The sequence below is a fragment of the Trachypithecus francoisi genome, unplaced genomic scaffold, assembly GCF_009764315.1.
Source record: "Trachypithecus francoisi isolate TF-2019V2 unplaced genomic scaffold, Tfra_2.0 Lachesis_group21, whole genome shotgun sequence".
In the NCBI taxonomy this organism is placed as follows: domain Eukaryota; kingdom Metazoa; phylum Chordata; class Mammalia; order Primates; family Cercopithecidae; genus Trachypithecus; species Trachypithecus francoisi.
The window spans coordinates 17,100,487-17,617,689 of record NW_022681467.1 but is presented as its reverse complement, the minus strand read 5'-3'; the positions used below and the strand labels follow the sequence as shown (position 1 = coordinate 17,617,689).

Genomic DNA, 517,203 nt, shown 5'->3' with positions numbered 1-517,203 from the left:
CTCAGGTGACTGCAACTGCATACGGCGAACAGGCCACAGGCTCAGATTCACCTTGTTTCCTATCCATTTTCAAATCTCAGCTATCTATCCTGCCTACCATTTGTGTGAGCTATCTGGTGTTCCTAAATGTTTTTTTCAGCTCAAATCAGCCAGTGTTCAATTCGGTTGCCTGCAGCTCAAGTCCCTGACTGATACAGTGTACCAATCAAATTAAAATGCATTTGATTTTTATTTAATTTATATAAAAAAAGGTTTATTTGGTTCGTGATTCTGATACTTGGAATGTTCAAGATCGGTCATTTGCATCTGGTGAGGGCCTCAGGCTGTTTCTACTCTTCATGGAAGGTGAAGGGAAGATGGCGGGTACAGAGAGAATGGAAGCAAGGGCTAACACGCATTTGATTTTGGAGGGAAGAAAACTCATCTTTTTCCTTCGCCCCTCCTAGGTTTTCTGGCTGGGGCTCTATTAATTAGACTGACGAAAGTCAGATTAACAGAAGAAAAACAAACAGAAGGTTGTTAACATGGGCATCACACATACACATGGGAGCACTCAGCAACTCGAGGTGATTAGAACAATACATTTATAGAGAAGTGATAAGACAAAGGAGTTTTTAGGGGTGGTAAATCATAGAAGGGCAAATTTATGGGGAAACTAATGGTAGATAAGAGTTAGTTTTAGCAACGTTCATTACCTGTATTTCTCTGGCACCATCTAAGGTGTCAGAAGAACTTCAGCTCTTCCTGGTAGAGATGGGAGGAGATAATGCCTTTAAAAATTAGTGTCCTGCAAATAGGGGAAGGGCAGATAATTTCTTCTATCTGCTCTTTCTCAATTGCCTTTGGTTCAAAATAATCCTTATGCCAAAGTGGCATATTTTGGGGTGGCATATTCTGATACCTTTCAATTTTAAATGAATGTTTCCTGGTGTTTGTGTTTATATCGAACCTTGAACATCAGGCCATCATTCTGGCTTACATGGAAAATATAATTCACAACTGAACACCACCAGTGGAAGATAGATTGCTTGAAGTCTTGAGCTTCTCAGTTATTTAGCAGAATTAGCTGATTCGATTGATTGTGCATTCAGTGATTAAGAAGAGCAAAACGTAAACATTTTCAGATTTGTGGTCACTCTAGCTTTGTAAAACCCTTGAAAAAAAAATGCTTGGAAAACTGAGGCTTAAAGTGCTGTGATACTTCTGAAGTGCCAATGATAAATATTTTTTTGTGATCTGTATAAAGTTAGACATCAGTAACTGTGTTTAGTCATTCTCATCCACTCAGGAAATTTGTCTGAAAGGAAAAAGCAGTGAACCATGTTGAGCTAGTGAGAGAATTTTCCAAGTTTTGAGAATGTCAACAAAGTAAAATTAGTCATGAGTGCTTAACAATAAAATAGTGTAGTACATGAGTTTACCAAATTTAATTTCTATTCCCAAAATGATTAGGTATTTAATTTTTTTCTAAAACTAAAGAGACATTTTTAAAGTTTTTTCTAAAACTATATTAACCACCTTGACCCAATTGATATTTATAGACCGTCTTACCCAATAACTGCAAAACACACATTCTTTTCAAGTGCAAGCAGTGGGAGCAGCAGGTTCCCGGGTATAGACCAAGTGCTGGGGCATAGAAAACCTCTCATTTCAACTGGCTGAAATCCTACCGGGTATGTTCCCTGCCCATGATGGAGTTAGATTAATAACATATGGTGGAAAACTTCAAATCTTTGGAAATTAACACACTTATAAATAACCCATGGCTCATGGGTTTTAATATCGCAGAGGGCATTTAAAAATATTTCTAACAGAATGATAAAAATAAACGAAAGGAATTCAAGTGGAAGAATTTTCTAACATCATATCTCAAGATAATAACAATGATTAAAATATACCAAAGATTATCAGAGCACTTTACAGTTTACATATATTCTGACATTTTATCTTAACACCACTGTAGAGATGATAATATACATGGATGTCACTCCAGTCCAGAGCAGTACATTAAACATCTCTACACTTTTAAGGAATGACTAAGAGGCCTGTCAGGCTGCTGGTCAATCCCCTGGGAGCATGATCTTGCCCTTCTACACTGGCTTCCAGCCTTGCCCCATGCTCTCCCCCTATTGGTCCTCCCCTTTTCTGTGCCTGAGCCTATTCTGTTACTTTTCTTGCAATGCATAATAATATTCAAGAACATTCGTGCATGAACTTGTATGTCTACCTAGGTGTTGGATAGTTTAAACCAAGGTTAGCTATCCCTACCCTCTCCTCCTCAGTAAATAGGCTAGCACACATCCAGGCCTTCTCAGTGCAAGTCCAGTGCTTCTTCATGACAGGAAAACCTTGCTATTTGAACACATTTTGTACTGTGAAATTTAATTCCACTTAAAGTAGTGACCAAAATTTCATAGGAAGTAGTGAAAAAATGATTTAATGTTGAAATAAACCTGATATATGAAACAGAAAGAAATTATGAATTTAAGTTTATTTTATTTTATATACATTTTTAAAAATTGGGTTAAAATAATAGTTTTACACTAGTTGCTAGACCAAACAGCGAGTAAATCAAATGCTGGCTTTTGTGTATAAGTAGTATATGTGGAATTATTAACATATACAGGTGATATAATGTTTTTCAAGTCACAAATGATTTCTGTAGCATGATCATAAAAAGGGCAAATTTTTAAAAATAAATTTGAAGGCTTTGCTAGCTTTCCCAATGGCTCCTCTTAACTTTTGATATTTATTTAACTCTAAAGTACATATTTGATCAAAATTCTGGTCTCACTTTTCTTCTTCACTTGCTAATCCTTTCAACTTTGTTTTTATCAGATTTTGGGGGAGCGTTGGGAAGTACAGTTCAAAAATTCACCAATTTCATGTTTATTAACAGCATAAAATCTAGTATCTTTTACAATATGTATAATTTTCTGGCCAGGCATGGTAGCTCACGCCTGTAACCCCAGCACTTTGGGAGGCTGAGGCGGGTGGATCACCTGAGGTCAGGAATTCGACACCAGCCTGGCCAACATGGAGAAACCCCATCTCTACTAAAAATACAAAAATTAGCCAGGTCTGGTGGTGCGTGCCTGTAATCCCAGCTACTTGGGAGGCTGAAACAGGAGAATTGCTTGAACCTAGGAGGCAGAAGTTGCAGCGAGAGGAGATCACACCATTGCGCTCCAGCCTGGGCAACAGAGCAAGACTCCATCTCAAAAAAAAAAAAAATGTATAATCTTCTTTGGCAATTGTTTGTAATATATTTACATTATACTATTAAATGTCATCCATCAGATGATTTCAAATTGATTTTATATATGCTCATAGTGACCTCTGTAACAGTAGGCAAATGAATCATTAATACTTAGAAAACAAAGATCTCTTCCTCCTTTCCTGCAACTGCCTCAACAAGAAACATTCAATATAGAAGAAAAGTGTGTTTTAATTAAATTTTATATTATTGAACAAGTGTCATTTTAGGAGCTATGGAAGGAAACATGTTACAGCTAAAACTGCTTGTTCTCCTCTTTTTCTTGGGCACACACCTTAACTACCCTTCCCAGCCCTCTTGCAATTTGGTGGAGCCATGTGAAAAGTTCTCCCAATGGGATGTGAGCAGTGATGTAGGTCATTTCCAGGCTAACGTAGAGAAGAACTGTGAATATCATCCATATTGTCTTGCTTCCCTATCTGCCAACCAAATGCAAAGGATCTAGTAGAGGACTGCAAGACCCTAGGGAATGGTGGTTCTCTCTCTTAAGAAATAAATCTCTATTAGGTTAAGATACTGAGATGTTAGAGTTTTTTGTTATAGCTTGGTATAACAAGGTACTTCTGCAAATCCATCTTGAATAGCATCTTGAGTGAGTTCATACACGAAATTATTGTGTCTATGTAGGATTACTGCTGAATGGGCTAAATTTGTCCTAGAATTTGAAAGATTTTGAGCGGTTACAATAATTCCATTGAACAAAATTGTATTGAGTACTTATTCTATGTTTATCAGTACATTGAACATTGCAGAGGGTGTCTGGAGAGAAGATGCTGGAAGGGAAGGATAAATTGTTACTGAATCCCACTTCTCACCACCTCACCACCAACATGTCTTTCCTGGACCATTGCTGGTACCTACTTACTGCCCTTCCCGAAACCATGCCAGCCTAAATGCAATCCATCTTCTAAATCACACCACAGTGATTTTTCCAAAGCTCCAATCTGATAGCGTAATACTCAGTTTAAAATCCTTAAGAGCTCAACCACCCCCAACTCCACCTTGGCTTTTGAGATAAAGTTTAATATAAGTCAGGAACCCTGAGCAAAAACCTACAGATAGATGGATTTTATATATATATATATACACACACACACACATAAAATATACACACATGTATTATATGTAATACGTGTGTATATTATATAGAAACACTACATATATAAATTATAGTAATGCCAGCTGCTATAACAAGTAAATCCAACATTTCAGTAACTTAACACTGTAAAAGTTTATTAGCTCTCGTGCAAAGTCCAGTGTAAGTGTCTATGACTATGGGAGCTCCACACAGTCATTCAGGGGCTCATGCTGATGGAGGCTCTGCCATTTCCGATAGGTGGCTTTGGAGGTTGCCCAGGATGTTGACATATAGATGGTGCAGAAAGAAAGAGTGTGGAGAATCACACATGGGAAATCAGTATGGACAAGGTCTGAAAATGGGCCACATGACTTTTGTGAACATTCCATTGGCTACATTTCACTCAGGTGACTGCACATAACTTTAAAGGAGCCTGGGAAAACATAGGCCATCTGTAGCCCACAAGAAAGAGGAAATGGATTGCTGAATATTTAGCCGTCTCCTTTGGTTTTTAAACATTTGTTCTTTTTCTCATGCTCCCTCCCCAAGGGAGACAACTCAAAGCTTTACCTAGTCACTATGCTCAGCTCAATTACAAGATCATAGGTGATGGGAGAGACCACTCCATCCCCATGTGGCTCTAAAGACCTATAATTTAAAAAGATAAATTATCTGAAAACCCTCACAAGACACAATACACTGCGATCCAGCAGAGACCAAAGAAACCTCCCATTCATAAAGGGGAATACTGCAAGATGCACAACTAGCAAATTTGAAATCCTGCTACACACACATTGTGAACAACTTCCCCCATGAGTACCCTTGGGGTTGTGGGGACTTCCTTGCTAGACCCTGATTTTAGCAAGAAGCAACTTCCTTCTTCATTTTCCTCATGCTCCAGATCTGCACTCAAGGAGTCTCCTTCTTGTCCATAAACCACTAAGACCATATCTGGGGAGACTATACCTTCCTTGGACGATACAGTTTTCACAGCCAGATTCTAGCTGCAAATTTCAGATCTCTGATGGTTGTATTGTGGTGTTTTGGTTTCATTCATTCTTAACACATTTATCAGGCATATATTTTGTGTGAGGCTCTATCTAGGTACTGGGTACAGTGGTTTAAGAAGACAAATAAAGTCCCTTTTTTCATGTATCTTACATTCTAGGTAGGGAAACAGACTGGAAGTTGTTTTAAGGTTCGAACGATCCAAATGTTTTCAGTCCTGGCTTACAGTTTCTTTGGCAATGCAAGGGCTTCAAAAATGTAGTACACTCACGTCATTACATAGTTTTGATCCTAAACATAGTTCTCAAATCTGTTTTTTGTTAGTTTGTGTTCTAGGCCCAACATCTTTCTTTTCAGCTAAGAGCAACTGCTTTGAGGACTTATGGAACAGACTCAGGTAGTAAGAAGGTCAAGGCGGTTTATCTGATCTTTGTATCTGGCTGAATAACTTTGTTCAATTATGGAAATGTCCTGGAACATTGTCAGTCAAAGTTCTTTTAGTTTCGTCTACCACTATGTGAGAGTCCAACCCCATAATAGGGATACTTTTGATTTCTTTTCATATTGACTTAAAAACCAGCCATTTCTTGTCTAAGCCTATTGTGATCTTCTAGTATCTTGCTAAACGCCATCTGTAGAGGCCAAAATGCTCTTTTCCATCCACTTTTCCCTGAGCAGTGGTTCTCAGAATTAGGTCCCCAGACCAACAGTGTCTGTCTGTATAACCTGGAAAGCTGTTAGAAATGAAAATCCAGCTGGGTGTGGTGGCCTCCCAGCACTTTGGGAGGCCAAGGTGGGTGGATCACTTGAGCTCAAGAGTTTGAGACCAGCGTGGACAACATAGTGAGATCCCCCATCTCTACAAAACAAATACAAAAACTAGCCAGGTACAGTGGCATACGCCTGAAGTCTCAGGTACCTGGGAGGCTGAGGCAGGAGAATCGCTGGAACCACAGAGGTGGAGGTTGCAGTGAGCCGAGATCACACCATTGCATTCCAGCCTGGGTGATGGGAGTGAAAAGGAAAACAAAAAAAGAGAGAAATGTAAATCCACAGTCCAGACCTACTGAGTCAGACACTCAGGGTGTGGTGCCCAGGAATTTGTGTATTTATAAGCCTTCCAGATGAGTCTCATGCATACTAGTGCTAAGAACCATTGCTCCAGAGCAGGGAGTAGATGTTTGCGGGTAGAATAACACAAAAACATACAGAGAAAGTGGGGCAACCAACCATTAGGTTAAAGTGATTAAATATCAGGATATTTTCAGACATTGAGAAAGTCAATATGGTTTTTCCCCTGAACAAATTTTTAGGTAACGATTATAGGCCCTTTAAGGATAACCCTATTTTTCTTTCTTTTTAACTTTTATTTAAGTTCAGGGGTACATGTGCAGGTTTGTTACGTAGGTAAACTTGTGTCATGGGGATTTGTGGTGCAGATTATTTCATCACCCAGGTATTAAGCCTAATACCAATTGGTTATTTTTCCTGATCCTCTCCCTCTTCCTTCCTTGCACTCTCTGATAGGCCCCAGGGTGTGTTGTTTCTTTCTACGTGTTTGCGTGTTCTCATCATTTACCTCCCACTTGTAAGTGGCAGTATTTGGTTTTCTGCTCCTGTGTTAGTTGGCTAAGGATAATGGCCTCTAGCTGCATCCACATCCCTGCAAAGGACATGACCTCATTCTTTTTCATGGCTGCATAATGTTCTATGGTTTATATGTACTACATTTTCTTTATCCAGTCTATCATTGATGGGCATTTAGGTTGATTCCACAATAGCAAATGTCTTTGCTATTGTGAAGAGTGCTGCAATGAATATATGCATGCATGTGTCTTTATAACAGAACAATTTATATTCCTTTGGATATATACACAGTAATGGGATTGCTGTGTAGAAAGATAGCTCTGTCTTTAGAATTTTGAGGAATCACCACCCTGTCTTCCACAATGATTGAACTAATTTACACTCTCATTGATAATGTATAAGCTTTCCTTTCTCTCCACAACCTCACCAGCATCTGTTATTTTTTGTCTTTGTATTAGTAGCCATTCTGACTGGTGTGAGATGGTATCTCATTGTGATTTTGATTTGCATCTCTCTCTCTCTCTTTTGAGATAGAATCTTGCTCTGTCACCCAGCCTGGGTGCAGTGGTGTGATGATCTTGGCTCAATGCAACCCTTGCCTCTTGAGTTCAAGCAATTTTCTTGCCTCAGCCTCCCGAGTAGCTGGATTATAGGCATGCTCCACCATGCCTGGCTAATTTTTGTATTTTTAGTAGAGGTGAGGCTTCACCATGTTGGCCAGGCTGGTCTCAAACTCCTGACCTCAAGGTGATCCCCCTGCTTCGGCCTCCGAAAGTACAGGGATTACAGGCATGAGCCACTGTGCCCGGACTGCATTTCTCTAATGATCAATGATGTTGAGCCTTTTCTACTATGATTTTTTGGCCACATGTATGTCTTCTTTTGAAAAGTGTCTGTTTATGTCCATTGCCCACTTTTCAATGTTTTTTTTTCTTGTAAATTTTTTTAAGTTCCTTATAGATGCTGGATATTAGACCTTTATTAGATGAATAGTTTGCAAAAATTTTCTCTCATTCTGTAGGCTGAATGTTTACTCTGTTGATAGTTTCTTTTGTTGTGCAGAAAGTCTTAAGTTTAATTAGATCCCATTTGTCAATTTTTGCTTTCATTGAAATTGCTTCTGGCATCCTTATCATGAAATCTTTGACCATGCCTATGCCCTGAATGGTATTGCCTGATAACCTTATTTTTCTATGGTCGTTGTGCATACAGTTGTCATCAATGTTGTCACCTTAGATGATGTTGTTCCATTGTTGTCCTTATCTACAGAGGACTCCGATTGCCTTTGGAGATCAGTTCCTTCTTAATTCTATGAGGTCCCAGGTGTACTGTCAATCATAGAGTTCCAGGTCTTTGTTTCAAGAGAAGGAGCATGACTCAGACCCAGTTAAATCTGGCAATCTGTCTGAGACATTAGCAATTATGATGGTCAAGGACATGTGACTCAAATACAGTCAATTAGAATCCAATTGGGACAATGAATATGAATGACCTTGGCACCAAAGGCCACAGTTGTCCACTCACCTGTCCACAGGCTGAGCACAAGGCCAGCCTGGCTCTTCATAGTACCCTGCATTATCCAGGGAAAGAAAAAGTGACTGTTATTGGCTGGACGCGGTGGCTCACGCCAAGGTGGGTGGATCACCTGAGGTCGGGAGTTCAAGACCAGCCTGACCAACATGGAGAAACCCTGTCTCTACTAAAAATACAAAATTAGCCATGCATAGTGGCTTATGCCTGTAATCCCAGCTACTCGGGAGACTGAGGCAGGAGAATCACTTGAACCCAGGAGGTAGAGGTTGTGGTGAGCCAAGATGGTGTCACTGCACTCCAGCCTGGGCAACAAGAGTGAAACTCTGTCTCAAAAAAAAAAAAGTTATAACATACAAAGCCCCATGTAAGAGCCCAGGTGGATGTTTCTGGAAAGCAGTCAGTCTTCCACACAGTCATTCAGGGACCTAGGCTCCTTCCGTCTTATGCCTTCAACATCTCCTCAGCCTCAGTTTTCAGCTTAATCCCCTACATTTGTCAGCACCCAGGGAAAGAGAGAGGGAGGGAGCATGTGAATGGGAAGTGTTTGTGGGCAAGACCTTGAAGTGACACACATCACTTCTATCCACGTTCCATTGTCCAGAACACAGTCACATGGTTACATCAGACTTCAAGAGAGGCTGGGAAAGAGGTCTGGATATGTGCCAGGAGGCAAAAGAAAAAGGTATTTATTAACCCATAGCAGTCTGTGAAATGTATGCCACTATACGCCACTCATAGTGATTGGTCCCAGTAGTGGACGTGTGATCTAAGGCAGACAATCAGAGTTCTTCCTTTGCTAAAATGAAGAACTCCTGTCATTGTTTTTTGTTGTTGTTGTTGTTTTGTTTGTTTGTTTTGAGAGGGAGTCTCACTCTGTCGCCCAGGCTGGTGTGCAGTGGTGCGATCTTGGCTCACTGCAAGCTCCGCCTCCCAGGTTCACGCCATTCTCTTGCCTCAGTCTCCAGAGTAGCTGGGACTACAGGCGCCCACCACCATGCCCGGCTTAATTTTTGGTATTTTTAGTAAAGACGGGGTTTCACTGTGTTAGCCGGGATGGTCTTGATCTCCTGACTTGGTGCTAAGCTAGCATTAGCCTGAAGTTGCTGTCCAACACTATTCCCTTCCACTCCATCCACAGATTAGGAGAAGGAGCCCAAGACAGGGAGAACCAGTGCCTAAGTACTGAGTGAGTCAGATTCACCTCATTTTGAGTCCTGCATCAACCATCTCACAGATTAGGTCCAAACTCACCCTTTGTAGTGAACCAAGCCAACAAGGTCCCTCTTTGCTCAAACAAGTTTGAGTCAAGAACAAGTTTGAGTCGAGTCCTGACACAGATTTTTGTCAACAATCTTTGTCAACTGCTTGACTTATTTACTGATGCAGCTTAGCATTAATTCCTAGACATTCTTCTATATCTCTGCTAGAGTGGAAAGAGAGAGGGAAGACAGATTGCTTTCAGTATGAAGCAAGTAAATCTTTCTCACTGTCTCTTTTTTGTACATTGCTTTATGTTTAAAAACACATGCATTTGAAGTACAGATAAATCAAAATAGAAAATGGAAACATAAGAAACTCGGTTTTAAGAAATCACCATCTACTGTGTCATTACGTTTTATAAAAATTTTTCTGCCATTGATAATTTTGGTGTCTCACCCAGACACCCAATTGATGTAAATGTTGGCGGCTCACAGTTCATAGATGTACCCTTCTCTGGAGAGCTGTCCTTGGCTGTGGGAGCTGCCTCACCTGGAATGCCCCAGGAAATGATGGCTTCTCCTAGAAAGAGCCCCCAGTTAGTGGCCAATATGGTGATTTTTTTTAAAGCCCAGCCCCCTTGCTTTGAGGGAAGACAGCTCTGTGGTGCTTGCTGCTCTTGCTCCAGATCTCCTTGCAGGAACAGGCTGAGGTTACCCTTTAGCTGAAAGTGATCTTATCTAGTTTCTTTCTGGTGCTATCTGAGTTGTTCCTGAGAACATTTCAGATTTTGCCTCTGCAGAATCCTAGCTAAGGCATCATCATTAGCGCCTTCATACTCCATATTCATCTTTTCATTTTTATTCCTACTGAAACTACTCTCAGCATTCTATCTCTCACGGTGAGAGTTAGAGTTAGCGCTAGCCTTTCCTGTATAGAATAGTCAGTTTTAGCATTTACATCCCTACTAAAAATGCTTTTGACGAACTTGGCGGCTGGGCATGGTGGCTCATGGCTGTAATCCCAACACTTTGGGAGGCTGAGGTGGGTGGATCACTTTGACCCCAGGAGTTTGAGACCAGCCTGGGCAACATGGCAAAACCCCATCTCTACAAAAAATGCAAAAATTAGCCAGGCATGGTGGTGTGCTCCTGTAGTCCCAGTTAGTCAGGACGCTAAGGTGGGAGGATCAGTTGAGCTCTGGAGGTCAAGGTTACAGTTAGCCATGATTATGTCAGCCTGTGCCACATAGGCTGTCTCAAAAAAAAAAAAAAAAAACAAACCAAACTTGGCTCTGCTTAAAGGTTTCTGTAAAACCCTCCTGAATACTCACTTCTATCTCCCACACACCCCCAGTTTTTTAAGCATTCTGCTTTGACCCTCACAACGTTCTGCTTTATAGTAGTTAGCCTTTTGCAAGCCTGTATTATTTGAGAAGAGTCTGTGTATCTTTCATCCATGTGTCCCTAAAGCATTTTACAAAATTTTCCCTTCAGGATGCACACCAATAAATGCACTGGTGAGAATACCTTAGCTACAGCCTTAGAGCCCGTTAAATGCCCCCTGCTTGACTGGGCTTGGTGACTCATGCCTATAATCCTAGCCCTCTGGGGAGAATTACTTCAGGCCAGGAGTTGGAGACGAGCCTGGGAAACATAGCGAGATGCTGTCTCTACAAAAAATTTCAAAATCAGTCAGGCATGGTGACACATACCTATAGTCCCAGCTAGCTACTTGGGAGGCTGAAGCAGGAGGACCACTTGAGCCCAGGAGTTTGAGGCTGCAGATCGCACCACTGCACTCCAGCCTGGACATCAGAGTGAGACACTGTCTCTAAAAATAAAAATAAAAATAAATAAATAAATAAATAAGCAAATCCCTCTGGTGCATAGCAGGGCTGGCACAAAAGCCCAGAGCAGAACAGAAGGATGAGGAGAGATTAATTCATCCCAATTGACTATGGAGATCGTGGAAGCAAAGGAGACAAAGGAAAGGGGTAAATTAGAGGGAAGCCCAGATTTGCATGAGTGTAACAATATGTTCATGAACAGAGAAGGCTTTGGTTGTTTAGGAAGAGGGGAGGCAGGTCTTTTCCTGGGCCAATCAGATAGTGGGAATGTGGTGGTGGTAGGTATAGCTACTGGTGTACTCATTATATAGTCAGAATGCACTAAGGTCCCAGTCAGGGTAAGTTTCTAGATAAAAGGCACTATGATCTCAAGACAGGTGGGGCCAGCTGGAGACAAGAGGCACTGGCATGGCTCCCTATCTTATTTCTCCATGAGTTTTCAAGTTCAATACAAGGTGGGAGACAACTGTCCATTAGAGGATGTCATTCTGGGTTGTAACTCGTAAAAAGAAGAATGTGCCATCAGTGTGTCGTGTAAAACTTTTACTTATGTCTGAACTTCCCCTTTTCCCAACTTCCAGGGGCAAGAGGTCCCTCCCGCATATTTTGAGTAGTGATTAATCAGAGCACTGGCATTTTGGACGCATGGACTGGGCAATTTGGCACCACTTTTTTGAGACGGTGTTTCACTCTTGTTACCCAGGCTGGAGTGTAATGGCGCAATCTCAGCTCACTGCAACCTCTACCTCCTGGGTTCAAGCGATTCTTCTGCCACAGCCTCCCATGTAGTTGAGATTACAGGCATGTACCACCACACTTGGCTAGTTTCGTATTTTTAGTAGAGATGGGGTTTCACCCTGTTGGTCTGGCTGGTCTTGAACTCCCAACTTCAGGTGATCTGCCTGCCTTGGCCTCCCACAGTGCTGGGATTACAGGTATGAGTCACCAGGCCCAGCCCACTTTTTAAAATCCTTTCTTGACTTCGAAGTATATTTCTTCACAGCTATGCCTTTGATTGTAAGTTACATCATTACATTATTTTAGGTACAGTAGCTCCCTTATTCATGGTTTCAGTTTCAGTTACCTATGTTAAACCATGGTCCAAAAATATTAAAGGAAAAGTTCCAGAAATAAAAATGTATAAGTTTTAAATTTCACACCATTTTGAGTAGTATGATGACATTTCTGCCTATCCCACTCCGTCATGCCCAAGACATGAATCATTCCTTTGTCCAGTGTATCCACACTGTACATGCTACCTGCCCATTGGTCACTTAGAAGTCCTCTCAATTATCACATCAACTGTGGAGGTATCACAGTGCTTTTGTTCAAGTCACCCTTATTTTACTTAATAACGACCTGAAAGCACAAGAGTAGTAACACTGACATATTATTATAATTGTTATATTTTATTACTCTTGTTTTTCATCTCTTACTGTGCCTGATTTATAAATTAAACTTTATCATAGGTATGTATGTTTAGAAAACAACATACTATATACAGAATTCAGTATTATCCATGACTTCAGGGGTCCTGGAACATATCCCCTGTGGATAAGCCGTAACTACTATATCCTTAAGGGAAAGGAAATGTGGGCGGTGAGATTTTAAGATGTCATTGGTTGTTAGCACATTCTAATTTCATAGTTATTAAAATGTGACTATATATCTTGCAACCAATATAATGCAGAAATATCTAGACTTTGGTTAAGAACTATGGCTTTGGAAACTAATTGTGATTCAAGGTTCAGATTTTGGCTCTGCCATTTTTAGTTGAGTGATCTTGCAAAATTTACCTCATTTTTCAGAATGAAATAGAAAATTGTGAGCCTTTAAAATCACAGGGCCATTGAGAGTATTGGATGAGTCGATACAGACAAGACACTCATCATAGTGGATGACGGCACATAGTAAGAGAGGGTGAAGACATTTTGGTTGCCAATCCAACAACCTTTCATTTCTCTCTTGCTCATTAACAGAATGCCAATGTTATTTACCTGCCTCAGAGGAAGAGCCTGTTAAAAAGTCCGGGATTCTCCTAAACACAGAGGGAGAAATCATAATTTGTCTAAGCCAATCAGAGTTGTTTATCTCTTGTCAAGTAATTGGTTTAGACATTAGTGTGTGATGTAATTCTGACCAATGGGATATGCTGGGAAGTTGTCCTGTGAGGACTTTAACAGAGGGATGCATCATGGGAATATTTTGGAAGCTGTGATCTGCATAGGATTGCCATCTTGGTTTTATGAAGGTGCAGCACCACCATTATGACAGAACAGAAACAAGGACACCCTTAGATTCTTGGGAGATACTAATGAACCACTGAGAACCGCACCTGTAATCCCCTTCCTCTAGACTTCTTGCACAATAAGTAATTAAAGACATCATTAAAACAACTTCGATTGAATTTTCTATTATTTGTAGCAAAAAAGACTTGAAATTGATGCATTGTTAAGTGGCTATGAGGTCATAACTATTTCTGCTACTGTTGTTAGTGCTTACTTTACCATCTGTTCCTAAGTTTCCTCATCTAACACATGAAGAATAAAAAGATATTTGCTTTTGAAAATTGTCAGTGGGATGGATGAGATAGTGCATATAGAGAGCTTAGTCCATTGACTAGCCCAAAGAAAGCATTTAATGAAGTGTAGCTTTTCCTCCTATTATTATTTTGTTGTTATAGTGCCACTATTTAGGACAATGTTGTGGATTGTATTATTTTTTCACAACCCTATCTTTGCTCTGAGGTCATGCCATGGTTCACTTTTAACGGAATATACTATTCTACAACCTACTGACTTTGGGCTTGGCCATGGGTCTTGCTTTGGTCAATGGAATGTGAGAAGATATAATCTATACCATATCTGTACAAAGTTTTTGAATGTGCTCATATAGTTCTACTTGCTCTCTTGTATTTCTGCCATTTTCCTTGAGGAGAACATGTCCCAAGTAGTCTCTATTTCTTTATCCTGGGTCCTTGAATGAGAGGCATATGGAGAAGATCTAAACCCAATCTGTAGCCTGAAGAAGAGCTGGCTCAGCCAACGTACAGTTGATGGTCCAGGAAGCTGCTGTGGGAAAGGAATCTCGATAGAAACAAATACTCCTTTGAGTGACTGAGATTTGGGAACTGTTTGTTGTACAGCTATTATTGCCATGAAAAAAAACAAAACAAAACTTGACTAATACAGCCAAAAAAAGAGAAAATACAAATAGAGCTTCAGAGTCTTCCCCAAATTTATTGCTTGGTCCAGGGAGACTTGTGACATCTGGGATAGTCCCTAAAACAGTAGAAGAGCTGATCGGACCAGTGGATTTTGGGCCCTGCTGATGATCTTCTAAGAGGTGAAAGGCTCAGGCTACTAAAGAGAGCTCCTCTTTGCATCGTTTAACTGACATGTATGGGCCAGATTCTTCCTACTTCTCATTTCTTCAGGGCTCCCACTAATGGTAATTGAGACACAGTTGGCTAAGATTGGCTTGGGAGGAGGGGAATAGTTTGGACACCGTCAGAGGCATCTTTTGATTAAGCAGTGTGTAATATAAATTACTCGAAGGGAAGTGAGTTTAAGAAACTGGAACTAGAGCCAGTGCAGAGGATAGAAGGAAGTCAACTGGTGAGAAACAGGAATGGGAGACTAGGACAACAAGAACCAAATCTACAAATCATGAGAAAGTCAGAAGAGCAAGCAGCCAGATGTTCCATAATTGCACATTGGAAAAAATCCAGAGCTGAGTACTGAGTGGAGGTAATGGAAAATAGGTAAGGCAGGGAGTACGGCAGAAACAAAACAAATAAAACCAAACAACAACAACAACGACAATAAAAACAAGCATTTGTCAGAGTCAAAGCCATGGCCCATTTGTTCTAAGGCACTGGGGCTGGATAAAACCCACTTTTGAGTAAGCGCTGGAGTCAAGAAATTGGGTGGATGGATTGTTAGTGTCCCAGGTGTCACAGGACAATGAGACTCTTCACTCTGGTTTTCTGGCTGCTACCCCCATGCCTCTGGGACTCAGTTTCGGAATTTCTCATCCTGGTTCTCTGAAGAACTAAGCCTGCCTTAAGCCTCAAAGTCACAGTGGAGTCCATGGTTCCTGGTACTGCTGTCTGCTTGTCTAGATGTCTGCATGTTGCCTGTTACCAGATTTCTCTCCTGTTTCCCAGGACTCCCAGTGACTTCCTCTTGCTGGGCCTCCCCTACACTCACCTTTGGAGGAGCTAGGCCCCTGACTTCTACCCACCAGCAAGCCTTCCCGTCCCACGTTCCACCTCCCACTTTGCTGTGGTTCACCCAAGAGCATCCACAATGGTCAGCCTGTTCCTTGGTTTCTGACTGTTCCTCCCAGGTCTTGCTGTGCTCCACTGCCCAGGGTCTGGCACACATGTAGGCTTAAGAAATGCTTATAGCCTCCTTGAGTGACCTTCTTTACTTAACTTTTTGATCCCTGAAATTATGCCTTTATAGATATGGTCCTTTGGTTCACATTAAAATGTAAATTCCCTGTGGGAGAGACCCTATTAAGCCTTGCAGGGAATTGCTAATTTACATCTTAATGTGAATGAGGTTACTGGATTTTTTCCCCTCTTAAAGCAATCCTTGATGGAGGTAGGGGAAAAATAGAGAAGCCATGATCATCAGATAATGATTTAAAAATGGCTACAGAGACAGGGAAAGGAAACAAAAGAGGAAATTTGGGTTCATGGCTTTTTGCAAGGCATTCAGTGTGGATAATTGTTCCAGATGCTTCTTTTGATCTTGATGGGTAAGGGTTTTGTTTTGTTTTGCTTTGTCTTGTTTGAAATTTAATTCTTTTTGCATTATTTCTATATGGAGTGATGCAAAGCAAAAGGATTAATGGTAAATATAAATGTGCCCTTAAAATGAAAATCAGTCCGCATAGGGAAGAATAACAGGATGATGGATATAAATGAATCACAAAACTGTCTGACTATTGTGTAGGCTGTAGCTAAAGCAACCCAAGAAAGTAGATTTCTCTAAGGAGACTGATCTCTCTGCTGTGATATGACAGTGGGTATGGTCCTAAGTGTGCATTTTCAGAAACTCAGTTTTGCTGGCACATGCAAATAGATCAGCCTCAAAGGATTGACTCGTAGCTCTCAAGCTCACAAGAGTATGAGAGACTTTTCTAGCTTGCATAATATTATTTTATACATTGTCAGTGCACCTTCTCCTTGTATCAGGATCATTGAGAAGCCAACTCAGTAGCAAGATGGCAGCCTGTTGGAAATGAGTGTACAGAAAGGCTTATCCTTAGCTACAACTGAGTTATTAGGTGCCAGGAACCACTTTATTTCTCATTCTCAAAACAATTCACAAACTAGGTATTTTCGTTATCTCCCTGTTACAGATGGGTAAATGAGGCTCCAAGAATTTATGTGTTTACCCCAAGTCATCAGGTTAGAAAGAACCTGAGCTGGATTCAGACCCAGATAAGTGAGTCAGTAAAACAAAACTATGAGGTCTTTGGCTACATGGAAGAACTGAAGGAGATAGCCATTATCACCATGTGGCTCCTGAGCACTTGAAGCATGGCTAGTATGACTAAAGAACTAAAGCTCAAGTTGTATTTATTTCTAATACATTTAATTTAAATAGTTATCTATAGCTAGTGACTTCTGCATTGGACAGGATACCTCTAGATGCCTGCTTAGAGAAATCTAAAAGTGGAGAGAGATTTTTTTTTTATTAAGAAGTCTTTTTCATACAACATCCATGAATCTTAAGTATTATCGTCCCCACTTTTCAGATGAGAGCGCTGATATTCAGAGAGAATAATTGATTTGCCCAAGGTTTTACAGCTGGGAGAAGAATCTAGGTCAGAGACACCGAAATCTCAACTTTTTCAAAGAATCTGGGCTGCTCCGTAATGTGTGTAACCATGTGTCTACAGCTGGACATTTAGGTTCATTTCAGTTTATTTTTCAGAACTCATCTTTCACTGAAATGAATATTTTAGTATATGTCATTGTCTCTGCAACAAATTATATGTTTTGAAGAGACTAAGTGAATTTACAATGACAGAGTATATAAGTATTACAGATTATTTCCAGGAATATTTACACTTTCCTTAGCCAGGCTAGAGCATTTGTTTCATTTGCTGTAAGTGTGGTCATTTAAGGAGGCCTTTGCTAATTCAGTCAGTGAAAGATATCTTGTTTTACATTTTTATATTTATTCATTACCATAAGTGAGGTTGGACATTTTTCTCTTATTTCTTCTGTAAATTAGCTGTTCCTGACCTTTATTGAGACCATAACATTTTTTCCCACTGAGGCTTCCTAGACGGATTATAGACCTTCAAAAGCTACAAACTGTCAGAAAAGTGTATTTGGGATAAATCAGACCTCTCCTTAGGCTGTTTTCTTCTTGAATTCAGAGGAATAACCTTTAAAAGGAGTCACTTTGGAAAGTTGCATGGCCAGCTGCCCAAATGTGTAGGAACCGTCAACAATTTTACTATTCCTAAGCTTCTAAGAACAAGGAAGTTCTTAAGAAACTTGTGGGTATACAAAATGAAAACCAAATAATAATCATAAATTAATGATCAGTGATTCTATGACATTATGATTAAAAATGAGCCACCCTACACTTTTACACTGCTGGTGGGAAAGCAAATTAGGGTTTCCATAGCGGTACAACCACTATGGAAAACAGTATGGAGATTCCTTAAAGATCTAAAAACTGAACTACCATTCTATCCAGTATTTCCACTACTGGGTATCTACCCAAAGGAAAAGAAGTCATTATATGGAAAAAACACGTACATGCATGTTTATAGCAGCACGATTTGCAATTGCAAAGATATGGAACCAACCTAAGTGCCCATCAACCAATGAGTGGGTAAAGAAAATGTGGTACATATACACCATGGAATAGTACTCAATACTACTCATAAAAAGGAACAAAATAATGTCTTTTGCAGCAACTTAGATGGATCTGGAGGCCATTGTACTAAGTAAAGTAACTCAGGAATGGAAAACCATATGGTATGTTCTCACTTGTAAGTGAGAGCTAAGCTAGGAGAATACAAAGGCATAAGATGATTTAATGGACTTTGGAGACTCAGGGTGGGGGAAAGGCTGGGAGTCAGGGGACTGATAAAAGACTACATATTGGGTACAGTGTACACTGCTTGGGTAACAGGTGCACTAAAAGCTCAGAAATTACCACTAAAGAACTTATCCACATAATCAAAAACCACCTTTACCCCCCAAAACTATTGAAATAAAAAATTTTTTAAAAATTAAATAAACTATCTTAGTCTATTTTGTAACCCAAGAAGTATCTCAGATAGGTCTCAATCAGTTTAGAAGTTTATTTTGCCAAGGTTAAGGACAATGCCTGAGAGAAAAACAAACAACAACAACAACAACAAAACAGGGAGACCCAGAAACTGTCTATGGTCCGTGCATTTCTCCAAAGATGACTTTGAGGGCTTCAATATATAAAGGGGAAAAGTGGGCTGGAAGGGAAGGAGGAAAGGTATCAAATCATCCACATACTTCAAGAGAAAAGGAGCAGGTAGGGGTATCGTCAATTATGCATTTGTCTTGTGCTCAGTGAATGGGCACTTTACGTAAGATAAGGTGAACAGAGCAGCTACCTGTGGAGATATTTTACCTGTAGCTAACTGCTTAAGAACAAAAGGAAAGGCAGGTTCTTGCATGACTCACCTTTCAGTTTAATTTTTTCCTTTTGGCATAGTGAATTGAGGTCCCGAGTTTTTATTTTCCTCTCACAATTAAATGTGTATTTAGATCCTTAACTCCTTAGCGGATTAACCTGGGGACAGAGAAATTTGTAGCTTAAAAGATGTTGCCACTTGAAGATGAATAAGGCAAAAGATAAAACAGCTCTAAAGCATAAATATGATTTGACAGTAAAAAGAAATTCAAATTTTATAAAATGTCAGAAATATATCACTGAGTTAGACCTATGAAATGAAATTTGATGATGATGATAGGTGTGGGGTTATGAGCTAACTAGTGAATGCTAAGTAATCATTATCTGTAAAATGAAAAGCAATGAGAAACTGGAAAAGTTCTTCTTTTTCCGTTTGCTTCTCAATCATAATCAACATGAAGTATTAGGCGGGCACCACTGGTCATCACCTTGCTCAAACTTTTTTTTTAAGGAATAAATGCTGTCTGGCTGGGAGCAGTGGCTCACACCTGTAATTCCAGCACTTTTGGAGACCAAGGTGGGCAGATTACCTGGAGTCAGGATTTTGAGACCAGCCTGGCCAACATGGAGAAACCCTGCTTCTACTAATAATACAAAATTAGCCAGGCATGGTGGTGCACACCTGTAATTCCAGCTACTCAAGCTACTCAGGAGGCTGAGGTAGGAGAATCACTTGAACCTGGGGGGCAGAGGTTGCAGTGAGCTGAGATCTCACCACTGCACTCCAGCCTAGGTAACAGAGTGAGACTCGTATCAAAAAAAAAAAAAAAAGAATAAATTCTGTCTTTATTTAAATTTTATTTCATTTATCATGAGTTTCTCTGCACTAATTTTTATTTTTTAATTACACAGTCCCCTTTTATCAGCAATTTTACTTTCCTTGGTTTCAGTTACCCTTGGTCAACCACAATTTGAAAATATTACATTATTTTGGAGAGAGAAAGAGACAGAGGGACAGAATAAGAGCACATTCATATAACTTCTATTGCAGTATATTTTTACAATTGTTCTATTTTATTATTGTTGGTGTTAATCTCAACAACAATCTGTGCCTAATTTATAAAGTAAACTCTTTCATATGTATGTCTAGAATAAAACTATAGCATATATAAGGTTCAGTACTATCTGCGGTTTCAGGTATTCATTGGGAGTCTTACAGCGGGGACTACTATATTGCATTAAAGCAGTCATTTTGATTACTGAGTGTTTTGGCAGCTTCATAAATTTTGTGTCTCAGGCAAATGCCTCACTTGCCCTACTCCTGGCCATTGCCTGGTTGGGAAACATTCCTTGATCAGAAACCCGTCCATGGGATCTGTGAACCCTGACCTCTGAAGCTTCTTCCTATTCCACCAACCATTTCAGCCACATGAAACTGACATTTGGGAAAAGACTCTCCTCAGGTTGCCTTATACATGAAATAGTCACAGGTTTATCTTTTCTTAGCAATTCTTCCCCCAAACCTAGCAGGCTTATGACCTAATTGCCTGCAATCCATTTCATGCAACCAATGACCAAAATCAAAGTCTTGGTTATGATTCTGAAGCCCTATTTTCTTCACTGACTCAGATACCATGTCTCATTTTCAACTTAATGGGGCTGACTTTACGGGTATAGGGGTTCAGTAAAAAGGCTACCCACTTACTCTCATCTTTGCCTTGAATCATTTTATCCAACTGAAAAGTTTTACTCAAAACCATACCCCTAGGCCAGGCGCAGTGGCTTGTCCCTGTAATCCCAGCACTTTGGGAGGCCGAGGTGGGTGGATCACCTGAGGTCAGGAATTCAAGACCAGCCTGTGCAACATGGTAAAACACCGTCTCTACTAAAAATACAAAAATTAGCTGGGCGAGGTAGCACGCATCTGTAATCTTACCTACTCAGAAGGCTGAGACATGAGAGTTGCTTGAACCCTGGAGGCGGAAGTTGCAGTGAGCTGAGATCATCGCACTACTGCACTCCAGTCTGGGTGACAGAGTGAAACTTCATTTGAAAAAACAAACAAGAAACAAAACAAACAAACAAAAAAACATGACCTTAGTCTTTTCTTTGCCTTGAGGTTTTTCAATCAACTGAAAGTTTATCCTGCTATTTTGTTACATCAAACTTTTTTTTAAATTCCATCTCTTCCTTTAGGAACTGGAAGCAGAGGGCTTTACCAAAATTACGAGGTCCTGAATTTCTAGAATCTCTGTTTCCTCTCATTTTTACTTGCAAGTTGGCAATTGTTTTCTGAGCTCATTGCTTTCTTGTAGCACCTGTGCCAAATGTAGCCAATTGCAATCAACTCCTGAAGTTTTCATCCTCTTCCCCCAGAGCTACCAGTTTATTAGGCTCATATGACTCCTGTGTTACACAGACAATGAATGTGAAAGATATTCCCATCCTAATCCCTGAAACCTGTGAATATGTTATTTTACATGGCAAAAGGGAATTAAGACTGGGTGCGGTGGTTCACGCCTGTAATCCCAGCACTTTTGGAGGAAGAGGCAGGCGGATCATCTGAGGTCAGGAGTTTGACATCATCCTGGCCAATGTGGCAAGACCCCCGTCTCTACTAAAAATACAAAAGAAAATTAGCTGGACATGGTGGTGCACACCTGTAGTTTCAGCTACTCAGGAGGCTGAGGCGGGAGAATCACTTGAATCTGCGAGGTGGACATTGCAGTGAGCCAAGATTGTGCTACTGTACTCCAACTTGGGCAACAGAGCAAGACTCCGTCTCAAAAAAAAAAAAAAAAAAAAAAAAGGATGGTGGGGGGAATTAAGGCTGTGGACAGATTAAGGTGGCTAATCAGCTAACCTTAAAATAGGGAAATTATCTAGGTGGTCCCAATCTAATGATATGAGTTATTTAAGAGCAGAGGCATAGAAGTCAGAGGAATTCCACACAGAAAGGGTAAGTCAGAGAAAACAACATAAAAGGAATACACAGGTACACCTCAAAGATATTGCAGGTTTGACTCTAGACCAGCAGTCCCCAATCTTATTGGCACCAGGGACTGGTTTTGTGGAAGACAGTTTTTCCTCAGATCCCGGCAGTGGAAGAGCTGGGATGGTTTTGGGATGATTCAAGCACATAACATTTATTGTGTACTTTATTTCTGTTATTATTACATTGTAACATATAATGAAATAATTATGCAACTCACCATAATGTAGAATAAGTGAGAGCCCTGAACTTGTTTTCCTGCAACTAGACAGTCCTGTCTGGGGGCAATGGGAGACAGTGACAGATCATCAGGCATTAGATTCTCATAAGGATCACACAACCTAGATTCCTCCCAGGAGCAGTTCACAACAGGATTCGCACTCCTATGAGAATCTAATGCTGTGGCTGATCTGAAGAGGTGGAGCTCAGACAGTGATGCTCCTTTGCCTGCAGCTCACCTCCTGCTGTGCAGCCTGGTTCCTAACAGTTCTTAAGGTACCAGTTGGTGGCTCCTGGGGTTGGGGACCCCTGCTCTAGATCACCACAGTAAAAAAAAAATCACAATAAAGTGAGTCACGCACATTTTAAAATTTCCCAGTGCATATAAAAGTTTGTACACAACACTGTAGTCTATTAAGTTCACAAAATATTTATGTCCAAAAAATATACATACATTAATTAAAAATACTTTATTGGTAAAAATGCTAATGATTATCGGAATCTTCAGAGACCCATAATCTTTTTGCTGGTGGAGAGTCTTGCCTCAATGTTCATGGCTGCTGATTGATCAGGTTGGTAGTTGCTGAAGGAAGGTTGGGGTGACTGTGGCAATTTTAAAACATAAGACAACAATGAATTTTGCCTCATTGATTGATTCTTCCTCTCACAAATGTTTTCTCTGAGGATGCAATGCTATTTGTCAGCATTTTACCCACAGTAGAACTTTCTTTAAAAATTGGAGTCAGTCCAGCCGGGTGCAGTGGCTCACGCCTGTAATCCCAGAACTTTGGGAGGCCGAGGCAGGCGGATTACGAGGTCAGGAGATTGAGACCATCCTAGCTAACACAGTGAAACCCCATCTCTACTAAAAATACAAAACACAATTAGCCGGGCATGGTGGTGGGTGCTGTAGTCCCAGCTACTCGGGAGGCTGAGACAGGAGAATGGCGTGAACCTGGGAGGTGGAGCTTGCAGTGAGCCAAGATCATGCCACTGCACTCCAGCCTAGGCAACAGAGCGAGACTCTATCTCAAAAACAAAAACAAAAACAAAAACGGAGTCAATCCAAAGGTCTAATATGCAGAATCTATAAGGAACTTAAATTTACAAGAAAAAAACAACCCCATTAAAAAGTGGGCAAAGGACAAGAACAGACACTTCTCAAAATAAGATATTTATGTGGCCAACAAACGTATGAAAAAAAGCTTAATATCACTGATCACTAGAGAAATGCAAATCAAAGCCACAATGAGATTTTCATAATCGTCAGTCAGAATGGCAATTATTAAAAAGTCAAGGAACAACAGAGGCTGGTGAGGCTGTGGAGAAATAGAAAGGCTTTTACAACTGTTGGTGGGAATGTAAATTAGTTCAACCATTGTGGAAGACAGTGTGGCAATTCCGCAAATATTTAGAACCAGAAATACCATTTGACCCAGAAATCCCATTACTGAGTATATACCCAAAGGAACATAAATCATTCTATTGTAAAGACACACACACACATATGTTCACTGCAGCACCATTCCACAATAGCAAAGACATGGAATCAACCCAAACGCTCATCAATGATAGACTGGATAAAGAAAATGTGGTACATACACACCATGGAATACTATGCAGCCATAAAAAGGAACAAGGTCATGTCCTTTGCAAGGGCATGGATGAAGCTAGAAGAAATAATCCTCAGCAAACTAACACAGAAGCAGAAAACCAAACACCACATGTTTCCACTTATAAGTAGGAGCTGAACAGTGAAAACACATGGACACAGGGAGAGAAACAACACACACTGGCGACTGTCAAGGGGCCAGTGGGAGGGAGAGTATCAGGATAAATAGTTAATGCATGTGGGGCTTGATATCCAGGTGATGGGTTGATAGGTGCGGCAAACTATTATGGCACACATTTATGTATGTGGCAAACCTGCATATTCTGCACATGTATCCCGGAACTTAAAATTAAATTAAAAAAAAAGAAAACTGCAGTCAATCCTCTCAACCCTGCCACTGCTTTATCAACTAACTTTATGGAATATTCTAAATCCTTTGTTATCATTCCAACAATGTTCACAGCATCTTCATCTGCAGTAGATTTCATCTCAAGAAAATACTTTCTGTGCTCATTCGTAAGAAGCAACTGCTTATCTGTTCAAGTTTCATCATGAGATTGCAGCAATTCAGTCACATCTTTGGCCACCACTTCTAATTCCAGCTTTCTTGCTGTTTCCATCTGCAGGGACTTCTTGGCACTGAAGTCTTAAACCCCTCAAAGTCATTTGTAAAGGTTGGAATGAACTTCTTCCAAACTCCTGTGAATGTTGATATTTTTACCTCTTCCCATGAATCACAGATGTTCTTAATGGCATCTAGAATGGAAAATCCTTTCCAAAAGGTTTTCAATTTACTTTACCCACATTCATCAGAGGAATCACTAATTACGGCAGCTGTAGCCTTACAAAATGTATTTCTTAAATAATAAGACATGAAAGTTGAAATGACCCCTTGATCCCTGGGCTGCAGATTAGATGTTGTATTCGCAGGCATGAAAATGACATTAATCTCTTTGCACATCCCCATCAGAGCTCTTGGGTGACCAGGTGCATTGTCAATGAGTAGTAATATTTTGAGAGGAATCTTATTTTCTAAACAGTAGGTCTCAACAGTGGGCTTAAAATATTCAGTACACCATGCTGCGAACAGATGTGCTGTCTAGGCTTTGTTATTTCATTTACAGAGCACAGGGAGAGATTTAACATAATCTTTTTTTTTTTTTTTTTTTGAGACAAAGTCTCGCTCTGTCACCCAGGCTGGAGTATAGTGGTGTGATTTCGGCTAACTGCAACCTCCGCCTTCCAGGTTCAAGCAATTCTCCTGCCTCAGCCTCCTGAGTAGCTGAGACTACAGGCACACCCAGCTAATTTTTGTATTTTTAGTAGAGATGGGGTTTTGCCATGTTGGCAGGCAGATGATCCACCCACTTTAGCTTCCCCAAGTGCTGGGATTACAGTGCTGAGCCACCATGCCTGGCCTAGCCCTAGGATTTTTGAAATGGTAAATGAACATGGGCTTCAACTTAATGTCACCTGCAGCCTTAACTTCCAACTTCTGCAGCTTCTTCACCTCTCTGTCATACAATGAAGAGAATTAGGGCCTTGCTCTGGGTTAGGTTTTGGCTTAAGGGGAATATTTGGGCTGGTTTGATCTTCTGTCTAAACCACACAAACTTTCTCCCTATCAGCAATAAGGCTGTTTCGGTTTCTTAACATTTGTGTGTTCACTGGAATACCATTTTAGATTTCAAGAACTTTTCCTTTTCCTTTCCTTTCCTTTGTTTACCAAACAACTTAGCTAACTGTTTGGTGTAAAAGGCCTCGCTTTCCGCCTGTCTCTGCTTTTGACATGCGTTCCTCACTCAGCTTAATCATTTTTAGTTTTTTATTAAATGTGACAGACACGTGATCCTTCCTTTCACTTTGAACACTTAGAGGCCATTGTTAGATTAGTAATTGGCCCAATCTCAATATTGTTGTCTCAGGGAATAGGGAGGCCAGAGGGAAGGAAGAGAGATGGGGAATGGGTAGTTGATAAAGCAGTCAGAATACACACAACATTCATTAATTACATTCATCACTTTATATGGGCTCAGTTTGTGGCACCTCAAAACAATTAGAATAGTAACATCTCAGATCACTGATCACAGATCATCCTAATAATAATGAAAGAGTTTGCAATATTGTGAGAATTGCTAAAATGTGACACAGAGACACACAGTGAGAACACAGTATTGGAAAAATGGAGCCAACAGATGTGCTTGATGCAGGGTTGTCACAAATTTTCAATTTATTAAAAAAAAAAAATCTGCAAAGCACAACAAAGTGAAATAAAACAAGGTATGCCTGTATCTGCCCTTGCTGGCTTTGGTGGAGGAGGAAGGGGATAACAAGTCAAGGAATGTGATGGCCTCTAGAAGTTGGAACAGCCCTCAGTTTACAGTCAGCAAGGAAATGTAAATCTGAATGCTACAACCACAAGGAACTGATTTTGCCAACAACCCAACTGTGCAAAAAACCAGATTCTCCCTTGGAGCCTGAAGAAAGAAATGCAGCCTGCCGACACCTTGATTTCAGCCTGGTGAGACTCACATAGGACTCCTGCACTACAGATCTTTAAGATAATAAGTTTGTGTTGCTTTCAGCCTAAATTTGTAGTAATTCATTACAACAATAATCAAAATCTAATACATGTCCCAAGGTATCATTGACAACCATTTCAAGAAATATTTTGCTCCTGTAATACATGCATCACTGTCTTTCCAGACTCGGATACACATTACCCAGTTGTTCACCACCGAACTGACAAGTCTCTACCAAACATTTTAGGTTTGTGTTATGACAGCCCCCTACTTCCAGTTTCAATTCCTATATGAGTCAGAATAGCTTAAACTATCCTGTCATTACAAATTAACTAGGAATCCCAGTGATTTCACAAAGGTTTATTACTCATAGAAAATCTGCTATGGGCCCAGCAGAACTCCAGGACACCTCCCTTCCAAGAGGTGACTCAGAGATCCAGCCTGCTTATATCTCATGACTCAGTTTAATCTAATATGTATATTTTCAGGGGCACAGCAGGAAAAGAAAACCCTGGAGGATTTGTACTTTCTCAGATGAAAAAAGTCACTTCTCACTTTTGCTCACAGTCCATTGGCCACAAATAAAACACAGCTCTGCCTAACTCCAAGAAGGACGAGAAATGTAAGGGTTTTTTTTTTTTTTTTTTTTTGTATGTGCTCAGAAAGAAAGAACACAATATTGGTGGTAACTAGTGATACCTTTCTATACTTTGTTATTTAAAAAAAAAAAAAAAGACTGGGTGTTTTGATGCATGACTGTAATCCCAGTGCTTTGGGAGGCTGATACAGGAGGATCCCTTGAGCCCAGGAGTTTAAGACCAGTCTGGATGATATAATAAGACCCCATCTCTACTAACCAAAAAAAAAAAATAGCCAGGTGTAGTAGCACATATCTGTAGTCCCCATTACTCCAGAGGCTGAGGCAGGAGGAATGCCTAAGCACGGCAGGTCGAGGAGGCAGTAAGCCTTGATCACATGCACCAGTGCACTCAGATTGGCCCAATTTAAATATCCAGTTTAAATTAGTTTTAATTTAGACCTTTTAGAGATCTTCTTACCTCCTGACTTGGAAACTTCGAAATTTCAGGGAGAGAAACAGTGTGGGCAACATTATCAATTCTTCTCCCATGCAAGAAAGGAAATTCGTTGTCTTTTTTTTTTTTTTGAGACGGAGTCTAGCTCTGTTGCCCAGGCTGGAGTGCAGTGGCACGATCTCTGCTCACTGCAAGCTCCGCCTCCCGGGTTGATGCCATTCTCCTGCCTCAGCCTCCCAAGTAGCTGGGACCACAGGTGCCCGCCACCTCGCCCGGCTAATTTTTTGTATTTTTAGTAGAGATGGGGTTTCACCGTGTTAGCCAGGATGGTCGCCATCTCCTGACCTTGTGATCTGCCCACCTCGGCCTCCCAAAGTGCTGGGATTACAGGCATGAGCCACCGCGCCCGGCCCGGAAGTTTGTTGTCTTTTATGGGAACATTTCTTTCCTCTCCTTCCAGGTTGTAATCCTTTGTTTTATAGAGATGGTGAGGAAATAGGAAAAATGGAAATAGAAATGACTGTTGGTGGAGTAACATGCCTCAGTCTTCCTCTGGCTGGGCATGCGGCCGATGGCCTATTTCAAGGTGATTTCCCTTAGGATGGTGATGCATTGTTTATTGGGGTGATGTCCAGCATAGTTTTGCCTCTGCCCCACCGAGGACCTTGTAAAGAGCAGCAACCAAGTCTCCCTTTGTCCTCAGTCCCATCTCTGAGTTGGGCATCATATAGCCGGAAGCAGTTACTGGGTTTTCTTCCTTCTCTATCCTTTGCGTTTCTTCATGCATGGAAATTGCTGAAGCCCTTTTGTGTTCCCTCTAAGGGTCTCAGAGCACTGAGATAGGGTGAAGATTGCCCACATCTTCTTACCAGCATTGCCACACCACAGTCCCTTCCTGCCTGGCTCCTCTCCCCAACCCACCTCAAGTTCCTGTCATTGATAATGATCTCCACGTGAGAAGCAAGCATTACAGTTCATGTCCAGTCAGTAACTCTGCAGCTACATCTCAAGCTTTCCCAAGAACTTCCTTTCCCTGCTCCCTCATTCAAGCTCCAGTTAGCTGTAATAGCACAAAGTGGGCTAATAGGTTTTGTAGACCAGATGTTGCCCAACTACATGCCCCATGAGATGCCCATCTTCCTTTCTAAGGGGCAAAACAAAAATCTTTAGAAATGGTTTATCCAGGGCATCTCTCTCTCTTTGGTGTAGTGTGGGAGAAGAACCCCTCTCCTTTCTCTCATGAAGAGGAAGGGAAAAGCCATGGTTCTCCTTACTATTCAGCAGTTGAAGATGCCAGTGATTTTCTCTTTTTATCTCCTTGATCTCTTTGGGAAAACATAATGTACATAAACAATCAATAAAATGCATTACAATAATACATAGTGCTATCTAAAGTCATTCCTTTATAGTACTACCACTAAACCATTATAGAAGTTCGGAGAAAGAGATTAACGAGTTCTAAAAGTAGTCTGAAAGATTCCTGAGCTAGCATTCATTGAATTTTTGTAGGTGCCAGATACCGTACTAAGGACTTGTGATTGTAAGTTTTATGTGGCTATTTGACTGGGCCATGGGGTGTCTAGACATTTGGCCAAACATTATTCTGGGTATGTCTGTGAGGGTATTTCTGGATGAGATTAACATTGGAATCAATAGTAGACTGACAATATTTTTCCTGATATTGACACAATTATGGAGAGACTGGAGTGAGAGAAGCCACCTCGACGATCCTTATCTAGATTCACCAAAACTGCACCTGGAAAACTCCATTGCACTAGTCAGTTCCTCATCTGGATCTACATTTAATTCCACTTAACTCATTTCTGCTTCTATTTATTTTTATTTTTCTAAATTTAGCCCAAAGGCTGAGTCAGCCCAGCCTTAATGCCCATAATCAGTTGGGCCTGGCTCACTGAAAAAGTACTGTGGTGCCTTCATGGAGATGACATTGAAATAGGCAAAAGAAAAATGCACGCAAAGCCATCAACCAGATGAAACTAGAGTCATATTTCCTTGGCAAAACATCAGTGCAGTACTAAAAAATAGTGAGGAATAGTGGGCAATAGATGCTGTCTGTGCAGATGCCATTTCCAGGGTTCTAGATCTGCATTTTGGGGCTGGGAGCAACAGGGCCACTTAAAAGAGGCATCACAGAAGCTATTGATGTTTCAAATAGGATTAAAACAAAACCAAATCGAACATTCCCCACATGCTATAGGCAGTTTCAAAGAAATGATTTGCCTTGAGATTTTCAGTAGTCTACATGGAAATTCTCAGAACTATTCTTCATTCTCTTTTTAAAAAAATAATGAATTTATTTATTTCTTCAAGGTGTCAGAGATTTAATCCAAGCTGCAATTAGTAGTTCACCTCTCTAAGTACATTTTATAACTAGAACCTAGATGTTTTCTTTCGCATAATTCTTGAATGTCATTTGTGTTAACTTAATATTTTTTGTACAGTCTTTCTGTTATCAAAAGTTTTTCCTATATTTAATCTCATTTGAAAGAATAAATTCAGATTCAAAAGGTAATTTTAGAAGTGTCTTTTTTAATCATAATAAATTTGAAACATTTCTTCATTTATTCTCTAGGTTTAGTATTTATCATTTTTATATCTGTGTGTCTATGCGTCAATTATATATTTTATTTATATTCTATACCTATATTTAAACTGTATATACTGTTTTATATTTACACTTAATTTTATATTTATATTTGATCTCCTATACCAGCCGTCCCCAACCTTTTTAGCACCAGGGACCAGTTTCGTGGAAGACATTTTTCATGGAAGGTGGTGGGGGGGATGGTTTTGGGATGAAACTGTTCATCTCAGTTCATCAGGCATTAGTTAGATTCTCATAAGGAGCATGCAACCTAAATCCGTTGCACGCACCGTTCACAACAGGGTTTGCACTCCTGTGAGAATCTAATGCCACGGCTGATCTGACAGGAGGTGGAGCTCAGGAGGTTAATGATCACTGACTGTACTGCCTTAAACTCCTCCTAGGCGGCCCACTTCCTAACAGGCCACAGACCAGAGGGTCTGCAGGCCTGTCTTATACTGTTTACTATATTGGTAACCAGTACATCTAGGAAATACGTTAACAGAGTTTTCAAATAATATATATTAAATGATATAGTTTCTGCCTGAAAACAGGATTAATTGAGGTATATTTATATGAGACATAATATGATTTTCAACCTCACTCTGTAAAATTTTTACTTATCTCAGTATAGGGCAAGTATTTGAGTACTGTGAAACTTTACAGCCTCTATCAATGCCAAATAGAGCCCTGCTATTGCAGTGTAGAATTAAATTTGCATAAGAATGACTAACTTACTTTTTCCTTCAATTCTTTCCTTCCTCTGTTATAGAACAATGATCTCTTCCGCCAAGATGTCCGTGTCCTAATCCTCAGAACCTATAAATAGGTTTCCTTGCATGGCAACATAGACTTTGCAGACATGATTAAATTAAGGATTTTGAGATATTGCAGATTATCCTGGATTATGTAGGTGGATTGGATATATTTTTACTTAAAAGTAGAAAGGGAAGAAGAAAAGAAAGTCAGAGTGACGGCATGTGGAAAGTGTTTGACCTGCCACCAGCATTGCTGCATTGAAGACGGAGGAAGGGAGCCATGAGCTAAGGAGTATAGGTGGTTCTAGAAGTTGGAAAATGCAAGGGAGCAGATTCTCCTCTAGAGAGTCTGGAAGGAAACACAGCTGTGCTGGTACCTTTATTTTACCCAGTGAGACTCATTTTGGTCTTCTAACCTACAGAACGGAGACAATGAATTTGTGTTGCTTTGAGCCACTAAGTTTATAAGTAATTTGTTAGAGCAACAATAGAAAAATAACACACTTTCCTTCTTTGTTTCCTTTTAGCAATTTAATTAAGTACCTATCATACTAGACCTTAGAAATTATAAGAAGACAAATGAGCTGGAAGATGGAAATTATTGCTATGCTTTTCTGATTTTAAAATTTCCTAGTAAAGAAATATTTCCTTTCCCTCTTGCAAAGCACACTAAAACAAAAGAAAATGAGAAAAAAAGGCAGCTACCTGACCTTTAACAAATATGTAAGTAAGGGGAGAAACATTTAATGATGATCAACTAGGAATACAGGAAGATGCTGAAACAAGACACCCCACTGAAGTAGATCTAAGACTGAGACAGTAGGGTACAATTCTCCAAAGCACACAGCCTACTTTTGGGGATATTTTTAAAATGTTGAAATGTAATTTACACATGATTGTTTTAAACAACAGAAAGGAAGACTGTCAGCTGGTAGTGAGAGCTTCCCTAGACCAGATTTTCTACCAAAGAGTCAGGGCTGATGAAGATTTACACAGACATCATTATTTGTAGGAAGTTGTCTCTCAGTGCAGAAGAGTGGAGGAAAAAGACCTTGGTTTGGGAATAGTCCTGAGGCTGCCTTTTTGTGGGCTGGAAAGAGAAATGCAAATCTGTTTCACCAGGAAACTTCAGAGAAGATGAAGTGAGATATAACCAGGAGACTAGTTAGAATAGGTAAGGGAAAAATGGGAGAGAAAAATAAAATCACAAAAATAAAGACTCCAATGAGAAGTACAAAGAAAAAAAAGATCTGTGCTGAAAAACACAGTAGCAGACATGGAAGATAGGAATAAGAAAAGTGAGCAAAATATAATGTAAAAGAAGGAAGAGTTAAGAAAGATTAGAGAGAAATGATATATGGAAGAAGAGCAAAGACAATCTAAGGCACATATAGTTCATCTCAAAATATGAGAAAATATAATATGAGAAAATGTTAGTCATAACAACTTTGAATCTAAAACTTGAGGAAGCATTTTTTCACTGTTAAATATTACCATTGATGTACAAATATTATAGTAAAATTATCTTACTTTTAAGATAAAGAATCCTTGGCAATCTTGGTTTAAAAAATTAATCTTTAAGGGAAAAGCCATCAGACCAGCCTCAGACACCCTCACAGCAACATTATATGCTAGAAGCAATGCCTACAAAGTCCTCAGGGAAAGAAAAGGTAAAACAAAGATTTTACACAAAGTCAAGCAATCATTGAAGTATGCAGTGAACAGATAGACGTCTTGGCATGCAGTCATTAAGGATTATGAATTCCATAATCCTTTAAAAAATTATTAAAGGCCAAATGTCAGCAAACCAAGAGATGACTGGAGAAAATACAGCACATTCACTGTCAATGAAATGATTTAATTTTAAGACTAAGACTAAATCAAATGTCAATCAAACCCAGAAAACATAGGAGTAGCATAGTAACATTTAGAAAAGGAAGGAGGAAAAAGATGGAAAGCAATGTAAATATACTGTTAACCTTCAGAACCAGATGTCAAAGATATTATAAATCAAATAAAGCAGGTAATAGAAGTAAAGATATATTTAAAGCTTCAAAGATAAACACTGAGACAAGTTATGTGGTAAGCAACTACAGTTTTGGATGATGAAGAGAAAAAGGAGTGAGAAGGGAGTGGGAATATATTACTTTTATAGTTTCTTATAGTAAGGAATAGTCATGAATTGTACAGATGTAATAAATCATGGCACATCCCTACAATGGAATGATATGAAGCTATTACAAAGATAGAGACTGCTCTACATGCATATATATACTTTACAAAAATTTAAAAAGGAGAATAGTGAATAAAAAGAACAAAGAATGTATGTATATAAGTTTGTATACATATATAAGTTTGTATACATACACTGGTATAGACTCACAGGCAGGCTAAATAAGGCACAGGAATATAATGCTTTCCTCTTAGGACCTGAACTCTTGGGGAAAGGCAGTCTTTTTCTCTGTATTTCCCCCTACTCCACCACCCCCCTGTTTTTTTGAGATGGAGCCCAGGCTGAAGTGCAGTGGCACAATCTTGGTTTACTGCAAACTCTGCCTCCCAGTTCAAGCAATTCTCCTGCCTCAGCCTCCTGAGTATCTGGAATTACAGATGCTCACCATCACACCTCGGTACTTTTTGTATTTTTAGTAGAGACAGGGTTTCGCCAAGTTGGCCAGGCTGGTCTTGAACTCCTGACCTCAAGTCATCCACCCGCCTCGGCCTCCCAAAGTGCTGAGATTACAGGTATGAGCCACAGTGCCAGACCGCACCCCCTCTTTATTGATATGTAATAGTTGTACATATTTATGGGATACATATGATACTTTGATACATGGATACAATGTGTAATGATTAAAGCAGAGGAATTGGGCTATCCATCACCTTAAACATGTATCATTTATTTGTACTGAGAACATTCCAAATCTTCTAGCCATTCCTAAACATACACTTTTTTATGCCTTTTGAATTTTGTATTTTGTACATGTACTACCTATTGTGAAATATGTACTGCGGTTGTTTCGGCAAGGAAAAAATGAGTTAGAATCCTGATTTTACTCTCCAGAGTTTCACACTCCTTTGAGGTGAGACAGATAAACAGATAACTCTTAAATAATGAGGCAAGTGCTATGAAATAGGACTATACCAGGTTCTTTGGGGAAGCCTAACAGGCTTAATTCCTACTGGAGGGGTTAGAGAAGCTGTATTTTGAATGGAAAGAATAATTTAAGAGATATTTATAAAATGGTGTAGATGAATCTACTTAATAACAGACTCAAAATAAAATGTGAGGCTGCTGAAGAAGCCAAATATGGAAACATCATCTTGTACCCCATAAATATATACAACTATTATTTGTCAATGAAAAATAAAACCAAAAATAAAAAATAAAAAGATTCACTGGTTCTGGTTCCAGCCACCTGGCAGATTGCAGGGCTACTTATTTTTAGTTCAGCAAATATTTTTTACCACCTCACTATATTCCAAGCACCATGTTGAACCCTGGAGATTATAATTTAAATAAGAAGCAGTCCTTCTCTTTAAGGAAGGTGAAATCTAATAATGTCGTGTGGTAGATGGCAGTCGTAACCTCAGGTATTCTGTACTCTCTCGATCTGTATCATTCGCAGCACCCTCCCACTATGGACAGGTCACTTTGTCCTATACCTAAACACCGGGCCCAACCCAGTGACTTGCTTTGGGCAACCAGATGTTAGCAGACATGATGCAAACGGAGGTGTAAAATGGATTTGGCATTGACACTTCCTCTCTCTGGTACTTCTACCATTACCATGAAGTTGAGATGGGATAAAGCCCTTTATGAACCAGCCAAAATGGACACATTCATTTCTGGTTGCATTAATATTATTTTGAAAGGGGAGGAAAAAGCATAAACATCACACAAATCCTTTGCTGTTAGTTATTTGTCTGCAAATCTGCTGCATTTAATAGAATACTATATATATAAGGTAAACCTGGTGGGTACATCCACACCATAGAGTGAGACCCTATACCACAATTATGTGCAAAATAAAAAAGTGTACTACGTCTTTGGGGCTGATTCAGCCCAGTGCCAAGCAAAAGGCTTTGCAAGAGGAGCATCTCAGCCAACACTTGCCCCATTGGTTGAGTATCCTTATGCAGTGTACAACCTGACCTACTGTATGCGGTAGTCCTGCCTAAATTTTAGATGGGACTTTCTGGCAAACTCCGCCTCCCTGGTTCAAGTCATTCTCCTGTGTCAGCCTCTTCAGTACTTGGGATTACAGGCATGCACCACCATGCTTTGTTAATTTTGTATTTTTAGCACAGACGAGGTTTCACCATGTTGGCCTGGCTGGTCTTGAACTCCTGACCTCACGTGATCCACTGGCCTCAGTCTTCCAAAGTGCTGGAATTACAGGCATGAGTCATGGCACCCTGCCAGCTCAGTTTAATAGTCTTAATAGTCTAGAAAAGGAACTTCTTTGAGGAAACACCTATGGAATACAAGGAAAAAATTTCCTTTGATCATGAGCTAAAATATAAGCTTCATAAAATTCTGTAAAAATTCAATTAATCTTGTCTTCCTTCTTGTGGATTTTGTTGAACTGATGTGAGTCCAATTTCTGAAAAGGAAGCTGGAATTCCATCAGCTAGGCATGCAAACTGACCAAGTCACACAGCCTCTCAGACTTAAAATGCTCATCAACCAGCACTTTGGGAGGCCGAGGTGGGCGGATCATGAGGTCAGGAGATCGAGACAATCCTGGCTAACAAGGTGAAACCCCGAATCTACTAAAAAATACAAAAATACAGGCGGTTGCCTGTAGTCCCAGCACTGGGCGGGGCGGGGGGGGGGGGGGGGGGGGGGGGGGCGGGGGGGCGGGGAGTCGGTGGGTGGAGGAGGGGATGGGGCGGGCTGAGGCAGAAGAATGGCGTGAACCCGGGAGGTGGAGATTGCAGTGAGCGGAGATCGCATCACTGCACTCCAGTCTGGGCGACAGAGTGAGACTGTCTCAAAAAAAAAAAAAACAAAAACAAAAACCGTTCATCAATTAGTTGAAATGACTGGATCACTCGATCCTCTAAGTCACTTCTAGGCGGAAAACTGCAAAAAAATTATTAGTATTATTTTGGTCAGTATTAATCACAATGGAAAAATTGACTAAAAAATAATGTCAAAAATTTATTTTTGCATGTGGGTGAAAATTTTGGGCTTCCTGAGGCATAGAGGAATAATCATTTTGACTGAATTGTACTTTTGTTGTGATTCCAACTACACGGAGTCAGTGAAGGAAAGAAAAGAACATTGAGTCTTGTTGAGTGTGCAATTGATATTTATATTGTAAGTTAATGTATTTTTCTAATCTTGTTGCAGCACAACAGAAATGGTAGGAACGAATCACTGTATTTACAAAACTGATTTGTTCACATTTAAAGAATGGAGAGAAACATAAAACCATGCAATTAGGCCAGCAGTTGAGCAGCCTCATTAAGTACCGGGTATATTTTCCATATGCTCTAGTTTCATTTTATGTAACCCTGTCATAAACAACAGGTAAGTGGGAACAGTGCACTCATTTGTAAATCATATTCTGTAGGTTAAATGCTGATATCAGTTTTGAGGCTTTCTGATTTAAATTTAACAGCACATATTTCTCAGATTTCAAAGGAATGATTACTAATGTTTCGGCATCAGAAAAATAATTTGTCAGTTGAATTATTTGGAGTAAACCCTTTTTTATCCAGAAATATGTCATAATTTTATTTGTGTTCTTTGGAATAAAATATTTGGGAATTCACTTTACATGACACAGAATATTCTTTATTCTCACAGAACAACCCAGTATTGAACACTTAGTATATCACATTGTGCTAGGAATAGAGAATATGGAAAGAAGTAGGGTAGTAGTACCAGGATCAGCTTTCTTTTTTTTTTCTTTTCTTTTCTTCTTTCTTTCTTTTCTTCTTTCTTTTCTTTCTTTCTTTTCTTTCTTTCTTTCTTTCTTTTCTTTCTTTCTTTTCTTTCTTTCTTCTCTCTTTCTTTTTTTTTTAATAGAGTCTTGTTCTGTTGCCAAAGCTGGAGTGCAGTGGCCACTGCAACCTCTGCCTCCCTGGTTCAAGTGATTCTCCTTCCTCAGTTTCCCGAATAACAGGGATTACAGGTGCGTGCCACCATGCCCAGCAAATTTTGGTATTTTTAGTAGAGATGAGGTTTCACTATGTTGGTCAGGCTGATCTTGAACTCCTGACCTCAAGTAATTCGCCTGCCTCGGCCTCCCAAAGTGCTGGGATTATAGGCATGAGCCACCATGCCTGGCCACGACCAGCTTTCGAGAACCTTCCATGTGTACTTTAAAAAAATCCCACAATTTTTTTTACCATCAAACTAGATTGTATAAATACCTTCTCTTTTATTATACAATGATATACTGCACAACAGTACAAAGGAAGAAACTACAGATACAAGCTACAACATGAATGAATCTCACAGATGTAATGATCAGCAAAAGAAACCAGACACAAAAGAGTACCTTTTGCATGATTTCATTTATACTAAGTTCACAAATAAGAGAAAGCAAATCTGTGGTGTTCAAACAGTGGTTACCTGTGGTGTGGTGGTGGTGGTGGTGGTGTGTATGTGTGTGTGCGTGAAGGATATTGACTGAGGAAGTACATGAAGAAATTTCTGGAGTGCTGTAAAGGATTTATATATTGATCCAAGTGTGGTCACATATATGTTTATATAAGTAAAACTCCTCAAGCCCCCACTTAAGATTTGTGTACTTTATTGTGCGTGTGTGTGTATATATATAATACCTCCATCACCTTCTTTTTCATCGTCATCCAGTCTATTTGAACACCTACAGTCTAATCATATCCCAAGCCTAGCTGATATATACAAAATTCTATTCTTAAGCAAGTAGTTTGGAATGGAATTAATCTTTATTGTACTTTTCTATTTTCCCTTTACACTCCAATCAACAATTAATTTAATTGAAAGTTCAGTGTTGTTGTTGTTTTTTCACCAAACATTAAACACTGTACATAAACTCAATACTTAGGCAATTTTCTTCAATATCATTTTCTTTGGTATTCAAAGAAAACCAAAATTATTTTAGTTGTTTAGCACACAGGGGAACAAGACACAAAGTTAGGGAAAGGATACCCTGAGGTCCAGACAGCTCATGTCAGTCCTGTCTGTGTGCTGCCCACTTTCCAAAGATATATGTCTCTAATTAAGGTAAACTGGACAAATGGACCAGTGGTGATCTCTGTCTTCCAAAGGACAGCATGCAAAAAGCTAGGTGAAAACTGTAATTAATGTGCCACTTTAATTGGGAACAAGAGATGTACTGCCCTTCCTCTAAAAGAGAAACAACATGGTCTTTTGCTAATACAGTTGAAACTATTCACCTAAAGGTCCTTACTGTCGCTATTATCCTTTCATATTAAGTAACAATGACAATAAGCAAGACTTTATAAAAATCAAAGTAAAGAACTGGTGGTGTTTGTAGTTTGCTTTGACTTTTCGTGTGGTGAATTAATTTGCATAATACAATGTTGCCAGGTAACTGATAACTAGAGTCTGCAGCTGACCACGAGGAGGTGTTCAGAGATCCACATTCTAGAGAAAGTCTTCATAATTGGTCTAGGCATCCTCCTTGCTGCAGAAATAGCTCCATCTTACCTGCCTTTCTGCTGGCCAACCCTTTAGTCTGGCTGAGATGGGCAATTTTCTCTATTTTCTCTGGGCTTCCAATGGATACTCTAGAAGGCTCTTCAGTTTAACTTTCTTACAGATGCCTCACCCAATAAGGTGGCCTACCTGGTATGTGAGACCCAGCACTGAGATGCTCTGGGCTGGACCACCATGAAGAGAACTGTGGAGCTTGGGAAAAAAGGAGAACCTGGGGTGGGAGTTCCAGAAGGACACTCCAAGGGCCTCCCTTATTATCTCCATGGCTTTGCATTGCACACCTGACACAGAGTGTGGCCCTGATTTCCTAGGCAGAGAAGCAGCCACAGTGAACCAAGAGAGGGCCATAATGGCTATAGGTCAAAGGTAGAGACACTGGTCCTTTTCTTCTTCCTTCTTGTTGCCCAACATGCTGGAGGAACTAGGCCTTGAAGGGCAAATGACAGGGTTGGGGAAGGTGGCTGGGGAAGGGCAGTGGGTAGGAAAATGTTTAAAGGCCAGATCCCTTGCTGCTAACCTTCCACTTCAAGAATTAAGGCACCTAGTAGGGCCTGTAATGGAACAGGGAGAAGACAGAAGACTGAATTTAAGTTGAGTTTGAAGGTGAAGGTTTAACCTGGTGATATGGCTGGCTATGTCCCCACCCAAATCTCATCTTGAATTGTAGTTCCCATAATTCCCACATGTTGTGGTAGGGACCCGGTGGGAGGTAACTAATCATGGGTATGGATCTTTGCCATATTGTTCTTGTGATAGTGAATAAGTCTCACGAAATCTGATGGTTTTATAAGGGGGAGTTCCCCTACACAAGCTCTTGACTGCCACCATCCATGCAAAATGTGACTTTGCTCTTCCTTGCCTTCCACCATGATGGTGAGGCCTCTGCAGCTATGTGGAACGTGATTCAATTAAACCTCTTTCCTTTATAAATTACCCAGTCTTGAGTATGTCTTTATCAGCAGCATGAAGCAGACTAATACACTTGGTCTGAGTTTTAATACTGAAAAATGATAAACTCTGCCCTAGTGGACCCACTACTATATCCTTAGAATAGGCTCATTTTTCTACTCACCCTCCTATAGGCATTCTTAATGCACATCTTCCTAAACCATCAATCAAGTCATGTCACGACCCTGTATAACATCTTTCAATGGGTTCATGACACACCTAGACTGAAGTCCAAAGTCGTTTCTATAACCTTACATAGTCTACCCCCTGCTGCCTCTGTGACCCCACTTCTGCTCACTCCATGTCTTGCTCTGCCACTTTGGCCTCCTTTTGTCCCTTGGACATGCCAAGCACATTCTCACCTGAGAGTTTTGCTGGTCTTGCTGCTGGAAACACTATTCTCCAGATATTAACATCTCTTATTCAGCTTCCACTTAAATGGCCTTAGAGTGGCCATCTCTGACCCCTATCTAAAATAGCTGCCCCTCTACATCATCTCAGGAAGCCTTTATTTCACCATGGTTCTTAGCACTACTCAATGTTTTACATATTTATATATATATGGGGGATATTATATATATATTTACGTATATGTTATAAAACACTAATTAGCACTACTCAATGTTAAATATATATATATATTATATATATATATATATATATATATTTTTTTTTTTTTTTTTTGAGACAGGGTCTTACTCTATTGCCCAGGCTAGAGTGGCCACGATCTTGGCTCACTGCAGCCTCCACTTCCCAGATTCAAGCGGTTCTCCCACCTCAGCCTCCTGAGTAGCTAGACTACAGGCTCACGCCACTATGCCCAGTTAATTTTTGTACTTTTTGGTAGAGTTGGGGTTGTGCCACGTTGGCCAGGCTGGTTTCAAACTCCTGACCTCAAGTGATTTGCCCACCTTGACCTCTCACAGTGCTAGGATTACAGGCGCGAACCACCACACCAGGCCCAATGTTATATTTTTTAATATGCTATTGTCTATCTCCTGTGGTAGTACCTAAGTTTCTTAGGGCCAATGATTTTGTCTCTTGCTTACTTTAGTATCCTGGGCAAAGAATAGTGCCTGGCACATAAAAGGTTTCAAAAAATTTGTTCAATGGGCCAGGCACAAACATGTAATCCAAGCTCAATCTATTGGCTCTAACCTGTAATCCAAGCACTTTGGGAGGCTGAGGCAAGAGAATCATGTGAACTGAGGAGTTCACAACCAGCCTGGGCAACATAGTGAGACTCTGTCTTTATAAAAAAATAACATAACAAAATTAGCGAAGTGTGGTGGTGCACACTTGTAGTCCAAGCTACTGGGAGTGCTGAGGTGGGAGGATCACTTGAGCCCCTGGGTTTGAGGTTGCAGTGAGCCATGATGATGCCACTGCACTCCATCCTGGCAACACAGCGAGACCCTGTCTCAAAAAAAAAAGTTGAATGAATGACTGTCTAATATGTCATTATAGGCAGGGTAAGGGAATTTAGAATTTGGATTGAATTTAGGATTAGAGAAAAAAAAATTTAATGTTTATACCTAACTGAGTTGAGATTCCTTAATAAACACATTATTAGATTGGAGACTTAACGGTAACAACAAAGATTACTATGACTTAGTTTACCAATATATAAAATGAAAGATAGGCTTAATCTATACAACTTTGAACTCTAAGGCAAGAGGGCTAGTTTTATGGAATCGATGTGTGTGGTAGATTTTAAAAACAAAATACTCCTCTATTTTGCGTCTCCTTTTATCAGAATTGAAATAGATTTCTCCATATTTTGAATCTGGGCATGGCCATGTGGCTTGCTTTGGTCAGTAGCACATTAGCAAGCAGAGGTATAAAATGCTATTTTGAATTGGGGCTTTCCCTTCTTTTGCTGCTGGGAACTAGGAATTCACCATACGAAGAAGCCATATGGGAATACCCTGTTATCCTTGCCATCCGGATGAGGCTCCAAGCTCCGCATGTCTGCAGCTGCATGAGTAGGCCCAGGAGAACAACACTGCTCAGCTGATTTTAGCTCCAGTTACTGATTCACAGAATTGTGAGCTAATGAATAATTGTTGCTTTAGGCTACTATGTGTTAGTGTGGTTTGTTACACACCAAAGGCTAACTGATATAATATATTTGGGTGCATTATCTACTAATATTATGTTCTATTGTTAAAAACTGTCAAGACACACAGATGACAGCTTCAGCTCATCTGTCTCTGAGTGATACCTAGGGAATATAAGATCATACACAAGAAGCCCTGGAGAACTGGGTTTGAGCCTAGTGATACTACTTCTTGACCATGTGATCTGGGGGCAAATTGCTTAACTTTTTTGAACCTTGGTTTTCTTATACATATAAAATAAAGAACAGACCTAAAATACTGCCCTAACCTCTTGCAACTAAAAATCTGATCTAAAGACAGCAACATCAGCATGGTGTGGGAATTTGTTAGAAATGCAAAATATCTGATCCCACCCCAGATCTGCTGAATCAAAATGTGGAGTTTAACAAGATCCCCAGGCAACTTGTATGCCCATTACACACTGCCTTATCATGCTGGAATCACTCAAAATCACCACATCCTTCTTTTTTTTTTTTTTGAGACGGAGTTTTGCTCTTGTTGCCCAGGTTGGAATGCAATGGGGCTATCTCAGCTCACTGCAACCTCCACCTCCCGTGTTCAAGCGATTCTCCTGCCTCAGCCTCCTGAGTAGCCGGGATTACAAGCGCCCACCCCGACGACCGCCTAATTTTTTTTTTTTGTATTTTTAGTAGAGACGGGATTTCACCATGTTGGCCAAGCTGGTCTCGAACTCCTGACCTCAGATGATCCACCCGCCTTGATCTCCCAAAGTGCTGGGATTACAGACGTGAGCCACTGTGCCCAGCCAAAATCACCACATCTTTAATATCCCTAACAGTGAAGAGCCACCAGCCTTTCACTGGGATCTGTCTTTCCTTTCCAATCTTACAGGGAAACTTGGTCTGGGATATTTTTCTTGGCTTCTTCACAGGCAGACAGCTTCAGCTGCTGAGGAGCTTTTTTTCCAGGCTCAGCTAAAATTACAGTTTAGTAGTTGAGCTGGGAAGTGGTCAGTGGGGCCTCAGCACCCCCCCCTTGCTTAAGGATGCCCAGTTGGTTAAACTTTTGATGATTATTCCCCCATCTCTTAACCCTGCCGGGAAATGGCTAGGATGTGCCAGGGGAATGAGCCTTTTGCATCTACAACTGCCCCTGCCCATCACAGCCTGGACGATTGTTTGCACACACATTCCCCCTCCATTTCTTACACTTCTCGCCCTGTCTGGCCCTTTCTTTCTTCCTGGCCAGCCGGACCGGCACAGGCGGCTGAGCATGCCTAGTGCAGCTGCGAGCATGGCCCCAGTTCCCAATGCGCAGGTGCCACGTCTCCGGGTTTTGGTGGCCGCCGGCCGGGCGGAGGAGGAGGCGGAGTGGCCTGGGAGGAGAGAGTCCTCCGGCCAGGAGCAGCACGTTGTGAGGGTCCACACAAGGGTGATGCCAGACTGAACACCATTAGGGTCTGGGTGTGAGTGTGACTCGGAGGCACCTGGGGGCCGTTGTAGGGCCGGGGAAAGCCAGGAACTGGCTGGAGCAGCGCGCCAGCATCCCGGGGACCAAAGTCTGAGGGGTTTGCATGTCTGAGGTTGCACTTGTGGGAAGACTTTTTGGAACCACTTAATGTCTGTGGCTCTGTGTAAGACCCGCGAAATAAAAAGAGGTAGTAGTACTTGCTTTGGAAGATTGTTTTAGGGATTAAATGAATAAAAAGCGTTTAGAACACCGCAGGACGCATTGTAAGCTATGTATGTGTTTATTAAACCGAATATAAACAAGCACGTCCCCCACCCAGCCAACGGCTTTGGGGGCCCCGTTCTGGCCAGTCCTGAGCCCTTCCACACGGCCCACGGCGGGCTACGGGTCCCCAATCCGAGGAGGGTGCCGCTCTCCTGCCCCTCGCTCCCCGGGTTCTGCGCCCAGAACCATTCCGTGCGCCCCCGACCCCTGGGCATGGGGCACATGCAACGGGGAGCCGCCAGGGAGACCCCAGAGCAGCGCGCAGCGGGCCGGCTTCCCCGGACGCCCCACCCACCTCCTCTTGGCGCTACCCACCACCCGCCTCGGCTGCTCGGCCCCCGGCCCGCGAGGCTGCGTCCCCGACCCAGTCGGCGCCCCCTCCTCGCCCCGCGGGCTCGCGGCAACTGGGCGGCGGGCCCGGCCCCTGCCCACCCCCAGCCCAGCCCGGGCGCGCCGCACTGGGCATGCTCCGTAGCCTGGGCAGGTTGGGGCTGCGAGGAGACAGCTCGGGCTCTGGAGCCGGGAGGCGAGAAAGAGGAGGGAGGCTCGGGGGCAGGGGAGGAGGGAGCGGCGGGCGGCGGAGGGGCGGTGGGGCCCGGAGCCGGGGACGCGCAGGGCCCGGCGGTGGGCGGGCGGGTCGGCGCTGTCCCGTGGGCTCTCCGAGGAGCCACAGCGGAGACCCCAGCCCTCAGCTGAGGTAAGGACCGCGCGGTGGGGAGGCGGGGAGGCGGGAAGGCTGGGAGGCCCAGGAGGGGGGGCGGAGGCAGGAGGGAGGGCGGGACTGGGGTGCGCCGGGAGGGGGCTTGGCGGCGGCTCTTTATGGCGGGGAGGGGGTGGTGGCGCCGGGAGCAGTAAGTGAGCTGCACCGCTAACAAGATCTCACACACTCAGACACACGCACCCGCACACACGCGCGCGCACACACACTCGCGTACACACTGGGTCTCCAGGCAGCGGCCGTCGCCGCATCCCCGGCAGCAGCTCCAGGCAAAGTGACAGGTAGGAAAAGGCATTTCGGTTCCCGCCCGAGGATGCTCCCGCCCGCCCTGGCCTGCAGGGCTTGTTTGCTTTCCGCGGGTGCGTCCCGGACGCGCGCGCGCGCACCCGGATGCCCAGCGGGGACCCCGTGCAGGTGCCGGTTGCGAGGCGCCCTGTGCGCGCGGGAGGCAGGGGACCCAGACGCCATCCCCCTTCCCCTGTAGTCATCGCCTGCTGGGTTTCCTCAGACTCTCTCCAGACCTTCACCCTCTTCTGGGCTAGAAATAGCTCGGCTCGACGTGTGTATGATTATTTTGGTTGGAAATAGTTGGCACCGTGCAACGCATGTAAATGTGTATGCATGTGGATCTTCTCGCCTCTTCTGGGGAAATCATAGAAATGATTGACCGTTTCCACTTAAAACAACACTGACAGGCTTAGCACTCATTGGGGGCAGGGTTCGGGCCTCCTAAAAGCCTATTAGTGAAGGAAATCCTTATTTTCAGAATTTTAAAGTTGCTTTTGCTTTAACCAGTTAGACTCTGTATAGTACAATACTTCTGAGTGTAGACTTCGTATTCATGGTACTGAATCGAAGTATGGAAATATGGAATTCTCTAATTTCCAAGTGTGTTTAAGTGCAACTTTATCTAGAATCATAAAACTAGCATTTTCCTAGAGAGAAACACAACTACCCCACTATAGTTTCCATAAATATGGATATGTCTGAAAGATGACCCAACTCTTCTTTTTTTCCTCCTAACTTCTGTAGTGATTCTAGCTGTTGTTCTAAAACATGTATTTGAAATTTAATTTTGGCTAGAATATTCAGGAAAGGTCTTTTTTTTTTTTCTTTTTACCATATATGTGATATGTAGTGGTCTATAATATTTAAGTTATATATATGTGGAGATAGCTGCTTAATAATTCTTTTTGTCTGACAATAGTGACATTCAAACATAGGCAGCTATATATCATTTAAAAATGATATTGAATTTCCCCTTTAAAGAGAAATCAGATTTATAATGTAAACATGACCAGGAAAAGCAACTGGTGACTTTACCTGGGGAGGCTCCAAGGAGGTTAAGAAAGTATCTGAACAATTGTGCTCTTCAGAATAGAAACTGTGTGTGTGTAGGTGTGTGTGTGGAGGGGTAAAATTTTAACTTTATTCTTTTATTGTTTTCAAGACTGCCATTTTCAGAAATGTGTGGTTGAACGGAGACACTCATATTTTATACTCTTCAAATTTGGGTGGCCTCAGTTATAGAATCATACAGAAGATCAAAAGTCTAGCTCAGCAGGGGCACGAGGTGTAATCCCTCACTATCTGTGTTATGTAATCCAGAATGCTGTTTTTCGTAGGACAGTCTTACATGATTCTCAGCTGGTGTATTGATCTATTATATCATCTTCCTTTTGAACTGTAGTAGTTTAATAAATGATTGCCATCTTTGGAGATCACCTGTTTTCATAAAAAATCACTTTTTGAAATGGCAAAACATTTTTACTGGCACTTTTATGAACATAAGATTTGCTGCCAGACGAGTAACCTTTTGAATGTGACATATTGTAACATAGCTAAAGGTACCACGTATTAGCTTATATACTACACTTCCTTCCAACTATATTATTACTCAACAATCAGAACTTAGTTTTGATGATATTACTACCCAGCTCTGAATTAATCGCTGTTGAAAATGCTGTTCTACAAGTAACTGTCAAAACAGAATTTCTGACTCCATTTGATCACTGGGTGCACATTTAAATGTGTCGAAATAATTCTACCTTTATTTTGCAAATGCATACCCACGCAGAAAGCTTTGTTCTAAAATACTCTATTGGAAGTTTTATATTTGTATGCCTGAAAACGTGAGTGATGTTAAACTGCTTACATGTCCTGGAATCGTGAGGCGGTGTGTTTTTGCCTTATAAGATAAAGAAATACGGTAGTTGAAAAAGTGTTACAGGTTATCAAAAACCTTTTGCAGAAAGAGATTTTAAAAATCTGTATCACCTCTGAAATATTTCAACCACAGCAAAGTCCATGCAGTGCCCGTAGCACAGCTAATTTGCCTTTCCCAATATTATACACAACTGACTTTAGATTAATGTATACTGCTGACTTTGGCAACATGGGACGGTTACATTTGGCAATTTCAATGAACATGGTATTTTCCTAAGATATCACTAACTTGATTTTGGGGTTTGATTTATTAAGAATTGAAATGCTTGCCTGATATTCATCTTTACCCCACCCTCTAAGTAAAATTGAGGTGAAAATGAGCTTCAGGGCTGCTGTGCTGTTTTCCTTGCGATCACATTAGCATGCTAATTTGTGAAAGGATATAACAATATAAATGAAATTAGCTTCTGAGTTTAGTGTCTGAATTTTCATCCCCAGTGTTTTAGATGCAGCTGGCAAACTCAAATAACAGAATTAATGAAAACATTTTGCAGATTATTAAAAAAATTTAGTAATTAGCTGAGTTTGATTTTTTATTTTGAAATCTTGAGAGTAAATTTTATGTTTTCGGATTAGAGCACTTAGGTAATGTAAGAAAGATTTTGGATTTCTCATGTTCTGCACACTTAATAGTGAACTCAACGATTCTTGGGGAAGTATAAATTTTCTTTGAAATTTAAAATTATTTAGCAGACTGTGACTAAATTATTGTTTGTGATCTCTTATGAAGTAAGGGTGAAACAGCATGTTGATTAGCACCAATGGCCCAGGTCTTTTAATAAACTGTCTTCCACAGTGAGTCCCTGTAAAATCAAGAACTTCTGTATTTGATGTGCAAAATTAGGTCAAGGACTAATGGGGACGTTTTAATGATCACAGTTGGTATTTTATGTCCAGATTGAAGTTTTTAAAATAGTTGTTTTTCGGCCAGGCGCGGTGGCTCAAGCCTGTAATCCCAGCACTTTGGGAGGCCGAGACGGGCGGATCACGAGGTCAGGAGATTGAGACCACCCTGGCTAACACGGTGAAACCCCGTCTCTACTAAAAATACAAAAAACTAGCTGGGCGAGGTGGCGGCGCCTGTAGTCCCAGCTACTCGGGAGGCTGAGGCAGGAGAATGGCGTGAACCCGGGAGGCGGAGCTTGCAGTGAGCTGAGATCTGGCCACTGCCCTCCAGCCTGGGTGACAGAGCGAGACTCCGTCTCAAAAAAAAAAAAAAAAAAAAAAAAGTTGCTTTTCACCTCATAACATATGAATGTGTAGGCCATATTAGTGCCTGTCAAGGAGACTTATCTGCCTGTTGGGAAATAAATACAGCTTTTCATCGCTGGTGGGTGGCAGCAGTGACTTTCTGTGGTTTTGCTATTGGTTTTCAGATGTTAACTGTGTTTGCAAGGACATTGCTTAATTCTCAGTGCTGTCCATTCCACATTTTCCTATTTCCCTCTTATATAGGGGAAATGAATAACCTTGTGTAGCTCTTTCTTCTGTTCCTTAGTATCTGTTTGTTTAATAGTTTTGCTTTTGATAAAGCCTCACCCTTTAAAGTAGAAATACTTTCTTAAATTGTAATATTGTTATATTATATCATAATATCATTATGCCTTAGAATGATATAAAGGTTTTACATGTTCCTAGGCTGTGATTCTTTAGCTAACCAAATATAAAAATGAGTTTACTTCCTTGCCAGTGGAGGCAGACCTGGGTGATTATGCATTACCGAGTGGATGAGTGCGACGTTTGCATTGTCTTGGTTGGAATTAAGCTTGCTTTGAAAATATCACCCTGGAATAACTTTTATTTGTAAGGCCCACTTCACTTCATTGCAACAACCACTCCCAAACCCCTTTTTCTGGGTGGAAGGGTGGAAAGAATCTGGGTGGAAGCTCACGCCTTTGGATGCTTTTCTATGCTGAAGGCGTTAACCCAAGTTTCTCTAGGAGATGAAAGTAATAATGCTGTACCTTTCAAATCTCAGCTAGGAGATCCTTATGTTTCAGGGAATGAATGACCAGCAGAGTCTTTATTTTCCCTGCATGAACTTTGTCTACTTTTCCTTTCCTTTATTAAATCAAAATAGTTGAAATGGACATAAACCAGAAGGTTTTTCTCTGAACACCTCTCTTACTCACTACTTACGAAACCTTCAATAAGAATGTCACACACCATGTGACCATAAGATAGTGTTATCTTCTCCCCTTTCCTGGGAGTCTCCTTCAAAGTTCAAAGGATCTGTTGGTGTGCCTAGGGCTGGGAAATTCCACCTCTAGCTATGGAAATACCCTTGGGCCAGGCAAATCATTGCTTTAAGAAACATTGCCCTTCTTGTCCTCCTGAACAATTAAAGCATGTCTTTGGCTTCCAGACATGAGTGAAGTAGCCATTTCCTTAGAAACAGGAAGAAAAAAGCGACTTGAAGTAATTAATTGTGAGCCGCTCATCCAGGGAGAAGAGACCACAGACCCCTGATTTTACATTTGACATCTCCCTTTCTTCTCCAGAAAAGGAGTTCTTCATTTTAGGGCTAAGGATGCCGTTTGGTGGGTCCACGAATGTAGGTGGCAAATGAATTACATCTTTATATTCACTGACTTCCAAGTGACAATTGGGGCAGGTGTTAGAGTTACTACTAGATCTTGGCATTTAGTGGGTTGAAGAGAAACATATGTATTACTTCACATATCCCTTTAAAAAGTTATTTTGATAGTTATATTTCAATGAGATTGATTTCCATTGTACTTTTAAGTATTCAATTGTATATATTTAAACATATTATGCTGGGCCAGGCATGCTGGCTCACATCTCTAATCCTAGCACTTTGGAAGGCTGAGGTAGGTGGATTACTTGAGGCCAGGAGTTTGAGACCAGCCTGGGTAACACAGTAAGATCAATTTATATAAAAAATACCGATAAAAAATTAGCTGACTGTGGTGCACATGTCTGTAAATCCTAACTACTTGGAAGGCTGAGGCAGGAGGATCGCTTGAGCCCAAGAGTTCAAGGTTATAGTAAGCTGTGATCGCATCTCACTCTGGGTGACAGAGTGAGACTCTATTAAAAAAAAATAATAAAATGAAAATATCATGTTGAGAAAGGTCTTTAAGATTTACCATATTGCAAAGGGCATTCATGACCCACACAAGGTGAAGATGATGTTTCCTCAAGAAATGCTTCCTCCCAGAGGCCCCTGGCTGGGTGGGTGTTTTCACTGTGGGTTTGCATTGAGCAGTGGTTGCTGAGACCTTCAGACATTGGAATCAGGCACTGATTTCCTGACAAATACCCTGTTTTAGCTTGAATGCTGACAGATGCCCTCTTTTAGCTGTGTGACCCTGGGCATCCACTCTGAACCTCAGTTGCCCTATCTGTAACATGAGGAGAATAACCCTATTGGGCAAAAGTGCTTGGTGCTGCACTGTGAATGATGCAGCATACTGTTACTGCTGCTACTACAGCTGCAAAGGATCCCAGGATCTTTGGGTATGCCCAGGTTTGGGAAATTCCACCTGTAGCTGTGGAAACACCCTTGGGCCAGGAAAATCATTCCTTTAAGATACATTGCCTTTCTTACGCTCCTGAACAATTCAAGCATATTTAACAAGTGCTAGTGCCCCTTCTCCTAATGGTACTACTAGTATTATGGCTCTCCTCTTGTTCTCCTTCATGAGGGTAGATGGCATTGACCTTATCCATACAAACAGCCTGAGAAAATTCCTGTAAAACTTAAAAGGGACACTTCCTCTGCCACTCTGCAAGTACAGAAAGTTTCAGTCAGCCCACAGGACCACCATGAAGTACCAGATCTTCCTTTGGACTTGCCAAGCCCAGTGACTGCATTTGGACAGAGGGACCTAATACTAACTCAGTCCTAATAGCTTCAAAATTCTGTGACTTTGGTGTTTTGGAATATAATTCAGTGAGCCAGATGCTGTCCCCAGGGTATCTGTCTCCCAGCTAGGCTTTTTTTTTTTTCTTAAACAAAACAAAACAAAACATATAAGCCAATTAGGCCTGGAGGGAGAAAGACCTCCACTAGAAGAATTAGGGGTCTCTGGTGTTCAGGGGCAGTCATCATAGCTCTTGTTTTTCCATGGAGTTTCTCTGAGAGTACTCAACTTCTCTGCTTTACATAGTATTATAATAACAACAACAAAGTAAAACAACAGACATTTGTTGAGCACTTGAAATGTGCCACTTTATTTAATCCTTCTGACAGCCTTTTTGGGTGTGTCCTAGTAGCATCTCCAGTTTATATTTGGGGAAACTGAGGTTAGGAGACGTTAAGTTAATCATCCCAGGATGTTAAAGTTAGAATTGAGACTGAAACTCAGGTAGGCTGACATCAGAACTCCAGCTTCTAACCACCATACTGTGTATTACTTGTCATTAAGCTGGTGCATGCTGCAGAAAGACTTGTTACCATAACAAGTTTTGTGATAATTATTTTAAGTGACTAGGCTGAGATATGACAAAAGCTTCTGGCAATCCTGCTGTGAATATGGAATTGGAATAAGAAGTTGAGGATAAAGCTGTGCGTTCTTATCTAATTCTAGGTACTTCTGTTTGTGTAGTTGCATGCCAGAAATCTGAGATAGGGAGAGTACTAAATGCTACTTTGTGGTAGCCTAAACGGCCTTTAGTTTTCTGGAAGGCCGGTTTTTACCTGGTGAAGTTCCTCATGGTTTTAGTGAGGGTGTTGTATACTCTGATTCCTCCAAGGGCCAGGTAAGTGAAAGGCCCAAGTGTGGCTGACCAGGTGTCAGAGACCTTAGGGAGTGGTGAGGCTTGTGCCCATCCAGGGGCCCAATTGTGCCCCTTCCCATGGGGCAGCTACCACTCAGTTCTGACAAGTTTCTGCCAGGTGGGCCTAGGGCTCAGGATTACCAGTGCCTCTACATTTTCAAGAGAAGCATGAAATCCAGATTTATTTGGAGTCTTCTCATTTTAAAATATTTGGAAATAATTAACATGAAAAACAAACCTGTCAGCCCATGGTGTGGCCGAACAAAGCACATTTGTGGTTGGACCCAGGAGCTCCCATGTTGAGCCTTTTGTTAACTGTAAGTGCTTGGAAACACCGTGTACTAGAAAATGTCAGTAGTTTTTGTTTTGCCCTTTAATTTTTTTGGCTGTAAAATTTCTTATAAAGGTTGTTATGGTCATTTATTTCCAGTGTACATAGATTTCAGATTCTGAATTTCTGCTTGTTTGTTCTTTCCCTATACCCCACTTTTCCAAGCTGTTGGCAAATTGCAAAGTTGGGGGGGGGAAGGACATGGTTTTTTATCCTGTTTCATGATGCTCCTTTAAAATAAGAACACCTGGCTAGGTGCAATGGCTCACGCCTGTAATCCCATCACTTTGGGAGGCCGAGGAGGGTGGATCACTTGAAGTCAGGAGTTTGAGACTAGCCTGGCCAACATGGCAAAACCCCGTCTCTACTAAAAATACAAAAATTAGGCGGATGTGGTGGCAGGTGCCTGTAATCCTGCCTACACGGGAGGCTGAGGCAGGAGAATTGCTCAAACCTCGGAGGCAGAGGCTGCAGTGAGCCGAGATCACACAATTGCACTTCAGCCTGGGTGACAGAGTGAGACTCTGTCTCAATAAATAAATAAATAAATAAATAAATAAGAACACCCAAGTGTAGAGAAATAGGATGACTTCATTTATGGAGACACAGAGGTTCTTTTGCCTGCCTCACTGATGTGAGCTCTAACCAGTCACAAGATGTCCCCCCTGCTATTTGGTAGTAGCTATATTTGTCCTGGAATATGGAATACAGATCTGTTTCTGCAGGCTAGTGTTTCAAGGTGCAGTCCACTTAACAGCCCTCATTTTCCTTGGTGCTTTTAAATGAGAGACCACACTGGATCAAATGAAAATGCAGTTCCTTCGGGATGTGTTTCTCTCATATCTGCCAAGACGCTATTATTGGACAAATCATCAAAGCCCTCTCTGGGATTTCTTATAATTATTTTGTTTTCATTGGTTCTTTAAAATGATGTAAGTAATACATTAGTATGTTCCAATTGAAGTGATGATGCAGAAATATGAAAGCAAAATGCAAAGTACCCTTTTCCACGTACACCCATTCCCTGATATAGTCATTGGCAATAGTTTAGATAGCCTCTTTCCCTCCTTTTTTCTGTACCTTTACATATATAAGTATATATACATGTCATTTTCTTATTACATAAACTGGATCATATTGTATACTTTTTTTCTGTGACTGACTTGCTTTTGTCCACTTAACTGTATATCATGGAGAGCTTTCCATGTCAATATGTTAGTTATCTTGTTCTTTCTAACACTGCATAAAATTTGGTAGTATGGATGTACTGTACTTTATTTAATCATTCTTCTGTTGACACTATTGCACACTGAAAGATTCAAGATCTTTGTTCATAGGTCTTTGTGCACATGTGTGAGAAAATTTTTTTGTAGCTAAATTTCTAGAAATGGAACTATTTGGTCAAAAGCCTATGCACACTTCAAATTTTGACAGAGCACTGATGAATTGCCTTTAAAAAAGGTCTCCATGAAATTTGTGGAACCTCTGATGATGCAGCTGAACATAGCCTCTAATTGCATCATGTCCCATATTGTTACCTTGCTTTACTAATTCAGTTAGATTTCACTTGTATATGGCATAACAGGAAGTGATTTTAGAAATAGACTATGTCCTTAAAATCCCTTGAAAATGCAATTCTTAATCAAAACGAATTGATCAGTTAAGGGGCTAATGTAAAAACTCTTTAAGAAAGACGTATCTTGTAAATCAGAGTTGAAAATCTGTTTTCTGATCAAACTGGTGAGCTGTGAAACTCTAGACCCTTCCCAGCAGGAAAATGTCCATAAGCACCCTTTAATCTGTGGTTAGCGAAGTGAGGTGGTCCACAGCCAACACAGATAGATCAGATGTTAATACTGGCCTGGGAAAATTAATTTCATTGCTAAAAAATCCTATCCAGGTGTGTTTGTAGCTTTAGATTTTCAAATACTCATTATTTAAGAATCTCTTTTACTTTTTACTTAAAAAAGAATGAGAAGATTAGGAGATAATGCTATTTAATAGTTTTATTTAATGGATACCTGAATTTAATGTCCATGACTCTTATTTTTTTATGTTTTATTTTATTTTATTTTCTCATACATGTGCACAAAGGGTCTTGCTCCATCGCTCAGGCTAGAGTGTAGCGGTGCCATCATGGCTCACTGCAGCCTCAACTTCCTGGGCTCAAGTGATTTTCCTGCCTCAGCCTCTCAAGTAGCTGGGACCACAGGCGCACACTACCACACCTGGCTATTTTTTTCTGTTTTTGTAGAGACAGGGTCTCGCTATGTTGTCCAGGCTGGTGTTGAACTCCTAGGCTCAAGCAGTCCTCCCACCTCAGCCTTCCAAAGTGTTGGGATTACAGGTGTGAGCCACTGTGCCTGGCCTGGCCATGTTTTTTAGAAATGATATGTAGATAATGGACTATATAAATTAGAAACTACACCTTTTCTTTTCTTTTCCTTTCCCTTTCCCTTCCCTTTCTTTTTTTTTTTTTTTTTTGAGATGGAGTCTCACTCTGTTGCCCAAGCTGGAGTGCTGTGGTGCGATCTCAGCTCACTGCAACGTCTGCTTCCCTGGTTCAAGTGATTCTTCTGCCTCAGCCTCCCGAGTAGCTGGGATTACAGATGTGCACCACCAAGCCCAGCTAACTTTTGTATTTTTAGTAGAGATGGGGTTTCACCATGTTGGTTGGCCATGCTGGTCTCGAACTCCTGAGCTTAACTGATCCGCCCACCTCAGCCTCCTGAAGTGCTGGGATTATAGGTGTGAGCCACCATGCCTGGCCGCTACATCATGTTCTCTTTTAAAGAGATATTGGGAGAAATATTACAGGAAATCTAGGTCACTGATTGATTCCTGTTTTCAGAAGGGACTACTTTGATAACTGTAATTGTTATCAATAATATGAAGTGAATTATTTGTGAATTTTACAACATTCTTTGAAAGACTGAGACTCAGTCGGGGTTAGTGAGTCTTGATTAGATAAATGACAGGAAAGTTAAATACTGTTTCTGTTTCCCAAAGATGGATTTCGTCCTTTCATCTGTTTCTCCAGATATTCATTTTTTAAGAAAAATTCTGGTTCGGTTGGCAGTGACATTCAGATTCTGATTGTATGCCTTCTGCATGTTTATTTTTACAACACACTGTGAATTGTAGAAATATGGTGGGACAGTCATATTTCCTTGGCATTGAAACCTTGCATATTCAAGAGAGTCTGTGCTAGGTTTTGCTCATGGAAATGTTATCGTGTTTCACAGTTTACAGACAATTTCCTTTGATAATGTCTGTGAAAGCACAGTGGAGGGCACCACCTGGTCACTCTTTCAACCTGTATCATTCAGGGCCCTGCTGGGGAGCAGATGGCATGTGTATGCCCAATCCTTTGAGGAGGGCTTGTTAAAGGGACCCTTTGGAAGATGTGGGCAGGTGTAGGGAACACAATCAGGGTGAGTGCTAAAGAGAGACCCAGCAGTGACGGGGAGTTAGTCCTACTCTAAGGAAGGGGCAAGAAAGGCTGACAAGAGCTGTATCCCTTTCTAGAGGGACCCTGTCAGCCTGTAATATCCCTCCAGGGAGACAGAGGGGAATATATATACCTTCCTCATTCTCTGCCTGTCTCCTAAATGTTGGCTGGTGCCTTCCATTAGCCGAACTCAGACAGAAACCAGAGGGCAGGAGAGAGGAGGATGAGGGTGGAAAAAGTAGGTGAATGGTCTGAGAAGGCCAGTTTCAGACCCCCACCCACTTGCCCTCTAGAACAGAGGTTTGCATGGTTGAGCAGTCAGTCCAGGGTAGAAAGCTTATGGTCTGGTTTTGTGGACAAAGAAAATAAAACTGCATCTACATTGATTAAATTGAAATTGAAATTGGGAATCTTCTACAATACCACATGGCTGGTATCAGTAAAATTTGTGGTGGGCCTTAGAGTAACATTAAATAAGTTTTTTTTAGTTCCCTTTGGAATGGATTTTGCTTTATGCTTCTCGGGAAATGCGTAGAATGGGAAATGTTGTGTGTTTATCTGATTAACCAAAAATGTGGGCTTATAGATAGGACAGACAGAAGGATTCAAAGTCTCTTGACATGGAGTTGGATTCCTAAGATAGATATAATTCCTTTGCTTTTAATATTTTATAAAAAATATTTTATTTAAAATGTCAGTACCTGGGAGAAGAGACTAGGAGGAAATTAAGGTTATTAACAGTAATTTTCCTTCAAAGAAGTCAATTTAATGGAATCATTAGCATCACTGAGTAGAAATGAACAAGCTGTATTTCCCCATTTGTTCAGCATGGCAGTAAGATTCTGAAATTTCAGGCTCATTTATTCTCTCGTTTTCTTGGCCCTGTTGTTTGAAAAGGTGAAGTCTGCTCTTTGGTTTGTGTACTTGTCCTGAATGAACAAGCAACGGAACTTAATTAGAACCATAAAATAATACTGCTATAAGGAATATCAGAGTTCATTTCTTCTTACCTCCAAATTGCATGGAGTAAGAAACTGAGATACTGGTTATTAGGTTATTAGCAACTACTGCTTTGCAAGTTCTCAGAGTTGGTTACTCTGGAAAAGTCGTATCACCTCTCCATCCTTAAGGAATTGCACTAGATTAATTCATTTTTGCTTTTACCCTTATATATTCCTGAAGTCCTTGATTTCAAGGGTTTGGTTGTCCATTATACATTATTTTCATAGATTAGAGGCAGAGCTTCGTGAGTACCTCTTTCATTACCTAGCCCTTAAAATGGTATTCTCTGGAGGTCTCTACATTGCTTTTGACTGTGTTCACTCTGTAAACTCTTTCTATATAAGATAACTCATTCACTTCTACCGTTTTTATAACCCTCAATTTACTGAAGACTCCTCTATCACTGACCTCTTGTTGGAGCTCCAGATATATCCTGTTGTCTGCTGGAGATCTTGACATTGAAGTCTATGGGGACTTTCAAATCAAAGTGTACAAAACAGGAGTCCTCAACTTCACTCCAAAATTGTGTCTCCTTCCGGTTTCTAAATCTTCATGAAACAAGCTGTCCGTCTGTTGAGTCTACGCCATCGATATCCTTCATTTTTGTTCACTTTTCTCCATTCCTATTGCCGCTAGCCTGAATTTATGTCCGCGTGATTTCGTGTCTTGATTGTTCCAAGAATTTTTTCATTCAGTCTCTCTATACTGTCTCTTTCTCATCTGTGCCTTCATTCGTGTCTTCTGTTGGCTATTCAGTGAACATCAGGTACTTTAACAGTGAGATCTTGCTCTCAGAAGTTTACAGTTTACTGGAGGAGACAAATAGACACCACTTTATAAGTTTACATCTTTGCCCATTGACTCCATTCTCCACACCAGCAAAAGTAATTTGCACAAAACAAATCTTATTATAGCATTACCTATAAGATACTTCAACAGCTCCCTGTTGCTACCAGGATTAATTTGTCTTCCTAATTTGCCAAATGTAAGCCATCCACAGCCTGACCTCTGTGATGAAATTTTAACTCCTTTATATGCATCACTTATACTAGGCTGTGTTGAAATCCAAGAACATAAAGCTTGCTGCACTGTGGACACTGTGGCTTTGCACTATGACTTTGCACTCAATCCCCTTCTTCAACTGACTCCTACAGGCCTTTAGAGACTCCGTGCAGTTGCCATCTTCCTATAAAGCCTGCCTTGATTTCCACTCCAGTCCAGGTTGGGTGCCCTACTTTAGTCCTCCTGTTGAATAGTTTGCAAATTTTAGCCACAGCATGACTCTTAGGAAATGGAACAATCTGGTGCATATTAGTGACTAAGTTGATGTCTCTTAAATGAATAAATAACTAAATGCCATTACTGCAAAGTCTGCAGATTGGGTAAATTAGGAAAACAATCTGATGATTAAGCAAAAAAAAAAAAAAAAAAAAGTCAAAGTTTAGTAAACTGAAGACACCTGCTGACCTATTAAAGAAAAAAGTATTTCATGATTATTTACACTGGTCATTGAAAACTAGCAGAATAATCAATTTGGAAATATGATAAATAATTTGAAAATTCTATATCCATTATTTCTGGTAACAGAAATCCTGATATTGTAATTAGTATACTAGATCCAGAGGAGATATTTCCCTGAAGATAGGTTATCATTTTTTTCCTGATAGGCACATACTCATATTGTTTTTCCTATTTTATGAGTTTGATTTTAATCATGTTATTCTCATTTTTCCTACAGTGTGTAGGAATTAGAAAATAAATTTCTTATTTCAAACATGGTTGGAAATTTAGGAAGACAATAATTTATTTAATCAGATTATTTTATTAAGTGGGACTCTTAGTAATTTAAAATGCTTTGTATTTATTTTCTTGTAGCATTTTATTTTCAAAATGACCTGCAAATACATCAATGCCAAACAGAGAAAGCAAGAAAGTCATTAATTAATTGAAGGGAAATATTCTGCTGAATATTGGTTTTGAAAGAACATCTTTTATAGTTCCAAAACCAGAAGGGAGCATTTTATTCATAGTGGTTTGAATCTTGTGAAAAGAGTGTCTTTGACAGTCTTCACCAGTCCCCCTTTGCCAAGTGTTAATAGGACTTAAGAAATGTCTTCTTCACAATTGGCTTCTTTTTGTTTTCACAGATTTCTTTTAGCTTTGTGTTGAAAAGTGCTGTCTAAGTATGTTAATTATTAGATATATCATTATTCAGATTTCAATGCAGACAACATTTAGGAGGATTATAGTTTAGTTATTGCAGCTGTTCAGAAAACACTTCATGATAGCACTTGGAAATACAGATAGAGAATAAATATTTCCTTTTATTTAGAGACTTTTTGGACCTGTGAGGCCCTCTGAGAATCTTAAGCTTGGCCCCATTCTGTCCATTTTTCATTCTCTTTGAAAGAGTTTCAAAGTAACTGGTTAAAGTTTCTCCCCATCTGTCATAAGTAGCATAGAGGGATTTCTTGTGCAGCTACCAAAGGGAAATGAGGAAATTGAAAAGTGCAGATGATTTGGGTATTAATACATATCCTGGCAGTGACTCTGCTAGAATCAGGCTCTCCCAAACCATTTTGTTGTGTGCTAATTTTTATTTTCTCAGCTACAGTATTATAAATATGGCAGACCCACAGATTTTCCATAAAGATTGATGATCAGGAGGAATCCACTCGTTAATTAAGAGCAGCAGATGCCTTCTGAAAACATTCTGGAAATGTTCTACATTATATTGAACCAAAGTGCTTCCAGCTTTGTTGGAAAGATTAAGGCAATAATTACGTGGAAGGTATGCCTCATTTGTCAACAGGTTTTTGGTCTAGAATATCGCAAGAGCAATTCCTATCCATTTCCTTCTAGAGGTGACAGCAGCCTTCTTATCGCAGAAGGGTTATGGTGTAGGGAACATAAGTGCTTACCAATAACTGCTTCTTTTCCTCACACAGGATATGAGACACAGGGTATGAGACCCTCAGAGAGGAAGTCTCTTTCTCTACAGACACACACACACACACACACACACACACTCATACACACACACACCCGCACTGCAGGTGTTTGAGCCACACTGTGGAATGGGATACATAAGAAATGGAGCCAGTTCTTTGACATTTTTGAGTCTTTACTGGATGGCTTTGCATATTTTAAAATGTTGAAACTTACCAGGATTCTTTAAGACCGGGCCCCTAACCCAGCATTTATTAGGCTTAAACAGTGTGCCCTGGGCCTTCAGAATACAATCCCATTTCATTGTCTCAGCAATTCTGCAGATTAGGTATAATTACCACCATTTGATACTAAGAAAACTGAGTGAGGACAGCACTTACTCAGGGTCACATGGTTGATCCGATGTATAGACAAGTTTCAAAATAAGGTTGACCTGACCTGAATCTGTGACCGTACAGGCACAGAGGAAAGGCCATATGAGGACACGGGACACGGGAGAAGGTAGCAGTCGTCAAGCCAAAGAGAGAGGTCTCAGGAGAAACCATGCTTGCTGGCACTGGCACCTTGATCTTGAACTTCTAGAACTGTGACAAAATAAATTTCTGTTGTTTAAGCTAGCCAGTCTATGGTATTTTGTTATGGCAGTCCTAGAAACCTAATACAGCGGAGGGTTTCTTTTACAGGCAGATGAAAGCAGACCTTGGGATATAAAAACAAAGTATTATGGACCAATATATCAGAATAATAATTTTGGCATTTGAACGCATGTTCCTAATTTCAAAAGGTGATTTTTGTCTTGAGTTGGTTTAGTTTATAGGATATTTGCTTTCACTGAGCTTTCATAAGAGTTAATTTGTTTACAGGCAGAGATGAGATAAATCATGTCTTTCTTTAGCCTGTTTCTTTATCTATTTCATTTTTCTATGTGAATTTCACATACTTCTGTAAGGAGTCTTATAATTAAAACATGTCATGTTAAATGAGCTCAAATCTTTTTCCATAATTAGGAACTTGAATCATTGCCTAATTTATAATTTGATAAGTAATGTGTATTTGTTGAATTTTTCTGCTATCAATGTAAGTCCTGGGGTAATTTTCTAAAACAAAATAAAAATGGTTTTGGCTTTGTTTTCCTAACATATTAACAGTAGTCTAGGAAATATTTTAATTTCTCTTTAGTTAGTTGGTGCTTTCTCTTTGTAATTTTTTTTGTGTGGAGGATAAATCATCATAAGACTTTCACTAAGTACATTGTAGTGTTTTGCTTAATTTGGTGCCTGTCAGGAAAACACCCGACAGCACAATGGAGGTGTTATGAATGAGTTAATTTATTTATTAATTTCCATCTAAATTTTTCACTAATGGAGAAATACAATATTTGTAGAATTGAGGTTATAAAACAGCGAACATAACTGCTGAATGATTTATATTCGGGACATTCTTTAATATAAAGATTGGCTATAAAGACATCTTGACTATAAAGCATGACATTGATTTGCTTTACATAAAAAAGAATATATTAAATTTTCTTCTTCACAATAGTATTACTTGAGTGAACTTTTTAAACAGTATAGTGCTATTTTATTAGTTAAGTAATGCATACATCTGATTAAGTGTGATATATTGTGTTTAAAATATTATTCAGAACCTAGCCTAGCTACAGCATAGAATGAGGTCACAGAATAAAAGTTCTTCTCCTTTCTGTATGTGCGTGAACTTTCAGTGAGTCACATGAGCTGGTTTGGTCATTTGAGTTTATTTGAATACATTAGTTATGAGCTATTTAGCTCTTTCAAGCAGCATTATTCATTCTCAAATTTTAAATCAGATTTGTACAGTAGCTAGCACATAGTAGGCTTTTAAATGTGTCCTAAAACTAATATGTAAGACGAGGACATGGGCCACAAACTGTTATTTTACTTTCCTTCCTTATTTCATGGTTTTGTATATCTTATTTTGAATTTGTATGCATTCTGTTGTTTCTAAAATTAGTATCTAAGCAATGCATTTTTTAACATTAATTATCAAGTTTTGTCTTACTCTTAAATTTTGCCTTATATAAGGCAGCATTAGTGGGCATTATCTGCCTTGCTGACACCTACTTTCCTGGGGTGAAATATATTGACCTTGACTGTAACCTTGACATTTAAGATAGTTGACTAGACTCTGAAAAGAGAAAGACCAGCGTGATTGTAAATCACGCCTATTTGTATAACATCCTCAATTACATAATAAAAATAATCCACAAAATTGCCAAGATACTTGAACATATTATACGGGGATTGGTCTTAGCAGCACAGACTTACCCCTGGGTATTAGTTCATTTTCTGAAGAATCCTTCACCAAACTGAAAGTTGAGTTTACAGTCCTGAGAATGTGACGCCTCTTTAGTTATTATAACCACAAAACAGTGGAATGGCTGTTTCTTCCTTTGAGCAGAATGATATGTTAAAGTTCTTTTTTTGAGGGATGATTTCAAATGTGTTAATTATGTGGCTCAATTTGGATTGTAAGAGATGATATAAATTAAATTATCACTGAATTTTTACCCTGCCTACCTCACTCACTTTGACCTTAAGATCTTACAAAGAGTGAGACAAAGCCATCATGATGAGAAAAAGTGATCATCTCAAACTTGTGTATGTAGATGAAAAAGGATATATGTTTCTGTGTGAGGATCCCATGTGGAAATACCTTTATAAAGTTACTCGCAAGTACATCATCAGTTTATTGGGAAGGAAATGAACATTTTTTGAAGTGTCTTATGAAGGTCAGGAACTCCACTAGGGACTCTCCTTTGGGAGGAAGTTTAGCAAAATGGTTGTGAACGTGTATGATGTGCATTGTGGGGTCCTGGCTTTGCTACTGAGAAGCCGAGTGACCTTGGTCAAGTCATTGACCTCCTCCTCCTCCTCATCGTTTTTTATATCTATCCTGTGAGATAGGTGGCAATATCCTCATTCTACAGATAAAGAGACTGAGGCCCATTTAAATAATTTGTTCAGGGCCATGTAACTAGCAAGTTGCAGCACCTCAGTCTGGAGTCAGACCCTGCTCAGGATTCTACCCTCTTCTACCCCTTCCATGTGGTCTTCCCCTCCTTGCAAGGCTGTCTTTGCCTAGTTACTAAGTTGATAGTTTTGATCAAATAGGTTGGTTGCTGTTATGTTGAATGAACTCAGATTAGGAGCACCGATCATAGGAAAAAGGTTCTGAAAAGGGAATTGGGAGCAGTGACTTATAGCTGGCCATTGCCCTAGCTGATTATGTGTTCATCAGCAAGTCATTTCACATCACCGGTTTCAGTGTACCGGTACCAAAGATTCATTCTCTCTTGAATGAAGGGCTTAGGCTTGTAGAACTCTTTCTTTTATATTTACCCTTTTATCATCATGAAGTGTTTCTCTTTGTCTCTGGTAATCCTCTGTGTTGAAGTCTATTTTGTCTTATTAATATAGCCAGTTCAATTTTATTTCGCTTACATAATATTTTTCATCCTTCCAATCTATTTGTGTGTTTCCATTTAAAATGTGTCTCTTTGTAGAGAGCATATAGTTGATTCTTGCTTTTAAAAAAATCCATTCTGATAATCGTTGCCATATAGATGGAATGTTTAGTCCATTTACATTTAAAGTTGTTGATATAATTATATTCTGTGGTTAACATTTTATGAAACATATTACATTTGCACTTCGATTTTTCTATATCTTCTCAGTTTTCTTTTTTTTTTTTTTTTTTATAAACTGCGGGTTGCTATTTAACACTCTCTTTTTTTAATGGGAAAATCAAAGAGATAGATTAAGATGGTTTATTAAGGTCTTTATTACTTGGTTGCTATATTTTATTTTAGGAATTGGCTTTTATTTTATTTTATTTTATTTTTTTACTTTTTATTTTTTTATTATACTTTAAGTTCTAGGGTACATGTGCATAACGTTTATATCATGTATAACTCCCCAATGCAATCCCTCCCTCCTCCCCCCTCCCCCTGATAGGCCCCAGTGTGTGATGTTCCCCTTCCCGAGTCCAAGTGATCTCATTGTTCAGTTCCCACCTATGAGTGAGAACATGCGGTGTTTGGTTTTCTGTTCTTGTGATAGTTTGCTAAGAATGATGGTTTCCAGCTGCATCCATGTCCCTACAAAGGACGCAAACTCATCCTTTTTGATGGCTGCATAGTATTCCATGGTGTATATGTGCCACATTTTCTTAATCCAGTCTGTCACAGATGGACATTTGGGTTGATTCCAAGTCTTTGCTATTGTGAATAGTGCCGCAATAAACATACGTGTGCATGTGTCTTTGTAGTAGAGTAATTTATAATCCTTTGGGTATATACCCAGTAGTGGGATGGCTGGGTCATATGGTACATCTAGTTCTAGATCCTTGAGGAATCGCCATACTGTTTTCCATAATGGTTGAACTAGTTTACAATCCCACCAACAGTGTAAAAGTGTTCCTATTTCTCCACATCCTCTCCAACATCTATTGTTTCCTGACTTCTTAATGATTGCCATTCTAACTGGTGTGAGATGGTATCTCATTGTGGTTTTGATTTGCATTTCTCTGATGGCGAGTGATGACGAGCATTTTTTCATGTGTCTGTTGGCTGTATGATGTCTTCTTTTGAGAAATGTCTGTTCATATCCTTTGCCCACTTTTTGATGGGGTTGTTTGTTTTTTTCTTGTATATTTGTTTGAGTTCTTTGTAGATTCTGGATATTAGCCCTTTGTCAGATGAGTAGGTTGCAAAAATTTTCTCCCATTCTGTAGGTTGCCTGTTCACTCTGATGGTAGTTTCTTTTGCTGTGCAAAAGCTCTTTAGTTTAATTAGATCCCATTTGTCAATTTTGGCTTTTGCTGCCATTGCTTTTGGTGTTTTAGACATGAAGTCCTTGCCCATGCCTATGTCCTGAATGGTACTACCTAGATTTTCTTCTAGGGTTTTTATGGTATTAGGTCTAACATTTAAGTCTCTAATCCATCTTGAATTAATTTTCGTATAAGGGGTAAGGAAAGGATCCAGTTTCAGCTTTCTACTTATGGCTAGCCAATTTTCCCAGCACCATTTATTAAATAGGGAATCCTTTCCCCATTTCTTGTTTTTGTCAGGTTTGTCAAAGATCAGATGGCTGTAGATGTGTGGTATTATTTCTGAGGACTCTGTTCTGTTCCATTGGTCTATTTCTCTGTTGTGGTACCAGTACCATGCTGTTTTGGTTACTGTAGCCTTGTAGTATAGTTTGAAGTCAGGTAGCGTGATGCCTCCAGCTTTGTCCTTTTGACCTAGGATTGTCTTGGCAATGCGGGCTCTTTTTTGGTTCCATATGAACTTTAAAGCAGTTTTTTCCAATTCTGTGAAGAAAGTCATTGGTAGCTTGATGGGGATGGCATTGAATCTATAAATAACCTTGGGCAGTATGGCCATTTTCACGATATTGATTCTTCCTATCCATGAGCATGGTATGTTCTTCCATTTGTTTGTGTCCTCTTTTATTTCACTGAGCAGTGGTTTGTAGTTCTCCTTGAAGAGGTCCTTTACATCCCTTGTAAGCTGGATTCCTAGGTATTTTATTCTCTTTGAAGCAATTGTGAATGGAAGTTCATTCCTGATTTGGCTCTCTGCTTGTCTGTTACTGGTGTATAAGAATGCTTGTGATTTTTGCACATTAATTTTGTATCCTGAGACTTTGCTGAAGTTGCTTATCAGCTTAAGGAGATTTTGGGCTGAGACGATGGGGTTTTCTAAATATACAATCATGTCATCTGCAAACAGGGACAATTTGACTTCTTCTTTTCCTAACTGGATACCCTTGATTTCTTTCTCTTGCCTGATTGCCCTAGCCAGAACTTCCAACACTATGTTGAATAGGAGTGGTGAGAGAGGGCATCCCTGTCTTGTGCCAGTTTTCAAAGGGAATTTTTCCAGTTTTTGCCCATTCAGTATGATATTAGCTGTGGGTTTGTCGTAAATAGCTCTTATTATTTTGAGGTACGTTCCATCAATACCGAATTTATTGAGCGTTTTTAGCATGAAGGGCTGTTGAATTTTGTCAAAAGCCTTTTCTGCATCTATTGAGATAATCATGTGGTTCTTGTCTTTGGTTCTGTTTATATGCTGGATTACGTTTATTGATTTGCGAATGTTGAACCAGCCTTGCATCCCAGGGATGAAGCCCACTTGATCATGGTGGATAAGCTTTTTGATGTGCTGCTGAATCCGGTTTGCCAGTATTTTATTGAGATTTTTGCATCGATGTTCATCAGGGATATTGGTCTAAAATTCTCTTTTTTTGTTGTGTCTCTGCCAGGCTTTGGTATCAGGATGATGTTGGCCTCATAAAATGAGTTAGGGAGGATTCCCTCTTTTTCTATTGATTGGAATAGTTTCAGAAGGAATGGTACCAGCTCCTCCTTGTACCTCTGGTAGAATTCAGCTGTGAATCCATCTGGTCCTGGACTTTTTTTCGTGGGTAGGCTATTAATTGTTGCCTCAATTTCAGAGCCTGCTATTGGTCTATTCAGGGATTCAACTTCTTCCTGGTTCAGTCTTGGGAGAGTGTAAGTGTCCAGGAAATTATCCATTTCTTCTAGATTTTCTAGTTGATTTGCGTAGAGGCATTATAGTATTCTCTGATGGTTGTTTGTATTTCTGTGGGGTCGGTGGTGATATCCCCTTTATCATTTTTTATTGCGTCTATTTGATTCCTCTCTCTTTTCTTCTTTATTAGTCTTGCTAGCGGTCTGTCAATTTTGTTGATCTTTTCAAAAAACCAACTCCTGGATTCATTGATTTTTTGGAGGGTTTTTTGTGACTCTATCTCCTTCAGTTCTGCTCTGATCTTAGTTATTTCTTGCCTTCTGCTAGCTTTTGAATGTGTTTGCTCTTGCCTCTCTAGTTCTTTTAATTGTGATGTTAAGTGTCAATTTTAGATCTTTCCTGCTTTCTCTTGTGGGCATTTAGTGCTATAAATTTCCCTCTACACACTGCTTTAAATGTGTCCCAGAGATTCTGGTATGTTGTATCTTTGTTCTCATTGGTTTCAAAGAACATCTTTATTTCTGCTTTCATTTTGTTATGTACCCAGTAGTCATTCAGGAGCAGGTTGTTCAGTTTCCATGTAGTTGAGTGGTTTTGATTGAGTTTCTTAGTCCTGAGTTCTAGTTTGATTGCACTGTGGTCTGAGAGACAGTTTGTTATAATTTCTGTTCTTGTACATTTGCTGAGGAGTGCTTTACTTCCATTATGTGGTCAATTTTGGAATAAGTGCGATGTGGTGCTGAGAAGAATGTATATTCTGTTGATTTGGGGTGGAGAGTTCTATAGATGTCTATTAGGTCCACTTGGTGCAGAGATGAGTTCAATTCCTGGATATCCTTGTTAACTTTCTGTCTCGTTGATCTGTCTAATGTTGACAGTGGAGTGTTGAAATCTCCCATTATTATTGTATGGGAGTCTAAGTCTCTTTGTAGGTCTCTAAGGACTTGCTTTATGAATCTGGGTGCTCCTGTATTGGGTGCATATATATTTAGGAGAGTTAGCTCTTCCTGTTGAATTGATCCCTTTAGCATTATGTAATGGCCTTCTTTGTCTCTTTTGATCTTTGATGGTTTAAAGTCTGTTTTATCAGAGACTAGGATTGCAACCCCTGCTTTTTTTGTTCTCCATTTGCTTGGTAGATCTTCCTCCATCCCTTTATTTTGAGCCTATGTATGTCTCTGCATGTGAGATGGGTCTCCTGAATACAGCAGACTGATGGGTCTTGACTCTTTATCCAGTTTGCCAGTCTGTGTCTTTTATTGGAGCATTTAGTCCATTTACATTTAAGGTTAATATTGTTATGTGTGAACTTGATCCTGTCATTATGATATTAACTGGTTATTTTGCTCATTAGTTGATGCAGTTTCTTCCTAGCCTCGATGGTCTTTACATTTTGGCATGTTTTTGCAATGGCTGGTACCGGTGTTCCTTTCCATGTTTAGGGCTTCCTTCAGGGTCTCTTGTAAGGCAGGCCTGGTGGTGACAAAATCTCTAAGCATTTGCTTATCTGTAAAGGATTTTATTTCTCCTTCACTGATGAAACTTAGTTTGGCTGGATATGAAATTCTGGGTTGAAAATTCTTTTCTTTAAGAACGTTGAATATTGGCCCCCACTCTCTTCTGGCTTGTAGAGTTTCTGCCGAGAGATCTGCTGTTAGTCTGATGGGCTTCCCTTTGTGGGTAACCCGACCTTTCTCTCTGGCTGCCCTTAAGATTTTTTCCTTCATTTCAACTTTGGTGAATCTGGCAATTATGTGTCTTGGAGTTGCTCTTCTGGAGGAGTATCTTTGTGGCGTTCTCTGTATTTCCTGAATTTGAATGTTGGCCTGCCCTACTAGGTTGGGGAAGTTCTCCTGGATGATATCCTGAAGAGTGTTTTCCAACTTGGTTCCATTTTCCCCCTCACTTTCAGGCACCCCAATCAGACGTAGATTTGGTCTTTTTACATAATCCCATACTTCTTGCAGGCTTTGTTCATTTCTTTTTCTTCTTTTTTCTTTTGGTTTCTCTTCTCGCTTCATTTCATTCATTTGATCCTCAATCGCTGATACTCTTTCTTCCAGTTGATCGAGTCGGTTACTGAAGCTTGTGCATTTGTCACGTATTTCTCGTGTCATGGTTTTCATCTCTGTCATTTCGTTTATGATCTTCTCTGCATCAATTAGTCTAGCTGTCAATTCTTCCACTCTTTTTTCAAGATTTTTAGTTTCTTTGCGCTAGGTACGTAATTCCTCCTTTAGCTCTGAGAAGTTTGATGGGCTGAAGCCTTCTTCTCTCATCTCGTCAAAGTCATTCTCTGACCAGCTTTGATCCGTTGCTGGCGATGGGCTGCGCTCCTTTGCAGGGGGAGATGCGCTCTTATTTTTTGAATTTCCAGCTTTTCTGCCCTGCTTCTTCCCCATCTTTGTGGTTTTATCTGTCTCTGGTCTTTGATGACGGTGACGTACTGATGGGGTTTTGGTATAGGTGTCCTTCCTGTTTGATAGTTTTCCGTCTGACAGTCAGAAGGACTGTCTGTTGGTCTATTGGAGATTGCTTGAGGTCCACTCCAGACCCTGTTTGCCTGGGTATCAGCAGCAGAGGTTGCTGAAGATAGAATATTGCTGAACAGCGAGTGTACCTGTCTGATTCTTCCTTTGGAAGTTTCCTCTCAGGGATGACTCCACCCTGTGAGGTGTGGGGTGTCAGACTGCCCCTAGTGGGGGATGTCTCCCAGCTAGGCTACTTAGGGGTCAGGGACCCACCTGAGCAGGCAGTCTGTCCGTTCTCGGATCTCAACCTCTGCGTTGGGAGATCCACGGCTCTCCCCAAAGCTGTCAGAGTCGTTCGCCTCTGCACCAGCCCCCGCTGCTTCCCGTATTGGACCTCAGCTGTGGGCTGTCCCCAGAGGTGGAGTCTACAGAGACAGGCAGGTTTCCTTGAGCTGCTGTGAGCTCCACCCAGTTCGAGCTTCCCAGCGGCTTTGTTTACCTACTTAAGCCTCAGCAATGGCGGGCGCCCCTCCCCCAGCCTCGCTGCTGCCTTGTGGATAGATTGCCGCAGACTGCTGTGTTAGCAGTGAGGGAGGCTCCGTGGGCGTGGGACCCTCCCGGCCAGGTGTGGGATATATTCTCCTGGTGTGCCTGTTTCCTTAAAGCGCAGTATTGGGGTGGGAGTTACCCGATTTTCCAGGTGTCGTGTGTCTCAGTTCCCCTGGCTAGGAAAAGGGATTTCCTTCCCCCTTGCGCTTCCAGGTGAGGCGATGCCTCGCCCTGCTTCAGCTCTCGCTGGTCAGGCTGCAGCAGCTGACCGGCACCGATTGTCCGGCACTCCCTAGAGAGATGACCCCAGTACCTCAGTTGAAAATGCAGAAATCACCGGTCTTCTGTGTCACTCGCGCTGGGAGTTGGAGACTGGAGCTGTTCCTATTCGGCCATCTTGCTCCGCCCCTCGGAATTCATCTTCTCAGTTTTCTTTCAGACTTAACTTTATGGAAAAAAAGTCACAAGACTTATTTTATACTATACATAGGCTATATACTTAGTATAATTGGTTTGTTGAATGGGCCACACTTAGTAAGACATAAACAGAAAATAGCTTTATTCTCTCCTCTCCTGTACTTTGGATGATATTTTTTGGCACATCCTATAGCTTTTCAGTCATTTTACTGTATTGGAACAACCTAATTTTCAAATATTAGAAAAATGTAGTATAAAAAAAAACTTCCATTTTCCCATCCAATTTATAGCTTCTCCCCTTTTTCCATTCTTAGGCTTGAGCCCAGGCTTAGTGATTAGCAGTATGGAAGAAAAGGAATTCCTAGTTTAACTCTCCTCTCTTCATCTCCTACCAATGTCTGGCTCCTCCAGAGTTAGCACGGGGGACATAAAAGGGGCCAAGGCTATTGCACTTAGCAGGTGCTATTTGTTTTCACGGACAGTTCTTTCTCATACACACCCTGGTGGATTTTTTTGGAGGGCCCTTGCAGGTCCATTGGCATCATGCCATTAATTTACTTTGAGCACTGCAATATCAGCTCATATTCCAGTGGAAGATCACTGGAGTGTCTCTGTGTCCTTATCCAGACAACCCACTCAGATGGAGGCTTTTCAGGATCATTCAAACTTGACAACCTTCCATAGTATTCACATGGTCCACAGAAAAACTCTCATCTTAACACCATCAGACCCTGAGGGCACAGCCTGCTTCTACTTCTACTGGGACTCTGTTGCCTTGCAGGTGGCATCAGCCAGCCAACCTGATACATATGCTATGGTTTCTTCACTGAAGCAGGCATCCAGACAGGGAATAGTATATCAGCCTCTGTCATTGCAGATAGACTCAATTTATTATGGCTTTTTTTTTTTTTTTGCGTTTCTTATGAGGTGTTAGAGAGAGAAGGAAAGGGAACTGTTGAATTTTCTTTGAAGAGATTGCTGCAGTGCAGTTCTTCTCATACATAGACTCTGGAGGTGACCTTTGGACTGGCTTGGCCATGTGTAGCAAGTCCTATGGACATATACAAGGACCTCATCACATCACCTTTGGCATTGAAACGTTAGCAGAAAATTGAAACATTAATTCCCATTCTCATCATTAGAAGAATTTAGAGATTACTGGCTTAATAGCAAGATGCACAGATAAGTGTTAAACCTTCAGCTACATTTATAATTCATGAACTGCCACACTCTGTAAGCTTCTCCCTTCACAGTAATGAGAAATACTAAGTACCAAATAAATGCTTAATGAATCAAGTCATGGTGATTGCAGGATATTGGTCTCTGGGGAAGGTAAGGGTGACCAGTGTAATAAGAGGAATGAGGTTACTAATCTGCAAAATTCTTTACTGATTTGGTTAAACAATGGATCACTTAAGTGGAAAAAAATATAATTCAGAACTACTGTTAGCTTTGTCAAACTAGTTGGTCAGGTTGGCCTAGGTATATAAAACCTGAAACTGGATTGACAGGCACTTCTGCTGGAAATCTCTAAACAGTACAGATCATATAGGTATATTCATAAATGTGTATATATATGTAAATATATGTGTACTTTTATTGAGGAATGTATATATACTTCTGCATATATACACAGAATATAAATATGTATTTTATAGTACTAATATAACTGTCAGAGAAAGAAATGACATGATGTCATATAACATAAAATATAAAAATATACTTGAAGAGTTGGCAAATAATAAATAGCACAGAGAAAGGAGAATGGTTTGAAACAAAAAACAGGTAATTTTTCCTAATATTTGGAGCAGAAATAGATGAATATGAAATGTATGTATCAGTTCATTAGTTAGCTTATTTCAAAGTACAAAATAACCTTAAAAGATTTAATGTGATTTTGTACCAGAATTTATAGGTGACAATATGATAAGAAGTTATTTTAAAGTTATAAATTTAATTTTGACTAATTATCAATATATTTAAAAACATATTAACACGTGCTTTATCCTAATTAAAAGGAGAGTATATCTCAGTAGTGTCTAAGATTTTTAAAAATAACTTTGTTACTTATAAAAGTAATATGTGATTATTTAAAAAATATCGGAAAATAACTTAAAAGCACAAAGAAGAAGGGAAGAAGGCAAAACTACCTTTAATCTAATTATAATAGGTGGTAACCAAGACAGGCCAGAACAAGAAACACCAGACTGCTTTTTGTTTATTGATACATTTTTTTCCATGAGTGACAAAAATTGGTCTTTTCATGGTAGAACTTCCTTTGATCTATATTTAATTAGCTCATTTAATTTTCTGTTTAAAACCAATAACTCCTTTCATGGCTAGACTTTGTATGTAGGAAGTGGTTCTCAGATTGTGTCCAATATCATCAGACATCTGCTTAATATAACTCCTAAAACTTTATTTGTAGACTAGATATTTGTATAATATTTGGAGCCTTTGTCAGTTGTTAGGAATTACTTTAAGATGTGGAGAAAGAAATTAAATTAACTGGTGAATAAGGAAGTATTTTCACACTTAATCCTGTTTTTAGTTCTAACCCTGGAATTGCTTATAGCAGTTAATGTGGACCTCAATATTTCATTTTCTAAATGGGCAGTGTCAGTATGATGGTGGGGTTAAATGCAAGGGAGATGCTTTTTTCCTCCTTTTCAAGGTATACTTTAAGCAAGGTAAGCATTCATAAACGAGTCCTAATTTACTAGAAAGCTTGAAGTTTTGGAGCAGAGATTTTCAAAGAAGTTGTATGCAGAGTTCTTTTTGGACTATGGTCTGATAGTGTCTTTGTGAAAGTATCTTCTTCCCATTTCTTTTGTTATGAAACCTGTTTTTTGAAATCATTGGCCTTTGGTGAACATTGAACACATTGAAAAACAGCTGTATAGGAGAAAAACTGTGTGTTATAGTGTTATTTAATTGAGAATATTATTTGTGTGTGTGTGTGTGTGCCTGTGTCTGTGTCATGGGAAAGTATTGAAATGATAGATTACTGAAACAAAAAGAAGGATTTGTTTATCTTTCCAAAGAGAATCGGGCCATTATTTGGGAAAAGACTCAACATCCTTTTACTAAATCATATTTTTTTCAAATAAATGTGTGTGGCAAATCTTAAAATAATAGATAACTAACTAATAGAAAGGGGGAGGAAAAAAATGGCAGCATGCTTTGTCACCCGATAACTATCCCAAAATAAGTTTGGCTTCTAACACATTTTTAGTGTTTTTTTTTTTTCTTCAAATGGGTATTATATCGCTTCCGTGGTAGAAGTGAGGAGTTGCAGAATACTCCGTGTTACTAAAAAATCGCTGGAAAAGTTAACCTGAAATGGCAGAGTAAAGAAGCTCATGTTTCAGCTAATATACTGCAGTAACTTTTGCATCTCTGCACGTTCATCACAGACTGTGCGCATATTGTGTATAAATAATTACCAAATGTTTCGGGGGTGGTGATTCTGTTTCTTCTCCATGAGAATTTATAAAGTTGTTAAATTCGGCTTCTTTGGAGTCATCACAGTTTATTTCACTGAGATGTTTACTGGATAAATATTTTCACAGAGGTTTTCATCAGCTTCAAAGAGGTAGTATTTATTCAATGCAAAGTGTTAGGAGTTGCAATATGCATTGCAATATACATTCGATTTTTTTTTCTTTCAACGGTAGAGTTGTTTCTCTTTTTGGTTCAAATGAATTCATTATTTTAAACTGCTTCAATCAATTCGATATGTTGTATTCATAGACACAGTGGGTTTTATTTGTAAGCCTCCCCAGAGACCAGGGTCCTCAGGGTCTTAGTGCCGCATGGTCTGTAAATGTGACAGGAGAGCTGGAATGTTTGTGCCATACATGGGAGAGGGCTGATTTCTGAGAGAAACTAATGCTGTTGACTCATAGGTTTCCTTTCATCATTTCTAGGTCATGCAAGTACACGGTAACTTTTAAAATAAAACATGCCATAGGTATGTAGAGCCTTTATAAGTCTTTACAGCTGTAAAATGAACTAGAGAAAGTCACTATCTGGGTCATGCGGAACCACATCTGGTTTATGATATGGGCACATAGTAATTGTGCTTGAGGTTATGATGGAGCCTCACCTTGCTTAGTTTTTGGCCACAGACTGAAGGTCCCTTTGAATGTTTCCTCAGCTAATGTAGGTATGCAGTTTATAAATAATATTTTCATAAGGACAAAAGTGAGAAGCAGAATTGTACAGCAGAAACGTGAGCGCTGACCTTCCTAGGTTCTGACCTTCCTAGGTTTGAATATCCAGTCTGTTGCTAGAAATGTGACCTCAGGTGAGCTCCAAAGCTCCCTCTGAACTTGTCCTCATGTGAAAGAGGAGAGACTCGTGCCTAACTGGGGAGCGGTGAAGACTGCATGAAATACCAGATGCAAAGTGCCTAACACCTCACCTGGTTTATACAGTAATAGCTACCTCTTAGTTGTAGTTCTGTGCTTTTCTTTCTACAGACATTTGACCATTAAATACACAATTAATTCGACTCATTATTATATTTCTAGAAGTGATGCTTACAGATTTTTTTTTTTCTTTTTGAGGACTGCATGATTTTCATAAAGTCCCTCGGAGAAGTAATCTCTGTATAGTTTTGCTTCTTCATTCATTCAGCATTTGTCAATACTTGTTACAGGCTTGCTTCCTGAGGTCTAGGAGTTTATGTTTATCAAGAGAGATCCACAGATAACAGAAGGTACTGTAGAATTTTAAGTTCCACAGAAGGTGCATTTCTGAGGCCCTATAAAGCAGAGTAGCAGCATTTGAATCAGGTCAGCTCTTCAGCCCTCAAGAGGTATGTTCATGTTCTTGTTTTCTGTTTTTTAGTGATGTTCCATTTCTGATGTTTAATCTAGCCATGCCCCTAAATATTTACTTTTCTTTGTGACACAGGTTAAGACTGTCTTAACTTAGAAGAATCTTCATTTCTTTGGTCGTTGGAATAGCATTGCTGTCTTTTGTGTCATCATTCTCTTTTGCATTGTTAATATCAGAATGTAATGGTCCTTAGAAAAGCACAGTGTGGCTTGGGAGAGTGATGTGCCTTGTTGTTTCTGATGTTTTTTTGATTCTCCCTGAAGCCTGCTGGTGAGCCTGTTGGGTGAGACATCCTCAATGTTGACAAGTGGAAACTGTTGATGAGGTTTTCACTGCAGTGGTGATGTAACTGTTACTGAATAGTTATAGAGTGCATCGCAGTTAGTTAAAATAGGAGCAGCTTCTGAGGATACAGAAGGGGGAAAATAAGTTATTGCTGGTGTATATTAGAATATTTTTGGCTGTGAGTGATAGAAAACAGCAGCCTAAACTCACAGAAGTTTAAGAGAAATGCAGGCTTAGGAATCTAAGCATTTGGGGTAGATGTGGCATCTCAGCAGTGCCATCAGGAAACGAGGTTCCTTCTTTCTCTCCACTCCTTATCATTTAGCATTTGTCTTCATAGGTATGAGATGGCTTTGCACCACCCAGGAGCTATTTTCAGGAATGAGGGATTGGGACTTGTTTACATCATGAGAATGAACTTTCTCAGAGCTCTCTCTCCTGTATCTCATTGGTCAAAACTGTGTCATGTGGCTATCCCTAGCTGCCTTAGTATCTGGGAAAGCAAATCATTTTAGTGTAGTATATTGGCTCCTAACACTATAAATGTTGGCTAAACAAATAGCTAGAGCCACCGTACCTGGGAATTTTGTTTTTGTCATATCTACTAGCTTAGTTTTAGATTTCATGATTTGGTAAGTATTAGATGCTACTTCATTCATTCACTTATTTGACACATATTTATTAAATACATAAGGCCTTAGGATATACCATTGCAAATTTAATAAAACTAGTCCTCATATTGTGGCTGCATGAATGTAAAATATCTGAGTATGGATGTGAGCTAATGGATGTTTCTCTTAGCTCATGTAGTAAATGGCTAAAACTGTGATTTTCAAATTGAAAACAACTGAATTTGTTTAGCTGACCTCCATCATGTAACTCGTTCATAATTATTACCCCTACCCTCCCTCCTCTGACCCTCAATCCTTTTACCGATAAATTTGGAAACCTGCCTCCTGAGGCTGAGTTGTTCTGGTTTTCCCATAATACTCCCCTTTCCAGCTTTTATATGCTTACCCATTAAGTCAGACAAATTTCCTTTTCAGAGTTTGGCATTGTTTCTTTATTGGAAAGGAAACAGATTGTTTTAGGCCAGGAAAACTTGCAAAAGAAAATAGAAGACCATGAACTATGTTTTTTATTTTCTTGTTTTTAATCATCACATCTCATGTTAGGATTCAGTGTTGGGTCTCGGTGTGTTTTCTGTTCAGAGGGAATGTGAGGTTCTTCTTGCACCTGGTTTATCTTTGATGTGGGCTTGGTACAGCTTTACACATGGTCTTCCCCCAAACCATGACATAAATCCTGCTTTTTATTTTATGTCTAGGGTCAGGTTTCCAGTAGTGGTGTCTAGCGGGGTCAGGAAGTCAAATTCCTAGGCTGTGAGGATGGTTTTACTTGTGTGTGACTTTCCCTGCTTGTTGTGAAAGCTCAGCTTTAGCGTCATATGGCCCCTTTTTGCTCTTTCAAATTTTAGTCAAATTGAGTGGTATAATCCATAAAGTGCCCATCTTTTGGCTGTTTCGCAGTGACAGATCACTCAGCTAGGATAAGCAGGTAGCAAATCTGATAATTTATATGTGTGGCCCCAAATCTTTGCCACAAATAAAGGATTTAAAAAAAAATTGTTCCCTCTTGGATCTTGGAATTAGAAAGACTTTTGTTGATGAAACATCACATTGATACTAATGATATGTTATTCATTTCCCCAATTACATTAATCAAAGGTGTATTTAACTACCTACAATTTCTGACAAGCGTGAGATAACCAGTGTTCCTATGTTGATGTTACTTAATTCAAAGCAGGATACCTAAAATAAAAAAAGAAACAGAAGATTTATTGCAGCTAAATATATATGTGTTATTTGGCTTTGGAATATTGAAATAAATATTCAAAGCCATTTTTATGATTTTTTTAAACCATACCCATAAGCTTTTCATTTTTCCTAGTGTGATATTTGATTTTTAAAATTTTTGCCTAAAGTATTTCTTTTTGTTTTTTGTAAGAGAGTATTTGAAAAACAGAAAGGTTGTGATATTTATGATCTGTGCATTTCTCTGTGTATTTTCACAAATAATTTCCATCGAATGAACATTTTAAAAACTTTTTATTATGGAACACTTTGAATATACATAAAAGTACAGTGAATATCAAAGTGAACCTTCATATATCCATCATTACACTATAACAAACTCATGGCCAGTTTTATTTCATCCATTACTCCTCCCCCTCAGTGACCCCAACTGGATTGTTTTGAAACAAATCCATATTTGAAGCAAAAATAGATATATTATTTCTGGTTGGTCAGCTATGAACTGAAGATCTGTAAATGGTCCCACCCCAGTTGTTACTAGGTCATAGATTATGATTTGGCTTAGCGTACGTGCAGTGACCCGTGTGTCCATATTGGTCATTGATCCATCGTGGCTTTCTTAGCTATCTTGGCTTTCTTTTGTTAGCAGAGCTTACCTGCAACTGTAGTTTCAGAAAATAGAAAAGGCAGCTGTTACCATCACTATACTGTATTGGCAGTGAAGGGGACCAAAGTAATGCTGGCTGACATATGAAGTGGTGAAGAGCAAGAGAGGAAAGGCCCCAGATGCTGGCTTACACTGGGGAGTCCACCTGGGGCATTGGCGTTGCTTTGAAGGAAAGAGGTTCTGCAGCTAGCTAAGCTTGGCCAAGAAGAGTGGGACTCACCTTGGCTCTTTGCAGACATGGAGGTGGTTGCACGGTTCACGATCCTTTCCGTAGGATGTTGTGAAAATTTCTTATTTAAAGTTTAAAAGGGACTTTTATTCTGAAGTGAAGCAAACACAAGCTAATGGAGGAGTTCTCATTTGGGGAGAGGGACTCCTCTGGACTGTGGTCTCCTTGAATTTATGCATTGGCAGTCATTTCAAATCTTTGGAGCTCTTTTGGGTCAGAATCCTGGTCATTGTTTCTGAATCTATATATCATTATCCCCTTTGGAAGTTAAATTACAGATGGAACCAAACGTACATCATGGTCAGAGTCAGAATTACATTCTTGTGAACTTTATCCTATTGGTCATTTTAATTAGATTTGACTGAAAACAGTTTATAGCAGTGGATGATTGACATATTAAACTAAACCATTTACTTTCTTATTTTGGCTTGAATGTGTAAAGCGAAAATAATTTATATTAACAAGTGATTTTGAAAAGTCATATTTAGTATTTATTAGTGACTAGTAGGTTTCTGTGTCAATTGTTTATTGAAAGTAATACATGTAAAATAAAATCAGAGGTATCCTGTTTTTATTTGCATTTTTATGTAGTTTTTTTGTAATCTAAAAGTCTTAGCTAAGGAAAATCGAGCTCATAAATATAGTTTATTGGCTTGGACAATAAAAAATCAATAGAAAGAGGTAGCAGCTTATAGTTCTGTTACTCTGTTACCTGCACAGGCCACCACAACCTTTTGACCTAATTTTGCCACTGGAAAAGCAGAAATAAGAGTGCAGTTTTATGTATTTCCTTCTTTGTTTATACACTTACTTTATGGAATTAAACAAAATGTTTGAAAATATGTCATTGGGATAGATGTGAAGTAAATACTTTAATTCTAGTTTTGAGCAGTTTTCATTTATTTTTATCCATTTTCCATTTTATTTTATCCATTTTGTTCTTTAAAAAGCAAATCATTGGAATTAAAATCTGTAAAATGTTTTATGTAGATAGAAATGAAGAAATATTTCAAGTCTAATTTAAATATTTCCATTTGTTTAATATTACAAATGAAATACAACATGATAAGATTATAGGCTGGTCTTAAAAATTCACATTTGCTATTTGTTGTTACTAGTAGATAGTTTTTCTTCTATTTTTTCTTCACAGGAAAAGACGGTTTCTCTCTGATACAGAATCCTGAAATGTGATCTCCCTTAAAAAGGTAGGTGTATGTGCTTTTTAATTTGTGACTTAAAAAAATTTTTATCTTGAATAAATTACAACCCAGATGATTTAATTGAGAAGCAATTTTTTTATGCCACTAACACGTGCCATTGCGAATTGAATTAAAACCTCAGATTCGTCTTTCTAAATTCAATATTTACGTTTGCCAGTCTTTTAAAAGAATGACTATTTTGAGATGATAGTTGATGTCTACAGCAGTCAATGTATGTGATGTATAATAAGTGAATGCTTCTCAGCAGATCCATTTTTTATTGCAATAAATTTATTTCAGCTCATCTTGATGAAATGTGTTCCTGTCTTTTTCAGTGGGTGACATCTTTCTAGGAAACCCAGAGAGTTTGGAAGTGTAAAATGGTCTGTGGCCAGTAAAAAATGTGATATCTTTCATTTTGTAGTGTGAGATTTCTTTTTCAGAGTGTGGATTGTGATTTGCTTGATACTTTGTCAGCTGTAATAAGGTTGGGGGCATTCTTGGGTGTATGGTATCTTTTTGTAATCCATACAGAGCCTGGAAGAGGTTTCCACATTTTATGGAGTGAATTCATACTAGCCTAGGAGCCACTTTGGCTTTCTTTTTTTTCTTTTCTGAGGCAGAGTCTCGCTCTGTCACCCAGTCTGGAATGCAGTGGTGTGATCTCGGCCCACTGCAACCTCTGCCTCTTGGGTTCAAGGGATTCTCCTGCCTTAGCCTCCCGAGTAGGTGAGACTATAGGTGCCTGCCACCATGCCCAGCTAATTTTTGTATTTCTAGTAGAGATGGGATTTCACCATGTTGGCCAGGCTGATCTCGAACTCCTGATCTCAAGTGATTTGCCTACCCTGGCCTCCCAAAGTGCTGGGATTACAGGCGTGAGCCACAGTACCTGGCCTTTTTTTTTTTTTTGGTTTTTGTCTCATACTCTTTATTCTGAAATATAGACTGGCTCTTCTGTTCTGAAAGGTGTAGTTGGGGACTTGGTTCTGATGAGAGCCATGCATTCAGGGGAGTGCCTGTGGAGACTGGGAAACCGCTAAGCATGAGTGGTGGGTCCCATGGGGCTGTCACCCCAAACCACAGGACTGCCTCAGAGATTTAGGGGGTGTTTTAAGGTCACAGGGGTCAAATCTGACCTCATGCCATTATCCTTTCATGTTATCCTCCAGTTTGCTCTCAGACTGTAAGATTTCAGCTCTTAGATCATTTCTGGGCGGAGAAGTTAGTCTGTAGAAACAGTTCGTCCTGATTTAATTATAATAACAAATTTGTGATGCTGATGGTGTCTTTCCTCATTCTTCTGCAACCTCACAAGAGTGGCCATTCACCTCCAGCTTTTAATTACCTATCCAGCTAGCTCCTGGCCATCTCTGCCCTGGGAATGGCTTGGTTCTCCTCTGACCGAGCTCACCGAGCAGTTGCTCACATGTTACTTATAAAACACCCACCTCTAGATAGCAAAAAGCAAAGATTATGGTCCATATTAGATCACTGGAAATCTAGTGTGGAGAACAAACATACATTAATTTCCAAATTGAAAATAGAGGAGTTGAAGCGGAGTTGTAATGTTTGGCCCATTTAAGATAAACTGAACGACTCGTATACATTCAGCATTTGGACATAAACCCTATACGAGTGTGCTACCAGAGTGAACTTATAGAGACCAGAGAGATTGCTGAGAATTTGCTTCAAAATTAGAGTTCAAAAACCTGCTGTATGTGATTAATTGCAGTGAATTGACTGTATAATAGTTAAATAAGTGTTTGCTTTTTTTTTCTCAGATTATTTCTTCAGATTTTGGCTTCAAAGATGACACAGAAACATGAGTTAATCAAAGACAGAGAGCGAGGATAATTTTTGATAAAATGATGACTGCAAAAGAGCTGATAAGTGTGATATAAATGTTGAGTTGTGAAAATACACTTTTAGGAAATCCAAATTATTAAACCTTGATCATCTTTGAATGATAATTGGACTAAACTGCAGCATAAATCATCTGTATCATGTATCTGCACTAGCAGATATATATAGAAAAAATCTGACTTTCAACTACTAGGAAAGTTGCTTTTTCACATTTATCCAACATTAATCCAAAATCCCTCTTGGGAATAAAAACTCACATATCTGCAAGGTAGCCAGACAGTTAGGAGCCAGTCTTGAAAAGGCTTCTCAACTGTGTGGGTGACAGAGTGCAGGAGGCTGTTGAGTATTGTAGGAGTCCTGGAGTATGTGGTAATTAATTCCAAGGATGTCTCATGTATTAAATAAATAGCCTCATATATATGTATGTATGTGTGTGTGTGTGTATATATATATATGATTATTTTAAAACTCTATTGCTCCTACTATAAGGAAATGTATATGAATATGAAATTTTACTGAATTAAGGGGAGCCTTTTTATTATAATGTATTTTCTTAATCAACATAAATTAAAGCTACTTTGTACTACTACCATTTATACTACTATTATAAATGGCTAACAATTCATTTTGACACTAAACATGGGTTCTCATAATCAAAGAAATTGAAAATTGTTGCTCTAGAACATGGGGAAGGTATCTGAATCATGTTAAGATTGGATCCATGATTCGAGCAAGACAGGGCCAGAAGGTTTTTAAACAATCAGAAGAAAGAAATACTCAGATGTTTATTTTATTAGATATTAGATTAGGTTACTAGGGGCAATGGAGGAACTTTCTTCTAAAAACGTTTAAACAGTCCATTTTTCTTGTATGCTAGATTGGTTAGATGTATTCTTCAGTATGAAAGCTAGTAGCCACATGTGGTCATTTAAATTTAACCACATTTAGTTATTAATTAAGAAAATTAAAAATTGAGTTCATGATTTACACCAGTCACAATTCACATGCTCATTAGCTACATGTGGCTAGAGGGCAGCACATAGAACATTCTCATCATCACAGATAGTTTTTTTTTTTTTTTTTTTTGACAGTGCTGGGGACAATTGTCATCACTAGGACTGCTCTATGCCACTGGTAGTACCACCACCACAAAGCTATTCCTAGGGGCTTTGCCCTGGGGTCCTGGCATTGAATGGAGACGACAAAGCCTGGTTTGCCCTGTAAATTCTGGGAGATTTTTATGGACAGTAGTCCTTAGTGAATGCGTGGAAAAGAAGATTGTTTCCCCATAATCTTCCAACTCCCCTCCCTTTCGTTATGGCCTATATCCCCTGACAAGCAGCAGGGGTCCATGTGCCAGTTTGAGTTAACATTTTATTGTGTGTACAGTAGACATTTATCCCCATTTGGGCTACCTGGCATCGGAATCCTTTTCCTGAATTTGGGGGCATTCATCATTGTGTGAAGCTGAGTGGATAAAAGTGCTGTTTCTCTTAACTTCCCAAGCAGAAATGCCCACTTTTGTGTTTTTCTTGATGTCTGCCAGCAAGTAGGCACACTCATGGGACTTCAGGTTTGTCACATCTGGGACTGGGGCTCTGGAGAGGTGGCTTAGAGAGGCAGTGGTTTGGAATTCTGCCCATCGCTGGTGCACACAGCACCATGGTGGCAGGTCCAGAGCCACCTGTGGTGACCAGCACCAACAGTGCAGTAGGTGAAACAGAGTCATTTACTGGGAACAAAAGCAATACTAATGGAAACAGCCTTCCCATGAGTGTAGGGAGCCAGACTAGTCTCCTCTGTTCTAATGGACATCCTCCTTACGTGGAATAATAACAGAACAATTTAATTTTACTTGTTATTATTAGTTCTTTTTTAGAGACAGGGTCTTGCTCTGTTGCCCAGGCTGAAGTGCAGTGGCATGACTGTAGCTCACTGTAACCTCGAACCTCATAACAGGAAAATTAAAAAAAAAAAATCAAAAGAAACCACTTAGGTGTAACACAAGGAAGATATGCTGACTTGTTTAATGGAAAGGAATATAGTTTAATGGAAGAATACATATATCAGAATATCAAACATCCCATATGGGTTTAGTAATGGAGCAACTCCATTTTTTGTTTTTGATAGAGAATTGTGTTTATAATTCTGTTTCTTATATGCATAATGTAATCAAAACTGTTGCCTGTGAATAATCACTCTTTTTCTGATTCCTACTGGCTAGGCTGATATGCCTGTTTTATTGCTTTTCCAGAACAGATAGACTCACATATTGTTGCACGTTATGTTTTGAGTTCTTAAGCATATTGTCTCTTCCTCCTGTGCACTGATTCCCACTTCTGTGCACACAGCAGCTGTGTGACCATCTGCATCATCTCAGCAGTGCCACAGCTTCCTCCGTAGAATGCTACGGTGTGTTGCCCATTGAGGGATTCCTCATCCCAAGCATGATTTTTACGTGGGTAGGCTGCCCACCTGTGAGGTGAAGTTTCTGGTGGCTCATTTCCTCATATTTCATGATAATTGGTCAGAGGCTTGCCTGGCAGTGGAACCATCACCCCAGGGACAGAGGTTGCCTGCTGGCCATCATAACTTATGCTCAGCCCTCAATAGAAAAGAAGTATTGTGTGAAGCAGCTGCCTAACCAGAGAGACTGGTGAAGCAGCCTCCAGTTGTATGTAGGTGAGCTACATGACTTGTTCTTACCAACACAATGTGAACAGTCAGTAGGGCAAATCTGGGACAAGGCTTTGAACTCCAGGCTCTATCGTCCTCTTTCCTGTGATTGGATGCAGATGACTAGGAGGCCTGAGGGGATGGTGAGAGACGGGATTAAGTGAACCTGAGTCTAAATCATTGCATTATGGATGGCTCCTCACTATTCCTGTTCAGGAATCCATATGTTCCTGAACAGAAAATCTTTAATAGTCATATTTGCAGTCTTTCCCAGTAACAAACTCTATACAATGAAAGATAGAGCATAAATTATGTGAGCAAGAGAGAGAAATAAACTTCTATTATGTTAACTCTTTATATATTATCAGATTTGTTCATTGCAGAAGCTGACATTACTGTTGTATACCCTCATTCAGCCACATAAATCTCATCATTTCTTTTTATCAGGTATTAGCTGACATTTTTTCATTTTTCAGTTGCCCATTATGTGGAATCATCTTCTTGCATTGAGTAGTAGCATGGCTTATACATGAGTATGATTATGGCCTATATACATTTCCTACATATTGCCTAGTGTTGCTTACAGATTGGTCTAAGAGTTAGAGGAGAGCTTTGTGCCTCATTGTAAAAACAATTTGCCAGTTTTGTAAATCAGCATTTTTTTTTTTTTTGAGATGGAGTTTTGCTCTGTCACCCAGGTTGGAGTGAAGTGGCACGATCTTGGCTCACTGCAACCTCTGCTCCATAGGTTCGAGTGATTCTCCTGCCTCAGCCTCCCATGTAGCTGGGATTATAGGTGCCTGCCACTATGCCCAGCTAATTTTTGTATTTTTAGTCGAGACAGGGTTTCACCATGTTTGCCAGGCTGGTCTCGAACTCCTGACCTCAGGTGATCTGCCTGCCTCAGCCTCCCCAATGGCTAGGATTACAGGCATGAGCCACTGCACCTGGCTGTAAATCAGCATTTTGATTGAGTTTTTAATCCTTTTGGATCACTGCAAAGATTGTGGTAACTGAGAATTGAAGTTCAGTGACTAATTTTGCTTCATAAATGTATAGTAAATCATTGATGGTCTTATTAGAAAACATTTCCCAGGCTTAATAGTTCTATATAGGTGACAGAGGCATCCAGTGAAGATGGAAAGAGGGAAACAATTATACAAAATCATCTTAGATTATGACAGAAGGAGAAAGCATTTGATACTCATTTAAAAGCAGCAAATACGGTGATTCGAGATATACATTTTGCTTTTGGCATGACATGTAAATTATTGCTTGGCAGAGATGAAGAATTAGGGATTTAATGTTTTTGCTTTTTAGTTTACTGTGTGTTGACTAATAACATTTTCTTCTTCTACAATATGGAAATAGCAACTGTATACCTGTAAGGTTATTAATGGAGGTTTTATGCATACTGATATATCTGAAATGTTTTTAGTCCTTTAGGGGAAAAGTGCTTAATAAAGGTAAATAACTACTTATGTTAACAGTTTATTTCCGTTGACTTAATATACCTTCTTTTTCCTCTTAATAATGCCAGAGCGTATTTGGGGGGCTATAGCTTGAGCAAAAATAAGATATTATTAATATCAGCACTTTGTAACCTGAGACAGATGATATAATCTCTCCTGCCATATTCTCTGGGGTTTAAAGGTGCTATTCAGCAAGATTATTATGAACACCAAAAAAATTTGCGTAAAATAGCTGCATGGCTGTCACTTCCACATAGGCTATGAAGGCGATGATGATAATTAAGTCTAGGACTTGTAGGAACCACATATACTCACTCCTACTACCTTTGTTCTTCTTCATGTCTACTCTGCCATTGTACATATTAACACATTGGCATATACTCTGTGCTTAGTATGCAGTGTTTCTCAAACCTTTCGGTCTAAGACCCTTCTATACTCTTAAGAATTGTTCAGAGTTCTAAACAGCTTTTTAACATGCAGCTTATATTGTAACTATTTGCTATATTAAAACGTAAAATGGGGACATTTAGAAATACTTATTTGAGATAAAAATAATAAACCCATTACATGTTAATGTAAGTAAGAATTTTTTAAATGAAGAAATACTGTATTTTTCCAAACAATATATGTTTGGTAAGAAGAGTGGCACCGTTTAATATTTTTGCAAATCTCTTAAAGTCTTGCTTAATAAAAGATATGCGAATTCCCTTATTTGCTTCTGTAGTTTATTGAGATATTGAACATGATGAAGGCTCTGGAAAACTCAGAGAGTGAGAGTAATAAAAGGAAAATAATTTATTAGTATCATAATGGAAATAATTTTGATCTTTTGGAACCCCGAACTTGTCTTGAGCACACAGTTTGAGAGTGATTGGTCTACGTTAAATCCCCAAAGCTTATCTTTAGAGTATTTCCAGTTTTGTCACATTTACTACTTTGTACCAGAAAATCCCTTTCCTATCCAAAATATTAGTAAATAACTATTTCTATCTAGTTAATTCTTATTCAGAGAAATAACTAAGAGGCTAAATTATAATTTTAATTTTAGGCTGCAATTTTCCCATTTATTAATTGCACCTTCAGAATATTCTGGCATCTTAACCCATTTCCCCCATTCTCACAGCTGCTTTTAAGTCATTTTTCTCATTGATATGCACTATTATGAGAGCCTCTAAATTGGTCTCTGTCCCAGTTGCTATTGCTGTGCAACAAACCACCCCAGAACTAAGTGCTTAAAACAGTAACAATCACAAATCTGCAGTTAGGGCAGGGTTTAGCGGAGAAAGCTCATCTCTGCCCCTTATGACATCAGCTGGGGATATTTTGACTACATGCCAGAGGATCCACTTGTGAAGTGATTCACCTACATGCCTGGCAAGTTGATGCCAGCAGTTGGCTGGGAGCTAAAAACTAGGGGCTTCCGTCATCACCATGTGGCCTCTCAATGGACTGCTTGGTCTTCCTCATAGCTTGGTGGCTGAGTTGCAAGAGTCGATGTTCCAAGAGATACGAGCAAAAGTTGTCATTTTCTTAAGGTCTGGACATGGGAACTGGTCTAGTGTCACTTCTGCTGGATTATTAGTCAAGCAGCCACAAAGCCTAACTTCAAGGAGTGGGAATACAGACTCCTACCTCTCGATTGGAGAAGTGTCAAAGAATTTGGGGGCCATGTTTTAAAATTACCATATTCCTTCTGCCTCAGTCCTTTTCACCCACAAATTGCCCAGTATTTGCATCTTGTCCTCAGATTCAGTTTCCCAGAACATAGCTGTTTGTCCCGTAGCTCCCCATTTTCTACCTAAGAACAAAATTAATCTTGCATTCAGAGCAATCCATGTATTTGTTTACCCTATTCCTTCTTTAGTATACCCTGTGCTTTAGCCCAAATTTATCTGGGGTTTTCTTCTTTTGCCTTTGATTGTACTTTTTTTCTGTCTTCCTAGAATATTATCCGTTTAATCTCTTCACATCATAACATTCTGTCCTTAGAATAAATGCCACCACTCACGTGAAGACTTCCTTAAGCTCTCCATCCTTCTGTATTACGTCCTTCTATTATCTCTCATCATATTAACTGTACCATTTTAAAGACCTCCCAATTTCTGTCTTGTACAATAATATATGTATATTTTATATACTCGACTGGATTTTATGTTCCTTGGAGGGGATCCATATTTTTAAGTATAATATTAATCTTGCTCTGATATCTTGAGATATATGTAACAAGTGCTTGATTTTTAAAAAAATGAATGAATGAAGATATGAATGAAATTAACAGAGTATGTTTAGACTCACCTAAAAAGCTATTAGAAGTACTATGATTGTTGATTAAAATTGCTGTTAGCCACAAACTAAATAAAGAAAAATTGATGATTTAATTATCAAGCATAAATATTAGACAATATTATTAAAAAGAGATCACACCTAAAATAACAGTACAACCATACAAATGTTAGGAATGACTTTCCTAGAAATGTATAGTAGGAACTAAGTAAGGAAAGCTACAAAACTGAATTGTAGGAGTTTTGTACAATTCAGTTTCATAATTGTACAAATTCATAAATGAGTTTCATATTAGTAGAGAGAGATTCTTTGTTCTTGGAAAGCCAGATTCAGTATGGTAATACAAAATATAAGATTTGTTCAATTGAAGTGTACATTCAGTACAATTTCTGTAAAAATAGGGAACTTGACAAAATAATTCCAAACTGCATCTGGAAGAATGAACCTATTAATACTCTCAGAATTACAGGAAATATTTATGAGGGGCACTTGCCATCTTAGATATTAAAGAATATTTTAAGTCAATGATGATTGAGCAATGGTATTGATACAGGGATACATCAATGAGTAAAATATTAAAGAACCTTGTTTTACATACACGTGTATGGTAATTTAGTATATGATAAAGTTGGTGTTTCACATTGGTAGGAAAAAGATTAATTACTCAATAAAAAGTGTTGGGACACCTGCAAAATCTTCTGGAAAAATAAAGCAGGCTCTGTACCACACTGCTAATGTAGAAATAATTCTAGGGATCAAATTATATGTATAACAAGATAAGCTATAAATGTATGATAAAAATCTATGGATAAATATTTTTACAATTTATGTGTATGTGGGGAAGGCATCTCTAAGTAGAAACCATGAAGGAAAGGATTTAAAAATGTGACTACATATACATATGTTTTACATCTTTATTTTTCAACATGTTGGCAACCATCTCAACTTGTTTGAAGGACAGACCATATACTGGGAAAATATTTACAAACAATATGATCAACAAAAGCTGATATTCCTAAAGTACAAAGAGCTTTTAAAATAAACTCTTATAATCTTATCAGCAAGGTGAACATTTAATAAAGTCATGAAGTAAATAGGCAATTCATAAAATAATGAATATGGGGCCATGAAACATGTAAAAAGGTGGTCAAATCTGTCAGCAATCAAAAGTGCAAATTAAACCAACAGTGGTATATTATTAGGTTGGTACAAAAGTATCGAAAGTTATGGCAAAAACCGCAATTACGTTTGCACCAACCTATATTTCTCAGTAACTAAAATGACAAATAAAAATAAGCAAAAAGTTCATAATTGATGATGCTGTGGGCAAACAGTGTAGTGTTTTTTCAAACTGCACTGAAGGGCCATATTTTCCCAGTCTGTTTTTGACAGATATGCTTGTAACATACAGTAAAAACAAGTAGCCAGAAAACAAAAATCACGGATATTCAGATTAAAACATCAAATATGACACACACACCACACACACACACAATATTAATCAGACATAAAATTAACTCTCTCAAGTTGCGTTATATGTTTCTAAATGTTTACTCTCAATTTCTGGACCTATTTCAGTGGACCAGTCAGGAACATTTTGCATTCTAACACCATTCTATGGACCACTCTTAGAATAACATTCCTTTAATGTGCCAATGGGAACATAAACTGGGTCAGACTTTGTGAAGGGAAGATTGGTAGTATGTATAAGATTTTAAATGTGCAAACCCTTCTATTTCTAGGAATTTGTTGTAAGGCAAATTGGATAGTTGTGTAAGATTATTTATCCTAGCGTCTTTGGTGATAGAGAAAAAGATGAAATCTAAATATCCTCCAGTAGGGTAAATGGTTAAATAGTTATGGTAGAGTCAGACTATGGAATACTATGTGGTCATTAAATAATTAAGCAAATGTATATTTTTTATTATAGAAAATTTCAAATGTACACAGAAGTAGGATGAATGCCTAAACCATCTCCGTATGACCATCACCCAGCTTCAACTGTTACCCAGTTATGGCCGATCTTGTCCCTGCCCCTTCGAGTAGTTGTGCGTTTATGTGGGAAGATTACCATGACCTTTTGTAAAGAAAAACCAGGTTATAGTGGAGCATTTATTTACTTGTTCAACAATTATGGATTATACTCTCACCTCCGAAGTGGTACTGTTCTAGGTGCTGGGGCTTCAGAAGTGCATTAAAAACGTAAAAAACTCAGCTTGCAGCTTAGATTCTAGTGGGGAAGAAGTAACAACCAACAGTCAAAATTTTAGCATATAGTTACTGATAATCATTACAGAGAAAAGGGAGAATAGGGAGCATAGGGATGTGTTGTCATTTTAGAAAAGATGAATAGGGAAGCCCCCCTCCCCCCATCCCCACCTGAGATGGTGGTATTTGAGTCAAGGCCCTAAGTTGCTAAGGAAGGACTACATGTCATCTGCAGGGGCGACCTCCTCAGGCTGTTGGGGGTGGGAGTTAGCAAATGCAAATGCCATAAGGCAGAGGTGAGCCTGCTGTTTCTGAAGAAGAGCAAGGAAGCCCCAGGTTGAACATGGGGAGAGTGCTGGGAGGTTGAGCAGGGGGGTGGTGTAGGGAGGAGGGTCTTATAGGCCTCTGTGCAGACTTTGACTCCTGCTCTAAATGGAATAGGGAGCCTTTGGAGAATTGGGAAATGGAATAGGGAGCCTTTGGAGAACTGGGAAATGGAATAGGGAGCCTTTGGAGAACTGGGAAATGGAATAGGGAGCTTTTTGAGAATTGGGAAATGGAATAGGGAGCCTTTGGAGAACTGGGAAATGGAATAGGGAGCCTTTGGAGAACTGGGAAATGGAATAGGGAGCCTTTGGAGAATTGGGACCCGAGAGCGATGGGATGTTACTTTTGAGAAGACTCATGTTGGCTGCTGAGTTCAGAATACACTGTGAGGAAGCACATCCAGAAGAAGGAGAATCAGGAGGTTATGTTCCTGTGTAATCACGGGAGATTGGGGGATATTGATTTGAACAAGGTTTGGAGGGATGGAGGTGATTTGAAGAGGCCAGGCTCTCAATCTCTTTTGAAGATGGAATCGGTAGGATTTGATCATGGATTCCATGTAAGGTATGAGGAAGGAAGAGGTGGTAAAGGGGATTCCAGGGTTTTGTGCCTGGGCAATTGAAAAGATGGAAGTGCTATTTACTAGAATGAGGAAGACTGCATTATGAGAGGTTTGAATGGAGAAGATCAGGAGTTGGTTTTGGATATGCAAAATTGTGATTCCCATTAGGTGTCCAAAATGAAGATAGAACCAGGAGTTAGTTGGATATTAAGAGTCTGGAATTCAGATGGGACTAGGCTGAAGATGTGTAAATGTGGGAGTTGTGAGTCTGGATGAAGTCACTAAAAAAGTGAATGTGGACAAGAAGCAAAGACAAGACTCAGAGGACTGAGTCTAAGGGCATTTAGAGGGTGGGAGATAGGGAAGAATCAGTGTTAGAGATCAGGGATAAGAGTGGGCTAATGAAGTAGGAGGAAAACCAAGGGCATATGGTGTCTTAGAAGCCACCTGCTGAGTGTTTCAAGGAGGGAGGATTAATCAGAGGGGCTGTCAAAGAAAATGAGGACTGAGATTTGACTGAACAGGAGGCTGGTGCAAAAGTTGGATCAACATAACATGTCAGCTTGAATTCCTTGCTGAGGTATGAATTATGAAGCAAGGAAATGATGATGATAATACTATTATTAAGAATTCAAAAGGAACAAGTTCTTCTTTTTTTTTTTTAAGAATGCCAGATATATTCCCTACCATTAAAATTGGATATAGCAGCCAAAAAAGAAAGAAAAATGAATTAAAATTACTGAAAGACAATTTTACATGTTGTGTCAGATAGTTTAATTTAAATATAAGCTGGTTAATCCAGATGCCGCTGCCCAAACTTGGAATAACATGGGGGAAAAGCCTAGTGAGAAAGCAAAGTTGCAGGAGAGAGATATAGAGAGATGAGAGAGAGAGGGAGAGAGAAAACAGAGAGAGAGAGAGAGAGAGAGAAAGAGAAGAAAGGGGTGGTTGAAGTAGTTGCGTAGGAAAAACCAAGTGCCTGGTAAACTTTATTGAGTCCCAGAAATGTAAGGTGCTCCCCACCAAAAAAAAAAAAAAAAAAAGTGTTAGCCACTCTTATCACTAACTTTAGCCTGAATAGACTTGAAAATGTATACATTTTTCATAGATGGTTTCCCTGATACTTAAACAATATACCATGATCTTCAGAGCAGAGATGTGAATTTGTGTCCCTGGTTCTAAAGTATTGAACGTTTATAGAATGGTGTGGCTATAAGAATACCAGATTTGTGCTGGAGTTTCAGTTTCTTTAGGTAGTTGATTTGATTAAAACAAAACAAAACAAAAACAAACAACCAACTCACACTTCTGGTCCTTTCTCTGGAAATTATGAATAAAAATATCAGTAAAATGTTAAAGTAGAATTTTAGCAGTCTCCCTATTTGGGAAGGAGAATCTCACAATTTTCACTGGTAGGCAATTCATGTGGGGTTGTAATGCACAAGTGTGGGAAATAAATAAAATGATTGCTTTTTTTTTTTAATGGTCTAAAATGATACCTTCTTGATTTAATGAACCTTTCCCCTACTCCCTGCCACCACCCCTCTGCAACTTACATACAGTACACATATTCTGGTGCTTATCAAATTATAAAAGCTGGGCTCATGAAATAACAGGAGGATTTTTGTTTTCTGGTATCAGTCAAAAATTGTTTGGAAAACAGGCAGAACAAGTTAAAGTGCAAGCCTAATACAGTGAAGGGAAAGATTTGTGTGCCAGCCACAGATGGACTAAGTTCGTTCTCACATAAATATTATCCCTTTGTTCTTGCCAGGGCTGAACTGCAGTCATCGTCTTAATTAACTCAGGGAGTTTTCAGTTATAGCTTCAAAATCTCAGTCTTCTGGAAATTGTCATCTGGCTTTATGTTGTCCCTAAGTAGCTGTGTGACCTTGACGGGGGTACTTAACCATTTCAGGCCTCAGTATTGGGAGTGAAGGGTGTGGAGGGCCAGCTTAGCTTTCTTCTAGCCCGGATGTTCTGCGAATCTGTTATTCAAGTTTATGGACAAGTTTCCACAGAGAAGGTTAGCAGGGTTTTTAAAAATTATTATTATTAAGCCATGGGTATTTTACTAAACAGCACTCAACTATTTTTTGCAATGTGTTAATTTGTAGAACATTTTGAAACTCAGCATAGAAAATGAATGCACAGGTCAAGGCTAACATAGCCTTTCAACCATATTGTCTGGAATTTTTTTTTAACATATAATAAAAGTTACAGTTGAAGAAGAAATGCCAAAATATATTTTTGATGGGAAAGAACAACTTACACTGATTAGCATTTATTTCAATGAAATTTGAATCTTTAAAACGTAGGATTTAAACACCTTTCAATGGACATATCCATTATTGTCTCAGATTCATAGGAATAAGCTATGATTTCTCCTCTATTTACGCTGTCTTTTGTGGGGGAAATAAAGAGACTAAACAGTGTTTAGATTATCTCTACACATTTTACATTTCTCCCAAAGGCTGCAGTGTAATGGTTGGCATCTGAGAGAATAGACAGGAAATTAGTGAGGCTGAGGTTCTCCTTCATCTTTTGCCAGTGCTGGACTCCTTGCTTCATTTATTTTCGTAGGACACCAGAAATCTGAGAACAATATTTAAGCTGACTACGTTTCTTTTATAGCTGGCCTTTTATAGATGGTCTACATGTGGCAATGTATAGATTGCCAGATCTTTCTGCTTTTCTCCAACTTAGTTTGTTGGCATTTGAAGTACTGAATGTCCTGTTCACCAACGAATAGTCTGGACAAAGTTGAACAGTGTAGCCCTTTTGGCATTGTAAAATACTGTATTTTTTTTTCACAATCATGAAGGTAATATGCTTGTTATAGAAAATTTGGAAAATTAATATAATCCAAAATACTACAACCCACAGATCACCACTTTTGATATTGTACTGTTGTTCTCTTTGGTCTTTCATCAGTTTCTTTGACTACTTGTATTAATTATGCAGGTATTCAATTTATTATTCAAACTGTTTCCAGGGTGAGCTGCTAAGAACGTTAATAGGTGTTCTGGGTCACTAGGGGCATTGGGAAGCTGTCCATGTCATATACGTTAGGGAAAATGCCAGACTGAATGATGTTAGACTTCGCTTTGTCACAGACACCCTCCTCAGGGATGAACTTCCTCAAAGGGCTCTATGACTCTCCTCTACTTGGGAAGGTACAATGGGCAAAGCCTGGAAGTTACTGGACACAGAACTGGCTTTGGCTCTGTACCCACTAATGTTGTAATGCGGTGTTCTTCAGACGGCAGTGTGGATCTCATTTGGTTTTTGTTTTACGAAATTGAGATCTCATGCTTTTGTAACCTCCTTTTCCTGCTTAATGTATTATGAACATTTTCTACTTTAAATCTGTTTTTCAAATAGTTGCTTTCTCTCATTGTTATTTGTGAAAATATTCCATTTATAAAAGTCCCATTTACGAAGCTGGGGCCTAGCCCAGGTGACAGATCGTTTCAGCCTGTGGGGATACTCTTGAAAGGTTCTGTCTGGGTTATGAAATGTTTATACTCATTTGAAATGTTTCCGTCTTCCACCCACCCATTCTGACAAACCTTTAATTTTGGACAACTGCTGTTGAAGCTGTGGATTCACAGTTCCCAAAGCCACTGCTAATTTGTTTGCTTTGGAAAGACCTGACAAAAATGGACTTCTTTTAATGCAAATGGATAATTTTCTCCCATTGATGGGCAGTTCATTTAAGAATATTGTATTTATTGTATTATAAAAATAACCTCTTTGAGAAGAATGGCCTGCTCCAAGTAACTCTCATAAAACATAGGGATTTTCTTCCATACAGAAGAAATTACTTTGATTTAAAATGGGATATTGCCTTCTCAAAGTATTTTTTCCACTATGAAGTAGATAGAAATATTATTCAATGTGTCTTAAAGTCCACTAGTGGGAAGTATTACTATCACCTTTCTTCAAGGCTCATTACCTAAAATATTTTTCAAAACTTAAAGGCAAAGACAAATATGCCTTACATTTAGACCAAATTAAAAAATGGATCTTTATTTTGGAAGTCCCTTTACCTATGCTTTACTTTCATTATCACAAAAATATCTGTAACTCTTAGCATTTCACAACAGCTGTGACCAATTTTTATTATGTAGTTGGAAGTGTTAAGAATCTGAAGAGAAGGCCTTTTACAGTGATTATCTTTGTCAACAGTGTTTAGATAAGTTTTGGAGACCTGTTGAAACAAATACCCTACTCTTTTTTTGTTTTTGTTTTTTTGAGATGGAGTCTTGCTCTGTTGCGCAGGCTGGAGTACAGTTGGGTGATCTCAGCTCACTGCAAACTCTGCCTCCTGGGTTCAAGTGGTTCTCCTGCCTCAACCTCCCAAGTAGCTGGGATTACAGGCGTGTGCCACCATGCCTGACTACTTTTTGTATTTTTGTAGAGATGGGGTTTCACCATGTTGGCCAGGCAGGTCTCAAACTCCTGACCTCAAGTGATCTGCCTGCCTCGACCTCCCAAAGTGCTGGGATTACGGGTATGAGCCACTGTGCCTGGCCCAAATACCCTACTCTTTATTGGTTGTCTCACACTGATTGATAATGGTCAGTTCCTTGGGCATACCATATGTCTTTAAAATATTATAAAACACTTTGTAAAGTATTTTGTTTTATAAACAACTTATCTGGGCTAGGCCTGGAGCCTATTCATAGACTGTCCCTTTATGCAATTCCTGGGCAAGTGCATGGCTTTGAAAGACTGGAGCTGAAAAGCATAATGTGTACTTTTGACCTGGGGATTCCTTATAGAGGGTATGTAGTTTTCCCCAAGGAAAACTGATTTTGCATGCAAAAGCTCCTTCTATAATTATAACAATTTCCTCTTGCCCTTTTTTTTTTAAATTCAGCTTCTCAAATTGCTAAGTATAAAATTTTACCCTTTGCACAAAGGCAGGCCTTACTGAAGGAACTGACTGCTGAAAAATCTCATGCCTAGTCCCTAAAGCAGCTAAAGGGAGACATTATAAGCTTTGAAATGCAGCAGGCTAGGAGGTGGAGGAATGGCGGTCCTGTGAGCCTTGACATCAATTTATGTGAGTGTGTGTGCAGGATGCCATCCCACAGCTTATACTTAGAAGAAAAACGGACTCTTTAAAGGAAAAGTAAAGTTTGTTAATTGAGTTTTTCTTTTACTGAGGGTTGTGCTTACATGGTTTAAATTGTAATAAAAATTAAAATGCTTGAAATGTTTTAGAGTTAGAGCCCTTTGCTGCTTTAGCTCATGGGCACCTCCCAGAATGCTTCCTCAGATAGCAGCACAAAACACTGGCAGTTCTCCAAGAGAACATTATTTGAGAACCTCACTGCGATTGGGAAAGGGAACTTCACATTCTGATTGTGCAAAAGTGCAGGCAGGATGTGTAGTCTACATTCTAAGGTTGCTTGTTGTCTTCCATGGAAAGTGTTATTTTATTGTATCTTTCAGATATGTTACAGGTGGGAACATCCAAATAACTACTTTTATCTTGGTCAGGAAATACAGGGAATTGGTGTACTGGGGAAGATCACATATTATGAGAGACACTTTAATTGCCTTTGTGGAGTATTACTTTTCTAATAACCAAACTTGTTAAAATGCTAAATTTTATTTGTGTTTTAATAACCCAAATTGCTAAATTGCTTAATAATCTAATATACTAAATTGCTAAAATAATGCCAAACATAATTAAACTTTCATTTGGTTCTGAACAATTTTCAGTGTCCCCAAGTCATTATCAATATTGCGTTAATGTAGAAATCTAGTCATTTGGTGTCCCTCTTAATGGAATGCCAGACAAATTGAGTCAGACATATATACCTAGTGTTGTGTTGCATGCAGCAGGGTAGCAAGGGAGCACCTAATCAAACTCACAGTGTGATTTTTGCTCAAGTTGTGATGTCTGACTGGATGCAGTGGCTCATGCCTGTAATCCCAGCACTTTGGGAGGCCAAGGTGGGCGAATCACTTGAGGTCAGAAGTTTGAGACCAGCCTGACCAACATGGTGAAACCCTGTCTCTACTAAAAATACAAACATTAGCTGGGTGTGGTGGCACACTCCTGTAATGCCAGCTACTGGGGAGGCTGATGCAGGAGAATTGCTTGAACCCGGAAGGCGGAGGTTGCAGTTAGCCGAGATCATGCCATTGCACTCCAGCCTGGGAAACAGAGAGAGACTTTGTCTCAAAAACCTAGAAGGACTTACTCCTGTTGGAGGCACACATTTCTAACAAGATAATTTGGGATTGACATAGGACTGTGCTTAATAAGGTGTTCAGAGGGGTGGTGCTGATGCTAGGAACAGAGAAGACAAAATGAGATGATGGCAATGTTGAGTTTTAAGCTGGGCAGTGACCTGATTTGTTTATCATTGGGAGGAGAAGTCAGAAAAAAAAAAAAAAAGAAACAGCCTAGGTAGAGGATTAGAGATGAGTGTGAATATTGAGTGTGTCAGGGAGGGTAATGATAGTCTGAGCTCACTGCATTAAGAGGAAGTGTTAAACACTAATGTTGCAGCTTATTCCAAACACCTAGCTTTTCCCCTTTTTCCTTCTACTTACTACTCAGCAAGGTGATGAGTGATGGCTCAAATGTGGGATTTATCAGGGGAGGAAGATTATCAAGTTTTGTTCTGTTTGTGCATCCAGGGGAGAAGCTGCTTAGAGCAGTGGCCAATTGTTGTCAACACTCTTCCCCTAACCCCAAATTAAAGGCAGCTTTCTGGAACCATATTATGGCACCTGGGGTGAATTAACATGGCTTCCTAAGATGTCAGAGTAATGACATTTCTTCCTGTCAAAGCACGCTGCTATAAAAGAACACGCTTCCTGATGGTGGCTTTGACCAACCTCACATTTAAGGGCCTGTGCACAGTTCTGTTGCCTGAAGGAGGTGATCTGTGACACCAGTCTTTGGTTGCTGTGTTTGGCCATGAATCCAACCTGATGATTATGAACTTCACAGGGTAATTGGCCAGGATATCCCTTCCCTTACTGGCATACTTGCTGAGGTATTAGTTCTGCAAGTAGTATCCTTCGTGAATCTTTGTGTTTGTTTGAGTAGGTGAAGGACTTTATTTTATATTCTTTTTCTCTAGTTACTTCCTTATTTTAATAAGTAAACCTTATTCTAATGGTTAGTTTCTATGCTGAGAACAGTGGGTCTCTAGACTATTTAAAAGTTTCCATAAATCTTTATTCATTATATAAATCCTGAATAAATTGAAATGAGAACAGTGCTGATGGTCCTCATAGAAACTGAAGTGAAATGTGTATACATTTTTAAATTTATGTAAATGAGGTGCTTCTAGGTATAATACATATATAACTCTCCCTATATATTATTTAATAATAAAAATGCCTCCACACTATAGTGCTTTGTGAATAGATTTTTAAAACTTCTTACAGTATAATTGAAATGTAAATTTAGTGTAATTAATGTGAATTTATTCAGTTAATTTCGATTATTGATGGGCTTGATTCTTCTTAATCCTAATGAATACTTGTAGGCCACAGGTAGTTATTTAGCATTAGCAAAGTTTATCTTAAATTATTTCATATATATTTTAAGTATGATTTTAGACTCTAAATTTGACCTTTTTCACATTTGTAATATGCTTTTTCAAACATTAAATACCATTTTAAAGTAATGTAACAGGAATTTGGGAAACAGAAAAATATAAATCTTTTATAATCTTGGTACTTTACCATAAGAGCCAGTATCATTTGGATTTTTGTACATTTTGAATCCTCTATATGGACCACACATATTTATAGCTAGAAATGTGAATATATATTGTGAATGTAAATATATATATGTGAATGTGAATAATGTGAATATATATAATGTGAATATATATACAATTTTATATTATTATTCACTTATAAAATTAGCATTTCTGATATTGTATGCGTGTGTGTGTGTGTGTGTGTGTGTATGGCTTCAAATCTTTCATGAAAGAAAATTTAAAGTTATCAAAATATCAGTGCCCAGTTCAAATTCCCCTCACTCCACTCCATTTCACATTCCCCAGAAGTAACTTCTCAGAATTCTATTTTTCTTTTCTGTTTATATTTTTATATGCTTGCCCCATATATGTGTCCCTTATATGCATGTATAAGATATATTTGTGTGCACATATATATACATTGTGCATGTACATAGATACACACATGCAGGATATTGTGCATTCTAAAAATGTACATATCTGCAACCATTTTGTCTGCCTAGTTCAATCCCATTAGTTTTTCCTCACATATCCTTATGTCAGTATCACAGAGCTAAGACTAGGATGAGGCAAGCAAGGTGCGCTGGGTATAGAATTGGTGCAGGCATCTGCCCTTAGGCTGCAGGAGCCTCAGTTGCCTTCCCTAATCTCAGCCCTGACAATAACTTTATAGAAACTTTTGGTATTTGGTAGGTTGAAGTCTTGGCTATTCTTGGCCCCTTTACCCTTCAAATAAATTTTAAAAAACAGCTTGTCAAGTTCCATGAACAAAAGTCCCATTGGAAATTTAACTTGAATTATATGAAATTTATAGATTAAATGAGGGTGGGGGATGGATATCTTTAACATATCAAGTCTACCCATCTATGGATATGCTGGTTCTAACTATTGATTTAGGTCATTTGTAATGTATCTCAAAAATCACTTTTTCTATAGCATCTTGCATGTTTTTTATTCAACTTATTTCTGCATGCTTTAGAGTTTTGTTGTTGTGAATGTGAATTTTTAAAACTGAATTTTCTAACTCATTGTGGTTGGTGTATACGAAAGCATTGGTTTTTGAATGTCCCTCTTTTTCTGCAGCCTTGCTCAACACTCCAGTTAGTCCCAATAGTTCGTCTACAAATTCATTTGGATTTCTTCTGCAGAGAATTCTATTGTCTGTAGTTACTTGGTTTTCATACTTGTAACTTAATGACCATATAGTACTTCATTCATCATTTAATTTGCTGTTGAACACATAGGAACTTCCTGATAGCTTCTATTTTAAACATAATTATAGTGTACACCTTCATACATTTTTTTCACCTTTCCAGTTATTTTATTGGGATTCAATATTGTAATTTCTGTCAAAGGGTGTGAACATATTTTTACAGCTCAGGATATGTGTGGCCAAATTGCTTTGTAGAAAGCTTTGAATCCTTTCACACTGCCACCAGTAGCATGTGAGAGCATCAGTTCAACCACGTTGATTTGAATGATGGAAATCGTACCTGGAATGCTATGAGTCTTCTGACTGATTTCCTGTGTCCATTCTTATCCCTCTTTAATCAGTTCTCCACACAGTAGCCAGAATTATCTTCAAACATTTAAATCAGATTGTGTGATTCCCCTGCTGAAAAATCTTTTAATAGCTTTCCTTTAGATGTAGAATTTAGCCTAAAATTCCAACCAAGATTCCTGTATTCTGGTCCTTTTCTTTCTTCTAACCTGCTCTGCTTTTGTTCTACTGTGCCTCAGCTACACTGGCCTTCTTGCTGTTGCTCAAACTTGCTTACCTCATTCCTACCCCAGGGCCTTTGCATTGGCAGTTCCCCCTGCCTAGAACATTCTCCAGATCATTATATGACTCCCTCTTCCTATCGTGCGTGTTTCTTGCTCAAATGTTGCCTTCCTAGAATAGACTTCTATGGCTTCCATTTCTAAAATAACCCTTTTTGGTCACATTCTTTTCTCTTACTTTATTTTCCTTACGTATTTTTCAATATCTGAAATTATATAATCTTGCTGATTATTTATTTATTTGTTTATCATTGACTTCTTCAAGTAGAATATAAGGTCCTCAAAAAAAAAAAAACTTCGTCTAAAGTGTTGACTATCATTACATATCAAATTTTCTAGTAGCGCATATTACAAACGTTAAAAGAAAAAGGACAAATTAATATTAACTTTTAAAGCATGACATATCTAAAATATTATTTTCATGCATAATCAATATAAAAATTACGAGACATTTTACATTTTTTAAAATTAAGTCTTCAAGATCTGGTGTGTAATTTACACATAACACATCTCAGTTTGAATGAGCCACATTTCAAGTGCTCAGTAGCCACATGTGATTGGCTCCTTCCATGCGTGACAGTGGAGGGCTAGAACAATGCCTGAGACATAGGGAGAAATCATTAGAGACTTGCTGAATGGGTGAACAAGTGAATGAATGAATGAATTTTATTTAGCATGTGTAAGTAATGAAAATCCAAGTCAAATTAAGAGTAAAATCAAGATCCCATAAAAAGTGATTTATTGTTGAGGCATTAGCACATGTCCTTTACTGGAACACTATTGTGCTATCTGGGCTCAGTTAACTGTCACCTTCATTAAGGCTCTCCTGTGCGCTGAGCATCTTACTAGGATGAGAAAATAAGATGAACTCCTCAAGATGTCTGAAGTCTGGTGAGTTGATAAGAACTTGATGCCTAACTGTATTGTACATTGTACATGTTACTGAAACAGCTATGGGCATCAGGAATTAATTTTTCCCATCCTTTTATTCATATTTAAAAGCTTAGACTAATAGTCACATTTTATAAGTACATTTTATGGGCCCTTAGCATTTAACAAAATACACATTAAGTATTTGCCCTTGCACTATTTTAATGTGTATTTCTCTAGGTTACATTCTTAACTTACCTGCAGTATCCTCCAAGCATAATACTTGAAATTTTCGGCTGTATTGAGATTCTAAATGGACTTCCAATGTGGACTTTTCTTCGTTTTCAACTTATAATTGGCAAGTTCCCATAGGAAAAAATCATTATTGGTGCTATAAAAGCACTTCTTATCTGTCACATTTGGGAAATGAAAGTTTTGTAAAGGTCAAAAGAAAGTGTGCCCCCAATTATGATGAAGACTTGTACATCATCACAAATAGTTTAATAGCCTGGAACTTATCTTAGTGTCTCTTACAGTGTAAAAAGGGAAAGGAGAAAAAAAAAAAAAAAAACAGTGTAGTCACTCCATAGCAATTTTACTATACAGTTTTAAGGTAGATGAAAAGGATCCTATTGAAATCATTTGATCAACATCTATATGTTCTTTGTGGTTTGGAACCATTTAAGTTATATAAGCCTACAAGTTTATTAGTTCACCTTTATTAATTTGTCAAGGTTAATGACTGCATAATGAGTTGAAGATAATTAAAGATTTGTTGGCAACCATCTGCTAGTGTTTACGCAGTACAGTAAGTTTTATAACTCATCTTGTAATGTTTCCTAAGGAGATTTCTTTGCCACCAAACTAATTTTAAAAACACAAACCATGCTGTTGCCTTAGGCAGTGTAAGAATTCTTTTCCTTAATCTTTTAGCATATGACAGCCTATTAGGAAGATCAGATGATGCACCTCTAAAAAGCCGGGAGTGTGTTTGCAGACACTGTTGAGAGTGGAGTGATACCAGCCGGTTGGACACATGACCTGGCAGTTCCCCTTTCTTTCAGCAATCTGCTTTGGCAGGCAATCTGCCTCGGGCATCTGTGCTAATTATTCTGCCCCAGCAGCAGAGCTGTGGGCACTGCTCTAAGAAGGATCCTTCCTTGCTCTCCTTATGTGAAGGCCCATCTGTGTTACGGAAGTGAACAAACTGGACTGAGCGCAGTGCTCTCCTGAGTGCCTACTGTGTGCAGCCTCATTATTAATAGATAATGAAGATAACCATGTCAGATTAAAAGGAGGGGTTAGGAGGAGTTCAAGGCCCTCTCTGAATGTCTTATTCAACTTCCCGTTTTATCTGATCTCCCTTGACACGCTCCTTTTCTCAAACTCCTGAACTCAAGTGATCCACCCACCTTGGCCTCCCAAAGTGCTGGGATTCCAGGAGTCAGCCACCGCACCCAGCTGACCTACTCCTTTTCTAAACCTCTCTCTTAGCAACATCTTGCCATCTCCCCTTCTCTCTCTTTATAGTAAGTAATTACTAGTTGCTCTGTATTCTAGTTCCAAAATCTCTCCCACGTTCATCCCCTTGGATGCATTGTCTGGGTCAATACTCCTTCTCATCTGCAGTGTCCTTTGCTTCCTAATGGGTTTCCCCATATGTTCCTGCACTCCCTTGACCCAAGCTCACCTCCACTCACCTTCTGGAAGCACTGTTCTCATCCCAAGGTGCCCTGCTGCAGTCTTCCATGGGTTTCCACTGCCAGGTGAATAATGTCAAAATTCCTTAACTAGACCATCAGGAGCCTCCTCTTCCATGCTGTGAGGTCTCCACCTCACTCCCAGCCTTATCTGCCTTCCCTAAACTGGATGGTCCCTAAACAAAATGAGCTGCTCTCTTATGGTGTTTCCACCTGCTCTTGAGCTCCCCACCTGAGCTGCCCTTTGCCCCACATGGGTTGTTGTGCCATCATAGCTCTCAGCCCCGGTGCTGTCTCCCTGAAGCCCTCCTCATACTGGATCCTCACCACACCCCTCACAGGAATGATCTACCCATCTTCATCATCTCCTGGCTCTTTAGATCTCTCTGGAAGGTCTCAAAGCTTTTTCCTTTGTTGGATTTTATCCACACACCATCGGAGGCCCTACCTGTCAATTTCCAGAAGGCAGTGCACCATTGGCCCACTTTTGTGGCCACTACAGTGTCCAGAGAGCACTTGGAATTCACCTAACACCTGGACGAATGCTTCTTGAATTTCTTAGTCCCTGATATGGAATATTCCTAGCTCTCTATTTTTTTAACTAATTTTTTTGTTTAGTAACCATCACCCACAATGACCAGAATTTTCTCTCCTCGCTTCTGGCTTCTCCACAGGGCTCTGAACGCTGCTTACGTGTCGTCCCACCTGTTCTCTATTTTTGCCCTAATTTCTTACCATTTTCTGTTTCTTCTGAGCTGTCCATTCTCTACCCTTTAACTTCAATAATCAGTCGTAAATACTTGTCCCCGTGCCGGGACCAGCTTATGTCTGGTCTAAATGTAGAAAGTGGCTTGTTTATAATTTCCTAGCACAGGTAGGCCAGTTACTGAATACACCGATATAAAATGTGCTACAGAATATTCAGAAATCCTTTAGGGAGAATTGCTGGTTTTCCTGTGAAAGGGTAAGACAAGTCTTCAGTGGAAACAGTACTTTAATGTCAAGTTTTGAATGAACTGTATTCATTTCATTCAAAACTCAGCTCTGACAAACGTGGGTAAAGGACATCAGTTTCAGAAATGCACCACGATGCTTGCAATTATGGAAATTATTTCATGTTTTCCAGTTGTTTATATTAGGTTGATTATATTTAATATTTATTCCTGACACCAAATTTATGTATTTTAGTTCTAAAATTTGAGAATTATAGCTGCAAAATACTATAGTTTTCAAGTTGAATTATTACCAGCAGCGTTCCTGTCAACTTTGCTTTCCTCAGGACTTTCAAATAGAAATGTTATTAAATATTTCCTTGTTGTCAGTGTTTGCACTGGAAGGTAAATTGAAATTTGAGTATGTTCTTTGGTTTCTCTGATTGTGGATGGACTAGCTAGTTTAATATTTAGTGGCAAGTTTTGACATACACTAACAAGAAGAGAGACAAAGAAACATTACTGTATTTAAATGCTTTTTTTTCTGATTGTAAAAGTGGTGCTTGTTGTAGATAACTCTGTAAATTCAGGAAAACATAAAAATAAAGATCACTGTTGTTTTACCACACACAAAAATTACTAACTATAACTCAATGTTATATACATTACCTATACTATATATTGTATTTTAAAATAAAATTGGGATTATACTGGACATACAATTTTTATCCTTTTTTTTTTCTGTTAACATTATATTGTGATTACGTCCTACATAATTTCATTTTAAACATGGCTTTTAATGGTTGCATACCTTTAAAACATGAAGAATTATAAGTTATCCCAGGAATCTTGTGTTACTGGATACTTAGGTGTTTTGTTCCATTGCTTTAAAATCATTTCTACTTCTCTTCACAATGTGGATACTTAGAAATTGTCACATCATAGTCAATTTCAGAAGAAAATATAGATTAACTAGCCATGCACTCTTGCAATATTTCGGACATTAGAAATAGGGAGATCAGTTTTGTTTGATGCAGGCAGTTAAAAATCACGCACATGTAAAGAAAGGACCAATTTTACTTGCTTCAGTGTTGACCCAAGTTTGGAGACTAAAGCATTTACAGACCGTTAGCTCTGTACTTCACTCTTGAGACCACTTGTTGTAATGAGCTGTCAATTATTGTGCATCTAAGTGTAGTTAAAGGGACCATTGGGCTTGCAGTTTAAAAGCCAACATTTATAAATGTGCAGGAATTGAATTATAAATGCAGTTGTTCAGTAAAGATCTACTGCATCATGCACCTGTCTGGATACAGTGTCTGGTCTCTGAAAGATTTTAGTGTCCATTAAAAACATAAGAAACAGCAAAAATGTACACTTGAGCATATGGCTATACAATTTTTATGTTCTTACAACATAGCTTGGGAAAAATCTTTTTTTTTTTAAATTAAGAGATTTTAAAAAGTAAAAAAAAAGCATTTCTTTACTAAGGTGTTTATTAAATATGCAATGAATTAATTTCAGCTGACATGTTGGAGTGAGGAGAAGGATGGAAATTGGAGATTTCCATTTGGTTCAATGAAGCTACAATCTATTAAAAAAAGTATATTCTTCGTTACCTGTTTATTGAACAGTATTTGCCTTTGAAAATCTGTGTACTTTGAAAATATTTTATTGCAGCTTGTAAATATGGCCTGAGTAACGTTTCACATTTTTTCATGGTTAAAGATGCCTTTTGCTTTGAATGTGCCAATACTGAATGATCACTCTTTTAAGAAACTCCTGGAAATCTCCTTTTTTTTTTTTTTTTTTGACATTTCAGCTGTTTAATTTTATCATGTTCTTAAAGTCAATATTTTGTATGTGAAGAGTTCCCCTTAAATGTTATTTCTTCTTTTTATTTTTTAACAAGAGGTAATACCTGCTTGCTGGGATAAACAATATAGATGAGTAAAAAATATTTTGTTCAATTTCACCTTCTCTCTTCAGTTCTCATCTTCCCTAGAGGCAATTACTGTGAACGGTGTGGTGATTATTTCTTCAGATCTTTCACCCAAGCTTTTACAAAGATATGTAGGTAGATAAGTAGGTAGATAGGTAGTTGTTGATCACAGATGTGTAATAGGTTTTCTTATATAAATGACCTCATTTCTTTCAGATAGTTAAAACAGTATAACACAGTTATTTACAGATTTATGTGGTATGTAGCTGTCACAAGCAGGAGTTGGCAAACTTTTTCTGTAAAAGACCAGAAAGTATATTGGGCTTTGTAGAGTATACTATTTGTTGTGATTATTCAATGTTGTAGCACAAAGGCTGCCATAGGCAATACCTAAGTGAATGGGTGTGAATGGATTCTAACACATCTGTATTTATATATACTGAATTTTGAATTTCATGTAATTATGATGGGAGTTGAAATAGTATTCTTCTTTTAATTTTTTTCAGCTATTTAAATATGTAAAAACTAATCTTAGCTCTTGGGCTTTTGCAAAAGCAGGTGACTGGCCTGATGTGGCCCATATACTATAGTTTGCCAACCTCTGGTCTAGAATGTTAAAATAAAAATCATTTACAAAATTAAATCTCAACCGGGTGAGGCAGCTCACACCTGAAATCCCAGCAGTTTGGGAGACTGAGGTGGGGGGATTGCTTGAGCTCGGGAGTTCAAGACCAGCCTGGGCAAAAATAAAATAAAAAAATAAAAATGACCCAGGTATGGTAGCACGTGCCTGTAGTCCTAGCTAATTGGGAGGCTGAGATGGGATGGGAGGATCCCTTGAGGCTGGGAGTTCAAAGCTGCAGTGAGCTATGATGGTGCCAGTACACTCCAGCCTGCGTGACGGAGCAAGACCTGTCTCTAAAAACATAAAATCTTACATCTTTTAAGAGGTAAATATCACAGTGAGATTGGTGAATAAAGGCAAATAAAGAAAATACCTCTTTTGTAGAACAGTGATTTAACACTTTACAGACAGTGAATGAGAGACAGTATTTAAGAAGCAAGCACAAGCAATGATAAGAGAAAAAAGGCAGAGAGTGAGTTGATGTGAGGTTTCAAGTACTGGAGAGTCCAAGGGGGTCTTAGTATTGTGACCAATTCACAAACCCCCTTGGCCATTCCCCAGGGAGAACTATTCCTGATCCCTTTTAACATTCTGCTTTTATTTGCATGTATCATCTTTTTATATGAACTTTGTTTTGCAGTGTTAGTTAATAAGTATCATCTTTGTAATTGACAGTTGTTTTTATCTCCTGTATTATATTTTTAAAAGTTTATTATGAAGTGTTTATATTACTTGTAAGGACATAAAATAGTTCCATTGAAGATTGCCCAGTAAATACATTTCATTTTAAACCTTTTCAAATAGATGCACTATAATGTTAAGCCTGGCCCCATTAATTTATTTCAAGGGATGCTCTCTGAATGCCTGAAATACGCTTGACTCCATCAATTCACCAGGCGTGTCTCTCAATGGCAATTCTGCTTTCAGACCAATGAGAACATGGTGATCCAGTTTTGCTGCCTTCTGGAGCAATTACTAGTTTTAATATAATGAAAATAAAACAATAGGATGTCTATTGTGATACCTGTGAAACTGTCATTTTTCCACTAAAATTACAAAATGCTACATACAATTCATAAAACTAAAAACTTATTTTTAACAAAATAAGAAGCAGTTTATTAAGGTATATTATACTATCTGATTTTATGCTTGGTATGGAACTTAATGAATGTGTGTGGTAAGAAGCAAAAATGGATTACCTGTGTTTATTTTTCAAACCACTTATTCCATATTTTATTATTTCATTTTGTTCACCTGAAGTAGAGAATAAAATAGTGTGTTATTTTTCCAATGTATAGCTTGGCAATTTAGATATAACTTGTAATGAGGGATATTCCTACTAGATCATCAAACATAAGAATCTCTTTATGTATATATGCATACATGTTTGGCCTCTGGGGCTTCTCATGGTTGTATCTAGTTTGTTGTTCTTGGCTCATTTTGACATTCTCTGTGTATTATATTTTTAATAGTAAATTATGTACTTAGCAACAAGCTTAGAAACAGATGAAGTTTCTTGTGCTGGAGCTGCTGCTCAAGATGAAAATGCAATGCAGTCAACAATGTGAGTCAGAACTGTGCTTCAGTGTCTTTGGGGGCGTCTGGCTTCTAGGGACGTGTGAAGTTCCATTGATCTTTGGGAGCTGTTAATGTAGGAGCTTAGTTTAAGCACACATGCATATATGAAAAGGGCTTACATCTTTTAGTCTTCTTAGAGGTTCATGGCATAAAATTTAGAAGGTAGAGACCAACATAAGGAGAAAATAAAAGGATGTGTATTTTTACCACTCAGCCATAGCACTACTGATACTTGTAGGCATACTTTCCAGTGTCTTGTGTCTGTCTCTATACACATATACACATATAATTATATATTCAATCCTTTACTTTTCAGTTCGTATTTGTTGCTTGTCTACTATGTGCCAGGCACAGTGTGAGACAATAGAGACATGACAGTGACCAGAACAATCCCCTCTTTCCCTGAAGTTTACTTTGTTGAGGGAGATAGGCATTAACCTAAGGTCACTACATGTCTAGTAGTAATGAGCACTGTGAGGAAGATTAAGACCAGAAAAGGGGACAGATTTGTGTGTGTGTGTGTATGTATGTGTGTGTGTGTAAAAGTAAAGATAGTAATAAGATTGTACTAACCATACTTTTTATAACTTGCATTTTTAAATAAAAAACACAATATTAATATTTTTGTGTCACTAAACATACTTCTAAGCAAGTGTTATTTTGAATGATAAACTCTACTTTTCTAGAAATGAATTAAGTTTATTTAACAGGTTGTCCAATATTGTAAACATTGTTTACTTTTAAAAATTGCTATTATAAGTATTGCTGTAAGGAAAGTCATTCACTGAAGACACGTGTTTTTACACATCCCTAGAATAAATTCCTAGTAGCAGAAGTACTGGGTCAAAGAATGATCATGTGAAGGCTCTTGATGTGTGTTTGATACGTTTTAAAATGTTATATGGCTGCTTCGTAACTCAATTTGTTTTCCTTCCCCTAGTCCCCTTTACTCTTCGTTCCATGTTTTAAGTTTTACATCTAAGCAAAAGTAGATAGTATACTTCATATTTTTTTTTTTTTTTTGAGACGGAGTCTCACTCTGTCGCCAGGGCTGGAGTGCAGTGGCCGGATCTCAGCTCACTGCAAGCTCTGCCTCCCGGGTTCATGCCATTCTCCTGCCTCAGCCTCCCGAGTAGCTGGGACTACAGGTGCCCGCCACCTCGCCCGGCTAGTTTTTTGTATTTTTTAGTAGAGACGGGGTTTCACAGTGTTAGCCAGGATGGTCTCGATCTCCTGACCTCGTGATCCGCCTGTCTCGGCCTCCCAAAGTTCTGGGATTACAGGCTTGAGCCACCGCGCTCGGCCTATACTTCATATTTAAAGAATTCTTTAATATGTTACTGTGATAACATATTACTTTGGTGGTGAATTTTGTGTTTTGTTTCTGAAGTCAGACTCTTATTGTGAGTGAGAGGGCTAATGCACTTATAATTGCATCATTGCACAAGCTAACAAAGTCCTATTGTTGCTTACAAAGTTGGTATGAAATGAAGGAAAAAATACGTTAAGCACAACAAACCAGCGGCAGCCTTGGAAAGGCAAGAGATTCAGAGCAAGTTTTAACATGTCATTTCATTTGCTTTTTTTTTTTCTTTTTTTGAGGTCTGAAAAAAGTCTAAGAATATTGAACTGCATTACAAAGGAAGCATTCAGTCTTGGGAGAAAACCATTTTAGCTTGCCTTATGATAGATTTTTCTATTCCAGCAAAATAAAATAAAATTTATTATTTTAGGTCAAAATGTCCTACTTTGCTGTCACCTTCCACTGGTTTTCTTTCAGTTGACATTACCTGTCATACTAACAGTCATGAGACACACACGTACATAGCATATCCTCTGTGCCAGATACTATATTTCCTCATATAATAATAAATAATTCCCTAGATGGGAATTATTTTCCACAAAAGAGAGCAGAAGTTTTACCACCAAGGCACTACAGGCTTAGTAGCTCTAACCCTTTTCAGAAATCATAGACAGAAGTGGAAGGGTGGTGTTAAAACGATGCTCATTGATTGCACTCAGAGGTGTGCACAAATCACCTGGGTATCTTGTTAAAATGCGGCTTCCCAGGCAGCAGGTCCGGGAGCCTGAGACTCTGAATTTCTAACAAACTCCTAGGGAAAGCCATTGCTCTTGGTTCAAGGAACACGCCTCACATAGCAGGTCTGAGGTACTTCATACTACTCATCCTGCAAGCCACCTCTGTTGATAAAATAATAGATGATTAAAACTTTCTTAGTTTTATTTTTATGTATCTTCTAAGTTTTCATCAGTGATCATATATTAGTCTTATAATGAGAAAAAAAGTGAATAAATTTATTTTTTAAGTAGTGTAGTCCGCTTCCCCAGATTTCTATGGATGGTTTTCCTTGGGCCTCTCTTTGAAGATCTTTGAGGTGGGTCTTTGAGTGGGTTGTTAGACACTTCAGGTGCCCTGCCCATACTACTTAACATTTAACTTTAAAAAAAAGCTGTGGTAAAATATGTATGTATGTATGTATGTATGTATGTATGTATCTATCTATCTATCTATCTATCTATCTATCTATCTATCTAAATGGAGTCTTGCTCTGTCGCCCAGGCTGTAGTGCAGTGTCACGGTCTTGTCTCCCTGCAACTGCCACTTCCCAGGTTCAAGCGATTCTCCTGCCTCAGCCTCCTGAGTAGTTGGGATTACAGGTGCCTGCCACCTTGCCCAGCTAATTTTTGTATTTTTTTAGTAGAGACGGGGTTTCATCATGTTGTCCAGACTGGTCTTGAACTCCTGACATCAAGTGATCTGCCTGCCTCGGCCTCCCAAAGTGCTGGGATTACAGACGTGAGCCACCACGCCCGGCCTATATTTTTGATATGATATGGTTTGGATGTTTGTCCCCTCCAAATGTCATGTTGAAATGTAATCCCCAGCGTTGGAGGTGAGGCCTGGTGGGAGGTGTTTGGATCATGGACACGGATCCCTCATGAATGGCTTAGCGCTGTCCTCTTGGATGGGAGGTTCTTTCTCTAGTAGTTTACATGAGATCTGGTTGCTTAAAAGAGTGTGGTATGTCCCCTCTTCTCTCTCTCTCACTCCCACTCTTGCCATGTGACACCACCTGCTCCCTCTTGCCTTTTACCATGATTGCAAACTTCCTGAGGCCCTTGCCAGAAGCTCATGCTGGAGCCATGCTTGTAGAACCTGCAGAACTGTGAGCCAATTAAACCTTTCTTGATAGATTACCCAACCTCAGGCATTTCTTTATAGTGATACCAAAATGGACTAACACACCATCTTAACCATTTTTTAAAATTAGTTTTTGAAATAGAATCTCACTCTGTCACCCAGGCTGGAGTGCAGTGGCGCAGTTCTTGGCTCACTGCAACTTCTGCCTCCCAAGTTGCTGGAATTACAGGAGTGCGCCTCCATGCCCAGCTAATTTTTGTGTTTTTAGTAGAGATAGGGTTTTGCCATGTTAACCAGGCTGGTCTCCAACTCTTGACCTCAAGTGATCCACCCACTGCCTTGGTCTCCCAAAGTGCTGGGATTACAGGCGTGAGCCACTGTGCCCAGCCAATCTTAACCATTTTTAAGTGAATGGTTAAGTGACATTAAGTACATTCACAGAATTGCACAACCATCATTACTATTGATCTCCAGAACTTTTTCATTTGCAAAACTGAAACTCTATATCCATTGAACAGAAACCCCCATTCCTCCGTCCCCCAGCTCCTGGCAACCACCATTCTATTTTTTTTCTCTGCAAAATGGACTACTCTAGGTTCCCCATGTAAGTGGAGTCGTATAGTATTTATCCTGTTGTGTCTGGCTTGTTTCATTTAGAATGATGTGCTCAAGGTTCATCCATATGGTAGTACGTGTCAGAATTTCCTTGTGTTTTAAGGCTGAATACTATTCCATTATATGTTCCATTATATGTGGTTTACTGTTCCAATAAACCACATTTTGTTTATCCCACATCGATCAATGGACACTTGGGTTGCTTCCACATTTTGGCTCTTGTGAATAATGCTGGTATAAACATGGATGTGCAAATCTCTCTTCACATCCCTGCTTTGGTACTTAGCATTTTTATGCCCAATTTCCAACTGCCTGCATCTGTGTCTTCTTACCTGAGGGTGTCCTCTGACCACCTGCTCTACTCACATATGGGCCGAAAAGTCAGTCCCCCTCCCACCAATTAGGATAGAAATTGGTGTATAACTACACCAGGTCCCTTGCCTCTGGGGATGGGATAACTGAAGAAATTTATTCTGCACATTTCCCTGAGTTCCCCAGTGGGATCAGACCCCACTTACCCTTGGTGGTAATCTGCTTGATAACACATTCTGTACTGGCTTCCTTCCCTGGTTCATTTTTCCTCAGTCACGTTGTGTTTCCTGGAATATTTCCTCCCAAATAAACTTCTTGTTCTCAAATACTGACTTAAGGTATGCCTAAAGGAGAACACATCTAAGAGAGTTAAAAAGGTGCACTGTGATGATCTGTTTACATGCAGGGATACTCTCTTTTTGGAGAGCAGCAGTGAGATTTCAGTATCTGTGGTGGATTCTTAGTCGGGGGTACATCTGTCTTTCCACCCCATTCAACTGATGTTCCGAATAATATTAAATCTGTTCATATGAGCATTTAAACCTTGTTGTAACATTTTATACATGTTTTCAAAACTCTCTTTTTGCTTCAGTTCTAACTGAACAACTTATTCTTCCAATTTAATTACCATACATGGAGCTAGATCTGAAGAAAGAATTAACAGCTCTACAAACAAATAGGTCTTTTGTTGGATAGGATAGTTGTTTTCTATATATAGATTCTTGTTTCTTCCTTTTGCTACCATGTTTAGCCTCTGGGGCTTCTCTTGGTTGTATCTAGTTTGTTGTTCTTGGCTCATTTTGACATTCTCTGTGTTTTGTATTTTTAATATTAAATTATGTATTTAGCAACAAGCTTAGAAACAGATGAAGTTTCTTGTACTAGAGCTGCTACTCAAGATGAAAATGCAGTGCAGCCAACAATGTAAGTCAGAGCTGTGCTTCAGTGTCTTTGGGGGCGTCTGGCTTCTAGGGACGTGTGAAGTTCCATTGATCTTTGGGAGCTGTTAATGTAGGAGCTTAGGTTAAGTATTTACACACCATCCTTATTTAAGGCAGCTACTGCAGAAACTTAGTAAGCCCTAGACTTGCCATTTCAAAGGGAAAATGTGTGCCTTTCTAAAAACTGCAGCCAGCTTCCACACTCCCCACACCAAAAATAAATTTTAATTGTGTATGATGCTGTAGATGCATGCATACTTCAAAAGTCTGCTTAGGTCTTCCTCTTCTGAATTTAAAAGATAAATTACTATAATTGCTGTGTCGTCTAGCTGGTTTATAGTAAATGAATAACTTTCAAAGTAGAAAGCAGTTTCAGTTACAGAAAATAGACAGTAATATCACTGCAAGTGTTTCCTCTTTAAAGTCATTGAAAGAGTATCACAGCAGATGTTTTCTGTGTTTGGACTGTTTTCCCATGAAACCCATGGATGACGTTTGCACATGATAATTTAGCTCCTTAAGTTAGGAACAAACTTATCTGATTTCATATACTGGAGTTTGGAAATCCTTTTTGTTAACTTAGCACAGTGGTAACTGGAAAAAATAAGCTTTTTAAAAAGTAGGATAAATTGAAGTTGTAATCAGATAAGCAAGAAGTAATATGAGCCCAAACAAAGCAAACTGAGTCATTGTTTCTCTGTGCCAACACAGACCATCATATTCATTATGTCCATCAAAATAGAGGAGGGCTAATTTAGACAGATAAAATGAAGTCCATTCTTCTTTGTGAAAGGAATCTGAGAGTTTCCTGGGAAAACAGCTCAGCCTCTCTAAGCCTCTTGCATTTCCATGGACCTCATGGCCAGCATGTAACAGCCTCATGTGAAGTTACATTGCATACTTAGGGGTGGTACTAATAGCATAACTTGACTGGTTTTTTTTTTTTTTTAATTCAAGGAGCAATAACTGACTTTCTACTCTGGGCCAGATCTGCTCTGCTCTGGAGATACCTGAGAATGATCAGTTCTTTCTGTTTAGCTAGTAATCTTTCTATATATCTATTGCCCCATCAATTGATTTATCAACCAATTGACTAACTGATCTATCAATCTGTCTTCCCGCTTTCTCCCCCTTTTTCCTTCTCACCCTCCTTCTTTCCTTCCTTTCTTGCTTCCTTCCTTCTTTTCCTCCCTCCTTCTGAAACAAAATATTAAGCTAAAGCTAGAGTCAGGCAGCTTCCTGAAAGTTGAGCTCTGAATCTTACCTTGGGTCCTCAGTAATAAGATATTATTGAATCTCTGTGACTGGTAATAACTTTACCTGTTGAAAGAATGAGATTGGCTCCTTTGAGTGCAATTGGCGGTTAAGGGCATAGCCTCTGGATCAGAGTGCCTCTGTTTGACCCAGGAAGGGACTAAGGTGTGTGGTGGCTGCAGTTTTAATTTGGTATAGATGGCTTCGTATATGTAGTCACTGATTTTTAATAAATCTATTGGTTCGTAGTTCAAAAGGTCTGGGAAAAAGACTCTGGTTTACAAGAGTCTAGCTGATGCTTGCCTTTCTAATTTCACACTTCTGACCTTTGACTCTTACCTGTCATGCATGCTCCTTATGCAATGGCAAATGACTTCCTGTTTTCATATCTTCTTACCTTTAGGTCTTTGCTTATGTTGTTCTCATAGTCTAGGGGTTTTATCATTGTGCTTTGTGCATACTTCTGTTTTTCTGATCACATTGAGTTGCAATTACTTTTTTTTTTTTTCTTTTGAGACATATTATCGCTCTGTCACTCAGACTGGAGTATAGTGGTATGATCTCAGCTCACTGCAGCCCCTGCCTCCTGGATTCAAGCAATTCTTCTGCCTCGGCCTCCCGAGTAGCTGGGACTATAGGTGCACACCACCACGCCCAACAACTGTTTGCATTTTTATTAGAGATGGGGTTTCACTGTGTTGTCCAGGTTGGTCTTGAACTGCTGACCTCTGGTGATCCACCCACCTTGGCCTCCCAAAGTGCTGGGATTACAGGTGTGAGCCACCACACCCAGTCTGCAATTACTTTTTAAAATCTGTTGTCCCCACAAGCTTGTGAGTTCGGGGTGAGCTAGCACCAGGCTACATGGCCAGGAAGTAGTTGATGCAAGGAATGAATGTTTGCGTGAGACTACTACTGGAAAAGGGGCTGAAGCTGCATGAGTTGATAGCTGGCCCACCCTTAGCGAGCTTTCCTCATGTTGGGTGACTCATTCCCATGAAGGCACTGTGGACAGCAGCTCTCCCTGGGCACGTGATTTTAATGCCACTTCACAGTGGTTCTTCCTCTGTCTTTTTGCGTTTTAAACTTTTAGGAGACATCAGTGTCAACTCCAGGTGGGCTTCACAATACTCCAGGTAGCTTTGAGAGACAACTTAAGACACGCAAAGAGTGTGAAGACAAGCTTTGTGCCTCAAATATCCCGCTGTAAAGACCAGGGAAGGGGAGAATTTTTGAGAAGTGAAGGACTGGTTCAAGGCACTGTCTTTTGCCCCAAAGCTGCACTAACATTAATTTAGCATAATATAGACCAGTTGTTCTCTATCTTGCCTGCACATCAGTATCATCTGGGTTCCTCAAAAAATATCACTGTTGGTGTCCAGCCCCAAGAGCTCTTGGTATAATTGGTCTTCCTGAGTTTCAGAATTTTTAAGTTTCCCACACATTTCTGTTATGCATTCAACTTTGAGGACCACTGATGTAGAAATTAGATTACAGATCTTCATGTTAACATTTCCACAGTAATTTACTATTTTCCTTCTTGGTAATTTACTGTTACTTAATAATTTTATAATTTTTGCATAAGTAATAAATTAGTACTTCTAACTTCATTCAAATTTATAATTGCATTAAGTTAATTTAATTAATATGTAACTTTTTGGTAAATGACATTGTATAACCCCATTTTTTTTCTATCCTTCTCCCTCTTGGCCCTGAAACTCAGATGAAATATCTTCGAGAAGCAGCTGACCAGTCTTCGTGTTGGTGGAAGTTGGAAGGAAGCCATTTTTTAGATAGTGTGCCCAGAAAGATACAAAATTAGAACTTTCCTTTTGGTTCCTGTTCTGCCTCCTGTTGCCAATACCCACAGTTCTGTTTGCCTAAAAGAAAAAGTAGGAACATTCCCCATAATCCCAGATAATCCTTCTCAGAGACTAATTGTTACTTTTATGTTTTTCATTTCATAACCAATAATATACTTGTTATGAATATGCTAGTTAGGAAGAAAAGTGAAAGAACTGTCTAATTTATTCTAATCATCTTCCCTGTTTGGTGGTTGGAATGAATTTTGGCATTATTTTAAATAGGAAAGCTAGAGATAGTAGTTTAATTCATTCCATGCCACTGTATGTCAAGCACCAATTTTTTTTTTAGGAATCAGTTTATACAAATTTGGGATTCAATGACTTTTGCCATTCAGTAGGTAAGCACTGCTGTAGAATGGCTTCTTTTGGCAGAAGATAATAGCTTTTAAGGCAAGAAATATAATCATGTAAGCTGTAGAATTTTAGAGTACTGTATTGTTTCATTTCAAGAGGGAATGTTAGGGTAGGAAGAAATGGTCAAAATGATATAGATAGTGCAACCCTCCCAACTTCTGTACAATGTATGTGTGCATATATATATATAAACACACAAGGTTTTTATTTATGAAGTATACCTCAATGGAGCCAAATACACAATTTAACTTTAATGATCATGTAATTTTTATTTGTCGAGTATACCTTATGAACACTGAAAAAACAAACTAACCCCCAAACAAAGGCAAACAAAACAAAACAATTTGTACACCAAAAACAACTAAGGCTCAGGGTAATTATTGAATTCATCGGTTGATCATTGTTTATGGAATATCCTAGGTCTGCCTCTCTTGGAAGTGCTGTGTTTGGTGTGGGGAATGAGGTAGTGAAATGATTTGCCCATGGAGACATATGAAGTTACAGCAGAACCAGAACTACAAAGCACGACTTTGTTTGTTTCTTGAGGGTATTAATTTATAAGAAATTTCCAGGCTTGATTTTTCTAATTTCCCTACCTTGATTTTTTTATAGGTATATCCTGTAATGGATTAAGAGGGTTTCCATTAGATGTTTATGCAAGGTTTATGAGTTTTAAAATGATTGAGTATATTTATGCTGTCAAACCTAGAAAATTTGATTAAAAATAATATCTAATAGCCATTTGGTTAATAGGTTAAATCTTTACTTTCTAAAAGTTATTTTTTTTTAATTGTATAGAAAAGCACATTTTGCTCTTCCTGAATTACGTATGTCTAAGAAAATCCTCTGAAGAATGGAGTTGTGTGTCAGTCCTAGTACTGGGACCCGTAATTCATGTCCCTTTTACTGTTGTAAATTTTTAGCAAGCTTTTAGGTTGGACAAGAAACTTAGAGCTCCCCTTATCTAAGCTCATTTGACAGATGAGAAAAGTGAGGCCTGGTGGGGAGGTTGAATTATTTGAAGAAGTTTATAGAGCTAGTCTGAAGCCAAGCTGGGGACTAAAAGTCAAAATTTTTTGACCCCAAGGTCAGTACATTTTTACTTTAGTGCAGAGTAAAAACTGTAGGCAGCATTTGTTATACACATAAATGCACACACACACACACACACACCCTCCCCCCCCCACACAATACCCTCACACTCTAAGATGTGTCTGTTTTCAGAAGTGTGGGTTGTTAGTTATGCATTGTCTTAGCTTGGCTTCTCCCAAAGCTGGTTTGAGTCAAGGATTGGAGTGCAAGTAGCTTACTTGGAAGGTGGTCCTGGGAAGCACTAGTAGGGGAGTGGAGGAAGTGAGATAAGGAAGGAAAGGCAGCCAGTACAGTGTGTGCTGATAAGCAGATTCCACTGTGGGCAACTGAGGCCTCTCTGTGCTGGGGCCCTTTTGGAGACTGGGTAGAATATGCTTCTGAGTTGTCCCACAGGAGAGGCAGGCAAGGAGCTGGGCTGTTTATTTACTAGTTTCTGGGTCACTGCTTGGGGGCTTTTCCTGGAAGTCTTACTCCTTGCACTTGTAGCTGAAAAGTCTACAAGTCAAGAGGGTTTCAGTTCCTAGAGGAAGGCTTCTTAAGTGTGTTTGGTAACTGAGTCAGTGGGAATGTGGAGGAATCAGCAGATCACTGGCAACTTCTGTGTGCACTCAGAAAGAATTGGAAGTGGATGTAAGCGCACATTCTACACACAGTCGATTCCAATATGACAAACACCTTGTCTTTGCTCTTTCCTCTTCTTTCCATCATATACTTACTGCTTTCATATGGGAAGGATAGAGCTGAGAAATAAATACTGAAACTGATACCATCAGGGTTGGATATTCTGTTTGCCCCTTAAGAGTCACTCTCCACTTTCTCCAACCTGCTCTCCTCCTGAGGCTGGGCATTAATTGCAACATTGGTGAGCTTCCTTGTCCTCTGGCGTTAGAATGAGTTCAGGCAGTGGGAGCTTCTAGAGGAGACTGGAGGGAGGAGAACTGTGAGGTCAGTTGCTAAGAGACTCGCGGGTCTCTTCTTGCCAACATGATGTTGGTTGACTCTGTCCCCCTCCTGGAAGCCAGAGTCGACCAGAAAGATCTCTCCTATCATTCTAATACTATTCTTGGTTTCTGTAGCTCTGTCCTCTTACTCCTTCAGACCTAGGACACATCACATTCCCTGCATGGTTTCCCTAATCCCTGCCTACACCTGGTAAATAACCTCTTCTTAAACTCCCTCGTTGCCCCGTTTGAGTGTTCCATCTGTTTCCTGCTGCGACCCTGACTGAGGCAACATCTTTAAGGCGTTTACTCTCTAGATAGGATCAGATGAAATGAAACAGCTAGAGACGTTATGAAGGTGTAAGATAATGAGGTATAAATTGTACTTAAGCCCTAAGGACACTCAGCATATAGGATCCATTAATAAAGAAGGGTTACTTACTAAAGAAGATGTTTTTTGGAGGCGTGCCTTAGGTTGCAATTGGTAATCTGCTTTTTTTCCTGCTCTGTGGGAAGCTCTGTTTAGGTAGTGAATTGAAATTTGGAAGTTCTGCCTTATTATAACCATGTATACAGTTAATTATAAGGTATTTAACTCTATAAAATGGAAAAATTGGCAATTCAGAGAAACAGAAGGGTGAAATGGATCTATCCATCTGGAAATTTCAGAGATTTCTCTCATGTGTGCTAATTTTAGATAAGTAAGTATTTTCCTCTTAATTCCTAATGTTTCTCATCCCTTTAATGGATTAGAATTGATTTTTCTCAAGTTTTTTTTTTTTTTTTTTTTTTTAAAGCTGTTGTGAAAGGCATTTCAGGCTGCTTCGAATAAGGCACTAGCAACAGAAAGCACCCATTCTGTATGTATTTGCAGAGGGCCTCTTATGATTCAGGCACTTTGCTTAAGTACCATTAACTCAAAATGAATGATATTTGATCACTGCTTTCAAGGAAATCACAATGTAGTTGGGAAAACAGAAGTCCAAACAAATACTTGTGACAATATTTTTCAGTATTATACGTATGTAGAGAATTTTATGTGCATATAAATGAGGATGTATGTAAGTAATTCTGTCAAGGAAAGCCAGAGAGGTTAGTGAATGACGGAAATGTTTCATAGAGCAAGTGACATTGACTTGGGTCTTGAAGGATGATAATGAATGTATCAGGAAGATAAGAGGAGGAATGGCATGAAGGAAGGTGTGCATTTCCTGGTGGCTTGAAGATTCAGTGAGATATATGATTTGAGAGAAATGTTGGTGGCCTTTGGAGAAAAGGCTGGACTTCAGGCCATAGGATAGAATGGTAATCTGATTCTTAATATGCATCATCACTTAAAATAATATAGACTAAAAATATTAGTAAAAATATACTCTAAAAATATTAGGGGAGTATAAACAAAACAAAAATAATATCTTTGGGAATCTTTAGACATTTAATGGGAAATATATTGCTAGATATCATATAGCACATGTTCTAAATACTGAGCAATGTATGATTTTAATTCAGGAGCATCTCAAAACAGGGAGAAGTCCCACTGGTATCTTCTGTCACTACACAGCTTTGCTCAGATTTGTGTGCACTTATACTAAATTTGCCATTACACAATTACCTTGTATCACCATAGAATTACCTAAAATATGGAAATATGATGGCTTGCTTGGAAATATGCTGGAATGCCTTTTCTATTACTAATGATGATATTAGCATCCATACTTCACAATCACCTGTTTAGCAGAACATATCTGGATATACCTACCGTAAGAGATATTTGTGCCTTATTCCGTCTAAATATTCTAGACCCTAAAGCTTAAGTGGTCAGCAATCTAGATATTATAAGGTGGGCTAATTGATGAAGACTGTCTTATCATTACAACAGTTATAGATGCAATGAATTTTTGAGTGCTACTTACTAAGTAGGAAACTGGTAAACAAGAATTCCACTCCAGAGGCATGGGCAAAATGGTAACTATAGTACATGGGTATTATAGTCAAAACCTTTGTAAACGGAAACCCCTTAAACTGGTCATGTTAAAGTTCATTATATTGTCTAGAGACTTGAGGTCTCATGAAGTACAGGGAGAGGAACAAAGTCCAGTCAGATATCATGGAACTGTTAATAGAATGCCAAAGTCCAGAATTAAGCTTATACTCCCCATCATGCAGACAGTGTCTTTTTGTCTATCTGTTTTATTCTTTCCTTATCTTGTTTGCTAACCATGTTCTATCTATGTTCTGTTTTAGTCATCTCTTGCTTTTTAACAAACCGCTCCAAAACTTACTGACTTAAAACAACCGCCACCATTTAGTGCCTTTCATGAGTCTGTGGGGTGACTGGGCTCAGCTGGGCAGTTCTTCTGTTTCACATGGTATTGGCTGGGGCTGAAATTCTGTGGGGGTTCATATGAGCTGGAATGCTCAAGAGGACTCACTCACATGGTTAGTAGTTGATGTGTTTATTGGATGGGGGTTCAGCTAGGATGCCAGCTGGAACATCTCAGTTCTCTTCCCTGTAGTTTCTTTCCATGTGACTTGGGCTTCTCACAGTGAGGGAGCTGGCTTCCAAGAGGGAGCTTATAGGTGTGCAAAAGTGGAAGTTGCCAGTTACCTTAAGTCAAGGGCTCAGAAGTCCTGGGTGACCACTCCCAGTGCGTTCTGTCAGAGCAGTCATAGGGCCAGCTTCCAGGAGAGGGGGAATAGACTTGACTTCCCAACAGGAAGAGGGACAAACCATTTAAAACCACATTTTTTGCAGAAGGTGCAACATGTTCCATGTGCCCCCAGCCACCAGTATTCATGGAAACTTTCATTAAGTGTTCATCACGAATTGCCTATAGCCTCTGTGTCTCTTAGTTCAAATGCTCCCAAGGGACATTCATATTGGTTGCTGACCATCCAGTCATCTGTAGTTGACAGGGCCAAGTCTTATGCTATTAAAGGTTTTCTTTGAAGGGGCTGAGGTGGGATTAGTGCTCTGAGGATTATTTGAGAGAACGCTCAGTGCCTGGCCGTTCCTCTGAGGCTTGAGATAACTTTTCTTTCCATGGTCCAGAGAGCTCTGCTTGACATCTGCCTTCTAGCTTTTTCTGGAGCCATTTTCTCCCTCATTTTTCACCTTTCCTTTTTTGTTTTAAGTTTGTCTAATGTGCCTCTTCCCTTTCTGCTGTGTGTACTGCATGTCCCTGAGACAAGAAGGCTGTCTTCTCTCTCCCAGCCCCTATCTGTTGGCTAACTTTTAACCTGCTCTTCAGATCTCAGCTCAAATATCACTTCCTGAGGGGAGCATGGAACACTCTGGATTAAGCCACATCCCCTGTCCATCTCCTTTTCCCTCATCTTGCTATCATACTTTGTGACCTTATACCAGTGTGGCTATTTGATTATGATCTGCCTCCCACTGAAGGCTCTAGAAGGCAGAGGAATGTGTCTGTCATCCTCAGGGCTGCAGTGGCCATGCATTGCTCATGTTAGGTACTGATAAGTGTTTGTTATTTGCATGAGTTAAAAATTAGAAGTTGAGATGGTTTGGTCATTTGTCCCCTCCAAATCTCAAGTTGAAATATGATCCCCATTCTTGGAGGTGGGGCCTGGTGGGAGGTATTTGGGTCATGGGAGCAGATTGCTCATGACTGTCTTGGTGCTGTCCCCACAGATTGCTCATGACTGTCTTGGTGCTGTCCCCATAGTAATGAGTGAGTTCTCGTTCTATTAATTCACGTGAGAGCTGGTGATTTAAAAGAGCCTGGCATCTCTCTTGCTCCCTCTCTTCCCGTGTGACATGCCTGCTCACCCATTGCCTTCCACCATGAGTAAAAGCTTCCTGAGACCTCACCAGAAGCTGGTGCCATGTTGTACAACCTGCAGAACCATGAACTAAATAAACCCTCTTTCTTTATAAATTACTCTGTCTCAGATTTTCCTTTATAGCAATGCAAAATGGACTAACACAGAGGTAGTTGCCCTGAAAAAGAAAGGACCAAGGGGAGAGAATATTTATCTTGATGAGAGAAGTTAAGACTAGCCTCGTTTCTGGAATTATAAGGACATAGTTTCTTGGGGACTTCCGCTCATCCCCATTGGTGATACCATGTGAATCAGTGAAGTCCTATCATTAGGGGTAGAGGCTGCACGTTAGTTTGAAATGTAGCATGAGTTCCTGCCCAGTGATGGTCCATAAGTGCCTGATTAAAAACCAACTTTTTCTTTTTTTATGCTTCTACCACCATGGGGCCCCCAATCTGTACCCAGAGATCTCAGTGATGGCTGAACTTTGTGACCACTGGGCCAGAACTGCTCATTCCATTCCTATTTGTTCTCCCATGAAGCCAGTATCTTGTTTGGCTGCAAGTCAAAAAGATTGGTTAGATTACATCTTGGGATATGATGGATGCGCCTGTGAGCATAATCTCCATGAGATAACCCTAATCAAAACTTTTTGTCCAATTCTTCTGTGGCATGCTATTTATCTAAAAAGAAAGTAAGTTAGGAAAAGAATCAAAATACCAGATGGGAAACATAAAGATGGAGAAGGAAATAACTGAGATTTTGTTTTATTTAAAGATTCTACACCCTTTGCATGTTAGGATTTTTCAATCGTCACTTTTAGATTGAGATAAAGATGGGGGCAATCTTGTTTAAGTTTACTTAATTTCCCTGAAATAATTTAATGCTGTAAATATGTATTGAACACTCCATATGTATCTCTGTGGAGGGTGTAAATACACATGCAAGTTGGTATATAATCTTGAAATTTTTACCTACCCAGGAAATATGGCATGCATATATGACATGAGGTCCAAGTGCAACAATCAGATAAAAAGGGCTAATAGGAATTAAATGGGGGATGGAGTAGTCAGGGGTGTTTTTATAGAGAGGTTAGACATTGAGCTGAATCTCCATGGATGAGTAGATTTAGGAAAAGTTGCCTAGAGAGTAAAGGGAGAGGACATTCTAGGCTGTGAAAGCCCCATGTCTGAAAGTTAAAGTGTGAGAAGGAGCAGGAATACCCTTTCATGCTCCAAAGGCAGTGAAGGTATACAGGGTAGGGGTGGGAGGTTAGAGAGTGGAGGGGTATGGCAAGCCACTGAGTGAGATCCTTGGAGGCCAGGTGCAGGGTTGGGATACTTGCAAGCAGAGGAAGTCACATCATGAAACCTGTGATTTGGAACATTATTTCCTTTGCAGTTGGTGAGGTAGTTTTGATGAGGAAGAGGCTGGTGCCAGAGACACCTCCCGGGAGATGTCGTGGTCAGCACCACAAGGATGGTGATAGAAACTAAGAGAGAGGGAAGTTCACAAAATGGATTCAGAGGAAGAACGGTGGATTTTCATGTCTGGATTCATAGTGAGGAATACAAAGAAGGAAGAAATAAAGGGATCTTGAATCTGGAAAAATTATTTCCACAACCACCAGTACAAAGATTGGAAATAGATGGTCATGCCAAGGTTGTATGGACCAGACGAATGGAATAGCTTATAAGCAATGCTAAATAACTGTAGGTTGGTTGAAAGATAAAGGCTGGAGGTGCAAATGAGTGTATCACCAGATGCTGTTGGACTAAATAAATCCAGTGAACACAAACTTGGGAGTTTTACTAGGCATTTTAAGCAGGGAAGTGAAAAAAGTATTTCCCATATCTTCAGATACTGACATCTGAGTCAACAGTAAATTCTGTTGTTCTACATTCAGGACGTATCCCAAATTTAAGCAGTTTCTGTTGCTGGTATCACTGCCTTCTGGTCCAGTCATCACCCTTCTTCACCTGGATTCTGCAGTAGCCTTGAGCCCTTGCCCATCTGCAGTTTGTTCTCAACACAGCAGCCCAAATTATGCCTCTGAAATAGATATCAGATCACGTTGCTCTGCTCTTAAAGTGGTTTCCCACCTCATTTAGAGAGTGAGCCAAAGCACTCACAAGGACCCCCAAGGCCTGGCACGATCCCTTTCTCTTAATCTCTGACTTCGTCTCTTACTACCTTCTCCTTTGTTCACTCCATGCTGGCTTACCTTGCCAACTGCTTTTCCTTACACACACTGGGCATGGCTGCCCCAGGGCCTTTGCACATTCTCCCTCTGCCTGGAAACTTCTTTACAATATCTACAGGACTTGTTCCTCCCCTCCTTCAAATCTTTGCCATCCCTGTGACTTGTACCCTGTCCCTTTCCTTACTTTAGTTTTTTTCCTCCATAACCTTTAGTGTCTTCCAATATCTAGACCATTGGCTGACTTGTTTGTTGTCAGTCTCCCTCTTTAAAATTCAAATTCAAATTTGAAAACTGAATTCAAATTCAGTTCCACGACAGCAGAGATTTCTGTCTGTATCGTGCATGGACATCTTAAATGCCTAGAACAGTGCAGGTACTTAGTAGTAAACATTTGTTGAGTAAATGGAAGAAATTATGTTAGAAACTTCTTTTTGAGTGAAACTTTGATTTCCCTGAGATCAGCTGTCAATAATTTCTATCTTTATATTCAGGCATAGTCAGTGCTCAGTAAATATTGAGTAAGCAAATAGAACCTGAAATATAAAATCCTAACATTTCACATTATCTAGTTCCAGAAAGTTTCAGTACTAAATGTAACATTTAAAAAACGATGGAGGGGAGGGATGGTGGAAGGATAGTTTCGGTTCATTTAGCTTAGCCTTGACTTTTGACTTCAGAATTCATATCATAGTTTGGCAATTCTTTCATTATTACTCTGATTATTAATTGGATGCTATTTAAAAATTTGGCTTTTAAACTCTCAGCTGATGTTTTAGGAGATTATACTATACAGGGTACAGAAATTGCTGGGGCTGACTGTAACTATTCATGGCCAATTAAGGAACAGCATTGGCAAGAAATATGGGGTGGATACCCTTGTGCTTTGTGGGAATCCTGGTGGCTATGGCTTCATAGTAGTATCAGGGGATTAGCTTGCTGGGCTTCCTTCTGCAAAAGGGATCTTAATTTGGTTACCTGGTGGGTGCTTTTATAAATGAGAATAAACAGTCTTGAGGGACTTACCTTTGTTGGAGAGTTAAAGATAGAAAGAAAAGAACAAAGTGAAGAAATTACTCTTTATTTGGGAGCATTTCCTTGAAAAGTCTTTCTGAAGTTTGCTTTTAGTTTTATTTGGTATCACTTTTATCTTTTCCCAGGGGATGCAGATGTCTTTTGAAAGAATGCATGCAGAAAAAACAAGCTGTAGGAGGCTGTAGGAGGCAGAAATAAGTTCTTGAAAGTTTAGTAAGTTTCTGAAGGACAGAAGTGCTTGGAGAAGCTGGGCTGTACCACATCTTTAAGGTTGATATCTGGGAGAATCAACTACTGTGTTTCCTGCTATGACCATTGATGTGTTTGTTGATAGATACAACTAATGACTAGGTTCTTACTTATACTTGTATATGGGACTTTTTAAAAGAGTTCAAATAATAGGGAAATATGACACAAAGGAACCTGAAAAACATAAGCAGCAGATTACACCTTTACTTAACTTTAAGGTTAAAATAATCCATAGAAAATTGTTTTGGATTTTTCTAGCTTGTGAAAATACTGTACAGCCCTTTGCAGATATAGTATCTAAGGAGTTTAAAGCTGGTATGGTGGCTCAGGAGGCCAAGGCTGGAGGATTGCTTAAGCCCAGGAGTTCAAGACCAGCTTGAGCAACAAAATGAGACCTAATCTCTACAAAAAAAAAAAAAAAAAAAAGAAGAAGAAGAAAAAAAAAAGAAGAAGGGGAGGAAGAAGAAGAAGAGGAGAAAGAAAAAGGGGAGGAGGAGAAACAGGAAGAAGATGAAGACAAAGACGAAGACAAAGAAGAAGAAGGTTCAGATAAAATTAAATCCCAGAGAACAAGGCCATACACATAGCCAGCCAAAAGATCATTCATGTGACATTTCCTAAGACTTCTTGATGGTGTCAGTTAGGAGGATGTCTAAAAATCAGTGGCAGAGCTATTTTCTTAGCTCTGCCTAAAAGTGCCAGAGGTATATTGTGTCTTCAGTCTGGGATCCAAAGCCATGTGAGAAGAAACATCAGAGATGAAGGCTTTTTTGGTTTTAAACCATCTTAGCTATGTTTGCACTCACTTCTGTCCTCATTAAAGAGGACAACTGGGGTAACTGAGATAGTGAAATTTGTATCCAAGGTGAAAGTGAGTGAAAACAAAAATATTTCTCCAGTGTGTTTTTGTGATGAGAAGCAGGAAATCTGAACCACTGAGCTCTTAAGAAAGTCCTTCACTGCACCTTTGTTTGCTGCGTCAAAGAGACCACATTCATTACACAGCACAATTCTTGGAGTGAATCCTTCACTCTCAACAAATGAGTTAAAATGCTTTTCTCTAAAAAATAAAAAATGTATCAATTTTATTTTTATTAGGAAAAGAAAGACACTACTGCGTCCTACTTTTATTCTGAGTGTGTTTTATATTTTTGACAAGTGCTCTCACTTCAAAAAAAGTGTCTACATTAATTCAAAATTCATAATGATCACTCTTATCCAGCTGATACAATTATTATCAAGGTTTTTTTTTTTGTCTTCTTTCCCCTGCTGTTGCCTAGTGTTTGCAATTATCTTTCCTTGAGGTTGGGCAGGGGAGAGGATAGGGAGAGATAGTTCAGCAAAAATCAGTCATGTATTTAATGTGCCTTCCCATTCATTCATTTCGACTTCCATTTTTCCATTTATCTTTCCATTCATCTGCCCACCCATGCAATATTCATTGATCATCTGTGAGCCGCCTAAATTGGAATAAGCAAGGATCTCTCCTATCAAGGAGTCTAGAATAAATGCTAGGCATTTACGGTGGGGAAATGTTAATATCAGGTAAATTCTATCTTTGGGAGGGGTCTTGTGACCTGTTTTGGGGGGTTTTAGGGAAAGCTTCCAGGAAGCAGTACTGTCTCAACTGACACATAAAGGGCAAATTGAAGTTAGCTGGAAGAACTGCATGTTTGGGGTAGAGTGTGGTTAAGGGATGAGGAAGAATTTCCAGCAGAAGAAACTCCATGTTCTAGAGGTCATATTTTATGTGAGGGTTGTATTTCTAAAGTCTTGCAAATTCGGAACTCCCATGATTCAAAATAATTCTGTCAAAAGATGGTGGGTATTTTCATTTACCAGCTAACATGGTGCTACCCTGTGGCCACTCCGGAAACAGAGTTTAGAGTTTCCTCTGCCCCAGCCAGCATCAAGACTACAATTCTTGAAGAATTTTTTTGCGGGGGCCTACATTGATCCAAATTAATTTGAGACCATATTAGCGCTTTTATATCATATTATTTCAAAGCTGCATGATTCAGGTTCACCTCAAATATGACCAAACTCTGGAGTTTCAGAGCAGTAGCTCACGGCCCATTTGATGGTATTAAAAGTAGTTCAGAACGGATAGCATGTACACACAGGACTAGGGATGAGGGAGAAAAGAGATAAAATGGATAAGGAATCAGGCACCAGGTCAGCGAAGGCTTGTAAACTGTGTTAAAAGGTAAAATAGACACATTAAAATTTTAAAGAATTTATTCGTGTACATAGCAATTCATGAATTGGGCAGCATCAGATAGTAAGTGGTTCAGGGCTCCATTGAAAGGGCACAAGGGGAACATTTTTATAAGGTGTTCTAGGAAGCAAGACAAAAATATTTGGTTAAAGTGGAAAGTCCCCAGTTAGAGGTTAATTGGTAGTTTCTGACTCTTCACATGGTATTTTGACTCTTTACATTGAATAGGTTTTGGTTTGTTTACCTAGGAACCCAAGGTGCTGGAGCCATCTCAGCCTGATGGCTTCTCAGTTAATTTTTAAAAGCAATTATAATAAGAGGATGGCAGTGGGGAGCCTCTGAAGAATGTTGAGGAAGGAATTGACAGGGTCAGCATTATGCTTTTGTTAAAGTATAAATAGAAGAGAGTTGAAATTAGACCATGTGTGGGTTTCAGATATTTTTGGAACATTTATATTTTATTTCTAATTAAACTTTGCTTATAAACAATATAAGCTTTTGTGATATCAAAGTGGTCTTAAGGTGTTTTGTTCATTTGCTTTTGAATGGTCCACTAATCATCTTGGAAGAGAAAATAAAAGACACGGCCTGACTAGCAAAAAGATTGGATAGAGGTTCAACCCAGAATTGGGGTCTAAGGCTAGGGGAGAATCTGATTAGGGAATCATACTTGGAGGTCTATGGTAAAATAGGTTGTGGGAAATATGGGTTAGACAAAGTTAAATAGAATTCTCTATTGTGGGGCTTCTAGATCCTTAACGGCATTAATGTATGTTAAGATGTGTAGGATGTCATCAACTTGTTTCACGACTAAGGAACCTTTGTTCTATACATAGTCATTACGGTCTGGCTAAGGACTAGTATTCCAAGGAACAGGTACCCATTTCCTTTTGCCACAATAGTGCTGCATAATAAGCAACCACAAAACCACAGTGGAATAGAATAATACATATATATTTAGCCTGTAAGTTTCGGGGAGTTTAGCTGCTCAATGCTTGACTGATTTCAGCTGATCTCATTCATGTCTCTGTGCTCAGCTGTGGGGTGGGCAGACAGCTCTGGGTTTGTTCATATGTCTAGGGGCTCAGCTAGCTGTTAGCTGATCTAGGATGGCATAGCTAACATTTATGCTAGATCAGGGTGACTCACCTCTGCTATATATGTGTCTCATCCTAAGATGCTAGACCTAGCATATACTCCTGGCTATAGCAGAGGAGAAAGAATGAGAGCAAACTCAGTTGTGCAAGCACTTTTCAAGCCTTTCTTTGTATCATGTGTGCTAATATTTCCATTGGCCAAAGGAAGTCACACAGCCAATTCTAGAGTGGGATGACACCACAAAGTTACATAGCAGAGGCTGTGGTTACAGGGAGGGAGCACCGTGCTCTTTTTGCAGTCAGACTATCCTAGATCCCAACTTAGAAATTGCTGGATGAGATCACAGTCAGTTGAGAAAGGAATGAGGTCAGACTTTTCGGCATGCCATCGCCACAGACTGTACTTTTGATTCTGATAAGCAGCCTCACAAGTAGATGTCTGTGCCATGTCAAGGAAGAGAGTTCATCTGGGTCTGCACAGGTCTTTTTTATCTTTCTATGGAATTATTTCATTGAGGACTGAAAGGATTGTGGACATCATCTAGTTGTAGTTGCATCGTGTTGGCAATCATGAAGGAAACAGTCCTAGAGAGGTTAATTGGGCTCCTTCAATCCAAACAGCTATCTGGAAGCAAATCTGAGCCTTGAACCCAGATCCTCAAGCCAATTGAGTTTTAATTACATCAAAGAAGCTTTGTTGTGGGGTGGAAGGGACTGAAATGTATCTGCAATCTTTATATAGGAGCAAATCACATTCCTCCTGGAGGGAATGAAATATAAATGATTTTTAAAATAGGAAGAATAGAGAGTAGTCATGCCTTGTTAGATGTCTCACAAAGGGCAAAGGGTGAGGATAGTTAAGCATTGAGTGATTGCTGAATACTGTGACTGGAGATCCCTGATAATAGAGTTTTGTTTTCATTTTTTTTTTTTCTCCTCTGTCTCTTCCCTCCCCCCAGGAATTTCTCCTGCATCAGGGAAGTCAACAGAGGACTTCTGAGCAGAGTAAGAATTTGTATTCCAGCTCCTTCTTTATCAAACAGAAGATACAATTGTGAAGGCAGACCCAGCCTTCTAGAATAGCTGACACATTAACCCCTAACTTTGCCGACAGTGATAGGGAACAATTTGTGCTACATAAGTAAAATTTTGATAATGAAATCCTAACCATTTAGCACTGTCAAATTAGCTGTTTTCATGATGGAAATATTTTCGGTCTATCAGATGTGTTTCCCTGATTTAATAAACAGAATAATTGAAACTTCCAGCCTCAACCTTTTAGACATCAGTTACTGAACTGTGCCTAATACAGGAACATGCCTTGTGAAGAGCCATGTAAGTGTAAGGTGTTGTTATTGTTATTGTTTGCTTGGGTTTCTGGAGTATGTGGGCCACTTGGCTCTAAACTATTGCTTTAGACAGATCTGCTTTTTAAATTCTTGTATTCCTTGTTTGTTTTCAGAGGGTTCCCTTGCCCTCTGGCCTCCAGGTAGGTGTAGCCAACAGGAAGCACTGGTGGAAAACTGGAGGGCCAGAAGAGAGAGAGGTCAGGATGTCTTTCTCTGCCTCTCTGCTTTCTTTGGTATCTCTAGGAACATGTGTGTCTCTTCCATGTGTCTCTTCCAGTCAGCTCTGACCAGACACCCCTTTTCTCCACAGCAGCCTGGTCTCCACAGCTGTTGCCCTGGTGTCTGTCAGGTGGCTCCAGGCTCTGGGCTCTGATAATGTCACATCCTTCCATTATCCCACCTGTTAGGGAAGATAGCAGCTGTCCTCAGTTGCTAGTCTCTGGGCTGCCTCACTGTCCCTCTGTGGCCTGTCAATCATTCTATCACATCTGTAACAAGTCACCTGATTTGAAAGACCTAGAGTGGTTTCTGTTTTCTGGTTGATTTTGACTAATAACAGTTTATTGAATTTGCCTTATCTTGCAACCCTTATTTCCCTCCTGATTTGCTTCTTGCAATGTACTATGCAGACGACATCCATGTTATGCAGTTTATTTCATTAGACATAACAATGGAAACTCTTTTAAGTAATAGAGCAGAGTGGTTTTCAGCCTGCGCTCTGGTGTTAGAATGTTTGCGTCCTAGTCCTGGCTATGCTACTCATTGGCTGTGTGACTCTGGGCAAGCTTCTTAACCTGAGACTGACTTTTTTCATCCAAAAAAATGAAAGTAATTTCAGTACCTAAGTTGTCTCAATTTGAGTTTCCTGGGAAGCAAACTCCCAACTGGAGATTAGTGTGCAGAGGTTTATTCTCAAATACTTTTGAGATTAACAACGGGGAAAGGACGAATTCAGGACTGGGCAGAGGGAGAAGTTGAACTGCGGTGCAATCTTAACAGGAGCCTTAGTCAACCTTCTGAAGCAGGTTGGACCCTTATTCACTGATGTTGATGACTGGGGGCAGTTGACCATGAATGGAACAGCTTCCTCCAGCTGAGGGAATTTTCCAGAGAGGACAGACAGTTGAGGGCATTCTGCCTGCATCACTCACAGTAGCAAGGAATCAATTCTTCAGCCCCGAAGCAGTGTCTGGGCATCACATCACAGTGTCCATTACCCATCTCCAGGTGTGTAATGTGAAAGATAAATACAGTAATTAAACCATAAGAAATGCCTTGCTAGGTGCATAGCACTTGGTGAATGCTCAACAGTATTAGTTAACATTATTGATGAATTAAATATAGAAGTTTTAGTTAGTGGACTTTATGATATCTGGTGCAGCTATTCTGAGAGTTTTGACTGATTTCTTCTCCATAACCCAGTCCTAAGAGTTGAGGAAAAGCAGACTAAGTGGTCTGGGATAAATAGGGTTCCATGATTTGTATACATATACTGTCATGCACATTTGTACTTTCATATTACTTTTAATATGGTGTCTTTAAATATGGCTTACCCATAGGTTCTTGTATCTTTATTCCTTAAGGTATTCAAGGTATTTAGCATCAAATTGGTACAAATCAATGCAGCTTCCATTTTTTGAATACTTACTATGTAGCTATGGTGCTAAACATGCATCATCTCATCTGTTCTCAGGATGATTCTAAGATGCTGAAATTCCTGTTTTAGGAGGAGGTCTGAGGTCAGTGAGGTTAGGTGACCTGCCCCAGGTCACCCAGCCAAGAAGTGGCAGAGAAATTCTCCTGCCAGGGCTGCCAGATTCACTGCGAGCCTATGCTTTTCACTACACATTTGGACGATTTAAGCAGCAGTAGGGGAAACCTTCTCCTCCGAAAATAACTCTAGCAAAGTGTAGGTGTTGTTTTGGTAGAAACATTTCAGCTGTTGCCATAAAAATCTTCCCCCAAATGGCTTTGTGAGAGCAAAGCTGTGCAGGCTCTGCTTGTGTTTATGATGGGAGCCTTATGGCTTAGCCACAACACAAATGATTTGTTTTCCTGGCCTTGTTGGCAAAGTGATTTCATTTCTGGGTTTCCCTGAGGAAAAAATCTAAACAAATACAGTGGGCCCTCCATATCTGCCAGTTCTGCATCCATGGATTCAACTAATCTCAGATAGATAATATTCAAAAAGTTTAACAATACAACAATAAAAATAGTATCAATAAAAATACAGTATAACAAATATTTATGTAGCATTTACATTGTCTTAGGTATTATAAGTACTCTAGTGATGATTTCAAGTATATGGGAGGATATGCATAGGTTATATACAAATATTATCCCATTTTATATAAGGGACTTGAGCATCTGTGCGTTTTGGTACCTGTAGGGGATCCTTGGACCAGTCCCTTACAGATACTGACTGATGGCTGATATGGTTTGGCTGTGTCCCCATCCAAAGCTCAACTGAATTGTGTCTCCCAGAATGCCCACATATTGTGGGAGGGACCCGGGGGAGGTAATTAAATCATGGGAGACGGTCTTTGCCTTGATATTCTCATGATAGTGAATAAGTCTCATGAAATCTCATGGGTTTATCAGGGGTTTCCACTTTTGCTTCTTCCTCATTTTCTCTTGCCACCACTATGTAAGAAGTGCCTTTCAACCTCCTGCCATGATTCTGAGGCCTTCCCAGCCATGTGGAACTGTACGTCCAATTAAACCTTTTTTTCTTCCCAGTCTCGGATATGTCTTTATCAGCAGTGTGAAAACAAACTAATACAGTAAATTGGTACCAGTAGAGTGGGGCGTTGCTGAAAAGATACCCGAAAATATGGAAGTGACTTTGGAACTGGGTAACAGGCAGAGATTGGAACAGTTTGAAGGGCTCAGAAGAAGACAGGAAAATGTGGGAAAGTTTGGAACTTCCTAGAGACTTGTTGAATGGCTTTGTCCAAAATGCTGATAGTGATAAGACAATAAAATCCAGGCTGAGATGATCTCAGTTGGAGATAAGGAACTTGTTGGGAACTGGAGCAAAGGTGACTCTTATTATGTTTTAGCAAAGAGACTGGCAGCATTTTGTCCCTGCCCTAGAGATTTGTGGAACTTTGAACTTGAGAGAGATGATTTAGGAGGGTATCTGTGGAAGAAATTTCCAAGCAGCTGAGCATTTAAGAGGTGACTTGGATGCTGTTAAAGGCATTCTGTTTTATAAGGGAAGTGGAGCATAAAAGTTTGGAAAATTTGCAGCCTGACTATGTGACAGAAAAGAAAAACCCGTTTTCTGGGAAGAAATTCAAGCTGGCTGCAGAAATTTGAATAAGTAGCAAGGAGCCTAATATTAATCCCCAAGACCATGGAGAAAATGTCTCCAAGCCATGTCAGAGACCTTCACGGCAGCCCTTCCCGTCACAGACCCAGAGGTCTAGGAGGAAAAAAATGATTTCATGGACCGGGCCCAGGGTTCCCATATGGTGTACAGCTTAGGGACATAGTGCCCTGTGTCCAAGCTGCTCCAGCCATGGCTGAAAGGGACTAACATAGAGCTTGGGCAGTGGCTTCAGAGGGTAGAAGCCCTAAGCCTTGGCAGCTTCCATGTTGTGTTGAGCCTGCAGGTGCACAGAAGTCAAGAATTGAGGTTTGGGAACCACCACCTAGATTTCAGATGTATGGAAACACCTGGATGCCCAGGCAAAAGTTTGCTGCAGGGGCAGGGCCCTCATGGAGAACTTCTGTTAGGGCAGTGTGGAAGGGAAATGTGGGGTCAGTGTCCTCACACAGAGACCCTACTGGAGCACTTCCTAGTGGAGTTCTGGGAAGAGGGTCACTATCCTCCAGACCCCAGAATGGTAGATCCACTGACAGCTTGCACCATGTGCCTGGAAAAATTGCAAACACTCAACACCAGCCCATGAAAGCATCCGGGAGGGAGGCTATACCCTGCAAAGCCATGGGGGTGGAGCTGCCCAAGACCATGGGAACATATCTCTTGCATCAATGTGACCTGGATGTGAGACCTGGAGTCAAAGGAGATCATTTTGGAGCTTTAACATTTCACAGGTCTGCTGGATTTCAGACTTGTAACCCCTTCATTTTGGCCAATGCCTCCCATTTGGAACAGCTGTATTTACCTAATACTCGTACCCTCATGGTATCTAGGAAGTTACTAGCTTGCTTTTGATTTTACAGGCTCATAAGCAGAAGGGACTTGCCTTGTTTCAGATGAGACTTTGAACTGTGGACTTTAGGTTAATGCTGAAATGAGTTAAGACTTTGGGGGACTGTTGGGAAGGCATGATTGGGTTTGAAATGTAAGGACATGTGATTTGGAGGGGCCAAGGGTGGAATGATATGGTTTGCCTATGTCCCCATCCAAAACTCAACTTGAATTTTATCTCCCAGAATTCCCATGTCTTGTGGGAGGGTCCCAGGGGGAGGTAATTAAATCATGGGGGTTGGTCTTTGCCATGTTATTCTTGTGATACTGAATACATCTTGAGATCTGATGGGTTTATCAGGGGTTTCCACTTTTGCTTCTTCCTCATTTTCTCTTGCTTCTGCCATGTAAGAAGTGCCTTTCAACCTCCCATCATGATTCTGAGGCCTCCCCAGCCATGTGGAACTGTAAGTCCAATTAAACCTTTTTTTCTTCCCAGTCTCAGATATGTCTTTATCATCAGCATGAAAACAAACTATTACAATGGCTGTAAATTTCTTTGTAATTGGATGTTTAAAGAGGAGCCACAAGGAAAAGTCAAAGTGGGAAACCCAGGTATGTTTTTATTCAGTGAGTGATACAGTAAGGGGAGGAATAAGAGGCATAGGTGAATTCACTCAGTGTTCTTTCTTCCTAGTATTTGGCTCTCCATTCTTCATCAGAAAATGATTGTTATAATCAACCAAAATTTTGCAAACAAGGTGGGCATTTAGGTATGTAGGTGTTCAGCATTATTTTTGGAGAACAGAGTAAATCCGGTCATTATTTCTTTTTATTGAAATAAAAGTAATGACGCCTTTTCTGTAGGAAAAAATAATTTTTCAAAATAGGGAACATGGTACTGATGCGAGGTTAGGGAGCTGCATGATATTCCAGTCAGATCAGGATCCCAGATTCCCATCTTTCTGGTCCACTATCCTGATCTTTCCATTTTCCATTGGTTACTTGGGCCAGTTTGGTTTAGATCATCATGTCCACAGTGCACATGTACAGCAGGGAGGGATTAGAGAGAAGAAAGGAATCCTTTTAGTTGAGACATCTCCTGCCATTTTTGTCATCTTACTCTTAAGTTCCATATAACACTTAAAAATTTTTTTTCTTGTCCAGTATTTGGTTTCACGGTCACACCTCAGTGCAGGAAAGCCTGGGAAATGTAGTCTTTCGCTGGGCAACTGACTGAATAAAATTGGGGCTCTCTTACTGATAATGGAGAGGAGAATGACTATTAAGTTATAACTGGCAGTTTCTGCTACATTTGGGATTGTAATACTAATGCTACAACCAAAAGTTTTGAAATGATGGAATTAACATTAAAAGGTGAATTTCGTTGGTGTGTGTTTCTCTAATGATGCTCAGTTGTCTTTGGCTGGTGTTCATAATGAACATGCACAACTCCTAAATCTGCTTCACTCTGGCCCCCTTTATTGGGGGAAACAATGTTTGGAGAAGCACACTTTATGTCATTCAACAGATATTGATCAGCTACCACGTATCATGCACTGTACCAGATCTTAGCAAAGTCTAGGAGCTACAACATTTTCCACACTTATTTGACCACCTCCCTCACAACTCCCTCCTCCCCTCCCCTCCCCTCCCCTTTCCTCCCCTCCCCTTCCCTCCCCTTCCCTCCCCTCCCCTCCCCTTCCTTTCCCTTCCCTTCCCTTTTCTTTCCGCTTTTGGGGTAGAAGTGGTTTTTGGTTACACGGATGAATCATGTAGTGGTGAATTCTGAGATTTTAGTGCACCTATCACACAAGCAGTGTACGTCGTACTTAATATGTAGTTTTTTGCCCCTCGCCCCCTTCCCACCCTTCCCCTTCTGAGTCTCTAAAGTCCATTATATCACTCTGTATGCCTTTGCTTACTTATAGCTTAGCTCCCTCTTATAAGTGGTAGCATACAGTTTTTGATTTTCGACTCCTGTGTTACTTGATTTAGAATAATGTCCTCCAGCTCCATCCAAGTTGCTGCAAAAGACATTATTTTGTTCCTTTTAATGGCTGAATGCTATTCCATGGTATATATGTACCACATTTTCTTTATCCATTCATTAGTTGATAGGCACTTAGGTTGGTTCCACATCTTTGCAATTGTGAATTGTGAAGACTCAATTCTACAGTGTCCCAGGGAGGAAAAGCTTAATTTGTATGGATGCTTGATTCTTTCTGAACCTTTTCTTTCTCTCTTTCCACAAACTCACGCCGTTAAAATTTCTCTTCATTGAACATGATGGCAGCTAGTTGATGGGATTAAATCAGTTGTCTTTACCTGCCTCAGTGTGTTGGGATCCTCAAAGCTCAGTGAAACCACCAGCTGGTGAATAAGACTTTTGAGTGGGTGGGTTTCCTGATCTCACTTGATGTTTTTTGGGACAACAGTGATGCCCCATTTCCTTTGTGCTCTGTAGCTAAACTGCCAGGGAGTAAGACACGTGGCATAAACATAACCTAATAGACTATTCCTACCTCGTGCCCACTTCAGCTCTGTCTCACTTTTGTCAGGTGCCCCCAGAACACACAAGACAAATAAATACAATATGGACAGTAAGTTATGAGTGAGGAGAGGGTGTTTTGAGACAGCCAATAGCAAACATCTTTTAAATGGAGACCCTCTCTTTATGGGTCAATATCCCTTGTCTTAGTCCATTAGATTCTTCCAGTCATACAGACTGTGCAATGTATGAATAAGCTATCAACACTTAAAAAATTATGATGGCCACTAAGAAGACCTTTTTCCTGTACACTTTCAGTGCTGCTTCAGTCATCCACCATGGGTACTTTTGTTCTTCATCTCCATATTGTTTCTGGAAGTCCTGTGGGCAGCTCTTTAACATTGGGCATGTTACAACCTTTGGAAACATGCGGTCTCCTCATCCATAAAATGGGCATATAACAATACCTATCTCAGTGTATTCGAGAAGTCACGTACAGGTCATATATGACCATTACTCATAATATATGACACTGACATGGCACTAACTATGTGCTGGGTACAATTCTCAACAGGCTTATGAGGTGGGTGCTATTACAGTCCCATTCTTAGATGATGGAATTGAGGCACAGAAAGATTAAGTAACATGCCAGTGTTGCACAGACCTGAGGTTTGCACCCAGGTAGCCTAGCACTGCGGACCTGTTTCATATTCATGCTGAAGGACTAACTGCCTCTGTAGGTGTGAGTACTATACATGGAAAAATTAGAGAAGTAAAGGTCTAATTTTGACAGAATTGCGAGGGGAGGGGGCAATGACTTAGATTTTAGATATTAACTTTAGACTCTTAGTACATAGCTTGCTGTGGCAATTTACATAGCTATTTCTTTCAGGTACATTTGACATTCAAAAGCAATCAAATCGTATTATCTGTTCTTTGAGGGATTACTGGGCTCTGTGAATCTTGAAGGTTACATTTGCAATCAGCATTAATTTTATTGTTAACCATTTTCCTTCATGTTGGTTACAGGGTTGTTTCCCTCCCTCCCTCCCTCCCTCACTCCGTCCCTCCCTCCCTCCCTGCCTGCCTTCCTTCCTTCCCCTCTTTGGGCTTTAGTGGAGCTGCTAACTAGTTGAACTAGATGGATCAACTCAAGTTGATTATTCAGGAGGCCTTATTATCCCACAGAGAGCAGACATGGAGCTTGGCTGGACCTCACGGATCACTAGTCCATGTCACTGCACAATGTTCTCTGTTCTTCCCTATTTTAGTCCAAAATGCCTGCTAAATGGAGTGGAGTGAAGAAGGCACACAATGTTAATATGAAGTGACTTCCCCAGTGCGTTTTCTGATTCATCAAGATGCTCACATTAAGCTACATGAACAAATGGATGAATTCCCCTGGAAGCCAAGGACAGAGAGAAATATGAAAAAAAAAAAAAAAGATAAATAAGAGATACCCACTTGCCTTTTGTATTCAAGCAGATTTTCAAAAAGTCATTGCATGGAAAGTGGCTATAATTTAAACAAAAGTCATTTGCTATGGTAACATTCCTGAAGACAGCAATTCTTGGGATGCTGCATGAATTGGGCAGAATGTTAAAATGTTGGAGGAACCTTGTGTCTGGTTTAAATACATTTTGGTTGGTGTCATATGGGTAAGGAATGGCAGCCTCATTTTTAACTCTTAGTAATTAAAAATTGAAACATTTAAATAGGGAGAGAAGGAAGTTATAGTATGGAATTCAAGATAGTGCACTTGATTTCCTCATACCTGGGGAGTCACATGGGTTTATGAGACTCCTCAATTGTTTGATGTTTTGTTTAAAAGATAAAACAACAAAATGAGCTTTCCCTTTCATCTATACAAGAGTCCATGAAGAAGCCTCCTTCTCTTATGTCATAATTCACAGGCCAAAGAGTTGAGTTTGAGTATATAATTACTCATCTAGATATATTTACAGAATGCTAGTAATTTTACTGGTAGTAGCTCATTTATTCTGGGTGTGATGGTGCGTGGTCCTAGCTATTTGGGAGGCTGTGGCTAACGAGCCTCCTGAGTCCAAGAGTTTGAGGCTGCAGTGAGCTACGATCATGCCACTTCACTCCAGCCTGGGCAATAGAGTGAGACCCTATCTCAAACAAACAAGCAAAACTAATTGATGTTGAATTCTTCCTATATGTCAGCTAGCATTTCAGCACTTTACCTGTTTCACCATTTATCTTCGCAATAACCTTTTGAAATAGGTACTATCCTTCTCTCCATTTCACAAATGAGGGAACCAAGGCGTAAGGATTCTAAGTAATTTGTCTAAAGTCACATGGCAAGGAAGTTTCCAAGCTAGGATTAAAACCCAGGCTATTATAATCATTATACTACAAGTATTTTCAAACAGTGTTTCCCAAGTATCACTCATACAGATACCATCTGCATGCTTTTTGCCATAGTTGTATTTTACTTCTATTATTATGTAATGTTTCTCACTTTTTTTTTTTTGAGACAGAGTCTTGCTCTGTTGCCCAAGCTGTAGTGTGGTGGCATGATCTCAGTTCACTGTAGCCTCCACCTCCTGGGTTCAAGTGATCCTCCTGCCTCAGCCTCCCAAGTAGCTGGGACTATGGGCAAGCGTCACCACACCTGGCTAATTTTTGTATTTTTTTAGTAGATTTGGGGTTTCACCATGCTGGCCAGGCTTGTCTCACACTCCTGACCTCATGTAATCCACTCTCCTTGGCCTCCGAAAGTGCTGCAATTGCAGGCGTGAGCCACTGCGCCTGGCCACTCTCACCTTTTTTTTTTTTTTTTTAACATACAAAACAGTATTTAAAAGAGAAACCTTACACCTCTGTCTTAAATGGAAAATTATTAGGTGCTGCAAATAGTACATACCCAATAAAAACTAAACAGTGAAAACCATTTAGTGGCCGGGCGCGGTGGCTCAAGCCTGTAATCCCAGCACTTTGGGAGGCCGAGACGGGTGGATCACGAGGTCAGGAGATCGAGACCATCCTGGCAAACATGGTGAAACCCCGTCTCTACTAAAAAAAATACAAAAAACTAGCCGGCGAGGTGGCGGGCGCCTGTAATCCCAGCTACTCGGGAGGCTGAGGCAGGAGAATGGCGTAAACCCGGGAGGCGGAGCTTGCAGTGAGCTGAGATCCGGCCACTGCACTCCAGCCTGGGTGACAGAGCGAGACTCCGTCTCAAAAAAAAAAAAAAAGAAAACCATTTAGTGTTATTCAATCCTAAGTAGATACCACTGGCTGTCAAAAACCCTGAGTCAGAGTACGTCCTTTCTTTATCGAGACAGAGAGATTTTAAAGACATGCTCTTACGGGATTGAGATTATTTGATGCAATCAGTTCAGAATCAGGGATTAAATTTTTCTACTAGGAGATTCTGTCTTATTCCATGCTGAATCTGTAAATCATCTAAAATCACCTTGTAGTTTATTAGTGTTAATGGCTCCTACACTCTGAGAATCACTTGTCTAAAATACAAAGATGTTGTACTGTTTTTAGAATTATCTTAGGGAAAGTGAAGCAGAAAGATGTTTAAATGAATTCAGGCCTGTATTATTAAGTCAATCCAAGTAAAGCTATTATCTGAATGATTAGCCCTAAAGTCCCTTACCACTTTATCTGGTCTCTAGAAGACCAGTTTAGATTGCTTTGTGGAAAGAACTATGGGTGATTTTTATCCAAGTTATTATCTAAGAAGGTGTGGTTACTCCTGAATTTTAAATCAGACTACTTAGAAAATGGCCTTAAATTGATCCTTGTTTTATCCTTGACAGATACTTATTGGTTGAAACATCAGAGAGCTTTAAGCTTTTTCAAGTACGTGTTGGAGACCATTGGGACTAGTGTCCCTTTGTTACCAAGAGGACAGTGTATGATATCCATGATTAACATAGGATTATTATATATTGATTAGAGTGCAAAAAGTAAAAGGTGTCTTTTCATCTCTGAGTTTAAAATAAATGAAGAGATTTAGCATGTTTTTGTGTGATAAGAGGGATCTTCTTAATTCCCAAGACCTCTTTAAAAGCAATTCATGGACATACTTAAGACTCATCAGTTGAACAATAAGTTAATCTGCATCTGAAGGTTTTGCTGATTATCTGATCATAAAATTTCCCTGTATTCTGATTATGTTTTTCTCATGCCTTTTACAGTATATGAATTCTTAATCAAGATGATTCTGTTAGCAGTAGCTCCTCTATACACAGTGAGCCCAGGAGGGGAGACAGCTTGGCTTGATGAAAGTTTTTACAGACATAAAGATGGTGAATGAAACTGGCTTCATCTTGCTTAGTATCTATTTTGAGATATTATATTTAAATACTAAACATTAATATTAAATATTATGGTTCCAAAGGAGGATAATATCTTGCCTGTTCCAAACAGGCAAGATATTAACTGTGGCTTGCATGGATGGTGAAATTATTACAATGGTCTATTACTGTTCAGTGTGCTCGTGAACTTCAGAAAGCTTCTGATAGATTTTAGGCCTGTTTAGTTACCCATAGTTAGGGAGAAGAGGTGGCCATACTACAGGAAGACAAGCTATACGTCCCTCCACACTAAAGCTGCTACAGGACTTGTGTTGCCAAGGGGCTGCTGCTCAGTTCTAGCCATGACAGCAGGGTGAGCTGGATCCACCACCGTTTGGTGGCATGATAGAGACCACCTTTATTTGCAGGTTTCATCTGATTAGTAGAGAATTGTGGCCACGGGGTGGAGGGGGGCAGTCTGTAACATTTGCTATGGCTTATTTAGATGCAGCCCTTAATTGTACTACCCTGCCCTGGGCTAGGTTTTGGAAACCAGAGTTGGTTAGAAGTGTGTCCTGGCTTGGTGAAAAAGATGAAAGAAGTTCAGGATAGTTAGGTCCTCAAGGAAGTGGACCATGTCTGTTCTCATCCATATATACCTGGCACCTGATGCATTGCTGGGAGCATAGTGGGCACTCAGTAGATACGTGTTGAGTAAATGAAGGCACAGAGTTAAATTGGGCAGCTGATGTTTTTGGTATTTTATAATTTTTGCTTGGTGACAGGAAACCACAACAAAATATGTGCCTGTGTGTGTGTATGCATGTTTTATAGCTTCTTCAAGAAATAGAATTAATTTCAGTTTTTGCAACTAAAAAAGAATGCAGAAAGTGAGCTTGGAGTGAGGAGCTGGTTTCTTATAATGACAGAGAATAGTTACAAGCTGTTTTCTAGACCGAGGCAAACAAAGGTGGAGGTAACTTCTGCCCCTTTGTTCTATGTATCTTTGTGAGAAGGGAGAGCCTGCAAGGGTTTAGAAAAGGGAGAAGCCTTGTGGAAAACAGAGAGGTTTCTTCTGGACTTCAGGTATGGAGGATTAGCAGAACATACTAGAAAATAAGGTTCTTTCTCTTGGGAAATTACTCATGCTGGCAGCCTGAAATAGCATGAAAAGGACTTTTAGTAGTGGCAGGCCTTCAGATAGTTTGCTAGAGAGGAGAAGTGCTTCCAAGTTGAGTGAAGGCAGAAAGCGAGCCAGAGTTGCATTAGCAAGTGATTCAAACAATGAAATCTCAAGCAGCAAGGCAGCTGACATCTCAACACTGACTCTGTCAGGCCATGGGTTAGACAGATAAAATATTAATTATTTTTGAGACAGCGATTATTTGAGATATGTAAAAGTTTTTAGATAGATATCATTATCCTGATTTTACAAATAAGGAAACAAGTTTATAAGGTTTGTAATTAGTCCAATACCCCATAAACAGCTGGTACATAATGGGGCTAGGGTTTGAACACAGCTTATTTGATTTGAAAACCTAGGTTCTTTCCACATGTTAAGTCATCCGTTGCCTTTTTTAGAATTGCATTTTACAGTTAGCATTTATCCTAAATGGTTCATAGTTTTTACCAATTTTAAAGGGAAAGTTCTAGTTTTATAGGGAAGATAACATTGGCTTGTGAACTCAGTAAGAAAATGGAGAGTAGAGAGGTTAACTTGTTCAAAATCAAATTGCTCTGATGCCACCCCAGGTTTGTTGGAGTGCAGTCCGCTGCTCCTACCTACCATGTTGTGCTGTCTGGTTGATTTTACCACCCAGGAGCTGTTGTTTACCAGTATTTGGTGCTCATAGGAAAGTTTAAATCGCAGCCATTGCCAGTGCACAAATCATATTCTGTGAAATAAATTTTATTTTATTGACTCGAGGAGACAAAGATGAAGCTATGTCTTCTGAATAATACCCAGCATTGCTTGTATTGGACTTTGTATATTTTTTTTCTTGGAGTAGAATAAAATATGCAGACAAAAGAACTTATGAAGCATTTTTATTGTTCTGTGAATTCTAACTTGAAAGATAACTGCTTTTTCAGTTTTTAGATTCTATGAAAAAGAGTGTTTGTTACCTGGTGAATCAAAACAGAGGTTCCATTCTGTGATATGAAAAGATAATTATTAATAAACTAAAATTAAATAACACTAATACTATTGGCAGAATGCATTAATGCCGATAGTCACTGATATTATAATAGATGTTCAATGCAACCAGCATGAAGAGCTGGAGGAACACTGATGAGAATATTAATTCGTATGATATTTAAGTTTATCTCCTTTATTTCTTTGGCATGTTCTTTTTTCTTTCTGTCAAATATTTTAGTTTCATGATTCATTAGGGTGGATGACCCAGGCAGACGGAATTGGCAGGGTTTATTAGAATGTCATACCGTGCTTTAAAATAATGTTCTGCGCTAATTCGTGCCTTGTTCCCTGGAACAATGAGTTGACTTTACCCTCAGCATCCTAGGTTGTCAGCTTTAAAGTCAATCTTTTGCAAGATTGAAAGGATCAGGGGCATTATTACATCATTGTTTTGTCTTTAATCCATAGACTTTTGGAGGAAAAGGAAGCAAAAGTGTGGTGATTTGCGTGTGTTTTGGGTATTGGGCAAGAGGAAGGAAGGAGGCAGAGGTATACCTGTACCTAAAAAGTTTTCTCAACTGTCACTTCATGGTGAATGAATATGTTGGTGCTTTCTTAAACTCCTCGGTAATGAGAGTCAACAAACAGATTCAATATGCTATTCAGAGCTACTAGGGGAAAAGATGCTGTTTATTTATATTGAAGGGAATTGGAAAGGATGGTATTTGCTCTGGAAACACAGCCTTCGTTCGTGTTTACTAGTCCTACAGTAGTTACATTCATCAATGATGTTTTGTTTTCTAGAATATACAACATCCTCCATGTTTTTTTCTTTCTATAATTTACATGTATGTTGTGTTTTTCCTTTTTTGTGGTAATACATTTTTGTAAATGTGAATAATAAATATATTATACCAGTGCATCTTGTGGAGGTGCAGTATCCAGCCATCTGTACCAGTTCATTTAAAAAAAAAAAGCTTAAAAGCCTTTTCTTATTCTCGGTAAAAATGTTTTTAGTCTTACTTTACATATTATTCTAAAAAGCTGTTTTTTTAAATTTACAGACCTTTCCAGGGGTATGCTGGTAAACATTTAACCACTGGTGGGGTGGAGCTGATTTGCATTTTTGTCAATTTCTTATATAAATATTCTTACCATGGCCAATTAAATATTCTTACCATGGCCAATTTTAAGCTAGCAATTTGACATCACTGAACCTGGGGATGGGAAGAGATACACACAGCTCTCTTTTGCAGGCCAAGGAAGCTGGCTCAGCCACTGATTTTAGTACCAAGATATTGGAAAGGGAGAAATGGCTAGAAGGGGTAGTGGAGAGGTAGAAAACTAAAGAATGTAGAAAATAATAAGAAACTAAATTGGGAGATGGGTTTCTGCTAAAGGAACTTGAGTAAACATGTCGACTCTGTTTTCTGAAACTGCCAGGATGAAAAAAATAACTAAAAGTGGAGGGAAATTTTTCACTAAAAGTAGAGAATGGCTAAAGCCCAAATATTAAGCCTCTGAAGAATATCTGCCAAATTTTGAGCAAATCTGAGCACAGTCAAAATATGTGTCTCCTAGCTCCCCAGCTGGTGGATTTTTTGCAAGGCTATGGCCAAAATCCCTAATTGGGAACAGAGAGGTTGAAGCCCCAGGTGGGTTCCTGGAGAAGCAGAGCTTGTTTCTCCTTTCATGTTTTTTTCATAGAGTATACAATATCCTCCATGTTTGTTTACCCTTTCTATAATTTATGGTTATATTCTGTTTCTTCTTTTTTGTGGTAATAAATTTTTGTAAATGGGAATAATATAATAAAATGTTGTGCTTGTAGATGTATTCACTTTAGACAGTATCTGTTGAGTTCTAAATATGAAAATTTTTAAAAGTGAACATTCATATTTTCTTCCATTTTTCCAATCTCTTTATCATGTTACTTATTATCTTTTACATGATCATGATTTATCACATTTTTATTACATTCTATATACTGTAACTGGCCTCCATTTCATATTTAAGTAAATTACGTTGCAAACATCAGAACAAAAGAAAATACCAAACCAGGAAGGATAATGAATTGAAATAATAGAATTAAGATGAATCACCTTCTTATTAGAAATCATAATGTAAACGAAATGAGTTCATTTATTGGAAGGAAACCGTATTTTGCATGAGTCATTTAAAAAAGTGATTAGAGGCAAACTTAAAACTAAGCAGTGGTTTTAATTAATACAAAAGATGAAAGGTATTTTTACTTTTAACTTCATTCCTTTTGTGATCTGAACTTTTTCAATAAACTTGTGTTACTTTACCAATTAATTTTTAAGACATCCCAGACTATAGCCATTGATTATAATGAGACACAGCTGCATCGTTTTCATATTAAACAGTGACTCTGTTTCGCTCCCTGTTTTTTGTCACATGGCAGGCCTTCGGTAAATGGTGGCTGAAAGAACATTTTCTCAAGATGTTATAGTGTTATTATGATGTGTATCTAATAGTTGCCCCAAGCTTTGGATTCTGTTTTTTTCTTTTTTGATTTGCATGCACCCTCATGAGGGGAGTGATTTTATTGCTATTTTACAGACGAAGAAACTGGGGCTCAGGGAAATTAAGCGACTTGCCCAACATCAAACCATCCCATGTCTTCTGAATCATTTTTTAAGTAAAATATTTTTCTCATCATATGACAATCTCTTAAATACAATATTTTAGTTATGATTCTGTTGACTGATTAGAATCTGTATAAACTAGACATTTTAAAATTATATTAAATATTTTCTCTCTAGGAGCATTAGAAGAGTATAACTCAATTTAGAAAGATTTCAATCTCTCAGGGGGCATGGTTGGGAAAAATAACTTGTGTGAAGTAGTTTGTTCTTTGGTAGTCAAGCGGATGAATATATGCAGTGCTGACTTAATTATCTTTGTGGAGTAGCTGTGAACCAGCTGTCTATTCTGGTGGTTCTATCCTGAAAACTCTCTCTTCAATATAAATAAGAACAATAGACTGTCAGGAGATTGCTTAGGGAGGTGGAGGGAACTGCGGGATGCTAGGACTGGAGACTGATGGAAACGTTCGAGGTGGAGTCAGGTTTTACACGTGGTTTTTTAGAGGTGCCTTGACTCAGTTTCTTCCTCTTGAGTCTGCCTGTGCGAAAGTGGTTGAAATGTGCACTTATACATGCAAACACGATTACATTTGGGTGGTGTTTTTTATGGTTACTTCTAGCCTGCATCAGTGTTTTGGCTTGGGTGCCCACTCTGTAGGATATATTGGCTGAATGCTCATCTCTGAGGTCTGACAGTCAGCTTTTGAGGGCAAATGGATGGCCACAGTACAGGCACATACCCGCTATAGCAACTGCCGAGTTTCAAAACAAAATGTCCAGCTTCTTGAGGGCACAAACCTTGCTGTTTCTTGTATTTTCTAGTGTAATGCAAAGAATCTACTAAATATCTACTAAATACCTGTAGGGTGTGCTTCCATTCCCCATACTTTAATTTGGGAAAGCTTTATAATAGTGTGAAATCTAGTACTGATCACACTGTAATTTTTAGAGATAGTAGTACAAGTTGGGACAGATGCGGAGCGTAATAATTTAATGATTTTACTAAATGCATTGGAAACTTGTCACAATGTCAGTTGCGTGGATTAAAAATTGGGAAATGAAATCTGGAGTTTTTAGCATTTCCCAAATCTTTCTCACAAAATACAGTTCTTTCTGGATGCCTCTCAAATAAAGGGTCCTACGATTAACTAAATGTGGGAGACACAGCATAAAATCTCTTCTAACAGATTTGTAATGAATATAAGCATAGTAAAAACTTTGAGAAATCCTACAGTATAGAATTCCATTTATATTAGTGTAGATTGGCCATCCTAAAACTTCATCCTGGAACCTTGTTTTGCAGAACATTTTCCATTCTGTGAGCATTTTGGGAAATGCCAAATTTTTTATTGTAATGCTGTCACAGATGGATGGGTAAACCTGGGGGGATATGTGTGTGTGTGTGTGTGTGTGTGTGTGTGTGTGTTAGTGTGTTACTTTGATGTAGAATTAAAATCCTCTTGAGCTACACCAACAGGACAAAAGTCTCATCATTTTACTGTCTGTGCAAGGGAGAGAATCTCTAGATCTCATTTTAGACATTAGTTCTTAATTTTTCTTTATATCAGTGTTACTTGTAACTTAAAAATTTTGAAGTTTTATTTCATTTCTTGAACTCTGCAGGTATTATAAAGGAGAAAAATATGGAAAAGGTGCCAGCCCGATTGGGGAGGTGGGAATAAAGATTATGAAAATATTATAACCAAGTTACTACATTTCCTGAATTGTGGGCAATCAGTTGTGCCTTTCTTTCAGTTTATATCTTGAATTTTTTGTGCCCTTCAGTATAGAAAAAAACAAAGTTTGTTTTAAGAAAGAGTTCAGGTGTGGGCTTCCAATTTTACTCTTCCTATTATAAACAAACACCCAACCTCTGATCAGATGGCTCTTCTTGTTATGTTTGGGGCCTCTTACTCATTCCCGGGCAGTGTTCCTCAGCAGTATGCCTGTGACAAGCGTTTGCTGTATTTGTTGTTCTGCTTAGGGTAGTTGAAAGAGTCTCTCTCAGCCATTCTGTCTGGATATTTTGTTGTGGCTGTGGGCACTGTTTGCCCAGCCTCTCACTTTGTAGCAGAGGGGTGGGAGTCTGCGTCAGAGGACCAGCGTTATAGTCCCTGGCTGCTCCGATTCATTCATCCCGAGGCTCCTACCCCTTCCTGTTCTGGAAGGAGCGAGCTTATCTAGACCTGTGATTGCCTCTGAAGTTCTCCACCTGCCTCAGGCGTGCTCTCCAGTGCCTGTTTCTGACTGAGTGAGGTTGAAATCCTACTGACTCTTTTTCAGGTAAGAAAGCATACTGAAAAATAGCTTTAGGCATAGCAGTTCAGATTTATATAGGGGGAACAGTTTTGATGAATTTATGGTTTCTATTGCTTGTAGAGGGTTATCACAGTTTTATTTTCATGGTCCCTGAAAGTAAGCAGATATAGTTGTATTTAGTTATAGAAAATACTGTATTGCTTAGAGCAGCCAAACTTTTCATGAAAATTGTTATATTTATTAATTATTACTTTTTTCTTTAGACTTTCTTACAAGAAAGAAATTGAAGACAAAATTTTGCCAACAAAGTATATTAGACACTATGATTTTGTGCTAATTTTGGCATCAATTAGATATTTATTTTAATGTCTCTTTTTATAAAATTTTCCTAAACCTAACTGTAACTCAAATAGAGTTTTCCATAAGACATGTAGAAGTATGATTTGCTTGGCTGGTAGGATTTCTTGGTGTGTTTTATTTATCACACTCCATATTTTAAAAATTAGTTGTGTATGGGGACAGGGGATATATGGGAAATCTCTGTACCTTCTGCTCAATTTAGCTATGAACATAAAACTGCTCTAGGAAATAAGGTCTATTAAAAAACGACCCAGTCTCTTGATAATACTTTCTGTGAATACTTAAATATAATGTGACGAAGCACAGATGATGTTAAACATTTTTTATAAGGCATACATTTTAAAAAGCTAATTCATTTTTATTTTTCATAATTAGTAATGAAAATATGGGACATATTTCAATATTTTGTTTTGATTGCCAGTTTTTTTGTTCAACCATATTCAGATAGGCAAAAATGATTATTTTCAAGTCTCTTTTCCTGAATAAGAAGTGAGAATAAAAATATACTTTGAACATGAACATGTACTTATTCATTGTCTTAGAAAGTTAATCAGCCATTATGTAAAATTCCTTTCTGAAATCAGAGTAAAAAATAAAAACAAAGAAAGTTGGTTTGTGTATTTGGTAATTATGTTTCTAAAACCCATTTTTTCATATAATATGCACATGTTCATGGACAGAGGAGTGATGCAGAAGTATGAAACTTGTAGTTAGTACAGAATAATTGGCTTCAAATGGCTTTAGAAAAATATTTCATAGTTGCATACTTTTTTTTTTAGTTAGGCATGCTTTAAACACACATGTAGTTATGAAATAAAAGGTGAAACCATGACTAGCCACAGATATTTGAGCATAAACAATCTTAATTGTAATGACTGAAGTAAACAAAGCATGACCATTAAAATAAACTTATTTTCGACAGATTTATACATGTATACGTATACATATGTATACATTTATACATATGCATATCATATGCAACATTCTGTGGCTATTTTTAAGGGTGCGTGAAGAACTTTCACAGCTGTCTTTTATAGCTTAAACAGAGACAGTGGCCTAAGAATTCCTTTGATAGTTATTACCTGTTGGAAAAAAAAAACACTTTATTGGCTTCTTACGTTAAAGAGCAATTACATGCAAAGTGACCACTCTCCAAAGATACGGAGAATATTTCCAGACACATTAAAGCATATGAAACTTTCCAAATTTTCAACACAAGTTCCACTGTGTTTTATTTTTATAGACTCTCCGGGGGCTTTGGGGTAAGTTCTCTTATACAAATGGAGGCTAGAACTGAAGCATTATAGAGCAGGAGAAGGTGCTTCCAGGAGACAACGTGTGCAAGGCTTAATATGGCTTACCTGTTTACCTGCACCTGTCTTCTCTGAAGATAATGCTGTTGATGAAGCTGCTGTTGAGAAGACCCAAGTAATTGAGACTCGGTCTATGGGCTTGTCGTCCGATCACTCCACTGCTTTCCACTCTTTAATGTGTGTGAGAATCATTTGTCAATTTGTTAACTGCATATTGTACCACAGCAGGTATGGGGTGAGGCCTGAGATTCGACATTGCTAACAGGCTCCCAGGTGCTGCTGATGCCACCGTTTCAGGGACCACACTTTGACTAGCGAGGAACTGCACCACCAGATATCAAATAACTGCTCAGGTCATTGTTTTTCACTTAATGGACATTGTCTATCCATAGCAGGCAGTCAGTTGGTGAAGCTCATGACTGAGATGTAATTGAGGGGAATCGACTAGCTGGAGACACTGGCCCCTTCACGGCTGATATAACTGATGATGTGTGGTCTGTTGTTTTCTCTGGAAGAAATGTGTGGGGTTGTCACCTCTGCTGAACTTCCACAGCAGTCTTTTCCAGGACTCGTTATCCTTGGTAGCCCCAGCTCCTGCCTGTCAGTTCATCTCCCTTTGCGGTTGCTGCAACCACCAAGGGCTCATCCTCTTCTCCTGTCTGCCCTCATGTCCTGCCAATCAGGAGCCTTTTAAATGCATTGAGTTTGATTTGCCTCTTGAACCTGAGTCTTCTGTGGCGTCCTCTGTCCAATCTGGCTTGCCGGTGCTCCACTTTAGTTCCCTGTGAATTTAGATATAGAAACTTTCTTTGTGAGGAACTGCTTCCTTCCTCTCAGTTACACACAATTTTCCAATTTAATAATACAGTTTTGGGCAGTTGATTTTTGTAAAAACCTTCCACGTCTCAGCTTGTGAGATATGTGCCTTGAGTTTTCAGTGTAAATACTTTCCAGCCTGTAATTCCAGCACTTTGGGAGGCCGGAGCAGGAGGATTACTTGAGGTCAGGAGTTTGAGACCAGCCTGGCTAACATGGTGAAACCCCATCTCTACAAAAGAAAAAAAAAATTTAGCCCAGTGTGGTGTGGTGCACACCTGTAATCCCATCTACTGTGGAGGCTGAGGCAGGAGAATCGCTTGAAACCGGGAGGCAGAGGTTGCAGTAAGCCAAGACCGTGCCACTATGCTCCAGCCTGGATGACGGAGCAAGACTCTGTCTCATAAATTAATAAATGAATAGATAGATACTTTGCTAGAGTTCTAGACTATGTGAATTGAACTCTTCAAGGGAAGGAAGTGGGCAGTGGGGTGCTGGTGTGATACTCCAAATTCTTCAGTGATTCCTTTCCCATTGTACTTTCCTCCACAACATTGTTTATAAAAATTTCAAACATATAGTAATTTGAAAGAATTTTACAACGAACAACTGTATATTCACCACCTAGATTCTACCATTAACACTTTATTGCCTTTATTAGCTGTCTGTCCATCCACTTATCTCTCTGTCTTTCGCTGTCTTATTTTTGATGCATTTAAAAATAAACTGCAGGCATAGTTTGTATATTCCAGCATGCTTATTATTAACTGGAGTTCAATATTTCTTATCAGTTTTTCATACGAAATTTCTATTCGATGAAATGCACACATCTTTACTTGTACATAGCTTGAACTTTCAACAAATGGATGCACCCAGATCAATCAGTCCTGGCAAGACATAGAACATTACCATCACCGGAGAAAGTTCCTGCATTCCTTCCCCAATCTTTGTTCTTTATTGAGTCTCCCCAAAGAAGGATTTACTGATTGCAAGTGATTTGTGGTTAGTTTATTTCTTCAACATTGTGCTTTGATCAGTTTTATTTCATGCAGGTTACTTTCATACTTAGAAATACATGTTGTACAACACTTTCTTACAAACTAATGTTTAGTTTGTTAGGACTAATATGTGGTATTCTTATTTCTGACAGAACTAAAGTTTTAACAGCAGCAGCTTAGATTATCAGTTTTTTACTTGGTACAGATGTTTTCCAATGACTTTATTGATTCTTAGCACGTTTTATGAGATGGCTGGTGAGATGACGTAAATAGAGACGCAAAGACATGGAGGTAAACCACGTTCTGAGAGGTTCTTTGGGCTGACACATCTGGTTTCTCTGGGTATAGAGAAAAGAATCCCTCTTTCAGGCAGCTGTCTCCTATGAAGATTGTGTTTGAGGATGCAGTCACTTCATCGTTTAGCCTGAAATGTAAGTTGGTTCACACTGCTTCTTCAGAAACAGAAAGCTCTGTCCTTGTAATAATCGTAACTCCATGTTTGTGGGCAGTAGTTTCAGTCAGCTTTACCTTTAGGTACCTAACAAGGACTGGAGTTGATTTGGATCTCCCCTGATGTGGGTTCACAGAACCGGTAAAACCTCAGCTATCCAGAAAGCTAATTGTCTGAATTGCTGGACTCTCAAAAGGGTCTGGGGGCAGAAAGTTAAAATGTACCACAATCTCTTTGGTCATGAAGAAGCAGTTTTTGAATATCTAACATAGCAGCAGGGATATGGTCAAAAGTGAGTGATACCAGCACCATGAAGTGAGTTATACCAGCACCATGAAGTTGTTTAGGGGCTGTAAAGCGCTCACATTGAGTTCTTTGAAGGTACCACGAAACTCCCAATATTGGTTTGCTCCTTTTCACAAGTCACTACTTCAGTGGAATATGAGACTCATCTCTGAAAACTCACACAGCTCCTTAAGCTCTTATTCACACCGTGACATATTTAGTTTTTGTTTTTTTTTTTCATGAATATGATTTATAAACAATGGGTTTATTCAGGTATTTTCTGCAAGAAATCCACATTATATAACTTGCAGTTACATATCATATGGTAGGTGCTCAGAAGCTTCTTTTACAGTCCCCCTTCTGAATGTTACAAAGAAATATACAGTGATTTTCAAAGGAACATCATTTAATAGACAGTTTATATTTTCTTGCTCACAAAAGAATGCAAGGAAATATTCCAGTAGTTTTAAAAAGTATAGTATGCGATCCTTAGAACCAAACTGCACAAATATTCAGCAGCTATCTATTCAAAAATTAAAACCAGAGACTGTATTTTGTTAGGGCTAATGTACAGTTGACAACCTGTAGGCCAGAACAACAAGAATCTGTATGTGCATATTTACTCTAATCTTGTTTTCCAAGCTACTTAATTGATAGTTGCTTTTCTCTGAGAGGAAAGGACAGAGCAAGTTTTGCAAACACTTGCTGAAGTCAGTTTTGGTAAAAAAATAACTCAGAGAACCATGTTTCAAGAAAAATAAATTCAGGTTATAAATTTAAACATCATTCTACTGGGTTACAACAGTATCTGAGACTTGTACTTTAAATATTTCATCTGATGATGTAATTGGAGGCAGCAGAAGCATATTATCTGCATTTGTTTATGCAGTTGTGTATTATGTAAGTGGAGAATTGTGGGAAATAGTGACTATTTCCCCCTTCTCATAGTTTTAAGCCTTAATGGAATAGAAAGAAATATCAATTGATCTTCCATATTTGGCAGAGTGCTTGCATTGGTTATAAATGCATCATATAACAAAGGACCACCATTTATGCCGGTTTTAGTATGTTTTCAGCTTCAACTAAAACTTAAGATTCCATAATAAGAGAGAAGTCACCAAGCCAATTCCCTGTTGAGTGGAATATCTTACTCATTCTCTACATACATCCTACCTATCCTTGAAGATTCAGCATAAAACCTAACCTTGCTGAAGCTTTCCTCACTGCTATAAGTCAAATCCCTGACCATCTCTCCCTTTTCTAAGTGCATGTTGCATTGGCTTATAAACCTTTTGGTGTTACTCTCCTGTGTAGATAAAGACTGTTAATTACTCTCTAATTATATTTTATTTATTAGTCTTCGCATGTCTTCCCAGTGACAATGTAAAGTCCTCTGTGCAGAAACACTATCTTAACACCTATTTTGCATTTCCATCAACCTTTTCTTGTTCAGTGTTTTGAAAGCTGTCATTTAATAAATATTGTTGGCTGAGTGCCTGAATGTTAAGAGAGGCCACTGTCTCTGCAAACATGATAAACCTCATTTTCCCCTTCCCCTGTCAGCTTACTCTAAGAACAGAATTAACAGAAGGATTATATTAAGGCAAAATAATTTGGGGTTTTCTGTTTTGTTTTTGTCTTTGTTTTTAAAAGTTAATTCTATGTGTCTGGCCATGTTTCAGTAATAATGTTTGGCACTTTAATAATTCCTTTCATCTGCAAAGAGCAAATTGTTTTTCTAAAATAATTTCATTTTATAGAATGACTCTGTAGAGTAGGCTGACCCCATCCATGATCTAGAATATAAGAAAAATCTCACTCTGAGGTTCAGTTTCCAAAGACTTGGGAGCAGATGATGAACTTTGCTTTGCTTGCAGTGCCTCCTGGCTGTAAATGTAGGAGCTCTGTCAACAGCTGAACTCTTGGTTGGCCTTGCAAAGCTTTGATGTTGTCTGTGGTCTGGGGTGTAGCGTTGAGCCAGTAAAAGACATTGCATTGTTTTATCCATCCTATGTCCTTAGTTAGATGCATCACATGATTGGACCTACCCAATAAGAAAATAAAGAACAGCAGTCCATGTTTTGAAAATACTTTTTCATCCTGCACAGTGTTACTAGTTGCCAACTTTATGCAAACAGATTTACCTCATCTCCTAATAAATTAGAGGATCTGGCAAAATGCAGACTTGTGTTCTTCCTTTAGAGGAGACACACGCTCTCCAGTTCCACTCAGCATCCCTGAGACACCTGAATTAGTTTCCTGTTGTTGCTGCTGTAACAAACTGCTGTAAACTTTGTGACTTAAAACACAAATTTATTATCTTATACTTCTTGACATTGATAGTCAAATAGGTCTGCAGGACTGTGTTTTTTTCTGGAGGTTCTGGGGGAGACGATGTATTCCTTGCCTTGTCCAGCTTCTTGAAGTTATGCACATCCCATAACTATGGCTGAATCGCTCTGACCTCTGTTTCTATTGTCACATGTCTTTCTTTGATCCTTCTTCCTCTGCCTTTCATTTTTAAAGGATTTTTGTGATTACACTGAGCCCACTCAGATAATACAGAGTCACTTCTCTATCTCAGGATCCTTAATCTAATCATGTCTACAAAGCCCCCTTTGCCATGCAAGGTGACTATTCAGGGGTTCCATGTTCCACACCCCAAATTCACTTCCCAGCTGCCACCTTCAGTGAAGCCTTCAGGCTGTGACCTCTACAGTGCTGAAGAACTGACCACTGATTTCTATTTCCCTGGAGTTGGATATTTATCCACCAAATAAGATGAGAATATTTATTTAAAAAACGGATTCTCCCCTGTCACAAATTACCACATATTGGTATATCTCATTTTTTAAATGTTATATTAAATAATTACAAAAAAATAAACAACCCTCCTTTCTTTCTTGGCTTGGTTTTGCTGCTGCTGCTGCTTCTTGTTTTTTTTATTTTTTATTTTTTTCTTTTCTGGAGACAGGGTCTCACTGTTGCCGAGCTTGGAGTTCAGTGGCATGGTCATGGCTCACTTCAGCCTCAACCTCCCTGCCTCAAGGAATCCTTCTCCCTCAGCCTCCCTAGTAGCTAGGACCAAGGGCACGTACCACCATGGCTACCTAATTTTTAAAAAATTTTTGTAGAGACAGAGTCTTACTATGTTGGCCAATCTGGTCTCAAACTCCTGGGCTTAAGAAATCCTCTACCTCTGCCTCCCAAAGTGCTGGGATTACAGGTGCGAGCCACTGCACCTGGCCTATTCTTCTTCTTTTTTTTCTTTTCAATTTTACCTGGCAATATTTTATGTTTCAAGTCTTTTTTACGTTGTAGTTTTCTTTTCATCTACATTTCGTACTAATTAAGATGTTTCTTCCCTCCTTGGTTCCTTGACTATTCATCTCTTTAAAGCCTAATTATTTTCCCCTGCGAAATTGCTGCTGCTGTTTCTGGTTTCCTTCTTTGTTTTTCCAACTTTTAATATAACTTCTTTTTACCCACTAGTCCTTCCTTCACAATTGTCTTATCTTTGTCATCTGACACTGGAAAATGATATACATTTTGAACTTATGACTGTCATTTATCAGCAGAACATAGTGTAATATTCACGTTTGCTAATAAGAGAGTGGCAAAATTAATGTCAGAAATACAGAAGCTACTTAGTAATCTAAGAATTGAGAAAAACTCATCTTTCCACAAATTATCTGAAGCAGGAACAATTTGTCCGTCTTCTTTTCTAAGAATCATGAAATTTTCTCTTTTGACCTGTTTTATTGTTATGAATACTGATGGTGTAGCTCGTGAAATAAATAGATTTCTTTTTAGTTGATTCGTAGATACACCATCCCAGAGCTATAGTAGGACATAGGTCCAGAAGAGCGGGTATACAGCACTGATTGTCACCATCAGCACCAGGGTTACCTGGGAACTTGCTGGAAATGCAAATTGTCAGACCCCACCCCAGACCTACTGGATCAGAAGCTCTGGGAATGGGGCCCAGAAATCTATGTTCTAACAAGCTCTCCAGGAGATGATGAAGTGCAATCAAGTTTAAGAACCATCGGTGTTTTGTATTGTCACACTAGGGTGCTGGGGAGAAGGGTGATCTCTTCCAGGTCTCATTCTCCAGATCAGTTTATGGATTCACTTGTTTAGCTTCCAGGGATGTCACTTCCAAAAAACTACATTCTCCAAATATTTTCAGTTTCGATAAACAGTGCACTAAAGATTCTCAGTTCCGATAAACTGTCCAAGTAACCTTATTTCACCATGGAAAGAGTAATCTGTGGATTGGCATCAGGAAGAAATAGTCCTTCTTAGTTTAAGAGTGTACCCATAAGGCTTAAAGCCCAAGTTGTGCCAAACTAAATACAAATGATATGCTGGAATGCACCAATTTATTCCTCTCAGGTAGGTCCACGTCTCATCCACAAAATTATGGCAATTCCAATAAGTGATATGATATCAACTCACTGAAATCTTTAAAATGAATAGACAGCTCACTCTATGGAAAAAAGCTCTACTGCCTCCCCTCATCTGCCTCCTGCAGAGTCATTCAAAGTAAACCCCATATCTACCACATAAGCCCATATTCATAGCAAATCAGATCATCCCTGACATTATCTCCAAATTTGGTGAAAAGTCCATTGGGCCTCGTAAAATATCTTAACTTTATTGAACTATAATTTACATGGAATGATATGGATCCATCTTTAGTGCTCATTTTGCATTGCGTGAGTCTTAGCAAACGTGTACACCACCACCACAATCACAATTTAGGACCTTTCTGCCACCTTAGAAAGCTTGTTCCAGTCTTTTTGAAGTCTGCGTTTCCCAACCCCTTAGCCCCAGGCAACCACTAGTCTGCTTTCCTGTCACTTTTAGATTCTTTTTGCTTTTTCTGGGATTTCATACAAATAGAACTGTGTGTTCTTTTTCCTTTCAGAATTATGTTTCAGAGATTCCTCCATGCTATTGTTTCCTCTATAGATTTTTTACATTGCTCAATAATGTTCAATTGTGTGCACATTCTACCACTTATTTACCTATTGATGGACATGTGTGTATTTCCAGTGTCAGACTGTTAAGAGTAAAGTTCTTATGAACATTTGTGCACAAATATTTGTGTGGACATTTTTTATTTCTTTTGGGTAAATAAAAATGGAATGGCTGGGTGATGTGGTAGATGCATGACCAGATGCATAAGAAACTGCCAAATTGGTTTCTAAAATGGTTGAACTATTTTCATTCCATCCAGCAGTATCTGAGCATTTTCCCTAGGCCATTTTTACATGTGTTATCAGACAAATAGAAAAAACACTTAATTTTATGTTGCTATCTACTGCATATTTATTTACATTATTACATAATGTATAATATACATTATATACACATTACATATATATGTAAATGTGTATTATACACACACACAGGGAATTGCATACATATTATATCATATGAAGAAGCACCAGTTTTAACAGTAAAATACGAGATCTTACTTTATGCATAAAATTCCAACCCATGAACATATACACAAAACCCTTAAACTACATATAAGTAATTTCTGTGTTTTCCTTGTTGTTCGTTTACTTTAGTCATTTGCTGGCCATTACTGACAGTCAAATAGTGAACTTTTAAGAAAAATAATAGAAACCCTAACATGAGGAAACTGTTAGAAGCTTTTTTCCTTCTGACTTGGGAAAGATAGCTACCACAGTTCTGGGGCTGTGACTTCCGGTATTGTATCATGCAAAGTTTAAGAACTTCTGGGATAAGCAGTGGGCAAAGGGAGTGCAAATGGAGGAAACTGAGGAAGAATGATTATATAAGGAGCAACAATGATGGACTAGTGGCGAAGAAAGAAAGATTTTTCAAGGAGGGACTTGGAAATCAAATAAGGAATCAAATGAAGATGGAACCAATGGCTGTGGCCCCATGGAGACAGAAAAAGTCAGATCTATACACAGGTCATTGCGACACCAAGCAGAATGTGAAAAAAATATATCCAATAGAAATAAAAGCAGCATGTTAGTAGGGGCAGGAGAGCAGAGTAATAAAAATAACCTCATCTCTGTTTATGAAATGCTGGAATTGCTGAATAGTGTTCCTGGAGTGCAGGAATAAACCATATGATTGAATGGTTTGGGTTTGTTTTATAGATTTTATCATAAAGATTTGATGACTAATTAAACTACTGCTGTTAATTTGTGTCGAATGCCAAGCAGAGCCCCGGGACTGGACTGAGACAGGGCCAAGGTGCTAGTATAAATTTCAGTGACTCATCTCTTGTGTCTAAAATAGCAGTAGGCTTGGGGGCAAAATGTAATCAAGGGAGGAAGTCATTTTGACACATGTTCCCCTTGAAAGCAACTTAGAACCAATGTAAGTAATTCAGTTTCTCAAGCTAGTATTGGAAAAGGGGTGTAGATGGATAAGGGTGGGAAATGGAAAGTGAGCTTGCATCAAATCGTGAAAGGCATTGTGTTGTATGCAAAGATGTTTTGATTTGATCCTACTTGTTTTCAAGATGAATTTAGGCATACACTTGGGCATAAATGAAAATATTCTAATGGGATACATGCAAGAGCTCAGAGATTCTTCAGGGATTACTTTGCATGTTTTAAACTTTTATGTATACTCTTTCTTAAAACTGATCTGCCTAACACCTGCCTGTCCTCATCTCATTTTATAGAAGGAAGATACTTATCTCATCTTTCCAAAAAATTAATTTGGTACATTGTCCTATGGTATAAAAACATTCCCAGTGCTAAACAGAAAAACACTATGTCTGCAACAAAACTGTGCTTAAAACATATTTGTAATATCAGTTGGTTGATAGTTAAAAATAATTTTGGCCAGGCCAGGTGGTTCACGCTTATAATCCCAGCACTTTGGGAGGCCGAGGCTGGTGGATCACCTGAGATCAGGAGTTCGAGACCATTCTGACCAACATGGTGAAACCATATCTCCACTAAAAGTACAAAAACATTAGCTGGGTGTGGTGGTGGGAGCCTGTAATCAATCCCAGGTACTCGGGAGGCTGAGGCAGGAGAATCGCTTGAATCCGGGAAGCGGAGGTTGCAGTGAACTGAGATCGCGCCATGGCACTCCAGCCTGGGCAACAAGAGTGAGACTTTGTCTCAAAAAATAAATAAATAAATAAATGAAATAAATAAAAATAATTTTGAATTTGGATCACCTTCTGTGGTGGCGTAAAACTCAAAAGGAGTTCAGAGATTGAAACTTTTCTTAGGGAAAAAACATTTATCAGCACTTATGTGAAGAAAAATGAAAAATTGGAATAAAATTGATGCTCAAACTTTGTTATTTTAGCGTTAAGTAATATCATAGATGTATGGATTAATTTTTTAAAAACCCTATCCATCTTATCAAGAGATATATTTCAAGTAAAGTTTTATATTTAATAATTATTTACTAAAATTATATTAATATGATATTTATGTGGTTTTTCTCAATTGCCTACTAGTGAAAACATGAGTATACCTTAATTAAAAGACATTATTTCACCCTTAGGGGCTAAAATCAAAGTAAATTTAAACTTAAAATTCTAAGTTATGTATATATTTTGTTGTATATAGGGAAATATGATAGATCAACTAATAAAATACTTTTAGTCACAAAAATGTATTCATTAGGATAAAATTTTGCAGGGGAGGTAGAAAAGAAATAGAAAAAAGACATTATAAAACAAATGTTAAGTGTGAGCTTGCTTATTTTTAAATCATTATGGTGTTTAGATTCTAGATACATTTACATATATCTAACAGCTATTATGTGTAAACTGTCAACATTTAGAGCATTCCAGAAATTACATCTTTAACAACCCTTTTGAACTTATGATAAAAAAATTAAGATAACTTAAAATTGACTTTTGGTGAGTTTTTCTAGATTTGTCTAGGGGGTATAGGCACAGATTTTTTGAGGACCACAGTTATGGGTAATGGGATATTACTGAAGGATTTTGAATAGGGGACTGTTTTCTAAGATTGGTGGCTTTGAAAGCGTATTTTTCTATTCTGCAGATGAATAGAGTGGCACATAGAGGCTGGGGTGATGGTAAACCAGGAGCAAGTAAAACAGTGAGGAGAAGAGAGAGGGAGAGTTCAAAGCATGAAAGGGAGTAGGAGACTCAATAATTGCTGGCTTTGAAGGTGAAGTAATAGGGCCATGAGATTCCTTGGCTCATGGCCCCATTACTTCAAGGAATGTGGGTGGCTTCTAGAAGCTTGAATGACAATGAAATAGATGATTCCTCTAGAGCCTCCTTAAAGGAATGAAGCCTTGTTCCCATCTTGATTTTAGAGGTGAGATCCATGTTGCATTTCTGATCCACAGAACTGTAAGATGATAAATTTGTGTTGTTTAAAACTACTAGTTTGAATTTTGTTACAGGAGCAATAGAAAACGAATACAGCAGATTTACCCCGGTTTTCCACTGAGGAAGGAGATGAGTCACTTGATACTGAGTTAAGTATGCCAAAGGTTGGCATTCTAGACTTGTGGGCATGTTAGTCTCTGAGTACATGCTTGTTTTAGTGAATGAGAGAGAGCTGTTATGAAGAAGCATTTTATATGAAGCTTGCTTGTTTTCATTTCTCTACACCTCACTGTCCTCTTCCTCAAAGCTAGGGGTTAGAATAGATTATCTCAGGTTCTTTTCAGCTTGAAAATTTGAAAACTATTTGCCTTACGTAAAACGAAAGAAACAAAACACACCATCCCCATAAAATTCCTTCTCTGGTGAGAATGAGGGAATAAAAGGAGAACCACCTGCAAGAATTATTGGTAAAAACACAATTATAGAATTCACTATAAAACATGAGCTGTGCTGTGCTTCAGATGCCTTGTTTAGGAATGTTTGGTTCTAAATGCTAGACATAAATCAGCATATGTTCTGGAATTTTCATGATGAAATCTCTCACTTTGCATCAAAGTAAGAGAAATAGAAAGTTCTGAGCAGGAGCGTGTATTGTCCTAACAATCTTGTGGCCCCAATATTCATCATAATAAAATTTCTCTGCCTTGGTATTATGATGGATTATTACATAAAGTATTCTGTAGTTCAAAATAACACATTTTTCCCAACAACAAGCACCCCAGCTAATTAGGCAATAGGCCAGTGGCCAAAGAATGATGGTCTATTAGTCAAGATCACCTAGCCTATGCTCTGACAATAAACAATTTCAAAATAAAAAAAGAGCATTAGTACTCATTGTTCAGAGATTTAAATCTCACAAGTAGAATCAGCCTCTTGATGGGGAATTTTTCCATTATAAAGCTGGTGCTATGATCTGAATTCTGCAAATTGGGGCACTTATTAGTTAGTGATCTTATGGGATTGGTCTGTGGAAGAATGCACGCTAAAGTCAGTTCTTTAGGGCTACATCTTGCCTAAACTCAGTTTACCATGACTGGTGTTACAACCCCAAATTCCTTTATGCATAGGGGAAAAAGTAATTTCTGATATAACTGCTGCCTTTAACACAAAGGTGGGACTTTTGCTAACCTGAGGGCTGGAGTGCAATCAACCTTGCCACAAAGACTATGCAAATAACTTCAGTGTTCTCAATTCCTCCCTTGGTTGAAGATCACATTCCTGCCATTTCACCCATTCAAGGACTTCAGGTGCAAATTTTGCAAGAAAAATGTCCTCAGATTTCCCAAGAATCATCTCATTAGAAAGGAGTTTGGAATGTGATTCTGTCTGGATGCTATTTCTGTGATACCTTGAAAACTTTGTTCCTACAAAATTATTTAAGCACTTGAACAAAAAAATAAACAAATGTCCTTGAATTTATTATCCCATATGGACTTGCCAACTACTGCAGTGAGACTTGTGGAGATGATAAGTCCACTGTGAGTGAGGCACTTAAGCCGCAGGACCCATATGTTGTGCCTGATTGTATTGCAGAGAAAGTTCTTTGGAAACTATGACCTTAACCAAGCTTTGAATAGCTGACCAAGATAAAGCCACCAGAGATGTCCAAACAGTTGCCGTTCATAGAGAGTCATCAAAAGTCTTTGACCTCATGCCCTTTGTGCCACCCTCCTCACTAACATTCTATTCATGATATTAGTCTTTTTGAGACCTCCCAAATGGTGCTGATCCAATTGATTTCTGCAAACAGACTTCAGATCTTATGAGGTGTCTGTCAGATGAGGTTCAGGGTACCAAGCGTTGTTTTTGCTTGCCATATTGATCACTGTTCAAGGTGTATCTCAAAGTAAGTCTTGATAGTCCCCAGGAATCAGAAATGTTTCTTCAAGTCCTAATTGGTTAGGTGTTTTTCCCTGTACCTTCTAGGTCTCTCTCTTAGTTCAGGCTGCTATCACAAAATGCCATAGACTAGGTGCCTTATAAACAAAAGCCATTTCTTTCTCACACTTCTGGAGGCTGGAAGCCCACAGTCAAGGTGCCTGCAGATTCCATGTCTGGAGAGGGCCCTCTTTCTGGTTAGCAGATGGTCTTGTTACTGTCCTTACATGGCACTCAGGTGGGGGGATGGTGGAGGTAGAAGTATTTGTCTCTCTTCTTCTTTTATAATTCTGTAAATCCCATCGTAAGGGCCCTATCCTCATGACCTAATCCAACTCTAATTACCTCCCAAAGACCCCACCTTCAACTACCATTACCCTGGGGATTGGGGCTTCATTATGGAAAATTTGGGGGTGGGGGACACAAATGTTCAGTCCCTAGCAGGGACAACAAAGTGAGACAAATAATTGTTCTGTAGCGTTTCCTAGAATAACACCAATACAGTATCCCACAAGAGAGAAAAAAGATCAATAATAGGGGTTCTAGGGAATTGCTTTCAGACCTTGGGCTAACTCCGTGAAATGATTTTGAGAAAAGGAAGGGCAGAGTGAGTAATAGATTTTAGTAACAGTCATGAGAATGGGCATTGGGAGGGAGGTGTCTGTTTTGTTGTTCTTTGTCCATAGCATCTCACCTGTAACCTGGCCCATGGAAAATGTTCAAAAAACTAGTTTTGTGTAAATGAATTGATCATTAGCTAGAGTGGGTTTACAGCAATAAAAATTACCTTGTTGAAGAATTGGTTCTTCTTTGCCTTTAAACATCTTCAGGTTTGAGTTCCATTCTTGTAGCTAGCTGCTGACTATTGGTTTATCCCATGTAAAGTGAGTAAAGGGTTAAGGGTTCTTTCTCATCCTTGGGCTATCAGTCACCTGCATCTGGGGCTTTCAAAGTTAAAATAACTCTTTAAAGTTGGCTGGGCTGCAAACTACCCATTATACCAGACTGAAGTGTCTACGGGAGGCATATTCTTCCTTTTTTGTCTAAAAGTGAGGGTTTTGGGGAATTTGCTCAATCATCCCTGGGCCTAACCCAAGTCTCAGTAACCCGGGAACCTGTGTACTATTACAGAAAATGCATCTGTAGTATTTACTGAGTGCATGGATGGGTGGTTTACAGACTTCTCCTCAACAAATAGCAGGGCTATAATAGCAAGTGACAGGGAGCTTCTGGCAAAGGTAGCGATTGAGGGGCAGGTGGTTGACCTGTTGTCACTAGGAAGTGAGCTCCCAGCTTAGGCACCGGGGACATGGGACTTTTGATTTTTAAACTGGGACTAGTTGGGTCACCCAGTGCTGAAACCTTGGCCCTCTGCCGACAGGCTAAGAGACTTCCTGGTGTAGCTCTCTCTTCTCAGCTGTCTCAACCGAGCCCTTCACATGCTCTAAGACACTACCAGCAGCAACAGTTTGGGGATCACGTGAAGGAAAAGTAAGAAATACCCATTCTGTTTTGGTCACATCTAATTGCTCATTTTCAGTCATATCTACAGTATGCTTACAGGGCCTGAAGTTACCACCCAGTGACTTCAGGATTCAACGTGTCTTTCCACGAGGGTCAGGGAGTCACACTGCTCTGCCTCATAGCACAAGTAGGAAGAATCTGTTTGTGTATACTAAACTGCAGGGAGAGCACCATTTGAAATCTCCCCTGCCCCTGGAAGATGTCCAAACATAAGTGGCATCCCAGAGTTTTCTCGAACTCTCCAGCCCAAGTCCCTCTTACAGCCCAGGGAAGCCTGGGGCTCACCCATCTCATGAATGTGCTGTATTGTTGGTGTCCCAGCCAAGGTACCCCGAGCGTAATGGGGTAACTCCAGATTGGGTCACTAAGCCCATCTACCACTACACAATGGTCACATGTCCCTCCCTCCCTCAGTTAGTACTGGGAAGGAGGAAATGATGAGGGCTGGCGAGGCTTCTCCAGAACAAGATGGAGGTACAACTCTAAAACCAGGTAGAGTGGGAGGCATGGGAGAAAGGGCTGTGATACCACAGAAGATGTAGAAACTCTTTTCCATGATCACATGTAAGAGAGAAGAAAGAGCTGCTAGATTTTTAAATTTAAGTTTTGGAGTAATATCAAAAAGGACCATCAAGCTAGAGGTATTTATTTAGATAAGAATGCTGGTCTAATTTATCATTATTTTTAACTTCTCTTGTTTGTAGTTGTAATTAGTGATAAGTAATATTTTAAGTGTTTTTTAATGGTTTTTGGAAATATTGTATACAGATGTTTAAAGTTGTATGCAAATTGAATCAGGGAAAATGGAATCTCACTTAACTGTTCATGTGTGTTATTGGAAAACATTATTTTAATTTTACATCAGATGTCCTGATACCTCACTGGTATTAGGCTGAACCACATGAAATTGCTGTTTTTATTGATCAAAATGATTAAATATTAGTAACTTCATATAGCTCATTGTAACATATTTATACCCTGGGTCTTTATAACCAGATACAAGTGGATTAATCTATGAAGCTATTAAAAAATTCTGTAGTAAATATATTTATAAACTGGAGAATCTGGTTTAATGTGAGCTACTTTCCCTGCACTATCAGTTTTTGCAAGTTTACTTTCTTTTCCTGCAAAAAGAGGCAGAATTAATTTAAAAAATCTAAAGCCATTGGAAGATACCAGAAGATGGGACGTTTCAAAGAAGGAATTAGCCGGGCGCGGTGGCTCAAGCCTGTAATCCCAGCACTTTGGGAGGCCGAGACGGGCGGATCACGAGGTCAGGAGATCGAGACCATCCTGGCTAAAACGGTGAAACCCCGTCTCTACTAAAAAATACAAAAAATTAGCCGGGCGAGATGGCAGTCGCCTGTAGTCTCAGCTACTCGGGAGGCTGAGGCAGGAAAATGGTGTGAACCCGGGAGGCGGAGCTTGCAGTGAGCTGAGATCCGGCCACAGCACTCCAGCCCGGGCAGCAGAGCGAGACTCCGTCTCAAAAAAAAAAAAAAAAAAAAAAGAAGGAATTAAATTGAAGGTAGAAGGCATCCTATTTCCTACTTTGACTTTAACCCCCACCACCTTCTGCAATGATTCTGTAGGCGATCCTTGCTCAGAGATGACCATCTCAGTATTGTGGTCATGGGAAAAAAATGGAAAAGGGATCAGCATTCTTTAGCTTTTTTTATGGCTTTATTTCAGCTGGGTTTTCCTATTTTACTTGAGTAGAATGCTTTATTTGGCTCAGAATGAGTCAAAGTGGCTTTCTGGTGAATGTTTCCTTTACTTTCATAAGCACTTTCTTTAAAGTTCCAGGTGAAACCCCCAGAATGGTGGACACTGTGTGGTGATGTCATTGCAGGTGCTCCATTTGGGAAGCCATCCATGGTTTCTTCAGTTCTAGAAATGCTTCAGATTGATAATATTACTATGCGCATAGGTTTTATGTTATTTTGAAATTTAAATTAGCATAGAAAGGAACCATTTGAGGGTGGTGACCCAGCATTGTGCCTCAGAAACAAACAAAAAGCCTCTGATTTTTATGATTAGGAGGCAATTTTTTTTTTTTAATTCAGCTAGTTGACTCTTAGGGAAATAAAACATTGCCACTATGAACCGATTTATGAGCTGTCAGGTGATCTTATGTGTTGCATACATATAACACATACATCTAGGAGCTGTTTTAAAAATCTTGACAGTTGTACATTTAATTTGTGTAATGCTAGCCCTACTGTAAAATACTCTAGTTTTTTTGTTGGGACAGAACCACACCTGAGTGAAACTTGCAACTTGCTGCCCATCTGCCCATGAATACTTTACTACTTATTTATTTATTTATTTATATTTTTGAGACAGGGTCTCACTCTGTCACCCAGGCTGGAGTGCAGTGGTACAATCATAGCCCACTGCAGCCTTGATCACCTGGGCTCAAGCAATCCTTCTGCTTCAGCTTCCCCAGTAGCTGGGACTACAGGTGTGTGCCACCATGCCCCACTGTGTAGTGCAGGTTGGTCTCGAACTTCTGGCCTCAAGAGATCCTACTGCCTTAGCCTCCCAAGTTGCTTGGATTATAGGTGTGAGCTACCATGCCCAGCCTAAGACTTTGCTTCCTTGTGGAAAAACTCCCTGGAAGGGAATCCCCTATTAAATAGCAAGCGCTAAATAGAAACCTAGTGTTTGACTGAGTGATAACATTTTCTATAGTTTTTAAAAAATTTATACTGAAATTTAGAAAGGGCATATTATTCAGTTTTGTTCTTCAAATCATCCTTGACTCCTCTCTTTCTCTCACACTCACACGTGGTATGGTAAATTCTGTCTGCTCTACCTTCAAAATGTACCCACCTTCTTTTCCCTAATTCCCTTGCTGCCATCCTGGCCTGAGCCAGGTTCTCTTTCACCTGGATGACTGGTCTCTTCTCATCCTGGCTTGTTCCCCACATTGACCCCTCCCCGTAGTCCATTCTGCACTCAGCACCCAAAATGACTGACTAAGTGTAAGTCAACTCCTGAGCCTCCCTGCTGAGAGCCCTCCAAGGGTTCCTCATCTGACTCCGAGTAAAAGCCAGAGTCTTTACCGTGGCCCACCAGGCCTGTGTGATCGGACTCCTTTTCTGCGTGACCTCATCTCTAGCTCACTGGGCTTAAGTCACACTGGCTTCCTCGCTGCTCTGCTGTCATCTTAGGGTCTTTGCTGTGGCTGCTTCCTCTCCCAGTAATGCTCTGTCTTCCCCCACTTATCCACATGGCTAATTCTCTTGTTTCCTTAGTCTTTGCTCATTTATAAACCTAGATTTCTTATTAACCCCTACTCTGTTCTCTATTTTTGCTTTTTCCATAGCATTTACCATCCTTTAATATATAGTGTAATTTATTTATCATGTTTAGCATTTACCCCCTCTCTAGAATGTAAATGCCATAGTGGTAGCAGTTTTGTTTTATGTACTGATGTTCACCAAGCACTTAGAAAAGTGCCTCATGCATAGTAGTGATTCAGTAAATATTTGTTGAGTAAATGAATGCCCAAGCAAGGGTGGTGGGTGAACCCTTATTGTCCCTTGACCTTGGATGCCTGTTTTAAAAAATCGTGTTTAACACACCCTAAAGCCATTTTTTTTTTGCAGTGGTATGGGTTTCAGACTTCACATTTTACGTATCTACTTATGAGATAAGAGTCAAGAGAAAGTTTTTTAAAAAATAATATTTGTCAAAACCCATTCTGATTGTTTTTTCTTACAATGACAGATTAGTCTCTGACAACTCATTCCAGAAGCTTCCATTTGATCTTCAGAGGGTTTTAATTGGCACAAGGCTCTTTTCAGGAAATGGCCACTTTAACATCCATGGAAAAATAATCATGTACTTTTAATTCCACTTATCTGAAACCAATTAGTAAACCCAAAGAAAACACTGGGTGTTTTAATTTTATGAAGTGTCTTAAATTGTCCCAGAGGTCATGGCATCCAGTGAATTCACTTCTCTGTCTTTCCTGTCTGGCCATTTTTGTGCCTTCTGGATATGGACAACTCAAGTGGTTTGCCACATGCGAAATGAGCTGCTGCCCCTTCTCCTTTCCAGTGGGGTGGTCCAGGTCCACTTTGCAGACTGAGTTCTTTTCTCTCTGCAGGTTCCTTCTACTTCTAGCTAATTATCTTGTGCTTCTCTTCCCAGCCTGTTTATCTAAATGCATTTCTTTTCTTCCAGCCCAGCTCCCTCCTGAAGGTACAGGAAACCCCCAATGAAACCATCAGTCCTGCGTCTGATGGTTTGCCTGTACTTTGCCTCAGACACTTAGACCTTGGTGCCCTGACCACAGTGACCCTTTTATTTGCTTTCCTGCTACTTCCCTACTTGTCATTTTATTTTTTATTTATTATTATTATTTTTTGAGATGGAGTCTCGCTGTGTCACCCAGGCTGGAGTGTAGTGGTGTGACCTCAGCTTACTGCAACCTTCACCTTCTGGGTTCAGGTGATTCTCCTGCCTCAGTCTCCCTGAGGGATTACAAGTGCCCACCAGCAGCCTGGCTAATTTTTGTATTTTTTTTTTAGTAGAGACAGCATTTTACCATGTCGGCCAGGCTGGTCTTGAACTCCTGACCTCAAGTGATCTGTCCACCTTGGCCTACCAAAGTCCTGGGATTACAGGCATGAACCACCATGCCCGGGCTACTTGTCACTTTAAAACACAGCCATGCCTCCACCCACTGCCATAGTCTGTCTTCAAGGAACACCAGGGCCACTTCCTGCTCTAAAACATTTGCACACCCCTGCTGAGGACCCTAATGACACTGTCTGTGTACCTCCTTTATCACAGACGCTTACTCTACTGTCTTCTGTTTTCGTGGTGTGCATTGCTTCATTTCAAGGACATAACTATGTAAACTTCCATGCCAGACTGTAAACCCTCTGAGGGTGAGCATTATGTTATATCTGACCCTTATGTGTAAAACTTTGCTGTGTATGGGTTCAGTATTTCATAGGACCATGAAACAGTACTGGTTGAATGGGCTCTGGAAATAAAACTACTGTATAGCCCAGAGTTCTAGAACTGTCCTGATTTTTAAATATTCTGTCATTTTATCTTCTGAAAATTATAGTTGTATTTTTCCAATGATACAAACTAAGTTTTAGTTGGAAAATAATTTCCATAGGCAAATATCATCCTATAGTTTAAACCTTCACATGAGTGAATTGTGACTGAAAGAATGTTCAAGGGTGGGTTGTCCAGGTTCCTCTTACTATTCTCCATGTGTTTTACATGAAGGCATTTTGAGTTCATTTAGGAATTATTCTTATAGGTCTCTCAGTTTTAATACAAAGCCGGTTGTAAATATGGCCCTGGTAGTGAATCTCTCACTAGAAGATTTCTCCCAGCCACAATTCAGTTACATCTAGAAGATAACATTCACACATTTCTTCATTCATTGCAGCAAAGAGTGACTGTTACGTGCCAGGTATATAATATGAATTGACCAGACACAAGTCCCTGCTTTTGTGAAGCTTACATTCCAGGGAGTGGAGACAGATGAACAAGAAGTAAAATGAAAAGTGTGCCAAATGGTAATGCAGAGAAATTAGGCAGGGGAAGAAGGACGGAAAGCCAGGGAAATTGTAATTTAAAATAAGGTGATTGGCAGAGGCCTGAAGGTGGTGAAATAATTGGCCCTATAGATAACAATGGGAAGAGCATTATAGGCAGATGGAACAATGGCACTGTGTGGGAGTCACTTGTCATGTGTGAGGAACAGCAAGGACATCCTTCTTCAACTTGGAGAGGGTTGGGCGTATGACTGGTTTATTCAGAGAGGTGGAGGGGAATTCAAATCACTTCAATTTCTTCTCAGCCTCGACACTAGTGACATTCTGGGTTGGTTAATTGTTCATTGTGGAGGGCTGTCATGTGCATCGTAGGATGCTTCGCAGCATCCCGGGACTCCACCCACTAGATGCCCGGAGCATACTATCTCAGTCCATTTATGCTGCTATAACAGAATACCACAGAGTGGGCAATTTATAAACAACAGAAAATTAGTTCTCATAGTTCAGGAGGCTGAAAAGTCCAAGATCCAGGTGCCAGTAGACTAAGTGTCTGTGAAGCTCTCTGCTTCATGATGGTGCCTTGTTGCTCCATCCTCATATGGCAGAAGGTAGAAGGACAAAATGACCTAGCTAGTTTGCTCTAGCTCCTTTATAAGGCACTAATCCCATTAATGAGGGTAGAACCATCATGGCCCAGTCACCTCCTAAAGGCCCGCCTCTTAATACTGTTACACTAGGTATTAAGTGTCAACATGAATTTTGGACACAAACTTTTAAACCATAGAGCACACCTTCTCCCCTACCCCCGAGGTGTGACAACAATGTCTCTAGACATTGGCAAATGTCCTCTAAGGCACAGACTCACTTTTGGTTGAGAACCACTGCTTTAGTCCAAAGTAAGGACTTCGTTAATTTGAGTGGTTCTTTCATTTTAACCAGAGTCGTCTGGCTGCTGTGTTGAGAATAAATTGAAGGGGAGCAAAGGTGGGAGCATGGAAGAAAATTAGCAAATGGCCATTTGGAAGGTGAGGGTACCTAGAAGCTGACTGGGGCTGACTGGTGATATGGTTTGGCTTTGTGTCCCCACCCAACTCCCATCTCAAATTGTAATCCCCACGTATTGAGGGAGGGACCTGTAATCCCCACGTGTCAAGGGAGGGAGGTGATTGGATTATGTGGATGGTTTCCCCCATACTATTCTCATGATAGTGAGTTCTCACAATATCTGATGCTTTTATAAGGTGCTCTTCTGCCTTTGCTCACACTTCTCTGTCCTGCCACCATGTGAAGAAGGTCCTTGCTTCCCCTTTGCCTTCTGCCATGATTGTAAGTTTCCTGAAGCCTCCCTAGTCATGTGGACCTGTAAGTCAATTTGTAAACCTCTTTTCTTTATAAATTACCGAGTCTCAGGCAGCTCTTTATAGCAGTGTGAGAACAGACTAATAGAGCTGGGGTTGGTCAGGAGTGAATCAGATTTTGGATATTTTGAATGATTAACCATCAGGATTTGCTGACAGACTGGAGACCAGGTATAAAGGAGGAGTCAAAAATGACTATGAGGATGTGGGCCTGAGCAGGGAGGATGCAGGCAAGGAGCAGGTTCCTGGGAACATTGAGAGCTTTGTTTGAACATTTCGTATTTAAGAATATTGATTATTCTCTGTATTCTCCCTCACAATAACCCCGAGAGGTGGGTATGCTCTCCTTTTACGATAAGAGGACCCTGAAGCTCATGGAGCTTGGTTAATTGCCCAAAGTCACACAATCTTTAAAAGACAGAAAGGGACTTAAATCCAGACATGTCTAACTACTAACCCCCTCCTCCTTGATATACTTTGAAGTGATTTTGTATTGTTTAGAAGTCTCCAGTATGAAGTAATAGTACTGTGTTTTATACCTTGCAGAGGTTAATTCAGTAGACTGTTTTTCATGAAATGCAGTTCTGCTAAATACTAACACTTCAACACAGAGACAATTGTTTCTTTTGCATTTTATAGCAGGATAGAACACAAACATGAACCTTAGGAAGTATTTTGCATACAGTAGTAAAACAAATTACGTGGAATATCAGGGCTATGATTTGAATCTGTGTCTCCCTCCAAAATTCATACATTGGAACTTAAATACTATTGTGTGATGATGAGACTAAAAGATGGGATCTTTAGGAGGCGATCTTTAGGACTAGTGACTTTATAAAAGGGCTGGAGGGAACTAGATAGGCTTTTTTTTTTTTTTTTTTTTTTTTGTGCTGTCTACCACATAGGGACACAGTATTCAAGGTGCCCTCTTAGAAGCAGAGACCAGGACCTCACTAGACACTGAATCTGCTGGTGCCTTGATGTTGGACTTTGCAGCCTCCAGAACTGTGAGAAATAAATTTATATTATTATTTTTTTTTTGAGACGGAGTCTCGCTCTGTCGCCTGGGCTGGAGTGCAGTGGCCGGATCTCGGCTCACTGCAAGCTCCGCCTCCCGGGTTTACGCCATTCTCCTGCCTCAGCCTCCCGAGTAGCTGGGACTACAGGCGCCCACCAACTCGCCCGGCTAATTTTTTGTATTTTTTCGTAGAGACGGGGTTTCACCGTATTAGCCAGGATGGTCTCGATCTCCTGACCTCATGATCCGCCCATCTCGGCCTCCTAAAGTGCTGGCATTACAGGCTTGAGCCACCGCACCCGGCCAACTTTATATTATTTATAAATTACCCAGTCTGTGCTTTTTTATTATAGAATCATGAACAGACTAACATAATCAGTGGTTAGTTGGATTTTAAGTGAATTCTAAGTTGCTATTTCTCCATCTGTCCTGTTTGTACCTAGTCCTACCAGTTATATGGCAAATCAATGGTCTGTGGTTAGTTTTGTTTGGAAATACACCCCAAGTCCCTCTGTTAGGGACCTACAATACAGACCGCTTCTCCCTTCTCCCCTCCAGCACCTCCAAAATGTATATTAAGCATCTCACAGGTACAGGTGGTGCTAAACCATTTTTCTATCTCAAATATATTTCTATAGGTCTGCTGTGGTCATGACTATGTCCAGATATTACTTCATTCTGTATGTTTTTTTTTTTTTTTTAATATACACATCCTTAGAGCTTAGGTATGATGCTAGCAGGCCATTTTGCCCCTCTGTCATTTTTCTGCCGAACCCTTCTGAATTTTTAGCTGTGCCACCACCAGACCACTGAGTGATTAACGGGAATGGATTTTTCTTGAAATAGATCCTGAGACCTTTTGCATCTAAAAGCAGGTTCCCTATCTCTTTCAGCTATATAATTGTGAATTGTGTGTTTAAACAGTGGGACTCAACAAGGTAATTGCAGTCATGGAGTTCTTAGCAGAGTGAGCCATCGAGCCAGCAGTGGGGAGCTGTGTGGCATGATTGATTCCATGGGGGCTCGGGAAGTTTGAGGTGATATGAGCCGAACTGCTCTGAAGAGCTGCCCACAAGTATTTCTGCTGTTACACCTTGTATAGTTTTGTGATGACTTAACCTAATATAAAAGATCACACTGTCATTTCTCTTTGAGAATAATCAGTGCCAAGGGAGGTTTCTTAGGAGGTCTTTGGCAGTTTCTTCTTGATGAGTTTTTGGCAGAGCCAAGTTCATGAGTGTGTGACCTGTGGAAATGCACAGGGTTCTAGACTCAGAAAGGTCCTGCCTGTGTTTTGTGTTTGGTTTAAAGATAGCCGTCAGAGTCTGGATTTTTTTTTTTGAGACAGGGTCTTGCTCTGTCACCCAGGCTGGAGTGCAGTGGTGTGATCACCGGGGTCTCCATTGTGAGGCCCTGTCTCTACAAAAACAAACAAACAAAAAAATTAGCTGGGCATGGTGGTGCACACCTGTAGTCCCAGTAAGTCAGGAGTCTGAGGTGGGAGGATTGCTTGAGCCTGGGAGGTTGAGGCTACCGTGAACAGCACTCCAGCCTGAGTGACATAGCAGGACCCTATCTCAAAAAAAAAAAAGAAAAAAAGAATTTCAAGACAGTGGTAGCAGAGTTTTAATGCAAACACAGAGCCTTTATATGCTACAGCTCAGGTTGGAGCACCTATACGTTAATTAGCACTTTTGCCCAAAAGGGGGCTATGCAGATCTCAGGCCCCTCTCAGAATCTATGTTGTAGTTGGAAACAAGGGCTAATCATCTATATGTAAAACAAGCTTTCAGGCAATATGCAAAATGCTTCTTGGTTAGCATCATTGCTGAGGTGAAGGTTAACTATACATGTGCACTCATCATTCAACAAATATTTATTGAGCATCTACCATGTGCTGGGCACTGTGCTAGGAGCTGGGATGGACGCTATCTTGGATTCCTTGTGAAGCAGACACCATGACAAAGATTTGAGTGCAAGTGATTTATTGGAAAGATGATCGCAGGAAATACTGGTAGAAGAGTAGGAAAGTGAGACAGAGACATGAAGGAAGCCAATAAATGGTTTGTTTTCACAGAGTGAAACTACAACTGTGTGCAACTAGGGCCCAATCCACTGAGGACCAGTGTAGAACATGCCTCAGAATTTTCCTGTAGAAGGATACAGGTTGGTTCCTTTCCCACTAACTCTGATCCGTCTGGTTGAGAGCTGCCCAGGGTCATTTCCAGCCTGCCCCCTGTGCCAAAATGAACACAACTCCTCAGCTAGAGAAAGCTCTTAGGCAAAGAATCACGGCATTTGTACTAGAAAGCTGTATGTGAATATTAGATTAGCGGGTGCTAAGTGTGAGGGGATGAAGAGTGACAAGTTGGGGCTACCATTTTGAATAGGTTGGTAGGACAGGGCTTTCTCAAGAGGTGACTCTTGAAAAAAGACCTATGTCTTTTTAAAATTTTACTGTTTCAAGAATGGGAGATATGCATCAAGAAAAATAGGATTCTTAAGTCATATTGTGTGTTAACAGACAAATAATGAACGTATGTTTTGATCTTTGGGAATGTTTATATTATTGAAAACATTGTAACTTTTCGAGAGTATTTGGCTATTTGGTCGCTGATTTTCTTGACAATCTCTTTTTGAATACTGTGGCATCATTTCATCTATATTCTAGCTTTTCTCAGTGTTAGTCCATTAGACCTAATGATCAGAATATTACAGTTTTCTTTTTTTTTTTTTTTTTTTGAGACGGAGTCTCGCTCTGTCGCCCAGGCTGGAGTGCAGTGGCCAGATCTCAGCTCACTGCAAGCTCCGCCTCCCGGGTTTACGCCATTCTCCTGCCTCAGCCTCCCGAGTAGCTGGGACTACAGGCGCCCGCCACCTCGCCCGGCTAGTTTTTTGTATTTTTTTAGTAGAGACGGGGTTTCACCGTGTTAGCCAGGATGGTCTCGATCTCCTGACCTCGTGATCCGCCCGTCTCGGCCTCCCAAAGTGCTGGGATTACAGGCTTGAGCCACCGCGCCCGGCCTATTACAGTTTTCAAAACCAACGTTACTATCTTTTTTAAAGTATGGGATATAGTATCTTTAAGCATGAACTGCTTTTATAAAAAAATTGGAAGCTATCACTTTTTTTTTTTTTTTTTTTGTGAGACGGAGTCTCGCTCTGTCTCCCGGGCTGGAGTGCAGTGGCCAGATCTCAGCTCACTGCAAGCCCCGCCTCCCAGGTTCACGCCATTCTCCTGCCTCAACCTCCGGAGTAGCTGGGACTACAGGCGCCCGCCACCTCGCCCGGCTAGATTTTTGTATTTTTTAGTAGAGACGGGGTTTCACCGTGTTAGCCAGGATGGTCTCGATCTCCTGACCTCGTGATCCACCCGTCTCGGCCTCCCAAAGTGCTGGGATTACAGGCTTGAGCCACCGCGCCCGGCGCTATCACTCTTTATACATGTTCATTGTGAACTTGGTGTTTCGTGTTTTTAAACAACTGAGTGATTATAAGTAAAGAAATGACTGCCTTGAGTAGGATAGTGAAATAGTAGGAAGTAAAATATACATTTTCACTTTAGAAGAAATATGATTCCCACTTTTTTGTTGGGACAACAATGTATAGAGTGTTGTTTATAATAAAATGACTCCAAATTGACTCACTTTGTCTAATTAATATATAGGCCTTGCTGTTCAGATGTTTGTATTTTACAAATATATTTTCCAACACAAAAACACTGGAGGCTAAATTCAGGAAATTTTAGCTACATTTTTTTTTTTTTTCCCTGTAAAACAGTTTCACATAGCTTTAAAATCAACCTTTTTTTAATTTCCTTACTTCGACCCAAATGGATGCAGTTATATCATAAAATTGTATCTCTCATAAATCATTCTAATAATATTTGCAGTGATTATAAAAGGAAAGTCCATAGGGCTTGCTAATTATGAGAAGACATTTGTTTGTTTGCTTGCTTTACAGTTACTTCATGCATTGTCCTAATGCTTCTTTGCAGAAATCTTTTAGTAGTTAGTACCTCTCTTTTTGTGCAGTAAGCAATGGGTCACAGACTGTAAACTTTTACTTTACTAAGTGAGGCAACGGCAAGATTTTAAGATCACATTAGGAAGTTTAGTTTTTTCTCTGGAAATGATTTCATTTTTAGTCCAATTTTAGTCTAGAAAAATAGGGTTACAAACAAAGCCTAATAATTCATTGCTTAACAGAAGTTAAATGAAAAACTGCAGTTTGCATCAACTTCCTGGTTATTTACAAAATCATCCTGCATATTCTTTTTAGCTTTGTGTGGAACTGGGGCTTATCACACTTTAATGTGGATATGAATCACCTGGAGTCGGTGTTAAAATGTAGATTCTGCACATCCAACAAGCTTCCAGTTGATGCAGATGCCGCTGGTCTGTGGGCACCTTTAAGGAGCAAGGTTTCTGTGCTGGTTAATTTTATACGTCAACCCGGCTTGGCAAAGAGTTGCTCAGATAGCTGGTAAAACATTACTTCTGGCTGTGTCTGTGTAAGGATGTTTCTAGAAGAGATTAACATTTGAATCGGTAGACTGAGTAGAAAAGAGTGTCTTCACCAGTGCAGGCAGGTATCATCAGCAGTTCATTGAGGGGCTGAATAGAAGAAAAGCGCAGAAAGGGTGAATTCTTCTCTTTCTGCTCGAGCTTAGACATCCATCATCTCCTGCTCTGCCCTTGGACATCGGCACTGCTGGTTCTTGGGCTTTTTGACTCAGACTGGGATCCCATCAATCCCCCTGACCCCCTATCTCAGGCTTTTGGACTCTTATTGAATTACACCACCAACTTTCCTGGCTCTCCAACAGATTGTGGGACTTCTTGGCCTCCCTAACTGCATGAGCCAATTCTGAGAATAAATCTCATTTTATTTATATCTCTATATCCTGCTGGTTCTGTTTCTCTAGAGAACCCTGACTAATACAGTCTCAGACAACTGGCTTCAGGATTCATCTTGCCTAACTGTGGGGGCAAAACCATGCCTGGGGAGGGGTTGAATGTTTTGAAAAACAAAGAGGTTTTGGAGATAAAGTTAGCTTGAAAATTTTTCTAATTCAGACAACCTTGCATCAGAAAAATTTTGATGAGCCTTGCTTAGGAGTGCAAAAAGCAGACGTTACAGTTTTAAGCAGAAAGGGGCTCTTGATGTTAACTAAAGGACTGGTAGAGATTACAGAAGAATTTCAGGTACTGTAGTAATTACAGAGGCAGAACTCTTTTCTCCTTAGCAACAGTCTATGTGTGGGGAGCAGAAACTTGTTATAGCAGAGGTCCCTACAGAGAAATCTGTGTGTGCAGGCAGAGTCAAAAGCAATTGAAACAAGTTTGCACTAATGACTTTGGGGACCAGAGTGCCCTGACAATGGAATAGGAGGGCCATATTATCAGGGGTGACCTCTAATTTGCAATTAAAATGACTTCTGGGCATGTAAATGGACACCTGGGTGGGAGGATTGTGTAATGTGGGTGGCACTCAGTGAATTTCTTTATCTTGGACTTTGATGAAGGAAAGTTATTCCCCTGTTCCTTGCAAGCTCAGTAGTGACAGATGGTTGTTGCTTCCTTGCTGGTTTCTGTCCCTAAAGGAATAAAGTAGGAATTGGTGTTCAGAATTCAGGCTATGGAAAGATACTGATGTTTGGGTGGACAATTTAGGTATAAGAGGACATTGGCTACTGTTATTCAACCAAGGCAAAGAAGGGTTGTAGAAAGTCATGAAGATTAGGGGTAGCCAAAACTATTCATGTGATCCTTCGGCAGGTTATCAACCTCTTCTGGCATCAGGTTAACTTGCTGTCTTGAGGGTAATAAAGCCTGTCTTTGGTGGGTTGGAGGTTTTATTTATGAAGGGCCTAGCAGAATATTTAGTACAAAGGTTCTCAGTAAGTGGAGGTGTTATTTTAGAAATTTATCTTGAGGTGTAGTTCATGATTAGATTTCAAGATGAGAGCTAGAGTTCTGAATTGAATTTAGACCTGAATTTCTTCAGTACAGTATAGCGACAAAGCCCAAAGGGAATATAAGAGATGTAGGCAATGTAAGATGCAAGAAAGCAAGATGCTCAATGTAGTAAGAAAACTGGTAGATTAATATTTTCCACAAATGTGGCAAAATACAAATTTATTTACAGAGCTCTTGGCACATTAATGGGTTAAATGCCTGGGGCTGTAATGATTAGAGAAGAGTTAAATTTTTATAATAACCAGAACTTAGAGAATTATTAGATGCCTCCAGGTCAAAGACCATGTGGGCCTCTCCAGTTGTCTTTCTTCTGATCACCTGGTTGCAGCAGAGAGACTTTATTATTGTCAACCTACAACTCACTGCCTACCCATTAAGCAATTTCACAGATTCTGTCCTAGGGCCTGTGCTGTCCAATATGGGCATGGCTTGCTGCAATATGGCTATTTTGCACTCACCATGTGGCCAGTTCAAATTGAAATGTGTCTGCAAGTATAAAATACACACCAGATTTCAAAGACTTAGCATGATAAAATAATGTAAAATATCTCATTAATTTTTGTGTAATATATGGAATACATGTTGAAATAATATTTAGGATATAGTGGATTAATGAAAAATATTATATTAAAAATTGATTTTACCTTGTCAAATGTGGCAATTAAAAAATTAAAGTTATGCATATACTTCACATTTTATTTTCATCGGATATTGCTGCCTAGACCACCCTGGGACCTGTATAGGAATTTCCTGGAGAGGCTTAAATCAAACCCCCCTGTCACCAAACAGAAATAAAACAAAACCAGGCTGGGCACAGTGGCGCATGCCTGTAATCCCAGAACTTTGGGAGGCTGAGGCTGGTGGATCACCTGAGATCAGAAGTTTGAGACCAACCTGGCCAACATGGTGAAACCCCGTTTCTACTAAAATACAAAAATTAGCTGGGCATGGTGGTGTGCACCTGTAATCTCAGCTACTTGGGAGGCTGAGGCAGGAGAATTGCTGGAACCTGGGAAGCAGAGGTTGCAGTGAGCTGAGAATGCGCCATTGCACTGCAGCCTGGACAACAAGAGGAAAACTCCATCTCAAAAAAAAAAAAAAAGAGAAAGAAAACAAAACCTTATGCTGAGTCAGGAGAACTTCTGAGCTGAGAACCATCATCATTTCTCAACAGAAGAACTCTGCATGAGCAAGTTAACAACTGAATTCCTGTGGTAAACATGTTAGTTCCCTCTAGATATAGTCTGAGAGATATAACTAAGGTTTTTGTATCATTTATACTTAGCTTTTTCTTAACTTTGTTCTAAGTCAGCATTTGCCAACTGTTTTCTAAAAAGCAATGTTTTATCTCAGAGGTGTCTGTCTCTAGAACACATTCCCCCCTCTCAAAACAAATACAATAAAAGAACATTGAAACAAAAGAAAAATCACATAGTGTACTTTTGGTCAACATTTATCTTGCTGTAAAAATAGAAGCAAGAGAAGAAGGTAGGTTTGATATTAAATGGTATTACAATTACTGGTTCTGTTTCTTTGTGGAATATGGGGAATCAACAAAGTAATTTATTCTTTCTGATCCTAAGTTGTCAGGGAGTTATTGAAAGGGAATTTCAGTCCTATTTCTGCAGCAGAACTAATGTAAGAAAAGAATGGTAAATTAAATAAGGTCAAGATGATTTAGCTAGCTGCTTCAGTCTCCTGAATGATCTCTTGTAAGATGCGAATAAATGTAGGGCTTTGTGCTATTAAATAGAGTTATGGTTTTTATCTTGGAATGGATACTATGATGTGGCTGAGTAGTCATATTAATAGGATATTTTTGGTCACTCACTTGTCCTTAGATTATCTCAGTTCCAGAGAAGGGAATCATTAAGATTGTACCCTACTCATGAGGAATAGAGGAGACAGTGTGTCAACAAATTGGAATAGAAGAATGAGCAATGAATTCTTTCACCAGCGTATCACTGTCTTCTCAAATTTTGATTTACCATTGTATTCTCTTTCTTAAAGGCCATCTATGAAAATAGTAGAGGGCTATTTTGACTCTCATTTAATCTTCGCTGTATGTTCAGTGTTGAGAGGGATATCACATGGCTTGTGATTTCATGGGAGAGTTTTAGGATTTCAGAAGTGCTTAGATAAGGTAGGTCTATACTCATATGGTGTGAGGAGCAAGAAGATAATATTGCAAATGGACTCTATTAATAAGTGTTAATAAATGTTGAAGTACTTTTAAAAGAAATTCCAAACTAGTCTCTAGTCTTTTTTGTGTGTTCATTTCTTTAGAAGCTATAGGCTTCAAAGCTCTGGATTGTAACACTAAACTAGAATCACAACTAGGGAAGTACATTGGGTTTGCCTTGGGAAAGAAGGATATGAAAATGGAGGTGTGTTTTTCTTCCTACCCTGCCCCATCCCAACAGTGGTGGAAAGTTTCATTTATTCATTCAATAAGCATTTATTAAACAGTGTAGAAACCCCATGTAAGATAACTTTGAGAATAAACCTAAAGGACGGTACTTTTGAGTATTTGCCCAAGTGGCTTTTTCAGTGTTCCCATCACGGATGGAATCCTGAGAACCCTGTTAGCCTAGCACTGTGTCTTTCACTCTTGAATCTCAGATGGTGGGGACACTGAAATCTAGGGGAAGTTGTTCCGGTACCGCTTAAAATTCCAATCTCTCTGGTTCTTCAAAATTGTCCTGAATTTCTTTAAAAGCATTATTCTTAGTCTTGAAACACTAAGTTATATTCATAACAAATAGTTTTGATCTTCACAGCATCCTTAATTTTCTGAGAGAAATGAACAAAAATTGGTATTTTACATGCCAGGTCTCCCAGATTTTTATTATTTCAGACAATTGTTACAGCATGCAAAACTTTTAAAATTACAATTTACTTATTTTGAGTCTTATCTCTTCCTGCATGTTGATTCGTGCTCTCCACTGCATTAATCTTCATCTATTTACATTTCAATCAACCTGCTTATCTGTTGTTAATCCATCTTCTGGCTGATTCCTGTCAATCTCAGCCTACAGTAGCTCATCGGGAATATATTACATAAAAGTCATCAAGGGCAGGGAGAGAGAATGGTATTCTGATTTTGATCTTTATTCAGAATTCTCAGTGACTTTCCCTTGGTGATAGCAGCAGATGTTCCCAAAGTTAGTTATTGAAAATGACAGTCTCAGTTTCCCATTTTTCACTCTTGACTCTCAAAAATGGATACCAGCTACTTAGTATGTCACTGTGTTTTAGCTTCTTAAAGATTCAAGTTAAAACTATTCATTGTTTTTCAGACTAAGTGATTGTAGTTTCTTTAACTTTTTCAGTGCTGGGTTTGAAATCATTTCCCTTTCTTACACGTCTGAATGCAGTCCATCAGCCAATGCTGTTGTCTCTGTTTTCAAAATGTGTGCTGAATCCAACAGCATTTACCAATGTTAACTGTTACCGCCTTTGACCACACCACTGTCATCACTCATTTGGACTCTTGCAGTAGCCTGTTAACTGGTTTCTGTGCTTTATTCTTGCCCTGCTGTAGTCAGTTCTCCAAAAGACAAAGTGTTCCTTTAAAACTGAGGTCAGACCAGGCAACTACTGCTCAGAATGTTCTGATTGCTTCCCATTTAATTGAAAATCAGATCCAATCATTGTCTTTTTATATGATCTGACTCTCTTTTACCTTTCTGATTTCATCTCCTTCTGGTGTCCTCCTCGTTCACTTGCTGTGTTCCAGCTACATTGGTCTCTCCACCCTTGCAGAATATAGCATTCCCCTCAAGGGCTTTGCATCTGCTGGTCCCACTCCCTGTATTCCTCTTCCTCTCAGTCTCTTGAGGCTGACTCACTCACTTCTCTCAGGTCTTTGTTCATAAGTCACTTCATGAGTGACACGCTTGCCAAGGCCAGTTATCTCAAGTGGTAACCACTACCCCTCCCCTCCTCCCAGCTTGCTAGGAATGCAATAAATATTTGTTGAATGAGTAAAATAACTATTTTTCATGGAAAGACATTTAATTTCCTGTTCCATCTATGGGAATAGATAAGGAATGCATAAAATGATCCTCAGCAGCAGAAGGTAGGTAAACATGACAACAAAGTGGGAAGAAATCAGACATGCTAAAAATTCCAAATCATATATTTAGTTTTCTTAAAGTACAAGCAGTAACAGAATAAAAAGTCAATGAGTTGTTTAAAAATGGAAATCTTCCTTGGAACAGCTAATATTTATAATCAGATCATTGTTATGCAATTATGTAATGTTACTGGTATAATTTTGTGTTTTCTAAAATATTAGATGCTCCTCTCTTTGCGATTAAATGTAAACTATAAATATGCTTGATAAACTGCCTTTTGTAATAAAATGTACCTGTGTGTATAGTACTGTATATATGTAATTGCATATGCATGTGTTTGAATTATCAATAAGGTATGATTTTTTTACTCATAAAAGTTATGTGGTATTAGAGTTATTTCCTATTGCTAAATGGGAATCTGTTGTGATTATTATTATTGGTGTAATATTAATATTTGTAGGTATTAGGTACATATATGCAACCTTGTAGAGGGAGTATTTCTTCTGAAACCAGATCTTTTGCATGTTATAACTGTGTAGATTTACTTAACTGTCTGGGCTTCTTGCCTTGTTTTTAAAAAGGACATAATAATACATTACTTATTTAAAGGTAGAAAGGTAGAAATACATGGTACTCTAATATTTGACAGATCACTAAGAGTCATCATTTTAAAATCACAACGAGATATTATCACACAACTACGAGCATGGCTAAAATAAGAAGGAAAAAAAAAACTAGATGGTACCAAGTGGGTGAAAATGCAGAGCATCTGGGATTCCCATGCATTGCTGGGAATGCAAAATGATGCCACCACTTTGAAAGACAGTTGAACAGTTTCTTATAGTGTTAAACATATAATACATATAACCCAGCCATGCCACTTGTGGTTATTTACCTAAGTGATGGAAACTTATGCGTAAACCAAAATCTGTATGCTAGTGTTTATGGTAGTTTTATGTAGAGTCATCAGAAACTGGAGACAATCTAGATATCTCTTAACTAGAGAATAAAAAAAATCTCTGATACATCCATACAATAAAATACTGCTCATCAGTAAAAAGGAACAAATTATTGATGCATGCACCAACACAGATGAATCCCAAAATGCGTTACGCTACATGAAAGAAGCTGGAGTCAGACTTGGCAGGCTACATACTATATGCTTCCATGCAGTAAAGGCAACATTATAGGAACAGAACACAGATCAGTGGTTGTGTGGGAGTGGGAAGAGAGACTGACTGTCAAAGGTGCCTCATGAGGGAGTTTTGAGGTAATAGAATTGTTCTATGTCTTGACTGTGTGGTGGTTACATGACTGTATGCATTTGCCAAACTCACAGCATTGCACACGAGAGAGTCTATTTTATTGCATGTGAATTAAAAATAAAAATAAATAATCATCTTGATTATTAAAACCAGTTATACCTCTGAGGCCAGGCATTGATGAGTCCTAAATGTCCTAAGTGGGTGATCACATCTGCTCTTAGTTCCCCAGTTTATTTTACTTTAGTTGCCGTGGTTTCCTAGAGTGGCTTTGTCATGCTTCAGATATTATTCATAGCATGATGAACTTTGGCTCTGATGTCAGAGGTAGCAATGGTGGAAAGCCTTCCCACATTCTCCCAGAAGCAATTTCATATCCTTAGAGGGACCTTGCCAGCTGACTGATCTAGCTCAGTGGTAGTGGTGCTGACCAAGGCTGGGATCTTGTCCTGCAACTTTGAATTTATAGATATATCAGCTGCTTTAGTTCCTTTATAAAAACCAAATAGAAATGAATAGGAAACAGAATCAGAGCAGGCTGTTTTTCAAACAAATTACTCTAGGCTATGGATTTGGAGCCCTTCTTTTCGATGTGGTAACTGTCTCAGGGCTCTGACATCAGCAGCTGTGTTCTGGGTCGTGAAAAGTTTGCAGACTCCAGCTCCATCAAAAACAAAACCAAAAACAAACAAACAAACAAACAAAAAAAAGCAAGTAACTGCTATACCACACTGTGTTGTGCCCCAGTGGGCCAGCATATGAGGTAATGTCTCATGGAATAGATGGTTGACCGGTTGTCTTTGGTTTTAAAAAAAAAAAAAAAATCTGACAAATATAAATACTAATCTAAACTTATATAATTTATAACTAGAGAACTTTAGGCATTGGGAGGTTCTTGTAAGCTGTACTTACTCTTTTTCTGTTCTCACTTACTGGCTAGTAGATACATTTTATGTTTGTTGAGAGTGTGACTAATGTAAAGGTTCTTGAGGTCATGAATCTCTTGTAAAATCAGCCTGTTTGCAGTTTTCTAGACTATTTTGGATCCTCTGCTTTAGGTATATCACCCTGCTTCTATACAGCTGCCTTAAGAGTGCTATAAACCTAGACTGAACAGGAAATCAGCTTCCTACCAGCAGATTAGAAGCCACTTACAGTAAATTAAAATGAGATATTTTTCTCTCTGGCATTATTCTAGAGCAACAGCTCTTGAGTTTCCTACACTATTGTTCTTAGTTTAATTTGCGCAGATCATTTTGTCTATATGCATAGTTATGTCAGTGCAGAAATAAAGGAGTGGGAGAGGACTGTAATTGAATCCTCACTCCAGGTTTCAGGAATGTGATAGGCACTTTTCGTGTATTATTCCATTTAACTTCACAACAATGAGTTAGGTAGATAATTTTGCTGCTTTATAAACAAGGAAACTAGGTCCAGGAGAGGTTAATTGACTTTTATTCTCAAAGATAGGTCTCTCTCACTCCCAAAACCGCTCTATATTCTGAAGGCTCCATTTGGGAAAAGTGGTTTTTTTTTTTTTTTCATCTCTTTGTCACTGCAGTGGGGAATGGAGATTGCACTGGTCTTTTGAGATTGAGCCCTAGAACTTCCTCTTAGACCTGGTCTGAGAACCAGGTCTGTTCCCTGTTTTACTTTTCACAGTCCCAAGAGATTTGGCCTAATTTTGTGTATTTCTTAAAATCTGCCATTACACATGTTTGATCACTTTGTTCTTTCTCCCCCATGACTGCCTTTAGAGGAAAATTGAGTCTCACAGTTGCATGGCTCTGAACAGCAAACCCATAAGGCTTTCTTATTTTAATAATTCTACTTCTAATCACCACAGGGAAATAAGAAAGCAAAGAGAAGAAAAAAAATTAAAAAGATTCAAAATAGTTAAAATATTAGCCATTGAGCCCAGTTTATATAGTTCCTGAGACTTAGTTGTTATTTCTTAAAAGATACTAAAAGTCTTGTTTTTCATAGAGATTACTTTCATTTATCATTGGCACTGTAGTTCAAAGCAGATTCAAGTTGGTATCACTTGTGAAATTTTCCAGTCACTATCCAAGCTCTAAGATTTTTTTTTTTTGAGACCAAGTCTTGCTCTGTCACCCAAGCTGGAGTGCAGTGGAGCAATCTTGGCTCACTGCAAACCTCCGCCTCCTGGGTTCAAGTGATTCTCCTGTCTCAGCCTCTTGAGTAGCTAGGATTACAGGTGTGCACCGCCATGCCTGGCTTTTTTTTTTTTTTGTATTTTTAGTGGAGACGGGGTTTCGCCATGTTGGTCAGGCTGGTCTTGAACTCCTGACCTCAGGTGATCCGCCTGCCTTGGCCTCCCAAAGTGCTGGGATTACAGGCATGAGCCACAGTGCCCAGCTGCTCTGAGACTTTCATTATGAAACAGTGATGTAAGAAATGTCTAAGAAGTAACGCTATATGTCATATTAAAAAGACTGCCATTGAATGGGATTGGGGAATGTATATTAGGCTTAAAGAACTTTTGCCGCCCAATAATGAAAGCCACAGCTATGTGTGATCATTGCACATTTGAAATGTGGGTAATTTGAATTGAGATGTGTTGTAGCAAACTACATGTTGGATTCCAAAGACTTAGAATGGAAAAAAAAAGAATTTAAAATAACAATAATTTTTATATCGATTACTTGTACATTGATTATATTTTAAAATTCTGTGTGTAGTGAGTTAAATAAAATACAGGTAGTCCTCGACTTATGTTGGTTCTACTTACAATTTTTTCTCTTAACAATGGTGCAAAAGTGGTAACACATCCTTTAGATATCATACTTCAAATTTTTGTATTTTCCCAGGCTAGCATATGTAATGAGATTCTCTTGCAATGCTGGACAGTGGCAGTGAGCCACAGCTCCCAGTCAGCTGTGTGACTGTGAGGGGAAACAACCATGAGATATTCAATGCTTAACTACAAAATAGGCTTTGTGTTAGATGATTTTGCTCCACTGTAGGCTAATGTAAGTGTTTGGAGCACATTTAAGGTAGGCTGGGCCAAGCTATGGTGTTTGGCATGTTAGATGTGTTAAATGTATTTTTGACTTACCATATTTTCAACTTAGGATGGGTTTTTCAGGATGTAAGCTTATTCTAAATCTAGGAGCATCTAAATATTATTAAAATTAAGTTCACCTTTTTAATTTTTAAATTTGAGGTAATTACAGAGTCATATGCACTTGTAAAATATAATACAGAGAAATCTCATATATCCTTTACCTAGTTTTCCTCACTGGTAATATTTTACAAAACAACAGTACAATGGCAGAACCATGCAGTTGACATTGATGTAATCCACTGACCTTATTAAGATTTTACCAGTTTCACATGCACTCATTTGTGTGTGTGTGTGTTTAGTTCTATGCATGTGTGTGTTTAGTTCTATGCAATTTAATCACCTTTGTAAATTCATTATGACACGACCATAGTCAGGAATGGAATTCCATCCCAAGGATCTCTGTGCCACAGCCATCTCACTTCCTCCTCTCCTCTCTAACCTTTGGGAATCATTGATCTGTTCTTTATCTATATAATTTTGTCATTTCAAGAGTGTTATAGAAATGGAATCACATAGTATGTAACTTTTGAAATGAGATGTTGTCACTCAGCAAAATTCCCTTGAGATTCATTCAAGTTGTGTTATCAATAGTTATTTCCGTTCTATTGTTGAGTAGTATTTCGTGTTTCTTTTAACCTTTGTAATGATGACACTAGAAAGTTGAAAATTACATATGTAATTTGCATTTCTGGCTTTCATTGTGTTTCTATTGGACAGCATTGGTTTAAGATAATATTTGCTAGAAGTAATTAAAAAGCATATTTCTGTTAAGATTTGCATGGAACTTTAGGTATTCCTGTGTTAAATGGTGTATTTTGTTCTGCTAACTTTAAATTTGGAAATGAGAAAGGGAAGAGTGGCTTTAAAAAAATCATTTCAAGAGAGTAAAATTATCTCAGTGTCCCTCCCACATCCCTCCTCCTGCCTTTTTTTTTTTTTTTTTTTTTTTCCGGTCAGTTTTTCAGTAAGAAACCCTTTGTATTTCTATCCACAAAAGAAACTTTTCATCAGGTTAGGCAGCAGAGGGGTATCTTGCAACCACTCCCATGGCATTCAGCACACTGGTTTGAGACTAAATGGCTCATATTTATCTGATATTTTCCCCCTTGGGAGCTCCAGAAACTTTTCTCTTTTTCAACTTAAGCTTCAAAAAGAAACCAGCTCAGTTAGCTTATGATGGAGGGAAGAAACATTTTCAATTAAATACCATTTTCAGTTAAAATTGCCTGGGGAAATTAGGTAGGCAGAGAATAATTACCTGGGTTGGCACACATCCAAGTTTCTGAAACTAAGACCCTGCTTGGATGTTCTGAGGGATCATTGACAACCACAAGTAGCCAAGGACCTTGAAGTTTATGTCTCATCTCAAATGTATTAGAGAGTTCTGGGTACAATGTATGGCTATTTTAAGTCAAGTTATATAGCATGAGATGTTCTAACAAAACCCTATAAAAACCAATACCCTTGGGAGGCTGAGGCAGGAGTTCGAGACCAGCCTGGCCATTATGGTGAAACCCCATCTCTACTAAAAATACAAAAATTAGCCTGGCAGTGGTGGTCGGTGCCTGTAGTCCCAGCTACTTGGGAGGCTGAGGCAGGAGAATCACTTGAACCTGGGAGGGGGAGGTTACAGTGAACCAAGATCGTACCACTGCACTCCAGCCTAAGAGAAAAAGTGAGACTCCATCTTAAAAAAACAAAACAAAACAAAACCCAAAAAACCAATACCCAAAACAAGCGATACCACAAAGCATCAGATTAAAGGAGATTTCTGTGACAAAATATACATTTCTGTGATCTCAGCTATGCGACCAACAGGACACTGGGGCTGAGATTGAACTATAGGAGAACATGAAGAGGACTGATTAAAGTACAGTTTTAGTCTCCTACCTCCTTAGGCAACAGGCCCGAGTACATTAACAGTCCTTGGATAGCGTCTTGCAAGTACCAAGAAACATCACTGAGTAAATGTCCTAACGCAAGGACTTGCCCAACCTAGTCATGCAAATGAACCATTGAAAGCAAATCTGCCTTGAATGCAAATGTCAAGATTTAATATTGTACTCCCCACCCCAGCTCTACCTCCAGTGACCTATTACTATTATACAATTGCTAAGCATGGTTTCTCAGGGTCTGTCCTGCCTATGGCTGGCGGCGTGTGGTGCTGTGCTGCCATTGCTATGGGGGGATAGATTCAGGTTATTGAACTATAGATTTTTTCCTTCTCATTACCTAGAGGAGGGCCCACCATCTTCTCCACAATAGGAAAGGGATCCAGTCATGTTTCTTACTTGCTTCTAGTGTTAGGTTTTGCTGTGTTTTCATTGTTTCATAATCTCTCAATTTCAAAATGGTGTGTAGTGGAAGAGGATTTAGAAGGAAGAAAAGAGAGAAAAAGGAATCAATTATATTTTTCCTCTTTCCTCTTTCAAAACAAAATACAGGGGTAGAGGAATACTTGTATTATTTTCTTTTTTAAAGAGATTTTCATAGACTTGCTGAACAAGGCAGCTGCTGGTCTATAGGGTATTTTAATCCAAATTACAGAAATGTACCCCTTTGCAGGGCTGCAGGCCACACTCACCTCTTGGCCATGGACATGAGCCATATCTGTCTGAGTGCAATGCATGTGTGCTTGGCCACCATCTTCTGCTGTATCATAGATGCAGAAATAGCCCCTATTTTATACTGTGGAAGCACAGATGGATGCGTAGACAGTTGCCTTAAGAGGACGGGTCCCAGGGCCAGTGTGTCAGGGGTGAATTCCTGCTCCTTTGCTTACCTGTCATATGACTCTGGATGAGTGAGATGACTACTCTGTGCCTCAGTCTGCTCATCTATAAACCATTTCTATTTCATAGAGTTTGACGAGACATAGTGAGTTAATATACATAAAACACTGAGAGTGGTACCTGGACATGGTAATTTCTCATTGATTGGTAGTTATTACTATTTGCTTCTGACAGTTTTGCTCTCTAATCGAACACGTTTTTGAAGGGAGATTTCTTTTTTTTTTTTTTTTTGAGGCGGAGTCTCGCTCTGTGGCCCGGACTGGAGTGCAGTGGCCAGATCTCAGCTCACTGCAAGCTCCGCCTCCTGGGTTTACGCCATTCTCCTGCCTCAGCCTCCCAAGTAGCTGGGACTACAGGCGCCCGCCACCTCGCCCGGCTAGATTTTTTGTATTTTTTTTAGTAGAGACGGGGTTTCACCGTGTTAGCCAGGATGGTCTCGATCTCCTGACCTCGTGATCCGCCCGTCTCGGCCTCCCAAAGTGCTGGGATTACAGGCTTGAGCCACCGCGCCTGGCCAAAGGGAGATTTCTTAAGGATTCTGATTTTTTTAAGTCTTATCTAATAAGCCATGTACTAGTGGATATGTTAAGCAGGATTTTAATTATATTTAAACTTTTACTCCTTTTTTGAGACAGGGTCTTGCTCTGTTGCCTAGGCTGGAGTGCCGTGGTACGATCTCAGCTCACTGCAGCCTTGACTTCCCCGGTTCAAGTAATCTTCCCACCTCAGCCTCCTAAGGAGCTGGGACTACAGGCATGTGCCACCATTTCTGGCTAATTTACTGTATTTTGTGTAGAGATGGAGTCTCACTGTGTTGACCAGGCTGGTCTCTAACTCCTGGGCTTAAGCAGTCTTCCCACTTTGGCATTCCAAAGTGTGGGGATTACAGGCGTGAACCACCACACTTGGCCTGCTTTTACTTTAAATATTAGTGTGGTTATGTATATGCTGCCTCTGTGTAACTTCCCAATAACCAAGTCAGTTGAATGAAAGAGAAGTTTAAATTGGTTAACACCATGTACAAAATATAACCTAATTTAATTACAACATTTTGGCCCATGTTATTAATTCGATACTCTGTCCTAAACAAAACAAAACAAAACAAAACAAACAAAAGCCAAATTTTTGGTCCTTCTGGGTACTGAGTATGTGTTTGCTGCTTCTTTTAAAGAGTGTCACTTTTCTAGACATCTAGTTTCATAAGGTTTAGTTCAAGGTAAAGAAGAGAAACATCTCTTATAGATATAGAACTTGGTAGAGTACAGATATTCTTTGCGTTAGATATGGAATCCCAAGGACATTGGGGACAATTGTTAAAAATGTACTGACTGGGCCGGGCGCGGTGGCTCAAGCCTGTAATCCCAGCACTTTGGGAGGCCGAGACGGGCGGATCACGAGGTCAGGAGATCGAGACCATCCTGGCTAACACGGTGAAACCCCGTCTCTACTAAAAAAAAATACAAAAACTAGCCGGGCGAGGTGGCGGGCGCCTGTAGTCCCAGCTACTCGGGAGGCTGAGGCAGGAGAATGGCGTAAACCCGGGAGGCGGAGCTTGCAGTGAGCTGAGATCCGGCCACTGCGCTCCAGCCTGGGCGACAGAGCGAGACTCCGTCTCAAAAAAAAAAAAAAAAAAATGTACTGACTGGTTTTATTTAGCCTCTCTGCTGGTCAGTTAACTTTTCTTGTGACATAGGTGCGGATTCAAGCCTGAGTTACATAGATGACAAATGCATGCTAAGTTAGGTGTAACAGGCAGAATTCTAAGGTGTCTGCCCAAGACTACTGCCCCTTGATTTACACTTCCTGTTTGATCCCTAGGAATGTGACTATGATGGGATGTCATTCCTGTGATTAGGTTATGTTGCATGGCACAGTTTACTTTAAGAATAAAAGTTTGTCCTCGGTGGACCCTAAAAGGGGTTGGAGAGACAGATTCAGAGAGAAAGATTCCATCAGGGGAGATTCTCAATGACCAGCTTTGAAGATGTTGGGGCCCATGTGACAAGGAATGTGGATGGCATCTAGGAGCTCAGAGTGGCTCCCACAGCCTGAGTGAACTTGTAAGCAGATTATTTCTCTGAGCCTCCAGAAAGGATGAAGCCTAGCCAACACCTTGATTTTAGCCTTGTAAGATGCTGAACAGAAAACCCAGCAACTGTGTCTGCACTCCTGACCGACAGAGCTATGAGCTAATGAATGTGTGTTACTTCAAGTCACTACATTTGTGGCAATTTGTTATGCAGCTGTAGAACACTAAGATATGAAGGAAACCAGGCAAAAGAATGTAGGCTAGCAATTGCAAAGCCATTACCATTATTTAGAGAAAAATAACACCTATAAAAAACTTGTAATGAACCCCTCTAAAGAGCCCTGTTTTGCGTTGTAGAGCCAGTTACCCACAGTAAATGACAGACAGAGGAGCTGTAAGTTTTCTGGGCAGAGTTTAGATGCTTTCTCAAACTGGCAGTTTTAGACACAGGGAGGGGCAAATGAATGGATAAAATAGCTCTTTTTCTTGGTGTTTACTGCATGATGGCAAAGAAAAAATACAGAATAGGAAGTTGGAATCCCCTCCCTTCCATGCTTATACATGTTGCTGATGAGGGCTTTCATTTAGGGATCACTCACTTGGGTCGGTGAGAGGAGAGCATAGGTGATGGAGTTGGCTGGGTGGAAGTGCTCTGGAGGGTGGGGGCTGTGGGGACCTGAAAACCCAAGCTTTCTCTGAGGGGACAGATGCCTCTCAGCTGTGGCTGAGCTGTCTGCAGCATTCTGTTGCCAAATCATCCAAATTTCTACGAGAAGCTAGCAGTCCGGATATTTATGTGTAATCTCTCATTTTTTAATATGAATAACCAGCTAAAACTTTAAAAGATCACCATGGATTCATATAAATATACATGTGGCCAGATCAGGCCTATGGACAGCCTCTCTGTGAATGCAGCCTAGAGAATTAGTATATGGGGGCAGTTCCAGAGACTGAGAGAATTGGAGGGTGTGAGTGCCATGGGTTCTAGGAGTTTTGTCTGTTTTTTTCACTGCCATATACTCAAACTGAGAACAGCATCTAGCACACAGTAGGTGCTCAATAAATATTGTAGCATGAACCTCGGGAAACATAAACATATTAATACCTTACACGAATATATAAAATATGATTGCATTGGCAAAACTTGTTTCTAAGATTTGGTTACTTTTAATGTCTAGGCATGGTATGATTTGGGCTAACACAGTGTCCTTTTGGCCCCCTCGCTTTCTTTTCTTAACCTGTGATTCATTTGAGGGCTTTTATGGAAGTCATTAGCTATGGCAGAACAAAGGCATTGATCCCTTTTGTGTTGCTTGGGTGCCTTGCTCCTCTCATCTCATCTCACTCTGACCCTGACTTCTGAGATGAGTCCTAACACCACCTGCATTTTACAGACAGGAGTTGGTTTCAGAAAGGTGAAGACAGTTGCTTGAAACTGCACAGCTGGTGAATGCTGTTGCTCAGCTCTTCTGACTGCCAGGTCTTTGCCCTTCACCTCTGTGCTTGATACTCAGCATGCACTGGAACCAGTCATGTCAGCATCACCTGAGAGCCAGAGCTTCCCACATGCTGAATCTCAGGCCTTCCCTCAGACCTACAGTCAAACAGAATGTGCATTTTCACCAGATATATTGGTGATTTGTATGTTAAAGTTTGAGAAGCATTGTCCTACCCCACTGGGTTCTAAACTTGGGTTATTCCTGAATCACTTTTATGGATTTGGCCAAACCTGTGTTTTACCTGAACTTATGACTCATCTTTTCCACTTAAATATATTTGCTTAAAAAGAAAATACAACTGTGATAAATAATGATGGTAATGTGGTAACATTACTATTATAAGTAGCTGTAAATAATTATAGTTATGTACCCAATAGAAGTTATGTACCCATTCAATAGAAGAATGATTCCATTTTCTATAAATAGAAGATAAGTGCTAATGTCCATGCACTCTATGTTACCTCTGCTTGTACCATTGTAAAATATCTGTATTTTAAGATGGTACATGGAAACTGTACCATTAATAATAAAGTGTAATAAACCGTGAAATATCTCTTCATGGACCATTAGTGGGAGTGTGTTCCACTTTGGGAAATAATGCTGTGGTCAATTGTAAAAATGTCCACAAGGTCTTTCCCACCGTACGTTCATGCCTTTGCAATGCGCAGTGCCCCATCAAGAGGTGGGACCATTTCTCTGTGTTTCGAATGTGGGCTTGACCACGTGACTAGTTGACTAACAAATGATATGTTAGCCAATGCGATCTATCAGAGGCTTGGAAAGTGCTTGTACTTTGGGGCCTGCCTTCTTGCTTCTCTTGCAAACTTGCGAACACCGAAATAAGTGGCTATTGGTTTAAGCTACAGAAGTTTGAAGTCTTTGTTATATTGCACAAACTCATTGACACAACTGCTTTCTAACATTCTGTTTGCTTGCAAAACAATACTTTCCATGTTCAGTATTAAGTCAGAGTAAAATGATCTGTTTTGGTTCAACCTTGCCTAATTATTCTTCACTTTAAAACAAAATCTGAATATTGAATATCTTGGAGGAGGACATTACATGCTAGTCTTTTTGTGTTCAGTACCTATATAGATTCACTAAAACAGGCATGGCCATGTCACCTTCAAATATTTGTAGTTTTTTTCCTCCTCTGAGAAATAAAAGCTTCACCCTTGGCTAAAGTTCCCCATTGCTTTGAAATAAGACTTTGTAAAACACTGTGGCATGATTAGTGGTGGTTTACAGTAAAATGTTGGTGTTTTCTTATGGCTTAAAGGCAGTTCCATATGTATGCTTTTCTTTTGTCAGGATAAAATAAAATTGGGTATTGTCCATTACAAGGAATCCCCTGAAGAATCACAATAAGTATTTTTAATATTTATAAATTTACCACTTACTGTCTTTTCTTGAAGAATGTGCATAAGTGTTTTCTCATTTTTGGAAAAAGCTGACTGATATTCACTGGCAAACTCACTGAAGTGTAACCTTTTTTTTAAAGACTGCTTTCATGAAGTACAATTTACATACCATAGAATGCACTCACTTAAAATGTACAATTCAATGGTTTTTAGTGTTAATATATTCGCAGCATTGTGCAACTATCAACACAATCTAACCTTTGAATTTTCATTACCCCAAAAAGAAATCCCATCATGCTCCTTTAGTCGTAGAGAGCCACTAGTCTGCTTTCTGTTTCTGTGGATTTGCCTGTGCTGGACATTTCATATACATGGGAACATACCATATCTTTGTGCTTGGCTTCTCTCCCTTAGCATAATTTTTTTTTTTTTTTTGAGACAAAGTCTCACTCTGTCACCCAGGCTGGAGGGCAGTGATACAATCTCAGCTCATTACAAACTCTTGTCTCCCAGGTTCAAGTGGTTCTCTTGCCTCAGCCTCCTGAGTGGCTGGGATCACAGGCATGCGCCACCACACCCGGCTAATTTTTGTATTTTTAGTAGAGACAAGATTTCACTATGTTGGCTAGGCTGGTCTTGAACTCTTGATCTTAGGTGATCCGCCCACCTTGGCCTCCCAAAGTGCTGGGATTATAGGCATGAGCCACCATGCTCAGCCAGCGTAATGTTTCTTTGAAGTTAATTCACATTGTCATGTGTATCTGTGTTGCATTTTTGAATTGCTAGATAATATTCTATTACGTGAACATACTACATGTTTTGTTAATATGTTTATCAGTCGATGGACATTGGGATTGTTTACAATTGGGCTATTATGAATAATGCTGCTATGAAATTTTACATGTAATTTTTATATGGATATATGTTTTCATTTTTTCTTGGGTTCATATCTGGAAGTGGAATTGCTGGGTAATACAGTTACTTCGCTTTTAACCGTTTGAGCAATTGCTAGACTGTTTTCCAAAGCAGCTGCATCATTGTACATTTCTACCAGCAGTGTACGAAGGTTCCACTTTCTCTAAATTCTTGTCAACACTTGTTCGGTCTTTTGATTATAGCTTTTCTAGCGGCTGTGAAGCAGTGTCTCATTGTGGCTTTGATTTATATTTCTCTAATGGTTGAGCATCTTTTCATGCATTTGTATATCTTTTTTGGGAAATGTCTATTCAGGTCATTTGCCCATTTTAAAATTGGGTTATTTGTCTTTTTCCTGTCCAGTTCTAAGAGTTCTTACATCCTGGATAAAAGTTCTTTATCAGATTTCCTGTTCTGTGGGTTCTCTTTTCACTTTTTTGGTGGTGTACTTTGAAGCACAAAAGTTTTTAAAGAGGTTCGACTTCTTTTTTCTTTTTTTCTTCATGCTTTTGGTGTCATACCTGAGAAACCATTGTTCTAGCCACAAAGATGGTGTCACCCGAGATCACAAAGATTTCCTCCTATGTTAGATTTACTTTTAAGAATTTTATAATTTTACTTCTGTGATTCACTTGGAGCTAATTTTTGTCCATGTTGTGAGGTAGGAGCCTATCTTCATTCCTTTGCATGTGAGTGTTCAGTTGTCCTGGCACCATGTGTTGAATAGACTGTCTTTCCCCATTGAATGCTCTTGATACCTTTGTTGAATGAAACAGCTTTTGTTTGAGTTCACGCTGATACAACTCTGGGATTTGCGATTTTGTTTACCTATTATGGGAAAATAGCTTTCTTCTTTGAAAGACCAAAACATGTGTGTGCGCGCACACACACACACACAGCCTCTGTCTCTCACACACACACTCATACACACCGTCCCTTCTTTACCAAAGCCCCATGTAATCCCTTCATGACCCAGAATGATAGTATTTGAAAGGAAAAGTTGACATGCTGGAGCCTTCATTCACATGTTACTACAACTCCAAGTCAGTGGCAATAGTTTGGCTGTGACTTGCCAGTAGCTAAATAGTTCATGACAAATTGCTTACACTGCTTAACTTCTTTGTAGTTAAGTATTTCAACACTGGCTTTCCCAAATGTTGCAATATCCTATATATGCCCAGAATTAAAAAGGTTTATGGAACAATGAAGCAGTTTATGTTAGATGGTCACTAGGGAATTAAAGAAGAGAAGGGAAAGCATGTGTCCAGTCTCTAAGTCTTTGATTATGAAATGACTTGGGCAGCAAGTGGTTTCTCAAAACGAGGAGCATGGTGTGGCAGGATCATTAATCTGTGAGCTTTTTGGGAAGTCGGCCTGTTTCATAGCCTCAGGAGACATAAAAGAGTCATATATAGTTTAATATTCCATCTCTAGGTAGGCCACCTAATTATCCAGCATTCAACAAAGATTTATTGAGCATCTACTCTGTGCCAGGCATTATGCTAGGTATTGGGGAAATACCTAATGGTTTTCAATAACACACAATCCCTGTCTTCATGGGAGTGTATCTTCATATTAAAACATAATTACAAATACAAATGTAATATTGAAAATCTGGTAAATGCCATGGAAGAAGTGGCACTGTAGGGGCTAAACATGGGTGAGGGTGCCTGTGTTTGAATGTCAGCTTTGTGTGATTCTTGAATATTCAACTTCTTCATTCCCTTTTCTATAAAGTAAGAGTAATCCCAGCGCATATATTTTTGAGTTTTTATGTGGATTATAAATGATGATTCAATCCATGCTTAGACCCAGCCTGCATCATAGTAAATTGTCACTAAATTAGTAAAGTCAGGGTACATGATGCTGTGTATTCCCTAATTCTGTATATTTGAAGTGGGATGTTGCTTTCTGTAGAGACTTTGGAGTGAATTGGCTTTTTTTCCATTTTAGTTATAAAAATAATTTGCTTCATGGTAAAATATTACATAATAGTTAAGTGTTAGGTTAAAATCAAAGACCTTACCCTTTAAAATTTTCCTTTTGGTACTAGTCCCCTAGAGGGAACTAGAGGTAGCCACACTCAATGTTTCTTGTTTTCCCTCCAGATGCGTTATTTGTGTATAACGATATATATGTCTGTGTATTTACATATAGATTAGTGAGGTTTGTCTTAACACAATGGGGTCATAGTATCCATATTACTACCCTACTTCAGATTTTTAAAATTAATAAAATTACCTGAGAATTTGTTTCCATGTCTATTCATATAGGTACAGATTTCCTCTCTTGTTTTGCATGGTGTAGTCTTGTATTATATGAATGTACCAACCTACCTGAGACCTCATTAAAGGACTCTGCTGTAGTCACCTCTATACATAGATTGTGACCTTCACAAATTTCAATTCAAACTTTACAGACACAATTTTCCCAGGTGTCATCAGTTGCTTCTGCCTTCTTACCACATGGAAATGGGCTTCCCCTTACTTTTGTGTACTTCTTTTTTTTTTTGAGATAGAGTTTTACTCTGTTGTCCAGGCTGGAGTGCAGTGGCACGATCTTTGCTCACTGCAACCTCTGCCTCCTGGATTCAAGTGATTCTCTTGCCTCACTCCCGAGTAGCTAGGATTACAGGCATGCACCACCACACTTGGCTAATTTTTGTATTTTTTGTAGATATGGGGCTTCACCACGTTGATGAGGCTGGTCTTGAACTCCACTCCCAAGGCAAGTGATCTGCCTGCCTCGGCCTCTCAAAGTGTTGGGATTATAGGCATGAGCCACTGCACCTGGCCACTTTTGTGTACTTCCGACACCACCTGGAACTTTTCCTCCCACTCCACCTTGAAAAGATCCTGAAATCTAGATTTCAGACAAATCCGAAATCCAGTGTCAAATTCAGAATCAACATAAACAACTTAATAACAAAGACAATACAGAAACAGCCATAAAAAAAGATTCTCTTTGCAGATAGATGTAATTCTGTTATAAAAAGAGTTTTTTCCAATTACAGTTCATCTAAGGACATTATACTGCTAATCAGGAAAAGATAATTATATTTACTTTGAGAAGGTTTTAGATAGCCTTGTTGTTCTATTGCTGCTTAATTATTTTAATAGATTAAGACGGTGAGTAGGATATTAGCAGCATTGTAGAGACAGCGTATAAACTCTGTTGGCTGGGTGTAGCAGTAATAATTCTGATATGATGACTGTGTGTCTGTGTCATCTGTTTGCAACTTACGCCACTAATTTTTTTTTTTTGTTTTACTGACGTTTTTAAATTTACATATAGAGTCTGATTTTGAAGTGCAAAGGATTGTTTTTCTCCATAAAAACTCTAAAAGTGCTATACATTGATTTGTCTCGTCTGTGTCTATTTCACAGAGGACAGTGCTGCTGTGAGTTTGACGAAGTGGACATCACCTGCAGTTGGTCCAGAGCTGCCTGGTGAGTACTTTATAGCCTGTGTGGAGAGTCTTTGGTTGTAGGGTATCCCTTGATCAAATTGCTGTTTATTTATTTATTTATTTATTTTTTGAGACAGAATTCTTGCTCTGTCACCCAGGCTGGAGTGCAGTGGTGCAATCTTGGCTCACTGCAACCTCTGCCTCCTGGGTTCTAGAACTTTCAGTCTGTAAGATGAATCCCTTCATTCTGGCTGATGCTGCTTCTGAAATGCCTCTCAAAACTGATTCACAGACATCTTCCTTGATGCGGCAGAGCATTAAGCAGGATCTCCTAGCACTTTCGAGGTTCAAGTTTATTAATTTCACTCCTAACCTTGGGCACTTTACCCTTTGCTAGATTTTCTACTTGCTCTCTGCGATAGTGTTGCCTGCATTTAGTAAGCATCACATGTTTTTGAAGTCATCATTGTCTATAATTCTTTCTGGGGAGAAATGTATGTGACTTGTTTTCAGTCCTGTGCAGATTTTGCTTAAGAAGATTCCCACTGATGTGAAAAATCACAACTGTGTACATTATCAGCAAAAATCCTCCATTTTGGGGGAACTACCAGGGGATGATGTAAATAAATTCTTCCAGTGCTCCCCTAATGATTCATTTTACAAACCTTTAAAGAAACGCAAAAAGGGGAACTGGAAATATCTTTATATGGCCGATTTGTTTCATTTATAAACTGTAACTTGCCAATACTTGTGTTGCAGAGCCAGAATCCTAGTGAATATGAGACATTGTTCTTTTATAATCCCTTGATCAAATTGTTGTTTCTTTATGTATATACTTTTTTTCAGATGGAAGTCTCACTCTGTCACCCAGGCTGGAGTGCAGTGGCATAATCTCGGCTCACTGCAACCTCTGCCTCCTGGGTTCAAGCAATTCTCCTGCCTCCACCTCCTGAGTAGCATTACAGGGGCATACCACCACGCCTGGCTATTTTTTGTATTTTTAGTAGAGATGGAGTTTCACCATGTTGGTCAGGCTGGTCTCGAACTCCTGACCTCGTGATCTGCCCGCCTCGGCCTCCCAAACTGCTGGGATAACAGGCATGAATTGCACCTTGCTCAAATTTCTATTTTTTAATTGCTGTTATAAGCAAAGCATTTGGACTATGCATCATTTCTTACCTTCAGGAACAAGAGGTCATTTTATAGCAATGGCATAAACCAGCAACTTTACTGTTCCTCTCAATAGGTCCTCCTGGAGGATCTGTTCCTCTGGGCTGTTGGCATTTAACGGCAGAGTTTTTTCCTCCAGTGTGTTGCATATCATGTGAGATACTTCATTATCATTTGGCAGTGACTGTGGCTGATTTTCTTCCGGCCTTTCCATGAGGGGAAGGAAGAATCGCACAACCCGACACTTCTCTAAGTGATCAGTGTTTAATGATGACAAGAGATATCCAGAAAGTAGATTTATTATTGAATGTTCCTATCTATTTTTAGTCAAGTGCACTATCTTTTACTACTCCCCAAGGGTGACTCATAAACCATGACTTAGTAGGCAAAGAAGAGTTGGGGAGTAGGAAGGACTGAATAATTCTCTAGGGACTTTAAATCAGTGTGGACACATCATCTGCTTTTCACTCCTTCGTCACATTAATCTGGACTATCCACTTTCTCTGTGTAAGACTTGTATTATCCTTAAATAGGTCATTTTTCATCAGCTATATTTATAAATGGTTCTTGTGACGAATTATGTGCTTAGTGAATATAAACACTTGATTCAAGAGTCCAAAAAAAAGAACCCCAACAGAGTTCAGAAGTTTTGTTAAATATTTTAAGTTCAAAGAAGAAATTCCTCTACATTAAGGAGTATAAATGCTATACATTTAATTTTACAAAGGCTTGGCTGGGTGCTGTGGCTCACGCCTGCAATCCCAGCATTTTGGGAGGTCAGGCGGGCGGATCACGAGGTCAGGAGATCGAGACCATCCTGGCTAACATGGTGAAACCCCGTCTCTACTAAAAATACAAAATATTAGCTGGGCGTTGTGGTGCGTGCCTGTAGCCCCAGCTACTTGGGAGGCTGAGGCAGGAGAATGGCATGAACCTGGGAGGCAGAGCTTGCAGTGAGCTGAGATCCCACCACTGCACTCCAGCCTGGGCAACAGAGCAAGACTCTGTCTCAAAAAGAAAAAAAAACAAAAAAAAATTTTTACAAAGGCTTTGGATGGCTCCAGATCCTGGGCTGAAGCACAGTACATGGGCAGTGTACTCTCGTTCTCACCCAGTAGGACCTGATTAGACTTGGAGCCCCAGATGTCACCTGGTGATTGATTGCTTATGTTAGTCCTGCCTTCCTTCCAGAGAATCCTTCCATATGTCCCTCCATCCTCTCCTAAAAACAAAACCATTTGGCCTCTACTCTAGCATCATTCACTTGCGACATATCTTGAATTGTGAGTTGTTTTTTAAAACACTGAACTAAAATCTGATTCTCCTATAGTATCTTCCCGTACTCAAAATTGGAAACATCTAGACTCTGGAACCTGAGCATTTCTGGCTTTGTCTTGAAATGCCTGCTTTACTTCCCCATACTTCCAACAGTGAGCAGCTCTGACTCTATGTTCGTTCTAAATGTATTTTTTAAGCCCATTTATATGCAGAGTAGGCATTCAGAATATGTTCATATTCCTATAAAGGCAAAGGTATATTTTGGATCTTGCTTATATATCATATTCAGTTTAGCTTTTTTTTTTTTTTTTTTTTTTAAGTGTTGGTCAGTAAACTCCTACAATAGAAAGTATTTATTTAGAGAACAAAATGACTGTTTTTGGATGAATTATCCTTATCCTTGTGTTAAGTGACCTTTGCATTGGGAGCTTTAGATTGGCTCTTGCTGAAGAGGAATGCCTTAGTTTAGTCCAATCAAAAACTGCCTTCAAATTTCAGGAAAAGAAAGTAAACAACCCTTGATAACTTCTCTCCTATGGTATTTTAGTTTGGAAGATACTCTCTTCTTCTGAAAAACCTACCTAATGTTGGGGGTGCTTTCTTCCTTTTAAATTGTTTTTATTAAATATTCATTATAGACTGGGTGTAGTGGCTCGTGCCACCCAGCATTTTGGGAGGCCAAGAGGTGCAGATCACCTGAAGTCAGGAGTTCAAGACCAGCCTGGCCAACATGATGAAACTCCATCTCTACTAAAAGTACAAAAAAATTTAGCTGGACATGGTGGCATATGCCTGTAATCCCAGCTATTTGAGAGGCTGAGACAGGAGAATCGCCTGAACCCAGGAGGTGGAGGTTTGCAGTGAGCCGAGACTGCGCCACTGTACCCCATCCTGGGTGGCAGACGAGACTACATCTCAAAAAGTATCTATATTAATTATATGCAGAATTTATAATGTTAGTGTTAGGCATGCAGCTCACCAAACTTAATGTTGTCTTTTCTTTCATTTTGCCTCTATGTTAGAGCCTTACTCATCATCCTGTCTTCTCTTACACCTTGAAGACATAGATATGTTGTGCCAGCTATTCGCATATTTTTCTTGATCTAAGATCTATGGCCTAAGGTTGCTGCAGTGCTCTATAGGAATAAGGATACTTCTTATTACCCTGTAAATACTGCAGTTATTTCAAACTCTTGGATGTTATAGAAGCTCTTACCCATGGTACAACAATAGCAAGCACAAAAACCTGTGGTTTCTTTCACATTTTCTTAGAGCACATTCATGCATGCCAAGAGTCGTGAGATGAGCTCTCCAGAAGCAGAATGAGAAGAGGATTTCTGCACAAGTGGTTTATCAAGGCAGGGCTCCCAGGAGACACCAGTGAGTGGAGGAAGGGAAAGGAAAGGGAAGAAGCCAAGCAGGGGGATGATTTAATCTATGTGCCTGCCCCAGCCTGATCCTGGGCCAGAGTTGGGGGAGTGCAGTGGGCAGCTCTGGAACATAATTGCTCCCTAGAGTCTATTCCACTTCAAGGCAGTGGAGCTGGGTTTTTCCACTCCTGCATCAGTCACTGTCTGTGGGCAGGTAAGAGAGGGCTATAAACTTCCAAGCACCTCTGCTCTCTTCATCTGCAGGTGAAGCAGCTTCGGTGGTTGAAGAGGGTTTTTCTTAAGAAATCCTGGTACCATCCCTTAGCAGCAAAGCACCCAAAAGTTGGGAAAGGGCACACAAGACCGTTAAAGGAACCCAGTGTTATCTGGGCAGGACACTAGAGTGTCTGCTTTACCAATCCACGTTCCATCTTCCTCCCTTTCTTACTCCTGTGGGCACAGTTTTAATCCTTAGCCCATTTCCTGGTGTAGGTTAAGCACTTTCAGAGGCTGCATAGAATTCTTTTTCCTCCTCTGAAAATGGAGTGAGCTACTGCTTCAAAGAGCTAAGTCCTAAAGTAATTGCAGTGTTGGGAGACACCTAGGTAATTTTCAGTGAGTAGAATTTCTACATATATTAGAGTTTTAGAAATAGAAAACCTGACATTTCAAAGCTTTCCTTAGTAAAATCATGGATAATGATTTCAGTGCTCTGAAAGAAGAGGTGAGGATGTCATGTGATTGTATGATTGGAGATTAGTTTTACTAGAAACATTTCCAAGCACACATGTTAACTTTATTATTCTTCATTCTCATCTCTTTTAGCCATCCTTTATTTTATTTCCTAATAGTTCACCTTTGCCTTTGAAAGTATTTTCTTTTCATAAGCCTTTAAGGGAAATATATAGTGTTTCTTGGGCACCTTCTATTTTTTTATTTTATTTATTTGTTTTATGTTGTGTTATGTTGTTATGTTATGTTATGTTATGTTATGTTATGTTATGTTATCAGGGTCTGGTTCTGTTGCCTAGGCTGGAGTGCAGTGGCTTGACATAGCTCATTGCAGCCTGGAACTCCTGGGCTCAAGTGATCCTCCTGCTTCATCCTCCTAAGAAGCTGGGACTACAAGTATGCACCACCATACTTGGCTAATTTGTAAACATTTTTTTGTAGAGGTGGAGTCTGGCTATGTTGATGAGGCTGGTTTGGAATTCCTGGCCTCAAGTGATCCTTCCAACTTAGCCTTGCAAAGTGCCGGGGATGACAGGCATGAGCTACTGAGCCCAGCCCTCTTGGGTGCCTTCGATTCAGTATAGTACAAAATTTCATGATTGTTCATCTGATGTCCTAGACCAGCCAGCACTGTCCAATAGAAATATTATGTGAACAACATAGAACATTTTGAATTTTCTTGTAGCTTTATTAAAACAGCAAAAAGAAAGAGGTTACAGCAACCTAAACTGGAGGCTGGAATGTCCAAAATCACAGGTGAAATTAATTTTAGTTACATATTTAACTTAGCATATCCAAATAATTATTTCAACATTTAATCAATATAAATATTATGGAGGTTTTACCTTTTATTGTCTACTGAATATTTTGTACTTAAAACAGAGCTCAAGACTAGCCATATTTCAGTGCTCAAAAGCAACATTTGACTCGTGGTACCATATTGGCCAGTGCAACTTTAGAATGTGATAGAGAAACTCTGGTAAAAGGCTTTCTTCTCTTTGAATACGACTCTTAGTCAATGCTCCTGAATCTCCCAGCTTTATTATTCTTCCTACTCAGTAAGGAAACGAGGCAGCACTGTGGTCCAGAGAGAGTGAGCTGAACTGTCCTTGAAGTGCTATTGCTACTTCCATTTTTGGATTTAGTGCCCTGTTGTACATGAATTAGGATCAAAACGTTTAGGTTTGGCAGCTAAGATGTCACTGATAACCTTCAAAGGTTACTTTTAGAAGATAGTGGGCCCTGAATGGAGGGTAGAAAGTAGAAAAATTTTAAAGAGGAAAGGGAGGGTATTTCAATGGGAAAAAAATCTGTATATGTATGTAGTGTGTTTTCGGGGAGGATTCTAGAAAAGTGTGGGTATAATACTTCTATGCAAACTCATGGGGCTGGAGTGTTACATATACAACAAGAAAGGTATAGTTAGTGGCCAAACTGATACCAGGCTCAAAGAGTCGAATTTTGCAGTATATGAAATGAGATATCACCATGATATAGTGTATATGTTAGGACCTATTCTGATTATTTATTGTTGTGTAAGAAGTCACTTAAAGATATAGTGGCTGCAAACAACAGCAGTCACCTTTTTACCTCTCACTTTTTCTGTGGTCAGGAGAAGGGCCCAGCTGTGCATTTCTGGCTGCAGTTGCAGTCAGGTGGCAGCTGATGCTAGAAGAGCAGGCAGCTGGTATGACTCAGCATTTCTTCCTCTTCACCCAGTCTCATGTGGTCCTTTCTGTATGGTCTCTCTTCATGGGCAGCTTTATCCTCATAGCATGGCAGCTTCAGGGCAGGGGGACAGCCTGCGTGGGCTTCAGTGTGATTATTCTGTCCGACCAGGTGGAAGCAGCATTGCTTTATGACTTGGCCTTGGAAGTTATGCATGGTCACTACCATCACGTTATAGTAGTCATCTCTTATCTGTAGGGGTTACATTCCAAGACCCACAGTAGATGCTTGAAAGTGTGTTTAGTACCGAATTCTATATATGTTATGTTTTTTTCTATCTGATAATCAGGATAACTACTAGTCACCAATGAGTGGGTAGCTAGAGTGTACAGCATGGATAAGCTAGACAAAAGGATGCTTCTGGATGTGAGAAATTGCATCGTGTTCCTCGGAATGGTACACAATTTAAAGCTTATGAATTATCTTGAGAATTTTCCATTATGTATTTTTGGACTATGGTTGACCTTGAGTACCTGAAACCATGGAAAGCAAAATGGCGCCTGCCCAGTTTCAAAGGGAGGAGACTTATAAGTTCAACTCTCAGAGACAGGAGTGTTGAAGTCACAATGTGCGAAGATAGTGATGCAGCTATTTTTGGGCAATATCATCTGCCTCAGGGACCCTCTCCATTGCCACTCCTGTACACGTCTTGCTCTCTTGAGCTGTGCTCTGTATGAACACAGCTTTCATTCCCGGGCACTCTTCTGTACAGTGGCTCTGTCTTCTCTCCTTACCCAGTAAGCTGAACTCAGCAGCCCTTAACAAAATGTAAAGTCTTCTGCTTAGGCACTGAATGGCCAACCCTAGCCCTCCCTTTGTTTTTTCATTTTCTTTCCTTCTTTATTGTTAGAGGCCTTCCAAAGCAGTGAGCAAACACCAACCCCAGCTGTTCTCCTCTCATTTTTTAATTTGTGGAGGAATTGAGAGAGAGGAGAGAGAAAGAGCAAAAACAAAAAGGAGGAAGAATTTTCTAACCCCTTACTGGTCTTACTGAAAAGGCTTGTCTTACCTCTTCCACCTAAGGATGTCATCTCCAGAAGACAGAATTCTTCAGTTTGGCCAACTGCCAGGTTTTTCTCACCATCTTTCCATTTCTAGGGTGATTCTTTCGCTCTGTCTCTTGCTCTCCCTGGCCAACTGGGTTTCTTCTCCCAAGGTGATTAGAAGGAAAGAAGAAAAGCATGGGGCCAACACCATGACCTTTGAGAGAGAACTTTCCTAACAGTTGCTAAGCTCAACATTCTGCCAAATACTGTTCCCCCGTTTTCTAGGAAAATCCCTCTCCTTTGCCAGAATCTCATCTTTCCCTCAACGTGGGCTCTGAAACTAGGTGCATAGTGAGCACTGAGTTGCTTTCTTTTCCCTCCTTTCTTTTGTGAAGTCATAGCTTTCAAATGGAAAAGATTGAAATGCCAGCTGTGTAAGAGTTTAGGTGAAGCATGCTGAGTTCTGCAACTTATTTCCTATGAAATGGATTCAAAAAAGCTGATGGATGGATAGTCTGATGAATGAAGGGCTAGATATTCAAAAAAGCTAGTAGCGTAAGGTGTTCATTGTAGAATCTAGCTGGTAAGTATATGGGTATACTACCCTTATATATCACATAGTATATACTTATGCTGTATAAATATACATAATATTAATGTTTTTCAACTTTTTAGAAGAAAATGTTAGAGAAGAGAAGCATTAACCATAAATTATAGTAATGGGATACATTTGAAAACAAAAGGTTTGTTTTCTACTTAACAAATGCTTAAGGCTTGTCCTGGTTTTCAGTTGAACTTTTTAAAAGGTTGTATTAGCATTGTTAAATGTTTTACCTTCAGTTTACCTTCAAGTTTGAGGGAGCTGGAAAAGATCTAACAGTCCAGTCTAGAAAAATAGTCTAAAATTCTAGCTGTTGCCCTTAGATTTTGTAGTTTCTTTAAGCTTGCCACATATTGCTTGTGAGTATGCTATTGAAGTCATTATGATATTATGGTTGTTTTTCTGTGTCATTTCCTAAGGGCCTTTGTGGTGGTAATAGTAAGAACTTCTTATTCCAAGGATAAGATTTCTTGTCTCCTCACCTGTTCCACACACTCCCATGTTAAATCGGGCATTCTGAATCTTTTCCAGAACTGAAATATGGATTTTTCCCCCTACATTGGGAATGTTTGCTTTGTTTTGTCTGATTCTATAAGAGAGAGAGGGGAAAATATAAATCTAATTCAGTTCCCTGGATTATTTTTTGATATATCAAAATGTTTAAAGTCATTGGAAACTCTTGCACTTGAAAAGTTCTTAACTATTATACTTTTCTGAAATGAAAAGAAGAGCAGGTATCTTGTCTTTGCTGTCCTCAGGTGGGAAAGGGCAGCTTGCTGAGGACTGAAGACTAAAATAAACCCTCCCAGGAGAGGAACCAGCTGGTGACCTTGGGCTGCAACCACCTTGCAGATCAGCTGCTTCATTCCTTTCCATATTTTGTGGCCTGTGGGGGGAATCAGGTGTCACAAAAGCAGGAAGAGAGCAGTTTGAGGAAGACTGCAGAGGCCTGCTGGTAAAAGTGCTGACATGATCTCCTGACCCTTTCCGTATGGCTGGAGGACTGGTGGTTTTACAGCGACCATTCAGGTAGCTGGGAGGAAGCAATCCTCCTGTGAAAAATAAGCTGTAAGAAACTGTTGCAACAGTTGTGGTTTTTTGTTTTTTATACTCCCCATGTAATAATAAAGTGGGCTAGAATTTGGATAGATGTTGTTAGATTTTTGCTTTGGAGATATGTTAAAGAGCCCATACTGAGCTAATAGAAAAGTAGAAGTTAACCTACTCCTCTGAGCAAGTAGAAGTTTATTGAAAAACTGAATGATGGCTCTTGGTGATTTTTAAATTTGTCACCTGGCTGGATACATCACAGTGTGGCGGGAAGAATGTGAGCTCTGAAACCTGGGACCTGGGTTGTCCCACCTGTAGAATGAGCACAGTATCACCTTTTTCATTGGTTTTGGAAGTATTGACGGGGGATGGTGAATATATAGGACTTTTCTTATTGCAGATACTCAGAATCTTCATCCCCAGAATCTTCATCCCCATTTTCCTTCCTTTCCTATAGATGCTGATAATATAAAACAAAACTGTTTCATGAGGCTCAGAACTAATTTCTAGTGAACTCACTTATTTCTCCTCCTCTGTGGGCTTTTGCTCTTTCTTCTGTACAAGTAGAAGGGAATTAAGAGTCTGCAAGGCACTGGTGTTGAGAAGCTCGGGGTATCACGTTATTCTCACTTTGGGACCCTTTTCCTGCCTAATGGTGCTCTGACTTTACACAGTGACATTTCTGTGGATTCTAATCATTTTACCTTCCCATTAGCAACAGCAAGTGTTCTGATTTCTTCCCATCCTCACCAACATTTATTTTTGTTTTTCTTTTTTTTTTTTTTTTAATTAGAGCTTTCTTAGTGGGTAAGAAATGGTACCTCCTTGTAGTTTTGCTTTATGTTCCCTAATGACTGATGCTATTGTTCACCTTTTCACTTGCTTGTTGATCATTTATATCTCTTCTCTGCCCTTTGCCCATTTTTTAAGTGGGTTGTTTGCTTTTTTGTTGTTGTTGAGTTAGTTGTGTTGTTTTATATGTACTGGGCACCTGATCCTTTTCAGATATATGACTTGAAGATATTTTCTCCCATTCTATAGGCTGTCTTTTCATTTTCTTGATAACATCTTTTGATACACAAAAGTTTTTAATTTTGACAAAGTCAAATTTATCTGTTTTTTCTTTTTTCTCTCACTTTTCTTGTCATATGTAAGATCCATTCATATTTTGTTGTTATATTTAAGAATCCAAGTTTATGAAGAGTTACCCTAAGATTTACACCCTATGTTTTCTTCTATCAGTTTTATGAATTTTAGCTTTTATATTTAAGTCATAGCACCATCCTGAATATGATGTGAGGTAGGGGTCTAATTTCATTCATTTGCATATAGATATCCAGTTGTCCCAGCACCATTTATTGAAGAAAGTATTCTTTCCAAGATTGAATCATCTTGGCACCCTTGTCAGGAGTCTATTGGCTCTAGATTTGTGGGTTTATTTCTTGATTCTCAATTCCATTGCATTGTTCTATATGCCTGTATTTATGTCAGTGACACACTTGTGTTTATTACTGTGTCTTTTGTAGTAAGTTTTGAATTCAGGACATGTGAGTCCTCCAGCTTTGTTCTTTTCCATTATTATTTTGGCTACTTGGGCCTCCTCTTGAAGGAAGAGTTTTATTTTATAAATAGAAATGTATTACTTTTCTTATTGTTTTGTCCTGTAGTGATTTTTCAACTATGGTATTATAGCTCAGGAGAAAGCAGCAACTCCAGTGAATAATCATATGATTGCATGTGGGGTTATTATAGGCATGCTACAATCCAAGGGCTTCTCTTACTTAAAGTTTTACATTCTAGAAGGCCTGGAAATCTTGATGAGAACTGCATCAGTGGTATTCAAAGCAAAGCCAGTGCTCAGACTGCTAAGTTAAAGCTGCTTGTTAGAATTCCAAGGGGCCATATTCCAGCAGCCTTTTGGAAAAGAGCAAATGTATGAGCTTCTCATTTGCAGTGATAACTAGACATTGTCCTGATTTATGCATATGTTTGCCTGTACTAGTTATTGTCTTCAATTATGGAAGCAATTTTGAAAACAACGTTCTCTTATGTAAAAGAAAGCTGTGATATAGCATCAAAATCAGGAAAAAATCAGAATTGTGTTGAGAGAGAGTAAGGAAGAAGGCAGGTGATTTTGCTGGGATGAGTCACATTTGTTTCCAATATATTTGACCTCTAGACCATTCCTTTTTGAGTAGAAGAGGTGATGTAGGATTTTCCTTTTGGAAAGAACTTTTAGCTGTGAATCCTCAGCAACTGCTCTTTAAGCCCTTCCAGATGGTCTTTAGAGTCCTCATCTAATGGAAGCTGAGAGATTGTTCTTGGGGGTTAGGAGGTGGGGATAGAAAACTGCTTTAACTACTGGATACCTTGACAATGGGAAACTATAAGAAGGAGACACATGTGTTTTTCAGCTGACCCTCATCAAAATACAATTAGAAGTAGGTACATATGTGTGTTTATGTGTATATGTGTGTTTATATGCACATGCGTTAGACACTCGTGAGCCCAGAGCACTGAGTGAAAGACTTCAGTAACTATAATGGGAGAACTTCTTGGATTAGACAAACTAAAGGAGGTAGGAAGAAATGGGCTAGGGCAGAAGGCCCAGGGCCATCTTCGTGGGTAGAGGAGGTTGACTTCCAGGCCCATGTGTAGCCTCCTGAAGCTGAGATGGAGAGAATGCTGAGAAGCAGATTCCTAAGAGGCAGCTGATATCAACAGGCCTGACTCAGGGGCCAGCCAGAACTCACCACTAAGGTCCTTGGTCTTCACAGTTTGGCAGGAACTTTTGGCATCGCTGTGAGGATAACATTCTCATCTGGTGCAAACAACAAAATAAAACAAACTCCATGGTCTTAGAGAGTGCCTAAGACATAGTGAGTGTTTAGTAAATGATAGCTATTATTTTTGTTTAATATACAAATAGAGTGGTTCTTAAAGGTCATCCCGTAAAGCAGCCTTTTATAAGGATCTCCAGAGGAAGTGTGGACTACAGTCTCCTGTCTGATTCATCCACTGTGAGAGTTTGTTGCCCTACGGGAGTAGAAGGACTAGCAACAGTAAAATCGCATTAAATGGGTACAGAATGAAGCTCCTTTCACTGGATGTATGCTTTCGGATCTATTGTAAGTGTGAATAGTTGTCATTTTTTAGCCACTAAAATTGATTCAGAAATTCTGCAAACAAAGGAAGGATTTTAGGATGCAGTGCAGCCAGCAAAAGGCCACACGTCTCCTGCTTGTGCTCAGTGCCTTTCATGGAGGTTATCATGCAGTGTGGAAGGTCAGTAACCAAAGTGCATGCTGCAGGGAGAAATACCAAACTGTCAACAGGGATTCCCTCTCAAAGTGGCATTGGAGGTGGAAGTTTTACTTCTTTGTTTTATGTTTTCTCAAGATGTGGTGAACTTACTTTTTTTTTTATTTGGTACCTTTTAATACATCTAAAAACAGTTTTTTCAACAAATCTGGGTTATTTGTGTTTAAAACTTTTTTTCTTCAAATTTGATTTTAATTTCAGGGGTCCATGTGCAGGGTATGCAGGTTTGTTACACAGGTAAACGTGTTTCATGGTGGTTTGCTGCACAGGTCATCCCATCACCCAGGTATTAAAGCCCAGCATCTATTCGCTATTCTTCCTGATGCTCTCCCTCCCCTTACTCACTGCCCCCTAACATTTTTTTTTAAGGTTAAAAAGGAATTATCACAGTGATTATCAGGGAAAAAAGCTGGGAAATATATTACACCTTTTTTTTTTTTTTCCACAGGTAGTGAAAATCAGCTAGGGCTGAGAACAAAATACCATAGATTGGATGGCCTAAACCCACAGTTCTGGAGGCCAGAAGTCCAAGATCGGGGTGTTGTCAGGTGCAGTTTCTTCTGTGGCCTTTCTCCTTGGCTTGCAGATGGCTGCTTTCTCTCTTTGTCCTCACGTGGTGTTTGCAGTGTGCACTCACATTCCTGATGCCTCTTTTTCTGTCCAAATTTCCTCTTCTTATAAAAACACCAATCACACTGGATTTGGGCCCACCCAAACAACCTTATTCTAACTTAATAACCTCTTTAAAGATACAGCCAAATACAAATACAACCATGTTCTGAGGTACTTGGGGGCTAAGACTTCAACATATGAAATTTGAGGGCAGTGGGGGCTACCATTTTGTCCATAATAAGCAGTATAGGGGTAAAGGAGAACATAGATAAAGCAGGAACTAAGAAGCAGAAAAGTGGGTCAAAGTTCAGGGCCATGAAGTTAAGAAAAAGTTTTAAGAGGGGAATCTGTAGACTGATAATGGGAAAGAAAGGATTTCCCTGACTGACCAGTGTCTCAGTTAGCTTTCACGAAATAACAAACTACCCTCAAAATTTAGTGGCTTAAAACAGTAGACCCTCATTTAGCTCACAATTCAGTGGGTCAGCAATTTAGGCTGGCCTTGATTGGGAAGTTCTTTTGGTCTCCACTGGGCTCTCTTAAGGGTCTCTGGCCAACTGCCGAGTATGCTGAGGGCTGGGTGGTGTAGGGTGGTCTTAGCTGGCATGGCTCATTTCTTCTCCATGTGTCTCTTGCCTTCCTGCAGAGTAGTAGTTTGGGCTTGTTCACATGACAGCAGCAAAGTACCCAGAGTACGAGAGGAAAACCATGCCATAATTTCTGCCACAATTCTATTGGCCAAGGCAAGTTACAGGCCAGCCCAGAGATTCAAGATGTGAAGAAATAGACCTTTTTAGGTGATGACTTTAGGAGACAAGGATTGTTTGACTGCCAAGTCCTGTGGCCTGTTATATTTTATATTAATAACAGACTTTGCTTATATCATGTATCAGAAAATAATAATCTGGAAAGGAATTACAAGTGTAATTCCTTTATTTATTTATGGGTGGTAGCTCTTTATTCCCAAATTTGGAGACATAGTTTAATCAGAACATTTCTTACAATGCTGGTTGTCTTTTATTTTCCTGTGTTGCTTTGTCATCCAGAACACTGGGAGAGATCCTAGGAGAACTCTGGGTGATAGTTTCCATTTTCAGAAGTCTGGGTGATAGTTCCCTTTTCTTCCCATATCCTACTTTGAATGAAGCCTCCATGGATGAGGTGGCCCAGGGGAAACCTCCAGCTATTATCTTGTGGGGTCAGGTCTTATGAGGCTCTTACAGGAGAACTGGGTCTTTGGGGTCTTGTGTAAGGAGGTAACTTAAGAAAATTCAGCCGTAAAACCTTATACAGGAGATTATGCTGCATATAAACCCTCTTGGAGAGAGCTGCCACCTTCTTGCCATATTCGCTAGTCTTTGGTATCCACATGGGGCTCTGTTAAGGGAGTCCCCCCCATCTAATTAGTTCAGGTGTTATATAAAAAATGATGTATATAGCAGTGCTCCTTAGCCTCGTTGTGGGATAGTGCACTGAATTTCTGTGGAGATGGGGAAGAACATATTAGCATTTTATAGGGCAGAGAGAGGAAACTTGTGCATAGAGTCTGAAAATTTCAGTATTAAAGTTTTATATTTGGAAAGCAATCATAAAAATTTTAGTACATTTACGTAAAAAACATCTTGGCAGATTCTTATATAGTTAAACATATACTTACCATATGACTCCAGCAATTTTACTTCTAGGTTTTGTTTCCCAAGAGAATGAAAACTTACATCCACACAAAGACTTGTAAATGTATGTTCATGGCAGCTTTAGTCATAATAGCAAAAACTGGAAACAACCAATTATCCACCAACAGGTGATGGATAAAAAAGTTACGATGTATGCATGCAATGGAGTACTGCTTAGCGATAAAAAAGCAACAGGTCGTTGATACAAACAGCAACTTGGATGAACCTAAAAAACATTCTGCTGGGTGAAAGAGGCACCTCACAAAAGAATAAATACTGTGTCATTTAATTTATAGAATGTTCTCGAATAGGCAGATCTAATCCATAGTGATAGAAAGCAGATCAGTGGTTGCTTATATCTGGCATGTGTGTATTGAAGGGGGGTGATGACAAAAGAGTCCAAAGAAACTTTTGGGTTGATGGACAAGGCTCTAAGATCTTGATTGTGCTGCTAGTTAGCATAGATACATTTTATTGCATATAACACATACCTTAATAAGTTTTGCAATTTGGGAGGAATTGCCCGTGTTTCTTGTAATACAAAACATCATTACCCTAGAACAATGTAAAATCTTTATGACCATCAAAAGGGAACATGGGTTTAATTAAAGATTAAAACTTTGATCTACCTTTAGGGATTATTTATTTGTCTCTAAATTGTCTATTGTTGGAAACGATGGGCAGGAATAAGCAAGAAAACCATTTAGAGTCTCATCATATTATATACCTGGCTCATGTGACTAAGCCAATATCTTCTAAATTAAAACCAAATTTTAGGAATTCTTCAACAGAAGTATGGAAACTTCACTTATTTGGTTGAATTATGGTAGCTACAGCTGGCTAAAGTTCGCAGGTCATTTTCAACATTTGATGCAGTGCAAAGGACTAAATATCAGGTTTATGGTTTATAGATCATATGTTTATGTCAATCAAATATTATTTCTTTGATGAAAACTGAGTGGTAAAAGTGGGCAAATTTTTATGTGTGCTATGTGAGTTCTGGAAGAGACAAAAGTAAATAAGAACAGGAGAAAAATAGTCCCTTAGAACTATCTGGAAGCATCCAATCTAGTCATGCAGAACTTGCTGCTAAAATCCTATTTTGTCCGGTTCACTCTCTGATAGTTTAAAAGATAAAGCTGAGAGGAAAAATATGTTTGTAATATGTTTATTTGGGTTGAATACTTGATGTAACTTAGTAAGAGCAACTTCTTTGCTTTTAGCATCGAAGAGTTTATTAATTCCCAGATGTCATTCATTCCCCATAGTGCTAGAGACAGTGATTTATATTGTCAAAGGCTGGCAATGCCAAAATGGAAGCAGATTTTGTTTTACTTCTTAAGACAAATTATAGTCTAGTTGAAATTACTCAAATGTATCTCATTTTAGTTTCATTTTGATAATCCAAAAATGAGTTTCAGATTTCATCTTCTAAATGTTTTAATGTTAAATGATAATGATGCTGACCTAAAAAAATTTTATGTTTCCCTCCTCATTAGTGTTTGCTAAATAGTCACTTTTTTGTATTTTTTTCCTATCATTTGTTCATTCATTTAGCAAATAGTTATTGAGTGTCTGCCATGCACCAAGCACTGTTCTAAGCACTTGGAAGGGAGCAATGAACAAAGACACATCCTTGATCTCATAAAGGAATATTTTCTAATAGAGGGAAATAGATAATAAAGAAGTAAACACGTGAAAGAACAGGATAATTTCATGTAGTGATAAACATTAAGAAAATAAAAGGAATTGGTATGGTAGAGGCTATGGTAGGATAGGTGATTCATTTGGATTTATGGTCAAAGAAGGTTGTACTATGGAGGTGATGTTTGAGCTTAGATCCAAATGATGAAAAAGAGCCGGGAATGTGAAGAACTAAGAGTAGAACTTTCTAGATGGAGGGAACAGCAAGTAAGGTTGCAAGTAAGTTTGAGATGAACTTATGTTCAACTAACAGTGGCCAGTGGGGAGCAAGTGGTAGATTAAGTCAAAGGAGTAGACAGCAATTCGATGCTTGATCACCTTTAGACTCGTAGGAAGGAGTTTTTAAAATTGCTGATATTTCTTGTTTGTTGTTTGTTTGTTTTAAATGGAATGGGAATTTATTGATAGGCATGCTCTGATTTCTATTTTAGAAAATCACTGTTGCAGTAGAAAATGAATTGGGAGTGTACAGTTGGAGATAAACTGGAAGCAGAAAAGCCAGTTAGGTAGCTATTAGATTAACACAACAGTAAAGGCTTATACCTAAGTGCTGGAGGTGGTGATGTAGAGAAAATAAACAAGTTTGGGAACTATTTTCAAGGCACGTCAGTAGCAGATGAGTTGGATGCAGACGGTGAGGTGAATAAAAAAAGGCACTGAGGATGACTCCCAGGGTGCCAGATTGAACAATAGGTAGGAAATTTACTGAGATGGAAAAGACTAGAGGAAAAATATGGATTAAAAAATCAAATGTTCTGCTTTAAACTTTAAAGCTTTATATGCTTATTGAGTGTTTGAGTGGAAATGGCAAGTAAGCAGTTGGATATATGTGTCCGGAGCAGTCAGATCTATGAGAGCTAGGGATGCAGAGGTGAATAATGGAAATAGAGATGGCCTCTAAAGCTTTGGGGCCAACTGTAATCACCTAGAAAGAGAAAATACATAGAGGTGGGTCACTCAAACATGCAGAGGTTAAGCAAACCAAAAAAGATTAGGATTGTGGACAAGTGATGGGTGAGGTCAGGAAAACCTTGGAGAGTGTAGAATCACTGTCACTAAAAAAGAGAAAGTTTCAAGAAGGAGAGAGTGGTCCATTGGATCAAATGCTGTCCAAGATGGTTGATGGAGTCAGAAAAGTGATGGCTGAATTTCACAACCTGGAGATCATTGAGGACCTTGATGAGAGGAAAGAAGAATTGTAATTGGATTGACCTGAGGAAAAAGGACGGTAAGGAACCAAAATCTTCATAGGTTGACACTTGTAAGATGTTGGGTTGGGGTAATTTTATCATTGAAAAAGGGCATAGGAAAAAGACGCTTGTTTCTTTGAGGTTACTATATGACATAATCATTTTAGAGAGAAGTGTAAATATCCAAAGAAGGATTACTGGACAATGCTTGAGTGTTCACTTGAGATTTGTCCTCATGTGTTAAAAATAAAGACCAGTTTATTTGGCCATCAGTTTTCTCCAGCCAAACTCCATTACTGCAGTTGCTTAGTAGAGAATGAAGTGTAACCATGTTTGGTGAATTAACAAAGCAAGTATTCTGGAAAGAGAATGAGGCAAGGGAGTGAAGAGTAGTTGTAAGATATGATGGACAATGGAATATAGGGTGAGTGAGAAGGAAAGGGACACCTGAGGACGGTGATGGATAATGAAAGTGTGGTAGGGTCAGTGGAGTGTAGGCCTCAGATTGGTCATTATTGGACTTGGAGTTCTAATAGAGAAGAGGACGAACATTGGGCAGGGAAGGGGTGCTTGCATCTGATTTTGAAAGGAAGTACAGTTGCTGGTGATGATGATGTCAAGCAAATGCACATAGGCATGGCTGACTGAAGTTGAATGGACAAATATACAATTGGAAGTTAAAAAGTCAAGGGTGTTGACCTCACCTTTGCTCCTGTTAGGCCATAAATGTTAAAATGTGTTGATCCATAGTATTTTAGAAAAATGCATAATAGTGTCTAAGTTCCCTTTGACTGTGGTTGATGTAAACTGACTCTTTTTCTGTAGTGGACAACAAACTATACGTATTGTAGCCTCAGGCATTCAGAAAGACTGGTCTCTTTCCAAATCCCACTTTCAAAAATCTCAGAGAAGACAGTGACTGGCTCAGCATCGATTGTGAGGCCTGCGCAGGAGCAGTCAGCTCTCACTGGCAAAGTTCTCAGATGTAGAAGTGGGTGGGTTGTTAGGCAGATAATCCTGTAAATGCCCCCTGCAGATACCAGCTGGTTTACATCATTAAGTGAATAAGAAAGGCTTGGGCAAGACACACTTCACGAACCAACTCTTATTGAAGAGGGATGAATGTAATTGAAGCTCCACAGTCATTGTTTTTGGCATCTTCACGAGTGGTCTGGATTTTGTTATTAACTTACCTTTCCGGTTTAGCTCAGCAGGAAACTTAGCAGGCTATGATTGTCTTTATCTATTCTAGGCCAGATATCTTTGTTGCCTAGATGCCTTGGCTTGTCTGTGATTTGTTTGTTTATAAGAGTTGAACAAATCATAAGGGGATAGCTTATTGGATATTCAGGAAGTGAATGCACCCAGGTAACCTGATAAAGAAACAGGACATTCCCAATATGTGGGATCCCCCTTCAGGACTTTCCATGATCACTGTCCCTTCCCCAAGCAAAATCTCTTTCTTGACTTTGTATACCTTAGATTAATTTTGTCTCTTGATGTCTTGATGTTTGTACAGGAAAATCTGCTTATGGTAAACAGGTACTCTGGCACAGATAAAACCAAGAATGTTTAAGTGACCTATAGGTTAGTGCTTCCTCCAAGGCCTGAAATCCTTGCTGCTCTCCACCCCTCCAACCCGGCCAACCCCCGCCTTCCAGAACAAGGAAGAATAACCTTCTAGCATAAAGAACGACTTTACCCTCAAAGTCTGCTGGTAATTATGTACTGATATAAATTGACAGGACACAAGATCTTTTCAGGCCTTTCCTTTTGTGTGAATATGTGTTTTTTTGTTTGTTTGTTTTTTTTTTGCAAATATGACTCCCAGGAACATTCATATCAAGAGTCCTGCAGAGAAGAGCCTACTTAGACTAAGCCTAATTGCACAAGGCAGTGTTTAATCTTTCGTGTGTGTGTCTGTAATGGAGACCTCTCTCCTGATAATGGTAACAGATGCTGATTTTTAAGTGCTCTCTGTCCTTCTGCAACAGATCAGTGCTTGGAGATGTCAGACACCAAGGCAGGGCTTTCCTGGACTCATTTTGGACTGATAGGAGAGGCACTTATTCCAGACAAGCTGGAGCATTCTACATGAGTTTCTATGGAAACTAACAATGTCAGATGAGATCAACAGCTGAATGCTATTTCATCCAAAGGCAGCTTAGGTTATGTGATTTTGGATAAAAGTTGGCCTGTAAGAAACAAAGGAAAAGATCATTTCTTTCATGGGAACAGACAACTGAAATATGATTTATTTACCCCGCCACATACAGATTACTCTTGTTATGTGTTGGCCACATAGGACATCATGACATCTATGTGATAGGTTTTATTCTAATAACTTCTCTAAATGATGCCTTCATGATAGTGTGTCACAGAAATACAGATTGTGGAATAATGTGACACTCTCCCACAGGTCTTAAGAAAGAATGAATGAATACACTGTTGGTGGGATTGTAAACTAGTTCAACCATTATGGAAAACAGTATGGCGATTCCTCAAGGATCTAGAACTAGATGTACCATATGACCCAGCCATCCCACTACTGGGTATATACCCAAAGGATTATAAATTACTCTACTACAAAGACACATGCACACGTATGTTTATTGCGGCACTATTCACAATAGCAAAGACTTGGAATCAACCCAAATGTCCATCTGTGACAGACTGGATTAAGAAAATGTGGCATATATACACCATGGAATACTATGCAGCCATCAAAAAGGATGAGTTTGCGTCCTTTGTAGGGACATGGATGCAGCTGGAAACCATCATTCTTAGCAAACTATCACAAGAAGAGAAAACCAAACACCGCATGTTCTCACTCATAGGTGGGAACTGAACAATGAGATCACTTGGACTCGGGAAGGGGAACATCACACACTGGGGCCTATCATGGGGAGGGGGGAGGAGGGAGGGATTGCATTGGGGAGTTATACCTGATATAAATGATGAATTGATGGGTGCTGACGAGTTGATGGGTGCAGCACACCAACATGGCATAAGTATACATATGTAACAAACCTGCACGTTATGCACATGTACCCTAGAACTTAAAGTATAATAAAAAAAAAAAAAAGAAAAAGAAAGTATGAATGAAAAAAAGACAAAATAAGAATGTTTTAAAATGAGCTTTTCTGTATTATACTTTATTTTTCCTGACTTTTCTTCACTGTTTTATTTACTGTGGTATAATTCACATGTGGGAAAATGCACAAATCCTAGGTCAAGACTTTTCATATGTAATATACCCATATCACCACTTCTCAGATCAAGATGTGTGAGTGTGTGTGTACTTATGTTTAAATGACTGTGTGCTTGTCACACACATCCTCATCCCCCCACCCACATCCCCATATATCCTAATCTTTATTAGCTGCAGCATGAGATAAACAAAGTGAAGTTATTGGAGGAAAGGTAGGTGATGAAGATTAGATTAAAGCAGCAATGGCCCTGAATGAAATGCTAAGGAGTTTGGGCTTTTTCCAGTAGGAACTTGCTCCTCAAGGTATTGTCCAAGGACCAGCAGCATCACAGAGGAGCTTGTTAGAGATGCCAGATCTTGGCCTCCACCTGATCTACTGCCTCAGACTCTCTGGGATGAGGCTTAGCCATCTGTGTTTTCACAAACTCACCAGGGATGTTTGTGCACACTCAAGTTTGAGAAGCATGACACTAGACCACAGCTCCTGAGAACATAAACCAGTAGTGCTGCCAAAGTTTGCACAAGAAAAGAGGAATTTTAAGTGGTGTTAATAGATGCTTTGCACAGAAGTGAAATGCTGAACTAAACACAGTTAGATACTTTTCTTTACCATGACATTCTCAGAACTCAGAGTATCCTGATATAGATTGTGAATCCCCTAAAGGGAATTATAGTATGAAGTGCTATCCGAATTATTTTTTTGTGGAAACTTTTTTTTTCTTAGTATTTTTTATAAGAACCAAAGGAGGAATTAATATTGCTTGGAACATTGGAGACACACCATGGTGGGCAGTGACAAGGCAAAGAAAGCTTTTCATTAGGAGAGGAATGGATTAGCATGATGAAAGCAGTGCTCTGCGAATAATCACGTAGAGGCATGCAGGTTTAGAAGACTGGGCTGGTTCGGGGATAGGGACTGTGAAAGAAGGAAATGATAAACTTGGACACCACTAGGGAGGCTCTGGAGTTTTCCAGAGCAGCTGGAAAGAGAGCTCTGAGCAGCTGGATTAGAATGGTGATTCTGAGAAGTGTGGAGGTACGGCTGTTGTAGGAAGAACTGGATGCCTGTGGATACAGTGCCAGCATGCACTGTGTTAACATTGAACTCTGAAGGAGTTCTGTTGTCACTTCAATACAAGCAAACATCTCATGGCCCATGAACATGGTTTCGGAAAGAAGTAGTCCTTTGCCAACAGCCTGAGGTTACTGCCTGGTCAGTGGGTGCAGGCTGCTGCATCGGTGTGCACTGTGGAGGAGGAAGTGGAGTTGACCCCCCTGAGGGACACCTTATCCATATGTGGGTGTCATCCTTCAGCACAGCAGGAGCACTGGTGAACAGCATAGCCTCTGCTTTCCAAATCCAGTCTTACCATTTGAGTCCTTTCTGAGATCACGCTGTCACCAGGCAAGGCCACCTTTCTGGGTGGCTGCTGTATCAACTGATTTTGATACCACAATACCTGTGTCTGTGATTTTCCAGGGCATAAAAGGAAAGTGGACATTATTAACACTTCCTCATGACTGAGGCTTTTAGTACAATTTTCCATGCTATAAATAAACTATGTTACTCAATTAGGTTGTATTTGAGAAACTTTCTGATTTGTCTCAAAAAGTACCCTCCTGTGCCTCTGGATAGCCAACTGGGCTGGACCTATGTTGAATAATTATTCAGTTGGGAAAGTATAACATTTTAGATCTTTTAATAAGAGTAATGTATGGACATGTAATGAGATAGATCAATTCCTGCAGCCCCACTTAAATTTTTGAGGGAGATCACTGTAGCTGTTTCTGTTTTTGATTCTTATGGTGGTCATTGCTATAATCTAAGTTAAATCTTCAGTCTTCCAGTACTCAGTTGATCAGTTTTAGTATTAACTATTGACTTACTTAATGAATAAAGATTTATATAAACTACAATTTTGATTTTCTGATACTTATCTTACTGTTTATAGTTCGTTCTGTGGCCTGTGTTAGTTTAAATAGCATTTTTCTGTTTCTTATTCCTCTAACATTGGAAGATCTGTCTTGACTCCTTGCCCTGTAAGATGGTGATGTTTGCTCCACTATCCTCTCTTGAACTTTCTTCCTTTCACTCCTGCTTCTTAATAGTCCTCTTTTACATTGTCAAGTATCCAAGCATTTTCTTTGTCTTATTTTTTCATATCTTATATCATGATAGCTTTCCATGTCAGTATAGATTGCATTATAAACTGGATTTCAATGGATACATCCTGTAGGGGAGAAAAAGCAATATCTTTTTCATACTGTTAAAACAGTATGAACCCATCTCACGGTTCATGGCTGACACCGTATAACAAAGACAGATTAACAAGAGAAAAATGTAACAAATTTATTTAACCAAACCTTTCTGTGATACAGGAGTTTTCGGAGATGAATGCCCAAATACCCAGGGAAAACTGTATTTTTGTGAACAGTTGTGCGCAAGTATGATTGAAGGATGGAAGGGTATGATATCCTGGTATGTATTGGTTAGGGTTCTCTAGAGGGACAGGACTAACAGGATAGATGTATATATAAAGGGGAGTTTATTAAGGAGTATTGACTCACACAGTCACAAGGTGAAGTCCCACAATAGACCATCTGCAAGCTAAGGAGCAAGGAAGCCAGTCCGAGTCTCAAAACCTCAAAAGTGGGAAAGCTGACAGTGCAGTCTTCAGTCTGTGGCCAAAGGCCTCAGAGCCCCTGGCAAACCACTATGTAAGTCCAAGAGTCCAAAAGCTGAAGAACTTGGAGTCCAATGTTCAAGGGCAGGAAGCATCTAGTGCAGGAGAAAGATGAAGGCTGGAAGACTCAGCAAGTCTGCTCTTCCGTCTTCTCTTGCCTGCTTTATTCTAGCTGCGCTGGCAGCTGATTAGATGGTGCCCACCCAGATTGAGGGTGGGTCTGCCTCTCGCAGTCCACTGACTCAAATGTTAATCTCATTTGGCAAAACCCTCACAGACACACTGAGAAACAATACTTTGCATCCTTCAATCCAGTCAAGTTGACACTCAGTATTAACCATCACATAGTAATAAACTGGGGTGAACTCAGCAAGGCCTATTTGTTCAGACTCTTCTTGGTGTCTGTGTAGAGGAGTAGCCCTCTGGAATGAGGGTCTTATGACCTACTTTCAGGGAAGGTAGGACAAAGAATTTTTTATGGCCATGCTTCCAGGGAGAGAAATGAGAGAGGGTTAGAGAGTGACCTCCAGGTGCCATATTTTGAGGTGGCGTGTTCTCAGCCCAATAATGATACCTAGTATTAAGTGGGTCTCATAATTTTTGTAACTATATTATTTCTCTCTGCTCACCTTCTGCCCAGTTTTCCCTTTCATTCTCTCTGTACTCCCCATGTATTTTAAATAACTTTACAACTTCAGCCTTCTAGCTTGTGAATTTTTCTAAGTATTATTGTGTTCTGTGCTGTGTCTGAGCTTGATTTTTTCCTCCTATTCCCTGTGCCAGCTCCAAGCCATGCCCACTTCAGTCCCCTCTGGGCATATTCTGGTCTGTAGCGTTCCCTGCCTTGGTCCCTGATTGCACACTTGTCCTTGCTTTTTTGGTCTCTATCTTCTATTCTTGTTTGTTCTTGATCCTTTCTCTTCTCTTTGGTTATCTGTCAGTTCTCTTTGTTATTCCCTTTCATTTGGTTGGGGGGTTGGGAGGATGAGAGGGAAAGGAGAGAGGGGGAGAGGAGTAACAAACACAGGAGTTCAGTCCAACAACCCTGGCCACTTAGGTAAACCATTGTCTGCTCTGAAGGATCATGGTACACACCAGAATTTTGTTACTGCATTTCCTGGTGGTAGCAGAGATTTCAATTGTTTGATTTGCAGAAATCCTATCTAATGCATTGCATCAGTTATATTTCTTCTTCAATGCTCTGTCTCCAATGGTTTAGAAGGAAAGATAAGACCTATGGAAGGAATATGTAGGCTCAGTTTTCTTTGAAATATGTGCAAAACAAGAAGTAAATGAAAAATTAATTTGTAATGGGTTTAGTTTTATTGCTTAACTACAAAGGAAATGCTTACCTGAACGAAGGCTTCTCTGATTTCTTTGTTACCAGTAATGATTTTATGGCTGGGGTAAATATGTCACCTCTCTCCCCTTTCTGTATTTATCTTGCCCATTTACACACCTCCCTTGTACTTCCTGCTGCCAGAGAGGCTGAAATCAGCAAAGCTATCTGTAGATCGTTTTCTTTTATTCCTCTGATGGCAAAATGGTAACAACACAGGCATGCATGCGTACACACACACATACACACACACACTCACTCCAAAACACACAAGAGAAACCAATGAGCCACAAGCAGACTGGGAAACAAAATTGGCAAAGCATAAAAGAAAAGGAAATGAAAGAAATGTGATTACTGTTGACCAACACTGAATATGATGGTCCAAGTCAGGATACTTGTGTGATGAATCACCAGATGCATTCAGGATTATGTCTAGAGTAGCAATGGAAATAGGAGGCTTTACGCCAAGAGCATACCCTGCAGGAACCAAAATAAGGAGAGCTCCTTCCCTAGAGAGCAGGCCATGGGAAGGCAGGCAGGAACCTTGACAAAGTCAGTAGAATCAGAGAATGGAGCTGAAGCATGACCAGAATGTCAGCATAATCAACTCTTCAGAACCTTGGTTTATGACAGTAAAACATTTGTTTTTGGTCACAAATTAATGGGTCAACTGGGCTTTTTTTTTTTTTTTGCTGGTTTGGATTAGGCTCATTGGGGCTTACTTATGCATCTGTGGTCAGCTAGTGGGTCAGTTGGGGGCTGGCCAATTTTGGATCACCTCCATTGGGACAACTCAACTCTGTTCCATGTGGCCTCTCAGCCTCTATCAGGTTAGCCTGGGCTTGTTCGAGGCATTTGAACAAGGTTCCAAGAGAAGGAACAGAAGCATGCAAGACCTTAGGAAGTCTACATTTGGAAATGCAGGTGCTGTTTTCTCATTCTGTTGGCCAAAACAAGTCCCAAGTCGAACCCAAGTCAGAATGGGAAGAGACGTCAAAGTTACAGGACAAAGGCCGAGGATACAGGGAGGTTATTAATTGCAGGCATCAAAGCAGTCTGCCACAAGCTGGGCAGTTATTGAGTCAGATTCATGGGTCTGGGAGACTCCTCAGGGCTCACAGAGTGGAGGAAGTTCAGAGAATAAAACAGAAAGAGTCATTATGAGGAGATCAGCTTTAAAGAAGGGGATTTGGGGTAGAAAACCTCACAGGCTACTTCCTGGTAACCAGTGGCAAGTTCCTTCGGGGCACATGAAAACAAAGGGATGGCTCCTGTGTCCCTTGACAAGCTTGCCTCAGGGTGATAACTCACCTGAGCATTAAAGAGGAGCATTCCATCTGGGGAAATCTAACCAATATAAGCAATGGCTGGACCTTCTTAAATTTAGACATTTTCTGATTTACTAATAGGGTTGAGATAAGGGGTCCCGAATGTCCAATGGACACAGATGAGACTCTCATGCCCTCCTCTTGACTTAGGCAGTTTAGCTGGGGATTTTACAGGATTGAAGGTGCCTCTTTCTTGTGCTCTACCCTAAATCAGGGAATTAGCATAGTGGTTTTCAAAGTGTGGACCCTGGATGAGCAGTATCCATGTCAACTGACAACTTGTTAGAAATGCAGATTCTCAGGCCCACCCCAGACCCATGGAATCAGAAACTGTAGGAGTGGGATCTAGGCATCTGCAAGTTAGCAGCCCTCCCCAGGTGATGCTGATGGCGTGCTCCATTTGGAGGCAGCTGAATTAGGGTTATGTATGGTATTGATGGGTTCAAAGTCCATCAAAGAGTGGAATGAATAGGTAGATTTAGCAAATAAAAAATACAGGACATCCAGTTGTATTTGAATTTCGTATCATCAACAAGTAAATTTTTTAGTGTAAGTATGTTCCATGTAATATTTGGGATGTACTTTTAATACTAAAACATTATTTATTTTTGATCTGAGAACCAAACATAACCCAGTATTCTGTATTTTACCTGGCAACCTTGGAAAGAGGTGTAGAAAAACGGCAGAAAGTTCAAAGAACGTCAAGATTATTAGCAGAATAGAAATTCTAAAGAGAAAGATTAAAGAAATTAACTTGATGAACCCAGAAAGGAGAGCACTGGTGGGATTAATAGGTTGGAGGATTTTATTTAAAGGGAATACTGCTGAGCTGTTCTTCATGAATGCCCAAATTAATCGAGAAGAAATTTATTTTAGAAGGAGGCAAGACTTCCTGCCAATAAATGACTTCGGTGGGGGTTCGAAATGATTTTGTGATTCTCAAAGGAGGTCAGATCCATTTGGGATTTCATGGGATTGCATGCAGCCAATACTCCAATTTGTGTTTGTGAAAGAGCAGTTTAGAGAGGCATTTGCCAACAGGAGGTTGGAGCAGGTGATTTCTCAAGGCTCTTGATGACTTCTCTGTTTGAATTTGCCATTTTTTGCATCCTTGTTTTTTGAAAAGCACATATCCTTTTGATTATTTTTCAAATCCCAATGTATCTGGAAGGTTGGTTTTTTAGAACATGGATATAAAGGGGAGGCAGTAGAGCAGAGGTGTTAATAGGATGCTTTAAAACCAGACCGCATGGATTCAAATCCCAGCTGTGCCACTTCCTAGCCTCCTGCAACCTTTGGCTAGTTTGTGCCTCAAATTTCTCATCTGTAAACTGGGAATTATTATGAATTATTTGTTATTATCTCATAGGTAGCTGTGAGGTTTAATTGAACTTATTCATGTAAAATATAAGAATTGTGCCTAGAACATGGTAGCCTTCATGAAAAGTTATTTTATATTATTAAGGACTAGAGTCTCTCTGTATATCCTGGACATTCAGAGGTTATTATGGCCAGAAGCCATTGGTGAATGGTCAGTCCAATGACATGTATGGTAGAAGCATTGTCCCTTGTTAGCAGTAATGTCCTGTCCCTCTCCCTGATCCCTAATCTTGAGGTGTTGGTTAAGCTTACAGTGATGTTATTCTGTGGTCGTATTACTGCATCATAATCATGAATCATATCTCTTTCTCTACCCAGATGAACTTTCCCACATTTTCTAGAAACCCAAGAGATAATTGGGTTTCATTTCCCATTGCGTCTTGAATTCAATTAGAAAGCTGTAAGAGAATGTCATATAATGTGGCTGAGAATATAATGACATTTCCAAAATATTTTTTAAGAAACTTGAACTCTAAATCAATTTAGTTCTGCTAGTAGGACAGAGATTTAGTCATGGAAAAATATTAATCTGATGACGAGTTTTTATCAAAATTAAGGATCAATTGTGATTAGTTACTTTTAGAAACTTAGTTTTGGAGATGAAAACAAGCCATTTGCTTTCTGAACTCCTGCAGGGAGGAAAAAAAAGGTAATATTGGCCCAATACAATACATAATTTCTGTCTACATGTGATTGAAGTGTCAAATGATAAATCCTAAACCCCTGTTAGGAACAACAGTTTAGTCAGTCTGTTCAGGACTGTACTGTATGTACTTGATGATCAGTAAAATAAAGAGTGTTTAGGTGGACTGTTTTTGTTGTTTTGCTGAAAAGTTTAAGTTTGTTCTTTAAATGAAGTTCCCTTTTGAATTTGCAAAATAGTAGGCACCCAATCTTGCAGTGCTTGAATTCTGATAGTAAATAGTGATGGTTGTTATTTTTCTTTTATTAAAGAAAATGCAGTATAATGCCTACATCATGGCTTAAAACATTAAGTATTTAGTCTTCTTCTTGAGTCTGTGTGGACACTGAGCAGTTCTGAGCAAGTGGACCAGACTTGACTGATCTCAGCTATGCTCATGTATATGTCTGTCAGCTGATATGTTGGCTGGTGGCTGTCCGGGCAAGAGCAGCCTTCTTTACACCTCTGGGAGTTGGCCAGTTGTAGGCTGAGGATGGGATAACTGTCCCATGTGCTACTTGTCATCCAGAAGGCTAGCCCAGCCTGTTCACATGGTGGAGGCAGGAGTTCGGGAGTTCAAGAGAGACAGAGAAAGAGACTGGAAGTAGGCAAAATCTCTTGAGAGCTAAACTGGGAATTGGCACCAAGTCACTTCTGATGCATTCTCTTGGCCAAAGGAAGTCCCGAGGTCAGTCCAGAATTTTGGGGGGTAAGGAAATAGATTCCACTTCTTGACAGGAGGAGCCACAGAATCACAAGACAAAGGTGTTTGGGGATAGGCCAAAAAAGGGCCCACAAAATTCATGTCAAATCCCTGGAATCTGTGAATGTTACCTTCTATGACAAAAGATGTGATTAAGTTAAGGATTTTGAGGGAAAGAGTTTATCCTGGATTATCTAGATAAGCCCTACCCTAAATTTAGCCACATACATCTCTACAAAAGAGAGGCAGAGAAGTCTGAGAGAGACCCACGTAAGAGGAGAGGGTGGTGTTAAGATGGAGGCAGAGATTGAACTGAAGTAACCTCAAGCCAAGGAATGCCTTCACCAGCAGAAGTTGGAAGAGGCAAGAAATGGAATCTCCCCCTAAAACCTCTGTAGGGAGTATGGCCATGCCAGCACCTTGGTTTTGTACTTTTGGCCTGCAGACCCGAGAGACAATAATTATCTGTTTTTTTGTTTGTTTGTTTGTTTTCAGCCTCCCGAGTAGCTGGGACTCCAGGCACACACCACCATGCCCTGCTAATTTTTGTATTTCTAGTAGAGATGGGGTTTCACTATATTGGCCAGGCTGGTCTCGAACTCCTGACCTCATGATCCATCTGCCTCGGCCCCCCAAAGTGCTAGGATTACAGGTGTGAGCCACGGCACGTGGCCAATATCTGCTGTTTTTAAGCCATCTAGTTGGTGGTAATTTGTTAAAGCAGCCCGAGAAAACTGATACAGATACGGATCAGGGAGGGATAAAGAATTGAAGACATTTTTGCAATAATCTACATATACCATAAACTTAGATAATTTTATATAGCTCTTTTTCACTTAATATGACAAAACATTTATTCATGTTATTACAATACTGTTAAACACTATTTTGAATAGTTGTATATTACATGATACATACTGAATTGATCTAGCTGAACATTTCATTGTTATTGACAATTCCTTCCATTTTTCTGATGAAGCCCTGTGCATAAACCACATAATCTCTATGCTCTGAATCACCATTCAGTTTCTCCCTTACCACTACACATACCTTCAATGGAAAAACTGCAGTTACTGTTGCACCAACCTAATAGCTCTGGGAATTATTATAATCAGCCTGTGAATGGTCTCACTCTCCCTCCAGCAGGTGTACAAACACAGCTATACCAGATTTGTTTTCTGATGAAAAACACAGTTCAAGTTACCTCTAGCTAAAAACTTTGCAAGTTTGATTCCAAATATTAGTTCTTTAATCCAACACTTAATACTCCTAAGGTAATGTTGTCTAAGTACAATGGTCATATAGTTCTTTTTTTTTTTCCTGCAAGGCTTTGGCATCTTGAGGACAGTGCTGCTTTTTTCAACTTTGTTTATCCTAACATCATCTGCCTTGGTGTTTTGGAGGTATGGCTCACTCTGCTATCTGCTGTGTGATGAGTGAATAAAGGAGTTAAAAAGGGAAACATACTTATAATTTGTCTCTCTTGTCATATATGGTCCCAGTTATTCAATATGACTGGATTTGAAATCGACTGGGTACATTGCCTTGTTTTAGTAACTTAGGGGAGTCTTAATATTTTCATACCATTGACTAATTTGGCATCTGGAGAAGCCTTCTCAGAATAATGTTTATTAATACCTAGAACAAAACATATAGGATTACCGGAGAAATCAATTATATTGCACAACAGTTCAAAGTGTTATGAATTGCAATATAGTAACTGTGTGCATCTTTATATTAATACATAAAATAATATATAGCATAGCCTCTTAGGTACTGTTATTTCAAAGTAGTGATGACAGTACCCAGCATATTAAGATACTTCAACATCATAATGTGATATTAAGATATCTGTGGTTTTTATTGGTGGCAGAATCACAGATCTTGTTAGTACTACTGTAGTTTGTTGCCAATGCCCATAATTGAAGAAAACTCTACATTTTAATGAGAGGTAGGTATAAATGAAATGGTAACTTTGTTTCCATTTTAGTTCATGAATTACCTGAATTCTGTAGACCCCAGGTTGAGGACCGAAAAGCTTTTTTAGAAATAGCTCTAGCCGCTGTTTTTCCCAGTTGTCATCACATAAGTTTGATTAAATATTTTATCTTTTTTTATTATTATGCTTTAAGTTCTAGGGTACATGTGCATAATGTGCAGGTTTGTTACATATGTATACTTGTGCCATGTTGGTGTGCTGCACCCATCAACTCGTCAGCACCCATCAACTCGTCATTTACATCAGGTATAACTCCCAATGCAATCCCTCCCCACTCCCCACTCCCCATAATAGACCCGGGTGTGTGATGTTCCCCTTCCCGAGTCCAAGTGATCTCATTGTTCAGTTCCCACCTATGAGTGAGAACATGCGGTGTTTGGTTTTCTGTTCTTGCGATAGTTTGCTGAGAATGATGGTTTCCAGCTGCATCCATGTCCCTACAAAGGACGCAAACTCATCCTTTTTTATGGCTGCATAGTATTCCATGGTGTATATGTGCCACATTTTCTTAATCCAGTCTGTCACTGATGGACATTTGGGTTGATTTCAAGTCTTTGCTATTGTGAATAGTGCCGCAATGAACATACGTGTGCATTTGTCTTTATAGCAGCATGATTTATAATTCTTTGGGTATACACCCAGTAATGGGATGGCTGGGTCATATGGTACTTCTAGTTCTCAATTAAATATTTTAAAGAGTTTATGAAGTTATAGGTAGGCAAGACATTTCTGAACACTTGCATGTATAACATAGCATGTAAGATATTGTAGACATTATGTAAACCCTTTTTGAATAAAAATACAACCCTCTTCAAGTGCAGATGGAAAATAAAAACTCACTCACTTGGACACATTTTGGTTAATAACCTTCCTGGGTAGTTGTGTTGTTAAGTTTAGTTGTTTAGTTGAGTGGAGTCATTTCCCTGATGGTACTAAATCGATAAGTTGCTTGCATATAGTCTACGAATAATTATCTTTGATATTTATTTGTTGAGTTTGTTCCCACTTCCAAAGGGGATTGAGGTAGCTTGGGTTCTGAAACAAAGAGCAGAATAGAGCAATTATGTAAACATAGACTTCCTGGAGGTCCTGAGGAGGCAGGTGCTCTAGGCACCTGGTGATCTGATTTCCACTCTTGGGCATTGCTCTCTGGTCTGATTTCTGTAGGTGGAGATACAATGGGAAGCATTTGTTAATACAGGCTCCATTTCCTCTCAATAGAAATTATACAAAAATATTTTTTATTTCTTAAAAAACATTTTTTTTCAAATTTAAATAGCCTGTGATACATTTCTTCATTTTACAAAGCCCTGACTTATAGCAGCATAATATTTATTAATAGAGTTAAGCAGAATCAATGCATGTGTCTTTGTCATACTGAGAACTGTAGTATTGTGGACAGTGTTTCTAATGTATTGTGATCGGTTAGCTTTCATGAGAATAAGATGAATGTTTATATTACATATATATTATATATCTCTATTTTTACCCATTACTATATCTGTGTGTATATATGTGTATATACATATGACATCAAAAGCATGTGTATGTGTGTTTATCCATGTATTGTGATTAAAACTCATGTACAATGATGTTCACTTGAATGCCAGCATTTTTTTATGTGGTTTACCTTTGCAGTTTTCTATCTTCAGGCCATCTAAATCCTCTGACTTTGAGGTTTTTTGATTTGGTTCAAACTAATACCAAAATTGGAAATCTTTTATTCACCAAGTTAACTCGAAGAGTTTCTTAATATGGGATAAAGGGATAGTTTGTAAGATTAGGAATAAATGTGATAATCACTTGAAGTTCTTGGTAATTAATTTTGGCATCGCTTAAACATGCTAGAAATAAAAAGGGCCAGCAGCCTTTTGTGTGAGATTAACTTAGTAAAAATTACATAAAGAGTTTGCATTATTTATTTTTGTTTTCTGTTTTATTGAGTGGAAAATTTAAATGCGACCTACTGACTCTTTTAACACACTGAGAACTATGTATTTATTTCTAATTTATTGAGTGTCAGAAATATGTCTTCAAATTTCCTAAGGCTCAACTTCAAGGCTGGTTCCTTTGTGAGGTTTTCTCTCATCCTCTGCATTAATTTCCTATTGTTGCTGTAGAAAATCATCACAAATTTAGTGACTTAAAACAACACAGGTTTATTTTTTTATAATTCTGGAAGTCAGAAGTCCAAAATCACTGGGCTAAAATCAAGGGGCTGGCAGAGCTGCTTTCCTTTCGGGGGGGCTCCTGAATGGAACCCTTTTCCTTCCTTTTCCAGCTTCTAGTGGTTGCCTGCTTTCCTTGGCATATAGCTCCCTTCTATCTTCAAAACCATTAAGTCTTTCTTACAATGTCATCTCTGTTTCTTACTCTTACTCTTCCTTTTCCCCCATTTAAGGACCTTTGTACCTTTGTGATTCCATTGGGTCCACCTGGATAAGCTGGGATACTCTCTTTATTTTAAGGTCAGTTGATTCAGTTGATTAGCATTTTAATGCCAGTTTTTTTGTTTGTTTGTTTTTGTTTTGTTTTGTTTTGACAAGATATCTCTCTGTCACCTAGGCTGGTGTGTAATGTCACAATCACAGCTCACTGGAGCCTCTAACTCCTGGGCTCAAGGGATCCTCCTATCTCAGCCTCCCAAGTAGCTGGGACTTTAGGTGTGTGCCACCATGCCCAACTAATTTTATTTTATTGTTTTAATTTTCTGTAGAGACAGGGCCTTGCTATGTTGCCCAGGCTGGTCTCGAACTCCTGGCTTCAAGTGTCAGTCTCCCAAAGTGTTGAGATTACAGGCATGAGCCACCATGCCTGGCCCCTTAATGCCATTTTTCATCTTAATTCTCCTTTGTGATATAACCTAACATAGTCACAGGTTCTGGGCATTAGGAAATGGCTGTCTTTAGGGAGCTATCATTCTGCCTACCACATCCCTAAACCAGAAATGATCTATGTGTCTTTCATAAGGTGTTAGGGAAACACTATCTCAACTTGCTATTATTCATATGGATGCTTTATCTCTCCTTTATAATTTCACCTATGGAAAAGACAAGACCCTGTCTATATTATATTTATGTTCTCCTCAATATATAGCAACACTGAAAGAACCAGATAAATATTTTTTGAGCAAATGAATGATTCTGTATCCAAGGAACTCATTAGTTATAAGGGAGAGAGGTCAGCTATAGAAATAGAGAAAAAGAAAAAAGACAGAAATTGACAGATTATTATCAGCACTACTCATAAGAGAATAGTGTCTTCATATGCACCATTGCCTCTAAGCAGCAAATAATTTAACTTGTTAAAGTTATGATCCACTTAAGAGTTATCCTAATCTGTCTCACTATAAATTAGTATTTTGGCACAAAAAAATCCTTCAACCTCATATTGGCTTACCATGAATAAGTTCCTTGAAGCCTGGCAAGCTCTGGGCATCCTACCTTCCTGAAAGTGATGGCCACACTCTGTGATGGATACCCTGTGCAGAGAGACCTATTGGGTAGCCAGCCTGCACCAGTCAGGTGGTACCCACAAACCTTCCTTACACTCTATAAGCTTTATGGCATTAAAGCACTTCTAAACACATGCAGCTTTTCTATGAAGCACTCTTGAGAACAAAGGGCATTGAAGGAATTCCCCTAAGATGTTCAGAAAGCCAAGATTTCCCCCAAGTATTACCTTAAGACTGCACATGAGTTATGTATTTTACTCCCATGATGCATTTGTATAGTTCTAATTATATAAAAATTATTTGTCTGTTACACATCCAGGAAGTGTCCTTTTGAGATGTGTGAGCACGTATTCTTACCGTAGTTCTGTAATGTAGGCGGGCGTTATTTGCCCATCTTGCAGGTGAGGGATTCAGCTCATGGAATGGAAGTGGCATGCCCATCATCACATATCTGGTAAGTGATGTGTGCAACACAATGAGTAATTTGAATCTCGATTACTTCACCTCAAACTCCATGCTTCTTACACATTTAGTACCTCACAAGCTACATCTTCTCTGGCATCATGATTTGTAGGCCATCATGTGTCCTGTTAACTTATGAACTGAATAATGCAGCATTTTCTAAAATGTGTTCCATGTCACATTACTCCAGTAATATTCTCTGTGAAGCATTTTGTAATCAACAATACTTTCAGAATTAAAGAGTGTGCTAGCATAGTAGTGACTATGTATGTCCAATAGAGAAATGTGGGGTTTTTTTACCCCAGTGTCTTCCAAACTGATATAGCCACAGAACCCTTGCTTTCTGCCCTCTTGCTATTATCTGTTGGGTAAGGAACAAATTTCTAGGTCCTAGATCCCCAGTTTCTCAGTCATGATTATGCATCCAGCCATGGTGTGCAAATTGAGCTGTTGTTAATGGGCAAAGGTTGGCTTTGCCACCTGGTTTTATTAGGAATACTTTCAGCAGCAAGAACTAGAATACCTAAGTCATTTTGTTTGAGCCCTTACTAATGAAAGTGTGGCCCTGATATCGGCTGCATAGACATCACTGGGGAGCTTGTTAGAAATTCAGGATTTCAGTCCCCATCCTTTCTGCATTTGAACAAAATCTCCAGGTAATTCATATGTACTGTAACATTTAAAAAGCACTTATTTTAACCATAAGAACAATTATTTTTTATCTAATAAGAAATTCGGAGGTGAAGGGTTCTATTTTATTGGCAACTCAGTAGCAGCATCAAGGACCTGGATGCTTGTCTCCTCATGGTGGTAAAATTGCTGCCAAAGCTCCATACATTATCTCTTCCCCCAGCTACATTTAAATTCAGGATGGAAAGAGGCAGAGGCAAAGGACTTTGTTCTTACGTGGCTCTCTTTTTTTACCAATATGACTTCTTGCTCAGAAGGTCACTTGCAGCCTTCCCCTTGGTTCTCACCCATTAGATGGATTACTGGCAATGATAAATAACTGGCAATAGTAAAGACCTCAATTCCCTTTGGTCTTGACCAATGTTGTTTAAAAAATACATAATGCTAGCCACATATATAATTTAACATTTTCTAGTGGCCGTATTTTTTGAGAAAGCAAAAAGAAAACAGGTTAATTTTAATAATATATTTTATTAACCAATATATTCATACTATTATCATTTCCACATGTATCCAATATACAAAACATGTCAGTGAGATATTTTATAATCTGTTTCTTCAAAGTCTTTGAAATTAAGTCTGTATTTTATGCCTGTAGCACATCTCAATTCAGATACTAAATGTTCATCAGATATTCTCAATCTGTATTTAGGTCTCATAAAAGTCACAATTAAAAGTGTTCACATACCTAAGTTGCTCCATGTAATAATTAACCAGTAATCAAATCAGTAGCAGATTTTAAGTGTAAATGCAAATTAATAAAAATTAAAATAAATTGAAAACTGGGTCCATCACATTTCACATGTTCAGTAGCCACATGTGGCTAGCAGCTATCATATGAGACACTACAAGTATAGGTCCTCACTACTCAAAGTGTGGTCCAAGGACCAGCAATGTCAGCATCATCGGCGAGCTTGTTAGAACTGCTAAATTTTGGGTCCTACGCTAGAGCTACGAAATCAAAGTTTACATTTTATTTTAATGCATATTAAAGTTTGAGAAATTCTAATCTAAGCTGTTCTCAATCTTGGCTCTAATTTAGATTTAATGTGGGAACTTTGGAAAATACTGTTGCCTGTACCCTATCCCAGAACCTTGGAATCAGACTTTCTGTAGTGGGGTACAGGCATTCATTTTTTTTTTTTTATTGAAGCTTTCTAGGTTATTCTAGGGTGCAGCTGTGATGGTGAATTTTATATGTCAACTTGACTGGGCTAAGGGATATCAGATAGCTAGTAAAATATAATTTCTGCATATGTCAATGAGGATGTTTCAGGAAGAAATTAGCAAAGAAGGTTCCCCTCACCAATGGAGCTGGGCTTCATCATCCAATCTGGTGAAGGGCTGAATAGAACAGCAAAGCAGAGGAAGGGTGTGAATTTGCTCTCTGCTTGAGCTGGGACATCCATTTCCTCCTGTCTTTGGATCCTGAAGCTCGTGGTTCTCAGGCCTTTGCACTTAGATTGGTACCTACACAACCTTGGCTTCCCTAGGTTTTAGGCCTTCTGGTTTGAACAGGAGTGACACCACTGGCTTTCGTGGGCCTCCACTTACAGACAGACGATTGTGGCACTTCTCAGCCTCCGTGATCAGGCGAACCATTCAGTCCCTTGTAATACATCTGTCTGTGTCTCTCTGCATATCCTTTGGTTCTGTTTCTCTGGAAAGCCCTGATAAATGCAGCTGCGAAGTTTGAGAACCACTGGCCTAGACTAATCCTGATCCATCATCTCCAATCAGACACATTGTAGCCTAAGCAATATTATGGTAGAAGCTCTCACAGGTCAGTAACCAACTGTGATATCTCCACTTGGCTTTTCTTCGCTCTGGCCTGTGCGCATTTCCAGCAGAGCAGGGACCCGACTAGAATCGGCTATACTTGCTGGAGTTGCACATTCTTGGTCTTTGTGCATTCACTCACTGGCTAACTCCTTCCTCTCCTTCCCTGTCATCAGTTTCCTCATTCTTCACCTTCCTCATTCTCCAGATAGCAAACAAGGTAGGGCTCCTGCTCTGTGCTGATATCTACTCAGACCCAATCTGGAAGGCCATCAACAACTACCAGTTTCTTCTAGCTCCCCATCCCCACTCTTGCCCCAGTGAAAATGGGTTTCCCTTCCCTGTTACCCTGTTGCCATCTGTTTTTCCACTTCCAGATGGCATCTTGCACATTTCCAGTCTTTGTTTCCTTCAGGTGCTCATAATTCTGTAGTCATTTTGCTTATTATGTTTTGCCTCTTTGTTGATGATCAGCTCAAATGAGGTATGCATAAAGTCTGTTCATAGAAAGCAGCTCTGAATCTGTGAGCCCAAACTTAGATGTGATTTAATGACCATATTTGGGTGCATTGGAAGCTGCCCATGTTCACTTCCCAGGTTTCCTGGAGACTGAGAACCTCAGTACATAGGCTTGCAAATTTACATGCCTCTGTTGCCAACTAGATCTGCTGGGTTTCTCTTCAGAGAAGGGAATTTTAGCAGGACACCTTTGAAAAAATAAGTCCTCCTCTGTTAGGAATCTTCAACTGAGAGGCTGCCATCAGTGCAAACAAAGCTATGTTCAAGCAAAAGTTTGTTTGGTCTGCCCAGCTCTAATAGATGATGTTCATGTCCCTTGGGCTCAAGAACAAAGGGGCTGCCTGACAGCCTTTTGAAATCTCACCTGTTTCTTGGTAGAGAAGCTTTTGTGCAGTATACATTTCCATGATAAGTAACTGCTGTCAAATCTAATAAGAAGACTAATCTAAAATTTAGGCTGTGTAATAAATAAAATAACCTGATTATTTTTTAATATGTTAAAATTAATATATTAAAAAAACTGTTTTTATTTGAAGACTGAGCTCTTGGAGAAATATGGGAGTTAGCCAACAAAATCAATTCTTGAACTTACATTTGAAAATGAAGTTCCTGTTTTAACTGTATAGATCCTATGATAAAAATGTCTCAGACCAGAAAATGCAATTTTTGAAATGTAAAGGTGTGATGTAGGATTAAAAATATTATTGTCTTGGCCAGGTGTGGTGGCTCACGCCTGTAACCCCAGCACTTTGGGAGGCCGAGGCAGGTGGACCACTTGAGTCTCCTAGGAGTTTGAGACCAGCCTGGGCAACATGGTGAAACTCTGTCTCTACTAAAAATATAAAAATTAGCCAGGCTTGGTGTTGCATGCCTGTAATCCTAGCTTCTTGGGAGGCTGAGACACAAGAATCTCTTGAATCTGGGAGTTGGAGGTTGCAGTGGGCTGAGATTGTGCCACTGCACTCCAGTCTGGGCAACAGAGCAAAACTCTGTCTCAAAAAATAAAAATAATTGTCTTATCACATTCACATAATTATTCTCTAATATTTATATTGCAATAAAAATGAATCTGGTAAAGTTCCCATGAAATGCGGAGATGTTTATTGCAAGTGGTCCAATGGCTTTTCAGAGAAGCTCCTTGAGAAATATCCATATGACTCAAATTATGTGTAGAACAGCAAAGTAGTAAAAATATACTATCAACTTTCTAGTATTCGAATTAAGAAATGTCAAGAAGAACCACCTCAAATTTTGGAAGATCAGGTAAATTTTGATTCTTCTGCAATCACTCTAGTCAGTAAAAGAGATAAGCCAAATAATAATAATAAATACACGTATCTAGTAAAATATATATTTATACCTGCTTATATAGTGAAGTATATCTGATTTGCCCAATACTATACTTAAGACATGGATGTGTTGTACCTTATCCTGTTAATGGTGCTCTCACCAATAATCTCATCATCCTCTATGGCCCTAGGCAGAGTTTGTAATACTTTTGTTTCATCTGACAGATTTGAAAACACTCAGAGAAAAGCAGTATATACCCAAAGTCATAAGAATGGTAGGATTAGAAGTCATTCTTCTTCTTAGCTTCTGTTCTTTTCACTGCAGTATGCTGCCTCTTTATTCCTTGAGGCCCTCAGCCAATAGGATTTTTTAGGCATGCTGGGCTTTTAGACATTAAAGAACTAGCCAGTGAGTGGAACATTCCATAGTGGATTAAACCAACCTAATGAGCTTGTCTCTCCTCTCTACTACAGGTCTTCAGTCTTTTTTTTTCTTTATTTCTGGAAGCAGTAAAACTTTGAACTTAGTTTTTTTGTGTGTAAGTTTGAACTTAGTTTTTTTTGTAAGTTTAGCATAAATTTAGTGGCAAAATCATGCCCAAACCAACAGACGGTAATATATAATCTTTATTTGTCCCACTTAGAGTGAATAGCCATAGATTTCACTCCATAAATGCCTATGTATTTGATAAGGATCCGCAAACGTTTTCTGTAAATGGCCAGGTAGTGATTATTTTAGGCCTTGTGGTCCACACCATCTCTGTTGCAGCTACTCAACTCTGCATTCGTAGCATGAAAGCAGATATAGACAATACATAAATGAATCTGTGGCTGAGGGCAAATAAGTCTTTATATGCAAAAATAGGTGGAAGTCTGGACTTGACCAATTGACCATAGTTTGTCAACCGCCTAGACTAAAAGGTGATGCTCAGATCTGTTGGGACTATTGCATAGCATATTTTATATATATATACACCATTTTACCTTTCCGAATTCTGAAATATTTCAGACTTCAAGAGTGTTTAGTAAGGCATCAAGATGTGTACCTAAGATTTAAAGGAAGTTTTATAAAGGAGAAAGTCATCTCTATTACGGTCAAGCATCAAAGTTCTTGTATACAGATGTCTCGAGGGGCAACTAAGGTTCAGATATTGCTAGTGCATTAATCAGGAATGAGTTCTGTGAACGACAAAGCATTTGAACACGTAACTTCTTTGCTGTCCCTTGTAACAAGATCAGAGGTAGGCAGTCCAGAGCTGGTTCAAGAGCTAAGTGATTCCCTCAGGGACCCAGACTCTGTCCATATTTATTCTCCAGCATCCTTAGCTGATAAGCCTTCACCCTGATGCTCATTGCCTCATGGTTGCAAGATACATCCTGTACCCCCAGTGTCACATGCACACTCCCAGCAGAAAGAAAATAGGAAAGCAGGGAGAATTGTCTCTCTTACAGAAGTAGAAGCTTACCCCTGCAAATCTCAACATTCCTCTTGTCGGCTAAACAAGGTTACAAGGCTACTCTTAATTGTAAGGAAGACTCAGGAAGCAAGTATTTTTAGTTGGATTCATTTTCATCACCCTGTAAAATCAGGAGAAAGGATGTTGGGTGGGCAAGTTGCACACCATCTGCTGAGGCATCTGTTCTTGTTTGGTGGCTGTTATATTTCATTACAGATATTTAACATCATATCGTCTTCTCCCCTGGGGAACATAGCTTTTTAAGTCTCTCCAGTGTTAGCAGCTTGTTTTCCATCTGAGTTGGAAAATTAAATAACATTATTCACATTTTTATGTAAATGTTGTATAATGTGCATATATAATGACTTGAGAATGGTTTTCTTCAGAAATACATTTTCCTATTTTCCTGAGGATTTTAGTTTTGGAGGACTTTGTTTACATGTGACTCTAGTATGCTAAGTAGCAATGCTTGAGGGAAGAGTGAAGTTGACATAAATGGAAGGCAACTTGCACATTGAGCTTTGTGGGCAAGTGATCTTCTCATGGAGGATGATTCCATCTAAGAGCAAGATTTTATGAACTCAGAGAATCTTAAGAAGAAACAGTTACTGAGTAACTTTCTTAAAATATAGATCTGATGTAGGTATGAGAGAAGAGCAATTAAATAGGCACACAGAGATCATTTTAGTTCTTAACTTGAATATCTTGGGATACTTCCTTTACCGCTAGAGATAGTGTTTATTCTCTTTCTGGAAACAGGGCATGTAACTTGCTCTTTCTTTGGTATAGACTACCATAATAAGAAAGGATGAAGGTAACTGCATGATTTTAATTTTGTCTTTTTGCTTTAGTAGAATGTCCTAAAATGGCACAAGTGGGAATAGTATGAAAATAAATACATTCATTTATTGGTTAAGTTTTAAATGTGAGTGAAATTTTCTTCAACTAATTATAATACTAAATTATTTCTAGAATCTGTTTCAATATAGCCATATAATTATGTAGAACCATAACCCTTTATTGTCCAGGTAAATCTTGACCCTGAAATAATGTACAATAGACCCTCATCTGCTATAATTTTGAAAACTGCAGTAAGAAAGCCAAATTTTAGTCCAAATGTTTCATGGTTCTTTGGACTTCCAAGATGACAGGCTTATCAAAAACTATTCCTGACTTGGCCAGAAATAGAAGGATCCTCATTTCGATGAGCAGAAGTGAAGAAGCCATATAGACACATATTTGGACCAAGATTCCTTCCTTTTGACTTCCAGATCTTTCATTAACAGGACTGAACAAACCAGAATCAAAGTTTTGGGAAAAGTAGATAGCTAAAAGATAAATATTAACATGAACAAATTTACCAACTGATTGAGAAGAAACAGAAATTAGAGAAGAGACGGAACTTTAAAATAATTTTAAATTTTATCAGGGAGTTTTGGCCAGAGTCCTAAGGAAAAGGAGGAGTTCAAGAGCAAGAAGGGATTCTTGGAAATTAATTCTGACTGTTGACTTTTAAAAACAGTATATTAGCTGAAAGAATAGATGCAGAACTTTTCTAGAAAACAGAACAAAGAACCAGGAGTTGGAAAAAAAAAATTAGTGAAAGTGGAGACATTAGAGAATCATTCCATGTGGTCCTACACCATTAGAGAATCATTCCATGTGGTCCTACACCTTCTAATAGAGGGGGGAAAAGTGGGGGAAATAATTAAAGATACGCACACAAAAATTTTTTTAAATTTAGCATTGTATCATCATCTCCCCTGGGCAACATGTCTTTTAAAGTATCTCTAGTGTTAGCAGCTTGTTTTCCATCTGAGTTGGAAAATTAAATAACATTATTCATATTTTTATGTAAATGTTATATAATATGCATGTATAATCACTTGATAAGTCATAAGAAAAAGAGTATGAGTGGATCAGTAACTAAACACATCTTCATGATATTTCAGAATGCTAAGGAAAAGGAGAGGATGTTAAAAGAGTTCAGAAATGGGAGTGGGGTGGAAAGTTGACCACAAAGATAATTTCTAGGCCAGGCGTGGTGGCTCATGCCTGTAATCTCAGCACTTTGTGAGGCCAAGGTGGGTGCATCGTGAGGTCAGGAGTTCAAGACTATCCTGGCCAACATGGTGAAACCCTGTCTCTACTAAAAATACAAAAATTAGCTGGGTATGGTGGCATGTGCCTGTAGACCCAGCTACTCAGGAGGCCGAGGCAGGAGAATCGCTTGAACCTGGGAGGTGGAGGTTGCAGTGAGCCAAGATCCCTCCACTGCCCTCTAGCCTGGGCGACAGAGTTAGACTTCATCTCAAAAAAAAAAAAAAAAAAAAAAGATAATTTTTAGAGGGCAAGAGAATGACTTCATGGTTTGGAGGTAAAATTATTCTGAACCCGCAATTTTGTTCTCAGACATACTGCACATTTACCAGGAAGTTAAAAAATAAACACATTTTCAGACAAGTAAGAACTACATTATTTGATCACCCCAGATCATTTCTAAAAGAATTAATGCAGTGTAAGCTCAATAAAACAAAAGAAGGAAATATGGGTTTTGAGACCAGGTGGAGAAACTAGACCAAGGAATGCAATTAAAAAAAAAAAAATCTCAGACAATAGTTATTTGGCAAATCTTTTAAAACAGAACAAAAAGTTGGCAAAATTACAATAGGATTTTTGGGGAACTCGGAAATCCTAAGAGCAAATGACATTTCCGGAACAGGAAGTATGATGAAATGGAATGGTCTCAGTGAGTGGATGTAGTTTATGCTATTTAAGAGGGCTCTCTTCTTCTCAGTTTTTCTTTGTTAATGTTTTTTGAGCAGCACAGCTTTAGTGATAATATTGCATAGCTTTCTCTCTGCATTTATACTTACCACTTGTTTCTGCAGAGAACAATTATGTAATTTTCATATTGTAAATGTTATTCATTCAACTTTAAAAATGTGTAAAAAATAGTACAGAACATGATATCACCTTGACAATGTAAAAGTAATAATTACTGGAGAAAGGTTGGGAAGTAGAAAGGGGAAAAGGAATGAAGAGAAATACAGGGACCCTAATCTGTTATTTTACAGAGAGAGGAGATAAGAGAAACTCACTAAGTTTGGTGAATTAAGAAAGAGAGGTTTAAATACAAGGCTCAAAAAGCCAATTAAAAAACAAAATATTGAAATAAAACTGGCAGAGATGGAGAGAAGGAGGGAATGGCATACTATGGAGTTAAATGATAATTTCTCAGTAAACAAATCAAGAAATAGAGGTTTGAGCATATTGTCTAAAGATACACTCTTCAACCCAGCATCCCAACCATGTATGGTTATTGAGCCACTGAAAGGCAGTTAGTCCAAATTGAGATGTGCTGTAAGTATAAAATATATACCCAACTTTTGAAGACTTAGTATGAAAAAAAGAATGTAGAATACTTCAATAATTTTTATATTGATTATATGAATTGATAATATTTTGGATGTATTTGGTTAAATAACATATTTAATTTATTAATATTAATTTTACCATTTAAAATTGTTCTTTATGTTACTACTAGAAAATGTAAAATCACAAATGTGACTCACACTATATTTTTACTGAACAGTCCCTGAATTAGAGATTTGGAAGTACTTTTGAAGAATGGAAATTAGAAATGATTTATGTATTCATACCACTCCAGAAGTAGACCAGGAAAGGAAGAGTTTTTATGTTATATTTTATATGTTTTAGAAAATTTTTGTACTAAACATTGAGCAGTTTCAAAGGCCTATTTGTAAAGTCGATGAAAGGCATAAGGAATACTATGACAACAAACACCCTTAGTCACCACCCAGTTTAAGAAAAAATAAATAAAATACTATAGACTTTGAATGCATTTCCTCTTTCTACTTCAGGCTACTGGACTCTTTTGATTTTCTTTTTTTAAATAAAAATAGTTATTTTCTTTTTGTAAAAAGTTTCTAATTGAAGGATATTTTGTGTAGTTTTTTGGGGGGGGTTGTTGGATAATTTGTCAGTATTAAATTTTAGAATGTGTGTGCCATTTGATTCAGTGGTTCCCTTTGAGAAATGTATTCTGTACGTTTTGAAAAATGCAAACTGCAAAAAAATATATAGAGTGACATCATGTTAATTTTTAAAAGCATGTATGTTTATATATTTGGGTAATTATAGATCTACATATACATGTGTATGCTGACATTCATATAGACATTTACATGATATTTTTGTGTATATACATGAGATTATGCACATATAATAACTAGGACTAGTGCTTATCTCTCAGAAGTCTTATTGGATGGGCAGAGGAGGGAACATCATATTCTTGTTTTATAAATGTTCAGAGAGAGAGATGATCATAGAATTATGATTTGATTTACTTAGATATGTTCATTTTCTGTATTTTTCAAGTAAAAATTCTTTAATGAAATAACATACATGTTGAAATATGTTCTAGCAACTGGGACTATCTTAGAACAGAATACATTGCCTTAGAAGGTAAGAAGCAATATGTTTACAAATGAGAAAGAGGCTAAGTTGCATGAAAGTATTAAAGCCATTATTTTTCTTCTCTTCCTCCCTAAGTATATCAGTACAAGAAGCAAGTGTTACCACTTTCAAAGCAATCCTAAAATTGATTCTTTATCCCATCCTTTCAGTTTAAGACACTTTTAAAGAAACCACCAGTCTTCCTCCAGTGTGCTTCATTTTCTAACACAGTATAAGAAGCATGTGAGCAGATCACATTAACGTAATAATGTGTGCTTCCAGCAGGACAATCAAAGCAGAGGGGATGCATGAATCTCTTTTTGTTTTAACTTTGCTGAGTATAGACCATGTATACTTTTTGGTAATGTTTACTTCTTCTCTAATCATATATGTGCATGTGCATTGAAAAGATTTTAGGAAACTCAAATTACAAATTAAATACTTATAGTAATCGTGTCATCCAGATATAAACACTAATAATACTTTGTTGTATTTATTTCTAGAATATCTAGACATATACATATAACCATTTTTAAAACTTAGGAATATGCTGTGCATGTGATTGTTTTTCTCATAGAATATTGTGAGTGCTTTTTCATGGCATTGAATGTTCTTCATAAGCATTAGTTTTAATGACTGAATTACATCATTTTAGAGAAATCAATTAAAAATATTCTAAGTTTAAATTGGGACTGAATATATCTTTGTGGTGAGCACTGAACATACTTTTTCTTTTACTTGACTTTGAGTATGTAATTGATTTCATAAGTAAAAAGATAATGAAACGCTTACCTTGTCATAATGAATAGTGACTTCCTAAGCTGTTAATGTTAGGTGAATGGAAGTCTTCCCCTGTGGATATGGAAGACATATCCAAGGACACATTGTTAATGAGAACAGACTGGCTATGTACTTCAATACTCTCCAATAAGTGAAAAAACAGAAACTTCATTAATGCAAAATGACATGGAGCTATACCCTTGCATTTTAAGACAAGGATGAATCTATATTCTGTCCTTGTCTCAAGGAGGCAGAAGGTTGCAGATTCCTTTTTGCTGTGTTGTTTACCTTTAATGACTCATTTGGCATAAACCAGCATTATCAAGGTGAATTCCACCTGAGTCAAGTCTAATACATGTCATACAAGACAGGATAAGGTGATCATTCTGGAAAGTGGGAATTTGGAATTGTGTCTTCTATTGTCAGTTGAATGAATGGGACAGGCTGAGTTGGAGGAGGAATGATTCTTTTGGGATATGGGGACCCAAGAACTAGTGCCATCTGAGAACCATTAACTTTTTTAAAAAAGTGGAAGATCAGAGACATTCACAAGGACTATAATAAGAAAGAGTATGATAGGTCAACATGAGAAAATAGACGAGGTAGTCAGGTGAGTGGGTGAGCGAGCGAGTGAGTGAGTGAGAGAGAGAAGAGGGCAGAATTTATAAAGAGCATAGCTCCCACCTCCTGGATGCCTTCTGCAGGCCAGCCACTTGTCTCCCATGGGATGGGAAGGGAGTCACCTGCAAAAGGAGGAGCATGGAAGATGAGGCAGAATTTCTTTTCTCTTGGCATGTAAGGATGATGAGACTGAAGGAGTAGGAAGGAAGGAAGTAGCTTGAGGTAAACAGAGTTTTAATAATAGAGGGGTTTGAAGAGCTGACACTGTCTGGCATTCCATGAGGAAATGAAGACCTCTTGTAAATAACTTGCAGAAGGTTACATGGTTTTTCACAGGAAGCTCCAGAAAGCTGCCTGGTACTGTTGGATATGGACATGAACTATTTATTCCTCTAAGATCCTGACATCTGAGACAAAGCCAGGATGTTTTATACAACTTCTGGACTAGATGTGTTCTCTGATGAAAAGTGAAACTGCATCCTTGCATTGGAATTTGCAGGCACTCACTCAAGCTACTTTAAGTGAGAAAAAGGGGAATGTATTGAAAGAACACAAGGCTGTGTCCAGGAATCTCAGAGTAAGCAGGGGAGGATCTAAAAATATGAACTGGAAAGCTTTAAAGAATCCAGGCAGTGATTGATTTGCAGTGGCTCTCTTATCTCTGATCTTTCAGTGCTGTTTTTCTCTGCCCCTGTTTCTCTGTATACATGAGGTTGGGTCACTGTCCTAGATATTTACATGCCTTGTTCAGGCAGCTCTTAACTAGCATCCCTGAAGTTCAATCCCAAATTCTCAAGAGAGGAAGAAGCTGATTGGCTCATGTACTAAGCTTTGAGCACATGTCCCTCCTTGGTCCAGTCAGCACTGGCCAGGGGCAAGATCCCAGCACAAATATGGGTGCCATGGATAGCCTGGTGGGTAGGGGTCAGATAATACTTGTCAAAGAAGGAAATTGTGGGCTGGAGTTCTCTAAAATTGACCACTATCTAAAATTGACCACTACCCTATGAGATCTTAGCAGGTCTGGGACAGGCGACATGATCTTTCACCATCACTGTCTTTTCTTTTCTACCAAGAAGAAAATCTAGTCCCTTGCTGTTGAAAGTATGGCCCACAGACCAGCAGCTTTAGCATCACCTGGGAGCTTGTTAGAAATGCAGACTCTCAGACCCTTCGCCAGGCCTATTGTGTTAGAGTCTCGGGGTAACAAGATACCCTGATAATTGTACGGCACTGACTTTTGAGAAATGCTAATTAGATGGAGGAGAGAATTAGGAACCAACACAGATCAGGGCTGCTGAGATGGCTTCTTCCACAGGTACATATCTCCTTTTATCTGGCAGCTAATTTATTGTGGCCAAGCTTCAGCTAAGAGCTATCCCCTGCCCTCACTAAGCTCTTATTTAAGATGTTTCTGCTAGAAACTTGAGTTCAGGATGAGCTGGAGAGAGCTGCCTGTGCTCAAGAGAAAGATAATTTTTGTGTCCATCTTATTCTGTGTTGGCACCAGAGAAGTTATCAGTGAGGTGAAAAAAGGAAAGACAAAAGCAATAAAGGTGCTAAAATCATGTCCAAAAGGCAAGTATCAGCAAGTTCACTTTTAATTAGTTATTACCTTGAGGTTACTTATATTAAATCATTATACTACATCTGTTTTCACTTCTGCCTCTGAAAGTTTTTTGAAGTCTTTAAAAAGGTATCTTTTCATAAAGCTTAAGCTCTTTGTGGGCTGTGTTTTGATTGAGGAAAAATTACTAGATAATTCTGTATTAAGTCTATTCAGAATACAGATTCCCTCAAGAAACTCACCAGGTAGAACATCTTTGGCAGCAATTCAGTAATCCATGCCATTAATTTTTCGGACTTTGATGTCCAAAAAGATAAATTTCTGACACTCTACCTTGCAGGAACTCTGTTTTCCTTCATTTTCTCTTTTATACTCCCTAAAAGGCCCTGGGAACTAATGTGTGTCCTACAATCTGCCATTATTATTAAATCAATCTGCTTATTTGCAGGAACACTTTAATTATTTAGTAACCTGTTTGGAAAATCCATATAAATTATTTTCTCATAAAAATCCTTACTTTGTAAGAGAAGTGATCAGATGGAAATAACAAGAATTTCTAATTCCGTGGGCAATCAGGTGGCCTCTCTCAATGGTACCCTTCTGATGTGAATTCAGAACTTTCATCAGTGTGTATGTTGTTGGAGTAGAAATGTATAGTTTCACTGGATCATGTTGGAATTGTTGAAGCCAGTTGCTCTAATGCATTTGATTTTTTTGTGACTAAATTTCTGTTTTGAAAGTTTCATTTTGTCTGGAAATGTAATATCCTTTTCTTGAATAGGCATGTGGAAGTATTTGGAAAGCTTTGAAGTACTGTTTCTCAACCTGAGCTGCATATTGAAATCACCTGGGGAGCTTTGACAGCTACTGATGCCTAGGACCCATCTCCAGAGATTCCAAAGTCATTGCTCTGGGTGCAGGATTTTTAATCCCTTCCCTCCCCTGAGATTCTAATGTGTAGCCAATATCAAGAGACATCATCTTGTCGACCTGTTTACCAAACAGGTGTGGATGTGGGTAGATAGGCTCGTCAAAATGCATTTTCCCAGATGCTATCCCAAGGCAACAAATTCATTAGCTTTGGGGCAACTCCAAGAATCTATTTAAGCAAGTCCAAGCCCCATTGTGATTTTGATAGAGGAGGCCCTCGCACCACATTTAGAAACTCTTTCTTGGAGATTGTTTCTAAAAAGATAATGACTGGTACCAAAATATGTTCAGTGTTGTAGTATTAGGGACCATCAGTGAGTGATTGAGGTGTACTTGAAAAAGATGACAAGGCTAGGTGTGGTGGCTCATGTCTGCAATCCCAGTACCTTGGGAGCTCAAGGCAGATGGATCACTTGAGGTCACGAGTTCGAGACCAGCCTAGCTAACATGGCAAAACCCCATCTCTACTAAAAATACAAAAATTAGTTGGGCATGGTGGCACACGACTGTAATCCCAGCTACTTGGGAGGCTGAGACACGAGAATCACTTGAACCCAGGAAGTGAAGGTTGTGGTGAGCCGAGATTGTGACACTGCACTATAGCCTGGGCAAGAGAACAAGACTCTGTCTCCAAAAAAAAAAAAAAGTGACCGGCAGTTATGTGGTATAGGGGCAAGACTCCTGGGGTCACAACGACAGAATAGAGTTCTGATTCCCACAGTGCTTCCGTTACCAGTTCCGTGGCTCTGGGTATGGCACTTAATCTTTCTGGTGCTGAATCCCTTCAACTCCAAAAATAGGGCTTGGAAAATATTAATCTCAGGTCCTCTGAAGCTCCCATACTGGATTATTCGATGATGGTAAAAATTTTGTTAGTACAAATTCTTACAGAAACTTCTAGCAGTGCTGTTGATGGATGCCCTGCCATAATGGATCAAAAAGCATAGTGCCTGGGCAAGCGGCAGCATGGCCACATTGTTAGAAATGCAGATTCTCAGGCCCCACCACAGATTTACTGAAGAAACATCTTTGGGAGTGGGCCCTAGCTGTTTCACCAGCCCTTCAAGAGATGTCGATGCATGCTTAAATTTGAGGAGCACGCCTCTAAAAATAGTACTTGGAAAAAAGAAAGATGAGAAGTATTTTTTACCTATGGTGAAGAGAAATCATTTGCTAAACATGTAAACGTTTAACACTGTTTCGAAAGAAATATGTTAGCAAGCAGCTTCAAGTGGAAGGGTGACTGTTAAGAGAAATACTGAACTCTACAGCCTTGCTGTATAACATGTGGTCTTCTGATGGGTCAACATTGCTATCTCTGGAGAACTGCAGAATCTCTGTCTCTGCCCCAGATCTACTGAATGAGAATCTGCATTTTTTGTTGTTTTTTGTTTGCTTGCTGTTTGTTTTTTTGTTTGTTTGTTTAAAAAGTTCACTTGGTAATTCTTTTGAAGTCTGAGAAGCATTGTTCTAGATAAAGATGTTAAGACCATAATGTCAGCTTTCCCTTACTTTCGTAATATGTACCTATCAGTAAACTGTCCCACCTCACAGGTCTGAAATCAAATCCAGTAAAACATTTTTGGCCCTGTAAGTTGGATCTACACCTATATCAATTTAATAGTAGCTGTTGTTTTCATTGTGTTTTACCTGTTTGGGGCTTTTATGCCTTTTTAAAAAACATTTCTTATGGAAAAAAATTGCTTAATATTTTTGCTTTCTTTTTCCTTTTTTTCCTCTTCTGAAAGCTACCATTTCATTCCGACTCCCTATAGTACTTGAACATTTTTAAATTATTTTTTTCTAGTGTCCGACCACTTTTCTAAAATGGAGGCTGGGTAGAATATTGAGAGTTTGTTCTATGGGTTTGGTTTTATCTTGATTCATTGCTACATTTCTATATTTGTGTGGATCTCAATAAAATTATAAATTACAAGATTAATGTTACAAATTATAAACTAAGCTAACATTAAACTGCAAAACGTATGGGAAAGAATCCTTAAGGATCTGCAGCAGAACCTTCTAAACTAACAAAGAAGAACTAGCCTTGTGCAGTGGTACCTTAGGATAGAGATAGGCAACCTGAGATTTCACAAATAGAACAGAGCAAGTTTATGATAAAATGGATGGAAATGGAGCACGCCATACTACGTGTATATTCTTATGAAGCAACTTTAAAAAATAACTCTTTTAATCATTTGTTCCTTCCAAAACTTAGGTACTCTCTCCAGTAACAGTTCCTAGGTAGTAGGAAATTTACTGGCTTCAAATTATGAGAAGAAAACAACAATGTTAAAGTGCCTTTCATTAAATAGGTGCCCAAACAGGACATTTCCTCAATCATTTTGTCAACTAGGACATTATATCAACTTGTAACTTAAATCATCTTTATGACTTATCTATAAGCTACATTTGCTCTAGGTGCCTTCACTATGTTTGCTATGATTTGGGGAATCAAGAAAAATTCCTAAACCTAGGAATCTTAGAAAACACTGGCCTTACATGGTTAATTACTTATTTTGTTTTCTTCTGTGGTTATTCCATATCTATTTTTCTGTTTAGAATTAGAAATTAGTCAAAGTTTTTAAAAGAATTATTATTTGTAATAAAGATATATCATAAAAGGGCAATTTTTATTTGATTTTTAAGGTTATTTTTCTCTCTAGAAAATCAGTTCTTGACCTTTTTGGGGCATTAAAACTCATCTGAAAATCTCATGAAAGCTGAAGAACCCGTGCTTAGATACATGAAAATATGCAGAAAAATATACATTTTAGGCTGAAGATTAACCTCAGTGTCAGTGCTATAAATTGCATATTTGTTCCCTCCTAAATTTATGTTGAAACTTAATCTCCAATGTGGCAGTATTCAGAGGTGAGGCTTTTAAGATGTGATTGGTTCATGATGACCCTGCCCTCATGATAGATTAATTTGTTCATGGATTAATGGAGTAATGGGTTAGCATGGGAGTGGGTCTGTGGCTTTATAAGAAGAGTAGGAGACACCTGACCATGTTAGCACACCTCCCTGAGGTGGCACAGGGCATCACATGGCAAGGGGGCTGAGTGTGCTAACATAGTTAGGTGTCTCTTTCTCTCACCTCTATAGAGAGTCTCCACCAGCAAGAAGGCTCTCACTAGATGCAGCTACCTGACTTGGGACTTCTTCATCTCCATAACTGTAAGACATAAATTCCTTTTCTTTATAAACCCAATTTCAGGTATTCTATTATAAGCAACAGAAAAGGGACTAAGGCAATCAATTAATTCAGTAAAGACTTTTCTGATGACAAAAACAAATGAACCAACTAGCAAAATTAACTAATATGTTCACCCTAGGAGTTTTAAGTGAGACAAAGGTAACTTCTTGGTTCTCCTTGAACCCATGGCTGGGTCTAGGGTCTCTGATCATACTTGGTTTCTTTCTGTTTCTCTGCCATGTCTTCTGCTGTGTTTGGTTTCACGTTTCAGTCATTGACAGCTTCAGGCTGATATACCATTGTTCCAAACATAACAGAATAAAGACTCTAATTTCAAAGTATCTCAAATAAATCTCAGAACTGAGCTTGTGAATCTTGATGGCTTATATCTGGGTATTCTGTCCATTCCTGAACCAAGATTATTCCATCTCCAGCTGTGGTAGGTCATAGCTCAGGTCACAGTCTTTCACTTTTAGAGTCAGTTTCACAGGAACCTCAGGAACTGACAGCAGGAAAAGGAAGGATTTCTAGATGAACATCAGTGCCCTCTTATCCATATAAGGGGGATGATGTTAAGGGGGAAAGACTATCAACATCCACCGCAGAAGCAGAAATGCTGTTAAGAGACAAAGACTGTCAGCATCCACCACCTTGAGCAACCACTGATTTAGAGGTAAAGAAACTATATAATTAGCCCAGGCCAACTCTTTTTTTTAATTTTCATAATGCCCAGACTACATACATGTCTTCATCACTTCTTTAATATAAAATTTCTGTGCACCTAATGAGAAGTTATTTTTAGCTCCACATCCATGACCTTATCCTCATTGTTGCATTTGTCCTCTGAAACTTGTCATCACATACCTTGCCCAAAATGCACTGCTTTAGCCATTGAGCAAGGTGGGTAAGCACATTGAATTTGCTATCATCCTCCTTAAAGGTGTAACAGTGCAGGTAGCTCAGTCACATGGGATCAAAGAAATGAGGCTTATTCCTAATACTTTAGGAATACTTGTGAAGCCTCATGGGAAGTTTTTCTTTAAACAAGTCTACAGCACTTAGTTTAGGCTTAACTAATCTGATTAGTTATTAACAGAAGAGGAAAGATACATTTAAAGTCCACAGATATGCAAACATTTAATCAGTGAGTATAGGTTTTATGTTCTGTCTTCATTTATCAGTGATGAGAGTGACCTTGGTTATGACCTCCCACAGCTAAGGATGGAATGCTTTTGGTTCAGGAAGGGAGAAGATGCCAAGACCTGACCAATTAGGATTAACAAGCTCAATTCTGAGACTTTATTTGAAGTACATTGGAAGTGGAGTCTTTCTTCTGCTAGGGTTAATACTACTGGCATATTAGTCTGGAGCTGTCAACCATAAGAGATAATGTGTTCAACTATAGTTGTCATCATTCTAACACAGTGAGCAAGGACTGAGTGCTACTGAAAAATCCAGTAAACAGAAAGTTGTTTCACTTTGGCTATGTTTTGCTGGATTTAAATTGAACATTTCTGAAACTTCTGAATAATTCTGTCATAGAAAGATCCATAACAGGGAACATTTTATAAATAAACTACTCTTATATCAACAGAGATCAAGGCAAAGAAAAGAAACCACTCTAGGTATTTCACACAGGAAAGATTTAATACAGGGGATTGGGTGCTTAGAAAATGGCCTGAAACTCTGGTGAATGATGAGGAATGTTGTAGCCATCACTGGACATTTAAGTTCAGGAGCACACCCACTGTTGCTATTGCTGCTGTAATTTCCTCTAAAACCTGTATCTTTCAAATTATGATTGCCGGGGGCAGTAGCAGCAGGAAGATGGCCACTGCCCTTTAAATATTTAAGTGCTTCTAACTGGTGGAACTCACATACACAGGAGTCTTGGAAATTTAATGTTTAACCTTCTGGCCTCCCTAACCAAGGAAGGGTGGTATGGCAGTATACAGAGACAATCCACAGTATATACTATAGTATTAAAAAAAAGAGTTCCCCTGGGATTTTATTAATGAAGTTCCTTTTTTATTCAAGAGAAACTACCTGTCTATGACAGCTTAAAATAATATTAAGCCTCACTAAATGGAGAATTACATTTTTCCTTTTTATTTATTTTAAAAGGTACAAACAGTAAAATTCATACTTTTTGATATATGAGATTTGACAAATTCATTGAATCATGTTATCACTGTCATAATAGGATACAGAACGGTGTCTTCACTCCAAAAAATTCTTGTCTGTTGTTTGTCTGTATTCAGCTCTCTTCCCATCCATACCTCCTGGTAACCAGGGATCTATTATCCATCACTACTAGCTTTGCCTTTTCCAGAATGTCATGGAAAGGGAATCATACAACGTATATTGAATGTGACATTTGTAGAATGCATTTGAGCTTCATCTATGTTGTTGCTTGTATAGATAACCCATTTCTTTTATTGCTGATTAGTATTCTATTGTATGTATGTACCATTCATGACTTGTATTTTGAAAGAATCACATATTTCCTTTTATTCAAACTCTCCATGTATTTTTGTAAAATAACATGGATATGATGAACCCTACTTGCAACTTCAAATGAAATGTTCTTTATTGATGATTAATCAGGTTATGTAGTTTAATTATGATTCCTGGGTAGGATCAAGAAAATTAGACAAATCTCAAGAAATTTCCATTCTAATATATAGGTCAAGTATGCTACCTAGAATGTACCAAGTGCCCATTTATGCCACCTCAATGAGTTTTCTGAAAGAAACAAATATTTTTTAGATGAATTATTTGTTGATTTCCATACTATCGTGGAAAGATCAGTGAAGGCCACCCATATTTTCATTTGAAAAGATGGACTCATTTTTGGCCCTATTCTCAGAGAGCCTTTCTTCCAGACAAATTTTAGCATATTTTGATGACTCATTGTAGAAATTGGTTTATTATTTGCAGCAGGAGAAAGCATTGCTAGCCAACAGCTGAGAAAAAGAAAAGGTTACAACATTCAGTTTTAGGTTTCTAAAGGCCTTATTGGGCAGAATGTAATTTCCAGCTGTGGATTCATCCAGCCTTTGAGGACTTATCCCCTGCCTCTTTTCTGAAGGGTTCTGTGATTGTTCATTACCTCAAGTTGTCCATTTTACATCTTATTTAAAAGCAGGACCCTGACAGTGCTAAACCTTCTCAGGCTCAACTGAACTGTCAGAGGTAAAGAAACCAAGAAGTTTGCTTGCGTTTAGTCTACCCCAGACATTCTGCACATTATGTTCATTATCTCACAACTTTATCTGGTAGGTAGTAGTATTATCAACATTTAACAGTTAAGGAAGCTGAAATTGAAAGAAGTTAGTTACCATTCCCAGGATTCACTTAGCTCATTCAAGAACTTTTGAACCCAGGACTCTCTGGTAACAAAGTTTATGTTTACAACCATTTTGCATTTAATTTTTTTGTCATCTAGAAGACATTGACGTTGTCATTACCATTTTTATACATGAATTATGTGCATCTATAATTAAGATGACAACTGCTTGTCCAGACTACTTATCCCTGTAAAAAAATGTTTCCGAACATTTCTAGGTGTGAGTAATTAATACATCCTGCATAAAATGTTTTGTGGACCAATGAGATGGCTTATTAGAAACATTTAGCTTCTTCCAAGGAGGGTTGCCAAAATGGCAAATGTAGTGCAATTCTTTATAACACTTGTACCTGGAGTCAGAAGTCACATGTAGCATTCAGACTAACTATATCAGTTGGGGCTTTTAGGGTTGTGCTTTTTGGATTTTATAGGGATGTGATTTGACCTTTGATTAAGAAAGCATCATGGGGCTGGGTGTGGTGACTCACACCTATAATCTCAGCACTTTGGAAGGCTGAGGAGGGAGGATCACTTGAGCCCAGGAGTTCAGGACCAGCCTGGGCAACATAGCAAGATCCTATGTCTACCAAAAAAACCACAACAAAATTGGCTGGGCGTGGTGGCATGCACCTAGTAGTCCCAGCTACTTGGGAGGCTGAGGTAGGAAGATCACTTGAGCCTGGGAAGTCAAGGTTACAGTGAACTATGAACACACCACTGTACTCCAGCCTGGACAACAGAATAAAACCCTGCCCCCCACCTAAAAAAAAGAAGAGAGAAAGAAAATATCAGGGTACCATGATTATGAAGGTATAACAATTTCTTAATACAGAACTTTGTTGCTGTTGCAATGAGGTTCTGCTGTATCACTTGAAAATAATTTGATGAAACTAAATCAGATCAGGGCCTTGTACCTAAAACATTACACATGCTTTAGTAGTCATAAAATATGTTCTGCTAATGAGGATGCTGACTGGCAATCAGAAGTCTAAGATGCAGCATTACTGACATTTTACATGCTCTCATGGTTACCACCATAGCTGCAGGTCTCCAACCTAGACTATCAAGGGTCTGTGTCTCAACCCCTATTTCCTCTCCTCCCCTTGTTCCTCCTCCACCCTAAATTCAATGCAAGCCTGGACAACATGGCTTTAGCACTTTCTAAGTATATTTTATTTTGGCAAGTCATATATTTACTCAGTTCTTTTGTGCAAAGCAAATAAGCTACTAGAGCTCTCCCCTTGGAGCCATTAATCAAATTGTTTTTGAGTTTTTCTGCTCCCCAGGGTGGGGAAGTGTGACACATTTCTTAGTGAGCATACCCTTCAAATGAAAAGATGGTCTTGGGTAATAGCAAACAAGGTCACTTTGTTCTTTGGTCTAATGAAAAGGCTCTCCCAGTTTGTTCACTGTTACTAGTGAACTTGACTTACCTTGTGAGCTTCTGGTTACAGGGATTTTTTTTTTTTTTTTCATTTCATTTTACCTACCTTGGTACCTAGCAGTGTTGGATACGTCGAAGGTACTTTCTATATTTTGTTTTTGGAAAATACTTTAAAGTTACACAGGAGAAAATATATCCGTGTAATTCCGAGGAGGCTGGATTCCCTTCAGGAGTGGGGGCATTATTGGTTTTAATCCTCAGTATATACGTATTAGAAAATAAACAATGAGTTGAATGTTTGACATTGGTCAAGTACCATGCAGGAAGGATAATTATAGACCTGCTTTTGCAAAGCATACAATCAAGGGTAAAAGACTTACAATGTGAGAATAGAATGATGTCACTACCGCTTTTATCATTACTCTTGCCTAGTATGTATCGAGCAATAATGAAATGTCAGACCTTCCTCTGAGTCATTTCAATATTAACATCTTTAATTCTCAAAACAGGGCTCTTGAAGTAAGCCCTGTGATTATTCCCATTTTACAAATGAGAAAACTGAAATGCAGAGAGGTTATACTTGCTGAAGATCACACAGTTATGAAAGGCATGCCTGCTATTTTAATTTGGGCAGTCTGACTCCAGAGCCCATGTTTGTATGTACTGGTCAGATGGAAGAAGCAGGGGATCCCAAATGAGCCCCTCACACAAAGCTATGGGTTAGAGAAGGGTCCCAGAGTCAGTGACATCTGTGCTAACTCATGGATGATGGGTAGGTATTTGCCAAGTGAAGGAGGAGGAAGAGGAGGGTGTTATGTTCTGTTTGGATGATAATACAGAACTGGTTATTGTGGTTGCAGTGTGTGTGTGTGTGTGTGTGTGTGGTGTCTGTTTGGAGCAGATGATACAGATGCTCGAGCCACAGTATGTACGTCTTTGTTAAGCCATGTTATTACTAAATGTGGGTTTTTATCTGTGTATTGTTGTGAGCCACTGAAGGGCTTTAATCAGGTAACATGATAAAACTTACATTTTTAGAAAAGTTAGTTGGGCTTCTGTGTAGAGAATGAAAGAAAGAACAGGAGGAAGACTGCCGGCAGGATATTAACTAGGAAGCTTTGCAGCAGCCCAGGAAAGGACGGATTAATACAAAACCCAGAGTCAGGGTAAGACGGGGCAGATGCCAGAGAGATCCAGGGAGTAGAATCCAGCAGGACTTCGTAACTCGTTGGCTGGATAGGAGAGAAGAATTAGATGGAAGAGTCACATTTAGAGTATTTTAAAGAAAAAAATTGAATTCTACAGTTCCTGCTCCAGGCCAGTTTTTCATTGTTCTTACAGTTTATTTTTCTTTAGAAAGGAAAAGGCACATTAAATGTTAACGAAACAGATGTACCTGATTTTTTATGGACTCCTGGTCCACTTGACTTTCCTTTCTAATGCTATAGTTTCTTGAGTTTACACTACTTGTGGTGGCAAATGCTTTCAGTAAAATTTCTTATATGTCATCTCTTAAAAATTGCAATATTTATCCCTTTAAGTTGCCATAAAAAAGAGAGTGCAATGAAGGATGAGAGAAATTATGCTCGTCTTCAGTATCTTAACGGGCACCATACTCCTTAGGTATTAAGACTGAACATGACTTTTATCCCCCAAATTATCAGATTCTGACCCTGTTTTATTTGCACATGTAAACACATGTTTGGGAACAGCAAAGTTATTTCCATCAGCCTTGGACAATGCATTTTTGTAATGACAAATTCTATCCTTAAACATCCCCCATAGGGTTAAAGAGAAAAATACCTTTTGTCCTAGGAAATCCATGCCTTGTGCTTTGCCTCTACTCTTTGTTTCTGATAGGGGCACCTGAGCCTCAGAAACTGTTTCTCTTGAGAATTTCTATCTGCTGGTAGGTTTTCTCTATGGCTCTAGAGAGCAGATAAAGATACAAGTATCCCTTGTTATCTGACAGTCTTGCTTTTTCTGTACAGTACAGGTTTTCAAGTGGTAAAATTCATACCTTATTTAAATTTTTTAAAATCTATACTAATTATTTGGCCCCTTTCCTCTTTGTCCCTTTTAGTTTTGTAATTGTCATTTGAGTGTAAGAAAAATATAACCATGCTTAAGATACTTGAAAAAATCTTTCCAATTCGGAACTCTTTGAATGTAATAGAGACTCTTTAGAATTTTACCATATTGTAGGAAATACTGTTTCAACCACCACGTGAACAATGACTTATGACATTTTTTTTTTTTTTTTTTGAGACGGAGTCTCGCTCTGTCCCCCAGGCTGGAGTGCAGTGGCGGGATCTCAGCTCACTGCAAGCTCCGCCTCCCGGGTTTACGCCATTCTCCTGCCTCAGCCTCCCGAGTAGCTGGGACTACAGGCGCCCGCCACCTCGCCCGGCTGGATTTTTTTTTGTATTTTTTAGTAGAGACGGGGTTTCACCGGGTTAGCCAGGATGGTCTCGATCTCCTGACCTCGTGATCCGCCCGTCTCGGCCTCCCAAAGTGCTGGGATTACAGGCTTGAGCCACCGCGCCCGGCCGACTTATGACATTTCTTATTGTATTCTTCCATTTTCGTGCTGCTGATAAAGACATACCCAAGTCTGGGAAGAAAAGGAGGTTTAATTTGACTTACAGTTGCACATGGATGGGGAGGTCTCACAATCATGGCGGAGGGTACAGGCACTTCTTACATGGAAGCAGCAAGAGAGAATGAGGAAGAAGCAAAAGCGTAAACCCCCGATAAACCCATCAGATCTTGCAAGACTTATTCAGTATCACGAGAATAGCACAGGAAAGACTGACCCCCCATGATTCAGTTACCTCCCACTGGGTCCCTCCCACAATATGTGGGAATTCTAGGAAATACAATTCAAGTTGATATTTGGGTGGGGACACAGCCAAACCATATCATTTATGAAACAGCATTACCTGGTGGGTGGAAACAAGTGGCATATTATCAAATGGGACCCTATGATTGCCCAAGGTCACATGGCTGTTAAATGGTAGAGCCAGAACTCCAGCCTTGTTCTGTGCCATTCCCAGTCCCTGCTCTTTCTTCCTATTGTACCACACATGTCATTTCTGCCTCTAGCTCACGGCCACAGTCTAGTTTTTTGATAAGAAGCAATCCCAGAAATGAAGATTCAAATCCCAACTAATTCTGTTCTACTCAAAATATGGCCCATGGACCAGCAGCATTGAGATCACCAGGGAGCTGGTGATGGCTGCTTGTTTGTGGAGTGCTTATTTTGTCCAGGTAAGGTGCCAACTCCATTACATGCATTATCTCATGACCTTTTCAAAAGATGTGCAATGATATGATCCTTCTTTTTCCACAGAGGACAAAATTAAGCATAGGAAACTTATTGACCATACTTGTCCAGTGCTGTACAAGGAAAGGTTGGAGGTGAATTTCGACCTAGTTGTTCTGATTTCAGAGCTTATACTTTTAATTATACACTGCAGTTTAGGATGCATGTGGGACTGTTTCAAGGGAGAGCACAGTAGGGAGTGGGAAGGTGAGGAGGAAAGGAAATGGATGGTAAATGTGTCACCTAGGTAGGCTAGCTGCTGTAACAAAGAGGACCACAAATGTGTAGTGGCTTGAAAATATTTGTCTTTGCTTATCTAACAATACTGGGCAGGTGAAGGGGTTGATGAGACTGCCACATGTTTTTGTTTATTTAGGAATCCAGGCTGATGAGAGCTCTGTCATTTTTAGCATGTAGCTTCCAAGTTCATCCTGGAGTCGATGTAGTTAGAAGGACCAAGTCACCAAGAGGAAGGGATGTTCCTGGGAGGATTTTATGGAACATACCCAGATGCGATACAACTACTTCCAATCACATTTCATAAGCCAGGATTCAGGTGTGCGGGCCTGAGAAGAGGAGTCTGGTGTGAGTCTCAGATGGGGAGGAATACCTGGATTTTACTGAGTTTTCAGGAAATATTAGGTCACAAGCCACTATTAGAATCAAGCCTCTGGGTACATTTTTATATGTTTTATTCTCCATGCTTTGTGAGAGAGGGGTTATTTATTTCATTTTACAAAGCAACAAATTGAGATCCAGGGATTTGTCCAAGGTCATGTGGCTGTTAAATGGTAGAGTCAGAACTCCAGCCTTGTTCTGTGCCATTCCTAGGCCCTGCTCTTTCTTCCCACCATACCACACTTGTCATTCTTGCCTCTAGCTCACGGCTGCAGGCTAGTCCTTTGATAAGAAGCAATTCCAGAAATGAAGATTCAAATCCCAGCTATTCTGCTCTACTCAAAATATGGCCCATGGTCCAGCAGCATTGAGATCACCAGGGAGCTTGTTAGAAACCTGCAGTTTCATACTTGGGAGGCTGAGGTGGGAGGATCGCTTGAACCCAGTTTCAGGCTGCAGTGAGTGAGGATTGTACCACCGCACTCCAGCCTAGGCGATAGAGCAAGATCTTGTCTCTAAAAGGAAAAGAAAAAGAAATAGAAATGTGCAATTTCTGTCCCTACCCCAGAAGTGCTGAATCAGACTGATTATTTTAGCGGGGCCCCCAGGTAACCTGGATGCACAGTAAAGTCTGGGAAGCCCTGGACCAGGTTCCTGGAAGCCGGCTTCTCCACCTGCTGCCTCTATGTGACTGTCATCTTCCTTACATGTGGGAGAAGTGGATTCACTGCATGTTAGCTACAGGGTCTAGCCACTGGAGTAAAATTTCAGCCTTTTTAAAGAGTAAACATGTTTAACCTAGAAAGGACTACTTAGCAACATAATATTGAAAGGCTGCTCAGCCCATTTTTTTTTGAAAAGCATGAGCTGTTTCCATAGATAAGCCAAACAGGCCTGAGCAAAACAGAGGAAAAGAGAGCTTTGCTGTTTTGATTTGTGGATGATGATTTGATTTTCTAAAAAGAGCAGCTTTGTTTCTTTCCCTGAGAAAGTAAGAATACTGAGTTCTTAGCCTCAGCCCATGCAGTTTTCCTGCTTTGGCACATGGGTAGGGCAAAGCCAGATTAAAGATGCACAGTATCAAGCCATCTGACCTCCAATGCCAGATTTCCTGCAGTAGTCTAATTACCAGTTTATCAGCTGTTAACCTTGCACCACAATTACAAAAGGGCAACTGCTGGTTAGAGTCTTAATAGTTGATGAGTGTCAGGGAGGGTCTTCCTTCTGGTGAGAACAGTATCCTTGTGAGTCTCATGATGATAATATGCTTTAGAGCTCAGTCACTGGAAGGGAAGAGAGAAGGGGCATAATGACCGAGGGGACCCAAGTACTGTGACAGAAGGCCATAGACAGCTTTCCTATCTAGGAGGAATTCAGCCTGAAACCCATAGCTCAAGCAGCACATAGACTAGGCACTCTTGTTTTGAAACAATAAAATAAAACTGTTTTTTGAAAGTTTTGGTCACTTGATTATTTTGCCCCGTGTCTGTGATTTCCCTTAGAATAAACAAATTAGGAATAGTACCTCAGTTTTAGTTATAAGACCATGTGCAGCCACAACAACATTGCCTTAGAAGGTAACTTTATGCTATTTTTATTCAATGAAATCTCACAAGCCACCCAGAGTGAATGTTTTTATGTTGCTTTCTTAGAGATATGAACATAGAGAACAGAAGCTTGCTTAAGTTCAGAGCAAACAGAATTCCAGTTGCCCGGGCTCTCCCAGTTACAGCTGTGTTTATCAATACTTGGTGGATAGGGGAGAGGTGACTTGTGAACTGCAAGACTTTAATACATGTCAGTAACTTTCTACTACAAATTGAAATGCTCTGTAAATCAGGAAAGAGTTTGCCATTTTTATGCTGCTATATTTCATGGCAGTCTAATTGGAAAAGAATTAGTATTGATGTTCTATTGGCAAGGTTTCCAGACCAGATGTGATTTATAAGAGCAGCATTGCATGTAAGAGTCTACATTGCTTAGACAGGACATCCAGGAACTGAGTTAATCTACACTTTCAGGTACTTCTGCTCAAGAGAAGCACAGAAAATATCTTTACAAAGTTCCAAAATTAAATTTTAGAAAATGGTTTAAACAAAAATGTTTGCTTATTAATTTACCCATGGTTACTCCAGCGAGCTCTCTCATGACAACTCATGGCATGCTTTACTAGAAGCTGGGCCCTATGCATAAGTTTCATCTGATATTACCCTAAAAAGGACTCTTCAGGTAGATATCATAACCTTCAGCTTACAGTATGAGGGAGCTGCATTGGATCTCACAAGGAGCAGATATGAGTGCTGGGCTTCCAGGGTCCTGGCAACTAGCAATCACTGTGAGTACCTGATGGCAGCCGACACATAGAATGGACATGGTCACACAGGCCATGACTAGGTTAGGTTGTCGCACTCACATAATGCCTGTTCATTCACTCATTCATTTCTCTTCACTTGTTTAACAAGTGTGCATTGAGAACTTACCATGTTCCAAGAGAATACAAAAATGAAAGATTCACAGGTCCTGCCCTCATGGAGCTCCCCATTGAGTTTTTTTGTTTTTTGTTTTTAAATAAAAACTTTACTGTATTTCCTTTCTTGGGTGGTTACATCTAGGTAAGACAGATACGTTGTATGTTGGATGGCCTCAGTTAAGCAAGATGCTTTATAAAACTGTGGGAAAAATTTGGAGTATGTTATTTGGTTAAAGAATAGGAAGATTTCTAAGGACAGATTACAAAGTTAAACCTAAAATTAAACAGTTTGCTTGCCAATGTATTCCTTTTTGTGTAGTCCTTTATCTGTGAGTTCATTGAGTGCTTCCCATGTGCAAGGTATTATGCAGAGTGTAAAAGTTGAATTCAGTTTCTCATGCAGCTGAAGCTTCTTTCAGACTTAGACATGAGCTTGAAATAATTACTGTGCTAGATAGAAATGTTCATTGCCTTGGGTAAAGGAAGAGAGAATTAGAGAAAACTTCAAGGGGGAAGTGACATTTGAGCCAGACATCAAAGGACAGACAGGATTGGAAGATGGGGAGATAGGTGGGAATAGAAGATTCATTTTAGGCAGAGAGAACAGTAGGGAAAATAGAAGAGCGACTAGCAGGAAGTTGAGCTGAAATTTGATATATGAAAGGTATTTTAGAGGTATCAATAATTGACTTATTTACAAAGAGTTCATCATCATTTTGATCTCCCTTAAAGATAATTTTTTAAATCCAAGTAAGATATTTTAAAAATTAGAACGTGCATAAAAGTTGAAAAAGGAAAAAAATGCTGACCTTCACCCCAATGAAACCACTGGCTAAGGTTTGAATATTTTCCTTCAAGTCTTTTGTGTTTTGTTTCTGTGCCTGTTTTTGAGCAGTTGAAATAATATATTGCATTCTACCTTTTCATTTAAAATAATACTACCAGCACCTACCCATGTTATGAAAAGCTCTTTGGAATTGTCACATTTAATGGCCTTGTACTGTTTTGCCGTTTGGCTTTGTGATAGTTGACTTTACCCCACCCTATTGCTGGAGTTTAGGGTGTTTCATGTTTTCCATTGCTATGAACAGACTGGCTCTTGGCCAGCCAACTCCTTTTGTATTTCACAAATGGTAAAGCCAAGGCACTTGTAATAAGTCAAGATGGGGACTGACTTGTTCAGTTGCTGGAAGCCAAAAGACTTTTGCATAAAAAGCAGCCTTCTGACTAGAAGAGGGGCCGTGGGATTTCTAGGTATAAAGATTGATAAACTACTTAGGTCATATTCCCCGAGAAGTTTAATCTGAGTGGGCCACTGACCTTCTGGCCTCTGAAAGGAGATCCATTGAATTTTGAAGCCCTTTGGTACTCCTCCCATTTCCTGCGGAATTTTGATTGTGGGTAAAGGTTCAAAACACTGGTTCTTCACATTGGATTTCCAAGTTGGGAAGAGAAGGCAGGAAGACCTATCAAAGGACAAAGATACTGTGTTCTCCACTTCAATCTGAAAGATGGAATGGCAGGGAAGAAGGGAAGGGAAGAAAAGGAGGTGGGTGTCTCTGTCCTAATTTCACTGGGTTTCTCATCCCCTGTTAGTGGAAGTTACCAAACAGGAAAGCATTCTCCTTAGGAAGAAAAATGGTAAGAAAACTAATGCCTGCCTTGCTTGGATTTTCAGTGTTGCCAGACACCTATGTTTGTGACTTACTGATTGTGTACTGTGAACCTAGCCTGCTTTGCATCAGCTGTTCTTGTCTTTGGTCGCATCTTTTCTTTGTGAAATTTCACTCTATGAGGAAACACTGAATTGGAGGGAGATACGGTCCTTACTGAGCATGCTGAAGTAAATCCAGCTATTAAATCCAGCGTAAATCCCAGCAGAAGGTAGTGTATCAGAAATGTGGTTCTGTATGCTGAACATGTGTTCATAATAACAGTGCCTGGAGGCATATTTGTATTATAGTTCAGCAAAGGAAGGAGACAGGAAGGAGACTCTTAGCTTAGGGCAAAGAAACATCTGCTCAAAAAAAAAAAAAAAAGAGGTATACCACATTTTATGTAATAAATGCTGTTTTGAAAGTTTCTCTGGAATTAGTTTCCCATATTAAATCATGCTTCAAACTTTCTTAGGAACTTCACTTTTTCAAAGAGCTTTTCTATTAAATTTTTGAGAGAGAGCAGAATTTCTTGACAGTTACGTATACTAACCCGGTGATGAGGCTACCTTATTCAAATATTGGCTTCACCATTCAGTAGCTTTTTGACTTTGGAAAGTGATTTAATTGCTTGAGGGCTTAATTTCCCTATCTGCAAAACAGACACAATAATAGCACCATCACATAAAGTCTCTGTACAGATTCGATGTGAAAGAACATTTTAGAATGCAGTGTTAGAAGTCGTTTAATCATTTTAAAATGTTACTATTAATAATCTGTTAATTAGCAGGTGATATTATGCATCTAAAATAAAATTTTGGAACAATATTTTTCTTACTGCAAGCCAGGTCTGTAGGCTAGGCATATTAAAATATTTAAAATAAGTCATTGTATATTAGGTTAAAACGATGGAATGAAAACACTCCAGATTGGGAGAGTTTCAAAGTAATTCAACTGAACTGTAAAGCAAAATACATGTAAAAACACAATTGTATTCTAAAATGTTTTACTCTTAGGTTTATCATATAACATTTTATTACCTAAAACTGCTAACACATGTAGGTTTTATATTTAAAATGCTAGTTTCTATTTAGTTTGAAATGTAGAGCTGAATGATTTTGCAAAATTAAATTGGGAATGAGTTATATTTTAGGTTCCCTGGAAAATTGTCTGTAGTTAGATGGCTGATATTGTTCCTTCTTATTTAGTTTAATTGAAAAAAAATTTGCATTGAAGAATTAAACACACTCTAAAATTTCAATAAATATTCCATGACTATTTTATTTATCTAGATATCAGCTTACTAACAATATCAGCCGTCCAAGTTAAAAAAAAAAGGTAAAACATCCAAAAGTGAAAAATACAGCCAAATGTTGTAAATGGCTAGTATACAGACCCTGCTATAAAATCCTATTATAAAATCCAGCTGCCCTCACGCAGAGCCTACTGATCCTTATGTATCACATAATCTTTCCCTTGTTCCTTCCTCTGAAGAGAATAGGAGCTATAAACAGGAACAGTTTGGGAGAAAGCAAAGCCTGGCATCAAAAGAGATATAGAAAAAAATGTAGACACACAACTTTGTTATCACAGGGCGTGGTGACCAAGGCATTCCTCTCCTCATTCAGTTATTCACTCCTTCATCAAAGATTCTCTAATCATCTGTTATAGTACCAGTCTCTCTTCTAGGTATAGGCTTTAGAAAAGCAGGTAGGAGAGATTCAGAGAAAAATAGGATATAAACATTTCTCTGTCAGGTTGCTCACAATAAGGTTGACATATTTGTGTTCACAATAATTAATGTCATCCAGAAAAGTGATGTTACAGTTCTATGTACTTTAGAGTCACAGATGGTTTACTTTAATTTTATTATACCCCCATACTCACACTCTGGACTGCTTTGCAAGTTTCTAATTGCTTCCTCTCCCTACTTTTTTTTGGATTTCCTCTCTTCTTCCCTGTATCTCCTTAATACTCTTAAATAATATCATTTATATAACGTAATCACAGTGCCCACTTACTCACTAGAGACCCACAGAGATCTGTCATCCGATTCAGCCTATTTTAGCAGGTATATAGGTTAGCTTTTGTTGTGTAACAAACCACCCTCAAATTTTGTAGAATTTTTTTTAAACATGTGTTATTTCTCACAATTCTCTGTTTCTCTGTTGGGTGTATTTTCTGGCCATGGCTGGCTTGGCTCAGGTTGAATAACCTAGGATAGCCTCACTCACGTATCTGGGGCCTTAGCCAGGATGACTGGATTGACTGAGACTTCTCTCTATGTGACCTCTCATCTTCCAATAGGTTTTCTTAACCTTTTAAACACGATAATCTCAGGGTTTCAAAGAGAACAAGAAGGAAAACCCCAACGTACAAGTACTTTTCATGCCTCTGATTTGTTTCAAAGCAAGTCGCATGTCTAAAACTCATATTCAATATCCATGTGGAACAACAGTCTTCATATCTTGATGGGAGAAGCTGTGTAGTCATATAAACAAAGGAGTGTGATCAAGGGAGGGGAATACTTTCAGGTCATGCTTGGCAATGGTCTACCATGCCTGGGGAAGGAGCAGTAAATATATCCCCTGAGAAGGGACACACTTCATCTTCAGACAGAAGCCATTGGTCTGAACTAGTCATATACCTGCTTCTCCTTCTACCTCCGCCCCCAACTGAGGCTGCATGCAAAGGAGGATGGTAAGTAAATAAAGCCCTGTATGCAATTATGTATTACGTTTGTCTCACATGACAGAGTTCTATCTCACTTATTTTCCCTTAACAAAATCCACTGAGGCCTTTCAGAGTTAGCCATATTCAAAGACACCATGAATTTCCATCTTCAACCCTTATGTGATTGAAGTTTGATCTTCTAATAGGTGGTGTTTGGGGGATGGTTTTATGAAGTACTTTAAGGTTTCAGAAGCAAGATGATGTCTTGCTGCTGATCATTTATAGTCTCAACATTACATGTTGCATTTCACATAAGGATTCTTATCCTTTATGGCCTACCTCAGAAGCTTTCTCCAGGAGGCCTTTCTACCCTTTTCTCTCCTGGGCGGGGGTCATCTCTCCTGGTTCTAAATTCCTGTAAAATATTTTTTTGCTTATGTTGAATAGTCTACCTACTCTGCTGGATTTGAGTTTGTTAGGATAGAGTCTGTGTCCTATCCACTATTGAATTCTACGTAGTATCTAGCCTAGCAGGGACACAGTGAAATAATAAATCATCCCTTGATAAAGAAAAAGGAGGCTATATTTAACCCTAATGTCCTAGTTTATTCCCTTTCTATTATATTTTTTAATGTTCCATTTAATTGTTTTCTATCCCTGAGTCACCAACACTTAAGGCCACTGTCATGTATGGATTCCTCTGTTAATTCCTTCATTGAGAAAAGTCAGAAGAGGGACACATTCATTCATTCTATACAAGTCTATATTGAGCACCCACTATGTGTCCCATATATTTATGTGACAGAAACACAGCAGAAAACAAAATATATAAGTCACTACTCTGGTAGAGGAAAACACAAACAAGATATATAAAGGATCAGAGATCAAATTGTTGATGTGTGTTACGTAGAAACATCTAGGAGGTAAGAAGAAAGACCCTGGTGGTGGTGAGATACCATTTTGCTCTGAGTGGCCAGGAAAAGCATCTTAGATATGGTGACATTTAGTAAGCCATGCCGATATTTGGGAAGAATGGTCTAAACTGAGGTAATGGTATCTGCAAAGGCCCTGAGGCAGAATTCCAAGTGGCCTCTATGAGGTACAGGAGGAAGTCCGTGTGGCTAGAGTCAAGTGAGCATGGGAAAGGAATAGGAGATGAATGGAGAGAGATAATATAAGGCTAGATTATATAAGGTCTTATACAGTGTATTGTATAGATTGGCTTGTATTCCAAGGGAGATGAGGAGCCCTATGAAGAAAGGATAAAGAACCAAAGATATGGAGACTTATATGGGTTTGAAGAAAGCGACAGAGGAGAGGGAAATGTATGATCTTTTTTGTCTCTCTCCTCCAACATTAAATGGATTTCTCACCTTGTTCCACCCTGTGAAAAATCTACTTCCAAGATTGACTCTGTGTTTGCTAATCATCAGTATCTATGACATGTATAGAAATACCTTCTTCCACAGGAAACAGATAAATAGATCAAAGATAAATAGACTATATAGCATTTGCTGGTAATTCTTGCCATTTTACCAGATATAATCCTTTAAAACACATGGTCCATATTTATGTAGTGCTTTATTATAATTTAGGTTCTCAAAAAGATTAGTTGTTAAACCAGGTCTAGAGCTCTGCTTAAGTTGTTTCAATAAAACCCAACTCATTATATGTTATAAATGAAAAAGCAGTTATTTAATTTACAATGGCCTTGATGTTACAGGACTATAAATGGGAGGATGCTGAAGGGAGGGGAGAACATTCACTTTCAGCATGATAAAACATCCTGCATGAAGATATGTTATTTTTACAAACTCATTTTCTGCAAAGAAAACTGTCAAAAAACAAGGAACTTTCTGTGTAAGTGTGCTAGGAATATATTTTAAATATTTGTTACAAAAGTAACATATTGTAATAAATGTAAACAATTTAGAAATTTTTAGCATTTTAAAAATGTAATTATAGTCAGTTTATAATGGCATTGTTTTAACCAGGGCAAACCAGCCTTGTTGTGAACGCATTTGTTTATTTTCAAGATAAGTTGATTAGAGCCAACTTATTGGTTTCATGTGACTAATACTGGGCTGTGGTGTGCATTGTTTAGTCAAAGAAAAAAATGAATTATCATTTTTACTTTCTGTGGCCTTTAGTAAATAAAGCCTGATTTACTAAATAAAGCCTCACTTACTAAGTTCTTTTTTAGCATAGTATAGTTCTCATACTAGAATTCATAGAAAATCTAGAAACCCACTTAGGGGCCCTCTTTTATAATACATTGATATGCTTGAGTACATGCTTATTTATTACTGCATTATAGAACAGCTTTCTGAGGTTCTTCTTTCTCAGGAAAGTAAATAAACATTCAGAGGATGTATTTGCTACTCTATGTGACCCGGTAAACAGTTCTTCTGGAGAAAATTTTGAAAATACATGATCAACAAATGCATGCTTTTTGGGGGCCATAAACAAAATAAGCAAAAAATATGTTTTAGATCCTAGAAAAGCTTGATGGAACATTCTACTGTCTGGTAAACTAAAGACCAGAGTAAATATGGCTCCAGGTAGCAAGTGAACAGCCAGACCAGGGTCAATGCCAGTGTTTGCTTGCAGGGGTTAGAATGCTGTACAGCAGTGAAAATAGTGTCCAAGTCTGTTGTGAAATAGAACAATGCCATAAATGTGTAGGCATCATCTCTTTCATCTTGGGAGCCTCCTGCAAAGTGACATTATAGGCATGTCTGTTTTCAGATGGGGAAACTCCCTGAAATACAGTTTGTGAGATTCTCTTTCGGCTTCACAGTCATTGGTTGAAACAGGTCCTAAAATTAGTTCTTTTCACATGGAATGCACTTTGCCATTAAAAGGAATTCGTGTGTCTCATGAAAATGTGAGATATCTTGTGTAAGTGTGTGTGTTGGTGGGTATTTGAAATTAGCCTGGAGTTTAGGAGTTTTAGGGTTTTTTCCATCTACTTTTAAATTCTTGGATATAGATGCCTACAATTAGGTAGTTTATCAACAAATAGGCTAAAATATAATTAACACATTTGGAATATATCTCCACCCATAAACCTACATACTTCTTTGTAAAAGTTTTACCAAAGTATGTCTTTATCATATGAGGAGGTGGTTATGGGTATAGTGGAAGAGACAGATTTAGGTTTGGAAGGTAATAATTAGGGAAGGCTCTCTGGCTTCTGGTTTTGCTTCAGTGTTTACATCTATTTTTTCAGACCTAAAGCCTTTTGTCTCAGGACCAGTGTTTTATTCCATGAGGCCAAGAGAGAAAATGCCAGTTGTGTGGCCAATTACTTAAGCTTAAGAATGTGACATAGTACTCTGCAGAGAACTAAGAATGTATCTTGAGGTACTACATCTAGGTTCAAACATAACCACAACATACAGTGGGATTCACAGTATTTTAAGATCATGCCAGTGAGGTCATTCTGAGTCATGACCTCATGGATAGAGGATTCTAATTAACTGCTGAAGTCTACAGAGAACTAAATGAAGGAAAGAGACTGGAGATCTGGTAGGAGGGAATTTTGAAGAGCCATCAGTATCTTTATATAGACTTTCCATCCCCTAGGATCTGTATGGTCAAATAACCAGAAAGATTTCCATGGTCACCTTCCTGGACACCTGGCTGTGAGCCAAACAACTTCTTCAATCTCTTGCCAGGTCTCTAATCTGTGAGTCAAAGAATATCATATTTATGCGTGATCTTTTGAGATAGTGGGTGCTCTGTGAATTTCAGGTAGTGGTTTTTTTTGTTTGTTTTTTCCTCACCAGGGAGCATCACAATTTTTCAGCATGTTTGTTAACAGTGAACATTCTATTTAAAAAGAAACATGACAATAAATTCACACATTGCCAAGTAACAGGTGTCTGCTATCTGATTCTGTCAGACAAACTTTATACCTTTTCTGGAATAGATGAGTTAGAAAACTTAAGGTATCAGACCCAGCTGACTCAAGCACTGACATACCAGGCATTTCTCTGTTTAATCATCACTCAACTCATGGATGAAAGTATTAGGAAATAGAAGGAATTATGAAGATAACTAAAGTTATTACTGGCACTTGAACTGAATTTATCTTAAAATATCAGTTTACTTTGATATATGCTACAAAGACCTTAACCATGTTTCTGTCTGATTCTTTTGTGAAATGAAAGTACCAATACAGAATGAACTGTTTTGATAAGCTCCCTCACAATTTTAAAGTATAAAGTTAATCTCTAAGAACTAATAAGCAATGATTCCATTTTCCTGATTTTATTTTTATGAGCCACAGTTTTATATCCCACTGCTTATCTGATTTGAAAATGGTTGTAATATTTGGAGAAAGTTAATATTGAGTCGTGCCAAAACCTTAATAAACTTAGTCTTGAACTAATATTTCAAGCTCATGAGGGATTTCTGTATGCTAAGATAGATTTTAATATTACAGAAATGCAATAGTGACCTTTCCATAAAACCTTAATAAAATTACTTTGTGATATAAGCTGCAGAAGAGATGGGAACTTTCTTGAAAGAGAGTATGCATGATTTATCTGCATTTCATGGCTTAATCTTATATCTCATTTCTTCTGATCTCTTATGTTTTTCTTTCCCTTAAGGCAAACAACAGTAATTTCCATATTTTTAAACTAGAGAACAGGCACAATTTTTCAAAGGCATGTTTTCCCTCTGCACCAGTGGGATTGGGTTTTGGACTGGCAGTTCAAGGATGTGGTTCTATTGCAGCTCCACCAACAGGAGTGTGGCTCCTTGCCCAGCTCACCTAAGGTTTCTTGGCCTCTGTTCCCACTCTATTACAGGAAGAGCTCAGATTAAGTCTGAAATCCCTAGGATTGTCTTTTATCAACTGTTGCTTAAATGTTATAACTTTCATATTCTTCAACATTCTGGTATTTTGTTGATATGGTTCTTAAAATTGTGGCACAGAAATGTACAAAATACTCTAAGCAATGTTAGGATCTGAAAGTTCATTAATATTGTTATAGCCTTTGATCAGTGACCTTCCTAAGACTGCGTTAAGGTTTCAACAAGTATCTCTTCACCATTAGCCTGTTAAGGTTGGAGTTCACCAAAAGTTCAGATGTTTTTCACATAAAAAGGCCTTTTTTCTTTGTCCTGCAGTTGCTTTTTTTTTTTTTTTTTAAGTTCTACGATCTTTGCATTGCTCACTTTTACATCGATCTTGATAATATGGCTCATTCTTCAAAGCAGTCCTTTTGTAGCAGTGAGTCCAGCTCAGGACATATTTGGACATCTGCAATACTGGAGGGAGCACTGGTGGAGATATCTTAGGAGGCTGCTGAAAACCAGGGAGTGGAATTTTGGAAGGGTAAGGAGAAGAGCAATACCATAGGATTGCCCTGGGAGGGAGAATACTGAGAGCCAAAAAGGATAAAGGACAGAGGAGTTGGAGGGATGGCCACATGTGGAAAGAGGATCAGGCCGAAGGTGGGAGTTACATTCTAGAAAGGTTAAGAAAGATCAGGACCAACATAAGAACATTGAGCTGGAAGACCAAAAGGTTTAGCTACTCAAAAAGGCATATTTTGAACAGAATATATATGCTAGATTCCATATTTTAAGACATTTACAGTGAGTTGACAGTTAGGAAATGAGAGTATTCAGCAAAGTCTTTTCTCCTTTTTTCACAAAAATTGGTCATGGGAAGGTGTAACATAGATGGCCAAAATATACCTTGATTATAAGCTTTCTTCTCTGAAAAACTTCAGAGCACAATAATTAATTCAGTGACAGTAGATATTTTGTCCACAAAACTCAATTTAACTTATTATTCATGCAATTGTCACACTTGAATCTTATCTCTTTTCCTGTTTTACCTTGGGGGTTGGTTTCAAATAGGGCAGAATAGAAATCAAAATATATATGCAATGGCTTAATCATACTTGTGATTTCACCAGTATTAAATATAGGCAGCAACATTGATTTTATTAAAATAATCCCTACAAAAATTCCCAAAATAGCATTGTAGACCAATTAATGGCATGGTCTAAGTGTCTAGATTGTGATGTTCTTATAAAACTAAGTTTTCTCGATCATATTTGGAACACTCTACAAACAAAGCCAGGATTTAAAGACACAGTGATTATCTAAAGTGAATAATGATTTTATCAGGGAATTTAAAAAAGAAACTTGAAATTATTAGTTTTTTTTTTTTTTTTTTTGGATAATATAAAATATTTACTGATGTTGATGCTGAGGTTACCAGGATCTCTGTCCTCAGATCATTTCAAAGTGGGAAATTGGATAATGATAGTAATGTGGGCATCTCTTTTATTGAAGCAATCCTTATTTTTGATTTAACTACCCCTTATTAAAGCAGCTTAAATACAGTCCCAGGAAAGGATGAGTTTCCCTCATTTTGGTTGGAGGCCATATCTTTAGAGTGTTTTTTACTTGAAATCAAGGAACTTTCGTCATGAGAACCAAGGTCAGACAATGAGGGTGTTCGGTCAAAAGATTTGTTAAATTCTATTAATAGTTCTACCATAATTGAGGGATTCTAAACTTTCTGAGCTTTACTTTCCACGTTTTTCCAGTTGTGTTAAGATTTCTAACTTCAAGAGAGTATGTAAAAATACTTGGTAAATGGTGAAACAGTAAATGGATGCTGGGTGCCTTTATTGTGAGAGCTTCTAGAAGTGTGTCAGGTCAGTGGTAAATAGCCCCTAGCATAAGCTTTTAGAGGAAAGTGGTGACTTTCATTTCTCATTACTGCAGAAAGTCCAGCATCTCTTGCCTAATGAGAATGTCATCCTCCTGGTCTCCAGGTCAGGCCATTGAGTTCTTTCTGATGTGTCTTTGAAACTTTCTGGGAGTCTTGTAGCATTTTAGAATATGCTGGATCAAACTTTATCCCTTCAGAAAAAAACAAACAAACAAATAAACAACAACAACAACAAAACAAATTGATTGCAGACACAAGGACCAAAGCAATTTTTGTAACTGTTTGTTGGTACTGACACTTGGGAAAAGCAAGGATTTGTCTAACAAGGGGCAGGGAACTTAGTTAAAGAAGCTCCATTTTCTCTCTCTTTCCCTGCCTGTGGATATGGTTTGAATTAGAAGGTAAAGAAATTTGCTAAAATAAAACACCATGTGAACTCTTGGGAATTGCTTCACATCTAACACTCTGACCTTTGATATCCTTCTTATTGCCTCTGGGCCTTGTTAGAGTGAGGGATGTTTTTCAGTTTCTATATAAGCAATGGCAGCAAACATGTTTTAAAATAATCCAATAAAAGCACCCATCTTATGAAAGGGACAATTATTTGAAGACTGTTGACCTTACAAGAATTGGGCAAGGATTTGGCATCTTGAAAGTGTGCTTTGATACTGAAGAGTTGTTCTAGAAATGCCACTATGTCATTACTCTGTCAGTTACTCTTTAATACACGATAGTAATGCATTGTTTTAAATCTTACTTGGCCCATCTGAATGTGGCTTTCATTTTTTCATTTTTGGAAATATATTTCAGGAAGGATATATATGGTTCTTAAATAACATTTATATGTCACAGGAGCTCAAATAATGTTTAATCAAACTAATTTTTTTTGACATCACAGAGATCAAACTAATATAAACTAAGAAAGCATCAGATAAATTACTGTTTCAGCCTTTGTATTTTGCAGACAAGGATACTAAGGCTCAAAGGGTTAAGGGTCTTCCTCAAGATCACACACCTAGTTGGGACAGAGCTGGGGCTGGAATGCAGGTCTTTCATCTCCGATTGCCCTTCTGTTTCCATTACAGCATGCTGTATAGCTCATATTAATTTAATAGTAATTGTGGAAACAGTGTAATATATAATCAAATACAGACTCATTTTAAAGATGGTCAAATTACTTATAAAACCATAAACTTTGTATCTTTCTAATTCACTTTTCCAATGTCACGTTAGATTTATTTCAAGTTGTGTGAATGTTATTGCTGGTATTTCTGATGTGAATGAAATAGACTCAATTCCAATTCCACTCTCCCTGCTGGTCTATCAGACAAAGCCAAAGACAGCATCTAATATTTACACCTAGTTTTAATGTGCAGCCTCACTTACATAAACCAATTTGCACGGTAGATTTCCCATTATTTGAAGTAATAGTTAATTAGTAATGCCAAACCTGAGGAGGAGGGGTCTGAAAAGGTAACACCTTTAACATAAGCTAGCTGAGATTAAGGATTTTGTTTCCTTTTCCTTTCAGACTGGATATATTTTTGTGCATAAAAAAGACAAAGAGGAAGAAAGGTTTAGAGATTTTGAAAATAATGTGCATGTATAAAAAAATTAAATCAACAACCTCCCCAAACCTCGAATTCCATGTAATTTTTTTTCTCACTATCTTTATTTTATTAGTTCCATCTCTGTACTTACTTTAAGCTTTTGGACTTCAGGTGGAACAATTTTGGACACATAAGGAGATCAATGACCTTGTGTGAGATTTGAGATTTATGTAGGTGACTTTTTTTTGACTAAAGGTTCCTTTCAGGCTATGGGGCAGTACCCCTGTGTGTATGAACATATGAAGACTCTTGATTTCGGATATCCTTAAGCTTGAAAACTTGAGGAGGAATGTTTTATTTTCTCCTTCTATGGTCTGGGCTCAGTTCTAACATGCATGGTCTTAGGCTTTATCCTCTTCTTATGACTCCTGTATAATAATAGCAAAGACCTATTTATAAAAGTAGCTTGGAGAATTTTTAAATACAAGGAATTTTGATTAAATTGAAGAGTTCATTGTGTGTGTGTTTATTTTAATCAGAAAATAGTTTTAAAATAAGGGATGCCTTGAGTCCTTGAATTTGTGCCTGCTGCTTTCCAGAGCACTTTGCCCATTTTTGTGAAGTCTCATTTTATAATCCTCAGGCTTACTCCATACTCACGCCTGAGGCAACCTTCAGAGAGCTTATTCAAGTGAAGATAAAATAAAAAATCTTCCTTTGAAATAGTCCAATAATTAAGGCAAAATCAGGCTTCTAAAAAGAGCTTTCCCTCTTGACATATATGATTCATGTTGGCGATGTTTTGCCTAATAATTGTGGCAGGCAGTTCAAGGGCAAATGAAGGGCGAAGTACAGAGGGCTGGGCATAAGAGACAGGAGGACCTTATGAGCTGCCCAGAGGTGTCCTCTAAAGAGACAGTCTCTAGGGATAAGAACACCATGCACCTCAAGAGGACATGCCCAGGGTCAAACCCCACCAGTGAGGACCTAGGTGCCAATCTGAATAGCCCTTACTAAGTGACAGTGGTCAGAGGGTCTAAGGAGATCAGAGGTTCAGGCCGTAGAGGAAGTGTGGTTGGGATGTTTATTCTAGAAATTATTCATAGGCACAACTGAGGCTGTCAAACTTGGTAAAGAATGGAAACTCGTTCTACAGGCCTGGTTTTAGCCTGCAGCAGGCAGGCAGCAGGGTGTGAGTTGAGAACAAAACATTGTGAACAGCATTTCAAGATACTGGAGAGAGGAGCAGGTATACACAGAAATGGTACTAAAGTGTGCATTTGGGCTGGGTGCAGTGGCTCACTCCTGTAATCTCAGCAGTTTGGGAGGCCAAGGCAGGCAGATCACCTGAGGCCAGGAGTTTGAGACCAGCCTGACCAACATGGTGAAACCCTGTCTCTACTAAAAACTCAAAAATTAGCCGGGTGTGGTGGTGCACACCTGTAATCCTAGCTACTCAGGAGGCTGAGGCAGGAGAATCACTTGAACCCGGGAAGCAGAGGTTGCAGTGAGCCCAGATCATGCCACTGCACTCCACCCTGGGTGACAGAGTGAGACCCAAGAAAGAAAGAAAAAGAGAGAGAGACAGAGAGAGAGAGAGAGACAGAAATAAGGAAATAAAGGAAAGAACGGAATGGAACGGAATGGAAAGGAAAGGAAAGAAGAAAGGGAAAGAAGAAGGAAGGAAGGAAGGAGGGAGGGAGGGAGAGAGGGAAGAAGGGAAGAAAAGAAGGAAGGAAGGAAGAAGGAAGGAAGGAAGGAAGGAAGAAAGGAAGAAAGGCAGGCAGGCGGGGAGGGAAGGAAGGAAAGAAGTCATGCACTCTAGCCTGGGCGACAGAGACTCTGTGAGAGATAAAGAAAGGAAGGAAGGGAGGAAGGGAGGAAGGGAAAGATAAAGTGTGTGTTTGTATAAGAGAAGAGTCCATTGTCCTTTCTGCCTTGATTTGTTTTGGGGGTTCGTTGGGAGCTCCTCCACATAGTAAGATACTCATACATTCATTCTTTCATTCATTCATTGTTTACTGCTGTATACTGGACACTATAGTAGCAAAAAAGGCCCCAGCCTTCACAGAAGTCATCATATAGTGATGATACAGATAAACAAATAGCTGTTTACCATGTAGGGTGGTGAGTTTTTCCAGGAGGGGAAGTACAAGGTGCTTAAGTGAAAATACAGAGTGGTGCCTGATCCAGTTTCTCTAAATAATAACCAGTAAGTTTAGGGGAGTAAATAACCAATAAGTTAGTAAACGAGAAGAAAAGAGAAATGTGCAAAATGCTCAGTACTTGGGGCAAGGAATCAATTTCGATGAATCGAGAGAGGAGAATGTAAAGGGAAAGGCGGTAAGGGAAGATGCTGCTTTCCAGTACAGCGGAGGGCACATTTCTTCTGGAATCCTTGTGTTTTAACATGATCTTTCTCTTCAGGTCATTTGTCAGTTGCAGTTCCTTAAACTTAAAGGAATTTGCTGGGTGACTCTTATCCAATTTTTTTTTCCTGAGTTCTTAGGAGAAATATTAGCATTCACAGCTTGTAGTTAACACGGAGCATAACGGGTTGGGCCAAAAGAGGTAACTGCTTGAAGTTATTTAAGTGGCTGCAAAGTCTGCATTGCAGATTAAAGGGATGTTGTGTTGGCTGGGTGTTTGGTTATGACTCAGTCACCCTTTATTTACTTTCCTCAAGTTGCTTGTCATTCTTAACTGGTTTCTTCTTACTTAACTCTTAAGGATGAGGCTTGAAAAAAAAATAGTTGAGAAAATTACTCATTTACTTCAAGCCCTCAGTATCTACACTTGGTTTTGGATGGAAAGCAAGTACTGGCCTTCAGAATCTCCATAAGCTCAGTTTTCCATGGACTTCCTGAGAAAAGTATGCATTCTAGACAAATGGTCTGTCCTTCTTACTTACCCACGCTTTAGTTCCAAATACTTAGCCAGCCTCTTTTCCTGGTAAATTGGGCTGGGCTGGATAAAGATTTAAAGACCATTTTTCTCTTCCCCCTTTTTTCCTTTTTGCTGGAGACTTGATCTAAGGCTGTTTTCTCAAACTTTAGCTTACATTGGAATCACCTGGCTAGCTGGATAGCCCGTGGTTTCCTGGACCCCACCCACAGAGTTTCTGATTTAGGTCTGGATGGGGCTAAAGATTTTGCATTTCTAAGAAGTCCCAGGTGATGTTTGCTGTCAGGGTACCATACTTTAAGAACCAATAATCTAAGGCAAACGCAGGGACTAAAGATTCTCTAGTCTTTCCCCTATGCTCCCAGCTTGAGTTCTCATCTTGGCTAAACAGAAATACCTCAAAGAGTATTCCTGTGAAAAAGAAACTTAAGCTGAGGAAGAGGTCAACCTAAGCCTCCATTCTCATGGTCCCCACTCTGGAACCCCAGGACTTTTTAAAGACAGGGGTCCTCTGTGACCAGGGAGCCCTGGGTTAAGAACATCTTGAAAAATCCAGTAGAGACCAGTATGGAATCATCTGTGACCTTTACCTAAAACTGTACTTATTTTGTGCATGTTGCCCTTTTGTTTTCTATTATCCCAGACCTTCTCATAACTACTACTGTTAGAGCAAAAAGGGCTGAATTATCCCTGAAAATTGTTGCATATGGCTACCACCTCCTACTAAGGGAGAAGTTGTTAATTTCCTGCATGGTAAAGTATAGACATCTACCATGTATTCTGTTAGTTCTGAAAACAGTGACAAGTTCTACTTCTGAGAGAGGGAAAAAAACCTGACTATACAGTCTTATTTACAAGTATCCCAGGATGGCCTAATCCTCTTATTTCTCAGAACTTTTATATTCTTTAGGGCTGATGATGTTAACTCTGTTTATGTTAAATTCTCAGTAGCAATCAAATACCCTTTGCTCTTTGCTGCCCCTTAGTAAGAACAGAAGTACTTTATTTCAGAGGCATAAAAGATAAGAAAGAAGATGACTTTTACTCTGGAGCATATTTATGATATGTCAAAACCAAATTCTATTAAAATAGATTTATTATTTATGAAAGAGAAAAACCCAGTTAGATTATACATTCCTTTCCTCAGGCTTCTGTATCCCCCCACCACACACACTATATATATATATATATTTTTTTTTTTTTTTTCTAAAGGTTGATATATCTTGCATGCTATCAAAAAAATTTCTTTCTAGCAGTCACTTCTATAATTCACTACTATAAAAATGATTAATATGTATGTACACATGTTCTCACTCATAAGTGTGAGCCAAGCTATGAAGATACAAAGGGATAACAATAATATGGTGACTTTGGGGACTCAAGGGAAAGGGTCAGAGTAGGGTGAGGGATAAAAGATTACACATTGGGTACAGTGTATGCTGCTTGGGTGATGGGTGCACAAAATCTCAGTAATCACCACTAAAGAACTTATTCATGTAACCAAATACCACCTGTTCTCCAGAAACCTATTGAAATTTTAAAAAGATTAATATACAAACTATCTTCTGTTTCTGAAAGATCAAAGTATTGTTAAGCCAGGGGTGGACTTACTACGCACTTAAGAACATGACCCCTCAGAGGACATCACGTGTAGATAGGTTTCACTTCTGCCACTGAGCCCTGCTGTACCATTATTGCTCCCTAGCTTGAGCCTGGCCTGCACCAATCTAAAGGTGAATGGCAAGGGATTATCAGGCTGGAAAACCTCAGTCATGGACAACTATGTACTTTTAATACAATTTCAGCTCCTTGACATGTTCTAGAGGATTTTGAAGGACTGGCATAGGAACTCAGATGTCATTTCCAAGGGAATTGCAACAGGCAAACAACCAACATCCAAGCAATCTTTTGAAATAACTCAGTTCTTCTCTTAGGAAGCTGTTGTACTTCCTTCATTGTATTCTAATTTCTTTGAAAACTGATTATTGCAGATTGAATTAAATTGCCAGGGCTCAGAACACAATACCTGAAAACATGGCACCTTGACATACTGAGTATTTTGAGCTAAAGGAAATTGAGAAAACTGCAGAAGCTGGAAGGTCAATCTCTGACCTTCTTTCCTGAGACACCTTCATGTGACAGGTATCCTACTTTATACCTGGAGGAAAGAAATGATAACACAAAGATGCCAAGAAGACTCTAAAGAGACTTCTTAGTTCCCCCCAGTTCATGACCATTATATCATAACCACTTTTGTCTAATCGTGCTTCTATATGACTATCCATTCTTTATCAAAACTAAACATAGAACTATACAGTTATCTCTGCTTCTGTCTTTGTTTCTGAAGGCTCCTTTGTCACGTAAAACTTACATTAAATAAATTTGTATGTCTGTCTTGTTAATCTGTCTTTTGTTGTAGAGGATCTCAGCCATGAATTTTGTGATGAATGAGGAAAGATACTACTTTTTCTTCCCTAGAATATATTGACAGTTATTCATTGTATTTAAATTAAGCTGGATCTCTAAATACTCCAGGCAACTAAGCATATTTTAGACATGTTTTGTAAAATCCTGATAGATTGAAACCTATAACGTGATCACAAACATCACCTAATACATTTATAAACCTGGATCTCTACCCCAGGTAACTAAGCATATTTTAGACATGTTTTGTCAAATCTTGATATAATGGAACCTGTAGCACGATAACAAATGTCACCTAATAAATGTATAAAGGCAATACACTTTAATGTTTTTATTCATCTATTTTTAATTATTAAATTTTAAGTTATACTTGACGCTCAATTATGCTTAATATTAAAGTACGAGAGGCAGGGCCAAATAGTGATGCTTGCTTTCTGTTTGTATTTTATTCCTATGCAATTTGTGTTTTTTTAAATACACTCCAGGAAATTGCTTTTAATCATATGATGTCTTATCATAGATAAATCATAGCAAAGGCCATAGATTTCTTGTAGCCCAGAATTCATTAAAGACTAATTCCACTACCATCACAATCAGTTTTTTCCCAAATATAAGTATTGCAGAGGTTTCAGTTAACATTCATTTTAGTCAGTATATTAAGTAACTCCTTACTAAGTAATGAATAAGGTTCAGTCATAACTGGGATGTGTGAAGGCTCCCATTGTACAGTGAAGGTTTTAAATTCTGAAAGGGAAGGACAGCGTTTTACAGCTTTATGTATTTATCTTTTCCTGTTATTTGTTCTTGCCAAGATTTCTGCTAGAAAACATAGACATTATTTTAAGACTAATTTATATGAAAAGAAACAAGTTTTAAAATTGTATCCTCCATTTGCTTTAGAAACTATTTTTTCTGGAATACAAAAATTATAGTCACTATGAATATTTTAAAATACAGGAAAGTATTAAAGAAAAGAAAATTACCTAAAATTGCATCAGCTAGATGAAACTACTGTTTGTTTTGCTATGTTTTGCTAGTCTTTCCCATTGTAAAATAGTGTGCATATGCAAGCAATATGTATATAATATGTAACATAAAATTTGGAGCTGACTGTCGTGCAGTTTTATAGCCTGTGGTAGTTTATTTTCTTAACTGTATGTTGAGAGCATTTGTGTTTGCTTCACAAGAGTTGTGAATATTTTTAGAAACTCTCCTAAATTTGCTATTGTTAAGCAAATAACTATTCCTTTAAAGTATTGTTTTTAACGGGTACAGTATTTAAGTACCAGAGTGTATTTAATCAATTGCTTAGTGGTGTTTATGTAAGACCAATTTTTTTTTACCATAAACAGCACAACAGTATTCTCTTTTTTTTTTTAATTTATTTTTATTTATTATACTTTAAGTTCTAGGGTACATGTGTATAACGTGCAGGTTTGTTACATATGTATACTTGTGCCATGTTGGTGTGCTGCACCCATCAACTCGTCAGCACCCATCAATTCATCATTTATATCAGGTATAACTCCCAATGCAATCCCTCCCCCCTGCCCCCTCCCCATGATAGGCCCCGGTGTGTGATGTTCCCCTTCCCGAGTCCAAGTGATCTCATTGTTCAGTTCCCACCTATGAGTGAGAACATGCGGTGTTTGGTTTTCTGTTCTTGTGATAGTTTGCTAAGAATGATGGTTTCCAGCTGCATCCATGTCCCTACAAAGGACGCAAACTCATCCTTTTTTATGGCTGCATAGTATTCCATGGTGTATATGTGCCACATTTTCTTAATCCAGTCTGTCACTGATGGACATTTGGGTTGATTCCAAGTTTTTGCTATTGTGAATAGTGCCGCAATAAACATATGTGTGCATGTGTCTTTATAGCAGCATGATTTATAATCCTTTGGGTATATACCCAGTAGTGGGATGGCTGGGTCATATGGTACATCTAGTTCTAGATCTTTGAGGAATCGCCATACTGTTTTCCATAATGGTTGAACTAGTTTACAATCCCACCAACAGTGTAAAAGTGTTCCTATTTCTCCACATCCTCTCCAACAACTGTTGTTTCCTGACTTTTTAATGATTGCCATTCTAACTGGTGTGAGATGGTATCTCATTGTGGTTTTGATTTGCATTTCTCTGATGGCTAGTGATGATGAGCATTTTTTCATGTGTCTGTTGGCTGTATGAATGTCTTCTTTTGAGAAATGTCTGTTCATATCCTTTCCCCACTTTTTGATGGGGTTGTTTGTTTTTTTCTTGTATATTTGTTTGAGTTCTTTGTAGATTCTGGATATTAGCCCTTTGTCAGATGAGTAGATTGCAAAAATTTTCTCCCATTCTGTAGGTTGCCTGTTCACTCTGATGGTAGTTTCTTTTGCTGTGCAGAAGCTCTTTAGTTTAATTAGATCCCATTTGTCAATTTTGGCTTTTGTTGCTGTTGCTTTTGGTGTTTTAGACATGAAGTCCTTGCCCATGCCTATGTCCTGAATGGTATTACCTAGGCTTTCTTCTAGGGTTTTTATGGTATTAGGTCTAACATTTAAGTCTCTAGTCCATCTTGAATTGATCTTCATATAAGGAGTAAGGAAAGGATCCAGTTTCAGCTTTCTACTTATGGCTAGCCAATTTTCCCAGCACCATTTATTAAATAGGGAATCCTTCCCCCATTTCTTGTTTCTCTCAGGTTTGTCAAAGATCAGATGGCTGTAGTTGTGTGGTATTATTTCTGAGGACTCTGTTCTGTTCCATTGGTCTATATCTCAGTTTTGGTACCAGTACCATGCTGTTTTGGTTACTGTAGCCTTGTAGTATAGTTTGAAGTCAGGTAGCGTGACGCCTCCAGCTTTGTTCTTTTGACTTAGGATTGTCTTGGCAATGCGGGCTCTTTTTTGGTTCCATATGAACTTTAAAGCAGTTTTTTCCAATTCTGTGAAGAAAGTCATTGGTAGCTTGATGGGGATGGCATTGAATCTATAAATAACCTTGGGCAGTATGGCCATTTTCACGATATTGATTCTTCCTATTCATGAGCATGGTATGTTCTTCCATTTGTTGCACAACAGTATTCTTGTACATAGATTTTGTACACATTTACATAGGATACATCCTGCTGGTATAATTACTAGATAAAAGAGTATGGATATTTCAAGGCTATAGAAATGTATTACAAAATTCTTTTTCACCGGATAGACAAGAATGCCTTCACCCCATCCCTCAACAGCATTGCATATTATCATGTTTTTCATCCTGTACTCTTTGTATATTTTTGAAAAGGTTATTTAATGACTTAATAAAGATGGAGGTATTTTTGCAAATGGGGAAAGTTATCACTAATGATACAATATATTAATGTCAAATTAGATGCTTACTTGAGGTAAAGCCATTTATTTAAAAGCCCTGGATGATCTGATGACAGCTTGTTGATCTGTTTTTAGAAATATAAGGATGTCTTATTTGAAGATTGAAGAGCAAGGCACTGAAATACTCGTGATAGATTCAGCTAATTTACTTTTGGTCAGTGGAAATTTATCTCAACTCTCTGTGTTCTGGAAAACAACCTTGGTTGTGCCATCATCAGGTCATTTAAGGTCATGGGTTATTTGGTTTAATGGGATTTGTATGGTTGGATGGGGAAGGGATTAATTTGTTCTGGAAAATTTTTTTGTCGTAAGGTTGAAGTTAAATGTTACACTTGATAAAATTTATAACTGAGTCATGGTGCATTTATTCACTTGAAAGCTATATGTTATCAAGTAGAAGCAAATGCTTTTTCAGATGAATTCATTTTTTCACAAATAGGAATAAAAAGTGAAGAATACCTTGTTTGGCGTCTGGGGAGCTGCAGGATTTGAAGTTTGTATTTATTGCTAAGATGCAAATTTGTTACAAGACATTTGGAACCCGGGGAAGAGTATGCAGAAGTAATGTCATTAGTCCTCAAACGGGCTTTGAAACAGAAGTACAAGAATGATCTGAATTCATTTCTAGATGATGTTTATTCTGTACTTTTCTTTCTGTCTTCCTCTGATGATTCAGTTGAACACACATATGTTGAATGACCATTCCCTTCAAATCAGGGCAGTCTCTACTGCATTCCAAATTTATTTCTCAAATTTTTAGTTATTTTAAGAAAGATGTTCAGCTTCAGGGGGCCCAATATATGCATTTTCTGGGCTACTATAAAAAATTAGCACAAACTAGTGGCTGAAAGTAACAGAAATTTATGCTGTCACAGCTCTGGAGGCCAGAAGTCTGACATCAAGGTATTTTCAGGGGCACATTTCCTCCAGGCTATGGGGAAGAACCCATTCCTGGCCTATTTCACCTTCTGGTGGCTGCCAACTCTTCTGAACTGTGGCTACATCACACCAATTTCTGCCTCCGTAGTCACATTGCCTCCTCCTCTTCTGCTTGTGTCAAAACTTCCCCTGCTTCCCTTTTATAAGGACATTTAGGGCCCACCTGGATGATGCAGAATAATCTCCCCATCTCAAGATCTTTCACTTAATCTCATATGCTAAGTCTCTTTTTGCCCTATAAGGTAATATTCACGAGTTGCAGCAATTAGGAGGTAGGTATCTTTTGGAGGCCATTTATTCAGCCTACCATACCCAGGTACCTTAGATATACCTGGTTTTACATACTGCCCTCTGTTCACTCTATACCAGAACATGAGGCACATGTCCAGAGACAAAAAATTCCTTGTGGAAGTATTGACCTAAACTGGTCTAGGGTGGGGGTGGTGGTGAGGGAGGGTGAGCAGCGATGACTCTACAGTTGATCCAGCACATCTGAGATAGGTGATCTGGTAATTCCTGAAGACCACCTTATAGGTCTAGCAAGGAAGACAAGATAGCAGGTTTAAAGACTCAGGACAGAGTAGGCTAAGAAAACCAAGTAGGCTAAGAAAACCAAATCTCTTCCTTGGTTCACCCCAACCAAATGGATGGAAGGCCATCTTTGTGGGTAATATACATGTCCTACTTGAATATTTGGCCCCTGAATAGCCCACCTCAGCCCCCTTGTGTTCCTCCTAACTCTGCCAGTTTCTCATTGTCGTCTTTAGAAGGAGCTTTTGCCACTTGTTCTGGAACAAGACCTTCTAGGACTCCCCTTCTTTCTTGTCCCCAGCTTCCAAAGTCTCTGCGGTCCAGAGAGTTTTTCCTCTGCCCCAGTGCAATAGCTAATCCCATCCAGTTGCACGAGGATTTAGAAACAATGCAACTATTTAAAAGCCTTCTGGCTTCCTTCCAGTAACTGCTCAATGTGTTTACACTGCAAGAGGTTTTGGGCTGTCTATTCTTTGACGATGTAAATTCTCTTTCACTTCCCGTGTTCCTCAAGGAGAAGGTGGATCCTTTCCTGTGGGCTCTGGATGGTGAGGTGATGCCATTCTAGGAGGTGGAGGAGACAATTAAACCTTGAAATATCTTGTAAATGAGGCCTTGGAAGGCAAGCTAGAGAATTTGAGAAGAGGAACTTTTGGCATGGTACAATCAAAGCCTTTTTTTTTTTTTTTTTTTAAACCAGTTGGCTGTGGGTGGGGATTTGAGATAATTGCAATAACAATGTAGTTATAAGGTGGCCAGTTCCTCCCCTCTTTTAAAAAGAAGTAACTGTCCCTTTAACATTCTCTGCAGTCACTGGGACTATAATGTGTACCTTCATTTGTTCCCATTTTAAAATCAATTATCTGGATCAAACTGTTGTCAAACACGATTGGCTGGGTCAACATTTTCTAGTCTGTAGGTCATCATTGTGCCATGTATGTAAAATAAGCCAGCTAGTGTCCCTGATGCCAGGCCCTAGGAAGTTTTCCACAGATAGCACACAGAACAGCCTCGACCACAGCCACTAGTTTAAAATTGAGAACATTCAGGATAGATACTCCAACATCATTTTGCCAGAGTACCACTTACCTTGTTCTGAACCCCAGTGCTTTGAAGGAATAAACAATGCAATGAACTTTCACCTCCACTGCAGAAGAGATTAAGGTCAAAATTACCCTCCTCCTTCCATCAACCTCCTTCACCCTCAAAGTTCTTCATGTAATGAGACTATTGTAATGAAATTAGTACCCAAGGTAGAGATGAATATTTTACTAATTAAGAATAGTAGCGAAACATCATACACTGGGTACTTACGTTGATGCTGGGAGAACCAGAGTTAAACCAGTGAAAGACGATGCAAACCGTAAACAGCTTTTGTTTGTTTGTTTTTATTTTTGATATAAACTTTTTGTATCCATAAGCCTCGTGTTGATTTAAAATGAAACCAAAGAGACAAATTAAAAGGGATGGTTGTCAGGAGTGAGACAATCGTAGAACACATACAATCCTGCAGAAAGAGATGTTTTGCCTACCATTCTTCACAGCCTGGCAAACTGGCCACCATGTTGTTTTTTAATGTATTTTTCAAGTTAGCACTTAGCTCTCTGTAGTTGGTTATTAAGGGGCGATCTGTGGGTCTGTTTTTCTCTGCAGATCTGTTTTATAGCATAGAAGACATGAATGCACATCATCTACCTCGCAAGCTTGTTTCTAAGCTCCTTGGGTAGAAGCTGTATGGTTATGTGTGTACATACATGCCGTATTCACCAAGCTATGCAAAAGGTTTCAAAGTCAAACTTATTTATTCTGTGTAACTGATAGAAGGCTTTGTATCCTTTGATTATCATTTCCACGTTCCCCCTACCCTCAGCCTTTGGTCACCACAGTTCTCCCTGCTTTTATGAGTTCAACTGTTATATATTCCACATGTAAGTGAGCACATGTATGTTTGTCTTTCTGTATCTGGCTTATTTCACTTAGTATAATATTCTCCTGTTCCATCCCTGTTGTCACAAATGACAGAATTTCTTCCCTTTTTTAAGACTGATTTCACTGTGTATAATACACCACATTTTCTCTATGCATTCATTTGTTGTTGCATACTTGGGCTGATTCCATAACTTGGATATTGTGAGTAGTGCTGCATTGAACATGGGAGTGCAGATATCTCTTTGACCTACTGATTTCAAATCTTTCCAGTAAATATCCAGAAATGGGATTGCTGGATCATTTAGTTCCTCAAAAAACTAAAATTCCATTTTTAGTTTTACGTTTAAGCCAAATGTATTTTAACTTTGAAAGATATATACTTTATTTAGCTTTTAAAATATTCTGATTAAAGTTATACACAGTATTCTCTTAGAATGCTCACATTCTCCTTCTTTAATTATATCCCACTTTTCATTGTAAATGTTGTGAGTTTGTGCTGCAGCCACCTCCTCCTCCTCATCCTCCCTTCTGCCCCCACCTAAATCTCCCTCTCTCTATGTCTCTCAGTCTTGCTCTCAGTACTTACCAAATATATATCCAACAGAAAACAATTAACTTTTGCTCTTACTCATCATTGTTTTACTAATTTTTTTGGGGGGGTACATATTACATATCTAGGTTTTGGTTTGTAATGCTCTGATCTTTTCTTTCTAAAAAGTTTATAATTTCTGCTTAACTCAAGAATGATTTAGGGGTGTATGTATGTGTGTGTGTGTGTGTGGGTATGAATGTTTAATTTCCATGTATATAGATGTTGTACACTCTCTGTCATTAATTTATACGTTTCCTTGTTGTTGTCAATGAACATGACCACCATATTTTCTGCCTGTTGAAAAATGCTGAAATTTCCTCTAGGGCCTAATCGTGATCAGATTTTGAGATTGTCACATGTGTGTGAGTAGCCAGGGTGCAAAGGAGGGAAAGAAAAAAATATATATACTTAGAGAGAGAATAAATATATTAAGAGAGAGAATAAAGCTCATTAAGTACTTTTATTTAAATTATGTTACCTTGAGTTATTTAAGTTGTTTGTACTAAATTATTAAATATGATATTCAGATCTTCAAGATTCTTACTTCCTTGTCTTCTTCTTCTGTTAGTTTCTGAGAATCACTGTCTCCTGTTTGTGACTTTGCTAATTTCTCCTTGTATTTTGTCAAGTTTCAAATGCTTTGATGCTGTGTGGTCACATGCTTAAATATTAATGGCAGTTAATATGATGTATTGTTACTGTCTCTGCTTTTTCTCTTCAAGTCTGTTTTGTCTCATATCATTGTTATACCTGTTTTCTTTTTTCTTAGCATGTGCCCATGGTATCTTCTTTCATCCCTGCGTTTTCAAACTTCTCAGATAGTTTTCAAAATATTTCTGTAAACAACCATAATTTTACCTAATCTGAAAACCTCTTTTATAAGTGAATTTAACCAATTCTTATTTACTGTGCTTAGTGATGTGTCATTTTATTTTGTGTTTTCTACTTATAATATGTTCCTGTCTTCTCTCCATTCTTTATCTGATTACTTTTTAAAAGAGGCTCAAGTTTCTTTGGCTATTTCTCCCCTGCTAATCATTTGGAAGTTATATTTTTTAATTTTAATTTTCTATAGGATAACTCTTAAATTCATAGCACCCATATTTAAACTCCTATTTTCCTACTAATGTCTAGAGTTTTTAGTATCTCTGTTCCCCTCCCAAAATGGTTTTACTTCCCTTTGTCTCAAACTTTGTTCCTCCAACCACCTCACTGGCCACAACTCATATATTGATATCATCTAGGATTTGGGTTGGCTAATTTTTAAATTTATTTTTTCTTTTCTACTTTTTTTGGCATAGTACAATAAGACTTAAGAGTAAGCCTATTGTTTCTTTTTACTTTATTTTTCTTAACATTATTTCCCATATCTCTTTCTCTGTATTTATTTTCCCCTGACAGAGTATATAATGCATTCAACTTTTCAGAGTAGATCGCTAAATCTTTCTGATTACTTACAAGTCTGTAAATAACTACATATTTCTCCTAAAAGTTGAAACAGTATTGAACACAGAATTTTAAATCCAAAATTATTTTCCTCAGAACTTTAAAACTGTCTTAGTGCATTTAGTGTTGTGGATGATGTATCTGATAGCAGTCTTATTGTCATTTTACCTCTAGATTATATTTTCTCTTCCTGCATCTTTGAGAGATTTCGTAATTTCTGCATATTTTGTGTCTTCAGTGTCACCATGAGGTATATTTGGGGGTGTATATCTTTTCCCCCGTTTATACTACATGGAATGAGTAGATTTTTTCACTTTGAGGACTCAAATATTCAGGTTTCAGAAACGTTCTTCTACTGTTGCTTTATTTCCATCCCTCCGTTATCTCCATATAAGGTTGTTAAACCTTTCTTTTCTATTTTCTATACCTCTCATGAATGCTATTTCTTTTGGTGTTGCTTTTTTTTTTTATTTATTCTTTTTTGGAGATGGAGTCTCGCTCTGACACCCAGGCTGGAGTGCAGTGATGCCATCTTTGTTCACTGCAACCTCCGCCTCCTGGGTTCAAGCAATTCTCCCTGCCTCAGCCTCCCGAGTAGCTGGGATTACAGGTGCCCACCATCATGCCCAGCTAATTTTGTACTTTTTTGGTAGAGACAGGGTTTTGCCATGTTGGCCAGGCTAGTCTTGAACTCCTGACCTCAGGTAATCCACCCCGCTCGGCCTCCCAAAGTGCTGGGATTATAGGCGTGAGCCACGGCGCCCGGCCTGGTGTTGCATTTTTAAGAATTCCTTGGCTCAACACTTCATCTGAGTTTTCTTTACAATTCAGCTCATCTATTAAGTTTTATTTCAACAATCTTGTTTTAAATTTCTAGTATCTGTAGTTAATTATATTTTAGGAACAGGATATACTCTGTCTTCCCTCTGAAAAAATCAGTATGCTGAAGTCAGGTCGTGTTTTTCCTGGTCACTGTCTTTCCTTGGGTGTAAGTTTTACTTGCTGTGTTTGGTGTTCTTCCATGTTCTTTGCATTGCTTAACTATTTGGTGACTCTTTGTTGTATGCTCATGCAAGATGTTTGGGTTGTAGTTATCGCATACATACCATGTTGCCAACAAGGATGGGTAAAAGGAATGCTGAGTTCTTCCTAGTTGCAGGGAGCCACCCTGAACAGTGCCTAGCTTCTCTTTAAATGTCCTACTCACTGTCTATGATAAAACTGTTGCAGGACTTTTCCTTAGTTCAGCTAAAAACGGGATTCTTTGTCCCATGGCCATGAAAATTCAAGCTCACAGACAATTTAAATGGTGAGTAAGACAGGGTTTCATTGGGTTAAAAAGGGAGAAAAGGTGGCATCAGGGACTCTTACAAGCCCAGAATCCCTGCTAGAGGGCTTCCTGCCCGGCCATTGGAATTCCAAGTTCCATACAGAAGGAGGAGAGGCCAGGCTCCTCTCTACTACAAACATTGTGAACATCCCGAGGCCCTACCTCAGTGAGCAGGCTGGTTGGAGTTTCTTCAGGGACCCCCTATGAGCTGGCTGTCTCAAAACCAGACGTTCTCTTATTCTCCGCATGGCCCAAGAGGTGAGGAACAACGAGGTAGGGGAAAGAGAGCCTAAGAGAGGGCTAAAGAGATGACCAAGAGCTATAAAAAATTCTGGCTATGCCTACGTGATTCTGCAATTTATACCCTGTGGGCTCCTTCTGCCCATATGTTCACCTTCAAGCCCATAGTGCCCTTAGCTGTTTACAGCAGACCTTTCTTATGTATTGATTTTGGTCTATGGTTTCCTTATTTTATCTGGTGCCTTCAGATTTAAATACACACGCACACACACACACACACACACACACACACACACACACACATCTTGTTATTTTGTAGGATTTGGAGAGAATGGAAACTTCCCAAATGATCACCTCTGGTATTTCTTGATTATGATATCTCCAGGTTTAGAGAAAAGAAAGCAAGTTGGAGGTCAGACAAAGGGAAGAAGAAAAAACTGTATTCCACATATTTGAAGAAAAGCTTCCGTAAACACAGAAATGCAAAGTGATTAACCATCCTCAATTGTTTTTTCATTTTATATACTAATGAGCTACTCTTTTTCATTTTTAGGTCTTGAATATAATCATGGCCAAACCTTATGAATTTAACTGGCAGAAGGAAGTTCCTTCCTTTTTGCAAGAAGGAGCAGTTTTTGACAGATACGAAGAGGTAAATAAGTGTTATTAATCTTTTCTCTCAAAACATTCTAATAATTATTAAGTTTCAATTACAGTATTGAGTAAATATTCTTTGACATGAGTAAGAACATCTTTAGGATTTATAGGTTGGAGTTGTTGAAAAGAAGCAAGTTATGAGATAGAGTAATAATGATAATGATAACATAGATTTTTGAGTGCTCGCTATGTGCCAGATGACCTTCTAAACATTTTATGTGTATGATTTTTTAAATTTTTTACAAAAACGTTATGACGTTGTTGCTATTAATATTCTCAGTTTACAGATGGGTTTTATGTAGTAACAGTTTTTGCTTAATGCAGTGCTTTTGGCAGTCTTTCTACATATAACTTTGTATGTGTTAGAAATGTAATAGTGATTGAACTTTGTGCCAGTCATTGCCTTGTTCATTTCATTGATACAAACCATTTTGACCAAAGCTTTGCATGTCTCTGATTCTATCATTTATTGTCTGTGCCCTTGCAAGGTGGTGATGACTCCAGACTTTCTATAGAGCAGGGGCTTTGGGCCACCAATCTGTTCAGAATGGCTGGGTAGGTGAATTAAAGCCTCATTTGCATTGTAAATGCATGATTTTTCTTCTATTGTACTTGAATTTGAGGTGACTTTGGAAGGAGTGTATAATGAAATTGATGTTTCCTTTACCACAAAGTTGAATGTAAAACACATTAAAACTTCATTTAGAGTCAGAGTTGGTTATTTCAAAATCAATGAAATGTCTGAAGTGGCTAATTCGCTGATCTTCCCAGAGGTCGAGATTGTCAGATGCGGAAACTAGGTCTTCTGTGAGCTGACATAGCTTAATACTTGTTGACTTGATTTTTCTGCAGGGTGTATCATAGTACTACTCTCTAGATTTACAGAATAGTCACTTTTTCAGTAAACAAAATTGTGAATGCTAAGGATGGACCTAAATATGGTCACTATTCCTTGTTTGAATTAAAATATTGAAGTGATGACTGTTCATATGTCTGAAATTGAAATAACAGTGAACTGCATTCTGCTATAAGATGAAACAATAATATTCTGCCATCCAGAGACAAGCACTGTTCATTCTTTTGCAGTTTGCTTCTAGTCTTTTTTCATATTTGTTTTTCTTTTTTTCTCTCTCCCATGGTTGAGATCATAGAGTAATATTTTAAAAATATAAAGCAGATCCCATTTCTCCTGTGTTTAAAATGCTTCCATCACTTTCCATTGTAGCATAAAGGGAAGTTCACAGAATGAAATACAAGGTCTTCTATAATTTGGCTCCTGCTTAATTACCTCACATTCATTTCTGTCCGGTTTCCAACATACACCATATACTTCAACTATAGCAAACCACTTACAGTTTCCCCCATAAGCTATTCTACTACATGGTTTGTTTATGCTACTCCCTCTTCCTGAAATGCATTTGTTCCAACTGGTTTGATTGGTGAACTCCTCTCCTCTCAGAACCCAGATGAGAAATCTCCACTTCTGTGATACCTTCCTTGACCCATTCAATAAGAGGCGATAACTTATTTTTTGCCACCACTGACCCACCCTTGCATATTTTACACTGCCTTCACATTTTATTTAATGTTTCTTTCTCTCAAACTATACTCTGAGTTTCTTGAAGTCAAGGATCATATTTTACTTATCTTTTTCTCTCCAGGGACTAGCAGAATACCTGTAACCACCAAACTCTTTGTAGATGTCTAGCGTCTAAAATGACTTTAGATCCAGTTGATTCCAATTCAGACTAATAATTCAGAGAAGGTAATTTTGAAGAGATTACATGCAATCATTGGTTCAGTATATCTCATACTGTTATGTAAGGAAAAGCTATTGGAGAATAAAGTACTTGACAAAAGTGAAATGTGATTTGATGAACCAGAGATTCATTTGAATCCTTTTTATTTCTTGTGATTTTTTGGTTGTTAATCATCACAGCTCATATTGGGAAATACTGATCACCTGTGCTTCTAACGGCATTTGCTTTTCCTCTGGATTCCTCTGCAAACTAGGCAAAGTTAGAAGAAAAGAACCCTTGAACAAGTATTAAATACAATGTAACTAAACTTTCAACTCTTTCAAGTGCTATTTTACTAGGATTTTGAGCAAAAACGTTTTAACTTTATAAAATAAACATGTGTCTTCATGATAACATACCAAACTACAAAGCCAACGAATATTTCAAGCTGGATGACAGACTGCTTAAAAAAAAATTATTTCCCACTCCTATAAGACTCAGTTCTTTAGAGCCAGAGCCATGAAAACATTTAAGGCAATAAAATGTAAGCAGAAAAGGTTCGTTTCTATGGTTGGTACATGAACAGCGATGAGGGATTACAGCTGAAAGCCAGTGGGAGGAACGAGAATTAGAGAAACAAAACCCAAGCATCCCTAAAGTGTCATAGCAAAGCTACCTTTTGTGAAGGGGCGTAAATGCTGTCAGCACCATATGATAACTAATGTTATCATCATGAACTCAAATAGCAGCAAAAATAAAATTATATTCCTTGTATTTGTTTAAAGAAAGCAGCTAGGCTCAGTGGCTCACGCTTGTAATCCCAGCACTTTGGGAGGCCAAGGTGGGCAGATCACTAGGTCTGGAGATTGAGACCATCCTGGCTAATGCAGTGAAACCCCGTTTCTACTAAAAATACAAAAACATTAGCCAGGCATGGTGGCACATGCCTGTAGTCCTAGCTACTTGGGAAGCTGAGGCAGGAGAATCCCTTGAACTCAAGAGGCAGAGGTTGCAGTGAGCCAAGATCATGCCCCCGCACTCCAGCCTGGGTGACAGAGTGACACTGTGTCTCAAAAAAAAAAAAAAATAAAAGGAGCAGAGAGGTATCTTAAACAGTGAGTAAGCCACTGTTTTAAAAATAGTCAATAAATGTAGTAAGTGCAATGCATTTAAAGTTTATTTTATTATTTCTGCATTACTGAGGAATTATTTTTGAGGCAGCCAGATTTTTACAAATGATCTAAGTGGTAGGCTGTGTTGTAGCATCTGATTGTATTGCCATGACACTTCTAATTCTGTACTTCTCTAACTTAACTTACACATTACTTAAATGCAAAATGTATTTTGTTTCCTAAGTGATGCTTGACATTAAATCTTTAAAATAGAGATTCGTCTCTTGTGGAGGAGAGAAATAGCAGTGCTTTTAAAAATACATGCAACCCAGATATCTTTAACTAAACCAACCCCCTGACTTTCCTATAATATCCACATTAAAGATCTGTAGAACCCATTCCGTGTCAGATCAGGGCCTTCCCAGTCTTTCCTAGAATTCCTAGGTGCTTACCCACTCTTGGTGATGACTTATGTCCTCAAATGCTTCGTTACCATTCACTTCCCAGGACTGTTGACCACTCTAATTTGTTTCCTTCCCTAAATCCATTTTAACATCAAATCCCAGAAACAGAAGGATGTTGTATAAAGTAGACATTTGACTGAAGATTTAGTGGCAGCAGAGGAGAACTGCATCACACACCAGGACAACTTTAAGATTAAAAATCGGATCATGTGAATAAATTTCATTAGCCAGCCCAGCCACGGGTGCCTCTCTTTTTTCTTCTTTGTTCCTGTCCTCCATAAAGATGCATGTTCCTGTTTCCTTTATTTTATTTTAATCACACTCAGAGTCCTTTTTCACTTTTCCAGATGCTTTTTTCTTAACTGTTAAACATTTTTTTCTCTCTCAATCTAAAGAAGAAAACTTCAAAATTCAAGTCCCTTCTCATCCTGAGCTGTTTGGCTCCCTTTCCACCTCAAACTCTCCCACCCAGACTCTCCTGATATCTTCCCTTTTGCATAAGCCTGAAAGTCAAAGTATGTCCCGAAAGTCAAAGTATGTCCTTAAAACAAACAAAATATAAAAAGAGCTTTATTCTTAAGAAAAAGACTGCCATCATCGATAAGTGTTCACCAACAGGACTTTCCACAGTGATAGAAATGGTTTACATTTGTGTTGCTGTTATGGCAGCCACATGTGGCTGTTCAGCACTTGAAATGTGACTACTGGGACTGAGGGACTTAAGTTTTTAATCTTACATAATTTAAATTCAAATTTATATAGGTATGTGGGCCTAGCGGCTTTCTTATTGGATAGCATAGACAATCAACTCAAACTATAACCAGATTTAAAAATTCCTTTCTCCTTTCTTGACACTAAGAAACATTCTCAGTATATTCCATTGGAATCTACAGAATTCATCAGTCAGTCCTTCTTAGTGGCAGCCGGAGCAGGGGTTCAAATGTTTTATAGATGACTCACCTCAGCCACTGGCCTCGTCTTTCCCACATCATAAATCCCAGCTTGGGCTACCCCTTCTTCTTGCCCATGGAACTTTCTTGTATCTGAGTCAAGCTGCCTAGATGGAGTCCCTTTTTCTAGCAAAGTCTTGGTCTTCTTGGTCTTTATACTAGCCTCCCCACCTTCCACCCTATACACACGCGCGCGCACACACACACACACACACACACACACACACACAGTGGAGGAAAACTGAGACAATTATTGCAGGTGTCAGGATCAAAGGAGTATCAAAGTGCTGGGTCAATACAAACCTAAAGTCAGGCACAGTGGGACAGGTTGACTTTGGCCTCTTTCCAAGGTGGTTCTGAAATCAAATTGTGAGCAACCACACCATGAAGCTCAGAAAAGCTCAAGCAGCCTACACCCCACAGGCTGTTAATCAGAAAAGCAAAGTGCTTTCTGAATACAGTTTTTAAGACTTAAAAACACAAGCCTCATATAAAGTATTTTGATTAAAAGATATATTTAACTAATCAGTGAGGACATTAACAGGATGATAAAGCTAGTTCCAAGAGCACTTGAGGAAGAGAGTTTTACATAGGAAAGGAAAGAAAAAGAAAAGTAAAATAAGTTTTGTCAAAATTAGATACAAAACTGGCTAATGTCCTATAAGGCAATAAAACTATAACCTATTATAGATTTGCCTTTTTCTACTGGACACAAGTCATCTACATCACTATAGAATAACAGCAGAAAAATGCTATCTATTAAACTTCAAAGAATCTAGGTCCTAAACAACAGTAAATAGTAGATCAAACCAAAATACATTTTTCTATGGAAGTAAATCATTCTTAGGTATGCCTCTTCAATCATGCTTTGATGTTACAATGAAAAGAGGGATAGCCATCTTTGTGTATTATTTTTAAGCTTTAGATATTTAAACTAAATTATAAAACAGCCGGGCGCGGTGGCTCAAGCCTGTAATCCCAGCACTTTGGGAGGCCGAGACGGCGGATCACGAGGTCAGGAGATCGAGACCATCCTGGCTAACATGGTGAAACCCCGTCTCTACTAAAATACAAAAAACTAGCCGGGCGAGGTGGCGGGCGCCTGTAGTCCCAGCTACTTGGGAGGCTGAGGCAGGAGAATGGTGTGAACCCGGGAGGCGGAGGTCACAGTGAGCCGAGATTGCGCCACTGCACTCCAGCCTGGCGACAGAGCGAGACTCCCTCAAAAAAAAAAAAAAAAAAAAAAAAATTATAAAACAGTGTCCAGATATACCTGTGTTTACACTAAAAGATACTTACAGAGTCATCTAAATGATAATAATCATAATAATGTTAGTTTTTCAACTTTCGTAATCAACCTAAAGGTAGACAAAACATTTAATTATTTTTGACCAAGCATAACAAAAAAGCTGTTACCTTTATTTAAAGTAAGGGTGCCAGACAGATGCTGGAAATTAGAAGGAACTTGGAGAAACAGAGGGAAGGCCAGAGGCTTAATATTCTTAGCAAGAGGGAAGGCTGATAGTTGATGTACAATAGAGGCTTACATATATGATTTAAAGTATAAAAGTAGCCACCCACAAACCAAAAGTAAAATAATTTCAAATTTGGAGTTGAGGGAGAAAAAATAGTGAAAATGTGTTAAATGGAGTTAAATTGCTGTGTTTTTATCCCAAGAAACCGATTTCTGCATGTTCCTCATGGATAATTGCTTTAGTTGCTGGCTGTCTTGCCATGAGTCATGTTTTCTTAAGCTCCTGTCTCTATTCGAGTTGGACATACAGAACAGAAACATGTTGGTGCCACTTTATTATGCACTGCAGTAAGTACTGGCTTCATAGTTTGGACAGCAGCTGTTCTCACCGCTATACCACCAACACCACTGGCTGGGCTTCTCAGTTTTAAACTCCAGGCTTTCAGCTTGTGGCCCCTGAAGCCCTTTCACTCTCACCCTCCACTTTGTTCCACTTGCATATTGTGATGAGAACCTTGTGGTGTGAGAGGAGAGGAAGGGGCAACAGGGCTGGGGGACTGACCCCAGAAGCCTCAGTGAGGAGGCCCCTTTCAGGCTGAGTCTTGATAGGTGAGTCAGTCAACCACTCAAAGCACAGCTAAGAAGAAGGGAGAGGCCAGGGCTTCTGCAAAGGCATGAATATGACAGCACATTCTATTGAGGGGTAAGGGGATTGTCCAGGTAGGGCAGAGGGTAGGGCGGTGGAGTACAGGGGTGAAGGCACAGAGACGGCCAGTGTCCACACCATCAATGGGTTTACTTTCCAGCCCAGGACATTGGCATTTGATTCTGAAAGCTCTAGGGAACCTTTGATGGGGTTTCAGCAGGGCAGTGGTCAGTTCTGGATGACCAGTGACAGGTGGATGTGGCTGGATTCCTTTTGGGGTAGTCTGGGGGGTAGTGTTGGACTTGAAGGACTTAATGGACAGTCAGTCATACATATGGAGAAATAAGGGAGGATTTCGGGTACAGGAATAAGTGAGAATATTTTTCTAACCTGGTAGATGTAGAAGATGTGAGAGAATAATTGTAGAATGAGGTTGGAATTTCTAGCACAGGACCTGGACAGCTCTGATGCAAGGTGGAGGGAATGCCAGAGAAGGGGGTACATGTATGGATGCATGTATATTGTTTCTTTCTGAAATGACGAAGAACCAAAAGCAAAAGCGATACCTTCTGTAGTACCTAAGAAGCATTTTGTACATAATCACATTAATACTAGCTAAAAATACATTGCACAGAAAGGGAAGAACATAATAAATGATCCAAGAGGACGAACACATGGGCGCATCTTCCTCTCGCAGTCCTCCTTTCTCAGGGGGATTGTTGCTGCCTGATGGGATGGGATGAAAGAATGAGGACCCCAAGACCCTAACAGTCATGAGCTTCCTTCACTCACCCTCTCATGTGGGTGATACTGCATTCCTCAGGATAGAGGAATTTTTTTTTTTTTTTTGAGACAGAATTTCGCTCTTGTCACCCAAGCTGGAGTGCAATGGCATGATCTCAGCTCCCTGCAACCTCCGCCTTCTGGGTTCAAGCAATTCTTCTGCCTCAGTCTCCCGAGTATCTGGGATTACAAGCATGTGCCACCATGCCTGGCTAGGTTTTGTATTTTTAGTAGAGATGGTGAAGAAAAAGTATCTCTGACAGAATATTCTGAATTATAGTTAGCGGTAAGATTCTAAATGTGTATACTTATATGAGTCTATCACACACTCTATATTGTATGTGAATTATATTGGAATCATTAGGCTACAACAACCTATATAGCAACTTAATGATGATAAACAATCTTGAGTACAGTTGGCCCTTTAACAATTCGGAAATGTTTTAAAGTCATTACAACTTAATCCATGGTGCAAACCACTGTTCTAGAAGACTGAGATAGAGCAATGAACATGACAAAGTCTCAGTCCTTTGCGAGTGTATGGTCCAGCAGCAGAAGACCAACAATAAACAAATAAGTATAGAAATGAATGGTTTCCAGCAGTGTTTGATACTATTATGTTACTAAAAGGAGTGATCGAAGGATCGGAGAGACAGGCAGACACTGAGGAGTAGGGGAGGGGACATTGCTGTACATTGGGTGGTCAGAGCAGGCCCTATTCAGGAGGTGACATTTGAAGTTGTAGCTGAATGATAAGAAGGAGCTAGGTTGGCCGGGCGCAGTGGCTCACACCTATAATCCCAGCACTTTGGGAGGCTGAGGCGTGCAGATCACCTGAGATCAGGAGTTTGAGACCAGCCTGGCCAACATATCAAAACCCCGTCTCTACTAAAAATGTAAAAATTAGCCAGGCATGGTGGTGCGCACCTGTAGTCCCAGCAACTTGGAAAGCTAAGGCACAAAAATCGTCTGAACCTGGGAGGCAGAGGTTGCAGTGAGCTGAAATTGCACCACTATACTCCAGCACTCCAGCCTGGGCAACAGAGCGAGACTCTGTCTTAAAAAAAAAAAAAAAAAAAAAAAAAAAGCCAGTTTGGCCAAGAACTAAGAGAAAAGCATTCCACGACATGGAAACAGCAAATGCCAGGCCCTGAGGCAAACGTAGTCTTGGCATGTCAAAAGAAGAGCCCCAAGGATGCAGGAGCATCATGGGCAGGGTGTGGTAAGGTTGGAATTCTGAGAAGCAGGCAGAGGCCCCCTCATGTGGAGCAGTAGTTCTCTCAAAGTGTGGTCCCCAAGCCAGCATCATCAGCACCACCCAGAACCTTATTAGAGATGCGCATTCTCAGGCCCATCCCAGTGACCTACCGAATCAGGAACTGGCCCAGGCGTATGTGCATTAACAAGCCCTTCAAGGAAGTCTGGTGTACACTTAAGTATGAGAATAAATGGTGTAGGACCAGGCAGAGGTGTTTGGATTTCGTTCTGATTGCTATGGGAAGCCATTTTCAAGAGACTGGCATGATCGGATTTACATTTTGGAGACAGTTACTCTGGCGGCCGTACAGAGGATGATTTGTAGGCGGGGTCCAAAAGGTTGGAGAAGACCAAGACTTTAACGAAGGTGAGCTAGAGGTTTCATCCTTCCTTTTTCCTGACTATGTCTCCGTGGGCAATTTTCTTAACATCTCTGTGCCAGAAAAATAAGGGATGTTAAGGTGGACGGGTCGAAGAATATCAGTTGTTGTCCTTAAGATTCTACGAGTCTGCACACACCTGCCAGTCACCTTTCTTGTCAGCACAGCTGTGTGACTTCTTCCTGATGTGAGAAGAAAGCCAAGGCCAGGCATCTGAGCACCACCTCAGTTGGCCTGAACACTGAAACAATCCAAAACACCAAAAACAAAGATCAGCCAGGTTTTTGCAAACAAAACAAAACAAAACAAAACAAAAAAAACATTCAAGCCTGTTCCTTCTTCTAGACCAGCCTTTTGAATGACAGTGCTGATCATGTTATCTGGTCTCTCATGCCCCTAAAGCTCAGAGCTCATTGTCATCCAAGCATGAGACCTTTAAGGAAAGGTTTGTAGAGTAGGTCATCTCATGCTGAAAAGTCATAGAGCTGGGTCAGCATACTTTTTCTGTAGGGGACCACATATTAAATAGTTTAGATTTTATTAGTCCTGCAGCCTCTGTTACAGCTACTTTACTTTGTCATTGTAGCCCAGTAGCAGCCATAGAACATAATATGTAAATAAATGAGCAGGCACCTGGATTAGAAGACAAACAATGCCACATAGAAATGAGTAACAAATTGGTTTTGATGGTAATGGTAATAATGAAACAATTTTAGTTTCAAGTAATTATTTTTACTCCTCATGTTCTCTTACTACTGTATTGTATTTTTAAGTTAGTCATCCTCTATTTCCTTTCCTTATCTTGGTAGATCATTTTATCAGTTTATCAGCTTTTGCTGCATACATAACAGATGGCTCACCTTTCTTTTCTAAGATGCTCTCATTTTTGTGGTCGGGGGAGCAGGGGCTTGTTCTTCTCATTTTCATGTCTCTTCCCTCTCTGTGAAGTTTCTTTGGGCTTGCTTTTATTTCTTCATAAAAGTAGAAGATAATTCTATTTCTTGGAGGAATGGAAGCATCTCCCCCATGAAATAGTGCGTTGGTCAGTTTCATGGAAGGTGGTAATCCTTGAGATCCATGCTTCAAGGGTGCAAGAAGGACATCTTATTCATGGAAAGATGTGAGACACATCCATTAGGAAACTAGACAAGGAAATCTGGGGTCCCACTAGATTTACAAGGAGCTTGTGGAAACAACACAAGACAGGAAGAAAGTATGGAAACAATATGGGCAATTAAATTAAAATATAAGTGTAAGCACCAAAGGGTTCTTCCTGCCAGCTGCACAAAGAAAGAATACGGCATCGTAGTAAAGAAAGAGTTTGGGCAGGTGCAGTGGCTCACGCCTGTAATCCCAACACTTTGCGAGGCAAAGATGGGCAGATCATTTGAGGTCAGGAGTGGGAGACCAGCCTGGCCAACATGGTGAAACCCTGCCTCTACTAAAAACACAAAGATTAGCTGGGCATGGTGGCAGGTGCCTGTAATCCCAGCTACTCAGGCGGCTGAGGCGGGAGAATCACTTGAACCCTAGGACATAGATTGCAGTGAGCCCAGATTGTGCTATTGCATTCCAGCCCAGGTGACAGTAACAGAGGAAGACTCTGTCTCAAAAAAAAAAAAAAAAAAAAAAGAGTTTAATAGAGACAAGGCCAGTCACACCACATGGGAGATGAGTTAGTACTCAAGTTATCTGGTCCAAAGCTGCTAGGTTAGGGGTTTTCTTAAAGGCAGTTTGGGGAAGAGGAGGAGGTGGGGGAGGGGGTTACGCTTCTGCTGATTGGATGGGGCAAGGATTACATCATGCTGAATTGCTTCTGGTTGGGGCCATAGGAGTGGGGTTGGCAAGTCCAGGTGGGTCCAGGTGGAGACATGGGTGTGAGGCATGCAAAAGAAAACCTGAAAAGATATCTCAAAAGGCCAATCTTAGGTTCTACAAGAGCAGTGTTATTTGCAGAAATAACTGGAGACGTTGCATATCTTCTAACCTCCAGAATAATGGCTGACAGTCGTATGTGTCTGCGCCTTAGCAGGACTCAGGCCCTCCCCTCAAACAAAAGTGGTTGGTTTTGGGGCAAGGCCTATTATCATTTAAACTGTAGCCTAAACGTCTTCCAAAGTTACCTTGGTCCAAAAGCCAAGGAATAATTAAGGAAAAGGCAAGATGGGAGGTGGGTTAGCTCAGCTAACTGTGTTAATTTTTCTCACTGATATAATTTTTGCAAAGGCAGTTTCATGAGGAACTAGCTGAGGATCTACTTAGGTCCCTCAAGTACTACTGTACTATGCTAAAGAATTAAACTCAATGGCCAAAATTACAGTGCTGATTCTCTATTGCTTCTTCTCAGCCTGCAGTGTAAAGAGGAAAATGCTCAATATTAGCTACCTCAAGCTGTGTCTGTGGGCCACAGGTGAACAGGAGGGTGTTGGCCAGGGCATCCTTTTAATTAGGGTTGATGAGTACAGTCTTACAGATCATCAGGCTAGTGGTGAAGAGACCCTAAGGACATCCTGGTTTCATTCTCTTTGCACATCTCTTTGGAATTGCACTCTGTTAATGCATGTGGTGTAGCCATTGAATTAATAGAGTTCATTCAAGTGTGAACAAATGAACAGTCAGATGAAATATACAGCACATGTAAAAGTGAATACTTTTTCCTGTTGAGCAGTCTAGGGAGAAAAAAAATTTTTTTTTAAATCAAGTTAATAATTCTGAAGCCCCTTCTCAAGTGATAAAATTGCATTTCTTTAAACCTGTGCAATTTCATCCACTGAATTCCCTGTTCCTGAAAATTCTGAGGAATTATTTTTGTCATTACTTGTTTTGGTTGTTTTAGAGAGAGTGCTGTATTAGTGAGGGTTCTCTGGAGAAACAGAGCCAATGAGATATATAGAGATATATAGGTAGGAAGAGATTTATTATGAAGGATTGGCTCACACGATTATGAAGGCTGCGAAGTCTTATGTCGTCTGTCTATAAGCTAGAGGCCTAGGAAAAACAGTAGGGCAGTTCTAGTTCAAACCTGAAAGACCAGAGAACCAGGGGAGCCAATGATGTGTAAGTGTCAGTTGAGTCCAAAGGCCCCAGAACCAGGGGCATCAGTATCCAAGGCCAGGATAAGATGAATGTCCCAGATTGAGAGAGAATGAATTCATTCTTCCTCAACCATTTTGTTCGATTCAGGCTCTCCATGGATTGGATGATGCCCTCCTGTATTTGGCAGATCTTCTTTATTCAGTGCATCAATTCAAACACAGAAACAGCCTCACAGACACACTCGGAAGTAATATTTTATCAGCCATCAGCGTTAGCCTAGTCAAGTTGACACATAAAATTAATCATGACAGGTGTTTTTTAGCACGGACAGTCGTAAATCACTACTACTTTGAGCACTCAGTAGGTGCTGGAACTTGCACTTGACAAATGGTATAAATGATCAGGAAAGGGTCCTGATCTAGACCCTGAGAGAGAGGATTCTTGGATCTCACCCAAGAAAGAATAGAGGTGAGTCCACAGAGTAAAGTGAAAGCAGGTTTATTAAGAAAGTAAAAAAACAAAAGAATCACTATTCCGGCCGGGCGCGGTGGCTCAAGCCTGTAATCCCAGCACTTTGGGCGGATCACGAGGTCAGGAGATCGAGACCATCCTGGCTAACACGGTGAAACCCCGTCTCTACTAAAAATACAAAAACTAGCCGGGCGAGGTGGCGGGCGCCTGTAGTCCCAGCTACTCGGGAGGCTGAGGCAGGAGAATGGCGTAAACCCGGGAGGCGGAGCTTGCAGTGAGCTGAGATCCGGCCACTGCACTCCAGTCCCTGCGACAGAGCGAGACTCCGCCTCAAAAAAAAAAAAAAAAAAAAAAAGAATCACTATTCCATAGACAGAGCAGCCCTGAAAGATGCTGGTTGGCTTTTTTTATAGTTATTTCTTGATCATATGCTAAACAAGGGGTGGATTATTCGTGAGTTTTCCAGGAAAGGGGTGGTAATTCCTGGAACTGAGGGTTCCTCCCCTTGTTAGACTATATAGAGTAACTTCTGGACATTGCCATGGCATTTGTAAACTGTCTTTTAGCATGCTAATGCATTAATATTAACATATAATGAGCAGTGAAGACAACCAGAGGTCACTTTCTTCTAACTATCCTAGTTTTGGCAGCTTTTGGCCGGCTCCCTTACTGCATCCTGTTTTATCAGTGGGGTCTTTGTAACCTGTGTGTTGTGCTGACCTCCTCTCTAGTCCTGTGACTAGTAATGCCTAACCTCCTGGGAATGCAGCCCAGTAGGTCTCAGCCTCGTTTTACCCAGCCCTGTTCAAGATGGAGTGGTTCTGGCTCCAGTGCCTCTGATTTAAACATCATTTCACTTAAGCCTCAAAACAACCCTGTTTTCAGTAGGTCTTTTTAGCTTCCTTTTGCAGTTTACAAAACTGGGGCTTAAAATGGTTAAGCGTGTTGCTTGAGGTTTCATAGGCTGGTTATAGACTTAGCAGAAAAATGGCCTGCCAGCTAGCCTACAGTGGATCTCCAAGTATGGTTTCAGACAGCATCAGCAACATTTGTGAGCTTGCTAGAAATGCAGATTATTAGGCCCCACCCCAGACCTACAGAATCAGAAACTCTGTGGGGAGGGTCCAGCAATCTGTGTTTTAAGAGCCCTCTCAGTGATTCTGATGATGCAGCTCAAGTTTGAGAACCTAGGCCTAGGGAAAGGTAAGAAATTGTAGACTTACTAGAAGGAAACAAAATTAGATCCATTTAAAGTTCTTTACAGCTAATCTTCCTCAAACAGGCAACACAGATAAAAGGGTGAAAACTGTTGAATAAAAAAGACTTCTTTATCTGGGCTGAACATATTAGATTTATTGAACCCTTGGCATAGTGCAAAGTACTTGACATCAGTCATCTCTTTAAACCCTCGGGTGGTTGTGAGGACTAAATGAGATTTTCCACAGTTTACAGATGAGGAAAGAGAAGCTTAGGTCACTTAAGAATTGCCTGTTAATCAACATATAGTACGTGATGGAGCTAGCGTCCAGAACTAGTGTATTGCTAAAGAGAACATACACAGGTCACACAGCTTTATGACCCAGAATGGCTGTCAGCAGAGAAACATGTTTTTGAAGATATATGTGATGTATAAAATACATAATTAAAAAGTCTTTCTAAAGTTCATTAATAGGCTGAAACCAAAGACCTGTTTAACTTTTTTACTCACCATTTGCTTTATTTATTCTAGACCATAAGTATTATACTACTAAGTCTAGATGTTCTTAGTCCAGTTCTTTTAGGGAAATGAGAATGGGAAGACTGTATTTTTCATATAATTTCCCCCACATTCCCCTAAGAAAACTGATACCTCTGCCTTATGATCAATAGAAATCAGCCGGTAAGAAAAGGAAAGTATTTACCAGGGCCTTTTTAGGTTTTTTTTTTTTTTTTTTTTTTTTTTTTTTTTGAGACAGAGTCTCACTCTGTCACCAGGCTGGAGTGCTGTGGCATGATCTGTGCTCACTGCAACCTCTACCTTCCGAGTTCAAGTGATTCTCCTGCCTCAGCCTCCCAAGTAGCTGGGACGGGACTACAGTTGTGTACCATCACGCCCAGCTAATTTTTGTATTTTTAGTAGAGATGGGGTTTCACCATGTTGGCCAGGCTGGTCTCGAACTTTTGACCTTGTGATCTGCCTGCCTCAGCCTCCCAAAGTGCTGGAATTACAGGCGTGAGAGCTACTGTACCTGGCCTTTCATTTTTTTCTTTTTCTCTTTTTTTTTTTGAGATAGGACCTCACTCTGTCACCTAGGCTGGCGTACAATGGGGCACAATCATAGCTTACTGCAACCTCTAACTCCTGGGCTCAAGCAATTCTCCTGCCTCAGCCTCCCTCCCGAGTAGCTGAGATTACAGGCAAGAGCCACCACACCCAGCTATTTTTTTTTTTGTATAGACAGGGTCTCGCTATGTTGACCAGGCTGGTCTTGAACTACTGGGCTCAAGTGAGCCTCCTGCCTTAGCCTCCCAGAGTACTGGGATTATAGGCATAAGCCACTGTGCCTGGCCCCTAGTCTTTAATTTTTTAGTGGGCGGGTTGGGGGGGAACTAGGTAAAATGTACTATATGAAAAGAATATAATATTTTCTTTCAATTGATGGAAATAGACTTAAAATATTGTCAGCAGGAAAGCCCATCTTTTTAATATTCACTTTGATAAACTAACAAGGAACATATAATTTATAAACTACTTTCTCTTAAAGCCATAAATAGTAAGCACGTGCTCTGAAATGCTGCTTTGTCAAGAACGTTAATTGAAGCAGATGGGCAGAGTCAGTATAGCTTCTCCAGGTCCAGCCTGCATTCTCTTTCTACTGCGGAGTTACGCTGAGGACAGCATGCTGGCACCTCCATGGTTCTTCTACTGTTGATTTTTTTTCTCCCAAGTACCTGAAAGGGCAGGTGATCCTCTTAACTTTGTAGACATATGAAAAGGAGACTAGTTTTTGAATGCTCACCAAAAGCCAAGTTGCCAGGATATTGTTTGCAAATACAGAGAGGGTTTTTGTACTAAGTGGTATTTAAGGTAAAATCTTTGCCAAAGAACTCTATCCAAAAGCTTGAAATACACATACTTGGTTAAGGGAATGCATTTGGAGTTAAACAGAAATAGGTTCAGTTTTGGCTTTGCTACTCAAGAGATGTGACCATGAGTCAGTCTTAACACCCACCAAGCACTAAGCCACAGCTTCCTTGTTTGAAAAATGGGAGTGATAATACCTACCTCACATTGCCATCATAAGGAATAAGTAAGATGGATTTTTTTTTTAGAATGGAAGTCAGGTTATGCCCTTCTTTTGGTTTAAATCTTTAATGGGTTTCTACCTCATTCCAAGTAATTTCCGAAGTTCTTTCTGTGTCCTGCAAGTCCCCTACATGACCTACCATTTCACTGTCCCATTGATATTCCCTGAGCATTCTAGGCACACTCCGACCTCAGGGCCTTTGCACTTGCTGTTCTCCCTCTGGACTGCTTTCTCCTATACAGTCCTCATGGTTCACTTCCTCACTTCATACTGTTTCTGTTAAAATACCACATTCTCCAAGAGGCCTTCTTACCTACACACACAGGCTCCTGACCCTTCTGGATGTTTTAATTGTTATATTTATCACTACCTGATAATTTACCCTTTTTTGTTCATTGCTAAAATCCTTCTAGAAGATAACCCCTGAGAACAGACTTTGTTTCCTACTATATCCCCACCAGGGAATTAATTCATCACTCAACAAATATTTCATAAGTACCTACTATGATCCAGCAATTCCTTAGTTAATTATCTGAGACTCAAATTCATTGATATTTGCATGCTTCCTACTTTTTAAGGAATTTTAAATGTCCCAAAGAACTGGAACTGAAAATGCCATTTTGGAATGTAGAGAAAGGTTAAGCCAGAGACACTATCTGTGGCAGCTATGGAGGTGTGTCGCTTAAATCTCCTTTCAAGAGGCAGCTGCTCCAGGAGTCCCCTCACTGGACAGTTTTGCTGCAGGATCTTCAGCACCCTCAAAATGTCCCTGCCCAGGCTGTACTGAACATGGCAAGCTGCTGCAGTTGGGCCTTTCCTGCCCAAGTGAGGCTCCTCTGGTGGGCGTTCTGTGCTCTGCAGCTGCAATCCAGCTGGCGATGTTCTCAGCTGTACTGCAGTCTGAGACAACTCCTCCCCATTTCTCTCTGCTCCCTCCTCTCCTCTCTCAGGTGTTTGTGAGGCGTGGTTGGGAGGCTCTCCCTGTCACTCAGCTTCTTTCCCCTTTCGCTTTCACAGGCATTTGCCCTAATGGATTGCTCACTTTTCCGATTCTGTCTTGTGGTTTGTTTCTAGATGGAACAGCCCTTCCCTCAGGGTAAGAGGGCCTCAGGATAAGCCTTCAGGACTCCTCTGCCATTTCCTAAGGCCAACTCTGAGCTCACTGCAGAATTCTCTAGGTGGTAGCAGTGGTTCTTGTATGATGTTCCAGTAATTGCTGCATTTATTTTAGACACAGCAAAAAGTGACAGAGCCAGCATTGACCCTAAGAGCCAGTGGGGACTATGTATCTTTAAGGCCTAAATATGAGCTATTTCAGAAGACAGAAGTCCAACAGGAGTGACGTATCATGTAGCTCTTGTGGCGGGGGTGGGGTGGGAGGGGTGGGAGGGTGGGGGGTGGGGAAAAAAAGCATGTTCAAAAGCTGCATTATTTAAATGAGAAATGCATATATTTAGAGGGAAGTTCCATAAAAGTCATTTGAGATTCCTTTTCTTTCAATGACCGTATTCAGCATTGTCTGTTATCTCTGTATATCAATAGTTTAAAATATTCTTTCATAGACCTGCCTTTTCAGAAACATCTTCTATGTCACTATATTTTTAATTACTTTCTCAATGTAATTTATTATGCTGGAACTAATTGTGTTTTAATTAGAAATGCTTTGCTAGAGAGAAGAACTCATCAGTTTGCGGTGGTGTTTCTGGTGCAACTACAAAGCACGTCTCCTGTTTTTCTTAGGATTTTTTATGAGGGGACAGCCACATAATGTGTTAATATTTGTTGTAAATATTTATTAAAAATCCTGTTTACTTGCCTCCATAACTCTAAGTTGTTCCTCTTTAATTTTTGCTTATTTTAGTTGCTATGGCAACTGTTTTGACTACTGTGACAGTTTCCCTGCCTAAGAAAGTTACTTTGAGTGACCACCCACTCCTCTTGAAAACACATTTCGCTTTCTCCTTCCTTCTGCACGCTGAGAGGTAGTTGTTGAATATTTTAGGAATAATTTCTTCACCTCTTTTCTGGCGAGAGTCAGGGAACCCTCCCAGAATCTGAGCATCCAGATTTTGCCTCACAATCCCCACAGCAGAGACGTTTCAGGGAGGGAAAACGACCTAGACAGATCCAGAGTGTTCAGCATTTCAAACTGGTCTGCTTTACAAATCAAATCCCAGAGATTTAACATCTATATCGTCAAGTAAAAGATAAAGTGGGAATTCTTAGCTATTAGTGACCATAAAGTCAGTCATTAGAAACAGTTTGGCTTCTCCCAGGTGACTAATCTGGGCATTTCATTTCTCCCCCAGATTTAATCATAGTTAAGCTGATTAAGTTCTCAAAGAACCAAGGATATTTCTGAGACCTTGGATCTAAGTTCTTTCAGGCTGCTATAACAAAATGCCGTACACTCGGCAGCTATAACCAACACATTTATCCCTCACAGTTCTGGAGGCTGCAATGCTTAAGATCAAGGTGCTGGTAGATTTAGTGTCTGGTAAGAGCCCATTTCCCGATTCCAAGATGACTCGTGCTCGCTGTGTCCTCACACGGTGGATGAAAGGGGCAGCCATCTCCCTGGATTCTTTTATAAGGGTACTAATCCCATTCATCTCCCAAGGCCCCCGCTTCCTAATTCCATCACATTTGGGATTAGGATTTCAGCATATGAATTTTTGGTGGGGGAGAGCACAAACATTCAGACCATAGGACCTTGGTAAGCACCATTAGGCCAAATTTTATTTTATTTTTTAAATATGTAATATGAGAGATCAGAAAAGATGGTATACTTTCCTTTCTTGCTTTTTAATAGCCTTCATCAACTCTTCCAAGCCAGGTCACTTAGAAAGTTGATGACGCTGTTTATTCCTGAGGTAAGAATATAATGAAAGGGGTGGACTAAGTCTTTCCACTTGACACTAGAGTAAGCGTTCTCTGTATCTCACTGTCATTGCTGGAATGGGTACTTTAAATGCTCATGGTTGATGACGGAGGGAGAGACATTTTCATTTTCGTTCCTATGGGATTTGGAATGGAAGAGAGACAGCAGGTTTATCGCCTTTAGAAGCTGCTGAATAACTCACTTCACTGACCTCTTGTCATCTGAGAATGTGCTCTGTTGTGTCAGGGAGACGCAGGGCAGAGTCTCCCCACCCAGGAATGACCTCTTCTGTTCACTGTACCCCAACATGCCCTTGAAAAGGGGAGAAAATGACAACTGTGTTGTGATGACTCGTCTGTGGCAGCAGCTTCTTGGCCTGATTGTAGACTGAGGCCGGCTTAGGCCGAGTGGGATAGAGGAGGTGGAGCAGGAGCAAACACAAGCTGACCTCCTGTGCAGAAACCACATTTTCAGCAAGTCTAAGTCAACCCAGAGTTACAAACTCTGGGTTTCCCTTATGCTTAGCTTTGTATTCTAGCTCACTGGAAATAGACATACACTAATACCATTGCTCTTTTTAAAGATCTGCATAGCAGAAATGGATTCCCTGTCAAAATGTATTTGTAGTTCTGCCTCATATTATATATTATCTGCATCCTCTTGGGTGACTTGCCTAACCTCAGTTAAGATCAGTTTTCTCATCTGTAAGGTAGGGATGTGGTGTTTACCTCATTTGTCTTTGGTGGTTAATAATAATCAGTACTAGTAACCTTAATAATGATTACTATTACTGTGTTTTATATTAATAATCAATACTGGGCCAGGTGCAGTGGCTCATGCTTATTAATCCAGTGCTTTGGGAGGCTGAGGCAGGAGGACTGCTTGAAGCCAGGAGTTTGAGTTCAGCCTGGACAACATAGCAAAACTCTGTCTCTACAAAAAAAAAAGATTTTTTTTTTTTTTTAATTAGCCAGCCATGATGGTGAATGCCTGTAGTCCTAGCTACTCATGAGCCTGAGGCAGCAGGATTGCTTGAGCACAGGAGTTTGAGGCTACAGTGCTATGATTGTACCGGGAGTTTAAAGCTGGAGTACTATGATTGTACCACTGCACTCCAGCCTGGATGACAGCAAAATTCTGTCTCTTAAAAAAAATCAATACTGGCCGGGCGTGGTGGCTCACGCCTGTAGTCTCAGCACTTTGGATGGCCGAGGTGGGTGGATCACGAGGTTCAGGAGATCGAGACCATCCTGGCTAACACAGTGAAACTCCATCTCTACTAAAAATACAAAAAATTAGCCGGACGTGGTGGCGGGCACCTGTAGTCCCACCTACTCGGGAGGCTGAGGCAGGAGTATGGTGTGAACCCAGGAGGCAGAGGTTGCAGTGAACCGAGATGGTGCCACTGCACTCCAGCCTAGGCGACAGAGTGAGACTTCATCTCAAAATAAAATAAAATAAAATAAATAAAATACTAATTTACTTACTTTAGACTATGTATCAAGCACTCTGATGCCCAGAAATAACCTGTGAGATAGGTATTGTGGTTGATGTTGTTGTCTCCATTTTTAGAGATGAAGAGATGAATATCTAACAACATTTGGATCAGGTTTATCTAAAACCCTAAAGCCTATGTAAAATACCCAATTGTTTCTGCTGCTTGTGAGTTGGTTTTTATGCTTACATGTTTCTGTCACCTTCCACAGGAAGCTGTAATGTGAAATATGTACCACCAGATAAAATAATGGAAGAAGGATTTTAGATTGAAGGGAAAAAAGTAAACAAGGGGAGAATACATCAAATGAAGGTTAAATTTAGCAGGCAGCAACTCTCCAGGCAGCAAAAATGATCTGTAAAGTTGAAAGAGGTGAGCTTCAGATTTGCTTCTGGTATTCCTGATGGCTAAAGCAATGTAGAAAACACAGTTGTCCTAGGGTTCACAGTGTCCATTAGATTGTAAGGAAAGCAACAGGTCAGTAGGAACAGAGTTTTTCCTGGTCCTAGGATCTGAGAAAAAAATTCTTACAAAATGTATGAGGTAATGAAAATACTCCCCCATAAAAAACTGTAATAAGTACGGAATGTTTCAGTAGCACAGTTGTTCAGTTATCTATGTGGCAGGATTCTCGGGGAATCCATAAGAAATGCAGTAATTAAAAGCAAAACACTTCAGAAGCCCATCTGACCCTTCGTGGTGATTACTGGCATCAGTGACAAGGAGAATAGTAGAGCCTTCTTCAGGTATGACTGCTGAGCAGTTACCTGGGCCTACTCCTGAGCAGTGTCAGTCTTTCATGTGTCAGCCTCAAAGCAGGTGTAGCATATTGTTCAAAACACTTAATCTCCATGCCTGAATGTCCTCACCTGTAAAATAGGTATAATAGTGAAGCAGCGTTGTTTGTCTGGGCTAATACCTGAGGTTCGTTGTCCCACAGCCATGGAAAACTAGGACGTGGGCACACCAGAGTGAGGTTAAGAGTGGAAGTTTAATAGACAAAAGAAAGAGAAGAGCTCTCTGCACAGAAAGGGGTCCTGGAGAAAATGGGCTGCCAGTTCCGCAGTGAAATGCAGAACGTTTAATAGATAAACTTAAGGAGGGGGTGTGTGATTTACATAGGGATGAAAGATTGATTGGACCAGGCGTGTCATTTGCAAGTGTGCAAAGAAGCTGGCCACTCCACCTTAATCTTTTGTTATGCAGATGGGTTCTCTAGCTGGCTGCTGCCATGTTGCCTGGTCCTGACTGTACACGTGGTGACAAAGAAAAGAGAAGATGGAGCCTCTGTGTTAAACATACCTGGCTTCCAGGTAGCCTTTTCTCTTGGCACAGCTGCTGGCATTCACCCGTGCAAGTTTCCAGCTTGCTTATCTATGTCTGCAGCTCAGTTTTTCAGGCTGCTCTTTGTTAGAAAAGAAATGATTTGGGGGCTACTTTTTATTAAAAGGGAAGCCTTGCCGAGGACCCCTTGTACCCGCACTATCTGCCTGATAATTTCTTTCTAACTCCTGTATCAATAATGAGAATGGTACCTCCCTCATCGGAATGTTGGGAGGATAATAAGTTAATGTATAGAAAGGACTTAGAGGATTGCCTGGCTCTTAGTAGGCACTGTATATGTTACCTAGCAATAGTAGGCATATTATTCAGTGCCACGGGCCTCTTGAATTGCTCATCAGGAGACTAGAACTGCATCTCCCTATTGGATTCCAGTTGAGCATCAGTTACTGATGGAAGGGGGAAAGGTCTATGTTTAACGACTTAACCCAATAGGAACATCTGTCCAAATAATCAAAGGCCATGGAAAGGAATGCAGGGGCTACACATGCTCTTGTTTTGTGTGACAGATTTTTTCACCAGGTAATACTTGTAGCACATAACAGTGGTCTGTGATGGAGCAGCTACAGCTGTGCTGCCCTCCAGCTCCTCATGTGAAATGTGAGCTGAGAGGCCCAGTGTCCTTTATCTCATGGAATCTTAAAGCGGTTGGGAGAGGCACAAATGGAATGAACATTCTGCATCCTTCCAAGCAGAGACCAAGCTCATGAAGGTAAAAGCAACTGAATAAGGACCTGTACCCATCTATTACATCAGTCCATAAATCATTCTGATGGCAGGATATCATCACCGAGGGCTTTAGTTTAACTTGAAAAAAATAAAACTTTATGGTTCTGAGAGAGGAAGTGTTTGTGCAGAATCACAAAGGATCTGCTAGGTATGAAGCTTAAAGGATTTCCCTGGGATAAGGAGAGGAAATAAATAAGCCATAAAGCATCTCTTGGGTTCTGAGCTTTCAGGATCTGATAGAAAGCTGGACCTCTTGGTTAATTCTAAACCAGACTCCACCTGCTTTCCCAGTCTGAAGGCCACACCCATCATTCTCCCTGGTTTATGAGATCTCTTTGGTGGTAGTCACGCATAATGTAATTTAAATTGGATGAGATCCCTTATGGCCTCTTCCTCAGACTCCTGTTTGTTTCTCTTCAACCTTAACAAGGTCTTTTTAACTTCCTCTCCATTCTTATCAAACCAGGAAGCAAGGAGGGTGAGTCCCATGTGTACCTAGTGGAGTCTACCTAGGCAGTGTTCATTTATTGACAGTCCAGCAATCTTCTGGCGATAGGCAGAGCGGGCCCTGCTTGGTCAAGGTTGCCCGAGTCTGACAGGCATGGGCTTTGGAATCAGAGAAGCTGGCTTGAATTTCAGGTTTGTTACTATTGACTGTGGCTTTGAAGACTTTAGTCTCCTCTGAACCTTTTTCCCCGCTTCTCTCTGAAACCGCATTGGCCAATATGGTAACCACTAACCACATGTGGCTATTGAAATGAAAAATAAATTAAAATAAAAAATTCAGCAGCTTGGTTGCATTACCCACATTTCAAGTGCTCCCTGTGGCTCATGGTGAACGTATTGGGCAGAGCCCATCTGGCACATTTCCATCATCATGGTAAATCCGTTGGACAATGTTGATCTAATCTAAAACCTTGCAGAGTTATCATGAGATTTATATGAGATAGTATTTGTGAAATGCCTCACACAATAGCCCTAAAATGGTAGCTATTTTCTCATAAATACGACCATTTAGTCAGCATTTACTTTGTCCCAGGTACTTAGACATTCTCAATATTAATTCTTTGAAAGCCCTGTGAGTTGATTTCAGTTTTCCCAATTTACAGCGAGGAAAAGTGAAATATGGCAAAGTTAAGCAGAATAACTGCTAAGATTCTCCAGCAGGTGCCTGGTGAGGAGGCTGACATTCAAACCCAGGAACCGGTCACTACAAGGCCTGGGCCTCAAAACCACTGTGGACTGCCACCTCTTGTGAAGGTCTTTTTTCCCAGAAAACGCAATTTTGTGATGGAATGTGAAAGCCTACTCCATTTCACATTTCTCTACATCCTAATGTATCTGTCCAGTGACAAATACAAAAAAGCACCTGGCCAACTAATGTTTAAATAAGGTACAGTTAAAACTTTTACGATCTAGTCCGAAATAGCTGTCCCTAGCTAATAATAAGACTTGACTACACCCTATTTGAAGATGCCAACTTCACAGTAAAAAGATACAGACATTTGCAGTTAACTTGAGAAGTGATGGTGGGAGAGAGGGCAAGAGAGACGGGTAAGAAATAACTGCAACTCAAAATTAAAATAAAATCAACTACCACTTAGCTGTATCCCCATCCAAAGAATTTCCTCTACTTCAATCAGAGTATTTGGCCTGCTGAGCTCTCTAACATTCCTTATGGGGACATTAAACTTTATTGAACAGAATCACTTTAAAAATTGAAATCAAGGAAAAATTTTTAATCTTAGTTGATTTGAAAGTAACTTGAATCTTTGAAATCTTTGAAAGATGGGTTGTGATATTGATTAATGTTGAAACAGCATGTGTGGGGGAAAATATACTAAAAATAACACACAAGTGAAAAATATACTCTATCTTTGATAAGAGAGGGAAGTGTCTCTGTAAGTCTGTAGTGGCACAAACCCCTCAGAGCGGGGATCTCTGAGCCAGAAGTAGCTTCTAGCAATGGTGATCTCCAGCAAAAGTGATTCTTGACTCTCAAACAGAATGCCCTCTGGCCTCCACTTTAGTAGTTTCACAAAGGTGTTCCTGTCCCTTTCTAGCCTTGTTCTCTAGTGGCCTAAGAAGAGTTGGGCTGGATGAGCTAACATGTCCTTAAGCTCTAAGGTGTGACTGACGAATTTTAACTAATACGAGAATTAAAATTCTGCTCACCTCACCCCAGCCCCCCCAGGAAGTTCTCTTATGGTTTGTTTCTTTACCAGAAAATTCTGTTACCATTTAACTGCAAAACAAATAGATTCACAAAGGAGAAACCTTCCAGCTTTTTTTATGATCTCCCCTGCAGTGCCCAGATCTGGAGGAGGATTTTTCTCACAATGGGACTTCACAATAGCCTGGCCTCAGTCTGGTCAGGGAGCCACAGCCCACTTTCAGGTCAGGAGGGATTCATGTGAAATTTAAAACTGCTGTTAGGGAAAAAAGAGTAGAGATGATGTGTCTCTATTCACCTGAGGGTAGGGTTATTATGTTCGTTAGTAGGAGGTGGTGAGAAACCAAATTAGATTGTGTTTTAGTTCCTTTCAGCTGATTACCTCTCATCCCTCGGATTTGCTCTCTGATTTTTCATGGGTGGTTTGAAGCATTTGGTCCGAGAACCTTTCAGCCACAGTTGATGAACTGATTGTGGGTTTTGTCTTGAGCCTGGTCTTCAGTGTCAACTGAGTGTCATTCTAAGATCCCCCTGGAGAATTTCTATTCTGATAATTGCTTCTCTCAACAACTGATATGTTTTTATTTTATGAGCTGGATGGGCACCTAGTAAATATTTTTTTCCCTTTTTTGCTTTTGTTGCTAGGTAGCCCAGAGCCAAATTGCTATTCTGTTATAACTATGTACGACCTTATGACAGGCATTTCTGAGAGCTGCCTTTTACTCTGGCCTTATTTTACTATTCCACTTTATTTTTCTTCTCTTTGCCCAGATTTCTCATCCTGTTTTGAAAATGATTTCTTCACAGTGTCAAACAGTGCTCCTGGTTCAATAGGAATTCCCAGGAAGTACCTCAAAGTCGCTGCCAACCTGGAACATGAGTTTGTATGCATTACAAAAAGGGGCTCCTGACTTCAGGCAGACAGCCTCAACCAGTGCCCTTGTAAATGCACTTCTATCCTTGGTAGTCCTCCAAGAACTTCCCTGATGGGTTCTGGGCCTGGTGCAGCCCCCTCAATTTGAGCGACTTCTTGTTTATTTGTTTTACATATTGGCCTGTTGCAAAATCTTTTATTTAAAAAACATTCATTTGTTCATTCATTTTTAAGTTAATTTGTTAGTTTTATGGTGCTTTTGATGTGCTAGGTGCTAGAACACAAAGGTAAACAAGACTGCTTCAAGGACTCTGCCTTCTTGGAGGTTGTTGCATTCTGATGCGGGAGCCAGTCACTAAATCAAGGATCAGGGAGAGCCTCTCTGAGGAGGCGATGGTGAAGACAAGGTCTGTAGAATGAAGAGGAGCCTGATGCACCAAGGGCAGGAGAAAGAGACTTCTGAGCAGCAGGAACTGCAAGTGCAAAGGCCCTGATGCTAGAGAGAGCTTGAGAGGTTGCAGGAAAAGAGTTCTTATGGTTGTGAACAAGAAATAGAAGGAGACTTGTTACTGAAAGTGAGAGGAAAAGATGAGGGAAAATTAAAAGGATGACTCTTAGTTTCAATAAGTGAACAGAGAGTGGCATGAGATAAGATTTGAAGGACCCAGATCATTCAGGACCTTTTCGGCCATGGTAAGGAGTTGGGATTTTATCTTAAATATAATAGGAATCCATTGAATGGTTTTAATGAATTGATTCAAAGTTTAAAGAATCAATCGGGTTCCTGTGGGCAGCAGAAAGAACAGAAGTGAGAAGATCAATCCATGGGAGAGATAATATTGGTTTGGGCCAAGATGGTGATGGAGAGGGAGTAAGATGGGTGTATATTCAAAATATTATAGAAGTAGACTTGTTACTGAAAGTGAGAGGAAAAGATAAGGGAAAATTAAGGATGACTCTTAGTTTCAATAAGTGACCAGATGTTAGTGACGTTTGTTGAACTAAGGAAGTACTGTGATGGAGAAACTTGGAGAGGGGGAGAGAATAAAGAATTCAGTTATGGACGTACTTATTTCAAGACATCCTAGTGGAGATGTCAAATAGCAAATATTTGAACTCACAGGGGAGAGGATAGGGCTGCTATTACAAATTTGGAAGTCATCAGGAAATAGATGATGTCGTAGACACAAGATTGAATGAAATCTAGGAACACAGTGGAAATGAGAATTCCCAGAACCAACTCCTGGGACTATGTAAAAGTTGAGTACAGAAGGAAAAGGGGAGAAATTAGATTAAGGTAATGGAGCACAACCAAGATTGGAGAGTGTTTCAAGAAGGAAGGAATAACCAACCTCTCAGAGATCAAATCAGATGAGAAAGGGATGATGTGCACCCTTATTTTGCAGCATGCTGGACTGGCCAGAGAAGTTTTAGAGGGTGATAGAAATGGAAGCCAGATATAGTTGCTCAGATGGTATGAAGAGAGGTAATGGGAACAGTGAATATTTCCAGGATATTATGTCCTAAAGAGGATCAGGGACATGTGGTAGTAAGTGGAAGTAGGAACAGCTAGAACACATTTGTGTGCTGATGGGAATGATCTAGTGAAGAAAAAGAACAAAGCTGATGTGTGTTAGGTGGTAAAAAATGAAGGATTGAAGTGCTTGTGTAGGTTAAAGAAGATTGAATCTAGAGCAGATGCTGGGGGGTTGACTTTGTCAGGGGAAAACATGCTTTATTGGAGGAAAGAAAGAGAATTGTGTCCACCTGATGGCTTTTCCTTGCTTTGATGAAGCACTGTAATTGGGTGAATGTGAACAGGTTTCAAAAAAGCAGTGGACTCATCCTCTCAAAGAGTAGGTAACCATTGAGAAAGAAATATAAGATTGAACGTCACTGTTGACTATCCATTTGAGGTTTATAATCTTGAATTTAAACTAAAGCCAGACAGTTCCATTTTGTGATTTTCACCACCAAGTTTGGTGACAAAATGTGCATAAAATAGACTTCGTTTTTTGGCCAAGAAAACACTAAATGAGACATGGACGTTCCGAACCACCTGTGAGGGAGTGATTGCAATATTGGGCTGCTTTGGAAATAAGCTACATAAGGATGGAAGTAAAAAGAGGAGGGACTGGTGGGTTGTGAGAGATTGGGAGGGACAATCAAAAGGGATATTTGACTTTGCAAAGAAGTCAATTATAGGAGGGGAGAACAAACTATAGAGCTAGGGGCTAGAAGGACCAGATGGAATTCTAAGAGTGAGATATTCGGAATTGAAATGTCCAGGTGGTAATGGCAAGCTCTAGGGATACTCGGGGAAAGGAAGAAAAACAATTTATATTTAAGGAGGCCGAGGAAATCAAAGTTCACTCCCAAAATAAGTTGGAAACCCATTCTTATTTCTTATTTGTATTTCTTGAGTCATCTCAAATCCTTACTTGGAATTAGGTGATAGGGTGCACATAAGTAATGATAGTGGCTGATTCATTGTGGGTGTACTGGATAAATACCATTTTAGGATGTACTTTTGGACACTGTATACCAAAGTTCTTCATTACCATCAGGATATTGCTTGGGATGTATTTGGAAATGGCCTAATTCTCATGTCTTGATTAGTTGATAATTCTCATTTTTTTAGTCAGTAACAACATAAGACCCACCATGGCCTTTTAGGTAATATCTAATGCTTTTTAGGTGGCACACAAGACCCTTGCAATGAAACAACTCTTCTATACATGTCCCATCACACCCCCGTCACTCTCTTGAGGTGTTCTAGCCACACCAAACAAATTTCTAATGTGAGGTCAAGAGCTGCTCACTCTGCCTGGCACGAAGGCTAAAATATCAACTTCTGGGTTAAGCCTTTTCTAAAAGGTTGAACTGTCCAAAAATGCCATTTTGAAGGGTCACAAAATGTCATATACTGACACTTTCATATTGTTAGTAATTTGCTACCACTATTACAAGTCTGAACCATGTGTTATTGGTAGAGCTATTACTTGCTGAATTGGAATTCTGTGTTACGTGCTTTATGTTCACCATCTCATTTAATTCCAGCAATAAACCCAAAAGGTAGGTGGAACTACTTCCACTTGTTAGACAAGGATCCTGAAATTTAGAAAGGGTCTTTCTGGGAGAAAGTACATAATAAGCGGTGGAACTGGGTTTTGACTCCAAAAGCAAAGGTCATACCATGCTCTTTCCTTTGATGTTATTCATGGCAGTGACAGCAGTACAGAGCACACGCCTGATACAGAGTTGGAATATGTAAATACATACGGTAATTCTTCATCTGCCAGAAAACTACCCAGATTGAAGGCTGCTTTGTTCAGGGACCCCTAGGAATACTTTATGATGGCCTAGTATCTTGACATTGGATTTACCTTGATAATTGTTGTTGTTCCGCTGTAATTTAGAAATATAAATTTTAACAGTAATTTTTAACAGAAACTAAGAGTCTGAACGGCCCTTAAAACCTTAATCCTGTAATTACTGTTTATTTGTTTTAAGGCACTGCCTTGATCCATTTTTGCCGGACAGGTTCCTAATTGCTGGCATTGAAATGATCTAGAAAGCCAGTTTCTTCAGCTCATGAAAAGAACATGTAGATTTATTGAAGTGTGGATGCTAAGTATTGGTGTAATGCAGTCAGAGGGCACACAGCATCTATGTTCATTTCCCAAACACCCTTTTTCTCTCATTGACATGGACTTTTCCTCTCATTCCTAAGCATAATGGTGCTCTAGTAAGACAAGAAGTTGGTTGGCAAGTGTAACACAGCTGCTCTGATGCCTTGAATTTGGCTAATACTCCTTCTTTATTCAAACTTGATTCTGTAGCTTTCACTGAGTTTCTGGTGTCAAAGTTCAAAGCAATGGTTGTCAAACTTTCGTGTGTGTCGGAATCTTCTAGAGGGATTGCTGGGTCCCATCCCCCCCAGACTCTGACTGAGTCCATCTGGGCTGAGGCCCTATATTCTGCAATTCAGTAAAGCTCCCAGCTGATGTTCATGCTGCTAGTCTAGCACCTACATTTTAGCTTTCGGGTCTGTTCAAGACCTGCTTTACAGGACACCGAATGAGGTTAGATAAAAAAGCAAAAATCTCAGCAAATAACTGTATGCTGGATTTTACAGACAAAAAAAAAAAAGGAAAAGAAAAAGAAAAAGACACAAAACAAAAACCAGTGACTTAAAAAATAATGTATCTCCTGATTTTTGACATCAGTGGGCTAGAACTTGGGAATCCTTCTTCCAGATGTTAAGGAAACTTTCTTCTCTATGACTTTCATGCCTTCAGTCAGTATGCTTTGTTCTTAAACCTATCCTAGAGCGAGATGTTTTATTAAATTGATCAGTTTTACAATACAAAAATGAAAGCAAAGGATTTTCAAAATGAAAACATTCCATAATACAATAAGAATTGTGGATATTAGATGTGAAAGAGTGATTTCTAATTTGCCTTTGTTTAGAAGCTCAACAATATTTGCATTTTTATTATATTCAAAATGGTATGAGTCATGAAGATCAACACATTTATTTTTGACAGGAATCCTTTGTGTTTGAACCCAACTGCCTCTTCAAAGTGGATGAGTTTGGCTTCTTTCTGACATGGAAAAGTGAAGGCAAGGTATGACCCAAGAACAGCAAGTTGTTCTTTCTGCTTTGTGGTTTAAGCCATTTTGTTTCTCAACAAGTAGACTGAGCGCTATTGATGAGCCCTACCCTTATTCATTCATTCAAGGTTTTAAAAAATGTGCCTCCATGTGCCAGGCATTGAAGTATACAGTGATGATTAAGGACATTATCATTCCAGTCTAGGAGCAAAGTTAGACATTAAAAGATAAGTTACAAGTCATTGAATGTTGCGAAAGAAAACACTGGATTGTCAAAGAGCTTAATTTAATCTTGGGAGTTAGAAAGAAATCTGCCAGAAGAAGAGATGCTCAAGCTGAAATCTAAAAGGTACATTAAAAGTGTGTTTATCTCATTAAACACTGGGACTTAATTCGATGTATGGTACAGTGTCCACATTTAATGAACAATTGAGCTGAATTTAAGAAAAGAATTATAGTTATATAAAAATCAGCATTTTTCTCATATTTCATGTACACACATATATTTAATGATTATTAACAATGGTTTATATATAAAAGTAACAGATTTTAGAAACATTTTTATATTGAGCATTGCATATATATGTATATATGAAATGGAATACTTGGGGTCTTGATTATTTCTGATTATTTGCAATAATTATTGCTACATGGTTTTAATTCCCTCTTCAATGTGACTATAATAAGCACAGCCTTTATCATCAGTAATTTTTGCCAAGCACTTTGCCTGTATCATAGGTATGGCGTAATTTAAGCTCATTGCTGTGTTGTATTCTCTCTCTTCAGGAAGGACAGGTGCTAGAATGCTCCCTCATCAACAGTATTCGGTCGGGAGCCATACCAAAGGTACCTGTGATTGGTATTTGCTTTTCTAAACACGGATTTACTTATATTGGAAATGGCCATGACTTCTAGAGATAAAAAGTTCACTCTTTGTATCCAGGCTACTTAAAGCATTTAATCTGAGTTTTGAGAGTAACATGTGGTTGCTGGTTGTGGTAATGCCACATTTATTCACATGAAACCTCTGTGACTCTCCTCTGTTGAGAGAGAGGCTTTGTGGACAAGCAGACCCTAATAAAAGGCTTTTCTATCCTGTTGCCATATTCCAGGTCCTCCGACAACTACAATCAAAACTCTAAACAAAGACCCTCACATCTGGTTTCTAAATCAAAAATTTTAGGCCAGACACAGTGGCTCACACCTCTTAGCACTTTGGGAGGCAGAGGGAGGCAGATCCCTTGAGCCAAGGAGTGAGTTGGAGACCAGCCTGGGCAACATAGTGCAACCCTGTCTCTACAAAAATGAGGGTGTGTTAGCATGTGCCTGTAGTCCCAACTACTCAGGAGGCTTCTGTGGGAGGATCCCTTGAGCCAGGGAGGCAGATGTTGCAGTGAGCTGAGAATGCGCCACTGTTCTCCAGCCTGGGTGACAGAGCAGAGACTCCGTACCTCCCCCAACCAAAAAATTTGTAATACCTTTCTTATCAGTTGATTTCAAGGAATATATAGTGTTACAAATTTCACCTCTACAGGTTTTCGAATAATGCTAAGTATCTGGGCCCTTATGTGTATTTTTACATTAAATGTGGTTGCTTTTTACCAAGTTTCTTCCTCCATGCTCTGTGATCTAACTTATTTTTTTTCTCTGTGTACCTCTATACAGGATCCCAAAATCTTGGCTGCTCTTGAAGCTGTTGGAAAATCAGAAAATGATCTGGAAGGTCGAATAGTTTGTGTCTGCAGTGGCATAGATCTAGTGAACATTAGTTTTACCTACATGGTGGCTGAAAATCCAGAAGTAACTAAGGTAGCTTCAGTTAAATGGCCTCCTTCTCTTCCCCTCCCCCCCAATGTATATATGTTGTGTGTTTAATTTTATGTGTGCTATATTTTTATATACTTAAATTGTATGATAATTTAAAAGGTAGCATTGCTTTTCTGACATGTTTCTGTAGAAAATCGGCAAACACAATACCCTTTTAGCATGTCGCTCCTGTGGGCCAGCAACCCAAATACCTACTATGATATGTTGTAGGGAAAACTAGTCCAGCACTTCTCCAACTTGAGTGTATACCAGAGTCCCCTGTGCTCTTGCTAAAATGCAGATTCGGATTCAATAGGTCTGAGGATCCTTTTCTAACAAGCTCCCAGGTGGCATGGATACTACTCATCTGACAACTACGGTTTGAGTAACAAAGGTCTAGGTCAATACCACCCAGTAGAAATGCAATGTGAGCCACATATATAATTTAAATTTTTCTTGTAGCCATGTATTAAAAGTAATAAGATACAGGTAAAATTAATCTTAATAAAATATTTAGTTTAATCCAGTAGACCTAAAATATTGTCATTTTAGTAGGAGACCAATATAAAATTTATTAGTGACATATTTTACATTCTTTTGCTCATACGAAGTCTTAGAAATCTGATGTGTATTTTCAAATCAGGCTAACCACTTTTAGGTGTTCAATAGCTGCATATGGCTAATGGCCACTATACTGGGTGGGCAGTGCAGGTCTGGATGGCTAAGAAATCCAAACTCCCCCTCCCAATAAGTTATTAAAATATTGGGTTAAGATCAGTCTTTTAATACCCAACATACCATTGCCCTGGCAAGTGAGTCTCAAAGAGACTTCTCAAAGAAGTAGAAAGCCTCTTAAATATTTTTTCTGCTAATCACGTGTTTACAGGGTGATTTTACCTCTGTACAGAGCTCCTGTTATCTTTCTGTAATGTGTGTGAGAAGGACTAAGCCTTCACTTTCCATGGCAGAGAAGGGTTTGGGGGAATGGGGAGGCATTTTGTCCTCTCATTAACCCTATAATTGAAAACTCAGTGTAGGCTGAATGAGAGAGGGTTCCTACAAGTGGAAACTCAGTGTAGGATGAATTTCTAATATCATTAGAAATACTGAATTTTAGCGCTAAAAGGAAATGTACAGGGAATATTATTTGAGGACACTGAGATTACAAAACTTAACCATGAATCCAGAGATAACTTATGGCAGAATTGAGTTCTGTTGACCCCTAAACCATCAAAGCTCTATTACCCTCACTCACAAAGTATGGTCCTCATTCTAGAAGTGCTGACCCCTCCTGGGAGCTTGTTACATATTTGACTCTCATGCCCACCCAGATGTTCTGACCCTGAATCTTCATTTTTGACAAGACTGTCCTGGTGACTCAGATGTACGGTGAAGTTTGAGAACTCCTGGTTTGTAACTTTGGAGGCAGAAATGGATGCTCCATGTCACGTAAGAGTGTTTGATTCTGTCCTTATTGTGGTGGTTTTATGCGATCGTTCATGTCACCTCACTTCAAGAGAACAGATTTTGCAGTTCCTTTAAGTTCTTTTATTACTCTGCTGAGATCAACTCCTTCTATAATTACCAATTCATATTACAAGAAACAGGATGATGCAGTATGAGCTCAAATATTGGGGCTTTGGGGCCACATTGCCTCTATTCAAATCGTTGCTCGTCCCCTTCCTAGCTGTGTGAAGCAGATGTACAGCTGGACCTCTCTGCGCCTCATTTTCTTCATCTGTAAAATGGGAACAGTACCAGAATATCTGCTCTTAGGATGAGTGTGAGGCTTACATGAGTTATTACATGGGAAGCACTTTGCGTACTGCCTTTCTCATTGAAAGCCCTCGATATGTGTTTGCTATTAGGATGACAGAGGCACAGAATTTTAGGGTTGGAAATGGAGCCCTTGGGAAGGGCTTCTCACCTCATTTTTCAGATGAGAAAAAATAAAGCCAGAGAGGTAAAGGAACTCTGAGACCACACAGCAAGCTGGGCCAGAGTCCAACCTAAAACCAGGTCTTCTTATGCCCTATATGCTGCACCCACTTTGCCCTGTGCCCTGAACAAATACAGTCCTGGGGAGATGGCTCAAATCAGTATATCTCGTAATGTTTTTGCTTTCCATAATTTGGTTGCTGTTAGTCTTGGCCCATTCTAAGAACCGTGTTCTGAAACATACTCTTGAGTAGACTGTGGATATGTACAGTTGACCCTTGAACAATGTGGGGATTGGGGTACCATATCCCTGTGCAGTTGAAAATCCATGTGTAACTTTTGACTTCTCCCAAACTTAATAGCCTACTATTAACTGAAAGCCTTACTGATAATATCAACAGTCAACTCACATACTTTTTGTATGGTATATGTATTGCCTATTGTATTCTTACAATAAAGTAAGCTAGAGAAAAGCAAATGTTAATAAGAAAATCATAAGGAAGAAAAAAATATGTTTATTGTCCGTGAAGTGGAAGTTGATCATCATAAAAGTCTTTATCCTTATCATCCTCATGTTGAGTAAGTGGAGGAGGAAGAAGAGGAAGAGGTTGGTCTTGGTGTCTCAGGGGTGGCAGAGGTGGAGAAGGTGGAAGTGGAGTCAGGAGAAGCAGGCACATTGGTGTAACTTTCACTGAAAAAAAAAAAATCCATGTATAAGTGGGCCCACACAGTTCAAACCCATGTTGTTCCATGACCAGTGGTATATGTTTGAGGGTTAGGAGTGGGGGGATGTGTACTTCAAGGTAAGATTTGAAGATTTTCTCCTAATATCATTTACATGGAAATTTAAGAGCAGCTGGCCAGTAAGAGCTAAAAAATAATTCTGTATTGGATTTTTTAAATTCAAACTCAATACTATTTGAGCATGCTCTTACTGAAGAAAGTAAGTGTTTCAGTTTCTGGGAACTATTGCATTGAATTTCATTAATAGCATAATATATAAATAAATATAAATCTCATTGTCCATACTGGACAGTGCATTGTCCTTTTGGTTGATTGACACTTGGAGAAAATATTGAGTATATTTTTTCACCAAATATACATGCATGTGGATACTCTTACCCACTTCCTTATCTCAAAACTTAAAATAAGTATATTTACCACTTTCAGCATTGACAGCATTTTCTCCATCACCACTGTTTTATTTCTATTCCTTTCTATGTGTTTCTGTTCCTAATAGAACACACAAGCCATCAAAGTGAAAGGCTTCATATGAAATACACATAGATATAATTACCTCAGTTCAAAATAATGGCAGGATACATAAATCAAATTGGGTCCATGAGAAATGTAGAGCTCTCCCAGGGTACATGAAATATTGTTTGTGACTCAGTGAGTGGTTCTACTCAAACATGAGTATATTCTAGGAGCCCAGAATCATGGGGCCATGAAATACACTAACAGCCCTCTTACTTAGCCCTTGCAATGAGAAGCTGCATTTTTGGTCAGTTTATCACAAGAGTCAATTCGAGGAAGTAATCATTTTTTTAAATTAATTCATATATACCTTAAACACTGTAACTTAAAGCATATAAATGTTGTTCTATTGTTGACTAATCTTTTAATGTTAGTGACAAGCCTTTTCATTAACTATGGGTCTATTGAGTGGGTTTTATGTTTTTGGTTTTTGGTTTTTTTGTTTGTTTGTTTGTTTTTTCTCTATACTTTGAATGCCTCAGATAGCCAGTTTGGTTTCTTTAAAGTGGATCTGAGACTAAGGACACTCATTGGGCAGAGTGCAATGGAATGTAAAATCCTACAGTTCTGTGACTTTTCTCCCTAATCTTTTAGTTATCCTGTCTACACGGAATTTGAGAGAAATATTTTTAGCAACTTGCCTTTAAAGAAATCTTGCCAAAATATTCAACTAGAGAAATGACAACGCTCTTTTTTTCCACAAGATTCAATCATTGGTTTATGTAATTTTTATGACAACTGACAATAAATAGACTTGAAAACAAACATAAGTAACTCATGATAGACATGTAAGGTGAGAGCAAAAGGGTACAAAATATTGGAAAGTAGCTTGCCAGCTGGGAGAGTCCAGCACTCCCTGGGCAATCTGTATATTTTGCTTGTCTTATGAACACCTGATGAGCCTTGGTCTGACAAGTGAAATATAAGTTAAGTGAGTTTCTAGTATAGAACTTGCTTATGAGTATCCTATGAGATTCACGAGTCTTTTTTTAATTTCTAGGCTCTAATTACACTTAAGATCTGACCATTCAGAATAATTCACTTAACCCAACATTTAATCTAGGCAAAAGGGTCAACTTTGAACTTAGTGTCTTTTATACCAAGGACCACGTTCCACATGGAGAAAGCTTTCCTGACTTTCAGCAAGCCATTTTCCCTTCTTTATTTTTCTACTTCTCAAAGAGGGTCTCTGATAGTTTTTTTCTTATTCACGTGGGTGCTTTAAGAGTCAATGAAATATTGTCTGAAATCTGAGTTTCTCAGGATTGGATTTTAAATAAATACAAAATACTTTCTAGTGCCTATGACTCTGAAAATATGATTGTGCTTTTTCAGTAAAAGATAATAACATTGTAAGAGACACCTTGGTAGCTCACCTTGTCTTTTCTTTACCTTCTCTCTCTGCTTTGAGAGTAAATAAGCTTGCGTTGCCACTCTTACCTGTTTAGGAGATTTGTGCTCAGTTCCATATACCTATCTCCCTTACCGATAAGTCCCAAATCAAAGCTTTCAACTCTTCTCATCTGCTTCTGCCACAGTCATTTTCATCTCAACAGATGTGCTCTCAGTTGCAGAGAACATGGACACCTTCCTCTTACATCCTATGTTAGTCTGTTCACAAATACTATTTGCTCTACCCTCAGCAGGTATCCAGAATCCAGCTGCTCCTCACCAACATCATCATGACACAGTGGTCAAGGCCAATATCATGTCTTCCCTATTGTGCCCCAAGAGGTGTCTAACTGGTCTCTTTGCCTTAGCCATGCCCATTTTAGTCTAGTATAAAAACAGCAGATGGAGGGATGTTTTGAAATGTAATTCAGATCACATCACTCCACTGCTCAGAACCCTCCAAGGCCCTGCTAGATATCATCCCCACTCCCTTCACCTTTCTACCTTAATCTCTCTCTTTCCTCCTATGCATTTTCTTCTAGCCTCTTGGACTCGGCATTTCCTGTTCCTTCCGTCTGGATCACCCTCTTTCCCAGACCTTTCTCCCCTACAGCCCTCATGTGTCTGCTGGAAAATTGCCTTAGCAGGAGCATCCCGTTTCACCAGCCTTCAGCACTTCCTCACTCCTTTTCCTGCTTTATATTTCTTCTTAACACTACTTACTTACCATAATATCCATTTATTCATTTATTTTCTTCCTCTGTCTGCAGGACAGAGGGCTTCTTACCTCATTTTTCAGATGAGAAAAATGAAGCCAGAGAGGTAAAGGAACTGAGACCTCACAGCAAGCTGGGCCAGAGTTCAACCTAAAACTAGGTCTTCTCATGCTCTATATGCTGCACCCACTTCGCCCTGTGCCCTGAGCAAGTACAGTCCAGGGGAGATGGCTCAAATCAGTACATCCCATAATGTTGTACACCTCAATTTTGCACCTGTTCTATTGAGGTATTTATGTTGACTAAATGAATTCCAACCCAGGTGATAAAAATGTATAATCCTTAATGTTGTACACCTCAGTTTTGTACAGTTTAGTTGTTAGAACAGCTAGGAAGATGATCCTTTGACAGCAAGAGTGAGAAAATGTGATTCAATGATAGTCTAAAGGGAACACAAAAATCTGGGATCCCGTGTGTTATTTTTAGAGTCACATTTCAGGATGTAATAGGACTGCTGCTAAGAATCCATGACGAGACTGGAGGTTTTGACCCTGGTGTCCTGGCCTCTTTCCAGTTTGGATCATTATATCTCCTGCTTACCTAAATCCTTCCTGTCGTTACAGTTGGAAAATTTAGCTTTCATTTCCTCTCCTGAACAACAGTCTATTAAAAAGAATTACTAATAAATTGCTGTCATATTTACCCCAAACCTAGTATGCCTTTCAGTAATAGGTGAGTCTTATATGTCATAAAGCTTAAAACATTTAAGAATAAATGCAACCTACTAAAAATTAAAAAAAAAAAAAAATTAGCCGGGTGTGGTGGTGGGTGCCTATAATCCCAGCTATGCTGGAGGCCGAGTCAGGAGAATTGCTTGAACCCAGGAGGCAGAGGTTACAGTGAGCCGAGATTGCGCCACTTCACTCCAGCCTGTGCGACAAGAGCGAAACTCCGTCTCAAAAAAAGAATAAATGCAGCCAAATGAAGCTATTTTCCCATTTTTTTCTAAACTGTAAAGCTCTTTTTTTTTTTTCTTTAATTCTGGAATCATTCTCATCTTTTTGCTCACTGTTTTATAAGAAGCTATACAAATAATTGAATACTGAGCTTTCTAATAAATTAATTTCATTAGAAAAGCAATGTTAGTTCCTCTCACGTTTTCTTTCTTTCTTTTTTTCCCTCGCTCAGAATACAACTAGCTTGGAAGGATTTCGGTGTCTAGCAAGTTGAAGGCAGTTCAGATGTCTTTCATTAATAAGTTACAGCTGGCACTGCACAGCAAACTGAAATCACAGAGTCACTAGATGTAAGATGGAAATGCAGGCCTCATTCAACATCTCCATAAATAAGTCTATTATTTTATACCAAGTTGAATTTTTCTTTGATTACAAAAAATAAGCTCTTATTATGAGATTCAAAATGCAAAGATTGAGATTGAATTTAGACCAGACTGCTCATTATACTTTATGCAGGTTTGTAAATAATTGGCAAACTTCATAAATTACGCCTTGTAATCAAGTCATCAAATAAGCATGTGAATAACCACTATGGAAATTAAATTACAAAAATATTATGTATTCTTTTGTATACAAAAAGATAAAGTCAGGTCATTTGTTACCAGTAATAAATTATTATTTTAACAAATTGGACTGAATGTCAAAATTGCTTTGCTAAACTTGGATTGTGTTGAGTGGAAGACTTACCGCAATGGTTCCAGGAGAAGGAATTTATTCTTTGTTTCACTGAAAAAAAAAAAAAAATTGAGTCTCTATTTAAATTGAGTCCTACTGGCTTTGCTAACATCCTGCAAAGCCTCCAAGCCCTGCAGCCAGTTCCTCTACTGATACTCAACCACAGCATTACCCCAAAGGATCAGAGACTTCAGCCTCATCTGGGGGCTTCTTAGAAGTGCTATTGCATTTCTTAAAATTTAGTTTTAATTGTACTGTATAGGCCAGTGGCTCTCAATACCTGAGAACTTATTAGAGATGCAGATTCCCAGGCCATGCCCCACCCTACTGAATCAGAAACCTGGGATTTCACCAGCCTTCCAGGTGATTTCTGATGCACACTCAAGTTAGAGAACCACTGTTATGCAGAAAAGCTCAATCACTAGCATTTATATCCTGCTTTACTTGCAGAGGGCCTTGAAGAAATTACATTAATTTAGTGGTCTGCTGCCCAGGCTCAACTGAGCCGATGCCTGCTGAATACTAAAGCAGCTAAATTGTAAATCTGAACTGCCTGTTGATCAACCAAACCCCAGTATACTAATTAATAAAAGCTTCTTCACCACATTGCCTCAACAGTTTTTGAGGCTCAAGTGTGGGATGAGTGTGTAGGTCTCTGTGTTAATTTTTTTTTTTTTTTCATGTTTCCAAGACTGCAAGTTGACATTTTCTTGTTAGTTGTTTTTCTTGAAGCTCTTCTGAGTTCATTGGAAACAAATCAGTGAGAGGGGGGCATTAAGAAGCTGTCCGGAGTGCAGAGCTGTGAATCAGAGCAAATAATTGAGTGCATATTCTTACGTTTAAATGCCCCATCCCACCTAAGAGTTTTCTTTTTGCCAAATAAAGATACTGGGTTTTATTGTTATTTCTATTGCTGGGTTGAATTTACAGACCATCAGTCTCTGCCTTACACGGGCTGTGGTCATCAGAGAATCTGTGGATCTGGTGAGATCTATCTCCTGGGGCCTCCTATGACGACCTTTTTCCTCTGTGGCTCCTTTTTCCTTGCCTTTCAGTTCTCATTTGTTCTTACAAGACCATCTATCCTAGCAGCTGCTACCTCAGTGTCTCATCCATGATGGCTCTCTCTGAACTCTGAATTATTTATTTATGCATCACCAAAAGTGATAGTTCCTTTAGACCAGATTTTGTGAACTCAGATGCCTGCGGGAGCCAGGGAGATGATGTGAATAGCTGAGAAAGTGTCAGGCAAAGACAAATACGGGAGGGTGTGGACTTTAGCAAGTCAGAGTGTACATATGCTGTTGAGGGAGGCACTTTCACTTATTTCCAGCTGGTTTTTCAACTACCAAAACATGGGCCTGAGGTTTCTAGATTGTTTTCATGTTCATTTAATACTAACGTGGTTTTTTTTACATGAAATCTCTTGATACTAAAATGTTGACAACTCATTTTTTAAACATTGTGCAAAATGACAAAGGTGTCTGTGATCATTTAGAACTCTAGCTATAGACATCGGGCACCATGTGGCATTAACACACTTGCACTAAAATGAATGCTAATATTGACTTAATGTGTTCCCCTTATTGGCATTTTAAATGAAAGATATCTTTGTTCCTTTATTTCTTCATTCAGCTATTCATCCAATAATTATTTTTTTGATGAAACCTGAACTTGGACAAATCATTTCAATTATATTAATCTTTTTAATCCTAATTTGTAAAAGAAGGGAATTGCACCATGTGTCCTTTGAAGTCACTTTCTCTTATAAGACTTAAGGAAGGACTGGCCAGGCGTGATGGCTCACACCTGTAATCCCAGCACTTTGGGAGGCCGAGGCGGGTGGATCACAAGATCAAGAGATCGAGACCATCCTGGCTAACATGGTGAAACCCTATTTCTACTAAAAATACAAAAATTAGCCAGGCCTGGTGGCCCATGCCTGTAGTTCCAGCTACTCAGGAAGCTGAGGCAGGAGAATCACTTGAACCCGGGAGGTGGAGGTCATAGTGAGCCAAGATCATGCCACTGCACTCCAGCCTGGCAACAGAGTGAGACTCCATCTCAAAAAAAAAAAAAAAAAAAAAAAAAGACTTAAGGAAGGACTCTCTTTGCAAAATAAAGTATACCAGGAGCAAAGGACAGTCCAGGCTAGTTGCTTTGACAGGACACTTGTATACACATGGACATCCCTAGATAAGCTTAACCTGGACTACATCATCATGACACCAGGAGTCAGCTACTAGGATAGGAGGCTTTGTAGTTGGAGAGGTGAGAGAAGTCATTCCAGATATTTCCTGTGGACATTAAAGGTTGAGAGATCCTGAGATAGAATGCAAGAAAATCAGTTGTTCTTGGCTTCAATCAGTTACACAAGAAGGAAAGATCTGAGAAACATTTAATGTGGAATCCAGAGGTTTTGTTCCTGGGTAAAGTTAGAGAAGCTAAAATAGAGACCAGATTCTAATTCTGATTAACTAGGAGTATGATGATACAGCTAATCAGAAATTGAGGGCCTGGTTACTTTGGGTCAGGGAGAAAAAGGAACAATGAATTTGTTTAAATTTTTTTCTCTGAAGAACCTGTTAGTTGCATGACCTGCTATGGGTGATGCAATAGAACAGAGATCATATACTACTCAGGATCCTTAGGGGCTTGTCCATGGGGCGAGCTCTATTCTGTCTCTGTGGGACATCTCTAGGCCTCTGACATCCTGAAAAGGTCTATGTTTGTTTGTTTGTTTTTTGAAACTCCCTACTTTCATAAGGAATGAAATGTGGATTTTTAGCTGTCATTTTTCTTAGTGCTGGACTTACTTAAAAGCTTCCTGTCAAAATGATTCTTCAGGAACATGCAGCTGAAGCTAGAGGATATTTGCGGTTGTTTTCAGGGAATTTTGTCACCTGCATCAGTGAAGTGGTTTCCTTGGATGGGAGTATCAAAGATGAAAGAAGCCTCAAGCCTCCGCTTAGCTCCCAGGTTCTCTGCAACTGCACTGACCATGTTGACAACGTCATTTAAACATTTGCATGGACAGTATGTTTTTATACTGTTGACTGGTGTTTCCTGAATGCTGAAGGAATATTGTTCATGATAGAGGAGTAGTTGCACTACATTTTATGTAGAAAGTACAGGGTAGTAAAAGAAAAAGAAACTAAACATCCCCTAGAGTGCATTTCCCCTTCTGTGCCTTTTCTTAATTCAAGTGAAATTTGCATAACATAAAATTAACCATTTTAAAGTGAACAGTTCAGTGCCATTTAGTACATTCACGATGATGAGCAAGTACCACTTCTACCTACGTTCAAAACATTTTCATCACCCCCAAAGGAAACCCCATGCCCAATAAGCAGTTCCTCCCCATCCCCTCTCCCCACGGCGCTGATAACCACTCTAATGTGTCTTTTTATTACCCACACAATTTCCTTTTTATATGTAGTTGGACTCATGCTGTTTAATATACTGCATTTTATTATATGCATTTTCCTGTTTAAATTAAAGCTTTTTCTTAGGCTTCAATGTAACTGCAAATCCCCATGATCCATGAGGTGGATTTTCATGGGCGCTCAGCTCTTGCTGTTTAAGAAATCATCCAGGCCGGGCGCGGTGGCTCAAGCCTGTAATCCCAGCACTTTGGGAGGCCGAGGCGGGTGGATCACGAGGTCAGGAGATCGAGACCCTCTTGGCTAACACGGTGAAACCCCGTCTCTACTAAAAATACAAAAAACTAGCCGGGCGCGGTGGCGGGCGCCTGTAGTCCCAGCTACTCGGAGGCTGAGGCGGGAGAATGGTGGAAACCCGGGAGGCGGAGCTTGCAGTGAGCCGAGATCGCGCCACTGCACTCCAGCCTGAGCGACAGAGCGAGACTCCATCTCAAAAAAAAAAAAAAAAAAATCATCCAGCCTCCTTCACAGTTGTGTTTGAAATGCTGTGCTCTTCATGGGGCACATGGTTTTCAGTGCTGGAGCCTTTCTCACCACTGCCTTTCATGAACTTGACAGGTTTCATAAGAAGAGACTCTAGGCCCAGCCCCGAGGAGCTCATTTTGTCCTAGTTGCAAGTGTTATCAAATGACTCCACCAAGGGAATGCAAAATGAATTACTCTAATTGCACTAGAAGCATAATGTGAAGTTTGTATTTCACCTTTTGGCCCCTGGGAGAGAAAAATGTCACTGACTTGAAATTGCTTTTCCATTTTCCACATGGCCCCAGTTTCCAGTGCTAGCCAAAAATTGCCATTGGGAACATAATGTATGCTAACATGGGCCTACATGTATTTGTATGTTTTCTCATCTGTGTGGCAAAATTAAAAAATGGATGGTATGAAGAGGTGGGTAGAATCCCTTGTATTACATGAGACTTTGTTGCCTCCAAGCTCTATGATCTGGAGCCAGTAATTTAATGATCATAATCTGGGGTTGGCAGGTGCAGACCGTGGGCTGAACACAACCCTTAGCCTGATTCTGTATGTCCAATGAACTAAGAATGGCTTTAACATTTTTGAAGCGACTTTTATAAAATAAAATAAAAACAGGAAAACTAAACAACAGAGAACAATGTGTGCCCCTAAAGCCCAAAATATTTATTATCTGGCTCTTAATGGAAAAGATTTCTTGGCCTCTAATAATAATACTAATAATAGTAGCAGCAGCAGCTGGAAAATAGTTTATATTCTGTGTCAGACACTGCTCAAAGTGCTTGATATGTATTATCTCATTTAACTCTCACAACAAGTCTGTGGGACAGGTATTATGACTATCCTCATTTTACAAATAAAGACGCCCAGAGAGGTTGAGTAACTTCACTTTTCCAAGGCCATACGTCCAGTAAGTGGTGTTTTGGACCCAGGCAGTGGCTGTCTCTAGTGCCCTAGATCCTGAATTCTACCACCACCCTGTGCTGCAATTCACAGTTGGCTTCTTGTTCTTTTTTTTCCCTTAGGCAGAGTCTCACTCTGTCCCCCAAGGCTGGAATACAGTGGTGTGTTCTCAGCTCACTGCAACCTCTACCTCCCGGGTACAAGTTTTTCTTGTGCCTTGGCCTCCCAAGTACCTGGGATTACAGGTGCATGCCACCATGCCCGGCTAATTTTTGTATTTTTAGTAGAGACCGGGTTTCACCATGTTGACCAGGCTGGTCTCAAACTCCTGGCCTCAAGTAATCCACCCACCTCAGCCTCCCAAAGTGTTGAGATTACAGGCGTGAGCCACCGTGTGCAACCAGTTGGCTTATTTTGCTTATCCATATAAAAACGGGGCAGGCAGGGACGAACAGCCCCTTTCACCTGTAACACTATGTGATCAAATGCTTTAGGCCAATGTTTTAAGATCATTATCTGTGAGAGCTGTAATCATACAGTAGTACTTCCCAAATTAGTGGCCTGAAAAAAGAATTCCTTAAAAATGTCCACATATAAAGGGGATTGTTTGGTCAGCTAAGCATAAGAAAGTCTTTAGACAGGTTTCTTTTCGGTAGCACTTTCAGAAGAAGTATTATTCTTATGTGGGTCTCAGCAAGGAGGAAAGCTATTCAGCTGTTTCCTAAACTTTTTTTTTTTTTTTTGATGTGACACCGTTAAAATCTTTCAGAACCAGTGTGGTACTTAAGCAAAGTCAGTAAATTATGTTGTAGACGCATTATTCAGCTCAATATTTTTCTAGAAGTATCAAAACAATGATGTAATCTAAGCATTCATTTATTCATATTTACCATAACTATTCTATTTATTTTCCCTGTTTTTCCACTTCCACTTGTCTTCACTCATCGCTTTTTTCTGCTGTGTGTAGTGAGACTATCTTAAAAGAGAGAGAACCAGGTCATGAAACTCAAGCCCACCGATTTAGATTCCTTTTAGTAGCTCTTATATTGAAAGTCCTATTTAGTTTATAGAATTACCTATAGATTTGATTTGCCTGAACTAAATTGGTTGATGCTGCCTAGTTGAGAGTTAGACAAAGGCTTCTTGATTGGTTATATTGATCTCAGGCTAAGCAGGTATGATTATATTGATCTCAGGCTAAGCAGGTAGGATTGTCATCAAGTTGAAATACTGTTTACTTTGGCATGACTTAATTTGCCAACATTGTCAACAGGTACATGTCAGGAAGAATGTGACCGTGGGGGTTATAAATACAGGCCATTAACTAAAGAAACAACTTTATGGACACCTTTTAATTCACCAGCTGTTTACTCATCCCATACCAACAGAATTTTACAAATTTGACTGAGTTGAGACCAAAAGTATGCTGTCAAAAAACTGATGGTTGCTGACTGGCATAAGATAATGCTTTTGGTTTTCTCAACATTTTAAAATCCCTCCATTCTTTTAGAGCTCTCCATTTGGATGCCAAATAATGTTACATAAAATAAACCAAATGTCTTATTTTCGTTTTGAAAGATTTCTGGGGGTGTAGGAATGTAGTTGGTCTGCAGACTTTGAGGCACTAAAGAACATCATGTGTTGTATATCTAAAATCAGAAGCACAAGTGAACATAGGCATTAATGTAAGTATACTCTATGTATACATTTTTCTCTCCTGATCTTTTGTGTCCATAACAGTATATTTATTGTAGTAGATATTTGGAAATAGATGCAGTTGTTTGTGACAAGATTTTATAGATCCAATAGAACATTGCTACAGGGGCCGGGCCCGGTGGCTCAAGCCTGTAATCCCAGCACTTTGGGAGGCCGAGATGGGCGGATCACGAGGTCAGGAGATCGAGACCATCCTGGCTAACACGGTGAAACCCCGTCTCTACTAAAAATATACAAAAAATTAGCCGGGCGAGATGGCGGGCGCCTGTAGTCCCAGCTACTCGGGAGGCTGAGGCGGAGAATGGCGTAAACCCGGAGGCGGAGCTTGCAGTGAGCTGAGATCCGGCCACGGCACTCCAGCCTGGGCGACAGAGCGAGACTCCGTCTAAAAAAAAAAAAAAAAAAAAAGAACATTGCTACAGGGTATCTATTATATATAGAATCAGGCTTAGGCAATGCAAAAATTGTGTCTAAGGAATGCTAACAAAGAAAGCCATTTGGTATGAAAGTTTGGGACTGCAGCTTCTGAGTGCTGACCAAGAACAGCACAGGTGTCCTCTTTTTTCTTGTGACTATTTAGAGGCCTTTTTTGACCTAACTGGCCAGTGTTGTTAAGATAACCAGCCAGGCTGATGATAGACTGTTTTGAATCTCTGGGACTGACTAAATTAATTTTGTCTAGGAATGTATAAATATTATCCTCACCCATTCAATTATATCTTTCAAACACAGCCACGCATACTCCTCCTAGATGGCAGCTTATTTCTTACACAGATACTCATTCACCATGCTCTGAGGGTGAAAGAATCATATGATTTAATATTGTCTAGGAATGTGTAAATATTATCCTCATCCATTCAGTTCTATCTTTCAAACACAGCAACCCATATTCATAGATGGCAGCTTATTTCTTGCTCATACTCATTCAGCATGCTCTGAGGGTGATTTAAAAATCATATGGCACTTAATACATGTCTTCTTTCACTTTCATCAACTTTACTCTGTAGCTTCAGACTGTCAAGAAAAAGAGACCCCAGTTGCTCTCTTTTTCCCCCTTTCAATTCTTCTCTTTTAGAATTTGAAAACTTGATGAGGATTATTACTGACTTCCCAAGGGCTTTTGAAATTAATATTGGGTTGTCTTTTTAATTTTGACGGGGGGCAAAACTGCTGTTGCTTTTTAGCCACCAGTTTCATTAGCACAGGCTCACTGAGGTAGCTTTCCATCCTGGGTTTTTATCCTGGATTTAGTGTCCTAGATGAATACTTTAGAAAGATAAAATGTTCATTTCAGTTGTCAAGTCCCGCCTGTACCATCAGCTTCTCACTCTCCACCTCTGCTGCTGGGATTTTATAATTCCCAGGCCTCAGACCTGGACCAAATGCTGTGGGAATGGGGACCCAGGCTTTGGGAATGCTGGTCCTTAGCTTCTGGCTCCTCCTGCTGCTCTTCTGGCTCTGGCCTTGGTCCTTAGGTCTAGACTGGGCAGTTGGTGGCCCAAGTCATGTTCTGATGTACCCCAATTCTAAGAAGTAGACCTCTGGTTTCTCTAGTGGCCCAAGTCGTGTTCTGATCATGTACCCCAATTCTAAGAAGTAGACCTCTGTCTGGTTTCTGTACTGAATCATCCAGTAAGAGTTATCCCAAGAAGCCCAGATCTTCCAGCCCAGAACTTTTTCAAGCAGGAGCTGTAACTTCCAACAGTCTTCCTCTCGGCCAGCTCCCTGCTGCCTTATTAGATCCTAGAAATCACCAGCTCCTGAATTTCCTGTAGCTTGAAATACCCTCTTACCCAACCTCACTACGGGTGCCTACGTTGCTTTTATGTTACCTGTAAATTTCTTTCAAATACTTCAACACATGCAGTGGGGTGTGTGTGAATTTTCATGCAAAACCAGGGAATGAGAATTTAAAATTTTAAGTAATCGCCCTAAAGGTGGTTAGTTAGCATTTGAAAAATTTAAATCAAAGCTTAAAAGTCAATCATTATATATAAATTATACCTCAATAAAATTAATTCAAAATAAAACAAGCCTACCCTTCCGTGGCCACCTACACATCCCCTTCAGTTAATTTTCTCTCTCATTAGCACCAGGTGCTCTGATACTCGCCTACTGGCGTGGTTGCTGCATGATAGACATCTGGAGGCTTGTTAAAATGCAGATTACTGGGCCCCGCCCCTAAGTTGCTGATTCTGTAGATTTGGGATAGGGCCTGAGAATGGGCACTTATGGTAAGCTCCTACGCGATGATCAACCCGCTGATCAAGGGAACCACGCTTGAGAACCTCTGACATAATGCAGACTGGAACTACCTTTTCTTTGGTGGAGCTCTTCATAGTATTCAAAATACACAATTTGTTTAGAAATAAGGTACAAGCCCTGGTATCCTTGTGAGCCCAGGGCACAGGAATCTGGCAAGCCCAAATGCCTGCCTGGTATCTCTTGGAAGCTTGTTAGAAATACAGAGTCTCAGTGCAGACGCCAGGCTTACTGAATCCAACTCTGTGGTTCACAAATGCCCCCAGGTGATCCAAATGCACATTAAAGTTTGAGAAACACCTGTCCAAACCAAATTTAGTTCACATCATCTAGTTCAATGGTCTTCAACTATAGGTTCACATTAGAATTATCTGCAGTGTTTAAAAAAGGAAATTGATAGCCCAAGCACATTCTAATTATTAGTTAGAATCTCTAGGGTGAGACCCAGGCTTCTGAAATGTCTTTAAGTTCCCCCAGGTGATTCTAATGTACCACAGGTGCTGGGAACTACCAGTCTAGTCTCTAAGTGCTATTCGCATAGTTCTTTTAACAATGTACCAGCTGGAAATCTCTTCCCTTTACCCTGCCCTCAAAGTTAAATGCTGACAATTTAATGCCAACTAAACCGTCTCCTAATTAAAATGAAATGATTTCATTTGCCATGCTTTTATAGACTCATAAGAGGAAACATGTTGGTGGTGATTTATCTACAGTCCTTATTTATTTTAGAATCTGAGGCTCTAGCTATATTTCGTGGCAAGCTAAAGCTCAAATGCTTTCATGAAACTAAATTTCTAGCTTAAGATGAAGGTGTAGTTCCTGCACTGAATAGCATTCATCTGGAGATTTGTGAAATGTTGCAGTTTTACATCTAAGCACCTTATAAGGAATTCTATCTTAGACAAGATTAGATCCTGTGGAAATCTATACTTGAAAAGCTTCATAGTTTGCTCCAAGTGCATGGAAATGGGTCTTATTTCTCTTGAATGCCCTTTAGGTCTTAACAGAACTCACAGTGCCAAGGAGTCAAAATCTACATTTCGAATCATATACATTCCTGACATATTATTTGAGCAGATTAAAACTAATTGATAGAGCAATTAGGCACCTTGAAAGTAGCTACTTGAAAAATGCCGACTTTTTCTTATCTCCATTCACTTAAACAAAAAATAGGCTGGGTGAAGTGGCTCATGCCTATAATCCCAGCACTTTAGGAGGCCCAAGCAGGTACATAACTTGAGCTCAGGAGTTTGAGACCAGCCTGGGCAACATGGAGAGACCCCCATGTCTACAAAAAACACAAAAATTAGCTGGGTGTGGTGGTTCACACTTGTGGTCTCAGCTTCTGGGAAGCTGAGGTGGGAGGATCATCTGGTCCCAGGGAGATCAAGACAGCAGTGAGCTGTGATTGTGGCCACTGCACTCCAGCCTGGGCAACAGAACAAAACCCTGTCTCAAAAAAAAAAAAAAAATAAATAAAAGTAAAACAAGAAAACAACAAAAAAATTCATCGATCTAGATTTGTGAGTTGCCAATACCAAGAAGTTCCCATGTTTTAAATATTTCAGATGGCCCTGTCATTGATTCTTCTTCCAGCTCAGACACAGGGAAGATGAAAGCTGCTGCCTGTAGCATCTTGCATCCTCTTGCTTCCACATACAAGAAATGTGAACCTCAATCCCCTAAAAATGTGCAGGTCAGAGTTTCCATTTTAGTGAACACATTTGTTCAGCCCAGGTGCGGTGGGACATGACAAAAACCAAGAGTGAGTCTGGAACCATGGGGCTCTTCCCAGGCCATCACTATGAGATAGGATATCCCATTCTCGGAAACAGCAGCTCCCTTAGGAAGCTGTTGTGTCTTGAATGTTTGTGTCCTACCAAAATTCATAAGCTGAAATCCTACCCTCTAAGGTGTTGGCATTAGGGGATGGGGCCTTTGGGAGGTGATTAGGTCATAAGCATGGAGCCCTCAGGAATGGGATTAGTGTCCTTATTTTAAAAAGACACCAGATAGCCCCCTTGCCCTTTCCACTGCATGAGGACACAGCTAGAAGGCACCACCTATGAACTAGAAAGCTGCCACCGAATGTGTTGGCACCTTGATCTTGGATTCCCCAGCCCCCAGAACTGTGAGAAATAAATTTCTGTTGTTTATAAGCTACCCATATATGGTATTTTGTTGTGTGTCAAACAAAGACAAAAACCAAACTCACATCTTATATGGGCAGTGGAAGGAGAACTCCAAGTTGAGGGGGGCTGCTCTTTTAGACCTATGCTTCTCAAATTCTAGTGTGCGCACCAGTCACCTGGGCATCCTGCTAAAATGCAGGTTCTGCTTCCATGGTTCTAGGATGAGACCTGGGACTCTGCATTCCTAACAAGCTCCCAGATGATGTTGATGCTGTTGGTCTAGGGGCCCTTTGAGTAGTAAGGATTTAGAACAGTGCTTCTTAAATGTGTGTGTCTGTGTGCAAAAGAATCACATGGAAGGCTGATTAAAACACAGATTCCTATTTCCCATCCTAAAGACGGATTCAACCTGGGGCCTGATAATTTGCATTTTAACAAGTTCTCAGGTGATCCTGATGCTGCTGGTCCCTGGACTACATTTTAATAACAAGCCTCTAGTTAACTTTTGAACAACTTAGTTAAGATAACTTCACCAGTACTCTCTTCTGTGAAAACAGAGAGCCAAACATCAAAAGATGAAGGAGGATACTACAGAGTCCCTTTGGAGAAAATCACGTCACAAACTTGGAGAGCGCCACAGGGTCTCTGTTCATTTTTCCATTGACACTATGCTTCTTTGTCTAAAGACTAAAAATAAATCTTCAGGATCGAAAACTAGAGATAAGATTGAAACTCTAAGATTGGAAATAGTGCTGCCTAATGAATAATAGGACTAGTTATTTTAGGATGACAGACCAGCCTGTGCCTAGTGAAAGGTTAGAAATACCAATAGCAGACTGGGCGCAGTGGCTCACGCCTGTAATTCCGGAGGCCGAGGCGGACAGATCACCAGAGGTCAGGAGTTCGAGACCACCCTGGCCAACATGGCGAAACCCCGTCTCTACTAAAAGTACAAAAATAAAAATTAGTCGAGCATGGTGGCGGGCACCTGCAGTCCCATCTACTCAGGAGGCCAAGGCAGGAGAATCACTTGAACCGGGGAGGCAGGGGTTGCAGTGAGCTGAGATAGCACCACTGCACTCCAGCCTGGGTGACAGAGCAAGACTCCATCTCAGAAAAACAACAAAAAAAGGAAATACTGATGGCAAAATGTTATTGGTGGCCAATTCTTAATATACGTCATGAGATTTGGGGCGATGTTTGCTTCTTAGTGTATACTTCTTTGCTTTACATTTTCCTATGAAGCATATTTAAATATTGTTTTCATAACATGGGAGGAAAACCCTAAGCAATATTTTTAAAAGAAAAAAGTAAAAAATATGTGCTCAGTGTAAGTTCATAGTATTTTTTGTTTGGATTTGTTGTATCTGTGTCTCTCTACGTTTGTATTTTCATGGGAAAGGGATTATTTTTGTCTATGTCAGTCATAATGTTCCTGGTGGAAAGGTGATAGATGGATAAGGGCAAGGTCTAAACATTTGCCTGGAAGTTGGACAGGGTCTGGGTGGTGAAAATAAATTTAAGAAGTCCCAGAGGAGAGGTCAAAAGTTCCAAGAAAGAATTAGAGTCAGCTTCTCTTTCTCTCCTTGCCCTCCAAACAATTCAGCACAAGCCCTCAAGTCCCTTGAAGAGTCTTTCTTTCCCCTTTCTTCTTAGAAGGGCTGAAATACGCTTTAAGTTAACTTAGGAATGGTTAGAAAAGGTTAAAAAAATGAGAGAACAGTAACAATTAACAAGCTATTAGGGAAGCAGGGAAACTATGCTGATCTGAACATCAGAGACGACCTCCTGTGGTCTGGTTCCCTAGAACCCAGACTCAGACTTTGGCTTGGGGTGGCCGGACCAGAAGGAAAGTGCCCGGTGTGGCGGGAGTCATCTCAGGAGCGTGTCGCCATCCAGCCAATGACTTGTGTTCCAAAAACTGGAAAATGCGCCTCCTGGTCACTACGTAAATGATTACCACACGAGCTTATTTTCAGCAATTGAAAAAATTATCCAATTTGTGGTTTATTGCTTCTGTTAGTCTGGAAATGGTCAAACAAGTTGATAGTCATCTAGTTTACCCTTGGTGCAACTTTCCAACAAAACTCCAGGGCTCTGCTGACACCTGCTGGCATATCATCTATTTTATGTTAAACAACAACAACAAGACAAAGAAGCATTAATATTTTTTCTACAGTCCTTTGCCCTTGTTATGTTACATGTACTTTACCTGAACAGTAATAGAAGGGGCCTTTACCATGTCATGAGGAGAGAAGTGTGGGCAAGCCATTGGGTGAAAATAAAAATCCCCAACACGAAGAATGTACCACAGAGCTCTTGTTGCCTGTCTGCCCTGCACCAGCTGCTCTGTGACCTTACGCAAGGCCATTGACCTCACTTTTCATCATTGCAAGAAGAAAGAGGCAGCAACCTTCCCTCCCATTGCCCTTTAGGGCTTCTGAGGATGCTGGTGGCATTTCCTACTAACTAAAGCATGGGCCCTGTCACTGGAGTGATGGCCTTAAAGGTCACTCTCACTGACCTTTCCATCATAATAAACAAGATTCCTTGCCAGCGTTGTCTGTTCGAAAGATGGATGAAAGTTGTTTAAGCCTCTTCAAAGTGCACCACCACTGTAATTTATCTCGAGAAACAACTAAATTAGAATGATCAGAAAAAGCTCAGTGAACAGTCTCAGAAATTGTCCACTTTTTTTTTTTTTTTTTTGTCCTAGGAAACTATGGACTTTGTTTTGTGTTTTGGAACATGTAATAAGCCTGCAGGTTGAGAAAATACATCCCGGTTAATGCCAACCCAATTATTTGTGCTTTTTCTGTCTCTTCTTGGGAAACTCTGTGTGGGCCTGTGGTTTGTTAGGTCAATAACAGGATATTTGATAGTCTCCAGGGAATTATAGTCCATATTTAGCCTGATAGAGGAAGTGAGGTCTGCCGATGAAAAATAATTGAGGCATTTCTTTAATTCTACTATTTCATTTCTTCCTCTTCCTTCAGAATCCTGACTCCACCATTATGCTTGCTGAGGCTTTCGATGCTATTTACAGCTCTGCTTTTGCTAGTCACAAAATAAAATTTACCTTTTATAACCCCTGAGCCTTCCCTCAGAACACTGTTAGGTATGACCAGGATCAGTAAAATCTATTAGATTCACACCCATTACTTTGGCTACTACTTAAGAAAACAAACAAACAAGAGATCCCAGAAAAATAACAAGTGTTGTTGAGGATGTAGACAAATTAGAACCCTTGAGCAAAAGGGTTCCCTTGTTGCATTTGCAGTCCTTTGTTGGTGGGGGGAAAAATGGTATGGCCACGATGAAAAAAGAGTATGGTGTTTCCTTTAAAAATTAAAAAATAGAATTACTTTTTGATCCAGAAGTTCCACATCTGGTTATTTATCCATAAATAAGAATGGAAAGCAGTAACTTGAGTTATTTGGATGCCAGTGTTCATAGTAGACATACAATTCACAATGGACAAGGAGTCCATCAGAGATGAATAGATGAGCGTATTCAGCCTTTAAAAGGCGAGAAATTCCGATACATGGTAGAGCATGGATGAACCTTGAGGACATTATGCTAAGTGAAGAAAGCCAGTCACGAAACGACAAATTCTGTATGGTTCCACTTATATGACGCACCTAGCATAGTCAGAATCATAGAGACAGAAAGGAGAATGGTATTAATATTAATCAAGGGCTGAGAGGAGGGGGGATGGGGAGTTATTTAATGGATATGGAGTTTCAGTTTTGCAAGAGGAAAAGAGTTCTGGAGATGACTGTTTATGTTGGTTGCATAGCAATGTGAATGTACTTACTGCCACTGAATTTTTCATTTAAAAACGGTGAAGGGATAAATTTTATGTTATGTCCATTTTTAACACAATTAAAAGAAATGTTAAACAGCAAAAAACAAAGCGAAACAAAACCATACTCTGTTGGAATGCAGTCATCACCTTTGCCCTAACAGAGAGTAAATTGCTTGACTTTTTTAAACCTGGTCCTACTAGGCAGTGCTGTCCAACAGTCCCATCTATGATGATGGAAATATTCTTTATCTGCACCGTCTGAGCCATCAACCCCATATTGGTGTTTAAGCATGTAAAATGTGATTAGTACAAATGAGACACTGAACTTTATTAAATTTAAATAGCCATATGTGGCTAGTGGATACCATACTAGACAGTGCAGATAGAGTTTACATCTATATTACTGTCTATTCCAAGATATTTTCCCTTCCTCAGCACCAAGCCATAAATCTAAGCAGTCAGGCTGTAAACCTAAGAAGGTAAGGAATCAGCTTATGTGTGGGCCACAGTTCTATTTAACCAACAATATCAATTTGCTACACAGTGTTTTACCAAGGGTATGATTCTTTTTTGGCATTCATTGGCATCAGTTTTTGGACCCAAGGGCAGATTTGGCCTTAATTCATGGACTAAACTTTTCTAGTAAATGCCCTTTTAGAGACCCAAATTCCTCTACTGCCATGCACAATCTCCCTTCACTTGTCCTTGTAAATCCATGGAGTGATGGTATGAACTACAAGTGAGGTCCAAGGCCTTATACAGAAATTATGTGAACACATCGCTGTTTGCTCTGATCACCCTGGCAATCAAAGAATGTTTTACTTTTTAAGGCTTTGCTGGAAAACATAGTCAGGTAAGATAGGTAACAAACTCTTAGATTGAAAGGATCACACAATAGAATGGATGAAACCCTATGCATTTATCCTCTAAAATGAAAATAGTTAAATATGTCATTATGCATTGTATAATGCTGGTTGGAAATAACTAAGATTGTCAGCAACTGAAAAAGGGCTTATATTTAAACAAGCCGCAAATAGAAAGCTTCACAAGTCAATCAGTGGGCAGCATTCCTTTGTGGCAGCCCACAGTTTAATGGCACAATAGATGGCACATTTGTCTTCATGGAAAGAATGAAAGCTGTTTATTAAAGAATAAAATATGAGCAGGCAAAATATAGATGACTGTGCAACAGGAAAGGGACAAAAGAAGAGTTTGTGTTTTTATTACACAAAATGGATACAATCTATCTAATAAAAACCACTCTATTTGACTCCAGCAGATTTGCTCACCAAGAATATTGTTTTTCTCTTTCAGCAATGGGTAGAAGGCCTGAGATCAATCATACACAACTTCAGGGCCAACAATGTCAGTCCAATGACGTGCCTCAAGAAACAGTGAGTGTTGTTTGCATGACTCTTTCTGCTTGGCAGTTATCAAACAAATGGTCAGATGGAGAGATGAAGGCTGGGTGGTTCCTTCCTCCTCAGGCAAATTCCTACTTGCCTTTCCCTCCATGCTCCTGACCTTGGAGTTGGCCGATGCACATCGGTACTCTTCATACCATCTAGAAGGGTATGCATGATAAACCCACAGCCCAAAACCTATATGAAAAGAATAGTTGATGGCCAAAGGACACTGGAACCTCAGTCACTCTGTATCCTCTCAGTTGTGGGTACTGGCTTTTGTGTCCCCAGACTGAGTTTTCTGACAGACAGCTCTGCCCATGTCTGGGGCCATCGCTGAGTGCTATGATAATTCAATCCTCTGCTGCATAAAACTGAGAAATGAGGAGTGTGGCCAAGAGAAGCACTTGCCAACGCACCCATGCTAGGGTGAAAAAGAAGCCTCAGCTCCGAGTGTTGTGCTCCCTGTTTAGCACACAATCAGGAATTCAAAGATACCTCTGAATTTTTTTTCTGTAGGATTCAGTCATTTAAAGATTTGATCAAGGATCCAATGGTGATTTCCGAATTTATTGTTTCCATGAAAGAAGGAATTACTCCATCTTACAGTATCTGAAATCCAGAGGAGTACTACAGTGGTAGATTTAAACCCTACCCAAGTTAACCTTTCAAGGTGACATGAAAATCACCCACAAAGGAATCCTAGCCAAAGTCAAATGTCAGCCAGTTTGAAAAGCAGTGATCCATGAAGGTGGGGGCCATCTGCCTTCACAGGGCCATTGGCAGGCAGCTGTGAGGTGCCAAGAGTAACCATGTGGAGAAATTGCAGGGATAAGCCTGCATCTCTCAAAATTATGCCCGAGCACCAAGAGCGTGATTCATCATACTCACTTGGCAATGGGCCAAGAGGTTAGTCCTAAAGGTCCTGTCATGTCTTATCTTCTGGTCATTGTGGCAGGTGCTTACAGGTATGGTCTCTAGGCTATAAATCTGAGCTTCACCATGGCAAATTCTTAGACTTGTTCCTCACTGTCCCCATCAAAATTACCATGCAGATGAAATTGGAAAGTATTCTTTATTCAGTACTACTTATCTTAATTGTTATGGTACCCCTCCAATTTTCTTTCATCCTCTTAGTGGAGGAAAGTTATTTCGTCTTATCTATTTCTATTTGTTGTGCAGCTGCTTCTCCTTTTCCTCTACAGTTGCCCTGGCATGTGTTTTTAAAGAGAAACCCAGTGGATATTCTGATGTTATGACTTCAGGCACTGATAGTCCTAAAAGGTCAAAAACTTTTAGAAGGCTTACTTATACCTGAGTGACACAAATATCTGTAGCTGACATGAGATCTGGCAATATCCTGCCCAGATCCCTTTATGAAGCTGGTGTTCACCCAGCCATCATCTGCCATGGGGATGGGCTCACCAAGGGCTCAGACCTGTCCACTTCTTCAGAGCATTGCCCTCTGCTGAAGGGGAGCTCCCATTCCTGGAGGATTATACTCTTCCCTCCTCTGGCAGGAATTCCACAGCCAATGATGAGCTGCAATGGGGTACAGTAGGCCATCCCTCTTGCTGCCGAGTCTGGCACAAATCACATGAGAGTTCACTCACAGTCTCATGTGAGTTCAAGCTAAATCAGACTCCATCTGAGACCACAACTTTGCTTAACTCTTTTTTCTGCCCAATCTTCTTCACTCACTCCCTTCATCCCTAAAACATCCCCTTATTAAAGTAGTTAGTGGTGCCGTCTATGAAACTTAAGACAGAAACTTTACCACATCATCATGTTCCGCAGATTGTTAGCCCATTTTGATTGGAAACAGTGAGAATGGGAGTCATTAGCCAAGAAGAGTCCTAGCTCCAAAATACAGAAAGAAATTCTGAGTCTCCTGAAAGCCTGGGGAAAGCAAGGAATTGTTCACCATCAATTTGAGTTGATGAACTAGTCTTACCACTGGAAATTAAGGAGGCACCCATGTGATCAGTACTTGGCAGCACTAGAAGCTGGGAGTGATGAGTCCTCATGAGTCCTCAAGACAAGGCTGGCTGGTGTCACCGTGCAGTTGCATTTCCCACCACTTTAATATATTATTACAGAGCAATAGTTGAGCAGACCAATCGCAAATAAGTACCAATGATGTGTTTTGCTCGTTGCAAGCATGCAGTCATCTCATTTAGCTAGGGTTGCCAGATAAAATAGAGGATACTCAGTTAAATATGAATTTTAGATAAGAAACAAATAATATTTTAGTATAAATATATCCTATGGAATATTTGGAATATACTTACAGTTAAAAAAAAAAAAAAACCTGTTGTTTTTCTGAAATTCAAGTTTAACTGAGAGCTCTGTATATTTATGTGCTAAATCTGACAACCCTAAATTCATCTCATAGTACATAATTGTCTGATTTTCAGAACCAATGTTCTTGATTTGAATGAACTTTGTTTTAAAGTTCGTAACAGAATTGAAGCTGTTCACCCTAAGAAACATTAAGGCAGTGTTATTGCTCTTGTTTTGCAGCTGGATGAAATTGGCATTTATGACCAACACAAATGGTAAAATTCCAGTTAGGAGGTAAGTAATCATTCCTATCTGCTGTCCATGCCCTGGGTCAACCCTTGTGATCCCAAACCAAAGAGAGAACCCTTCACCAGTATTTGTGTGTTAAATGCTTTAAAGATATTTCTGGAATCTTAGTTTCAATTGCTTTGACAAATGCTATATTCAGTTGGTAAAAATTATTTACGGAAGTAAAGCTGCATTTTTTTTTTTTGTCAAAATAGGTGGCAAAAGAGGTACTTTGACAACTTAAAAAACATCAGAAAATGTAGCACTGTTTTTTTTTTTTTTGAGACAGAGTCTCTCTCTGTTGCCCAGGCTGGAGTGCAGTGGCGGGATCTCTGCTCACTGCAAGCTCTGCCTCCGGGTTCACGCCATTCTCCTGCCTCAGCCTCCTGAGTAGCTGGAACTACAGGCACCTGCCATCACACTTGGCTAATTGTTTTTGTATTTTTAGTAGAGGCGAGGTTTCACCATGTTAGCCAGGATGGTCTTGATCTCCTGACCTCATGATCCACCCGCCTCTGCCTCCCAAAGTGCTGGGATTACTGGCGTGAGCCACCGCGCCTGGCCAGCACTGTTTTTTAAAATCTGCAAATAAGTGGGTTTTTAGGATTTATGTTTCTTTTGCTTATTTGCCCTGAGCAACTGTTAGCTAAACTTAAAGAAGAGTATATTGTGCACCTACTGTGGAAGGGTGTGGACCGTGTCTTGAGAATTGTGATGCCTCTGAACAGAGCATTTTCATTCTGGGCTTTGCTGCTCATCTGGTGCTCAGGGTAGATAGGGCTCCTCCTCTGGCTTCGTGCTGCCTACTCTCTACGTGTACTGTAACTGACACCACATACTCTGTGGAGCTGTCCTTTCCACTTTTGCCCTGACGCAGGTAACAATGACAAAGAATAAAAAGGCTTGGGGCTGGGTGCAGTGGCTTACGCCTGTAATCCCAGCACTTTGGGAGGCCAAGGCGGGTGGATCACGAGGTCAGGAGATCAAGACCATCCCAGCTAACATAGTGAAACCCGTCTCTACTAAAAAAAAAAAAAAAAAAAAAAAAATTAGCCAGGTGTGGTGGTGGGCGCCTATACTCCCAGCTACTTGAGAGGCTGAGACAGGAGAAGGGCATGGACCCAGGAGGCAGAGCTTGCAGTGAGCCGAGGTCCCACCACTGCACTCCACCCTGGGCCACAGAGCAAGACTCCATCCCAAAAAATAAATAAATAAATAAATAAATAAAAAGGCTTGGGTGGAATCGAGAATAAAGAAAACATGGACAGGATACGTCCTCCACATGTGTTCTTTGATACTTAGGTAGACAGATTTCACCCTCTGAGGATTCCCCATGCATCCCTCTTTTCTGCTTCTCACGTCCTTCCAGGGGTTAGGGTTTACACATGGTCTCTGGGTGCAGTTGGAAACTCTTTCCACAGTAGTGATGGAAATTCTTTACCAAACTCTCTAGTACCTTTTTGGTTGGTGTTTGTTTTAAGCATTCATGGAAATTCCAGAAGCTGGGCTGGGTCCCAGGGCATCTGCTGTTCACATGAAGACAGACGTGTATCTGGATTCATGAACCTAAGCCCATGACCAGAATCAAACATGGGTTCCCCAGATACCAAATCTATCTTCCAGGATTCTCCGGACTCAGGTTTATGTTCACTTCTCTGGACACCACTTTAACAAATAAGCAAATCGACAAATAGTAACAAACAAAACCCGGAACTACTGGATGGAATCATGTCTTAGAATTGATCTTTCTTTCAGAGATGACTAGGTCACCGAATGCACAGCATCTGTGTGGATGCACTGAGCAGTGGCATGTGCTGGTGGCTCCTGGCCATTTCTGACTCTCCTTTCCCACTTCCCTGCTCAGCTGTTTCATTCTGCTCTGCAGCTTCCATTCTGCATCCCTGTGAGACTATCTCCATACTCCCTTGACATTACTCTTTTCATATTTAACAGAATTGTCCCAGAAGTCGTCGTTTTTCTCAATCTTGTGTATTAAACAATCACGACCTAAAGTATCCATGTGACCACTTAAATATTGAGAAAATGTAAAGTATAGAAGTCATGAAGAAGACCTTGGATAATATATTTTTTTAATTTAACCCTTTATTGAGGGCTTACTGAGTCACAGACCTCATGCATTTGTTGTGGTCTTTCCAAATCTATCTGTAGGATTCTCTGCTTTTATTTCATAACTTGCTAGCAAGTCAACTTTTTGTCTACTTTAGAAGTTTGAAAAAAGCCCTGTTAGCAGCCTTGACTGATGGCTGTTGGCAGATACTTTATGCTTATCCTTATTTAAAATCCTTTGCTCAGTTGAGCAATAGCAGAACAATTATTTTAATGTGTCCCAGTACCCTACGGCTATTGCATTTTTATTTAAAATCAGAGAGCGCAAAGCAGTGTGAAGAATAGAAATGTAGGCTGGGTGTGTTTTTACATGCCTTACTATCCTGCTTTTTCTTCCAAGATAAGGTTCAGGAAATGGGCAAAGTAGAGACACATAGATTGTGATCAAAGCGCTTCTAACCAGTAGTCTTGGTTTCATTTGTATGTATCCTAAGAATCAAGTGATTGTCATACAAGCTTTGAAGTCGTTTCTGATTCCATTGATTTTTATCTAACATGTTCACATACAAAATTATTACCACCTTTTTGTAGAAATAGCTTAGATATTTTGGTGTCTTCTTTAGCTCTCTTTGACATGGACTCTGTGGTACTTGCCAGTATTAACAGGTGTTTGACACAAGACAGCTGTGATTTGGGGGCAGTTTGTTAGAGTAATGGAGAATTGATACCATGCCAAAAAAAAAATCAGATAACTCTATTGGTGAATGAGCTGCCAAGAGTTAGGTGGAAATTGTTGTGAATGTTTTAATGGATATGAAGAGTAAATACTGTAAAAATGTTATTTCTTCACTATAGTTTTTAAAATGGAAACTATTAGTGTACTGTCCATAATATTAAAAGGGATCTGGCTTCATAGTGATTACATAGCTTGGGAAGGGTTCCTGCTGTTTAGCATTAAACCAAAATTTAATATCCAGGAAGTTGCAGGAATAACACATGAAGAAAATCTCCCTCTTCTCTTGTCTTGCTGTGTACATAACCCATACAGTCTGCCTTTCTCTCAAATTCACAAATTCACACTCAGTTTATCCTCCCACTCAGACCAAAGTTTTGGAAATAACACTTCTCTTTTGCCACCTTCCCTCCTCCCTCATAACCTGGAGTGGACACCAATGACTAGAAAATTGGGAAATAAGTAGCCAGACATTAGGTGTGGGCAGGGACTGGAAGAGATCCCAAACAAGATGGCTGTGTTAAAGAAGGCTGAGAGTCGCAGGTGCAGTCTTGGAAGCACTCCTATATAATCAGCCCATCCATATCCTGAAGGCCCAGCAGTGAATGAAGAAGATATGATTCTGCTGGGGCAGTTGCCCCATCTTTCACAAAAGAGTTCTATGTAAATTTCAGAACGTGGTGTTAAAACCATTGTGTAGATTGCAGACCCTGTGCCAGCTAGCAAAGAGTGGGACTCCCTTAGTTTATAGAATTGCTGCTGTTTTAGCCACTTGCAAAGTACCCTGGAATAGAATTTAACCAGGACTCTAATAGGACCGGACACAACTCAGGGGTGTTTGCTTTTGTAGCATTTCTTTTGGGGAATGGGCGGTGGTTTATTTTGATTCAACAAAAACTCATTGAGTACCAGTTAGCTATGAGGCACTAAGCTTATGTGTACATGGGGCTATCTAGAGATTTGAGTAAATCACATTCCCTTTGTAAATACTCTATGTTCCCATGAAACACAGCCACGATATTATCTCCCCTCTTTCCCTGCTCCATCTCCCTTCCCCTTGAGACATTCTTCTACTTTCTATTTTTTGGCATCTGGCCAAACCCTAGCCAAAGATCAATTCCTGTGTAGGAAACAGAACCTATTGGTACCCAGGTTCTGTTTCACCAGAAAGGCTCAGGCTCCGTACCCGCTGAATTCATGTCCATGTTGATCAGTTTTCATCTTGTTATGCCAGGCATGTCCAAATCTAACAGAGGCTTCAGTTAGCTGGGATATCCCTGCGATTGCTATGCAGTGATTCTTCTCCTGATAGCAGGTGCCAGATCCTGCCAGAGTCTTACTAGCTAGGTTAACACAAACTTTTTATGAAATAAAAGCCACCCTGAACAGCTACTTTCCCCTAAATTAAAAAGCCTAGAAAATTGTTGTCTTACCCCAATTTAATGTATAAAAATTACATGAACTCTAGAGATGAAAAATATAAGCATAGCACCTTCTATACTAGGAATCTTAACCATTTATTGATGTCACACACATATTCTCTCCCATATTTGTAGATTTGTTAAAGAGAATTCACAGGCCTCCTTATATTTGAATACAACTGTCTCAAGAACTCTTAAAAAGGTACTTCTTGAAGTGTTCTTGGGCCTGGCATGAAACAATAAAGCTGTGAATGAACACATAATTCATTTACTTAAAGCTACTTCTTCTTAGTCTATTTTGGGAAGTCCTACCCTGCCACTGAAGTGGTGCTTTCTGCCACTCACAAAGATGAATTATCAGCACTCTCATTTAGAGCTTGCCTTGTACTTAGCATGGATGGCGGAAAGTACAAAAACGCTGGGCATGAGATGCTGTTAAACATCCTTCTGTGCTCACAGGGGAGGCATTCCAAAGCCAGCCTTCATGGATAGAAGTAAAATTCCATCCTCAAGTCAAGCTGGACTTCTGAATGTCGAGTTAAAATTAAATTATCATGGTAACACAATCAGGGAGCGAGTGAAGGCTCCTTGGTGGCTAAGGTGTGGGTCAGAGACAAGTTTGGTGTTCCAGGGCATCAAGTCCTCTGCTCAATAGCTTTCATTCTGAGTGGTACCAACACATTTATAATGGAGAGTCTCTCCTACTTTTATCATCACCAGAAAGTGTGTTCATCAAGGTGTTGTCTATTCTACTAGCCTTGGTGCTCACTGTTCTAGTTAAAAGGCTATCCAAAAATACTATGTCTTGGGGTACTACCGAGATTTGTTGAAACGTTGGATAATTGTTCCCCTTCCCCCTCACCCAACCCATCATTTTCATAATACAGTCCCTAATCCTTGAGGCAGCTGACATTTCAGAGGGGCTCAAGGGTGCTTAGCTTGAAAACAAGAACAAAATATGTCTGTTCATACCTGTGTCAACTGTGGTTAAGTGTGGGAACCAGGATAAGGAAAACTGAAGGCATGGGTTGAGTTTTAAGGGGCCATCTCCTTTTCCCCAGGTCCAGATATCATCAACATGAGGGTTTGTTCTAGAGCTACTGTCTTATCTGCCACATTCCTTTTGCATAAGAAGGCAATTTGGTAGCATCAGAATTTATCATTGTTTTTGTCCAAAAATTTGTATCCCAAGCCGGGCGCTGTGGCTCACGCCTGTAATCCTAGCACTTTGGGAGGCTGAGGCGGGTGGCACCTGAGATCAGGAGTTTGAGACCAGCCTGACCAATATGGTGAAACCCCATCTCTACTAAAAATACAAAAATTAGCTGGGTGCGGTAGCGTGCACCTGTAGTCCTGGCTACTCAGGAGGTGGAGGCAGGAGAATTGCTCAAACCTGGGAGGCGGAGGTTGCAGTGAGCTGAGATAGCGCCACTGCACTTCAGCCTGGGTGACAGACTGAGACTCTGTCTCAAAAAATAATCAATTAGGAAAAGAGGAAGTCAAATTGTCCTTGTTTGCAGATGACATGATTGTATATTTAGAAAACCCCATCGTCTCAGCCCAAAATCTCCTTAAGCTGATAAGCAACTTCAGCAAAGTCTCAGGATACAAAATCAATGTGCAAAAATCATAAACATTCTTATACACCAATAACAGACAAAGAGAGAGGCAAATCGTGAGTGAACTCCCTTTCACAATTGCTTCAAAGAGAATAAAATACCTAGGAATCCAACTTACAAGGGATTGTAAGGACCTCTTCAAGGAGAACTACAAACCACTGCTCAGTGAAATAAAAGAGGACACAAACAAACAGAAGAACATTCCATGCTCATGGATAGGAAGAATCAATATCGTGAAAACGGCAATACTGCCCAAGGTAATTTATAGATTCAATGCCATCCCCATCAAGCTACCAAGGACTTGCTTCACAGAATAGGAAAAAAACTACTTTAAAGTTCGTATGGAACCAAAAAAGAGCCCGCATTGCCAAGACAATCCTAAGCCAAAAGAACAAAGCTGGAGGCATCACACTACCTGACTTCAAACTATACTACAAGGCTACAGGAACCAAAACAGCATGGTACTGGTACCACAACAGAGATATAGACCAATGGAACAGAACAGAGCCCTCGGAAATAATGCCACACAACTACAACCATCTGATCTTTGACAAATCTGACAAAAACAAAAAATGGGGAAAGGATTCCCTCCCTATTTAATAAATGGTGCTGGGAAAACTGGCTAGCCATATGTAGAAAGCTGAAACTGGATCCCTTCCTTACACCTTATACAAAAATTAATTCAAGATGGATTAAAGACTTAAATGTTAGACCTAAAACCATAAAAACCCTAGAAGAAAACCTAGGCAATACCATTCAGGACATAGGCATGGGCAAGGACTTCATGTCTAAAACACCAAAAGCAATGACAACAAAAGCCAAAATTGACAAATTGGATCTAATTAAATGAAAGAGCTTCTACACAGCAAAAGAAACTACCATAAGAGTGAACAGGCAACCTAGAGAATGGGAGAAAATTTTTGCAGTCTACTCATCTGACAAAGGGCTAATATCCAGAATCTACAAATAACTCAAACAAACTTACAAGAAGAAAACAACCCCATCAAAAAGTGGGCGAAGGATATGAACAGACACTTCTCAAAAGAAGACATTTATGCAGCCAATAGACACATGAAAAAATGCTCATCATCACTAGCCATCAGAGAAATGCAAATCAAAACCACAATGAGATACCATCTCACACTAGTTAGAATGGCAATCATTAAAAAGTCAGGAAACAACAGATGCTGGAGAGGATGTGGAGAAATAGGAACACTTTTACACTGTTGGTGGTACTGTAAACTAGTTTAACCATTGTGGAAGACAGTGTGGTGATTCCTCAAGGATCTAGAACTAGAAATACCACTTGACCCAGCCATCCCATTACTGGGTATATACCTAAAGGATTATAAATCATGCTGCTGTAAAGACACATGCACATGCATGTTTATTGTGGCACTATTCACAATAACAAAGACTTGGAACCAACCCAAATGTCCATCAATGATAGACTGGATTAAGAAAATGTGGCACATATACACCATGGAATACTATGCAGCCGTAAAAAAGGATGAGTTCATGTCCTTTTCAGGGACATGGATGAAGCTGGAAACCATCACTCATAGGCGGGAATTGAACAGTGAGAACACTTGGACACAGGAAGGGGAACATCACACACCAGAGCCTGTCATGGGGTGACAGGAGGGGTAGGGATAGCATTAGGAGATATACCTAATGTAAATGATGAGTTAATGGGTGCAGCACACCAACATGGCACATGTATACATACGTAACAAACCTGCACCTTGTGCACATGTACCCTAGAACTTAAAGTAGAATACAAAAATAAAAAATAAAGGTGTGTCCTTCCAGTGCCCCTTGCCCCTTGTTCTCCCAAGCACCAGGGGACCCCTGGTCTTAGATTCAAGTCGCATCACTAGCATAACCAGCTCTGGGAACCAGAGGGACACTGGAGGAACTAGTTTGGGAAATGAAAAACATCAGCAAATGAGAAGTAATTTTATTCTCCTTTTCCTTTTACCCTAGTCTCACTCTCCATAGTAGGACCTGGATCTTTGCATCAGAGAAAGCATAATGAACAATAACTCTAATGTGTCTTTCTTTCTTTTCTGCCCTAGTATTACTAGAACCTTTGCATCGGGAAAAACAGAAAAGGTGATCTTTCAAGCACTCAAGGAGTTAGGTCTTCCCAGTGGAAAGGTATTCATTAACTTAACAATGTATTTCTAAAACCATTTTGTTTATTTATCTTCTCATATGTAATGAGCTAGATTATTTATATTAAACTGATCTCAATTAAATTTGGAATTATATGTCAGTGACATATAGTACAGTTAATTTTCTTTTCTTTCTTCTTCCTCCTTCTCCTTTCCTCTCTCCCTCCCTCCTCTCCTTCCTCCCTTCCTTCCTTTTGTTTCCTGGGCATTTTAACCTAAATCTCTAAAAATGTAAATAGTTTGCTTCAAATGATTTTTGTTACCTTTCTTAAGAAAAATAAATGAAGGCCAGCTCGCTTTGTTACACAGTTTATTTTAGAGAAGCTCACCAACACTGCCTCAACCAGGCACAACATTACCATGAATAAGTAACTAATAAATTCAATTCTACAAGATGGTTGTGCAATATTTTGTGAAGCATCTCTCCCCACACCATTTGTATTCATGGCCCTTCAAATTTAAAATAAGTGAAATTAATTTATTGACTTTAAGAAAGATTGAAGCCTGGTACTATTTTAATAAGTCCTATTTGAAATATAAATTTCAGTATGAAAAGTAAAATCTTACGTGGTTACCCTAAGCCCCTTCACATGGTCTTACGAAAATTCACTAAATAAGCATAATTAAACCTTGGGCTTCATTTATTCAGCATCCCTCAGGCAGACACTTTTCTCCCTCAAGGTGAGTTGGAGGAAATGTATATTCGTTCTTTGGGGTATTTCCCAGAGCAAGCCCAGCTGTAGCCAGGTGTTCACACACACACAATCTGGCAGCGTGATAACTAGAAACACTGATGTACACGCACTGTTTTTTAGGGAGATGGCCTGGCAGTGCCTGCAAGTTGGCCTCCTGGCTTCTGTCAGCAGGAATCAGAGATGAAGGCCCTGAGTCCAAGTGGTCTTCACCTTGCTTCATGACCCTGTAGATTCTCACCCTCCAAGGGAAAAAAGGTTCTGTGATTCATAACATGATTTTATTCCTTACAGAATGATGAAATTGAGCCCACGGCATTTACTTATGAAAAGTTCTATGAACTGACACAAAAGATTTGTCCTCGGACAGATATAGAAGATCTTTTCAAAAAAATGTAAGTTCTACATATGAAGAAGTGTCATATAAATATTACTGTCCTTTTTTATTTTTAAAACGTTTTTGTCCTATTTTAATATAGTATGTTGGTAGTATCTAGGAATATCTAGTCAGGGTTACATTTTTCACCCCATAGTTTATCAGTGTAAAAGTTCACTCTGAGTTTTTGAGAAACTTTTACATACATTAATTGCAGCACCTGGAACTTTTTTTTTTGCATTGGCTTTACTAACTACCTACAATTTTAACCTGCTCCTTTAGGTATTAACCCATTATGTGAACTAACTAGATTCAATTTGGAATGTTAATATGTTTTTGAAAAGTTCATTCATTCCAATTATTTCAAATGGATGACTTACATGTTGTTTTTGAAATAACATCTTCTGAAAATGGTAAAAAAAAAAAAAAATTTGCAGACATTTTCTGTGACCTAGTGGGAGTGTTTTCTTTCTTTTGTTGTTGTTGTTGTTGTTGTTGTTTTATTTTTCTCCCCTTACGAACAGTCTCTGGCCATTTTAAGAATTCACCACTACTGCAGGGTTAGAAAATAAGTTTAGAATTATCATCAACAAATGTCAACATGTAAATCGTACCTACTGTAGCATCATATACAAAAACTTACTTTTTCTAATAAATTTCTTTTCAGCAATGGAGACAAAACTGATTATTTAACGGTAGACCAATTAGTGAGCTTTCTAAATGAAGTAAGCTTTTTCATACATTAACTCCATAAAGTCTGTGTGCAGTGGCTTGCCTTCTCTGGTGTCCTCATTGCATGTCTGCATCATATGCCCCTATTCGCTTTGCTTCTGACCTGCTGATCTTTCCATTATGGCTTTACCAGGTGCAAAAATCAGCTGCTGCCCTGTGTGTTCATGTGCTTTCTTCACGTTGGCTTTGCACATCGCTTTTTGTTGGTTTCTGGCTGTTATATGTAGCTCTGGTTCTGTGTGTATGTGTGAATTGTATAATATATTCATTTAAGTAAATGTGTCTTTGTTTTTGCAAGATGATATATAAGGTACTTTTTTTTCTATTGATCTCATTAAATAGAAAGAGAATGGATTGAGTTTACTACACTGTAGTTGGATTCTCCATTGCTAACTTTATCTCATACCTTTGCATGGACTGGAAAGCTTTATTTTTGTTCTTTTAATGGATTGCATGTAAGAAAAATACGTTGGCTCAAATAGAATATTTTGACAACAAGCAAAACACTTGAGTTCCTGGGTGAAAATATATTGAGTTTTAGGCCAATAGGATTGCAGGTTAAATTTGTACTTTCTCTTTTTATAACAAGCTCAGAGCTAATTTTAGAATGTGATTAACTTAACAACCAAAACTGGTTGATAAAATTTGCTTGAGCACAAGAGAAAAATATTTTAGAACAAAAAAAGTTTGCAACTTTTATTACAACTAAAATGAACTACTTTTTTCTTCACACAAGCAAAAAAAGTTTTCCCTTCAGTGAAACCCATCAAGACTCTTGTTAATCCAAAATGGAAAATTCACTTCTTTTTCTAACACATTAATAAGAGTTTAAGTCAAGGATGCACAATATGCTTTTGTTTCAAAATAATTTAAGTTAATCATTATACCATATAAAGAGAAAACGCCAGAAAAGACGGTATCATGACAGATAAAAGGTATTATCTTAAGAAAAGATAAAAAGGCAGACCTTAATTTGCCACTTCATAGAGACAAATTACATCTTCTTTTCTTTCCTTGTGAAGGTTCAGTGACTTCAAATTTATAAAGGTTGCACTTTAGAAACTATGTTAACTAAAGTGTAAACGCACTGATGCAAGAAAGGGAAAGTCCTACCCCACATATCAGACAGATGCCTCTCAAATAATCCTTCATGTACAATACAGTGTTCATTTTACTTGAAAACATTTCAAGTTTTTCCACTCCACTGGTTTTTAGTCATATAAATACAATGTTCATAATCTTTACCCAGATATTATCCACATTCTTATGTCACAGCTGCTCAGAAGTTAAATTGCCTTGTTTTGTTTCTTTAACCCCTTCCCCCTCTTCTGCCTTTTGTTTTTTGGTTTCTTGTTTTGTTTTGTTTTATGTCCCTTGGCTTCTTCATGCACTTTGGTTCATTGATCATCTTAGGTTTGGTGAGGTGAAGAGGGAAGACAGTTTAGTGTAAAGGAGAAAATCTACCACATCTTCAGTTTGCCACTTCCCAAGACAAGGCCTCTTGTGCTCTTTGGGATGAAGCCCTCTATTAAACATTACAGAGACCTTAATGCTGCATTTCACTGTTCAAAGGATGAAACAACTCTGAGGTCCTGAGGATAAGTGCAGTATTTATAGGCTCTTATCTGATGCATTTCCTTTTATGCATTGTTTTTGTTGGTGTTCCCAATAGTCACTCCTGTAATTCTTAGACATAACATTTAATTTTTTAAAAATATCATCATCCATACTTTCTTGTTCTGCCATTCAGATTCTTTCTTAAAGTATTTATTATTTGTCAACCTTTTATCCCTCACTATTACAGTAGACAATAACATTCTTTTTTCTTTTAATAGGGTTTCCTTCTATTTGATGTCTTATTCACATTAAAGAAGCACCTTAAATTTTGGGGTATGACTGATGGAATCAGTGTGATTCTAGATTTCTTTAGATCATAGAGACTGTAAGACTGCTCAGGAAGGTCTATAGCCTTTATTTTTAATCCAAGTGTCTACCCTGAATGTCTTCCTTTTCTATCCTAGTGAACTCAACTGGAAGAACTAGACAAAAAACTTGAATGTCTGCTTGAAGAAGGCTTGTCAAACATAGAGAACATTCTACCTGTTCCTTGCACCCCCTCTTTTGAGTCCTACTCTGGACCCTCTTACCTCTCCAAAATCAACAACACCCCTTGGGCAGAATAACTTCAAAAGGAGACAGAGGGAGCTCACTCAAGAAAGAATGGGCATTAGAATGTAAGAGTCTATGACTCCAAAAGTTTAAACCTAAACATTTTCAAAATGCCTTAGCCATGTAGTCTCAACAAGCCAGTATCCAACACTGCATTGGAAGCCCCTGTGAGGGTTCCTTGTGAAGGTTCAATGGCTTCAAATTTATAAAGGTTGCACTTTAGAAATTATGTTAACTAAAGTGTAAATGCACTGATGCAAGAAAGAGCAAATACTACCCCACATATCAGACAGATGCCTCTATTTTTAAATCCTTTGAGTACAATACAATGTTTATTTTACTTGAAAACATTTCAGATTTTTCCAGTCCACTGGTCATATAATGAGACAAAAAGATAAAAAATAAAAAATAAGCAAGTCCCATGAACACTGGAAAGGACAGGGTCCTAGTCTCATTTGCAGATGCTGATTGTCTACCCTGATATAAACAATTCAACGGAAAAACTCTTTGAAGTAATTAGAGAGTTCAGCAAGGTAACCAGAGAAACAATGAGCAAAGCAAAAAACCAGGAGACACACATACACTGCCATTAACCAGTTAGAATAGATAGTAGGAAAACCTAAATCCCATTTATATTAGCAAAAGACATGCTGGCTGCTACCACCTTCCAACTGGTAAATCCCTTCACTCTTTCTATGAAAGTTTTTGTTCATATACTAATGTGTATCTTCAGGGGGCTGCAAGGAGAGGAGAGACTATACATGTATATAGTCCATTTACTGCTTTGTTCACCCTATAGGGTGACCTCCTCCCTATCCATGCAATCAACACTGACTAGCTTTTCAGTAGTAGCTTTAGACCTAACTCCTCATTGGCTTCTCAGTATCTCCTTGTTCGTTGCTCCCCAAAGTGTGATCCGTGGACCAGGAGCATCGGCACCCCTTGGGAGCTTATTAGAAATGCAGAGTCTTGGGTCCCACCAAGACCTCCTGAGTCAGAGTCTGAATTTAACAGGATCTCCAGGTGATTTATCTGCACGTTCAAGTTTGTAAAGCACCATCCTAGTGGATTACTGGATTCCTTCTTGGAATGTTTAGTGTGAGTGAGAAGAATATGAGAGTGAGGTACATCTTCTGTTATTCTCCACTAAGAATTTAGCCATAGGAATCCACCACTCAGAGCTAAAATTTTGCCACATCTATGTCTCTTAGTCTCATCCAATGGACTGAGAGAAATCTTCTTTGCCTATATTATGAAAATACCAAACTAGAGTCCAGGAGGGATAGCAGAGGCACTTAACGTGAGCTGCCACATGGTGAGACACTACTAGTAGCTCAACTGCTTGTATGTGGCAAGACTAGTTAAAATCTCTTGGCTTTGGTTAGTTTTACCTCCCTTTCCCTATTCCTAATGAGAAGCAAAATTGATTTTTAGTTTTACCTTCATTCTCTGTTTGACTTCTTAGAAAGATGATAACTAGGGTCCTGTAGAATTGGGAGATGGGTGGAGGGCAGGAGAGAGAGATCAAAATAAGGAAGAGAGGAAAAAGGTCCACAGGAATCAACAAGTAGCTTTATTTTCTTGTTGCTGGTAATCTTCCCCCTTCCTCACACATATCATAGGATCACAGCAGGGTTCAACCTGACTTTTCTTTTTGCAGATGAAAGAATATTTTAAAAGGACCCAGGATCCCTTTCCTGTTACAAGATCTTTATGCTTTAAATGCACAGGCAGAGAGAGAAGGAGGGTATTTAGTCTTATGAATTAGCTTATCCTTGCCAATTATTCCTTCTATATTTAAAAAATAATATTTATGTCAACATTCAGCTCTCCCAGTACTACTTGGATTGAAGCCAGATGATGCCTCTTCTCAGTACCAGTAAGGACATAATACTGGAGTTCTGTTCATCTCCTCCTTACTTACTTGGACACAGTTCTGTGACCTCTTTTTGGAAGTTATTTAGAATCTCATTTTACAAAGTACTGGATACCATGGGGTGAATAACCTGAGTACTTTGTTTCCCCAAATCCTAACTGAAAACTGTTGGTTCCTCAGAGATGTGAAGCATTCACCTCACTGTGCTTGTTTCTATGTTGAACTCTACCACAGCCTTATTACTGTGAGATCAGCTGGAAATGATCCTTCTCCTCTTGTTTTTTCATATGAAAATAATAGTTTTCTGACTCTAATGTAAAATCTTACATTTGTTTCCTTTCCTTTGGATTACCCAGATTGCCTTATGCTACCTTTTTGAAGCATGAAGGTTTTAGGGAGAGCTGAAGATTGTTATCTAGTGGAGCAGAAGCAAAGACAAATGCAATTTCACATTGTCTGTGCTTCATGCTTATTTGCTGCGAATGTAATTTTCAGAATATGATACATCCATTTTAGGACTTGGTTTTCCTGGCTTTGGCTTCTCATAGGCAGGATGGTCTAATGAATATCATACCCTCTGACTAAATTTTAATAGTGTTTAATTGGGAGGACATCTGAAACACTGAACATTCTTCTATCCTTCTGGGACTTAGGTACTTTTCTTTTTACTGATATGCAAATATGTTAAAATGCCTACCTTTATATGTTAGGTAAAGTGATTCTTATACTTGAGCACATCAGAATTACTCAGAAGTCTTATGAAAAACACAGAGTGATGGGTTCCACCCCAGAGATCAGTAGACTCAGTAGATCTAGGGAGTGACCTGAGAAGCTGCATTTCTAGCAAGTTGCCAGGTGTTGGTGAGGCTGATGCTGCCATCCACAGATTACACCTCAGGTAGTACCTTGTCAGAATATACAAATGCATGTATATTTTAAAATGCACAAAAATGTCTGAGTTTTCTCTCCTTTCCTAATTTTTTCTCTTTTCTCTCCTGTAGCTGAATCCCTTTTTCCCTCATTTTTTAATTCATATGGATTTGCCCCATCATCTCGCTGAGTTCAGAGTATTTACCAACAAACATATTTTCTTTAAAAAACTTAATTTTAATAAGGAAGATAAAGTGGCCAACTATGAACATAACAGTGCTGGGGTCTAAAAAGGACCTTTTTGATCCTGTATTCATCTTCTTCCATGGTATTATTTATGGAGATGTGAGAAGGGATGTGCCTAGAAAGATGGGTTTTTTGTTGTCGTCAGTTTGTTTGTTTTTAAAACAATGCATTCACACCAGAAGGATGGAGCTCCTTGTTTCCTTGAGTAGTGGGCTCCATTGCATGATGGCATCAATTTCCTGAACAAGGTGTAGCATGCCTTCACTTGCCTGGCATTCCATGGTCCACCTCACAATCCTCTTTCTCTGCATATCCCATAACCTTTGTTCCTGGTGGCCTCGAGGCCTGCTGTTAATATAAGTTTCTGTTCTAGCATATGCGTGAATGTGAGCTGTTGTGAGCCATAATTTTTTAGATTACAACAGAAGCATGCTTCATTGGGATAAGTTGATGAAATTTGATATTGATTCCTTATGAGTTAATGCTCTTAACTCGGTGGGGGAGAAGGGGACCCAGAAAGGCTGGGCCCCGTATGCATGAGGAAATGACATCCAAGTGCTCTGTTGGCCAAAAGCATTCATTCTGTGTATAGCTCACTTTTCCAATGCCCATTCCAAAACAAATAGGGAAGGGAAATCCATATGAACTTTTCACAGTTACTTTTTAAATAACTTTCCAACAATGTTTTTCAGTCTGTGCATATATTTGGGTAAAGAGTTGTCACCAAGGTCCTCTTCATTGACCAGGTTTTGCTCACATCTGCTTATCTGTCATTATTCCATTGAAGTTTGCTTTATTTATTCATGTATTCATTTATTTATATAAGGGATGACCGGGCACACAGTGCTGTCCTCTAATCCTCAGTGAACAGAAAGGAAGTTTACTGGACCCACTGCCTACACACACACACACACACACACACACACACGATTGGAGCTGAGTCAGTTAGTAAACTAGATTTTTCATCATTGCCATGAAGTTAGGATGACATCACTGCAGGGACAGCATTGCTCCTGGTGCCTCATGTCATAGCAGGAGCTCCTTAGGTGTCGATTTGAAAACAGTAATGTCACCAACCTCTTAAGTCCTGTAATCATTCATGGACCCTCTGCCCAGAGAATTCTATATTGTTTATAGCTTGTAAATATGCTTGTGCTGATTAATTTTCATCATTGCAATTGGTTCATTTTGAAAAAAATAGTTACTCAAGAAAATGAAATTTGTTGAGGGCCCAAGAAATAATGGATTGATGTAGAAAGCTGTTATGAAAATGAGATGATGTTTGCCTGTGTAACATTAGGATTTTTGTTGTTACTGCTTTTGGGGTTTTGGAGGGGCACTTAAATTAGTATATTACCTATTTATTTGAACTATTTTGGGGGGTTGGTGTTTGCTTTTTAAAAGTCTTTTGACCTCACATTTTATAGACATTTATGCCAAATGTCTTCCCTGTTGTGTGGGAACTGGAAGACAGTACAATTGACATGCACACTGTATTACGTGTCCTTCAACTTTTGAAGGGGAAAAATGCATTCTCTCTCTCTCTAGTTCAGGGAGACTAACCCAAAGTACTCCCAAATTTGGACTTTTTGAAGTGTATTTTAAGGAGAAAGGCAGGAAGGCAGTGAAGTCCTATCTTTGTAATTATAAATATGATAGTCTAGATATACTTTGTTTTATAAATTATAAACTTAGTAATGTCTAATGCCTCAAGGCCAAGAAATAGCAACCTAAATGGAGTTATTTTCTTATCATAGCATCAACGAGATCCTCGATTGAATGAAATTTTATTTCCATTTTATGATGCCAAAAGGGCAATGCAGATCATTGAGATGTATGAACCTGATGAAGATTTGAAGAAAAAAGGTAATAAACATGAAAAAGGACTTTTTTTCTTTAAAACAAGAAAACATGCAACTTTTAAAGCCTTGGTTTCTTTAAAGATATCTGTAAATGCTTTGGAACTCCCTTGAGCCGTGGATTGATGACTGATTTTTTTTTTTCTTCTCTTAAGTTCATATATATTTTAGCTTTTATCAGAATTAGCCCATGTTGACTGAAGTATATTATGAAATTTATTGTATTATTAAATATATTATAGTGATATTTCCCCATGTACTTTCTTATATTAGATTATATTATTGCATACTGCTTGAAATATTAAAACAACCAATACAGTGTCTACTTGCAATCTTTGAAAATAATTTCTGTCATATAAAAACTTTCATGTCTTCTTTTTCTCCCTTTTGTTTTGCCAAGCCAAATAAATTTAGTATGTGATTTGATATGCCCTCTCACTGCTCATTTAACCTCTGGTATGAAAGATAAATACAATTAATATGAAGTTAAATAGGAATCGCCTTAGCTAATTGCTGGTGTTTCTGGACCTTGGCCCCTTTCAAAGAAACTTTGGAAACAAAGAGTTGTTCGCTCAAATATTTGTCAAAGGAAAGGCATGGGGAGAAATTTTAAAATCAGTCCCATAGCAGTGAGAAATGCCTGCAGAACATGGGAGGGAGAGCTGGGGGTACCTGAGCTAGAGCCTTTGGTCTTATGTCCCAGTGGAGAATTTAAAGAGATGAAGGTGGCCGGGCGCGGTGGCTCAAGCCTGTAATCCCAGCACTTTGGGAGGCCGAGGCGGGCGGATCACGAGGTCAGGAGATCGAGACCATCCTGGCTAACCCGGTGAAACCCCGTCTCTACTAAAAAATACAAAAAAAAAATCCAGCCGGGCGAGGTGGCGGGCACCTGTAGTCCCAGCTACTCGGGAGGCTGAGGCAGGAGAATGGCGTAAACCCGGGAGGCGGAGCTTGCAGTGAGCTGAGATCCGGCCACTGCACTCCAGCCTGGGCGACAGAGCGAGACTCCATCTCAAAAAAAAAAAAAAAAAAAAAGAGAGATGAAGGTTCAAGTTCCATCAGTCCCATATGTCCATGAATCTCAAGGCCTCAGTTTCCTCCTTTTTAGAATATATATTTTTCTTTATATCTAATGCCAGTGAGTGTGGCTGAATGGTCTATATGTTATCTGGATCCTCTTTATAGATATGCCTGGCCCTCTGCATTCCATGATTTCACCCCTGATATTTTTCCAAGCCCAGTAGTTTTCTGTTTGGTTGTAGTTGTACATTTACACTTTCTGCTCTGGCTGAAGATACCTGTTTTGCAAGAATGCTTCATTCCTTTCCTCTCTGTCAATATTCTGAGTACCGTAATTTATTCACGTTGCTTATGATTACAGCAAAGGGTGGTACAACTTGGTAGAAAATCTAACACTTTGCAGTGGCAGGAGGTAATATGATTCTTGTCACTTCCCTGTGACCTTGAGCTAGGAACTAGCCTCCTGGGGCCTCATTTTCCCTTCTTGTAAGGTGGTGGGCATCATGCAGTAATTTGGTTAGTGTTTCCCTTCCCTACCTTCATTCTTTGAAGTTCATAGAGAGCTGACTGGGTGCCAAGCACTGTGCCAGATGCTAGGAATTCAAAACAATAAGAAATGTCCCCAACCTTGAAGGCAGTTGCCATCTGTTCAAGGAGAAAGACAAGTGATTCAACAATTCTGTGGCAGTGTGATAAATGTCATGACTGAGGTGTGTCCTTGTTTATTTCCAAATTCCCTCTAAGTTTTAAAGGACTGTGAAGTGACCATTGACACATCAAAAAGGGTAGCTTGACCATTTCACAAGTGATGGAAATTTTAATGTCTGTCATTTTCAAGTGTGGGTGAGAATGCAGTACAAAGCCATTCTTATAAACTTCTGGTAAGACCCTACATTGGTACAGCCATCTTGGGGAATATTTTGGCAATAGTTTATACACTGAAAAATATGCCTCTTATACAGCCCAGAATTTTCACTGCTAGGTATGTACCCTAGAGACTCTCTCATACATTTCCCAAACTCTGGATGCCAGAGCGGCACAGTTCTCAGATCTCTGCTCCATCTCTACTCACTGTGTACCTGAGCTCATCCAAGCCAATGGCTTTACATTTCTTCTATTAAACTCTCCAATCCTAACCTCCAGCTTACACTACAGACCTGTAGTAGAACTCTCCATTTGGATGCTAAATGGACATTTCCAATGTATATATACAACATATTTTGATCCTTCCTACCCCTAGATCTGTTCCTTTCGAAGCCTATAAAATAGTACCATTATTTACCCAGTCAAAACCACTGGGCTCATGTTGAACTTGTTTCATTCTTTTACATCATGTCTGGTTCATTTGCAAAACCTGTAAGATCCAGCCTCAAAAGAAATCCTAAATAAATCACTTCTCACTATCTCCAGCATCACCGACTATCCAAGCCTTCATCATCCCTCTCCAGGCAACGCCTTCTCCTTCCTACTCAGTGCCCTACAATTTATGCTCCACACAGCAGTCAGAGTAAATCTTTTAAAACCAAATCTAATCATGTTATTCCACCCTTCGAAGCCCTCCAAAGGCTTCCCAACACATTTAGAATAAAATCTAAAGCACTTAGTGAGGACCAAAGCCCAACTGATGTAGCCTTTGGCTCCATCTCCAACCTCATTTCAAGCTACATTTTTCCTTGGTCACTTGCTCTGTCTTGCTGTCATTGAATGATGTTGGCATGCACACACCTACATCAAGGTCTTTGCACTTGCTGATCCTTCTCCCTGGACTGGTGTTTCCTGGGTGTGCGTGTAGCTTGCTCCTCACACATGTACGTGACCTCAGAGGTGCTTTCACTGGCCCATATTTAACACGGCATCCTGTCATGCTTTATCACCTTCCTTCCTGCTTTTTCTGTCCTTCTAGTATTTCTTTGACATTATAGTTATTTGTTTACTTATTTGTTTCTGTCACTCATAATATGAAAGTTTCATGAAGGCAGGGCTTACCTGTTTCTTCTATCACTGTATCTATCCTGGTGCCTCTAAAAGTACTTGCTCTTTAGAATGAATGAAGGTGCCCAAGGAGAGAGGTATACAAATTTCTCCTTTCATTTTTAATTAGAAATGACCTAACTATACATCAACCAAATAATGGATAATAAATTATGATATATTCATATATGGACTTCTGTGCCTTCAGTGAAAAATAAATGAACAAGATCTACCTATATAACTGGTATATAAAGATAAAAATAGCAAGTTGCAAATGCACACAGTGAGATAGCTTTTACGTAAAATTGAAAACAGTCCAAACTACCTGTTGTTTGGATAAATGCGTATGTAGTAAGATTGCAAAACCATTTTGGGTGTAAACACCAATACTAGGGTAGTAGTTATCTATCTGGTATGGAATGGAATTGAGGTGGGGTATACAGGATGCTTCAGTGGCATCAAGAATTATGTATTACTTTAAATTTAAATCAAATAATCAAAAATTTTGCCTTATTTGTAAATCAAATAAGGCAAAATGTTGAGGTCTGACCACACTAGTGTAGGTCCATGGCTATTCATTATGCTATCATTTGAACACTTCTGTAAGCTTGAAATCAGTTCATAACTTGCAAGTTCTTAAATAAAACAAAAAGTTGAAGCTGTCGATGCATCAGCCATTTATAAGTTGCGTAAATACTGATTGTTACTCCTGTCGTTACCACATGGGCTCTACCTCATGTCAGAAAGCTGTGATTGAAATGAAGGGTGCCTTTTGGGGCCACGTTTCAATGACCACTGTATACTCTTCTCACCAGTCCCATAACATGACTTTTAGCTAAAATTGAAAACTGAATTATTTAAATTCAGAAGCGCCATCATCTCCGAGAAAAATCCCTTTTCCAATTCAGTGAGAACAATAATGTCTTATAATTAATACATTTTCCATTTTTAAAGAGCACCTCTCATATCTGTTCTCATTTCCCATTATGATGATCTTGGAAGTCAGATAGGGCCAGTCTTTTTCCCCAATTGACAGAAGAAGGAGCTGAGACCCAGGAGCCAAAGGAGTGAGTAGCAAGGGCAGAACTTGATACAGGTCCCGTGGACCCCTGGTCACCATAACTCCCCAGTGCTGTGTTTCTGAACTTGGGACCATGTACATCTGCCATCATGGATGTAAAAGCAAAATGCCACTTGTTTGTGGAATTCATTATGTTACTTATAGTGTGCAACTCTCTTATTTCATTCAAGTTCTGACAGATGAAGCTTCTTGGGAAAGAGACTATGAAGAAGTTTTTACCCTTATAATTTAAGCTGCCTTAACTTCCACGAATAAAACATGAAATGTGCATCTTCAGAGCTACAAGTGCTACTAAGATGTTCTTTTTCTCCTAGGCCTTATATCAAGTGATGGGTTTTGCAGATATCTGATGTCAGATGAAAATGCCCCAGTCTTCCTAGATCGTTTAGAACTTTACCAAGAAATGGACCATCCTCTGGCTCACTACTTCATCAGTTCTTCCCATAACACTTATCTGACTGGCAGACAGTTTGGTGGGAAGTCTTCGGTAGAAATGTACAGACAGGTTCTCCTGGCTGGTTGCAGGTGAGGAACTCAAGGTGGCAATTTGCTTTTTGTGTGTGATGCCCTTTAGTTTAATTTACTTTTCTCTGAAAAATAGGAAATAGTAATCAGGATGAAAAGGACATTTGTTTATTCCCTTTAATGGATTATCATGGTCATTTAACCTTGAGAAAAGGACACTATCTCTTCCAGAAAAACTATTGGGCTCATGTTGAACTTGTTTCATTCTTTCACATCATGTCTGGTTCATTTGCAAAACCTGTAAGATCCAGCCTCAAAAGATCTACAGTCATCCAAAAGACTTTACTGTAAAAAGACTTTTCTTTCCTGTAAATTTAAAATATGCCTCCAAAACCACAAAAAAGAAAACATGCATATTGTAAGAAATCATGTTGAGTTTTCTGTTGATTATAGGTACTTGTTATTAGCGCCATGCTCTAACAAATTGAGCTAACTGACCATTGATTATAGGCATTTGTAAATTAGCTTTATTTGATGTAAAATTTAAAAATTTAGTTCTCTGAGAATAGAAATTATTAAAAATAGTTTTGTTTTATAGAAACTGGCAAACATTTGAGGTTTAAATTATGGCAAAAGTAATGAAAGTGAAACATAAGAAATGTAGTTACATTATGATTTTTTTTCTTGGTTATCAATTAAACAATACTTTTTTTTAACTCACTATTTTTTTGGATATGGAAATACGTTGAAAGAAATTAACTGTGGTACTACTTCCATTTGCATACTTCCTCTGAATACTTGAGTGTGAATCACTAAACATTTTCTGTAATGGCCAAAGTAACATCATCCAGCCTATCAAAATTAAAAGTAATTTTGATGTTATCAAAAATCCAGCCCACATTCATATTTCCATTTGTCCCCAACCAAATTGTTTTTTTTTTTTTTTTAATTGAGACAGAGTCTTACTTTGTTGCCCAGGCTGGAGTGCAGTGGTGTGATGTCGGCTCACTGGAACCTCCGCTCCTGGATTCAAGAAATTCTCATGCCTCAGCTTCCCAGGTAGCTGGGATTACAGCCTCCCAAGTAGCCATCACACCTGGCTAATTTTTGTATTTTTAGTAGAGATAGGATTTTGCCATGTTGGCCAGGCTGGTCTCCAACTCCTGACCTCAAGTGATCCGCCCGCCTTGGCCTCACCACGCCTGGCCCCCAAATTGTCCCTTATTGCAGCTTTGTCACAAGTAGGATTTCATCCCAAACCATGATGCTTGTTATATTTCTTAAGTCTCTTAATCTCACTCAGACAATCCCTTTTTGATAATACCAACCAGATGAGGAGTATAATGTGGTTTTTACCTGTATATGCCATGAAATAATCAGGTTACTTATTCAATTTTCTGTTCTGTAAGAAAACAACTTATTTTGATGTCTTTCTTTTAATTTGTATACACACTATTTTATTGTAAAGTTTCAATATTGTAACTTCACTATGTCCCTAGATGTGTTGAACTTGACTGCTGGGATGGAAAAGGTGAAGACCAAGAACCAATAATAACTCATGGGAAAGCAATGTGTACAGATATCCTTTTTAAGGTAACTTTTAAAATAATTACATAGACTTTTCCAAACTCTGTAAAAATGCAGGAAATAGGGAGATGGAGAAGAGAAAACAAATGATTCATTTTCTCAAGCATTGTACCTTCATATTGTCTTCTTTCAGTCTTGAGGAAAAAGTCAAGACAAAGATCTTTTCCACTGAATGTCCCCTTCATGATACTTTTCCCGCTTTCAAATGGTGACTATGTTATGTAACAAGGTTTCTCTGGCAGAGTTTACCTAGTTTTACTTACCTTAAAAACAGTGTCTCCTTTTGTTATGTACTTATTTGCTTATTTACTTTGCATTATTCCTAAAGGACTTCAAGGTGGCATAAAAAAGTAAATTGAATACATGAATAAAATAGATGGTAAATAGGGCCTATACGAGTAAGACAGGCTGGGCGTGGTGGCTCACGCCTGTAATCCCAGCACTTTGGGAAGCTGAGGCGGGCAGATCACCTGAGGTCGGAAGTTGGAGACCAGCCTGACCAACATGGAGAAACCCTGTCTCTAACAAAAATGCAAAATTAGCCAGTCATGGTGATGCATGTCTGTAATCCCAGCTACTCGGGAGACTGAGGCAGGAGAATCGCTTGAACCTGAGAGGTGGAGGTTGCAGTGAGCCAAGATTGCACCGTTGCATTCTAGCCTGGACAACAAGAGCGAAACTCCATCTCAATAAATAAATAAATAAAATAGTAAGAGAATAAGATAATGAGGTTAGACAAATCAAAAGAATGAAATTCTGTGGTTGGCAAATGTCAGCTACAGCTGTCTGTCAGTTTGGTGTAACTCAGGATAGATATTACAACACCAGGAGCAGCAGTTCTCACCTCCACCTACATATGAAACATCACCATGGGTATTTTCAACAACACAGGTGCCACTGGGCATGGTGACTCAAGCCTGTAATCCCACCACTTTGGGAGGTGGAGGCAGGTGGATCACTTGACATCAGGAGTTTGAGATCAGCCTGGCCAACATGGTAAAATCCTGTCTCTACTAAAAATACAAAAATTAGCTGGTGTGGTGGCAAGCACCTGTAATCCCAGCTGAGGCGGAGGCAGGAGAATTGCTTGAACCCGGGAGGCAGAGGTTGCAGTGAGCCCAGATCATGCCATTGCTCTCCAGCCTCAGCAACAGAGTGGGACTCTATCTCAAAACACACACACACACACACACACACACACACACACACAGATGTCTAGATGCTATGCATAGTATTTCTCTTAGCCAAGATGTTGGAGAGTTTTGACCAGCAATGAGTTCAAGATAATACTTCCTGATATATACCAAGAGTATATTCAAGTGGGAAGCCATGAATTTGCACAGCCAGGAAGAATAACTAAATGACTACCATAAGGAATGCTTCAATAAAATATTTCAAGATTATCTAACCTTGGGCTTTATCATGTCAAATGGATTTGCCTAGATAACTATTGTGAAATATTTTTCTGATTAACGGAATGACGAGATTTGCCCTATGATTAGCTACAAACCACTAAGAATTTGGGGATTTTTACCAAATACGATGCTCTGGTTGTAGAAGTGCTGGTTTGAAACCTTCCTTTCTCAAGCTAAGCAGAGGCAGGACCTCTCCTATTTCATGGAGAATAGTGAAAAGGGAAGATTATGTTTAGATCCTTCAAATGTTGTTTTCTGTAATTAAGCTCTGTGTTACAGATAGGGGGTCCAGAACACTTTACTGGATCACTTACATGTTGCTTGACCAACCAGAACCCCTTCCCCCGACCTTGTAACCAGGCTAATAGGAAACAAGGGATACTGTAAATGTCACATGAGTACACAGAGGTCTACATCAAGTTAATGAAGTGTAGCCCAAGACTGATTTCCAAACACAGAGGAAAGTCAGTAAAAGCCTCCAATAGTCCTTAGGTTACTGCCCACAGTTTTCTGCACGAGGTGGGGAGGAGTCATACAGTGGTCTGGAGTGAGAGCCTCTGTGCCAGAGATCACCTGCTCCTCAAGAAGAAAGGTGGACTCTGAACTCCTGGCTTGGCAGATTAACAAGCCGGAAACTGGCATGCCACTTAGGTGAAATCTCTTGTAAGTTAATAGTACCATAATTCTGGAGAAGTAAAAGATAGCTTAAAAATTGTCATTAACCATTAACTGCACCCTGGCTATAACCACAGGGAACTCAACCTCTAGAGGTATCGAGATAGATGGGGGCTCCAGGTCTGAATTGCTGGAACTGACTTCCTGAAAGACTCAATTAATAGTCTCTGAATACAGAGTGTTGAGTGCTTTAATTTTTTTGCTGTTTTCTCTCATTAACATTTTTTTTTTTGTCTTTAAAGGATGTAATTCAAGCCATCAAGGAAACTGCATTTGTCACATCAGAATATCCTGTAATTCTCTCCTTTGAAAATCACTGCAGGTATAATGATCCATTCTGCCTCAAGTCTCTGTGTGGTGGTGTTTCCTAACCCCTAATGCCCACTCCCGCTCTACATCTTTTTAAATAGTTGAGTAGTTTGTTTCGTGAAGTACCAAGTTCAAATAATCCTCCAGCAAGACACCTACTCTTACGCAAAGCAAAAAACATTAAAAAAAATAAAAATAAAAAAAAAGAAAACCAGTCTTGCCCCCACCAAACCAAATCATTTTAATGCGTTTCAGAAATACTTGTTCCGAACAAAAGTTCAGAGATTGGGACACCTTAAAGTTCCATTGAGTTGGAAGATGTGGCAGTATATTTAAAATCAGACTTGATTAACTTGAAAGACATTTTTTATTCTTCTTTCCAGGTCTTAGTTTTGGAACAGAATCTCCTTCTCCGTCTTTTAAAATTATACCAGTTAAAGTTTTTGGTACATCTCACATTAGCATTAAGAGGACAATCGTGCATTTTGCCAAGCGAGAATCTTAATTGCCTAGGAATGGGTGCTTTTTATTCTTGGACAGTTAATGGGTGTTTGAATTTACAAATGCCACTTTTTTTCTCTCCAGCAAATATCAACAGTACAAGATGTCCAAATATTGCGAAGATCTATTTGGGGATCTCCTGTTGAAACAAGCGCTTGAATCACATCCAGTATGTATTTTTAGCAAACCATATTTCTAGCATGAATGGATTTGTTTTGAAATTTTCTGAAGGGTCAAGTAGTACTGGAGGACTGATGCTAAAGATCTTCATATTTATTTAAATTCTTTGGTACAGAAAGCTTACATCATGCTTCAGAGGGATGTAAAGAGATACAAAATAAACATCTGGTTCAATTTAATTTGGAGGATCTTTGGGTCTTACGGTTTTTCAGATCTCAGTCTTAAAATTTCATAAAGCACCCAGGCCAAGAGTCCAGATTCAGGTCAGTCATTCTCAACTTCAGTTACATGTTAGAATCACCTGCAAAACTGTTAAAAACACCTGTGCCAGGGCCCCACTTGGAGACTGATTGAATTGATGGAGGGTCAGGCCTGAGCATGGTGTTTTAAAAGCCCTCCAGGTGAACTGTCTCTGCACCCAGGATTCAGAACCCATGGGAGCCTGATGCTGTGTAAAGTGCCCTGAATTGATGTCATGGCATCCTGAAGTTCACGTTCCTAACTCCAAAATAAATCGTTGGGCAATGTTACACATGCATTTTGAACTTCATTTTACACCTGCTAATTTCTTCATAAAGCGAAGAACATTAACCTGTGCTCCATAGATAGACTTTATGAGATCTATGAATTCATTCTAATTGCATGCAATTTTTTTGTATATACTCATTCTAGAGAGTTAATCACATTTTTATAAGGATCCATGACCTCCAAGAGATTAAGATCCACAGTCACAAGATGTTATGAGCTCCAAGGCAGCTAATGAAGTCAAAGTAGAAAGACCTGCTATTGACAAGCAGCACCTGAGGGGCTCAAACCTGGTAGCTTGAGGTAGTGGCATAAGAACATCACAGCAAATGACAGCAAGAAGGTGCTTTGTACTACATGTAAACACTTTAGGTGGTTTAACAATGAGGTTCTTTTCAGAAGTATGTCTATGGGAACTGAAAAAAAATATGAGAGACAAGGATATCTGTATCCTTTGCCCCCTTTCCTTCTTCTCTTGAACTTGCAGAAGCAGTTGCTGCAGGTGACCTGCCCATATCCTTACAGTGCTTCCTGTTTCCCTGAACACTGGCCTGACTTTCCACTGCCAGCATCCGCAGCTTCTTGCCTGAGAGTGAGCTCTGGTCACTGGAGCCTGCTCTGCCACACATGAAAGATAGACCAGCAGTGCCAGGAAATTATCATCCCTCTCCCATGCTTCATCCCTCCTGAGGTGGGATAACCCTGAGCACCTGCTCTTCTCTGCCTCCCAGGGTTTCCCAGCAGAATCGTGCTCCAGCTGGCTGCAGTGATAACTTGCTTGGTAACACACCCTTGATGGGCCGCCTGTCTTCTTTTTCTCACTTCCCCACACCTCTGTTGGAGTTTCCTTCCAAGTAGATGACCCAGTGCAATAATACTTTTCTCTGAGGCTGTTTCTAAGGGAACCCAAACAAGAAACAGCTCTGATTTATTTTATTTATTTATTTTTACCTAGGCCCTTTGTTTATTTTCCTTATTGGGTTAAGGTGATTGCTTTTGTGGAAAGATCACTGTATTCTTAGTGAAGTGATGTGCACATATTCTTTCCAGCTGAAGGGTGTCCAGGTTCTTGGCATCTTGAACAAAGAATTGGGCAAAATGCACAAACAAAGCAAGGAAAGAATGAAGCAACAAAAGCAGAGATTTATTGAAAATGAAAGTACACTCCACAGGGTGGGAGGGGCCTGAGCAGAGGGGCTCAAGAGCCTCGTCACAGAATTTTCTGGGGTTTAAATACCTCTAGAAGTTTCCATTGGTTACTTGGTGTCTGCCCTATGTAAGTGAACAGGATGAAGTAAAGTTATAAAGTCATTTACTCAGTGTACATCCCATGTAAATGGAGAGGATATTTCCCATCATAGCTGAAGTGTTTCCATTTGATTTAGTTCTAGGAAGTCAGCATGAATAGGCCTTATGTTCCCTGCCTCTAGACCCTGTTCTCCTTTGAATACAGGACAGGTGTTTTGGGAAGCATAGGTAATATAAATGGGAATAAGACCTGCTCCTGGAGCTAAAGAGCTTTCTACCTTGGGAGGGGGAGGAGGACACAAACATGAACACATAACTAGAAAAGAAAGTGGCCTATGATGCTTTATTTGTTGGAGGTGTCCTGGTACAAGAGAGGTCACTGGGGAATGGGCCAGTGATCTTCCTTACACCAGGCTGCTGGAAGGAGACAGCATTTCAACAAAGGGTTTTATTGGAGGCGAGACAGACATATGAGTGCACAATGCCTTACATATAATAAGTAGTATAAAAGCAAGTTTTGAAAATGAATGGATGGGTGGAAGGGTGGGTGGGTGGGCATATAGAGAGATGGGTGGAGGAATGGGAAATGGATGACTAGATACAGGACGGTTCTGTAGATCAGAGGTGATAGCATACATGGACACCTCCTTTGCATATATGAATCTAAGCAAATGATGCTATAGTCAAGTTCAGATTCCAGGAATTGGAACAACTCTCTTCTTGATTCCCTTATCAAACCCACAAAACCACAATCTTAAGTGTTGAGGGTTGGGTCAGCCTACTGAGCAGACAGGTTTACTATAAACCTGACCCTTGGGGGGATCTAGGGGGGCCTCTTAACTTGGGAAAGCCAATTCTGACCCCAGCTGTCAATTGTCCCTTGCACTTTACCAGATACTTAAAAGGTCCAAGGCCCTCAGGGGAGCAGGAACCCCTCCCCCGCACATCCTGGGCCAGACCCCTGCTCCACTGGGGAGGTTGGAGCAGCTCTGCACACCTCTGGAAACTATGTGGATTTCAAGTTTGCAGCACTAGTCTAAGGGAAAGCTGAATGAGTGTGCTAACTTGGGTTGCGGAGTGAAAACGGAAGGCTGTGCCGCCTGCCATCTAGTGGGTGTTGGGTTGCATCACTTCCAGGCCTCCCAGGCTCCTCCTGGGCTGGGAAGGAGAATTGGAGAAGCACAGCCCTTCCTTAATTCAGCTCTTTCTGTTTCTCTCTAGCTTGAACCAGGCAGGCCTTTGCCATCCCCCAATGACCTCAAAAGAAAAATACTCATAAAAAACAAGCGGCTGAAACCTGAAGTTGAAAAAAGTAAGTGAAATACACACATATATAATGGAACCATGTATAACACGTGTGGACATTTCAGCTGTTTAGAATTCAATTTATTTTAAAACCACTGATTTTGGGGGGAAGGGTGTAGGAGTGATGTTACAGGTACTTTTCAGAGCAAGATTGCCACATTTTCATTTAAGTTTAATTTCCACATCAATTAATTCATGCAGTAGGAAAACCATATTTATATATTCATATGTCAAAATTTGGAGGGGGCCCAAGGAAAAATGAGAGGAAAGTAGAAGCATTTTAGAATTTCTCAAGATACAAGGAACCAGCATTTTATAATATTACATACTCTAAAGTCCTCATAAGTTTCCCTTTTCAGTTTGCCCCTGTGCTCCAAACATATCTAGGTATACTAAGTACATAAGAGTGTATGACTGTGTATTTGTGAATAGAGAGATCTAGAGACAAATGATTTTATATAGTCATGTTTCCTTTTATTCTCCCAGGATGATTCCTTGAAAATATTTTCTTCCAGAGTATATCTTAGTTCAGTGAATTAATGGTATCAAATATTGGCATGGTTACACTGCATTTTCCCCCAAGTATTCTAAATGAAAAATTTTAAATTATGTTAATGACAGTTTATTTTATTACAAAAGCAATAATGCCATAGAAAAATCAAGACAATGAAAAGTGTAAGAAAGTAACAGCACTAACATGTATTATACACATATTCATATACTATAGACAGATGTACATAATGTACATGTCTAGGTATATACCCACATTTTTAACATAATTGAGATCATATTAATGGTACTGATTTTTAATTTTTAAAATTTAACCAGGTAAGTATACTTACATCAGCAGGATATAAATCTACATACTAACTTTAATCCTAATGTATGAAACACTCTATAGAATTTAACATATATTATATAGAATTGTATGCATTTATTATAGCATGATGTAACCAGCCCCAAGTTGATGGATTTTCACTACCGTAAACATGCTTAAATGTTATTTTGTATGTTTGTGCAACCCTCTCCTTGAAATCAGTTGGTGCAATTAGAGTTATTCACCCACAGCATATACATATTTTATATTGTGATATGGTTTGTTATGCTTTCTTTTAGGAAAGTTCTACCAACTTAGACTCTTCACCAGTCATATATAGGAGTGCCTGTTTCCCACCAATATCCTTAATGCTGGCTGTTGGCCATTTTTAAATGTGTATTCAACTCATAGAAAAAAATCGATACCTTAGGGGTTTTGTTATTTGTGTGTCTTTAATAACTAGTTTTTTGCATATATGATTTGTGGTTTGTCCCTACATGTTTTCCCATTTTTATTATTTTGTTTACCTTTATCTTTCTGACTTATAGAAAAATATTAGTCTTATTTTGCATAGTAGGACATAATCCCGGTTAAATCAGTTGCAAATATTTTTTTCCTGAGGTTTTGTTGCCAACCTGCCTATTTTCTGTCAGTTCCCCATGACTGTTCATAAACCTTGGTCTGTGCCAGATTCTCCAAATTATGGGCTTTTGTTATCTAGCCTTAAATTCTTCACAAGGACTGAACCTCCTCTCAAACTTGGTGACCAGAATTTTGGTCATTTCACCCATGACCCCGCAATTCTTCATCATGTGTGTATAAGGTGGTTGTTGCAGGTTTCTTACAAGGTCAAGACCACCAGGAACGGGCGAGAGAGAGATCGCTGCTGAACCTTAGGAACATGGCGCACTTGGTGCCTGAACATTCTGTTTCCTCTCCCTTTTCATATCCTCCTGCTCAGTGTTGATATGAAGGCTTAGGGTTTGTATGTCACCTAGCATCTGTCACCATCTCTTTGCATGTTTTTGCTAACAGAACAGCTGGAAGCTTTGAGAAGCATGATGGAAGCTGGAGAATCTGCCTCCCCAGCAAACATCTTAGAGGATGATAATGAAGAGGAGATCGAAAGTGGTGAGCTGTTTGCTTTTATTTTAAGTTACATGCTTCAAAAATACTTTTTAAATAAGAAAACCAGGCTGGGCACAGTGGCTCAAGCCCATGATCCCAGCACTTGGGGAGGCCGAGGTGGGAGGATTGCTTGAGCCCAGGAGTTCAAGACCAACCTGGGCAACATTTTCGTAGAGATGAGACCCCATCTCTACAAAAAATAAAACATTATCCAAATGTGGTGGCCTATGTCTGTAGTCCCAGCTACTGGGGAGGCTGAGGCAGTAGGATCCTTTGAGCCCAGAAGTTCAAGGCTGCAGTGAGCTGTAATCACACCACTGCACTCCAGCCTGGACAACAGACTGAGGCCATGTTTCAAAAATACATGAGTAAGAAAACCAGGAATTTCTTTCAGAAGACCCTTTTATATAATAATGCTGTTTTAATTCTTAATAGTAATATTTTGGTGTTCTTGGTGTTTTGCCAAATACTTCTAGTTTTTTCTGACTACTAAATTCTAATGGCCTTGTCATCTCCCTTCCTATTGGTCATTCAGCTATTCAGCAGAAATTCATAGCCAGAGCATCCTTGAGCACTTGCTGTAGTAGGCAGAGGAAACAATATAAAGAATATTTTGCAATCCCTTTCTATAGACAAAAGCATGAACTTCAGTCTTGTTAATGATGATAGTAGAGAGGCAAGTAATTTGAGAGACCCTCAGGCAAATGACTGGTTTGTCTGCACAAAGTGAACTAGAAATCCAAAGCCGGTATTAAAATTTCTAGTTCAAATTCCTTCAAATAACCAGCTCACCAGAATTATCTCTGTGAAGCTAGATGATTTTAGGAAGGCAGTCTTGTTTAAAATATTTGATTATGTGCTACTACCTTCTCTTTTACTTTGATCACATAGCAACAATCATAATGTTCAGATGTAAATTGGTCATTTGAGAGTTTCGGGATGATTTTAGAGAATTATTTGTTCGTTATGTATCATGAGAATTGATGAACAAAATGACAAGGACTTGCGTTGGTTATACAATGCCTTGGATTTATATACAGTCATACCTTAGAAATATTGCAGATTCAGTTCTAGACCCCTACAATGAAGTAAATATTGCAAAACAGTGATTCACAGGAATTTTTGTTTCCCAATGCATACAGAAATTATATTTACACTGTAATAATTATATTAAGTGTTCAATAATAGCATTATGTCCAAAAATGTAACTTATTCAAAAATATCTATTGCTAAAAAAATGCTATTATGTAAACCCACATCAAATTGAAATCTTTTTGTGGAGGGTCTTGCCTTGAGTGAACAGCAAGGTAGTTGCCAAAGATTGGGGTGGCTGTGGTAATTTTTTAAAATAAGACAACAATGAAGTTTGCTGCATCAATTGACCCTTCCTTTCACAAAAGATTTCTCTGTAGCATGCAGTGCCATTTGATGACACTTTACCCAGAGTAGAGCTTCTTTCATAATTGAAGCCAATCCTCTCAAACCCTGCTGTGATGCCTTCTCAACTAGGTTTATGTAATATTTTACATCCTTTGTTGTCATTTCAACAATGCTCATGGTATCTTTACCTGGAGTAGATTCCATCTCAAGAAACCACCTTCTTTGCTCATTCATAAGAAACAACTCCTCATCTGTTTAAGTTTTATCATGAAATTGCAGCAATTCAGCCCCATGTTCAGGCTCCTTTTCAAATTCTAGTTCTCTTACTCTTTCTACCACCTTTGCAGTGACTTCCTCCACTGAAGTCTTGAACCTCTCAACGTCATCCATGGGAGTCTCCCAAACTCCTATGAATGTTGATATTTTTACCTCTTCCCATAATCGTGAGTGTTCTTAATGGGATCTAGAATGGTGAACACCAGAAGCTTTTCAGTTTACATTGCCCAGATCCATCAAAGGACTCTCTCTTTTAGGAAGGTTAGACGTAGAATTAAAAATGCAAAAGCTGGAAGAATTAACTAACCTTATTCAAGACTCCTTAAGAAAGACTCCTGACTGTGAAACAGACATTTTAAGTGACTCAGTTGCATGTCCAGTCCTTGGGTTTGACATTACTCCCAGAGAAAAGTCGTAATGACTGTACTTTCATTTGTTTTATGTGGCAGGGAGGGTCTAGAGGGCTAAAGATATCTGATACAACTCAGTTGATATTTGTTATTATGGTCATCTGTTGCTATGCAATAAACCTTCCCCAAATTTAGGGGCTTATAACAACACCTTATCATTTTCTGTCATAATACTGTGGATCATCTGGGCTCAGGTTGGTGGTTCTCCCTTGGGTTTCTCATGCTTTTGTCGGCAGATGACATCTGGGGCTGACTGGTTCCCTTGGACGGATTATCCAGGACGTCTCGCTCACATGCTGGCAGTGGATGCTGGCTGAACGCTGGGAGCTCAGCGGGACCTTACTGACCATAGTACCCCTGTGGCCTCTCTCTGTGGTTTGGGCTTCTCACAGCACAATGGCTAAGTTCCCCAGATGGAACATCTAAGAGCCAGTGTCCCAAGAGGCAGGAAGCAGAAGCTGCTAAATTATTTAAGAGCTAGGCCTGGAACTAGTGCAGTATCATTTCCTCTATGTTTTATTCATCAAAGCAGTCTCAGGGCCAGTCCAAGTTCAAGAGGGTGAGTGAGTGACAAGGTCACGTTGCATAAGAGCACAGAGGAAGGCAGATGTTATGGCAGCTGTCTTTGGAAAATATAGTCAGCCATGATGCCGACTATATTTTTCACATTTTTTGCAAATAATAAACCTAAACAAGATTTAAGAAAAATATATTGACAGAAATATATTTCAAACGATCAAGAAAATACTCCTAAGATGCAAAAAAGATGACTATTCAGTAAAACCTGTTCCTTTAATTTAAGTTAAATTTCACAGATGGTAATTAAAATATGTAGGGCATTACTGATACAATAGTTCAGTAAAACACACTGTAGAAATCATGGAATAAATTAACAAGAAAACAATGTTAATAATAATTAACTACCATCGTTGTACCAACAGTGGACCAGGCATTTTACATTACAGCCTTATCTAATCTGTATACAGCCTGATGAAATGGGTATTACTATTATTTTGTTTGTTTGTTTGTTTTGAGACAGAGTCTCCCTCTGTTGCCCAGGCTGGAGTGCAGTGGCGCTATCTCAGCTCACTGCAAGCTCTGCCTCTGAAATGGGTATTATTACACCAATTTTTCAGATGAGGGGACTAAAGCTTAGAGAGGTAACATATTTTGCACCTGATCCCACAGCGGGCAAGTGATAGCACTAAGATTCAATCCTGGAACTACCTGATTCCAGGGTCAAGACTTTTTGTACCTTACAGTACTGCCCTTTCAATGTACAGGAATGTGGTAAAAACATAGATATGCAAAAACTTTTTTAGAAAGGAGAAATAATAGAACGAATGAAAGTCAAAGATGTGTTGTTTCCTAAACACACACAGTCATGTAAAATGAGCATCAGTATGGCTTCATGTATTATTAAAGGTTTTTTCCCACCATCTACATACGTATGGTAATTATTCCTCCAGGCAGAAAAAGATTTGCCTCAGTGACTCCCATGTTATTCCAAAATATACTTGAGATTTGGGTTAAGTTTTAACAGAAATAACCACATGATTTAGTATACCAGTAGGAAAGTACCTAAGGACAGAATCATCCACCTAAATGGCACAAGGCTCCTGTTACACCTGTTACGAATGTGATTCTTAGGCTGCCTCAGTAACATTTGATTTTGGTTCTGGTCAACCAATTGGCTGTAATTACCTTAGTACCACTGTATGAATCTACTATGTATGTGTGACTAGAGTCTCTAATTTAAATACATCAGCATAGCAGGCAAGGGGAAACCAAGCATAGTTCAAGAGAGGAGGCCTGCCTGGAGGCTGTAGAAAATAGAAAAGGCTTTCAGTCAGTGAAAACAGGTGCCCAGGCATTAGGCTGGATTTAGATTCAGAAGGACACATGGCTCCCAGGATAGGAGACAAGTAGTGGGGAATATCAAAATTATATGTGGTTATAGGTGTGTCTGTGCATATATGCACACTCAGATAGTGATCATGTATTCATACAATTCTCTTAAAGTGGTTATTGAGTCTCTACCACTTGTTTGGGGCATGTCCCTTGCCTTCAAGTCATTTACTTCTGTATGGGCAGTTTAGACTAGACATACACGAAACGAAAATTTAATAGTGACCTGAGAAGTTTTGAAATCTTGGTTACTGACTGTAGGTCATGGAAACCTAGTCCTGGAAGAATTGTGGTAAGAATTCAGGAGACAGGTGGATCCATTATCTTGCTCTGTGATTTCAGACAAGTAAAATCGTATCTCTGCATCTATTTCCTCATTTATAAGTAAAGACAGATGCTAGATTAGATTATTTTAAGACGTATTCCAGTTCCTCAAATCCTTTTCTTCCTGCCTAAGTCTTACAATGATCCAATTTTTGTTATTGTTGTTGTTTGGATTTTGTTTTTTTAATTGTCTGCCTCTAGAATATCCTTTCATCAGATTTATTAGCTCCAGACGAGGAAGGTGGCTGTTTCTTTCCCTCACCGTCTTCCTATGCCTGGAGAGATACTTCACAAAATAAGACAGTCTATCAGGAAATTCTGAATCCAGATACTACCAGTTGAAAGATACCACTGTTTTATGACTAAGAAATAAAAAATAGTTTCCATTCACTGGAAGAAACTATCAGTTGAAGAACACATTACAACATCAGAAATATTAAAATACAAAAAAGTACATCTCGGAATCAGTGAAATCATTTTTCATTTACTCCTGTTCTTTCATTCTCCTTTGTACTTTTAAACATGCTTTAAAAAATCTCTCTCATTCTGATGGGTCTGCTCATCTCCTTTATGAGTTTATTCTCAGAAATTATTTTAGTGGGTTTTTTTGTTTTGTTTTTACAGTAAAGTTCCCTCATGCCCTGTGGTGTGACCATGTGGATTTGTATTGTCCTCATCCTGAGGTCTATGGGTTTCTCCTGATCCTGGCTAGATTTTAGGCAAATTCTTTGTCTGGGAATTACTACAAATGGTGATTGTATGAATCCAAATCTCACCTCAGTATGTTGTACATTTTCCGGCAGGTAGTTCTTTTTTTTCCCGCGAACATCCTAGATGGATTCTGGCATTCTCATCACTTTCCTGGAGCAATGAACACAGTGTGTGTGCTTCCTTTCACAGACTAGACCATGCTCCAGGGACACCAGCTTTATTTGGCACCCACTTCCGTTTCTCCTCCTACCTGAGCCTGACAAATGAGCCCTGAGCCTTTGAAACCTATGCTAGGTTTGACAAATAGTTTGCAGGAGTAGCACAATCCTTCTGAGGCCTTTCCTTTTTCTACCACTCCAGGCTATAAGTCTTTATGCCCATAACATTCAAATGGACATTTTAGTCTCTTTCAAAATTATCTGATGTATTTTTTTCTTCCATCTTCTTATTTTCTGTAGATGTCATGAAATATCAAAACACCCTTTTATGAGTCACAGATATTCCTGCAGTGTTTGAGGCTTTCATTTTTAGAATTAGTGTACTAGGATAGAAGTAGCCATCCAGTTAAGAAAAATTTATTAAGCATCAAGCATGTCAAACCACATTTTAGGTGCAGGAGAAATAACACATGACAAGATGTGCTCCTTGACCTTGAATAGGTAAGAGTTTAGTGAGAGTTTTACTTGAAAAAACACTGCATATATAAATGTCCCCATTTTCTTTTGGCATCCTTTTTCTCTAAAAGTGCTTCTGTTCTACCCAAGATTGTGAACAAGGTCTGACTCCTTGGCAGTGGTTTGGCTTCATGGATTTTCCATTTGTCTTTCACACAGCTGACCAAGAGGAGGAAGCTCACCCCGAATTCAAATTTGGAAATGAACTTTCTGCTGATGACTTGGGTCACAAGGAGGCTGTTGCAAATAGCGTCAAGAAGGTCAGAGTTCCCTTTCTTTCGTCACTCTCAAGAGGTAGCAGCTGTTATTTATGAAATTTTGGCAATGTGAGAACCACAAGAGAATGAAGTAACCTACAGTTCCCCTTCTAAATTGCTTAGGATACAAGTCTGTGCTGGGCGACCAGAACTTGACACATACACAATATTAAGTTTAAAAGGAAATGTAAATTACTCATTAGTCAGAGTCAGTGTTAACCACTACCCATTTGGCCAGTGTCCTCTAAATATTAAAATTTATTGTGTTATTATAGCTGGGGAGGGAGAAAACGACAGCATCCCAGGGGTAAGGTTTAATCTTGAATTCATCAGGAAAATGACCCCTGAACATCCTGAGTCTAGCCCTCATTCAAGAACTAGTCCTGCTAATTATATACCTTCCTCCTAAAGTAGAGTAAGCATAAAAATGTTTCCAAATATTCAGCCAAGGAAAATAGTTATTCATGTACTTACCTTTTGTCAGGCATAGTCTAGGCCATAATGACCTAACAGGGTAAAACACACTTGCCTTCTGCCCTTAGGCAGCTCATGGCCCCCTGTAGTTTAGGGAAAGGGATCAGAAACAACAAAGAAACAAGCAGTCAAATAACCATATAATTACAACTTGTGATAAGAGCAATTATGAATATAAACATGAGTGCTGAAGAATAATGAAGTAGAAATAATAAGGAAACCAGAATGCCAAGGGTCAAGAGGAATTGGCCATGCACAGAGATAGAGGAATCACTTTCCATGTGGAAGGACCACAATAACAACAGCAAGGGCTGTGAGTAGAGTGGCTTGAGTGAGAGTGGAGTGAGACAAGATGAGATGGGGCAGGTAGGTGGGAACTGGGTGATGTAGGATTTTGGAGGCCATTATGAGAAATTCAAATATTAAGTGAAATGTGACGCTACTGAAAAAGTTTAGAAAAGGGGGCAGTGTAGCCTGATTCAAGTTTTAAAATATTGCTGTGGTTGCCATATGGAGACTAGTTTAGGAGGAAACAAGAGTGGAAGCAGTAAAAGCAGTGAGGACAGGCTGCTGCTCTAGGCCAGACAAGAGTCCCCGATGGTCAGACCAGACAATGGATACAGAAAGAACTGAGTGGCTTCAAGACATGTTGAGAAATGGGACAGCCTACTGATGGATGGAATATGGGAATGAGAGAGAAAGAAGTGAGATGACCCTCTAGTGTCCTTGTTTGAGGTACTGGGTAGGTGGTGGTACCATTTACTGGCATGGGGAAGACTGAAAGAGAAAGAACTCAGGAGTTGCAAATGGGATGACTATTTGAGATGCCTATTAAGTATTCAAGGGGAGGTGTTCATATAGCATTGCCATCTGACTCTCTCTCTGGGTTCATTTCCTAACTGTCTAACTTTGCGTAAGTTACTTAAACTCTGTGTACCTTAGTTTCCTCATCTGCAAAGTGAAGACGATAACACCTATTTCATGGGGTCACTGTGAAGAGTGGATGGTTTGTGACATGTCAAGAGCTTAGCGTGGTGCCTGGCACATGGTAACTCCTGTAAAGGTATTAGTTGCTGGTATATTATCATCCTTTTCATCTTTATCATTGTCATTATCCTCATGATCACTGGCGTCATCATCATGCGTATATAGAAGACAGGTTGAGCTGGAGATACAAGTTGGGAGTTCAAGAGATCGTATTTGAAACAATGGAAATACTGAGATGATTCACAGGGAAAGGTGGAAAAGAAGGTCCAAGTGAAGCCCTAGTTAAAGGTGGAGCCAGAAAAGAAGAGCAAGATATGGCCAGAGAAGTAGGAGGGAAATTAGGCAGTAACACCAAGAAAACCAAGAAAGAGGACAGTGTTAACAGGAGGACTGAGTGGTTGATTGTAGAATATGTTAAAAATCTTAGACAAACCAAATTTAACAGAGTTTAGTTAAGCAAAGAACAATTCCCAAATTGGGCAGGCCCCAAACCAGAAGAGATTCAGAGAGACTCCAGTGCAGCCATGTGGTGGAAGATTTATTGACAGAAAAAGGAAAGTGACCTACAGAAAACAGAAGTGAGGTACAGAAGCGGCTGGATTGGTTACAGCCTTATTTGCCTTATTTGAACAGAGGTTGAATAGTTGGCCACCTTTGATTGGCTGAAACTCAGTGATTGGCAAATGAGTAGGTTACAGCCTATTTACACATTCATTCAGTCTACAGTTTACTATGTGAAAGTTTATGGAAAGTTTATGGAGAAACCTTTAGAATATGTAAAGAGACAGCTTTAGGCTAAACTTAATTTAACAAATGCTACTGACTGATTAAGAAGACTCAAGAGTGTCCTTTGGGTTGTTAGCATGGAGGTCATTGGTAACCTTAAAGAGACATTTCAGTGGAGTGCCAGACAGGGTGGTGACACTGGATCACATAGATATGAATGACTAGAGACTATGCTTTTGAGAAGTTTTGCTGTGAAGGGAAGCAAGAAATGGACTAGTGGCCAAGGGCACCCAAAGAGTCAAGGGCGTGTTTTTGTTTGTTTGTTTTAGTTTTTTTTTGTTTTTGGATGAATGAATCTGGAGTGTGTTTGCAAACTCGGAAGTGGTGCAGTAGAGAGGAAGAGATTAATTTTGCAGGAAAGAGAGGGGATAACTGCCTGGAATTCCTCGAGAAGGTGGAAGAGGGTGGGATCGCTATGGTGCGAAGGTGTGGCCCTTCACAGGAGCAGGAACACCTGATTAGTGAAGACAGTGGATGAAGATGCAGGTAGGCAGATACATTTGGTGATAGGAAGAGGGGAGAGTATTTGTCTGATGAGCAAAGCCAAAGGAATATTGCCTTTACACCCTACCTTTTCTGATTTAGGGAATTGTGACTACTTTGAGAATATTGAATGCCTATTAAGACTCAAGAGTATTGTTTTAATACAAAATTTAGCCAGGTGTCATGGCACGCACCTGTAATCCCAGCTACTCAGGAAGCTGAGGCAGGAGAATTGCTTGAACCCGAAAGGCAGAGGTTGCAGTGAGCCAAGACTGTGCCACTGCACTCCAACCTGGGCAACAGAGCAAGACTCTGTCTCAAAAAAAAAAAAAAAAAAAAAAAAGTTGCTAAAGCCTTCATCAATATCGTCTTAGTGTCTTAGTCAGTTGGGACTGCTATCACAAAAATACCATTGGCTTAAACAACTAAAAACTATTTGTAACCGTTCTGGAGTCTGAGAAGTCTAAGATCAAGGTTTCACCCAATCAGTTCCTAGTGAGGGGGGCCCTCTTCATGGTTATGTCCTCACGCGGTAGAGAGAGAATAAGGAGGCAAGCTCTCTCTTGGCTTGGCCCTCATGACCAAATTACCTCCCAAAGGCCCCATCTTCAAATGCCATCACAATGAGGTTGAAGATTTCAGTATATGAATTTGGGACGGTGTAGGGGTCTGCACCAGCGTACAGTCCATAGCAAATACCCAGACATGAATGCTGAGTTACTCAAGAGTGACCCTTCATGCTGCTTTTCCCAAGCCCCATGACTAAAGCACTAAGTAAATAATTATAAGAAAACATCTAAGTAGGTAAAAACTGTCCACAAATGAGGGAAAGAGCATTAAGATTAGCCCTTCTGGTGCATAAAACAATGAGGCCATCCATGGCTTTTTTTCATCAATAATGCCCCACCTTAGCAAATAAATAGAATAAAAGTTTACCTATACTTATTTAAGTATCTATATATGTATGGCTAATAAATTTGGAATTTTGCCCTTTAGAGGAGTAAACAAATTATTTCCTTTCTCTAATTAGGCCTCAGATGACCTTGAACATGAAAACAACAAAAAGGTAACAAAATAATTCCCTTGCCTATTTTAAATCAGATGCATCTAATTTAAAACATCTTCAAAGGAAGGAATTAATTGTGGTGATAAAATGATTAAATCCTGATAAAATCACAAAACTAGGGCAGGTGAGTAAGACGATTTTCCTAAAAGTAGGTATTTAATCCAGTAAGGCATTTTCTTCATTGGAATTAGAGATTTCGTTCCTGTAGTGGAACGACATGATCATCAGCATATTGAATTTGAACTTAAAAATGAGCAAATAGGTCATCAAATCCATACTGTAGCATAATTGGAGGATCTTAGTTCCCAGTACACTGACATTCTGGAAGATCAGTGATTAATTTTACACTGCATAACTTCTAGGAGTATTACTTGATGTTATTAGATATTGGCCTTATTACAGGGAAGGTAAAGTTACATTTTCACTTTCTTTCATTCTCTTCAAAGTTCTTCATGATGATCAAAGTGATCTTATTTAGTAAGTATTATGGTTTATCCTACAACAGTGAGACTGACAGCCCCAGGCAGAAGTTTGCCTTATAACTTCGTTCTCATACTTCAGAGCTTCAGAAAATACTGCCTTGCTGCCTGTGGGGTCCTATCCTATTTAGAGTTGAGATCCTATCTTCTCACCCTCTAAATATTAAATTTGAAAGAATTATGAATAAATATGGTTACAGACCTGTCCCAAAATATTTGTGAGTACTTTACTCTCTTGTTCTAGAATCTCATCATTCATAATTAGAGTCAACAGTGTACAGATTGACATTCGGTCATTGCCATTTATTAGCTAAGTTATTTTAATTCTCAAGGCATCAATCTTCTCATGCAGTCAGTGGGTAGGACTCTAATCCCCACTACACATCACAGACAGTAATGAGACCGTGTGTGCAAGAACTCATCCTGGTGCCCAGCACACAGCACTGGTGGTATTTATTCTTATTATTAAACACACATGGAAGGAACAGACATGGCCGTTGTTTGGTGGGGGAGCAGGAGGACACATGAAGAAAATGATAAAAACAAAAACAAAACCAAGTTACGTTACTTGATTATTTCAGGTTTTTATTGGTGAAATCAGTTTGATAATTTAGAATGCTCAAATTGTTAAGTCATCAGTTAAGACAAACAAGTCGTCTGACCATTTTTTAACTCATGGATTACATCATGCAACTAAGGAATATATCCAACTAGATTCATTCTATGCAGGAAGTTTAGCTTTGCAAAGTTCTCAGCAAAAGTATTGATCACTTTTGAAGGTATGATTTTTGTTGTTGGTTTTGTTGTTGTTTTTTCTATCAAGAAATAAACTAATTTGTTTTCTTTTTTCTGTATGCAAAGTAATGCAATTTCAGTATGTCCTATGCAGCAAGTTATTAGATTACTTTTAAGATTAAGTGCTTTTTAAAATACTATGTACCATGTGTGTATGTGGCTTACATTCTAGAGTGCTACGGTGAAACATAGTGACCAAAGAGGCAGCATCATTAGCTCCTGGGAACGAGTTACAGCAGTGACTGGCCTCACTGCAGACTCACCTCAGCAGAAACTCTGAGTGTGGGGCGCAGGAATCTGTTTTAGTTTAAAAAGCCTTCCAGGTGATTCTGATGCACGCTAATGTTCAAGAGTCACTATTTTTGATGTTGTGCCTCAATTTGTAAAAATATGAGTAATACCTGCTATATCTATTTCATAGCATTGCTGTGAGGTCCAATGTAGTCATTTCTTTTCTTTTTTTTTTTTTTTTTTTTTTGAGATGGAGTCTTGCTGTGTTGCCTGGTCTGGAATGCAGTGGCACAATCTCAGCTCACCACAACCTCTGCCTCCCGGTTCAAGCGATTCTCCTGCCTCAGCTTCCCAAATAGCTGGAATTACAGGCTCACGCCACCACACCCAGCTAATTTTTGGTATTTTTAGTAGAGCTGGGGTTTTGCCATGTTTGCCAGGCTTGTCTTGAACTCCTGGCCTCCCAAAGTGCTGGGATTAAAGGCGTGAGCCACCGTTCCTGGCCAGTAATTTCTTGAATATTTTAAAGTCCCTTAAAAATCTAAAAATATCCTACAAATGTAAGATCAGCTTAATATTTTATGATTACCTCCTTTTGCATTATTTAGAGCTACAATAGACACTAACTTCTTAAAGCATCCTTTATATAATTGAGGAAGAAAAAGTCTTTACCTTTCAATTTGTATGTGTGCAATTATCTTTATTAAGGAAATCTGCAGCTCATATCCGTGCGTCCCACTGAAGTCATCGACTTATATGTTTTCTTCCTTGTGCTTGTAGGGCCTGGTAACTGTAGAAGATGAGCAGGCGTGGATGGCGTCTTATAAATATGTAGGTGCTACCACTAATATCCATCCATATTTGTCCACAATGATCAACTACGCCCAGCCTGTAAAGTTTCAAGGTTTCCATGTGGCAGAAGGTAACACCAAAGGTTAAATGCAGTCGCCTTTTTGCTTGATTTTCTTTTATGGTGCTAATGAGCTTGTATCTAACTTGTTGCCGTTTTTCTTTGTGGGCGTGGGGGCTGTTCCACCTCACCTTATGTTTGTTTCACAGACCATAGAAGCCACCTTGGTATGTGGTGACATTACATTGTCATTCATAACCTCACCCACAAGGTGGCGCTGAAAGACTATGAATTTGTTAGTGCTGGGCCATGTAGCCTCTTCTGTTCCCACGTGCATTCACAAGACTCCTTTTAATCAAAAGCTGATTTTCAAAAAAACATAAGAAGTATTTAAAAACTTCATTTCTGGGCTAGAGAAGCCATCATAATCATCATTATCATAAAAAATTCATATTTCAGGGATAACTGTGGCAATTGGGGTACATGTAATTTCTCTAATGACTCCCAATTTAAATCAGCACTTTTTTTTTTTTTTTAAAGACAAATGTCTCCATCCACAGGATGTCAGTGAAAGTAGGAGCTACTAACGTGATAATGTAGCGTTAGCCTCCAAGGCCTCGTGATTCAGGGTGTAATTGTATTTATTTATTGCTGTTTTTCACTGAGGGTTTGATGACACGGTTCCTGACTCCATCTTTGCTTTTCTTTTACAGAACGCAATATTCATTATAACATGTCTTCTTTTAATGAATCAGTCGGTCTTGGCTACTTGAAGACACATGCAATTGAATTTGTCAAGTATCCTTATGTATCAAGTGGAATGAGTGGTTGACTCACGTTGGTTTGGCAGGAGCCTCTGAAATAGATAAATGGCTAATATATCATTCTGATGGTAGAGTTAATAAAATGATATGTGGGAAAGGCCATGGCAGCTGTGACAATCTGCCCAAATGAAAATTGTTTTTATAATCCACACAGTGAACTGTGCTCTTAAGCATCATTTGTAAATGTGAAATTTGCTGTGTGCTGTCTACTCGTTTGTCGTTGTTGGCCTAGAACTTTGTTGTTGTAGCTCTTTGTCGTTTATTTTTCTCTGCTGTAGGACTCTTTTTTTCTGTTTTCCTTAATAAGTTACACAGTTATAACAAACGGCAAATGAGTCGCATTTACCCCAAGGGAGGCCGAGTGGATTCCAGTAATTACATGCCTCAGATTTTCTGGAACGCTGGCTGCCAGATGGTTTCGCTGAACTATCAAACCCCAGGTAGGAGCTGATGTCCAGTGACCCCAAATTCCATGAGAACACTTTGACAGGATAGTGCCAGCACTTCCCATCAGTTGGCTGGGCATTTTTTAAAGGAGGCAGACATATGGCAAAGCAATGTGTTGTTGGATTTATATAATGGTGAGAAATTAAAAAAAAACAAAATAGAGCAAACAATGGTAGAAGATAATGTGTTGTGATTGAAATTTAATTCCTTTCATAAATGCCATGAGTATTCTTGCTAACCATTATCCCATATTCCAAAATATTGCTCATTTTTCTTCCTTTTGGATCAAAGTTGTTATCTTTGTTTCCAGAGGCAGAATTAAGTGAAAAGAATTTGAGTATCTTTGTATAGCAACAGCGACTTATTTCTCCTTTGGCGTATACCCTGACCACTGTGAACATTCAGCAAATATGACTGACACAGTGGCGCTTCACCAAAGAAGTACAGAATATTTTGGAGTAAACTCCACTAAAATGGTGTATAAGGAGTTACGTATTTGAAGAGGTACTAATCTATAACTTGGTCCTCCAAAGTGTACTCAAAGACAGGTTTCCAGTATATAATGACTTTTTTTTTCTGGAAGGAAAAGAGTAAATTTTTATAATTGCGTAAACAAATTTTTAAAGTTTTTGAGGTTTACTTGAGAGCCTAGGATCACAGTATTAAGATTAGAGGTAGCAAAACAGAAATAAAATAGATAGAAATATGCCACAAAACCTATTCACTGTATATGGTCAATTCTACAGCATGGTTCTTACAATTGGTGAAATAAAACAAAACCAGAAAACCCTTTTTTCCTTCAATTCTTTGCTATATAAGAGTATTGCCCATGCTTCCCAATTTGAGAATTTTTTTAAAAATCTATTTTGTGTTTTAAGAATCCCTGTCCACCTTGTTCCCTGCTATCTGGACTGAGTGGAAGGTCCTTTGACTTTCATTCCTTCAGCATGAGTGTGAGCTGATTACTTCCCACGACTTGAGGGAGCCTCCCCAGTGACCGGCAGCTCCTACTGGAGTCACCATTCTGCATGGGGTCGCCACAGTGCTTGCTAGGTTAGACTGTGACATGATAGGTACCAGTACAATCCCTGAGTGTTTCTAGCTGGGGTCCAGTAACAAGGCCCTGATGACCTCACTTACTTCAAAAGAGGCCAACTTGTGTTCTCAGTTGTCAATGAGTTCATAATATGGATTAAATGGCTCTAAACAGTTTATTCACTAGGCCAGCTTATGTTTTATTCTATAATATTAGGTTAAACACAACATTTTGAGGAGGAAAAAATATCCCTCAGTTTGCCCATTTCCTTTGCTGATGGGAAGAAAGAAAATATTTTATTCACTTGCAAGAGAAAAGTCACAAGCCATGCACTGCCAGCGTAGACCCCACTGGAATAATTCCCCCTGCGTCCCATCCTGGAAGCGTGCCACTAAGTTTTATGAGATACTTAGCTAGCTCATTTTCGAATCTTTTAAATCAAGTTTCATGTTCACCCTCCCGGGTATCTCCAGTGTTCCTCTGCCCGGGGATCCTGAGATCCATCCTCTCCCACTGTAGCAGGTTGGATATCTCTGCTCTCAGTACTCATCGAACAATGGTATGACTCCTATATTGAATCCGTTTTTAAAAGTGACCTTTAGCATGGTCTTTATGAAAACACATTTTATGTTTAATTTAAATGAAACATGCGGTCAGTTCGACATGGAAGAGAGTATGCCTTAAATAGACCAAGCAGAACCTTGTAGTATTAAAGAGGGACCAGGGCCTAGGAGCAATCTGATACCTATTGTTTAAAATCACCCCATCAGGGTCTTTTTTGTCTAGGAAGACAAGATGCTAAATTGTTTTTGTCTCTTGACAGATTTAGCGATGCAATTGAATCAGGGAAAATTTGAGTATAATGGATCGTGCGGGTGAGTAATGTGATTTAAACTGTTATCTAGATTTAGAACTCCATACTACAGCCATAATGAAGCCATGTCATTTTCAATTAGAGACTACAGAATTTAAGCTGGGTTTGAGGGATGGAATAGAAGCAAATGAAATACCTAGAGAATATTTGCAAATATACATTCTTCATCTACCTCATTTTACTAAGCAGGTTTGGATGTTTTTAGTCACAAATGAAGCGGTTCATACATATCCTAGAGTTTAATCCTCTCACTTTAAAATCAATAGTGGAGGAGATTATTACAGGACAGGTAATAATCCCTGCACACTTGGACATTAACTGGAGATGTAGGCCTTAAATATGTGCATTTTACCTAGGACAAATCAAGTAATGAAGTTAATTTCATATGTAATGAAGTTGTGTGTGTCAAACTGAATTTCATTCAGTTGGGAATAAACCTTTGTCCTCTATTGATTCCTTTTTGTGTCTTGTAAGTAGCAGTTATCAAAGAATAATGCTATGAATATTATCCTAGTTTCCTTAAATAGCAATCTTGAAAACTGAACCAAGAAGTGAAATAGGAAATGTCAATTTCACGGAAACACTGAAAGGTTAAATGAAAATATAAAATTAGAATTCTCTAGAGATAAAAAAAGAAAAACTATGTGGTCATCCCCTCACTCCACCTCGGCCTCATGCATCTGTCCCCAAGCAAGTAAATATTGATAACTCCAGACCACTGCCCAAAGGCCTCTAGAGGAATCCAATGGAAAACCATCCCGTCATAATGATGCTATTAGGAATTTCTTCATGGTGGCTCACCTGATTGGATGTCTTAATTTTTCTCACTGAAAACTGCCAGTCAGGATAACATTTTTCAGCAGTTGTGAGTTTGAAATGACTTTTCAGCGAGCACACTCCCTCCCTCTGCCTGCCTGGTGGATGGTTCTCTGCCAGTATGGCTGCCCACACGGTGACCATGCTATTCCCCAAATCACCCACTACCTACATACCTGGAGCATGCCCTACATTTTCCTCTGCTATGTGCTTTGGAAGAAAAAAATGTGTGTAGTTGGGAAGAGAAAGTTCTGAATTCATATTTCAGAATTTTGTGAAAGCAATTTTGTTATTTAATGCCAAGTGTTCCAACCCAGGAGATTTTTCACATAAATTGCTTCACAGACCTCTTCCTCTCACAAGTAGCGGGCCGAGGCAGAAAGTCCCAGGGCTTCAGCCCTGGGCTGTGAGTAAAAGCCCTGGGCTGGGAGTCTAAAGATGAGGGTTTGAACTCAGCTCCCAGCTGCCCCTAGTTCTTTCTGTGTTGTCTACAGCAGCTATGTTAGACTCTCTTCTCTGCTTGATAAAATGAAGACGGTGACACCTGCCACATAGGGTTTGTTGTACTCAAAGGAAAAAAAAAATGTCTTTTTTTTTTTGAACAAAACAGGGAACTAAAAAAGACTTTGTCCTTTGACAAAAACCGAGTCCTTTCTGATGAGACCCACCTTTGGGTTTCCCTGTCAGTCACTGTAGAATCCAGTTTGAGCAAGAATCGTGCTAATTCAGTTTAGAGAAAATCCCCAGCCCTTGGTATCTTGACCACCCTGGATATCCTGTCACCTTGGCCTGCCTTCAGCAATAATCCTATCAAGTCAGTTTGGCCAGAAATCTTTATCCTTCATGTTTCCTCATAGAAATTTTCCATCTGCTGGCCCTTACCCTACTCCATGGTTCTAAATCTCCATGTATGCTTCTTGAGGTCAGATTTGAGCCCTTATACCTATCGCCATGGCTCCCTATCCCCTTGCATAAAGTCCACTTTACCATGTTTAACAAGTGTTTGGGTACATTTTTTTTTCTTTAACAGTTTACGACAGCTCTGTAAGGTTGAATGAATGTGTACAAAAGTACTTCAGGAACTGCACATTTCTGTGCAAAAGTGAGATTTAAGAAAAGCTTAAGGCCCGATGATCAATCACACACAGAGATATTGCAAAATTCAAGGAGTGCTCTGTTCAGTCATCCTTTAAGGACCCCAGGGAGGCAGCCTTGGCACTCCTGGCTCTTACAGGACCCGTCGGGCATGGCTGTGCTCACTTCTGGAACCGTGCAGTGGCCCAGTGATGCTTAAAGCACTTTCCTCACCCACCTCAGCAATCACACCTACGGTGCCATTAGCTGTCCAACATGCAGTAAGCAATCCTGGCAGCTGGGCCTGATGCAGGGAGTAGAATTGTTTCTGTATAAAACAAAGTCCTGAGAGCCGGGCACGGTGGCTCACACCTATAATCCCAGCACTTTGGGAGGCTGAGGCTAGCAGATCACGAGGTCAGGAGATCGAGACCATCCTGGCTAACACAGTGAAACCCCGTCTCTACTAAAAATACAAAAAATTAGCCGGGCGTGGTGGTGGGCACCTATAGTCCCAGCTACTCGGGAGGCTGAGGCAGGAGAATGGCATGAACCCGGGAGGCGGAGCTTGCAGTGAGCCGAGACCACGCCACTGCACTCCAGCCTGGGCGACAGAGTGAGACTCCGTCTCAAAAAAAAAGAAAAAGAAAAAAAAAAAGTCCTGACAATCCAATGTTTGGTTTGTTTTTCCTAGAGTTTCTGCTTAGCCATCATTAGCATGTGCAGTGTCTCACTCCACCATTATTTAGTTATTTTTTTCTTAAGACAGGGTTTCGCTCTGTCACCCAGGCTCAAGTGCAATGGTACAAACGTGGCTCATTGCAACCTTGACATCCTGGGCTCAATCTGTCCTCCCTCCTCCACCCCTCAAGTAGCTGGGGGTGCCCACCACCACACATGGCTAGTTTTTGTACAGATGGGGTTTCACTCTGTTGCCCAGACTGGTCTTGAACTCTTGAGCTCAGGCAGTCTGCCTGCCTTGGCCTCCCAAAGTGCTGGGATTACAGGTGTGAGCCACTATGCCTGACCTCATTGGTCATTTTAAATTCCATTCATTTATTTTAAAATATCTTCACAAACAAGGATAATGTTGCTACTTTAGCCTGAATTCTGTGCTGATGTGTTGGACACTATGTGACTAAAAGCATACACCTCACCAGAAAGGCTGAAAAATAGCCCGTGCAGTGGGGCAGCCCAGCTTGATAAAGTATTAGGGATACCGTTGACTCTCTGATCGCCTCATTCCCCTTTCCATACAGCCAGCTGGTGGCAAAGGCTGTCACTGGCAAGGAAAAGAGAAGAAATTGCCGTCACCTGCATGCTTCTGTGTTCCATGGTGATGGTAGATGTGGGGCCCAGTGCTGCACAGGAGCTCCTGTCCCTGTTGCTCGGGCAAGCTGGGGCACTGCCTGGTTTTCACTGTGTCACTCTTGTGGTTCTCCCACCCACCTGCAAAGACTTTGAAAAACTGCCCCTTTGGGCTGAGTCTGAGGACTGCATTTCTTAAAGAGGCATTCTGTGCCCCTGTGGAGGCAAACAATCCCTGTTTTATGTAGAACATCAGTGTGCAAAGTACACAAACACGCCTAGGATCTAGCAACTGTAGCAAAATGTCAGAAACCCCCCTGGGAACTCCTTCTGTGCTCCCTGACCGATCTTGTGGGAGGGCACACCACTGGGCCCCAGTAAGTGTGCATGTCACCAGGAAAGTGAGCAGTGCTTTTAACAGTCTCGTTTTTGAAGATGAAAAAATGGAAGACATTTCCCTAATTGCAAATGAAACAAAATAGTGTAAATTAGTATCTAAAATCTTTTTAGGCTTTCATAGGAAAGTGGGTGATTGATATCAAAACAGTATGTCATTTTATGATTCAGAGGTCGTTTTTACACAGCAGTTCTCCCTTGCCCACAGGCCATACGTTCTAAGAACCCCAGTGGATGCCTGAAACCACCAATCCCAACATATATATACTGTGGTTCTATATATGCATACCTGTGATAAAACCTAATTTTATAAATTAGGCATAGTAAGAGATTAACATCAATAACTAATAATGGAACAGTTTTAACAATATAGTGTAATAAAAGTTATGTGAATGTGGTCTCAAAATATCTTAATTTTTTTCTCTTTTTTATGTTTATTGGCTATTTTGATATTCTGTTTTGTGAAGAACTTCTACGCATTTTCCTATTGGGTTTTCTATCTTTTAAAATCGATTTTTTATTTCACAGTTTTATTTTCCAACTTTTATATTAGGTTCTATTTTAATACTTTTGGAACAGAGTTGACCAGGGGTAGCTGAAGCCTCAGAAAGCAAAATTGCAAATAAGACAGGTTACTGTATAATATCCTCAAATTGGAATGTGTCTTATAATGCATAGCAACTTGCAGTTATAATCAACAGTCATTTTGCTTTCTTGCAGCTAAATAAAATGGCATGTTGGACAACTGATGGCATCTTAGGTGTGATGAAATAGGATGTGTTTCCTTATGACCCCATTTTCTCATTCTTGGGGCTCCTATCCACCCACCTGGTTGGCAACCCTTCTTCTCTCCCTCTCTTGCCTTCCAAGGCCCTACACAGTCCACAGAGAATCCTTGGATCCCTGCCTTCCCATTGGCTTTGACCTTGTGCCTGTGCCTATCGCACAGACCTGGATGTCTGGAATGAGTTCATTTTCTGTACCAGTAAGCACCAAACAGACCATCTATGTCATTTGCAGGGCCCAATGCAGAATGAAAATGAAGGGCTCCTGAGAATTTTAGGATGGTGGATGCAGAGCATAAAACCAAGCATTAAACCAAGTGTGGGCCCTTCTGAATTCAGGGCCCCGTACAGCTGCACAACTAGCACATCCACATAGCCAGCTCTGGTGCCAGACTCTGGTTTCAGCTTCCCTATCAATACCCCAGGTCCCTGCACCCTGACAGCCACCAGGGATATGAGAGGCAACCTCTGCGGCTCTCTCAGACCGCCTTAGACCCAGAACAGATGCTCCTTTGACCTTCGAAGAAAGCTTGCTAAGTGTCCTATCCCAGGCCAAGACTTACCTCATGGTCCTGACAAGCTTCTGCGTACTCTGTTTTACCCTCTTCGAGTATACAAAATGAACCCATTTCACTGGAGCTTGCCTGCTTTGGAGAATTGGATATGGGTTTCTTGCCCCTTTCCCCTGCTATTTCTCGTTTTGGATCAATTCACTCTTTCACAGATGAGTGTTCTGTGCAGATTTGAACGGGGGGATGTGGAAGAATGTTTTTGACCCTGAGATGTCACCATGATCCATTTCTTATTTTGGTGGGTGGGAAGGGGCTCTTGATCTTTAACAAAGGACTGTGGAAAGTGAGGAATCTCTGGACGCTCCTTCCCAGGGAGATTCAGGACTGGAAAGGTGACTCCAGTTCTGGATTCATCCAAGTCCCGACCTTCCTCAGGAGGCAAAATCCCTCATTTGCCACAGCTGAGGTCCAAATGCTGCCCGTCTCCTGAAAGCCAGAACCACCATCGTTACCTCCCCGCATAGTCTGTGCCGGTTTTCCTTCCAGAGAAAGCTGGTGGGCTTCCTTCGGAGATGCAAGTGTAGTATTGTAGCTACTCACCTACTTTCCATTCTGATTCTTTACCTTTGGCTGTATCATCTTATTTTCTCATTGCCAACTCTAGCCACACAAAAAAAGCTACAAATCTAAAACTCCATGAATACAGAAGATAATCTCTTCTATATAGTTAGAGAGCTTTTATATTAATATTGTGAGGTGCATTCTCTTGGAGACAAGAGTGTTCAAAATCACCTTTAACATTTCAACAATTGTGTAAATTTCTATATTCTTCATAAAAAATCAGTGTTGTCTCTTAAAGATTCCTTTTTAGATTATCAAATGTAAGGGAATATTTTTAACACTTTGTTATTTGTTCAGACTTAGAAGGTAACAATGAATGGTGACTTTTTCAAAACTAAGAAAAGTGACATTAAACTTTAAAGAAAAAATATCATGACTCAGGATTCCTTTTGGGTTGTATTTTAAAAGATAATGAAGTTGACATCATCTAGACTTGAAATTAATAAAAGTTATGCTTCTAAGGAAATTTAGAGTTTTGAGTTCCCCTAATTTTGATTCTTTTACATTTAAAAGCAAACCTTTACTTTTGGGAAAAAAAGTACTTTTATTTTCATTTATATACTGCTTATAGTTTGGATTCTTTAAATCTGTGGTTACTCTTATTTCTAATTAAGTTTTAATTTTTTTTAAGTTTTTTGACACATGTTTCAGGGAAATTATGGAATCTGGACAAGGTGTGATTATGTGACCACTACCCAGTGGACATGAGGGGCAGACATCGTATAGTGGGGATAAATTGTGGAACATTTTCTTTGCCTCAAAATTTGTATCCTTTAGCTTTGGTCTCCCAATAGGAACTTTAATGTACCCTCTGTATCTGTGTTTGCCTATTCTGAACATTTGATATAAATGAATTTACATAATATACGGCCTTTCGTACCTGGCTTCTTTCACTTAGCATAGTGTTTTCAAGGTTCATCCAGGTTGTAACATGTATCAATACCTTATGATTTTTATTGCTGAGTAATTTTCCATTGTACGAATATACCACATTTTGTGCCATATGTTCATTCATGGATGGACTCATTTGGGTCCATTCATTTGGGTTATTTCCATCTCTGGATTATTACAAATAATGCTGCTATGAATGTTCATATTTTGTATGTTTTTGTATGAATATGTTTTCATTTATCTTGGTTATATGCATAAGAATGGAATTGCTGGGTCATATGGTAACTCTATGTTTAACTCTTAGAGGAACTGCCAGACTGCCTTTCTAAGTGAATGCATCATTTTACACTCCTACTAGCAACACATGAGAGTTCCAATTTCTCCACATCCTTGTTAACACGTATGGTTATCTGACTCATTAATTATAGTCATCCTAGTGTATGTGTAGTGATATCTCATTGTGGTTTTGATATTCTTTTCTCTAATGACTAATGATGTTAAACATCTTTTTATGTGCTTATTGGTTTTTTGTGTATCTTATTTGGAGAAATGTCTGTTCAGATCACTTGACCATTGTTTAAACTAGATGAGTTGTTCTTTATGTATTCTAGATACAGGCCTCTAATCAGATATATGAATTGCAATTTTTTTCCTTTTTGTGACTAGCCTTTTTACTTTCTTGACAGTGTCTTTTGAAGCATAAAAGTTTTCAACAGAAAATCCAATATATTGTTGCATGTGCTTTTGGTATTATGTTTAGAATCCATTGCCAAATTCAGGTCATAAGATTTGTGCTTATGGCTTCTTTTAGGAATTTTGTAGTTTGGCTCTTGCATTTAGTTATTTTATCCTCTTTGAGCTAATTTTTGTATATGGTATAGGGTAAGGATCCAGTTTTACTTATTTATCCATTTATTTGCATGGAACTATCCTGTTACCCTGTCACTATTTATTTAAAAGACTATTCTTTCGCCCATTGATTGGTCTTGGCATCCTTGTCAAAAATCAATTCGCCATAGGTTCATGGATTTATTTATAGACTTTGATTCTGTCTCATTGATTTATGTGTTTTTCTTTTCTTTTTTTTTTTTTTTTTTTTTTTTTTGAGACAGAGTCTCGCTCTGTCACCCAGGCTGGAGTGCAGTAGCACAATCTCAGCTCTCTGCAAGCTCCGCCTCCTGGGTTCATGCCATTCCCCTGCCTCAGCCTCCCAAGTAGCTGGGACTACAGGCGCCCGCCACCACACCCTGCTAATTTTCTGCATTTTTAGCAGAGATGGGGTTTCACCATGGTCTCGTTCTTCTGACCTCGTGATCCGCCAGCCTCAGCCTCCCAAAGTGCTGGGATTACAGGCGTGAGCCACCGTGCCCAGTGATTTATGTGTTTTTCTTCGTCAGTACCAGACTGTCTTGATTAAATCTTGTAGTTTTGTAGTAAGTTTTGAAATCAAGAAGTGTGAGACACCCAATTTTGTTCTCTCTTTTTACGTTGTTTTGGCTATTCTTGATCCCTTGAGTTTCGATATGAATTTTAGGATTAGCTTGTCAGTTTCTACCAAAACAAGTCAGCTGGGATTTTGATAGAGATTATGCTGAATTCACACATCAATTTCAGAAATATTGCCAGCTTAACAATATGGTCTTCTAACCCATGAAGGCAAGATATCTTCCCATTTATTTAGCTCTTCTTTAATTTTTTTAAACAGTGTTTTGTAGTTTTCAAAGTGTAGGCACTTATTTTTTTAAAAAAGTTTATTCCTAAGTAGTTTATATTTTGCTATTATAAATAGAATTGTTTTCTTAATTTCATTTTTGTATTGTTCATTGTCATTCTATAGAAATACAATTGAATTTTTATATATTTATCTGGTATCCTGCAATAGTGGTGAATTTATTTATTCCAGTATTTTTTTTAGTGGATTCCTTAGATTTTTTTTTAATTTATGGGATCATGTCATCTGTGACTAGAAATAGGTTTACTTCCTTCTTTCCAATTTGGATGCCTTTTAATTCATTTTCTTGCCTAATTGTTTCTACTAGAAATGGGGAAATAATTTATTTTTATTTTCACCTACCTCTAGCTGAAATGTCAGTTTCCTTTGATTGTGAATGTAGACAACAGTCCACAGTCACATTAGTGGTACCCATGACTCTCTCATCACAGACATTGTCATAGTTCATTACTGTTGTTACAGCTGTCTCAAAATATTTTTGTGCTTTGAGATTATTGTCATCCTAATTAGATCTTACCATTAGATCTTATAATTTAATGCATTATTAAAAGTACAATTAATAACAGGTAGAATATCACATATTTTTATATTTTGATAATTGTAGCTAATATAATTGGTTTTTCATTGTTATTCTTTGCATTTTATTTTATACATATAGAGAAAAGCATTTAAAGGGGACCAGGGAATAAAAAAGTTCCAGAGAAGATGATAAGATCAGGAAGTCCTGGATGCCACTAAGCCTGCCACTGAACCAGCAGCTCTTTAAGGTTGTTCATAAGGGCAGGCACGTTCTTTTCCATCCTTAGGACTCTCTGCTTAAAAGCCTAGCTGCTGTGTTACAGATGGAGAAAAGGAAGCATCCATTCATTGTTTCAACTAGCGAGTGTTTTAGTCTTTGTAAAACCTACTAATAAACTTCTGTGCTTTTGTCCTACCAGGTACCTTCTCAAACCAGATTTCATGAGGCGGCCTGATCGAACATTTGACCCCTTCTCTGAAACTCCTGTTGATGGCGTTATTGCAGCCACTTGCTCAGTGCAGGTAAGGCCCCTGCTCATCACAAGGTAGTATAAATGTATATGCAAGTGGTCCTTGAAAGAAATTTTAAAATATTTAATGTTAAATTGCAAGATCTTTGTGCTGCTCACAACCTTGACTTAAGATTCCACCCTCTTTTTAAAAAATGAGACACATTTTTTCACTAGTAAAATTATTAGCTATTTAAAGTGAAAGACACTATCAAAAAAGTACCTACGACATGATTCCGTTTATACAAAATTCTAGAAAATGCAAATTATAGGGACAGAAATTAAATCAGGGCTGGCATTTGAAAAAAGGGCAGGGAGGAATGGGTTACAAAAGGGCACAAAGGAAATGTGGGTGATTATACAAATGTTTATCATCTTAATTATGGAGATAGTTTCACAGATGTGCTCATATGTCCCAACTGATCTAATTGTACATTTTATTTTTTTGTTTTTTATTTTTTGACACCAAGTATCACTCTGTCGCCCAGGCTGGAGTGCAGTGGCACAATCTCAGCTCACTGCAACCTCCACCTCCCAGGTTCAAGTGATTCTCCTGCAGCTGTAGCTGAGATTACAGGTGCCCACCACCACACCTGGCTAATTTTTATATTTTTAGTAGAGATGGGTTTTTACCATGTTGGCCAGGCTGGTCTCGAACTCCTAACCCCAGGTGATCCACCTACCTCAGCCTCCCAAAGTGCTGGGATTACAGGGATGAGCCACCATGCCCGGCCTAATTGTACATTTTAAATGCATATAATTTGTTGTGTGTCAAATATACCTCAAAAAAGCTGGTTCAAATTGTTAGCTAGAAAATAATGTAAACAAAAGACCCTAATAAATGGCTATAGTCATTTAAACACTAAATGAAAAATCGTCTCTCCATAGCTTTATTGTAGATAGACTAACATTGGTCTTTACAAATATGTAAAACTGTCCTAGCTGACCAGTGTCAATATCAGTAACAACAGACAAATTCTAAGTTCACTTTTCTGTGTGTCTCTTTTCAAGACTTCTAAAAGAAATCATTAATAAGTATGGCATGATGGAATTTCAGAGCTATGAAGGGTCTTAGGACATACCTGAATTCATCACTTCACTTCATAGGTGTGGACACTTATGTGAGATGAAGAGGCCATGGACGCTATTTATTTGTGTTATGATTCATATATATTTTTTCTTCGTTCTTTTTCTAGACAGTTCTAGAAGGTAGAACATCTGCTTGAAACAGTTGGGGTCTTTCTGCCTATAGTAGTTGTTCAATAATGTTTTGGTTTAATAGGAATGAATACTTTATTGCCGTAGATAATTGAAATTCCTGCCCCCACCCAAAAGACAGAATTTCTTGCTTTGTGATTACTTTTTGCTACTGATGCTTACACAGAGTTTATTTCTCTTTGCTCTATTTCTGTGCTGCTGCAGGTTATATCAGGTCAATTCTTATCAGATAAGAAAATTGGCACCTATGTAGAAGTGGATATGTATGGGTTGCCCACTGACACCATACGTAAGGAATTCCGAACTCGTATGGTTATGAATAATGGACTAAATCCAGTTTACAATGAAGAGTCATTCGTATTTCGGAAGGTAGGACATTTTCAGCATGTCAAACTTACTCTACTAATTTGGGAACCATGTTTTAGTTCACAGACGCTACACGATACAGAGGCACTTATTCAACCGACAACATCTTCTTTTTCTCTTCTCCTAATGGCTAACTTCTGTAGCTGCCATAGGATCATTGGTTCCATTTGGCCCTGCCCTCCTTTTGGTTCTCCTCTCTCCTTGGAGGAGCCCATCTCCTTCATGGCAATGCCTCAGCTCTGGGTTTGCCATCTTTTAGAATGAGTCCTTGCTGGTGGACACCATCGCGCACTAGAGAGTTCTTCCCTACCCTGGAAGTTACTGGTAACTTACACTATTTCTTCAGCCAAGTAGTCAGGTAAGATGCTGCACTCCAAAATTTAGGTCGGTAGAATCACTGCATGGGTCAGTTGGCATGGTCCTGTCTCCAGAAAGAGTGGTACCTGTTACCTACTTGCAGGTCTTGTCCTTCTTGTGCTGTTGTTAGTGTTTTACTTTTTTCTCCTAATACTGTGTGTTGGATCCTAAAAACAATCACAGCCATTCTTTCCCATGTTCAGTTTTTAATCTCTTACTCACCTTTTCCCTTGGTTTATTTTTTGTCTATTGAAGATGCAGTGGAAAATCCACATGTTGACAGTGCTGTCTCCAAGACTGTTCACTTACCTTTCTTACTTATTCTGTTATCCTGACCAAAATGATTTCTTGCTGCTTCTTTAGGCACAAGATTTCCAGCTGGTTCTGTTCCATTTGTACATCATGCAACACAGATAATCAGCTTCTTGCCTTAACAAAATAGGGATTATCCATTTCAGAATAGAGTAACTGGCTTACAGAAACCAAATGAAGGAAGATCAATGTAGGTTTGATGAAACAGGCCATTTTGACATTTAAGTTTACCCTGGGATGTGAATCCCGTTATCCATGCAACCTTTGCATCCCAGTGTCTTCTTCTCTGTCCCTGTCAGGATATGGTGTAAATTACATACACGGCTGTGATTTGGTTTTTTCCTTCCCTGGTATTTCCAATTTGTTATAGCTGGATGCGCTAGTGTTCTAGCACATACTAACACAGTATGGCTAGTGTTCTTTGGCATAGTGAATAATCCCTATTCACATTTCTAGAAATTGAGAAAGTTGACTCAGGTATTCTTATGTTTTGGGTGAATGAAGAAATACCCAACTTAGTGTTTATATATAATAGTTCTGGCACTAGAAACAAGATGCCAATTCTGAGTCCTTCTCTGTTCTCCGGAAGTTAAGTAGTTTTTTTTCACTGCTAGCAAGTGCTTTAAAAACTTTTTCTTTCTTGTCATTGTTGTATTTTTCACTAATCTCACATGGCAAGAATGACAAAGCCCAACTCTCTATTCACTGCAAAGGGAGCAAGAGAGAGGGAATTGGCTAATTTGCCGTGATTTTTCCTCTTCATCGTCATTAAGCTGGAATTAAATTGTAGCCTCCAGATGTAAAAAGGCAACCATCCATTGTCTAGCTCTAAACATAGCACTCACATCAAGTAAGATGTCCTGGTTGCTTTTAGCCAATAAAAAGGCATTCCTGATTAAACACATTGGATACCCTTTTTGTAATGTTGCTATTTTGTAACTGAATCAGGTTTCTGCCATCTGAACTCAGATTTTATGTTCATTTATTCAGTTTGGGGATGGCAGGAGTAGGTGTCTTAGAATCAAAGTATGTTAATGTTTCTAGCTACCGCATCTTAGTCTATTTGATATCTCAACATTTGCTGGAAACTGAGGAGTCCAGGAAACAAGGAGGACCCAAATTTATATATAAAAGTTATCTCTTTTGCATGAAGCATTTGTTCAGAGATGACCTTTCATATTCTTAAAAACAAACAAATATAGACAGGAGCATGCCAGATATTTGATCACAGGATTAGACCTCAAGATCCCCAATTCCCAGACACCACTCTGTCACTGATATCTCTGAGATCAAGGAAAGTGGCTTGATTTCTCAGTGTGTCGTTTTTCTCATCCATTATATGGGTGGGGACAAAGATCAATCACAAGGGTTGAAGCAGTAATCTTTAACATTCATTTCATCTAACATTTTTCATGAGATAGTTTCCAGGAAACATGTTCCAATTGCTTTTCTTGGTGTCTTGGGCACGGTAGCTCATGCAGTACGTTTTTGGGAATGCAAATTGATCATGGACTTACTTTCAACATCAGGGAACGTTTAAGAACAGCATGGATTTGGTCCACACTCCTTAGAATCGTGGTTCTTGGGCACTGCATTGGAAAAATCAGTGAAAATTCCCGTTCTCTCTTCGCAGGTGATCCTGCCAGACCTGGCTGTCTTGAGAATAGCAGTGTATGATGATAACAACAAGCTGATTGGCCAGAGGATCCTCCCACTTGATGGCCTCCAAGCAGGATACCGACACATTTCCCTTCGAAATGAGGGAAATAAACCATTATCACTGCCAACAATTTTCTGCAATATTGTTCTTAAAACATACGTGCCTGATGGATTTGGAGGTAAGACATTTGGGTACAGAATATGATATAGATGAGGTCCTAGATTATAAGATTATAAAACATCTTGCCCTTCTTTTAAAAAACAATAATAAAACTATCTATTCCTGCTAATGCTGCCAACCCTGATCACCTTGAATACATCAAGAATACATCATAACCTCAGGTTTCATAGTAAGAAATGAAAGTGTAAAGCTAGATTATCGTTAAAGTCCTTTCTTATTTTAAAGTGCTGTAATTTTACATTGTTTATCAATTTCTACAAACACATTTTGTGAACGGTGTACTTACACCAACAGACTAGGGGAAAAAAGACATAAATAAGGTGAAATCATAGATATCTTATCAATAGTATCACTAAAATATTTAAATTGAACTCAGCTATCAACCTGCCTGAATTTTCTTTCAAATCCTTAAGAAAGTTCAATTTCATAAAAAATCCCAGTCATCAATCCACATGCTTTAAGGTAAATCAATGGGAGGAATCCAAAGCTAGATTAAATCATAGGATTTTGCTTACATGCAAACATGTTAACTTTTTATGGTCCCCATCTAAGCAAATAACATTAAAAGAAAGCAAAGATCCTCTACATTGTCAGTCTATTGATCCGTAAGGAAATAGTACAGCAGGATGACAGCATCCGATTAGCCAAGGGTTCAAATCCTCACTCTCCACTGCTGGCTGGGTGACCTTGGGAAGAGGATGTAACCTCTCAAACCCCTCATTTCCTCCCCTCCAAAGTGAAGATAATAATACTACCTCCCTCATAGCATTCTTGTGAGGTGCTTTATCATTAGAGTGCATGACATAGCAAGGCTCAGAAATATATGAGCACATGGGGGTTGATGGGGGGTGTCTGTAGATACAGATATAGTTTCTATACTCTACGGGAACACATCACTATTTTGTTTGGGGAATATGGGATAATTTTGCTGTTTGTTTTTAGTAGTGCATGCTTCTCTGGAGGGCAGATTTTCTGCAACTAATCCACAACTTTAACAGTCTAATATCAGAGTCAAAAAGTAAAATAAGCTATGAGTATTTTTCCATCCCGTAACTCTTAGTCCAGGCTCCTTCCTCCTTTTCCTTTGTCTTTCTTTTTTTTTTTTTTTTTTGAGGCGGAGTCTCGCTCTGCCTCCGGGACTGGAGTGCAGTGGCCGGATCTCAGCTCACTGCAAGCTCCGCCTCCCGGGTTTACGCCATTCTCCTGCCTCAGCCTCCCGAGTAGCTGGGACTACAGGCGCCCGCCACCTCGCCCAGCTAGTTTTTGTATTTTTAGTAGAGACGGGATTTCACCGTGTTAGCCAGGATGGTCTCGATCTCCTGACCTCGTGATCCACCCGTCTCGGCCTCCCAAAGTGCTGGGATTACAGGCTTGAGCCACCGCGCCCGGCCTCCTTTGTCTTTCATAAAAAAAGGAAGCTCATTAGAAGCTACAACATACAGTAATAGAGGTAATAACCCATAAAAAGCCTGGAAAGGGGTGCTGTGAGGCTGGGTAAGAGGATCAGAAGAGGGCACTGGAGACCAGTGGTGGGTTTAGGAGCAGCAGCCCATGGCAAACCTCAGAAACCTGCCAGCAACACAGCACGGTGGTGGCCATGGGGCATCAGCTGATGAGTTAAATCATACTCCACATACTTGAGCTTAGAAAGCAGGAACTGTGGAATACCTCACACATTTTAGAAATAGTGGAGTTAAATCGTACTCCACATACTTGAGCTTAGAAAGCAGGAACTGTGGAATACCTCACACATTTTAGAAATAGTTGTATAAACCCATATGATGGAAGATTTACAAGTTTTACCTCTGCATGGGTTAACTTCCCACTGAAACTCTAATTCATTCTTGGGAACTAAGCCACTCGAATGGAAAAGGGAAAGAAATCATTTGTTTAGCTTCTACTTTATGCCAAGAGCTTTATGTAAAGAGATCCAAAAGCATGAAGTTGTTCAGAATGGATGTAAGCACAGGGAGATCTGTGCGCAGAAACATCTGTATTTACAATGTAGCTTATTAGCAGTGTTGTGTTTAAGTATTGAGCCAAACTAATCTCTTTAATATTAGTCCTGCCAGTATTCTTTCCTAACATGTCATTGTGGCTGCTTGCTTTTTATCAGAAGCATTTGAAATTTCTGTGTACCATTGATGAGATTCTGCAGTCGATGCCTTAATCAGATTTGACATTCAAATACAATTTATTCAAAATTATCTGGTCATCTATTTCATAAGTGAAGAAACCAGGGACAAACATTATGAGGTGTCAGGGTCTTGCCTGTAGATAACAGAAGAAGAATATGAGAACTGTCTTTTTCCAAATCTCTGATCTTCTTTATAGCTTCTTGACTTACTCAAAATATATTTATATTTTCTCTGTTTAGCCACCCCCCCACATTCATATCTCAGTGTATTTATGTGCTGAACCAGTGAGGTAGGAAATCTATAGTCTGTGTTCCCTGAAGTATTGATATTCCCTGTTCATTCCACAGGAACAAGTTCAAAATGAAGCTCAGCACCATCGCACTCAGTGTTTTCTAGAAAAAAAGAATTTTTTAAATTTTTCCTAGAAAACAAAGAAACTCATCAATATACATCATTAGTTTATATTTAGCTAAAGAAAGATAGTGTGGATTTTCATTACTTTGTTCCACAAATATTTTATAAAAAGTTAAGTAGTTAAAATATGTATCAGAGAGCAATTCTGAGAACACAGAGGATCAAATAAGGGTCACTCACAAATCTACTGCCCAGAGACAGCTATTGTTTACTTCCATTCTCATTTTTTCCTGTTTGTTTATTTATTTATTTATTTGAGACAGAGTTTTGCTCTTGTCACCCAGGCTGGAGTGCAATGGTACGATCTCGGCTCACTGCAACCTCCATCTCCTGGGTTCAGGCGATTCTCCTGTCTCAACCTCCCAATAGCCGGGACTACAGGATGTACCACTATGCCCAGCTAATTTTGTATTTTTAGTAGAGACAGGATTTCACCATGTTGACCAGGCTGATCTTGAACTTCTGACCTCAGGTGATCCACTTGCCTCAGCCCCCCAAAGTGCTGGGATTACAGGCGTGAGCCACTGCGCCTGGCCTTTTCTGTTTCGTTTTTAACAAAATTAAATCTTACTATACCGCTCATTTGGAATTCTAATCTGTTTTTTAGAATATGTTTCCATGTCATTAAATATTTTTATATTTTTATTAGCTGTATAGGATTACATTTTATGTTAGCCATAATTGAGTTATGGATAAACACTGAAGTTTTCTTTCTTGGCCCCTCAGGAAACAGAGGCAGGAATTTGAGTGCAACTCCTTCTCCTTCTTGTTTCTATAGCATAAAAACTCTCAAAACTGGCCAGGTGTGGTGGCTTATGCCTGTAATCCCAGCACTTTGGGAAGCTGAGACAGGTGGATCACATGAGGCCAGGAGTTCAAGACCAGCCCGACCAATATGGAAAAACACTGTCTCTACTAAAAATACAAAAATTAGCCAGGCATGGTAGCACGTGCCTGTAATCCCAGCTGCTCCAGAGGCTGAGGCACAAGAATTGATTGTACCTGGGAGGTGGAGGTTGAAGTGAGCTAAGATCACGCCACTGCACTCCAGCCTGGATGACAGACCAAGACTCTGTCTCAAAAACAAAACAAAACAAAACGAAACAAAAACTCCCAAAAGACACAAAGAAATAACAGAGCAGTGATGGTTACCATGAGTTCTGAACCCTTCCTGGCTGTTTCTAAGCAGCCAGGATGCAAAATGTCCAACAATACAGTCTCTTAACTATCAGAAAAAAAAAAAAGGTAACATTTAGGACAGATGATTAGGAGTGAATAATGAAACCTTGGTTTAATTTTTTCAATATTATTTTGCTACAAAACATAAAGAAAAACAACCTTGTCTTTTACTCCCTCTGTCATACACAAATAGAAGTACTAGATTGGGTGCTAGGAGCATTTTTCCTTTGTCAAATCCAATGAGACTTCCGAGTGCTGGGATTATCTTTGCTGCTTTATCTGTAGGTGCCAATGCCACCGTAGATGGCATTTGCCCATTGCAAGGCTTTATCATTGTTAGACACTGCCATTGGAAACAGGAAGCAGTTCCAGGGCTAATGACAATGAAACGAGTGTCAGTATTTCTTTTTCACCCACTGTGGCTTTGGGTGGGTTTTGTCACTTGTGTTTCTTTTATTATTACTGAGTGATAGGGAGGGGAGCAAATAAGAGAGTTGGAGCTTTGCTTCCAGAATCTATGGGGCCTCAGCATTGTATTGAAATATCACTCCCAGCTGTGTTTCGTGAGCCTCCCAGGGCTTTGTTCCTTGGGCAGTGCTGATCATTACTTCTGCAACAATAAATTTTGCCTTCTCTTCTACAAGTATTTTACGTAAGGGAAGACGAAGTGGCCCTGTTTCTTTGTACATTTCCCCTTTCCACCTTCCCTATTATTAAAAATACATCCTGGGGGGTGGGGAGGTGTTTTTTGTTTTCTCTGCCCAGCGTTTTCATAGGGCTGCTTTCCAACCATTTTCACAAAGATAGTTGGCTGTTTCTTATATCAGATGTTTCCAAAGGAAGAATGTTCTTAATTAAGATGCCATTCCTGGGAAATAATCTCAGGACTTCCTGATGCAATTTAAACTTGTTCCATCTGTCCTCTTCCTTCCGGGGGCTAAAATGTCATATTCTATTAAATGTTTGTTGAAAAACCCAGTTGCATATTCACAATGATATCTTTCTTATGGCCCTTTCTGAACTACAGAAAATATTAGACTTCAAGAAGAAAAGCTCTGGAGAGGAAGGGGGCAGAATAGATTATGGTAAAATACATTGGAAATTGCTAGACTAAGCAAATTTAAACAGGCTTATCTATTGCATGATTCCTGGGATGTACGGTAAATGCCCAAGGGATGGAGAGAACATAAGCATTTCCCAATCTTATTTGACCACAGGATCTTGTTGCCCAAGCACCTACTGTGTTTTCTACCATTCTAGGAAATGCAGTTTGAGAAATGCTTAATCTTTTGGTAGGAACCCAAAGGACTAAGACAAAATCATAGATTTGGGATTTGCCTTTCTTTATCAGCACCACATTGCAGCTGATTGGGGAACAAGTATTTTTCTTCTGCCTGTACCTCTTGGTAAGTTAGAAATAGTAGAGCGGAACAGGAGGGAACCTGGGCCAGGAGTGAACACATAGGGGTGGGGAGGGGGAGTGTAAGTGCCATGGGCTGGCAGTGCTCACCACTGAGGCACTCAATGATTTGAAAAGCGTTGGTTAAACAAACAAAAATCAACCGAGTTCTCCTGAAAAGTGAGTAAGCATATGGAAGTCTGTACTAAGGAATTGCTATCTTCATTTCCATTCTTAGAGACACCTAAATTGATGCTTTCAACTCTGTTTGAAAGTCAGGAAGCATGGGAGGGAGGAAGGGAGGGGAAAAGCAGGGCATACATGGAAAGTCTTTACTAGGAGAGACCAGCTTCATGGAAATGGCATTATGCCCAGAAATAGATGGTGTTTTTAAAAACACACATAAGTAAAGCTTTAAGTTAAGTCTTAATGAAAGAACCAAATCAGAAAAAGCAGACTGGTTTCTTTTTAAAAAGAGAGGTTCTGGAGCCCCTGCTGGGGCCTCCAAGAATCTAGGGTGTTTTAGGCCACCCTTGTGGGTTCTGCAGAGTCAGGAGTTTGCATGCATCCATCTTTACCCTGTTAGATGTACACTGTGGCTCCCTTCTAGCAAGGCCTACTCACCTGCCAGTGGATGCTAATCAGCACTGAAAATGAATTATTGTCGCAGTGATTTATCCTGTGGAACTCTAAACTAAATGGGAAATAGGCAGCCACAGTATTCCCCAATAAAAGGAAGGAAGTCCAATGAAATGTCATATTGGCACCAAAGAAAGATACTGGGTTTACTTGAATATGCAAAACTTTGGCCAAGAATATACCCGATGTATTTAACCACTTCCTTAAGTTATTTTTCTGAGCTGAAGCAAGGAAAAAGTAAATACCATTTTTCAAGTATAGTTACACAAGTAGGTAAGTGTGAGATATTTGAGGTACAGCTTTTCATTCTCTGATTACAGGTTATTTTAAATGTGGCTATTAAAAATCAATTTCCTTTTTTGATATGCAGCACTCTTCATATCTACCTATCCGTATGTCTCACATGTGTGTGTCCCTGGCCAGTGGAGAAACTGAATTACAATGAAAAATTATCTTAAAGATGCCAAGACGGGCCTTGGCTCCCTGATGCTGAGCCCTTTGCACTTCGGCAGAAAATTTTTGTCAGAACTGTCCCCGGTATTCAAATGCCATTCTTCTGCATTGATCTATAACTCCAGCTACAGAATGAACACCTGCCACCACAGGACCAAATTAAACATCCTAGAAAGGGATATCCAATCTTTTGGCTTCACTGGGCCACATTGGAAGAATAAGAATTGTCTTGAGCCACACATAAAACATACTAACATTAACGATAGCTGATGAGCTAAAAAAATAAAATAAAATAAATTTAAAAATTAAAAATTAAAAAAAGTTTGTGCATAATTCTCATAATATTTTAGGAAAGTTCACAAATTAGTGTTGAACCACATTCAAAGCCATCCTAGAACACATGTGGCCTGTGGGCCATGGATTGGACATGCTTGTCCTAGAAGTATCTACTTTGTTATTTGAAATTGCTAGGAATGAAGCATCCATTTCAAATAGCCTGCTAACTTTAGCCTTGCTCAAGGCATTTAGTCCTGTTGTAATCTATTTTTTGTCTTATCTGATTTAATTTGAACAAATCTTACTTTACACTTTTCATATTTTTGTTGCATTTTGTTCAAGAACATTATATTGCATTATTATTGTATATTGTAATTTCTTAAAGGTAAAGAAAGACAGAATCTAACTGCAAATAAAACTTCTCAAATAAGACGTTTCAGAAAATAAGATCCAAATAAGGTAGGATGTTAGGATCTAGCATCATATGTCCCTAATAGTGTCTAGATTTGTTAATATTGGTAATTCAAGATAGATTTAAGCAATGATATTTATCCAGCTAATGGATAAATCTTCAACAGGCTCTGATTTTGTTGTATCATTTAGGTGACATCTACATGATCCTATAGCAGATGGCTGACGAGAGCATCTCAGACAGCTTGGCTGTGACAAACAAGGCAGTATGTGGATTCAGCTAGGTCAGGATTGTGTAGAATCAGCCCTAGAAGCTGAGACCAAGACATTGTGGCATAAACAGGAGGAAAACCACTGGGATTCTAGCAGGAGGTCTCCAGGGGCTGCTGGACCCTCCATGGTCCTAATGATAAAGCCTGCCTTGTACACTTAAGCACATGACTTTGTGTGGAAGATGCATCCCCAAGAATTTAAGTAGTGAATTTTTTTCCCCTCAATTACTGTGGCAATCAAATGTACAGTTGTCTTGTTCTCCCTCTGCACTAGTTTCCTAGCACTACTGTAACAACCGCAAACTGGGTGGTTTAAAACAACAGAGATTTATGGAGGCTAGAAGCCTGAGACTAAGGGGTGGGCAGGACTATGCCCCCTCTGAAGGCTCTTGGGAAGAATCCTTCCTAGCCTCTTTCTGGCTTCTGGTGGCTCCAGACAGTCCTTGGCATTCCTTGGCTTGAAGCTGCACCACTCCAGTCTCTGCCTCTGTTGTCACATGGCCTTCTTCCCTGTGACTCCATGTTCTCTCCCTTCTTATAGCAATACTAGTGATTGGATTTAGGGCCCACCCTCATCTAGTATGATCTCATTTCAGTCCTCTTCTAAAACCTAAGCAAAGACCCTATTTATAAATAACAATCACGTTCTGAAGTTCTAGGTAAATGGAAGTTTTGGTGGACACTATTCAATCTACTCCACCCTCTTAATTCTGCTTTTAATTTTTATTTTGTATTATTTTTGAGACAGAGTCTTGCTCTGTCACCCAGTCTGCAGTGCAGTGGCATGATCTCAGCTTACTGCAACCTCCACTTCCCAGGTTCAAGCAATTCTACTGCCTCATCCTCCCGAGTAGCTGGGATTACAGGTGTGCACCACCGCACGCAGCTAATTTGTGTGTGTGTGTGTGTGTGTGTGTGTGTAATTTTAGTAAAGATGGGATTTCACCATGTTAACCAGGCTGGTCTCAAACTCCTGACCTCAAATGATCCACCCACCTCGGCCTCCCAAAGTACTGGGATTACAGGCGTGAACCACCGTGCCCAGCCTCTGCTTTATGTTCTTAGTACTCCCTCCATTCACCATTCTTCAATAACTATTTTAAAGCTTATTAAGATTAAATTTTGTTAAGAATGCCTATCAGGCATATAAGTTATATAAACTGCTATATTATTTAACTGAACCATGAACTTTCTGATAAAATGACAAAGAAATCATTTTTTGTACTAAGATATTCCTAAATCCATCTTTTTATAGAAAAATTGAAAGCCCATCTGAGTGTCTACCAGTGGGGAATAGTTTGATATAGAAAATCAATGTGACATTACCCATTTACTAAAAATAGTTTTCAGAACTATGAAGATATAATATATGCATCAATGAAAAAGCAGGTTATATAACTCTAAATAAACCGTGGAAAAAATGTATTCATGTGCAAAAATTACACAAAAGTATACAAAACTGCTTGGTTAGGATAGAAGGATCATTTCATTCTTTAATGTCTTTCTTTATTGATTCTGTAACTTGTTTTAAGTAATTAAAGTATTATCTGTTATTCCTATGGAAAAGACTACCAGTTATTCCTCAAAAATGCCATATACTCTCTACAGGCCTCCAGAATGATTACATGCCATTAAAAATTAGCGAGTGTTTCCTACCCACCCAGTCCTGTGTGTTATCACTGAAATGGGCCATTGGGATTGGATACTTGACAAAACATATCCGACGTGGGAGTGTACAGAGAAGCACAGACCAAGTATAGCTCCTGCAAAGAAGGGCAGAAAAGTTTCATGGATACAAGTTAAACCTCACTCTGCCTCATAATGGTGTGGACAAGTGGCAGGAAGAGGCATTTGGGAGTCAGGCACAAAGAGTTGCGCTAAAAATCTAGGTTGGTCAAATTGTGTCCTCATGTGCTGAAGGACCTTAGTCATGCCCGCTTCATGGCATCCTGATGATGATGACAAAGCCATGTGGTTCTCCTAACACAGCATCACCTCGTGGGTGACCAGTGACCACAGGGCAAAGGGATGCTGAGTAGAAAGGACATGAATTGGCATCAGAGGAGTCTTCTGAACGTTGCATTTCCTCTCTAAGCAATGAAGGTAAACCCTGTGTCTCCTCCAGACACTACTGACTGAAGAGAGATGTCAGCACCATCAGCACCACTAAAAGTAATGTTGGGAGCCAAAGTGTTGCCATGAGATTCACCGAATGGTTGTGAAGAGAGATAGCAGCAGTATGATGCAGAGATCGAGCTGCCACCTCCTGAACCTACTTAAGGATCTTAGCATCACAACAAGTGGGGCAACCAGCCTTTATATCCCTCAATGCGATGCATATAAAGTCACAGCACCTCATAGAAGTACCCTTAATGAAAGATGTCAAGAGGGATTGCTGTAGATTAAAATTGACTTAAGAGCCATAATTATCAGAGACATAGTATGAAATTTGGTACCTTGATTCAAACAATGTAACTATAAATAGGGGAAATATTAAGATGGACTGTGTATTATATCATAGTAAAGAATTATGCCAATTTTGTTGGATACAGCATTGGGATGGTTGGCTCCAAATTAAATTTAGAGCTGCAGAGACAAGTTATTAGGAATTAAATGTTCTGATATATGGAATTCACCTTAATATATTTCAATAGAGAGGAAAGAGAAAAAATGAAAGGAATATAAAGGAAATGTGGCAAACAAATGTTTATAATTGTTGGGTTGTCATCATAAATATATGAGCGGTTATTGTACTTTTCTCTCCACTTTTGTGTATACTTGAAATGTTTTATAACAAAGAGTTTAAAATAGATAAATAAATTCCTAGAATATTAACTTGCCAAAAATGGTTGTCTGTGATTTTTTTTTTCCTGAGCAAGATTTAAGAGCTAATTTTTCCACAGCTGTTGTTGAGAGGCAAAGAGTTCTTTGGGATCATGGGTGATAAAAACAGACCTTCTCACATGCCACTGGTGGGAGAATCAATTGATGCAATTTTGGTGGAGTGCAATTTGGCAATAACTACCATAGGACAAATACCCTTACCCATCATTGTAACTTCTAAGAATCTATTCTATAAACATATGTAGAGGTATGCTATGAAATGCTCAAAGGCATTCCCTACAATGAATGTTCAATGACATTCACTACAATGATACTTTAATAGCAAAGAACTGAAAGGGCAAGCTGTCTACCAATAGGCAACTGGAAATTATTATAAGAAATTATCTTCATATTATAATTAATTATAAGAAATTATCACCATTCAGAGAATGGAAAGTTTAAGCAGCCCTTATAAATAATGTATTAGAGCTATATTGCCAATATGAGATTGTTTCCCAAGATATCTGACATTAAAAAATGGTGCAGAAAACTATGAACCCATTTGGAGTTTTAAAAAATGTCTGAATGGATACAAGAAATGGATAATAATAGTTACCTTCTGGGCATAGGATTAGCAGGAGAGAAAGTTTTCACTTTTCATTTTATATATTTGAATGTTTACCACGTGCAGATGTTATTTTATTTATTTATTTATTTATTTATTTATTTATTTATTTTTCTGAGACGGAATCTCACTCTGTCACCCAGCCTGGAGTGCAATGGCACGATCTCTGCTCATTGCAACCTCCGCCTCCTGGGTTCAAGTGATTCTCCTGCCTCAGCTTCCCAAGTAGCTGAGATTACAGGCATGCACCACCAAGCTCGGCTAATGTTTGTATTTTTAGTAGAGACAGGGTTTTTCCATGTTGCTCAGGCTGGTCTTGAACTCCTGACCTCAGGTGATCCAACCGTCTCCCCCTCCCAAAGTACTGGGATTACAGGCGTGAGCCACTGCCTCTGGCCAACCATGTGCAAATGTTATTTTCTGTTATAAAAAGGAAAAGAAAAAAAATTGAAACCAAGAGAATTATGTGCCCTAAGTACTAAGAATGTTATCTTAAGAATTATCCTAAGATTGTAATTAGGAAGGTGATTCTGTTAGGGAAAATTTATAAACTTACACAGTATTTTAAATGTATAAATTATGGAGGATTTCAAGTTAACAAGAATAATTTTTCCTTCTATAGTAAGAGTAAATTATACACAATTATATGCAACTCTGAAAGTACTTTGAAATCTTCAAATGACATTAATATAAAATATGAAATTCTACTGTCTTTTAAGTTCAGGTTATACCTGAAAAAACACTAGAGAAAGATTTCATTTTGTCTACCATGGAACCAAAATTGACTTTGAACATGTATTATCCTTCTGTATTGAAAAATAAGACCTACGTGCCTCAGGTACTTTTTATGTTCATCATCTCATTGAATTATCACGATTATTCTGCAGGGCAGGTGGTATCGTTCCTAATTTCCAGATAAAGAAACTGAGGCTGGGGACATTAATCAACATGCTGAAAGTCACACACAAGTGAAAAAACAGTCAAGAACCCACACACTTCATTCGGTTTGTCCTGACACTCTGCCTCTTTCATATCAGGAAAAACTAAAGGGAAAAAAGAGACAATAAAAACATCCTCTGGTCTTTGGCCCTTGCTTTTACTCCTTTCTTGTTTTCTGCAACTAGCTGTGCCTTCCTCAGTGTGTCTTATGTCCTAGGAAAAGATTGTTAACCGAAAGCACAACAGGTATCCAGGATTGTAGTTTATTAAACAGAGTTTTCTTGAATATTTTCAGGAAAACAGAGAATTAACAGCTCATTGGGTTTTTTCTTTTTCCCTAGATATTGTGGATGCTTTATCAGATCCAAAGAAATTTCTCTCAATTACAGAAAAGAGAGCAGACCAAATGAGAGCTATGGGAATTGAAACTGTAAGTAGAAATGGTTGATTAAAGATGGCTAAGTTGTGGGAGTTTGATTATCAAACAGTGTTTACAAAAGCAAGATAAAGATATGAATTAGCAAATTTAAGGAGTAATGAATTAGCCATTTTAAAACTGAGCTCATCAATTCAACAATAGTTGACTTTCTACAAAAGTGTGGCATGTTTAATAAAATGTGACTACCATCAGAAAAATCCACTTCATCATCAGTGGCTTAACTCACATCTGGGGACCCCTTCCCCATTAGAAAGAAAATGAAAAACATTTTGTTATGCTTTTAGGAAAGTTTAAAATGTAGGTGGAGCATTTCTAATCAGAAAATCCAACATCTGAAATGTTCCAAAATTCAAAAAATTCACTTTTTGAGTGCTGTCATGAGATGGTCATACCTTTGCTTTTTAAAGTTTCACTGTGCATAAACTTTCTTTCATGAACAAAATTACTAAAAATATTGTATAAAATTACCTTCAGGCTGTGTGTAAGAAGTATATAAAACATTAATGAATTTTCTGTTTAGACTTGGGTCCCTTCCCCAAGATACCTCATTATGTATATGCAAATGTTCCAAAATCTGATATCCAAAACATTTCTGGTCCTAAGCATTTTAGATAAGGAATATTCAAACTGTACTGTACAGGACGTTTCTGTGATACACTAAAATACCAGTTATCCCAGTTTAGTGAATTAATGATAATTGCTTTTTATTTTTAGTTATTTATTTTTTAACAGATAGGATCTCACTGTGTTGCCCAGGTTAGAGTGCAGTAGTGTGATCATAGCTCACTATGAACTTAAACTCCTGGGCTCAAGCCATCCCTCCACCTCAGCCTCCTGAGCAGTTGGGACTACAGATGTGTGCCACTGTACCTGGCTACTGTTTTTACTTTTTTTGTCAAAACAGGGTCTCACTCTGTAGCCTAAGTTGGTGTCAAAGTCTTGGCCTCAAGCAGTCCTCCCACCTTGACCTGCCAAAGCATTGAAATTACTGGTGTGAACTACCATGCACAGTCAAAATGGCATTTATTACTGATTTTCCACTGTTTTCCAGCCTTGCATCCTAACCTTCTCCCGTTCCAGTGCACATGTGGGTTGTTTCTTTGTTTTTAAATGTTCTCTTTACCAAACTCCTCAGTTTGGAATGGATGTAGCATCTCTCCAATAGCTAGAAAAAGAGAAAGTATTCTCTGCTTGTTAAGAAGTTGGATCTTCTTTCCTTGGCTGGATCCTTTGCCTTTAAGAGAGTAGAAGTCTAGGAAGGGTATAGTAGAAGTTTACTGGATTCAGTAAAATAAAGAATGTACAAGATAGTTGACCTTGAGTGACATTCATTTGGGTCAATGTAAATGTTTCTGTTCTAGAGTGACATAGCCGATGTGCCCAGTGACACTTCCAAAAATGACAAGAAAGGAAAGGCCAACACCACCAAAGCAAACGTGACCCCTCAGAGTAGCTCTGAGCTCAGACCAACCACCACAGCTGCCCTGGCCTCTGGTGTGGAAGCCAAGAAAGGTGAGAGAGAGCCATTGGGCTCCTTTTCTTCTGCACCCACCTTGATTACACAGGGTACAATATCTACAACTTTAGGAAATATATAAATTCTAAGTTCTTTGTGGGAAAGAACCTTTTACACAGTGATGTTAACTGATTCATCCCCACTCTCTTCCAGACCCTCCCATAGGTACTTATCTGGACAGGCAGTGGGCTCATGAACCAACAGAGTTATCACTATTGGACATTTCTAAATTCTCATACTGATCATTTCCCCCCATAAGTAGATGTTTAGCACCCATGATTATTTTTTTGTAAAGTTATCAAATGAGCACTTGAAGGCCAATTCCATGTGGTTACCTCTGGATGAAAAGAAAGATCATTAAGAGGTGTCATCAGCCAATGTGTAGGGAAACAACTGTGCTGGTTAATTGGTTTCCATTCTAATTGGTCAGACATCCCTTGATTGGGTGGGGCCCATTCCATATTGGAGGGAAAGGGAGCAGGGAGAATGCTGATAGGGAGTGGCAAGGAGTTCATCTTTCCTGTTCTGGAAAGAATTCTGGGGTCACCCTGAGAAGGTCATGGGAAATGAGTCAAAGAAGTATTTTAAGAAAATTATAGTCTTGGCAGAAGAATTCATTGAAAGTGGGCATGCTAAGGGCAAGGTAAGAATTATGACACTCATGCTTCTGTTATAACACACCTATCACATTGTGTTAATAGAGTATTAACAACCAGAGAATGAGGTTATTGCAGGTGAGACCACACCTCATCATCAGTGTGTCCCTGGAACCATGCCTAGTTAAGATATAGTAATCTATTTTCTTGGGAAGTAAAGGGCTGTTTAACGAATGATAGGGACAAGGAAGTCTGGATTAAGTTGGAAATTGTCAAAAGGAAGAATAGAAATAAGTTGGCAGCTTGGATATGGGCCTTAGGGAGAAAGGGGCTTTGTGGTAACTCAGACTGCATGGACAAATCCCAGAGACAGATGGTACCATTGAGAGAAGTAGAGGAGTTAGGAGGAGGAGCTGCTTTTGGTAAAGAAGATGATTTTGGTCCTATATATCACTGAGGTCAAGCTGTTGCTGATACATTTGGGCAGAAATATGCAATTAACAAATCTATGCCAGGTAGAGAAGAAGAAGGAGGGATAGAGAAACAGAGTAAGCGTACTTAGAAGGCAGAATGAATGGGAAAAAAGAAAAAAGAGAGGTCTGTGTTCTAAGAAGAATTAGTTTTGAAAAGATGCTGTAGATAAGTCCAGAGAAGTGAGGACTACAAAATTATTGTTGAACCAGGAATGATTGAATGATGAAGGTAGAAACACGGTTAGAAAAATGTGAGACATAATTTAAGACATAAGATGGTTGTTCTGGAGGACAGTAGCATGTTGGTAGGAACTAATAAAGGAAAACAAGGAAAATGCAAAAGAGAGTACATGGTAAAACAAGACCATAAGGAAGATCTGAATCAACAAAATGGGTGAAATTCAGCTGGATAAGGAAGGAAGAGATATGTTCTATCTGAACCAAGAAGAATGATGAGTGAATAGAAGTTTCAGGATAGACAGGAAGAATTCTGACAGATGGTGTATTAGTCAGCTTATGCTGCATGACATATGACCTCAAATTTTAGTAGCTTAAGACATTGAGATCATGTTTCACTGGGTTGGTTGGTCTAAACTGGCTTGGCTAATCTCTGTGTCTTGTTATGCACCTGTGATCAGCTGATAGGTTGACTGGAAGGTAGATGTGGGATGACCTTATGCACACATCTGTCATTTGGCAAGTTGTTTCATATCATCCTGAAGCCTGAGCAGGCTTATTCATATGGTACTCCCTGAGTTTAAAGAGCAGCCCTTTTCCAGCCTCTGCTGGTATATCATTGACCATAGCAGGTCACAAAGTGAACCAATATTCAAGGGGTAAAGAAGTAGACTCTACCTCTTGATTAGAGGGGAAATAAATAGTGGTCATTTTTGTAGTATAACATAGATAGATTCTATCTGATCTAAGAAGTTGGTTAGGTGGCTGCTCTCTGCTGAGAAAGGTAGAGGTAGAACTGAAAAACAACAGTATGGAAAAGCTTTGGAGTTGCCACTGACTGGAATAGAACGATCCACAAGAAATAAGGAGGAGGTCTGCCACAGAGCACACAGGACCTTGGTGAGGGTTGGTGGTGTGTATTAAGTTGATGTAGCTTGATCTCATTACTTCTTCAGCAGTGCCCAGAAACTCAGCAACAACTATGGACAAAGTACAGCTTAGGGAATTGCAAGCCTGAAATTATCATAATGTGTATGGTCTGGGACCAAAAGATTGAAGAGCATTAAGTTATGACATTGTAACAGTGGGCTATTGCTGTGTAACAAGCAACTGCAAAAGTCAGAAATTTAAATAAAGTAAGCATGTATTATAGCTCATGAGGTTGTCTGGGTGGCTTTTCTGGTAACGGGTGGATTAGTATCAGTGACTCAGCTAATCTTAGCTATGCTTATTCAAATGTTTGGGGTTCAGCTAAGGTGTCATTGGCTGGGACAAGTGGGCTGTCTTCCTTGTGAACTCTCATCTTTCATCAGCTTAGCCTGGGCTTGTTCACATGGCAGTTGTAATATTCTAAAATGGAGGTGAAAGTACAGATGCTCCTTGACTTATGACAGAGTTACATCCTCATAAGCTGAACATATCGTTAAGTCAAAAATGTATTTAATACCTAAGCTACTGGACATCATAACTTAGCTTAGTCTAGCCTATTTAAAATGTGCTCAGAACACCTACATTAGTCTACAGTTGGGCAAAATCATCTAACACAAAGCCTATTTTATAATGAAGTGTTAAATATTTCATGTAACTTATTAAGTGCAGTACACTGTAGAGTATACAGCTGACTGAGAGCTGAGGCTTGCTGCAGCCCCAGTGCATATCTCTAGCTTAGGAAAAGATCAAAATTCACAATTCAACATATGCTTTCTACTGAATGCATATCACTTTTTCATCATCGCAAAGTTGAACCACTGTAAGTTGGGGACCATCTGTATGTCAGGTTCCTTGATGAGTCCTAGACTTAGAACTGGCATGACATCCTTTCCACTACTTTCCATCATCTCAAGCAAGTCACATGGCCCAGCCCAGATTCAAGAGTTGGGGAAACAGATTCCACACCTTGATGGGAGGAGTTCCAAAGTCACATGTAAGTAGGTGTGGAAACAGGGAGCGGTGGAATTTTTTGGCCATTTTTGCACTCAGTCTGCCACCCTGATCATAATTTATAGGTTAATGTTCCAGGGGGGTAGATACTAGAGGAGAGAGACTTTGCTAGGAAAGGAAAAGGTTAAAGGGAACCAGAAACAAGATGAAAGTAAAAAGCTTGCTTGGTAGGTGTGAGGGAGTGAGTGAAGTTGGCAGGATAAAGATTGCAGTCAGAAAGAGGTACCTCTAAGTACATATCTTGGAGGAGGGGCAGTTGCAAGCAGTGTTAACATCCCATTTACAACTGTCAGTGGGAGGTGAGGTAAAGTGGAGATGAAGATTTCTAGAATGGAAGGCATCATGGAAATAGAAAGGAAAGTCACCCAGCATATTCTTCTCATGCATATTGAATCACTATGTCGGATGTCTGGGAGTGCCTGCATAGGAAAACCACAAGTCAGATACTGAAGTTCATGGGGCAGGGCAGTGTGTGACCTAGAAGGACACATGTGGAGGTAGCTAGGCTCAGTAGAGCCTGGTGTAAGTGAGAGGTCTGTTCTTTTGTATGATAGCTTTTAGGAGAATGGCATGGAAGTACAAGAGAGAAGTTTGTAGGTGTTTTTACCATGCCTCTCCATGGATTGGGGTGGAGTGGTGAGTAAAGCCTTTGGGGGAAGAGATGTCATTTGAGAAAGCAAGCTTCCATTTCTTTCCAGAAAACTGTCTTAATTTGAGTCACCCCAAAGCAGACCCTGAGAGAAGGCTTCCAGTGCAAGTAGTTTCTTCTGGGGTGCAGTGGACGCAGACAGAGGTATGAAGAAGTGACGCCAGGGAGGGAAAGCAGTCAGTAATTAGAATGTTTTAAAGCCAGTTGCCAGGAGGCACCTAGAACTTAATGTCCTGGAGAACCTCTGGGGGCTAGTATTGGACGTACTTCTCAGAGGTCTCCTATTAGAGGGAAGAGGGAGCTGGGGAATGTATACCCTGACTCCTGTCAGCCTTTTCTTGAGGGTTCCCGTGGAAGGGGTAAATTCTTGACATTCAAACACTGGCAATTGGAAGTGAACTAGAAGAGCTGATGTAGAGAGGGCCTGGCGTGTGGCTGGAGCAGACAGCGTTTGCTACAGACATCTATGAAGGTGGGGAGGTGTGAAATTCCAAACTGTTTTTCTTAGACATTCAGCCAAACGGCAACGACTGCACCAACACGACTTTATTTTTCTTTCTGATTTTAAGAACAAAGGATTAAGAAAACCCAGCTCCTAATTTCCAGATTAGCGATTAAGAGAAAACAAGTTATTGTTAAGGAACTATGCTGATATGAACAAAAATTTTTTGTAGTCAAACTTCAATTAGCCAAAATCTTTGGAGCCCCAAATGTGCTGCCTAACCTACTTTCATACCACGGAAGCCTGTAGACCTGCACGGTCCTATATAGTAGCCACTAACCACATGGGGCTACCACTAACCACATGGGGCTATTTGAATTTCTTTAACAATTAACTTAAAAGTTCCTCATTCACACTAGCCACATTTCAGGTGCTCAAGAGCCACAAGGGGCTAGAGGCTGTCAGGTGGACAGACCCACGCGTGGAACATTCCCATTATCATGCAAAGCTCTATGAGGAAGCCTGTTCTTGGCACGAAGATGGAACTGTCCTCTTCTGTAGAGTGGGTTTTTTTTTTCTAACTAAATCACTTATGGGAACCAAAATTTTTACAAATTGTGTCTTTCCCCCAAAACCAGGTAATTGAGAGAAGTTTATGTTTTTGTAGGTTTCTTTTAATCAAGATTTAGCTGAACCAAGAACAAAAAATAAAATAAAAATTGAGAGAGAGAGAGAGAGTAAGTTTCATCAGACTGGGTCAAACTCTTAGAATTTGCTAGATCTCTGGAGAACCTTGCATACTCCCCAAATCCTGTATGTTCATTTTTACAGATGAGCGAGCTGAGGCCTAAAGACGGGAGTCACTCTCTTGCCTTACCCTGCCTCAGTCACTGGGGAGATAGCTTGTGAAGGCCGACTTAGGAGATCGGTAGAGAGCCCCCATGGACCCTTGACACCCTGATCATAAAATGTGACAGATCACAAGGCTGATTTCCCTCAGCCAAAACTTTCCTCCTGCGGCCTGACCACCCTGTCATTGAATGTGCACATCTTAAAATGAATAAAAGGGAAAAACAAGAGACTGGGACTTGATGCCTATCTCTCTTAAATATATCATACCTAGCCTTTGGGATTCTAATGGAAATCAATTATAGCACAGAGTGCACCTGCATTTTGTTTGCCTAAGATGAAAATCTGCAGTCAAACAGAAACTGTTTGAGGATCTGGCTACAAATGTTGTTGCTATGACAACACTTGGGTTAGCATCACTCAGACGGTAGGATGACTTAGTGTATTACCCTAGCTCCTCCTGATAGCCTCCTGTTATACACTGGCTTGATTTTATTCGTTCCTGTATGTTTAAGGCATTGCTATGCTCAATAGCACATTGCTTAAATGCTAAGATTGAATTTGGTAAAAGGGAGAAGCCAGAAGAAAATGTTTTATTCTGTCATGATGACTGAATTGAGAATAGAGTTGGGAATTAGTTGACTGGTATGATATGCCTTGAAATACAGAGGTAAGAGTAAGGATAATAGATGCTTTGGTGCCTGATCAGCTTCCCTTTATGGGTTCACTATGCCATCTCCCAGCTCCTATGAATTTTGGCTGATTGGGCATTTCACTGCCCTTCTCCAGAGAATTGCCCTGGGACCATGAGAGTTCCCTTGCCTGAAAGGTTTTGTGAAACCTCTATAGCTCTCAGCTGATTGATCCAGGGTTACAAAAGCCCAGCCTCTTTTCGCCAAGGTGGAACGACTCTTGGGTGCCATTTGTACTGAAGAGCTCCCTGTAGGATCAGACTGAGGCTGTATTTCAACTAGAAACACACCCTACCTTCTCCCTCTGCCCCGCTCCACTTCCTTCATTCCCTTAGGGGTTTCTCCTGAGAGTCTGCCCTCAATCAATCACATGCACATGAATCCCCTTCGTAGGCTCTGCTTGTAGGAAACCTGACCTAAGTTAAGACATGCAACATTTCACTTGTCCAGTTAATTGCTTTGTAATAGGAACTTAAGATGTTTATATTTATCACATGTAAAGCTGCTTCAAAGTCTTTCCATGAGATTTCAATATGTCAATTCTATATTATCAGTTATTCTCTCTAGTTTTTAGTATACATAGTGACTTAATGTTTTTGTTGTTGTTTAGGTATTGAACTTATCCCTCAAGTAAGGATAGAAGATTTAAAGCAGATGAAGGTAAAATTGCTTGACTATTTTGCAAGCACTCTTGTATTACACATATTGGTGACACCGATATATTTTTGTTTCTCACCAAGTGTAATCATTGTGGTTACAAAAAAAGAAAAAAAAACTATTTTTGATTCTATTTTTCTCCCAAAGGCTTACTTGAAGCATTTAAAGAAACAGCAGAAAGAGCTAAATTCTTTAAAGAAGAAACATGCAAAGGTACAGTGTTTTAAAGCTGCTATTTTGTGTTATGTATGGATGAATCATTTGTAGCCAAAAACACTACTTTGAAGCTGATACCAGACCATTTAACAGCAATAACTCATTCGAACTGGTCGACAATGAAATTAAAAAATAGAATCTGTTTGGGAGTTCTTGTCACTGGTTTGTAGTCTGCATTTCTAACAATTCTTTCAAATGCATAGCAAAGCTTCATCCATTTAAAAATTGTTTCACCAGGCCAGGCACAGTGGCTCATGTCTGTAATCCCAGTACTTTGGGAGGCCAAGGCGAGTGGATCACGAAGTCAGGAGTTCGAGACCAGCCTGACCAACATGGTAAAATCCTGTCTCTACTAAAAATACAAAAATTAGCTGGGCGTGGTGGCATGCCCCTGTAATCCCAGCTACTCAGGAGGCTGAGGCAGGAGAATTGCTTTAACCCAGAAGGCAGACGTTGCAGTGAGCTGAGATCGCGCCATTGCACTCTAGCGTAGGTGACAGAGTGAGACTCCATCTAAAAAAAAAAAAAAGGCCGGGCGCGGTGGCTCAAGCCTGTAATCCCAGCACTTTGGGAGGCCGAGACGGGCGGATCACGAGGTCAGGAGATCGAGACCATCCTGGCTAACACGGTGAAACCCCGTCTCTACTAAAAATACAAAAACTAGCCGGGCGAGGTGGCGGGCGCCTGTAGTCCCAGCTACTCGGGAGGCTGAGGCAGGAGAATGGCGTAAACCTGGGAGACGGAGCTTGCAGTGAGCTGAGATCCGGCCACTGCACTCCAGTCCGGGCGACAGAGCGAGACTCCGCCTCAAAAAAAAAAAAAAAAAAAAAATTAGTTCACGAATAACATGACTATATAAAATATTGAAGAGCAGCTCACAATTCTACCCCACTAGTTACCTAAATTGCCAGGTCACTGTCACATAGTTTGCCATACTCAGTGGTGCATGGAGGGAGATGCTAGCAATCTCTCAACCTCCCTCTCATAGCACCTAGAGAGAGAACACTTGTCACTTTTTCTCCCTTACATAAACCTTGCCCCGTTGCCAGCCTGCTTCTTGCTTTTTACCCATAAGAAGTAGTCTTTTTTGACAGTGATTATGAAAAATTATAAGAGCTAGTTGCAAATTATAAGACAACAGCAGGAGGTGGCCCCAGGAATTATCCTGTGGGTTGAAAAACTTCACGCCACTCAAACATCATCACTTCCAGACTCCCTCACAGGTAAAGAAGGAAAAGGTAGTACCTCTTTCCTTCCTAAAGACGTAGAATAACCAGCTGCTGCTGGTAGGATAATGTCTGTCCTCTTCTATTCAGGGCAATGAGAGCAAGAGAAACTTAATTTATAATTTATTAATTTGAAAGAACTTCTGAGTTATTTTAAACTAATCTTGCAGTCCTACTTCTTTATTCTCTGATCCAAGCCTCAATCCAAGGCATGTCTTTCAGAACTTGGCTTGAGTAATGTACCTTTTAATCATTCCACATATTGAGATGCCGAGAACATTGTCTGGAAACCTGTCATTTCTTTAAGAGTTTGTGCTCCTTTGAGAAGTTGGGCCTACTCTTATCCTAGTAATGTTCCCTGTATTATTGAACTGCTGGCTCAATGGATTTGCTGATACAGTCACTTCACTTCAAAGACTGTTTGTTTCTAAGTTTCATAAATAATTCCATTCAGTGAAATTCCTTACATTGCTCAATGGGATTATTGGAGACAGAACAATTTAAAGTAGGGACTTCTTCAGTGTTGCTGGTTATTGACAACAGGCTGAACTATGGAAAGCCAACAGAAAAAGAGTAAGAATGAGAAATAAGAAAGAAAGCACCTTAAATGACTTCAATTATTAGGAATAGAGTGGGTGCCCGTATGCTGCAGCACTATCTAACAGATTTTTCTTGCATTTAAATTGGATCTCTTTTACTGAGCAGACACCTCAGTGGCCTTTGGGCTAGTTGGAAACATAAAGATTTTGGCTTCATTTAATATTTTCTTGAGGCATGGCCAGAAAATATGCTGTGATGGGTGGTAATAATAGCAACTAGAATTCCTGCATGCTCAATAATTTTCGGATGCTGTACTCAGCACTTTACATGCATTGTCTCATTTAACACTCTCTACCCTATAAGGTAAATTCTATGTGAGTCTCTATTTACATGTGAGGGAATTAGGAATTAGTGAAGTTATCTGATGTCCCAGAGTTAGGAAGCAGCAGAGCTGATATTTGAACCAAAATCAAGAGTCCAGAATCCATATTCTTGCACCATTCTCCTGTGTAGGATATGGGATGCTTCACTAAGTGGACAAGTTCCCTCACTGGGTCAAATGCAGTGACATCACATGGGACATTATGGAAAATCACTATCAACTTTGGACAGTGTTGATACATTGCTCATTATCAGGACTGTGACTGAGAAAGGATGCTCCTCAGTTTTTAGAACTTAACCTACATCGGAGTTGTCTGTTAACTCCCTGGAGCCATCAGGCCCTGCCCAAGCTAACTTCTAAGATGAAGAATATAATGAATATTTACTTGCCTAATATATACTGATGCCAGCTCTGTTAACATGTCTTTAGGCCAGACATGGTGGCTCATGCCTGTAATCCCAGCACTTTGGGAGGCCAAGGCAAGCAGATCTCACCCGAGGTCAGGAGTTCGAAACCAGCCTGGCCAACATGGCAAAACCCTGTCTCTACTAAAAATACAAAAATTAGCAAGGCGTGGTGGCGGGTGCCTGTAATCCCAGTTACTTGGGAGGCTGAGGCAGGAGAATCACTTGAACCCGGGAGGCGGAGGTTGCAGTGAGCCGAGATTGCACCACTGCACTCCAGCCTGGGTGACAAGAGCAAGACTCTGTCTCAAAAACAAAACAAAGCAAAACAAAACAAAACAAAAAGCAAACAAAAGAAAAACATGTCTTTAAAACTGAAAACTGAAAAGCTGGTTAAAGGGAGGGGCACAATGTGGTGAATCTGTTATCATTGGACATACTTCATGCCTGATCTCCATATGACGTGTTTATCCTAACACTGATTTTTCTCAGTCAACACTTTTTAAATGGCAATACTAGCTTATACATATTGATACTTGCTTAAGCACATATTCTTAGGTATTCTCATAATAGTTATATAAAGAAGTACCATAATTATATGAGTATATGAGTTTTGTATCGGTTAGCTTTTGCAGGGTAACAAACCACCCTAAACTGTAGTGACTTAAAACAATGACCATTTATTTGGCTCACAATTCTGTGCATCAGCAGTTGGCGCTGGGTTTAGCTGGATGGTTCTTCTGGTCTCAGCTGGATTCACTCATGAATCTGCTGTTACTACCAGTTTGGTTGGCAGATGGAGGACTGGCTGATTTAGGACAGCCTCTGCTAAACCACTTCCTCTCTGCTTTATGTGGTCTCCTGTCTTCCAGCAGGCTAGGCCAGGCTTGTTCACATGGCTGGGGTCCCGAGAGACCAAGCAGATCACGCATGGTTTCTTGTGGCCCCAGCTCAGAACTGACACACCATCGCTTCCACCTCATTTTTTGGCCAAAGTAGGTCGTAAGTCTGGCCTTATGAGGACTCTACCTTTTGACAGGTCTCAAAGTTACATCAGAAGTGGGACTGGATACAGAAAGGGAAATAACTGTGGCCATTTTTATAGTCTGTCAGCCATTCAACAGATTAGCTTATTAATACTTAAAAAAACACAACTTCATTAAATCACCTAGTTTTTAAGTGGTGGAGTCAGGATTTGAACCAAATTCAGCCTGACTTGAGAACTCAGACTTGTAACCACTACACTCAGCTGCCTCTGCTGTTTCCCACACTAATTTTTCTTCTCTTCACACATCTTTTTCTTTATGGTCTCAGTAACAGGTTTTTAAGAGCAATCATGAACCTATCAGGGCACAGATGTCTTGGGTTCCTTCAGGACTGGTTTTTCAACATAAGGTCATTGGGCCAAGGGCTGGAGGCTTTACAAAAAATACATATTCTAGTGCCTACCTGACACTTAGCTATCATCCCTAAGAAAAGAGTATAGGAAATACATTTTAAATAAACTCCTCTCCTCTGCATGCTAAATTTTGAGGACTGTTTTTTTAGGAACATTATGTAGCACTTTTTACTTTCTCTTGACCCCTTAGTAGAAACCCCACTAATTGCCTGCAAAGACGCTTATCAAGCCTCCCTAAAGAAACAGGTTTTACCCTCTTGCCACATAATAGTGAGAATTAATTCCCCCATCCTTTCTGTGAAAGGACATCTTCAGCTCTTTTATAATAGTTTTCAGCCACCCAACATGGAGCTAAGGCTTACCACCCCAAAACCTTATGTCATAAAATGACCTGCTGAAGAAGAAATATGGCCTGGGCTGCACTCTCCCTACTACTGTGCCCCTGGCCCAAACAGCACTTGGTAGCTAAGAACAGGGACTAGTATTTAGTCTATATCCAGTGACTGTAGGGAGATCTCAGCTCTTACATATTAGCCTAGATCAAGCTTGTCCAACCTGCAGCCCCCAGGCCACATGCAGCTTAGGGTGGCTTTGAATGCAGCCCAACACAAATTTGTAAACTTTCTTAAAACATTGTAATATTTATGCATAGACCTTTTTTTTTTTTTTTTTTTTTTTTTTAGCTCATTGGCTATCGTTAGTGTCAGTGTTTTACATGTGGCCCAAGACAATTCTTTTTCCAGGGTGGCCCAGGGAAGCCAAAAGATTGGCCTAGATAAATAATTCTAATTTTTAGATTTAAAGGGAAGCAGAGAATCTATGAACTAAATCTCAGCAGTTTAAGAAATAAATGTATGGTCCCAAGGCCAGCTTATTTCCAAACTTGCAGGTTAGCTACCAGATGGAAAAGGAACAGTGGTGTGAATGTGAGGTTCTGCCATTTGCAATTAAGTGTGTGATTTGCTGTTAGGATATTGAGAAGAAAAGATGGGGGTAATGACCATTTGTGCCCCAAATGGATATAACAATGCTCGTTAAAATGCCTATTTTTGGAAAATGGCAATGGTCAACTGCCTTTGACCCTCTGAGTGTACTGGCAATCAGACTTCTACTTGTCTCTTACTTTCTAGAACCACTTCAATTCGAAATGGAAACTAGGGTAATGGTTTTTCAAGTGTCTATTATATGAGACACAGAAAAAGGAGAATTAATTAATAATAATCCTCCCCCAGCACATGACTAATTGGGATCCAGAGCTACAGTTACTTTCATTAAGAGACAGGCATGCTTTTCAATTGTCCAATGAGGTCAATTTCTTAGAGCCAAAAGTGTAAAATCCAAAGTTGGATACATATCTCCATAACATGTTAGAAGTGGAATTACAATTCAAATGCCTATGGGGACCAAGCAGGAAGTAGCTGAGGGAAGTTGGCCAGGTGTTGACTCCACAAAAGCTGGGAGCACTCATCTCTATCCACAGGCCAAGTCAGACTGAGCTACCACCATTGGTGCCTGGAGAGTAGATGGGCCAGTCGTGTTCTCTTAGAGGAGAGTCAAAAAATCAGAAAGCTTATCTGAATTTCCTAATCTTTTATTATCAGCCTCTAATTCAACCTCTTTTTGAAACCATGTAGGCAAAAACAAAAAACAAAAAAAAACCCCCAAACTAAAAACTACATCTGCAGGCTGGATACGGTCCTTAGGCTACCAGTTTGCAGCATCAACATTAAATGAGTCAAATGAAATGCCTGAGAAGCCTACTAAACTCTGGCATTTTAAGTAAAGCTACTGATGGAAAATTTTCTCTTTGCTATGCAAGCAATTTAGATGACAGCACCAACACTGTTGTTAAACTCATCAATTTTAATTCATGGTCAGACCTTAGAACCAGACCTATAACTTGGTTTTGCAGTGGAAAGGGGCAGAGACACAGCGGTTGCCCACAGAGTCCACCTATTGGTAATCTCAGAGTTACAAACTAAGCAAACATGATTTACTCCAATTTTTCAGCACCCTCTGTGGTGCGATCATTCACGCCCATAGTCAATCAGTCACAAGAATGAATTGCAGCGGCAGTTTTTCCCAAAAGAAGCTGAATTTACTCTTAACTTGGATAAGAAACGTACACAAATTCTTCTAAATGCTGTATGTGTTTTTTCCCCAAAATGTCCCAGTTAAGATTGACTTTAAGTCAATACATTTAATTTTGGTACTCTTGGCTTGAATGAATGAGAAATGTATGTCTCTTCCATAGTTTTTCATGATTTAACTAAGGACCAAAAGAATAAAATCAATAATGGACTTTTTTTTTTTTTTTAAGCTAAAATGGAGTTAGAGATCATTTCATGCCTCCTTCATTTCATAGCACAAGAAGCTGAGACTTGACCGGAGTCACATGGAAATCAGTAATTAGGATCCCCATTTCTTTCTGAAAGGAGAAGTGGTGTCTGAGAATCAAATTATCCCGAAACACTTCAGCAATCACTGCCTACTGCACAGGGATGGAGTTTTGAGTAAAAAGAGAAACAGAGACAATTTTTCAGGACCAGCTTTCCTGTTACTGACATTAATTGTAATCACTTTCATTCAATATGCTTTCAGTTTTTCAAATTATTTCTGCATACGTTGGGTAACCTTGCACCTCGTAAGCAACTCATGAATTAGGTTAGGCAAAGGTACCTAACTCAGTTTTCTTTTCTTTTCTTTTCTTTTCTTTTTTGTTTTTTTTGAGATGGAGTCTTGCTCTGTCGCCCAGGCTGAAATGCAATGGCATGATCTCGGCTCACTGCAACCTCTGCCTCCTGGGTTCAAGCGTTTCTCGTCCCTCAGCCTCCAGAGTAGCTGGGATTACAGGTGTGTACCACCATGCCCAGCTAATTTTTGTATTTTTAGTAGAGATGGGTTTTCGCCATGTTGGCCAGGCTAGTCTTGAACTCCTGACCTCAGGTGATCTACCCGCCTCAGCCTCCCAAAGTGCTGGGATTACAGGCATGGGCTACTGCGTCCAGCCCTAACTTAGTTTTCTAATAAAGACATTGAGGCCTGGGAAGATTTATATGTATTACACAAGGGCAGTTGGTTAATTATTGGCTAAGCTGGGACCACAGTCTAAGACCTCTTGCTATTTTCCCATGCAGACTTTTTACTCATGCAATAAATACTTATTGAGCATCTACTTTGTACCAAGCTTTGTGCCATGTACTGGTAAAGAGAAAAGACCTGCCCTGCCCTTGTAGGGCATATTACATAGAGTTGAATCCATCATAAACAACTTTGTGGTACAAACAGCCCCATTCCTCATATCTAATTGGATTAATAAGGTTCACCAACATATTTTCTTAGGATAAGATCTGTGTCAATTTATTTCCAAGCCTCAAAGTCTCCACTTTCCTGTTCTGCACTAAAATATTTAAAGAAATAGTCTTTACCCTCATTTCAATGATATTTACAAGATAATATAGGACTGTGGCACTTCTGATATATTTTGAGACTTGCAGAAAGCCCCTTATTTATTTATTTTTTTTTTTGCCCAGGAAAAATTAACACATGTGTTCGTCAACCATAATGACTTCTAAATCTTAGAAAGAAGACTAGGAGGAGGGCATTTTAGTAGGTACCAAGGTATTACAAGAGTAGTTAAATATATTCAGGGATACATCAACATGTTCCTCTATTCCTGGAGCAGTAGATCAAGTGTGGAGGAAAGATTTATTGATTTAATTAGTCTGATTGATATCCCTGTCTCAAGTCACTCTCTGTATGTTATCATGGGTATTGAATAGTATAGGTTTGTATGTCACTGTGTTTGGAATAAGCTGTAACACACATTTAAAATGTGATTTACATTAGATTTACTTTTAATCCTAACAACCCTATGAAGTAAGTGTCACTATCCCAATTATAAAGATGAGCATACTCTGGAAAGGTAAGTGACTCGCCCCAGGACTGAAGAATGCATGTCCTTAACCCAGTGCCACATTGCAGAAGCTCTGGCTGAAATGTGTTTATTGGATAAAGCTGCACACACATTGGTAATATGGCTAGATTTATGGGGCATTCCAATAACAAATTAAGCAAGACATTGTTACCGTAAGCCCAGATCACAGCAAGTCCACCTAGCCTTTGACCCCACTCTTAGTTCCTATGTTGGGAATCTTCCTATGCAGCATCACCCTTCTCCACTCCTTCTCCTAAAGACAAGAATGCTGAGGCCTTGTGCATGAATGCATTTCTAAGGAATTTGTATATAAATGAATTGTATATCAAGTCCTGTGTTAATTCACTTAATAGCTGGGAAATTAAGGAAGTCTTGGTAAAGACTTAAAAATTCCTTCCCCATTTATATGTTATGAAACCTTTAAAAGAAGTTGATGAATTAGATTTGCATAAAGTCAAGCCTACCTTAGAAAGAAAATAAATTTGCTTTTAAATTAAGTCACTCATGTTTTTCAATAAGTGAAAGGAAAGATGACTGTGAGAGGGGTTATATAACCAGAACAACAGGTACACCCATTCCAGTCATGAATAGCATCCCATTTCTCTCATTCTCAAGAGTAAGATTAGGCTATAACATCAAGTATCATTTAGAGTTGGAACTTTCTGATCGTACTGATTTCCTCTGTGCTTGGGAGGCTGAGCAGCTAAAGAAATCTGATTTCATATAAGTCATTGGCTGTAGCCAAATGCCTTTTTCTTTGTCCAGGAAGAAATAATGTTTATATTGAAATACCTACTTTCCAAAGCATTGCAGCCCCAATTTCAATGATTATGTGAAGCAGATGGGAAAATATTTTAAATGTCTGTAAAACAGAAGACCGTAGCTCCTGAACACTTCATCCTCATAAACTGCATCTAGATAAGTAAGCCAGTGAAAATATTAAGTGATGTAGATTCAAATTCAGCTTCTGGTGACAAACACAGTGATGACTCTCGTTATATAATGATGGCATTCAAGAGCTCCAAAATGTGCAGATGTTTAGAAACCATGTCACGTGATGAATAGTTACATTTAGCATATACAAGAGAAGAAATATGGTGGCTGAACTTGCATGTTTGAGGACTAATGTGTGGAAGGGGCAGTAGGCTCATTACATGCCTCAAACAGCAGAACAGAGATGAATGGGTGGAAATACTACAGAGATGTGTATGTGTAGAAGAAAGGACTTCGAGATGATTGGCACTACCCACTGCTGAGCAGGGGTGCATTTGAATTGGGCGTGTTCACTAGACTGAGGCTAGAGACTCCCAAGTTGGGAATGCCCTTGGACAAAAAAACTAGTGTTGAATGAGAGATCTGGAATCTGCACCGTTCTCAGATTTGGTTACTCCTTGACTTTCTAAATGAAGACTCTAGGGAAGCTGGAAAGTTATGCCAGCCCTATATGGTGTGAGCCATGCTAAGAGTCCAGTTCGTAACTGCAAATCCTTCTTGTTCAGGAGCACAGTACCATGCAGAAGCTACACTGCACGCAAGTTGACAAAATTGTGGCACAGTATGACAAAGAGAAGTTGACTCATGAGAAAATCCTAGAGAAGGCAATGAAGAAGAAAGGGTAATACTCTTTATTTCCTTCTGAAGACTTTCTCTATGTTTATATTTTGTCTTTTCCCACAGTTTTGCTGCTGTTTAGGTCAAGGAAGAACTTAGTGTTGACTTGATTTTCATCATTAAAAATTATCCCTGGAAAGTAAGAAACTCATTCATTTTAAAGCTCTAACATCATAACAGGTCAATGAGTGGATGTAGCTTCTGGTTTGGGGAAGGTTCTCAGCAGCGATTCTGAAATCTTTTAATTCATCATAATTAGTTCTAATATGAGAAAGAAAGCTTAGCCTCAAATAATTGAAAAAAATACCTCTTTACTCTGAGAATTGATTGTCCTTTTTGATTTTGAACTAATTTTAAATTTACAGAAAAGTTGCCAAAATAGTACAGAGAGTTCCCTTATACCCTTAATTCATTTTCCCTAAATGTTAACATCTCACATAATCATAGTACAGTTGTCAAACCAGGAAACTAACAGTGGTGCAATACCATTAACCAAGCCACAGTGATTTTTCACATTTTGCCAGTTTTTCCACAAGTGCTTGTTTTCCACTCTGGGATCACCTCCAAAATTGCATATAGCATTTAGTTGTCATCTCAGTATAAGATAATTCCTCAATCTCTCCCTGTCTTTTGTGACTTTCACTTTTGAAGAGTGCTGGTCAGTTGTTTTGTAGAATGTCTCTCCTTTTGGATTTGTCTGATATTTCTCATAATGAGAGTGAGGTTATGCATTTGTGGCCAGTGCACCACGGAAGCGAGGCTGCTTCCTTCTCAGTCCATGATATTGGGGAGTTGGGGGGGTGACACTGATGTGTCCCATTATTGATGATGTTAACCTGGATGACGTGGTTAAGGTGGTATCTGACAGGTTTCTGCACTCTCAGGTTACTTTTTTCCCTTTATAAATACTTTGGGGAAAATTCCGTGAGACCATGCATACGTTCTATTTATCTGAGAAATTATTTTTCCTCCTTTTGACCTTCTCCATGGGTTCTCTCTGTTTTTTATCTCTTTACTTCAATCCCTGCTGATATCTTCTAGTTTTCCACAACCTTTGGCACAAGAGAAAAGGAGAATGAGATTTCTTTTTCGTACTTGGGTTTTTTGGTGTTTGGTTTTTGTTTTCTGTTTTTTTGTTTTAACAGTCACTCAAGATATACCCAGAAAATTAAGGTCTGAAAACAGAACAGATTATGGTGGTTATAATTTTCTTGGACATTGGTTCATATTGCTGAAATTTCCGATCCCAAGATCTAAGTTCATGACATGAAACCAATGTAATTTGCTTGAGGAGTAAATGGTGGGTAACTAAAATGCCTGCCCTGGACTCAGGCCTCACTATTTGAGAGGTACCTTCATTTTTATTAAAGTTGTATTTTTCAGAAAAATACAAATCAGGCACTGATTATTGAGCATCTGTTATTATGTATCATCTGCCTGTTGTTTTCCCCGCAGGTTTCACTGTGTATCATTGAGGCAGAAATGTGCCTGTTGCTTAGAAAACATTTTGATCTGTATTTTAAGTGAGTGAGTCACCCACCTCAGAGCTCATGTGGCAATATTGGTAGTGATTGCAGTAAGTTTTGAGGAGCTGTGATTCTTCTAGATTGTAACCACATCAGCTTTGGCCTATTTCTTTTTTGTAAATTAATTTTTCATATTTATGACATTTTAGGCTATAATATTGAAAGTGATGGTGACATAGACTCTAATACCAAGGAGCAAATTGTTGACAACTTTATAGTACTCTCCAAGAATAAGGTTATTTATATTTACAAGATACCTTTTCAAAAAATGTTTCATGCATTTTTGTGGATCGGTATATTTAGAAACACAGTTTTGGCTTAACCAAACCAAAAATCTTTATTAAGGAGATTTCAGACGCAAGCACCATAGAGTAAATTTCTTTGCTAAAAATAATAGTACAATTTTTGGATTCAATCAATCATGAGTGCTACCTTTAGAAATTAAAAAAAAAAACTGATAAACTATATCTTTACCTCATGATTGTTTTTACTCTCAAAGATAATGTGGGATCAAAATGTAACTTATTAGAAACTTGATGGTTAATAGAAATGTTCCTGGTGTGACACTTAACCCCCAAAACAGGCTATTGAGTGCTCTTGGAGGTCTCTCAACAAATAAAGCCCTGTTTTATCCTAAATGTAGGTGAGACTGGGAAAGTCTAATCTATAGATTTCTTCCTGAGCCTGTGCTGTCAAATGCAGCACTCCTACCTACCAGGCTCTCCACACAGAGCATTTCCAAGTACTCTAAACAGCAGAATCTTAGCAATACATTAAAAGGTACTTCAAAATCAGACATCAGATACTTTCTTCTGGAAGCCATATCTGAGGAGAGTTTCTCATCATTAATATTGACCGTGGTATCAAGATTGCCTGGACTTGGTCTTGCTATGTCGCCCAGGCTGAAGTGCTGTAGCACAATCTTGGCTCAATGCAACCTCCACATCCCAGGTTCAAGCAATTGTCCTGCCTCAGCTTCTTGAGTAGCTGAGACTACAGGCACATGCCACCACGCCTGGCTAATTTTTTGTATTTTTAATAGAAATGGGGTTTCACCATGTTGGCCAGGCTGGTCTCGAACTCCTGACCTCAAGTGATCGACCTACCTTGGTCTCCCAAAGTGCTGGGATTACAAGCGTGAGCCACTGCACCCAGCCTCCCTGGACTTTTAACTGCAACTTAGTTAGTGAAAGGGGAAACTGTGACAGTCCTTGGAGCTTTCTCATGCAGGATCTATTTTTGAAACAAATGAAAGCTTTTCCCTTACTCTTACCTACTCAGCTGAAAGGAACGATTGACCTGGGAAAGGGAAGTTTTATTCAAGTGCTTCCAGCTTTAGCTAATGACTACCTCTCATATGCTTTCCACTCAAGGATCTTTAAGGTGATGGCAAAAAGATGAATGAGGGGACAAGGAAAGACAAGCTAAACTTGGGAAAATTCTAAATTATGGAAATTATTTTGCATAGCCCGAATATAAAGAAGGTTGATGGACTAGAAAGGGGAAAATAAAATCATGATTTTTATATAAATATTACAAGTGCATACCCTTATACCCACAGATGAGACTGTTGAATAAAATCTCTCATTGCATTTACTGTGAAAGATTGGTCTAGAATTAAGTCATGGGAATGTTTTGGCAGTGCTGCAAACTCACCGAATAAAAGAAGAGGGAAGAAACTTGCTCAGTGCCAGCCATTGAGAAGTGCTAGATTTGATGCGAGACCTTACATTTTTAGAGTAATGATTCTCTCAGAGGAACTCAGAATTATATTATAATGAAGCATTCTCACTTGAGCTATAATAACCTAGAGTATACATGCTAAAGACGAAGCTCAGGACCTGTTCTTGTTTCAGCAGCAACGTGGATATTCCAAAAGGAAGATGTAATCACTGAAATAAGCAGTAATAGTTGCTGGGCACTCGCCTAGCATATATTTCCTACTCACAATAGAATAAGAAGCAAAAATTGCCCTATGGTGCCAAGGATTGCTATTTTCTCCTTCACTGGCATATTTAAAAGACAAAAATCTGGCTTTATAACCAAATGGAAGAATGAAAAATTCACTTCAAGGCTGAGGACCTATTTTCCAGTTTTCATCCCAAATAATATTTTATTGAATAAGTGAAAAATAGCTTGAAGAAAAACAGGAACCAAAATGGAAACTGACAACAGCCCCTTAACAATGAAATAATTGTTAGGTTTGAAGTGCCTCTTTGTGTAGTGGTTGAATTGAGTAATCATGAAACAGATAATATTTTGTAAGGTGTGAATCTATTACTAGAAAAACCAGTGTTGCCCAATAAGCCATGACATCTCCTATTTGATGAATATATTATCTTCATCAGAAAGCTTTGTAGCAAAGACCCATGGAAATGGGAAAATATCTAATTTCTGGCATGCATTTTCAACTTTCCATTTTCAGGGGAAGTAATTGTCTTGAAATGAAAAAAGAAACAGAAATTAAAATTCAGACGCTGACATCAGATCACAAATCTAAGGTAAGACAATGCCCATTTTTGTAGCAGTGACTTGCAGAAGACACTCTGTAATTTTTTAGAAGGAGTACCTATTATAAATCAGAAATAAGAGTAGCCCAGAGCTGGTCTAGTAGCCTGCAGCTGATCTGAGATGTCAGGGGAGCCCAGGGTTCATATTTGCCTCAGTCTCACTGGCTTTAAGAGCCATTTCATGGAATATCTTCTTTTGTCTTGTCTGTTGAACTATACTAACAATATTTATGTTGCCTGCCTCAGAGGCATCAAGTAAAACAATAAATGAAGATATTGAAAGGAAACATTATATAAAATACAGAATATACTTCCCTATAGAAATAACATTAAACATAGGACAGAAAACCGCCCAAATTGGTATTTGATACTTACTCCATCCTAACTTTACATGGAAATTTGGGATGAGAAAAAATTAAGAGGTGATATTCTAAAAGAGAAGCCTAATTACTTACATTTTCTTGAAGACAGGAGAAAGTAGGAGCTTGAGAGACTTTAATCAAGTTTGTGGGCATTTGAAGAACTAATTGTTAAGTCCCAGTTAAGAACAAAAACAGTTCTTCCAGGAATAATAGTTTTTAAATGAAAAGGAAAAAAAAACCCCAACAACAACTGTTAAAGAAAGCTCCCAAAAATAGCTGTGGTCAAACCAGCCAGCCTCATCTATCTATATGCAGCTGTGTCATCTGGCCCAGTGGCCCTGCTGCATGCATGGAGCAGCCAAGCTGTTCAAGATGTTCTCCTTGGTGGCTGTATATTTTGTAGGGCATGAACTCTATAGAGGCAGTAAGCCACGTGTCTTTAAGAGTTATTCAGCACCTATCTCTTCTTAACTGGAATGTTTGGGAATTAGTAGTCGTGGAAACTGTCATGATTCTTAGATGCTTGGCATCAATAAGAGAAGCCTTGGCAACAGTATCAGTTTGCTTTTGCTGTATAATGAACTGTGTCAATGAACAGCACATTAAAACAACTACTACAGTTTATTAGGTCACAATTCAGTGGGTCAGAAATTTGGGCCGTACTTCTGCTCATTTTGGCTGGAGACACTTGTATATCTACAGTTAGTCGGGGGCGTATGGCCTTACTTATATATCTGGTAGTTGGCTGGCTGTTGGTTGTTTTCCCACATGACCTATCTACCTCCAGCAGGCTAGCACAGGCTCAGTCACAGGGTAGCCACAGGGATCCAAGCATAGCAGAAGGGCAAGTACTTTCCAGCCTCTGCTTGCATCACATTTGCAACTATCTTATTGGCTAAAGCAAGTCACAGGTCACCCAGATTCAAGGAGCTGGAGAAATAGACTCCAGCTCTTGACAAGAGGCACTGCAAAACCCCATTGCAAAGAGCTTGGATATTGGGTGGGGAAGACTTTCTACCCTAGTGTCTATCAGGGTGACACAGTAAGTCATGATCCAGAAATAAAAGTACACACAGCTCTCTATTCAGACATGTGAAATCTTCTGAAAACCCAGAAAGTGAAGCTGGAAAAACGTAAGGTGATAAAGATAATCCTGATGGAATTGGTAAAGGAGCCCAAGGCCTGCAGAAACCAGAGTGGTGGCTGAGTGTGGTGGCTCACGCCTGTAATCCCAGCATTTTGGGAAGCCAAGGTGTGGGTGGATCACCTGAGATTGGGAGTTCAAGACCAGCCTGGCCAACATGGTGAAACCTGTCTCTACTAAAAATACAAAAATTAGTTGGGCATGGTGGCACATGCCTGTAATCCGAGCTACTTGGGAAGCTGAGGCAGAAGAATCGCTTGAACCCAGGAGGTAGAGGTTGCAGTGAGCCGAGATCATGCCACTGCACTCCAGCCTGGGCAACAGAGGCAGACTGTCTAAACAAAACAAAACAAACAAATAAACAGAAAACAAAACAAAGTGTGTGAGGCAGTGAAATAAGGGTTCACAGTTAACTATTCAGAGCCAAAGCAATTGATTTATTTTAATAAGCAATAACTTCCTGCTACCCATTGATTAATACATATTATTTTTTGGTGGTTATAGGTGTCTCATGATTCACCAAGTAAATTGGTGGGAGGAATCTGAAACATCTGAATAATGTTGTGCTTTTGGGTTCATACCTGACCTATGAGGATTACAATGGCACTGTCCCCTTTTTTCCAAATAGGTCAAAGAGATTGTAGCACAGCACACAAAGGAATGGTCAGAAATGATCAATACCCACAGTGCTGAGGAGCAAGAAATCCGAGACCTGCATCTCAGCCAGCAGTGTGAGCTGCTGAAAAAGCTACTCATCAGTGCCCACGAGCAACAAACCCAGCAGCTGAAACTGTCCCATGACAGGTGGGGGAATTGCCATCTCCAGAGTTAACATCTAATCTTTAAAAACAAAAGCTGATTTTGTGTATATAAGAGAGAACCAAGGTAATAAGTGAAATCAATTTGACATACAACATGTAGCTCTTTCGTGTATCTCATCATATGGCTGATTATGAGCAAGATGAGCTATAAGAAATGGCCACCACGGGCCAGGTGCAGTGGCTCACACCTGTAATCCTAGTGCTTTGGGAGGCCAAGGCAGGAGGATTACTTGAGCCCAGAAGTTTGAGACATCTCTCTATTTTAAAAAAGAAACAAGAAATGGCCCCTACCATCATAAGGCTTACAGGTGTTGACAGGATACTACACCCATGTGAAAAGTTAAATCAGATAACAAAGTAGCATATGACACATATTTTTAAATGTCATGGGCACTAAGGGCATCCAGCTCAGAGGAGCTCTACTTTTTCAGGGTGGTCACAGAGACTTTTCAGAATGGTAAGGCTGGAACTGGCCTTTGGAGAATGATCTGGAGTCTCTTAGGAAGAAAAGACACACGGAGAGATAAAGATCAATCAGTTGAGTTCTTAGAGTGACCAGGTTCTGATCATTTAATGGCTACCTGTAGAGAGAGCCTCCCTTTCCCTTCCTTACAGTGTTAGGACTTCTGTGAATTTTGGAAAGATAGACCTGATTAAGAAACAGCAAAGTATCAGTTTATTTTGGCCTGTGCCCACTTCAGCAAAGTGAATATTGCATTTGAAATACTGCAAGCCATGAGCTGGACTTATCCTTGAGCAGAAGAAGGTTGGTGTTTGTTACATCTTTATCATAGCTCGGTTGCCCCTTGCTTAGTTCTCACTTAGTGCCTACCATATGCCACAGTTAGGGTCTATTGAGACACAACGGAAGTAGAAAATAGAAGCATTATACAAATAAATCAAACAAAAAGGGTTTTTAATGCCAGCTGCATAAATTATCTGGCTGCATGCCCAAATTCCCAGTGTTACTTTGGAGTGACAGATACCGCCACAAGAACAAAGTGTTTTTGCTGTGGTTTCCAATTCTCATTTGAGGCAACTAAATGAGGTCTCACATACTCCATTTTCTGTGGGATAATATGCTGTACCCCCATGCATTTTAAAGCATTCTATTTACTCCTATAGGATTAGAAGTTGTGTTTTCTTTTTTCCTTAGAAATGCTCTTGATTTATTATGCAGAAAGGTGTGTTCATCATTCTGCCTTTGATGATTGCTACAATGCCAAATTTTAGTGCCTACCTTTATTCAAAGATACTTCACGGAATACAGCACAGCACTTGTCTAATCTTCTTTTACATTGTTGAATAAAGAAAAAAAATTAGCTCACAACAGTAGGCATTATCTGAAAGGAAAAAACAAAATATACTAATTCTTGAATTGCTTAGGAAGTCATTTGAAGAGATCATGACCTAGTTACTAAAATACTTTAAAAAATAAATCCATGGGCTTCCTGCCAAGTTGGCCGAATAGGAACAGCTCTGGTCTGCAGCTCCCAGCATGATCAATGCAGAAGATGGGTGATATCTGCATTTCCAACTGAGATACCTGGTTCATCTCATTGGGACTGGTTGGACAGTGGATGCAGCCCAAGGAGGGTTAGCCGAAGCAGGGTAGGACATCACCTCATCCGGGAAGCACAAGGGGTCAGGGTACTTCCCTTTCCTAGCCAAGGGAAGCCACGACAGACTGTACCTGGAAAAACAGGACACTTCCGCCCAAATACTATGCTTTTTCCCAAGGTCTTAGCAATCGGCAGACAAGGCGATTCTCTCCTGTGCCTGGCTTGGCAGGTCCCACGCCCACGTAGCCAGGCTCACTGCTAGCGCAGCAGTCTGAGATCAAACTGTGAGACAGCAACCTGGCCAGGGGAAGGGGCGTCCACCATTGCTGAGGCTTGAGTCGGTAAACAAAGTGGCCCGGAAACTCGAACTGGGTGGAGCCCACTGCAGCTCTGCAATGCCTACTGCCTCTATAGACTCCACCTCTGTGGTCAGGGCATAGCTGAACAAAAGGTCGCAGACAACTTCTGCAGACTTAAACATCCCTGTCTGACAGCTCTGAAGAGAGCAGTGGTTCTCCCAGCATGATGTTTGAGTTCTGAGAGGAGACAGACTGCCTCCTCAAGTGGGTCCCTGACCCCTGTGTAGCCTAACTGGGAAACATCACCCAGTAGGGGCCAACAGACACTTCATATAGGTGGGTGCCCCTCTGGGACAAAACTTCCACAGGAAGGATCAGGCAGCAATATTTGCTGTTCTGCAGCCTCCATTGGTGATATCCAGGCAAACAGGGTCTAGAGTGGACGTCCAGCAAACTCCAACAGACCTGCAGCTGAGGGACCTGACTAGTAGAAGGAAAACTAACAAACAGAAAAGAATAGCATCATCATCAACAAAAAGGTCATCTACACCAAAACCCCATCTGTAGGTCATCAACATCAAAGACCAAAGATAACTAAAACCGCAAAGATAGGGAGAAACCAGAACAGAAAAGCTGAAAATTCTAAAAACCAGAACACCTCTTCTCCTCCAAAGGATCACAGCTCCTCACCAGCAATGGAACAAAGCTAGAAGGAGAATGACTTTGATGAGTTGACAGAAGCAGGCTTCAGAAGGGTCAGTAACAGCAAACTTCTCTGAGCTAAAGGAGCATGTTTGAACCCATCGCAAGGAAGCTAAAACCTTGAAAAAAGGTTAGACGAATGGCTAAGTAGAATAAACAGTGTAGAGAAGACCTTAAATGACCTGATGGAGCTGAAAACCATGGCACAAGAGCTTCGTGACACATACACAAGCTTCAATAGCCTATTCAATCAAGTGGAAGAAAGGGTATCGGTGATTGAAGATCAAATTAATGAAATAAAGTGAGAAGACAAGATTAGAGAAGAAAAAGTAAAAAGAAATGAACAAAGCCTCCAAGAAATATGGGACTATGTGAAAAGACCAAATCTGTGTTTGATTGGTGTACCTGAAAGTGACGGGGAGAAGAACCAAGTTGGAAAACACTCTTCAGGATGTCATCCAGGAGAACTTCCCCAACCTAGCAAGAGAGCCCAACATTCAAATTCAGGAAAGACGGAGACCACAAAGATACTTCTCAAGAAGAGAAACCCCAAGACACATAATTGTCAGATTCACCAAGGTTGAAATGAAGGAAAAAATGTTAAGGGCAGCCAGAGAGAAAGATCGGGTTACCCACAAAGGGAAGCCCTGCAGACTAACAGCAGACCTCTCGGCAGAAACTCTACAAGCCAGAAGAGAGTGGGGGCCAATATTCAACATTCTTAAAGAAAAGAATTTTCAATCCAGAATTTCATATCCAGCCAAACTAAACTTCATAAGTGAAGGAGAAATAAAATCATTTACAGGCAAGCAAATGCTGAGGGATTTTGTCACCACCAGGACTGCCTTACAAGAGCTCCTGAATGAAGCATTAAACATGGAAAGAAACAACCTGTAGCAGCCACTGCAAAACCATGCCAAATTGTAAAGACCATTGATGCTATGAAGAAACTGCATCAATTAATAGGCAAAATAACCAGCTAACATCATAATGACAGGATCAAATTCACGTATAGCATATTAACCTTAAATGTAAGTGGGCTAAATGCCCCAAAAAAAGACACAGACTGGCAAATCGGATAAAGAGTCAAGACCCATCAGTGTGCTGTATTCAGGAAACCCATCTCACATGCAGAGACACACATAGGCTCAAAATAAAGGGATGGAGGAATATCTACCAAGCAAATGGAAAGCCAAAAAATAAAAATAAATTAAAAAAAGCAGTGGTTGCAATCCTAGTCTCTGATAAAACAGACTTTAAACCAACAAATATTGAAAGAGACAAAGAAGGCCATTACATAATGGTAAAGAGATCAATTCAACAAGAAGAGCTAACTATCCTAAATATATGTGCACCCAATACTGGCGCATGCAGATTCATAAAGCAAGTCCTTAGAGACCTACAAAGAGACTTAGACTCCCACACAATAATAATGGGAGACTCTAACACCCCACTGTTAATATTAGACAGATCAATGAGACAGAAGGTTAACAAGGATATCTGGTACTTGAACTCAACTCTGCACAAAGCAGACCTAATAGACATCTACAGAACTCTCCACCCCAAATCAGCAGAATATACACTTTTCTCAGCACCACAGCACACTTATTCTAAAATTGATGACATAATTGGAAGTAAAGCACTCCTCAGCAAATGTAAAGGAAGAAAAATCACAACAAACTGTCTCTCAGACTACAGTGCAATCAAATTAGAACTCAGGATTAAGTAACTCACTCAAAACTGCACAACTACATGGAAACAGAACAACCTGCTCCTGTATGACTACTGGGTAAATAACGAAATGAAGGCAGAAATAAAGATGTTCTTTGAAACCAATGAGAACAAAGACACAACGTACCAGAATCTCTGGGACACATTTAAAGTAGTGTGTAGAGGGAAATGTATAGCACTAAATGCCCACAAGAGAAAGCAGGAAAGATCTAAAATTGACACCCTAACATCATGATTAAAAGAACTAGAGAAGCAAGAGCAAACAAATTCAAAAGCTAGCAGAAGGCAAGAAATAACTAAGAGCAGAACTGAAAGAGATAGAGACACAAAAAACCCTTCAAAAAATCAATGAATCCAGGAACTGGTTTTTTGAAAAGATCAACAAAATTGACAGACCACTAGCAAGACTAATAAAGAAGAAAAGAGAGAAGAATCAGATAGATGCAATAAAAAATGATAAAGGGGATATCACCACTGATCCCACAGAAATACAAACTACCATCAGAGAATACTATAAACACCTCTATGCAAATAAACTAGAAAATCTAGAAGAAATGGATAAATTTCTGGACATATACACCCTCCTGAGACTAAACCAGGAAGAAATTGAATCTCTGAATAGACCAATAACAGGCTTTGAAATTGAGGCAATAATAGCCTGCCAACCAAAAAAAGTCCAGGACCAGACAGATTCACAGTCGAATTCTACCAGAGGTACAAAGAGGAGCTGGTACCATTCCTTCTGAAACTATTCCAATCAACAGAAAACAGGGAATCCTCCCTAACTCATTCTATGAGGCCAGCGTCATCCTAATACTAAAGCCTGGCAGAGACACAACAAAAAAAGAGAATTTTAGACTAATATCCCTGAAGAGCATCCATGCAAAAATCCTCAATAAAATAAATACTGGCAAACCAAATACAGCAGCACATTGGAAAGCTTAATCACCATGATCAAGTTGGCTTCATCCCTGGGATGCAAGGCTAGTTCAACATATGCAAATCAATAAACGTAATCCATCACATAAACAGAACCAGTGACAAAAACCACATGATTATCTCAATAGGTGCAGAAAAGGCCAACAAAATTGAACAGCCCTTCATGCTAAAAACTCTCAATAAACTAGATATTGATGGAACGTTTCTCAAATTAATAAGAGCTATTTATGACAAACCCACAGCCAATATCATACTGAATGGGCAAAAACTGGAAGCATTCCCTTTGAAAACTGGCACAAGACAAGGATGCCCTCTGTCACCACTCCTATTAAACATAGTGTTGAAAGTTCTGGTCAGGGCAATCAGGCAAGAGAAAGAAATAAAGGGTATTCATTTAAGAAAAGAGGAAGACAAATTGTCCCTGTTTGCAGATGACATGATTGTATATTTAGAAAACCCCGTCATCTCAGCCCAATATCTCCTTAAGCTGATAAGCAACTTCAGCAAAGTCTCAGGATACAAAATCAGTATGCAAAAATCACAATCATTCCTATACACCTATAACAGACAAACAGAGAGCCAAATCATGAGTGAACTCCCATTCACAATTGCTTCAAAGAGAATAAAATACCTCTGAATCCAAAATCCAACTTACAAGGGATGTGAAGGACCTCTTCAAGGACAACTACAAACCACTGCTCAATGAAATAAAAGAGGACACAAATAAATGGAAGAACATTCCACGCTCATGGATAGGAAGAATCAATATCATGAAAATGGCCATACTGCCCAAGGTAATTTATAGATTCAATGCCATCTCCATCAAGCTACCAATGACTTTCTTCACAGAATTGGAATAAACTACTTTAAAGTTCATATGGAACCAAAAAAGAGCCCACATTGCCAAGACAATCCTAAGCCAAAAGAACAAAGCTAGAGGCATCATGCTACCCGACTTCAAACTATACTACAAGGCTACAGTAACCAAAACAGCATGGTACTGGTACCAAAACAGATATATAGACCAATGGAACAGAACAGAGGCCTCAGAAATAACACCACACATCTACAACCACCTGATCTTTGACAAACCCAACAAAAACAAAAAATGGGGAAAGGATTCCCTGTTTAATAAATGGTGCTGGGAAAACTGGCTAGCCATATGTAGAAAGCTGAAACTGGATCCCTTCCTTACACCTTACACAAAACTTAATTCAAGATGGATTAAAGACTTAAATGTTAGACCTAAAACCATAAAAACCCTAGAAGAAAACCTAGGCAATACCATTCAGGACATAGGCCTGGGCAAACACTTCATGAGTAAAACACCGATAGCAATGGCAACAAAAGCCAAAACAGACAAATGGGATCTAATTAAACTAAAAAGCTTCTGCATGGCAAAAGAAACTACCACTAGAGTGAACAGGCAACGCACAGAATGGGAGAAAATTTTTGCAATCTACCCACCTGACAAAGGGCTAATATCCAGAATCTACAAAGAACTCAAACAAATTTACAAGAAAAAAACAAACAACCCCATCAAAAAGTGGGCAAAGGGTATGAACAGATACTTCTCAAAAGAAGATATTTATGCAGCCAGCAGACACATGAAAAAATGCTTATCATCACTGGTCATCAGAGAAATGCAAATCAAAACCACAAGAGATGCCATCTCGTGCCAGTTACAATGACAATCATTAAAAAGTCAGGAAACAACAGATGCTGGAGAGGATATGGAGAAATAGGAATGCTTTTGGTGGGAGTGTAAATTTGCTCAACCATTGTGGAAGATAGTGTGGCGACTCCTCAAGGATCTAGAACTAGAAATCCCATTTGACCCAGCAATCCTGTTCCTGTGTATATACCCAAAGGATTATAAATCATACTACTATAAAGACATGCACATGCATGTTTATTGTGGCACTATTCACAATAGCAATGACTTGGAACCAACCCAAATGTCCACAATGATAGACTGGATAAAGAAAATGTGGTACATATACACCATGGAATACTATGCAGCTGTACAAAAGGATGAGTTCATTTCCTTTGTAGGGACATGGATGAAGCTGGAAACCATCATTCTCAGCAAACTATCGCAAGAACAGAAAACCAAACACCTATGTTCTTACTCATAGGTGGGATTGAACAATGAGATCACTTGGACACAGGGCGGGGAACATCACACCCCGGGGCCTTTTGGGTGGTGGGGGGCTGGGGGAGGGATAACATTAGGAGAAATACCTAATGTAAATGATGAGTTGATGGGTGCAGCAAACCAACATGGCACATGTGTACCTATGTATCAATCCTGCACATTGTGTACATGTACCCTAGGACTTAAAGTATAATAAAAAATAAATAGAACAAATAAACCCATGGAAAAAGCACTTTTCAAAGCAACAGCAGTAGTTTAGCTCTTACTCAAACCCCTGGTGGTTGTGTTTCTTCCTCATGATCACAACCATTATTCTTGGTTACAAATCTTTGCTTTCTAGACATTTGTCTGCAACATTTGGTCACTGGTGTTTGCTGAATAAATGAATACAGAAAGGTCAATTTCCTAACAAGTTATGGTAAAATCTGAGAGTGATCTTCTTGGGTCCAGAGTTTCTATACATGTTCCTGCTGAAGTGGCTCTAGGGTAGCTGAGTGAGCAACTCTCCACTTCAGTGTTGCCCATCTCGTTGGATGCAGAGCAAATAGCAGTGCCTAGGTAATCTGACTGCTTGGATACTGGTTTCCAGGCAGTGCTTTCAATAGATCTCCATAGGTTGTAGAAAAAAATTTTTGTAATCATATACTATGTAGCATTTAAGTTTTATTCCTTTAATGCACACATAAATAAGTGTGTGTCATGCATACACATGCATTCACACATTCACACATACAGTGATTGGTCACCTGCAAACCTACTTTTTTGCTGTTCCTGTGCTTCCTTGAAACCATTTAGTCCCTTTCATTCCCATGGCTGATAGAAACAGGAAGGCTGTTTGTGAGGGTCAGAACATTTTCTCTCTCTTTTCCAGCCCATCTGGTCCCATATAATATGAGGCAAAGCTGAGATCTTTATATTAATAGGCAAAAATACTGTCTCCTCATCACAGGCCATCACTGTCACTTCACCACTAGGTGGCCACTGCCCCTCAGAGATCAGCATCCATATAGCTTGGGGTCCCTTCCCTCCTTTTTCCAAATACAGAAGTCGATGAGCTCGATAATAGAGAAGAAAAAAAGAGTGAGAGGCGTAAGCCTAGTCATATTACTATAAACAGAAGTATTTTTGGTTTTTTTCATGTTTAAATTATGTCTATATAAATAAAATGTAAACTTTACCATTGTAACCATTAAGTGCATGGCATTAAGTACATTCACATTGTTGTGTACCCGTCACTAACACCCACCTCCAGAACTTTTTCATTTTCCCCAGATGAATCTCTCTACCCATTAAACACAAACTCTACATCCCCCTGCCTGTTTGTTTTCTTGTTTTTAATACATAGGGAAAGCAAGGAAATGCGAGCACACCAGGCTAAGATTTCTATGGAAAATAGCAAAGCCATCAGCCAAGATAAATCTATCAAGAATAAGGCAGAACGGGAAAGGTAAGTCTGAGAGTGCTCACTGCAGGAATATGGCGTTGACTTGAAGACACAGTCTCAATTTTCTTTACATGTGTACACACAAACACAACTGAGACATAAAAACAATTGTGACTTTAGACTAGGAATTCTGCTATTATAACTGCAATGAAGATTTGTTATTATCACTGTAGAACAATCGTCCACATTTTCTGGTTGCTTACTACCACCAGTAAAATCAGTTTACATTCAATATATATGTGCTGCTTTACAAACAAAGTTGTATAAAATATGACATAATATAATTCTTTTTTATTTATTTATTTATTTTTTGCTTGCTTGTTTTGAGATGGAGTCTTCTTGCTTTTTCATCTAAGCTGAAGTGCAGTGGCCCAATCTCAGCTCACTGCAACCTCCGCCTCCTGGGTTCAAGCGATTCTCCTGCCTCAGCCTCCCTAGTAGCTGGGATTACAGGCATGTACCACCACACCTGGCTAATTTTTGTATTTTTAGTAGAGATGGGGGTTTCACCATGTTGGCCAGACTGGTCTTGAACTCCTGACCTCAAGTGATCTGCCTGCCTCAGCCTCCCAAAGTGCTGGGATTATAGGCGTGATCCACTTCGCCCAGCCTATAGTCGATATAATTCTGAAGCATCCTTCCCAGGTTCCATTGGGTCATTCTGCAAGCCTCTCCCCTGCTCAGGTGTCAGTCTGTTCTGGATGGGCCAGTTCTGAATAGCAGCAGCAGTCAGGGGGATGGTCTTCTTCAGTAGTCCTTCACATGGGATCATCCTTAAAGCTCCCATCCTGTTTGTCTCATTTGTCCTTATGTTAGGTGAATTTTCTGGAAGCAGATCAAGACAGGAATTGAGGTGCTTGTGATTCACTGAGGAAGGGACCTTCAGAGAAAGGGCATGAGGAAGCAGGAAGGCCCAGGACAGGCCCTAAGCAAGGATGTGGTCTCACCTAGGGTCCCCGTAACCTCAAATAAAAAATTGTACCACAGATTTGTCCCTCTTTGAAGCAAGAGTACCAGGCTTTTGTGTTTCTGTATTAGGCAGCCATTGGCTGCCTGAGGTTTGGGGAAGGTTTGTGTGACCTCCATAGAAGGTGTCAGGTGCAAGCCCTTTAGACACAGCTGGTAAAGGGGATCTGAGGAGCCATCAATAGTCATGTTACCCAAGGGATAGGCACTGAATTCCTAGCGATCACCTGTGCTGCCTGTCATCCACCTCGGGAAATCTCTGAGAATACAAATGCTGTCAGCTCCATAACCACTACGCCACCAGCAGTTAGGGACAGTGGGGTTCCTTCTATGGGGAGAATAATACCTAGCATGAAGGTGGCCTTCTGGCTGAAGTCCATGTCTCAGAGAAAAGCTGTTTTATGAGCCAGGTACAGTGGTTCACACCTATAATCCCAGCACTTTGGAAGGCCGAGGGGGGCAGATTACCTGAGGTCAGGAGTTCGGGACCAGCTTGACCAACATGGTGAAACTCCATCTCTACTAAAAATACCAAAAAATTAGCTGGGTGTGGTGGTGCGTTCCTGTAATTCCAGCTACTCAGGAGGCTGAGGCAGGAGAATGGCGTGCACCCGGGAGGCGGAGCTTGCAGTGAGCCAAGATTGCACCACTACACTCCAGCTTGGGCGACAGAGCAAGACTCCATCTCAAAAAAGAAAAGAAAAGAAAAGTAAAAAGTGTCATTCTCTGGATGTTATTCTCAGATAAGCAACTTTATTTAAGGGCCTTATATACATGGAAATGACACCTTCTTCAGCTTGAAAACACCAAATATTCCAGCCATGATAAAACCTCATTAATTTGAACTGTTTTAAACTGTCCAAAGTGAAATATAGAATTAACCATGACAAATGTGCCAATTAATAGCTTTTTACCATCTTTTTCAAATATGTGACAAGGTGGACTTTAGCTTGGTTGAGGTCAAATTATCTTTAATTTGGAGTTACTGCTAACTTAATTAGCAAGATTCTTAAAATTTATCTTATTTTGAAAACTGTACTTATTCATTGTAACTTTCTATTTTTATTTGTGCAACTGTATGGGGGTACATGAGAAAACTTTACATGTATACAATGCCCAGTGATCAAGTCAGGATGTTTAGGTTGTCCATCACCCAAGTACTATACATTTTTGGCTAAGTATTGTCACTCTACTCTGCTATCTCTCATAAGTTTGTATCCAGTGGTAGGTGGTTCCAAAATATCTACGAATTGGCTGTTCTTTAAAAAATAATTTTTCTATACCAAATAATAGTTATATTCTAAACCCATACTGTGTGTATGTTTGTATCCGCTTTATCTAACTAAGGAGAAATAAAATTTAAAAATTTGTCACAGCACTAAGAAAGATATATAGAAACTGAAAATCATACTTAACATTTTTAGATCGAAGAAGACATTTTAACAGAAATTACCTAATGTTTATAACTGAATGACAATGCAAACATTATTTATCAATGTGTAGAGGGTAGTTAAAGTGATATTTGGAGTGAAAAGTACAGCCTAGATGCATATATTTTGTAAAAGATATGAAAATTAATGAGCCAGCCACTCAAAGAGAATATGAAGTTGGAAAAACAGAGTGAACCCAAAGATCTCTGATAGAAAGAAAGAAATTTAAAAAGCAAAAAATACTGAAATAGAAAACAAAATGCAATAGAGGGCATTCATAAAAACAAAAGCTTATTTGACAAGAATAAAAATCAGTTAGCTTCCACCAAGACTAAAGAAGAAAGAGAGAGAAAGCATGTATTAGTGATGTTAGGGATGAAAAAGGGAATTAACTACAGAGAAAAACCAAGTCTACTATTAAAAAAAAAAAAAACTACAATAAATTTGAAATGTTAGATGGAGTGCAGAATTGCTTTGAAAAATATAAATATCCAAAACTGACTGAAAATGGAGCAATCCTGAACAGACTGACAATGATTACAGAAGTTCAAGAAGTTATAGGTCTTTTCACTCATGAAAAACACTCGACCTCACCAGTAGTCAGGGAAATGCAAGTTAAAACAGTGAGCAATGCCATTCCATAGGAGCATCTAACTGACAAGAAAGTCTGATAGTACTAAGAGTGGGCAGAAATATGGGGAAGGAGTAACACCCAGACACTGCAGATGGAAATGCAGTTGGGACAACTGGATTGGAGTAAGGAGGAGCCTATTTGTACCCTGCCAACTGGCAAGTCTGAGTATACACCCTACAGCAGCCTTTGCCTATGTGCACAGGAAGATATACACACTTCATCCACTCATCCATTTATTCAACAGACTCTTATAGTGTCACGTATTACAGGGCCCATGCACCCGATCATTGTAGCGTTGTTTGAAAATAACCTACTTTTTGTTAATGGCAATGAGGAAATAGTGTAGTCTGTTCATAAATTGAAAAAATCCATACAGCAAATGAAAATAATGAAGTGGTTTGGAACATGGATGTATCTCTAAAACATAAGAATAAGTAGTAAGCCAAGGGGAGAAACCCAGACTATGTTACTCTATGGGTACATATAGAAAACACATGAAACAATACCAGCGACATCAGCATCATGTGGGAGCTTATTAGAAATTCAGACCTCCCACCTCAGGCCCACTGAATCAAAGTCTCAAAGTGGAGGGCATAATAGCCTGGTTTTTATCATCTCTCCAGGTGATTGGTATACACAGGAAAGTTTGAGAAGCTCTTATATTACACATGGGCACGTCTATATGTGGCTTAAAATATTAAAACGTGGGTGAGAGGATCCACACCAAATTCACAATAGTGGTTACCTCTGGGGAGAGAGGAAGAAGGAAAACTGAATCAGGAAGAATACAAATGGGGCATTAATTGCATCTGTAACTGTTTATTGTCTTTAAAAATGTCAGATAAACATGGCAAAACACTAATATTGGTTAATCTGAGAGATACACACACAGTTTTTAAAATATTCTTCTCTGGACATTATATGTTTGAAAATACTACAATAAAAATTAGAAAAATAAATCAACAATTCCATCCAGAGAATTTGATGGAATATAGCTCTTTCTTATTTGATATAATATTAATTTCGTTCAATGTCATACCAACCATTATTTGTGCCCATTGCTTTTAGGCGAGTCAGGGAGTTAAACAGCAGCAACACTAAAAAGTTTCTGGAAGAAAGAAAGAGAGTAAGTATTTTATTATATTTTTGGCATTCTTCCTTTAAAAAACTATAAACAATAACTCATGCTTAGCCACCAGACCTCTAGCTAATTTGCTTAATTTGATTTTTCTGTACATTAAACATTCCAGCTTCTCTGCTCCCTGAAAACTGCAATAATCTCTCACTAAAATCTTTAAGATAATGATTTGGCACCGTTTTACACAGAAAATGAAGCCAGGTTTAGTCATCCATAAGTCCTCTATTATTTTCTACGATTTTAGCAGGAAAGATCTTCCCAGAAAGAATTACGAGTTTAAACTCCACAAATTTTGAGGTGATTTTTTAAAAATTATTATCTCTTTCACTTAAATTATAAAGTTACAAGTCATCTCTCCCTGTTTTAAGATTGTAACCCAAAGTTTATCAGAATTTTTTTTAATTTTTATTTATTTATTTTTTTGCAGCTCGCAATGAAGCAGTCCAAAGAAATGGATCAGTTGAAAAAAGTCCAGCTTGAACATCTAGAATTCCTAGAGAAACAGAATGAGCAGGTATTTTACCTAAAATATGTAAAAACATGTAGGCAGCTAGCCAATTTGGGGTACACATGCCGTGGCCCACAGTGACCAGTGGCTTTTTGCATATCGTAATTGAAAGGTGGATAGAAGAATTTGTTGCCCATTACTATATTTTCTCCATTATATCCAAAAAGAAAAGAAAGTACCTGTTTTTGGAGCAGGAGCAGAATCTGGCTATGCCAAAAAAAAAAAAAGAATATTTGGATAAATTATGGGGATTCTAAGAATGAAATTACTAAAAGCGAGAGTATGAAAAAAATAGATTACAAAGTATTTCTTCATTTTCACTTAGAGTTTTATAATTTGCAAACTACAGGCAAGGGATATGATGTTTAAAAGCAAATGAGAGAAACCACCTATTTTCAACCTCAATCTGAAAATGAAGTTTAAAAACCTCCCTGGGGCTTACAGGTAGAATCTAAAGTCATGAGCCCCCATCACTCTACAACCACTGAGCATGAGTAGATACCGTAGTTTTGGTGCTTTTTCCCAGCAAGACGAGACACTAAATAAAGAAATATGCACAAATAAAGAGTTATCCAGGCCGGGCGCAGTGGCTCACGCCTGTAATCCCAGCACTTTGAGAGGCTGAGGAGAGTGGATCAGGTCAGGTGATCAAGACCATCCTGGCCAACATGGTGAAGCCCCACCTCTACTAAAAATACAAAAATTAGCCAGGCCTGGTGGCGTGCACCTGTAGTCCCAGCTACTTAGTAGGCTGAGGCAGGAGAATCACTTGAACTCAGGAGGTGGAGGGTGCAGTGAGCCGAGATCGCATCACAGCTCTCCAGCCTGGGTGACAGAGTGAGACTCCATCTCAAAAAAAACAACAAAAAAAAAGGAGTTATCCCAATTCCAACTGTTTAGTTAGGCCAGTGGGCATATTCCAGCACCAAGAGAAATGTATTTTTATCTGGTGCATAGTACAGATGGGCACCTTTGCAAATGGGCTACAGCCCATCAGCAACCTTCAATTTGTTGGAAATCCCTCCAGTTCCTGTGACAACAAGACCCTCAGTTATCGTTTAAGTATCAGACAAATGTCAGTTCAAATGTTATTCTTTAGGTGTAATTGGTATAGAAATTATTATTCCTAGGTACTTCAATGTAAAAATGGAGCGGTTTTGATGAAATATGTACTTGTGCCACATTGTTCCTTCCTGTTTTCTCCCATCTATAAAACAATCTTATTTAAGGAATACTTTTTTCCAAAGTAAATGGCTCCCCTTGAAGAATACTTAAGTAGGAATTATACTAAAAAGTACCTTTGAGAAAGTTAAAGAAAAAAAAACATAAAATCATTTTTTGTATGTCAGTAAGGTAACAGATAAATCTGACTTCTAGTTTCAGATTCTTTACTTTTTGGTGGACAGAAATTTTATTCATCAACATACTTCCTAGTTATGTTTCCCATTTCCTTTTCAGCTAAATGCTTCTATTCATAAGCAAGTCCACTCCAAGGGGACAATACATGTTATTGTCCCCATAGGTCCAATTCATTTGACCAACTCATAAACACATCACATTCTGATACAAGTTTCCTAGCTTATGGTTTTGCTCTTAAAGCACTTTTCAGAAAGTGCTTCTGGGGTAAATGTAGGAATATGAATAAGGATAAAGCCATCATCTCCAAAGCTTTAGAAGCCACTTCAGTGATTCGACAATGGGTAGGGATAAGGATGCCTTGGAGAAGGTTTTTAAAAATTCTCCCTAGAAGAAGGGCACAGTGAAAGGTAAGGCACAGTTATGTGTTAGTTAACTAAATTAAGAAACTACTTGGAAATTAATTGTGTTGCTTAGCAACAAGTTTGACTAAAGAATGTAAATGTGCTCAGAATTACTCATCACTACAATAGTGGTGTATGCCAGAGCTAGAGAATACAGTCATCTTGTGTCGCTAGTTTCAGAGCCGAAGTACATAATTTTTAAAAATCACTTTGAGCTTTTATCCTAATACATGACTAATTCAAGCCACACCAGAGTTCTTGCATTAAACTGCTAGATTAGTGATAGCTATATTGATTAGACTGTATTGGGAGAGTGCTGGCTTTTTGTTCCAGAAATTCAAATAATGTCTTTTAAGGTCTACCACCCACGACTGATACTTTGAGTCACAAAAGCTTGGGAAAGCATAGAACATGAAAAGGCTTGAGATCTGATAAAGATTTAATGAGATTCAAGGAAAAGACATTTAAGGTATCATACTGATGCTTCTGGCAAGCAAAGAATTTGGACTTGAATTTCTGTGTTAAGCTTTGCTTTAGAAATATGGCCTGTTCAATTGCAAATTGAATCCCAGATCTTTCTAGTATTTTTGGCATTTAAGGGTGAGAAAGCTCTCAATTCACAGTTACTCTGTATGGTACAACATTGTCATGGGCACAGTGCAAAAGATACAGTGACTTCACTTCTTTACTCATGAAAAGGCAAGGTCTGGAACTATACAGTATATCTCCCTTCATAATCAGGTAAACATTTCATCAGCAAGAACAGTTCTCTGTCTCCAGACAATTCAAACTTCCACAACAATATGCTAAATAATTGTTAAATCCCAAGACTTTTTTTCTAAGCCAGAGATAAATGTAAACATTCTCCCATAGTATTTCCCTCAAAGATTTCTTTCTATTTTCCTGTGACCCTACTCCTAATCAGTGTCCCAAATCTCCCCTTCCAAAGCAAGGCCTGGAATGGATTCAGTCCATTAGCTAATCCAGTGTTGGGGGCACTGGCAGAAACAAACCAAGTGGCAGTATGTTTTGGTCCTGATTCTGGATCCTCAACTTCTAAGCTATTTGTAAGCCACTTTATGTCGTTGCCTACTTGGTCAGCAGATTATTCGCTTAAAACTCTGAAGGTTGGGGATGTTTTTCCTACTTGAGTTTTTTCATAGACCTCCCAGCTACACAGTATATCTCATCTGTCTTGACATGTACCATTTCAAACATTAACGACTCCATTACTGTCACACACTCGAGTCTCAAAAATTGATTTTTGTCATCAATCCTATCATTTTATACAGAGAGGTAAAAGGTTTTGCTTAAAGGCTAGGTTCTCCACTTAACTGTCACAGGAGAGAGGCACAGTCTGGGGATGACAGGCGTTGGTTGTTTGTTTTGTTTCTTTTTTTTTTTTTTCTGTTGAGATCAACTAGGGGAAAGTTTGTCACTGAGGGGTGTGTACGTGTTTTATCCTTAGCTTTTTGCTTTTCTGTATATGGTTTTGCATTCATTTCTCAAATTCACTTCAATATTCATTTATTTTCTTTGCTTTGTATGTATGACTCAATTTTGACATTACTATTTTTGTACAAACAGCTTTTGAAATCCTGTCATGCAGTGTCCCAATCGCAAGGTAGGACCGAAACTCTGATAAGCAAGACATTGCTTTCCTTCTCGACTACGTCCGTATTCTCTGTGCAGTCTCCATTTATGAGTCACATCTGGTCACAACTAATATCTGAAGGGTTTGGATTTAAAAGCTTGACTATTCCATGCTTGGATTTCTGATGTCATATTCATGCCAAAATGCCCAGAGTCTTTAGAGAATTACTTCTGAGGGTATTTGAGCCTGTATGTTCTGTTGCAGATCTGGGAAACAGATCATGGTAATAAAGACATAATCAGAGCAGTGATGTGCAGCTGTCATTTGGACTGACCACAGCTAAGACAGGGTCACAGAGTCAGATCACTCACACATGTTAATATGACTCCAATTAATTTTTAAAGCACCCAGTAAAAGTTGGTTGGTGGTTTTTAATGACGGAGCTGTGCTCTGCGTGTAGAAACATTACACGATGACTCTTGTCATGCTCTCTGCTAAGTCCCATCTGCTAAAGACCCTGATCACCCCTCATAAGTAAGGTGACCATATAATTTATTGTCCATACCCGGATAGTTTTGAGAGTGAAAGGCAGCTCTGTTCGTAATATCTAGGACTACAGGCATAAACTGGAATTGCCTCAGACAAATGAGAATGAATGGTCACCCAACTCATACAAAAACTTAGCTGTTGGAATAGTCTTATAATGTCCTGTGATTCTTCCTTCTACACTGTGATCAATACTTTCTTCAGAAGCTAAAGGGGGAGAAGCACAGAGAATCGTTTTCTACTATTTACTGAACATGGAAGTACTTAATTTCCAGTGCTGATAATGTTTCACTGTCATCCCTTATGAATACTGTTTGTGTCATAGTTTCATGTTTGTATATTTTTCTCCATTTCTTCATTTCTCTATTAGAGTATTACTATACTTTAGGCATAAAAAATATCTGGACAGAGGGAACCACCCATCCCAAATTTACACAGAAAGATTTAATTCTTTGGTGTTATTATATCCATCCTCACCAAAATGAAACTTAATGCCAAAATATAGAAGTAAGAAGAAGAAGGAAATCACAGTATAGTCTATGGGTTAAATTAATTTTGTCACAAGAATTCATTTGGAAGATGCTTCTCGTATAATGTACAGAGTTGACCAAACCCCCTCCCAGTAACCTTCCATTTAGTTGGAATATCTAAGCAGACATGAATATTAACATCAGGGCACTTCAGAATCTGCCTCCAATTTGTATCTTCATAGGTCCATGTTTCTATTTTCAAATGTCCTTTATCTCAAAGCAGCGTGTCACTAAAAAAAGAAATGGGCAATCCTCATTCCTCAAAAGATACGTGCATTGGGTTGGGCAAACGCATCCAGGCTACCAATTGGATAATAAAAGCTGAAATGTACTATTTGATTTTTTCCTGTTTCCAAGCAAGTATTTCTCACCAGACGCTGCCCCCGTCATACCCCCTTTCCTCTTCTCGAATTAGCTTGTTGTCTTAGTGACAATCTGAACTCATGAGGTTGAATTCACTATTGCTTACTTCCTGGTAGTCCATAAAAATTACCCTAGAGAAGTAAGAGCCCACAGGGATAGAGTTTGCACAATAGGATTCCTGAAGGCCTGCATGTTCCTGTAACATTCCATTTACAGAAGACTCCAGCTGGTCCAGTGTAATATGCTCTCACCTCAACTTCTCTATCAATTAGATTCTTAGGGAATTACTTTTAACTAAATTTCAGGCTATTTAGGAAATAAGTTGTACATAAGCAATACTTATTCTAAATGTGATAAAATTATCTACACAGTCAAAGCAACGTGTCAATCTGTAGAAACGAAATCAAACAGTTTGTGGTAAGAAGTGGCAAGAAGTAACCTGCCCTTTTTCAGTCTAAAGATGAAGCAAGTGGTCTACCCTCTTTTCAAGTGGTTCTCCTGGCACTGTGTAAACCAGTCCTTCTCAAAATGTAATGTGTATAAAAACTTCCTGGAGATCTTGTTAAAATGAAGATTTTAACTGATTCAATAGGTCTGGGGTAGACTCCAAGATTCTATGTTTCTAAGAAGGTCCCAGGCAATGCTGCGCTGCTTCTACGTGGACCATATTTTGAGTAGCAAGAATGTGGTGACAGGATCCTATTTATGGGAGAAGAGAGGCCAGGGTTTTTAAGTGCCTTCAGATAAGGATTTCAACACACGTAAGGCCATGTTTCTGATGTTATAGGCGAAGGAGATGCAGCAGATGGTGAAATTGGAAGCCGAGATGGACCGCAGACCAGCAACAGTAGTATGAAACTCCAAAATGCAAACTGAAGCAGCAAACCCACAAAGCATCAAAAGATTCACTCACAAACTTCTGAACACAAACTCCGTGGATGAAAGCTGTTTATTTTGTTTCCTTTATGTGTAAACAAGATGATATCTGAAACCAGAGAGACTTGGAATGTCTGATTGACTTCTATTTAACAGCTTGAGTATTGCATTTCCTTGGCCAAACAAAAGTAGCTACAAATCCACAAAAATTTACTATTCCAGTAAGGCAGAGTTTAACCATTGATAATACAACTTAAACATGTTTGCTATAAAATACCATCACAAGTAAATGAGCTTGGTGTTAACAACTCTCCTTTGTGATGCCTTAGGACATGTTTGAGCTGCAGCAAAAAAAAAAAACAAAAACAAAAAACAGTGCATTCGCAATTTCATAGCAAGTGCATGCACTAGGAAAAGAAAACTCTGTCTACAAATGTATTAGCAGAAGTGGTGGTCTGCTAGACAAATAATTTTGCAAAATTTTTCTACATCTAAGTTACCTCATCAGTAAGTGCCGTGTCTCTACCATGCCATCAGAGGCTAATTTCCTGTAAAAGTTGTGGAAATTGTTAGAACAATAGAAAAATAGAGCAGTGTATGTGTGCCAAAACTCATCATTACTCAAAGGAGAACTGTGTTAGGCACATTTAAGAAAGTTGACATCTGACATTGCTTTATAGGAATTGTTTCCGCAGATTCCAGATACTACAATTCACACCATAAAGATTGTGAAGTGATTATTGGCAAACGTTTGTAAATGTGACCATGTATAAAGTATTTATACTCTTTAATTCACACTGTTAGAGAGCAAAATCATCTAAGTATTGCCACATGACAAGATTAGTAAGCAGGAATACTAGAACTATGTTTGCATGATACACAAGCACCAGTAAAGACTAATCCATACAGACACAGTTAACCTAATGCCAAATAAATACTGGTTAAATAAATGTATGGCACAGAATATAATTTGACTATCAAGACTTTTAGCATAATGAAAAAGTCTATATATATGTGTATATGAATTATGTGGGCATTCTTGATACTTCAAGTTCTAGTTTGAAAAAAATACATAACTAATTTAATTTTACACAAAAATATTTATGCAGATTTTCAGAATTTCATATCAGGAAATGACCTTTTTATGTCTGTTAAATATCAAAACAATTGCTACAGTGTTAATCTGCATGGTCTTTAAGCCTGTTGTAGTTGAGATGCAGACAGTGCATGAAAAAGTATTCCGCTGGGAATTGAGCCATGCCACCAAAGCCAAGAGGAGCGCATGGAAACCCGGTAGTCTAGAACTAATCAGATTACTGATTTTAGTGCACAGCACCAAATGAATTGTTGTATATGCTTGTACAAATTGATTCTGTGTGTTCCTCTGAACAAAGCGGAGAAAATGATGATACCATCGACATTGAAATTAAACTTCCAACTTCTCTAATAAAAAATTAAAATACACATAACACTCGTCAGAGTATTTGCTCCCAAGATGCATTCTAGCAAATGTTTTGCCTTTTTCATATGCATGATCTCATCGTTATTTTCGAAGGGGGCTTATTAATACCTCCAACATGTTTTTCACCCAAATGATGCAAAACATGCAGATTCTAGTTGACTTCAGATGTAATATACTTGTTTTTCTCCTATTTATGATTTGAACTGGATTCTGTAAATCTCTGGTTCTTAGTTTCCTTATCTGTAAAACAGTGGAGTTAGACTACATGTCTTTTGGCACTAACATCTCATGAAAAATTATGGTTAATAAAATATCACCATATTTAGATTGCCAATTTTCAAAGATTCTGAATGGCTTCTCATCATCAAATCAAATCAAATCCAAGAGCTCAACTGTGCTCACCATTCTGTAACACTTGACTAAATTCATCACTTGCCTCCTCTTGTTTCTGCTTTGGAGAGGTACTACTAGTTTTTCCATTTTTCTTACTTCTTCTCTGGCTTTTCATCCTCCTAGACCACCATAAGCATTTATATTTTCCAGTGTTATATATGGAACCAGTTTTTGTCTTTAATCCAGGTTACTTTTAGTATTTGAGACATCATACCGTTAATCCATTGTAGTAGGATTAAAATGTACACACAACTCAAATGTGCAGCAAAAAGATGTGTTACCTGCTATTGTAAGTTCGTATTACACTCAAACCTTGCATTCTCCCTTATTATGAAGAAAAATTAATTGCCAGTTAAAATAACTCAGCTCTTCCAGTTATTAAAAAAAAAAAAAAAAAAAAACATTTTCAGGGACATGTTTAGTTACTTGATAGTCAAATTCCTGTTAAAGGCCCTCCCCATTCAAGAGATCTTGCTTTTTGCCCCAAATGGCATCTGGGTGTGAGGGAAGCTAATGTGTCCACCTGGCAATTGGTAGGAGCATCTGGTTTCCCCATTGTTGGACACGTCCTAACTGCACTCTACTGCAGCTTTCCACCCCAGTGGTTCAAAGTCCCTGCTCAGCCAAGTCCTCATTCTGGTATCAGTTTATTCCAGCATTCTTCTGGGATATGCAGAACTTCCAGGTCTTTGGGGGCTGTGCAGGAACCAATGGTGCTGTCTCAGGTCCATCCATCAAAACACTCCTTTGGTCATTTGTCAGCTACTAGGGCCATGTAGTTCCAATACCACAGAGGCTTCTAAATCTAGGAGGCTTGAAATGTTCCAGAGCAATGTTCCAAAATGTTCCAGAAAATGTTCCAAAAAGCAAGAAGCAAGCAAGCTTTATGCTGGCCCCAAGACTATCTGGGTTTATACTATATCTTGCTTCTCCCACCATCAGAACTTTTTGTTCTGATTTGGGAGCCAGGGTGCTTGAGTCTCAATTCTTACCTTTATTCTTTCTTTCAGCCCAGAAAAGATATTCAACTACCCATTCCTGACTGATGGAATACCCATACAGTACTATACTTCTCTTTTCCTAAGTAGGTTGCTCTTCACCTTTTGGGGGAATAAAAGGCTTCATGGAAAAACAGCCAGGTTACCAAGTTAGGGAAACACATCAGAAAGTACCATCTTTCATCAAATCCAAGGCATTATTGATCATAGCATATACCATTATTTTATATACCACACAGAATGAAAGACACTGCCAATTAAACTATGATAAACCATCCAGTGATTGTCAAGGCACATCCCAATTTCAGAGATGTTAAAATGTGAAAAATATATACATCTTGGAATCCATGAAATATGTAGTATTCCAAAAGTAGTATACAAACTCCTCAACCCTAAGCCTTAAGGAGGAGAGGAAGTTTTAAAGATAGGAGACAAGAGAATCATTTTATCAGAAAACTTAAACTAAGGAACCATTCTGCCACCAAGTTTCAAATTTAGCAATGAGCTTCCTGGAAAGCAATTCCAAAAGGGAAAGAAATCTATCTTTCACTGTCTTTATTTGGAGAATCTTCTGTTTGCTTTAGCTGTTTCTTCCAATCACATGCCTTTGATTTCTACTTCTTTGCATGTAATTCTCAAATATGTAATTCTAGCCTTTACCCTTCTTTCCGGAAGCTCTGACTCTCCCTCTCAGATTTCAATAAATAGGTGGCCATGTGCACATTGCATGCGATTAATTAAAAAAAGAGACCCTTTCTCCATCTGTCCTCCCCACATATTTTAATAGTCCATAACCAGTGCTAAACCTTGGGGCCATCTTTTTCTGCTCCATCTCATTTCCTCCAGCCCCCAATCTGTTCATAAAACTTACGAATTCTGCCCTGTCTTGAGAACTTCCTTCTCCTTCCTTATAACTCAATGTTCAGAATTTTAAACTTGCTGTTCAATTTCTTTGCCCTCCAAATCCCTTTTACACAGAGATTAATCTTCCCAAATGACTCTTGTAATCGTATTACCATTCTGCTTGTAAATGCAGAATTCCTGTCTACTACCTAAAGAATAATGTTGAAATTAGTGTTAACAGCATTCATTTTCTGCCCCCAACATGCCTACTCATTTTAATCAATATGAATTTATCACTATTCTTTGTTCACATACACATAGTACACATCTTTTCTAGCCACATTACATAATAATGCTCTATTAAGTCTTGAAAAGCAACCTCCAAAAATACCATTTCCAAAAGTTCTCTCATTCTCCCAAGCAAGAAGTAACCTGCTGTTTTTCATTTGTCCATTTATACTTTAAAAGCTATTTAAGCATGAGAATTTTCCACCAGTCTTGACTAATTTCTTTTCAGGCTTTGTTCAGTTGCTTTTTAAAGAACAGGTAGTCACTAGCTATCGAATGACTAAGTTATTTTCTATGAAGTAAAATGAAGGATTTGTAACCATCTGTGTAGTCTCTTGGGCAGGGCAGGAAATGCCTTTGAAAACTTAATGAAAAGAAGCTTTTTTGCAAAGTGTCTTTTCAATTCCAAAGAAAACAATTTTTCTTAATACTTACTGTTAGCATACTTTTAAAACAGTGCAATGATCACAGTGGCCATCAGGGATCTAATAGTGTGGACCCATCAACATTGAGAGATTATGGAGAATGAAGAGGGAATACTCCTATTATTTTATTAGTGAGGTTATCTTAGGGATGCCTCATTCAAAACCCTAAATAGCTTCTCCTTCATCACTTGCGCAAGTCTAACAGAAGGCCACACGTTTCTACAACTTTTCTTTGATGCTTGGCATTGAACAGAATCTCAAGCACACATTTTAATTGCATCTTTAATGTCATAATAAATCCGGGTGGTGCCTCTGGGATGAATATTTATGAGCCATCTTCTTTAATAATATCTTGTGGAAAACGTTCTGCTCTGTAGGTTAGAATAATGAAAAAATATTAGGCGGGTCGGGGGAGTAGGGAGATGGTTAAAATAGCAGCATCGTTGCTTTTACATTAAAAAATAGGTGTCTACACTGTACTTATCGTGATAAATGATGCTGTGCCTCTTCCACTCCTTTCCTCTCCTAGCATTACCTTCTTGGAAGTTCAGGATAAGGGGCAATTTCTGAAGTACTTCATCCTGGAATTTTTTGAGTGTCCAGCACAATAAAATTAGGAAAAATTTCCAATGATGGCCAATTTAATATTGTATACCTAATCACTTGCACCAGGACCCAATAGCTTTAGATGAATCAGAATGTACCAAAAACAAAACAGACGGAAAAAGGATTTGACCATCTGTCATCTCAGAACTTTGATATCGTATAATGTGAATGAGGAAATGTTATACTGATCCATCAAAATTGTTTACCCTTTTCAAGCAATTCATGGATTTTCTCAAAATTCACATGCACCTTTTATTTTTTTTTTTTTTTTTTTTTTTTTTTTTAGTTACCACTGCTTTTTTTTTTTTTTTTTTTTTTTTTTTTTCACTTTTTTTTTTTTTTTTATTATACTTAAGTTCTAGGGTACATGTGCATGACGTTTATATCTTATATAACTCCCCAATGCAATCCCTCCCTCCTCCCCCCTCCCCATGATAGGCCCCAGTGTGTGATGTTCCCCTTCCCGAGTCCAAGTGATCTCATTGTTCAGTTCCCACCTATGAGTGAGAACATGCGGTGTTTGGTTTTCTCTTCTTGTGATAGTTTGCTAAGAATGATGGTTTCCAGCTGCATCCATGTCCCTACAAAGGACGCAAACTCATCCTTTTTATGGCTGCATAGTATTCCATGGTGTATATGTGCCACATTTTCTTAATCCAGTCTGTCACAGATGGACATTTGGGTTGATTCCAAGTCTTTGCTATTGTGAATAGTGCCGCAATAAACATACGTGGACATGCACCTTTTAATACTTCTATCTTTTGTTTTTCCTTAGAAACATCTCAGTATTTTGTTAGGGTGTGGTATTTATAGCACAGCCTATTGAACCCTATAGACTGTATCCTGTATTATGAATTCACTTCTCCTACATCAAGTAGCCATATAAATGGTTAGACATTTCTTCAGCATTGAACTAACTTTATTTGTTCATGGATTAAATATTTATTAGAAAACCACTCTTATTCTCTCTACCCTTGTAACCCAGCTACAACTCATTCTGCTCACCACACAATAGCCAGTAAGTGGAGAGAAAAGGAGTTGGAACGAGGAAGGTGACTTTAGTTCAAAGAGCCAGAAAACTGAGAATATGGCGGACTAGCATCCTAAAGTACCATCTTTGGTCAGTACTCATTTCAGACTCTTTATGTTAAGGGCAGTGGGAAGAGGAGGAGTTGGGATCAAGAGGTGACCAACAACTGCAGACGTGAGTGCCAACAAGGGTCTGAGGAGGTTGCAAACTACTTTGTCTTTGGTCAAGTCACAGTGTTCCTATAAATCTTTAGCAAATCATAGTTAGTTGTTTACATACTTCCTCTTTAATCCCAGAGTACAAATACAAAATTGCTATTTTTGTATTTTACTGTGTGCCCAAATCAGCCTAGCCTGTGTGCAGGAACAGGAAAAGGCCCCTTAAACAAAACAAAACAAAATGGGGTCAATTATGTTAGTTCTTTTAGTGTTTCACTGTTACACTCTTTCAACTTTATTTTATTTTATTTTTTTTAGAGACAGAGTGACTCTGTCGCCCAGGCTGGAGTGCAGTGGCACTGTGTTGGCTCACTGCAACCTCCGCCTCCTGGGTTCAAGTGATTCTCCTGCCTCAGCCTCCTGAGTAGCTGGGATTACAGACACACACAACCATGCCTGGCTAATTTTTGTATTTTTAGTGGAGTTGGGGTTTCACCATGTTGACCAGGCTGTTCTCAAACTCCTGACCTCAGGCAATCCACCTGCCTCAGCCTCCCAAAGTGCTGGGATTACAGGCATGAGCCACCACGTCCAGCCCTTCAACTTGTGTTTTTTTTTGTTTTTTTTGTTTTTTGTTTTTTTTTTTTACCAGTAATGCACTCTATTTTAAAAACGTATCAACAATTTTAGCTTTAGGCCATATTCATATGGTAGGTGGGTGGCATTAATGGCCCCAGTTTGTTATTGACAAAATTATTTAGAACAGTATATAAAATTACCCTGAGGTTATGTGTATACTGTGTAATGACACATAAATGTATTGTGTGTTTGGACTTGGATCCCATCCCCAAGTATCTTATTATGTATATGCAGATATTCCAAAATCTAAAAACAATCTGAAATCTGAAACACTTCTGGTCCCAAGCATTTTGGATAAGGAACACTCAAGCTGTAGCAGCAAGCTTGACACAAGTGAAGGCACATTTTTTTTTCTTCCCTTTGAGTCTCTGACACTGCCATGAGAGCACGTGAGAGGGCTGGCCTGCTGGCGGGTATGGGTGACTTGCTGAGAGTTAAGTTACCTCATCCATTTTACCAGCTGACAATAGATGTATCAGCCTGAAGCTAAGATCAGCCACACCTTTCCCAGAGCAGTGGGAACACCCAGCCAACTCATAACCACATGAGAAATAGTGAACAGATGTTGATTTGAGCCACTGCATTTTGGGATTTTTTGTTATGTGGCCATAACTAACTGATACAACCAAGCCCTGGGAACAGGAAGATGATAAAACAGTCTCATTTCAAAGTCCCAGAGACTGCAGCTTTCAAAAGCCACTGGAATCACTGATAAGCATGGAAATGGTTTTCTCAGGGAGTGATTCCAGCTGCTAAGCCTCTTGTTTGATGTCTCAGGTTTCTTTTTATTGGTAACCTTCTGAGGGTCTGCTGTTCAATTCCTCTAACCTGGACTGCTGATGCTTTCAACTAACTTTGTCATTTGACAAACACCTCCTCCTCCTCCTCCTTCTTCTTCCTCCTTCTCCTATTCCTTCTTCTTTTGTCTTCTACTTTCTCCCTCCCCCTCCCTGTTTTTTCATTTTTTTGGTTTGCTTTTAAACCTTCTCTCTTCTTCCTTTGGGCTCCCTGGTCACTCAAATGCCATCCTGCCACAGTCTTGGATACTAATATTAAGTAGCTGCTTTCGGACTGGTCTGTTTGAGTTATGGGTCCTAAAACTGCAGATAAGTGGGGAATTACTTTACCACCTTACTTTGTCCAATTGCATAAAATATGGGACACAGATTTTTTAAATGCAGTAGTCTAGCAATGGAAATATATGGTATTGAGTAGTTACACTGATTTTAAAGCAAAATTCTTTAAAAATATAGCAGCATATATTAGATATTAATAAGAGAAATGTATTTAAATATACTTAGAATAATTTAAAAGTGTATTGTGTTAACTAATATATATGCTGAAATAAAATTCACCAAAGTAAATATATTTTCTAAGACTTGGAAGTCTATTAAGCTAAATATCTGCCAATCTTATGTCCCAGCAGTTACACTCTAAGAGAAATGAGTGTAAGCCAGGCATGGTGGTACGCACCTGCAATCTAAGCTACTTGGGAGGCTGAAGATATAATTCAAGGCTATTCCTCCTCTTTAATCCCAGAGTACAAAGTAGTGTTCTGTGATCACACCTGTGAATAGCCACTACCCTCCAGCATGCAATACATAACGAGACCCCATCTTAAAAAAGAAGAAGGAAAAAGAAAAAAAGAAATGAGTGTATTTGTATGTGTTCATCCAAAAGCACGTTCTTTATTCATAATAATAAAAAGCTAGAAACAAATCAGATGTGTACCAATAGGAGAATGGATTCATAAAATTTAGTACGTTCACACAATAGAACACACCCAAGTACTTACCTTATGATTCCACATACATGAAGATCAAGGAAAGGCAATGCTAATCTTGAAGGAGAAGGTCAGAGTAGGAGTCCTCTCTGAAAAAACCTTCCAGGATGATGATGGTCTATGCAAGCAGTTCTCGAAGTGTGTATCAGATCCCTTGGCAAGCCGTTGTATCCCCAAGAGACTGTCAGAGGGTCTGTAAAGTCCTCTTGTTTCCGATCCATCTCTGTGGGAGGCCAGATTTCTTCATATACTGCAGTGAAAATGACGTATCACAACAGACTGAATGAAGAAGAAGACATTAGAACTCAGATGACTTCTGTGAAGCCATACGTTAAAGAGATTTGCAACAATGTAAAACAATGCTTCTTCTCACCAACTTTTAGAAAATACAGTTATATTTCACAAAAATGTTATTGTAATAATACAATATTGGTTATATATTAACAAGTGACAGTTTTGTTATTTTTGTTGAATTAAGAAATATTTTGAAATTCGTGTTTCAAATTTTTAATATAGTAATGTTTACAGATATAATTCACATAACCAAACTCTGAGTTTTTAAAAATATTAAGAGTATTAAGGAATTCCTGAGACCAAAGATTTTGAGAACTGCTGGTCTATAACTTAAGCTGGGTGGAGGTTACATGGGTGTTTATACAGGTAAACACTGATCAGGGAATCAGGGAATACACCTAAGATTTGTGTCTTCCGTTGCATGTATAAATCTCAATTAAAACGATGTTTTAAATACCATGAGCGTTAGATATATGCTCATGGTATAAAGAAAATGGGGGGAAATAAAATATAATTTAGTAACAAAAATACATATACACATTCAGAAGATCAATAGTGATAATGCCAAAATAACAAAGTTTACTCCTGAAGCCTGTTGCTTACTGGAAACCATTGAAGAGGCGTAATTACCTAGAAGAGTTTTGAGCATAAAATTAAATCAGCGGGCTTTGCTGCTCCACAAGGAAACTATTCTACTCCTCTCAAAAGCCTGTGCTGAGTGAGGGAGGCAGAGTTGAATGTGGAATAATCTCTCTTTATTCTTCCCATGTGGCATTTTCCGTGCCAACTCTCCAAGTTCTCAACAAAAAAAGTGATTTGAACCAATACAAGAGTAACTTAAGAGAGAGCTCTCACAAGGGACAAGAAATGACACACCCAGGAAAAAGAGCAGAAATATCCACTTAGAAAATGAGGCATCTGTCGGATTAAAGAGAACCCAGATGATAAATTTGACATATTTTCTCCCAAGGGGATCTACAGTAACATTAAATGATAGTGCAAAGCAAAATGGAAATGGGTACAGCTGGGATCAGCTGAGACAGACTGAACTTTCTACTTGTAGAAGTCAGTGTGGCCATTAACAGTCTAATTTGGGATCCCACTGACTACAGCTTAGATCCTAACTCTGCTATTCACTAGCTGCAGACTTCAGGCATCCTACTTAATGCCGTGGAATTTGAGCCTTCCATCTGTAGAATGGACATAATGCCACCTACCTCATGGTGCTGCTGTGAGGATCAAGTTAGCTTTTGAATCATTTAATACATAGAGTTCCAGGCATATCCTAAGTTTCAAAGAGTGGTATTTTGAAGATCATTTATGGCTGTATTTACCTTTTTAGCTGAGAATTCCTCTTCATCTTAATACATAATCTATAGAAACTCTTTTAGGAATTTTAAAATAATATCACGTCATTTTTGCATGACATATAAAGGTATGATTTTAAATATTTGGAAAAACGTATTAGATTATATACTTTTAATAATTGATTTGCAAAGTTCATTTCAATAAGATGTTTAATAGAGTAATATTCGTTATATACCTCTGGAGAGACAAACTGCAACTTTTTCAGTATACCAAGCTTTAAGGGAAGATAACACATTTTATTTATTCATTTATCAGTTAAAAGATATTTGGATTGTTTCTGATTTGGGGCTATTATGAATAATGCTGTTATGAACATTCACATACAAGTTTTTGTGTGGATGTATGTTTTCTTTTCTCTTGGGTATATACCTAGGAGTAGAATTGCTGGGTCACATGGTAACTCTATGTTTAACTCTTTGAAGAACTGCCAGACTGTCTCCCAAAGTGGCTGCATCATTTCACACTTCGACCAGCAGTGTATGAAGATTCTGATTTCCCTATATCTTTGTCAATACTTATCACCTTTTTTATTATAGTCATCCTAGTGTGTGTGGGGGGGTATCTTATTATGGTTTTGACTTTCATTTCCCTGATCCTTAATGGTATTAAGCATCTTTTCATGTGCTTATTGGCAAGTTGTAGATCTTTTTTGTAGAAATATATATTTCAGAACCTTTGCTCATTTTTAAATTGTGTTGTCTTTTTATTATTGAGTTGTAGGAGTTCTTTACACATTTTAGATACTAGTCCTTTTTCAGATATATAATTTGCAAAATTTTTCTCTTATTCTGTGGGTTGTCTTTTCACTTTCTTCATGGTGTCTTTTGAAACACAGAAGTTTAAATTTTGATGAAGTTCAATTTGTCTATTTTTCTCTTTTGTTGCTTGTGCTCTTGGTGTCATATTTAAGAAACCATTGCTTCATCCAAGGTCACTAAGATTTATGCCTGCTTTCTTCTAAGAGTTTTATAGTTTTGTCTCTTACATGTAGGTCTTTGCTCCATTATGAATTATTTTTGTATATACTGTAAGGGTGAACTCCATTCTTTTGTATTTGAATGCCTAGTTGTCCCAGAACCATTTGTTTTTGTTTTTGTTTTTACATAAGTTCTAGAGATCTACAAAGCCTTTGCTGAAAAAAACTTTTTCTCAATTGAATTGTCTTGGCATCGTTGTCAAATATCAATGGATTTTAAATGTGGAGGTAAACTCACTGTTAAACTCCCATCATGTCCATTGGCATTGCTCAAGATGTGAATAACCTTCACCTAGCCAAATCCTATGTGTCTCTTCTACATGCTCATCAAAACCTCTCTGCAATGTTTGATACAGTCAACCATTGCTCTATTCTTCAAACACTCCCTTGTCTTCATCTTCATGACCTCAAACTATGTGGAGGCACAAACTTCCCATGCTCCAGTCCCACCTTCTCTAACAAAATACTTCCTTTTCTTCGTTTCATGAGAAAAGATGGATCTCAGGAATCTTTTGTCTATGATGCTTGCATCCCACGACACCCTTCCAAATTCTTCCCTACTCAGAATGGAATGCAGAATTTATGACCCAGACCACACCTGTTAGACATTAGTTCTAGACTTTTGTCTTTTACACACTTATTCTTATCACCCCATGTAGAATTGTATGCCTCTTTTATTACTGCATAACAAATGACCACAAAGTTACTGCAAACCCACTTACTATCTCATAGTTCCATAGGTCAAAGGTCTGGGCACAGTGTGGCTGGATTCTCTGCTCAAAAGGTTACAGGACTAAAGTCAAGTATCAGCTAGGCTGTGTTCTCATCTGAGTGTCAGGATTCACTTCCAGGTTCAAGTAGTTATTTTTCAGAATTCAGTTATTCGCAGTTATATGATTCAAGTCCCCACTAGCATGCTGGCTGTTGGTTGATCAAGGGTAGTTCTCAGCTCCTAGAAGCTGCCTAGTTCCTTGTCACATGGCCGTGTATATATATATCTCTCCTCTTTACAACATGACAGCCTACCCATTCAAAGCCAGCAGCAGAATCTCTTTTAGCATTCCTCTTTCAGGAAGGATCTAGCAGTCCCTTTTAAGGACCCACTTGATTAGGTCAGCCCTACCAGGATAATCTCCCTTTTGATTACCTCAAAGTCAATTGGTTTGACTTATTATATCTGCAAAATTAATTGTATCTGCAAAATTCCCCCAACTATTTCAGGTAATACAACCTAATCAAGGAAGTTAAATTTATCAGATTCACAGTTCTGCCCATGCTTCATGGGAAGGGGTTATTCAGAGTACATGTACAAGGAGGTGAGAGTATTGGAGGTCATCTTAGATTTCTGCCTAAACACACATACACACACACACTCATAGTGCAGACCCCAAATATTAAAGTTAAATCTAACACGTTTATAGCATTTAGTGAGCTCTCTCATTTAATCTCCATGTTACAGGCAAATGGAGAACCTTATCACCGTTGTACAAATGTTGAATCCGAGGTCACAAAGCAACACCATAGAGATTAAAAAACAGAACCCATTTTTTCTCCTGTCTCTAAATTTCTCTTCTCTATAGAACCACCACGCTGTCATAGAGATCATCACATCCTATACTTAAAAAACGCCATCACTAAACCACCTGACATTTTGCAATGAACAAAGAGCATTTGTCAAAGGCACAATGTCATTTCATTGTCATGGCAACCTATTAGTACAGTTTTTAGCATTTCTGCTTCGAATGAGGAAATGAGTGAGTGGGCCCCTCAGCACAGTACTTAGCACAGTAAAGAACAAATAATACAGCCTGACCAACATGGTGAAACTCCGTCTCTACTTAAAAAAAAAAAAATACAAAAATTAGCAGCTCATGGTGGCGGGCGACTGTAATCCTAGCTACTCAGGAGGCTGAGGCAGGAGAATCGCTTGACCTCGGGAAGCGGAGGTTGCAGTGAGCCAAGATCATGCCATTGCACTCCAGCTTGGGTAACAGAGCGAGACTCCATCTCAAAATAAAATAAAATAAAAGAACAAATAATAAACTCCCCGCTTTTGGTGCTGTTATAAATTAATTTATGGATACCATCATACGAGGTGCTATGAAGAAAATACAAAGAAACATGATCCCTGCACTAGAAGGATTTATTTGTTGATAATACATCGGGACTTGATAAATCCCATGCATTCCCAACATTAATTAGATTTGGTTTAAATAATGCCAGTCAAAAAGGGAGTTCAGCAGGGTAATAAAATCTAAACAGAACTTTGCTTTTGAAAATCTAGTCTACGGGTCAGAAAACTATATATTCCACTGGCCAAATCTGGTCTCTCACCTGTTTTTATATGGCCCATGAGATAAGAATGGGTTTTATGTTTCTGTGGTTGGAAAAATGTTAAAAGAAAAATATTTGGTGATTCATAAAAATTATATGAAATTCAAATTTCAGTGTCCATAAAAAAATTGTATTGGAACACTGCCATGCTCATCCACTTAAATATGACCTGTAGTTGCATTTGCATTATGACAACAGGGTCAAAGATTTCTAACAGAGACCATATGACCTACAATGTCTAAAATGTTTGCTGTCTGGCCCTTTGCAAGGAAAGTTTGCCAGCCTTTGGTCTAGCCCACTTACCCCAGAGTAGAGAAGAGGGAAGGGATGAGGGTACAGAGGCAGAGTGGCAGGAACCCAACTCTTTAGCTTTAGGGGAGGAAAAGCAAAAAAGCCCCTTGGAGTCCTCAAAGACACAGGGTTTCTGAAGTCCAGGGCCAGGAAGTGGCAGAATCTCAGATGGTTCTGCTGCCTGACTGATTCCAAGCCTTGGTTTCTGCTGCTTTACGAACCTTTGTAGACAAAGGGAGCTGCCAGGAGTGAAGGCTTCCTTGGACCCAGCACTCTTGACCTTACTGGGTTGGACAAGAGACAATGGCTACAGTGACTTCTGGGACTGAGGAGTGGGCACCTTCCCCACTCCCCAGGTGTTTAAAAGCCCTAGTGTGATTGTGTGGTTCTGAAGAAGACAACAGTGATTTGGGATGTCGCAGTGTGTGTTCTGCAAAAAGCAGAGCCTCAGACAAAAATTTGAGTGCAAGTATTTTATTTGGAAGGTGATCCCAGGAAATATAATGAGGGGTTGGGGGATGGAAGTAAAACAATAAGGAATAATTATGGAGAGTGTTACTGCTGTGGGCAATGGGCACAATCTCACTAGAGACGGCAGGATGGTATAGCACACACCTCAGAATTGTCCCACCAGGGTGGAGACAAGGGGTATTTATCCATCAGCGTTCTCTTCTCTTTGGAAGGGAGTTTTTCTTGAGGGTAGTGACTCCCTAGTAGCTCCAACCAGCCCCTCATGGGTCAAGCAAGCTCCTGGAGCCAGAGAAGCCCTCAGGGAGAGAGCTGCATGTGCCGGAGGCAGGAAGACTTAGGCATGAATGAGATGGTACTAAAGTTAAGGGAGGTTGAGGAGACAAGGAAATATGAGTAGGGCACCAAAAGTGTCTACTGCAGTGAGCTCCCCTTCAGCCTTGGAAAGTTAGCAGCGTTGGGAGAGAACATTCAAAGTAGACTTAATTTGTTTAAAAAAATAATGATACTTCCAGCTGCTGGAGTGTGCCAGATGTTCATATGTGTGCCTTAACTTTCCTGTTAGATAGCAGACTCCTCAATGTTATGCAGAAAGACACATTCTGAAGTTTTCTTAGTGGATTACTCGATAAGGAAAAAATATTAAGAGTTATTTGCTTCCTCTTTTCTTTCTCTCTGGCTATCTTCTGGTATGGATGGTATTCACAAGAAATAGAAACAACAAAAGTCCTGAATAGTCAAAAATAAGGTACTCTTGAATGATCAAAATTAATTACCAAAATCAGTGAGAGCTAACCAGCTCTGGATTATTATTTCCCATTTTAGATATTCTAGCCATTAGGACAGAAAACATGAAAGATACACAAATACTGTAATGTGTGTTATATTTTAGTAACAATAAAACCTCTAAAGGTATGACTGCACTGTGGGCTTTGTTTAATGATTTAAAAAAAAAAGAGAGAGATGGTAGCATTTCTAGTTGAAATTGAATCCAGTCAGCTTTCCAGATTTCAGAGGCTTTATAATGGAAGAAACAGTCCATAAGCGGGTCATGAACAATCTTGTCCATTAATCATCCCAAGTCTAGCAGATATGCGTGCTGGGTGCCAAGAAAACCATGAGACTCTGTCTCAAAGACAGTGTGCCTTTCTAAATTTTCTTCTTAATGTGAAAGTCTAATGTTTGGATTCAGTTATATTTTTCATTTGTATGAGAAAATGGACCCCACTCTAAGAGCAAGGATAAAGCAACACACCCAACCTTCAAGAGGCAAGAAGGATGCTTGGTAATCAGAGTCTCAGGTTTATACATTCAGCAATGCCCTCCCTGTTGATGCTCAAATACTCAAAGCTGCCATTGGAAATATAATGGGCATTTCAAACTTAACTTATTCAAATTAGAATTCCTGGTTTTTTTGCCTACTCCTTTCCAGACTCAGGTTAAAACTCTCAGGATTATCTTTGATTAATGGCTTTCTCTTGTCCCCTTGGTATAATTGATAAGTATTATCAGCTCTTCCTCTAGCATATTTCTGAAATGGAATCACTTCTCAACACTACTGAGATAACCACCCTGGTTGTAACCAATGTCATCTCTTGCTTTGACCACTCTATCAGCTTCCTGGTTTCATTTCCATCCACTCTTGAGTTCCTGCAGTCCTCTCTGCACACAGTAGAAGAGTGATTTTCTTGAAGTATAAATCAGACTGATTGTGCAGCTCGTCTGTTTAAAATCCCCTAGTGCTTCCCTCTGCACTAAAAATAAAGGCCAAACTCCTTTCCCAAGCCTATAAACCTTCATGTGATTCTGCCCCTGCTATTCTAGTTATCTATTGTTGCATAACAAACTATCCCAAAACCGAGTGCTTGAAGCAACAACGATTCATTATTTCTCATGGTATTGTAGGTTGACTGGCCTCAGCTAGCTAGTTCTTCTGCTCCACTTGGTATTGACTGGGGTCGCTTGTATGGCTGTGTTGGTTGGGAACCCCACAGGGGCTGAAATGTGCAACATGGTTTTCCTGACACATCTGGTGCCTCAGTTGGGATGTCTGCCTGGGATGCTCGCTCCCTCTCCACATAGTCTCTCCACATTTAGTGGTCAAGTTCAAGTTTCTTTACCTGGATGCTGAATCTCAAGAGAGCAACAAAGGAAGCTGCCAGAATCGATTCTTAAAGCTTAGGCCACCACATTCCATTGGTCTATGCTATTGGTCAAATTAAGTCATAAGGTCAGCCCAGACTCAAAGGGGAGGGAAGAGAGACCCACCTCTTGATTGAAAGAAGGATATTAATATACAAGAATGGGAGAGATTTGGGGCAGCCACTTTGGAAATAACCTTCCATACCTACCTGCCTCTCCAATCTAGTTTCATATCAATCTACCCCAGTCGCACTGTGCATCTTTGTCATTCCAAAAGGTGCTGAGATAGCAAGTGCTAGTGTTTCCCACAATATCCTTCCACCCATCATCTTCCAGAATAGAACTGAATATCAGCTACGTTCATGGCTTCCCAGAATATATACTACATTTCCTAGGCTCCCTTGAAGCCAGGTATAAACATATGACCATATGATTCCATTCTGAGCAATGGAATAGTGTCCAGTGGAAGCCTTGGTGAACCCTCCTTAGGAGAAAGCAGTGACCTATCTGTTGACCTCTTCCTCCTGTACCCTGTGTTCTTCGATGCTGGTTGGACCTATGGGGACATGGAGAATGAATGTCTTGCCAGGCTGAAGAAGCCTCTGTCTCTGAGCCCACAGGATGGCCAACCAGCCCTGGAACAATGATCCCAGGATGTTTCTTTGAAGGAAATAGACTGCTAACATGTTTAAGCTACAGTTAGAAGGTGTTTTTCATCTTTCACAGTCACTTAATCCTTACTGCTGGGCGTTTGCAGTGGAGGGAATAGCAAGAGCAAAGGGCCCAGGGCTGGAGAGCATCCAGAATGGGAGCAGAGCCAAGGGGCTGAGTGATTGCAGAAGAGGCAAGGGTGGCCAAATCATGTGGAGCCTGATAGACCTGGCTTTTCCATCAGGGTGAAATGGGAAACAATTATAGAGTTTCAAAGAAGGAGTGACAAAGCCTTACCTACACTGTAGAATCCCTCTTGATCCCTTGTGCAGAAATGGCCATGGCAGCACCATGGCAGAAGGAGGGGCTGATTAGGAGGTACTTATCTAGATGAGAGAGAGTAGTGGCATAGACCAGGGTGAGGGCAATGAAGATAGTGAGGAGTGGTCAGATCATGTGTCTAGTCTGAAGGGAGAGATGCCAGGATTTGCTGATAGGTTGGATGGGATTTGGGCTATGATGGAATGGGAGGATCAGTGATGGTCTACAAGCTTTTGGTCTGAGCAACTCCTAGCTACTTGGGAGTATTGCTTAAGCCCAGTAGTTCAAGGTTACAATTATCTATGACCATGCGACTGCACTCCAGCCTGGGTGACACAGCAAGACCCTGCCTCTAAAAGAGTGCTTTGCTCTTGCTGTTCCCTCCACTGGAAATGCCCAGCAGTAAGGATTAAGTGGCTGTAAAAGATGAAAAACACCTTCTAACTGTAGCTTAAACATGTTAGCAGTCTATTTCCTTCAAAGAAACATCCTGGGATCATTGTTCCAGGGCTGGTTGGCCATCCTGTGGGCTCAAAGACTGAGGCTTCTTCAGCATGGCACGACGTTCATTCTTCATGTCCCCGTAGGTCCATTAAGGTTAACTGTTGCTAACTATAATGGAGTAGGTTGAGAAGGAGCAGGGTGTTTTTTTGTTTTTTTGTTTTTTTGTTTTTTTCAGGGGTGAGACATTTGGAGTTTGGTTTTGAACATTGTATTAGCCAGAGTTCTGGAGAAACAGAACCAACAGAAGGTGGAAAGAGAAAGAGAGAGGTTTATTTTTAGGAATTGGCTCACACAGTTATGGAGGCTGGCAATTTCAAAATCGGCAAGAAAGCAGGAGTCTGGAGACCCGGGGAAGAGTTGATTACAGCTTGAGTCTGAAAGTAGCCTGGAGAAGAATCCCCACTTTCTCAAAGGACCTGAATCTTTTCTCTTACAGTTTTCAATTGATTGGATGAGGCCAACCCATATTATGGAGGGTAATCTGCTTTATTCAAAGTCTACTGATTTAAATGTTAATCACGTCTCATACCTTCATGCAGTATTGAACCTGGTGTTTAACCAAACCTCTGAGCACCATAGTCTACCTAAGCTGACAGACAAAATTTACCATTAAGGCTGGGCATAGTGGCTCCATACCTGTAATCCCAGTGCTCTGGGAGGCTGAGGCAGGAGGATCACTTGAGCCCAGGAGTTTTGAGACCAGTCTGGCCAACACAGTGAGACCCTGTCCATACTTTTTTTTTAGCACTGGTTGTGGTGTTGTGTGTCTGTAGACCCAGCTACTTGCAAGGATTGCCTAAACCCAGTAGCTCAAGGTTACAATGAGCTATGACCATGCATCTGCACTCCAGCCTGGGTGACAGAGCAAGACCCTGTCTCTAAAAAGAAAAAAAACCCATTGTGGACATGTTTATTTATAAATGGTTTTATATAACCCAGTAGAGATGTTGAGTAGGTATTTGGCAAACATTTGAGATTATGAACATATTCATTTTGTTTAAAGAAACAAAACTGAATGACACAGTCAACTGAGTGAGTGTAGAACGTGGAATCTTCCAGATCCTCCCACTTTTTTGTGTGTGTTCTGACTGTCCTGTGACCTGGCCAGCTGCATGTTTAATCCCTGAAGGCTTAAATTCAAACTGGGGCCTTGAACATTTCCATGCACTGATAAACTTGTTTGCATTGTTGCCCAAAACTCTAAAAGGTCAAACATATTGTTAAACACATCGAAACTAGCCCCTGCCCTGAGCCAAATTCCTTAAACTTCCAGATAAACTTCATAACCCAACCCCCTCACTGGAGACATATCTGGGTAAAACATCCCTTGTATTACTGTCCCTCATAAGGAAGCTGTAGCACCCTCCCTATATAAATTCCTCTAAGAAACTCTGTGGAAATCAGCCTGGTATTTAGTGCTTTTTTGGAATCCCTACTGGCCCCATCTCAGAACACTCTGAGGCAGTCCCTTGTGGGAACTCTCCCACCACCACTTTTGAGGCAACTCTAGCTGCAGATTCAGCCAGATGGAACAGTAGGAAGAGACAAAAAGACATTTGAGGGTTGGCATTTCAATCTTAAGAGTTAGCACAGGCCAGGCATGGTGGCTCACACCTGTAATCCTAGCACTTCAGGAAACCAAGATAGGAGGATCGCTTGAGCCCAGGAGTTTGAGATCAGTCTGGCCAACATAGGAAGACCCTGTGTCTACAAAAATAAAACAAAACAAAAAACTACTAGCCAGGTGTGGTGGCACATGCCTCTACTCCCAGCTACTTGGAAGGCTGAGATGGAATCACTTGAGCCTGTGAGGTGGAGGCTGCAGTGAGCTGTAATTGCACCATTGCACTCCAGCTTGGATAGCAGAGAAAGTCCTGTCTCAAGAAAAAAAAAAAAAAGTAATCACAAACGAGGAAGAGTCGCAAAAGGGAACTGTGAGGAAACCAGTGATTCGTAAGAAATATAAGAGAGTGAACTGTTCTGGAAGCCAATGAGCAAAGGACCTTGATAAGGAAATAATCAACGGTGTCAAATTTGGCTAAGTCAAGTACAACCTGAGAATTTGTCATTAAATTTGGCATCTTGGAAACCTGAAAAACCTCATGTATCAGTTTAGGTTGAACCCACGGAGAAGCAAAACCAGTAGGAGATATCTGTTAAGAGATTTACTGCATGGAACTGGCTTATGTGATTATGGGGGAATAAGTGGATAAGTCCAAATTCCATAGGCATTAGGAAGGACAGGCTGGGACTCTCAGGCTTCTGTTCACAAGCAGATTGTTTTTTTCTCCAGAGAATCCACAGCTCTGCTCTTAAGAACTTCAACTGATTGCATGAGGTCCACCAGATTATCTAAAATATCTCCCTTGCTTAAAGTCAATTGATAATAGACTTTAATAACAGCTGCAAAATATCTTCACAGCACACCCAAATTACGGTTTGATTTAATAAAATTTCCTAACCAAGTTGACACATCAAAGACCATCACACCTCAACAAGACCAACTTGAGTGGGTCCCAACTGAAGTGGGCTCAAAAGAATGGGGAGAAAACATGGAGATAGTGCTTATAGACAGTTATTTCAAAAAGTCATGCTATGAAGAGAAGCAGAGAAATGAATTGGTGACTGGAAGGTAATTGGATCATGGGTTAAATGGCTGAGGTAGAATTGAAGAGAAGACCATTAGTGGGGAGGAGCTTGAGGGACTGGAATTGGTGGGGTTAGAAAGCCACAGTTATGGATATTGAAACCACCAAGAGGAGGAAGAGGAGGAGGAGCATCACAGAGACTGATCTTGAGTTGATAGCTAACATATTCAGAGAATGGGGTGTCACCCTTTGTTGGGATGGGAGTAACAGTACATAGTTGCATGAGAAAAGGTAGTGGAGTTACAGTCTGATGACATCAGATATGAAGCTGGGAGAGAGGGGGCTGTCTTAGGGGGAAAATAAAACAGTAGTCTGGGAAAACAACAATGAAGATTAAAGGAGACACACACCCTTCAGACCCAGTGGCTCTAAAGTTTGGGAGGTTACAGCTCCCTCTTGAAAGGGCTGCACAGAAAGCAGTGTCCCTTCATAGAATACCCTGATCTGAGTTACAGCAAGCAAGGGAGAGGGATTTGCAGAGAAGAGGTTGCAGATTTCAGGAATTTTGCTGATGACTGTTCATGAGTTCCAGAAGATAAGTGGGGTGGGAGATGACATTCTTATGGGGGCTTTCAGAGCTATATAAGGAGGAGCTGAGGGCCTGTGCTCATGGAGGTCCCTGACAGGGTAGGGATAAAGGACACAGGAGAATAGTATGGATAGTTTCCAGATGGGTGATAGTGATGCTGTGGGTGCTGAGGAGCAGACAGGGGCAGGGAGAGTCTTGGCAGCAGCACAATCAGTTCTAGGCCCTGTTTTCCCTTTCACTAATGGGGATATAAAAGCTGGGAGTAGGGGAGTTGTGTCCCAGCACTTAATCTTCCAGGCCTTAGTTTCCTTATGGGGACAGTAATCTAAGTGTTGGGATACAATGGAGACATTGTTCTTTAAAGAACCTGGTATAGACAAAAGTTAGTATATTTGTTCTCTTTCAGTCTTAAAGAACAAGAGGACATCTTGGACACAAGGAAAAGTGTTTGCTTTCCCCAGACTTAGGAAGCTATAGAAAAAATTCCTGCACTCTGCTTATTGCACATCATAATGAGGAAATGAAAAGCCCCTTGCTGCCCTCCTCCCTTCGTGGTCTCCATGCCTCATCTGAGCATATGCACCAAGGCTGAGTGTACAGCAGCACCTGAGCTGAGATGACTGATTGCCTCCTCCAGGCTCCCCCCAGGCCAGCAGTTCCTAAAATGTGGTCCTTGGACCTGCAGTATCAGAGTCACCTTGGAACCTATTAGAAATGCAAGTTCTCTTGCTGCACTCCAGTCCTATGGAATCAGAATCGCTGGGGAAGGAGCCCAACAATGTGCTTTAACAAACCCTGCAGGCGATTCTCATACTCATTCAAGGTTGAGAATCACTGCTTTAGACACAACACACATTTTGGTCACATAGAATAACCTCCAGTTTTCCTGCATTTTCATACTTTTATATCCCTGGACATTGATGCTTGAAGATCCTCTCCTGCAGTGGATCTGCCTCCCACACGCTTCTAGACCAGCTTGGTCATCACCTCCCCTGAAAGGCCCTTCCCAGCCAGGCTGAGGGAGACACGCTCTTCTCTACATGCAGACAAAAATTCCTACCATCTTCTACTTGAGCATTTATTATATTGTTTCATCACTGTTTACTTGATCTCACTCTTGAAGACGTGGATTTTATCCTCCCATATTTAACATTTTAAATGCCTATTATGTTTTAAGACACTGGAGAATAAGAACTTTTTTAAAAAAAAGATTGAGATCTTTATTCTAGTTAAAAGAACCAGACAAAGAATAATGTAAATGAATGTATTTCATCAGTTCTTACTCTGAATGAGTCCTGATCGATGGCATGCCATGGTTTAATTGGCAGTAAGTTTTGCTTTTGTAATAGTACATAAAATAATGGTGTGGTTTACAATAATATGGAACCTTAAATTTGATAAAATACAGACTGTTAAGAAAGCAATATGTTCTAAGGAGAAAAACAAAGCCTGGACCAAGGGTGGGGGTAGAGAGAGGGTATCATTTGAAATAGGCAAGTGAGGAGTCCTAGGGATACAGAGGAGAGTAAGGGTGTGGGAAGAGCATTCAAGATAGAAGGAACAATAAGGACAAAGGTCCAAGGGCAAGAAAAATGGTATGTGTCTTGTTCATCTGTTTATAACAGAGCTTGGAACAGTGTCTGATAAATACCCATAAATGTTTCTGTAACAGACCTCAACCATTGGTAATGTAGGGATACTTTTAGAACAGAATGATTACCATGTATTTCAACTTTATGCACGTGCTGGCATTAGTGACTCCTGGAAATAACAAAGCAATGTGATAGAGAAGCATAAATTCAGGAAATACTATTTGCATCTGTGGTGTTGCAGGCCTTATGACAGGTGTTGGGGATACAGAAATATATTAAATATGGTCCTTGCCCTCAAGGAGTTCTCAACTAGTAGGAAACACAGAAAAATAACCACAATATAAAGCTATAAAGGTACAGTCACAGGTGTATGAAATGTACTGGTGTAGCCACATAAGAAGGAATAATATCTGTGTTTATTTATACTCCTGTCAAGCTCTATTTCAAATTTCATTCTCTTGGAAGGAAGTAATGAGCAGTCTGTTAGCAGTAATTGGGTTGGACTATTTGTCTCTGAGAATTACATCTACCATATGGTTTCCAATCTTGATCTTTTATCAAATCTCCAATTGCCAAGGTACTTTAGATTCCAGGTCATACATAGGACATTCTTAAGAAATGGGATATAAAACATGGCCTAAAGATTACATATTTTGCTACTAATATCATTTTTAAAATAATAATGCATCAAAGCACCTGAATGCTAGGACAAGATGCCCAACAAATGCAAATTGCTACTCTGTTGCTACTTGTGACACTTACAAACCCATAAAATGGATTTCCTCTGTCATCTTTTTTTTTTTTTTCTCTCTTTTTCTTTTTGAGATAGAGTGTGTCACTGTCACCCAGGCTGGAGTGCAGTGGCATGATCTCTGCTCACTATGACCTCCGCCTCCCAAGTTCAAGCAATTCTCCTGCCTCAGCCTCCTGAGTAGCTGGGATTACAGGCATCTGCCACCAGTCCTGGCTAATTTTTTTGTATTTTTAGTAGAGACTAGGTTTCACTATGTTGGCCAGGCTGGTCTTGAACTCTTGACCTCTTGATCCACCCACCTGGGCCTCCCGAAGTGCTGGGATTACAGGCGTGAGCCACTGCACCCAGCCTCCTCCAACATCTTTTAAAAGATGTGGAAGGTGAGCTGATTCCTAGCTGGCTTTAAGTGCAGCTGTGTCAAGTAATCAAAGTCCTATGGCCCTGATTTCTCTCTCTTAGTTCTGATTTTCTCTATGTTACTGGAAACTTTGTTTCCTCGTGGTGGAAACTCATGAAATAAAGTCTCCTTTTCTAAATGTACAGATCTTGTGATTTTTCCATTAACCCTCACTGTGTATTTGTTCTTGATTAGATGTTGAAAAAAATATTTTGGATATATTTGGTTAATGAAAGTACATTATTAAAATTAATTTTACCTGTTTCTTTTTTTACTTTTTAAAATGTACCTACCAGAATATTTTAAATTATGTTAAATTATGTGTGTGTTTCACATTGCATTTCTAAGGGACAGTGTTGCCATTGAGATTCTTGAGATACTCTGAGTCAACCATTCATTTTCCACCCTGGTTCTCAAAGTGTGGTCCCCTCTGACTTGAAGCATCAGCATTACTTAGGAACTTGTTAGATATACAAATACACCACCACACCTCAAACCTACAGAATCAGCATCTCTGGGTGGGATCAGAGCTGAGCACATCCTTCACACTAGTGCTTCTGAAACTGATGGACCTGGAATGGGATTACTGGACTTGGCAAAATTAGCCTTTGCAAGAGGATCAGGTTTACTGAATTGCAAAGCAATTTAAAATATTGGTTTTTGTGCTAAAAAGTGTTCAAAACTAGACAAGAATACTGAAGCAAAGCAAGCTGTTATGCTCTGGAAGAGGACTTCTTGCCTTGGCGAGGGGTTTGGGTGATAGGGTGAGATAAATAAGTAATCAGGCCCTCTACCATTTAGTTTAAAATGAGAGATTGGGAGATTTGACCTTATAAACTAGTATTTATTGAATTCGATTTTAAGCATTTGATTCTAAATCCTCACAAACACCCTTTGTGGTGGGCACTATTATCAACTTCATTTTATGGGTAAGGAAACTGAGGCACAGCAAAGTTAATTAGCCATACTTGGCTAATTAAGTATTGTTCAAGGCCATGCTTGCTGAAGTCAGAATGAATCAGGCTACAGAGAGCAGTGGGCTTAACACTACACATATTGTCTTACCCAGGCCTTATCTTAGCTAATCTAACTAATCTGTAAAGTGGATATTTCTACACTAGTCATTCCTGGGTGTCATTAAAATCACCTGGAGACACCTAAAACACACACTGCTGCCTAGGCTCCACCAAACTAGAGATTCTGATTCCATTGGTCTGAAGTGCATTCAGGAGTGCATAAGAGCCCCCCAGGACCTCCAGAATAGCTCCCACGTGACAGATGATGAAGAGGAGCCTGGGAGGAACAGGGTTGAACAGGTTGTCAATGGCTAAACTCAGGTTCTGTAAATGAGGCAAAGGCTTCTCCAACCAGACTGTGCACAGTCCTTGGATATCTCTCAGATGCAGGTTCCTATGCAGTAGGGCTAGGTGAGGCCTGCAATCCTGCAGTCTCCAGGGGACAGTGATGTTACTGGTCTCAGAACCAGCTTTGGGTTTTGGGCAGCACTTTGTCAGATGCCCTGAACCGTGTGGTGTTTCCTGGCCCGCTAGAGAGCTGCAGCTTTCCTGACAGTCTGGTCCCTGAGAGCGTATTCTGCTGAGGTGCACCCAGATTTGGGATTCTTTAAGATCCCAGGTTTGAGATCTGTTCAGTGCTCTCCAAGACCCAACCAAGGAGGAAGGCCTTGGAGCGGAGTCCAAGTTCCACTTCTTGAGATGGAGAAAGATTCTGGGAAGCTGAAAGGAAAAACTCTTAGTTACTGCCCAGAGGCAGGAATCCCCGCATCACCACCCTTCTCCAGTTCATCTGCTCACCTCTCACCCAAACTTAGCCTCGGGCTTCCCACTCTTCTCATTCCCTCTGACTCCCGCTTGAGCCCTGGGGCGGGGTGTCAGGACAGGGACGTGCAGCCTCTCCTTCCCAGGGGATACAGGACTTTCTTCGTCTTGTTGGAGGGTCAGACAGAAGGAATTCAAGCATTTCGATGCGCATTTCCCACGCACCCTTCAACAACCCTCCCTCACCACTGCCCCGACTTTCAACACCTGTTCTGCCTCCTTGCTCCAAACTGGTTGCTGTGGCACGGGGTTGGCCCTTAGCTTCGCAGTGCCCCGAGGCTCGGGGCGAGCACCGGACCAGAGCCCAAGTTCTCAGTCCACGGGGAGATGCGGACTTTAGGTGGACCCGGAATGGAAGGAAGGTTTTTGCGGCCCACTTGCCCCCAGGGCTCTTTCCGGGAATTGGAAGGGCGAGTCCTTTGCTTCCGCAGCCTCCGGTGGGAAAAGATGCCACGTGGCGCAGTGCGGGCGGACTCAGAGGCCCCAGGCGCCCCCGGGAACTGCCACTGCACTCAGGGCCCGCGCGCGGTCCATGGCGACGAGGGGCGCGGCGCCTGTGCTCAGACCATAAAATGGAAAAACGGATCATAACCTCGCGATGAGGGGAAATTAGGTTTTTTTCCTCTAAGAAATGTGTCCTTCCCTAACCAAAATCCGGCACCTAGGGCCGCCTACCCCTCTGTCCATGAGCCCACCCTCTCCCTGCCGGTACAGCCATCCCAGGTTTCGGCCCATCAAGTCGGGAAATGAGATGATCCATCAGCGCCGGGCTCCCAGGAGCTGCAGCTGGCCCCAAGTGCGTGGCGGAGGCGTCCCCCATCTGCCCGCGTCTCCAGAGTCACCCGGGAATAACTGCCCCACCGCCGCCGCCGCCAGGGCTCCCGACCTCCGCGCGACCCGTGTTAGCTCGCTTTGCCTGCTGTGGCTTTGCTGCTCTGGGCTATAAGGCTGGGCTGGCTTGGGTTGAGACTCCCGAGGCTGCAGGCGAGGCGTTGGCTATAAACTTCCATAGACCCTGCGGTTTCGCTGAAGAAGAGGAAAAACATTGGCCCCGGAGAATTAGATAATCCTGGAGAGGAAATAGATTTGGGCCTAGAGCCTGCGGGGTTAGGTGCGCAAGCAGGGCTGCTGGGCCAAGGGACACCTCTGGTGGACAGCAGAGGCCTGGGGGATCTCACAAGCTGGGGCAAGGCTGGGGCACCCCTAAATCTGCTTTTAAGTTGAAACAACCCTAATGGTCACCTTGGAGAAAAAAGTAACCGAACGGGGTGTTTTCATACTCTTATTTTGAGGGACTGTTGAAAAAATCCCCAGGGCGTTTATCAGGTGTGGGGCTTCCCAGAGTTCGTATCTGGCCCTCACTGGACCAGGGGAGAGAGACCGGGGACAGGCCACCCTTAAGCGCAGCCAGACACGGGGTCTTACCTCCCGCCTGAGGCGTCGGCAGCGCACCTGGCTGGCTGCTGGACCAGGACATGCGGGGGTGCGCACCGGAGTTCCCAAGCAGCCTCAGCAGCGGAGACCTTCCCCGGGGGGCTGGTCTGCGGTTTGTCTCGCGTTTAGGCGGAAGACTGTAGTTTTCTTCCAGTTCCGATCTAGGGTGGAGAAGTCCTTTCTCCCGCGCCCTCATGCCCAGATTGGGGAATGAGAGGACAGCAGAAAAAAAGTCCTAACATAGCCCAGAGCCTCCGGCAGCTTTGGGCGCCTGGAGGGGTTGGAGGTAGGAGGAGGTGTGAATTTCAGTACCTCTTATCTGGGCATAGAGCTTAGCTTAGCGAATAGGGACCCTACAGAGGGAACACCAATGAGTCAGTCCACCTTCTCTCCTGGTCCTGGGGCCCGAACCCATTCGTTTCCAGGGCTGGCGCCAGCCCTGCGCGGAAATACCACTTCCTCTGGGTACGCGCCTGGGCTCTCTCCGTGCCGTTGGAGCCTAGTTGGCAGTCTCTGCTTCGATCTCCTCTGAGCGAGCAGAATCTATTGTCTGTTTGGAAAATCTCGTACAGGTCCTGGGGTTGTCCCAGGACCAAATTGCAGCAAGGATCCCCGCGCGCCCCTGGCCCTGGAACGCAACATCCTCCCCATTTTACCCGGAGGCTAGACTGTTGGGGCTTGCCGGGGGAGTTTCCCTCGGCACGGATATTGTGCTGGCGGTTTAGAAAAGAAAAAGAAAAAAAGAGAAGCGAAGCCTCTGTAACCTGGTCTCCTCCCTCTCCTCTGTTTAATACCCTGCCTCTCCTAGTAGTCTCCAGGCTTTTCTCTGGACAGGGTAGGGACCCGAGAAGCCCGCGGCCAGTGATCACCAGGGTCTGTCTCATCGCCCATCCTTCCCGCCCCAGAGCAAGGTTGGTAGAGGCTTCCTGGGGCATAAGAGCTCCAAAGAAAGTCTCAGAGGAGCCAAGACATGCTAACTTTCGTCCCCGTTTAAAATTGTCAGATAGACAAGTAAAAACAGTAACTAAGGGAACAATGGAGTCTTGTGACATATGTAACTCTTCTAGGTAACCGAACACTAAAGACCCCGTGGTTCCTGTCGCCATGGCCCGAACATACTCAGCTCCAGCCCCTGGACTGACCTCTCTCCCTGAGCTTTGGAGCCGGTGTGGACCTTGCCTTTGCAAGTAGGCTTGAGTTTTATCATCCACCGCTATACCCGGAGCAGCTGCTCGAATGTGCCAAAGAATCCAACTCCGGTGCAAAGCGCTGACGTCTTTCCTAGGCTGAGGACATCGCTAGGCAGGGGTGCAGGCAGCGAAGCGCCCAACAGTAGAGTGCATCTTCCTTCCTGCCGGCAGAAGCTGTCAAGTCTGGAGTCCGCAGTGGGCTCACGTGCCAGCCCAAGGATACTGAGCCACCAGCAACCAGGTCAACCTACCGCCGCGCCATCCAAAGGTAACGCCACAGACCATGGTCCATGTGTCCTGAGCAACGCACACTTCTTGCATGTTCAGATATTAAATTTTAATAATGAAATTCCGAGCACCCACCCACATCATCCAAAGGATATTGCTCAGATTACTTCCCTACTAAAATCACTCAGAGGCTTGGGGCATGTAGTCCTGGAGCGATTCTTTAGGAAAGATATATAGAAGACCAGAGAAGTGAAGCCACTCCTTCCAGATGTTGTCGCTAATAGAGTAATACAGTCATAACTAACATATCGCTTCTTAGACTCCCATCCCATTCACCTTTCCAATACACTCTCCCCTTTCGACTACCTTGTTACTAAAACATCTTGCTACACTTTCACAATGAGAGAGAGAGAGAGAGAGAAAGAAAGTCCTAAACTTACATCAGAGCACCCCAGGGAATTCCAGGACTCCAGCTACAATGCCAGCAAAGCTTCAATAGGAGACAGTGGACTCTGGACTCCACTCTCACCCTCCTTCCCAAAGGCCATTAATATAAATTTTCCTTAGTTCCAAACACATCTTCAAGTTAATATGCAGATAACTTCAGATAGACAATTAAAAGAGTAACTTGGCCGGTCGCGGTGGCTTACACCTGTAATTCCAGCACTTTGGGAGGCCAAGGCAGGCAGATCATGAGGTCAGGAGTTCGAGACCTGCCTGGCCAACATAGTGAAATCCCATCTCTACTAAAAATACAAAAAATTAGCCAGTCATGGTGGCACACACCTGTAGTCCCAGCTACTCAGGAGGTTTGAGGCAGGAGAATACTTTGAATCCAGGAGGCAGAGGTTGCAGTGACTAAAGATTGTGCCACTGCACTCTAGCCTGGGCGACAGAGTGAGAGTCTCAAAAAGAGAGAGAGAGAGAGAGAGAGAGAGAGATAAACTAATCAAGGGAACAGTGAACTCCTGTGATATCTCAGAGATTTTTAGGGTCCTGCTTTGTCACAGAATTCAGGTAGCAAAATATGTTAAATGAGCCACAGCTTGTCTAACCTTAGGCCTATTGTGACAGATGCTATTTCTTGGAGAACAGACTTATTAAATATTTTTTTAAATCCTCAAATGAGTTTTAATTCAACCTTACAGAAAGGTCCCCTGCCCATAAGTTAACAAGGTTTTCCTCACTGCTGAGATAGCAGAGTGAATTGTGTATCACTGAGCAAAAATGTAAGACTGACCAAAACAGTTAACTAATCACGGATTCAAAAGACAAAAATGATTTATTTGCTACTGAAATTTTGAGGAATGATTACCTGGCCCCTCACCATTTACTTATTCAGAGTTTACTATAAGGATGCTGTTCTCTATATTCCCCCATGCTGAAGGCAATTCAATTCTTCTAAATGAACTCATAAATGATATGTTTTTCAGGACTTAGTGTGAACATAGCCAGTAAAAAGGCCTTCATTCTGGTGGTTTGTTTCCTCTACTGGTTACCCTTATTGCAGAAACAACCGTTGTTTCATTAGAGTAGATGCAGGAGACACCAAAGAAGCACTAGGATGAGGGAAATTATACCAAGGGCATGCAGACTGAGTGCATTGGAGCCTAAACTCAATTTTCCTATACTTCCCAAAGATTCTAGAGCTTAGCAATGTATGCGCAAAATATTCTGGTGCATACGTTGCTCATGCAGACACTTATTTTTGTACTCTTTGCTCTGGATCTAAACCCTTGTGGGATAGAAACTGAAAAATAATTCTTGTGCATACATTTATTTTTCAGTTTCTATCCCACAAGGGTTTAGATCCTAGAAAGCGTTGCAAAGGTCTTCGAAGGCAATGATTAAATGAAATAATTGTTCTATGAGAAACTGAACACAAGAAAAGGCTTTGGTGAGTAGAAAGTCTGGCTTAACAGCTGTGTGCGTCTTGCTTGTTTAAATTATTTCTGCTTCTTTTATTCATGTGTGCTTCCATTGTCTGCGTGTAGGTTGCAGAGGGATGGCTTGGTGTCTGTGGGGACAACATAGCAAGGAGTACATTTTTACACTTTAATGTAAAGTGGACTGAAATGCCAATAAACCAAATTTCAGCTGCAACAAAGCCCAGCCTTTTCCTTTTGACGCTCATGAATATGCCCTTCTCACTAGTATTGTTCACTAATTTTCGTAATTTTGTTTCTTGATTCTACGAAAACAAGTCAATTGCTTGCACAACCAAGTATAAAAAGATGCCTCTAACAACTTGAAAAGTTTAATTTTATTCAGAATAAATTTTGCATATGCCATTCTTTTACATATGCCATATGTGGGTAAATTATCAAATAAGGAAATAAAATAGGGGTTCTATAGTACATAAGGCATTGTGAATTTAGGGCCTAATTTGCTTTTTATTGCAAATGGATAAATATGGACGGATGAAGGGTTACCTCTTTGCATTGATTTCCTATTCAATATATTTCTTCTATCTGCATCCTTCCTTCCACCCTACATCAGTTTGTCAACTTCTTTCAAGACTCACCTTCTCCAAGAGGCCTTTCTTGGTCAATTTCAACCACTCTCCCACCTGGGATGCCTGTCTTACTTTTTTCCCCTAAACATTTATGCAGACACTGTGCCAGGCTAACTGGCATCTTTATGTAAATTCTTATTTTTTCTCATCCAAATTGAAAGTTCTAGACAGGGGCCTCTTCTTGCACTTTTATAAAGCAGCAACCACTCAATGGCATGAGATTCATAAAGGCTAATTCAGTAAGTATCTATATGAATGGAAAAACAGCCTTTGAAGGACCTAGAGGATCTAGAGGAGATCCCAAATCCAGTGTATTTAGGTCACATTGCACCGTAACAGTTTCTATTGACCACCAACAGCAATAATAAAATTTGACACAGTCACCACCTATGCAGGTGTACATATTTATGTCAATTTCTCCTACCATCTTTTAGACTAGAGAAATGAAAAATAGAACAAATTCTGGGAAACATTGTAAATATATTAAAATGCAATTTAATGGTAAATTTTGCTCCTTAATCACCTCTGTGCTTATTTTAGAGAACCAAAGACTTTTTTCAGAATGATTAGAAAGATATTTAATTAATGTAGGTGAAAGTTGTAGGTATAATGACCCAACTCCTATTGCAATGTATCACAGTGGATAAGATGATAAATTAATGGGCATTTGTTAGCCATGTTTAAGATTAAACGTTAAAAAGTCATTGAACTGATTGTGCTTTGCAAATAATCTTCCCCAAAAAAGGGTTAAAATTGCTCCCTTTCGTTTTTCAACTCATTTGAGTACTCTAGGGTACACTCTCCAGTGTCAACGAAGAGATCATTTATATCAGGTATAATTTTCAAAGGAACAACCATCTGATCTGTAAATCAACTACAACATTTTAGGATCAATGACCAATGCTACTACTCATTTAATCTTTTATCATTAAGGCAGATAACAATTAATTCAGTTGATCTTTTAGCAACTTATGTAATGAAGATATCTGCAAAAACATGTCGCAAGAGAAATTGTCATAATCTCTTATAGGTATCTCTCCTACTTGTGTAATGATAAATATCTTTTGGTTTTCAAAACATCAAGCATACCGGAAGTAGTACATATTCGGTTAATGTTTACAGATCTATTTGTAATTTGTTTAGAATGCTTTTATATTCATTGGCCCATTTGGTCTAACTAGCCATCCTCTGAGTTATTTTACCAATTTTACAGGTGAGAAAAAATAAAATCTTTAGAAGATCACAAAAGTAATAAGTAGTGAATCCTGAACTGAAATCTACTAATTTCTGTCCTCATAAAATACTAGAGAGAGAGAGAGAGAGAATAAATACTTCATTACACGTCTCATTGTTTTCCAGTTTTACATTACTGCAGGAAAATAAGTGATTAATAATAATTACTAACATGAAAAAATGTAACACATACAAATGTTATATCTTCCACTTTCAACTGATAAGAATTGACCTTATATCAATCTTCTGTATAAAATCATTTCTGTTAAGTTCTCCCGTAAAATTTGCACCAATTCTATATATAATCATCTTTGTAAAGCTCTTGAGAAATGTTTGGATGAAACACTGAAATACAAACATGAAAGTCAAAATGTCAAAATATAGTATCAATTTTAATATTACTTTATAATTTGAATTGCTAGTGATCTAATGATTGATATAGGAATATGTTTGAAAGCCAAAGCATTATATAGATACTTTGTGGCAGATATGTTAGAAAGAATGTGATTATATTTAAAACAGCATTCTATAAATTTCAAGAATGTGAATTAATGATAGAGATTTCAGGTTTCAGATTATTATTTGATATTGAATAAAGATTTTTATGGAAATCAAAATATGGAGTAAAAATATTATGTAAGGAGAAATGAAGATAATCTTTACAGAGTTAAAGCATGTGATTTTTGTATTTTAATTCTAACTGACCATGTGATATTTGGGAACGTCATTTAATTTAGTTGAGCCTCAGTTTTGGGGTATGTAAAACCACAGTAACTCGTATCTTTCCTTGCCTACCTTCTAAGATTGGAGAGAATCAAATTAGATAATGCAGGTGAAATACTTTGCAATTTTCCCTTTAATATGATGTTTTATAACATTATATTACTGATACAACATTTATTTGCATCATGAAATATCTTCTAAGGAATAAAATATTTGGACATCACTACAATTGATGAGGACTGCATGTGTATTTTTGAAAGCTGTATTCTGATTCATAGAGCAAAAATAAAAAATAAGCAAGCTACCAAATATGTAAATATAGGAATTAGCCCAGTAATATTTGTTTTTCTGTTCCACTAGAGGCTTTAGAGTAGTATCAGTGTGTGTTTTTCTTACATAACCATGTGACATTATCTAGGGCATAATTCTAAAATTTCTCTCCTAAGAGATACTAGATAACTCTCAAAAACTTCTGATTTGCTTGCATCCGTTCTTGGCAGAGTGGTCACAGTATAATGCGAGAGGATAGGTGATCCCAGAGGTCAGAGTCCTCATGCTCCTGGGAGCAAAATTCACAGGAAAATAAGCCCACATAGAGCTACTGCATTGTCTGATGGCCTCGTTTGAGGAGGCGTCAATTTTACTTTAAACCCGTGAGCTCATTGAGAGCAAAGGAGAGAAAGGGATGTCTCCAAATTCAGGAAACTGTTGCCATAGCATTTTCTCTTCTCTATTCCTACATAGCCCTCCTTCCTCAAAGCAGCAACAATTTTTGCTCCACCGTTTTCTTCCAGGAACCAGATGCATTTTCAGAAGACAGTACTCCAGTGGTATGGTATCTACACCACATAATAACTGTACCTGGTAAGGAGATTTAGTAAGTCTGAGGGTGGTGTTAAGTTTCTCAGAACAGACGCATATTTGCGGATGCAATTGCAGAACAGGAAAGAGAACCAGGGAGAATTTTAGGTACCCCCAAATCTCATTGGCCCTCCGCACAAGCCAAGCCACAGCCACTCCTGCCACACAATCGGATTGCTTTCAGCACTCGCAGCCGTGGACAGCTCCCTCGCTGCGCGGTCCTTCCCTCTGCAGTGAGCTGATTTGCTCTGCCAGCAGCTGTCGGTGCCGCACTCCACACGGAGTCCTAGCCAGCGCTCACAGAATACGCGCTCCCTCCCTCCTCCTTCTCTGTCCCCCGCCCCTCGCTCACCCCGGCCCACTCCAGCGGCGACTTTGAGGGATTCCCTCTCGGGCGGCCTCTGCAGTAGCACAGCTGGCCTCATTCGCTGCACTGCGAGTATGGATCTCCGAGGAAGAGCGGTCCCCAGCGTCGACAGACTTCGAGTTCTCCTGATGTTGTTCCGTGAGTAGCGATTTGGCGACTGGGAGAGAGGACGGGATGCACTCTTTGCAGAGAACAGAGCCGGCAAAGTAAAGCCAATTAGCTTAAGATTAAAAAAATGGCCCTTAATGTTTTGCGGGTTTTTTTTTCTTTTAGGGGAGGAGGCAGGTTCTCCCCAGCCGGTGGCAGGGAATTCCCGTGAGAGCCATACACCTGTGTGACATATTGCAGACAGAGCCTAGACAGGCCAGCTTCGTGAAGTCAGAGCATTAGCAAGAAATACTTAGTTTAAAATCCCAAGATGTAGAAAACGGTCAGCTATATCACAAACAAAGTCATGATTTTTAAATTATTTTTAAAATCATATTTTCATTATTAATTAACAGAGAAGGAATGAAGCTTGTTAGACCCGGACTAGAGAAACGGCTCGTAGAGCGCACAGCTGCTGGCAGAGAACTTTGTCACTCCAAAGCCTGCAGACCACTGTCTCCCCACCCTAGCGCCCGAGGCGCGTGGGCTCCCTGAGTCCTGAACTGATGGAATTGTTTTGTTTGTTCCGCAGATACAATGGCTCAAATCATGGCAGAACAAGAAGTGGAAAATCTCTCAGGCCTTTCCACTAACCCTGAAAAAGATATATTTGTGGTGCGGGAAAATGGGACGACTTGTCTCATGGCAGAGTTTGCAGCCAAATTTATTGTACCTTATGATGTGTGGGCCAGCAATTACGTAGATGTAAGGAATCTCTTCCCCCTCAGCTTGCTCCTAGGGCTCCAGGGCGAAGGGCACCCTTCCTCAAGGCCCTTCGGAAACCTGGGTTGCCCGCCTTCTTCCCCACACCCCTGCAGGCTGCTCCCGAATGCTGCATGGGGATTCCAACTTGCAATGCCTTCTGCTCCCCTGCCTGCTTTAAAAGTAAACCCCCTTCTCTCCGCTTCCCTATCGGCCGGGGCTGCACGTAGAGCATCTAACTGCATGTTCCCGGAACCTGGGATGCGCGCGCGCAGAGGAGCGCCCAAGCGTGCAACCCAGAGTTTGGACGCGCCACCCTTTACAGCCCCCGCCCCAGGGCCGGGCGAGCTGAGGGGGCGCGGGGCGTCTGTGTTCCCAGCTGATCACAGAACAGGCTGATATCGCACTGACCCGGGGAGCTGAGGTGAAGGGCCGCTGTGGCCACAGCGAGTCGGAGCTGCAAGTGTTCTGGGTGGATCGCGCCTACGCACTCAAAATGCTCTTTGTAAAGGTAACTCCGAGCCCAGCTGGCAGAGGGGCCGCAGGCTGCGCGTGGGTGTGGGAAGTGGCGGGCCCCGGGTTTAAGAACCCAGACGCTGCGGGGGCGATTCAAGCGCGCCTCTCCGGCTCAACAGGAAAGCCACAACACGTCCAAGGGACCTGAGGCGACTTGGAGGCTGAGCAAAGTGCAGTTTGTCTACGACTCCTCCGAGAAGACCCACTTCAAAGACGCAGTCAGTGGTGAGTAGAGGCCGGCATGGCTGGGAAGGGAGCCTGGGAACTCGCAAAGCAGACTTGGAAAGAGAATTCCTCAGGGTTTTGGAAACCGTTCCAGGCTTTGCGCTCCGAGGCCAAGTCTTTCTCGGCTTGCTCTTTAGGGCGGAAGAGGCAGGAGCGCCCATGAGTCTTCTGGGTCTCAGGCCTTGTAGATCCGCCAGGAACCACAGGCGTGGGGACCCAAACGTCCCCCGTGGCCTGATCCTAGATGAGAAGTCCCTTGAAGATCTGCCGTTCCCTGGTGCTTCAAAACGACCTCTTATGATTTGGCCTTTGAAGGACCACGGAGAAGGGCAAAGCTCCATTTTAATTTTCTTCCACACCCTGATTTTGTTTTTTATGCGCTAAAACTGCAAGGGGGCAGTGCGACTTTCCTTTTCGGTCGGGATGTGACGGCCTTCAGTGTCTTTTTGCGCATGGCAGCGTGGCTCGCACGGGATGTTCAGTCATCGACTGCAGCCACCTGAGAGTGGACTCTGCACCGTGTATAATTTACTAGCGTTTCTGGCCCATCCCTCCGACAACTCACCCAGATCGTCCTCGGCAAAAGGAGCGTTCATCCCCCAAATAACAATATTCTTATCTGCAGAAACCATCAAAGACCACATTTAAATTTATTTTGTTCTTTATAAATTGTCTGTTTCACTCGCAATGAGGCCTTTCATCACCCAGGCACCTGAGTTGGGAAAGGATTTTTAATGAATACATAAAAATGTATGTGTCATCTTTCCCTTTTCACCCCTTTTTGTCATCACAGTAAAAGGAGGATTTTCTCTTTTTCATCAAAGTTTACATGCAAGATGTCCCCCAGTTAAATTCGACCAAAAAGGAAAAAGGAAAACTCAAACTTAGGTCAGAAAAGGAGCAATGGGAGGCAGGCCTTCAGAGGGGATGTACGTGTGTAAGGACAAGCATCCAGAGGACCAGCAATCTGTCTGGCTTTGTCAGGCCCGTGTGAAATGTGGAAAACCAAGTCACTGTTCCTTCTGTGTCTTTGGAATCTCCCTCATTAGGGAATTTTTTTTTTTCTTTTTTGAAATGGGTTCTCACTCTGTCCACCACAGTGGAGTGCAGTGGCACCATCATAGATCACCACAGCCTGGAGTGAGTTACTGGGTTCAAGAGATTCTCCCACCCCAATTTCCCCAGATACAGGCCTGCATCACCATGCCAGACTAATTTTGTAATGTGTGTGTATGTGTTCTTATGTGTATTTGCAGAGATGGGGTCTCACTAAGCTGCTCAGGCTGGTCTAGAAATCTTGGGCTCAAACGATCCTCCCACCTTGAACTCCGAAAGTTCTGGCATTACAGGCAGGATCCACTATGCCCAGCCTAGGTTTTATTCAGTAACAGGGGTTGAGTTTTTAGGTATCACTCTCCTCTTCAAAACAGGAATTCCGAATTAATATTGAAAGACCCCTGGCTCTCAAGAGAATGGGTGTGTTTGTCTTTCATCACCACTTGATGCCATTTGTAAAGCCCTAGCCCTGGCAAGGGAACAGAGAGGACAGAAGTGGTGTGGGGTCTGAAACTGAGAGGCAACAACTACCTCTCTGGCACATTAGGTTAGGAACAATGAGAGCTCTGCTAGCAAGCGAGGCCTAACTATTGCTTTGGGATCTTGCTGTAGCTGGGAAGCACACAGCCAACTCGCACCACCTCTCTGCCTTGGTCACCCCCGCTGGGAAGTCCTATGAGTGTCAAGCTCAACAAACCATTTCACTGGCCTCTAGTGATCCACAGAAGATGGTCACCATGATCCTGTCTGCGGTCCACATCCAACCTTTTGACATTATCTCAGATTTTGTCTTCAGTGAAGGTAAGCTGGTGGGGGATGGAGGGGAAGAAGACCTAGTTTATTTCAGGAAGGATGGGAGAGGGACCTACCAGGGCCCCAGGATGTTACCACTTGGATTTCCTCTAGGTTGAAATGATGCTGCCTGCCTCTTTAATAATTTTCAAAGACTAAAAAAACAATAAGCTGAATGTATGAACTTTTCTCAGTAGTTCTTTCTTTCTCCCTCCCAACCTCCTTCCCGTCTTCCTTCACTTTAGTCCTTTCTTCTCTATCTCCCTTTGTTTCCTGCTTCTTCTTTTCTTTACCTTCTTCCCTTCCTTCTTATATTTCATCTTTCGCTCTCTCCCCATCTTCTTTCCTTTGCCAAAAGATGAATCTTTATAGGGAGAAAGATTTAAAAAGTCACTTTGGAAAAAACTGTAATTTTGATGCAAACTTTCCAAGGAGAAAGCAGCTAAAATCTTTAAGAAGTTAGTTAATCTAGAGAGCTACAGATGGAGGAAGGGTCTTTGCCTTTCTGGGCTTCAGTTTCTTCTTGTTCTCTTGGATACTTCTAGCCGAAGCTTCTGCTGCTAAGAGTCCAAGTTTCTGTGCATCTAGAATGCAGTGGGGGTGGTTGTGTATGCCCAGGTCTTGGACTCACCAAGTCTTTCCACCAAGCACCTTCAGGAGGAGGATGTCCTTAAGCTCCAGGGAGGGAAGGGTTCCTGAAGGCTGAGCCATTTAACCCCAGCTGCTTCTGCTGAGAGTGTGCAACAAGGCTGTCTCTCAGTCTGTGTAGCTCCTGAAAGGGGACCCAGCTGTACTGTGGCAGATTCAGGTCAACCACATTCTTTCATTCTCAGCACCCCTGCAGAAGTAGGGCACAAGGGGAGTCAAAATTTCTGCAATTTGCTCAAGTCCAGCAACAATTTACAATGGGCAAGTGTGAGATAAGTGGATTCATGTCATTTATTCTCTCTCCCTCACAAAGGAGGTTATTACATTTTATATTCTGTTTATTCTACATGGATAAAAAAATCAGAAAAATTTTGATTGCTTTGTTTGTGTCTTTCTTTGGGTCAGAGACCCCCAGGTGAATACAACAATTCCAATGTTCAGGATATTAGAGAATCTCCACCTTTTTCATCTATGATCATTTTCCAAGATATCTAGCTTTCATAAAATGCAGCTTCCACTCAACCTATTACTGAACAGAATGCACCACCTTCCACCTTGATTGTTGAGAAGGCATTTAAGAAGTCCTAAGTTAAATTGTCTTTAAGGGCCCATTTCTTATTCATTTTTATATTATTAGCACCTAATACACAGTGCTTGGCATATTGCAGATGTCCAGTTAACTCTGACTGAGTTTATATTTTGACGGTGTGGATTTAATTAGTAGAGACTTCCAAATGCTGCCATGTCATGCAAATCAGAATGTCATATATTTAGTAAAGCAGTGTCACACTTACCTGTCCAGGTGTAAGGATAGGTTATCCCATGTTAATGTATTTTCTACAAAATTGAAGCTACTAAACTGTGTCAAGACCTTAACAGGTTTTTAAAATACTTTTGTTTATGAAAGTATTTATAAAATGTAATAGCATCTTTCTTAAACTGAAAATATTAAGCATAATCAAATATAATTTGACTTACTATGATTATTGATGATAAGGAATTTATTATGAAAATAATTGGACTATGTAATGTCACTTCCTAGTGCCCAGGACCCTGCCATAAATGTTTTTGAGTTTATATGGGTACTCTTAATAGTTTATAATGACTTTCCAGTTTTTGCTGATTAGCTGTTACTAGGCATTTCTTTACTTCTTGTTACCACTGGTGCTATAATTGCTGCTTCTCCTAGCTCCTTACCATTCTGTGTTATCTCTAAGTCATTGCTTAGAATGAGAAATTCTTAGAGTGAGAAAATGCTTCTTCACTGCAGGCTGAGATTTTAGCTCAAAAGCCTGTTGGCACCAAACAGGCTATGGCCTGAGAAATCAAACCTCATAGATTTTTAGAATTGTGTATAAAGTAAGACTAAAGAAGCACTGAATAAGGAGCAGAGCCACTTTCCTAAAACTCCGTACAATTCATTGCATGGAGTAAATGATATCTTTTCTTTTAAAACCAGTTTTGATCCACTTCAAGGTCCTAGATAGGGAAAGCTGCTGGATAGACATAGAGAGTTTATAACCACATATAACTTCCTAAGTGCGAATAGAGAAGTCACAAGCAAATGACACTTGTCTCACTCCAGGCTTTTCTGGCTAACAATTAGGACGTTCTCTTGTGTATGGTGTCCCCAGGCTTACCCCTTGACATTCCTGGGAGGTGGCAAGCCTCATTCAGAATCACACACTGGATCAGTGTGCCTTTGTGTGACTGCATTTTTTTGTTCCTGGCTCCTCCTGTCTGTGCCTCTCAGCACCTGCCCTGACTGTGTTTTGTAAGAGATCATTATTTTCGATTTGGTGGAATTTTAAAGATTCCTTTTGGTTGCCTTTTCAGGATCTAGCACTGGGCCTTTGTCCTCAGAATAGAAGCTCGGGGGGCTTTTAGTGTGTGTATGAGAGTGGAGTATGCTTGCATGGGGAGGGAGTATTATGTCATATATCTGCACACCCACTGCAGGGGTGTGTCTGTGTGTTCGTGTGTGTGTATGTGTTTGTGTGTGTGTTTGTGTGTTCATGTATTTGGACCGTGGTCATTGTCCAACACAGCATAATGATTTCCTGCAAAGAGTCTATTCCCTGTATAAGGGGGTCATACCTGGCAGCCTTCCCACCTGTCTACTGAATAGACTTTATAAGAAAATCAAGAGAGGGTCCATGAAGTCAGTATGTGGACACTCACAAGGGCTGAGAGCAGTCCAAATGGAGGTTGACATCTTTATCACACGAGTCCCTTTAGTGCATCGTACTTGGCTACTACACTGATCCCCAAACAAAAGTCTCAGCCCAGCAATCTGCTCATGAACCTTCAACTGTAACGTGCAATGACTGTGGTGATATTGTTAGCACTCAGAGTTGGGTTCACTTAGGTCTAGGAGTGGGCCCCAAGAAGCTCTGTTGCTAGCAAGGTCTCAGGTGATGCTGCTGGCCCATGGAACACTATAGAGAGTTTGAAGGATTAAAGGCACAATACGCTTCTTTGGAAGACACTTGGACAGGGTTTTATGAGAAGGGAAGCCCCTCACAGCAGGAGACTGTCCAGAGGGAGGCTTATGGGACCACCATCCAGAAAAAGAAGAGCACAAGGGAATGCCCAAAGCAGAGAGGCTTTGGAGAGGGGTTTTTGAGTCTAGGTGACATCTGCTCAGCGGCACAGCAGGGAGTCCTTGGGTCCCAGCACTTCTAGAGGCAGCAGTGCCTTGGAGCCTTATAACTCCAAGGCCCTGTCTTTTCAATGGGTAACAGCTGTTGCATGAGGTTTCAAGGAGTATGCAAAGCAGGCAGGCTCTAAACAGCTGCAAATTTTCTTGTTTAAGCTATTTTAAAAATAATTGGATGTGTAAAAATGTGGGAGTTTGGTGCCAACAGGCTTTTGAGCTAAAGTCTCAGCCTGCAGTGAAGAAATACCCCACCTACAGGTCAATACGCAGAGGCCGTCTTTGGCTCATTTATTTACCAAATACACTTTGTACAGCAACTATCACCCCTGCAATAGACGCTATCACCCCTGCAATAGAAGCTATCACCCCTGCAATCTGAGGCACTCTGTTTCTCTTTTGGGATTGATTACCTTGTTCTTCCACAATTAATTCTTGAGGGCCTCATTCAAAGGCCCGCAATTCCCTTGGAGAGCCCCATGTGATTTCTGGCTGAGATGGGATGGGGGATGTGTCGCTGGGAGGGAACAAACGAGCCTGAGTATTCTAATAGCTTGAGTAAAAGGAAACTTTTATGTATTATGTCAGAAAAAACATAATAGAATAGGAAGGCTACCTCTATTTCCCTTTATTCAGGATTCAGGTCTATCAGGCATTTAAAAGACATCACCTATAGGTTGGTCCCTTTTTAATTATCTCTCAAGGGGCAAACAAAACAAACCAAAACAAACAAACAGAACTGCAGAAAGATACTGAGATCCCCATTTACAATGGAGCAGCTGAGACACGGGGAGATAAAGTGACTTGGTGAAGGCTTCCCTCCTAGAACCTGTCTTTGAGTATCAGAACTTTCGTCCTTAGTATCTGAGGGCCACAGCTGCTCCTGCTGAGTAGCTATCATCAGCATGTGAGTGTGAGAGGCATTTACAGAGTTTGTTGGGTACCCCAAATTCATGAGCTTTTTAATATTGTTTCTAGCATCATGATTGGGAGATGCCACTTAATCTGTTTTTTACCTGGATCTGCGGGAACTTTAGTGTTAGTGGAAATGAACATGGCTTACGTTTCTCTATCCACCAGCCCCCTAGTAGAGCATCCTGTGGCAAGCTGTCATGTCACAAACGCATGAAGGGTTTGCTGATCCAGAAAGTTTTGTAGACCTGTGATTTACCTGACACTTCCCAGTCAAGACACATGCTACCCTCGATAGTTGGTCTTCAAGGCCTCCTGAGTAAGCAGCCAAAGGAAAATAATCTGTTATGAACACAGCTGAGAATTGTGTTGAGGACTCCAAGATGGAGCCCCAGCCTTCAGCCATGGAGTTGGCCAGTCATAGAATTCCGTGCTTCGGATACTGTCCTCTGGAGAGAGCATAGGATATGTCCCAGAATTATCTCATCTGAGGGTGAGAAAACCAGTGTTTACCCACCAAGTGCCATCTATCACTGATGGTCACTGTGGAAGCATGAACTCCCTGGGACTTCTGACCTACTTTGTAGTCAAAACCCATTGGGATATATGGGACTGGTGAATGCCGAAAGAAGAATGGACAGTGTCTGTGTCCACTACACCTAGGTATTGGAATATAAGAACTTTTTCCGCCTCGCTGAAACTTTCAGTCTAGTGGGATAGGTTGTATACAATGCAAGTGGGATAGGGTGTATACTGTGCATGTCATGTTCCTGGCATACAGTGACATCAAACAATACTTGCTGTTATTATTTTTTTCCTTCTCTAATACTTAAATCTTTTTTTTTTTTTTTTGAGATGGGAGTCAAGGCTGGCCTTGAACTCCTGGGCATAAGCAATCCTCCCACCTCAGTCTCCCAAATAGCTGGGTGGTGATGCCACTGTGTCTAGCGAATGCTTACATCTTGATGAGGGTATCAGCTTGTCTCCAGTCAAAGGTCTCGAGAGCCCACTCACCTTAACAACTTCTCAGTATACAAAATACATTTGGCTGATGTGACAGGAGTCCAGAGCCAGCCCAGGGAACATACGGAAAGAGGGTCAAACCCTTTCTCTCTCTTGCCTTGCCAAACAACAAGGGAAGCACAGCCCACAAAAAGCTTGCCCTCCTCTTCAAACGATTTCAGTTCATGGTGCTAGGAGAGCCTGGGGAAGCAGAGAGCTTGTCTCTGCTTCCCTTGCCTATCCCAAAGCTGTTCATTGGGGGTGCAATGAAGTGCTTTTGTAGTTTATCTGAGGGAGTCAATATAATTTTAAAATGCTGTCGTGAAATAAAACACATATCTGGCAACCAGCACCTAAGATAAATTATGATTTTAGTGGGTACACTTGGGTTAAGGGTTGAGGAGAATTTTGTTTTCAACTGGCAGCCACAGATTATTCATTTATTGTTTGTTTTGTCTTCATCTGGTTCTTTCCAATGATGAGGCTGGTTTTTGTCTCTTCCGGCCTTGGCCCCTGTTGTGTGTACTCTGGAGCCTTGAGTCCACCAAGAGCAGAGGCATGAGGGACCCTAAGTCCTGTGGAGGTGGACAGGGAGTCAGGGGTTCAGGGAGAGCTGAAACCAGATGAGGTCTGCGCTAAGCCAACAGATGCTCTTCTCCCTGGCAGAAATCAGAGGCCTTCCTTGTTTTGTAATCTGAGGGTTGCATAATAAGTTTACAGTACAAGATTTTAACCCTGGGGTACATATGGTTTATAGATAGAATTCAGAGGAAAAATTTTCTATCTTTATTTTCACTAACTTCTGATTAATATTTAGCATTTCCTTTGTTTACAAATGAAAGTGACAGACCACAGTAGTACTAGCAGTACCTGTGACTGTCACTAATAGAAATCATAGGTATTTTCATCTCACATTAGTTTGTGCAGATCTTGCAAAGTAACATTTATGCTTCTCACCACTTTATAATCATAGCCAACATACATGTGTTCCAATAAGGAAGTACATATATTGCTGTATCTGAAATTCTTTTAAAAATATGTGATGACTGAATTTCACTTTCCCTTGTAATTGTGTTTATTTTATTTTATTTTATTTTATTTATTTATTTTTTTTGAGACGGAGTCTCGCTCTGTCACCCAGGCTGGAGTGCTGTGGCGGGATCTCAGCTCACTGCAAGCTCCGCCTCCCGGGTTCACGCCATTCTCCTGCCTCAGCCTCCCGAGTAGCTGGGACTACAGGCGCCGCCACCTCGCCTGGCTAGTTTTTTGTAGTTTTTAGTAGAGACGGAGTTTCACCGTGTTAGCCAGGATGGTCTCGGTCTCCTGACCTCGTGATCCACCCGTCTAGGCCTCCCAAAGTGCTGGGATTACAGGCTTGAGCCACCGCGCCCGGCCGTGTTTATTTTATTTTTTATGCATTCATAAACATTATTCTGAGAAGGGATCCTTAGTTTTATTATACTTGCACAAAAAAGATTACAACCTTTTCTTAGTAGGTCATGAGCAGCATTGTTTTAAATGAAACAGAATAGAATAGAGCAGAAATTATTAGATGCATAAAGCAAGGATAACTATTGTTTGTCAAACTTCTGCTTTAGGTCTCTGTGTGTACATATGCTCTAAGCTGCCATGTAAAATATTGTTTTTTTTTTCTTCCATGGGTCATAGGCAGAGATTAAAAGCACTGTCTTAAGGCTGAAAGAGAAAAGCATGTCCTGCTTTCATGGGTTCATAATCCCTCATCTAAAACCCAGATTGAACTAAAACAAAAAACAAAAAACAAACAAAAAACCTTGGCGCTAGATGGTTTTCAGAATTCAGAATATTTTAGACTTTAGGAAGACTATACAGTGCACAGTTTATAGATTACATAAGACCACGGAAGAGTCAGGGCAGCCCCATGCAATCAAACATACTAATATCTCTGTTTCCTGTGGTGTAACATGTGAAACGTCATACTAAGTAGGATGACTGAAAACTGCAAGCAGCCTCACATTAGACTAAGTCAGGTTTTGCTGCCAAACAAGTGATTACAAAGTACTTTTTGTTTTCAGAGCTTTGTGGATTTTGAAACAGTGGATAAAAGAGTGGGCTCAGGAATTCCTTTTTATTTGACCACTTACTGGATAGGGGTTGGTAAGTGAGGGATTTAGTATTAGCTATGATACTTTTTGACTTCTATGTAGTTAGTATCCTCTATATATTGCCCTTTTCTGTGGTGTGATTAATTCTATTTTTTTCCTAAAGCAACAAAAGATAATCATCTGAGAAATAAATCATGATAGCATTCTAAGCATATTTTTTCTTTCCCTTTCTTTTACCATACTGTATCAACTTTTCTCTATTTTTCTTAAAGAACAGGATATGAGACATTCTTTTTACTATCCATTTAGAAATAATACATTTGGTACTTGAGCTCCAAGGGATCCCATACTTAAAAGAAGTGCATAGAAGACTTAAATGTGTAAGACTTCTATTTTTATAGTGAACAATGATAGAAAAGCTACTCTGTGCCAGGCACTGTGCTTGGCCTTCTGTAGTATGACATTTGACACTCATAGCAACCCTGTAAAGTAGGTGTCATCTCGATTTTACAGGAAGCTGAAGCTTAGTAGATTAAGAGACTTGCCCAGGGTTGGACAGTGGAAGATCTGGGATCTGAACCCACTATCATCTCTCTCCCTCACAATGTTCCATTATATCTACTCCCTCTTGATGTGATGATCTGGATCTATGGAGACCACTAAAAGTTCATGTATATCTCTATTTCTACAACTATATCTATCTGTATATCTATTTATTCATTGTTATGGTACAAACCAAGAGAAAAGAGAAAACATGACTTTACAAATTGGTCAAGGTCATTTGGTGCCCCATCCCCAGATTCTTCCCAATCCAACTCCAACCTCCCTTCCTCCTGAAGCTTTCTTAACTCACACCCTTCCTGTCCTGAATACCTGTAGTTGGGGCCACACAGAACACCACCTGTCCATGTTCTCCAGTGGTTTTGCTATGTAAGCTCTTGCTCCCAGACACAACTCTTTCTCCATTGCCTCTCCCATTCTGCCTAGGGAGATAGATGTTGTATTTGGGGGTCCTGGCTGATTGTTTGCCTGGGTAACTAGAGTGTAAGCAGGGAGCTAAAACCATGGTCTGACAGTCTGGGTAACTATGAAATTGCTCTGCAGAGGAGAGAGTTAAGAAGAGAAGAGACAGAGGATAGGGCCACAAGGGCAACCTTGTAAAGATGCCTGGGGTCTGCTCAAGTAGCATCCTGGAATGGTGCACAGAAGAGAGTCTGAAGGTCCTGAGGTCTTTGCTATTTTTTGTGAGATAATTTATTTTTTTATTTTTACCATTTAAAACAGACTTAGCCTTATTACTAAATAATGTGAAATCAATGTATTTCTTCTTAATATTTTAAAAATTCTTTGCTTCTATTCAATGTATTGTATTAAGTAAGAAAAAATTGTATGAGGTTGCCACTAGCGCCTGCAAACCAATCAAACCCTGCAATCTGTGTTAACATTACATGGACAACAGGGTGTTATCATGAGGAAAATAAATAACCTTTGTTGTTAACAAAATTCCTACCCCACATGATCCCATTTCTATTCATTGTTCTCTTCAAAGAGGCAATATGGTACCATATTGGAGAAGAAGACCGCAATGCTGGCATCATGAAGTTCTAGGTCTGCCACTCTTTCTGATACACTGTGTTGTCTCAGGTCTTGTCCCTGGAGCAATGGATGTATCAGTCCAGTCTGACCCTCAAAGTGTTGGGACTCATTAGAATGGAATCAAATAGTTGGGGAAAAAGTTCCCTGCAAATTCTTTTTCAACCTTTTGGTTGTAATAAGAAGAAAGGCTCAGTTTAGTCCTAATAAGTCCTTAACATTTCTTTACCATTTGCCAAACTATCTTTTAAAAAAGCCATTTCTAGAAGAATGTCTTTTTCTATTATATGTATGTATATTGTATACATATATGTATTTTTATACACATATACACATATAAAAAGTTGTATTTAGGTACAATTGTTGTATGCTTTTAAGCATGTAATTTAATAAATATTGACTTATGAATACACCTGTGACGCCATCACCACAATCAAGAAATCAACATATTCATCACCCTGGAAAGCTTCCTTGTGCCCCTTTGTAATAAATATCCAGCTCATTTAATTTTCAGATGCTGGATGAACCTCTGCAACCAGCATGCAGATCAGGAAACCGAACTGACAAACCCTCCTTTGTGCTCCACCTTGGGATTCTGCAGCCTTTTAATGCCAGTAGTTTAGGTCTGTTAAGTGTTGCCGCAACTATAGTGTCAAGTTGTTTGAGTTCAGATCAGGCTTCATTTACCCCTGTGCAAACCACTTATCCTCGTTGTGACTTTATTACCTTATGTGTAAAATGAGTATAATAATATTGTGTACCTCAGAGGGTTGTTAACCAGATAATCTTTGTACTTAGAACTGACTGTTAATTTAGGGACTAGGAATGTCAAGTATATAGTTTTCAAAAGCTGTATATGTGAAAGGAAGTCTCCACTAATTATTATTAGAGAGAAAAGCTCATCCCTTTTCCTTTCTGCTGATCTCAGGCAAGGTGAGAGAAGGGACTATGTCAATAGGGATTCTGGAGGAGACTGGCATACAGTAGGTACTTAATAAATGTTTACTTGGTCATCTGGACTTTAAAAACTTGGACTTTATGAAGAGACATGTAAAGCTTGTTTATTTTTCACCTGTGGCTCCTGATTTTGGTTAAAAGGACACCAGTTACCCACAAGAAGCAAATGAGCCTGTTCTGGTTTCTAGGAATGCAATTCTGGTTAGTCTGACAAACTGACCACTAGAACATCTCCCAAGAACAGTTGTTTGTTGGTGATGGTTCTATGTAAAAAAATGGAGACTCAGCACTACAAAGCTATCTTAAATTTTAGGAGGGTGAAAAATAAATCAACGCTGAGGTGCTGCTAACGTTTGTGTTCTTGATCTAGATGTTGGTTACATGAGATGTTCGTTTGTAAAAATTTATCAAGCTCTACACTTATTTAAAAATTATAGTATAATTTACATATATTACATGCACCCCTATGTTTATCCCAGCATTATTCACAATAGGAAAGTTATAGAATCAACCTAAGTGTCCATCAACAGATGAATGGATAAAGAAAATGTGGTGTATACACACAATTGAATACTATTCAGCCATTGAAAAGAGTGAGATCATGTCATTTGCAGCAATGTGGATGGCACTGGAACATTGCATTAAGTGAAATAAGTCAAACACAGAAAGACAAATGTTGCATGTATTCACATGTGGGAGCTCAATAGATTGACCTCAGGGAGGTAGAGAGATACCAGAGGCTGGGAAGGATGTGGGTGTGTGTGCGTGTGTGTGTGTGTGTGTGTATGTGTTTTGGGGAGAGTGGACTAAAGAGAGGTTGGTTAATGAGTACAAACATATAGTTAGATAGGCATAAGTTCTAATATTCAATAGCAGAGTAGGGTGACTATAGTTAACAACCATGTGTTGTACATTTCAAAATAGCCAGAAGTGAGGACTTCAAACATTCTCCACACGTAGAAATGATAAATTCTGGAGGTGATGAATATCCTAAATTCCCTGACTTGCTCGTTACAGTGTATGCATGTAACAAAATATCACATATATCCCACAAAAATGTATGAATAGTGTGTATCAATAAAAAATAACACAGTAATAAATCTAAAATGTATGGCTTAATGCTTTTGTACCTATATCTGCAATCATGTGAACATCACCTAGATCAAGATCTACAATATTTCCATCACAGGTGAGAGTTCCCTTATGTTCCTTTCCCCAGATATAAGCACATTCTGACTTCTATCACCACAAAGTTAGTTTTACCTGTTCTTGAACTTCATATAAATGGAATCATACAGTATGTATACACTCTTTTGTGTCTGGCAATTTTCTGTCAGCATAATATTTCTGAGATGTACCCATTTTGTTATGTATAGCCATAGTTCATTCCTTTTTATTAGTGACTACTGTTCCATTATATGAATATATGCCACAATTTATCCATTCCATTTTGATGAACATTTTGGTTGTTTCCAGTTTTAGGCTATTATGAAAAAAGCTGCTACGAACATTTATGTTGGAGTCTTTTTGTGTTCTTTATGTTTTCTTTTTTTTTTTTTTTTGAGACGGAGTCTCGCTCTGTCACCCAGGCTGGAGTGCAGTGGCCAGATCTCAGCTCACTGCAAGCTCCGCCTCCCGGGTTCACGCCATTCTCCTGCCTCAGCCTCCCGAGTAGCTGGGACTACAGGTGCCACCACCTCGCCTGGCTAGTTTTTTGTATTTTTAGTAGAGACGGGGTTTCACCGTGTTAGCCAGGATGGTCTCGATCTCCTGACCTCGTGATCCACCCGTCTCGGCCTCCCAAAGTGCTGGGATTACAGGCTTGAGCCACCGCGCTCGGCCTGTGTTCTTTATGTTTTCATTTTCCTTGGGTAAATGCCTAGGAATGGGATGCTGCGTATGTTTGTCTTTATTAGAAATTATCGAACAGTTTTGCAGAGTGGTCACGACATTTTTCAACAGGGGTGTTACGAGTTCCAGTCATTCCACGTCATCACCAACACTTGGTATTTTCAGTCTTTTTGAAACTTATATATTTTTATACAATGTAGTATGTGAACATATTACTTTAATAAAAAGTTAAAAATGAATCAACAATAAAAACAATGATGATTGTGTCTAATGGTGAAACTCTGAACCTTTAAATAAATTACCTGGATGTTTTGTTGACATCTGCCAGGAATCCAACAATTAAATGTATTTTTATTATACCTTATGTAGAAAGATTAAGTGTTAACCTTGGGGTTGGTTAGGGAAAACTATTTCTGAAAAATAGTCCTGAAGCTTCCTTGAGAAATCTTTTTACTTCCATTTCCCTTTTTGTTTTGTAGAACTTATGATTCAGAATATTTTGACCAGAGCTCACTGCTTTTCTTCTTTCCCATTTCAGAGCATAAATGCCCAGTGGATGAGCGGGAGCAACTGGAAGAAACCTTGCCCCTGATTTTGGGGCTCATCTTGGGCCTCGTCATTGTGGTAACACTCGTAATTTACCACGTCCACCACAAAATGACTGCCAACCAGGTGCAGATCCCTCGGGACAGATCCCAGTATAAGCACATGGGCTAGGGACCATTAGGCAGGCACCCCCTAGTCCTGCTCCCCTAACTGGACCAGGTAGAACAACAAAAGCACTTTTCCACCTCGTACACAAGATACACCAACATAGCTACAATCAAACAGGCCTGGGTATCCGAGGCTTGCTTGGCTTGTGTCCGTGCTTGAACCCAGGGATGGGGGACACTTTTTTGGATTTGTAGGGTGAAATGGCAATTATTCTTTCCATGCTGGGGAGGAGGGAAGGAGGGGCTCACACAGCTTTCATGCTCATGGTGGCTTGGCTTTGACTCTCCAAAGAGCAACAAATGCCACTTGAAGCTGTATCTGGCCCCAAAGTTTAGGGATTGAAAACATGCTTCTTTGAGGAGGAAACCCTTTTAGGTTCAGAAGAATAGGGGGTGCTTTGCTCCCTTGGACACAGCTGGCTTATCCTATACAGTTGTCAATGCACACAAAATACAACCTCATGCTCCCTGCAGCAAGACCCCTGAAAGTGATTCATGCTTCTGGCTGGCATTCTGCATGTTTAGTGATTGTCTTGGGAATGTTTCACTGCTACCTGCATCCAGTGACTTTGCAGCACAAGAACACGATTAATGTAACTATGCAGAGTTGTTTGGACTTGTTAATGTGCCAGGTCCAAGTCAGGGGACCTGAAGAATCAATCTGTGTGAGTTTGTTTTTCAAAATGAATTAAAACACACTATTCTCTGGCCTTCGGCTGCTTTCTTGAAACAAGAAAACAAAGCTAAAATGGTTTCTTTGGCATCCAGATGAGAAAGAGGAAAAGATGAAGATGGATTTTGCATGTTTGCAAGAGGAAAAGTAAAGAGAGGGCAGGGAAACAATGAGGGGAAGTTGGCTTCTCTAGGTGAAAAAAACATGAATTTTTGTTTTGGCAAATATAAATAGTTTTAATAATGGCCCTTTTGACCAGTTGATCTAATACTGCTTCTGTTGCTTCTTGGTCTTGAGTTTGGCATTTCACTTTGGATTAAAAAGGTGGACTGGACATAGTAGCCTAAGTTGAGTTCTATTTGAAGGAAAATTCCTAGAGAAATGCACATAGTTTGAATTTCATTCACTTTCTAAATAGTCATTTTTTCCCAGAATGTCTGAGTGGGAGTAGGGAAAAATCTTTCCTCTGGTTTTAGAGTAGGATTCTCTCCCTCCACATATACAGTCTCCACCATATGAGAGGCAGCTCCTAAACTCCTCTCCCTAAGTCTTCAAACTGCTCACAATAGGGTATCCTCAGAAGTTCACTATCCCAGCAATCTCACCAAGTATCATCCAGTTGCTGTCCTATTACCCATTTGTCTGCTGTTCTATTAACCACAATCTTCTTGTCTTCATGATCTCTCTTCAGTGTCTGCCTGTTACCAGGGAGGGAAAATCTCTAATTCCTCCTAAAATTTCCATGTTGCACAAGGAAAAAGATACCTTTGGTGAAAACTCTAAAGATGGTTAACTCCATTCTTATACTCATCTGTGGTCTGTGATCATCTCACCCACATTCCCCAAACTTGACAAACGTTTTCCATTTTAGCATCGCAGTATTTTCTTTAAATGTTATATTCCTTATTTGGACCCGTCTGAATATTTAGGGGAGAAATGGATATTTAGATTTATCTAGGACTTCACAGTGAGTTACCATTCCCTTCTGCAACCTTTTTGAAAAAGAAATCTTAAACCTTTCTGAGTCATATGTCTGAAAACCCCCTTGTGTATATGTTTTTCTTTAAACTTGCTTTCGCAAAACATAAGGCTTATTATTAGTTTTGGAATTGTCATGTAATTACATCATTGTTATGTAAATATACATAACACCTACTATTGTTTTGAGCACCTATTGAGTACAGGCTCAGTAGTGCTATAAAGTAATAAACTTGGCCTTAGTTTCTCTAAGGAAGGACTGACAAGAGAACAAACAACATACAACAAATATGTCATTTTCAAAAATGTCAGAGTGCCCTGGCTCTTTAGAAAGCATTGGCTCATGACCACATCCCTGTGTCTCAGCTACTTCAATCTTTCCGGAATCCAAATAACAGTGATTTTTCCACAAGTAATGTGCAGGATGTGTAAAAAGCCATTATTATGATTACTGTTATGATTATCAATATTGTTTACCATGCCATTTTTATCTAGCTATTTTTAAATTATATCTCAAATTCAGCCTAGTTGACTTTGAACCGCGCCTTACTTCTCTCAGCCATGTCTTCATCTTTATTGTCAACTAAACACAATAAAGGGGAGCCTCATAACATAGAGGAAGAGCAGCGGTCTCTGGACACGTCCGTGCCTGGCATTCTCCCACCTCAGGGTGTCCAGGGAGACTGACTCCACCCTGGGCCTCAGCTCTGGGCCCTCTCCATACCCATTGTCATTGCCATTGTCCTAACATTTTGCAGCTGCTCCTGGTCCAGGAATAGGCTGAGGCAATGGCCCATTTATCTGCATTGCTTCTCAAGCTTCAGAGACAGGGAAGAAAACAAAGAGATAAACCACAGACACTCAATTACCCCTTGAACTGTCATTTTTCTTTTTTACTGGGGTTCTAAACACAAACACCTGTGGGCACAAGAGGATGTTGGGCCTGGTTGCTGGGTATGCCTGCCTGGAAAAGCCAGGCCAGATGAACCATATGCGGATTTCTCTTGAGGGAGGGTGACTTTGATTTAAATTCAGAGCATGGTTCTTTGCAGGATTCCCTCAGTCCCAGGAAACAGTTCCTATGAAACAGCCTCAGAGGGGCAGGGAGCACTTGCTTATCTGGAGCCTGAGAACGCCCTCCGAACTATCATCTCTCTCTTTTTGCCAATTGTCCAATCTTTCCATTAGCAAAGACTTGGCAAACCACATGGATGTGGGAAGAAACACCTGAGAAACTGGAGAAAGGGGAGGAAAGACGACAGGAGTGACCTGCAGTGTCTGGGTGAAGACACTACATGTATAGGGGTGGGTTTTACCAGGCAGGTGGTTCAAACTGGTGTTGTGCTCAAACATTTCCCTGGAACAAATACCAAGCAACCTGGGCCAGAGATAGCTTTAAATCATTGTGTCTCAAAGTGCATTCAAAGGCACCCTGTGTTAGAATCATCCTAGGAGACCTTTGAAAGATGTTAGTTCTAGGACATCATCCCAGACATTATTTGAGAATCTCGGTGGTGAGGCCCTAGAATCTGTAGTTTTACTCTGCTCCCCAGATAATGTTGATGGAGAACTAAGAAGACTTCTGGTTAAAAAGCCTTTACTATCAGTGTATGTGCAACATTATCCAAATTATTGGGCTTCTCTGGGCTCATGTGTTTTCATCTGAAAGTGAAACTTACTCCTCTATCCTTGCAAAGTTATTTGAGGACTCATGAAGCACCTGGAAGTCCCTAGCACAATGCCTGTCATACTGGAAAGGCTCTCTAAAAATTACAATTAGTGGCATTTTGCTAGCGCAATTCTTAACATGTATGTTCCAATTTTACCTGCCAAACAAGAGGTCATGAAAGATTCGAAGGGACTAATACAAGAGTTTTAAATCTGACTTCCACAGTTTTCTGTGTCAATTTATTTTGGATTCAGAGAATTTTTATGCAGGGATTCCCCTCCACCCCAGCTCAGTAAATCACTCAGGGGCTGTCAGTTTTGGGGTGAGGGGATCTGTCAGAGTTTATGAACTTGGATGGAAAAAATTACACCTCCAGTTTTTACTAACCTCAAAAGAAAGGTAGAATTTCCTTCAGTGGTGAATATGGGCATTAGACCACTGCAGTATAAGCAAATCTGTGAATTTGTCATCAATAGAAATAGCCACATTACACCTGCCAGCTATATCTCAAAAGAGTCATTAATACTCATTACTTCAAAATTATGGTAGTTATTTGACCCATCAAAAGATCTTGTTATTTAAGGCATTATAGTCACGTTTTAAATTGTGATAATGATACTTCAATCGTTTTTTTTTTTTTGTAAGCCTACATATTTTACTTTATGCATTAAAAAACTTTTCTCAGAATCAGTTTATAAGCTCAGACAGCCAAGAGGGTCCAGGGTCAATGGTACTTCAGCTGTCATTTAAAGTGACAGAGCCTGTCAGGTTGTTTGCTGGTGAAGGTTTACAAAAGCACACATGACAGATGAGATCGTAAGTATTTCTTAGCACTGATCTTTTGCTTTCTAGACACTGCTCTGGGTACTGGGACATAGCAGTGAACAAAACACATAAGAACTCCTGTCCTCATGAAACTGAAATATGTGGGGTGTGTGTGTGTGTGTGTGTGTGTAAGTACGTGCACATGCATGTGTGTATACCTGTCTATTTAGGTAGAGTTTGAGCATCCCAAATCTGGAAGTCTGAAATCCAAAATGCTTCCAAATTCAAAACTTTTCGAATGTTAACATGATGCTCAAAGAAAATGCTCCTTGGAGCATTGTGGATATCAGATTTTCAGATTTAGGATGCTCAATTGGTAAATATAATGCAAATATTCCAAAATCTGAAAAAAATTCCCAAATTCAAAACACTTTTGGTCCCAGGTATTTCAAGTAAGGGATACTCAGCCTGTATTATGATTAATGTGCTGTCATTACCTAACTCTTTGGGGCCTTGGTTAACTCAGTCTAAGTGAATCATATAAGATCTTGAAGTCTTTTCTAGGTTTAAGTTTTTAGAAATGCAGACAATGATGAGGCATAATGATCAAAACATTTGTCTTGTGAGAAAATCTTTCAGGATAAGAAATTTCTTTGCTTTTAGAACAGCATATTTTGATCCAGAAATCAGCAACTCATAGACTTTCTCGTGTCCTCTTTTTGTCTTTGGTCAGTTTATGTAGGAGATTCTCTCAGGGTCCCACTCATGTTCCCTCAGCCCTTCCTGGAGGTCATTTGCTGTGTCAGTTTTAGCAAAGGCAACAAACTTTGCCCAGGTGCAGTGCAAGGAGAGTTGATGCTGCAGGAATAATTCTCATCTAATGATGGATAGGAGATAATTAAATATACCAGTGCCCCCCTCAAGAAAGACAATTCTCAAGTGTCTCTCAGAAGGTCACCAATGGGATTGAACCCCAGTTGCCTATGGTGGTATCCCATTCATTAAAACACACTTTCTCGACTTTGTCCTCCTCTTTGTCTTATTTCTTCACTCTGCCATGTTGACATTCCTGGGATCATCTCCCAAATAAAGTATTTGTGTCTAAGTCTTTATTCGAGCTCTTCTTTTGGCAGCATCTACACCAAGACAATGTACTCATCTGACTTGGAAACACAACTCAATATGCACACATTTCAAGGATCAAATGAACTGATTTTCCTGCACAATGTGGATTTGTACTGTGTCATGTCACTTCCACAAAATTTCTCCTGCTTGTACATTTTGTATCTGCTTCAGATCAATTTGATCTTTTCTCTGCCTGGAATTTCATTACCATTTTTTTTTGATGACACTGGACTGTTATCTGATCAGTTTGACCAAGCAGTCTGAACCCATTGGGTTGTTAACTTCATGGTATGATTTACTTTTCCACTGATTGCTACTAAATGTGTTCTTCCCCAGGGATAAAGGGGACATGACTGTAACTCAGTCTGATTCCATCTGTCTAATCTAGTTTAAAAATCAATCTCATTCTAATTCAAAGATAATACATCTCTCCTTTGCTCAAGTTAAACTTCTACTAGAGGAAGAGGTAGCAACTGGGAGGTAGTGGCAGGATACAGGGTGTGCTCTTGTATTCTCCCTTTCTTTCTCTTAAATACCTTCTTCAATCATGGGGTCTCACACTAACACTTGACCCTATTCTATGTAGACCAGTGGGGAAGGGAGGTTCCAGTAAGCTAGCTGGCTGTAGTCAGCTGTC

At 39.6% G+C, this 517,203-nt stretch overlaps 2 protein-coding genes across 19 annotated transcripts; both read left to right on the top strand.

Annotated features, from left to right (window-relative positions):
• Positions 1–43,578: 43,578 nt before the first annotated feature.
• PLCB4 (phospholipase C beta 4) lies at positions 43,579–463,448 on the top strand. Of its 18 annotated transcripts, none has more exons than XM_033185625.1 (40): positions 43,579–44,061; positions 77,753–77,807; positions 197,077–197,139; positions 289,046–289,144; positions 318,792–318,872; positions 319,645–319,704; positions 320,524–320,667; positions 343,711–343,790; positions 346,323–346,376; positions 354,289–354,370; positions 355,374–355,474; positions 356,123–356,180; positions 363,106–363,214; positions 367,594–367,804; positions 369,244–369,337; positions 371,664–371,743; positions 372,316–372,400; positions 375,406–375,496; positions 377,342–377,437; positions 383,277–383,377; positions 387,135–387,170; positions 389,456–389,597; positions 390,239–390,323; positions 390,665–390,789; positions 392,656–392,707; positions 401,780–401,882; positions 403,292–403,456; positions 405,756–405,960; positions 417,872–417,960; positions 419,331–419,481; positions 425,915–425,964; positions 426,109–426,174; positions 435,565–435,680; positions 439,628–439,703; positions 441,847–442,022; positions 450,776–450,877; positions 454,973–455,030; positions 455,470–455,556; positions 458,898–458,934; positions 461,131–463,448. In XM_033185625.1, exons 4-40 carry the CDS (start codon positions 289,061–289,063, stop codon positions 461,217–461,219), a joined length of 3,621 nt encoding a protein of 1,206 aa, XP_033041516.1. In that variant the 5' UTR covers positions 43,579–44,061; positions 77,753–77,807; positions 197,077–197,139; positions 289,046–289,060; the 3' UTR covers positions 461,220–463,448. The 18 variants fall into 18 exon arrangements, with proteins under 18 accessions (XP_033041516.1, XP_033041520.1, XP_033041525.1 ...); XM_033185626.1 differs by lacking the exon at positions 43,579–44,061 and adding an exon at positions 44,206–44,363 and having other exon boundaries at positions 461,131–462,682; XM_033185629.1 differs by lacking the exon at positions 77,753–77,807.
• A 26,015-nt stretch (positions 463,449–489,463) lies between these two features.
• Positions 489,464–512,066, top strand: LAMP5 (lysosomal associated membrane protein family member 5). Its single transcript, XM_033185643.1, has 7 exons — positions 489,464–489,843; positions 495,069–495,640; positions 496,182–496,354; positions 496,731–496,862; positions 496,987–497,092; positions 498,761–498,949; positions 511,182–512,066. The coding sequence occupies exons 2-7, from the start codon at positions 495,577–495,579 to the stop codon at positions 511,358–511,360; spliced, it is 843 nt and encodes a 280-aa protein (XP_033041534.1). The 5' UTR covers positions 489,464–489,843; positions 495,069–495,576; the 3' UTR covers positions 511,361–512,066.
• Positions 512,067–517,203: the final 5,137 nt, after the last annotated feature.

What these genes read in the sequence shown, in the direction of transcription:
- PLCB4 (XM_033185623.1), top strand. Translation starts at nt 261,729, where the DNA reads ATGGCAGGGAAGAAGGGAAGGGAAGAAAAGGAG. An exon ending in GAAGATCTTTTCAAAAAAAT is followed by an intron (nt 355,475 to 356,122) that starts GTAAGTTCTACA and finishes ATTTCTTTTCAG; the next exon opens with CAATGGAGACAAAACTGATT. An exon ending in TGAAGAGGAGATCGAAAGTG is followed by an intron (nt 377,438 to 383,276) that starts GTGAGCTGTTTG and finishes TCTTTCACACAG; the next exon opens with CTGACCAAGAGGAGGAAGCT.
- LAMP5 (XM_033185643.1), top strand. Translation starts at nt 495,577, where the DNA reads ATGGATCTCCGAGGAAGAGCGGTCCCCAGCGTCGACAGACTTCGAGTT. An exon ending in TCAAAATGCTCTTTGTAAAG is followed by an intron (nt 496,863 to 496,986) that starts GTAACTCCGAGC and finishes CCGGCTCAACAG; the next exon opens with GAAAGCCACAACACGTCCAA. An exon ending in AGATTTTGTCTTCAGTGAAG is followed by an intron (nt 498,950 to 511,181) that starts GTAAGCTGGTGG and finishes TTCCCATTTCAG; the next exon opens with AGCATAAATGCCCAGTGGAT.